This window comes from Hyperoodon ampullatus (genome assembly GCF_949752795.1).
Source record: "Hyperoodon ampullatus genome assembly, chromosome: 15".
Taxonomy (NCBI): domain Eukaryota; kingdom Metazoa; phylum Chordata; class Mammalia; order Artiodactyla; family Ziphiidae; genus Hyperoodon; species Hyperoodon ampullatus.
The window spans coordinates 8,830,376-9,407,091 of NC_136928.1; the positions used below are offsets into that span (position 1 = coordinate 8,830,376).

The window sequence follows — 576,716 nt, forward strand, 5'->3', positions numbered from 1 at the left end:
GAAAACAATTTTCTTTTCATTTAGCTTTTTCCATGACCATCAACAAGTCATTGGCACAGATTTTTGAAAGTCTAGTTATACTTTGATAAAATTAAAATTAGATATAGACAGCTACTAACAGCTCTCTTAAGAGTTTGAATATTAGACTCATTAATTACATCAGAGAAGAGTGAGATTATGTACAATCAAATATGAATAAATAAAATACAATAGTACTTTATTAATATGTTATTAAAGTTTTAGTAAAATGTTAATACTTTATTAATGACAATTAAGATCCACTAGAATGGTGTAGGTTATAATGAGCACAGCTGATAAAAATATAATCCTTTTTCTCAACAGATTTCTTTGCTGGTGGTGAAAGCAGGGTTTCTTAGCACTGACTAATAATGTGCAAAGGGTCCTTCAATTTTCTATGATGGAAATCTCAAGGTCCTGGTCCACTGCAAACATCCCCATCTACCTCAGAGAGGCCATTAAGGTGTCTCCCCTGATGTGATTAATACAGGCCCTTCTGATACCATGTGGTGTCATTTTTACCTCCTCTGCTCTCACTGTCAATCTGGTTCTTTAAGGTCTCAGGCAAAACAATGTGTCATGGTGCATCTTCATCTCCAGCTGACACCCCCCAATGCTGTGCCCAGTGGTACCCAAACCATGCCCTGTGTGAATGTTACACAAGAGGGAAAGACCAGTGACCTGTCTGTGCTACATCATAGCATCCCTGGAGGTGGTAGACTTGACCACATGCAGGTACCTGAGCCAAACACATTCAATCACAGTTCTTCTCCTGTATTTTCCAGACTAGAGTTGGAAGGACTGGAAACTGGGAACTTGTGTCTGTCATTGATTGAGACTTTGGCACATGGTACGTATTCTCACTGAATGAAGGAAGGAAGGAATGAACCAAGGCGCTGTTATTGGCACACCGTGTCAGCCTCAGTCCCTCTTCCCTCAGGATGAGCTTTCTCTACAGGAGCCTCATTTTCTCTTTCACAGGTGACGCCCACCCTACTAACCATCCAGACTTTCTCACACATGGTCGAATTTGGGTAACTATGGTTAGCTTTAAATTGGGACCCCTTTACCTGATCAATTACACTGAAAATGCAACAAGATGCTATGTGAGGTAGTGAATTACTCAGTACTCAAAACATATAGGCAGAGAGTGGAAAACCATCTGTTAGAAGTAGGGGGACAGCTTTTCCTTCCATTGGGGGGAGGCTGGGTTACATGACACCTAAGGACATTTCCAACTCTAATGTTTTATTTTCCTAGTGACAGCAGAGTAGTCAGCATCATATTCCCAGGTCAGAAGACCCCAGTTTTGCTGAGAATCAGGGTTTCCTATAGGTAATGCCAATTTCAGGTATGTCTGCTCTTGGGAAACCAACTATATTCATCAATCTTAAGACACATTTTTTTGCACATACTAATATCTCTGAAAGAGTTATGAGTCTTTCAATCAGTAGCTTGTCATTGTTTAATTGCCAGTGCTTTGCTTTTTCTTCCTTAGTGGCCCCTAAAATAATTGTGTGCCTTATGATTGATGACACCTTTGATTCAATTAAATATGTTAGGTCTTTTTCAGCCTCCTCTGATGTATTCATAGTCAATGTGTTCTTTTGTTTTTCTTGTGATTTCCAAATATATATAATCAACACTCTTAAATATATACCCACAGGCTTTGCAGGCAAGCCCCTCTCGCATTTGATAGGGCAAGGACTAATGTTTTGATTACTCAACTACATGGAAGCAAAACAAGCAATGAAAATATATTTCACAGCATTTAGAGATGTCTTTTTGCAGAGCTGCATTAAGTAACTTGTCTGTCCAGTCCAGACGCATTGGTTACTAAATGAAGCCACTCAGAGGGAAAAGTTCAGTCCCACAACCATAATACACCTCCAATTAAATCACTGGTAGGCATTTGTACATGCTGGGTACTCCAAATTCTCAGCTTGGAATTTTATCCATCTTGTTAACAAAGACACTTCTGCTTCTTAAGTACTGTAGCCATAGACCCAGGTCCAATCTAAATTTCTCTGTCTTGAAATTTCCTCTTCACCAGAGAGAAATTAAAATCCAGGGAAGAACTCGAAATAGTGTGAATTGTTAACCAAGCCAAAAATTCCAGACTCTGAAAGTTTCTAAAATGTATAAAACTGGGAGCCACCAAAGCTGAATCTGTGAGCTGCATGACATTCTGATTGTGAGATGGAGGGTGAATTTCACAAGAAGAAAATAATGTTTGAAAAACAAAAGCCAACTTTCTCTGTCCTTGACCGTTTCTGGGCTCCTGGTTTCCTGTGATTGACATACCCTAAGGTGATCCCCAATGAGTCACATCCTTATATAATCCGCTCCCCTTGAGTGTGGGCAGAGCCTGTGACTTGCTTCTAACCAATAGAATATGACAGAGGTGATGTCATTCGCATGATGGTATTACATTATATAAGACCCTGTCTCGGCAGACTGGAAAGTGACGTTCTCTGCTGACCTTGAAGAAGCAAACGGCCATGTTCTAAATTGCCTATGGGAGAACCACGTTGCAGGGGACCACAGGGCAGCCTCTAAACCTGAGAGCAGCCTCCAGCCAATAACCTGTAAGACCCTGGGCTCCTCAGTTATACTGTAAGGAAATAAATTCTGCCAACAACCTGAGGCTCAAAAGTGGATATTTTCCCTGATGAGCCTCCAGATGAGAATGCAACCCAATTAACATCTTAACTGCAGTCTGGTGACACCCTAAGCAAAGGACCCAGTCATGCATTGCCCCCCAGATTCCTGACCCATGGACACTGTGAGGTAATAAATGTGCATTGTTTTAAGTGGCTATATTTGTGATAATTTGTTATGCAGTGATAGGAAGCTCACAGTCTCTCTCCTGCTCCTCCACCTCTCCCTTTTCTTTCTATCATTGTGTCTGCAAACATTCATTTATTCATTAAATTAATATATATATTTTTTGAGAATCTCCTCTGTTTAATGCTCTGGACCAGACTCCAAAGATACAGCAAGGATCAACCAGTCTTTGCTCTCCTGGAGTGTACATTCTGGTGAAGGAAGACAGACAATAAGCATAAAAACAACTATTTTTTGAAAAGTGGTTTGAGAAATAAAAATAACCAGGGGCATGTTATTTAATTCTCTCTAATTGTATATTTGTTTTTAATTTCTATTCCCCTTTCTTATTTCTTTTTCAATATGGGTAACTACCCTTTGGGTAAAATAATAAAGTTCATTCTATCAAGTGGATGGCCCAAGGATTACTAATTTATCAAAGGAAAGATGGACTAATAGATGAAAGATAAATTACTGCAAAAATAAAATATTCCAGTGAGGCTAACAAAATAAACCTGAGCTGGCACCAGGACTCATTAAATAAGAAGTTTTTTAATCACATATACTTCATCCAACTCCCTTTTTGCCTTTCTTTTCCACATAAAGATTTATACCAGCACATTCTGCCACATTCAGATATTTCAACAGTCCCCTCCAAGACTAACTAACCTAACCTTCCTCCTCTCCTCTCCTCTCTTCTCTCTCTCTTTCTCAACTAGTTGTAGACAGTGGTAAGGAATCTAGGAACCATGTTACAGAGGGAACATGTAGAGGAATTTGAGTTTCTAGCTTGGATAGGACTTTTCTTGTCCAAGTAACTAACAGGAAATCCAACCAACGTGCTAACAGGAAACTAGATCAATGAGCTCAGGTTACAAATAGATAGATTGCAGACAACTATAAAAATTTTTTTTGATAATTGGAATTTGCTCAAAACATACCAATATGCCTAAGAAACTTGTCCCTGGAGGAATTCAAGCAGAGCCTATATACCTTCCTCTTACAGTTGTTATGGGCGATGAATGTATTATCCCTCTGTATCTAGGTTCAGTTGCAGAGGACAGAATTCACTCTGGCTACTTTAAGCAGAAAAGAATTTACTATGTGCTGTTAGGTGGCTGGCAGAAATACCTGGAGGGCAGGCTCAAGGCTGAGATTTTAGGAGCAACTCGCAGAACAACAGAGCAGAACTCACCCTCTGAGGGAGCCTCTGCCATGCCAGAAAGAAAGCTGAGGAAACAGGAAGCTGCCATCACATCTCCTGGCTCCAGGACCACACTGCCTCTAACCTGATAAGCACGTCCAGAATGGGAGCATCTGCCTCTCTATGTCCACTCTGTCTTCCAAGTCTCATGAGGGTGTGTGTTGCTTGGTGGAAGACAGGACATTTGCAGAGCCCAAGATAAAGGAAGGTTGGGAAATGTAGGCTCTGGGTGCAAGAGAAGCTCTGTAATATTCAGAAGTTCTCTCTTGGTTCTCTGAATCATCAGAATCCCCCCAAATGTGGTCATTCCCAATTATAAGTTCCTACTTCTTCCCACAAATGCTCCAACTTTTGCATGTGATCTAGTGAGGCTATGAGTTCAACATGTGTTGTAAGCCCACATCAGAATCTGGAGCTGACTTTGATTGTATAAACTCTTGGCAACAAGAGATAAGAGATTCTCTCAGGGCAGAAGAAACTCACTAGTTCTCTGACTGAGGATTGAAATGAAATATTAGAAATTCAAGGTGTTGTTTTTGTTTGTTTTTAAATACTGTTGGAAGAAGAAAGCTCATCCCCATAGTCCTTCTGTTGTTATCCCAGTAGCCACGGTTCTAGTAGGCACTTTCTTCCCGATGAGCCTGGAAATTACGTAACTTAAGTAACTTTTGTCTCTCCCTGCCATTTTGGTTTCAGTGCCCATGTTTCCAAATTATACAACCTTTAAAATTACAAATCAAGAGAAGATTGCCTTTCTAACTTTTAATAACTTTCCATAATACTTAACTAAGTTAAGGAGTTTCTGTTCCTTTCAACCACCGACCTCTGATTAGAAATCATAATATAGCAAATAGCCATTGAATATAAGAACGATAGCAGTTGAGTGAAGGGTAAAGTTAGAAAAGAGTGGTTTCATGGAATCAGGAAACATGAGTTCTAATCCTAGCTCTGACTCTATCTCCCTGTGTAATTAAACAACTCACTTTACCTCTTGGTGACTGCACTTTCTTATCTCTAGAATGAGAATAATATCATCTGTCCCACCTGATTTCCTAAAGAGTAATATGAGATATTGGATGGGAAAGGATTTTTTAAATCTACTGAAATAAAATTACAGGCCAAAGCACACATCAAGAGCCCTAGTTGGTCCTGTGCTTGAATTTAATAACCAGGGAAGGCTGGTCCAAGAAAGCAACTTTTGAGTTGGTAGATGCAACTGGTGGAGAGGATAAAGCAAAGCAGAGAGAGCAGGATTCATCCTGATCACCTGCCCTATCCTCTGAGAAATACATGCAAATGATGCTTCAGTTACCCTGAAATGATCAGTCATTGGGAAGCCAAAGACAGAATGATCCTAGGATAATAAGCCAGTGGTTTCCAGATGTGAATACCAGATCAGTGGCATCAACGTCATCTAGGAACTTGTTAAAAATGCGATTCTTGGGCTTCACTCTAGATCTACTCTATTAGTTACCTATTGCTTTATACAAATTACCCCAAATTTTGGTGGCTTAAAACAGCAAACATCTATTATCTCATGGTTTCTATGGGTCAGGAATCTGGGTGTGGCTTAGCCAGGTGCCTCTGCCTCAGGGTCTCTCACAGGCAGTCAAAATGCTGACCAGGGCTGTAGTCATCCCACAGCTCGACATAGGGAGGATGTGTTTCCAAGTTCACTCACATGGCTGGTGGCTGGCCTCTTGTCTTCATTGGCTGTTAGAGATGTCAGTTTCTTGCCACCCGGGTCCTCTCTACTGGGCAGTTCACAGCAGGTAGAGCATCATGGAAACCACAGTCTCTTAATCACAGAAGTGATATTAAACCACTTTTGCTGTATTCTGTGCATTAGAAGTGAGTCCTAAGACCAGTCCACACTCAAGGGGAAGGGATTGCAGAAAGGCATGAACACCAGGAGGGAGAATCTTTAGGCAGGTATCTCAGAGACTACACACCAGACCCACTGAATCAGCAAGTCTGGGGTGGGGTCCAGACATCTGTTATAACAGCTCTGCTGGTGATTCAGACACACACTAAAGTTGAAGATCACTGGTCTAGGCTAGAAACAGGTCTCTGCTCAGTGGGATCTTCCTAAAGAGTCTTACTCCTCATTTCCTCCCCAGCCTCACCACAAGCAGAACTGAAACCCACTCCTTTCAGTTCCACACGCATGATTAGGACCCACAATCGGAGTTGGAGAGAGAAACACCAGCGAAATAATTCCTACTGTCAAGGACCCTAAGCCTGACCACATAGAGTTCAGAGAGCTTGCATCTGCTTTTACTTTTACCAAGAGGTACCATTTGCTGGGTATATTCCAGGCATCTGTTGCTATGCTAAATATTTTACAAATAGTATCTGTTTAATCCTCACAAGAACCCAGTGAGATATGTATCATTCTCCCCATTTAGTAAAGGAGGATTTTGAGGCTCAGGCCATTGAGTGACTTGCCCAGAATCACACACAGTAAGTAGCCAAGTTGAGAAGCAAACCCAGGCCTCCTGACTGTAAATTGAATGAGCACCTAAAATCCTAACATCTCTGTCTGTTTCTCCCAGTGACATGTCTCTCTTGAATATCCTGACACCCCAAATAATCAAGTTTCAAAGCACCATGGTTCTGCTGCCTACAGACCTCATAAATACTGCTTGTCCCACCAAGAGGAGGAGTTTAGGGAATCAAATGAGAAACTCCAGGTCCCAAAGCCCTATTTCTCTTCCGGAGCTTTCCAGGTCACAGGGGTACTTTAGGGTCATTCCTTCCATACTTGTGTGAAGAAAGAAATGGATCATAGCCTGGGAACAAAGCTTCTCTCCTTGTTTGTCACAGAAAACTTAAATTGGACATTGCTATAGTTGACTGTGTATATTTAAAATGTACAATGTGATTACTTGATACACATATACATTGTAAAATATTTACCACAATCAGGTCAATCCACACATCCATCACCTTGTATAATTTACCTTTGTATATGTGTGCGTATGTGTGTGTGTTGTGAGAACACTTAAGATCTACTCTTCGTAAATTTCAAGTATACGATACAGTACATTAACTATAGTCACCATCTTGTACGTTAGATCCTCAGAAATTACTCATCTTCTAACTGGAAGTTTATACCCCTTGACCACCATCTCCCCTTCCTCACCCCTAGCCCCTGGCAACCACCATTCTGCTCACTGTTTCTGAGTTCAACTTTGTTTTTAGATTCCACATGTTAGTGATATTGTTCAGTATTTGTCTTTCTCTCTCACCTGGGAGTTTTTGAAACATCTCAGTGGCGGGTCCCACCTCAGAGTTTCTGCTATAATTGATCTGGCGTGAGATGCAAGCAGCAGTGCTATTTCAAAGCTTCCCCAGAAATCCTCCTGTGCCCAATTTGAGCATCGCTGCTCCAGTATTTCAGATGCTCTTTAGAGCTGCCAACAAAGGGAACAGGATTTCTTGCCTCCTACTTCTAAAGCCCCTCACCCATAAGGACAGGAGCAGAAAGCAGGAGAGCATGGGCTCCGAGTCTCTCCCCTGCTCACTGTTTCTTCTCCAACAGAAATCAAACCAAGCACACTGTGGAGGCTCCAGATAGCTCAGAGCAAACAGTCACTATATACAGACTGCGTGGCCTGCACTAGTTTTTAAAATTGTTATGTTTTTAAGCACTTATCTATGCGCCTGATACAAATGATAAAAATACATGGTCTCTGTTCTCTAAGAGCAGGAATGTGCAGTGAAATCATAATGTAACAAACAACATAAACAAATAAAAATTAAGCCAGACACATGAAAAGATGCTCAACATTGCTAAATTATTAGAGAAAAGCAAATCAAAACTACAATAAGGTATCACCTCACACTGGTCAGAATGGCCATCATTAAAAAATCTACAAATAACAAATGCTAGAGAGGGTGTGGGAATGTAAATAGGTGCAGCCACTATGGAAAACAGTATTAGAGGTTCCTCAAAAAACTAAAAATAGAGTTGCCATATGATCCAGCAATCCCACTCCTGGGCATATATCTGGACAAAACTATAATACCAAAAGATACATGCACCTCTATATTTACAGCAGCACTATTCACAATAGCTCAGACATGGAAACAACCTAAATGTCCATCAACAGAAGAATGGATAAAGGACATGTGGTATATATATACAATGGAATGCTACTCAGCCATAAAAAAGAAATAGTGCCATTTGCAGCAACATGGATGGACCTAGAGACTATCATACTAAGGGAAGTAAGTCAGAAGGAGAAAGACAAATACCACATGATATCACTTATATGTGGAATCTAAAATATGACACAAATGAACTTATCTTAGAAACAGAAACAGACTCACAGACATAGAGAACAGACTTGTGGTTGCCAAGGGGGAGGAGGTAGGGGAGGGGTGGATTGGGAGTTTGGGATTAGCAGATGCAAACTATTTTATATGGGATGGATAAACAACAAGGTCCTATTGTATAGCACAAAAAACTAGAATCAATATCCTGTGATAAATCATAATGGAAAAGAATGTATATATATATGTATAACTGAATCACTTTGCTGTACAGCAAAAAATAACACAACATTGTAAATCAACTATATGTCAATAAAATATTTTTTTTAATTAAGCCATAACACAGTGTGATTTTTACTCACAGATGGGAGCACCTTTTTATTTATTCATCAAATATTCAATGTGGGCACCTTGTGTGCCAGGCACCAAGTCTAAAATGGCAAATGTGGGTGAACAAAGCAAGTTACCTCTGCTTTCATTAACCTTGCCGTCTACAGGGAAGATGGACATTAACAGAGCAGCATGCAAATAACTCTAAGCCGAATGTGCGTGCTCATTTCAAGGGTGGAAACAAGCAGACATCTTCTCTGAAAGAATTAACAAGGGCAAGGTGGGGTTGAAACCTACCTTGAGAGATCCAAGAAGATAGACCTAAAGAATAGCCGGGAAGGACCACGTCAGTCTACGAACGTGCCTGTGGGCCAGAGGTGCAGAGAGAATAAGATGGGGGTGTCCCAGAGCTGGGAAAGAGGTTGGCGTGTTACAAAACACAGAGGAAGGAGGGCATGGTGGCTGGGAGTTAGGTGGGTGGAGGTGGGAGAAGGGGTAGGTAGAGGAGTCCAGGAAATGGTCACACATGTAGGGTCTTTTGAACTGAGGCTTGAAATACATATTGATCAAAACAGATGTGGTGGAAATCAAAGAGGGATGCTTATGAGAAGCTCCCCGGGCAGGACCAAGTTTGGTGGCACCTGAAGTTTATGAAAAGAATGCAGGATAGGGAACATAAACTTGCCATGAGCCCTGGAAGAGCCTTGGAAGGGCAGGGGCAAATAAGAGGCTTGAGGCTTAAGCTTGGCTGGTTTTGTGGTAAATCTGTCCACAACCTTGCTCCAATTCTGCTTCTCCTGTTGCCTGAAGTCGGAAGGGGGTGGGGGGTGCAGCACGGTGCAGGGAGAGCCTGCCATGCAGCTCCCTAATTAAAACTTACACCCCACGGGAATAAAGACACAGACCTACTTGAGAATGGACTTGAGGATATGGGGAGGGGGAAGGGTAAGCTGTGACAAAGCGAAAGAGAGGCATGGACATATATACACTACCAAACGTAAGGTAGATAGATAATGGGAAGCAGCCGCAGAGCACAGGGAGATCAGCTCGGTGCTTTGTGACTGCCTGGAGGGGTGGGATGGGGAGGGTGGGAGGGAGGGAGATGCATGAGGGAAGGGATGTGGGAACAGATGTATATGTATGACTGATTCACTTTGTTATAAAGCAGAAACTAATTTAAAAAAAAAAAAGGTATAAAGCAAAAAAAAAAAAAAAAAAAAACCTTACACCCCTTTCTAACCATATGCATTCCCATTCAAGCCAGCATCCCAAAGAAAGCACTAATATCAGGATTCGTTTGCCCATTGAACAAATATGCATGTATTTGCTAGGTTAAGTCTAAAATGTATTATTTTTATTGAAAATTATAGAGTACTTAGTAGGCTATGAGCATGACCCAAAGAGACATATGTATTACACTAGTGTGTACCAGGTACTATACTAGATTCCAGGGCTACAGCTGTGAATTAGATAGATACACTTGTTCGCCTCATGGATTGAGCATCTTAAATTTGCCTTAGCAATTTTCAAGTACAAGAAGGTTTTATGTCTCCTTAGTAAGTCTAGGCCAGTGACCTGGTCACCACAATTAATGACATCCCAGAGAGGATGAAGTCCTATAAAAGTAGAACAATCTTGAAGACTGCTCAAGAATCCTATAAAAGCAGAACAGTCTTGAAGACTGTTCAGCAATCTCATAGAAAGACTGCCTTGTGAGAGCAATGGTGTGATCTCCAGCATTCTGCTACTTGCTGCATCTTTGCAGATTTTTTATATATATATATATAATATATATATATATATATTATATATATATAGTTTATTATATATTATAGTTTATTATGTAGTATGTATTATGTGTGTATATATATATATATATATATATATATAGCTCCTCTGTGTAAGACATTTTAGTACTTAGCAACTATTTAGATTTTGTAGGCAGATAAAGCCTGGTGAGAAAAGAGGGGCAGAATTTCTGCACGTGGGTTTCCAGGTGTGTAATGTTTGTTTTTTCCAGCAGAAGACTAAGAGCATGATTTGGCTGTGGCATTGAAGGCTGGATTCCCATGGGCTGATCCTGAGTAAGCCACTGCCCTGAAGTAACTCAGGCAATAATGACTTTGAGAGAAAAGGGAAAATATTGGGTCAGCACTCATTTTTTAAAAAAATGCTTTTAGAGAGAGACACATCCTCAACTAGTATTATTATCTACTGTGCAAAAATAGTGCATAGGCTAATTCTAGTTCAAGTTGAAGTTTCAACAGATTGACTTTGGATGTCTCTGACGTGGATGTGGGGTGGAGAGGTTATAGGTTTAAATACCTTTGGCACAGAATTTAGAGCATCCAAAATCATCTGCTATTTTCTCTCTTTCCTTCATTTCCTTCCTTCCCAGAGTACAACAGTATTTCAAATAACATCTGTTCAATGACCTCCAAACAGTGCCTGGATCAGAATAACATACTGTAGTTTCACCCACAGTAGTCCTAATCACCATTTTCCCAGTTGGCTGAATTACATTCAACACACTCAAAATTCCTGTTGCTTCCTTCCGGTGTGAATTAACTTTATGGTGCATAATTGTCTAGTACAAGGTAAAAGCCTTTAATAAAATGTCTGGCATGGTCTGTTTTGGAGATCACTCAGACAGGTTTTGGTGTATGAGTCTAGGTGACCGGGGGCCTTGTACCCTTACATGTCACCTCCTTTCTATTAGATACAAGAGAAATGTAAGTTAATTCGGAGTATATTAGGAGCATAAAGAATATAGAAAACCACACCTTAGAGACATCATCAAAATGAAGAATGCAGAAGGAAGCAGTTTTGCCTGGGTTTGGCTTTTTTTATTTCTGAACTTTGCACATAAAATAATCCCTTTGAGCCTTGCAGAATAGGGTCTTAGAAGTACATTTTTCTTCTTGAATATTTATTGAGCACCAAGTAAGTGTGGGGCATGACTGCAGGAGACACACAGAGACATAAAATGCAAGCTCTGCTCTTCAGAATAGACAGTCTGTTCAGGAGGCACAAGATAGAAAAGAGTGGAAAAAAAAATTTGGGCTACAGGAAGTCAAATGCCAGCATAGAGCCCATGAGATTTGGGGCAGATGGGGGATTGAGAATATTGATGAAAAGGAGGAGCAAGAATTTAGGTTAAAGTATAGGACAGATTTAACTTACAAGAAGATGGATCTTAGGCAGGCAAGGTGGTCAGAGTGAAAACATGTGGTTTGTCTCAGGGTTCAGACAACGATGGCTCAAGGGCTGCATCCAGCCTGCCATGTGTTTGTAAAGCCTGCAAGCTCAGAATGGTTTTTTTTACATTTTTTCATGGTTGAAAACAATCAAAAAATATTTTGTGACACATGAAAATCATAGGACGTTCAAATTTCTGAGCAGACCAAGTCTGACGGGAGCACAGCCATGCCTACTTGTTTAAAATTGTCCCTGGCAGCTTTCTCACTACAACACCAGAATTAAGTGGTCACCACGGAGAGTTACAACTGGCAAAGCCTAAAATATTTATTATCTGGTTCTTTACAGGAGAAAATCGCCACCCCTTGTTTCTCTGATGAGCAATCCCTTGAACAGACCAAAAGCCGGGGAAACTATCAGGGCCCAGATCCTGGTGGGTCTTACTAGGCTTTGGAGTGTCAACTTCACTCTCTTTTTTTTTTTTTTTTTTAATAAATTTTATTTATTTTATTTTTGGCTGTGTTTGGTCTTCGTTGCTGCGCGCAGGCTTTTCTCTGGTTGTGGTGAGCAGGGGCTACTCTTCATTGCGGTGCACTGGCTTCTCATTGCTCTGGCTTCTCTTGTTGTGGAGCACGGGCTCTAGGTGCATGGGCTTCAGTAGTTGTGGCATGCAGGCTCAGTAGTTATGGCTCACGGGCTCTAGTGCGCAGGCTCAGTAGTTGTGGTGCACGGGCTTAGTTGCTCCGCAGCATGAGGGATCTTCTGGGACCAGGGCTCAAACCCATGTCCCCTGCACTGGCAGGTGGATTCTTAACCACTGAACCACCAGGGAAGCCCTTCACTCTCTTAAAAGGGACTCATTGAAGGTTCGTGAGCAAGAACAGAGAATAGGGAGAGGTGTGAAATCAAGACAGAAGAGAGATTGGGTCAGGGAAACAATTGTGAGTACTTAGTGGATGTGTGGCCAATACAAACCTGACCTGGTTTCCTTCTCTGTTCTCCTAAGGACATTTTCACATTCTCCTTCCTCTTAACCCTCCCCCACTTTCACTTTCAGCTGATGACCTTGTCTACATTTCACTGAGAAATATTAAAAAGGAAGACGAAGCAAACAAACAACTCTCTCATCCTCCCACGTGGAGTCCATTGACCCAGAGTTTTGTCCCCCTCCTGCTACACTGAAAAGATACCTGACCTGCAGTGCCTCCCTGAGGCTTTCAGAATAAGGTGCAAACCCAGACCTTGCAAGCAAGCAGGAACCTATGGGGCTTTCCTGGGACAGACCCCCACATGTCCTCCATCTGCCTCTTATTTGTAGAAAAAATTTAGCCTCCTAGGCCTTCCCCGATTTCCAAAGAATAAATCCGAGAAATTTAATCAGAGAAGTGAGAACATGCAGAAATAAAGGAGAACAGTCAAGCAAGAGAAAATAATAATAGTTTAGCCATTAAACAAAGTCAAGGACCTTTAGTTCCTCCTCAAGGACTATAGATAATATTCTGAGCTGTGTTCTTTGAGCTGTTTTGCAGAGACTGAAACCCCCACCAGGTGAAAGAAGTTAACTGTATGCTGCCCACAAGCATGTAGACCCCAGATGGAAGGAGCTAGAGGTTGATGATCTTGACTCCCAATTATCTCACCACCAATCAATCAGAAGAATGTCCACGAGTTGGTCATGCACCCCACAACCTCCCTCCCTTACCCTGTCTTTAAAAACCTTTCCCTGAAAGCCATAGGGGAGTTTGGGTCTTTTGAACACTAGCTACCTGGACTCCTTGCTTGGTGCCTGCAATAAAGGCTGCACTTTCCCTCACCACAACCCAGTGTCAGTTGATTGGCTTTACTGTATGCAGGGGAGGGGACCCAAGTTTGGTTCGGGAACAACATCAGGCCCTGCTCCCCTATCTATTCCCAAGTCCCATTGGATTGAATAAGCATGACTCCCAGGACGCACTCACAAGACGACTTTAGGAAGTGTCATGGACTGAATGGTACCCCCCCCCAAAAAAAACACAAAGAGCTCAGCAGCCTAGTTCCAGGAATATGTGAATGCTATTTAGAAAAAAAGGGTCTTGCAGACGTAAGTAAGACTCTTGAGATGAAGAGATCAACCTGGATTATCCGGGAGCCTAAGTCCAATGATAAGTATGTTTATAAGAGACCCAGGGGACACGAGACAGAAGAGGAGAAGATGTGAAGACAGAGGCAGAGATCAGAGTGATGCAGCTACAAGCCTAGGAACTCTAAGGAATTCCAACAGTGCCAGAAGCTGGCGATCTTCCCCCAGAGCCTCCGGAGGGAGAGCAGATATGCCTACCTCTTGATTTCAGACTCTGGCCTCCAGAAATGTCAAAGAATAAACTCCTGTTGTTTTATTACCCAGTTTGTGGTAGTTGGTTATGGCAGAGAACTAACAGGGGGTTATTTTTTTTTTATCCTGCCCCAATGACTTTTTTGTTCCCAATTAAAAGATTCAGAACCCTAATACTACTTTAAATCACGAAATTGCTTCAGAATTGAGTAATTCCAAGTAATAATCAATCATTTCCACTCAGAGGTAAGGCTGTTGACCACTCTGACCTTCACCATCCCCACCCCCTCCCCCACCAGGCCCAGGGCCTGCTCCAGGCAGGAAGTCAGCTGTCACGGAGGAGGCGGAGTTGGCTTCACCATCCCCATTTTCCTCACTTGCCAGCTGCTGTTATAACCCTTCTGGGATTGGAACAGAAGAGCAGAAAGGTTCTTACTTGGCCAACAGCATCATATACTGTGCTGTCCAGTCTGGGATGATGTTCGAGGATGACTCTTGTTTCCCAGGGGACTTTTCTGGGCTCAGCATCTCCTCCTCTTCACCCCATCCCTGGAAACCTGTCACCTGCAGGTGCCTTGCTGAAGTGACACACTCTTCTCTGGATTACTGCTTATTCTTTCTCCAGCTGCTGGGACTCACCAAAGACCAACCAGATCACACAGCAGAGGCCTCCCTACCCACGCCGGTGTCAAAATTAAAGTTCTCGCATAGTGAATCATCGTTAACTCAGCAGCTGACATGTTTTCCTTTCCAGATCAGAATCCTAATGAGTTAAAAAGTTATTCAAAGATAGAACGCATTTATTGGAGTAAAAGCCATGAATGCTGACATCCACACTGTCAGATCACATTTCTCTGGAATGACAGCATATCTAACCAGGCTTTTGATCTTGAGCAATTCCAGATCTGATAGAGCTGATAACAGATGCCCAGTCTGATAGAGCTTTGATGGAATTCCTGATAAAGAAAATGATAAGGAACCACAGTTCCTTTTCCAGTGGCCTTTCCTTAGACTGCAGAGACCACCTTGAACCATCCATCTCAACTGTCTGTAGTCAGTGTATGAGTGAGAAGAGTCAAGCTCTGTGCCACAGAAGCCAAAAACAAGGTTCTAACTGGTGCCTGGCCCTCCAACTTTCCTCTGTCTCATGGCCATAGATCCTACTCCGACCATGACCCTTGCCAGGGCAAACCTATCCCTCTTGTTTGTAAAATTCAGGGGGGACAGTGGGTCACAGTGGTAATTGTTTGAATAACTGTTTTCTTCAATATCTCTGAAAAAGCTATCTATTCCAAGCACCTCCCATCACCTCTAAACTGCTTGGTGATGACGAGCTCCCATGCCCTCCTTACAACCCTCAAGTGAAACACAGGTCTGGAAGCCAGCACAGGCGACCTGGGTTCAAATTTCAGTTTTGCCCCCAACTTGGCTGTGATTTCAGCCTTTACCTCCAAGAATCTTAGCTTTCCCACCTAAAAATGAAGCTAGGTCAATCTTTTTCAGATCTTCTTTGTCACAGCTTCTCTGTGTCATTCAGGACACAAGGGACAGAGGTAACCTGTCTAGAAACCACACAAAGAGAATTGTTTCCTTGGCCAGTGCTACCAGCCTATCAGCCTCAGGTACGAGTCCCATCCTACCCACTGTGCCCTGGGCAAAATACTCCTGCTGGGTCACTTCCGGAGAACCACTTTGAAAAGCCTTCCAGAGAGCAGCCTAGGACCAAGGAACTCACAACTGCACAGTTGCCACCAAGATTCTGAAACTACGGCACATGCGTTCTGGACTCTCCGAAGATACAGTGTCAGCCCAACCTCCTGAGCTCTCCCCTCCCAGGTCCCAGACCCTTCACCTCCTGAGCCCCAGGGTGCTCATCTATAGTTGCAACCCTCACCCCCTTAACATCCTCAAGCTGTCTTCACCATCCCACGAGACACTAATATGATGCTATACTCACCTAGAATGGCCCTTTTATCTGTCAACACCTCAGAGAACACAGCAACAATTAACAATTTCCTTCCTGGGGAATACCACTTGGTATAGGGTACAACACAAAATTCCACTAAGGATGTCCCTGGGGGCATCAGGTATTGCTCCAAATGTGCCCGTGCTGACCTACCATGTACCTGATAGCTAGTTTCTCCCCAACTTCCCCCCAAAAGAGACCTGTGCTGTCTTGGCCAGATATTGCTCAAGTGTGAGAGTCGGGATGGATGGAATTTTGACTGTCCCTCCATGTGACCCTCTGGATCCCTTCTCCACCCTCTTCCACCCTGATTTGCCCTGATCTGTGCCCCCAGGAGGCTGTGCTCTGCACAGTGTCATCTGAGCTCCCCACCCTCTGTCTTCCAGCTGGATTCAGCCAGTCCTCCTGCCGGCAGGAGAACAGAGAACAGGAGGGGTGTGAGGTCAGGGCATTGATTCCCCTCACTCCCTCCATGTCAGGTTTTGACTTGGGCAGTGCTTGCGCTCCTCCATGCAGGACCACAGCCCAGAATTCCTCCCAGGGGGACAGTTGTCATTCTGGTTGTTTAGAACATTATTTAAGGACTGCTAATGTGAGCAACTGTGAAGACCAGGCCTTTCCTGAAGAGCTGGGATGTGCTGGGTCTGTGTAGATGAAATAGAGCAGTTTTCAGAGTTGGCAACAGCCAGACCTGGAGCAGTGGGGAGATGCAGAACTACAGCAGGGCGTGTCGAGTGGGCAGGGGGAAGCCGCATCTCGGCCTGACATGGGGGAAGGGTTGGGGAGGGAACTGAAGGGAACGGTTTCCTGGTGAGGATTTCTGTGAGGCTTCGGTAGGGTTCCAGAAAAGGGGTGACTGATTCTTACTCCTGGGCTGATAGCACCCTGCTCTTCCTCTCAGAAAGAGCCTATCCCTCACCACAGCCTCCTGAAGAGGGTGTGAAGAGTTCAAGAAGAAACCTGTTAAGTCTAAGGAAGAAACAATAGCAATCTTACACCAACTCTTTCAGAAAATTGAGGAAGAAGGAAAACTTCCCAACTACTGTATAAAGCCGATATTATCCTGATACCAAACCTGGCAAAGACATTACAAGGAAATAAAGTTTTGACAAATATCCTTAACAAAATATCAGCAAAATATTCCAGCAACATGTGGCAAGGGTAAGATCACAACCAAGAGGCATTTGTGAACAGAAATACAAGTTAACGTTTAAAAATCAAACATTTAAATTGACCAAATAAAGGGGGAAAAATCATATAGACATTTCAATAGATTCAGAAGAATCAATGGACAAAAGTCATCACCCATTCACAATTAAAAAGCAAACAACAAAAACATTCGGCTAACTTAGAATAAAGGGAAATTTTCCCCTATGTGATAAAGGAAGGATATCTATGAACATCCTCAAGCCAGCATCATATTTAATGGTAAAACACAAAAAAATATCCTCAAGACTGAAAACTAGGCAAAGGTATCTGTTCTCACACCTATTCAACACTGTACCTGAGTAAGTACAACAGAGTAAGGAAAAGAGAAAAATGGCATGAAGACTGGAACAGAAGTAAAACTCTATTCATAGTTAACATAAATTTTATATTAAAAAATAAGAAATCTATTTTTAAAAAACACTAGGTCTAATAAATTCCTTTGGCAGGGTCTTAGGGTAGAGGATCAATGTACAAAACTCAATTTATGTTTATACATTTTTGCAAGAAAAAACTTGGAATATGAAAGACTCAATACTGTTAACCGGCAACCATTTTCAAAATACGCTATAAAACTTAATCTCAATCATCATTCTATAGAAATGAACAAGTTTATTCTAAAATTTATACGGTGTTACAAAAGGCCTAGTAGTAAATCCAGAAATAGACCTATACGTTTATGGCCAATTGAGCTTCTACATAGGCATGAAAGTAAGTTAATAGGAAAAAAAGAAAAAAAGGATTTTTCAACAATATTGATAGACCCACTTGAATATCCATAAGGAAAAAATTCAGTCTTGACTCTACCTCCCCCACACCATGAAGAAAAATTGATTTGAGGTTGATATATGAACTAAATGTATAACCTAACATAATAAAGCTTTTAGAGGAAAACAGAATATCATCATGAATTTGAGGTAGACAAACATGTCTTAGGATCAGAACGCAGTAAACAGAATAGAAAAACAGGTATGTTGCTCATTATCAAAATTAAAAACTTTAGTTCATCAAGACACCGATAAGAAAATGAGTGATCAAGTCAGAGAGTGTGAGAAGATATTCATAAACTATCTATCTGAGAAAGGTCTTGTATCTAGAATATATAAAGAATTGTCAGAACTCAGAAACAAAAAAAACAAAGAAATAGAAAATAGACAGAAGAATTGAAAAGACACTTCACAAGGGAAGAAATACCAAAAACATAAACACATTGAAAAATGTTCAACATCATTTTTCTCCAGGGAAATGTTAAGTAATACCCCTCACACCCCTTACTAGAATGGCTAAAATTTAAAAGATAAAAAACACCAAATGTTGATGAAGATGCAGAACAGCAGACTCTCGTATTTTGCTGGGGAGAAATTTTCATCCAGCAATCCCACTCCTACTATCTAAGAAAAAACAGTTTATGTTCAAAAAAAACTTGCACATAAAAGATCATAGCACCTTAATCTACCACAGCCAAAAGCTGGAAACAACTCAAAAGGGCCAACAACCAGAGAATCGGTAAACACATTGTGCTATGTCCATACAACGGAATAGAATTCAGCAATAAAAAGAAATGAACTACCGACGCAAGCACTGACTTGGATGAACATCACAGAAATCATGCTGAGTGGAAGAAGCCAAACATAAAAGACTACATACTGTCTCATTACCTTCACATAAATTTCTAAAACAGACAAAAACTAATCTAAGATGAATAAAAATACAGGTTACCTATTGGGGGGATAAGATGGAGCTTCCTGGGATGAAGGAAATGTTCTATATCCTCAAGAGGGTGTGGTTACATACCTTCATCCATTTGTCAAACAGGCACAGTTAAGACATGAATTTCAGCATATGTACATTTTACCTCGACAAAATAACTATCACAACAAAAACACTGGGGGGAATGGATGGAGGTACAGATCATACAATGATAGCAAAATGTTGATAATTATCAAAGCTGGGTGATGGGTACATGGGAGTTTATTATATCATAACCATTTTGTAAATGTTTGAAAGTTTCCGTAATAAAAGCTTTTAAAATGCACTGGTGTCATGAGTTGAACTTTCACCTTTCATTTGCAAAAATGAAATCAGAAAAAACAGAACTGAATATCCTGCTCAGATATGTTTGAGCTGCTCAGAGCAGAGGCGGCACTGACTGCAGGAAGGGAGAGAAGTGAGATGAGAGAGTGGCTTTTCAAGACGCTGGGAGGGGTGGAGAGGGAAGGTGGGGGAGGGAAGATGAAAGGAGATGGGAAAGGGAAGATGGCAAGTGGGAGAAAGAATCAAGAGGGCGCTGAGCTTCCTAGTTAGGACCTGAGGTGTGAGGAGGGAGGGGTTGTCTTGGGATGGGTGTTTAGGGGACACAACTGGGGACTGAGCCAGGCCTGGAGCAGCCTGGAATCAGGGGTGGACCCTCAAAAGGATCTGTTAGGGTCACCTGCCCCTCATCTGGATTGTGTCCCTGTCACAAAGCCTCAGTTAGACAAAAGAAGGATATGTTTGCCCTGGAGGAACCTTGGGTTGGAGGTGCCAACCAGAGAGACCGGATGTGTCTTCCTCCTCGGCCATCATGTCACCTGGGTCGCCCTGAGCACAAGCAGGAGGCAAGTTCAAGAGTTTATGGAGTGACACCAAGTCCTGACCGAGTCCACTGTCACACACGCAGAATGTATATTCTACCCAGGTACCCTGTGGTATGGGGGTCATGATCCCCACTTTCAAGACAAGGAAACAGCTATGAGCAGGAACTAAACTCTACTTGACCCAAAGCCGATCATGACGTGGCCCTTGGCCCAGGAAGAATCCTTGGGCTGTGAATACATCTCCCGACACCTGCTCTTTCCGTCTCAGCAGCCTGCGCATGGTTATGGGAGCTCCCAAGACACCTGTTTCCCAGCCCCCCAAGACCTCCTCCAGCCCCTCCCAGGGTCACTGTCCCCAGGTACCTCCTCAAAACGAGTTCTTCCTCCTCAAAATCCTCAAAACGAGCTCTTCCTGGCTCCCTGCCTTTGCCTGGGTGTGAGTCCTCCTTTTTGCATGGCTGGTACCTCCCCAGCCCTCAGGTACCTACTCATCTCCCTTCCCCAGGAAGGGCTCCCCAAACAGCCTTCTTGAGGTGCTTCTCCTAATATTTTTTGAAGCTCTTGTTTCTTCCAGGGTAGTTACACAATGTGAGAATATTTTGTCTCTCCACTGGAATTGTTTCCTGTTAACAAGCTCCCTTTAAAACAAAAGGATGGAAAACAGTTCCCCTGCTTTCTTGCAGTGAATGTCTTAAACCTCAAACAAAGAAATGGAGGCTCTGGGTGGGAAAGGGGAGAGCCCCCCGCAGAACCACAGAAAAACGAAGCATCGTTGAAGACCTTCCATTTCCCAATTAGGCAAAAACTGAAACATGGATGAGCTCCTGCCTAAATCCTAGTGATGGTGATGATGATGATAATGGTGGCACTGACAACAATTAGTTTGCCTTATCACGTGCCAGGGACTTAATATATTTATCTCTAATCCTCAGAACTATCCTACAAGATGGAGACGATTCTATGAACACATGAGAAAAATGTAATTCAAAGAGATGTAAAATCACTCTATGATAAAAGCCAAACTGAAATGTTTACACCCATTCCCTCAAAAGTTTTAGTTACAGTGTCCCCTACAGAGCCCGCTGAAACACACATATATGTACACGCATGTGCACACACACTCGTGCACACACACTCGTGCACACACACACACACCCCTCCATTTCTCCCACTCCCCCCAGCCCCACGGTGGAACAATAAAAAGCCTCCAAAACCATTTTCAAATCAAGTGGTAGATTTATTGGCTGTCTCTTTATTCAGTGAGGTTATAACGTCTCAGTGTAGGGCACTCTAAACCTCGCTTTGGCTTCCCGTTGGGCTGCAAGACCAGCAACAGGTGCGCGGGTGGACAGTCAGTGGATGACAGAAACAAAAGGCCGCCGGCTCACATTGCTACAGTGATTCGTCCATAGGTTTAGGGAACATTTCGTTTGTTTTTCTTTCATAGCATCTTCCTCTTTTCAAACTCCTTCAGGAACAGAAGACAGGGAGAAGAGAGAGGGGATAAAAAGATTAAAAATCCAAATTACATTCATGGTCAAAATGATTCTAAAACCTCTTACTTTTAGGATCCTTTGAGCAACCAAAAATTATAGAAGTAAAATGTACCAGGGTGAGGTGATTGAACACAAAATGACAGCTTTCAAATGAGCGCGTGTCAGCCTGAATTTCACTAAGCTAGATGCGGAGCTTCAACTTTGTCTCCTAAACGCAGGGGCTGAGAGGCTTTGAATTACGCGTGTTTTCTATGGCAGTGTTATCATTGGGAGCTGACAAACCTGACTGTGCTTATCCAAACCTTTAACGCTACACGTGACACACACCAGCCCTTGTAATAAGGCAATGGATTTGTTTAGTTTCTCAGAGAATAAAACTGAACACAGATTCAGTTCAGATTTAAACCAAACGTGAAGAATCTCAGAAATATATGAAAAGGAAACAATACTGAAAATCACATTTCTCTAGATTGTAACAATTAGAATGCAGCAAAATGTGTAAGTGCCTGCTGCCACCTACTGGAGTGAAATGGTAACACGTCTCTGATGTGAATTCAAGCATTTATTTGCTTTTTCCCTTCCTTCCCCTCTTTTAAATAAAATTCTTCGCACACTCCCTAACCACCCAGATTTCTTTTAAACACTATGGCACACTGTGTCACATTCCACAAGATACGATCGTGCAAGGAGTCAATAAAACAAGGAGTTCATTTTATTATCCCTAAGACAGTGCCAAAGAAGATTATGCCAAAACATTGTTCCCTCCTGGGAAGACAATCGGGGCCTGTTTTCAGCATGTGCAAAAAGTTTTGGTTTTTGTGGGGTTTTTTTGTAAAGTCTATAATCATCAAAAAAGTAAAGAGAGAGAGAGAGCCTTAAATGATCACTCAAAGAGGCCAAAAATCGTTGCAGAGAGATTATGGAAGACACCAACTAAAAACTGAAAACCCCCAGCCTCTTTAGATCTCCCTCCATCCTGACTCCCAGTTTTCATTTCTTCTTAGTCGGTCTTCAACCTCTCTCCCTGGGAAAAAAACCTATGGAGTTAGCATAGCTATATCCCAAAGGCCCTCGATAGAAAAAAACAAAACACAAGGCAATTCTCTGCACAACCCCCAAAATGGAATTCAGGACACTTATGGACTCCGAAACGTTTTTTTGCATATCATACCTTACTACTCACAAAAGAGCAAATCTAGATGTTTGAAGAATAAAGTTTTTGAATTAGAACATTATTCCTTGTCATGCCCGATTAGAACATTAGGACTAAAAGGTGAAGTTGCTAGAGACTGTTAAGCTGCACACCGGAAAGAAAGAAACAGAAGAGACCCAGAAGAAAACACCATGGTTTCCAGGCACCCTGTGTGGCCTCCCACTTTAAGGCCAGCAACTTCCGAGCACTCAGGCCACTGTTCCAGCTCACCTTGTAGATGGTGGTTCCCAGCTGTGCAGGGGACATGCTGACCACAACTCCCGCACTCTGCAGGGCTGCGATCTTCTCTTTAGCTCCACCTTTTCCTCCAGCAATAATTGCCCCTGCGTGACCCATTCTTCTGCCGGGAGGAGCAGTTAAACCAGCAATGAAGGACACCACAGGCTTGGCCTTGGGACCCTGGAAAATGGGATTTTAAACACTCTGATGAAGAAGTTGATCGAAACTGGACCTCCGACTCATGACTCTGCCAGAAAATGGCAAATGGCTGGGGCCCTTCACTCATCTTCAATAAGAAAACAACATGGGCTTCCCTGGTGGCGCAGTGGTTGAGAGGCCGCAACAGTGAGAGGCCTGCGTACAGCAAAAAAATAAATAAATAAAAGAAAATAAAAGAAGAAAACAACACAAATATTGAGCTATGACTGAAACCACTGCATTCTCCTTTGAGATGACTTGACTCTTCCTACAAACTCGAAAAAACAATCCTGAAGCAAAACTGTTACCTGTTAAGATATTAAACTTCAACTTCACCCCCACAAGCTGTTTTACAAATACATATGTGACGCTTTCGTTTGAAAAACAAAAAAACACACTTGAAAATACATAAGTTATGTGATTTGTGATAACGAATTAAGACACAGATCAGGTTGTTTCAGTTCAACATAACTCTGTCTTAATGCTTTTGCATTAAATCTACTGCATATATGTTATTTTGGCTGAAGCACAAGGGAAAATCTGGCCTCACACACATATGTACTTGGAAAAGGGAGAAGTATTTTAATATCTGTCAGATAACAGGATATTCTTTGGCACTACACGAACCTCTTCAAATGGTAACCAGAAACCACAGTCCTTTGTTACTTCAAAATCCATTCATCATTCTGGATCTTTTACCTACAATGATTTTGTAACATTCATTGGTCAGAAGGAAAATACAGATTCACTGAGTTATGTAGCTCTTCCAAGTGCTGATACATTTCCTCATTCAACATCATCAAATCACTCTTCAGTATCACCGCCAATCTCATTAGAAAAGTCTTTAGTAGGGTGAAGTTCATGGTGGCAGAAACAAATTTTCCAAAAATATACATTTGCAAGTTCAAACTTTATTACTGTCAACGAATACCAGGAGTTGTTTTCCTTGATACAGCAGGATTGCTTTGTTCATTTTTGAGAAAAGATCCGCCAAATAAATACCCAGGTCTGAATAACCAGTCTGCCTGCCAGACATTCTTTCAAATAAAACTGGTGTTGCATGAAAAAAGCAGCTAGTTCAGCTCACGACTCAACGTGGAAAGTGCTTTACTTCCCATTTCATCACAAAATACTGACTCCAGGGTCGAGACTTAATAAAATTAATAATTCTTACTGCTTCATTAAGGACATTCTTAAAGGAAACTGGCTTTTTTCAAAGTGCAAGTGCATGGCAGCGCACGGTCACTGGCACAGTTCGCCTGGGCTAAGCTGACTCACGTGAAGGCACCAGCACGCCAGGCTCCGCGTGTTTGACGCTCTTACTCCAGCCCTGCCCCCACCGTCCCTCCCTGCTCTTTACCCTCCAGGAACGCCACACGGCTCTGCTCTGGGTCCCGCTCTGCTGAGAAGGTTCTCCTTCCTCCTGGGACACCTGGCAAATTCTGACCTTTTTTTTTTTTTTTGCGGTACGCGGGCCTTTCACTGTTGTGGCCTCTCCCGTCGCGGAGCACAGGCTCTGGACGCGCAGGCTCAGCGGCTATGGCTCACGGGCCCAGCCGCTCCACGGCATGTGGGAACCTCCCGGACCGGGGCACGAACCCATGTCCCCTGCACTGGCAGGCGGACTCTCAACCACTGCGCCACCAGGGAAGCCCTGACTTAATTTTTAAGGCCCGGCTCAAGCCTCTTCTTCCGCCTCCAACTCCCCCTCCCGCTCTCTCCGTAAGTGCTGGTTAGCTGCTCATCTCCTGTTCAGAGACTCCGCTGTGCCTCTGACACGTTTCTACCGTCACCCACAGCACACTGGCTGTAACTTATTCCCCACGTGCTCCCCTCCTAAATCATGAATCTCTGAACGCCGGGACTACGTTTTCACTTATTTCTGTATGCCAAGCATCTACCATAGTAGAGAAATGAGACGAAAAGACTCTGTAAGTCATTTATTTATTCACTTGTAGGCTCTGCAAAGGATGTGAGCATCTGGTATTTGAGTGGCACCAGTTTCCACTAGATCCCTCCGTCCCTATACTCAAATGGTGGGAATATTACACTAGAAAGAAACAAGATTAGGATGAACCTAGAATGTCTAACAAATGTACACTCTGTCCTATTGACAAAGAAGAGTCACTTGAGATTTTTTAAGGAGCGAAAACTAGAATTGAAAAGACTATGAAAAAGTGTAGTCTGAGAACAGGATACAGAAATGAGAAGTGTGAAAGCCTAAAAACAGGAAAACAAGCTAGGATGGCATGACTAGAATCCAAGCAGATGCCCAGGACTGTGGACTCTTGTCCTTGAGGCCTGCGACCTGACTCCTGACCCCTCACAGTGTAATGCAGAAGTCAGGAAGACCTGGGTAGGAACCTCAGCCCTGGTTGGTTTGCTGTGTGCCTGCCATCGGCAAGCTGCCAGTTTCCTTATTCATAAAAGGACAAAAACATCTAATCCGAGGGTCAAGATTAAACAACACCACTCCTGCAAATAATTACTGTCATCATGATGATAATAATAGTAGTTGTAGCAGGAGGCGACATTACTGAGTGTTCGCTGTGTCAGTTACTGTGCTAAGCGCTGAATATGTCACCTGATATGTTCAACCTAGAATCTCGTACACAGTAGGCCCTCAATAAAACTTAGTTCCATGAGACCAATAGGAATAGGAATAGGAATACATGTGCCAAATGAAACAAAATGTAAAGCTTAGTTTTTCCCACTAAATTCTAAGCTACTCAAGGTATTCATGTATTCTATATACGTTTTTAAATGACGGTGTACAGTTGGCCCTCCATATCCACAGGGTCTGCATCAGAGAATAGAAAATGTACATGGGAAAAAGTTTCCAGAAAGTTCCAAAAAGTAAAACTTAAACCTGCCACACTAGCAACTATTAGCAAAGCATTTACACTCTATTAGGTATTATAAGTAATCTAGAGATAAAGTATATGAGAGGATGTACGTAGGTTATATGCAAATACTATGCCATTTTATATAAGGCACTTGAGCATCCATGGATTTCTGCAGGGGTACTGGAACCAATCCCATGTGTATACCAAGGGATGACTATAATGTCATATAACCTAAATTTTTTTTATGTACAAAGTCAGTTTTTACTTAAATTTTAAACTTCACAACCTTTCTGAACTCAAGAGACTCTAATAACATTTTATTCCAATCTCCTAACAATTTACTTTATTCTTTCACTATTTGCCATTTACTCGTTCCTAACGTGCCAGAGGACTGCGCTGGGCACCAAGTATACCAGCTCCTTGCTCTCCATAATACAGCCTAGAGTGACAGTCAGGCGTTAACTAAGCACGCCTTGCAGAAGGAACAAGCAAAGGCAAGTGAGGATGAAAACAACCGGCACATCAGATGGGACATGGATCTGAAAAGGAGGGTCAGGGTGGTGTGTGAGGGGCTGGAATACCATGCTAAGCTGCCCTTTGTCCTACATGGATGGCAATAAGCAGGCTGGCGGGGGGGTAGGGGGTGGGGAGGTGGAGGGAAACAGGAGCAGAGATATCAGGAAAAAAATTACCGAAGTGGTCCAGGTGAGATAAGATGAGAGCCTGCACCAGAGCAGAGGGACTAATTACAGATGACGATGCTCTCAATCTCCACAAACTGCTAAGATCTCAGAGACAGATCTCGGTGACTGAGTGGAAGCAAGAGCTGAGAGAGAAATAAAAGATGGTTCTGGGGTTTCCCTGGTGGCGCAGTGGTTAAGAATCCGCCTGCTCATGCAGGAGACACGGGTTCAAGCCCTGGTCCGGGAAGATCCCACATGCCACAGAGCAACTAAGCCCGTGTGCCACAACTACTGAGCCTGTGCTCTAGAGCCCGCAAGCCACAACTACTGAGCCTGTGCTCTAGAGCCCATGCTCCCAACAAGAGAAGCCACCGCAATGAGAAGCCTGCGCACCACAACGAAGAGTAGCCCCCGCTCGCTGCAACCAGAGAAAAATCCACGTGCAGCAACGAAGACCCAACGCAGCCAAAAATAAAATTAAATAAATAAATTTATTAAAAAAAAAAAAAAAAAGATGGTTCTGAGGTTTCTGCCTTGGGAACTGCATGAAGTGGGATGCTGATTATACGCAACGACCATTCGCACTTAGGGAATAGGCACTATCTGGGGAAGGAGAAAGATGAGAAGAGCCAGGAGGATGAACGGAGGCCCTGGTGACCTGTGCGAGAGCAGCGCCAGGGTGGACAGCAGATCCGACAGCAGCAGGAACAGCAGCGAACAGCTGCTTACTAAGAGTGCTTACCACGCGCCCAGGGCAGCTCTCCTCTATGTTAGAGCCATAACATAGAGTCCTATAAGGATGCTGGGAGGGAGGCACTACTGCATCCCTATTTTGCCAATGAGGAAACTGAGGCACAGTGAAGTTAAGGAACATGCCCAAGGTCACACAGTTTCTAAGTGGCAGACAGAAGCCAAACTGCTGAGGATCAGGGAGTGAATAAAAAGGAAAAAAAAAAAGAAAAAGTAAGAGATCCAGAGAGTAAGGGGAACTTTTAAAATTACCACAGAAGAAAATCAAGTAGACTCAAAATAGCCCTTGAAAATTCCTTCAATTACATATGCATCATTCTGTATATACTACCCTGCAGGTGATATTATCGGTTCCTTTAACTCTCCGTTACTCATTATTTTTCAGCGGCATTTAATTCTGATGCATTCACTCTCAATCTCTTTCACAAGCGTAGACACAAGTTATCTCCCGCCCTCCTGCGCGGCCTCCTGAAGATGCATCTTCACTCATTCGTCAGTGTCGGGGACATCCTGGAAACCATTCGAATGCTCTCCCCAGGTCTTTGCCGCAGTGGTCCAGAGCACACATTCACTGACTGGGGGCTGGCAGGCACCAGGCTGCTTCCGTCGTTACTGTGCCCTCTCTCTCTCTCTTCCCACCACCCTCCTTCACCCCACGCACAGAGCTTAATTCCTTTAAGTTAAGTGAAGTTATGATACAACGCCACACAATTCTTTTTAATTCGAAGGGAGAGGCAACAAGGAGAGCCTTCATAGGACATAGTTAATAAAGCTTTTCTACTTGACCTTTGAAGCGAAGTTCTACTCTGTAAGGAAGACTGAAGCTAGAGGGAGGCAAGCTCCTAGAAAAGGGTATAAGGACAGGATCTTTAGAAGGTCAGCCTTGACAGAGAAAGAACACACATCCCCTGAGATGAGGAGAAAGGACACAAAGAAATGACAGGTGAAAATGGAAATATGCAGGTCAAATGACAGCTTTCAGGCTGATGGCCTGGAAGTTCTCCCTTCAGCAGGAGGCCAACTGACCTACCACGAAGTGTGAGGAGATGCCTGGGGGGAGGATTCATTCGAGAAGCAGAGAACAGGCCCCAGGGGAAATGGGGAGGAGAATCAACCCAGAAAGTGTCCCAAGTTCCCTGAGTGGCCAGTACTCCAGGTGCAGCTCAACAAGGTATAACTTTATCTTTCACGTTTGCTAAAAAAATTTATCTTTGAAAAAAACAAAATAACTTCTAAACAAATGGGCGATATTATTCACGGGCAAAGAGCTATAGTTTTCCAAACCCAAACTTACTGAATTATGCTGCCTCAAAAATTCCGCAGCATTTTCTTCTGCATTACCACCAATTTCGCCAATCAATATGATACCTTCTGTGGCTGGATCATTCAGAAAGATTTCAAGGCAGTCAGTAAAATCTGTTCCATTGAAAGGATCACCTCCGATGCCTGGAAAAGTCAAAGAACAGCACCAGCTGAAAACTGGATGAATCGTATGATTTAGGGCAGGAAACGCTGTTTTACCTGGTTTCTTACTTTGCCTTCCCCCCTCTTACCGATATTTTTAAAATGTGTCATCACTCTTTAACATTTAAAAATCACAAAATGCTGCATTGATTTCTGCTTATAATATCACATGAATGCTAAACGGTGGCGGGTTCCTGTTAGTCACAAAAACAGGCCTCTTTTTGTTTAACCCCTTATCAAGACTCCTCCCTCCCACAAAATTATTCCTAGATAGTTCTTTAAACATGAGCATTCCATATAGTTTCCCTACTTAGGAGAACTTTACTTCTGAAAACACATTAGCTTTTTCAGGGATACGAATTACTGTTTCCTATGTTATAACTTTTAACTTTGTTGACTTCTGGTGAGTAATTCATTTTCAGTACCTTGTATATAATAGACAATAAATTCTGAAATTAAAAATAATCTGGATTAGCTAATCTGGGGGGTGTGTCTGTCTGTGTGTGTCTGCGTGTTAACATGACCTTCACTGTGGTAGTTCGTTGTGATTTGTTATTTTCACATGAACTGCAAACCTTATTACCATATTGGAGACTTAATACCACATTGGAAATAAATATTGGACATTTGTATTTCTTCTACAGTAAAAAAAAAAAAATGAACATTTTAAGAAAATGTGTATTGGTGAGAATATCTTCTCTCATTAAACATTTAACCCATTTCTTTGCACAAAGTAACTATTTCACGAGGGACATTGCAAAGGAACCAGTTGCAAGTTAAGACACAAGTCCCAGTGAGGGGAGGGGGGGTGTCTTGACCCCTCTTACCTCTGACCCAGAGTGGGAGATGACAGAGAGAGACCACACACAAGGGCTCCACTATAAGCACATGGCTTTTTAGCACAAGTACTTGGATAGGACTCAAGGCAATGTTCCCTACAGACTAGCTGACACTTTTAAATTTTTAAGTTATAAAAATGTATTTTATAATAGATAAATACACAGGACTGGCTCCCTACTCTTCAACGCACCACTCAAGAATGAAACTGAGGAAGAGAAGCGGCATCCACTGAGTGCCAGCCACGTGTCACGTACTGTGCCTTAGCACACGTCGGGCCCACCATTTCCTAATCCCTCCAAACTCTCTGTGACATGGCAGTTATTACTCTTCGTTTACAAATTAAAAACAGAGGCTACAGAAGACAGAACTGCCAACTCTATTTCAAAATCTCTTCTTATTTTCCATCATGCTATCTTGTATCATAGATTGTGCTTCTGCACATAGAAAAGCTCAGTTAATGTTTCATAGTGATTTTACGAATTTGAGTCTTAATAAAAATACTACAGGGTTATATTTTATATTTTCTTATCATAAAATGCTGCCTTTGAAAAGCCTCTAGAAGGTATTCTAGAAGTTTGAAGGAATATTTATAAAATGAGAAATTTGCCTGGTTTCTGGCAACAAATACCAAGATTATTTCAAAATGTAAAAGCTTTCTTATATTTGTAAGTGGGAGGCAGGATGATGTGGCAAAGGGAGAGGTTCCAGGGAGCTCAACCCCCTCCACCAATAACGCTGCCACGGGACTACAAGCCAGCTCAGCGGGGCCTCAGAGGGTTGCCTTAAGAGTGAGATAATGATTGGCAAAAAACTCAGTGACTGTGAAGCACTGAGTGACAGCCAGTAATGATAACAAAATGCTAATTACAGTAATGAAAGTCCTATTTTGAAGGACCATCTCTTCCCAGCAAGCTAAGTAACAGCTGTTTTCAAGGCCCAAGGCTCTCCAGGAGACACACGTCCCAGGATGTTTGTCCTGAAGCTTGGAAGTCAAATCCCAGACCATGAATCTTGAAAATGTAACAGTCAGCTTCACGTATAAGCAAATTAAATTCAAGATCATGACATCCTTTTAATAAAATGGCATCAAAATCTCTCACAAATAATCAAATCAATAATTATCATTATACTTATTCAGTGAAGATACTGAACTCCAATAAAATGAGTTTAGCAAAAAAAATCCCTCACCAATGCACAAAGACTGCCCCAATCCAACTTGTGTTGTTTGATGAACCGCTTCATAAGTCAGGGTGCCAGATCTGGACACGATACCTTAAAGAAAGAGAATTCAATAATATTAGGTTGTGTTCATATGACTATCATACAGTAAAATAAATTACAAACACAGGTATATATAAAACCCATTTCACAATTTGTCAACCAAATAAACGATAACGTCAGGTCATGAAATAAGAAGAAAAGGCCTAAATTATAGCAGGGAGGTTCTAAAAGTTATATAGAGAAGAAAGTGTGTTATTAGTTAGGGTTGTTTTATGACCATAAAAGCAGTTAAGAGAGACCTAAAGTCTTCCACATAAAACGACTGCAGACATGCAGTAAAATGGAACCATAAATCTATAAAAAGGTCTATAAAGAACAAAAAGAAGGCATAAGTTTCAAGTACTAATCTTTGGCTAATAACCCTGATTCAGGAAAATAAATTCATAGTTAGGCTTGCTGTCTCCTGACCACACAGATTCCTCAAGACAGAGCCCTGTTCTCCTACGCTGGTTCGGTAAGAGACTGCCAATGCTGTTGGAGATTCTGCAGTGACTGTCTTTCTTGCTGGACTGGAACCTCCAGGGGGTCAGTAAACAAGACTGTTTTCCCCACACCTGCGTTCCCAGTATCAAGCACAGTTCAGGCACAGAAGGAGCTCAGTAAATATGTACTAAATGGGTCAATACTGAAAATCAATGGAGAACAACCACCCTCTCAAACAAAATCTAATTCCAAGAGTTTTAAGACCATTCACTAACTGGATCCTATTTCATGACAAATGACAGCCACTAACACCGACCCCCATCTGTCTCATCCGTCAGTTTTTTCCTATTCTTAGAGCTTTATTTCTATCTACATCCTCTCTCCTTAACACAGTCCCTTCTCTGTGGGACCTTTCATAACTGAGAAGGTTAGGTGATCATGCCTATGTACATATGCATTTAGCTTTTAAATAAAGTACAATCAGTAACTTAGTTGTATATCTTTGTGTGAATTACCTAGTCTCCTTTCCACTCCTGATTCTTATGAATAGAATTATGATTGATTAAATGATTCTTATGATAGAATTATGTCCTTGTTCAGGCAACCCCCTAGATTACTGGGCAGCACAACTGTTTTATTTATTCTAGTCTTTTAATGGATCAGTATACTAGTGAATAGTAGCACCAGGATTTTGTCATTTTGTCATTCTTTTAAGGGGCTTTCATCTAATTATATAAATGATATATAATTTATATAAATGCAAACTGCATACATTTAAGGTAATGAAAGCAATGTTTTTAGGGTAGATTACTCCTACCATCCTTAAAGTATATATAGTAAAAGAGACTATCACTTAAACATATCTAACATAGGGCTTCCCTGATGGTGCAGTGGTTGAGAGTCCGCCTGCCGATGCAGGGGACACGGGTTCGTGCCCCGGTCTGGGAAGATCTCACATGCCACGGAGCGGCTGGACCCGTGAGCCATGGCCGCTGAGCCTGCGCGTCCGGAGCCTGCGCTCCGCAACGGGAACAGTGAGAGGCCCACGTACTGAAAAAAAAGAAAAGAAATCTCTGAAAGATGGAGAGAAGACAGAGTCACTAGGGACCTCGAGACTCAAGCAGTGACACAATGGTGAACAAACCACAAAGAGGATAAATCCCACCAAAACTCCTAATAAATAAACTTCAGAAAACCAAAGACAAAAAAAAAAAATCTTGAAAGCAGCAAGAGAAAAATAACACCTTACCTAAACAGGAAAAACAACTCAAATGACATCAGCTTTCTCATCAGAACCCATGGAAGCAAGAAGTGGAACAATATTTTTTAAGTGCTAAAAGAACTGTCAACCCTAAATCCTATACCCAGTAAAACTATCCTTTAGGGATGAAGGGGAAATAAAGACATTCTCAGATGAGGGAAAAGTAAATAATGTCACCAACAGTTCCATCATAAAAGAATGGCTAATGGAAGTTCTCTAAAAAGAAGGGAAATGATACCAAGAAGGAAGAACACAACAATATGCAAAACATGGATAGATAAAAAGACTTTCTCTTGAGTGTCCTAAAAGGAAGAAATAAAACTGTCCCTATTTGTAGATAACATGATTGCCTACAAAGAAAATGCTAAGGAATCTACCAAGAAAACCCATTAAATTACAGCAACATTGCAAGATACAAGATAAACAAAAATCAATTGTATTTCTATACATTAGCCATGAGCACATGGACACCAAAATTAATATACAATAAAATTTACAATTGCTTTCTTAAAAAAAAGAAATACTTAGGTGTAAATCTAACAAAACATATACAGGACTTATATGTTAAAAACTACAAAATGCTTGTGAAAGAAATCAAAGACAATCTAAATAAATGAAAATATACTGCATTCATGGATTGGAATAGTCAACATGTCTATTCACCCCAGATTGACAGAAAGATTTAACACAATTCCCATCAAAATCCCAGCAAGAGTTTCTGTAGATAGAGACAAGATCATCTTAAAAATTATATGAAGTAAAGGAACTAGAAGAACTAAAATAATTTAAAAAAGAATAAAGTGCAAGGAAGCGATCTATCTAAAATTTCAAGACTTATCACTTAGCTATAGTATCAAGATTGAGTGGTACTGGTGAAACCTAGAAACAGACCAACACAAATATGCCAACTGTTTTTCTGACAAAAATGCAAAAGCAACTCAATGGAAGAAAGATGATCTTTTCAATAAATGGTGCTGAAGCAACTGAACACAAGTAGATGAAAAAGAACTTTGATCTACGTCTCACACCTAGAAAAATTAACTGAAATTGGGTCATGGGATTTAAATGTAAAACTACAAAACTTTCAGGAAAAAGAAAGGTATTTAAGGCTAGGCAAAGACTTATTAGACTTGAGGTCCAAAGCATACTTCACAGGAGAAAAAAATTAGTAAGTTAGACTTCATCAAAATGAAAAACTCTTGCTCTCTGAAAGATTCTGTTAAGAGCATGAAAACACAGCTACAGAGTGGGAGAAAATACTTGTAAGCCACATATCCAACAAAGTACTAGTATCTAGAATATATAAAGAACTCTCAAAACTCAACAGTAAAAAAGCAAACAACCCAGTTAGACCATGGGCAAAAAAACATGAAGAAGCACTTCACTGAAGAAGATATACAGATGACGGACAAGCACCTGAAAAGATGTTCAATATCATTAGCCATTAGGGGAATGTAAATTAAAACTATTACAATGAGATATCACTGTACACTTATCAGAATGGCTAACATAAAAAATTGTGATACTACAAATGCTGGCAAGGATGCAGAAAAACCCGATCACACATACATTGGTGATGGAAATGGAAAATGGATAATAATTTGGCAATTTCTTAAAAAAACATGCAACTATCATCCAACCTAGCAACTGCCCTCCTGGGCATTCATCTCAAAGAAATGAAGACTTGGGTTATATAACAACGAGTACACAGATGTTTATAGCAGGCTTACTTGTAACAGCCCCAAACTAGAAACAACCTCAATATCTTTCAACAGATGAATCGTTAAACACACTATGGCACATTCGTACCCTGGAATACTACTCAGTAATAAAAAGGAATGAACTACTGACACAACAATCTGGTGAATCTCCAGAGAATTGTACCGAGTGTAAACGGCCAATCCCAAAAGGCTACATACTACATGATATTATTTATACAGCATTCTTGGAATTTAAAATTTTTAAAAATGGAGAATTATTAGTTTCCAAGGATTAAGAAGGGAGTGGGAGTGGGAGGGAAGTGGGTGTATCTATAAAAGGGCAAGATGAGGGGTCCCTGTAGTGATGGAAAAACTCTTTATGTCTGTACCAATGTCAATATATTAGATGGGACATTGCAGTATAGTTGTGCAAGATGTTACCATTGGGGGACACTGGATAAAGGGTACACAGAAATCTGTCTGTATTATTTCTTACAATTACATGTGAATTTACACTTATCTGAATATAAAAAGTTTAATTAAAATAAAATTTTTAAAAAGGATGTAGAAGTCAAGTATGTCACATGTGGTTGAGAGTGAAAACATGTCTAACATAAGTGAAAAAAATATTGTATAGTTAAATATCAATTTGGAATCTGATCTCTCTTCAATAACATTCAATTAGTTGTTATACAGTTTCATTAGCTATCATTAACACAAACTAGAAAGCCACTATACTATTGTACTGCTATCATATTACATTACATCCCATTCAGAAATACCCAAGGGACTGAAAAATCCTTCCTTTCCCTAAACTCTTAGCTAAAGGACTGGAAGTCAATGTGGCTTCTGAGAACATTAGTACTAGTATCAAAATAGGAATAGTTAGTACAAAAACTCATCTTTTCTCCTTCACCTCCTTGAAAATCTTGTAGTGTCATATATTTGCTTTAAGGTGAATTTTTTGTCTAAATCCTCTGTATTAAAGGCAGTCTCCCAGAGGAATTCCTCATCAATGTGCTACGGCCATCTGGAGAACCAAGGTCTAAAGGACTTCCCTGAACTTTTCTTACTTGTTTTTGAGGTCCACGGGCACCTTAGAAAGCAGGGTAGTGATCAGAAAGGCAACTCAGTACGGGGCACACCTTATTCCATGCTCACCTAAGTCTACAGTAGTAGCTATTCCAAGCAGACTGAAGAGTGTAAAGAGTATTCAAATATGTGCAAAAGCATCAGTGGCTATGTGGATCAGGCCCCAACTAGAAATCAGATGGCCTATGGAACTCCCTGCTTCCTCCCTCATAAGAGAACTTGGTAAGTTCTCTACTGGCAGCAGGGCTGACAGCTCTAAGAGCCATTAGTAATAAAGAAAAATCATGACCTTTAACCCGGTCCTGTAAACTACACAACTGACATTTACTGACTATGTTTAACTATTCTTACTTAGTATTTACAGTCACGGTTTATAGATAAAGTACTGTAAACTCTATTATGGTGGAGAAACAGTATAGCTTAGTGAGGGTTAGGTGTGAAGAGTCTAAAAACAGCCACAATGGGCTAACTCTGAAACGTTAATTTGGTTATTTCCTTGAGGAACTAAACAAGTAGCAGTACAATTTTCCCAAAACATTTTGAGAAAGCCTATAATATCCACTGAGGCAAAGTAATTCTGACAGGACACAGAAAGACTAACAATAAAAATATTCACAGCATGTATATCTGACAAAGAACTTAGAGCCAGAATATTTACAGAACCCCCTATAATCAACAATTATATAAAAATTATATTAAAAAGACTACCCAATAAAAACTAATGTGTAAAAAAGTTGAACAGATAATTCACAACAGAAGATTTATAAATGGCCAATAAGGACATGACATCATTAGTCATGGGAGAAACTCAAAACCATAATGAGACATCATTTTACTCCCAGTAGAATGGCTAAAATTACAGACTAACAATACTAAATGTCCGTGAAGATGTGGAATGACTGGAACATTCATACATCGAGGGTGGGAGTAAAGAATGCACAGTCACTTTACTGAACTATTTGGCAACTTCTTAAAAAGTTGAACATACTTTGACTCTATAACTTAGCAATTCCATTCATAGGCATTTAACCCAAGAGAAATACCCACAAAAAGACCTGTACACAAAAGTTCACCTTAACCTTATTCATAATGAATCAAACCTGAAAACAAAAGAAACGTTTGTCAACTGGAGAATGGATAAATTGTGGTATTCAATAAAATATTACTTACCGATAAAATAAACTATTGATACACGCAAACACATGGAAGAATCCATAGTGTGTTGAGCAGGAAAAGAATCTTTAAAAAAACCCCAAAAACATCTTCACTGATTCTAGAGAATTAGTGTTTCTCAAACATCAATTCAGGACATAGAATCAATTCACTATAAAACTTCCTGGTAAATTCTCTTAAAGTTGAATTAATTAAGATGAATTTGATTTGCAGAGTCAAATTCTCTTTGTGAGTTTTGAGCTTAGGGCAAGGAATTTTGTTTTTAATCTATAAGAAATATATACTCACCAATTCTTCCTTTCTTGTGAATATGGCCAGGCATGATGCCAATTTTGCATTCTCCAGGCTGAAGGAAAGTAATTCATGGTTTCAGAAAAGTGAAAAAACAATTGTAACTTCCTAGGTCATACACACAAATATACTTGGACTGATTCAAAGCTAGTTAGCCTTCAGAGGGCTTATTTTTGTTTTGTACACTCACATTGATGACTCCAGGGCAGTTTGGCCCAATCAGCCTGGTCTTTTCCTGGCGCAGCAGTTTGTGCTTGACCCGCACCATGTCCTGCTGTGGGATACCTTCAGTGATGCACACGACCAAGGACACTTCCGCCTCGATAGCTTCATTAATGGCAGCAGCAGCAAAAGGAGGAGGGACATAAATGACAGACGCTGTTGCTCCGGTCTGTTCTTTGGCCTGAAACATGAACCACGAAGCACTTCATTATTGGTTAAGTCAGAAACATTGTAAAAGAAATTCAATACCATGATTTTAATGATGTCTTGGGGTCAGGAAAGGACATCACCAGGAGACATCAGATGTCTTCGTTCTTCCCATTAACAAGTTCATTTTGCTGTCAGAAAACAGCAGAGTAAGCAAGCCTCCTTTCTGCCTCCTTGGGACACCCTTCTGAATTGAAAGTTTCTGTGACCTCCCATTCCCTCAGGTGACAGCATGTCAGTACACCTGCAAGCACTGCCTGATTTGCGTCTGTGTCCCCTCATTCCTGGGCCATGCTTATTTCTGTTGTTCTACAAGGCACTTACTACCTGTTCAGTACCAAAGACCCTGCACCTCCCCAGGAGAAAAGGACTAGTGAGCCCCAAGCTCCAGAACCCAGCTTGCAACCATCTGTTTAAAAATACATCAAACTTAATAAATAATATCAAGAGGCAGCAAAATGAAATGGTTTTTTCCCTAGCTGTCAGTTTTTACTCTAAATGCATGCTGATTAGAAATAAACTAAAATACACACACATAAATGGCCACAGAATAAGAATGGGTCAAGTAAGGACCATCAGTTTGACCACGGTTCTCTCTCAGTGGTTTTTCATACTCTCTACATGTATCAATACACATGTAGCCTTCCACCCACCTCCACGTGTGGCCATGTCTCTTCTCCTGAAAGGAAGCTCCTTGAAGACAGAGACTGTCAGTGATCTCTGGCTCTCCAAGAGTGGCAGCATCTATTCCGTGAGAGGCCCTGAGAGAGACTCTATACAGGCCTCGGATAAGGCTTCACCACAACCTTGCATGCTTAGCCTCCCCAGCTACAAATCAAGATGCTGAGGCCAAGAAATATTACATAACTTGCACAAGGTCACACAGCTAGGAAGTGGTACAGGCAAGATTCAACAGTAAGTATATCTGATTCCAAAGCGTCAGTTCTTTTCAGCTACAGCAGGCTGCCTCCCTATATATGTTAAAATGTAACTTAACCGAGATGTAAATCAAAACTTTTTAGAAGGCTGTGCCATGGGATTCATAATGGATACAAAAACCAAGTTACGGAACATACAGGTACAACTAGAAGGGACGGAAATAAAAGACAGTGTCTTTGAGAATCATGCCCAAACGATGCCCCACGTTCCCAGCAACGCAGGGGCTTTCTCTATGGCACCCCTAATAAACAGAGTGACACTTGACAGTGAAAGAAGAACAAGTCAAAGGATGTTGACTGGCCAGGGGTTAAAAATAATTCAAAACAATGTCTTTAAAAACTATGTTCAAGATGATAACAGAGAAGTGGGAACCAAAGGAAAAAAGCTAGGCTGGAACCAAGTGTAGGTATTTTATGGAAAATATCAATAGATCCCATGGGTTCCTACCCCTTAAGGCTACAAATACTTTCAGCAGCTGGACTGTGACAACAGAGTCTGTGCTGGCAAATAATACTGCATGAAAGGTATCCATGCTACTCACTCAGAAAGCTCTTTGTAAGAGCATCCTTGTCTTTAAAATGGGGATGATAACAGCACCTACCTCGGGCTTGTGGTTCGGCCTGAAAGAGGCCATGAATACAAAGCACCTGGCACAGTGCCTGGCAAAGCACCCACTCGAAGTATTAGGGTAGGGGGTGGATGCTGACATGTGCACTTCTAACACCCCAGAAGAAGAAATGGTAAGGAAAGGAAAATAAGCCAAATAGAAGCCAAGCCACAGCACTTCTTCCCTAAAGAGCTGATGTACACCTACAGACAAAAATGACCCAGGCTGCGGAGAAAACATCCTGAGCCTACCTGACTAAAGTGAACACACTGGTTTTTACCGCAACTCAAATTTCTCTAGGTTACTGGAATTTTAAAAAGCAACTGACTCTCCCAAAAGGGGCACAATTAAGATCTTGAACCAAGGTGTGCTAGCTCTTCCCCTGCTTTTCTTTACTCGCCAGACTCAGGTACCATTAGTTACCTCCTTCACAGTACTGAAGACCGGTAAGCCCAGATGCGTCTTGCCCCCTTTCCCTGGAGTGGTTCCTCCAACTAATTTGGTGCCATATTCCAATGCCTGCTGGCTATGAAAGGTGCCCTGAGGGGAAAAAGTGAAAGACTAATGAGAAAAGGCGGGCTGGGGAGCCTAAAGGCAATCTGCAGCAACTTGGAAAAGAAAAACAAATAGGTTAAGCATTTCCCAGCAAACAGCCGTAACACATATACAAGCATTCTCATCACCTTATTGAACACAGCATTCACCCTTGAAGCAAAGCGGGCCTCTGCGGGGCCAGAATAACTGTTTTTTTTAAGGGGGGGGGTCTCTTTTCACTCTGCTTTCAAATTGGGCTGATGATCAGAAACCCCTGGTGTTTACCTGAAAAGAACACCTCTTTTTCACTGTTCCTCGACTCCTGATGTCCTCACATCCCTCTTCTACTCAGCTTAAAATCCGTGGCCAGTCACTATAGTCACACAACCACCTTGGCTCTCCCTCACTTCAACTTAACACATCTGGCAAAATCACAATCTTGGTTAAATCCAATTCTCCACCTACTCTGAGACTGCACGTGCGCCACTGAACAGTAGCTGGAGAAAAAATAAAATAAAACCATGCTAACTGGTCTCACTTTAAATTAATGATCCCAAACCTTAAGTGAGCCTTTAACGCTGCCCAGCCAGCATCCTGGATGTCCCTATCCATTTACTCTCCCACCTCCACCTCGGCACTACTGACATTCTGGACACACTGATTCCCTGTTATGAGAGGCTGTCCTGTGATTTGTACAATGTTGACCTCTACTCAGTAGATGCCAGTACAATGCCCTCCTCCCTACCGCAATCAGCTGTGATGACCAAAAACACCTCCAGGGATTGAAAGATTTTTTTTCACTAAGCTTCTGGGGCTCCGCCTCCCTGTTTTTCTCTTCTCTTTCTTTCTCTTCCTAGACTTCTCTTTTTCATTTAAATGTGTGCCCTTGGTGAGTTCACCCCTTATCGTGGCAATAAATATCATCCATATGGTGACCTCTCCCAAACACACAGACACACACACCTCCCACATACCTAGCTGAGACCTTTGCCTTGAACTCCATGCTCACACTGCCAACTGCCTACCTGACATCTCCACCTGGAGAACAGCAGGCATCCCAAACTTAATGTGCCCAAAACCGAGTTCCTGATCAGTCCCCTCCATGGTTTACCCGATCTCAATTAATGAGAACTCCACTCCTAACAGATGTTCAGACCAAAACTACTGAAGTCATTCTTGATTTCTCTCTTTCTCTTATATCTCAAATCAGGATACATTAGTCAATCTTACTGCCCTGCCTTCAGAACGTACCTGACAACATCTCACCCCTTCTACGGCTACCATCTTGGTCTAGGTCACCGTCAACTCTTGACAGAGTACTGCCCTTGCTCCCTTTTAACCCATTCTCAACACGGCAGCCAGGCTGATCCTGTTACATGTCACTTCTCTGATCAAACTCTGCAATAGTTTTCCATCTCATTCACAGCAAAAGCCAAAGCAAAAGCATCACACTGGCCACCAAGTCAGTATTCAAGCTGCCTCCTCACATCAGAACCCCTCAACTGCCCGACCTCGCTTCACCCACTGTTCTCCCATCACTCATTCCACTCCGGTCATGCCGGCCTTGGGGCTGCCACACACAGCAGCCACGTTCCCACCTCCTGGCCTCACTGTCCCCTCTGGCTGGAACACCCTTCCCCTAGACATCCACTTGACTCACCCCCAAAGCTCCTTTAGAACTTGACGCAGAGGCCAGGCTTCCCCTGAGCACCCACCACAACTGCCACCACAACCCCACACACATACAGACACCTCCTTTCTCTGGTTTAGTTTTTCCACAGCACTTATACTTTCTAACGTACCACATAATTTACTCATTGATTTTGTTTCTCTCCCCTGCCACTCCATGAAGGCAATGATTTCTATCTACTTTGTTCACTGAGAGGTGGCACCTAAGGCAACACATTACATACAGTAGGCGCTCAATCAGTAGTTGTTGAAAACTGAGTGGATCTATGCGGTCATTCTACAGGGACCAGAAAATGATGACTCAACTACTCAAGTTCTATTTCTTAATTCAACGTCTTCATTTTTCAAAACAGGAAACTTAGTCCCGAGCATGTTAACTGACTTATCTTAAGTCAGTGATGGAGTTTTGGAAAAGACCTCAGACCATGCTCTCTCTTTAGAGAAGTGCCATTCAAAGTGTCACCTGTATATGCTAATGGTCTACAGTGAGATAAACACAAAATGAAAAAAAAATGACAAAAATAATAAAGAAAAATCTAATAAAGAAAACAAAAATAAGTGAGAATGCTTGCAGACTTTTACAGCAATATAATATTGCTATGACTTTTACAGTATTTTGTAAAAAGTATTCATCTGCATTAGATTGGTGATAAAACAAAGACACACCCAAACTGGTCTTTCATTCCAGATAGTTAGAGAAGCACTACCCTAGACCACCATACTGTTACATAAATTCCAATGGACAAATTTTTAGTCCTAATGTAGTGCTAAACAGGTATAACATTTCCCGTTAATAAGCTTCTTTCCCGTAATTTTCCCATTATCACCATCCAGTGCAGAGTTAAGAATAGTAATAGCTTTTAGCAGCTCATAACAGCCAGTTCAAGAAATACCACCCACTGGAAATCTGCATTTTGGGGATTTGCTCTGAAATACAAATATTCCTCACTCATATGTGGAACAATGTGTATACTGAAAAAAAAAGAACTAATGAGACAAAACGCAGATTCTCTACAGATATAAACTCTAAATTTCAGACCTCATTGTTACCTCTATAAACAGAAACTTAAAACCAACAAATTTGAGACAATTAAGGCTCCCAATTACTCTAAAAAAAAAAAGTGAATGAGAAACAGTGTATTTGCCGGTAACGCAGAGACACTGAAACCAACCTTGGATTTCAATACTTAGGCAAATCATCATCTAATTTATGAATCAGAGACAGTTCCAAATAGTGCTTATAGCATGGACAATGGTTCTTAAAAAAAAGGTCAGAGGTTAAAATGTTGTAGGATTGTATAAAGCTTAGTAAACAGAAAAACAAAATCATACATAATAAACTTATGTGGAGAATTTGGGTTAATCAAACATTTGATTATATGCTAATAAAATTAACATCTAGCCAAAAAGGGACTAAATATGATTTTAATTGGCAGAGGAATGATAAAATGTACTTCATATCTTAGATGAGCATTAACTTTCTTTAGAATGTATATATGTGGAAATGATATTCATAAAACATACGGCTATCAGAATAAGTAAACCAATTTTACCTATGAACAAAATTTCAAAGTTTGGGGTGTTTCTTTTTTCGTTGACAGTGGATTTTTTTTTTTTAAGACAGTAGAAAAATGGGAGAAAAAGAAGAAAGGTCTACTGCAATTCACATTTTTGTGCCCAGTATTTCAAAAAACAGTCAGAAAGCAAAAGGACATTTCACATGAATAAGCTTCTAATCAAATTCATTTTTAAAAAAAGAACTACAAAATTTTAAAGCAATTCCTAAGTACTTTAAAAACAAAAGTTATAGAATTCTGGATATTTAGGTATCATCCTCTAGATCAGGGGTTAGTAAAGTATGGCCTGAAGGACTTGACTTGCCATTGGTTTCATGAATTAAGTTTTACTGGCATACCCATTCACTGACATATTACCTATGGCTGCTTTTGCCGTTCCAATACTACCGAGTAGCTGTAACAGAGACTGCCTGGCCTATTAAGCCTAAAATGCTTACAATCTTGTCTTTACAGAATACGCTTGCCAACTCTTGCTCTAGACCACCAAAACACTGCAGAATGGACGTGATAATTCTTTTAATCATAGAAAAATCATTAACTTTTAAATTACACAAAAATCATTAATCGCTTTTATTTTGCCATATCTCCTTTAATAATGAAGGAAGGGATACTTTGGGTTAAGGCTGATGGCTATCTTCTAATTGATTTGGTAGTATTCCCTCGTTTAAAAAAAAAAATCTGTGCATCTACTATGGTGAAACCATAAATGTGTACAAATGTTTTAAAGGGCAACTTAGCAATAGCTGTTAAAATTTTAAATACACAGAAACTTTGACACCCATTTTTACTTTTAGGAATCAATTTAACAGACATATATGTATGATATATATTATATACTGTATAATTTGTTTATATATATGTGTGTGTGTGTGTGTGTATATATATATATATATATATATATACACACACACACACATAGAGGAGAGAGAGAGTGTTCTGTAGAACAAACTCTGTAGAATGCCCATTATATAAGTGTACATATGTTTGTATGAGCAAGAAAAATATCTGGAAGGATACACGTCAACTTGTTATCAGAAGGAATTCCAGAGCAGTAGAATGGTAGGAAGGAAGGAAAGGAGATTCTTATGTTGCATTCTTTTGTGGAATCACATCACAGTTATATTTAAACTTACATAAATTCTATGATGTAGGCAGAGGATAGGGAGAGAGAATGAACATAAATCAAATACTTCAGGCTATTTTGCCCGCTATTCCCCAGAAGACCATTTGCCCAGAGAGTACAAGATGGGAAAAATCAATGTACTACTTCCTCTGCCCATCACAGTTCCCATGAGCCTCTCTGGGTTTGAACATTTCCACACACTGATCTGTGCTTAGCTGCGAATTTTTTTTGTACAAGGCCTAAACACAAGCCATCTGCCTTACCTAGTGCTTAATTAAAGAAACACTGATCTGTTCCAATGTTGGAGAAAAACCAGTTGTGTTATACTTGCTGAAAGCAAATATGTGGGTTTCCAACATAATACTGTACTCCTAGGTAGGGATTTTCAAGGTAACATTAAATACAATTTTCATCTTAGAGGCTGACTATAGCACCTAACCCCCTTCTGAGATACAACTCCACTGCTGTACTGTATACTCTTGTGCTACAAACTGTATTATAACTTTTGTGACTTTAAAACAATAGAAAATAATTCAATGTTTTTGTATCTCTAATATACATCTTTTAAAAAGTCTTGATACACATACCTGCTTACCAGTGAAACCCTGGCAAATAACCTTCGTATCTTTATCAACATAGAGATGCTTCCTGGAAGCTGTATAGGAGCAATGCCGAATTCCATTCTGTTGCACTGAAAAGTAAAGAAAATATGACACATTATTATTTTTCCAAACTTTTGGACTATGAATTTAACCTGGTGACAAAAAAAAAAAAAGTCCTCTAATTCAGGAGCTATCTTGTGATAACGGCAACTTTAAATGTCACTTTTTAAATAAGATGTATTAAATACAAAAACTGATTAAAGAAACAAACAAAAAAAGACACTGTTCTATTCTCCAGAATCCTCTCTTTACTGAGAACCACAATTTTGTTGCTTTTTCTGAACTGAGAAAGAAAAGGTTAAGTTTATAATTTTTATTCCTCAGAAAGAAACCAGGGGCTCACATCAACAGCTCAAATTAAATCCAGGAACTAAAAACTAGGTATCACTCTTACTAATAATGTTTACTAAACAACCACATGCTTTCCCCATTTGACCCAACATTTTTAAGCCCAACATCAATAAGCAAAAGACGAGCTAAGAGGCAAACTTCGCCAGAATTACTAAGAACTACTTCACAACTCATTTCCCAGTAATAATATTAACATTAAATGTTAAGTCATAGAATAAAACTTATCTAAAATATAATCCAAAATTACTTAATTTGGTCTCTTCTGATGTAAGTCTCAAGACCTCACATAGAAAGGAAATAGGGAAAATAAAGTAAATAGGAAAAGTAGATGAGGGAGAAACACGTAAAAAATATCTAAGTTACTGTCAGCTAACTACCTCAGTGAAAACTGAGAAATCTTAAGTAGCACCTAAAGCCAGCTCCCCATATTTCAAAAATCAGTAGAAAGTAGAGCACAGATCATTTATGTGGGCTACCTTCTAAACCCCCATTAGAACCCCAACTGCTGTCTCTGTGGTCCATTCCTGGCCCTTTCAAAGTGCCAGCACCTACCACTAAGGTAGCCCATGAAAGCTAGGCCCAGAAAAGAATACCTCATCATAAATTTGTCCAGGGTCCACTCAATGCTTTTTGTCCTGAATCACTGCTCATACCCTCCTAAATCCTCAGATCTCAGATTCCGTAACTGATCTGCTTCTGGCCCTTTGAACACCCCTTGATTCATCTTCAACTCACATACTGACCTCAGCTTCCAACAACTTTGAATTTTGTAGTCCCCTGTACCTCTAAGGAAGAGACAGACCCGGAATCTGCCCTGACCAACCAGGAGAGAAGTACTCTGTGTGCACACAGATCAGCTGCATTCTTGGCCTAGGCTATGCTGAACAAGGGACCCTGAGGGAGCACTGAGGGTCAAGTCCTGGCCCAGTGAGCACAGCTAAGCACCTTAACCTGGGCCAGTGAATACTACGACAGGAATTGTGGCCTGAGAGCCCACCCTAGCCAGTGCTTGCCCTTGGTTCCCAGTTCTCCCAGCTGGAGACACAGAACCACAATACCTATGGAAGAGCTTTATTCCCCTCTGCTATTCTTGGCAGGACTTGCCCAACAGTCCCTCCCACTCCTGGAATAGTCAATAAATAGTCCATCTATCAGGAGTTTCCAGACAGGAAAGGTACAAGATAAGATTACAAGAGCAAGTAAGATCAAGATGTCTGGAGCCCATACTTGATAAAAGGAAATACTTGCTTTTTGAAGGTAAAGTTTAGTCCTCCACAAGTACTCTTACACTCTACCTTAACAAAGGAGACATCAGACAGTTCAAGTCTCCTTCCATGGGGCAGAAGTGGCCCTGTCACCCTGAGAAAGCACAGGTCTGTCTACATTCATAAAGCTTGGTCTCAATACCAGAACAACTCCTATCACTACCTTCTCCTATTCCTTCTCCTACTCCAGACCTCCTGGATCAACTCTATGGAGCTCAAGACTTCACAGCACCAGAACTCTGGTGCTCATAAAAACTACATCCATGGGGCTTCCCTGGTGGCGCAGTGGTTGAGAGTCCGCCTGCCAATGCAGGGGACACGGGTTCGTGCCCCGGTCTGGGAAGATCCCACATGCCGCGGAGCGGCTGGGCCCGTGAGCCATGGCCGCTGAGCCTGCGCGTCCGGAGTCTGTGCTCCGCAACGGGAGAGGCCACAACAGTGAGAGGCCCACGTACCGCAAAAAAAAAAAAAAAAAAAAAAAAAAAACCTACATCCGCCGAGTATGATGAAGAGCAGCTCACCTACCAGACAGCCTTGTGGCCCTTTGTCAACTTGTGCAATGACCCTGCCGTTCTACAGCATCTAGTGAAATGGATCTTGGGAGATTTATCATGCATATGTGTGTGCATGTGCTCTTCCCATCTACTGTATGAGCCCATACCTAGGCTTCAGGTAAGCTAGAACTAATAGACTATCATCACCTTTGAGCCAACCCCAAAATACATGTTCAAAGATACGGAAATGAAATTCCTGACCGCATTCTGTCCCAAGAAGAAACCTGCACAATGCCAGACAAGGTAACACTGGTCCTGAAATGAGAGGATGCTAGAATCAAGCACTTACGAAACCCAGAGAAAAACCTGAGGCGCCCAGCAAGCCATGGTGCTCCATAATCCCCATAAATGCCTTTTTAATTCCAGACACTGGAAGACGAATCTGCCCAGTCTCTGGCCCTTTACACCATGCACACTCTCCCAGTTGCCATGGCTGTGAGGAGGACCCCAGACACCTGCCACTCCAGGCCACCATGACACAGGTAACAACGGGTGGCCCTATTTAAGGTAATACTGTTATCAAGTCAATGATAAGTCTTACCATTGGTGACATCAGAGAATCAAGGAAATTCTTTCTTTTGCCATTTGTTTCCATTCGGACAGAAATAATGCAAAATATGTTTATACTCCAAGTAAAACTCACCGAATTTTAAGTCACTTAGGTCATCTTCCTTATTCTTCCCCACCACAGATAATCCAAGCCCAGAATCACAGGTTGGAGGCTCCCCAGCAAAAGCAGCCTCTCCTCATCCCCACCTCTGCACCGCTTCACCTTCCCTCCCACAATCCCACCACTCTCTAATCTAGCAAACTACCAGCTGCTAGAAATATTAAATCTGTCAGACTGGTCATTTTCTTTCCCTGTGTGATTTCTTCTCCATCCAAATTATCAATCAAATGCCTTAATTTTAAAAAAAAAAGCCTATTCTACCTCTGCTGAAGAATGTAAAGAGGTTTAAGTACAAATCTTCAATTGTCTGTCCACTGCTTAAAGAAGCCCAATCATATTTTGGGTTTAAACACAAACCAGATCTCTATGACAAAACCACCAAATAACTACAGTAAACTATTTCCTAAAAAAAAACCTTGAACACAGGACATACGTTAGTGGCCAAACCATCTTATAAATATTTCTCACCTTTCAATCAGAGTCAATGTACTCAATCTCCTGAGAATTTCTCTTGCATTAATTCATATAAGTTCACATTTAAATACAACGTTGTACAGTGAGGAATCTTTAAATCTTCACATCACATTCCTGACTTGTGAATATAATGGGGGTTCGTAGGGGATCTGAGATTAAGAAGAATGGAAACTGTGAACACTGTCATGCAGTATCTAATCATAAGCACCACACCTGCACACTGAAGCGTGCACACATTCTGTTACATTGTTTACTGCATTATTTCTAAGTAAAATTATTTCAGGCTAAGTTTTCTTTCAAGATTATTTTAAGTCTCATCTAAATACTTTCCGAACTTCTAACTATAAATTCCATGAGTGTAAGGACCATGTCTTGTACACCTTGGTGTCCCCCATGGCATACGGTACAGTGCCTTACGGAGTACATGCACAGGAAATGTTTGACTGAATTTCAGGACAAGAGGTAGGATCTAGGAGAAGAAACACACATAAATATCAGAAGTTCCATCTCTTTCTGTGTGAACTGGAAAAATGTCCATCTTGAACTCCCATTATCAGGAAAGAGGGGAACAAAACCTACATCTATTTTTGTACATGCAGAGATGATTGGTTTCCCAAAAATTCATACAAAGAGTCCAGCCCTAAACGCTACTAGCAATCCTCAAAGCTGTATCAATGTAGTACAAATTCCTTGCTAAGCTTTTTTTTTTTTTTTAACAAATGAAATCCAGGAAGCAGTAATGTAATACAAATGGACTATTTCACTACAGAAGAAAAGAACCTAAAGCAAAACACAGTATAGTCAGAGGTAAGGGCAGTGACAGACCAGGAGAGTGGTTTCATAACACGTAACAGGCGAGGAGGACAACCTGAGCAACCTGAGCAAGGCCAGGGGCCAACAGGATGGAGGGGACCAAAGCCGAACAGAAAGATGGACAGAGGCCATTAAACAAGAAACACAACTGGTGACGGATAAACGGTAAATCGACATATGACGTGATCTCTGACTTCACTAATATTAAGAAAATGAGTATTTTTAATTAAATATTAGGGCAGCAGAAAGGCCTGAAGTCGGCCACCAGGCAGAATTTCCCAGTGGTGAAGGCCTTGCGTCATCTCCAGAGAATGTGGGTGGAGTCGCTTTCTCTGCAGGTCCTTAGAAATAAGCTAGCCTAACCTTGGGACTGCATCCCAAGCAGCTGAAAGCATAGCCCAGGAACCAGACAGGCCTGGGCGTGAGTTTACGGGGCAGGTCTTTTGATCTCCCTTGGCTTTAGTCTTCCCTTCTGTAAGTGGAGTAACAGCTGCTCACGAGGAGGCTGTGATGTTGATATGAGATGACGCCTGTCAACTGGGTAGCAAAGTGCCTGGTACACTCCCTAAACTGGGTTCACATCCTATCTAAGCACAAAAGTCAATCATTTCCTAAAAAGAGAGAATACACAATTCATATTTTAAAATCAAATAAGTCCAATCAGAAGTGTTTTATGTCTCATGCATATCCTATACATGTTTATGTATAAATATACTAATCCATGTCTACATATAACACAGAGTAGGTACACATATATTAGTAAATTTTTACCATCTAAGATATTTTTAAAGGTGCATCCTCACTGTAAAAATGGGGATAATAATATTATGTACCTCACAGGCAATATGAGAATTAGATGAGTTAATAATATAGAGAGCATGCAGAATAATAATTAGCTATTTCACTATTAGCTATTTATTACCGACATAGAATGGAAAGACCAAACTGCTTTGAGATGTTCACTGTGCCAGGATGTCTGCCAGACACAATGGGTCCAGGGGTAAACAAGATGGACTGAGGCCCACGTGAAGCTTCCTGCCCTGTAAGATGGCTAAACATTAAACAAAGAAACACAAAACCACGAAAAGTGCCAACTGTAATAAAGGCTGTGAAGTAAAGGGTCTGAGTAATCTGAGAGAGAAATTTGTATCAGTCAGCCACATGCAGAGTCCTCTTCCCTGCAGACAGCAACCACATCATTTACAAGATGGCTGCAGGGTGGATGTAAGCTGTGGCCAAAAAGCACCTGCCCAGATGGGACTCAAACCACAGATGGCACTGTGTGACCAGTACGGTGCTCCTAACCAGTAACCTGAGACTGCTCATGAAAATACTCCTCCAACTCCCCTCTCAAACTATGTCCTTGTTACTCATTTATTCCCGCATGTATTCCTGATTTTAACAAATGTATACTTATTAATCATATGTATTATGCATATATAATCTGCAGGCTATTGGGGTCCCTACCTACAGGACCTTAAAGTATAGCAGAGTAGCTCAGCAGCCACTTACTTCCAAACCCCAAACAATCCACCGTTCAGATGCGAAATTATATATTCATTCAGTATTTACTTACAAATGAAGTGTAATTGGCTCTAAGTATCATATTTCATCAAATCTAAAACACCAATGATTTTAAGAAGCACTAGTAAGCACTAGGATGAAAAAAATGCTGCCAATTTACTGTAAGATACCATCAATTATAAGATACATCCCAATTTTAGAAATGTTTTAATGTACAAAAATGTGGGTCTATGGCAACAAAATGCCTGTCCTTTGGTGAAATGAGATTCTTCCCCTATACTTAGAGAAATTATTTTTAACATCCCCAATTAAGTTTTTATGGAAAAACAAGTTTGAGGTCAGAAAATCAAGTCACTTTCTCATGGCTACATTGATACATTTAGATCGAGGCCATTTTGTATTTCTGGAATAAAGATTTGGTTCTTGGATGCAATGACAAGAGATACTAGGTATCAGAAACATCACTATTGAGGGTCCCCTTTTCCAAGCTACGCTTCTAAATGTCTTCTGGATTCCAAAAACAGTCCTACACAACTTGGCAAACACACGGAAAAGGCAGGTGACACCTTTGAGTGGAGTCGTAACCTTCTCAACAAACCAGTGAGGTTGCCAAAGAAAAAGAAAAATCAGAGCTTCAAAAAAAGAAGGCTCAGAGCATCACCCAGCACGTATTTAGTAGAAAGGACACTGCAGAGTCAGAAGACCCGAGCTCTAGTACCCATTCTGATATTGGCTAGGAAACTTTTGGGGCTTATTTTTGCCAAACAAAGGTATGGGACCTTTTGCCACTTTTGCCAAAGGTGTGGGACCAATTGGCATGTAAGGTTCACTTTTTGGCATCAAAACACCGTAATTCTGAAGTTCAAAAATACTGGCTCTTGAATAGACATTTTTCCAAAGAACACATACAGATGGACAACAGGTACAATGAAGAGGTGCTCAACATCACTAATCGTCAGGGAAACACAAATCAAAACCACACTGAGATTTCACTTCACACCTGTTAGAATGGCTATTATCAAAAAGACAAGAAATAGTAAGTGTTGGTGAGGATATGGAGAAAGGAAACCCCCATGTATCTTTAGTAGGAATGTTATTGGTGCAGTCACTATGGAAAACAGTACTGAGGTTCCTCAAAATACTAAAAATAGAACTGTCATATGATCCAGCAATTCCACTTCCAAGTATTTATCTGAAGGAAATGAAAACCCTAACTTGAAAAGAAGCCCCACGTTCACTGCAGCACTATTTACAATAGCCAAGATATGGAAACAACCTAAGTGTCCATCGATAGAAGAATGGATAAAGAACACGTGGTATATTTATTAATATGCACACACAGACACACAGTATGGAATATTATTCAGCCATAAAAAGAGAAAATCTTGCCATCTGTGACAACACACATGGACCTTGGGGGCATTATCCAAGTAAAATAAGTCAGGCAGAGAAAGAGAAATACTGTATGATCTCACTTATATGCGGAATCTAAAAAAAAAAAAAAAAAAGGAAAAAAAAAAGAAAGAAAAACACAAAACCTGAGCTCACATGTAAAGAAAACAGATTGGTGGTGCCAGAGTTGAGGGGGATGGGGCAAGTGGCTAAAGGGGGTCGAAAGGTACAAACTTCCACTTATAAAATAAGTCATAAGGATGTAATGTACAGCATGGTGACTATAGTTAATAATACTATATTGCACATTTGAAAGTAGCTCAAAGAGAGCAGATCTTAAAAGTAGCTAAAAGAGAGCAGATCTTAAAAGTTCTCATCACAAGAAATAAAAATGTGTAATTATGTATGGTGATAGATATCACAATAGACAGATAGATATTACAATATATACAAATATCAAAATATTAGGTTGTACACCTAAAACTAATATAATGTTTTATGTCAATTATACCTCAATAAGAATAAAAAATACTAGCTCTTGCTCCCTATTTATTCTCAAAGATCCAACTTACAGGAACTACTGGCTTCTGTTTAAAGCAACCTTGCACTACCTCATACTTCTTGAAAAGTTTCACTATTTCAGTTTGAAAGGTGCTTATAAAATCCTTAAGCTTTCTCATGGAAGAAATCTTTCTTATTTTTCATTTTATTTTCTCTCCCCACTTCAACTGGGTTCTTTCTCTTTTTTCCTAAGAACTGTTTTTTTTTGGCTTAGTAATTTCTGTTGATAAATATTCTAAGCTGCCCCCAACAGGTCTCTGGAAGGCATCTACAAGTGTTTGGGGTTTTTTTCCTAACTCAAATCAACACTGCAACACTTAAGACCTTCAGCACAAAATGTACCAACAACTAAAACTTAAGAGAACAAAGGGGACAAAACTCCCTAGCAACTCTAGTTCTATGACTAACCTCAGAGCCTAAATAATTTTGTGACTGCCTTTAAAAGAAGTTTGCAAGGTGATACTGTTGTGGCTGCGGTTTTTCTAGTGTGAGTGGAAATGGGCTTAGAAATGTGGCATGGGAAAAAGATTTGGGAGATTTAGAGGTTTTTAAACATTAACCCTAGAGTTTGTAACCTCTCTAATATAAGAGATACCTTGGTTTAGATCTCAGACCTCTCAAACCATTAGTGACAGGGTAATCACGTGACTAGGATAATTCAAGGCCACTCTAGCAAGAGAAGCTAAACTAGATAACCTCTTACGGCCTCAGGATCCTGAGAGTCTAGGAATAAAAAGTTCCAGTTATGTGAGAACAGGATTGTTAAGTATTGCTATGGGTGGATTCAAGATCCTGATCTTTTAGACACTCTTTCTTCTCTAGACTCTGCTCCTAAGACAGCAAAGGATTTTTCAGAAATTCAGACAAGCAAGACCCCAGAAGAAAAAGACATGGGTATAACTAATCCCTTTCCTCCTTCTGCCTACAACATACTAAATTATCCTTTAAATTATATAATAAAAATCTCCAGAAAACTTTCCCAAATAAACCCAACTTCTCCCTGCTTGCTAAGATTTGTCCTCAAGTGATCTGGTAACTAAGTGTAGCTACAGAGTGTACAGTCATCATTGTACACTTTTAAAATGTAATCTTCTCAAGAAATGAACTAAGTCTCATCCAATATTCAGTAGCAGCAGTGGAATTAGAAGCAAAGCAGAAGAAAGGGAGAGAGAAGAAAACTAACTTCGGTTGAGTGTCTATTACATTCCAGGTGCTTTATATAAATCGTTTCACTTATTCTGCATAGTGAACCCAGATCATCCTGTACTTCCTCATTTCTAGGATGCACATTTGTTTCACTTTTTAAACATTTCTTAAATCTGGATGCAACTGATAACCAATGGTGTGTCACAATTTTAATTAGCAATCATTTCCCACTTTTAGTGGTAGACCAAACAGCAGTGCATCTTACAAGTGATTCATTAAAATATGGTAATGTTTTCATGGTACGTGAACCAGAAATTGAGAAGTAGATTTAGAAACACCGCCCAGAGTTATTACATAGACTGTACAGGACTAGCCAGACTTCAAACCCTGATGTGGCCGGTTCCAAAGTCTTTTCCTACACAACCTACCTAACAAACACAGAGACTTTGAACACAGCAAGAATTTTCAGCAGTCAGCGTTACTAGCAACCTTGGGTGTTAAGTTTTCAGGAACTGAAGAATTCACACCGCCTGATGGAGACATTACAAATAAGTTGGTTAAGGTCCCAGCCAACCCTAAGTTTCTAGGAGTTTTCTGGGCTGTGCACCCTTCTGGAGATTCACCCTACAGTCTACGGAAAGGACAATTAAAAGTGTACGACCCTCCTGTACAAGGCTCAGCCTCATCCTCCAATTTCCTACTGATATCCTCCCCCTACTTCTCAACCCACTCACCCTCCCAGCTTAGTTCATCCTGGACCACCTCACCTCTCACGCCCCAAAACAGCCTGTCTAGATGCCGCCCCCATCCCGCCGCCACTCATCACCGCGGGATCAAGGGTGTGCCCCCGGATCTGCAGGACTCCCAGACCCGAATCCTGGCTCAGCCACTCAAGGTCCCTGCCCGCCAGCTGCCTAAGCCAGGCCCCCGCCCCACATATCCAGCAAAGCTCCCTCCATCCCAGAGGGTCCCCGACTTGGGACCCCCGCCAAGGTCCGGCCCCGGAGGGCCCAGCCGCGTCCTAGACTAGGACGCCGGGCCCGCGGGGTCGGGAACTCGCGGAGGCTTGGAGGAGAGAGCCCTGGCCGGACTCACGGAGGAAAGCGCGGGACAGGAGGCGGGCGGCGGCGAGGCCGCTGCTGCCAGAAGTCATGGTCGCAGCAGCAGAGGCAGCGGCGAGGGCTGCGGTCATCCACCAATGACACTCCCAGGCCCCCGAGAAACCCGACCTGGGCCGAGGCACGAGGAGGAAGTGGGTAGCCAGAGCGTTCGCCGGAATGAATGTCCCTCCGCAGAGATGTCTTCACCCAACACTGTGTCTCGCAGGTGGAGGAGAAAAAGGGCATCTTAATGAAGAAGTAGACAATAGCTCGTCTCTTCCTCGGAAATGTGGGTTTGATTCAACATTAATAACAACGGCAGCCCAAGGGAAACCCCATTGAGGCCGGCCGGCGCGGGGTATTGTGGGAAATGTAGTTCGATGGCCTCAACTTGTTAGTAGTTTAAACGGGGGCCTGCGGGAAGGGAATAGAAGGAGAAAAGGGAGAGTCAAACCCAGGGGTTGCGGTGTCAAAAGGAGTGAGGAAACAGTGAGGCGAGGTGCAAAGAGCAATGCAGAACTTTCCAACACCCTTCCAAAGCCAAGGTGCCGACCTTCCTTCATTTCCCCATCTACCGTATGGAGAGGATCATACTCCTCACCCCCTACCCTTGCGAGGACCGGGAAGAATTACCAAAGGGAACAGTGACTCTGAACTCGCGCAGTGAAGATGAGGATGTGAAGAGAAAGACCAAAAGCTACTTTCTTGGAAAGTAGCTAACTTCTTGGAATATGGATCTTTTGGTTAAACAAGCTATCATGCAGCCTTCGGCTAGCACTAAGTGAGTGAGTGCCTCTTCCCTGGAGATCTTGGAGGACTGAAGTTATAGGTCAAACGTGACCGCTTCTTGTTTGAACAAAGCGTTCACTCCTCTCTAAGAGCTTTAGAAGGAACCTCCGAGAGTTCTAGAGTCAAAGGGTTAACAAGAGATAAAGTAATCCAACTCCCTGCCTCCAACCATGCTTCTGAGAGCCCTCATTATTATCATCAATGAAGTTATGATTCTAACTCACTTTAGTCATGATAATTTACACGGAGATACGTGGTGTAGGAGTGGGATTACCCAGGGAGATTGCCCAGTATTTCCTCTATGACCCAGATATTGCCATCCCTGCTTGGACTTGACTGCGCACAAAATCCCTCCCTCATCTAAGGGATCATGTCCTTGCTATCATTTAAATGCTCTCAGTGATTTCCAGATAGGTCCAGTATGAAGAATGATTTTAAATAGCAACGTTCTTCTGAGCTTTCACATAATAGTTATATTTTTTATTTCCTTTCATTGATTAAATGCATGATGACAAAAAATATATAATTTTGGCATGATTTTAATGAATTTTTACTTCCACAAGGACCAGGATTTTAGTTTGTTTTGTACACTGACGGTATCATCAGCACCTAGAACAATGCCTGGTACAAAGAGAGAACTCAGTATTTATTGAATTGAACTGAATTGACATATAAAAGAAATACCATATACATTATGTGTAGAATCTACACACAATGTTTGATGGACCTAAGGATATTTCAACCCCTTGTAATAACTACACCTGCACCCCAATTCCATAGCTCATTGGTGGGAGGCTATTGCACTAGACACTAACTATACCATTTATCTTTATATGCAGATTGATTTTGGAGTCAGACAGGTCTGGATTCAAATTCCAGCTCTGCCACTGGCTATGTGACCTCTGGGTCTCAGGTTTTCTCACTGAGATGGGGATGAAACTCTCTAACTCATAATAGGGTTATGACCAGTTAATGCATTAATATGTAAAGTTTTTAGTACCTTGTAAGCATTCAATAAATAGTAGCTATTAAAGATAAGAACTTTCTTCTTCACATGACAGGATGATATTTTGAAGTTTTTACTGATGTCAGTAACCAGATGTGGAATAGTATATTTCCATTTGGCAACAAGCCATAATTACCTCCACATCCTATGGAAAGGAGCCTAGAAGCTACCTCTCTCCAGATTTCCTTAAGAGGTGCCCAGACTTCTCTTTGGATTCTCACTCTCACTCCCTGGCACCTCTAATAAGAAAAAGATAGGAATTCATTGAATAAGAGACTTCTTTTTTTTTTAACATCTTTATTGGAGTATAACTGCTTTACAATGGTGTCTTAGTTTCTGCTTTATAACAAAGTGAATCAGCTACACATATACATATATCCCAATATCTCCTCCCTCTTGCATCTCCCTCCCTCCCACCCTCCCTATCCCACCCCTCTAGGTCATCACACAGCACCGAGCTGATCTCCCTGTGCTATGCGGCTGCTTCCCACTAGCTATCTATTTTACGTTTGGTAGTGTATATATGTCCATGCCACGCTCTCACTTTGTCCCAGCTTACACTTCCCCCTCCCCATATCGTCAAGTCCATTCTCTAGTAGGTCTGCATCTTTATTCCCCACTTACCCCTAGGTTCTTCTGACATTTTTTTTTCTTTTAGATTCCATATATATGTGTTAGTATACGGTATTTGTTTTTCCCTTTCTGACTTACTTCACTCTCTATGACAATCTCTAGGTCCATCCACCTCACTACAAATAACTCAGTTTTGTTCCTTTTTATAGCTGAGTAATATTACATTGTATATATGTGCCACATCTTCTTTATCCATTCATCCGTTGATGGGCAATTAGGTTGCTTCCACGTCCTGGCTATTGTAAATAGATCTGCAATGAACATTTTGGTAAATGACTCTTTTTGAATTATGGCTTTCTCAGGGTATATGCCCAGTAGTGGGATTGCTGGGTCGTATGGTAGTTCTATTTTTAGTTTTTTAAGGAATCTCCATACTGTTCTCCATAGTGGCTGTATCAATTTACATTGATACCACCAACAGTGCAACAGTGCAAGAGGATTCCCTTTTCTCCACACCCTCTCCAGCATTTATTGTTTGTAGATTTTTTGATGATAGCCATTATAACCGGTGTGAGATGATATCTCATTGTAGATTTGATTTGCATTTCTCTAATGATTAATGATGTTGAGCATTATTTCATGTGTTTGTTGGCAATGTGTTTATCTTCTTTGGAGAAATGTCTATTTAGGTCTTCTGCCCATTTTTGGATTGGGTTGTTTGTTTTTTTGATATTGAGCTGCTTGTGTTGCTTGTATGTTTTGGAGCTTAATCCTTTGCTAGTTGCTTCATTTGCCAATATTTTCTCCCATTCTGAGGGTTGTCTTTTCGTCTTGTTTATGGTTTCCTTTGCTGTGCAAAAGCTTTTAAGTTTCATTTGGTCCTATTTTTTTTTTTTTTGTATTTACTTCCATTTCTCTTGGAGGTGGGTCAAAAAGGATCTTGCTGTGATCTATGTCATAGAGTGTTCTGCCTATGTTTTCCTCTAAGAGTTTGATGGTGTCTGACCTTACATTTAGGTCTTTAAACCATTTTGAGTTTATTTTTGTGTATGGTGTTAGGGAGTGTTCTAATTTCATTCTTTTACATGTAGCTGTCCAGTTTTCCCAGCACCACTTATTGAAGAGGCTATCTTTTCTCCACTGTATATTCTTGCTTCCTTTATCAAAGATAAGGTGACCATATGTGTATGGGTTTATCTCTGGGCTTTCTATCCTGTTCCATTGATCGATATTTCTGTTTTTGTGCCAGTACCATACTGTGTTGATTACTGTAGCTTTGTAGTATAGTCTGAAGTCTGGGAGCCTGCTTCCTCCAGCTCCGTTTTACTTTCTCAAGATTGCTTTGGCTATTCGGGGTCTTTTGTGTTTCCATACAAATTGTGAACATTTTTGTTCTAGTTCTGTGAAAAATGCCAGTGGTAGTTTGAGAGGGATTGCATTGAATCTGTAGACTGCTTTGGGTAGTAGAGTCATTTTCACAATGTCGATTCTTCCAATCCAACAACATGGTATATCTCTCCATCTGTTTGTATCATCTTTAATTTCTTTCATCAGTGTCTTATAATTTTCTCTATACAGGTCTTTTGTCTCCTTAGGTAGGTTTATTCCTAGATATTTTATTCTTTTTGTTGCATTGGTAAATGGGAGTCTTTTCTTAATTTCACTTTCAGATTTTTCATCATTAGTGTATAGGAATGCAAGAGATTTCTGTGCATTAATTTTGTATCCTGCTACTTTACCAATTTCATTGATTAGCTCTAGTAGTTTTCTGGTAGCATCTTTAGGATTCTTTATGTATAGTATCATGTCATCTGCAAACAGTGACAGCTTTACTTCTTTTTTTCATATTGGATTCCTTTTATTTCTTTTTCTTCTCTGATTGCTGTGGCTAGGACTTCCAAAGCTATGTTGAATAATAATGGTGACAGTGGACACCCCTGTCTTGTTCCTGATCTTAGAGGAAATGGTTTCAGTTTTTCACCATTGAGAATGAGGTTTGCTATGGGTTTGTCATATGTGGCCAAATGTTGTATATATTGAGGTGGTTCCCTCTATGCCCACTTTTGGAGAGTTTTTATCATAAATGGGTGTTAACTTTTGTCAAAAGCTTTTTCTGCATCTATTGAGATCATCATGTGCTTTTTATTATTCAGTCTGTTGATATGGTGTATCACGTTGATTGATTGATTTGCGTATATTGAAGAATCCTTGCATTCCTGGGCTAAACCCCACTTGATCATAGTTTATGATCCGTTTTAATGTGCTGTTGGATTCTTTTTGCTAGTATTTTGTTGACGATTTTTGCATCTATGTTCATCAGTGATATTGGCCTGTAGATTTCTTTCTTTGTGACACCTTTGTCTGGTTTTGGTATCACAGTAATGGTGGCCTCATAGAATGAGTTTGGGAGTGTTCCTCCCTCTGCTATATTTTGGAAGAGTTTAAGAAGGATAGGTGTTAGCTCTTCTCTAAATGTTTGATAGAATTTGCCTGCGAAACCATCTGGTCCTGGGCTTTTGTTTGTTGCAAGAGTTTTAATCACAGTTTCAATTTTAGTGTTTGTAATTGGTCTGTTCATATTTTCTATTTCTTCCTGGTTTAGTCTTGGAAGGTTGTGCATTTCTAAGAATTTGTCCATTTCTTCCAGGTTGTTCATTTTATTGGCATAGAGTTGCTTGTAGTAATCTCTCATGATCTTTTGTATTTCTGCCGTGTCCATTGTTACTTCTCCTTTTGCATTTCTAATTCTATTGATTTGAGTCTTCTCCCTTTTTTTCTTGATGAGTCTGGTTAATGGTTTATCAATTTTGTTTATCTTCTCAAAGAACCAGCTTTTAGTTTTATTGATCTTTGCTATCGTTTCCTTCATTTCTTTTTCATTTATTTCTGATCTGATCTTTATGATTTCTTTCCTTCTGCTAACTTTGGGGGTTTTTGTTCTTCTTTCTCTAATTTCTTTAGGTGTAAGGTTAGGTTGTTTATTTGAGATGTTTCTTCTTCTTTAAGGTAGGATTGTATTGCTATAAACTTCCCTCTTAGAATGGCTTTTGCTGCACCCCATAGGTTTTGGGTCATTGTGTTTTCATTGTCATTTGTTTCTAGGTATTTTTTGATTTCCTCTTTGAATTCTTCAGTGATCTCTTGGTTATTAAGTAGTGTGTTGTTTAGCCTCCATATGTTTTTATTTCTTACAGTTTTTTTCCTGTAATTGATATCTAGTCTCATAGCGTTATGGTCGGAAAAGATACTTCATACGATTTCAATTTTCTTAAGTTTACCAAGTCTTGATTTGTGACCCAAAATATGATCTACCCTGGAGAATGTTCCATGAGCACTTGAGAAGAATGTGTATTCTGTTGTTTTTGGATGGAATGTCCTATAAATATCAATTAAGTCCATCTTGTTTAATGTATCATTTAAATCTTGTGTTTCCTTCTTTATTTTCATTTTGAATGATCTGTCCATTGGTGAAAGTGGGATGTTAAAATCCCCTACTATGATTGTGTTACTGTCGATTTCCCCTTTTAGGGCTGTTAGTATTTTCCTTATGTATTGAGGTGCTCCTATGTTGGCTGCATAAATATTTACCATTGCTATATCTTCTTCTTGGATTGATCCCTTGATCATTATGTAGTGTCCTTCTTTGTCTCTTATAATAGTCTTTATTTTAAAGTCTATTTTGTCTGATATGAGAATTGCTACTCCAGCTTTCTTTTGATTTCCATTTGCATGGAATATCTTTTCCATCCCCTCAGTGTCAGTCTGTATGTGTCCCTAGGTCTGAAGTGGGTCTCTTGTAGAAAGCATATATATGGGTCTTGTTTTTTTAATTCATTCAGACAGTCTATGTCTTTTTGTTGGAGGATTTAATCCATTTACTTTTTTTTTTTTTTTTTTTTTTTTGTGGTACGCGGGCCTCTCACCGTTGTGGCCTCTCACCGTTGTGGCCTCTCCCGTTGTGGACCACAGGCCCCGGACGCGCAGGCTCAGCAGCCATTGCTCACGGGCCCAGCCGCTCCGCGGCATGTGGGATCTTCCTGGACCGGGGCACGAACCCGTGTCCCCTGTATCGGCAGGCTGAGTCTCAACCACTGCGCCACTAGGGAAGCCCTAATCCATTTACTTTTAAGGTAATTATCGAAAGGGAGTTCTTCTGAGTCATGAGTTGTCAGTTTAATATTCTTTTTTCCCACTTCCAGGCAATTTGGTGGGAAAGGGCTCCTAACAACCACAACAACAACAAAAAATAACAGACATTAAATCCCAGGCTAACTGCTTGAAGAAATTTATGAGACCACCGTTGTGCCCTAGAGTAGATCTGGTCAATGAATGCTCAAAAAACTTGAGTTTGGATGGCCGACCTAACCCAGAGATTATTGTCTGCTTCTTGCCTGGAGAACTCTAGGCAGGAGGCTGGTGGAGCAGCCTTCATTGACAGACAGGGCAGTATTTGGTGTGGCAAGGTGTGTAATATTCCCGTGGCTGAAATGGATGCTAGGAAAGAAAGCTGAGCTTCCCCCTAAGAGGATCATCTGCTGGGACAAGGAACTCTAGAATAAAAGACCATGGAAGACCCTCACCACCTGGAGCAGTCAGGGACAGAGGAAATTACAGGAGGTCAGCCAAAGAGCACACAACTCACATCAGGACACTATGCAGATCGAGTTCCCTAGTCAGGGAAGGAGGAGAGGAGCTATTGAAAAATCCACAAAGAGCCAGAAACCCAGGGCATGTGGACCATCAGGATAGAACCACAAATAGTGCCATCAGAGAGATTTTATCCAAACATCACCCCACCCCTGCAGGCCAAGAGCAGGGGAGTAAAGGGGAGGAGGAGTGAAAAGAGAAGAGACCTTACTCCTTTTAGCTGCAGATTGGGGAGCCATAGGTTTTGCCAGACCTGTAAGAGGTGAAGGAGCTTTGAATTAGGTATACTATTGAAGTTTAAAATTGGATTGAATGGGACTTATTATTATTCATTTTTAAAATAGGTTATTTATCCCCATGGATCAAAATTCAAAAGGTACAAAAGTTTATATAGTGATAAATCGTCCTTCCACTTGTCTCCCCACCACCCAGTTCTTATAGCCTTACCTGGCAGTAAGAGGCTGAGAGAGCTCTCTGGAGTCCCCTCTATGAGGGCACTAATCCCATTCATGAGAGTATCATCCTTGTGACCTAATCACTTCCCAAAGGCCCCCACCTCCTAATACCATCACACTGGAGTTTAAGGTTTCAACATATGAATTTTGGGGAGACACAAACATTCAAAACATTGCATCTAGTCCCAATTCTGCCAACTTCTTTCTGGAAAGGAAACTACCCTCTAAAGGGAAAAATAGCGCTTTATCTCTAGTGATAAATGTACACTTAGAACTGTATTGTAGCCAAGAGAAGCTAGTGCCTCTGGGGCTGATGAGCCAGCCTAAACCCTCAGGTTCCATTGTAAGTATCACTAATCCTTTCATAAAACAATGTTGAGAATAGGGAGCTTGTATCCCTGGCCTTGTTTATGGGAGACAGAAATCAGAAACCCTTAGCCTCAGAGAAAGCTTCAGCTTTTGGAAAATTGGGAGAAGGGCTGGGGATTATTTTTCTCTCAAGTACAGCTTCAAAAAGGGACATAATCATGCAGCACAATTTTAAGAAAGAACCAGCTAACATCACTGGCTTATGTGAGCAGAGGCAGGCTCTTTCCCCTCTCTCCTTGCAGGGACTGGTACAGCTAGCTCAGCTGCCTTTGCCTAAGAATGAGGACAAAGAACTTTCTGACATGAATTTACAGGACCCTCCTCAAAGTCTGTTACAGTTCTTTGAAGGGTTATAGCACCTCTGAAGGGGAGGTTTCATCTGCATTGTACACTTAAAGAAATGTCAAGAGCTTTGACCTCTTCTTTAGAAGAAATGGTTTCCAAATATAATTTATTTTCCCCGTACTTGAGCCCTGTTGCAAATTTGGTCCCCTAGGAAGGAGACTCTGAATACCCTGTGCAAGAGTACCCTGGGGACCAGGTCTTATGGAAGGGAAGAGAAGAGAGTAAGACTGGGCAGAGAGAGAGAGGTCAAGCTGCAGTGCAGGCCCAATGCCAGTCTTGGCCAGTGCACTTCAGAACTGCCCATTAGAAATGAGCTCAGTCATGTTGGGTGGTTCTCTCTGCTTTTAATCCGTCCCCTCCACCCTGCCCCCCAAGTTGAGAATATACAATCACCTAGCATAACCATGAGAGGATGAGAAAGAAAACAAAGTTTTTAGTTTTTTTTTAAGAATGATAGATTTATAGGAAATGCAATGATCATTCAGGAGGTGGAGGATGCCTTGTTATATTGAATGATGGTGAAAGTTCTGCTTCCCATTTGGCCAACTCTGACACCACCCAGGAAGAAAGGAGGAAGGGTGCCTCATTACCTCTGGGTGGGGGTGGAAGTTCAGCATCCCACATGGCCTCCACTCATACCCTTGTGGGAGGGCTTTATTATTAATGAGTAGGGATGGAAGTGCCAACTCCCCACAGGTCTCCGTTGAGGATAGGGGGCACCTTGAGCAAGGATGGAAGTTTAGGCTACCCACTTGACCTTTGTTGACTGGCGTGGGGCTGGGGTCATGTTTTTTCCATGGTGTTTGACTGGAGTAGAGAGGTGTCTTAGTCCATTCAGGCTGCTATAAATGAATACCATAGACAGCGTGGCTTATAAACAAGAGAAATTTACTTCTCACAGTTCTGGAGGCTGGGAAGTCCAAGATCAAGGCACTAGCAGATTCAGTGTTTGATGAGGGACCACTTCCTGGTTCACAGACTCGTGTCTTCATGTTCAAAAATGTTCCATCACCATAGGATAAATACTTGTGAGATACTAAGTTTTAAAAAAGAGGTTAAAACTGTGACTTTATACAATGATATTAGCTTTGTGAGATAAGGTGGAAAACATTTTATTTTAATGGCTACTAATACTCATCTCTGAAGTCTTCTGTGATATTAGTTTATCCTACACACATCCTTACACTACTTCTTTCTCAAACATAGTTTAACATTTTCCAACATTTGGTACTCTGCTTTAATCATAAAATATAAGGATCCCAATGCCTTGAGGGGCCACCAGTGGGGAATAAGGCTTAAATGGTGCCAAAGTAAATTCAAAGTTCTGGGAAAGTATAAAAAACCCATCCCCATCATCAACTCCTGAGTCTGTCTGCCCCTTTCCAGCTTCACTCACCCTTCAGCCCGCAGACTGCCTGCCAATCTGTGCCGTCCTCCATCCACCACAAGCTGCCTGTTGTTTATTCTGACCTGCTGCCACCCAGGTATAGCTGGGGGAGGAGTGGGAGAGCAAATGGACACTGTGATTGCCCAAGGTCCTAATCTGCTTTTCCACCTGGGGGTGGAAAAAGTCAGGAAACGGCCTCCAAAGGGAGGTGCCTAGAGCTTGATAAGGAGCTGAATTATCTTGTCTGCTGGTTAATAGCTAACTGGCCTGCCTCCTTTATTACCTGTACAGACTCAGCTATCTTCCAGGCTTGCATGACTGTTTGCCTTTCCCATGTCAAGAAAGGAGGAGCTTCCTTTCACTGCAAAGGCAGTAGAAGAACAAAACATTGAACAGACAGGAGACAAAGATACTGAAGGAAACCTGCTCTACAAAACTATCTGCAGTGTTCCCTGGGCCCAGTGGTTAAGAAGGAATTTAATGATTAGAACCAATGAATCACTTGTTCACTCAACAAATATTGATTCAGGATCGTCTGTGGGTCTGGACCAGCCCATGATGGTGAGCGAACAAGGCTTCCTGATACTGAGATGCCTCCAGCTGGGGGCACCAGAGAACAGCCAGGCCACAGGTCTGACGTTTAGCATCACTCAGGTATTTACTTCTCTTTACTACTTGATCACCATGGACAGAAGTGATGGATATGGTCTGGAAGTCAGGAGACCCGGGATTTTGGTCCTGGTACTGATTAAGACTTTTAAAGGTACAACTACTTTATGTGTTAAATTTCCCCAGCTCTCAAATGGCAACATGCATTTCTGCCCCTCCTGTTGTCCAGAGCTATTTTGAGGATCAAATATGGACAATAATAGAAGGTGCTCTGTAAGTGTAGGTTATGATCATATTATCTGAATGCCTGAAATTCCAGCACCCAAATTATAAGTGGCAAGGGATGGGCTGGAAAATGAATGAATGAAAACCCAGCTTATCCCTGACAGCTTGAGAAACCACAGTGTTGTTCAGTCCCCCATAGCCACAGAGTGTCTGGCTCAGATTGTATCCCTGGATGACAAAAAGTAATTCCTGCAACACCAATGAGCCATCACCTCTGATCTTTAAATGAAGGAGGCAGAACCAAAGTTTATTTCCTGCATTACAGCCATAGACAACATAGGAAAGATTTATTGCTAAATCCCAAGCTCTGGCCGACACTCAGCAAATGATGGTAATGATGCTGGGTATGGGTTAGAGGTCTTCAGGGTGTGCCCTTGATGAATTCCTGCTAGACTTTCACAAACGTGATTTGGGTCCCACTGAAAGAAGCAGCCAGAGGACAAGGACTGAACCCCCTTTCCCAGGTCAGCAAGGGAACTAAGTCAGCACTGCCAGCCTATTGCTGAGTTGCTGACAACACTCTTTGGACCTGGTACCAAGTCTCTGTCTATAAGGAAAGCTGTAAAGAGAGGAAAGTACATCTCTGGAGACAGACACCCGACTTTAGGACATCATGACCCGGTGGGATATTTCTATGGGTCAAAGCTGTCTTTTTAAAGGGTTCTGTCTCTTGTGTTCTATGTTAACTGACATACTCTAAAGACACAAGCCCGCTTTTATACTCAGATTCGGGAATATACATTGGGTACTTCATTCTTAGACATGAAAAGAAAATTGTCCTAAGAAAATAATTCAGATGATTACAATTAGTTATTTAAATAGTCCTTAAAAGCTTAGTCTGCCTTCCCCAACTAATCATAGGACAGGAGCTACTTTTTATATTTACATGGTTGACTCTTGAACTACATGGCCAGAAATCTAACAGCAATGTGTTGGTACAGCTGCATCCCTACTAGAAGCTCTAGAAGAGAATCATTTTCTTTTCCAACTTCTAGAGGCCACCCACATTCCTGGGTTCATGGACCCTTCCCTCATCTTCAAAGTGCATCACTCTAACCTCTGCTTCCTTCATCTCACTTCTTTTTCTTTAATTCTCTTTCCTCCCTCTTATAAGAACGCTTACGATTACATCGGGCCCATCTGGATAATCCAGGATAATCTCCCCCCATCTCAAGATCCTTAATCACATCTGTGAAATCCATTTAGATGTGTAAAAAACTGCCAAACTATTTTTCAAAGGGACTGTACCTTTTTGGAGTCCCATCAGCAATGTGTGAGAGTTCCAGTTTCAGCTGTATTTTTAACATCGTAACCTGCTTACTTTGGTTCCTGTGCCGGGCATACTTTCCCACACAGCATCTTTTTGCCTATCCCTCTTGGTCAATAGAGCCTTAATTTGGGGGGGTGGGGTGGTAGGCATATGTGTTTAGCCCTAGGTAATGGATCATGATGGTTCCTAGTCATTTATGACAATCCTGCTCCCTACATTTTCAGCCTTCCTTTCAGTTAGATGTAACCTTTGGAGCCTATTCTGCTCAATGAGACATAAGGAGAAATCTAATCTGTTGTAGAGGCTTCTGGGAGAGCTTTTGCTTTTCTGCTATAAAGAGGCAAATATATCCTTTGACCTTATTCCCTTATTTCTCTGTTGAATGACATGATGGTTGGGACTGCAACAACCCTATTGCCATCATAATGAAAAGGTCAAGAGAATCATAAAAAACACCAACAACCCTGTTTAATTAAGCCACTGTTAATTGGGTGTTCTGTTACTTGCTATCGAACACAATCCTAATGGATACAGCCTTTTTCCTCCCTACTGCATGGAAGGCAACTGCTGTTAGTTAATGCACAGGATTTTTCTTTCTTTTCTTCATCTTTGCTTTATGCCCAGATATTTGTATTTCAGACATATTCATCTAGATTTTATTTTAAGGAGGATGCCATTGTGAGAGGTCAAGAAAAGTTAGTGTGTGTTGGGTCTGCTGAAAGCACCCAATGCTCATTGAAATCTCATGTATTTTTACCTTCATGAGTTGGGCAATCCTTATTTTAAACAGGGAAAAATCTGACTTAAAAGCTTTCTGGATATAGAGTATGGATTAAAAAGTCAGACACATAGAAGAGGCAGTGTCATTCATGAGGCACACCAGGACAAGCTGATTTCAAATGACAAAAATCTGTTCAAACTTATGCCTTTTTGAAAAAGTGTTGGCATTTATTGGCTCACACAACCAAACTTTGGAAAACACAAATAGCTTTAGAGGTAATGGATCTTGGCATGAAAAGCCATGGGGACTCTAGACTGAGCCCATTTCCCATTAATGCATCTCTATGTGGCCAACTGTGGTCTTCCCTTTACAGAAGAGAACAGGTCCTCCAGGAGCTCCAGACACATTCTAAAACCACCATGACTAGTGAGGAAGAGAGGATTCTCCCTCCCAGATCCACTTTTTGAAATCTAAGAGAAAGTCTCTGATCATCCCAACTTGAATCACATTCTTACCTCTCAAGTTGTTTATCCTGTTTGAATGTTTTAGTATCTGTCTTTTGTGTGAGTCTTTCCTTGAATTGCCTAGTAATTCTTACTTGTCTGCTTATTTTTGAGAGAGAGGATCTAAAAACACTACTGGAACCTCCACGCACCCAGATGGATCTTCTTCAATTAGAATCTCTACAAGGTTGATCTGGCTGGACCACTTAGTTTTAGAACCTCTGCCATCCATACATTTAGATTGTTCCCCTTGGGCTGGTCAGATTCCCCAAGGAAGATTCTCCCAGTCTCCTGCACAGAAGGGTCTAACTGCCAATGTTTTGAGACTAGGGCGACTAACTCATCCTCGTTTGATCAAGACTGTCCCAGTTTTAAAACTGCAAGTCTCCATCCTGGGAACACCTACAGTCCCAGGAAAATTGAGATGGTAGGACACCCTATGCTACTATTCTGGAAGCTAAGTAGGGAAAGACTGTTAGGTGATCTCATCATCTTTTATGCACACATTCAAGTCATCCCACTGTTTTCAGTATGGTGATCCACCCTCAAATGCGCTTAGCATCCATCAGTCTAGAGACTGTTTTACTCACACCAGAGTATAAGTTTCCAGTCTTCTACTAGGATTGGGGAGGAAGGACCGGATGTGAAGACCTGACCACTTCTTGGACAGAGAGCGACCCCCCTTATTTAAGCCCCTATTCAAGAGATGTCTGATACCACTGACACCAGGGTCTTTGGGGATTCTGTAGTTTATATCAGGTTGAATATTATCCTTCCCCACCATTGCTTAGACTCTTTTTTGTGTCTGTTTAATCACTTACCACTCATATTTCTGTCTTCCAGAATCCACATTTTTATAGCTATTGTCTCTTCTCCCATTCTCCTACTGTCTCTGAGTTTATAACTTTAAAAAAATCCTTTCTGTAGGGTTGTAGGGAGGAATAAAAGTAGTTTGCCATATTAAAAATGCCACACTTGCCCAAGAGTCTATAAGAATAATCTTTCAAACACTTTTTATTCAAATACCTCAGTGCTTTGGGCAACTTAAGTTTCAGAACTTCCTGCTGTTGTCCACTGTGTGGCACTATCTTCTTACAATTTGAAAACAACTTCTACATTCTGGTATTAGTTTATTGATTTCCAACATGTCTTAAGACAACAACAAATAATGACATATACTATAAAATCTCGACAGAGGCAAAAATTGACAGCAGTGAGAAATTTCCTAGGAAACTTAATCTACTGAAGTTAGAATTTTAATTTATTTTGACTTGGTGACTACATTGTTTTTTTTAACATCTTTATTGGAGTATAATTCCTTTACAATGATGTGTAAGTTTCTGCTGTATAACAAAGTGAATCAGCTATACATATACATATATCCTCATATCCCCTCCCTCTTGAGTCTCCCTCCCACCCTCCCTATCCCACCCTTCCAGGTGGTCACTAAGCACTGAGCTGATTTCCCTGTGTGATTCCCACTAGCTATCTATTTTATATTTGGTAATGTATATATGTCAATGCCACTCTCTCACTTCGTCCCAGCTTACCCTTCCCCCTCCCCGTGTCCTCAAATCCATTCTCTACGTCTGCGTCTTTATTCCTGTCCTGCCCCTAGGTTCTTCAAAACCATTTTTTTTTTGTATTCAATATATATGTGTTAGCATACGGTGTTTGTGTTTCTCTTTCTGACTTACTTCACTCTGTATGACAGACTCTAGGTCCACCCACTTCACTACAAATAACTCAATTTTCTTTATTATATGGCTTAGTAATATTCCATTGTATATATGTGACACATCTTCTTTTTCCATTCATCTGCTGATGGACACTTATGTTGCTTCCACGTCCTGGTTATTGTAAATAGAGCTGCAATGAACATTTTGGTACATGACTCTTTTTGAATTATGGTTTTCTCAGGGTCTATGCCCAGTAGTGGGATTGCTGGGTCATATGGTAGTTCTATTTTTAGTTTTTGAGGAACCTCCATACTGTTCTCCATAGTGGCTGTATCAATTTATATACCCACCAACAGTGCAAGAGGGTTCCCTTTCTTCCACACCCTCTCCAGGATTTACTGTTTGTAGATTTTTTGATGATGGCCATTCTGACTGGTGTGAGGTGATACTTCATTGTAGTTTTGATTTGCCTTTCTCTAATAATTAGTGATGTTGAGAATCCTTTCATGTGCTTGTTGGAAATCTGTATATCTTCTTTGGAGAAATGTCTATTTAGGTCTTCTGCCCATTTTTGGATTGGGTTGCTTATTTTTGTGATATTGAGCTGCATGAGCTGCTTGGAAATATTTTGGAAATTAATCCTTTGTCAGTTGCTTCATTTGCAAATATTTTCTCCCATTGAGAGTTGTCTTTTTGTCTTTATGGTTTCTTTTGCTGTGCAAAAGCTTTTAAGTTTCCTTAGGTCACATTTGTTTATTTTTGTTTTTATTTCCATTTCTCTAGGAGATGGGTCAAAAAGGATCTTACTGTGATGTATGTCATAGAGTGTTCTGCCTATGTTTTCCTCTAAGAGTTTTATAGTGTCTGGGCTTACATTTAGGTCTTAAATCCATTTTGAGTTTACTTTTTGTGCATGGTGTTAGTGAATGTTCTAATTTCATCCTTTTACATGTAGCTGTCCAGTTTTCCCAGCACCACTTATTGAAGAGGCTGTCTTTCTCTCCTCTTTATCAAAGATAAGGTGACCATATATGCATGGGTTTATCTCTGGGTTTTCTATCCTGTTCCATTGATCGATATTTCTGTTTTTGTGCCAGTACCATACTGTCTTGATTACTGTAGCTTTGTAGTATAGTCTGAAGTCAAGGAGCCTGATTCCTCCAGCTCCACTTTTCTTTCTCAAGATTGATTTGGCTATTCAGGGTCTTTTGTGTTTCCATACAAATTGTGAAATTTTTTGTTCTAGGTCTGTGAAAAAATCCGTTGGTAGTTTGAGAGGGATTGCATTGAATCTGTAGATTGCTTTGGGTAGCATAGTCATTTTCACAATGTTGATTCTTCCAATCCAAGAACATGGTATATCTCTCCAACTGTTTGTATCATCTTGAATTTCTTTCATCAGTTTCCTATGGTTTTCTGCATGCAGGTCTTTTGTCTCCTTCAGTAGGTTTATACCTAGGTATTTTACTCTTGTTGCAATGGTAAATGGGAGTGTTTCCTTAATTTCTCTTTCATATTTTTCATCTTTAGTGTATAGGAATGAAAGGGATTTCAGTGCATTAATTTTGTATCCTGCTACTTTACCAAATTCGTTGATTAGCTGTAGTAGTTTTCTGGATCCTGCTACTTTACCAAATTCATTGATTAGCTGTAGTAGTTTTCTGGTAGCATGTTTAGGAGTCTCTATGTATAGTATCATATCATCTGCAAACAGTAACAGTTTTACTTCTTTTCCATTTTGGATTCCTTTTTCTTTTTCTTCTCTGATTGTTGTGGCTAAAACTTCCCAAAATATGTTGAATAATAGTGGTGGAGTGGGCAACCTTTTATTGTTCCTGATCTTAGAGGAAATGGTTTCAGCTTTTCACTGCTGAGAACGATGTTGGCTGAGGGTTTGTCATATATGGTCTTTATTATGTTGAGGTAAATTCCCTCTATGCTTACGTTCTGGAGGATTTTTATCGTAAATGGGTGTTGAATTTTCTCAAAAGGTTTATCTGCATATATTGAGATTACCATCGGTTTTTATCTTTCAGTTTGTTAATATGGTGTATCACATTGATTGTTTTGCATATAATGAAGCTTCCTTGCATTCCGGGGATAAACCCCACTGGATCATGGTGTATGATCCTTTTAATGTGCGGTTAGATTCTTTTTCCTAGTATTCTGTTGAGGATGTTTGCAACTGTGTTCATCAGTGATACTGGCCTGTAGTTTTCTTTCTTTGCGACATCTTTGTCTGGTTTTGGTATCAGGGTTATGGTGGACTCATAGAATGAGTTTGGCGGTGTTCCTCCCTCTGCTGTAATTTGGAAGAGTTTGAGAACGATAGGAATTACCTCTTCTCTAAATGTTTGATAGAATTCGGCTGTGAAGCCATCTGGTCCTGAGCTTTTGTTCATTGGAAGATTTTTAATCACAGTCTCAATTTCAGTGCTTGTGATTGGTCTGTTTATATTTTCTATTTCTTCCTGGTTCAGTCTTGGAAGGTTGAGCTTTTCTAAGAATTTGTCCATTTCTTCTAGGTTGTCCATTTTATTGGCATATTGTTGCCTGTAGTAATCTCTCATGATCCTTCATTTTTCTGCAGTGTCAGTTGTTACTTCTCCTTATTCATTTCTAATTCTATTGATTTGAGTCTTCTCCCTTTTTTGCTTGATGAGTCTGGCTAATAGTTTATCAATTTTATCTTCTCAAAGAACCAGCATTTAGTTTTATTGATCTTTGCTATCGTTGCCTTCATTTCTTTTTCATTTATTTCTGATCTGATCTTTATGGCTTCTTTGCTTCTGCTAACTTTGGGGTTTTTTTGTTCTTCTTTCTCTAATTGCTTTAGGTTTAAGCTTAGGTTGTTTATTTTAGGTGTCTCTTGTTTCTTGAGGTAGGATTGTATTGCTATAAACTTCCCTCTTAGACTGCTTTTGCTGCATCCCATAGGTTTTGGGTCATCGTGTTTTCATTGTCATTTATTTCTGGTATTTTTTGATTTCCTCTTTGATTTCTTCAGTGATCTCTTGGGTATTTAGTAGTGTATTGTTTAGTCTCCATTTGTTTGTATTTTTTACAGATTTTTCTGGTAATTGATATCTGGTCTCATAGTGTTGTGTTCAGAAAAGATACTTGATATGATTTCAATTTTCTTAAATTTACCAAGGCTTGATTTGTGACCCAATATATGGTCTATCCTAGAGAATTTTCCATGAGTACTTGAGAAGAAAGTGTATTCTGTTGTTTTGGGATAGAATGTCCTATAAATATCAATTAAGTCCATCTTGTGTAACGTATCATTCAACCTTGTGTTTCCTTATTTATTTTCATTTTGGATGATCTGTCCATTGGTGAAAGTGGGGTGTTAAAGTTCCCTACTATGATTGTGTTACTGTCAATTTCCCCTTTTATGGCTGTTACCGTTTGCCTTATGAATTGAGGTGCTCCTATGTTGGCTGCATAAATATTTACAGTTGTTATATCTTCTTCATGGATTGATCCCTTGATCATTATCTAGAGTTCTTTGACTCTTGTAATAGTCTTCATTTTAAAGTCTATTTTGCCTGATATGAGAATTGCTACTCCAGCTTTCTTTTGATTTCCACTTCATGAAATATCTTTTTCCATCCCTCCACTTTCAGTCTGTATGTGTCCCAAGGTCTGAAGTGGGTCTCTTGTAGACAACATATATACGGGTCTTGTTTTTGTATCCATTCAGCCAGTGTATGTCTTTGGGTTGGAGCATTTAATCCACTTAAATTTAAGGTATTTATCGAAATGTGTGTTCCTATTACCATTTTCTTAATTGTTTTGGGTTTGTTACTGTAGGTCTTTTCCTTCTCTTGTGTTTCCTGCCTAGAGAAGTTCCTTTAGCGTTTGTTGTAAAGCTGGTTTGACGGTGCTGAATTCTCTTAGCTTTTGCTTGTTTGTAAAGGTTTTAATTTCTCTGTCAAATCTGAATGAGCTCCTTGCTGGGTAGAGTAATCTTGGTTTTAGGTTTTTCCCTTTCATCAGTTTAAATATGTCCTGCCACTCCCTTCTGGCTTGCAGAGTTTCTGCTGAAAGATCAGCTGTTAACCTTATGGGGATTCCCTTGTATGTTATTTATTGTTTTTCCCTTGCTGCTTTTAATATTTTTTCTTTGTACTTAATTTTTGATAGTTTGATTAATATGTGTCTTGACGTGTTTCTCCTTGGATTTATCCTGTATGGGACTGTCTGTCCTTCCTGGACTTGATTGACTATTTTCTTTCACATATTAGGGAAGTTTTCAACTATAATCTCTTCAAATATTTTCTCAGTCCCTTTCTTTTTCTCTTCTTCTTCTGGGACCTCTATAATTCGAATGTTGATGCATTTAATGCTTTCCCAGAGGTCTCTGACACTGTCCTCAATTCTTTCATTCATTTTTCTTTATTCTGTTCTGTGGTAATTATTTCCACTATTTTATCTTCCAGGTCACTTATCCGTTCTTCTGCCTCAGTTATTCTCCTATTGATTCCTTCTAGAGAATTTTTAATTTCACTTATTGTGTTGTTCATCATTCTTTGTTTGCTCTTTAATTCTTCTAGGCCCTTGTTAAACATTTCTTGTATTTTCTCCATTCTATTTCCAAGATTTTGGATCATCTTTACTATCATCACTCTGAATTCTTTTCCTGGTAGTCTGCCTATTTCCTCTTCATTTGTTTGGTCTCATGGGTTTTTACTTTGCTCCTTATTTGGCTGCATATTGCTCTGTTTTCTCATTTTGCCTAACTTGCTGTGTTTGTGTTCTCCTTTTCACAGGCTGCAGGTTTGTAGTTCCCTTTGTTTTTGGTTTCTGCCCCCAGTGGGTAAGCTTGGTTCAGTGGGTTGTGTAGGCTTCCTGGTGGAGAGTACTGGTGCCTGTGTTCTGGTGGATGAGGCTGTATCTTGTCTTTTTGGTGGGAAGGACCACATCCTGTAGTGTGTTTTTTGGTGTCTATGAACTTATAATGATTTTAAGCAGCCTCTGTGTTAATGGGTGGGGTTGTGTTCCTATCTTGCTTGTTGTCTGGCATGGGATGTCCAGCACTGGAGCTTGCTGGTCATTTATTGGTGCTGGGTCTTAGCATTGACATGGAGATCTCTGGGAGAGCTCTTGCTGCTTGATATTACATGGGTCCAGGAGGTCTCTGGTGGTCCAATGTCCTGAACTCGGCTCTCCAACCTCAGAGGCTCAGGCCTGACACCGAGCTGGAGCACAAAGACCCTGTCAACCACACTGTTCAGAAGAAAAGGGAGAAAAGAAAGAAAATAGTAATAAAGTAAAATAAAGTTATTAAAATAAAAAATTTATTAAAATAAATAATTAAAAAGTAATAAAAATAAAAGAAGAGAGCAACCAAACCAATAAACAAACCCACCAATTATAACAAGCACTAAAAAGTATACTAAGATACACATAAGAATCAGAAAATATTCAGTCACATAGAGCAAACCCCAAGTCTACTGTTGCTCCCACCATCCACGGCCTCAGTTTGGGGATGATTTGTTGTCTATTCAGGTATTCCACAGATGCAGGTACATCAAGTTGATTGTGGAGATGTAATCTGCTGCTCCTGAGGCTGCTGGGAGAGATTTCCCTTTCTCTTCTTTGTTCTCACAGCTCCTGGGGTTCAGCTTTGGATTTGGCCCTACCTCTGCATGTTGGTCGCCTGAGGGCGTCTGTTCCTACTCAGACAGGATGGGGTTAAAGTAGCAGCTGATTAGGGGGCTCTGGCTCACTCAGGCTGAGGGGAGGGTCGGGTACGGGATGCGGGGTGAGCCTGTGGTGGCAGAGGCTGGTGTGACGTTGCAACAGTCTGATGTGCGCCGTGTGTTGTCCCGGGGAAGTTGTCCCTGGATCATGGGACCCGAGCAGTGGCAGGCTGCACAGGCGGGTGGGGAGGTGTGGATAGTGACCTGTGCTTGTACACAGGCTTCTTGGTGGCTGCAGCAGCAACCTTAGCGTCTCATGCCCGTCTCTGGTGTCTGCGCTGATAGCCGCAGCTCGTGCCCGTCTCTGGAGCTCATTTAGGTGGTGCTCTGGATCCCATCTCCTCATGCACCCCAAAACAATTGTCTCTTGCCTCTTAGGCAGTTCCAGACTTTTTCCCGTACCACCTCCCGGCTAGCTGTGGTGCACTAGCCCCCTTCAGGCTGCGTTCACACAGCCAACCCCAGTCCTCTCCCTGGGATCTGACATCCGAAGCTGAAACTTCAGCCCCCAGACCCCACCCGCCCCGAAGTTGAGTAGACAAGCCTCTCAGGCAGGTGGTTGCTGGTTGGCACCGATCCTCTGTGTGGGAATCTCTCCACTTTGCCCTCTGCACCCCTCTTGCCGTGCTCTCCTCTGTGGCTCCAAAGTTTTCCCCCCACCCCTCCCCTGTCTCCACCAGTGAAGGGTCTTCCTAGTGTGTGGAAACTTTTCCTCCTTCACAGCTCCCTCCCAGAGGTGCAGGTCCCTTCCCTATTTTTTGTCTCTGCTTTTTCCTTTTTCTTTTACCCTACCCAGTTACGTGGGGAGTTTCTTGCCTTTTGGGAGCTGAGGTCTTCTGCCAGCATTCAGTAGGTGTTCTGTAGGAGCTGTTCCACGTGTAGATATATTTTTGATGTATTTGTGGGGAGCAAGGTGATCTCCACGTCTTCTCGCCCATCTTGAGGGCCCTCTGTCGGTGACTACTTTTTATATTTACCACATTATATATATTTACTATCGCAGGAGTCAGCAAAGTTTTTCCTTAAAGACCAGATAGTAAATGTCCTGGGTTGAATAGTCTGTATCACAACTACACAACTCTATTTAGTGCAAAAACAGCTATAGAAAATATCTAAAGAAATGGTCATGGCTGTATCCCAATAAAGCTTTATTTACAAAAACAGGCAGCAGTCTGGACTTAACCCATAGGATAGTATTCACTAACTCCTACTCTATGCTATTTAGATTCTGATCCCAGTTCCAACCTGTGGCAGAGGGAGGGGTGGTTCTCACCCCAACACGAAATTCTCAGACATCAGCAAAGTGTCTACAATTCAACTCAATTCTGACAAGGATTTACCTGGAGATTGTGTCAGATCCCACAGTTTCAGGGTTCAGTCCCACAAGACTGCCCCCTCTCCCCCACTTTAGACACTAGGCACAAACCCAATCAGCTATAGAATGGACGTTCCCATGGTCTCTCTGAGCTCAGGGGAACATCAGCGGTCACATGTGAATGACCTGAGGCTCTGAGACCATCAGTGTTGATTTGTTTGCTGGATACAGGTTCTTTATAATGTAGCATTTGACAGAGATCCTGACCAATATTTTCAGGAAGAAAAGGGAGTCTTTAGTAGAATTTCTAAATAAGGGAAAGTCATTTTCCTACTATTCTCATTGCATCACACCACATCTAGAATCTCACCTTCAGTTCTGAGAGCCATTTTAGCGTAGAATTAGTAGGAGTTCTGCAAAAATATCATACATAGACTAAAGAAACTGGAAGGTCGGGAGGGAGGGATTCAAAGAAGGAAGATTAAGGGAAAGACATTTTTGCCTTCAAATATTTTAAGAGAGATCATGGGGGCAATTTGCAGAACTGGCAAGAAAGTAGATTTTGACATCTACCAAAAAAAGAACTTTCTGACAATTAGAACTGTCCAGCAGTGGCATAGAAGTCACACATTTCCTGTAACTGGCCATGATCAAACATGAGACACCTACGTTTTGAGCACCATTCCTGCGCTGTGTATCCAGCAGACCTACTGGACACCCATTCTGTTCTCTTTAATAGCATTTCTTAAATTTAATATGCAATGAGCCACCTGAGAATTATTAAAATGCAGACTGATTCAGGAGGTCTGGGGCAGGATCTGATATTCTGCAGTCTAACAGGCTCCCAGGGAACACCAAAGCTGCTGGCTCATGCAGCACACCTTGAATAGCAGGACCCTGTGGCTGAGGCCCTTGGACTTGGTTGGACATTCGAATCACCTGGGGAAGGGGACGTTAGAAAAAACCCTGATGTCTGGGTCTCTCACTCTTAGTTTAATTAGCATGGTGTGTGGCCTGGGCGTCAGGGTTTTCAAAACTCTCTAAGTTACCCCTAACACAAAGCTAAGTTTAAGGAGCACTGCTCTATGGTCTTTCAAAACATTCAACACTGGGTCAGAGATCATTCTGCAAAGACCTTTAATTGGAATAAAATTATCTGGGCTTGGGCAGGTCATCTCATTCATGAATAATGAACATCGGTTCAACATTTTTGAGGAAAACTTTGTAATCATCTTAAATCTCATAATGTGTAGGACATTACACCATAGAATGTCCCAAGTCCCCTCCAAATAGCTAAGATGAGAAGCTATTGCCCTGATTCAAAATATGTGACTCAAAACCTCCTTTGGCTATACATTCATTTGACCACAAGGCGGTGATAGAGCAACAAAACATGATACCACAACAACCACCACCACCCTCGCCCCAGAAAGTTGAGCTATGTGACCGATACTTAAGGCCAGAACACTTGCAGAGCAGGTATAATTTCCAACTCTGAGGGGTGATTGGTCACAGGCTCCTTTGAGAATTTAACAGCTATAGACAAATGTACACTAACAAACATGAATACAATTTTAAGCAGTTCACAGACCCTGAAATTAAACTGTGGACAGTCAAGCCTAAAGATGAGTTACCCTCCCCCCCCCACAATCCACTTCGACATTCCTTCCCTCTACACGGAACAGGGTGCCTCTTCTTTACACTGAAGGCTAAACCCTCCACCAGTTTTCCTGATCCCTTCACCCTGGCCTCCACCAAGTTCATGGTCTCTCTATTTTATGCTCTTATATATTTTCTTGTGCTAATTTAAAAATAACTCACTTTTCTCAATACAAAAGTGGTATATGGCTTTTATTTTTAGATATACAGAAAAGCAAAGAATGTAACATAAAATACCCATGAATCTCATAAACGCTTATGTTTTTCTTCCATATAGTTTGCTGAGTTTACATACACTTGTGCTTGTAAAAATATAATCATGTTATGCAAACTGTTTTATGACCTACTTAATCTAATATAATCTAACATCTTTTAATCTTCATATATTTTCACCTGCAGATGTGATCCTTAACCAGAGATGTTCATTTGATTCATCTATAGAAATTTTTAAGCATATATTTGCCTAAATGCCAATTCCAAAGATTCTTATTTACCAGGTCTGGCATGAGCCTAGAAGTCTGTATGTTTAGAAAAGCCTCACGTGATTCTGAAGTATAATTCTAGGAATATGATTGTTACTTTTTAAAAAAATGTTGTGCATAAAGATAATTTTATTTTTTCTTGGATAAGCTTTACTAAAGTATAACTTAAATACAATTAGCTACACCCACTTTATGTATACATCTTTTTTAATTTATTGCAATAACATTGGTTTATGACATATAAATTTCATGTGTATAACATTATATTTCAACTTCTGGATACACTACAGCATGTTCACCACCAAAAGTTTAGTTTCCACCCATCACCGTAGAGTTGACCCCCATTTCCTCCTCCCCACCATCTCCAGTCCCCTCTGACAATCACTTCTCTGTTCTCTGTATCTATCTTTTTGGTTTTGTTTGGTTAGGTTTGTTCATTTATTACTATTTTATATTCCACATATGAGTGAAATAATATGGTATTTGTCTTTTTCTGTCATTTCATTTAGCATAGTACCCTCAAGATCCATCCATGTTGTCTCAAATGACAAGATTTTATATTTTTTATGGCTGAGTAATATTCCATTGTGCATAAATACCACATCTTCTTTGTCCATTCATCTATTGATGGGCACTTAGGTTGTTTCCATATTTGGGCTATTGTAAATAATGCTGTGACGAACATAAGGGTGCATATATTTTTTTTCTAATAAGTGTTTTTGTATTCTTTGGATAAATAACCAGAAGTGGAATAGCTGGATCATATGGTAGTTTTATTATCAATTTTTTGAGGAATGTCTATACTATTTTTTATGGTGGCTGCACCAATTTACATTCCCATCAACAGTGCTATATTGTTACGATTCTCTTAATTCCTGTGAGTTCAGCAATGCAGTTAAAATAATGTGCCTTGGAGTTTATCCAAACATATAGGTGTTTTGCTTCAGGAATTTTTCAGAATATAGTCCACCATACATCCAGTAGCAGAATTCCATGATTAATATTATGGAATTTTAACTATTAAAGTTGATGGATCTCAGGTTTTCCCTGGTGGCGCAGTGGCTAAGAATCTGCCTTCCAATGCAGGAGACACAGGTTCTAGCCCTGGTCCAGGAAGATCCCACATGCCACGGAGTAGCTAAGCCCATGTGCCACAACTACTGAGCCTCCGCACACCCTAGAGCCCATGCTCTGCAACTAAAGAAGCCACTACAATGAGAAGCCCACACACCGCAATGAAGAGTAGCCCGGCTCTCCACAACTAAAGAAAGCCCATGCACAGCAACGCAGCCAAAAAAAAAATTAACTAATTAATTTAAAAAAATAAAGTTAATGGATCTCAATTTGTATCTTAGCTCTGCCATTTGCCACTTCTGGACTGATCTTGGGTAAATTACATAACCTCTTTAAGCTTCAATTTCCTTAGTGGTGGAGTAGGTACAATAATGCCTCTAAAATAATATGAAGCTGTTGCAATGAATAGTATAATGGTGAAAAAAAACTTCACAAAGGATCCGGCATATAAATCTTAACTTCATGCTCACTAAATTTTAACCATTTTTACTTAGTATTACTGTTTTCTTAATCTAGTTCTTGTAAACCTTTCGTAGCCTAGTTCTTTAGCTGTGAAATGGGAATTTTAGGTTTGTTGGAAGTATTTGAGATAATAAATGCAAAATATATAGCACAGTACCTGGCACATAAGGAGCACCCAATAAATAGTAACAATTATTGCTATTTACAAGAGCTCTGAAACAATCAATAGGCAATACACAAAGCTCTTGTTTGTGCTGATTTAGTAGTATTCATTTGATAATGAATATGACATCTTGCCACATTAAAAAAATAAGTTTGGAGAGATTTGGTGAGTAGTGTTCAGTATAGCGATACCTTCATAAAACTCTATGTGTCCATGTCTTCTATCCTGCACCCTTCTTGGCTCTTGGAATGAATGCTCTTAGCTGCATAAGGTAACATTAGAATACAATCACCTTCATCTACTGACAAAGAAATTCTTGAACTGAGGAGCAATAAATTATGTCTCCACTACATAAACTTTGAAAGCAACAGATTAAAATATTCATTGCACATCCAAAATGAAGTCTATTTTGGAGTGTGTGTCTAACACTGCATATTATTATAATATGCTTTTATGTATACTGGGTTGGTTTTGAATGTTTTTCATTACTAGTTTATATTTTATTGGCTCTGATTGATTACCTGTGTGTACCTTGCATCTCTGGGGAATTAGTATTTATTACGTCTACATTTGAAGTTTATCTGAATTGTTTCTAAACTGAAGTTACTCCATTGCTGTTTGCTGTTCCTGATTAAGGATTAGGAGATCTGTATTCCAGTTTTACCTCTGCCAGGACTAGGTGCCTGACCTGGAGTAAATTATTTGCTTTCTCTCTGGGTCTCAGTTCTCTTATTACCAAAATGAGGGCGACTTCCCTGGTGATCCAGTGGGTCAGACTCCACGCTCCCAACGCAGGGGGCCGGGATTAGATCCCTGGTCGAGGAACTAGATCCCGCATGCATGCTGCAACTAAGAAATCCGCATGCTGCAACTAAGGGTCCCACATGCCACAACGAAGATCCCACATGCTGCAACTAAGACCCGGCACAGCCAAAATCAATCAATCAGTCAATCAATCTTAAAAAAAAAAAAATGAAATGGGGGAGTAGTTGGATTGAGTGATCTGTATTCTCCATTCCAGCTCTATTATTATATGAGTCTCTGCTTTGTAGGTGGTGTCATGCCTGGCATGGAAAATACATATCTGAGTATCTTAAGACTGAGAAAATGCAGGTTGTGAGTATGATATGTAAAGCACCTCATACAGGACTTTGCTTTCAAGGCAAGAAACAAATATCAAGTTTTTTTTTAAGGGGGGGGGTACCAAAAAGGACAAGATATAATAATAAGTTTCAGCGGTGATTATGTCATTTTGGAGGGGCGGTTGAAAACCAAGGCTCTGCCATGTGGTGTAACATTTCCCCGAGGCAGGTAAAAGGCTGCTTCCCCTGATCACTAACCGGGGTAAGGTAACTTCAGTAAGCAACCTGCACAGGGCATCGGTGGGGTCGCTTCCATACAGCATTACCAGCAGTCGTTTGGAGACTTAATTCGGTGGGTCTAAATGCCAAACAAGATCCAGGGTCTGCTTTGGTGAATACGGTGCAGGGACCAATTAATATGGGCTCGTGCTATGCCTGACACTAAGTTACCTTCCAGGCGGAAAAGAACATCAGCAGAAAAGGACACGGTGAAGTTTGAGGGGAAGAAGAGCCCGCATTCCTAGCGCCTTAGGACACTCCCGGGAGGAGGTCGGTGGGTGGGGCAGAGACGCAGAACGGTCGCTCCCTCGGAGAGCGGGACGTGAACTGTCTACGCAGGCACTTGATTCTTCTAACCACAGGAAGTTAGATTAAAGCGAATGCCAAGGCAGCCTCAAGCCTCTCGAGGGGCAACAGAAAAGATTCCTGGAGGAGGAGGGAGGTGCAGTGGGCGTGGGCAGTTGATAAGCGAAGGAACAAACATAAGTAACCAACTCCTTTGGCTGCCTGGCCTTCCAGCCTAGCCCATGAACACTTCCCAGCACGGAGAAGCCGTCAGATCTAGTGCGAGCTCTCCACCAATCAGTGACGTAAGGAAATTTCCAGAGACAGTCATTGGCTCGACTGACCGGCACAGTCCTAGACCCAGAGCTGCAGTTGGCTGAGGGGTTGCCGTGGCGACAGGTCGCGCACAGGCGCAGTGAGCCTCAGTGGAGGCCTGGTGGCTGCTAGGCAACGGGAAATATTCTCGGCTTAGAGACAACTTTCTACTCCCAGACCTGCTTTTTCTCTATCTCAGGAGACCCTCTGAGGCGGTTGCTGGTCTAGCCTGACTTGGTGAGTCCTGAGGAATCGAGCTGTGCGGCTCAACTCCGAGGCGGGAGACTCATCATGCTTTTGGAGCACATAAGGAAAGGCTCAGAGAGGCAGCGAGGCAGAGAAGGCCAATGGAAAGGCATTTTAGGGATACCTACTACCTACCTAGTAATTTAGAGGGCTGGAAACTGAGGAACAGAGCTATCAAGAGACTTGTCCAAGATCACACACGGAGTGGTCAGGTCTGGACCTCTGCTAGTCGGTATGGTAACCACTAGCCACAGGGAGCTAGTCTGAATTGAGATGTGCCCTAAAGGTGAAATACTTTGAAGACGTAGTAACAAAAAATAAACTATCATATTAATAAGTTTTATATTGATTACGTGTTGAAATGATAATATTTTGTACATGTTAAATAAAGAACATTATTATATTAATTTCTTTTTTTGTTTTTGAATGTGGTTACTTGAAAATTTTAAATTGCATAGGAGATTTGCATTATATTTTAGCTGGCCAGTGCTGATCTAGACTAAAACCTGGGCCTGCTGACACCTGGTTCAAGACCTCGTGTGTTGTAATACTGTTTTTAAGGAAAGCATTTCCACCCATCTGGTGGGACCGGAGTGTGAGTGGTGGTGAGGGTACAAGACCGCTACAAAAGGCTCATAGTTCTAGTGTTCTGGGATCTTGCTTATGAATCAGAATCTGCCTTTTCACAAGCTCTTCAAGTGATTCTCATCCACATAAGATCTCCAGAAGCACTGTTTTATGATTTAGCCTTCAACTCTTTTTTCCCTTTATTTGGTTTCTCTGTGAGTACCTAGGCTATATATCTCAGATTACCTGCATTAAAATTACCTGCATTTTGAACACTACCCCCACCCCCGGAAATATTTTGCATACTCAAGTGTGAGAAACAATCTCAGTATAATGGCATTTCTCTTCATCCTTCCAAATCTGGACCATTGTGGTCCCCAAATCAGAGGCAGCAACAGCATCACCCAGGAAGTTATTAGAAATGCAAATTCCTGGGTCCCACCCCAGCTATGGGGCTTCTAGAAGGCCAGGCATAGTTCCTAATTTTCATTCCTCTGGTTTAGGTCCTCAGTTTGGGAAGAATGGGGTAACTTAGATAGGTTTTCTTTGGGGATAAGCAAATTCAGCTCTCCGTGGTTCTTAAAACCCCTCCGCTTAGCCCTACTTCCCCAATCCTTTTGCTCTACCTTTCATTTTTCTTTTCTTGACCCTAACCCCTCTCCAGGAGTGAAGATGGCTTTTAGTGCCTCAGACAATGAGTTGGACCTGGAAAATATTGGAGAGCTGATGGAAAACCCTATGCTTACAAGACGGAATAGTATAAAAGCAAAGGGAAGACTGAGTTTTGTAACACCTACAGTAAATGAAGCTGATACACAATTCCTGACATTTAAGCACACTACAAAAGCTCAGGAGAGGACGAGAAAACGACAGCAGCCTATAAAACTAGAGCCTCTGGTAAGTTTGAAAACTAGCATTTTAGCCACTTTTGGCTACAGAGGATGTTGCAAAATTGCTTTGGGGGATGGAAGTAATTTCTAGACTCTTAATTAACAAAGAAGGAATGAAAACCTGAAAGCTAAGGCTTGTTTATGAAATTGTAAACACACTTATTTATTCAAAATTATTGAGCTCTAAATACTGTTTGAGGTGATGGGATGCAGTGGTGAGCAAAGTTTTCTAGCAGATAAATTATCTCTAGCATTATGTACAATATGGATACTTAACTATGTAGGCTATAAGGCTCTTTTAGGTACTAGGGTACCATTTGATACTAGGAACTTCAGTAAGAGTACTATGTATAATTACATAATTTTATTATTTTCAAAGTAAATGCCTAGTGTCCTGAAAAATTTTGTACATGTCTGAAAATAGTTTTAAGAATCCATTTATGCCCTTGGATAATTATATATCCATTTAAAAGAGCAGTGAAAGTGCATAAAAAAGTAAAAAGTGAAAGTTCTCACTCGGACCTTCAGACGTTAACTCCTGTTGTTAGTGGTTGCTTTCAGGCTGTTTTATATGTTTATTCAAATATATATGTGTATATATATATATATATGTATGTGTTTGTGTATAAACATATAGCTTTAAAGAAAGATGATACAGTACATACTGATCTTCAAAGTACTGATTTCACTAAAACGTATGGAAGTCTTTCCAATTTGTGCATACAGAGGTATCTTTTCTAACAGCTGCACTGTGTTCTGTTGCATGGATGTGCCATAATAGAGTACCCATTAATTATTCTCCTAAAGGGAGTTCTGGTTGTTTCCTTTTCATTTTGTTGTTGTTATTATTTTGCTATTGCAGATAATGCTGCATTGAATGACTGCCTTTGTACAGATAAAAATGGATTTTCAGAAGTGGCATTTTGTAGGTCGTGGAATATGTACATTTTAATTTTGAAAACTATTGCCAATTGTGCTGAAAGGTTTACCTTTGCACCTATGATGTATAAGAGGTCCTGCTTACCTACATCTTTGCCAAAACTGATGCTATCCGTTCTCTTATTTTTGCTAGACTGATAAGTTAAAATGGCATCACATTGTTGTTGTGATTTGCATCTTATTAATGAAGTTAATTATATTTTCATTCATTCATTGGCATGTATGTAACTTATTTCGTGGATTCTGTTCATAATCACTGTCTACTTTAAAATTATATTGTTTGCTTTTTTCCTATCAGTTTCTGAGATTTCTAAAAACATATATATATAATGTATATATGTGTAACTGAATCACTGTGCTGTACACCTGATATTAACATGATATTTTAAATCAACTATATTTGAATAAAAAAATAAATAAATAATAAAAACATATATATACATATATATTATGGACATTAACCCTTATTCCATTGCTTCTCAAATTTAGGTACTGATTCATGCTGGAGGAAAACATTCTTGAAGGTCCATAGTGCTGATTTGTTGTTTTTATTTTAATGTTACTTTATGTGAAAAACGGTTAACCTAGGGATTAATTAATAATTTTAATAAACAATTTAACATCTTAAATGCAAAGAAAACTACACAGCCAATTTCAATTCAGATTAACAGAAAATGCAAAGTAACAGATGTTGTTGACACTGAACTTCCACTTGCAAGGTGGGTGTGGCACTGCCTGCAGCTGCTCTTTCTCCAAAGAGCAGTGTGCCTGCACAATGCATTGTGGGGAGTTTTGGGGCCTCTCTACTCTTTTTTTTCCCATGGACTTAGTATTAAACCTTTTACACTTGTTTCTTTCTGACGGGTTTACCTTCATGTGGCAAAAGTGTATAATTAACCCTTGATGATTAAAGTAGTTCCATTTGACATCAGTGTGATAAATTTATGTATATTGAATTCAACGCCTACTACATGCCAGGCTCTGAGTCATGCTCTGGGGATACAACAGTGAAAAAAGGAGAAAAGATTCCTGTTAACATTCTAGTAATCCTAAATAATTAGACTGAAGAACGTCATCTAATGATAGGTGCTGTTAAGAAAATAATATAGGGAATGTGGTCAAGACAAACGGCAGGCTACTTTAGATTGGGTGACTACAAAGGTCTCCCTGAGGAGATGTCATCTGAATGAGTCCCAGACTATAGCCTTTATCACCTGCCAGACTGTGAACGGACAAGCCTTCAGAGATTATAGTCCCCAGACCTTGAGCTGCCTCAGCTGATGTCAAGTGGAGCAGAGGCAAGCTGTCCTCACTGAGCTCTGCCTACATGGTAGATTTTTAAGCAAATGTTGTTGTTGTGTTTTAAGTCACCAAGTTTGGAGCATTTTGTTATGTACTAGGTGACTGGAACAATATAACAAATACATGAATATAGTAGTTCTGCAATATTAAAAATACTAAGGAATAAAGTGAAAATGACATAAATTTCTACCACATGGAGAGATTAGCTTAGTATTCAAGAGACTAATTTCATGTGTATAGGTACCTGTAGTTTGATTTGTTCTGACAGAGTTAGTAATACTAGGTATGTTCTTTTTATCATTGCCATCCTTCCCCTCTCCTCCCCTCCCCTTCTTTGTTCTTTTCTCCTCCTCCTATGCCCACCTCCCCACCTTCCTTCTCCTCTCTCTCTTCTTCTCTTCCCTCTTTCTTTCCCTCTCCTACTCTTCTTCTTTTACATTTTTCCTTACCTTCAATTCTCCAATCTCTGACCCCCATTTCTATAGTATCTATCATTAACAACAATCTGATGTACATCCTTTCTTGCTTTTCTCCATGCTCAATTTTATATAAATGGATAAATACACACACAAAAATACATATTTTTACATAATTTGTTATGAATACACAAGATAAAAAGATGTAAATTATAACATCAAAAACATAAAATGTGTAGGGGGGGATAAAATGGAGAGCTTTAGAATGCATTCAAGTTTAAGTTATTATCAACTTAAACCATTACAAATATAAGTTTTTTTAAGTGAGTCTCATGGTAACTACAAAGCAAAAACCTATAGTAGATACACAGAAGATAAAGAGAAAAGAATCTAAGCATAGTACTGAAGAATATTATCAAATCTAAAAGGAAGAGAGCAAGAGAAGAAAAAAGGAGCAAAAGAATCATAAAATAGCCAGAACATAATTAACAAAATGGCAATAAGTACATACCTATCAATAATTACTTTAAATGTGAATAGACTAAATTCTCCAATCAAAAGACACAGACTAGCTGATTAGATTTTTTAAAATAGACCCATCTATTTTAAATCTCTTATAGGCATCTACATGTTGCCTACAAGAGACTCACTAGAGATGTAAGGGTACACACAGATTGAAAGTGAAGGGATGAAAAAGGTATTCCATGCAAATAAAACCAAACAAAAGTTGGGGTAGCTATACTTATATCAGACAAAATAAACTTTAAGACAAAGAGTGTAATAAGAGACAAGATCATTATATAATGATATAGGGTCAATCCAACAAGAGGATATAATGTTTGTAAATATGCACCCAATATAGGGGCACCTAAATATATAAAGCAAATACAGATCTAAATAGACCAAGAGACAGCAATACAATATTAGTAGGGGACTTTAACACCCTTCTTTCATCAATGGAAAAATCATCCAGACTAAAAAATCAATAAGGAAATATTGCCCTTAAATGACAAGTTTGACCTAATGGACTTAAGGGACGTATATAGAAATTCCATGCAAAAGCAACAGAATACACTTTCTTCTCAAGTGCACATGGAACATTCTCCAGGATAGATTATGTTAGGCAACAGCACAAGTCTTAATAAATTTAAGAAGACTGAAATCATATCAAGCATCTTTTCTGACCACAGTAGTATGAAACTAGAAATCAATTACAAGAAGAAAATTGGAAAATTCACAAATTTCATCAAAGAAAATTGGGTCAAAGAAGAAACCAAAAGAGAAGTTAAAAAATACTTTAAGACAAATGAAAATGGAAATACAACATATCAACTCTTATGGGATGCAGCAAAAGTGGTTCTAAGAGGGAATTTCATAGGGATAAATGCCTACATCAAGAAACAAGAAATACCTCAAATAAACAACCTAACTTTACACCTCAAGGAACTAGAAATGGAAGAACAATCAAAGCCAAAAATGAATAGAAAAAAGGAAATAACAAAGATCAGAGTGGAAATAAAGGAGATAGACACTGAAAGAACAATAGAAAAGATCAATGAAATTCAATGAAACTAAGAGCTGGTTCTTTGAAAGATAAACAAAATAGACAAAGCTTTAGCTAGACTTACCAAGGGAAAAAAAAAAGAAAGAGGACTCAAATAAAATCAGAAATGAAATTTTAGACATTACAACTGATACCACAAAATACAAAGGATCATAAGAGACTACTATGAACAAATATGTGCAAATAAATTGGACAACCTAAAAGAAACGGATACATTCCTAGCAACATACAACCAAGATTGAATCATGAAGAAATAGAAAATTTGAACAAACTGATTACAGTAAGGAGATTGAATCAGTTATCAAAAACCTCCCAACCAACAAAAGTCCAGGGCCAGATGGCTTCACTGGTGAATTTTACCAAACATTAAAGAATTAATACCAATCCTTCTCAAACTCTTCCAAAAAACAGAAGAGGAGGGAACTTCCAAATTCATTTAATAAGGCCAGCATTACCCTGAAGCCAAAACTAGACAAGGATACCACAAGAAAAGAAAATTGCAGGCCAATATCCCTGACAACCATAGATGCAGAAATCCTCAACAAAATATTAGCAAACAGAATTCAATAATAACTTAAAAGGAGCTTACACCATGATCAAGTGGGATTTGTTCCAGGGAAGCAAGGATGGTTCAATATCCACAAATCAATCAGCATGATACACCACATCGACAAACAAAAGGATAAAAATCATATGATCATCTCGATAGATGCAGAAAAAGCTTTTGATAAAATTCAACATCCATTTATGATAAAAATTCTCAACAAAGTGGATTAAGAGGGGACATACAACAACATAATAAAGGCCATATATGACAAACCCAAATATAACATAGTATTATGTTAGTATATCACTAACATATACTCAACAGTGAAAAGCTGAAAGCTTTTCCTCTAAGATCAGGAACAAGACAAGAATGCCCACTCTCACCACTTTCATTCAACATAGTAGTAAAAAATCCTAGCCACAGCACTAGGATAAGACAAGAAAAAAGAGATAAAAGGCAAAAAAGATGGGCTTCCCTGGTGGTGCAGTGGTTGAGAGTCTGCCTGCCGATGCAGGGGACATGGGTTCGTGCCCCGGTCCGGGAAGATCCCACATGCCGCAGAGTGGCTGGGCCCATGAGCCATGGCCACGGAGCCTGCACGTGCGGAACCTGTGCTCTGCAATGGGAGAGGCCACAACAGTGAGAGACCCGCCTACTGAAAAAAAAAAAAACAAGATAAAAGGCATCCAAATTGGAAAGGAATAAGTAAAACTGTTGCTCTTTGTGAATGACATGATACTACATATAGAGAACCCTAAAGAGATCACCAAAAAGCTGTTAGAACTCATAAATGAATTCGGTAAATGTGCAGAAAACAAAGTCAAAATACAGAAATCTGTTACATTTCTATACACTAATAATGAACTATCAGAAAGAGAAATTAAGAAAACAATCCCATTTACAATTGCATGAAAAGGCAGGAAATACCTAGGAATAAACATAACCAAGGATGTGAAAATACCTGTACACTGAAAACTCTAAGATGTTGATAAAAGAAATCAAAGAAGACATAAACGGAAAGAAATTCTGTGCTCATGGATTGGAATAATTAATGTTGTGAAAATGCCGATACTACCTAAAACAATCTACAGATTCAATGAAATCTCTGTAAGAATTCCAATGATGTTTTTCACAGGAATGGAACAAACAATCCTAAAATTGTATGAAACCACAAAAGATCCCATATAGCCAAAGCAATCTTGAGAAGGAACCATGAAAGATCTTGAATAGCAAAAGCAATTTTGAGAAAGAAGAACAAAGTGGGAGGTATCACGTGTCCTGATTTCAAACTATATTGCAAAGCTATAGTAATCAAAGCAGGATGATGTTGGCATAAAACAGACACATAGATCAATGAAACAAAATAAAGATTCCAGAAATAAATTCATACATATATGGTCAATTAACTTATGACAAAGGAGCCAGGAATATACAATGGAGAAAGGACAGTCTTTTCAATAAATGGTATTGGGAAAACTGAACAGTCATATGGAAAAACAAAACTGGACCACTAACTTACACCATACACAAAAGCTAACTGAAAATGAATTAAACATTGGAACATAAGACCTGAAACTATAAAACTTCTAGAAGAAAACATAGGTTGTAAGCTTCTTGAGATCAGTCTTGGCAATGATTTTTTGGATTTGACATCAAAAGCAAAGGTAACAAAAATTAATATACAGAAATCTGTTGCATTTATATATACCAACAATGAAAGATCAGAAAGAGAAATTAAGGAAACAATCCCATTTACCATCACATCAAAAATAATAAAATATATAGGAATAAACCTACCTAAGGAAGCAAAAGACTGGTACTCCGAAAACTATAAGATGCTGATGAAAGAAATCAAAGATGACGTAAACAGATGGAAAGATATACCGTGTTCTTGGGAAGAATCAATATTGTCAAAATGACTACACTACCCAAGGCAATCTACAGATTTAATGCAATCCCTATCCAATTACCAATGACATTTTTCACAGAACTAAACCCATACACCTATGGTCAATTAACCTACAACAAAGGAGGCAAGACTATACAATAGAGGAAAACCAGTCTCCTCAATAAATGGTGCTGGGAATGTAAATTGGTACAGCTCTTATGGAGAACAGTATGGAGGTTCCTTAAAAAACTAAAAATAAAGCTACCATATGATCCTGCAACCCCACTCCTGGGCATATATCTGGAGAAAACCATAATTCGAAAAAATACATGCATCCCAGTGTTCATTGCAGCACTATTTACAATAGCCAAGACATGGAAGCTACCTAAATGTCCATCAACAGATGAATGGATAAAGAAGTTGTGGTACATATATACAATGGTATATTACTCAGCCATAAAAAAGAATGAAATAATGCCATTTGCAGCAACATGGATGGACCTAGAGATTATCACACTAAGTGAAGTAAGCCAAAGACGAATATCATATAATATCCCTTATACGTGGACTCTCTCTCTCTCTCTCTCTCTCTCTCTCTCTCTCTCTCTCTCTCTATATATATATATATATATATATATATATATATATATATATATAGACACAGGGATTTATCTCAGGAATGTAGGGATTTAACCATTTAAAAAGCAATTACTGTAATTCACCATATTACCCCACTGAAAAATAAAAACCATATGATTATATCAATAGATATAGATAAATCCTTTGACACAGACACAACATGTGCCTGTTGCTCATCTGTATTCCTCTTTGAAAAAATGTCTATTCAGTTTTTCTGCCCATTTTTTAATCGAGTTGTTTGTTTTTCTGATGTTGAGTTGTATGAGCTGTTTATATATTACATTCGATATTAATCCCTTATTGGTCATATCATTTGCAAATATTTTCTACTATTCAGTAAGTTGTCTTTTCATTTTGTCTATGTTTTCCCTCACTGTGCAAAAGCTGTTAATTTTAATTAGGTCTCATTTGTTTATTTTTGCTTTTATTTCCTTTACTTTAGGAGACAGATCAGAAAAAATCTTGCTGTGATTTATGTCAGAGTGTTCTGCATATGTTTTCCTCTAGGAGTTTTATAGTACCCGGTCTTACATTTAGGTCGTTAATCCATTTTGAGTTTATTTTTGTATACAGTGTTAGAGAATGTCCTAATTTCATTCTTTTATATGTTTCTATCCAGTTTTTCCAGCACTGCTTATTGAAGAGAATGCCTTTTCTCTTTTTGACTATCTTTTTCCAATTTCCCCCCTCCACCCTCTGCCTCTGGTAACTACAAATCTGATCTCTGTTGCTATGATTTTGTTTGTTTTTGAAGTACAATTGACCTGTAAAACTACATTAGTTCCTATTTTACAACATAGTGATTCAATATTTGTATACATTTCAAAATGATCACCATGATAAGTCTAGTTACCATCTGTCACCATGCAGAGATATTACATAATTATTGACTATATTCCCCACACTGTACATTTCATACCCATGACTCTTTTATTTTGCAACTGGAAGTTTGTACCTCTTCATCTTCCTCACTTACTTCTTTCCTCCACCCACCCCTCTTACCTCTGGCAACCATCTGTTTGTTCTCTGTATCTATAGCTCTGTTTCTGCCTTGTTGTTTGTTCATTTGTTTTGTTTTCTTTAGATTCCACCTATAAGTGTAGTCATCTAGTATTTGTCTTTCTCTGTCTGACTTATTTCAATTAGTATAACACCCTTAAAGTCTATCCTTGTCACAAATGGAAAAATTTCATTGTTTTGTATGACTGAGTAGTATTCCACTGTATGTAAATACCACATCTTTATCCATTCATCTATTGATGGTCTCATAGGTTGCTTCCATATCTTGGCTGTTGTAAATAATGCTTCAGTGAACATAGAGTGCATATATCTTTTCGATTACTGTTTTCATTTTCTTCAGATAAATACCCTGGGGTAGAATTGCTGGGTTGGTTATATGGTAGTTCTTTTTTAAATTTTTTGAGGAATCGCCATTCTGTTTTCCATAGTGGCTGCACCATTTACATCCCCAATGTTTTCCCTTTTCTCCACATATTTGGCAAAACTTTTTATTTGTTATCTTTTTGATGATAGCCATTCTGACAGGTGTGAGGTGATATCTCATTGTGGTTTTGATTTGCACTTTCCTGATGATTAGAGATGCATTTCCTCTTTGGAAATATGCCTATTCAGATTCTCTGCCCATTTTAAAAGTCAGGTTGTTTGGTTTTGTGATGACCTTCAATTAGTTATGGCTATGTGAAGTGATTAGTGACCTTTGGGTAGAGTGGGAGTTCTGTATGATCCCACGGTAACTGTTGTAGTGAATGGTGGGGGGTTGTATTGGACAATTAGTGAGTATGTGATTTCATGCCTCTGTGTACTTTCTGTCATAATGTCACCCTTAGAAGTATTCATTGGTATTTAAAGGGCAGAATTAATGGAAACCAAGTAGAAAAGTCTTAGTCAAGCAATAGGCCATGGACAATGATGATAGCTGCTAATAATGATTGTGGCTTAAATAGGAAATTAGTCCAGGAAGGTGATCAATTTCCAACAGAGATAGAGTCCAAAGGTAGTGAAGAACAAGTTCACATTAATATTTAAAAGATTAACAAGTCTCTTTATTTCCCAAAGCCAGTGCTAAAAGCCTACCAAGATCATAAGAAGCCAGAATACATATATGAGCAGAACCGATACCGGTTAATCACTTCTGGAGTCCTAAAGCCTCCAGGAAGCACTGAAGAAAGAAGTTCTACCAAATCTCTTGTTCAGTTCAAGCGTGAAGATTCTGTGAAAAAGAAAAAACAGGTAAGTATTAAAGTACTTAATTGATCTTTTTAATGTTAGTTTCATATAGCATTGCTAACATGCTTTTAACTCATAAGGATAGTGGTAAAATCTTTTTCTCTTAGGTTATGTAATGGATTGGGGGAATACAGTATTTCCCAGTTCTTCCTATTTAAGGAACATTTGGACAGTGGAGTAAAATCATAAAGGAAAACTTTCAGCATTCATATAGTGTCTTCTAATCGTCTCTAGAAGACATGTTAAAAGAAGACATAATAGTATTTTGAATGTTATTATAACTTTTATGAAATTTTCATCATTATTCCCCCAAATCTTTGAAGACCTTGGTGAAGGGCAATAAAATAGAAACTGAACCAACTAGAGAGACAACTTTTGTAATTGGTGAGAGTTGTAGAGTGGGGAAGTTGCCTTGCAACGAATAAGTGAATAATAGTTCTGGGGCAAAATCACTAGAGCCTGGCTTTATGTGAACACCTGTAGATAATTAAACAAAAGAACAGAAGTGGAAGAAAATGTGGAGGACACACCCACAATAAAAATACCAATAGAGCCAAGAATTCTCTGAGCTTTTTATTGAGAGGATCTTTCAGTGCTAGTTGTCTGTCTTTCAGGCTTTGGACTGCAGTGCTAGAAATTGAGAGTTGAGGACAAGCTCTGTCCTCGAGGATTTCAGAATCTGGAGGTGGGAAATGAACAAGTAAACACTTAAGCGCAGTGAGGTGTGATAAGAGCTTTCATTGATCATTTAAAATACAAAATAATGGAGAACTGAGCAGAAGGGATGCTTATACCTGGTGGCCAGGGAGACCATCATTCGAAGAACAGCTACCCTAGGGAACTGCGCTAAGCTCAGAGGAATGAGTGGAAAGTTAACAAGGCAGATAAGGTGGGAGAGCTATGGCCTTGGGAGCCATGGGTTTGGGTGAGATTATCCTGAAAGAATATCATATGATAAATTGTATGAAATTGTATAGCTTCAATTAATTGGGTTTCTGTGAAGTAGAAAGAGAGAATGAGATATTTTAAGTGGGGCCAAGAAAGATCTGATTGTACATTAATTAGCTCATTTGGTATAAAGTGGGTTTCAAGAGCTTGAATTTTAAGAAGAGATTGTGCAAACTATTATATATAGGAAGGATTAATAAAACAAGTTCCTACTGTATAGCACAGGGAACTATATTCAATATCCTGTGATAAACCATAATGGAAAAGGATATGAAAAAGAATATATATGTGTAAAACTGAATCACTTTGCTGTACAGCAGAAATTAACACAACATTATAAATCAACTATACTTCAATAAAATTTTTAAAAAATAAAAGTGAGAGAGATTGTGTGCACATCTGGGAAGAAGGAAGTAGCTGAAAAGTAATAAGTTATAGGTTATGTTTGGCTGTAACTGTAACTAAGTGAAGAATTCAGTAAAGAGTTAGAGGTTGAAGGGAAATGTGGAAGAAAGGGGATATTCTATTTAAAAGGAGAAGGGTATTTATTCTGAGAAGAGGTTCATTTCTCTGGGTATTGATTTCTCAGAATGAGTTCAGAATGGAAATGTATCTATGAAGATTTACTGGGAGATGAAGGAAGGAAGGAAGGGAGGGAGGGAGGAAGGGAGGGAGGAAGGAAAGAAGGAAGGAAAGTTGAAGGCTTTGCTTCCGGTAATTAAGAAAGATTGGCTTATCAATTGGACTGGGAATCCACCATAGAGGAATATTATAGATGTTCTACAATTTATGAATAAATGCTTCCTCTATTTCCCTCCCCCAACCACTGCAAAATCCAAACATATGTGACTGTTTAAATTGAATCATATCTTCCCACTGAGTTATATAATTAGAAATAAAATGAAAATGTGTAGGCCTATTGTTGAAGAAACCTTTTACTTAGAATGCAGTACAACTTTTTAAGAGATATAATAAATAAAATAAATGCATTTCCTGTTAATATTCATACTCTTGTCTCATAAAAGAGTTAACTACAGCTCTTGTTGAAACATTGGGACAAAGCAATATGTATTTTCTCTGCTTCTGGTGTCTGGTTTGACCTCTTCTTTTATATAAGAAAACAGTACCTTTGTTGCTATCCCTGGCCAGTAAATGAAAGGAGCATATTTTATCTTTGATTTTAAAGATGTATGTCCTTTAGCTCTGAAATTCCCAGGATTCTCTTCTGAAACTCCAATGAGGTATTTAACCAGAGATAGAGAATAATGATCCCTATAAATACAAATCTTATGGGGACGTTGTTCCACAGAGCTTATGGTAATAACTCTCTTATAGAAATGGCAACCTCTATTAACTCTGCTAATAGGCAATAAAGATATCATTTCTATATGTACCTCAATTATTCACCAAAGCAGGTCTGCAATGCAGATTCTTTTATCTTAAAGCCAGTCCTGTCAGAGAGACAAAGGGATGAATGCTGGAGTTGATGTCACATTTCCTCAAACACGGTTATCAACCTCCTCGGCAGGAGGAGAAGCCATGTTTGATGCTGTCCCAAGTTTGTTGGGGAGGAGCAAAAGAGTGTGAGTGGCACTGAGAGCAGACAGTGGGGCCCAGGGATTGGAGCAGAGCTCAAGTGTGTGAACATGGTGGGGACTTAGCCTTGGTACTCCACACGTGGTCCGGAGCCAGCAGCATCTGCATCTCCTGGGAGCAAGTGAGAAATGCAGAATCTCAGGCTCCACCTCGGATTGGCTGGGAGACTCTGCATTTCAACAGGTTACCCAAGTAATTCACACACACACTGAAATGTGAGAGGCACTGTCTCCAGAACAAGCAATTAATTGTGAGTTAATAACATATATGCTTATGCTTAGGACCCACAGGGCGGGAAGCATAAGCATATATGTTACTAACTCACAATTAATTGCTTGTTCTGGAGACAGTGCCTCTCACATTTCAGTGTGCATGTGAGGACACATGTACCCCAATGTTCATTGCAGCACTATTTACAATAGCCAGGACATGGAAACAACCTAAATGTCCAATGATAGATGAATGGATAAAGAAGGTGTGGTACATATATACAATGGAATATTACTCAGCCACAAAAAGGAACGAAATTAGGTCATTTCTAGAGATGTGGATGGACCTAGAGTCTATCATATAGAGTGAAGTAAGCCAGAAAGAGAAAAACAAATATCGTATATTAATGCATATATGTGGAATCTAGAAAAATGGTACAGATGAACCTATTTGTAGGGCAGGCATAGAGACGTAGATGTAGAGAACAGACATGTGGACACGGGGAGGAAGGGGAGGGTGGGATGAATTGGGAGATTAGATTTGACATAAATGCACTACCATGTGTAAAATAGATAGCTAGTGGAACCTGCTATATAGCACAAGGAGCTCAGCCCGGTGCTCCATGATGGCCTAGATGGGCGGGATGGGGGGAGGTGGGATGGAGGTCCAAGAAGGAGGGGATATAGGTATACATATAGCTGATTCACTTCACTGTACAGCAGAAACTAACACAGCATTGTAAAACAATTTTACTCCAATAAAAAAATAAATAAGAGGAGGAAGTTCGAAAATAAAATAACATATATGCTTCTCCAAGGCTATTACATAATACTGATCCCCAATACTCAATGTAACAACCCGTCACATTCATTAAAAATAGTTTATTATGACTTATGACGACAGCTGTCCAAGATGTCACTCACCGAAAAGCATCAAGATTGTCAGAACAAAGTGGGATTGGTGGGGGGGGGCCTTGAGGGAAAGGCCACAGTCAGGGGAGATACAGAGCAACTGAGCAAGGGGAGTGGTGGGCTCTCATAAACACCAGGGAGCTGGTAACATTTTGATGTAATAAACATTTAAGTGAAGGGAGAAGAGAAGGCAATGGGAAGTGTTGCTGGGGCTGCTTGTGGGAAGGAGATGGACATCTGGGCAAGGAGTACTGAGATGGAATCTATCACTGCCGATCAATAGTTTGAAAGTTTTCAGTTCAAAAATGCTTTCCTTTAAGCCCTAGACATCTTAGGCAGTGTGGTAATTAGTCCTGGATGTTAATATTTTGTCACATATATAGTTTTTTCCCCCCAAAAAAACTAATTTTTTTTAAAACTGGCTTTGTTTAGATCCAATGGCCCTCTGCTGAGGCGTTCTCTCCCTCTCCTGCTAAACTGTCACGTATCAGCACTGGAAGAAGAGGCCTCTACAAGATTAGTTCCTCAACTTACCCTAAGTACTATTTCCATGACCGGGAAGAAGTCATTAAAGCCAACATTCAAAATCCCTTGCAAATCATTAAAATAGTACGTGAAAATGAACACATTGGATTTCTTTATATGATCTCTGCAGTGCCAAGATCTTCCACTGAGTATGATAGATATAATCTGAAGTGAGTTCTCTTTTATGAAGCAATTTATTTAACAGTAAAAATTACAAATAAGATTGCAAATGTTATCCATAATCAATTGCGTGTTAATGATTGATCTGATAAAATATAAGTTGGGTTATCATCCAATGACAAATGAATCTTAATCACAGCAATTTTATTTTTCCCATTTATCTTTATTTATAGACATTTTATAGATACTGCTGTGTTTCTATGTTTATATTATATTGATATAATTCCATTTATTTTTAATCGGTATTACAAACATATTTTTGATATTTTTTGATTACTGAGAAAAGAAGATAGCAATGTATAAAAAATAGATGATGCTTGATTTTTTTCACATGTCATTTCAGCTTTCCTTAATAGAGTAGAAATAAGGGTCTTTTGTAAGTAAAATGAGCTTGATAATTTAAGGTATTTATATAGATTAATAATACACACACACTCACATATACTCTCTATTATTGCTAAACACACATTTGTTGTTGAAATAATTTGAAGAGTCACCCAAATGTGTGAATTGCTTTAAAATTCAGCACAACAGGTAACAGGACTTAAAGATGATGCTGACCTTCCTCTGTGGTTGTTTAGTTGGGTTGAAAGCTACAGTTGTTGAGATGGTCTTTCCTTGAAGGTGGTTGTAGTTGAGCAATGCCACCAAATTCTTTGAGCTGCCTTCCCCAGTCTCTGCTGCATAGGAAGATAAAAGTTCTTCCTAGGAATTCTCTTCTCCCTTACTCAGCACTGTAGTTTTGATTGAGTCAGATAACACTGAAAACAACTCTCCTGCTGGGGAGAAGAAAAACATTTTAATCAAAATTTTAAATGATAGATTTATTGTAAACCTGAAAGAGCTTAACAGAAGTGAGAAACAATTTGTAGAAGGAAGAGAGATGCTTATGAGAATCATTCAGCAAAATGTATTGAGCACGCAATCTATAGCATGACCATTTCTAGGTGCTAGAGCTATGTTAGTGAACCATCCAGATCAAAATTGCTGCCCTCATGGAGCTTACATTTTAGCAGAGGGAGACAATAATTAATACAATACAGGAGTAAATTATATAGAATGCTAGAATATGCTAAGTGTTATACAAAAAAACAGTGTCGAGTAAAGGGGATTGGAAGTTCTTGGAAAGAGGTTGTTAATAAATTGGGGTGGTCAGGGTGGGCCTTATTGAGAAGCTGGCATTTGGACAAAGACTTGAAGGAGAAGGAGTGAATTATGTGCTATGGGAAGAGGGGAGAAGAGCTTTCTAGACAGCAGCAAAGTGAATACAAATATCCTAAGGCAGGAGCACATCTGGCATGTTGAAGAACTGAACAGCAGGCTGGTGTGACTACAGTGGAATGAATGAGATGAGAGACCATTGATGGCCTTGCCAGCTATTGTAAAAGCATTAACTTTTACTCTGAGAAAAATGGAGAACCAAGGAAGAATTTCAAGTAGAGAAGTGCCGTGATCTGAATTACATTTTGAAAAGGAGCTCTCTGGTTGCTGTGTAGAGAATGGACTTTTGAGGAGCAAGTATTGAAACAGGAAGACCAATTAGAATCCTGTAATTATTCACATAAGAGATAGACCAGGTGGTAGTGGTGGAGGTGGGGAGAAGTGGGTCAAATTCTGGAAATAATTTGAAGGTTAAGAGAACTGGATTTTTAAAAAAAACTCAGCTTTATTTAAATATAATTGACATAATACTATGACCCATTTTAAGTGTAGTTTGATAAGTTTTGCCAAATGTATACATTCATGTAACCACTACCTCAATTAAGAACATTTCTGTCACCTGAAAAATTTCTCATACATACCCTCCACCATGACCACCCCTCCCTGACACCTCAGGCAACCACTAATGTAATTTCTATCACAACATATTAAGTATGCTTTTTTGAAAAGAATTTCACACAGAGGGAATCACAGCTGTTTTTTTGTGTCCAATTTCTCTAGCATAATATTTTTGAGATCCATGTTGTTGCATGAATAAATTTCCTTTCCTTGCTGAGTAGTATTCCATTTTATGAATATACCATAATTTGTTTAGTCATTCAACTGTTGAGGGCTGGGGTTTTTCCTTTTTTGTTTTGTTTTGTTTTTATTGGAGTATAGTTGCTTTACAATGTTGTGCCAGCTCCTGCTGCACAGTGAAGTGAACCAGCCATATGTATACACATACCCCTCACTTTGGGATTTCCCTCCCATCCAGGTCACCACAGAGCACTGAGTAGACTTCCCCGTGCTATACAGCAGTTCCTCACTAGTTATCTATTTCATACCCAGCGGCATATATATGTTAATCCCAATCTCCCAATTCATCCCACTCCCCCCATTCCCGCCCCTGTTGTCCACACATTTGTTCTCTACATCTATGTCTCTATTTCTGCTTTGCAAATAGGTTCATCAGTACCAATTTCTAGATTCCAGAATCTAGAAATCTCTTGCATTCCTATTAACTAATGATGAAAAATCTGAAGTGAAATGCATCTTCTTTATCCATTAATATGTTGATGGACATTTAGCTTGCCTCCATGTCCTGGCTATTGTAAATAGTGCTGTAATGAACATTGGGGGCATGTGTCTTTTTGCATTATGGTTTCTCTGGGTATATGCCCAGTAGTGGGATTGCTGGGTCATATGATAGTTCTATTTTTACTTTTTGAAGGAACCTCCATACTGTTCTCCATAGTGGCCGTATCAATTTACATTCCCACCAACAGTGCAAGAGGGTCCCTTTTCTTCACACCCTCTCCAGCATTTATTGTTTGTAGATTTTTTAATGATGGCCATTCTAACTGGTGTGAGGCAATAACTCATTGTAGCTTTAATCTGCATTTCTCTAATAATTAGTGATGTTGACATCTTTTCATGTGTCTCTTGGCCATCTCTATATCTTCTTTGGAGAAATGGTTATTTAGATCTTCTGGCCATTTTTTAATCGAGTTGTTTGTTTTTTTGATATTGAGCTGCAGGAGCTGTTTGTATATTTTCCAGATTAATCCCTTGTCAGTTGCTTCATTTGCAAATATTTTCTCCCATTCTAAGGGTTGTCTTTTCATCTTGTTTATGCTTTCCTTTGCTGTGCAAAGCCTTTTAAGTTTCCTTAGGTCCCATTTGTTTATTTTTGTTTTTATTTCCATTTCTCTAGGAGGTGGGTCAAAAAGGATCTTTCTGTGATTTATGTCATATAATGTTCTGCCTATGTTTTCCTCTAAGAGTTTGATGGTGTCTGGCCTTACATTTAGGTGCTTAATCCATTTTGAGTTTATTTTTGTGTATGGTGTTAGGGAGTGTTCTAATTTCATCCTTTTACATGTAGCTGTCCAATTTTCCGTGCACCACTTATTGAAGAGGCTGTCTTTTCTTCACTGTATATTATTGCCTCCTTTATCAAAGATAATGTGACCATATGTCCATGGGTTTATCTCTGGGCTTTCTATCCTGTTGCATTGATCTATATTTCTCTTTTTGTGCCATACCATACTGCCTTGATTACTGTAGCTTTGTAGTGTACTCTGAAGTCAGGGAGCCTGATTTCGTCAGCTCCATTTTTCTATCTCAAGATTACTTTGGCTATTCAAGGTCTTTTGTGTTTCCATACAAATTGTGAAATTTCTTCTTCTAGTTCTGTGAAAAATGCCAGTGGTAGTTTGATAGGGATTGCATTGAATCTGTAGATTGCTTTGGGTAGTAGAGTCATTTTCACAATATTGATTCTTCCAATCCAAGAACATGGTATATCTCTCCAACTATTTGTATCATCTTTAATTTCTTTCATCAGTGTCTTATAATTTTCTGCATACAGGTCTTTTGTCTCCTTAGGTAAGTTTATTCCTAGATATTTTATTCTTTTTGTCACAATGGTAAATGGGAGTGTTTTCTTCATTTCACTTCAGATTTTTCATCATTAGTTAATAGGAATGCAAGAGATTTCTTTGCTTTAATCTTGTATCCTGCAGCTTTATCAAATTCATTGATTAGCTCTAATAGTTTTCTGGTAGCATCTTTAGGATTCTCTACGTATAGTATCATGTCATCTGCTATCAGTGACAGCTTTATTTCTTCTTTTCCAACTTGGGTCACTGTTATTTCTTTTTCTTCTCTGACTGCTGTGGCTAAAACTTCCAAAACTATGTTGAATAATAGTGGTGAGAGTGGGCAACCTTGTCTTGTTCCTGATCTTAGAGGAAATGTTTTCAGTTTTTCACCATTGAGGACAATGTGGCTGTGGGTTTGTCATATATGGCCTTTATTATGTTGAGGAAAGTTCCCTCTATGCCTACTTTGTGGAGGGTTTTTATCATAAATGGGTGTTGAATTTTGTTGAAAGCTTTCTCTGAATCTACTGAGATGATCAAATGGTTTTTCTCTTTCAAGTTGCTAATATGATGTATCACGTTGATTGATTTGCATATATTGAAGAATTCTTGCATTCCTGGGATAAACCCCACTTGATCATAGTTTATGATCCTTTAAATGTGCTGTTGGATTCTGTTTGCTAGTATTTTGTTGAGGATTTTTGCATCTATGTTCATCAGTGATATTGGCCTGTAGTTTTCTTTCTTTGTGACATCTTTTTCTGTTTTTGGTATCAGAGTGATGGTGGCCTCGTTGAATGAGTTTGGGAGTGTTCCTCCCTCTGCTGTATTTTGGAAGAGTTTAAGAAGGATAGGTGTTAGCTCTTCTCTAAATGTTTGATAGAATTCACCTGTAGAGCCATCTCGTCTTGGGCTTTTGTTTGTGGGACGATTTTTTTTTTCCTGCGGTATGCAGGCCTTTCACTGCTGTGGCCTCTCCCGTTGTGGAGCACAGGCTCCGGATGCACAGGCTCAGTGGCCACGGCTCACGGGCCCAGCCACTCCATGGCATGTGGGATCTTCCCAGACCGGGGCACGAACTGGTGTCCCCTGCACCAGCAGGCGGACTCCCAACCACTGCGCCACCAGGGAAGCCCTGTTGGAAGATATTTAATCACAGTTTCAATTTCAGTGCTTGTGGTTGGTCTGTTCATATATTTTATTTCTTCCTGGTTCAGTCTTGGAAGGTTGTGCATTTCTAAGAATTTGTCCATTTCTTCCAGGTTGTCCATTTTATTGGCATAGAGTTGCTTGTAGTAATCTCTCATGATCCTTTGTATTTCTGCAGTGTCAGTTGTTACTTCCCCTTTTTCATTTCTAATTCTATTGATTTGAGTCTTCTCCCTTTTCTTCTTGATAAGTCTGGCTAATGGTTTATCAATTTTGTTTATCCTCTCAAAGAACCAACTTTTAGTTTTACTGATCTTTGCTATCGTTTCCTTCATTTGTTTTTCATTTCTTTCTGATCTGATCTTTATAATTTCTTTCCTTCTGCTAACTTTAGGGTCTTTTGTTCTTCTTTCTCTAAGTGCTTTAGGTGTAAATTTAGGTTGCTTCTTTGAGATGTTTCTTGTTCCTTAAGCTAGGATTGTATTGATATAAACTTCCCTCTTAGAACTGCTTTTACTACATCCCATAGGTTTGGGGTTGTTATGTTTTCATTGTCATTTGTTTCTAGGTGTTTTTTGATTGCCTCTCTGATTTCTTCAGTGATCTCTTGGTTATTAAGTAGTGTGTTGTTTAGCCTCCATGTGTTTGTATTTCTCACAGATTTTTTCCTGTAATTGATATTTAGTCTCATAGGGTTGTAGTCGGAAAAGATACTTGATATGATTTCAATTTTCTGAAACTTACCGAGGCTTAATTTGTGACCCAAGATATGATCTCTCCTGGAGAATGTTCCATGAGCAGTTGAGAGGAATGTGTATTCTGTTGTTTTTGGATGAAATGTCCTATAAATATCAATTAAGTCCATCTTGTTTAATGTATCATTTAAAGCTTGTGTTTCCTTCTTCATTTTCATTTTGGATGATCTGTCCATTGGTGAAAGTGGGGTGTTAAAGTCCCCTACTATGATTGTGTTACTGTCGATTTCCTCTTTTGTGGCTGTTAGTGTTTGTCTTAGGTGTTGAGGTGCTCCTATGTTGGGTGCATGAATATTTACAATTGTTATATTTTCTTCTTGGATTGATCCCTTGATCATTATGTAGTGTCCTTCTTTGTCTCTTGTAATAGTGTTTGTTTTAAAGTCTATTTTGTCTGTTATGAGAATTGCTACTCCAGCTTTCTTTTGATTTTTATTTGCATGGAATATCTTTTTCCATCCCCTCACTTTCAGTCTGTATGTGTCCCTAGGTCTGAAGTGGGTCTCTTGTAGACACCATATGTATGGGGTTTTTTTGGTATCCATTTAACCAGTCTATGTCTTTTGGTTGGAACATTTAATCCATTTACATTTAAGGCAATTATCGATATGTATGTGCTTATTATCATTTTCTTAATTTGGTGGGGTTTATTATTGTAGGACTTTTCCTTCTCTTGTGTTTCCTGCCTAGAGAAGTTCCTTTAGCATTTGTTGTAATGCTGGTTTCGTAGTGCAAAATTCTCTTAGCTTTTGCTTGTCTGTAAAGTTTTTAATTTCTCCATCAAATGTGAATGGGATCTTTGCTGGGTAGAGTAATCTTTGTTGTAGTCTTTTCTCCTTCATCAGTTTAAATATGTCCTGCCACTCCCTTCTGGCTTGCAGAGTCTCTGCTGAAAGTTCAGCTGTTAACCTTATGGGGATTCCCTTATGTGTTATGTGTTGTTTTTCCCTTGCTGCTTTTAATATTTGTTGTTTGTATTTAATTTTTGATAGTTTCATTAATATGTATCTTGGTGTGTTTCTCCTTGGATTTATCTTGTATGGGACTGTCTGTCCTTCCTGGATTTTATTAACTATTTCCTTTCCCATATTAGGGACATTTTCAACTATAATCTCTTCAAATATATTCTCAGTCCCTTTCTTTTCTCTTCTTCTTCTGGGACTCCTATAATTCGATTGTTGATGCATTTAATGTTGTCCCAGAGGTCTCTGAGAGTGTCCTCAATTCTTTTCATTCTTTTTTCTTTATTCTGCTCTGCAGTATTTATTTCCACTATTTTATCTTCCAGGTCACTTATCCGTTTGTCTGCCTCAGTTATTCTGCCATTGATCCCTTCTAGAGAATTTTTAATTTCATTTATTGTGTTGTTCATCACTTTGTTTGCTGTTTAGTTCTTCTAGGTCTTTGTTAAATGTTTCTTGTATTTTCTCCATTCTATTTCCAAGATTTTGGATCATCTTTACTATCAATATTCTGAATTCTTTTTCAGGTAGACCACCTATTTCCTCTTCATTTGTTTGGTCTGGTGGGTTTTTGCCTTGCTCCTTTATCTGCTGTGTGTTTCTCTGTCTTCTCACTTTGCTTAACTTACTGTGTTTTGCGTCTCCTTTTTGCCGGCTGCAGGTTCGTAGTTTCTGTTGTTTTTGGTGTCTGTCCCCAGTGGCTAATGTTGTTGCAGTGGGTTTTTTAGGCTTCCTGGCGGAGGGGACTAGTGCCTGCATTCTGGTGGATGAGGCTGGATCTTGTCTTTCTGCTGGGCAGGTCCACGTCTAGTGGTGTGTTTTGCAGTGTCTGTGGCCTTATTATGATTTTAGGAGCCTCTGTGCTAATGGATGGGGTTGTGTTCCTGTCTTGCTAGTTGTTTGGCATAGAGTGTCCTGCACTGTAGCTTGCTGGTCATTGAGTGGAGCTCGGTTTTGGCGTTGAGATGGAGATCTCTAGGCGATTTTTGCCGTTTGATATTACATGGAGTTGGGAGGTCTGTTGTGGACCAGTGTCTTGAACTTGGCTCTCCCACCTCAGTGGCCCAGCCCTGACGCCTGGCTGGAGCACCAAGAGCCTGTCCTTCACACGGCTCAGAATAAAAGGCAGAAAAAAAAAAGAAAGAAAGAAGAAGATAAAATAAAATAATATAAAGTAAAGTAAAGTAAAATAAAGTTATTAAAATAAAAATTAAAAAAATAATTATTAAGAAAAAAAATTTTAAGTAATAATAAAAAAAGAAAAGACAGAACCCTAGGACAAATGGTAAAAGCAAAGCTATACAGACAAAATCACACACAGAAGCATACACATACACACTCACAGAAAGAGAAAAAGGGAAAAAAATATATATATCGTTGCTCCCAAAGTCCACCTCCTCAATTTGGGATGATTCGTTGTCTATTCAGGCATTCCACGGATGCAGCGTACATCAAGTTGATTGTGGAGATTTCATCTGCTGCTCCTGAGGCTGCTAGGAGAAATTTCCCTTTCTCTTCTTTATTCGCACAGCTTCCGGGATTCAGCTTTGGATTTGGACCCGCCTCTGCGTGTAGGTCGCCTGAGGGCGTCTGCTCTTCACTCAGACAGGATGGGGTTAAAGGAGCAACTGATTTGGCTGCTCTGGTCCACTCAGACTGGGAGGAGGGAGGGGTACGGATGCAGGGCGAGCCTGCGGCGGCAGACGCCAGCATGACGTTGCACCAGCCTGAGGTGCGCTGTGCGTTCTCCCGGGGAAGTTGTCCCTGGATCACGGGACCCTGGCAGTGGCAGGCTGCACAGGTTCCCGGGAGGGGAGGTGTGGATAGTGACCTGTGCTTGCACACAGGCTTCTTGGTGGCGGCAGCAGCAGCCTTAGCGTCTCATGCCCGTCTCTGGGGTCGGTGCTGATAGCCGTGTCTCACGCCCGTCTCTGGAGGTCCTTTAAGCGGAACTCTTAATCCCCTCTCCTTGCGCCCCAGAAAACAAAGGGGCAAGAAAACGTCTCTTGTCTCTTCGGCAGCTCCAGACTTTTTCCTGGACTCCCTCTCGGCTAGCCGTGGTGCACTAGCCCCCTTCAGGCTGTGTTCACGCAGCCAACCCCAGTCTTCTCCCTGGGATCCAACCAAAGCCCAAGCCTCAGCTCCCAGCCCCAACCCGTCCCGACGGGTGAGCAGAGAAGCCTCTGGGGCTGGTGAGTGCTGGTCGGCACCGATCCTCTGTGCGGGAATCTCTCCGCTTTGCCCTCCGCACCCCTGTGGCTGCGCTCTCCTCCGCTACTCCGAAGCTTTCCCCCTCCACCACCCGCAGTCTCTGCCCGCGAAGGGGCTTCCTAGTGTGTGGACACCTTTCCTCCTTCACGGCTCCCTCCCACGGCCGCAGGTCCCATCCCTATTCTTTTGTCTGTTTTTTCTTTTTTTTTTTTTTGCCTTACCCAGGTACGTGGGGGATTTCTTGCCTTTTGGGAGGTCTGGGGTCTTCTGCCAGCGTTCAGTAGGTGTTCTGTAGGAGTTGTTCCACATATACATGTATTTCTGATGTATTTGTGGGCAGGAAGTTGATCTCTGCATCTTATTCTTCTGCCATCTTGAAGCTCCTCCCATACAAAGCCATGTGGCAGGCGAAGTAATGGTCCCCCAAAGACACGGCCATCCAAATCCCTGGTACCGACTGGCTGCTGCGTGGCAATTGGGACTCGGAGCTTCCGGAGGGGCATGGCAGTGGCCTGAGGTGCACAAGGCGGCCTGGTGTCCTCAGGGTCAGAGCTGGGCCACCTGCACTGCCCGTGCCACCCAGTGCGCCAAGGACTCTGCCTGGGCTTGACAGGTGTCTACACTCCGGCTCCATGTCTGAGGCCCTGGCTTTACGTCTTATCCTTTGTATTTCTGTGGTATCAGTTATAACTTCACCTTTTTCATTTCTAATTTTATCGATTTGAGCCCTCTTCCTTTTTTCTTGATGAGTCTGGCTAAAGATTTATCAATTTTGTTTATCTTCTCAAAAGAACCAGCTTTTAGTTTTATTAATCTTTGCTATTGTTTTCTTAGTTTCCATTTCATTGATTTCTGCTCTGATCTTCATTATTTCTTTCCTTCTGCTAACTTTGGGTTTTGTTTGTTCTTATTTCTCTAGTTGCTTTAGGTGTAAGGTTAGGTTGTTTATTTATGATTTTTCTTGTTTCTTGAGGTAGGATTGTATTGCTATAAACTTCCCTCTTAGAACTGCTTTTGCTGCATCTGATAGGGTTTTGGTTTGTCATGTTTTCATTGTCATTTGTCTCTAGGTTTTTTTGTATTTCTTCAGTGATCTCTTGGTTATTTAGCAGCATATTGTTTAGCCTCCATGTGTTTGTGTTTTTTACAGTTTTTTTCCTGTAATTGATTTCTAATCTCATAGTGTTGTGGTCAGAAAAGATGCGTGATACAATTTCAGTTTTCTTCAATTTACCGAGGCTTGATTTGTGATGCAAAATGTGATCTATACTGGAGAATGTTCCATGTGCACTTGAGAAGAAAGTGTATTCTGCTGTTTTCAGATGGAATGTCCTATAAATATCAACTAGGTCTATCTGGTCTAATGTGTCATTTAAGGCTTGTGTTTCCATATTAATTTTCTGTCTGGATGATCTGTCCATTGGTGTAAGTGGGGTGTTAAATTCCTCCACTATTATTGTGTTAGTGTCAATTTCCCCTTTTATGGCTGTTAGCATTTGCCTTATGTACTGAGGTGCTCCTATGTTGGGTGCATATATATTTATAATTGTTATATCTTCTTCTTGGATTGATCCCTTGATCATTATGTTGTGTCCTTCCTTGTCTCTTGAAACAGTCTTTATTTTAAAGTCTATTTTGTCTGATATGAGTATTGCTACACCAGCTTTCTTTTGATTTCCATTTGCATGGAATATCTTTTTCAATCCCCTCACTTTCAGTCTGTATATGTCCCTAGGTCTGAAGTGGGTCTCTTGTAGACAGCATATATACAGGTCTTATTGTTGTATCCATTCAGTGAGCCTGTGTCTTTTGGTTTTGAGCATTTAATCCATTTACATTTAAGGTGATTATTGATATGTATGTTACCATTTTCTTAATTGTTTCTGGTTTGTTTTTGTAGTTCTTTATGTTCTCTTGTGTTTCCCTCCTAGAGAAGTTCCTTTAGCATTTGTTGAAAAGCTGGTCTGGTGGTGCTGAATTCTCTACTTCTTGAAAATATATTTTCCATGTAGAGTTTATTCTGATAATCCTGAGATTAAAATACATAATACAGTATTTTATTCACAAAAGAACTCCCACATGTAAATGTTTCTCTGCAGTTATGAATTCCAAATTAAATAATATTATCAAAATTGTAACTATAATAAAATTGAAGCCACCAACTGACCTTCTGTTTTTAAGCTTTCTACAAAGATATGTGAGCAGAACACCATTATTTGTTGTTTCAGACTTAAATGCCTAGGTGATCCAAAGGAAGAATTTTGTCAAGAATTGGATAATATTTTGCAAATGATTCAACTTTGTAGATTTAGTGAAGGATAGTTTGGGTTTTACAGCTGGGTTACTTAACTGACATTGAGTACCTGAATGAACTTAGTAAAAAATATAAGAGCTGCCTGAAAATATATAAACACATACTGACAAAGATTAGGGATTCAAAGCAAAAATTCAACTTCAGAAAAGTGAAATTTAAAATGACTCTCTCATGATTTTTTAGTCATTGTTAAGAATTTAAATTTAAGGAAAAATTACTAAGTCAAACAGCATAACATCTGTGTTTGAGAGAAAGTGTTACCATTGTTTCTAAGGTACTTGATATGGAAATGTTTGGGTTTTAAATCAATTTGTATTATCATAAGAAATTTCAACACCGCATTTATCAAAGCAAGAAAAGGAAAAGCTGTTAGAATTAAAGAATGATGGTACCTCTGGAACATAATTTCAAAAGAACAAGTGATACAAATTTTAGTCAGTGGAAAAGGGAGTTTCCATTCATCAGAGACAGAGCAATAAATTATCATCTGCCATTTGCTGTCTCCCACATCTATGAAGTGTATTCCTTAGCAGTGGTGACTTTAAGAATTTGAACAGACCATTCATCATGTCTTGATTAGAAATGCAGTAGATACTTCAAAAATTTATAGTCATAGCTGTGGTTGTTTATGAGCTAGACTTTGTTTGGAAGTTTTATAAAATTCAGTATTGAATATTTCCCTGAATATTTTGTTTTATTTTTCTTATTATAATACAAAGAAATTATAATTAATGTCTTCACTAGTGTGCTTTATAAAATGTTATCACTGTACAAGTGTGTTAGAACATGCAAAGTTTGGGAAGCGTTGCTTCAGAGCAGGGGTCCCCAACCCCCAGGCCGCGGACCAATACTGGACCAGTATTGGTCCATGGCCGGTTAGGAACCATGCCACACAGCAGGAGGTGTGCAGCGGGCAAGCAAGCGAAGCTTCATCTGCTGCTCCCCATCGCTGACATTACCTCCTGAACCATCCCCCACACACTCACCATCCGTGGAAAAATAGTCTTCCACGAAACCGGTCCCTGGTGCCAAAAAGGTTGGGGACGGCTGCTTTAGAGGATTGTAGAACAGTTTTCTCTGCATGAGAATCTGGCCTTTGGTTAACTCTGAAGCTCTGTTCCCCTGGTAACCTAATACAAGTAGAATGTCAGTTGTTTCTAGGCAACATTGCGTATGATAAAAATAACCCCTGATTGGTAAATTATATCTGCATTGAGAGGAACTATAAATGAATTATAAATACCTGAAGGGGATCCATAGCTTTGGACTTCCCATAGTTTGGCAGTTCTTTTTCTGGGCATGTCTCTGCAGGAATCCTAAAATGTACGCTTATAGTTATTGCAAGAAATATTGGCTCCTCTTAAGCCAGGGTGATTTGCACACCCACCCAATATGGATCTCATGTCCTTGCATCTGAGTTGTCACCTGGGGAGAGGATAGCTCGGGGGTGGCTATTGAATTGTTGCTAGGGGTCCCATGGAAAAGCAAAGACTGATGCTGCCTGGAAGGCAAGAAATAGTTCCTGTTCTAGCCTTCTAGGTAGAGGGCTGCCAGATATAGTCTATGAAAGTCTAATGAGCATGACCATTTAGTTGAATTGAAGGAGACCCTCTGGTAGGGCAAAGTGTAAATATTTATTTTTCATACTCCTGAAAAAGGAGCCACTGTGATGTCTGACCATTCCCTTCCTAGTACATGAGGGACTATTTTCCCATATCTATGGAACCTCTCATCTCACTATTGTTTTAATTGTGTATGTCAATATTTTGCTATTTCTTGTTTTGGTCACTGAAATATAAACTTGTTCATATTGGTAAGGAACCGTGGGTGCATCATAAGGCCATAGTGGGATACCAAGTCTTTACAATGAAGTGGATGAGTCCTGCAACTCAATATTGCAAACACCAACTCTTAGTTTGTGCCAAATATTGTTCCAAATTCTTTATATAATTAATCTTCATAGCAACTCTACGAGGTGGGTAGTATTGATATATCCATTTTACAAATGAGGAAACTAAGGCAGAGTTGAGAAATTTGACATAGTGAATTGTGGGGCTGGGATTCAAACCCAAGTAGTTAAACTTCAGAACCCAAGTTCTCATGCATTATGCCTAATGTACTCATCCTCAGAATAACAACTACTCCTGACATTTGTGTCACACACTCTGTACTAGGCATTGTGCTGAGTGCTTTCTGTACATTAATCTTATTTCATCCTGAAAAAAATCCCCAGTAAAAAGGCATCCTGTATAGTTGAAAGATGAGGAAATTGAGGTACAGATATACTAAGGACTTTTCTATTTGATAGTGTTTTGCGATTTGCAGACAGGAAATTCAGAATAATGTCTGATGCTCCATCTTTCAATTCTATGATTTAATCTTCTGTGCAATTTCAATTTTAAAGTCATTAGAAATCAATGTACAACAGAGTCCTCCTAAATCCTGAGCATCTTTAGGGTACGAGAAAAGCCAAGAAAGAGGACACAATGTCTCCTCTACCTAAGTGTTTCCTAGTGTGTATTTCCTGGATCATAAGATCATAAGTGATATTAACAGGTGGATAGTAAAAAAACATGTTCTATGATCATGTAAATTTGAGAAACATCAAGTTAAATCACTGGTTCTCAATCTGGAAGATTTTTTGCCCCCTGGGAGACATTTGGCAACGTCCAGAGATATTTTTGATTGTTACAACTGGAAAGAGTGGTGCTGCTGGTATGGAGTGGGAAAAGGACAGGGATGCTGCTAAACAGCTGACAGTTCCCAGGATGGTCCCACACAGTGAAGAATTATCTGGTCCCAAATGTCAGTAGTGCTGAGATTGATAAACCTTGGGTTAAATATAATTATGCATTTTTGTCTTATATAACCAAAGAATCTTTTCTTGTGGGATATCTGTTGGGATTGGGATTCTATGAAACATAGTTAGGACCATAAAAATGTCCACACTGGGTTCAGGCCATATTACTTTCTAAGTGATCAAGTTGGTTCTCAAGTAGTTTCTGAGCCTGTTATGCTAAAATAATTTTTTAGGCAGCTTTTTAAATTTCAAACTAAAGCTGTTCTGTCCTTTCAGCTAGATCACGTATTTAGCAGCCTAGAACAGAAAACACAGGTAAATGCCAGCTTGAAACTTTCTCAAGTGAAAGCATTCTAGTTTCCATGTGAGGTCATAATTATAAAAAACTCTATAATGGGGCATATATGTTATGTAATCAGGAACAGATCATTTTGAAGCCACATTATCAGAAACCTCCCCAGGTTGCTTAACACAATGACAGTTTTCTTGGGCTAGTCCATGAAGAAATTTCAATCAAGTCAAATGTCAGTCAGCAAGTGGAAACACTACAGGTCCTTAGTATTTTCACTTGGATCATCAAAACTCCTCAGTTTCGGATTGTCTCCCTACCCTTCTTTCAAACACACACACACACACATAGGCACCATTTTGGAGCTATGACAATTTAGTGGGTGATTACTTCATTTTATACAGAAATCTGAAGAACCTAGAGCAGTGGTTCTCAGCCTTGGCTGCTAGAATCACCCAGGCCCCACCCCCAGAGTTTTATTTAATTGGTTTGTGGTAGAGCCCAAGCAACATCATTTCTTTAAAACTCATCAAATGATCCCAATATTCAACCAGAGTTGTAGGCCATGGACCTAGAGCAATTGTTCTCCAGCAAGCCCCAAAGACTTGCAAAAACATAGATTGGTAACCCCCACGTTTCTGATTCAGTAGGTCTGGAGGGGCCTCCGAATTTGCAATTCCCACATGAGGTTGATGCTGCCATTCCAAGGACCATATATTGAGAACCACTGGCCCTAGAGCGCTCTCTTATTAAAGAAACTTGGAAGTTTCCTCTTACTTACAGTTTTGTTTAAATCTCTAGGTGAAAAGGAGTTACTTATCAGATATTTTACCATTTCTGGTTAATCAAACCAGAAGCAAACCAAGCCATTTCTCTTCTCCAGTTCAGGTTAGATCTAGACACATGCTGAATCATGATATTGACCATAATCAAACAGATTGAGGTTTACAAATGTAAAACTCAGGAAATAGCTAACTTCTTTCCAGGCACTTGCTTGTTTCCCTTTGTCCAATAAATATGTTCAAATCATAATGATTAAAACTGTGTAATAATGAAAATAATGAGACAACTTAAATTTGCATAGGGCCATGTGAGCTCATCTAATTCAACCCAGTACCTTATAGCAGGTAAGGAATCACTCTCTTGTTTGTAGAAATCAGGATGGGAGAAGGGAACAGGGTGGACAAAGACATATGTATGCATTCTAGCACAGCCTGAGATGGAAACCAGCCTGACAGTTGTAAAGGGCAGTGTGTGGACAGAGAAGGAACTAATACGAGACAGGAGGAGGGTGCCACAAACACCCAGCAGAATAATTTGGATTTAGTGATATAAGCAATAGGCTGTTCAGAGTTCTTGAGCAGAAGGGTCTCATGAGACAAACCATGCTTCTGCAGTCTTAGTCCAGTGGATCAGTTTAAAAATGAACAGATGCGTTTTCCATCACTGCAAGGTGTAACAACAGATAGAGATGCTGTTTGAAATAACAAGTCACATTGAGATCTTATTGTTTTAGAAAAATCAAGAATTAATTCCAACAGGAGAAATCATGTTTTTTAGGCCCCCAGTAGATTTCCTTTGAGTTTTATCTGAAATCAACAAGAACAGGACAATTGATGACCTACCACAATCAGCCATGCGATTCTCTCCATGTGACACACCCTTTTAGACATTAATAGAAGCCTTGAGTCTAAGTTTCATTTCAGATGGACAGAGACCGTTTCTACCACAAAATAGTTTGACAAGGGATTCCATGATTCTACACTGAGCAGCAAGAAAACACTACAGATTTTTTTTTCCAGTAAATCATAGTTAAGTTTAATTTTATTCAAGACATTCTTCTCAGTCTGATTAACTTTCCAAGGATCTCTGTTTAGTTAATTGGGTCATAAAGTCATCTTCTTTATCAGCAAAGTAGGAATTTTAGAGCACAGTAATTGAGAAAGTTAAGTTCTCTTTTTAGGTCTTAAAGGAAGACTAATTTTTCTGGTTATTTCCTCAAAGAAAGGCCTTATGGTACAAACATCCAAAGGAGACAGCTGAGGGAATTCCCTGGCGGTCCAGTGGTTAGGACTCCTTGCTTTCACTACCAAGGGCCCAGGTTCGATCCTGGGTTGGGGAACTATCCCTCAAGCTGCACGGTGCCAAAAAAAAAGAAAAAAAAATAACAAAGGAGGCAGCTGAAATTTGAGGCTGAATTCTGAATGCCAAGAGGTGCTGAAAATGCAGCCATCGCTTAGGAGTAGTGGATCAACTCCTGGAACAGCTGAACACTGAGGTTTATAGTGTGAGGAATGAAGCACAGGAATCCAAGGAGTATATTTAGGTTTCAACCCCTTGGGGACAAACTGGAACATCTAAGGAAAATAGGATTCCAGAGAACTGGGCATAGGCCTTCTTAATTTTTGCAAAGACTTCCTTGACCCTACTGCCCCTTCTGCCTACCAACTGGATTGGGCTAGAAGGAAACCCCTGCTGATCTTCAAGAGAAGCATTTCATTAGAGTAGTGAGGAACAAGCCTAGTTTTCAGAAACTTTAAGAAGGAATGGATGGGGAGGATATGGCCATCATAAAGGAAGTTTAAGAGAAGGAAGAAGACAGAGGATTCTAAGTTAAATGGCAGCAGGGTTGAGAAAAAAAACTTTCTTTAAACTAAAGGGAAGCTTTCTACAAGTTAAAGAGAAGTTCTGCATATTTTTTGATGCAGAGGAAAAGTAGCCAAATGCCAGGAGAGGTAGAAAAAGTGATATGAAACCTCTCCACCTCTGTTTCGGTGAAATCCTGAGAGATACACTCAAGGGGATAAAACGCAGTGAAGGTATGAGATTTTCAAGTTGAAGGTACAAGAGAGAACTCACCTTGTCACCACCATGTTTTTGTTGTTGTTTATTTGCTTTCAAATAAAGTTCAGTGGTTACAAACATCATTGTGTACCAGAATCATGCAGGGAACTTGTTAAGCTAGAATCTTTGAGTCCCATACATAGAGATTCTGATTCTGTGTTGGACCCAGAAATCTGGATTCTTAAGCATCCCAAGTGATTTTAATGCTGATGATCTAATCTTTCAAAAAGACTCTCATGTGTTTGTCTGTCCTGTGCAGAGTAGAGATGTGTAGTAGAGGAGAAGGCTTAGGTTTGAGAATGAAAATCTTGAATACGTAGGAAAATGTAAATAAAAAGGATTTCTTAGTGGCACTGAGCACCAATAAGTTAAAATTCAGTATCATGGACCACATCTGCTACCTTCTAGAAGGGCCTTTAGTAGCAGATAGAGTCACACAGGGTGAGTTTTCTAGACACACACCAGGGCCAAAGTGAGGTGTTTGTTCTTGCTTTTAGGTTGGTTTGATGATTGATGTTAATGAAATATCTGAAGTTAGTTACAGTTTCAAAGACAAGTTGAAATCTCCCACTTTGTAGAGAATCACCTGAAGAATGTCCTAATTATATCTTAAGCTGTTGACAAAGAAAAAAGGAAAAACATTTTAAACAGTTTCCATACACCTCACCAGCAACAGGTAATACCTGGCATTTTCCCAGATGTTTCTGGCGTGAGTCAACCAGAACACAGACAAAGAGTCCGGCAGTGGCATCGGGTAGGAGCTAAGCAAGTTGAAGTTCTTCTGTTACGGCACTAAATTGGGAGAGTGGCCTTCAGACTCCCCACTCCACAGCACCATCAGCTCCCCCAGTTCCCTTGTGTGCTCACTTGAACAGCTCTTGCTTTGAGTTTGCTTTCATTCTGGTCCTGTATGCCCTAATTTTAAAAATATTTTTCTTACTCAGTGTTATTAAAACAAAAATAGAAGTTAAAACCTAAAAATGATTTTTGCCAATGGTTCATCATTTTTTGATTAACAGACCCAAAGCATATGAGATTTTATTCCAACCCCTTAAAAAATTTACCATGCATACGTATGTAAATTTGTTTACATACAACAATTTCAGGGATTTCACAGATGACCTGAAGGCTGTGCTCAAGGGCCATGAACTCCAGGTTCAGAATGCAGAGTTAAGGACTGTAAGAGAAAATAGACGTGGGAAATAGTTGATTTTCACTGGAGTGTTCCCGTCTAAGTTCTTATTTCAAGAAGTTTTAGAGAATCAGCCCTTTCTATTCTCATTCCTTTGTTTCCCACTCCTATTGTTGCTCCTGTTTTTATCCCATTCTTGCTTTTCTTCTTTACTTGATCAATTTCTTATTATGGATGAGGTTGAAGAATACCCTTGATGAAATAAACAATTTCTCATTAACAATTATTTTGATATGTGATAAACTGGACATTTTTAAGCTTAATCTGGGTTTTGATTCTAATCTTATCTAATTCATATTTTCTTGTTTTGATCTGTCTCATAATTCTGCCAATATTGGGTAATGTAAAACTCTTTTACGCTATTATTATTGAATAGTTTCTAAAGAATCAAAGATAAATAAAAACTTATTTCCATGTAGCTTTCATAAAAATCCATAATTGATTTGTTTTTGTAAAAATCACATTACTGAAACAATCAAGCATATTACCACAGTTGTGAAATCCTTAAGAGCTATAATAAGTCCAACTGTTGTTAAAAAGCAGCTCCCTTTTCTTGAGTAATTTATTCAATCTAAAAGTAGTCTGTTAGAATTTTTTTTAATTTTTAAATAATACTTGTTTTCCAGAAATGTTATATCTTTTAAAAACAAAATAGTAATGCAATTGCTTAATTTTGTGTTGAATACTGTATTCACTTGCCCCAATTTTTTTTTGTTCAAAGGGTTGTGAATTATGAGAACATCAGTAAAAATGACTACTATACTATTAGCAAAAATGCAGTAACACATGTTTATAATGATGACATTGAATTTATCGAAATTGATCGATGGGAACAAGAATATCTATATCACAGAGAACTCACTAAGATTCCCGTATTTTCACTTTTCCGGAAATGGAAGGCTTTTAACCTGTGGAAGAAGAATGTCCGCTCTAAAAAAATCAGTGGATGTCGCAAATCTCTACAAAAAGATCTGTTCATTGTTAATCATGTACGTATTTATTAATCATGTTTTAAAAGAATTACTCACAGGAAAACAAAGTATTGGTATAGACTGTCCCTGAAATAGAAGATTGCATCTTTCAAGAGAATTGACAATTTTCATCCTGTTTGTCACTTAAAAGTCTGACAATCTAATGTATTTCTACATCTTTTTTTTTACATCTTTATTGGAATATAATTGCTTTACAGTGTTGTCTTAGTTTCTGCTGTATAACAAGGTGAATCAGCTATATGTATACATATATCCCCGTATCCCCTCCTTCTTGCATCTCCCTCCCATCCTCCCTATCCCACCCTTCTAGGTGGTCACATAGCACTGAGCTGAACTCCCTGTGCTATGCAACTGCTTCCCACTAGCCATCTATTTTACATTTGGTAGTGTATATATGTCCATGCCACTCTCTCACTTTGTCCCAGTTTACCCTTCACCCCCCTCCACTAGTGTCCTCAAATCCATTCTCTATATCTGCATCTTTATTCTTCTACATTTTAACTAAGGTTGCAAAACACTAAAGTATAACAAGAGAGTTGCACAGTTCCCCTTTACTTAGAAGCAGCTTCAGAGGTTTGGATTCATGACTCCCTTTCTTGTTGATCAAGAAAGTTGTATATCCTTTTGAACAGAGCAGGACAGCAAGCCCTATTACTAATTCTCATTTTTGAGACACTCTGGACTTTATGGTCCAAGATAATTTGGGGGCTTGTTTTCATGGGCCAATAACTCCCAATGTCTCATACATTTTCTTCTATCATGGATTCAGACAGTAGGGAAATTTTTAATATTTACTTTGGAGGAGGGGATTATCATGGAAGAAGAACTATTAAAGGGTATGTGGCCACATTTAAAATCTCTACTCACTCCTTGAATTTTGACTTGCAGTAGAAGTTTTCTATTTGGCCCCTGGGAATGAGCTGTAATCAACATTACTGTCATGCTCAGTGTCCTCAGCTGTCTATTTTATGACACTGAGTCACCTCCCTCTCACATCAGAAGCTTCAAGTTTGCTTTTTACAGGTCATTTCGTTCACTTTGCATATGGTAATCTGAAAGATCATTATCAAGACATCAGTCACACAATAAAGGAACATTCAAGGAATACGGCTCACATAGGTGTTAGTGCAAAACAGATATATAAGATGTACCATCTCAGGTCCTCCATCCCATCAGCGTTCTGGGTTGTGGAAAAGATTCCAATCCTTCTTGACATCGAGCTCAACCCCTAGACCTCTAATTTCACTAAGGACCTATCAAGCATTTGAACCTATTTTACTACCTTTTTACCACCTTTCATCTTTTACCATGTCTTGGACACTATACATTTCATACATTTATTCCTAGGTAAGTAAAATATTTCCTCTTGCATTTAACCTGTATCAGTTCTTAAGGCTTTTTCTCTTTTTTTAATGTGCTGAGAATTGTCATTCTCTCTGCTCACTATTCATACCAATAGTGCTTTGGTCTTGACAACATTTTCTCTTTAATATAGCCCAAGCAGACTAGAAAGTTCTCATCATTTTAATCTTAGATTGACATAACTAATCGAGCCATTGTGTTAGTTTAAATATCTATTAGATGCTATCATTATCCACACACTTACCACTAGTCTTATATTTACAGTGAGTTAATTAAGGGGGCTGATTCTTTTAGACTATGTTGAAGGGATAAATGTGGAGATGTCCTTGAAATTTTTCTTTTTATGATTATTTTTAGTAACCAACCTTATTGGCATCTGTGCCCACATTTCCTTATAACAACTTTATTGAAATATGATTCATACAATTCATTCTTTTAAGGTATACAATTGAATGGTTTTAATATATTCATAGAATTGATCAACCATCACCACAGTTTATTTTAGAACATTCCCACCATTCCAAAAAGAGTGATTAGTATCACTCTCCATTTCTCCCCAACTCCCCCAGACCAAGCCCTGACCCAGCTCTGGACAACCACTAGTCTATGACTTTTCTCTCTTGATGTGCCTAATCTATACATTTCATATAAATAGAACCATACAATATGTGGTCCTTTGTAACTGGCTTTTTTACTTAGCATAATATTTTGAAGGTCCATCTATGTTGTAGTGTGACATTTCTTTTTATTGGTAAATAATATTCACTTGTATACATATATATGTTTTATTTATCCATCCACCTATTGATGGATATTTGGGTTATTCCACTTTTTGGCTATTATGAATAATGCTGCTATGAACATTTGTGTACAAGTTTTAGTCTAGACATATTTTTTTATTTCTTTGGGTATATACCTAGGAGTGGAATTGCTAGGTCATTAGTAACACTGTGTTTAACATTTTGAGAAACTGCAAAACAGTTTTCCGAAGCCACTGCACAATTTTACATTACCACCAACAGCATATGAAGGCTTCAGTTGCTCCATATTCTCACCATTACATCTGCATTTTTCATTATAGCTTTTCTTACTGGTTGTGAAGTGGCATTTCATTGTGGTTTTTATTTATATTACCCTGATGACTAATGATGGTGAGCATCTTTTCATGTGCCTTTTGGCCATTTGTATATCTTATCTGGAGAACTGTCTATTCAGATACTTTGCCCATTTTTAATTAAGTTACCTGTATTTTACTATTGAGTTGTAAGAATTCTTTATATATTCTGGATAAAATCCCTTATCAGATATATGATTTGCAAAACTTTTCTCCCATTTTATGGGTCTTTGCACTTTCATGATGGTATCCTTTGAAGCACAAAAGTTCTTAATTTTGATGATGTCTGTTTTGTCCATTTTTTTTCTTTTGCTGCTTGTGTTTTTGATATAAAAGTCTATTGGTTCATCTCAGGTCACAAAAATTTACACCGATATTTTCTTCTAATGCTTCTATAGTTTTAACTCTTACATTTAGGTCTGCAATCCATCTCAAGTTAATTTTTGCTGATGCCGTAAGGTATGGGTTCACCTTCATCCTTTTGCATGTGGCTGTCCAGTTGTCCCAGCACCATTTGTTGCAAAGACTATTCTTTATGCCTTGAATTGTCCTGGCAGCCTTGTCAGCAATTGCCTGTAAATGTGAGGATTTCTTCACTCTCAATTTTTTTCTGTTGATCTATATCTATCTTTATGCCAGTACCACACTATCTTGAGTACTGTAGTTTAGTAGTAAATTTTGAAATTAGGAAGTGTGACTTCCCCAGGCCTCTTGAATTTCCACATGAATTTTAAGATCACCTTGTCAATTTCTGCAAGGAAACCAGTTGGGATTTTGATAGGTAATGCTTTAAATCTGTAGATCAATTTAGGAAACATTGCCATTTTAACAGCATTAACTTTTCTAGTCTATGAACATATAATCCTTTTCCATTTATTTAGGTGTTCTTTAATTTCTTTCAACAATGTTTTGTAGTTTTCAGAGTATATATTTTACATTTCTTTAGATAAATTTACTCCCAAATATTTTAATCTTTTTGATACTATTGTAAATGGAATTGTTTTCTTAAATTTCATTTTGGATTTTTCATTTTATATATGTAGAATATATATTTATTATAGAGTATATATGTGTATTCTATACATATATGTGTATTCAATGCACATATATATTCTACAATACATATAAATAATATATCTAAATGATATATGTATAAATGTATATAAATAGTATATACATATATATACATATTCTATATAGCAATACAATTGACTTTTTTAACATCTTTATTGGAGTATAATTGCTTCACAATGGTGTGTTAGTTTCTGCTTTATAACAAAGTAAATCAGTTATACATATACATATGTTCCCATATCTCTTCCCTCTTCCATCACCCTCCCTCCCACCCTCCCTATCCCACCCCTCTAGGTGGTCACAAACCACCTAGCTGATCTTCCTGTGCTATGCGGCTGCTTCCCACTAGCTATCTATTTTACGTTTGGTAGTGTATATATGTCCATGCCACTGTCTCACTTTGTCCCAGCTTACCCTTCCCCCTCCCCATATCCTCAAGTCCATCTCTAGTAGGTCTGTGTCTTTATTCCCTTCTTATCCCTAGCTACTTCATGACCTTTTTTTTTTTTCCCTTAGACTCCATATATATGTGTTAGCATACGGTATTTGTTTTTCTCTTTCTGACTTACTTCGCTCTGTATGACAGACTCTAGGTCCATCCACCTCACTACAAATAACTCAATTTCTTTTCTTTTTATGGCTGAGTAATATTCCATTGTATATATGTGCCACATCTTCTTTATCCATTCATCTGTCAATGGACACTTAGGTTGCTTCCATGTCCTGGCTATTGTAAATAGAGCTGCAATGAACATTTTGGTACATGACTCTTCTTGAATTATGGTTTTCTCAGGGTATATGCCCAGTAGTGGGGTTGCTGGGTCGTATGGTAGTTCTATTTGTAGTTTTTTAAGGAACCTCCATACTGTTCTCTATAGTACAGTGGAGAACAGTATGGCTGTATCAAATTACATTCTTATCCACAGTGCAAGAGTGTTCCCTTTTCTCCACATGCTCTCCAGCATTCATTATTTCTAGATTTTTTGATGATGGCCATTCTGACCGGTGTGAGATGATATCTCATTGTAGTTTTGATTTGCATTTCTCTAATGGTTAATGATGTTGAGCATCCTTTCATCTGTTTGTTGGCAATCTATATATCTTCTTTGGAGAAATGTCTATTTAGGTCTTCTGCCCATTTTTGGATTGGGTTTTTTGTTTTTTTGTTATTGAGCTGCATGAGCTGCTTGTAAATTTTGGATATTAATCCTTTGTCAGTTGCTTCATTTGCAAATAATTTCTCCCATTCTGAGGGTTGTCTGTTGTCTTGTTTATGGTTTCCTTTGCTGTGCAAAAGCTTTTAAGTTTCCTTAGGCCCCATTTGTTTATTTTTGTTTTTATTTCTATTTCTCTAGGAGGTGGGTCAAAAAGGATCTTGCTGCAATTTGTGTCATAGAGCATTCTGCCTATGTTTTCCTCTAAGAGTTTGATAGTGTCTGGCCTTACATTTAGGTCTTTAATCCATTTTGAGTTTATTTTTGTGTATGGTGTTAGGGAGTGTTCTAATTTCATACTTTTACATGTAGCTGTCCAGTTTTCCCAGCACCACTTACTGAAGAGGCTGTCTTTTCTCCACTGTATATTCTTGCCTCCTTTATCAAAGATAAGGTGACCATATGTGCATGGGTTTATCTCTGGGCTTTCTATCCTATTCCATTGATCTATATTTCTGTTTTTGTGCCAGTACCATACTGTCGTGATTACTGTAGCTTTGTAGTATAGTCTGAAGTCAGGGATCTAAACGATATATGTATAAATGTATATAAATATTGTATATATATATGTGTGTGTGCATACATATTCTATTTAGCAATACAACTGACTTTTGTATATTGAGCCTGTTTCTTGAAACCTAGCAGAATTTATTATTGACTCTAGTAGCTTGATTGTTTTGTATGTGTTTGTGTTTCAATTAATTAATTAATTTAATTTTTACTGAGGTATAGTTGATGTATAATATATATTTCAGGTGTACAGCATAGTGAATTTTTAAAGATTTTATTCCTGGGGCTTCCCTGGTGGCGCAGTGGTTGGGAGTCCGCCTGCCAATGCAGGGACACGGGTTCGTGCCCTGGTCTGGGAAGATCCCACATGCCGTGGAGCGGCTGGGCCTGTGAGCCATGGCCACTGAGCCAGCGCGTCTGGAGCCTGTGCTCCACAACGGGAGAGGCCACAACAGTGAGAGGCCCGCGTACCACAAAAAAAAAAAAAAAAAGAAAAGAAAAGATTATATTCCTTTTGTACTTATTATAAAATATTAAAATAATGCTAATGCTTATCACTTTCAATGGGCACTCTGGATATACCAGCCTAAGAATGAAACACTTAACCAAGATTCCATCGGAAATTTGCGAACAGCAGAAACAATGATGGGAGAAAAAAACAAAGCACCTTCAGTCTCTCTTACATTCACAACGGCTTTCACATTTGCCCTTTATGCTGACAGCCAGATATTTAGGTTAGGCCAAAGTAATTTCTTAGATCATATATATTTTTTCTTCCTCCAAATTCCCACTGTCAAACTCTAATTTTTTGCAGACCATCAATACCAGTTTTGCTGTCCACCTGGGTCCTAGCTATTTATCCCTTTACTATTAAAACTTATGTTTTTGGCTCAAGGACTTTTTCTCCAGAGTACACTAGACTTTCTTGCTTTCACTGCCACATTTTGATTACAGACTCATTCCTACTCCTGTACTCATGTTAATTTATTTAGTATCTTATCTCAATTCAGAGACATAGCCTCTAAACGTCTGCTTCTTTTTTTTTAATTAAGTATAGTTGATTTACAATATTATATTTTTGCTTCTTTTTTATCATGAAAATTCCTCCATTAGATGAATCTTAAGGGCTATATGACTTCCTAGATGTTTTGTCACATAAATCTCTTCATTGAGGACTCTACTAATTATAACTTCCCTTTATTTGGACTTAGAAAAAATAATTAAAGCACTATTTCATGTTGGTCTGAATGACTATTGGTTGTCCTGTTTTGGAAACTCCTAGAAAAGAGTCCAAGAGTGTGCTATATATAACACTTAACCCAGTGTCACATATAAATAAATTTAAGTTAACTTTTTAAAAATATAATGTTATTACTCCTCCTTTGATTAGATTAGAAGTGAGGGTGAATGACCTAGAAACAATCTTGGAACATGTGCCTTCAAAGCCACCACCCTAAAACCCTGATTTATGATGATGGCATAGAGGAAGATTAAATTATATTATGTGACATTATTCCACAAATACTTCCACTCATTCTGCCAGCCCACATTGCAAGGTAGATTCTTAATAGTGACTGTTACCCACTGAAATTTTTAAGTTAAAATTTGTCTTTGTTCTATATCATAACCTCTTAGATCAATAGATGGGCCCATCCATTATCATGGTGACTGGACATTGTAAAGTCCTAAGGTAACACTAAGAATCTTTTAGTAGCTATTAGCCAAACCTAGTGAAATTTAAGATATTGCCCCATCCTCTGTTACTTGCCCTCAATTTCATGGTTAAAAGACATGTATTCAAAATGAAAAGAAAGGAATTCAGATAAATCTGATAATTCAAAGAATACTTTCAGAACAAAATTTCAGAAGTGTCCCTTTTCAATGTATGCACTTTGTAGCTGTAGCTGAAATTAACATATAGAGCTATCTATTTTCCTTAATTACCATTCTTGCATTCCCAATATTTTTATACTTCTAAAAGGCAAGGGTTTTTTTTACTAAATAATGATACATTTCTATTTTCATTTAGTATTTGCGACCAGCTCTCCTTAAAATAAATGAATTGTGTTATCAATTGAGTTTTATGGGACTTTGTTATATTGAAAAATATCACACCTACACCCTGCAAGAATTTAAAGTTGCACAAGCTGTATGGCTAGAGAAGGTGAGGAACTTTGTCTATAAGTTTCAAGATTTTTTTTTCCCTATTACTGATACTTTGGTACCACTAATGATACATATTCATCAATGTCTAGGTGACAGAGCGCCTAGAAGAATTTCGAAACAAGGCCAAAGAAGTGGTCAGAAAGGCTTGTCGAGTTGCTTTGTGTGCTGCAGGATTTATGCCTGATGACTGTGCATATGAACTTATTGAGGGTATGAAAGGGAAAGAACTTCAATAGATCAGAAGTGTTGGCTTTCCAAAATGTTAATTCGTTTTCATTCCACCTTTCTATTTTAAATAAGGACCCTATTTTTCAATTCTTCCAATCTTTGCTTGTTAGATTATAAATTCAATGTATATTGTAGAAGGGGATAAAACAGTAAGTACCACATCTTCCTTGCATTACCCTTGTTTGTGTATAGTATTTCTAAACTGGTTACAGAACCTTTATTTCACAAGCATTTTATAGTGGACTCCGGGCCTCTCTCCTTAAACGTACGTCCAACCTACTAGTACAGACAATAGGTTTGTTAAAATTAAGGGACTGGATGGATCTCAGAATTGGCCTCAGCTGGTAGGGACTCTAAAGGATAATTTTATGCAGGCAGAAAAGGAGGGTAAATGTGTTCCTGGAAAGAGGTGGCATGGGACAGAGATCAGATCCTGTTAAAGAAGATGTTAGTAAGCTGTCTAGTCTTTTGTTAAGTTGAAATCCTTTGATGTGGAATTTGTTTGGATAACTGGGCTCTTTCCTGAAGTCTGAAATAGCTCATGAACCAAAGCATTTTGTCATTTTTGAATTTTACTTGTCTCTTAATCCATATTGAAAGAAATGGAGTTTTTACACAAGAATTCTTGTCTTTGTGTCTTCTGTTGTTCTTAGGTCACTGTAAAATGCCAGAAAGTGGAAGCCTCATTGAGTTGCCTACTTCTGGAGACTCCAAGAAAATGACATACACAGAGCAGGCCAGCAAAAGGAATCACTGCATGAGGCTAACATGGTAAATTGTTATTATTTCTTTCATGAAAAACTAGAGCATTCATCCTTCTCAAGTTTCATTAAAGTTAAAGCCATCATCACAGGATTCACTAGTGACAAGGGATTTGGAGGACACAGTAACCTGAATGCAGGCTCCAGAAGCCTGCCCTTCCAGCTGCCAACTAGCAAAGCAGCCAGAGAAGGTGGAGGGCATGTCCAAGGCCAAGAGCTCCTCTTTGATCACTAAGGCTTTGTTTCCCTCTAGCCCAGTCAGGAGCACTGGGCAGGCTGTAGTAAGGAGAAGTCAGGCACACAGAGATTTGTGGGCCTCCTTGAGTGGATCTGGAGGGTCTGCTCCACCTGTCTGGTCCCTAAAGAGCTACAGGCAGCTGCGTGGCCACACAAAGTTCCACCCTCTCCCTAAGGCAGGTTGCCACGGGGAGACCAGGGAAGAAAGTCCACCTTCTGGGATCTCACCAGGACCTTCCACCTGCTTACCCAACTGGGTCTTGCCCTTGTCCCAGAGTTTGGATTCCACGTCATTCTAAAACCTCATCACTGCAACTAACTCTTGCAAACAAAATCACCAAACGTTATCGGAACAGTTGTATGTGGCACTAGAAAACATTGATGACTGTTACTCCGTGCTCACTAACTTGGTCCACATTTTACAACCATTTAATAAATCTTAATTGTGCCCCAGTTTATATGTGAGATAATCTGGTGATAATGTCTGTATTGCAACAGAAGGCAGTGAAGCAGTCCTGAGGCCACTATCATAGGCTAGAGACCCCTCAGGCTCCACTTAAGCAGCATAAAAAGTTATTTCAAATACCTTGCTGACTCAGTTTACATTCTAAGCACTCAAGTAGGGAAACATGAAATTTTCATCTTTGGGTTAGCAATTGCTCTCAAACAATATTTATTCAATAGCAAAGATTTTATTACCATTAGAATGTAAGTCACAGATATATATTTACTGATTTCTTCTTTAAAGCATCTTTTAAAAAAATCTTATGGCCCCTAATGAGCTATGTGCTTTTTTCATAACTATATTGCTCATTAAATATTCTACTGAATGGTTAGAATGCCTAGCTAAATTGATGCTATATATTTGAGTATATTAGTGTCTTAAAGTGAAGAATGTCTAAGAACAACTGTTCTGGACAATTAATCTCTGATATTGTAATATAAATGGAAAGTCAAAGATAAATTATGATATTTAAAATTTTAAATATTTTCATTAGAGTCACTTTCAAAAGTAGGTAGTAAGTATAGAAAACTGAAGCAGTATTGTTTTTCTTTTTTTATATTTCAATACTTTAATCTACAGTTACATTATTTCACTTTTGTCAACTGTTCCAATAATGTCCTTTAAGACATTTTTTTTTCTCTCCAAGAAATGATACAGTTCAAGATCATGTAGTTGTCATGTCTCTAATCTCCTTAACCTACACTTTTTAGCTTTTCTTTGTCTTTCATGGTAGTGAGATTTTTGAAGAATACAGGCCAGTTGTTTTTTCAGATGCTCCTCAAGTTGGATTTACCTACTAAAAACAGTTAGGATTTGTTTGCTGTTTTTACCCCTAGACTGAGAGCATATAGTGAAAGCATTTGGACTACTCTCTGCCCTGCCCAGTTTGGTTATGTTGGACATTTGAAATACAGTTAATTGGATTGATTTGGTTTGTTTGCATTTAGTTTAATGTTGTTTTCCCCCATCCTTGTTGGTTTACTTTTATGTTACTGAATATGTAGAATATCAGGATGACTTCAAAAGTCAAAACTATACCAAAAGGCATTACTCAGAGACATGTTCAGTCCCCTGTCTTTATATCCAGCTCTAGGCAACCAAGATTTGATTTCTTTCCCTATAGTGTTTGCCTTTTCCAAAATGTCATATGAACAGATCTATATAATATATAGTCTCTTGTGTATTTTACTTAGCATGCTTTTGAGATTCATCCACATTCCGTATCAGGAGTTCATCCTTTTTTAGGTATTATTTTCTTTGTTTCTTGCCATAACTTGGTGGATGCTGTTGTCCTCCTTTTACAGATGACAAAACGATGCACAGATTAGTTAAATAAGCCCAAGTTCATACAGGGAGAGTAGAGCCTGTATTTGAACTCTGGCTGTTTGATTTTTTTTTTTAATTTTGAGATAATCATAGATTTGCAAGAAATTGCAAAGTGCAGAGAGGTCCTGTGTACTCTTCACTTAGTTTCCCTCAGTGGTTACATCTTACATAACTATAAATACAATATAAAAACCAGAAGATTGACATTGTATGGTGTACAGTGTATCATTTTATCACATGTGTAGATTTGTGTAACTACCACCACAATCAAGATACAAAACTATTCTATCACTGTAAATATTTCCCTCATGCTACCCCTTTATAGTCACAGCCACTCCTTCCCCCACCACCATCCCTAATCTTTTTTTTTTTACATCTTTATTGGAGTATAATTGCCTTATAATTGTGTGTTAGTTTCTGCTGTATCACAAAGTGAATCAGCTATATGTATACATACACCCCCATATCCCCTCCCTCTTGTGTCTCCCTCCCATCCTCCCTATCCCACCCCTCTAGGTGGTCACAAAGCACTGAGCTGATCTTCCTGTGCTATGTAGCTGCTTCCCACTAGCTATCTATTTTACATTTGGTAGTGTATATATGTCCATGCCACTCTCTCACTTTGTCCCAGCTTACCCTTCCCCCTCCCCGTGGGCTCAAGTCCATTCTCTACAGCTGTGTCTTTATTCCTGTCCTGCCTCTAGGGTCTTCAGAACCTTTTCTTCGTTTGTTTGTTAGATTCCATATATATGTGTTAGCATATGGTATTTGTTTTTCTCTTTCTGGCTTACTTCACTTTGTATGACAGACTCGAGGTCCATCCACCTCACGACAAATAATTCAATTTTGTTTCTTTTTATGGCTGAGTAATATTCCATTGTATATATATGCCACATCTTCTTTATCCATTTGTCTGTCAGTGGGCATTTAGGTTGCTTTCATGTCCTGGCTATTGTAAATAGTGCTGCAGTGAACAATAGTGTACATGACTCTTTTTGAATTGTGGTTTTCTCCGGGTATATGCCCAGTAGTGGGATTGCTGGGTTGTATGGTAGTTCTATTTTTAGTTTTTTAAGGAACCTCCATACTGTTCTCCATAGTGGCTGTATCAATTTACATTCCCGCCAACAGTGCAAGAGTATTCCCTTTTCTCCACACCCTCTCCAGCATTTATTGTTTGTAGACTTTTTGATGATGGCCATTCTGACTGATGTGAGGTGATACCTCATTGTAGTTTTGATTTGCATTTCTCTAGTGATTAGTGATGTTGAGCATCCTTTCATGTGTTTGTTGGCAATCTGTATATCTTCTTTGGAGAAATGTCTATTTAGGTTTTCTGCCCAGTTTTGGATTGAGTTGTTTGTTTGTTTGTTTGTTTTGATATTGATCTGCTTGTATATTTTGGAGATTGATCCTTTGTCAGTTGCTTCATTTGCAAATATTTTCTCCCATTCTGAGGGTAGTATTTTTTTTTCTTTTCAAGCTTTATTCGTCTAAATGACTATCTAATTGAGAACACAATGCATGTCCTAACAGTAAATTCTGCTAGCTCCCTTTTGAATTATCTCACTGACAAGTTAAAACGGACACCTTCGGCAGATGTCATTCAGAAATGGATTACAGAAGAGAAGCCTGAAGTCGCTGATAAAAAGGTATATTCAGACACAATTAAGAAAATTCATTGGTCAACATTTATTGAGGAGTGCTTACTATGCACTGTGAATTATGCTATTTTCTGTGTACTGGAAAAATAGGAGAAATGCTTAGAGGATTTCACAGTATAATCAGAGTCTACCATACACACATGAAATGACAGAATGAAAGTCAGCATATCAGCAAGTATCTAATAGCAGAGAAAGCATCCATTGTGCTGAATATTGCAGTCTCTCTGACAGGCACTTGCTAAAGGTTCCTCATGTGTTCACTCAATAAATATTCCTTAAGTATCTACTATGTACCAATCCCTATGCTTGGTATTAGGTACACAGTGATGAAAAGCATAGATAGAATACTTGCCCCCAAGAAGCTTACAGTCCAGGGGTCATCGTGAGCATGAACTGGCAGAGAGAAGCAGGGAAGGTGGTATAAATGAAAGAGATAAACAATGGTTTAGAGGCGAGAAGGAGCAAATCATGGGAGCAAACCTTTGTGCTTTCAGTGAATAACCTCTTAGGAGGATGTTGATCTTAGAAACACAGAGTAATGTAAGATATTTGAGATTAAATAGTACAAATTTGTGCATTCTAACATAGCTTATCTGATAGCCCAGTAAGCTTTTCCCCAGCTCCATCCATGACAGATACCTAAAAACTTAACAAAACATGCATATCTGGTTTCATCAAGCTTCCTACCTTCATATCTCTGCATCCCCCCAGGAGACCCAATATGCAGTTTCAAGGCCTGTCACTCTTTGCCATAGTTTTCCTTTTCTCCAAAAGTTGAATTTTAGCTGCATACTCCTTTTCATTACTTTCTCTCCTTCCCTATTCTCAATTCCTTTTTTCTCAATACTACCACATTTTGAAAGTAACATTTATCTTTCTAATTATAAAAGTAATGTATGCTAAGTGCAGAAAATTTGAAAAACACAGAAGTATACAAAGAAAAGCATCCTCTGCTATACCAAGTTAACTATATCCAAGGGGGAAAGAAAAGAATCATACTTTACTTTCTGCTTTATCACCTACTTTTTCTACTTATCAATGTATTATGAAAAATCTCCCAAGTCAATATGTATTTTTTCCATATAACATTCTCACATAAAAATGTATTATACATCTTGTAAATAATTTTCTATTATTGATCACTTTCTCACTAGTCCAAATAATGCTGCAAAGAATATCTTTGTCTATACATTTTTCATACATCTCTGATTCTTCCCCTTAGAAGAAATTCCTAGATGTGGAATTGTTGGATCAGAAACATGCTCACTTGTTAAGGCTTTTGAAACTGATGCATAACTTTCTAGAAAGTTTTGTGTCATTTTACAATCTTCCTAGCAATGTTTGAGAAGGAGCCTTTGGCCATATGCACACTAGATATTATCATTTATTGCAATCTTTGCCCATCTGATGGATGTAAAGTAATATGTCACTACTTTTAAAAGTTATATTCCTTTAACTGCCACCACAGTACAGGGATAAGAGGATAGGTCTCATGATGAGAAAGACCTGAGTGTCAGTTCTGATCTGCCACTTACAAACCAGTGTGTCCTTGATGAAATGTCTTACCTTCTCCAGATCATAGTTTTCTCATGGGAATAAAAATGATACCTGCTACATATGATTCGTGTGGGATTTACATGAATAGTTAGCACTGCCTGGCACACAATAAATACTCAATAAATGTTACTGAATAAAGTATTAATATCTTGAGGAAGAGAAGGAAGAGGATGTTGATTGATATTTCCTTTAAAAAATGTCAGATTATGCCCTTTGCCCATTTTTCTATTTAAATATCTTTCTATTTAATATCAATTATGATGCTATTAGTATATATTTCTATTGACTATATCAAGTATATTTCTATTTAAATATAACCAACCTTCTATCTGCATTACTATATACATTACTGATATATTTTTCCAGTTTGTTGTTTGCCTTTCCACTTTGTTGATAGTGTTTTTACAAGGAGAGAAGTTTTACACTGTCATGTAGTCTTTCCATATTTGCCTTTATTTTTTAATTTCTATGGTAGCATTCTTTGAAAGACATGCCAACATTATAACATCAGCTAATTGTGTAAGCTTAAGTTTATGTGCCTTCTGTAATACAGAGGTTTTTTTTATTTTAGACCTTGGTACTTATATCTTTATAACACTGCAGAAGTGTTCATTTCAGGGGGTCCCTGTGTTGGAGAAGCAGGAAGAAGATGAATCTCTCATTCCCATGTTTGTCACAGAACTGATTTTGACAGTCCAGTCACTGCTCTTTGAGCCTCCTTTGGAAGATTTTCTGGTATGTGTTTCCTCATATAACATCCATGTATAAATACCTTTTTGAAAAATGAAGCAACTGTTCTACTGTCACATGATTGGCAGGGTTGCTATTGTCCGTTCTCCAAAATGATCGTAAGGAAAAGACAAAGCATTGTTCTGCACACAGCATGGCATCTGCATTAAAGTTTAGCATATTTTCTTTAACTTGAGACAGACTAGGGGCTTGGTAGGGTGCACCACCAAGAAAACATATGCTATACAAAATGTAAAATTGACTAGAGGCATCCCTCCAAGAAATCACTGTGTTGTAAGTACCATTTTTTAAATCTTTTAAAGTATGTTGCATCTGAGTGTTGTTTTGGTATCTACTGCTGTGCAGCAAATTACCACCTATTTGGCAGCTTATAGCAACAGCCATTTATTACTTCAGTCTCGTGGGTCAGAGATCTGGGCACTGCTTAGCTTCTTCTCCGCTTCAGGGCCTCTCCATGCAGGCTGCCCTTCGGGTATTGTCTGGGCTGAGGTCTCCTTAGAGGCTTGAATGGAGAAGGATCCACTTCCAAGTTCCCTCAGGTTGTTGAAAAAATTCATCTCTAAGCAGCTATGGGATTGAAGTCCCTGGTTTCTTGAGGGAAGTCCAGTGGGCACCACCCTTAGATCCTAGGAACCACCTATAGTTCCTATAGTTCATGTGGCCAACTCTATAAGCAGTTTACAATATGGGTGTTTGCTTCTTCAAGACCAGCTGGAGAATTTCCTTTGAGAAGGGCCCAATCCCTCTTTTAAGGGCTTTCACTTGATTCAGACAGGTTTACCCTGGATAATCACCTTTTGGACTAACTCAAAGTCAACCTAATTATATCTGCAAAGTCCCTTCAGCTTTCCCTGTAATATAACATAATCATGGCTGTGGCATCCCATCACATTCGCAGATCCCCCCATACTCAAGAGGAGGGAATTATACAGGGCATGTAAACCAGGGAGAGGGGATCTTGGGAGCCATCTTAGAGTTCTGCCTTCCCCATTTGGGTACAGGCATAGATTAATAAACCAATCAGAGTCTATATTTTCTGCCCTTAGCTGTGTATTGTGGTACAGAAGTACTAGTAGTCAGGATCTCTAGATTCTAGTCTTGACTCAGAATCTCTAGAGTCTAGTCTTGACTTTACTCCTATGGGGAAACTACTTACCTCTCTGGGGTTCAGTTTATAATCTGTGAGATGAGGTGGCAGATGAGTTTTAAGGTTGCTTCCTCTTCCAGCAGTCTATGACTCCATAATTTATCAGATCATCAGGCTATTTTAGGTTATTTACAAGGACAAGCAGACTGCTGAGTTCCCTGTGGTTGGACCTTCGTTCAGGAGCTCCCACTCAGAGAGGCACTGGGCTCTCATGTCCCTTCCGGGCCAGAAGACTCTTGGCCTTCACGTGGAAGGCAGAGGTTTCTGTGCAGCAGATGATGCAAGAAAGCTCTCTCCAGCAAGCAGCTGGTTATTCTCCTTAAGCCCCAAGTGACAAGCCTTGAAAGCCTTAACATTCTCTGTATTTCCTGTTGTAGGGTCCAACTCCCCACAAGGGTGTTTTTAATTCCTACCCATGAAGTCATAGGCCAAGCATGTTCATGTGTTCACACCACACATAAAATTTTGCTTCATGTAATCCCAAATTAGCCAAGGGCAGTATAAACTGCCATGAGTGGATCACTCATGAATTTTCTATTTTTTCTCACTCTTATTTTGTTCATTAGTCTTAACATTTCAAGCACACATACACACATACAGCTTCGTCTAAAGGAAAATTATATACCTAAATCTTGACATCTGACATTGTTCTTTCTTGGGTTAACTATGGTTTCCTAATAATTGATCCAACATACATTTTCCAGTTCGTTTCTTTCCTATTGTGTTTGATAGACCTCCCGTGGCATATGACTCTATTTACTGCTCCCACCTCTGGAAACAGACTCCCCTTGGTTTAATTTCTCATGGTTTTACTCCTGTGCCAACATTTTTTCCTTTTCAGTACTCTATTTTGGAGTCACTTTTTTTGTCTGACCTTTGACTGTTGCGATCCTGAAAGGCTCCCTCCTCTTCACATTTTTTATGTTCCTCTGGGGGCTTGTGTCCGTGCCTGTTGTTCCAACTACCACTTCTAGAATGGTGACTTTAAATAAATATTTCCATCTTGTACTTTTCTTCTAGACTTCAGACTTGGAGTCATCTGGAAATCTCCACAATTAACTCCAACTCACCAAAATAAATTGAACTTATCAACTTCTTCCAAAACTTGCTCCTCCTTCCATATCTCCATTTCAATGAAAGGCAGTATCCACATGCCCAAACCAGCAATCCAGGAGTCATCCTACATCCTCCCTTACCTCTTTGAGATCAAGGCAGCGAGTCCTGTGTGTTGACCTTAGTTGCACCTCCCCTCGATGGGAACCTCATCACCTCTTACCTGACCTGCTGTGATAGTCTCTTCTGACCTGCCTGCCCCTCTTCCTTCTAGTTCATTTTCTACATTGCTGACTGAAAGATTATTTCATAGGCAAATCTGATCATGTCACTTAAAATTAAATTTCTTCATTGTCTATAGGATGCTTTGTGAGATGTTGATAGGCATTCTAGGAGAAAAGGGTTTGTGGTAGGCATTTGCATATTAACAAATATGGAAAATCCTGTTTAGTAGATCCAGAGGAAAATCCTGTTTAACCTAAGGTTTCTTCCCAAACTTATGTGACATTGGGACCCTTTTAACTCAGGGTAGTCCATGGTCACAATCTGGGGAATGCCAGACCACCAGCTAACACTGGAACCCAGCATCACTCACAGGGCCTTTCAAGAAGGGGACGACTGCATCATGACTGCATTTTTCCACACTGACACTTATGCTCCAGCACCCAGACCTGCCAGCCCCCCTTGGGCCTCTCACATACAATGACTTACAAGGACTGTACTCCCATCTTGTATACTTGACAAGTTCCTGCTCGCCTTTTAAGACTCTTCTCAAGAAGTACCTTTATATCATTTAGATATATATTATTATAAATTATAAATTAATTCACGCTCATCAAACTTGAAAAACACAGAAAAAGATTATTAAAATCATCTGTAATACCATGTGTCAGAAATAGAAACAACATTTTAACATTTTTATACTTTTTTTCCAATCTTGTTTTAGTACATACTGCTATACCAACACACCTAACTTATCATGAGATTTTACACATACATTTTTAAAATGGGATGTTATACACCAGTTTCATCCTGCTCTTTTTTTTAACTTAAGATTACATTATAAGCTTTTTCCCATGTAATTAATCAATCTTTGAAGAGATGCCTAATTTCCATTCATATAAATATACCATAACTTAACCATTCTTCTATTTTTGAACACTAAGGTATTTTTCTAATTAATTTTTATTATAATTAATGCTTCAATGAGTGCCCTTCCACATGAATCATTGTTTACATATCTAATTTTTTCTCTTAGGATTGATATCTAGGATGGAAATTACTGCTTAAAGAATATTAACTTTTAACCCACCTTTTGAACTTTCCCTGATTCTCTTAGGCATACTTTGGCCTTCATTCCCTTATGACTTTTCTGTGTTTTTTTTCATGTTTCAAATGAATGTAATATATTCATCTTAATGTGTTGCAACTTTTTGCTTATCTACCTCTCTTTCTATTAGAAAACATATTTCCTGAAGACAGGGACTCTGTCTTCTGATTTGTCATATATTCAGAGTCAATGCAGTACCTGGCATTGTTGAATGAGTTATTCTTATTTATTTTAGCAGTTTAGAAAATTCAGAACTTTTTATAAATTTAACCATGTGTGTGTTTACATTTATGTTTGTGCTTTTCTCTCCAACAGGATGGTATTTCAGGCACAATTAATCATTTCCAAAACACTGTCTTATCAGTTCCTAATCTTGTGCCTGATTCATATTTTGATGCTTTTACCAGCCCTTACATTAACAACAAATTGGAAGAAAAAACTTGTGGATTTGGTCCAAGCTTATCAGCAGTATTTGATGATGATAAGAATTTTCACACAATTATCGTTCAAATAAAGGTATACTTTCTTTTACTAAAACTATTTTTATAATATTTTTGATTTTTAAGAAACTGGGTAACATATTTTCTTCCTGTCTTATCTTTAGATTAAATGCTACTTAATCTCTAAATGCTAAAGTGATTTTTTTTAAGTCCTGGTAGATTAGAGCACTGATTATAAGAAAGAGACTTAGAAGTACAAGCTATTCAAGATGGTATCACTTTTGTGGTGGGGGGAAATAAGGTTAAAAAGGAGGAAGAGACATTATCTGAACATTGGGTGGTACAGGGAAAATAGAGCAACTGGTGAAAACTTAAGGCCCTGCAAGACAAAAAGAACCAGAAAACCAGAATGCACCCAACTCTTTCCCCACAACCAAAAACTAAAATAAAATAATCTCCACATTGCTCTACTGACAAAACAGAATGCCCTTGAATTATAAATTTTGTAAATCACTCAAATCCATGAGCTGAAGAAATTAAAAAATATTAAATACCTGACAAGGTACTATAAGGAGAAAATAGAAAGTGAAGATTAAAATATTCCTTCTCTTCCCTCCCAAAAAACATGAAACAAAAGCTGCACTATAAACTAAAGTAAATAGCCTCAACAAAATTTTTAAATCAAATTTTTTAAATCAAATTTTTAAATCAAAAAATTCAAAATTTAAAATAAAAATGGAATTTTTTTAAAAAATACAAAATTATCTCAGAAATCAAGACTAAATTGCATCATGCTGGAGAGAATAGCCTGAAATGAAAATGTAATAATGAGTATAAAGACAGGAAAACAATCAGGAGAATGAAAATAAGCTAGAGATAGAAGTAAAAATGGTCAGAGAGAAAATACTTGAAATAGAAAACAGGCAAAGAAGAAATAACATACATATAATTGGAGTGTCTGAAGGAGAAAAACGAAAGAAAGGGTAGAACAAACACATAACTATAGTCCAAGAAAAGAAAATGTGAATCTATATATTGAAAGCGCCCACAGAGTGTCTTGAAAAATTGACCTAGAACAATCAACTCTGAGATACATCCTTTTAAAACTATTAGCTTTTAAAGCTAAAGAAAAATTCCTCCAGGTCTCACAGCACAATGAAAATAACTTACAAAAGTAAGAGAATTAGACTAACATCAGGCTTCTCAAAAACAATGTATAAAGAAAGGCAATGATGGAATGGCATTTTTTAATGAAACTCAAGAGCAGATAATGTGAATCAATAATTTTTATCTAACCAAGCTAGTCCTTCAAATATCAAGGCTATAGAAAAATAGTTTTAAAAAGGCAAGGGCCTAGGGTTTTGGTGCTGATCAGGATTTTTTATGAAATTGGGATGAGTTTCATCCAACCAAGAGATAACTTGGCAAAAGGACTGGCCTTCCTATTTCTGGATCCACATGTAAGGAGCTTGGAAGTTGTCACTCTATTCTAACAAGTAAAAAGCTGAACACACTGACTGAACAGACTGCTATAGGATCTGTAATAGAGGGGAGGACACAGGGGAAACCACAGCCCTCAAGATTGGAAAGACAGAGAGATGAAAACAGGGAGTCGTGGCTTCTGAGAGCAGAGACTATGAGCAGAAACCTCAGTGAGAACCAGTGCCAGACAGGAAAACCTGAACTGTAATTGATGAATTGCTGGAGGCTCAGTGTGAACAACTCTGAGAGTTAAAAACTCCAGGGACCCAGTTATAGGGAACCCCCACATTATTATGAAATTTATCTGCAGGAACTCAACCAGATTCTCACAGTAAATATTAGAGAAAAATTCTCTCATGCTTCCAGCAAGGAGAGGGGAAAAGGAATAATTTGAAATATGTCAGAGCACCCTCTTCTCAACAAGGCCTACCCTCAGAGGAAACTAGTTAACCAGAGCCTAATTTGCTAGTGTATTATCTGATCCTAACTTACCTGGGGGAGGGTAAATACACAACTCCAGCCCACTCTAGCCATCTGTCCCACCTAAGGAGAGAGAGAAAAAAAAGGGAGAAATATTTATGAAGTTCGCAGTTCAGAGGCTCTGGCTCACTAAAAAACTGAGATCTAATCAAAGGACTATAGAATATATCCCCTCCCCTGACACATACCATCCCCTTCCTAAGGACCTATTAACAGCAGTTCCTTTTACCAAATACATCATGTCCAATTATCAAAAAAAAAAAGTTACAAGGCACATTAATAAGGGGAAAAAATTAGAATACAGAGCAAGTATCAGACCCAGACATGGCAGGGATATTGGAAATATCAGACCCAGAATTTAAAACAACTATGATTAATATGCTAAGGGCTCCAATGGATAAGATAAACAGCATGCAAGAACAGATGGGCAATGTAAGCAGAGAGATAGAAATCCTAAGAAAGAACCAAAAAGTGCTAGAGGTAAAAACAAAACAAAACATAACGGAAATGAATAATGCCTTTGACGAGCTTGTTAGTAGACTAGACACAGCTGAGGAAAGAATCTCTGAGCCACAGAATATATCAAGAGAGTCCTAAAAACCAAAAAGCAAAGAGAACGAAGACTGAAAAAAAAACAGAACGGACTATCCAAGAACTGTAGGACAACTTCAAAAGGTGTAACATACGTGTAATGGGAATACTGTATGATTCCAGCTATATGACATTCTGAAAAAGGCAAAAACATGGAGACAGTAAAAAGGTCAGTGGTTACCAAGGGGTTGAGGGTGGGGGAGTGAAGAGGCAAAACACTGATTTTTAGGACAGTGAAAACACTCTGTATAATTCCATAATGATGGATAAATGTCATTATATATTTGTCCAAACCCATAGAACATTCCATACCAAGAGTGAACCATAATGTAAACAATGGATTTTGGGTGATTATGATGTGTCAATGTAGGCTCATCAATTGTAACAAATATACCATCCTGGTAGGGGACGTTTAGTCTTTCTTTAGAATGACTGAAAATGAAGTGGTGCTCAGTGGTGTAGAGACAAATGTAAACAATAAGAAAGCAAGATTTGTGATCCTATGAGTCAGAGCTATAAATTTATATATATATATAAATATATAGAGAGGAAACACTTGCAAAAGGCAAAGAGATGCAATGAGACACAAATGGAACATAAATAGAAACACTGTGAATAGAAGACTTTAACATGCAACTCTCGTCATAAGGCAGGTCAAGTAGGAAAAAAATACATAAGGGTATAGAAGTCCTAACTAACATAATCAATGACAAATAACGAGGAAATAACCATTTAAACAGAAAAAAAATTGAGGGATTACCTTGCAAACATTTATCCAAATAAATTTGAAAACCTAGATTAAATAGATAGTATTCTTAGGGAAACATGGTAATCTAAATCAACCACATTAAAAATAGAAAGCTTACCAATATCCACAGAAGAAATAGAGGAAGTTATCAAAGAAATACCTTGTAAAAAGCACCAGGCTCAGATGGTTTCACAGGGGAATTTTATCAACTCTCCAAAGACCAGATATTCACAATAGCACATAAATTGTTCTAGAATACTGAAAATGCTTGGTGGAAAAAACTTCATTGTAATAACAACAAAGCAGGTAATATATAATATTTAGGAATAAACCTAATAAGAAATGTTTAAAAAAACCTATATAAGGATATCTTTTTAAGTTTTCTTAAAGGCTTCTGGAAGACACAAAAATAGACTTAAAGAAATATTCTTAGATGGAATGACTCAACATAATAGATATTTGTTCTCCCTAGGTTAATCTATAAATTTAACACAATGCCAATAAAAACACTAATAAGCTTTATTATAGAGCATAAGTTTATAGTAAAGCCTATATGTAATAATAGACATGCATAGAAGCTAGGAAAACCCTATAAAAGAAAAGCTATTTGGGGTATTATTCTTACCAAGTATTAAGTATAAACCCTATAACTAAAAGATTGTGGTATTGGCTATCAGACCAGTGGAATAGAATAGAAAATTCAGAAATACACCTAAGTACACATGAACATTTATTAAATAAAAAACATGGTATTTCAAATCACTGAGATGTATTTGGACTTTTTCATAAATAGTGTTGGGATAACTGATTAACCTTTGGGACAAAGTTAAAGTTAGATACATATCTCACATTGTATATAAAAATAACTGGATCAGAGATCTAAAACTTTATTTAAATCATACAAGTTCTAGAAGAAAACATGGGTGAATTCTTCTATAATCTTGTTCATAAAGAAAGGTTATCTAGCTATGACTCAAAATCCAGATGCAATAATGGCACAAATTGATAAATTTGATGGTATAAAGTTTTTTAAAACTTTGCAAGGCAAAAAAATATATATAAACAAAGTAAAAATACAATTACAAACTGGGAGAATCTATCTGCAGCATATAAATCACAGCTAAGGGCTAATATTTTTATACGTGAAGAACTCTTGCCAATGGGGAGCAGGGAGGAGACCAAAACTAGGTAGAAAAATGGTCGAAACATATGATAGAAAACTCACCAAAAACAAGAACCTAGACACATGAAAACATATTCTACCTCACTTATAAGAGAAATGCAAATGGAAACAAAATTGAGGTAGCATTTCTCAACTATCAGATTAGCAAAATTCAAAAGTATGACAACACATTCCATTGGCTAGCTTATGGATAAACAAATGCTCTTCACACTTTGCATTTAAGAATGCAAATGATGGAGAATTTTACAATATATAACAAAACTACATGTTATGTATTTACCATTTGATCCAGCAATTCCACCTTTTAATATGTACCCAGAAGATGCATGCCCAACAATACAAAAGTACATATACACTAGATTTTGTTAACATTATTATTTTTATAAAATATCAGAAACTCCCAAAATACATAAGATGAACTATGGTACATTTACACAGAGGAGGACTATGCAGCTGAACAAAATAATATGGAAAATATCTACCAACTAATATGGAGTGATTTCCAGGATACGTTGTTAGGTGAAAAAAAGCAAAGTAGAAAAGAATATCTATAGTGTGGTACTTTTTATGTCAGAAAATAGGGAGGGAGAAGAGATAAACCAGAAACTAAGGAAATTTGTTACCTAGAGGAGACAGTGGGAATGGTGTAGACAGGATGGTGGGTATGGAGTAGAAAATATGGGAAGAGTCACACTTAGTTCTGAGTATACTTTTTAATATAGCACTTAAAAATCAATAAGAATGGGGAAACAAAACCCTAAAATAGAATACAATGAAAACAAAAGAACTAGACTATATTTCAATTGAATAACATAACCACACTGCAAGGAAGGGGAAAAAAACTAAACCAAGTAACTTTTAAACACACTATTTTGCCCATATACCTTTAAGCTAAAGACCACTATAACTATAATAAATATGGAATTCCACTTAGTCTGTTTTTCATAATGGTATTAGTGTGTTAGCAATTCTGAAATGACTTTCTGTGTATTCTGGAGTTGAGCAAATAACTAAATATTGTGGATAATGAAATGAAGTTACTCATCCTCATCCAAATATGGAAGAGGAAAAGCCAGAATGGTGTTATATTGGAACTGGAGTTATGAACTCATGATCTTTAATTGATCGACAGAAACAGCACTATGTATAGGGTTTTGTGTATATATGTATTTATGTGGGGTGTTTGTGTGTATCCTAGATCTGCTTGCTGAGATGGCCTAGAAGCAGTGGCATCCTAATAACAATGAGCATATTTGGTGTCCACACATTGTTTTCTATATATCATTCCAAATCAAAAGGAGCCAAATCTCTTTGGAGAAATGGCTTATTCAAAACCTGGGGCAGGGAACGTACAAGAGCATCCCAGAGCACACTGTTGAACCAAAAAATAAGAAGGTGCCTAAGGGGTAATGGCGACATGCAGAAAAAATTAAAAAGCCAACTTGAAGGGTCTCCCTGGGACAATTTGACCATTAAAATAAGTAATGATTATAACAGTCTTTGAATAAAATGAGAATAAGTGAGTCCATTTTGTGAAGGAATGAATGGAGTGAGAAAGGAAAGCTCTTCCTTACAGTAAAATGCCAATTAGTAAACGTAGAAGGAAAACATAAAGAAAAATCACCACTATAGAAATAGGCAAGAATCTCTAATTCATACTAAAACAAGTATGCAAAGATACGATGAGGAAAAGGATATTGTCTCAAAGCATTTCTGCATACAATATTTATTGATTTAAAGAGAGAAAATAGTAAGTTTGCAGTAACAAGACCTCACAGACACCACCTTAACTAACATGTTAACATCACCAGTAATGGGACAAATCAACATTCTGTGCCTTTTGACACTATTCACAGAGAACATACATCACTTATGTAGCATTATTGCCAAAAACATATAACTGAATGTAAGCATTAGGAAGTATAACATACACACACAGGAGATACTTTTCAAAAATGTTAAAGGTCACGAAAGAAAAAGATTGAGAAATTGTTCAGATTAAAGGACACTGCAGAGATGTGACAAGATACAATACAAGAAATACATGATACGATACAAGGTACAATACATGATCCTGGATAGGACAGTGGCCCAGGAAAAAAAGGTTTTTTATTTTGTTATGAAAGACATTATTGGGACAAATGGCCAAATTTGTATAAGATCTGTAATTGATAATAGTATTAATATCAATGCTAATTTCCTGATTTAGGTCATTATACTAGGGTTCTATAAGAAAATATCCTCGTGTTTATTAAATAAACCCTGAAATATTTAGTGGTAAAAATGTCTGTGTCTGCAACTTTCTTCCAAATGGTTCAGGGTAAAATAATATATATAGAGAAAGAGAATGATAACACAAATGTGATATATTGTTAAAATTTAGGGAATTTCAGTGGTGATATATGGAATTCTTTGTACTATTCCAGCAAATTTCCTGTGAGGTTTAAAATCATATTTTGAACATGTTGGTGGAGATTTCCATTTACAGGCCTCCCGTTGTGTTTCTAATACCTGCATGATCATGTATCAGAGACTATTAAATCTGCTCAAAGGAGATATACTTTTTTTTTTTTGCTGTGGGGAAAAGGATGTTCCTTTTTATTATTAATTTTTATTGGAGTATAGTTGCTTTACAACGTTGTGTTAGTTTCTGCTATACAGCAAAGTGAATCGGTTATATGTATACATATATCCACGCTTTTTTAGATTTCCTTCCCATTTAGGTCACCCCAGAGCATTAAGTAGAGTTCCCTGTGCTATGCAGTAGGTTCTCATTAGTTATCTATTTTATACATAGTATCAATAGTGTATATATGTCAATCCCAGTTTTCCAATTCATTCCACTGCCCCTTTCCCCTTGGTAACCATAAGTTCGTTCTCTACATCTGTGACTCTATTTCTGCTTTGCACATAAGTTCATCTCTACCATTTTTCTTGATTCCACATATAAGCAATATTATATGATATTTGTTTTTCTTTTTCTGATTTACTTCACTCTGTATAACAGTCTCTAGGTCCATCCATGTCTCTGCAAATGGCACTATTTCATTCCTTTTTATGGCTGAGTAATATTCCATTGTATATATGTAGCACATCTTCTCAAAGGAGACATACTTTGACATAGTTTCTTCCCCTCAATTTTTAATGTAAAGAAATAAACAGCAGAAACATTCTGGAAGATTACATAAGAACCTATTGAAAGGAAATAAATGAACAAGTAACTAAGCCATCCAGGGTGTGTGCTATTGTTTGTAATGAAACTTTCTACTGCTACCCACTATCCCTAAAGCAAGAGTCTGAATCCATAAAGCAATACCCTAGCACTGATGTGTTGGGAATGAGCAATTCCATTGATCATCTCTAGTTTTCCTTGGGACAAATTGCAGTCATTTGCAAGAAGTCTTGGTAGGTAATGTAAGGGAAGGCAATTGAGTGCAGCCAGGGAATAATGGACCAAGACCAACAACAAACTGATCCTAACTGCTGTTCATAGGCATTGAACTATGATAACATGTATTGACATGGGTATTGTAGGAAAAACTTTGTGGGGAAGTGGAGGTTGGAGCCAAGGTTAAGTGAGGGGAAGGAAAGGATTTTATTAGGGCAAATTATGAAGACATTTTGGAATAGGAGACTTGACAGCACAGAGAACTTAATGATGAGATTAGGCAAGTAATTTTGTAAATATGCTAAATGGTTTTGCCTTTGCTCAAAAACACTAACCAAGATATAAAATTTGCAGTTTGGAAAATAAATAGACATTGTCTCTTGCCATATATTTACTAGTTATGTATAAGTTCACCATGAAGCTAAAAAAATTACAGGTGTGCCTCCTTTCAATCATAAGGAACAATTCTTTGAAAATCAGACTTGAAAGTGTTTTTTTTTTTTTTTTTAGTTTCATAAGAGAATCCATTAATTGCTTCTTGTCATCCAGGATGGTATCTTTCCTCACTTACGTATCCTCAGGTCAAAGCATAGTGTTGGGCACAGAGAAGGCATCTATGTTTGTTCAGTTTTATTGAATTGAATTCTGCTCAGGAAAAATATAGTTTTGTCTGTTTTTTTATAACATTTAGGAAACCATACAGGCAGCATTTGAATCTGCTCAATTATATGCAGCTACATTTGAAAAGTTTCAGATATTCTTCAAGGAAAATGAAAGTCTTGATTTACAAGCTCTTAAACTTCAAGAACCTGGTAAGTTTTCTGTTTGTCCTTACTAATTATGTTTAACAGGTATATCAAGGTTTATCATTGTCTACGTTTCTGTTTGGTGGTGTGTGGTGACAGAAATGGTAGCCCCAAAGCGTTGGCCTGACAAAATGCAAGAATTTATTCATTTCTAGATTATTTGCTGTAGAACCACTTTTTTTTCTTTAGGTTTACTGTTACTGTTTTATTTCAGAATATTATGGGAAGGAATTCCTCCCCAAAATCTTATCTTTTAGTATCCAGTTGTACCAGTGCTAAGGTTATATAGCCTTTACATGGGAAGGAGTCAAAAGGAATGTTTACCTCTCAGATTCCTTTAAAAAATGTTTACATAGTGCACCATGTGTCTCAGAAATTCAAGTTACTCTATTTCTGTGGCCATATTGTGACCTGGTGGGTATGAATCCACAACTCTTACTCATGAAATCAGATCCGAAGGGAAATTATTTTATTAAACTTGTTATCTTCAACAAAAGGAAATAAAATACAATACCCAAGTGAAATTTCAGGCAAGAAAGTTCCCAAATGTTTACAAAAATTAAGTATATATTATTCATTATTACCATTTAAAAATGTGAAGCATATCATTCATATTCTTTTTTTATTTCATGAACTGGCTTTATTCCTTTATTTTCTTATGCACAAAAGTGATTACTCTGATACTTTGCCTCACAAAGCAACACTGATTTATTCTGTAAATTTTTATGCTTTTGTTTCAACCCATTCTTTTTATTATGCTGAAGTATTTTAAAGTAAATTAGACATGCCATCCCTAAATGAAATATTTCAATATTCATCTTTAAAAAACATGTTCCTACAGAACCAAATTAATATTATCACACCTAGTAAAAAAAACCAACAATTCCTTAACATCAACATTTAGTCCCTATTCAGAATCCCCCAAATAAAGCAGTTTGCAGCTAGTTTGACCCAGTATCTAGTCCAAGAGCAGGCACTATATTCACTTGTTATGTCCCTTAAGTTTTTAAAATCTGAAACAGACCCTTTTTATCAAGACACTGACTTTCTCAAGAAACCAAAGTGGGGTCTTACTTTAGAAAACAAAATTAGACAAGTTCATTTCTACTGTTCTTCACCAACACCGTCACACTGAGACTTAGTGTGTGTTGAACTGAAGGGAACTGACAGGGACACAATGGCACCAGGGTGGCAGTAAGGCATGGAACCTGGCATTTCAGCACATGGAGTAGACCTAATCCAAATAACTCGTTCTAATCCCCTAGATCTTCTACTCATAACCTTGAGCCAAGGCCTCCTAGTATCCTGTAACCATGTTCCTCACATTGGATAACTTTACTTCATCACCAACCACCCATCTGGATGAGGCCACCAAGCTCACAGGTTGCCCTTCTTCTAGTCCTGCCTTGGCTTGTCAATTCTATCCAATCCTGGAACCAGGGTCTCATAGGTATTAGCTGTTTGTTTTCTGGGACTCTGGAGTACATTGGTCTGGACTCCTAAACGTTGTGTTCCTCCTTTTTTAGGAACTCCCTGGTACTTCCTAAACCTCAAACACATCTGTTAGCCAGAGGTTAATAGAATGTAGCTTTGCCCCTTGGATACCATGCCTTGCCTGTTATCATATTCCCTCAAACTATTCTAACACTGCCTAGCACATATTATAGACACTTACACTTGACAAATGTCTGTTTAACCAAACTTTTAGCCACACTGACCTCTGTCTAGCCCCAGAAGACGATCAGGGGACAAACTCTGGCTTCCTGAACTAATCAGCCATATCTCACCCCTGAATTTCTATAAATGTCAGTGTTTACTAATAATTTCTATACTTCCTGAGCACTTATGACAGATACTGTGCTAAGTGATTTTCAGGCATCTCATCTAATCCTCTTAATTCTGAGGCGAGTATTCTCATTTTACAAATAAGGAAATGAAAATATATAGAGATAAGGTAACTTCAAGTTTACACAGCTACTTAGTGGTTTAGAAATCATTTTCTCTGACTTGAAAGTTTGTGTGCTTAACTGTTGTACAAACCACCTCTCCTCTAGCTCATAAAGAGAGAACTCTTCTATCAGCTTTACTCTTTTGTTTCCCTTTGAACACGGCTATATATGACCATGGCCAAGTCATTTAACCTCGAATGATCTAAATCTCTTCATGTATAAAATGAAAGTATTGGACCAAATTGGTGTATCCCAAGCTAGTTTTCCTTGAACCACTATTCTGAAGGGTATTACATGATACCATGAAAAATGAAAAAGATTCTGTGTTCAACTAAGTTTGGAAAATACTTGACCAAACAACATTATACAGGTTTCCTTACCAGAAGTCTTCTCAGATCATTTGATATACTTATTTTGTCAGTTCTCAAATATACACACATCAAAACCTTCTGAAATGAGTAGGACAGATAATTGTCATCCCTTTTTTGTATCATGAGGAAGCCGAAGCTCAGAAAGACCAACTAACTTACCCAGAGCCACAGATGGGTTAAAGACTTGAGCCTAGGTCTTCTAACACTTTGTCTGATTTGTTCTTTTTTAAAAAATATTTATTTTATTTTATTTATTTATTTGGTTGCACCGGGTCTTAGTTGTGGCTCATGGGCTCTTTAGCTGTGGCATGTGAACTCTTAGTTGTGGCATACATTTGGGATCTAGTTCCCTGACCAGGGATTGAACCCAGGCCCCCTGCATTGGGAGCAAGGAGTCTTAACCCCTGCGCCACCAGGGAAGTCCCTGATGTGTTCTTTATACTGTGTCAAACTCTCCCTTGTATCCAGGAGAGAAGATGATATGAATAAAGGCAAGAATCAACACCCTTTTCTCTTTGGGATGGTAGAGGGGAGGGTTAGAGAAGGAAAACAAGAAGCAGTAAGGAAATCAATCTGACTCAAGCAGAGAGAGTAATTGGAAATAAAGTTAACTAAATATTTAAAGACCAAGAGGTACCGGATTTTGAAAGATGAGTGAAGTAGTTTAGTATTATATGTGTATTAGTAAGAGCTGTTTTTGACCATGAGTATGATACAAGTGTATTCAAGATAATCAGGCTTCCACTGGTTCGGAAAAGGGAGAAAATGGTGATGGGAATATTATCAAAATTCAACTGCAATATGTAGTGGACACAAATTGACAAAGGCTTAGCCTCGATGAATGCTTACTTTGAGGTACCACGTGGGAAACCCTTAGATTAAGCCAACTTCAAACCAACCTGACTCTAGAATCTAATCCATTCTAAACCAGATCCTCTAATACAATTACAAGTTATTTTCATGTGACATTCTTAACAGGAGCCAGAGAACATATTTACATTATTAAATATTAGTTTCAAGAATAAAATATAAAGCACTATGAATTAACATTTTAAAGTTACACAAGGTCCTCTACATATGGATAATACATTATAAATATGTATGTAAATTTATTAATGCAATGATTTTTAATATATCTTTATAATGATCCTTTAAAATCTAATACATGTGTTTTATGCTTTATGTGAATTACTTTACCTAGATGTTAAGTTCTTTAGTGAACAACTGGAAAAATATCACAGACAGCACAAGGACGCAGTAGCCCTAAGACGCACCAGGAATGTAGGATTGCTGCTCATTGACACTAAGCAACTAAAAGAAAAACTAATTCCATCACCTTTGCGATGCTTGGAGGTAACTATGAACTAAGAAAATGTTAAATTATGGTCTCTAAAACTATTTTTTGATTTTTCTCTTGCAAATAACCTATCTTTATTTTCCAGTATTGCAAATATTTAAAATTAACATTAGTCTATTGTGCATCCTTAATTTCTAGGAAAAGTCCCATATTCTTCTTTCTGTCCCAAGCACAGTCAGCTTTCAGGTGAGGAGACAGCAGCCCTCAGACTAGCCTCTTACACCCATTCCTTTTTCCTTTGTTGGAGCATTTCAAGACTTCCTACAGAAGAGACACCACTGTAACAGCTCAGGATCCTAGTGGGAATGCTGGTTGATTCTAGGATACTGAGATCAAGTTTAGGAGATCATTTCCTGATCTGAAACTGTCCCTAAAGATCTGATTATATTTTGGTGAGTTGTAGAGCTGAGGAAATTTGATTGCTTCTGCCATATCTTTCAGGTCTTCCTTTAGAGTCATATATACTGTCAAATACCTCCAGAGAGACAATGGTGTAGAACAGAGATTGTCAAACTACAACCCACAGGACCAGTCCAACCTGCCACCTGTTGTGTACATATGGTTTTACTAGAACACACCCATGACAGTTGGCTTATGTATTGCCTATGGTTGCTTTCTCACTACAAAGGCAGAGCTGAGTAGTTGTGACAGAGACCATATGTCCTGAAAATCTAAAATATTTACTATTCGGCCCTTATAGAAAACGTCTGCTGATCCCTCATGCAGATGAAAGAAGACAGAGTCCTGTCTAAAAGGCTGCAGGTCTGAGTGCTAGTATCTATTCTGTCACTAATTCGTTGTATGGCATTGGGCTTTCTTCTAGAGCTTTGCTGCTTCATCTGTTGCAAAAGAAAAAAAATATAGAATTCAATTTCAGCAAACATTTCTGAGCACTATGAGCACTACTATATACCAAGTCAAAGAACACTCAACTCAAACTGGCTTCAGCAATCAGAAAATGTATGGGTTATGCATCTAAAAAGTCCAGAGGCTGGATGGGCATCAGGGAGGTGTAATCTAGTGACTCAGTAGTGTTACTGAGGACCTGATTCTTTTCATTCTCTATACCAAGCCTTCTGATGTGCCAGCTTCAACCTAAAGCTCACATGCCTTCACATTTCTCAAATGGCTGTCAAAAGTTCCAAAGGCTAATTATTTCCTTGTTCATGTCCAGAGAGAGAGAACATGAGAGGTCTCTCAGCCTTAAACAAAAGTCTGTGTTTCTACTTAATTGGATCAGCTAAGGTCAGAGGTTCGCCCTAATCCGATCACATTAGCCAAAGGAAGCCATGTTCATATTTGCCTTATGACCGATCAGACTCCGTCTTTGTTTCTAAAGGGGAGATCAGTTTCCTCCAAACCACATTACTACCACCCAACAGGAAAGAAGTGAAGTTGATGCTGGGGAGGGCACCACAATGTTCACTATACAGAGCAAAGTAGCAGAAAGGGCACTTACAAAAGACCAGAGCATTTAGGCAAACTTTTTAATAAATTGTGCAATCCAGCTTGTTCTACAAATTATCTTCAAAACTAGCCCTTCCTATTGGTTCAATGTGAAAAAAACCCAGCCCCTTCACATATACTGCTGCTTCCAATACCTGCTGACTTAACAGCCATTCAACTAGAATTTATCTAAAATATATAATAAAATGGAAATACTCGAGTAGTTATGATTCACAGTTCCTTTTTCTTTCCTAGGTGCTAAATTATATGCTTCCTCGTCTAAGCAAGAAAAAAGTGGATGCCCTTGTCTCTGAGGCACAAGATGCAGAATATAAACTTGAATTTGTCCCAACTACCACCATAGAATATGTTAACAACTTAGTATTTCTTGATGAAATTCAAGAAAGGGTGAGTTGATTCTTACATAACTCACTATTCCAGATCTTGTGGTGAGTAAGGAAGGCAAGTAAGAGAAATTGAGGGACTAAAAGTCAGGAAACAGCTGTCAGAATATCAAAAACACTTTCAGGCAATTGAAATATATGCCTTACATCACAGTAGTAATGACAGCTAACATTGATCAAACCCGTACTACTAGCCGGGAATGCACTATGTTTTCTACATACATTACATTTTTGATCATTGCAAAAACTTAAGAAGTATAAAGAATTTTTATTCTCATTCTACAGATGAGGAAACAGGGACCAAACTAGGTTATGCTGTCCAAGATCACAGAGCTTTTTGTAGTGGAGCCGGAATTTACACTTGGGTCTCTGACCTCAAAGCCAATGCTCTCAACCCCAGTTTATTGCAGTTCTTATTTGTGGTAGATGACAATAGAATTGTAAACTTGGTGTTAGTCATAATGGAAGCCTTGATCCTTCTTAACCTATATTTTCATAATAGTCAGGAACCTTCCAATTAGGAATAAAAGAAACCCAACTTTAGCTTAAACAGGGAGGCGGGACAGGAAGACAGCAAATACGGGGACTCAAGGAACACAAATGCTGGGGTCCGCTCGCTCCCTCCCTCCCTCTCTCTCTCTGTCTCTCTCTCTCTCTCTGTCTCTCATACACACACACACACACACACACACACACACACACACACACACTCACTCCTTTGTCTCCCTTATTTCTCTCTCTCCGGAAACTTGGTTTCCTCCTCCCATCTTTCCCCTGTGGCACGCAATCTAGCATTTAGTTTCAATAGTCAGGTTTTTCAGTCACACCAGTTGGCATTTAAAATAGAGTTAAATCATTTTCTTAAATATCTGGAAATTGAAGATACGTTACAAATTTTAAAAATACAAACTGAAATGTGAAATAAGTCATTAACAACTGGATAATCTGTTGGATAATGTTATATATTGTTAACAGAATTAATAGTAAAGGCTATTTCATGTACCTATAAAAGTAAAAATTTTGTTTCTCATTTCAAGAAACAACATCTTCTCAAATGTAATGATCTCAAGATGATTGTGGTTTTCCCTCAAGTCTACTTATACATCATCCCAGGAGACTAAAGATGCCCAGCATTTATTATTATCTGCAGTCAGAAAGACTCTTTGTCAAATAACCAAAACCCAGTTGAGGTTTTGTCCTACCTTAGGACAAAACATGGACCCTATTTAAGGAGGAAGGAATATTCCATGGAACACACTCCACCCACACCCACACCAAGAATGTGACTAGGCTTAGGAACTTACCAGAGCCAGGAATAAGAAGGCTGTGGGCAACCCAGGTGGTCCTCTCTCCACCTCTCCTCTCTGCATCTCTCTTAGGGTCTGCTTTGCTCCTTTACCTCTGCAAACACGTTGCTCCTGCTGTTTCAGCAGCAGCAACAAATGTGGCCACCAGCACCTCCCAGGTCACATGTTGCAAGTCTAGCCAGCCACCAAGAGAGAGAATCTCCCTTCTGATATCAATTCTAAATGTTTAATGAATGGATTCAGCCCCCACCCCTACCCTGATCCTGTTGTATAAACTATGGAAGGAAAGATCATGTAGCAGGGGGTAGACTGCTCTCTCTCTGGTTCCAGAACAGGAGAGTCGATGTGCCATGCAGAAACACAGACTGTGTCCCATCTCCATAAGGTTGTCTGTGCATGGCTGGGTGGTGTGTTGAGGAAGCAGCCTCTCTTAGGAAAATGCTCTGCACACACAGACAGCTTTTCTTTGGAACCTAATCCATTAGTTCCAAAAAAGTTGTAAGCACTCACTTAGCAGGATGCAAGGATGACAACAATGAGTAAACCTGCTTTCAAGGACCTCAGAGTCTAGAATGACAGCAGATAACTCATACAATGGATATAGGTACAAGATACTGTTGTGCGCAGGGTGGTGGTGGAGCAGAGGGAGGGTACAGTCATTCCTGTGAGTTACAGAAGGCTTTGCGGAGGTTGGGACATTTAAGCTTTGTCCTAAAGTCCATCTATTCAGGTAGGCATTCCAGGAAAAGGGAAATTTGCATGCACAGACCTGAGGCGACGTGGCCAGAACAGGATATGGCAGTTGGTATGCTATGTAGAAGGGGTGTTTGGCGGAGAAAGCTGATGAACCATAGCTAAAGTAGTATTTCCAAGGATAGGAGAGAAGGAATGGATTCTAGCGATATTAAGTAAGTAGGATTGAAAGGACTTAGTGGGCAACTGAATGAGGGGACAACAAAAGGAATTTGAGAGAACTCTTAGATACACTTTTACAGTGACTGGGTAGACCGCCAGCCAGCATAGGTAGGGCAGGCCACATAATCACTGTCTGACCAAACATTTTTGAGGGTGAAAGAGGCACCATTAATCATCATGCCAGGACAATACCTTGGTGTAAACCAAGACACTCCCAGAGAAAACAGGACATACGCTTACTCCACGTACTGGAAATCCAGGAAGGTGAGCAGATTTTGGTTGTCAGACTTAGTTCTATTTGTAACTTATTGAAGATGTTAGACACTTTTGGTTGAAAGTAACAAAAACTCACATAGTTAGCTTGGAAAAATGAGAAGATTTATTCTAAGTTTGCAGGGATATCTTTTGGAATCCAAAGGTATGGATAGAGCCTAGCCTTTAAAAAGGGCAGGAACTAGGGACTAGAGCAGCATAGGGAAACTTTCCATCTCGCATCTCTGCTCCTCTGTAGAACAGTGGTTCTCAAAGGGTGTTCCCGACACCAGCTGCATCAGTATCACTGGGGAACTTGCATATTCTCAGGCCCCACCCTGGACCTTCTGAATCAGAAACTCTCAGGAGGGGTTCAACAATCTGTGTTTTACCAAGCTTGCCAGGGCGATTGGGATGCAGCTAAAGGTTGAGAACCATCTCTCTAAAGCCTCTCTGCAGTTTTCATTTCCTGTTTAGGACCTGCTTTGTTACCCCATGGAAGCAAATAGCCTCTGCCAACAGCTGCAGTCTAACTCTTCCCAAGTTCAAGAAAGAGATCAGACTGAGCTGGTGTCACTAGGTCCCAATTTGACTCTCCCTGGTTCAGCTTGTGGCCAGGAGGTGGGTCAAGTTGTGGAACATGGATACTCCCTCTATAACCTTGTGGCAGACTGGCAGGGAGGAGGGTTCCCCCAAAACTGGGGAGTCCTTGCCAAAAATTTAGTAAAGGCACGGTCCACTGAAGGTAGGGCATCAAAGCAAAGATGTTTAATAGTCAGTAATAAAGGTTTTAAAAGCCTTTATTAAAGGGTAGTGTGAGTCTCACCGTAGATCAGGGTTCTGAATCTATGGGTACATGGTCCACACACCTCAGGGGCTGCCCTGGGACAGTCACTGCTCAACACACAGGCCTGAAATCTCAGATGTTACAGATGGGCATCCTCACAGCACCTGCTGTCTCTGAAAACTTTAAATATTGGCACTGTTTAATCTATTAGAGAACAAAACAGAGAGACAAAACTAAACACTTAAAACAGTAATACTAACTATGCTTAGCTCTGAAAAACTTACCTCCTGGGCCTTATTACCTGCATCGTAGCAATGACTGTATTTGCCACCCAGCAGGCTCCAGCCAGTTTGATCTGCATTAAACGCACCCCTCTGTGTGCTGGCTCTTCACAGCATGATGTTTACCATGCACAGCAGCTGTCTTCTATCAGACAATCTTAACGGGTATAACAGGACTCTGATTTATGTAACCAGCAACGAATGTTTCTGTTTAGATTGAAAGCCTTGAAGATGAAGGGAATGTAGTGGTTCAGATGTACAAGCTGATTGAACAATATCAGGTTCCCACACCTCCCGAAGACTTTGCTGTTTTTGTAACTATGAAGCCGTCCATTGTTGCTGTTCGGAATGCCATTGATAAATCTGTGGGCGACAGAGAAACAAGCATTAAGAAATTCTGTCTGCATCTGGGCAGAGATCTTGAGGATCTAAGCAATGAAGTGAATGAAATAAAGCTGCTAGCACAGGTAAGCTGAAGCAGGATTTAAAAATCTGTGTAAAGGCTGACTATTACATTTTAATAAACCATTTAGAAAGCATATTTCATTTTAATCTGGTTTAACTTTTGTTTTTTTATGGCTTAATTCTCTGAGCTGCTATTGAAAATTGAAAGTGTTTCTGAACCTCTCTTAGGTACTGAATAAATTCTAGGCCATTGCAACTAAAGCATGTATACAATAGTGAATTCTTTTTCTCCTGGCTTCTATTTATTATTATGAAATGAGTGTTTTTATAACCTGTTAGCATATTTTATAGTTATTGTGACAATTTTAGAGTTTGCTTAGCCACATATTAGAAAATTCCCCCTTAGAAAGAGGTAGAGTATAAATTGATAAATGATAAAGAAGATTGTTTGATTAACTTGTGCCAATTTTCCTATACAAAAGATGCAAGAGGAATTATTTTAAGAACTTAGACTAGATATCCAGATGACTCTTTTTTCTTTTTTTAATTTTATTTTATTTATTTTTTATACAGCAGGTTCTTATTAGTTATCTATTTTATACATATTAGTGTATACATGTCAATCCCAATCTCCCAATTAATCCCACCCCCACCACCACCAATTTCCCCCCTTGGTGTCCATACGTTTGTTCTCTACATCTGTGTCTATTTCTGCCCTGCAAACCGGTTCATCTGTACCATTTTTTCTAGATTCCACATAAATGCGTTAATATACGTTATTTGTTTTTCTCTTTCTGACTTACTTCACTCTGTATGACAATCTCTAGGTCCATCCACACCTCTACAAATGACCCAATTTTGTTCCTTTTTATGGCTGAGTAATATTCCATTGTATATATGTACCACATCTTCTTTATCCATTTGTCTGTCAATGGGCATTTAGGTTGCTTCCATGAGCTGGCTATTGTAAATAATGCTGCAATGAATATTGCAGTGCATGTGTCTTTTGGAATTACGGTTTTCTCTGGGCATATGCCCAGAGATTGCTGGGACATATGGTAATTCTATTTTTAATTTTTTAAGGAACCTCCATACTGTTCTCCATAATGGCTACATCAATTTACATTCCCACCAGGAGTGCAAGAGGGTTCCCTTTTCTCCATACCCTCTCCAGCATTTGTTGTTTGTAGATTTTCTGATGATTTCCATTCTAACCGGTGTGAGGTGATACCTCATTGTAGTTTTGATTTGCATTTCTCTAATAATTAGTGATGTTCAGCAGCTTTTCATGTGCCTCTTGGCAATCTGTATATCTTCTTTGGAGAGATATTTATTTAGGTTTTCTGCCCATTTTTTAATTGGGTTTTCTGTTTTTTTAACATTGAGCCACATGAGCCATTTATATAATTTGGAGATTAATCCTTTGTTGCTTTGTTTGCAAATATTTTCTCCCATTCTGAGGGTTATCTTTTCATCTGGTTTATAGTTTCCTTTGCTGGGCAAAAGCTTTTAAGTTTAATTAGGTCCCATTTCTTTATTTTTGTTTTTATTTCCGTTAGTCTAAGAGGTGGGTCAAAAAAGATCTTGCTGTGATTTATGTCAAAGAGTGTTCTTCCTATGTTTTCTTCTAAGAGTTTTATAGTGTCCAGTCTCACATTTAGGTCTCTAATCAAATTTGAGTTTATTTTTGTGAATGGTGTTAGGGACTGTTCTAATTTCATTCTTTTAAATATAGCTGTCCAGTTTTCCCAGCAACACTTATTGAAGAGATGGTCTTTTCTCCATTGTATATCCTGCCTCCTTTGTCATAGATTAGTTGACCATAGGTGCGTGGGTTTCTCTCTGGGCTTTCTATCCTGTTCCATTGATCTATATTTCTGTTTGTGTGCCAGTACCATATTGTCTTGATTACTGTAGCTTTGTAGTATAGTCTGAAGTCCCCCAGCTCCTTTTTTTTTTTTTTTTTTTTTTTTGCAGTACGCAGGCCTCTCACTGTTTTGGCCTCTCCCATTGAGGAGCACAGGCTCCAGACGTGCAGGTTCAGTGGCCATGGCTCACAGGCCCAGCTTCTCCATGGCATGTGGGATCTTCCCAGACCGGGGCATGAACCCATGTCCCCTGCATCGGCAGGCAGACTCTCAACCACTGCACTACCTGGGAAGCCCCTCCAGCTCCTTTTTTTGTGCTGAAGATGGCTTTGGCTATTCAGGGTCTTTTGTGTCTCCATACAAATTTTAAGATTTTTTTGTTCTATTCTGTGAAAAATGCCATTAGTAGTTTGATAAGGATTGCATTGAATCTGTAGATTGCTTTGAGTAGTATAGTCATTTTCATAATATTGATTCTTCTGATCCAAGAACATGGTATATCTCTCCATCTGTTTGTGTCATCTTTGATTTCTTTCATCAGTGTCATATAGTTTTCTGAGTACAGGTCTTGACCTCCTTAGGTAGGCTTATCCTTAGATATTTTATTCTTTTTGTTGCAATGGTGAATGGATTGTTTCCTTAATTTCTCTTTCTAATCTTTCATTGTTAGTGTATAGGAATACAAGAGATTTCTGTGCATTAATTTGGTATCCTGCAACTTTACCAAATTCATTGATTAGCTCTAGTAGTTTTCTGGTGGCATCTTTAGGATTATCTATGTATAGTATCATGTCATCTGCAAACAGTGATAGTTTTACTTTTTCTTTTCCAATTTGTATTCCTTTTATTTCTTTTTCTTCTCTGATTGCCATGGCTAGGAATTCCAAAACTATCTTGAATAATAATGGCAACAGTGGACACTCTTGTCTTGTTCCTGGTCTTAGAGGAAATGCTTTCAGTTTTTCACCATTGAGAATGATGTTTGCTGTGGGTTTGTCATATATGGCCTTTATTATGTTGAGGTAGTTTTCTTCTGTGCCCACTTTCTGGAGAGCTTTTATCATAAATGGGTGTTGAATTTTGTCAAAAGCTTTTTCTACATCTATTGAGATGATCATATGGTTTTTATTCTTCAGTCTGTTAATATGGTGTATCACATCAATTGATTTGCATATATTGAATCCCACTTGATCATGGTATATGTTTCTTTTAATGTGTTGTTGGATTCTGTTTGCTAGTATTTTGTTGAGGATTTTCGCATCTATATTCATCAGTGATATTGGTCTGTAATTTTTCTTTTTTTCTAGTATCTCTGTCTGATTTTTGAATCAGGGTGATGGTGGCCTCGTAGAATGAGTTTGGGAGTTTTCCTTCTTCTGCAATATTTTGGAAGAGTTTCAGAAGGGTGGGTGTTAGCTCTTCTCTAAATGTTTGATAGAATTCACCTGTGAAGCCATCTGGTTCTGGGCTTTTGTTTGTTGGAAGATTTTTAATCACAGTTTCAATTTCATTACTTGTGACTTGTCTGTTCAAATTTTCTATTTCTTCCTCGTTCAGTCTTGGAAGATTATACCTTTCTAAGAATTTGTCCATTTCTTCCAGGTTGTCCATTTTATTGGCATAGAGTTGCTTGCAGTAGTCTCTTAGGATGCTTTGTATTTCTGTGGTGTCTGTTGTAACTTCTCCTTTTGCATTTCTAATTTTGTTGATTTGAGTCCTCTCCCTCTTTTTCTTGATGAGTCTGGCTAATGGTTTATCAAGTTTGTTTATCTTCTCAAAGAAGCAGCTTTTACTTTTATTGTTCTTTGCTATTCTTTTCTTTGTTTCTATTTCATTTATTTCTGCTCTGATTTTTATGATTTCTTTTTTTCTTCTAACTTTGGGTTTTGTTTGTTTTTCTTTCTCTAGCTCCTTTAGGTGTAAGGTTAGACTGTTTATTTGAGATTTTTCTTGTTTCTTGAGGTAGGAATGTACTGCTACAAACTTCCCTCTTAGACCTGCTTTTGCTGCATCCCATAGGTTTTAGATTGTCACGTTTTCATTGTCATTTGTCTCTAGGTATTTTTTGATTTCCTCTTTGATTTCTTCAGTGATCTCTTGGTTATTTAGTAGTGCATCATTTAGCCTCCATGTGTTTGTGTTTTTTACGTGTTTTTCCTGTAATTGATTTCTAATCTCATAGCATTGTGGTTGTAAAAGATGCTTGATATGTTTTCAGTTTTCTTAAATTTACCAAGGCTTGATTTGTGACCCAAGATGTGATCTATCCTGGAGAATGTTCCATGAGCATTTGAGAAAAAATTTTATTTTGTTGTTTTTGGATGGAATGTCCTATAAATATCAATTAAATCCATCTTGTTTAATGTGTCCTTTAAAGCTTGTGTTTCCTTATTTATTTTCATTTTGGATGATTTGTCCATTGGTGAAAGTGGGGTGTTAAAGTTCCCTACTATTATTGTGCTACTGTCGATTTCCCCTGTTATGGCTGTTAGCATTTGCCTTATGTATTGAGGTGCTCCTATGTTGGCTGCATAAATATTTACAATTGTTATGTCTTCTTCTTGGATTGACCCCTTGATCATTATGTAGTGTTCTTCCTTGTTTCTTATACTAGTCTTTATTTTAAAGTCTATTTTGTCTAATATGAGAATTGCTGCCCCAGCTTTCTTTTGATTTCCATTTGCATGGAATATCTTTTTCCATCCCCTTACTTTCAGTTTGTAAGTGTCCCTAGGTCTGAAGTGGGTCTCTTGTAGACAGCATATGTATGGGTCTTGTTTTTGTATCCATTCAGTGAGCCTGTGACTTTTGGTTGGAACATTTAATCCATTCACATTTAAGGTGGTTATCAATATGTATGTTCCTATTACCATTTTTCTTAATAGAGAAGTTTCTTTACCATTTGTTGTAGAGCTGATTTGGTGATGCTGAACTCTCTTAGCATTTTTTTGTCTCTAAAGCTTTTGATTTCTCCATTGATTCTGAATGAGATCCTTGCCAGTTAGAGGAATCTTTGTTGGAGGTTCTTCCCTTTCACATCTTTAAATATATCATGCCTCTCCCTTCTGGCTTATAGAGTTTCTGCTAGAAATCCACTGTTAACCTTATGAGAATTCCCTTGTATCTTGTCATTTTTCCCTTGTTTCTTTTAATAATTTTTCTCTGTCTTTAATTTTTGTCAATTTGATTTCTTTGTGTCCTGGCATGTTTCTCCTTGTGTTTATCCTGCCTGGGACTCTCTGCACTTCCTGGGCTTGGGTGGCTATTTCCTTTCCCATGTTAGGGAAGTTTTCAACTATAATCTCCTCAAATATTTTCTCGGGTCCTTTCTCTCTCTCTTCTCCTTCTGGGACCCCTATACTGCGAATATTTGTGTTTTATATGTTGTCCCAGAGGTCTCTTAGGCTGTCTTCATTTCTTTTCATTCTTTTTCTTTATTCTGTTCTGCAGCAGTGAATTCCACCATTCTGTCTTCCAGGTCACTTATCTGTTCTTCTGCCTCCGTTATTCTGCCATTGATTCCTTCTAGTGTATTTTTCATTTCAGTTATTGTATTGTTCATCTCTGCTTGTTTGTTCTTTAATTCTTCTAGGTCATTTTTCTTTAATTCTTCTAGGTCTTTTTTCTTTAATTCTTCTAGGTCTTTGTTAAACATTTCTTTCATCTCCTCTTTCCCTCCATTCTTTTTCTGAGGTCCTGGATCATTTTCACTGTCATTATTCTGAATTCTTTTTCTGGAAGGTTGCCTATCTCCACTTCATTTAGTTGTTTTTCTGGGGTTTTATCTTGTTCCTTCATCAGGTACATATCCTCTGCCTTTTCATTTTGTCTGTCTTTCTGTGAATGTAGTTTTCATTCCATAGGCTGCAGAATTGTAGTTCTTCTTGCTTTTGCTCTCTGCCCTCTGGTGGATGAGGTTATCTCTGTTTTTACTTTTGTATTGAAGTATTTTTATATTTGTGCTCAGAGAAAGCTGTACATAAGTGTAATAAGTGTAAAACTCAGTGAGTTTTCAGAAAGTGAATACATCCATGTATCCACTGTTGAGGTCAAGAACTATTGCTATTGCTATCTTTAGTGTCTTCCCTAGTCACTAACCATTCCTTCCTCTCCAAAGGCAGCCACTACCCTGAATTCTAAAGCCATAAATTGGTTTTGCCTGTTTATGAACTTCAATTAAATAGAATCATACCTTTATTGTAATCATTCCCCCCCTTTTTTTTTTTTTTGCTGCATTGGGTCTTCATTGCTGCGTGCAGGCTTTCTCTAGTTTCAGCGAGCATAGACTACTCTTCATTGTGGTGTGCAAGCTTCTCATTGTGGTGGCTTCTCTTGTTGAGGAGCATGGGCCTTAGGCACACAGGCTCAGTAGTTGTGGCCCATGGGCTTAGTTGCTCCATGGCACGTGGGATCTTCCTGGACCAGGGATCGAACCTGTGTCCCCTGCATTGGCAGGCAGATTCTTAACCACTGAGCCACCAGGGAAGTCCCGTAAATTGTAATTATTCCTTTATTGTAAAATGATAATTTTCCTTATATCATATTTTCTTCTTTCTTTTCCATATTGTATTCACCTCTCCTTACTTGAAGTCACATTAGCTGAAACAAATGTAATAAATGAAAACAGATGAGGAAAAATGTATTAGGTATTCTTTAAAAGCAATATTATCCCCAAGTTACTTCTTTATACATTTCTGTAATTTTTACATTGTATATGCATTTCTTTACATTCCAAAAAAACAACCATTTTAATATATTTTCTAAAAATTAGAGTGAAAAGATTATTAGAAGAAATATGTTTTGAAAATATTTATTAATTCATTTAATTTGATGGTATACATCAAAAAATAGGAATGAGTAATCAAAACCTATCTTAATTTTACAGGATCCACAGTTTTTGGATATTAATGCTGACCAAGACAAAGTAAACGTCATGTTGAATGATCTGCAGTCAGTTCTAGATGATCTTCAAAAACGTGCATTTCAATATAAATCCTATCAGAAGAATTTTAAGGTAATGACAGCTCTACACATCTGTTTCTAAAATATGTTCATAGAAATGGCATTGATTCATATACATTTTCAGTAATGTGACTGTAAATATTCAATGTTAGGACACCTATGTGCTAGTCACTGTGCTGGAACAATCTGAAATACAAAATATGATGTGTTCTCTGACTTTGAAGTGTTTAAAGATTAGTACACGTGTGAGACAAAATATCTTTCTCTTTAAAAAGTAATTGTGAATGATAGACAAACCCTCAGACCAGGGACTATAGCTTCTATGTTAAAATGTATGTGGATTTTTAAATGTGGTCAATTAAAACCCCTCTATTCTTTCTTAAATGATATTCAAGCTTCTTTTACATCCATGTGTGTATTATGATTCCATCAATATTGCCTAATTTGCCCTGGTTTGATGTGCCACTTTGATGAAACAAGAGAATTTGGCTAAGCCAGGACAAAGATGGATCCAAAAAGGGTAGATTTAAAAAGCTAAAAGTTATGCCTCAAAAAAATGAAGAGAAATGACTGAGAGATATAAGTGCTCTGAACAGCTATTAGAGAGACCAAAAAGAAAAGAAAATAGAAAAGATTCCTAGGATCAAAACCAGAGGGCCACCAGCAATGAGGGAGGGGTTAATCAGTTCCCCAAAAGCTTCAGAAGAGTGCATGGACCTCACATGGGGATGCACCTATCTATTCCATAGCCCCAAATGGATGGCCAGAAAGTGGTCTGAGCAGTCTTAGTGTCCACTCCAGATCCCAGGGATTGGTGGAGCAACCTGCAAAATAATGACCTGGCACTAGACAATGCAACTGGTACAATACTTGAGGCAGGAGGTTTGTGCATGAGAGAATAAGGGTTCAAAGCTTTTCCCAGATTAGTTAACTGACCTGTAAGACAGGGAAGTATGCAGTAGGACGGGAGTTGTGGCAGAAATATTGCTTGATAGAAGGCCATAACTAACAGGTGGGCACTCTTGGGTCAGAAAGAATAACATTGCTTGAGCCAGAGCCTGAAATAGAAGTGTGTCTCCCTCCTTCCACGTTCCATATCTATACTTTATGATCCTTTAGGATCACCTCATATCAACCTTCCTCTGCAGCTCTCAGTCATTAGGAGGATAAGAGTGAAGGCCTAACTGGCCTAGGAAATCATCTCTAATTCTTAATGAAGTCAAGGCTAGATCCCTAATGTCAGGATAATCCTAGCCTTGTAAAATGAGTTTGGTAGTGTTCCCATCACTTCAAATTTTTGGAAAAGTTTGAGAAATATGGTAAAATTTACCAGTGAAGTCATCTGGTCCTGGGCTTTTCTGTGTTGGGAGGTTTTTGATTACTCATTCAATCTCCTTACTCCTTTTTGGTCTGTTCAGATTTTCTATTTCTTCCTTATTCAGTCTTAGTGGGCAATATGTTTCTAGCAATTTATGCATTTCCTCAAAGGTATACAATTTATTGGCGTATACTTATTCAGAGGAGTATCTTATGGTCATATGTATTTCTGAGGTGTGTTTTTTTTTAGCGTCTTTATTGGAGTATAACTGCTTTACAGTGGTGTGTTAGTTTCTGCTGTATAACAAAGTGAATCAGCTATACATATACATATACATATATCCCCATATCCCCTCCTTCTTGCGTCTCCCTCCTACACTCCCTATCCCACCCCTCTAGGTAGACAAAAAGTACTGAGCTGATCTCCCTGTGCTATGTGGCTGCTTCCCACTAGCTATCTATTTTACATTTGTTAGTGTATATATGTCCATGCTACTCTCTCACTTCGTCCCAGCTTACTCTTCCCCCTCTCCATGTCCACAAGTCCATTCTCTATGTCTGTGTCTTTATTCCTGTCTGCTCCAAGGTTCTTCAGAACTTTTTTCTTTTTTTTAGTTCCCACATATATGTGTTAGCATACGGTATTTGTTTTTCCCTTTCTGACTTACTTCACTCTGTATGACAGACTCTAGGTCCATCCACCTCACTACAAATAACTCAATTTCATTTCTTTTTATGGCTGAGTAATATTCCATTGTATATATGTGTCACAACTTCTTTATCCATTCATCTGTCGAAGGACACTTAGGTTACTTCCATGTCCTGGCTATTGTACATAGTGCTGCAATGAACATTGTGGTGCATGACTCCTTTTGAATTATGGTTTTCTCAGGGTATATGCCCAGTAGTGGCATTGCTGGGTCATATAGGAGTTGTACTCTTAGATTTTAAGGAACCTCCATACTGTTCTCCATAGTGGCTTTATCAATGTACATTCCCACCAACAGTGCAAGAGGGTTCCCTTTTCTCCACACCCTCTCCAGCATTTATTTGTAGATTCTTGATGATGGCCATTCTGACCCGTGTGAGGTGATGCCACACTGTAGTTTTGATTTGCATTTCTCTAATAATTACTGATGTTGAGCATCCTTTCATGTGTTTCTTGGCAATCTGTATATCTTCTTCGGAAAAATGTCTATTTAGGTCTTCTGCCCATTTTTGGATTGGGTTGTTTGTTTTTTCATATTGAGCTACATGAGCTACTTGTATATTTTGGAAATTAATCCTTTGTCAGTTGCTTCATTTGCAAATATTTTTGCCCATTCTGAGGGTTGTCTGTTGTCTTGTTTATGGTTTCCTTTGCTGTGCAAAAGATTTTAAGTTTCCTTAGGTCCCATTTCTTTATTTTTCTTTTTATTTCCATTTCTCTAGGAGATGGGTCAAAAAGGATCTTGCTGTGATTTATGACATAAAGTGTTCTGCCTATGTTTTCCTGTAAGAGTTTTATAGTGTCTAGCCTTACATTTAACTCTTTAATCTATTTTGAGTTTATTTTTGTGGATGGTCTTAGGGAGTGTTCACATTTCATTCTTTTACATGTAGCTGTCCAGTTTTCTCAGCAGCACTTATTGAAGAGGCTGTCTTTTCTCCATTGTATATCCTTGCCTCCTTTATCAAAGATAAGGTGACTATATGTGTGTTGGTTTATCTCTGGGTTTTCTATACTGTTCCATTGATCTATATTTCTGTTTTTGTGCCAGTACCATACTGTCTTGATTACTATAGCTTTGTAGTATAGTCTGAAGTCCAGGAGGCTGCTTCCTCCAGCTCCGTTTTTCTTTCTCAAGATTGGTTTTGCTATTCGGGATCTATTTTGTTTCTATATATATTGTGAAATTTTGGGTTCTAGTTCTGTGGAAAATGCCATTGGTAGTTTGATGGGGAATGCATTGAATCTGTTCATTGCTTTGGTTAGTACCGTCATTTTCACAATGTTGATTCTTCCAATCCAAGAACATGGTATATCTCTCCATCTGTTTGTATCATCTGGAATTTCTTTCATCAGTGTCTTATAGTTTTCTGGATACAGGTCTTTTGTCTCCTTAGGTAGGGTTATTCCTAGGTATTTTATTCTTTTTGTTGCAGTGGTAAATGGGAATGTTTCCTTCATTTCTCTTTCAGATTTTTCATCATTAGTGTATAGGAATGCAAGAGATTTCAGTGCATTAGTTTTGTATCCTGCTACTTTACCAAAGTCATTGATTAGCTCTAGTAGTTTTCTGCTAGATTAGCTCTGGTAGTTTTCTGGTGGCATCTTTAGGATTCTCTATGTATACTATAATGTCATCTGCAAACAGTGACAGCTTTACTTCTTCTTTTCCTATTTGGATTCCTTTTATTCTCTGATTGCTGTGGCTAAAACATCCAAAACTATGTTGAATAATAGTGGTGAGAGTGGACAACCTTGTCTTTTTCCTGATCTTAGTGCAAATGGTTGCAGTTTTTCACCATTGAGATCGATGTTGGCTGTAGGTTTGTCATATATGGCCTTTACTATGTTGAGGTAAGTTACCTATGCCCACTTTCTGGAGGTTTTTTTTTTTAATCATAAATGGGTGTTGAAATTTATTAAAAGCTTTTTCTGCATCTATTGAGATGATCATATGGTTTTTATTCTTCAATTTGTTAACATGGTTTATCTCATTTTTGATTTGCATATATTGAAGAATCCTTTCATTCCTGGGATAAACCCTACTTGATCATGATGTATGATCCTTTTAATGTGCTGTTGGATTCTGTTTGCTAGTATTTTGTGAGGAATTTTGCATTTATATTCATCAGTGATATTGGCCTGTAGTTTTCTTTTTTTGTGACATTTTGTCTGCTTTTTGTATCAGGGTGATGGTGGCCTCGTAGAATGAGTTTGGGAGTGTTCCTCCCTCTGCTATATTTTGGAAGGGTTTGAGAAGGATAGGTGTTAGCTCTTCTCTAAATGTTTGATAGAATTTGCCTGTGAAGTCGTCTGGTCCTGAACTTCGGTTTGTTGGAAGATTGTCAATCAGTTTCAATTTCAGTGCTTGTGAGTGGTCTCTTTATATTTTCTATTTCTTCCTGGTTCAGTCTCAGAAGGTTGTGCTTTTCTATGAATTTGTCCATTTCTTCCAGGTTGTCCATTTTATTGGAGTATAGTTGCTTGTAGTAATCTCTCATGATCCTTTGTATTTCTGCAGTGCCAGTTGTTACTTCTCCTTTGTCATTTCTAATTCTATAGATTTGAGTCTTCTCCCTTTTTTTCTTGCTGAGTCTGGCTAATGGTTTATCAATTTTGTTTATCTTTTGAAAGAAACAGCTTTTAGATTTATTGATCTTTGCTATCATTTCATTCATTTCTTTTTCATTTATTTATGATCTGATCTTTATGATTTCTTTCCTTCTGCTAAATTTGGCTTTTGTTTGTTCTTCTTTCTCTAGTTCCTTTAGATGTAAGGTTAGGTTGTTTATTTGAGGTTGTTCTTGTTTCCTGCGGTAGGATTGTATTGCTATAAACTTCCCTCTTAGAACGGCTTTCGCTGCATACCACAGGTTTTGGGTCATTTTGTTTTCATTGCCATTTGTTTCTAGGTATTTTTTGATTTCCTCTTTGGTGTCTTCAGTGATCTCTTGGGTATTTAGTAGTGTATTGTTTAGCCTCCAGGGTTTGTATTTTTTTACAGATTTTTTCCTGTAATTGATATGTAGTCTCATAGTTTTGTGGTCAGAAAAGATACTTAATACAATTTCAATTTTCTTAAATTTTCCAGAGCTTGATTTGTGACCCAAGGTATGATCTATCCTGGAGAATGTTCCATGAGCACTTGAAAAGAAAGTGTATTGTTTTTTGTTTGGATGGAATGTCCTATAAATATCAGTTAAGTCCATCTTGTTTAATGTGTCCTTTAAAGCTTGTGTTTCCTTATTATTTTCATTTCGGATTACTTGTCCATTGGTGAAAGTGGGGAGTTAAAGTCTCCTACCATCATTCTGTTACTGTCAGTTTCCCCTTTTATGGCTGTTAGTATTTGCCTTGTGTATTGAGTTGCTCCTATGTTGGCTGCATAAATATTTACAATTGTTATATCTTCTTGGATTGATCCCTTGATCATTATGTAGTGTCCTTCTTTGTCTCTTGTAATAGTCTTTATTTTAAAGTCTATTTTCTCTGATATGAGAATTGCTACTCCAGCTTTCTTTTCATTTCCATTTTCATGGAATGTGTTCTTCCATCCCCTCATTTACAGTCTATATGTGTCCCTAGGTCTGAAGTGGGTCTCTTGTAGACAGCATATATATGGGTCTTGTTTTTGTATCCATTCACCCAGTCTATGTCTTTTGGTTGGAACATTTAATCCATTTACATTTAAGGTATTTATCGATATGTATGTTCCTATTACCTTTTTCTTAATTGTTTGGGGTTTGTTATTGCAGGTCTTTTCCTTCTCTTGTGTTTCCTGCCTAAAGAAGTTCCTTTAGCATTTGTTGTAAAGCTGGTTTGGTGGTGCTGAATTCTATTAGCTTTTGCTTGTCTTTAAAGTTCTTAATTTCTCCATTGAATCTGAATGAGCTCCTTGCTGGGTAGAGTAATCTTGGTAGTAGTTTTTTCCCTTTCATCACTTTAAGTATGACCTGCCACACCCTTCTGGCTTGCGGAGTTTCTCCTGAAAGTTCAGCGGTTAACCTTATGGGGATTCCCTTGTATGTTATTTGTTGCTTTTCCCTTGCTGCTTTTAATATTTTTCTTTGTACTTAATTTTTGACAGTTTGATTCATATGTGTCTTGGCGTGTTTCTCCTTGGATTTATGCTTTGTGGGACTCTCTGCACTTCCTAGACTTGACTGACTATTTTCTTTCCCATATTAAGATAGTTTTCAACTGTAATCTCTTCCAATATTTTCTCAGTCCCTTTCTTTTTCTCTTCTTCTTCTGCGACCCTTATAATTCGAATGTTGATGCATTTAATATTGTCCCAGAAGTCTCTGAGACTGTTGTCAATTCTTTTCATTCTTTTTTCTTTATTCTGCTCTATGGTAGTTATTTCCACTATTTTATCTTCCAGGTCACTTATCCGTTCTCCTGCCTCATTTATTCTTCTACTGATTCCTTCTAAAGAATTTTTAATTTCATTTATTGTGTTGTTCATCATTCTTTGTTTGCTCTTTAGTTTTTCTTAGTCCTTGTTAAACCTTTACTTTATTTTCTCCATTCTATTTCCAAGAGTTTGGATCATCTTTACTATTTTTTTTTTTTTTCTGTATGCGGGCCTCTCACTGTTGTGGCCTCTCCCATTGCGGAGCACAAAGGCAGCCTCTCTGCTAATGAGCATGGTTGTGTTCCTGTCTTGCTAGTTGTTTGGCATGGGGTGTCCAGCATGGGAGCTTGCTGGTCATTGAGTGGAGTTGGTTCTTAGCATTGAGATGGGATCTCTGGGAGAGCTCTCGCTGATTGATATTACTGGGGCCAGGAGGTCTCTGGTGGTCCAGTGTCCTGACTCGGCTCTCCCACCTCAGAGCCTCAGCCCTGACACCCAGCCATGCGGATCAGAAGAAAATGGAGGAAAGAAAGAAAAATAAAATAAAATAAAATAAGGTTATTAAAATAAATTTTTTTAATTACTAAAATTAAAAAAATTAAATAAAGAAAGAAGAGAGCAACCAAACCAATAAACAAATCCACCTATGAAAAGGAGCACTAAAACCTATACTAAAGAAAGAAATAATCAAACAGACAGAACCCTAGGACAAATGGTAAAAGCAAACCTATACAGACAAAATATCCAAAGAAGCATACAGATACACACTTATAAAAAGAGAAAATGGAAAATATATATATATATATATATATATATATATGAAAAACAAAGGAAGAGAGCAACCAAATCAATAAACAAATCTAATGATAGTAAGCTCTATATCCTAAACTAAGATAAACATAAAACCAGAAATAAATTAGATGTAGAAAGCAAATCCCAAGTCTACGTTTGCTCTCAAAGTCCATTCCCTCAATTATGGGATGATTTGTTGTCTATTCAGGTATTCCACAGATGCAGTGTACATCAAGTTGATTGTGGAGATTTAATCCATTGCTCCGGAGGCTGCACAGAGAAATTTCTCTTTCTCTTCTTTGTTCACACAGCTCCTGGGGTTCAGTTTTGGATTTGGCCCCACCTCTGCATGTTGGTTGCCCTCTGGCATCTGTTCTTCGCCCAGACAGGAGGATGTTAAAGGAGCTGCTGATTAGGGGGCTCTGGCTCACTCAGGCCTGGGGTAGGGAGGGGTACAGAATGCAGGGAGAGCCTGTGGCGGCAGAGGCCAACCTGACGTTGCACCAGCCTGAGGTGTGCCATGTGTTCTCCCGGGGAAGTTGTCCCTTGATCACGGGACCCTGGCAGTGGCGGGTTGCACAGGCTCCCAGGAGGGGAGGTGTGGATAGTGACCTGTTCTTGCACACAGGCTTCTTTGTGGCTGCAGCAGCAGCCTTAGTGTTTCATGCCTGTCTCTAGAGTCCGCGCTGATAGCCGCAGCTTGCGCCCGTCTCTGGAGCTCATTTAGGCAGTGCTTTGAATCCCCTCTCCTCGCGCACCCCGAAACAATGGTCTCTTTTGTCTTAGGTAGTTCCAGACTTTTTCCCAGACTCCCTCCTGGCTAGCTGTGGCACAGTTGCCCCCTTCAGGCAGTGTTCACACAGCCAACCCCAGTCCTCTCCCTGGGATCTGATCTTGAAAGCCTGAGCCTCAGCTCCCTGCCCCCACCCACCCCAGCGGGTGAGCAGACAAACATCTCAGGCTGGTGAGTGCTGGTCAGCACTGATCCTCTGTGCAGAAATCTCTCCACTTTGGCCTCTGCACCCCTGTTGCCATGTTCTCCTCTGTGGCTATGAAGCTTCCTCACATCCCGTGCCCCATCTCCACCAGTGAAGGGGTTTCCTAGTGTGTGGAAACATTTCCTCCTTCACAGCTCCCTCCCCAAGGTGCAGGTCCTGTCCCTATTCTTTTGTCTCTGTTTTGTCTTTTTTCTTTTACTCTACCTGGGTACGTGAGGAGTTTCTTGCCTTTTGGGAAGTCTGATGTCTTCTGCCAGCATTCAGTAGGTGTTTTGTAGGAGTTGTTCCGCATGTAGATGTATTTTTGATGTACTTGTGGGAAGGAAGGTGATCTGCACGTCTTACTCCTATGCCATCTTGAAGGTCACCTGAGGTGTAAATTTTAATGTCTCCTCTTTCATTTCTGATTTTATTTCCTTGAATCATCTCTCTTTTTTTCTTAGTCTAGCTAAAGGTTTGTTTATCTTTTCAGAAAAACAGCTCTTAGTTTCATTGATCTTTTCTATTGTTTTTCTGTTCTCTATTTTTTTTATTTCCACACTGATCCTTGTTATTTCCTTTCTTCTGCTAACTCTGGGCTTAGCTTGTTCTCCTTTTCTAGTTCTTTGTGTAACATCAAGTTGTTTATTTGATATCTTTCTATTTTCTTAATATATCCATTTATTACTATAAACTTCCCTCTCAGAACTACTTTTGCAGCATCTCATAGGTTTTGATGTGCTGTGTTTCCATATTTATTTGTTTCAAGATATTTATTTTTATTTCCCTTTGATTTCCCCTATAACCCATTGGTTGTTCAGGAGTGTGGTGTTTAGTTTCCAAATATTTGTAAATTTTCCAGCTTTCCTCTTGTTGTTGATTTCTGTTTTCATACCATTGTGGCTGGAAAAGATAATATGATTTCAGACTTCGTAAACTTGTTAAGACTTGTTTTGTGGCCTATCATATGATCTATCCTGGGGAATGTTCTGCATGCACTTGAAGAGAATGTGTATTTTGCTGCTGTTGTATGGAATTTTTAAAGCCCCAGCTTATCGCAAAGCTCACAGTTTCTGTGTTACCAACCTCCTGGAGATTTTCCCACCTGCAAGGCATGAAAACAGCTTCTTCAGATTTTCTTGCAACCTTTCTCTGTCTAGGGTTCATATACAGTCCACTCGGTTAGAAATAGGTGAGAAACTAGGCTGTTCACTCCATCTTTAATCTCCCCATTCCCTCCACCAACTACCACACAAACATCCTCTCCCTCTTCTATCATCTAAGATATAAGCCCTAAAGGATATCATTGCCTCTAAAGATTCATCTGTTTACCCAATAGACCAGACAGGTATATACATGTATGATCCAACTTGAGAAAGAATGCCCTTAGCACTCTTGTAATATTTGTGTCTTTGGAAAATTTCTAAGTTCTAAGGAAATACAAAGAATTATATTTTGTCACTCAAATAGAAATCTGAATATACATGGGGTTTTGTCATTTGTTTTTTCATTGTTTCTGTCTCTCCTTTTCTTTCCCCATTTGGGTCCCACCCATATCCTGCTAAGGGGTCACTGTATCAAAAATTACTGATAGGAAGATAACATAAGATCTCTATATCAGAAAATTAAATAGTATATTTTGCTTATTATATTTTAAAAGGTAGAAGTGTCCAAGTTTGAAGCTTTGGAAGAAGTTAGTGCTGAATTGAAGCTCAAACAATTGCTCTGGGATTCTTTATCTGAATGGGATCAACTCCAACAAGAATGGTTAACGGTAAAAAGAAAAAAAACCCTCTCAATTCTTAAATCATTTTTGTATTATTTAACCTTAGAATCCTAATAGCATGAATTATAGTTTTTTTTAAATAAGCTGGTATATTCTTAATTTCAGTAAAACATGCAATGTTATTTTATGGGAATTATTATCAGCTTTCTGGTGAAATGCACAAAGGTCTTTCTGCCACATAAGTCTTTAAGTACCACAGAGAAGACCACATTATTGTAAGGCAGGTTTCTCAGGTCCTCCAAATAAGATAGCTAAATGAAGGAAGCATCAAAGGACCTCACTGCATGGCATTTAACTTCTTTGTGGTTTTTGAACACAATGTTGTCCCGACACACTACAACCAAGTGTTATTAAGGTTTGTAAGATTTTAGTTGTGATCTACACACATTAGATTTCTGTTAGCCTAGGTTCTGTTCTTATTGTCCTTTAAAAAAAGAAAGAAAGAAAGAAAGAAAGAAAGAAAGAAAGAAAGAAAGAAAGAAAGAAAGAAAGAAAGAAAGAAAGCCATTTTGTTCCCTGTGATAGAATAGAATCCCAGTAATGAGATCCAGGATCTTCCCTTGAGAGCTTAATAGTAAATTCTATTAATAATAAATTATGGGGTCAGGTATCACAGGGTTTGGTTTTTAGGGTCTACCCTTGTGTTCAAACCTTAACAAGTGTCAACCCTCTAGGAGGCAGAATAGATGACCATCTGTTCTTTCAAGTGTGACATGGGCATGTTAGAAATACCATCAACTTCACAAATATTGTTTTACACTTGCTTGTTCAGCTTCCCTATGCTGGTGCCTATAATTAGAAGTCATATATCTGGGCACAGTGATGCAAGAATGTTTCCCAGCTAATGTTCTAGGTACAGTAGATACCAGTGGAGAATAAAAAGGACAAAGTCCAAAGCCTCACAGAATTTACCTTTTGGTGGAGAAAGTGGAAAACAAACAAACATATATATATACTATTATATCAGAGAATTTTAAGTGCTTTTGTATAACTCATTTATCACTTATCTCAGAATTAGAAAATGCTCCTGAATAGTAAAGAAGAAGCTTAGAGAGTTTTCTGATTACCACCATAGATTAGAGCAGTAGCTTCTAAAGTGGGACAAATTTACCATAAGAAGTATACAAAAAGACCCATTAGGGAGCAAAAAGAAAAAGTTGAATCCAGAAAAAAAAATGAATGTTTATAAATTTTCTTTTTTTTTAATTGAGGCTATTTGACATGTTAGTTTCAGGTGTAAAATATAATGACCCAATATTTCTGTATATTGCACAATGATCACAACAATAAGTTTAGTTAACATTTGTCACCATACATAGTTACAAAATTATTTTTCTTATGAGAATATTCAAGATCTATTCTCTTAGCAGCTTTCAAATGTGCAATACAGTGTTATTAACTATAGTCACCATGCTGTACATTACATTCCCATGATTTATTTATTTTATAACTGGAAGTTTGTACCTTTTGACCTCCTTCACTTATTTCACACACCAACCCCCCTCCTCTGGAAACTACCAATTTGTTCTCTTTTAGTTGTTTTGGGTTTTTTTGTTTTGTTTTACTTTAGGTTCTACATATGAGTTATTTTGTTGTTTTGTTTGCTTTTGGATTCCATATACAAGTGAGGTTATATGGTATTTGTCTTTCTTTGTCTGACTTATTTCACTTTACATAAAGCCCTTATGGTCCATCCGTGTTGTCAAAAATGACAAGGTTTCATTTTTTATGGCTGAATAATAGTCTATTGTATACATATACTACATTTTCTTCATCCATTCATCCACTGATGGACACTTAGGTTGTTTCCATTTCCTGACTATTGTAAATAATGCTGCTATGAACTTGGGTGTCTGTATATCTTTTTGAATCAGTGTTTTTGTTTGCTTAGGATAAATAATCAGAAGTGGAATTGCTGAATCATATGGTAGTTCTATTTTTAATTTTTTGAGGAATCTTCATACTGTTTTCCATATGGCTGTTGTGCCAATTTACATTTCTGCTAGCAATGCACAAGTGTTCCTTTTTCTCCACATATTTGCCAACACTGGTTCTATTTTGTCTTTCTGATACTAAACACTAACAGGAGTGAGGTGGTATTTCATTGTGGTTTTGATTTTAATTTCCCAATGATTAATGATGTTGAGCATTTTTTCATATACCTGTTGGACATCTGTTACATCTTCTTTGGAAAAAATGTCTATTCAGATCTTCTGCCCTCTTTTTAATCAGGTTGTTTTCCTGCTACTGAGTTCTTTATATATTCTGCATATTAACCCCTTATCAGCTATATAATTTGCAAATATTTTCTCCCATTAAGTATAGGTTTCCTTTTCATTTTGTTCATGCTTTCCTTTGCTGTCCAGAAGCTTTTTAGTTAGATAGAGTCGCTTATTTTACTTTTGTTGCCTTTGCTTTTGGTATCAAATCCAAAATATTGTTGCCAAGACCCATCTCAAGGAGCTTATTGCCTATATTTTTTTCTAGGAGTTTTTAGGTTTCAGGTCTTAGATTCAAATCTTTAATCCATTTTGAGTTATTTTTGTGTGTGGTCGTTTCATTCCTTTGCCTCTAGCTGTTCAATTTTCCCAACACCATTTATTGAGAAGACTGTCCTTCCCCCATTGTATATTCTTGACTCCTTTCTTGTAAATTAATTGACCATACATGTGTGGGTTTATTTTGGGGCTTTCTATTCTGTTCCATTAATCTATGTGTCTGTTTTTGTGCCAGTACTATGCCGTTTTGATGACTATAACTTTGGATAGTTGGATAGTCTGAAATCAAGGAGTTGATACCTCCATCTTTTTTATTCTTTCTCAAGATTGCTTTGGCTATTCTGAGTCTTTTGTGGTTCCATACAAATTTTAGGATTGTTTGTTGTATTTCTGTGAAAAATACCACTGGAATTTTGATAGGGATTGTATTGAATCTGTAGATTTCTTTAGGTGGTCTAAACATCTTAACAATATTAATTCTTCCAATCCATGAGCATGGAATATCTTTTCATTTTTACAAATTTTCTATTACCATCAATCCATATGCCCATCTGACATAATATATGTGTACACTTACATGTTTATGTAACTGAGAAATATATTTATAAATACATGCATACATTGGAGTGTATGTTTAAATCAGTTATATTAAAGGGCTACATGATCAAATAATAGGAGACTACTTGGTGAGACATTTCTAGGTCACAAGAGTAAAAATTAGCTATCTGTAACTTTACAATGGTTGGCCCTCTGGAATAAATTACAGGGATTGCAATACTTCATTTGATGATATGGGAGAAAAGGACATGAATGTAAAAAACAAACAATGCCTGATATACTATTAGAAATCTTAATAAGTAGAGCCATTTCCAGAATATAGAATCAACTTGGTTTAACAACATAGCTATCAAAAAATGTGAGTAGAGTAAAAAAATTTTACTATTTCAAGTTTGCCTTTTATCATATGTCTTAACTTCTTTGTTTTCCCCCCCAATTTTCCTAGTCCAAATTTGACTGCCTGGATCCAGAATTTCTAAACAGTCAAGTTTCCAAATATGCCAAATTTGTGACTCAATTGGAAAAAGGCTTGCCACCCAACAGTGTAGTGTCCCAGCTAAAAAGTAAGGTGGAAAAAATGAAAGAAAAGGTAAGTTTAGTAGAAATTATTTCCAAAACTCCAGGTCAATCAGTTACTACTTGATGCTAATGAGACCAAAGCCAGGAATTCTTCCCTGTTTAAATTAGTCAGCTTTGCAGAGAGAAGAAACAACAGACAAATTCAGCTACTGTATTGCAGAGGCACAGACTGCATCCCTCTCTTCAACTGGCCAAATCATGCAAATGAATTTTATGAGAATTCTAGTTGTTTCTCATTCTCACCAGCACTTGTTATCAATAGGGAGTTTATTTATTTGGTTTGGTTTGGTTTTCATTTTAACCGTTCTAATAAATGCGTAGTACTGTCTCATAATGGTGATGATTTACCTTTTTCTAAGGATTAGTAATGTTGAACATCTTTTCCCATGTCCATTTGCCATCCATCTACCTTCTTTGCTGAAATGTCTGTTTGAATATTAGCCCAATTTTTAATTGGGTTGTTTGTTTTGTTATTAGTGAGTTTTCAGAGTTCTCTTTTTTTGGAACTTTAAAATCTATATTTTATTTAATTCTTGACATATAGAGAACAGTGTCCATTGGCAACAATGATCCTTGTTCATTCATTCTTCTATTGACTCTCAAATAGTAATTAAATAGTACTCACAAAGTAATGGTAAAAGAGACTACCAGCTTGAAAATTTGTAACACAAATGATATTTGACACACCAAAAAGTTTTTATACATTTTACAGAGCAGAAGTTTTTAGAATTTACATTCTAAAGACATTAGGGTCTAACAATTCATAGAAGAACAGCAAAGATTTTTTTAATTTTTATTTTATATTGGAGTATAGTTGATTAACAATGTTGTGTTACATAGTCATGTTATAAGTCCTTTTTCAAATATGTAACTTGAAAATAGTTTTCCCAGTCAGTGGATTGTCTTTTTAGTCCCTGAACAGTGACTTTCACAGAACAAAAGGCTTAAATTTGAAAGAAGTCCAAGTAATATTTTTTTCTTTTACCGATTATCTTTTAGTATAGAATCTAAAAACTTTTGCCAAACCTAAAGGTCACACAGGGTTTCTCCTGTATTTTCTTCTGGAAGTTTTTTAGTGTTGCTTTTTTTAAAAATTAAAGTATATGATTTATTTTGATTTATTTACATTTTTACATATGGATATTCAGTTGATCCAGAGCCATTATTTGAAAAGAGTTTCTTTCTCCATTGTTTGCCTTTGCATCTTTGTCAAAAGTCAGCTGACTATATTTTTTAGTCTTTTTCTGGACCCTCTTTTCTGTTTGGTTGTTCTGTAAGTCTAATTCTTTCACCAATACCAGGCTCTCTTGATAACTATAGCTAGTAAGTCTTGAAATCAGGTAGTGTTAAGTTCTCCAACTTGTTCTTCTTTTTCACAATTTTGTCGATTCTAATTCCTTTACCTTTTCATGTAAATGTTAGAATTACCTTATCATATGTATAAAAAATTGCTGGGATTTTGGGTGGACTGTGTCAAATCAATAGATCAATTTCCAGAGAATTGACATCTTAACAAGATTGAATTTTCTAATCTCTTACCTGCCTATCCCTTTATTTAGTTAGGTCTTCTTTTATTTCTTTTCATTAACATTTTGTAATTTTCAGTGTACAGATTATGCACATATTTAAAACTAAGTATTCTTTTATGTTATCTTAAATTATATTGTTTTTCATTTCCAATTCTAAGTGTTCATTGCTGGTATGAAGGAATACTATTGACCTTTGTAAATTGATCTTATATCCTGTGATCTTAATAAATTCACTTTTTAATTTTAGGAGATTTTTGTACATTATTCAGAATTTTCAACATAGAAAATGATTTCAACTGTGAATAAAAACAATTTTATTTCTTCCATTACAATCTGTGTGCCTTTTATTTCTTTTTCTTGCCTGTTGCACTGGCCAGGATTTCCTGTATGATATTGAATAGGAGTGGTGAGTGAAAACATCCTTGTCCTTTTCCGTATCTTAGAGGGGAATTATTCAGTCTCTTTTTAAGTATGATGTTAGTCAAATTTTTTTATAGATGCCCTATATTAAGATAACAAAGTTTCATAGTTTCCTGAGAGGTTTCTCTTTTTTTATCATAGATGGGTGTTGATAATTATCAAATGATTTTTCTATGCCTATGATCATATGGTTTTTCTTCTTTGGTCTATTAACATGGTGAATTATACCTATCAGTGGTCAAATGTTGAAGCAGGCTTGAATTCCTGAACTGAACCTCACTTGGGTCGTGATGTACTATACTCTTTTATATTGCTGGATTCAAATTACTAATATTATTTGAAGATATTTTTGTGCCTATATTCATGAGGGACATTGATCTTTAGTTTTCTTTTCTTGTAACATCGTTGTGTGGTTATGAGTTAATACTGCCTCATAAAATGACTTGGGGAGTGTTCCTTCCTCTTCTATTTTCTGCAGGAGATTATACAGAATTAGTATTATTTTTCACTTAGATGTTTGGTAGAATTCAAGAGTGAAACTATCCGAGCTTGAAGTTTTCTCTTTTGGAGGGATTTTAACAAAAAATTGAATTTCATTCATACAATTTGAATTATTCAGGTTATCTATTTCTTCTTGAGGGGACTTTATAGTGTATCTTCCAAGGAAATGGTCCATTTAATCCAAATTGTTGAATTTATTAGACATAAAGTTTATCATAATATTTCTTTATTATCCTTTTAAAGTATGTGGGATCCATAATGATGTCCCCTTTTTCATTGCTGATATTGGCAATTTGTATTTTCTCCCTTTCTTTCTTGGTTTGTCCTGCTAGTCATTTATCACTTTGACCTTTTCAAAGAGCCAGCTTTGGGGTTGATTTATATTCTTTATTGTTTTTATGTTTTCCATTTCACTGATTTCTCCTCTAATCTTTATTATGTCCTTTCTTCTTCTTGCTTTACATTTAATTTTTTATTTCTACAAAATTTCTTATGGTGGAAGCTTAAGTTCCTGATTTGAAACTTTTCTTTTCTAATATAAACATTTAATACTATAAATTTCTGTCTAGTCACTGCTTTAGCTGAATCTTGTGAATTTTGATATATTGGATTTTTATTTTAATTTAGTTCAAAATATATTTTAATACTCCTAAGACTTCTTTGACATATGGCCTACTTAGAAGAATGTTGTTTATTATTAAAATATTTGGGGATTTTCAAGATATCTGTTACTGATTTGAACTTTAATTCTATTATAGTCCAAAAATGTACTTTTCTGATTTCTGTCCCATTAATTTGTTAAGATTGGCTTTATGACCCAAAATATGGTCTATTTTGGTACGTCTTCTATATACACTTGAGAAGAATGTGTATTCTGCTATTGCTCAGTGATTTTTCTATAAATCTCAATTAAGTCAATTCGGCTGATGGTACTGTTCAGATCATCTGTATCCTTACTGATTTTCTGCCTACTTGTTCTGTTAGTTATTCAGAGAGGAATGTTGAAATGTCCAACTATAATTGTGCATTTGTCTAATTCCCCTTATGTTACATCAATTTTTGCCTCATTTATTTTTAAATAAACTCTTTATTTTAGAATCATTTTAAACTTACAGAAAACTTACAACAGAAATATAGAGGTTTCCCATATGCCCTGAATCCAGTTTCCTCTACTGTTAATATATTACATTAGTATGATACATTTGCTACATCTAAAGAAACAATGCCACTATATTATTATTAAAGTCCATATTTTATCTGAATTATCTCATTTTTATCTAATGTCCTTTCTCTGTCTCAGGATCCTTTCCAGGATAAACATTACGTTTAGATGTCTTGTCTTCTTAGGCTCCTTTAGATTGTGACAGATTCTCAGACTTTTCTTGTTTATTATGATCTTGATAGTTCTGAGAAGTACTAGTCAGGTATTTTATAGAATGTCTGTCAATTTGGGGTTGTCTGGTGTTTTTCTCATGATTAACCTGGGGTTATAAATTCTTTCAAGGAAGACCACAGAGGTAAAGTATTATTATTATCACATCTTATTAAAGATACATGCTATCAACATGACTTTTCACTAATGATATTAAGCTTGATCACGTGACTGAGGTAGCATTTTTCCCCACTATAAAATTACTACCCAACTTTCCATACTGTATTCTTTGAAAGGAAGTCTCTATGCAAAGCCTACATTTAAGGGGTGAATTTATGTTCTACCTCATTGCTTCCAGCAATATCCTTTGTCCAGATCTTGGTTTTTAATACCATTTTCCAATAAAATGAATCAGAGATCCTTATAGAAATGGCTGATTCTAGGGATGAGTCAGAGAATATACAAGATGAACCTGGAGCATCCTCTGGTGCCAGAAAGTAAGGAAGTGCTCAAAAAACAAAATGATGGACAAACCCACAGCCAATATCATCTTCAATGGTGAAAAACTGAAACCATTTGCACTAAGATCAGGAATAAGGCAAGGTTGCCCAATTTTACCACTATTATTCAACATAGTTTTGGAAGTTTTGGCCACAGCAATCAGAGAAGAAAAAGAAATAAAAGGAATCCAAATTGGAAAAGAAGAAGTAAAGCTGTCACTGTTTGCAGATGACATGATACTATACATAGAGAATCCTAAAGATGCTACCAGAAAACTGCTAGAGCTAATCAATGAATTTGGTAAAGTACAGGATACAAAATTAATGCACAGAAATCTGTGGCATTCCTATACACTAATGATGAAAAATCTGAAAGTGAAATTTAGAAAACACTCCCATTTACCATTGCAACAAAAAGAATAAAACATCTAGGAATAAACCTACCTAAGGAGACAAAAGACCTGTATGCAGAAAATTATAACACACTGATGAAAGAAATTCCAGATGATACAAACAGATGGAGAGATATACCATGTTCTTGGATTGGAAGAATCAACATTGTGAAAATGACTCTACTACCCAAAGCAATCTACAGACTCAATGCAATCCCTATCAAACTACCACTGGCATTTTTCACAGAACTAGAATAAAAAATTTCACAATTTGTATGGAAGCACAAAAGAACCCAAATAGCCAAAGCAATCTTGAGAAAGAAAAATGGACCTGGAGGAATCAGGCTCCTTGACTTCGGACTATACTACAAAGTTACAGTAATCAAGACAGTGTGGTACTGACACAAAAACAGAAATATAGATCAATGGAACAGGATAGAAAGCCCAGAGATAAACCCACACACATATGATCACCTTATCTTTGATAAAGGAGGCAAAAATATACAAAGGAGAAAGGACAGCCTCTTCAATAAGTGGTGCTGGGAAAACTGGATAGCTACATGTAAAAGAATGAAATTAGAACACTCCCTAACACCATACACAAAAATAAACTCAAAATGGATTAAAGACCTAAATGTAAGGCCAGACACCATGAAACTCTTAGAGGAAAACATAGGCAGAACACTCTATGACATAAATCACAGCAAGATCCTTTTTGACCCCCCTCCTAGAGAAATGGAAATAAAAACAAAAATAAACAAATGGGACATAATGAAACTTAAAAGTTTTTGCACAGCAAAAGAAACCATAAACAAGACAAAAGACAACCCTCAGAATGGGCAAAAATATTTTCAAATAAAGCAATTGACAAAGGATTAATCTCCAAAACATACAAGGAACTCATGCAGCTCAATATCAAAAAAACAAACAACCCAATCCAAAAATGGACAGAAGACCTAAGTAGACATTTCTCCAAAGAGGAAATACAGATTGCCAACAAGCACATGAAACATTGCTCAACATCATTAATCATTAAAGAAATGCAAATCAAAACTACAATGAGATATCATCTCACACTGGTCAGAATGGCCATCATCAAAATATCTACAAACAATAGTTGCTGGAGAAGGTGTGGAGAAAAGGGAACCCTCTTGCACTGTTGGTGGGAATGTAAATTGATACAGCCACTATGGAGAACAGTATGGATATTCCTTAAGGAACTAAAAATAGAACTACCATATGACCTAGCAATGCCACTACTGGGCATATACCCTAAGAAAACCATAATTCAAAAAGAGTCATGTGCCGCAATATTCATTGCAGCTCTATTTACAATAGCCAGGACATGGAAGCAACCTAAGTGTCCATCAACAGATGAATGTGTAAAGAAGATGTGGCACATATATACAATGGAATATTACTCAACATAAAAAGAAACGAAATTGAGTTATTTGTAGTGAGTTGGATGGACCTGGTGTCTGTCATACGGAGTGAAGTAAGTCAGAAAGAGAAAAACAAATACTGTATGCTAACACTTATATATGGAATCTAAAAAAAAAAAATGGTCATGAAGAACCTAGGGGCAAGACAGGAATAAAGATGCAGACCTACTAGAGGATGGACTTGAGGATATGGGGAGGGGGAAGGGTAAGCTGGGACAAAGTGAGAGAGTGGCATGGACATATATACATTACCAAATGTAAAATAATAGCTAGTGGGAAGCAGCCACATAGCACAGGGAGATCAGCTTGGTGCTTTGTGACCACCTAGAGGGGTGGGATAGGGAGGGTGGCAGGGAGGGAGATGCAAGATGGAAGAGGTATGTGGATATATGTATATGTGTAGCTGATTCACTTTGTTATAAAGCAGAAACTAACACACCATTGGAAAGCAATTATAATCCAATAAAGATGCTTTTAAAAAAATGAAAAAAAACTTTAAAAAATAAAATAAAATAGATTCTCTATCGTTGGTGAAAAAAAGAAGAAAAAAATGACGGGTTATATCAAAGAGACACAGAAACCAAGTGAAAGAATTTTCATTGGCCCAAGTTGTAATGATTTGACCCAACAATAAATAATACAATATTGTGTTATAACCCAAATTATAAAATAAATATCCATGAATTCATATTGACATAAGTAAACAACTGAGTGGATGAATAGATAGATAAATAGGTAGATAGATAGACAAAGGATAAAAGACAAGTCTTCTATAAAGAAAAATTCCAAATAACTTATGAGGATACTGAATCTCAAGACAGTGGAGCTTTATTTATGTTGATGCTCCGTTGTTAGATGTATTCACACTTAGTATTGCTATTTCTTCTTGGAGAATTGACCCTCTTATCATTTATATTTTTTCTCTTTATTTTTTATAAGATTTCTTCTGATGTCTGCATTATCTGAAATTAATATAGTTAGCATAGATTTCTTTTAGAGTTTTCATGATAGTACTTTCTCAATTTTTCACTTTTAACTTTCCTATGTCTTTATATTTAAAATATTTCTTAGACAGCATATAATTGCTTCCTGCTTTTTTATCCAATCTGATTTTTTAAATGTCTTTTAAATGACATGTTTAGAGCATTAATATTTAGAATAGTATTTGTATGGTTGGATTAAAATTGTCATCATGATGGTGTTTTATTTGTTGTTTCTTTTTTCCTCTTTTTCTTTCCTCTCTTGATTTAATTGTATAGGTTTTATGATTCCGTTTTGTCTTCTCTATGGAGTTACTATTCATACTTCATTAAAGCAATTTTTAGTGGTTATCCTAGATTTAAAATATAGATTTTCAATTAATCCAAATCAACCTTCAAATAATATTATACTGCTTCATGTATAGTGTAAAGAGTTTATAATACCATACTCCCAATCCTCCCTCTCATCCTTTGTATTAATGTTGTCATGTATTTTATTTTCATATGTAGTATAAACACTACATATTGCTACTAATTTTGTTTTTTTTTAATTTATGTATTTATTTATGTATTTATGTATTTATTTATTATTTATTTATGGCTGTGTTGGGTCTTCGTTTCTGTGCGAGGGCTTTCTCTAGTTGCGGCGAGCGGGGGCCACTCTTCATCGCGGTGCGCGGGCCTCTCACCGTCGCGGCCTCTGTTGTTGCGGAGCACAAGCTCCAGACGCACAGGCTCAGTAGTAGTGGCTCACGGGCCTAGTTGCTCCGTGGCATGTGGGATCTTCCCAGACCAGGGCTCGAACCCGTGTCCCCTGCATTGGCAGGCAGATTCCCAACCACTGCGCCACCAGGGAAGCCCCCTAATTTTGTTTTTTATACTTACCTTTTAGGAGAATAAAAATAGGAAATGAAATTTATTTTACATCTATTCCATTTCCAATGTTCTTCATTTCTTTGTATGGATCAAAGTTTCTGACTCATAACATATTCATTTTGCCCGAAGAACTTCCTTTAATATTTCTTACTGAATAGTTATGCTAGCAATGAACTCCCCAAATTTTTGTTTGGAGAAAGTCTTTATCATTTATTTTGAATGATGTTTTCAGTGGTATATAATTCTGAGTGGGCAGATTTTGTTTTTTCTTTCAACAATGTAAAAGTATCCTTTTGTTATCTTTTTACTTGCATGATTTCTGACAAGAAGTCTGCTGTAGTTCTTATCCTTGTTCTTCTGTACAAAAACTGGCTGCCTTCAAATTTTTCTCTTTTTCTTGGTTTTTGGCAGTATGAAATGTGATATGCCTAGATGTATGTTATTATTGTTGTTTACCATTTATATTTATCCTGCTTGATGTTCTCAGAGTTTCTTGGATCTCTGGTTTTGTGTCTGCCTTTAATTTTGAAAAAAAAATTGAGCCATTATTTCTTTGATATCTCTTCTGCTGTGTTTTCTATCTCTCTTATCCTTCTGTGATTTCTATTACATGTATGTCAGACCATCTGATATTGTACCAAGCTCATGGATATTCTGTTCTAGGTTTGGATGGGGGCAGGGGAGCTTTTCACTGATTTTTCTCTTTGTGTATGAGTTTGGGTAATTCCTACTCACTTACCTTCAAATTCATGGATTCCTTGTCTGTGTTCATCTCATCAAAGACATTCTTTGTATCTCTTACTGTCTTCCTCATTTCTAACATTTCCATTTGATTTTTAATTATAGTTTCCATCATTTTGTTGACATTTCCCATCTGATCTTGCATGTTGTCTACCTTTTCCATTAGATACATTAACATATTAATCACAATTAGTTTAAGTTCTATCTGATAAATCCAACACGTGTGTCAGATTTGAGAGTGATTCTGATTAATTTTGTATCTTTTTGGATGTATGTTTGCCTTGCCCTTTCACATACTTCTTAAATTTTTGTTGAAATCCAGACATCTTACGCAGAACAGTAGATACTGAAGTAAATAATTTTTATGCCTGGAAATGATCATGCCTTTCCTTCTACTTGGCCTTCTGTGTGGCATGTTATATTAAATCTGGTTAGAAATTCGGCTAGATTTGAAGTTTGATGTTGCTGTGGTTGCCCTCAATATACCACAGTATTCAAATTGTTCTAGTGATACCTTGTGTTTAGTTTGGGCTGGTTTGCCAAAGGTTATTTTTTCAATTTCTGTTTTCCCTGACCTTGGGTCATTCTTTCGTTTTATGCCCAGAGAAAATCTGTATCTTGCAGCTTTCCACTCTCTATTCCACTGTTATTTTTACTCAGTGCTTGTTAGCCTGGTGGAAGAAGCGAGGAGGGATATTCCCTCGTGTTCTGATTAAGTTTCTATCCTTACAATGCCCTGTGTTCCTTGTTCACAAAATTCTGAGCTTCACAGTTGTTCCTGTCCCTCCTCCAGCTTTAGTAATATTTGTAATATTTAGTAATATTTGTAGCCCCCAGTGACTTCACACTCTCATGCTACCCTACATTCAGTCTTAGCAACTTATTTTTAAAATTCAGCTACATCTTCTAACTAGTTTAAACGGCAACCCAAGGCATCTCTCCTAGGTAAGCAAATTCTCAGGTCCTGTTTCTTGCTGTGGAGAAAATTGTGGGTACCAGTGTCTCTTCAAATTTTGACTTAGTTGGTTTCCCTGCAGCCTCACTTTTCTGATGGGTTCAATACAAGTCATTAACTTGCAGTTCGTGCAGATTTTTCTTTGTTGTAAGAGTGTCAGTGGTGTTCTTTCCAGCTCTTTATGTGCCCAAATTGAAACCAGAAGCCTTGGGTTGTTTTTAAGATAAAAAGGATGGTGTCTCTGAGAGTGTTTGTTTTCCAGCTTCCAGTTATCATTGACCTAAGGAACCCAACTCTGAAGCCTAGACATTGGACAGCTATTGAACAAGCAGTTGATGCCACCCTAGTAGACCTTGACATTCCATTAACGTTGGAGAGGCTCTCTGAGTTGCATGTTTTTGACTTTGGCCGAGAAATCCAGGACATTTCTGGACAGGCTTCTGGAGAAGCTGCCTTAGAAACAGTTCTTAAAAAGGTAAACCTGAAAAATGTGTATTCTGGAGATCAGGGAATGTAAAGGTTTTCATATTCAGTGAGATCAACTTTTGTTTTATCTGAATGGGTTTTTCAACATTGCAGCTTTCACCCTCTCATTATCAGTTATCCTTGTCCTGTTTCCTTACATTTATATCATTATTATTGTTATCACCTCTATAAATATCTTCTTTCTGCTTAGCTTATAATCCAACAGGAACTTGATGGCAACAAATTAGCATGCTTTATATAAAGAGCCACATACCAAGGAAGATTTCTTATGCCAAAATACATTACCTTTCAAACTTACATACTAGAGAAGACTAACTGTACGAAATGCTTCAAAAGCACATTGAGAAGATTTCTCTACTTAGGATATTTAACCTCCTTACTCCAAAAACACACATCTTCCAAGCATCTATGTAAAAAGAATTTTTTTCTTTTAATTAAAGCATGAAGTGGGAGGGAATACACATGAAAGTATCACAAATTATTCATATGTTTTAATGCTATTCAATAAAATTAAGCAAATCATTGTCATCTAACCTAGAAGATTTTAAGAATTTTAAAGGCAGGAGGAGATTAGGATAATTATGGAGTTTTCACTTATTTCATTCCACATGCATTTATCAAGTACCTACACACAAATGAATTGAGCTATCCTAAGACTTGAACTATTTCTAAGGTGGAGGATTCTTGGAAAACAACTGAATTTGTCGTCCTACCTCACCGTGACTCCAAAGATGTATTTATCCTGGGTGGCACAGATGACATACAGGTGGGTAACTGGGTTATTGAAACTCATGTTGAAGGTTCTTGTGAGACCTAGTCCTAAATATTCTATGGGAAGTTATGATGAAGGACTGAAATATGAGAGTTATTAAACAAGGAAAAATCTAATTGGGAAGGCAAGATATGAATTGAATAATTGACATGAATACTTGTATATGAAATATTTAGCAAAGCAATAGATATGTCATATATATATATTAAGAGTTATAATCTTGTAGTTGATAACTGTTGAGGAATTTAGAAAAGCAAAGAGATCAGTTGTGGCTGAAGTGATCAGAGAATCCTTCCTAGACCAGCGAAGACATGCTGGCCCTTAAAAATCTGGAGGTCTGATAAGCATAGATGAGAATGGAAGGCATTTCAAACTATTTAAATGAGACAAAGAAGCGTGAATGAGCATTTCAGGTTTATATCACACTAAGAAGCTAAATTCACTTGAATTTTTTGAATTCTTAGTGACTTAAAATCCAAAGGGCACATTTGTTTAGTAAAAGAATCTGGGAATTATGACTCAATTTAAAAAGCAAAGTCCACACAGAGACCTATTTTCAATATCCTATAATAAACCATAAAGGAAAAGAATATGAAAAAAATGTACACATATGTATAACTGAATCACTTTGCTCTACAGCAGAAATTAACACAATATTATAAATCAACTATACTTCAATAAATTTTTTTTTTAGAAAAGCAAAGCCCTGGCCTGTTAAGGTGTACCCAGGCCAGAATTAGAGATGAAATGGCCTTGCCAGGTGTAGTCTGGAAGAGCAAGACCAGACGTCACTCTGTGCATTGGAGGGGAGAGCAGACCCAAGTCAGTATAAGGTCAGGTGATGCCAGGTGATGGGGCTTCTGCTGTCAAGAAGTTTATAATTTAAATAGAGCAATTAAAATCCTTTAGATTAGCAGACACATTTTTTTGAACGTACATGTTCTGCGAGGGGTGCTGTGGTGTAAGGGGAAGGAGTAGAGGAGGGGGGAGGTAGAGGGAAAACTGTCTATAATCATCCAGAGCTTGACATGAATGAGTTCACTCTTCCTTTTCCTCAAGATAATCGAGGGAAAGTGATGTTTCATTGGGTAGGGAAAGCACTTACTTTTTCAAGTTTTGAGCACTTTGAGAAATAAAGACCTGGATGACCAAATGATATAAAGAAGGTACCAGATACCTGTAGGGGGGAGACTGGAAAAGAGTGCTGAGCTAAGCAGAAATGTGTGCCATTAATAATTACAGAAACAACCAGGATTTGACAATCAGAAGTTCCTTGGTGACATTTAAGAGAACATCATAGTGCATTGTAAGCCCTAGTGAAGGAGAGAAAGAGGGGAAGTGGATGGGTGGGAAACAGTAAGTGAGATTAAGCTGTTTATTCAAAAAGTTGGCTTTTGAATGGTTTGGGATTAACATATACACACTACTATATATAAAATAGATAATCAACAAGAACCTACTGTATATATAGTACAGGGAACTCTACTCAAAATTCTGTAATAACCTATACAGGAAAAGAATCTGAAAAAGAATGGATACATGTATGTGTGTAACTGAATCACTTTGCTGTACACCTGAAACTAGCACAACATTGTAAATCAACTATATTCCAATATAAAACTAAAAATCTTAAAGCAAAAATAAAAATAAATAAATGGGTTGTTGGAATTAAATATCTGTAATTATCTTTGAGAGCAAAAACACATGGTGTCGCATGTATTTTCTTTGCCTGTCCTTAAAGGTCCTTCTTGATGACAGCACCATCAACATTGCAACCATTGCCTCATCACGTTACGTTGGCCCACTGAAAACTCGAATGGATGACTGGCAGAAACAACTTGCTTTGTTTAATCAAACACTGGTGAGTCAGGATAATTTCAATTCATGGACTCAGAGAATTGGATTTAGAAATCATTTGTTCAGTCCCTTAAATATTGTACAGTTTAGATATGATTTAATTATTGACATTTTATTATGCTCAAAATGTAAGAAAAATGCAAATATATCGAACTCTTCTTTGCAAGATTATACCATCACCCTTGTGTTAGTTATTATTGTTGTGAAACAAAATACCACAAACTTAGTGATATAAAACAATCTACATTTATAATCCCACAGTTTCTGTGGGTCAGGAGTTTATAACTTAACTGGGTCTTATACTCAGGGTCTCACGAGGGTTCAGCCAAGATGTGGGCAAGGACTGGGTTCTCATCAGAGGTTCAACTGAGGAAGGACGTTGGCAGAAATCATTTTCTTGCAATTCTGGGGCTGGGGGCTTCATTTTCTCACAGGCTGTCAACCAGAGGCCATCCTCAGCTCCTCCATGTTGCCCACAGTTTTTTGCATGTGGACTTCCTCAACAAGACCGCTTGCTCCATCAGTCGAGCAGGGAAGAGAAAGTCTCCTGGCAAGACAGAGGTTACAGCCTTGTGTACTGTACACATAACTGTGTACATCCTGTTACCTTTGCTATATTCTCCATAGCTAGAAGCAAGTCACAGTGGCACCCACACTCAAGGGGAGAGGATCACACAAGGACAGGAAGCCCAGGTCTTGGGGGCCACCTTAAGAGTCTAGCCACAGCAACCTCATATTTACTAAACAAATACTGCTGCTTGAAGTCTCCTTGGCACCCTTCCTGTCATACACACCTTCTCTTTATTTTATTCAACCTCAGATTATTCCATAATAAAGAACCCACTTACTCTGGTCTCACTTTGTTTCCATCCAATCTCTTTCTTAGACTTCATTTTTTTACCTTGATTTAATTATGTTGTGGTTTTTATATGTTCTAATAGGAAAAGTTATCTGTGAAATAATAAAGGTACTAAGTAGGAAAAGGCAATTTGTTCCATCCTCATTTCGTAGAGATCTCTATGGGGAATCAATATTCTTCAATGGACACTTTTTAATCTGACACCTGTCCAGCCTTCTGTACTGATGGCTGAGCCCCATGAAGGGAGAGACTAAATTTAGATCAAAGTAAAGGGCATGTTTCCATAGAAGGTCCTTAAAAGAAGCAGTGCTGAATAGTAGGGATCCTCCAGAGAATTAAGTGTATAGAAAGTGTGAGACTGAAATAAACCAAGGAGTGGTTGGGACATTAGGGCTTAAGCATAGCCCCCAAATCTAGAGTGAGACACGAGAAACCCTTTCACAGATCTCAGGCCCGCACATGCCATGGCAGGAAGTGCAGAGGAACGGTGAGGTCTATAGACTTTAGATCTGACCCTGCACTTCTGCTTTCTCTGATTAACAGCGATTGTCTCTAGGAGGAAAGTGATGTGTGATTTTCTTCTTCCTCCCAGTATTCTCTCTTTGCCACATGTTCTGTCACAAGCAGGTTTTACTTTTTTGATTGAAGAAAATGAATCATATTTCTTCTTAAAAAGAGGGAGAGGGAAGAATAATAGACATAACTGAGGCAAAAAAAAAACCCTTGTTTGCTAACCATTTTTATATTTGGAAATAGTAAGTCACTAAACTTACCACTTCCCAACCCTTCAGATTCCTTTAAGTAAGCATCTTGCCTCCACCTAGAGTGTCTCCTCTGGGCATTTTAATCCTCTTTCTCTGGGTCCATTCTGGTTACCACATAGTAGTACACTCGTTATAACTCTACTCAATACAAAAAATGGGTTGAAATTAGGCTGAGGTGAGACTTGGACCTTTTAATGAGGTTTCATTTCAAAGGACCTGTGAGAAGCTGCCAAAAGGAAAAAGATACAGTGAATCCCCTTGTAATTATTTTTAATGTAACTGTATTTTTTCAATCTGAGGTTAAAAATCTGGTAATGTCCTATTTTTCTCCTAGGAAGAGTGGCTGAACTGCCAGAGAAACTGGCTCTACCTAGAGAGTATTTTTAATGCTCCAGATATTCAGAGGCAGTTACCTGCAGAGGCCAAGATGTTCCTTCAAGTGGATAAGTCATGGAAAGAAATCATGAGGAAGGTGAACAGGCTGCCTAACGCTCTCCGAGCAGCTACTCAACCAGGTAAAAAAGAAACCACAAAGGACTTTACAGTTATCTAAAATGTCCATCACCTGTAAGATTCTAATAAAATGTGGTACATTCAACCCTTGATTCCAGTCAGCGTTGATGACCAGGAACATTTGTAGTACATTTGACACTCTTGCTAAACAATGTGAATTTAACACTGTTGTTGTTATTTTATTACAATTAGTATTGTTATTATAATCATCATCATCATCATCATCTTTCAGCTCAGTTCATAGTTTTGGCACACAAGAATCTACTTCTTTTGCTGTTTTTAGAATTGGGGGATCCTGCCACAGAGTATAAGTCATGCTTCCATCTCACAATTTAGGCTACAAAAAATACATTTACATTCAGTTGACCTATTCTGTTAAAGTTCTCACAGACTTATAACCATAAAAATTTCCACACCATATTTTAAGTAATTCATTAAGACCACTTACAAATATTGCCACTAATGGTAATTCTAATCTCAGGGTTGAAATGTGTTTTATTTATTTTTTAAATTAATTTTTATTGGAAAATAGTTGATTTGCAATGTTGTGTTAGTTTCTGCTGTACAGCAAAGTGAATCAGTTATACATATACATATATTCACTCTTTTTTAGATTCTTTTCCCATACGGGTCATTACAGAGTATTGAGTAGAGTTCCCTGTGCTATACAGTTGAAATGTGTTTTAGTAAGTTCTGTTTCTAGGGATGTGGAATCAAAGTCCTTCCAGGTGATTACACATACATGGTGATTGAACTTTATGGTTTGTATCACAGCCTCAGCAGGATTGATTGTTGTTCTGCAAATGGCAGCACACTGCCTATCCTGGTGATATGGACAGAGAGCTTCCTTGTCAAGCAGAGGCAGCCTGCTGGACTATACTCTTTGCCCAAAGACCCTTACATAAAACATAAGCAGGCAGGAAAAACTCTATGGGATGATAAAATCGAAAACCTTAAAACTTTGGGTCTTCAAGAGGCTGCCCACAATCCTTGGTTCCTGGTCCCCTTCCAGTCACAACTGCATCACCCCAGCCTCTGCTTCTGCCATCACATCTCCTTCTCTGCCACTTATAAAGACCCCTGTGGGGAATTCCCTGGCAGTCCAGTGATTAGGACTCCTCTCTTCCACTGCAGGGGGCACGGGTTCAATTCCTCGCTGGGGAACTAAGATCCCACAAGCTGCACAGCACGGCCAAAAAAAGAAAAAAAAAAGACCCCTGGGATTACACTGGGCCCACTTCATGATCCAAGATAATCTCCCCATCCTATGATCTGTAACTTAACCACATCTGCCAGGTGTCTTTTTCCATAAAAACTAACATATTCTCAGGTTCTCGGGATTAGGACATGGATATATCTGAGAGACCTTTATCTTGCCTAGCACATCCGCTTAATGTGCATATTCAAACATTTTGCTGCAAAAATATTAATGTGTTTTATTACAGAGTGCTGCTCCAGTGCCAACTGGACTTTTGTTATATAATGTAACTTTTGAAATTTAAAAAAAAATCCAAAATACATTTGGTCCTAGGGATTTCAGATAAAGGAGTGTGGACCTGTATATATCATTTCAGGTGATGATAAAGCAGTGAAGAAAAATTAAGCAGGGTAAAGGCACTAGAGAGCAGTTGGCGGCTGCAGTGTGTGTGTGTGTGTGTGTGTGTGTGTGTGTGTGTGTGTGTGTGTGATGAAAGGATTTTTTTGATAAAGTGGCTTTTGAGTAGAGATCTGCAGGAATGAGGAAATGAAACATGTTCGTGGATCTAAGGGAGGATTGTTAAAGGCAGAGAGAAGAACAAAGACCCTGCGGTAAGAGCATGCTTAGCGTACATGACTGTCACCAAGGAAGCCAGAGTGGGGTGGAGTGCAGCGCACAGGAGAGGGCTTAGGAGTGAGGCCAGAGAGGTGAGTGTGCTTCGATGGCGGGTTGGGGATTGGATTAGGTCACTGGTCATGTAGAGACTCGGAGACCATGGAAAAGACTGGATTTGATTCTCAGACAGTTGGAGAAGCCAGGCACTGTGATATGCACCAAAACATCAACATCAAATGAGACATGAATCTTGATCCTGAAGGTGCTAGAGTTTAGTGATAAAGACATAGGATGCTATTGCCACAATTTTTTTCCATCTAAATATGGCAGAAAAAACAGAAGACATGAGTAAGAAAGTGACAGAGAATATGTAGTGTTTAGAGAATGGCAACTGTTTGGCTTTGGTTTGTGCACCCCCGGCCCCCAAAACTGGGGAATGCCAGATAAAAAGGTTTCAAATTAATTACCTGTTCATCTGTGGCAAATATCAAAATTAATGTTATTATTAAAAGTTATAGTTAACATTCTTAGCCAACCCCCCCAATTTTAACTTATTAGACCATTCTTTCTTCAAATAAAACCAAAACTTTAAAAATGTTAATATCATATTTTACTTCCACTTAAAATTATATTCTATATTTATTTTAACACAACTTTACCAATACCTTTTTTTTCAATGAACAGGACTTCTGGAGACTTTTCAAAATAATAATGCATTACTTGACCAAATTCAGAAGTGTCTAGAGGCATATTTAGAATCAAAAAGAGTTATCTTTCCAAGGTAAGTTTATAAAGCTACCAACAATATTTTTTAGTAGTTAAGAGTATCCATGGGCTTTCCTGGTGGCGCAGTGGTTGAGAGTCCGCCTGCCGATGTAGGGAACACGGGTTCATGCCCCGGTCCGGGAAGATCCCACATGCCGCGGAGCGGCTGGGCCCTTGAGCCATGGCCGCTGAGCCTGCATGTCCGGAGCCTGTGCTCCTCAATGGGAGAGGCCACAACAGTGAGAGGCCCATGTACCGCAAAAAAAAAAAAAAAAAAAAAAAAAGAGTATCCATTAATTTGTTAGGGTATATTTAAAAACAAACTATAAAATCAAAACATGAGGGAACCAAAGAGGGAAACAAGAAAGATATTTCATAATAGCAATCCAGCTAATATCTTGATTGAGGCGTTTAAGTGTCAAGGATAAATATACAATATTTGGTTTAAGTGGATAAGTACCCAAGGTGCTGGAAGGATTCTTGATCACAGCATCGTTTCACTGCTGGGTGTGTACGTGTGTACCTGCATGTGTGTGTGTGTCCACAGATGGGTATGTAAAAAGTTAGAGACCTTTGTTGCCTGAGCTGGTTTCTTTAGGTTAATCGGTAGCCTAAGAGGGTTACTGTAGAAGTCATCTAAGAGGTCATTTCACAAATTCCAAATGAAATTTTTTACTCATCCATTCATTCTAGAAACATACCAAATGTTTTGCTCAGTGATAAAAATACGAAGAAAAGGCCAGATCCCCACTCTAATGGAGCTCATGGTTAACAGGTGGACAGTCATGTAAATAATACACCATTTCAGTATAATTATATATGACTACACTATGACTACCTGATGGTAGCAAGTGCTCCAGACTTCAGTCATTGGGGTACATTGTACTGTAACATAGACAATATCAAAAAATGGCTCATCTTTCATGGATTTTTCCTGTTAGATGCAAAGAAAATGGCTGTTAAGGTCTCTCCTAGGACAAGCACTGAGTCAGCCAGGGTTAGGTGCTTATGTGCTTACTTGGGTAAGAGGGGTTGTTGCTGGGCACCAGGACAGGGTATGTGTGTGCACAAGATATCCAAGAGCTGGAAGATTTGATTGAGTTTAACAGATTCAGGCAACATGGGAAAAGACAGAAGAGTTTGAGGTTTGGAAAGTGCCTTTTATTTCACTCTTAAATCAGTGGTTCCTAACTTGAGTCTCCCAAGACCAGAGAAAATCTGTACACTGTTTCGATCTTTAAAGAAATCTGGACACAAATTTACCTGTGATAATATTGGACACCAAAAAGCATCAGCTTTTATTTTTCCTTTTGCTTAGAATTACATCAACTAGGTCTACAGTGTTTATTTTGTCAGGAGGTTCTGTACACCACTGATTTCATGCTCCAAGCCTTAATGAAGGCTTACTATGAGCCATGGACCAAGTTAGGTTCTGGGGACACAAGGTGAATATAACACTGTTCCTTCTCCCACAGGGTTCATAGTCCAATCGTGACAGTTATCTGTTTCATTAGTTGAAAAGAGGCAGGGGTACAAATTATTACCATATGTGGTATTTCAAAGAAGCAAGACTAATAGGGTGCAACCCAAAACATCTTTGTTTCTAATGATAGCCTCTGTGTTCCCTACTAGGGGCTAGTTTCTTCCTGTCCCTGGCCAAAATCTTGAGCAGGCCTCATGAATTTTTCTGGTCATTCTCTGATAATAATACAAAAAGTTCTCATTACCTTAACCCATTAAATGATCTATAATAATCAAAACTCTGGACTTCTTTCAAAGTGAAAACATCCCCCTTCTCTGGCCTAAGCCTGTTGCAAGGCTGAGGGCTTTAGTGATGATGAGGATGTGTGGCATCAACCCTCCCCACTTCCTATTAGGTTCCTGAGGTCTCCAGTTTGGGGGCAGGAAAAGGGGGAGAGGCAAGATGGCAGGAGAAGCCTGACTTGGCTGGTACCCAACTGGGTCCCTCTCTCACATGGGGCCTTCCACGTGTTAATGGGATCCCTCCAATCACAAGGGATCTCTCATAGGCAGCTTCCTCCACAGGAGTGAAGTGTCTTCTCCAGCCAGACCCTCATCCCTCTCTCTCATCCCTGGGCATCCAGGTGTGCCCCTTCTCCAGTTTTTTTTCCCTAGGGTATCTTCATGTCTCCAAATGGCCCTGTTGGGCAGTATCTAAGAAAATCCCAGGCAGGATCACACCAGCATGGCCCACATGTGTGTAGTCACAGAACCAAATAAGGTTCCTGCAGCCACCCATTCATCTATTCAACAAATTATGTATTGAATACCAGGTATATGTGAGGTACAAGGCCAGATTCTAGGGAAAACAAGTAATATATCTTCACTCTAGGAGCTCAAAGACAAGTAACAGGCATACAACCAAATCAGTATCTTAGCAAGCGCTAGCATCTTTACAATTTTTATGAAGAATATCTACGTTTTATGTACCAGGCACTAATTCCAGATGTTTGAGATGCATCCACACTAATCTTTATAAAAATCATATTTAGAGACACGTGGCCTCCCAGACCCAGGACCTATGGGATAGAGGTCCAAGTAAATCAGTGGATGGGGAAGAGAAGTGACTAAGGGATTTATCTTTCATGTCCATATAAGACTTTGTTTCAGTTTCAAGTTACATTTTAAGTATATTCTTTAATCTAGATTTTACTTCTTGTCAAATGATGAGCTTCTGGAGATTTTGGCCCAGACACGAAATCCCCAAGCTGTGCAGCCACACTTAAGGAAATGCTTCGACTCCATTTCAAAACTCGAATTTGCACTCGTGCCTCCAACCGAGGGAAGAATTCCTGGCATGGAGGCAGAGCCAGAAAAGATTTACACTAATGATATTTTAGCGATGCTGTCACCAGAGGGAGAAAGGGTAAGGGCTTTTTGTTTATAATTCTTTATGTGTAAACTTTGTTACTCTTCTAGGGTGGAAGGTAGAGGTTTATTCATCATCATGCTAAGCAATCATCAAGTGCTACTGTGATCTGGTCTTCTGCTGGCTCAGCAATTTCAAAGATAATCAAAGATAAAATTCTTGCCCTCGAAGAACTCAAAGTCTAGCAGAGACATAGTCAAACAATTGAAAAGCCCCACAGAAAATGCAGTAACAGAGGCTGTGCTCTGTTCTTGGGAACAGGGTAGAAAGTACTGGAGCCAGGTCTTAACTCTCCATAAGGGGAACAAGAGTACAGTGGTTAAGAGCTAGTTCTACTGCCCGGACACATGGATTCCACTCCCAATCTTTAACCTCATCTGTAAAACAAGGATTAGTAATACTGCCTGATTAATGAGTTGCTGGGGATTTTCAAGTGTGTATGTAAATTACTTAGAACAGTACTGAGCGGGTGCTATGAAGTATTAGTTGTCATTGTTTGGCAGCAGCCTCTCCGGGACCCAGCACAGTGCCTGTAAACACCAAGCAAGTGAATGCATTAGCAGACTGTGGGGAATCAGGTGACCACACAGAGGAGAATCACACATACACACACACAGGCAGCCAAGGAAGGTGGAGAGGAGACATGGGAGAGACAGTATTCCAAACAGAGAAATTGTGCAGGGAAATACCAAGGATTTCAGTCCAGGTAGAGCACAGAAGTGTATCTATGGGATTGGAAGGAGCCCATAGACATTTTACTTGTCCTACACATGCACCCAATGCTCATAGCAGCATTATTCACAATAGCCAAGACATGGGAGCAACCTAAGTGTCCACCAACAGATGGATGGATAAAGAAGACATGGTATATGTATACAATGGAATATTACTCTGCCATAAAATAGAATAAAATTTTGCCATTTGCAACAACATAGGTGGACCTGGAGGGTTTTATGCTAAGCGAAATAAATCAGACAGAGAAAGACAAATACTGCATGTTTTCACTTATATATGGAATCTAAAAAGTAATACAAACTAGTGAATATAACAAACCAGAAACAGGTTCACAGATATAAAGAACAAACTAGTGGTTACCAGTGGGAAGAGGGGAGGGGGAGGGGCAAGATAGGAGTAGGGGATTAAGAGTTACAAACTACTATGTATAAAATAAATAAGCAGCAAGGATACATTGTACAGCACAGGGAAATACAGCCATTATTTTGTAACAACTTTAAATGGAGTATAATCTATAAAAATATTGAATCATTATGTTGTACATGCAAAACTAATATAATATTATAAATCAACTATACCTCAATAAAGAAAATTTTTTATTGGTCCTAAATTGATCCTCTTGAAAAAGAATTTGTTCATCACTAGTGCAAAAGAGAAAGGGGAAGACCTAGGCTAGGATCGAGGGACAACATGACATTTAAAGGGAAGGTAGAAGAAGAACAGATGCAGGAGCCCAGACAACCAGGGCAGTCAGGTCATTGGTAGTCCAAGAAATAAATATGACAAGGGCTGTAAAGCGTCGATTGGACTGGATGATTGGGAGAGCACTGGTTACCTTAATGACCTGAACAGATTTAGAGGAGTGGTTGGGGCCAAAAATCAGATGACAGGAAGTAAGGGAAAAAAAGTGGAAGAATTCATTTAGTGCACATAAACTCCTCTTTCCGGGAGTTGGCTCCAAAGGGAAGCAGTGAAATAAAGCACCAAGTGGGGGGTGGGGGGAGAGGGGCGGTGTAAAGAGAGGTGTAGAGTGGGTATCAGTAGAAGTGTCAGTGTTCGTGTTCAGGCTTCCGTGTTTACCTAGCTCAGAGTTCCGTTACAAAGTACACAGGATGTACAGCCTACATGTTATCACAGTCTGATTATCTTCCAGGTGAGCCTGGGGAAAGGCCTCAAGGCCCGAGGCAATGTGGAGGAGTGGCTGGGCAAAGTGGAAGAAGCCATGTTCACGTCTCTGCGTCGCCTGTGCAAAGCTGCCATCGCTGACTATCTCGGGAAACCGAGGACAGTATGGGTGATCGCCGGCCACCCTTCTCAAGTAACTTACACTCCTTAAATCTCCACCTCTGGATCCTGTTTGGGTGAGATGCATCACACACTGAAGAAACGTATTTCCATGCAGGTGATCCTGACCATTTCTCAAATCATGTGGTGCCGCGATTTGACGGAGTGTTTGGAAAGAGAAGACGGTAATCATTTAGAGGCCCTGGAAGCTTTTGAAAAAGTAAACTTTGAGGTGAGATTACATCAGGGTGACATCGAACATAGCACTGTGCCCGATGGTCCCAGTGGCTTTTATTGACGTGGTTAATGTAAATTCACTACTTCAGAAATTGTAAGCCTCTGACGTGACATCCAAAGCTTTGGGCTTCTCACTAAAACTATTTCTGTTCAAGTTTTCTCAGCGACACTACCCTGATGTTTGTGTAGTATGTATATGAATACTAAAAATAGAAGGAAAGTGTAACTCAAGAGGAAAATGTCAGGATTATAATGGTTTGCCACCTTTAAGAAGAAATGTTATCCTGGGTCCTGATATCTCTCCTAGAAGTGGATTCAATCCCGGAAAACCACAGGATTTGTGCCATTTCTATTCTTAGGCCCAACATGTGCTTTTCTACTGTTTTATAGAAGCCTCAGGCAACTATCAATAAAGCAATAAATAACTGAATGAATTAAATACCATTCTACACAAATTTTTGAGCTATTGTTGGGAAATGCAACTTTACAGCCAGGTCACATCTTTAACTCCAAATTCAATTCTACTTCCAAGCAATGTTGCATTTTTAAAGACTCACCCTTAAAACAGAAAAAGGAGGAAACAACTTTCTTGAAATAGGAAAAAACTCTCTCATGAAGGTCCTCGATAGAATTTCAACTCAAAGAGCCCCAGAGAAAAGACTCGCTAAGGAAAGTCCCATTGACCTCTTTGTAGAGGTGGCCCCTGATCCGAGTCAGCCTGAGTGAAAAATCAGCACAACAGTTCAAGGCTTTCAGAGGCACCGCCCTTCTCTGGAAAAGATTTATCCATTTATGTGAAAATCAGGAACTCAGTCTATCAAAAAATGCTTTCGTTTAATCAATCATTGGCTTGGTTTAAATGCTCAGGATTTCTGACTATTTCCCCCTCCCTCACCAAAAAAAAAAAAAACCCTATCCCTGAAAATGAAGAGTACTACCTAAATCACATTTGATTTTTAGGGAGAACCATCTTCTCTAGAGACATCATCACATGGTGGTTAAGAGCACAGGGCTTTCCTTGAGGCAAATGTCTACTCAAGTGTAATTTTTGCTACTTTATAACTATGTCAATTTCCTTACCCTCTGTGACCCTCAGTTTCCTTTAATGTGAAACTGGGGTAAAGATAGTATTGTACTTCACAGAAGCCTTATAGGAATTAAATAAGTTAAACTGTTGTCCTGGGTCACAGAATTACAGATTCTTACTAAATTTGGAATAGACATTTGTCAAAACTATCTAATTTTATAGTTATCTAGTTTTATAGATAGTTTCAAAAAATGCCTATTCCAAATTTAATAGTAAAAAGATATACATGTAAGCTGATTTTTGAAAATTATATATCACTTTTTTTTTAATTTTTAGAGATTAAATGCCCTGGCTGCAATAGTCCGAGGCACTCTTCCTAAATTACACAGAAACATCATAACTGCCTTAATTACTATTGATGTACATGCAAGAGACATAGTCACTGAACTTGTTCAAGCCAAGGTAACTCTTTCACTTAAATAAAATCATATATTTCTTTCTGAAATTAATGCATCTAATATGTGTATCATTGTCATCACTTATGTAGGTAGAGGGAGTTGAATCCTTTGACTGGCAGAGACAGCTGCGCTATTATTGGGATATAGACCTGGACAATTGTGTGGCAAGGATGGCGCTCTCTCAGTATACTTATGGCTATGAGTATTTGGGTGCATGCCCAAGATTAGTTATTACTCCTCTCACGGTAAGTCACTGATCATTAGGTTCATTACTGCTTTTTCCCCACCAAAATAGTTCTGAAAAGTTTCCTTCTACCATTAACCCTTGAAAGGACTTGCCATGAATACCTCTTTGTAAAGCAGAGATTTGCGCTTTTTGATCATGTGCCTGGATTTTTTAGTATATTTCAATTGCTATAGAACCTTTCATAAAAAAATAATGATCCTCCTGCTATAGAAAGAAAAGGACTTATGAATTTGTGGCCATAGTCAGTTCCCTTCAATAATGACAATTTATCAATTTCTTCAGGATCGCTGCTACCTTTGCCTCATGGGGGCTTTGCAGCTCGACCTGGGAGGCGCACCAGCTGGTCCTGCTGGCACGGGGAAAACTGAGACTACCAAAGACCTGGCTAAAGCTCTCGCCATCCAGTGTGTGGTCTTTAACTGCTCCGATGGTTTGGACTACAAGGTACGGTCCTGGCATCTGAACACTAATATTAAGTGTTTTATGTGGCTTTCTCTATTTGCAACATGACATAACAAAGAAGGAGAGAAAGGGGTGATGGCAAGCTAGGGAAAACTAGTGGGGCAAGGAATGATTAAAGTGGAATAAATAGAGCAAGAGAGGAGAGTCAACACGAGGCGATCCAAGTGGGCCAGGTAGGGATCAAAGCCAGGGGAGGATTGGTCAAATGGTGGTAAGATTAAAGACCTGTTCATGTCAGTAGGTAGAAAGAGGGGAGATGAGATACAAGACAGAATAGCAGGGAAATCTAGGAACAAGGAATGAGCTTACAGGAAGAGATGAGTTACGTATTGAAATGTGTGGTGTTACATATCCAGAGTTAAGTATTGAAAATGAAACATGTAGGAGGTGAGAATTCACGGTAAGATTTTTCATTGAGTAGTTCTCAGAATTTTTCACTCTTAAAAATTATTGAGGGTTTCCCTGGTGACGCAGTAGTTGAGAGTCCGTCTGCCGATGCAGGCGACACGGGTTCATGCCCCGGTCCGGGAAGATCCCACATGCCGCGGAGTGGCTGGACCCGTGAGCCATGGCCGCTGAGCCTGCGCGTCCCTGTGCTCCGCAAAGGGAGAGGCTACAACAGTGAGAGGCCCGCGTACCGCAAAAAAAAAAAAAAAAAAAATTATTGAGACCTGGGACTTCCCTGGCAATCCAGTGCTTAAGACTTCGCCTTCCAATGCAGCGGGTGTGGGTTTGATCCCTGGTCAGGGAGCTAAGATCCCACATGCCTCATGGCCAAAAAAACAAAACATAAAACAGAAGCAATATTGTAACAAATTCAATAAAGACTTTAAAAAATGGCCCACATCAAAAAAAAATCTTAAAAAAAAATTATGGAGACTTCCAAAAAGTTTTTGTTTATATGTATGGATTACATCTATTGATATACACCATGTTAGAAATTAAAATTGCATTTGAAATATTTTGGGGGGAGACTTCCCTGGTGGCACAGTGGTTAAGAATCTGGTCTAGGAAGATCCCACATGCCGTGGAGCAACTAAGCCCGTGCGCCACAACTACTAAGCCTGTGCTCTAGAGCCCACAAGCCACTACTGCTGAGCCCACACTCCATAACTGCTGAAGCCCGTGCACCTGGAGCCTGTGCTCCGCCACAAGAGAAGCCACCACAGTGGGAAGCCCACGCGCTGCAACAAAGAGGAGCCCCTGCTTGCTGCAACTAGAGAAACCCTGCGCACAGCAAAGAAGACCTAACGCAGTCAAAAATAAATAAATATTAAATAAATAACCTTTTTTAATAAAGTAAAATAAAATATTTATTTGTTTTATATTAACCATAATAAATTCATTACATGTTAGCATAAACACACTTTTTAAGAAAAATAACCATTTTCCCAAACAACTATAAATAGTATAATCTATAAAAATATTGAATCACTATGCTGTATACCTAAAAGTAATGTAATATTGTAAATCAACAGTACCTCAATAAAAAAAGTTGATGAGGGTAATTCTTTATAGAAGAATCACAGCTAATACATGCAGAGGGATAACATTAGAAATTACTATTTTGCAAACTCTAAAAAATTAATAGATCTGGTAATGATCATCTTTGCTAAAACCACATTAAAAGATTAATTGGAAGGTTTGTAATGGATGGATCAGGCTAATTATCCATTGGTCAATTAAACCTCACTGAATTTGAGACAACCAGGAAACATGTATCTTCTGCTTTGGTACACAATCTGAATTATTCCTGTTCAGAAATTTTTAAACCTCAAACTAATGAATTTAATTAAGTGTCTAGATTTAAATACAGTTTTCAAGAAGTATATAAGGTAGAGAAACATGTTAACACCACAAGAATTCAATCAGCCAAATATGGAATGCAAGAAATTCCAAAGGGAAAATAACCTATAGATCTTTAAAAAATAAATTGCATAAAAGGGGGAGGATGCAGAGAACTGTTATAAATTTAAAGAGATTAAAAGACACATTAACCGTAAAATAGATAGCTAGTGGGAAGCAGCAGCATAGCACAGGGAGAACAGCTCGGTGCTTTGCGACCACCTAGAGGGGTGGGATAGGGAGGGTGTGAGGGAGACGTAAGAGGGAGGAGATATGTGAATATACGTATATGTATAGCTGATTCACTTTGTTATACAGCAGAAACTAACACAACATTGTAAAGCAATTATACTCCAATAAAGATGATAAAAAAAAAAGACACATTAACCAAATGCAGTGTTTGGACCTTGTTTGCATCCTTATCCAACTGTAAAAGGATCATTTTAGGACCATTGTGGAAAATTGAACATGAACTGGTGTTAGATGACATTAAGGAATTACTTGGGTTTTGGTAAAACCGATTACTTGATTTTTGTTTGAATGTGTTAATGGTATTGGTTTGGTTTTTTTGTTTTGTTTTGTTTTTAGGTTCTTACACATTACAGAATCTGTGTTGAAATACTAATGATGTCTGGAGCTTGTTTTAAAATACTCCAACAACAGCATAAAGTGTTGGAAGTATTTTTAAAAGAGCAGAATGTTGATGATTGTTAAACTGAGCACCTTCTTTTACCTCTTGTGTATGTTTGAAATACTCTGATACAAAAAGTTCTTTTAAAGTATAAAGCATCAAAATTAAAATGCCAGAAATAACTCCAAAACTTCTTTTTTAATGGTCAAACAATTGCTACACAATTAGTGTCTTTCAAAATGTGGGGGGGTGCAGAAGTTAGCCCCTGACCGCTATCAGCTGAGTGCTGGCCTGGTTCAAACAGACTCAGTGCTTCTCCAGTTGAACTCAAACAGCTTCATAGACCACCAACATCAGACTTGGTCACTTTGTGCCCATGATGCCGTGAAACAAAAACCACACCATAATCAAATCTGAGAACAGACACAAACAAGAACTCTGTCCAAACCACAAAAATGACCGAATATCCTCCTCTCTCCACTAACTGGGGTAACTGCTACATCTTTACTGACACCTTGAGCCATGCTGCCCTATAGACTCCTAGATAGATGTTATTATGATACCCATCAGAGAATCGCCTCAGCTTTCTGCCAACAAAAATTTAGAGTGACGTGGTGTCCTCTAAAAAGGCATGTTCAAGTCTTAATGACTGATAACCTGTAAATCTGACCTGATTTGGAAGTAGGGTCTCTGCAAATATAACCAAGCTAAGCTGAGGTCTTACTGGACCTGGATGAGCCCTAATCCAATAATTAGTGGATTTGTAAGAAGAGGAAAATTCGGTTATAGACACACAGAGAGGAGAAGGCCACGTGAATATACACAGGAGGTGAGCCAAGGAACACTAAGCATTGGCTGCAAACATGAAAAGCTATGAAGGGATGAGGAAGAATACTCCCCTAGGACTTTCAGAGTGAGTATGGCTTGGCCAACACCTTGATTTTAGACTTATAGACTCCAGAACTATGCAAGAAAAAATATCTGTTGTTTTAAGCCACCCAGTTTACAGTCATTTGTTATAATCGCCCTTCAAAACTAATACATACAGCAATACCCTGCTTCATTGAACCTTCCTCAAACTTTCCTATAAGAAGTCCTTTTAATGTTCTTTTTCTGAGACATCTCATGGTTTCCCATTGTCTGTGATCTCCCTTATTGCAATAAGCAATAAACCCAATTTTTTTACCATGGATGAGTTCCAGTGATCTTTTTTTTTTTTAACATCTTTATTGGAGTATAATTGCTTTACAATAGTGTGTTAGTTTCTACTTTATAACAAAGTGAATCAGTTACACATATATATATGTTCCCATATCTCTTCCCTCTTGCATCTCCCTCCCTCCCACCCTCCCTATCCCACCCCTCTAGGCGGTTCCAAACCATCTAGCTGATCTCCCTGTGCTACGCGGCTGCTTCCCACTAGCTATCCACTTTACATTTGGTAGTGTATATGTGTCCATGCCACTCTCTCACCTCGTCACAGCCTCCCCCTCCCCCTCCCCATATCCTCAAGTCCATGCTCTAGTAGGTCTGTGTCTTTATTCCCGTCTTACCCCTAGGTTCTTCATGACCCTTTTTCTTTCTTAGATTCCATATATATGTGTTAGCATACGGTATTTGTTTTTCTCTTTCTGACTTACTTCACTCTGTATGACAGACTCTAGGTCCATCCACCTCACCACAAATAACTCAGTTTCATTTCTTTATATGGCTGAGTAATATTCCATTGTATATATGTGCCACATCTTCTTTATCCATTCATCTGTTGATGGACATTTAGGTTGATTCCATGTCCTGGCTATTGTAAATAGAGCTGCAATGAACATTTTGGTACATGACTCTTTTTGAATTAAAGCTATGGGCATTGACTGCAGGCATGTTATAGAGAGATAAATTTTAGCAAAGAACCCATATTGAAGATAAAGATCTGGAATTTTTTAAATTGAGATGTAATTGACATATTATATTAGTTTTACGTGTACAACATAATGATTTGTTATATGTATATATTCCAAAATGATTACAGTAAGTTTAGTTAACATCCATCACCACCAATATGTTGTCTATGTCTTTGAGTTCATGTTTTTTTAGATTCCACATAGTAGTAGTATCATGCAGTATTTTTCTTTATTTGTCTGACTTATTTCACCTAGCATAATGCCCTCGAGGTCCATCCATTACATATTGTCACAAATGTGATATATATATCACAGCACATTTTCTTTATCCATTCATCCATTGTTGGAAACTTAGGTTGTTTCCATGTCTTGGTTATGGTAAATAATGCTTCAATGAACATGGGGGTGCAGATATATTTTTGAGTTAGTGATTTTCATTTTCTTTCGATAAATACTCAGAAGTAGAATTGCTGAATAATATGGCAGTTGTGTTTTTAATTTTCTGAAGAACCTTCATAATGTTCTCCATAGTGGCTGCACCAATTTACATTCCCACCAACAGTGCACAGGGGTTCCCTTTTCTTCACATCCTCACCGCACTTGTCATTTCTTGTCTTTTTGATAATGGACATTCTAACAGGTGTAAGGTGATGTTTCATTGTGGTCTTGATTTGCATTTCTCTGATGATTAGTGACGTTGAGTATCTTTCAGGGTACCTGTTGACAATTTATTTATGTGTCTTCTTCAGAGAAGTGTCTTTGCCCATTTTGAAATTGGTTTGTTTGTTTGATTTCCTATTGAGTTGTATGATGCCTTTATATATTTTAGATATTAACCCCTTACCAGATATATGATTTGAAAATATGTTCTTCTATTCCTTAGGTTGCTTTTTCACTTTGTTGATGGCTTCCTTTGACGTACAGAAGATTTTCAGTTTGATATAGTCCCATTTGACCTGGAATTTTCTTCTTTTAAAACTTCTGTCCCATTAATATCCCTTGAGAAGTCTTCCGGTACCCCCCACCACCCGGGGAATGAAACCATTGCTCTACAATATGAAGGAGTTCCTCGGCTTTGTCATCCATAAGACCAGCTTCGTCTTTAGTCTTATCCATTCTGTTGTTTAGTCCATCTATTTCATTTTTGTTATCTTGACTATAATATAATTAATTTCCAGGGATTATTTCTTATCTCTCACTAATTCTTTCTTAGAGCATCTTGTTTTATGATAGGAATGTAATTTTCTCTAAAATCTCTCTGAGGTTTCCATTTGAATTTTTAAATCTTTTCTTTTGTTCTCCAAATTACCTCCATTTTCTTCAGGGTTGCTCATTTACTTTATTCTTCTTCTCTCTTCCTTGATGGTGATGTTTCTCAAATGTGTGTTGACTTTTACTACTTAGTTCTTAAGTGAGGACTGAGTTGATTAGTGAGAACAAATTGTTTCCTCAAAAGGCCCCTGCCTTAAATGAAAAAGTTCCCGTGATCTCTGTGGGAGTGTAGGATGTTTGCTTAGCAGTCTTCCCCATACAGTGTGTGGGCATGGGCAGCCAGGAAGCCAGAAACATTTTATAAATGCCAAAATAATAAGGATTTTCCTTCTAGTAGTGAAGTTAAGTGAGTTTCACTCTTGGATGGAGCTGTCTATCCTTTTGACTCTCAGTTGAGTAAAGTGGAGGTCTGAAATCATCTATCTTTTTTTATCTCTGCTTTCCTTATCTCCCAAGCCTAATGTCTTCTTCCAATATCTCCTTCTGTCTCCTAAAGAAAGACCTCCCCCTTTCTCTACAAGGCAGTCCTTGGGTTTTAGGCTGGAGGGAGAGTGTCAGCACTGCCAGCCTTAAGAGCCCTGTTTACTCTATTTGGAATAAGGAGAGGGAAGGACAGAGAAGGGAAGGACCCACAAACCTGATCTTTCCAAGTACTCACCTTTGGCTAATTCCCAAGGACCACCCTGGGACCTGTGTCTGCTTTTCTTGCATGTATTGCTGTTGGGTTCGGAGTTTCTTGGAGAGCCCCCTGAATGGCAGTTCTTCCTTCCCTCTGTCTTGGGCCTGCATTCTGCCCTTCTCAGTTGAGTAATCTGTCTCTATGTACTTTCCATCTTCCAAGATTTTTTTTTCAAAATGTTCTTCCTGCTGCTGGTTTCCCTTCCCATTATACTTTTATCAAGCAGGTATAGGTATAAGTGTAGATACAGAAATGGAGAGAGTTCTACCTTTCTGTCATTCATGGGCATTTAGGAGGAAGGGATGGTAGCAGTATATGCTCAGTTGACCATCTTGAAACAAACAAACAAAAAAACATTAGCTCTATTTTTAAAGAGATAGAGATGGTATAATGCAATATTTGTAAAAATGCTTAACCCAAAATTCAAGTCTCTAAAGGAACTTTCCTGTGTAGATAGCCACAAGTACATATTCATTCTCCTCCACCATTAAGATTCTGCTGTCGAAGAAATTAACAACCATTACATTACCCTGTGCAGCTGTGCTTCTGCTCAGTGGTTCCTGTTTGTTGTCTGCCATGTGTAGTACCTGGTAAAGATGATGAAAGCTTCTACCAGGAAAGTTTTTCAAGGTTTTCTTAAGTCATTAAGTGTGTCTATTCTAGGTGTTAGTTTCTTTGGGAACCTGTGAAGTATTTACATAGGTGAACAGAAGTTATGAAAAAGTAGGAAAATTGGTCAGATTGTCATTTTATTTAAAAATAAAAATTAGCTTCAAATCATTTATAGAGAAGACAAAAAGATATTTCCTCTTAGAGAAAGGTGTTAACTTCTGACATAATACCAGGATTCACATAAAACCATTGTTGATTTCCAGATACCACCTATTTTCCTTTTACTATTTCAGCTCAAAATTTAACTTTTGAAAAAGTTCAACTCTACAATATATAGTTGAATGTATTTTGATTTCAGATGATGGGGCGCTTTTTCAGTGGTCTGGCACAGTCAGGGGCCTGGTGCTGCTTTGATGAATTTAATCGAATTGACATAGAAGTTTTGTCAGTCATCGCACAGCAGCTCATTACCATCAGGAATGCCAAAGTTGCAAAGGTAAGGTGCTGGTCAGTTGTCTGTGGAGATCGCGTTTCTTAAGTTCATAATGAATTTACAGCATGTTGCATCTTAGGAAGGACAGTGCTAACTTTAGCCTATGTATTCCAAGTTTCCAGTGTCACTGGTGAGTATTACAGCAACGGGACTTAGTTGGATGAATTAATTGCTCATCCAGGCAACACAGAGAAACAACTGTATGGCAGACATTGTGCTGGGACCTGAGGATACAGGTGAGACTCAGTCCCTGCCCTCGTGGAACCTTGTTCTTCCCACCCTCAACACACGTGCACATGCACATGCACACACACACACACACACACACACACACTTGTACTCCCTGTCCCTTTCTCCTCCACCTCCTCTTTTCCTCCTCACCTTTCTTATTCTTGCCTTTGACATATACTTCTCTACTAGGTTTCTCTAATGCTGCCTCATCTAGGCTCTACTGCCTTCCTCATGGCCCCTAGTCTCAGTCTATTGCTGGTAGAAAAATGAGAGAGGAGTCCTGGAAAACCCAGGGGGACCTTGACTCTCCAGAACTCACTGGACTGGAAAAGCCAAGGAGTGTAGGGCCAGATGAAGATATTAAAATGGCCTCACTCTTTAAAATCTGATTTAGCCCATATGAGCATGTTCCTGAAGAAGGGTTTTGTACTGGGAAGGTGATGGCAGTGAAGGATGGGACCAAGTCCCCTACCGCTCTGTGTTGAGCTTTTGAGATTATGTCATGAAGTCACCAAAGGGAAGGTTGATGTTCAGCCAGTACAAACCAGAACAACTTTGCCAGTTGTTTAATATTTAAATAGTCACTGCCTTGAGCCCCTGGAAGGTCCCCACCATTACCTTGGCCCCTATCTGAAAAGTCACAGACCTCCTCAGGATCCAGCCACAAGAGTTCATCCTGACTTACCAAGGGGCCCTCTGGACCCAGCTCCCGCTCTAGGGACAAGAGCCATTCTCATCAGAAAGTGCCCTGCTAAAGAGCTGTTAAATATTTTATTGCTTCTGCAGAAAAGCATATTATAGAACAAGTAAAAAGAAAGCAGAAATTGGACTTTTACCAGCTACTAAATTGTACACGTCTTTGTACTTTACACTTATTTCATCTTCACACCAAACCAGTGTGAAGTAGATGGCGTTTTCCCAAGCTACAGGTCAAAAAGATTCAGAGAAATTAAAACATTTCTGGGAACAACATAGAACCAAGACACACATCTAAATCTGTGTGACCGTGAGGTGCACGTTCCTCCAACTACACACCCTCTGGGAGGCCCGCATTAAAATCAGGGACCACCAGATATAACATAATGTCAGTTGTTATCACCATCCTGAGAGCTGATCATGCTTAGCAAAGTCTCGGGAGCAAGGGAGAAGGAACCAGAGAGAACGCAGGCAGCCTTGAAGCATTGCCAACTGGAGGGCAACCGTGTGAGGTGAAAGGAAGGTAGGAGGACATCTGAGACTAACCAAGTCTCACCCTTGACTTTGCCAGTGGTCAGGTGAGATAGCTGGAGTAGAATATGCCCCCTAGAATACTAAAGCACAGCAATTTACAGGTTTGAATAACACAAAAGCCATTTAACAGCAGCAGGACTGGGGGCTCCAGTTGGGTCCAGCACTTTCTCCTCCAGGCTATGACACATCACCCTATCTCCATCATGGTCTTCCCCTGTATTCTTTGTGACTGAATATAATGCCTTCATCCAGTCACCCACCTAGAATCCTGGAATTCATCTTGAATTTTTCCCATTGCCATCAACCCCAGAATCTAAGCCATCACCATGTCCATTCAATAGTATCTCCTAGATCTCTCCCATCTCCAATAAGAACTCCCTAATTCTGGCTCTCCTCATCTCCCCAATAACACTTCCAACTGGTCACCCTGTCTGTAGTTTGTCTAACCTGTCCAATGCCAACTTTGGTCCTATCACTCTGCTCAAAACTCTGTTTCCGCCCATCCATGGAACAAAACCTAAATTTTTTAGCCGAGCATGCAAGATTTATGATGCTCAGGCCCCAACCTACTTATGCTTTCCTCCTAGAACTTTTCCCTTTAGCAAAGTGAATAGCTGGCCAGTCCCTGAACATGCAATGCTGTTTCTTGTTCTTGCTCCCTTTGACTGGAATGGCTGCCCTGTTCATCTATGGGAAATACCCTCTTCATTCTCCGGGTCTCACATGGGCTTCCCTGCTCCTCCTATGAGCTTTGCTCCCTGCGGGCTCTGCACACACCTCCAGTGTAGCATTGATTGCACTGCATGGTCATGGTCCTAGGTCTAGCTCTACACAACAAGCCCAGGAGTTTCTCAAGGGCTCTGTATGCCCATTCCTAACCCATTGCCTACCTGGCACAGATGTTCAATGGGTGTTTGCTGTTGAATGAAAGTGAAGGGGTAATTCCAATGACTCTAACAGTGGGGCCTCAACCACTCAAGGACTAAGATCAGATTCAAATTTCTTAGGGACTCCAGAAAGTAGTGGTGGAGAAGGTTTAGTGGCCATTAAATCTAAGTTGAATTGAGGAGTCTCAGCGAAAGATGTTGAGGCCTAGAAGATTACAGGTCTGGGCCAGGAAGGCGGAGTCACCTGGGTCAAGGCAGGGGCAGGAAGGCAGAGGGCAGGAAGCACGTAGCCCGGAAGAGATTGGGAGTGGGTAGGACAGAATCAGGAAGGAAACATTCCCAACAGCAGGATTCAGTAGTCTTTGCTTGAATGCATGTTACACAAGTTTTGTACTCGAGTAGTAATTATGGGAAAGAATTTACAAATGTCGGGGGACGTGTTAACTTATATTTTCTCTTTCCCTTCAACAGCTCTCTAGATTCATATTTGAGGGGCGAGAAATAAAGTTGGTTATGACTTGTGCAGCCTTCATCACAATGAATCCTGGATATGCAGGCAGAACCGAGTTGCCAGATAATTTGAAAGCCCTGTTTAGACCCTTTGCAATGATGGTTCCAAATTATGCATTAATTGCAGAGGTGAGCTTCACATTATAAAGCAGCAAAAACTTAAGCTTGTTTTTTTTATTTAGTATTTGATTATTGTGGTAGAAAATTTCCCTTATGAATGCAGTCTAGCCAAGATTATACAGTACTGTTTCCTCTTAAGTGTGTAGATATGATCGTTACCACATAGAATGTTTTGTTCTCTGTGTGCGTGTGTATGTGTGCATGTGTGTTTGTGTGTATGTGTGTAACTGCTATATCCCTAAAGCCCAGGATGGTATCTGGAATATAGTAAGCCCCCAAAGCTGGAATGAATAAGTATAATTAACCAGTTCATTGGGGTTCATCAGTTTGTCTCTAGGAATTAAAATGTCTAGATTATTCTAAAAAGACTGTATTATTCTCACTTCTCTTGCTGCATTATTTTTTTTTATTAGAGTCAAGGGATGTTAAGTAAAAGCAATACTAATCACTAATGATGGAGGGCAGGGATTTGTTTCTAGTCTGTACCAACTTAGTCAAAAACTAGCAATCATTAATAAGCTAATTATTTATGATTGTATTTGTTCCTTCTGTATCTATCTAGGAATCTATCTATTTAAACTTTTTTTTTGTTTCTTCATACTAGTTAACACCCAGTGTATTAAATTTTATATGTATTTTTCTTGGCACTTTTTACTGAGGTATAATTTATATATAGTAAAGGGCACAGATCATAAGGGTACAACAGAGTGAATCCTTACACATGTATTCACCTGTGTGATCACCAAGACCAATATATAGGATGTTTACAGGACTCTGGAAGGCCCCTCATGCTCGGTGCTGTATTTCACAGCAAGGGGTGCTACCCCTTTTCGACCAGAGCTTCTCAGAAAGCACATATTACTCCTGTGGCTAATAAATTCCTGACAACAGCTAATTTAAAATATTCCTCTACATGAATTAAAAGTAATTGCCTAAGAATAGAAGAGAGCATGCCAAATCCTATCATTAGAAAAAGTACAAATTTTATTAGTATAATGCCTACAGCATCTCATGAGTCCCCCAGTGTCCTCTGTGGATAAGGTGGGGTCGTGGGCAGTTAAAGTACGTGGCATCTTCACTCCAGACCCCTCTCTGGACAGGACAATAAATGACTTGCTCATTGTCCAAAGCTGGTAGGAAGAAAACCAGGTTTGGAACTCAGTCCAACATTGTGTTCACATCTCACGTTTTATCCTATTGTTATATTACTCAGTAATTAATTGGAGAAATTTAAAAATCCAGTCTTCTGAGTGCTATTCCTATTGTTGTTACAGATTAAATGAATCAGGGTCTGTCATCAGTAAATATTTTTAATCACCTGCAGTGCACAGAGTACTGTGCTAATAGGTAGTGATAGAGGAATGAAAAAAACAGACACCAGTACGAAATCTCTGCATTATCTCAAATCAAAATTCCAAGGCCAGCTGCAGTGATTTGAGTAGATTATGGATTGAAGGAAGTGTCCACACCCACCTCCACTATCATCACTGATTTATTTAACCAAGGGTGCAGAAACTTGTCAGAGGCAAGGTGGCCTCCTAGGGCAGGGGAGAGGCTGCAAATCTTTGGGTAGCTTCCCTTGACTCCCAGGGAGCCTAAAGGGAGTGCATCACTGACACTGTCAGATCAGGGAAGCTCAAGTCTTGCTTTTATACTCAGGCCTCACAGCATCATCCAGCCTCCACGATGTGAACATTCTCACAGTGGGCTCTGCTGCTCCTCGAACCAAATGTCACCAAGACCACATCTTCATCTGTCGAAAGAAAGCAGAATCAGTGCTCAGACATCCCCATACAATATCCCACCTTCCACCTTGTGGCACAAAACTTTTTCCCTCCAATCTTTACATTTCTTTGTTAAAGGGTATAACAACTTGGAGAGATACAATATAATACCTAAAGTAGATTTTGAATACATTGGTATTATGCTAATATGTTGTTATCAATATAACATAATAGACACTGCATTATATTTTTCCATTCTAGGTAATTCTATATTCTGAAGGATTTGAATCCAGTAAAATATTAGCAAGAAAAATGACTCAGATGTATAAGCTTTGCAGTGAACAGCTCTCTCAGCAGGATCACTATGACTTCGGCATGAGAGCCGTGAAGTCTGTACTGGTCATGGCTGGGTAAGAAACCAAAGTGGGCAAGAGTCAAGTTTCCAACCATGTCATCACTTGCATTTCATGAGTAATTCACAGATGGCTCTTAAAGCAACATAGCAAGTGATTAATAAATGTTAGCTGCTGCTGTTGTCATCATGCTTACCTTGACACACCCCTGCCACAGTGAAATGGGGCATCTCTCTTCATCCCAAGGTTCTTCACTGTGAGAACCAACATAGCTGCTCCCAGACGAAACCTGAGTCTCCACTAGGCTTTGGGTAACTTTTGTTTCCCCTGAACTCATCACATACAATGGGTTTCAGTGTACAAAAGGCTTTACCACCATGAGCTAGGAGGACGAGACATAAAAAACGTAGTTTGTTATGCAGATACACTAATTAAGTCATACACATCACCTGACAAAGCATACTTCAGTTTCATCATTCCATCCGCAGTCCAAGCTTTTATCCTAGATGCCCCCTCTCTCTTTACAGTTTGGTCCAAGGCTGAGCTTCTTTCTAGTTCCTAGTAGAGCAAGAGTCTTTTCTCTTCTCAGGCCCCAGCTTCTCTCTTTATAACCTCTTGACATGCCCACCTGTGGCATCCCCAGCTTGTCCAGAGTCTCTGAGGGAATCTATCTTCTGTCTAGTCCTTCCTCTCAGGCCGTGACTCGCTGGCTCAAGCTCCGCCCACACAGGACCCCTTCTGCCTGGCTCCTGTACCCCTGGCTTCTGCACAAATCTCCCTGCCTTTCTACCCTCTGTTCCTTCTTTCAACCTCCTAGATACAGTATTTCTCCTCTTTATAGGATTGCCAATAAAGGAAGAGGGATACTAAGGAGTTGAGACACGCTTGTATTCAGAGAACAGAACTACAACCCATGGGCAAGACAGACAAAGGAGCAGTCATCTAGAATATAATGTGTGAGGGCAACCATGGGACTGTGCCCTGGGTTCGTTGGCAGGTGATGGAGGGACTTTCTAGAGGAGGGAGTGTCTGAGCTGGGTTTTGAAAAAAAAATAAGAGCCAGCAAAAGACCAAAGCAGAGCATTCTAGGATAAGAGAAAAGGGAGTCCCAGGGATATGAATCATCATGATGTATTCAGAGAACTGTAAATACAGGTTGGATAAAGTCTGGATTGATGGGGGGAGCTTGAGAAAATGTCCTTGTCATTCTCCTCAAGGCTATGTAGCCTGTGCCTGACTTGTCCGTGTGCTTTCTTGGAGATGGACACTGGGCATGCAAGGGAAAATGGTACCCTCCTTCCAGCAGGAATCTGCAGTGGTGTGCCCTCCACAGCTTTCTGCAAGCAGAATCCTCGACCCACAGGTTTGGAAAATCATGTTCCATATTATGTTCTTGCAATGTCATCTGAATTATTCCTTTAAATTTAGGTCTTTAAAAAGAGAGAACCCAGATCTAAGTGAAGATGTGGTATTGATAAGAGCTTTACGAGACTCTAACTTACCAAAATTCCTAACAGATGATGCTGTTCTATTCAGGTAAATTTCTAGGTGTGACAGATAAAGCATAGCTACTGTGTAGAGGTAAAGCATAGTTTATCTTCAGATATGTCTGCCTCTAACAAGGTATCATCTTTTCTAGAGACACTTATTGCAATTTTTAAAATACAAGTTTAAATAAAGATACTAAAGTTTTGGCCTCAATCAATCATTTATTTTTTTCAAAATATTGATCACCAAGCTGCATGCTATGCAAATTAGCGTTGGGTTACAAACTCCTGACCTAAGAGAAATTCCAGACTCAAAAGAAGCAGATTTGGGCCCCCACATAAATGTGATTGCTTTTATCTATTTCTACTTTTATTATTTAGTTTTATGTTTATCCAAGTCATATAAGTATGTGGTTTTAAAACTAAAATGCTATTATAAGTTACTCTCATGAAAAACAACATTTCCCTGCCCTCCACCAAGTCCCACTTCCCGAAGGCAATCATTTTTCAATTCATTCGTTCGTTCTTTCCTATTTCCCTCCATATTTTTTAACATCTTTATTGGAGTATAATTGCTTTACAATGGTGTGCTTTTTTCTGCTCTACAACGACCTCCATATTTTTTAGTACCACGTTTATACCATCTCATGACTTTTCCATTTTAGATGTTATCTATTAAGTTACTAACAGAGAGATGAGGATATGCACACGCACCTCTCCCCCTCCACCCATCCTCTCTGTGTAGTCATGTTACAATATAACTGGAGCTAAATATTCAGGATATCCATAATTTTTATAGAGGTATAAATGTTACCCAAAGCTGCACTATCTTTCCCTTGTTATTAAATTATCTAGCTTTTCATCTTCCCTTCATATATTATCTTAATTTCTGTTTTTTATTCATTTTACCTACTTTTCTATAAATCTATCACTAATTCATTTCAAATTCTGCCAGAATATAAATTTCCTAAAAACAAAAACAAAAATGACCTTCAATCATACAAAATATTCTCTTGAATTTGGAGCCCTCCTTGGAGCCCTCATCCTCCTCTCTGTTCTACCCTGGTTGGCCATTACCCCTGGTGCATATCTGTCATCCTGGGATGTCCATTTAAGACCTTGCTGGGGATTCTCTTTGCCTTTATCCACTATCAGATCCCCTGTTACCCAGAACATGTGTCTACTCACTTTTGGCAGAACATGATGAAAATTTCTATACAGTTATGTTTGCACAATTATGATATTGCTATGAGTGAGATTCTAGGAAGTACATTTCCTAGATCATGGGGTATGGACGTTACAAATTTAGATAGATCCTATCAATATGTCCTCCAAAGACATTTTACATTTATATAAACAGTTTTATGAAAATGCTCATATCCCTTTTTATGTTTTGGAGGGAGAGATACCAAAATAGTAGCCTATTTTATGTACATTATTTTAATTATTAGTACCACTGAGCATTTCTTATGTTCATTACTCATTTATATTTATTATTCTTAGAGCATTATTCCATTGTGCTCTTTTACTTAGCAATTTGTGGGAAATCATAAATTTTATCTGGTATAAAAATTGGAAATATTCTCTAAGTATATCATTAACTCTTTATGTTTAAAGCCTTTTGCCTCACAGAAGTTTGATTTTTGCTTGTTTTTATTTTTTCACTTTATCAACATTTTTAAAAGTTATAGAATTTTTATCTTTTTGAGGTAGACTTTCTTAACACAGTGTTGTAAAGTTCATCTCTTATATTTTCATCTAGTACCTTTTTTTCTTGCTCTTTTTTTATCGACGTATAGTTGATTTACAATATTGTATTAGTTTCAGGTGTACAGCAGAGTGATTCAATATTTTTATAGATTATACTCCATTTAAATTTATTATAAAATATTGGCTATATTCCTTGTGCTGAACAATATATCCTTGTAGCTTATTTGTTTTATACATAGTAGTTTGTACTTCTTCATCCCCTACCCCTATCTTGCCCCTCCCCCTTCCCTCTCACCACTGATAACCACTCGTTTGTTTTCTATATCTTTGAGTCTATTTCTTTTGTTATATTCACTAGTTTGTTTTATTTTTTAGATTCCATATATAAGTGATAACATAGGGTATTTATCTTTCTCTGTATGACCTATTTCACGAAGCATAATACCCTCCAGATCTATCCATGTTGTTGCAAATGGCAAAATTTTATTCTTTTTATGGTGACTAATATTCCAACGTATATACATACCAAATCTTCTTTATCCAACCATCTGTTGGTGGGCACTTAGGTTGCTTCCATACCTTGGTTATTGTAAATAATACTTCTGTGAATATTGAGGTACAAGTAGCTTTTCAAATTAGTGTTTTCACTTTCTTTGGATTTATACCTAGGAGTGGAATTGCTGGATAATATGGTAGCTCTATTTTTAGTTTTTTAAGGACCCTCCCTACTCTTTTCCATAGTTGGCTGCACCAGTTTCCCACCAAGAGCATAGAAGTGTTCTCTTTTCTCCACATCCTCACTAACATTTGTTGTTTGTGGTCTTTTTGTTGGTTGCCATTCTGACAGGTGTGAAGTGATATCTCATTGTGGTTTAGATTGGCATTTCTCTGATGATTAGTGATATTGAGCATATTATCATGTGCCAGTTGGCCATCTGTATGTCTTCTTTGGAAAAATGTCTATTCAGGTCTTCTGCCCATTTTTTAATTGGGTGGTTTGTTTGATATTGTGTTGTATGAGCTATTTATATATTTTGGATATTAACCCCTCATCATTTGCAAATATTCTCCCATTGTCTTTTCATTTTGTTGATGGTTTCCTTTGCTGTGCAAAAACTTTTAAATTTAAGTAGGTCCCATTTGTTTATTTTTGGTTTTGTTTCCTTTGCCTTAGAGACAAATCCAAAAAAATGTTGCTACAATTTATGTCAGAGTGTTCTGCCTATGTTTTCTTCTAGGATTTTAATGGTTTCCAGTCTTACATTTATGTCTTTAATCCATTTTGAGTTCATTTTTTATATGGTGTGAGAAAATGTTCTAATTTCATTGTTTTACATGTAGCTGTCCAGTTTTCCATGCACCACTTATTGAAGAGACTGTCTTTTGCCATTGTATATTCTTGCCTCCTTTGTCATAGATTAATTGACCATAAGTGTGTGGGTTAATTTCTGAGCTCTCTATTCTGTTTCATTGATCTCTGAGTTTGTTTTTGTGCCAGTACCATACTGTTTTGATTATTGTAGTTTTTTAATATAATCTAAAGTCAGGGAGTGTGATACCTACAGGTCTTTTCTTCTTTCTCAAGATTATTTTGGCTATTTGGGATCTTTTGTGTTTCCATACAGATCATAAAACTATTTGTTCTATTACTGTGAAAAAACGTCACTGGTATTTTGAGAGAGATTGCGTCGAATCTATAGATTGCCTTGAGGTAGTATGGTCATTTTAACAATTTTGATTCTCCTAATCCATGAGCATGATATATCTTTCCATCTGTTGTGTCTTCTTCAATTTCTTTCATCAGTTTCTTATAGTTTTCTGAGTACAGGTCTTTTACCTCCTTTGGTAGGTTTATTCCTAGATATTTTATTCTTTTTCATGTGATTGTAAATGAGATTGTTTTCTTAATTTCTCTTTCCAATAGATTGTTGTTAGTGTATAGAAATGCAACGTGTTTCTGTATATTAATTTTGTATCCTGCACATTTACCAAATTCATTGATGAGCTCTAGTAGATTTTTGGTTATGTCTTTAGGATTTTCTATATATAATATGATGTCATCTGCAGAAGGTGACATTTTTACTTCCTTCTTTCTAATTTGGATTCCTTTTATTTCTATTTCTTATCTGACTGTTGTGACTAAGACTTCCAATACTATGTTGAATAAAAGTGGCAGGAGTGGGCATACTTATCTTGTTGTGATTTTAAAATAAAAGTTTTCAGCTTTTCACAATTGAGTATGATGTTAGCTGTGGGTTTGTCATAAATGGCATTTAGTATATTGAGATATGTTCCCTCCATATCCAGTTTCTTGAGAGTTTTTATTGTGATTGGATTTTGAATTTTGTCAAATGCTTTTTCTGTGACTATTGAGATAATCATGTGATTTTTATTCTTCCTCATTTTTGTTAATATGGTGTATCACATTGATTGAATTGCAAATATCAAACCATTCTTGCCTTCCTGGAATAAATCCAACTTGATCATTGTTATAAAGCAGAAACGAACACACCATTGTAAGGCAATTATACTCCAATAAAGATGTTAAAAAAACACAACAAAACAAACAACAACAACAAAAAATGATGTATCATTGTTGAGAATTTTTGCATGTATATTATCAGAAGTATTGGCTTGTAATTTTCTTTTTTTTTTAGTGTCTTTGTCTAGTTTTGGTATCATGTAATAGTAGCCTCATAGAATGAATTTGTGACTGTTCCCTCCTCTTCAACTTTTTTGAATAGTATGAGAAAGATAGCTATTAGCTCTTCTGTGTATGTTTGATAGAATTCCCCCATGAAGCCATCTGGCTCTGGACTTTTTTTGTAGCAAGATTTTTTTTTAATTACATATTCAATTTCACATCTAGTGATCAGTCTGTTTATGTTGTCTATTTCATCCTGATTCTGTCTTGGAAGATTATATGTTTCTAGAAATTTATCCATTTCTTCTACATTGTCCAGTTTATTGGAGTGTAATTGTTCATAGCATTCTCTTATAATTTTTTGTATCTCTGTGAGATCAGTTGTATATTCCTCTCTTTCATTTCTTATTTTTTTATTTGGTTCCTCTTCTTCCTTAGTGAACCTGGCTAAAGATTTATCAATTTTGTTTATCTTTTGAAAGAAACAGCTCTTGGTTTCATTGATCTTTTCTATTGTTTGTTTGTTTTTTCAATTATATTTATTTCCTCTCTGATATTTATTACTTCCTTCCTTCTGCTGACTTTGGGCTTCGTTTCTTCTCCTTTTTCTGATTTATTTAGATGGTAGGTTAGGTTGTTTATTTGAGATTTTTCTTGCCAGTATCACTATAAACCTCCCCTTTAGAACTGCTTTTGTTGTATCCCATAGATTTTGGAAAGTTATTTTTTTAATTTTCATTTGCCTCAAGGTATTTTCTGATTTCCTTTTTGCTTTCTTCATTGACCCATTGCTTTCTTATTAGCATGTTGTTTAGTCGCCATGAGTTTGTGTTTTTCCCATTTTTCTTCCTGTAATTGATTTCTAGTTTTATACCATTGTGATCAGGAAAAAATGCCTGATATAATTTCTGTCCTCTTAAATTTGTTGAGACTTATTTTTGTGACCTAGCACATGATCAATCTTGGAGAATATTGCATGTGCACTTGAAAAGAATGTGTATTCTGCTGTTTTTGGATGAGTGACCTGTAGATATCTATAAGTCCAACTGGTCTAATGTGTAATTTAAGACAACTGTGTCCTTGTTGTTGGTTATTTTTTTTTCTTTGGTCTGGATGATCTGTCCATTGATATAAGTGGGGTATTAAAATCCCCTACTATTATTATATTATTGGCAATACCTCCCTTCATATCTGTTAACATTATCTTTGAATATTTAGGTGCTCCTGTATTGGGTGCATATATGTTAATGAGTGTAACATGCTCTTCTTTTATTGACCCTTTTATCATTAATAATGTCCTTCTATATTGCTTGTTATAGACTTTGTTTTAAAGTCTATTTTACCTGAGTATTGCTACCCCAGCTTTCTTGTCATTTCCATTTACATGAAACATCTTTTTCCATCCCCTAACTTTCCGTCTGTGTGTGTCTTTAGCTCTGAAGTGAGTCTCTTGTAAGCAGCATATAGATGGGTCTTGTTTTTGTATCCAATCAGCCACCCTATACCTTTTTTATTGAAGCATTTATTCCATTGAAATTTAAAGTGATTATTAATTGTTATGTACTTATTGCCATTTTATTACTTGTTTTATGGTTGTTTTGTAGTTCTTCTCTGTTATTTTCTTCTTCTTTTTGTTTCTTCCCTTGTGGTTTGGTGATTTTCTTTAGTGGTATACTTGTTTTCCTTTCTTTCTTGTTTTTGTGTATCTATTGTAAGTTTTGATTTGTGGTTAACATGCTGTCTATATATGTTGACCTATAACTATATCTACTTGTTTTAAACTGATAGCCATTTAAATTCAAATGCCTTCTAAAAGATCTACATTTTTTATTCCCCTCCCCCACATTTTGTGGTTTTAATGTCATATCTTATATCTTCATGTTTATCCCTTCACATTTACAGTAATATAGTTGATTTTACAATTTGTCTTTTAATCTTTGCACTAGCTTATTTAAGTGATTGATCCACAGCCTTAACTATATATTTGCCCTTACTAGTAGGATTTTTCCTTCCCTACAAATTTTTACTTCTTGTTGTAGCCTTTTCTTTTCCACTTAGAGAAGATCCTGTAACATTTCTTTTAAGGTAGGTTTGGTATTGATGAACTCTTTTTGTTTTTGCTTTTCTGAGAAGCTCTTTATCTCTCCTTCAATTCCAAATGATAATCTTGCTGGGTAGAGTATCTTAGATTGTAGGATACTCTACTCAGCAAGTAGTTAAGCACTTTCAACATTTTAAATATAACATGCCACTCCTTTCTGCCTGCAAGTTTCTGCAGAAAAATCAGCTGATAGCCTTAGGGGAATTCTCTTGTATGTGATTCTTTGTTTTCCTCTTGCTGCCTTTAGAATTCTCTCCTTATATGTAACTTTTGCCATTTAATCATGATATGTCTTGGTGTGGGTCTCTGGATTCATCTTGTTTGATGAATCTGTGTGCACTCATCTGTGCTTCCTGTACCTGGATATCTGTTTCCTTATTTGGGTTTTCTAGTTCCTTATTATAATTCTCACTGTGTTCATCTATTCTTTTCCCTAGTTCAGTTAGCATTCCTATCACTAGTACTTTGAACTCTTTATCTGATAAACTATTTATCTCTGTTTCATTAGTAGTTATTTTAGATTTCTTTTCTTATTCTTTCATTTGAAACAAAGTCCTCAGACTTCTCGTTTAGCTTAACTTTCTCTGTCTATATGAAATTAGGTGAAAGAGTTACCTATACCAGTCTTTTAAGGGTGTCCTTTTGTAAGACCCCATATGCAGTCTGCACTGTGCCCAGTGGCTTTGGTGGGAGAGCTGGATCTGAAGTAAGCACAGGTCACATCTTCCCCCAGGGTGTACTGGCAGCAATCCCTGGTGGGAAGTGGAGCTGGAAACGGAGGGGCTAGAGCCAGAGTCAGGTGTGAACCAGGGCTTGTCCTATGCTCAGTGGTCAACATTTGCCCTATGAAGGGCAGAGGCAGGTTCCAAGGTGCTGAAGCAGATGCCCTGAGGTTGGGTCTGAGCTGGTTCTATTCCCTCTAAGTGTGTGATCTACCCCTCCCAGCATCAGCACCTTCACTCTAGAGGAGCAGTGCTGAGTGAGAAGGGCCGGACTGGATGCCAAGTGCAGGTTGGGACAAGTACTAGGGTGATCCCAGCACATCAGAGTTCCAGGCCACTCACGATCCACTGCCTCCATAAGCTCCAGCAATAGCCTTCCTTGCCCTGTTCAGATGCAGTGCTGGGTCCAAACCGACTCCTTCCTCCTAACTGCACACTCTCCTTGGCAATGGCAGCCTTCACCCTAGTGGGGAGCTGCACTAGAGCTAGCAGTGCTGTAGCAGGTGCTCAGCATGGGCCAGGGCACAAGGTGGGAGATGGGGGTTGTGGGAAACCAGCCAGAGCCCCAGGCAGTTTCATTATGTTTCCACCCCCTTGTTCTTGGGAGTAAACAACCATGTGTACACCCCTCACAAGGGGAGTCTAGGTTTCTTACAGCTCTGCTGGTAGTCCCACTGGCTTTCAAACCAGCTAAGAGGACTTGTCTTCCCAGTGGCAGCCCCCAGGACTGCAGTGCCCAATGTGGGTCAAACCCATCACTCCCCAGGGAGGACCTCCAAGCCCATGTAATTCCCTGCCTCTTGTGTGTCCCCTCCAACAGGCACAGGTACCAACCTAATCGCTCTTTCTCTTCCCTTCCTACCTGACTCTGTGTGGATCTTTCTTTACAATTTTGGCTGTAGAAGAGTCTTTCTGCCAGACCCCAGTTTGTTTTCAGTGAGAGTTGCTCCACATGTAGATGTATTTTTGATGTGCTCATAGAGGGAGATGAGCTCACATCCTCCTACTTCACCATCTTGATCTCCCTTATCTTGTACTTTCCTTGTCATTTTATATTAAGTTTTTTACTGCCTCTCAAATGTTTTTGTGTTATGTAGTGTAAGGTGGGAGTTTAGCTTCTTTTTTACCCATAGCACCATCCCATATTAACTGTTTCCTACAGAAACAGTCCATTTTTCCTTTACTCCCTTTTTTTATGTAGTACTAGTTTTCTATTTCCATCTTATTTTTCTGAATATTTATATACCATTATAAGTACACATAAGTGCTTTTGGGAAAAGTTGAGATATAAGTATAATTTTTAAAATAAACTGTTAAATTTGTCACCTATACGTTTGGTACTATGCCACATACTGTGTATAATACAAAAATGTAAGAAATATTCCCTACCTCAAAAAGCTCCCAATATACTTAAGAACATTGGTCTGCTGTATAAGAAACAAACAAAATCATGCACAATATCAGAGAAATGATAGATTCTGGTATAACACACAGGATAATCTAGTACTGTGTGTTCAGAAGCAAAGATAATGAGAAAAATAGGACTCATAGTAATGTTTAATAAATTAATTGTAACAAACATGGGGAAATATCAGTGACCAGTGTTCCTAACTTATTTTATTTTATTTTTTGCAGTGGAATCATATCTGACCTTTTTCCTGGAGTCCAAATTCCAGAACATGATTATGGTATATTACAGTCAACAATTATAGATGTCATGAAGAGACAAAATCTTCAGCCTGAGACATGTATGGTTAAAAAAGTGATACAATTCTATGAAACCATGCTAGTAAGGCATGGTGTTATGTTAGTAGGGCCAACAGGAGGTGGCAAGACCGCAGTTTACCAAATACTAGCAGAAACTTTAGGGAATTTGAGAAAACTTGGTGTAGACAATCCCTTTTACCAATCAGTTAAAACATATGTTCTTAATCCTAAATCAATTACAATGGGTGAATTATATGGTGAAGTTAATAACATAACCTTAGAGTGGAAAGATGGCTTGATGGCATTAAGTATCCGAGCAGCTGTGAATGATACTTCAGAAGACCATAAATGGATCATCAGTGATGGGCCAGTAGATGCTCTTTGGATTGAAAATATGAATACAGTCCTGGATGATAACAAGATGCTTTGCCTGGCTAACAGTGAGAGGATTAAACTCACACCTCAAATCCACATGCTTTTTGAGGTAAATTGCATATTCCTTACTGTGGAGTGAAATCGTTCATTAGATTAGCATACCATCAGTAATTTTTTTCTCTTACTGATGTACCATTGACTATCTGTAAGGCCTACCATGGTGTTTTGTTTACATACTAAATATTTAACAAATTGTCCTTTTATAATAGATTGTCCATTCTGACAACCAAAGTCTCTCAAATGTTTCTGTCTCTCTATAAATAGGAAATACAATAAATTCTAGCTTCCCAAGCACTTGTTTCTTTTCCTTTGGAGGCAGTAAATATATATATATATTTTTTTTAAGATGAATAAATTTAAGTTTTAAGATGAATAAATCATCCCTCTGTGGTATGAATATTTGGTGATGGGATTGGAAAAGGAATGTGGGCCAAATACAGCTACAAAATATTATGGAAGATACCACCCCTGCTGTATTCATTCATCAAACATTAATTGAATACCTACTATGTCCTGGGTATTAGGTTAGGTATTGGATATAAGAATGAAAAAGATAAGAAGAAAAACAAAAAGAAGCGAAAAGAAATACTTATACCTTCCCATAAGAATTTGACAGTATTCTTCTATATTTTTTTTCTCCTTATGCCTCACTTAACTTTTCTTCTCCATTTTTAATCACTTGTAGCTCCCCCATTCTCTTCCACACAAAGCCTTACAGTGTTAACTTAAACTTTAAATGTGTGATTCCTTAACGTTGAATATAGAGGAATAAGGAAGTATCATGTTAGCCATTTCCTGTTCGACATTTTTCAATTTTAGGTGCAAGATCTAAAGGTTGCCTCTCCTGCAACAGTCAGTAGATGTGGGATGGTGTTTGTGGATCCTGAAGAACTGAAGTGGATGCCTTATGTTAAAACCTGGATGAAGAGGGTTTCTAAAAAAGTAAGTGTAATCAGACACTCCCCACTGTCTCCATCTGTCAGGGCTCACCCTTCCCTCGAGTGCCCAGATAGCAGTTGGTTAACGCCTCACTGTGCTTGATTGAAGGAATCCCAGCATTGCGCATAGCTCTCTCCCCAGAATTCTTGGGATCTTCCAGGAAGGTTGTATACTTCCCAAAGCTGTCCCCACCTTTTGTTACCCTGCCTGGATTCTCTCCAGACTGTTTTCTCTTAAATACAAACACTTCCTTGAGTTTCCCCAAACACAGGTAGAACAACCTGGGGCATTAAAAAAAAGACTTTGCAGGAGGCTTGAGATAATGAGAGGGAAGTACCTGGAAGGAAAAGAACAGTAAATCCAAGCATTGTTACAGTTTTTAGATTTTAGGAACCCCTAACACCTCTGAGAGCCAAGAAGAAGAGAAAACCAGTTTACCTCCCACCCAACCTTAGGTCAATTACCCAAGACACATTCTAACCTCAGAGGTACCATTCCACCCAAAGTGAAGGAAAGCTTTTACATTATTATTCAGAACAACTCAGTTCCATATTATCTTCTGTACCCTCTGCATTCTAAAATAGGGTTTCTCTTTACCTTAACAAACAATGTGTTTTTCTTTTTGAGATTTCATTCTTTTTTTGTGTGTGTGGTACACGGGCCTCTCACTGTTGTGGCCTCTCCCGTTGCGGAGCACAGGCTCCGGATGCACAGACTCAGCGGCCATGGCTCACGAGCCTAGCCGCTCCATGGCATGTGGGATCTTCCCAGATCGGGGCACGAACCCGCGTCCCCTGCATCGGCAGGCAGACTCTCAACCACTGTGCCACCAGGGAAGCCCTGAGATTTCATTCTTTTTTATTGCTGAGTAATATTCCATTGTCTATATATATCACCTCTCTTTTATCCACTCATGTTGTTTTTTTTTTAATTGGGGTAGAGTTGCTTTACAATGTTGTGTTAGTTTCTTCTGTACAACAAAATGAATCAACTGTATGTATACATATATCCCCTCCCTCTTGGACCTCCCTCCCACTCACCCCCATCCCACCCATCTAGGTCACCACAGAGCACCAAGCTGAGCTCCCTGTACTATACAGCAGGTTCCCACTAGCTATCTATTTTACACATTGTAGTGTACATATGTCAATCCTAATCTCCCAATTCATCCCATTTCCCCCTTCCTCACCATGTCCACATGTCCATTTGCTACATCTGCGTGTCTATTCCTACCCTGAAAATTGGTTCATCTAATGGATAAAGAAGATGTGGTACATATGTACAATGGAATATTACTCGGCCATAAAAAGGAACAAAATTCGGTCATTTGTAGAGATGTGGATGGACCTAGAGTCTGTCATACAGAGTGAAGTAAGTCAGAAAGAGAAAAACAAATATCATATTTTAATGCATATATGTGGAACAAGCAATCTTTTTAAGTGTTTTGCTCCATCTCATCTCAAGAAAGCCACTTCAAGAAAGCCATCTTCTTTCTGCATCTCCCCCTTCAAAAATGAATCAAAAAACTATCGTTTTCCTTATTCTTAGGCAACAACATTTTAATAATATTGTGGTAAACTCTCCGAGTACCTTATTTTTTAAAATTTCTTATTGGAGTATAGTTGATTTACAATGTTGTGTTAGTTTCAGGTGTACAGTAAAGTGAACAGAGTACCTTATTAAAGACAGTAATTCTCAGAATTGAGACTTTATCATGGGCTGCCACAAGATGTTAAACATTTCTGAATTCACTCTTTTAATAGACTTTATTATTTAGAGCAGCTTAAGGTTTATAGAAAAATTTAACAGAAAGTATAGAGAGTTGTCATATAATTTCCCTCCTCCAAATAGTTTCCCCTGTTATTAACATTTTTCATTGGTGTGGTACATTTGTTAAAATTGATGAACCAGTATGGATGAACCATACAGTCTTATGAACCAAAGTCCATAGTTTACATTATGGTTCCCTTTTGTGTTGTACAATTCTATGAGTTTTGATAAATAAATAATATCATGTATAATATCATACAGAATAGTTTCACTGCCTTAAAAATCTGTGCTCTACCTATACACACATCCACACCCTCTTTCAACCCCTGGCACCACTGATTGTTTTTACTGTCTCCATAGTTTTACGTTTTCCAGAACATCATATAGCTGGAATTATACAATATGTAGCTTTTTCAGATTGACTTCTTTCACTTAATAATATGTATTTACGATTCCTCCATGTCTTTCTGTGGCTTGATAGCTCATTTTCTGGCACTGGATTAATACTCCATTGTATGGATTTACCAAGTTTATCCACTCACTTACTGAAAGACATCTCAAAGTTTCCAAGTTTTAGCAATTATGAATAAAGCTCCTATAAACATTCACTTGCAGGTATTTGTGTAGAGATAAGATTTCAACTCATTTGGGTAAATACCCAAGACTGTGATTTCTGGATCATATGATAAAACTATGTTTACCTTTGTAAGAAACTGCTTGTCTGTCTTCAAACATGGCTGTACCATTTTGTATTCCCGCCAGCAATAAATGAGAGTTCTTGTTGCTCCACATCCTCACCAGAATGTGGTGGTGTGGTATTTTAGATTTTAGCCATTCTAATAGGTATGTAGCTGTATCTCATTGTGGTTTCACTGTGAAGTTTTCTAATATGTTGAGTGTCTCTTCATATGGTTATTTGCCATCCATATATCTTCTTTGATGAGGTGTCCAAATCTTTTGCCCACTTTTTATTAGGTTGTATGATTTTTTTTTCCACAGATGTCAATGACTACACATTGTGCTGTATTTTTATTTATTTATTTATTGCCTGCATTGGGTCTTCGTTGTTGCACATGGGCTTTCTCTAGTTGTGGCGAGTAAGGACTACTATTTGTTGCAGTGCACAGGCTTCTCATTGCAGTGGCTTCTCTTGTTACAGAGCACGGGCTGTATGTGCACGGGCTTCAGTACTTGTGGCACGCAGGCTCAGTAGTTGTGGCTCACAGGCTCTAGAGCGCAGGCTAAGTAGCTGTGGCACATGGGCTTTGTTGCTCTGCAGCATGTGGGATCTTCCCAGACCAGGGATCGAGCCCGTGTCCCCTGCATTGGCAGGCAGTTCTTAACCACTGCGCCACTAGGGAAGTCCAGGTTGTATGTTTTCTTATTATTGAGTTTTGGGAGTTCGTTATATATGTTAGATACAAGTTATTTATCAGATATGTGTTTGCAAGTATTTTCTCCAAGTCTGGCTTGTCTTTTCATTCTCTTAACAATATCTTTCACAACACACACGTTTTTAATTTTAATCATCCAACTTATCAATTTTTCTTTCATGGATTGTGCTTTTGGTGTTATATCTAAAAACTCACTTCCAAACCTAAGGTCACCTAAATATTTTCCTCTGTTTTCTTCTAAGAGTTTTATAGTTTTACATTTAGGTTTATGATCCACTTTGAGTTAATTTTTGTGAAAGGCATAGTATCAATGTCTAGATTCTCTCTATCTCTGTTTTTTTATTTTTTTGCATGTGGATGTCCAATTCCAGCACCATTGTTGGAAACACTGTCCCTTCTCCATTGGATTGCCTTTGTTCCTTTGTCAAAGATCACTTGACTATATTTGTATGAGTCTATTTATGGGCTCTCTATTTTGTTCCATTAATCTATTTGTCTTTTTTTTTTTGCCAATATCACACTGTCTTGACTACTGTAGCTTTACAGTAAGTCTTGTCAGGTAGTGTCATTCCTTTGACTTTGTTCTCCAATATTGTGTTCACTATTCTGGGCCTTTTCCCTCGCCATATAAACTTAAGACTCAGTTTGTTGATATCCACAATGTAACTTGCTGGTATTTTGATTCAGATTGCATCAAATCTATAGATCACATTAGGAATAACTAACATCTTCACAATATTGGGTCTTTCTATGCATGCACATGAGCTGTCTCTTAATTTACTTAGATGTTCTTTACTTTCTTTCGTCAGAATCTTGTCGTTTTCCTCATATAGATCTTGGAAATATTTTGTTAAAAATATACCTAAGTATTTTATTTTTTGGTGCTAATGTAAATGGTGTTGTACTTTCAATTTCAAATTCTAATTATTCATTGCTGCTATATAGGAAAGTAATTGACTTTTGTATATTTACATTGTATCCTACAGCTTTGCTGTAACTACTTATTAGTTCCAGGAGTTTTTGGTCAATTCTTTGCGATTCTCTATGTAGATAATTGTTTCATCTGTAAACAAAGACAATTTTTTTCTTTCTTCCCAATCTGTATATATTTTTTCCCTTTTATTCTCCTATCACAGTAGCTAAGACTTTCAGTACAATGTTAAAAAAAGTGGTGAGGGAGAAACATTTTTTTTTAAATCTTTGGGAATTAGTCCTTTACCTTACATAGATATTTTAAATGTTTCTCTTTATACTTCTTCTTTTTCATTGTTCTTAATTATGAGAGATATCATCAATAGAGATGACTACGTGAAATATATGTTGACAGTTTAACAAATGATTATAAAATAAACACCTCTGTATCCATTACCAGATCAAGATGTAGGACATTATCAGTGACCCAGAATCTCCGCCATGTGTCCCTCCCAAGTCATAGAAGGGTTTTTTTAATTTAACTTGTATCATATCTTGTGATGCTTATACCCTTTAAAATTCACAGGATATATTGCAACATACAAGTTTGAACCAACCCTTTTTTAACTTAATTATATATTTTATCTGGTCTTGCTAAAATATTATTTGTTTGTTTGATTTTTCAGCTGAATGAAGAAACTCAAGAATATATATTGAATCTTTTCCAGCGTTATGTTGATGATGGTTTAAATTTTATCAATAAGAAATGCAACCAAGCAATCCCACAAGTGGACATCAGCAAAGTTACTACGCTCTGTTGCTTATTGGAGTCTTTGATACTTGGGAAAGATGGAGTTAATTTGACAATGGTAGGAAAGGTTTTCTTACTGCTATAAAACTAGGAAGATGTGATTATTGTATAGATGCTCTGCAAATAAACAACTCCAAACTTTCTGTCATATGATTATTTGATTTTCAAGTTAATTTTCTAGGGGACTAATGACTGTGAATAGATTTATACAATCTCATATTTGGAAGGAATTTAACCTATAGTTTACTCTGCTACTCAATGTTTAAACTTCCTTACAGTATAACATAATCACAGTGTGTGTCTATTTAAATACCTTCATGCAGGCATAAACATAGTTATAATAGTTGAAAGACAACCTTGAGCTTTTGTTCTACATGCTCCTTGCCATTCATTTTCTCATCAGAGTATTTAAATATATACTATTATAAAACATCACTCTGTGCACCATTGAATGAAATATAAGAAACTTGCAATGTGCCCTTTTAAAAATGCATGATTCTAAACAAAACAGTGTTTAGACTTTGCAATTTAAGATTCTTTTTATGTTAGCATATAAAATATTAAAATTCTTCCCCTTTGTTCTTTCAGGAGCAAACAAAACTGAACACCGTACTGTGTCAGACTTTTGTGTTCTGTTACTTATGGTCTTTAGGTGGGAATCTAACTGAAAACTACTGGGATTCTTTTGATACATTTATTAGAACACAATTTGATGATAATCCTGATGCCAGGGTAAGAGGCAAATAAAGTTAATTTTAACATAATAACTCTGAATCATTAAAATTAAATTTCAAGACTAAAACTTTAAAAGCCTTGGTCCTACTATAAATTCTTCATGTAAAAGCATTTCTAAAATTATTCACTTTCTTAAACTATAGGTAACATTTATTGTATTAAAAATTTTAGGAGTTCTCTCCCAGCCATATGAAGAAAGTAAGGTATAAAAATGTATAAAAACTCCCTACTATTAGCAAAAACATTGAATTTTAGTTAGTAAACTTATTTTTTCACAGTGTTATGGTTTAGCAATTCTGAAGCTACTTTCTGTATGTTCTAAAATTGAGCAAATGAATCAATATATTGAAGATAATGGCAACGAGGTTTCTCACTGTTAAGAGAAGAGACTTACAAATCTGGAAGAGAAAGGTTAGAATGCACTTTGTGTTATTGGATTGGAATTATAGGTTTTGGTACTCATGGAATATATATATGGGTCTATACATCCATACATACATAGATTTCTTACTTCTGTCTGCTGAGAGGAACTAGAAGGAATGACACCTCAATAGCAATGAGCATACTTTGTTACTGATTTCTAAATACTATTTTCCATGAAAAAGAACCAAAGCACCTCAGTGAAACAGCTGATTCCAGTACTGAGGCAGGGAAGGTTCAAAATGAGCCCAGAATATCTTTTGTCAGATAGTGAAGAAGTGCTTGAAGAATGATGGCACATGTCAGAAGAGCACAGGAGAAGATTTTTCACTATGTCCTCCGTTTTTTAATAGTAATATCCTATTATCTATTACTCTGTACAACTGCTGTTGGATTTTTGTTTCTTGCCTTAGTAAATGGCCAGACAGCCATGTAATAGTAGCCAGAACTCAATGAGTGTTATAGATTCTTCTTTCTTTACTGACCTGAGTAAAGTGAGTGAATTTTTTCTTCTAATTAATTTTTTTCAAATATTTCCTCTTCTCTTCATCCCTGTTGCCTCTGAATAACTCAGGTTCTTTTCATTTCCTTTCTGGGTTGTGAAAATAGCCTATTTATTATTTCCTTGCTTTTGGTCCAGTCCTGTCTAATTCACCTATACACCATTGTTTTTTAGAATTACAGGTTACAATCTACTAATTGGTCATGAAATCAGTTGAAAGGCTAATAACCCAATTTTTAAAAATGAAATACCCACTATCACAACGTTTAGTCAACACTATATTGGTGATCCTAGCCAGTGCAATAAGGCAAGGAAAAACTAAATAAACTTTAGAAAGGAAATGAAACTGTCATTATTTGCAGAAAACATAACTGAATATGTAGAAAATCCTGAAGTTTTTTTTAAAAATAGAATAAAATATAAAATAGAGTGATAGCTGGGGTGAATATTATACATATTTGAACACACACATACATATATGTATGTACCATGTCACCATGTCATATTGAGTCACTGTCAAGTGTGCTTGAAACACCACTGCTCTGTACAGCTGCCAGAATGAACTTTCTGAAATGTAATCTGATCATGTCACCCACCTACTTAGAATTCTTCACTGAACTCTTGCTGTAAGCTCTTTACTAAATGACACTTTTATAATTTGACCCCATCTGTGTTTCCAGACTTATCTCTTATAATCCCCAACATGCATGGCACTTTCCATGGCTTCCAGACCTGTTTTCTGAACCTGAACCCTGACTCCGTCTTCCCCATCCCCATCTCATCCCTTCTTTGCCTTGCTTGAAGGGCAAAGACTGACTCCTGCTTGTCCTTCAAGTCTAAGTTGTAGCATCACCACCCCTTAGAAACCCTCCTAAATCTCTAGCCACCACTACAACTCTCCTGCAAGTAGAAATGAGCCATCTCTCCTTTGTGAGTGTACTAAACTCCACTATAACCCTTATTTCTCCATGAGTATTAACTAATGTTCTTGTGTCCCCCAGGTAGATTACAAGGTCTTTGAAGGTAGAGGCTGGGTCTCATTCAGCATTTTCCCCTAACACCAAACACAGTATTTGGCATGGAGTAAGCCCCTGAATGTTGGATTGAACTGAAAATGATTTACAATTCTAATATGGGGTTTTGATATCATCAATATATCAGATTTTTACTGTACTGTATTGCATGATTAAGTTTAAAGAATTAGACTCTGATCTTAAACAACTACTTTTCCACAAACGAACAAAAATCCAAATCCATCCATGTTCTATGACTGCCTTTGTTTCTGTGTAAATATTTCTGTTGCCATGTGTCAATCCTATTGAAAGTGGTGTTTAATTTTATACTCTAGCTTCCCAGTTCTGGTGATCTGTGGAGCATTCACATGGACTTTGACACCAAACGGCTGGATCCCTGGGAACGAATCATACCCACCTTCAAGTACAGCAGAGATATTCCGTTTTTTGAAATGCTTGTCCCTACAGCTGACACAGTGCGCTTTGGGTATCTAATGGAAAAACTACTGGCAGTCAGGCATTCAGTGTTGTTTACCGGAGTAACGGGAGTCGGCAAGGTAGGAAACCTACATCAAACAAGAAGTCCTGTCCAAAACAAGGGCATGATGAACTTAGAATTGTAAGCTCCGTAAATAATACCTTATTTCTCAGGGGAATTTCTTTTAAATTTTGATCATTTTTCAGGGAGAATGTGACTGTGCTGAATCTATATCGACTCCACAGTTTGCCACTTTCTGAATAAATCCTGGGTGTCAATAATATATATAAACCAGAGAACCCTGTGGACCAATCTTCTGTGTTTGGGGGCTTTTATGTTGTGTCCTTTAGAATTTCTAGGGCTGCCACTGCACAGGTTAGGGTGGGAATTTGTCAAGGCAGTTTGTGTCCCCAATGGACTATTGATGAAGGTCAGTCTGTCCCCTCCTGCCCGTTTACTTCTACCCGACACAGCGATGGTGTTTAGAAAAAGTGGAGTATAGAGGAAAATGCTGATTGTTTGGTCTTCTTGGTTTGGGGGGAATCCATATAAACAGACACTCACTGTTTCCCCTCTAAATTATTTCTGAGTTTCTGAATCTTACTATCAAATTGACTTGGATAGTAACCAAGATAGATTTTGGTATGATACTAAAATAAAAAGTTTTGCTGAGATAGAGCTGATTAGAATATTTCTTTGGCTCTGATAAATATCATTAAATGGAATCTCCAGGAAGAGAAAGTCAAATATTTCAATCTGGCTTTAACCTCTGTCATTTTCTGTCCTGTTTCTTACTCATTGTTCTGGAATATTACTGATATAGACAATTGAAAGATTTTATATTGAATGTGAAATCAATTAACATTTTTTTATTTTAAAGTCTGTTATTACAAAAGGACTGCTAAATAGAATTCAAGAATCAGCTGGTTATGTTCCTGTTTATCTAAATTTTTCTGCTCAAACTTCATCTGCAAGAACACAAGAGATCATTGAATCAAAACTGGAAAGGAAAAGAAAAAATATTCTAGGTAAGAATTATCCTTGTCATTTGTCTCACACAAATTAATTATTAAATGTTAAAAGTCACATAAACCGTGCATGTAATAAAATTACAATTGGATATTTTCTTTTCTTAATTTATTTGTAAAAGTAATTCTGTTAATGGTATTCTTTCCTGGGTATAGATCTAGATATCTTACTGTTAGCAAGCAGGTAGTTTATTTCTATCATCACCTTCAACTCAGAGCATCTTCAATCTCTGCCTCTCCAAGGCTCTCCCTCTCTCCATTCATGCCATGCTTTCAAACCTGCATTGATTTCCCTTTATTTAAAACAAACGAACAGGGGCTTCCCTGGTGGCACAGTGGTTAGGAGTCCACCTGCCAATGCAGGGGACACGGGTTTGAGAGACATGCCGCGGAGCAACTAGGTCCGTGCGCCATGACTGCTGAGCATGCACTCTGGAACCCGCGAACCACAACTACTGAGCCCGCGTGCCACAGCTACTGAAGCCTGTGCACCTGGAGCCCATGCTCTGCAGCAGGAGAGGCCACCACAATGAGAAGCCCAAGCACTGCAACAAAGAGTAGCCCCTGCTTGCAGCAACTAGCGAAAGCCCGCGTGCAGCATCAAAGACCCAATACAGCCAAAAATTTAAAAATAAATTAAAAAAAAAAAAACTCTTTATGTCTGGTGCACTGACTTATCTGAACTCAGTAGAGAATAAGCATGGAACTTTTTTGGTGTTTCCTTCAGGCAGCACTTTCCGCCAAGCTTTGTGGGATCTCTCTCACCCTGCCTTATTAACTGCTTAGATAAATACCATAACCTTCTGGTCACTTGCAATTTTGAGTCTGGTCCAATGTAAAGCTTCAATCCAAACCCAAAATTTTTTTGTGTCTTTTTTTTTGTTTTTGAAGTATAGTTGATTTACAAGGTTGTGTTAATTTCTGCTGTACTGCAAAGTGACTCCATTATACACATATATGCATTTTTTATATTCTTTTCCATTATGGTTTATCCCAGGAGATTTGATATAGTTCCCTGTGCTATACAGTACGACCTTGTTGTTAATCAGTCCAAACCCAGTTTAAAGCTCTTCCTCTCCTCTGCTGTAAGCCAGGTTTGTGGCTGGAGGTGCTGGAGGTGGAGAGGGACATGGGGGCTCTTTTACTCTTCCCACCCTCCCTCTAGGAGGCTCTAGTGTATCTGGATGGGAGGAGAAGGGAAGGACAAGTTTCTCCCTAACTGAAGTTTAGGTGGGCCTCTGTGGATTGCCCCTGCTTCTCCATTGGCCTGATGGTTGTCCACGCTCTCGGCATGGCAGGCTTCCAGGAGCAGGTTTTCTCAGGGCCTCCCAGAAGAATTGTGCACAGGACAAGCATTGACCTTCCCACTGGAAGGTTCCCTGATGTTGGGAATCACGGTCTCAGCCCCACTTTGTCCTACCCTCCACTGGCACATCCTGCAGCCTCCTGCTGCTGGGGACCACTTGCCCAGCCCACAACCCTCCTGGGTGGTGCACTAGGCAGAGCTCAGGCCCAGCTGCCTTCCACATTGTCTATCATCTCACAGGCCCTGTCATGCTAGCTGCTTTCCTAGCCCTTCTCTGTTACCATTTTCCTGGTCAGGTAGGTGCAGGGCAAAGGATGCCAGTCTTTCTGGTGGGGGCCCCAAATTTTTATAAATGGTACTTGTAGCACCCCTCCCCACCCCTGACCTGCTACTTGGCTTCCAGAGGCCAGAAGATGAAGTGGGTTGCTGAGTTTGCCTCATTTTCTTTGGAATTGTCACATGCTGGATGCCAGCGTGGTGGAGTCACTTCCTCTTCTTAAGTTGTTCTCTTTTCTATGTTATCACTCTTTTTTTTCTTCTGAATGTATATATTGACGTTCTTTAAGTTAAATATGCCATTGTACAGCTCCACTGCACTGGCTTTCCCTTTGATGTAATAAGGATGCTTTTGAATATCCTGTCCTGTTTTCCCTGTAGGAGGTGGTGGGATGGCATTTATGTAAGGAAACTTTTGGGATTCTTCTGCTTCCTCCTGTGAAAAGGAAATGACTTTACTCGCCCCAGGCCCAGGCCACACAGTTGGTGAGGGCAGTGGGAGTGGCTGGGATTGAGGAAGGTCAGCTGAAGTGCTAAGATCCACAGCTTCGTGTCGGAGCCTGGATGGGGCCAGAGGGAGATCTCTCATCCTCAAGATGAGACTCTGCTGGGACCCTGCTCACACTGTAGAAAACTGAGCTCATTATGACCTGCACGGTGTTCACTGAGTCCAAAGCCTTACCTAAGTCTTGTCTTACATTTACCGAGGGCAAATAATAATTCTTAAATTCATGTTGTTTCCTAGGAGCACCAGGAAACAAACGAATTGTGATTTTTGTTGACGATTTAAACATGCCCAGACTGGATCGCTATGGCTCTCAGCCTCCCATCGAATTACTTCGGCAATATCAAGATTTTGGTGGATTTTATGACAGAAACAAACTCTTTTGGAAAGACATACAGGTTACTCTAGGTTTTAAATTACCTTGCGTGTTTCAGTTTAAATGGCAGTGAAATATGGTGTATTCATTTGCTAGGGTTGCCATAACAAAGTACCACAGACTGGGTGACTCAAACTATAGAAATTTATTTTCTCACAGTTCTAGAAGGTGGAAGTCCAAGATCAAGATGTCAGTAGGGTTGGTTTATTCTGAGGCCTCTCTCCTTGGCTTATAGATGGCTGTGTTCTCCCTATGTCTTCTTATGATTTTCTCCCTGTATCCATGTCCAAACCATCTCTTCTTGTAAGGACACCAGACATATTGGATTAGGACCCACCATAGTGACCTCATCTTAACTAAATTACCTCTTTAAATACCCTATCTCCAAATACAGTCACACTGTGGGTTATGGGGGTTAGGGCTTCAACACATGATTGGCCAAGAGGAGGCAGAGAAGGACACATAATTCAGCCCATGACATGGCCTCTGCATTTCTTGTGTGTAACTCAATTCATTCCGTCTGTATTGGGTTCTCTCCATGCTTGATTCATGAGATTTATAGACAACTAAGACAGCCCCTGCCTCCTGGAGGGCTCAGCTTTGGAGGATGGATGGACATGTGTTTATAATGTAGGTTGATAAGTGGAGAGAGACTGGAGGGGAGCAGGGGTGGGCACTGGGTTGATGATGAGAGAATCCTTCCCAGAAGAGATGATGTCAGAACAGGATTTTGCAGGCAGGGCAGGGCAAAGCAAGGAAAAGGAGTTATTTACATCTCAGAGCAAGTAATGTGAGACACCATGTGGGTGTGGAATGTGAGCACCAAAGCAGCAGGACATGCAAAGGTCAGCCCAGGGGGCCATGGTGCCATGATGAGGAATGTGAAGAGGAGCCTCTGAAGGAAACATTGTAGAAAGATCCCCTTGGCTGCAGGGAAGGTATGGACTAGAGAGGAGGCAAGGCCAGAAGCACCTGCAATATCATGTATTGACCAGTTGAACATGTTATGACCAGAGGCTCGAAGGAACATAGCCCTGTATTTCCCCTAGGAGCAATGGTTCAGGGTGCATTAATTCAGTGTTCCTGGCAATTTTATAGAACACAACTACCACAAAAAACAAGAACTGACTATACTAAGTATTTATTAAATATATTTTAACGTTACTAAGGTACAAATTCTTACAATTTTTTAAGATTAGATTTTTACATAGGAGTATTTATACAAGACAGATGAGTTAGCTAAGTAACCTTGAGTAACTTATTTAATCATCCAGGGCCTTGATTTTTTCATCTACAAAGTGGAGATAACAACAGTGATCTCCTGAGGTGGTTGTGAGAATTAAGTCAGATAATGTGTTGGAAAATATAACACAATGCTGTCCTAGGGTAGGTCCTCCAAAACTGTTGGTTGAGTCCTACTGTTGGGATGGGCACATTGCATGTCCTTCTTTGCTGGGTGACCCGAGTGGATTTCTCTCCATACAGGACGTAACGGTCGTATCAGCGTGCGCACCTCCAGGTGGTGGCCGCAACCCCGTGACCGCCCGCTTCATCCGACACTTCAGCATGTTCTCTCTCCCGATGCCCTCAGAGCACAGTCTGAAACAGATTTTTCAGGTGAGGGTGGATTCCAACTTGGGCAAGAGGGGAAAAGAAAACTTATCTGTTCCAAGATTCACAGAATCAGAACAGTCCGCTTCTAGGGAGCCCATCCATCGTTTCCTCAGCAGAAACCAGGTAAGCACAGGGGCATCTGGGCAGTAGCTGATAGGCATTTGCATCATGGCCTTCTGCATTTGTGGTCTCAGAGGTAGTTTTAGGAATGCAGAAAGATGGTCAGAACACTGCCTCTACCTCTAAACAAGGCATGTCCCAGGCCCTTGACTCTCGGCAGATCTCATCCCTACCCAGCCCCAGCCTCTGTGCTCATCTCCTCACTGATCGCCATGTCTGTGTCCACTTGCCCAGCAGACACCACCCCTGATAACCCAGCAGGCTCAGGCTCAACACACCAACCCAGAATTCATCACCCCTGCTGCCACCACCCCCCTAGCAGAAACAACCATGCTTATTTCTTCCATCTGCACAAACTTCCCCAGGGGACCAGTTCCTTGTCCTTTAACTGGGGGAAATAACTGTGTCTGCCCTGTAAGGGCTCAGCAGAAGTGTTCAGTAAGTGCAAGGCATTAACCTAAGTAGAATGATGAGAGACCATGAAGCAGCATGACCAGAGCAAGTATGTCATACCAACCAGCAAAGCCGCTCAGAGGAGACAGCCAGTGAGCTGAGTCCTACAAGGTGGAATTGACAGAGATGGACAGAAAGACACAGGTGAGTGTGGTCACAGAGGCAGGAAGTGGTAATGTGTGCATCCAGGTAGGATGAGACAGGTGACTGGTCTGAAGAAACTGGCTTTGGTCGCAATCACCCAAGAGCCAAGGAGGCAGTGATGCAGGCATAAAGTGAGCCTCTGCATTTACCTGCATCAGTTTCTCCTTCCAATGGGGTCTTCTTAGAGGAGAGAAAAGACCAGAACCAGTACGTATGCAACAGTCAGCTGGAAAGTGGTTTTCATATTGAAATTACATCCATGGGAAATTATTTTTAATAAATTTGAAGTAGTTCCAATAAGTTGTTTAGAAGCTAATGCCTAAAGGATACATAAGAACTGCCACATTTTGGAAAACTTTTAGAGAGTACTTTAGAATAGGAAAGGATAGGAGCTTATCTACTGTAATTAAGTAGCAACTAGAGAACATGACAGGAAGTGGATAACAGGACCAACACAGGTATTAGACTTTTTAAAATCGTACCTTTTGTTGAGAACCTTTATGTGTATATTCTAAAGTTTGAAATTAGTGATTCCCACCATGGTATCCCGACACATTTTGTGATGTGATCAGTGGTGAGGGGGTGTCCCAAGTAACTTATGCCTGATGATAAGGTACTAAATTCACAAATTATTTTACATTTTAACAAATTCAAGCAAATTCAAAGTTATCCTAACAGCAACAACAAAATGGCATTCTTAATAATTCCAAAATATTTTCTTGTGTGGGAGGAAGAAGGTAGAGTCTGGGCTCCTGGAAATGAAACTGATCCCAAATTTCAGCCTCCTCCCTCTGCCTGTGGGAATGTCAAATCCACGGAAATGTGTCACTTACAGGAACATCAGCCAGCAAACACGTTACAGATGAAAACAAGCAGGAACTGCTTTTTCCCACTGTAACTTAGAGGCTATCATTTAAAACTCACCCTAGCTGTGGGCGGTAATAGAAATGGCATGCAGCAAAACTGAGAGATTCTGGGTTGGACTGCATTCAGGTGGGAAGTATATTTTTCTCATTAGCAGAACAGACTGGAAATTTTGTCTATAGAAAAAAAGGTCTTGGATCCCAAACTTTCTTTTTAATCACAGCCCATCTAAGCAGAGTTCACAGCCCACCTTTCCTCTCCTTTGTCATCGTGTGGAGGAGAAAGAACTTGGGGATTACCAAGAATTGAAAAAAGCAAAATCAATAAGTTAAAGTAAATTTGTTGTTTTGTATATATATGACAGTATTTATATATATGTAACTATACTATATATTAGATAGATATAGATATAGATATAAGTTGTGTTAGTATTTGTGTGATGGAGAATAAACAGACTGGGATTTTTATTTTTGTCATATATAATGTATACATAAATATATGGTAATTTTTTATTTTGTATGTATTAGGATGGTCCTACTCAACATGAGGTCCAAAAAGGAGAATGTTAAATTCATGTTGGGGGCTCAGGAGGACAGTACCTCAAAAAGATAATCCTCACAAACTGCTTTTAAAAATAATGTTCAACAGAAGGCTCATTGAAAACAAATACTTTGATTTATTTCAAAATATGTCATATATGAGCCCCAAGTCTAAAGTCACAAAGGCTGACTTGCAAGCATTTGATATGCATTCTGGCGGCTTCTCCCATAAGTAATTCCAAGGCTAATGGTGATGGGAATTTATCTATTTAAAAATCTAATATGAGTTTCCCTAGCAACTGGGGCTAGAAGGCTAATAAATATGTACTTTCAGCTTGTGGCAAGTAATATATGAGAAGATCAGAGAGCCATAAGGGAGACTGATGGGAGGACTTATCTTAGATTGGGTTGTCAGGGAAGGCCTCTCTGAAGGACATGTAATGTCCAACATAAAGGATGAGAAAGTCCCTGCGAAGCAGAGAGCCCTGTGGGAATGGGTCCTGGGGGAGGAGAAAGCATGGGTAATGAGGCCAGGGAGGCTGACACAGCATCTGGTGGGGAGAGAGGGTAAGGAGAAGAGGCTGGGCAGGGCAGAGCATGCACTGATGGGGGTGCAGGGCCTTATTTACCTGATTAAAGGTAACAGAAGGGAGATGAGTGGGAATGGAGAGGCCAGTGAGTAAGGAGGGAGTGAGGAAGCCCAGATGAAAAGGAGTGAGGGCTGGAATGGGGTGACATCAAGGGGAGCAGAAGGAAACAGGCAGATTCAAGAAATGTATTCAAGAGCGACTGTGGGGGACAAAGAAGGGCAGGTGTCAAAAGAGACTTCTAGGACTTCCCTGGTGACACAGTGGTTAAGAATCCACCTGCCAATGCAAGGGACACTGGTTCGAGCCCTGGTCCGGGAAGATTCCACATGCCGTGGAGCAACTAAGCCCGTGTGCCACAACTACTGAACCTGTGCTCTAGAGCCTGCGAGCCACAACTACTGAAGCCCACGTGCCACAACTACTGAAGCCCACGCACCTAGAGCCTGTGCTCCACAGCAAGAGAAGTCACCACAGTGAGAAGCCCACGCACCACAACGAATAGACCCCACTCGCCTCAACCAGAGAAAAGCCCGCGCCCAGCAACGAAGACCCAATGCAGCCAAAAATAATAAATAAATTTTTTAAAAAGAAGAGAAAAGAGACTTCCAAGTTCCTGATCTGAGTGGAGGGTGGGGCCATACATTGAGCTAGGGAAACTGAAGGGTGGGGAGTTCACAGCTATCAGTAAGTCGAACTTTCAATATACATGAAGGTGAAAGTCTACAGATTTGTTGGTCATTCACCCATAAAAATCAGAGAGAGAACTTCAGCTCACTTCCAGATAAGTGTGAGTGCTCCATGAAGACCCTCTGGACCCACAGCCAGCAGAGGTTTAATTACTTGAGAGTGTGTTCATGGTAAGTTCACTGGTCAGCTGTGAATGGTGCTCAGGCAGCACCAGACAATCACAGAAGACAGAAGTGAGTCCATTCTGGAGAACATATTCTGAAATGGAAAGAAGAGGGGTCTTTTGTGTTTTTGTTTTTTATGTTTTGAGTTTTTTTAATTGAAATGTAGTTGATTTACAATGTTGTGTTAGTTTCAGGTGTACAGAAAAGTGATTCAGTTATATGTATATATATAGTCTTTTTCATATTCTTTTCCATTACGGTTTATTACAGGATATTGAATATAGTTCCCTGTGCTAACCACTAGTACCTTGTTGTTTATCTATTTTATATATAGTAGTTTGTATCTGCTAATCCCAAACACCTAATTTATCTCTCCCCCAGAAGAGTTTTTTCTTTAATTAATTTTTATTGGAATATGGTTGCTTTACAATGTTGTGTTAGCCTCCACTGCACAACAAAGTGAATCAGCCATACACATACATACATCCCTCCCTTTTCGACTTCCCTCCCATTTAGGTTACCACAGTGCATTAGGTAGAGTTCCCTGTGCTATACAGTATGTTCCCATCAGTTGTCTATTTTATACATAGTATCAATAATGTATATGTGTCAATCCTAGTCTCCCAATTCCTCCCTCCCCCCACCCTTTCTCCCTTGGTATCCATACATTTGTTCTCTATGTCTATGTCTTTTTCTGCTTTTCAAATAAGATCATCTATACCATTTTTCTAGATTCCACACATATGCATTATTATACGATAATTGCTTTTCTCTTTCTAACTTACCTCACTCTGTATGACACTCTCTAGGTCCATCCACATCTCTACAAATGACCCAATTTCTTTCCTTTTTATGGCTGAGTAATATTCCATTGTATATATGTGCCACATCTAGAAAAGAAGAGTTTTAACATCCACATGTCCTTGCACTGTAATTTGGTTTTCTACTTATTATTAGAAAAAGTATCATTAGATCTGGAGTATATGAGGGATAAGTTCTGGTAAAAAAAAAAATCTAACCCTCTCATATTACGTTTCTGGTTCTAGGCCATCTTAAGTGGCTTCCTAAATGACTTCCCACCGGCTGTAAAGCAAACTGCATCCAACATTGTGGAAGCCTCAGTTGAGATCTATAACAGGATGAGTGTGGATCTTCTGCCTACACCAGCCAAGTCTCATTATGTCTTTAACTTGAGGGATTTATCCAAATGTGTGCAAGGTAGTGTATGGAAACTTCATTCTCTGCCCTGCACCCTCCTTCCATTTCCATTCACCCCCAGATCTCTCAGTAGATGTGTGTGTACGTGGGTGTCTGAGACTTGTCTGGAAATCCCATTACAATGTCCCTGTTCAAGTCATCCTCCACCCCCACCCCAGACTGGCTGCTTCACAGCTTTCCTCAAAACACCCTCCCATTTCTCACTCCCAGCTGGTGGCCTGTCTTCTTTTTCACTGAAAAAAAATAGAAGCAATCAAACGAGGAGGGCCTCCTCTTCCAGATCTCCCAGACATCCTGCATCTGCCTTCCCTCCCACTGCAGTGGTTCAGCTGTCCCTGCCCCTAACATGTGCCAATAGTCCCCCACACCCCAGTATTGAATCGCATCCCCTCCTGCCGACTCAAGAATTTTGCTCTTATAACTCCCCTTTCTCTTCTGCATTGTCAATGCCTCCTCTTCTATCAGATCATTCCTAACAGCATAAGACCCTGCTATAATACCTCACAACTTAAAAAAATAATTCTCTTTAGGCCCCATATCCCCCTTCTGCTACCCTCCCCATTTTCACTGCTAATGTGTCCCCAGTTTTGCTTTCAAAACACGAGATCACCATTATTATATGTGTATATCCACTGGGGAACCACCCATTTCTGGTAGTGTGGGGATAAAGTTGGACTTAAGGATTTCCTCATTAATTAAACTACTAGATATTCCACGATTGTAGAATTTTTCTTTTCTCCTTTTCTTAAAAAACAGGTATCCTTCAATGTGATCCAGGAACAATAAGAGAAGAAATACAGATATTTAGACTTTTTTGCCATGAATGTCAAAGAGTCTTCCATGACCGTTTGATTAATAATGAAGATAAGCACTATTTCCATGCTATTTTGACAGAAATGGCCAGTAAATATCAATCTTTATATCAATCTTTATTTAGCTAGTTTTTTTTGTTGTTTTTTCGTAGAAAAACAATTTGGTTTCTAATCCTAGCCATTAGACTACCAGGGAGACACAATTTGGTTTCTAAAATGAGCAAAATGAATTGTAATCATTCATGAGTAAAAGTTTTTTTCTTCATATATTTATATATGACCCAAATATATAATAATATATGAAATATTATGAATTTCATTTCATTGAAATTCAGGAAAGGTTAATATTCTTAATTCAGTATAGAATTTTAAGTAGAGGAAGGAAAGTAGGAAAAAAATAGCATTTTGTTGATAAGAAACCAGGATATTTCTAAAGTATTTCTTATTTATTAATATGTATTCAATATCTGTTATTTAATAAAATGTTTACTAATAGTAAATATTCTTAATCTTAAATCTGGGAGATTATCAACCAAAGTGGTATGGCATTAACATGGCTTTCCCTCAGTTTCATGTGTACCAATTAGGCTTCTAAATAAAGTAACAGGGGTTATTATTCTGTATATCTTATCATGAATATCCTGCATTCAAGCTTATTGTTATACTAAGAATTGATTTTATTTTTTGAATAGACAAACATTTTGGAATTGCAATAGGCCTGGAATATTTTTTGACTAAGCCCATCATATTTGGAGATTTCATTAAGGTAAGTATGTTGTATTGACGACTACATTTGAAGGCTATAAAGCATTTACTATTTTCTACTTCAAGTTCATATTCTATAAGAGCTTTGCACATGTGAAGATTAGAAATCTAGACCAGGGGTCAGCAAGCTATGGTCCGTAGTCCAAATCCACCCACCACCCATTTTTGTAAATGAAGTTCTATAGGGACTCAGCCACGGCCCATTTGACTGTGTACTATTTATATGACTGCTTTCTAATGTCTAGGCAGAGTGGAGTAGTAGCAACACAGGCTATATGACCTGCAAAGCCTAAAATATTTACTATATGTCCCTTGAGAGAAAAAGATTGCTGACTTCTGATCTAGTTACATTCATTTTAATAATAGTTTGAATCAGAAACCCATCAGGTATTCGATTTGGAAGGAAGCAAAGAGATTTAGTCTCTTAACTCAGGACTCAAATTCCTTTCCTATAATCCTGTGTAGTTCTTCAGCCTCTGCTCAGAGGTTTCCAGTTATGGGAAGCTAATTAGTTAGCAGTTCTGCCTTCTTCATTTCAGGGTAGCTCTAATTAGTAGCAAAATTTTCCTTGTACTAAGTTCCTTAAATCTGTCCTCTCAATAACATCTACACATAGACCCTAATTTTACCCTCTAGACCTACCTAGAATAGACTTATTCTAGATGAGTAACATTATTCTATGTTAGAAGGCTTCCGTCTAACCACCCTACCTATGTTGACAGATAGCCATCTTGTTTTACCAAGTTGACTCTTGTTTGGGTACAACATTCCTACTGTCCCTGAGAGGGCAAGGGCCATGTTTGTTTTGTTCACCCTAAATCCCTAGTTTCCTGCACAGAGCTAAGTATATAGCAGGCTCTCAATCAATGCTGTTTAAACAAATGAATGGATTCATCTTTGTATCATACACATATGCAATACCTCACCACCCTGATAACCCCTGACAACTAAAAAAAATACTAAACAATTTATTTGTATGAAATATATCTATTTTTTAATTAATTTTTATTGGAGTATAGTTGATTTACAATGTTGTGTTAGTTTTTACTGTAAAGCAAAATGAATCAGCTATACATATACATATTTTCCCTCTTTTTTGGATTTCCTTCCCATTTAGGTCACCACAGTGCATTAAGTAAAGTTCCCTGTGCTATACAGTATGTTCTCATTAGTTGTCTATTTTATACATAGTATCAATAGTGTATATGTGTCAATCCCAATAGCCCAATTCCTCCCAGCTGCCCCCTTTTCCCCCTTGGTATCCATACATTTGTTCTCTGTGTCTGTGTCTCTATTTCTGCTTTGCAAATAAGATCTTCTATACCATTTTTCTAGATCTCACATATATGAATTAATATGTGATATTTGTTTTTCTTTCTGACTTACTTCACTCTGTATGACAGTCTCTAGGTCCATCCACATCTCTACAAATAACCCAATTTTGTTCCTTTTAATAGCTGAGTAATACTCCATTGCATATATGTACCACATCTTTTTTATCCATTCATCTGTAGATGGACACCTAGGTTGCTTTCAAGTCCTGGCTATTGTAAATAGTGGTGCAATGAAAATTGTGGTACATGACTCTTTTTGAATTATGGTTTTCTCAGGGTATATGCCCAGTAGTGGGATTGCTGGGTCATATAGTAGTTCTATTTTTAGTTTTTTAAGGAACCTCCATACTGTTTTCCATAATGGCTGTAATCAATTTACATTCCCAGCAACAGTGCATGAGGGTTCCCTTTTCTCCACATCCTTTCCGGCATTTATTGTTTGTAGATTTTTTGATGATAGCCATTCTAACCTGTGTGAGGTGATACCTCACTGTAGTTTTGATTTGCATTTATCTAATAATTAGTGAGGTTGAGCAGCTTTTCATGTGTTTGTTGGCCATCTGTATGTCTTCTTTGAAGAAATGTCTATTTAGGTCTTCTGCCATTTTTGGATTGGGTTGTTTATTTTTTTGATATTGAGCTGCATGAGCTGCTTCTACATTTGGGAGATTAATCCTTTGTCAGTTGCTTTGTTTGCAAATATTTTCTCCCATTCTGAGGGTTGTCTTTTGGTCTTGTTTATGGTTTCCCTTGCTGTGCAAAAGCTTTTAAGTCTAATTAGGTCCCATTTGTTTATTTTGGTTTTTATTTCAATATTCTAGGAAGTGGGTCAAAAAAAGATCTTGCTGTGAAATATGTCTATTTAAATGTATTCTTAAAATCAAAATCCGAAGTTTATTTTCAGGTGGTGATTATATTTCCTGTGTGTTTCTAACAATATTATTATCAAATGGGGAAATGAAGCAAAGCAAAAAGAGTAGTTGGACTCTTCTTCCATTGCCTATATGTATTTTATTCAATGGTTCCAAAAGAAAATATCCCTAGACAGTTGCTACGGCAAAGACAAGAAATTATCAGTAGGTCCAAACGGACACTCAGTTGCCTATGGTTTACACCAAATATCATGCTCAATGATTTATTTAATTAAATGACTTCTGTGTAAAAACTATGTATAGTTCTGGCATGACTTTTTATAACACAGTCTGCCATACATAATTTTCAACAATTTTGCTCTTCTGATGTCAACAGCTCAAGAGCAAAAGTATGAAACCAGAGTAAGTTAAAGTGAGAAAAAATTTCAAATTATTTCTGAGCTTCTGTGTGAGTTTTATTGCGAAGATCATTGAAAGTCCAATGTACCACTTGAAGTGGTTGAATGAAATGGATTTTTCAGTTAGTCATGAACATCTGAGTTTCTTTAAACTGATTTCCTTGGTTTTAAAGCCCTGCTAGCATATATAAGCAAATGATTAAATAAAAATATAGATAAAATAATATTCCCTCCTAAGGTTATGTATATTATATACATTTATATATCAGCATTGATCCAACTTGGTTCTTCTCCAATAAATCATCTTCTAGTTTGGAACAGATAAGACTGACCGGATTTATGATGACATGCCTGATATAGAGAAAATCGCAAATGTTCTACAGGACTATCTTGATGATTATAACCTTATAAACCCCAAAGAAGTAAAGCTGGTGTTCTTCCAGGATGCTATAGAGCATGTTTCAAGGTATAGTGCCATAACGTGCCTAATAATGCATTGATCTAATTTCATTTATATTAAAAGGTAAGGATTAAGTTGTAAAACACTCTTTAAATAGATTGCTAGATGGACAAAGGTCTATTAGAAAATCTTGCTGTAACTTAAGAGGTATTTTTTGATATATTTAAAATATATATGACATGAACATTTTATGGAATCTCAGAGGTCATTATCTTTGCTAAATATTAATAGATTGTTTTGGTTTTTGAAAATGTCCTATCTCATTCCAAAAAGAAGATCTAAGGTTGTTTACAGATATGTACAGTATAACCAGGCTGATTAACATGCATGCCTAAAGAAATAGGGGATTTTGTTTTTTTTATAGCAAAACAAGTTGAATGCAAGGATCATAGATTCTATCTGCTCATGAGTCTGACTCATACCCACTGCAAGTATTCTTTAAGGGTCATCCCCAACACCTAGGTATCCAGCCTGAATATCTGTAGTCCTTGGGGCATACACAACTTTTTAAAGTGGCTCATGTCTTGTTGAACAATTCTTAAATTGTAAATGTGTGTTAAAAGTGTTGAAATGATAAGGTACTACTGTATAGCACAGGGGGGCTATATTCAATATCCTGTGACAAACCATAATGGAAAAGAATATATATATATATATATATATATATATATATATATATATATATATATATATATGTATAACTGAGTCACTTTACTGTACAGAAGAAATTAGCACAACATTGTAAATCAACTATACTTCAATAAAAAAAAAATTTTAAGTGTTGAAATGACCCTTCAGGAATAAGTCAAAATCTACTCCCTGTGACTTCTGATATTCATTCCATCCTTTGGAGTGGTAATAATAATATAATGGCACTGAGTGTGAATATAAACCATGATATGGAGTCTCTCATTTAACTCTGATAACACCTCTGTATGGCTCAATATCATGATCTTTCTAAATATAAGGCTCAGAGAATGTTCCAGTGGTCTATTGCTACATAATAATCCACTGTCATGCTTAGTACCTTTATTTTTTCATTATTTCTCATGGCTCCCAGCCATTCTCTCCTGGGGTCTCTCATGCAGTTGCAGTCAGACAGCACCTAGAACACCTGGCCCATCTCTGCCTCCCTGTGGACGCCACTGTCTCTCCAGCAAGGCAGCATCAGAGTGCAGGGGCTTCTTACACAGTGATTCAGAGCTCCAAAGGCTCGTGCCCCAAGAGAGAGCCAGGCAGAAGGCAAATGGTCTTTCACAACATAGCCTTGGAAGTCACTCAGCGTCACTTCTACCATACTCTATCAGTAAAAGCATCATACAGGGCTACCCAGGTTCACAAGACAGGATCAGAGACTCTATCACTTCATAGGGTCAAAGAGCAAGTAGGGCCAGAAACATTATTGCAGACGTTTTTGGACAATACCGTGTACCACAGATAGATTAAGTGACTTGTCCGAAGCCCTCTAGCTGGTGAGTGGCAGGCTGGGGATCATATCCAGTGCTTTGATTCTAACTTCACTGTAGATGTCTCCACCCAAAATGGATCCACTCTTTTTCCTAACAGCCCTCCAAATATTTGAAAATCATGACCAAGTTCTTCTTAGCTTTACCTTCTCCAGGCATAATTATCCCAGATGTTTCGCTATTGCCTATTAGCAATTATTTCCAGTTTTCAATATGCTGAGCCCTTTATAACTTTTCGATGTTTCACTTAAAATGTGATACCCAGATTTGATATAGTATTCTGTGGAATAAGCAGTGCAAAATGTGTGTGAGGACAGGATTTCCCATGGTCTACTACCATGGCTAGATTTTAATTGCTTTGTTTGTTTCTCTTGTCAACTATATTTTAGTGTTGGACCTTGTCAAGACTGCCAGATCTCCAGGATTTTTTTTCCATAACCATAAGCAAACCAAGCCTTTTGCCTTTCCTATACTTCTGCTATTTAATTAACTCTAATTCAAGGATTTATGTTCATCACAGCTCAAGTGTTGTAACATACAATAGTTTGTCATTGGGTTGTCAAGATACTACTTGCTTCCCATCTCTCCCCCTGCCAATATACCCACACACTAACTCCTAAAAACTTTTATTCCCATAGCTCAAGCAAGCCCTAAGCCTGAAAGAAAAAAAGAAAAGAAAAGAATGACAGAACTCTGGTCTGAGAAACTTCCTGAAGAATAGACCAGACGATAGGCAAAGTCGTCTTAATTATATTTATAATCTCTCTTACTTTTGTGAAAGGGAATCATCAGGCTACTCAAGGTTTGCTTAAAATATTACAGAAGGAAATTAAAATCCATTTGTAAAATGGAGGAGATTTAGTTTTCCTGCAGAAAAGACAGCCATGTAAATAACTATGTAGACGTGTTCTTTTTTTCTAGAGAGGAATTTCTACTTGTCGTAAGTAAGAGCTCTCAAGCACCTACTGCTGATTAGCAGTTAGAAAGGACTTCCATTATGAGCATGAGTTTTGGGAAAATCACTAAATATTCAGCAATATAGCAGATACTACATTTCCATTTGTTAACATTCTAGGTTCTTGTTTTGTTTTGTTGCATAGGATAACTGAATAAAAGCCTTCCCAACTCAGAAAAAATTAAAATTTACTTCAGAGCCTGTGCTTTCGAAGAGCAGTTTGCACCAAGCCGTTTACCTATTACATTCCCCCAAAGTTGTCACCATACTACAAGGATGGTCAAGTGGATCTCTCTGTTAAAATAAAGTTACTAATTAGGAGAGCCATCTCTTGCCTACTACAGCAGAGAAAATGTAACTTTGGAGGATTCTCAATGGAGGGAGTTTTTTATCTATTGATATGTAAGTTGACAGAAAAAATAACACTGGGAAGCAGAAAGGACAAGTCATTTGTTTAAAATAATCTCAGATGGAAAAAACAAATTACTATAATGTAAACGAAACAAGGAAAGAGTAACATATAAAGTGCAAGATATTTATGATATTCAATATTTTCATCCACTATAGAGCCCTTGTGCATTATGGGAAAAAATAACAAAACATTATACATATCCATTCAGCCCTCAATTTTATACTCTCAGAGGTAGCTGAGGAGATATAAGCAAATGACCTGAAGTGTCGTCTGTTAGATGTGCATTGTGATAGAGATATACCATTGTAACACAAAAGCAGCCACCGCCACTCAGTGAATAAATGAGCACAGCTGTGCTCAAATAAAACTTCATTTATGGACACCCATGTTGGAATATCATGTGATAATGTCACATATCATAAAATATTACTCTTTTGATTTTTTGTCAACCATTTTAAAATCTAAACACCACTCTTAGCTCATAGGCCATAAAAATTTTTTTAATTTTTTTGAAAAACCAATCTTTGGGTTAAGTTTTGGCCATCTCTTGCTCACTCCTATTCTAGACCAAGCAGTGTTATCAAGGCTTTCTGGGCAGTGAAACCACACTCACCGTAAGGGCAGGAGAGAGTGTGAAGCTGTAGAAGACCGATCTGAAAGTTTGATACTATTTCAGAAGATCCTGAATAATGACCTAGGAGTCTGTGCTTTATCCCAGAGGAGCATTTTCAAATCAGTCCTTGTAGGGTCCCTGTTCTAAGCTCACGCTACGCAGCTCTTATGCCCTACCACCAAAGCTGATGGTGCATAAGAACTATTTAACCACTGTCGTCTCATTCACAGTTTTTAAGGTCTTTAGAAGTTGATTGCTTCAATATAGGTGATATGGTGATAGTGTACTGAATTTCAGAGGTAGTTAGAATGAGAAATCACATGTTTATTTCCTTTTTTCATAAATGTAATTTTACTTATAAAAATTCCTATTACCAAGATCTTTTTAATGATAGAACTACTGCATAAGGAAGACATCTTTATATTTCCTACAAGGAAAAAATAGATCTACTTTGTTTTCTTTAAAAAAAAATAGCGATTATTTTTCTGATTGTATACTAAATACACTTATTGCGGAAAATTTACAAAAACATTGTTCATAATTCCACCTCCTCATCTACAGACAGTCACTTAAAATTGTATGGTGCTTTCAACTATATTTATAAGCATATATAATTTTTTTACAAAATTCGATTATGGCACATAGAGTTAAACATTATGCCTTTAACACATTTCACTTGCCTCCACAAGCCTATATAATTAAATATTATTTTAAAGCATGGCTTTAACAACCACATTTATGCCATCCTAACTTATTTTCTAACTTATTTTAATGCAACCTCTTTTTTGTTTCATGGATTTTCTCTCTCTCTCTCATGATCTGAAAGGATTCTATTTACAGCTAGCATTAAGGTTTGTTTTTTAATATTGTCAATATGATAACAAAACCATGAAAAGAACTAAATATCCATCAGTAGGGAACCGATTAAATAAATTATGGTATATCTATTGCTGTATTCACTAGCATGAGAATGTCCCTAAAGCATTAATTAGCAAAACAGTCACAAAACAAAATGTAGTGTAGAGGTTAATTCCATTTTTGTAAACACACACATACAAGTCAACAGACATAAATTTATTTATGAAGCACCTACTATGTGCTACACACTGCTCCCATAGACAGCAGGACAGCATGCAGGCCCTCATGATGGAACTTACAAGTGGTAAAGTGTTAGCAATGGTTTTTTCCCATCAGTTACAATGATCATGTTTTTCTTTCTTAATTAAAAAAGTAATAAAGCCATTATCCTTTTCAAATATCTGAACTGTTTTTTCCAATTATCAGCATCATGAATTAAAAATAGAGTAGATGACAGATACCTTCCTATTTTAAAAAAAAGAGAGAGATTGAGAGAGAGAAATTAAACCTGCTTTTACATTTCTCCCATGATTTCTTAGTTTCTGATGACCCAATCTGAGATTTTAGGTGATAATTTTTTTTAAAGATTTTTTTTACATTTGCATCTTCTTTTTAAGGTGAGTTTATTGACATTACCATTATCTTTTTTATATACAAATTTATTTTGGGCTGCATTGGGTCTTCGTTGCTTCAGGTGGGCTTTCTCTAGTTGCGGTGAGTGGAGCCACTCTTTGTTGCAGTGCACAGGCTTCTCACTGCGGTGGCCTCTCCCGCTGCCGAGCACGGGCTCCAGGCACGCGGGCTTCAGCAGTTGTGGCACACGGGCTCAGTAGTTGTGGCTCACGGGCTCTAGAGTGCAGGGTCAGTAACTGTGGTGCACAGGCTTCATTGCTCCACAGCATGTGGGATCTTCCAGGACCAGGTCTCAAACCCATGTCCCCTGCATTGGCAGACAGATTCTTAACCACTGCGCCAGCAGGGAAGCCCTACCACTACCTTTTTATCTTGACAACAGTATATGAACTTGACTCTCATACAAACTGCTCACTTTTATACTGACATCCCTTCCTCCTTTTTCTTGAGTTTCTGAATTTTATTCATACTTCTCTATATACCTTCAAGGACTCTTTTAGGAAGGATTTGCAGGTGGTTTACTCTCTGAGAAATAACATGATAGTTTTCCCTCTTAACCATTTTGGAATGTCATCTTGTAAAAGAGATGCCTGAGGCCAGCCAAAAATTACTTGTCCCTTTTGGGAGTAATCTATTATATCTATTTTTCAGATGTTCACAAATTTTCAATTATGTCTAAAATATAGATTTATCTTTCATACTTTGATTCATATATGCATGCATGCATACATTCACCTACACACACACACATAGTTTATTTTATATTTATAGATCTCCTAGAAAATACTTAGTGTTTTGCTTGTCTTCTTTGACTTTCTTTCCTGACACTGAGTGACTTCCTCAGATCTAGGGGCTCAGCTCTGGGGGTTTCTTCTATTATTTCAGCTCTATCCCCTCTTATTTCTCCTACAATTCCTATTGTGTGGCCTCTGGGATTCAATTTGTTTCTCCTGTTTACCTTCCATTTTCTCTCTTGTCATTTTTAATATCATTATCTTTTTTTCTCTGAGGTCTGGCTAAATTCCTTGTGTTTGCCTTCTACTTCACCTATTCAATTTTCCACAGTATCCTATTTGTGAGGCCCATCTTCCACTGAGGTTTTCAATTTGGTAGTCAGACTTTCCATCAACAATCAATATTTCCTACACTTGGATTGTTTTCCCCTTTCTGAGTGCTCACTCTAGTATCATGATTGCAATTTTTAAAAAATTCTTATTGTTAACATGAATCAGAAATTTTCTAAAATTTTGTTGATATAGTAAATCCATTTCAGATTATTCCTGTTGATGTTTTCTGAGCTGCAGTCTCCTCTCCTACCTTCAGTGATTTTTCTGTTGCTCATCCTTAGAAATAGAGACCTGCTTGCCCATATAATGGTTAATATAAATAGTGGCCTAGAGCAGCCAGGCTCCCTAACAAAATCCTTCACACTTTAAAGAAGGGAGAAGAGCTTTTACCATACTTAATTTGCGTGATGAAGGCCAACAGCCTATAGGAAATGGGGGAGAGATGGATATAAGGAAACCAGTGGTGCTTTTCTCCCAACCATGAACCTCAGACATACCCTACTCTTCCCTGTGGCCTTTGGCTGGGGGACGACCCTCCAGAGGCCACCAGCCTTCCACACTGGGGCAGGCCCTCTGAGCAGAAGCCTTGTCTGTACACTTGAAATAAACCTTTGTCTGCTTTGTCTCCTGCAGGATCGCCCGCATGATTCGTCAGGAAAGAGGCAACGCCCTGCTGGTTGGAGTGGGAGGCACAGGAAAGCAGTGTCTTACAAGACTTGCAGCTCACATATGTGGTTACAGATGTTTGCAGATTGAATTGAGCCGGGGGTATAATTATGACTGTTTTCATGAAGACCTGAGGAAGCTGTACAAACTGGCTGGGGTAGAAGACAGGAATATGGTTTTCCTCTTCACGGACACCCAGGTACGTATCTAAATAACCAAAGAGCAAGAACAGGAAAAGGACAAATGTTACAATCTCGTGTGTGTGCTTCAAATAGTTTTTAGGATGTAGTTCAGGGAATCATTCCCTCTAATAACAGAGTTCTTGGGCCTTATGAAAGATTTTTATGATACATTTTTACTTCTTTTACTAAGTATTGCTTCCCCCTTTAAATTCTAAGTAAGTAAATGTGATCAGAGATTAAGAGGGCGAGAAAGGACTTAACTTTTCTTGGAGGGAAAGGGCATAGAAAAGAGAGGTAATAAACTACTCCTGTAGAAATAAATATAAGAAAGTAATTCCCTAAGTGAAATCAATTAGGGAAACATGCTTTACTCAAGGAAAGGAAAAATTAATAGATATGTTTTGGTTAAATTAAATTTAAAATAAGATTACATCTATGTCTACAACAAATTTAACTGATCCTGAATTTATTCCATAATAGAGGATTGTCTACAGTGATTACACTTTTAATGTTAAGGAAAATAAATGTTTATAGAAATCAGCCAAGGAATAAAAATGTGATAAATCTGATGCATAAATACTTTAAACTTCATTTTAATTTTGAAAACGCTATAAAATGACTAAGTACAAATAAAGTAGGAAAAATGTTTTTAACATCTGTGACAAGCAGTGACCTTATATCTGAGTATGTAAATATTTTTTACAAATGAGAAAAGACCCGCAGCTGAGTGTGTGGCCACTGTGGCCTGAGCCGAAGTCATATAACCTCCCCACACCGCATGCCCCCATATTCGGTGCCCTGCCCCACTAGAACTGACGTCTAGTGCCCCAGCATGCCCCCACCCACTGATGAAAGTCTCCCTTACCGAAGTCAGCCCATAAAGTCTGGAAGAGGTGACTGCTTCTTCAAATGAGCAGACATCTACGTAAGTCTACAGGGATCGTGAAGAATCAGAGAAACGTGACTCCACAGTAAACCTCCAATAACCAGCCCCAAGAAATGGAGATCCACAAATTGCCCCACAAAGAATTCAAAATAATTTTTCTAAAGATGCTCAGAGAGCTACAAGAGAACACATAAACAATTTCATGACATCAGGAAAATAATGCAAGAACAAAGTGACAGCAAATGACATCACCAAGATGGTGACATAAGTCAGTCCCGACATTGCTCCCCCTCACAGGAACACCTAACAATTATTCACGGACGAGACATGGAGAAAATCCTAGAACCTGGGGGGTGAGGCTGAAACACACCCCTGCACCACAGAGACCAAGAAAGCCCACATTAGAAGGGTAAGAGGAGCAATGACACACTGACCACGTTGCCCTCTTCCCAGACCAGCACAACACCACATCAAGAGGTCTCCTCTGAGCCTGGGGTCTCTCCAGTGGGAAGAAAGAGCCCAGGGTGGACATCCAACTCCCGCAGTGTTCTGGGTAGCATCTTGGGAGTTTCACTCCAGTCTTGCATCACAGGGATGGTGGAGGAATCTGCAGCACTTGACCTATGGGAATCTGATTGTGATGGAGAAGGCGTGAGGATGTAACAACCAGCACTCAGATCATGACAAACCAAGTTCTTACCCACAGCGCCCAAGAGTGGTCTAAGCCAGCAGCTTTGCTCATCTGCAGAGCCAGTCTGACCAGGGAACTCAGCTGGGTGCAGGTCTGCCTGATTCGAGGTCCTCAAATGAAGAGCCTTGCCAGCCCTGGAGCCTGGTCCTGTCCCCCCACCCACCCAGTCATACCCTGCTCACTGCTGAGTGTAGCTCCTGGCCCCGCCCAGCCAGAAAGCCTGGCCAGAACACTTGGAAAGCAGTGTAGGCCAGCAACGCTCAAGAGGAGGGTATGGCAGACAGAGTAGATGGCCCACAGGGCAAAGCCAGTGAAGTGACACTGTCCAGCCATGGAACTTGGGGTGCAGATCAGCTTGAGTTCAGAACACAAACAAAGAGCCTTTCCAGCCTTGGAGCCAGTTTCCTCCTCCTCCCAGACAAGGCAGCTAATTCATATTCCCATCCACTGCTTAGTTCCCAGCCCCTCCAAGCAGAAAGCTTGACCAGAAACACCTAGGAAGATGTTTGGAACCAGCTCTCCTTCTCCACCTCAGCAAGGGAGCTAATTCATAACAGTGCCCAAAGATGAGTGTACCTCCCTGCCACGCCCCACCCCACCAGACCACAAAAATCCTTTTGGGCTTGGAGCCCATTCTTCCACTCTGTCAGGGCAGGGAAGCTAATTCATAGCCCCACCTACCGCTAAGTATAGTACCCAGTCCCAACAGTCTAGGAAACCTGATAAGAGAACCCAGGCAATCACAGAGCTCATCTTATAGCCTTGCTCATTTAAAACCAAGTCAGAAGTCCTGTCCAACTGTTCTCAGCCAGTTGCATCACCCATGACCTCAGAGCTCATGCATTATCCCTACCCTAAAATAGACATTGATAGCAAGTCCCACCTGCTCAACGATATTGCCAGTTGATATGTCCAGAAACCCAAACTGAGCTGACTGGTGAAGAACAATCTCTGCTAAAGTGAACCAGTAAAGTCTGGAAGAGAAGATCACTTACTCAAATGTGCAGATGACAATGTAAGGAATCAAGGATCATGAACAATCAGGTAAACATGATACCACCAAGGAAACTAATAAAGCCCCAATAACTGACCCTAAAGAAGGGAAGATCTGTGAATTGTCAGACAAAGATTCAGAATAATCCTCTTAAAAAAGTTTAGTGATCTACAAAAACACACAGATGGACAACTAAATGAAATTAGGAAAACAATGCATAAACAAATGAGAAGTTAAACAGAGAAATAGAAACAATTTTTTAAAAAAAAACAAACAGAAATCTTAGAGCTGAAAAATACAGTGACTGAACTGAGGAATTCAATAGAGAGCTTCAAAAGGATTCAACCATGTGGAAGAAAGAATCAGTGACCTAGAAGACAGGACATTTAAAATTATCCAGTCAGAAGCATAAAAAGAAAGAAAAAGAGTGAAGAAAACCTATGGGACTGATGGGACACAATCAAAACAAACAATATCCACATTGTGGGAATTTCAGAAGAGAAAGGAAATGGACAGAAAGTATATATTGTATATGGTATGAGAATGTAGTCCAATTCTTTATGGATGTAGCTGTCTAGTTTTCCCAGCACCATTTATTGAAGAGACTGTCTTTTCCCCATTGTATATTCTTACCTCCTTCATGTAGATTAATTGCCCATAGAAGTGTGTGTTTTATTTCTGGGCTCTCTATTCTGTTCCATTGATCTATGAGTCTGTTTTTGTTCCAATACCATACTGTTTGAACACTGTAGCTTTCTAGTATAGTTTGACCTCAGGAAGCATGATATCTCCAGCTTTGTTCCTCTTTCTCAAGATGAGTTTGTCTATTCAGGATCTTTTGTATTTTCATAGAAATTTTAAAAACAAGCTCTGTTTGGTTCTTCTTTATATCTTCTTTTTGTTAGACTTCTTACTGTGTTCATCCAGTCTTCTCTCTAGTTCATGAGGATCTTTATGGTCATTACCTTGAACTCTTTATCAGGTAGATTACTTATCTCCACTTTGCTTAGTTCTTCTTCTGAAGTTTTATCTTGTTCCTTCATTTGGAACATATTCCTCTGTTGCCTCATTTTGCCTAATTCTGTGTTTATATTTCTATGCATTAAGTAGGTCACTCTCATTGATAGTTGCTCTGTAAATAGTTGTAATTTTGGTGTGCTGTGGGAGGAGGTAAGCTTAGGGTCATCCTACTTTGACATCTTGGCCACTCCCCCAGGGTCATCTTCTCTTAAAGATAAAATTAACTCAATGTGAATTGTAGATCATATATTTGCTTTGTAATATACAGGCAGTAAATGTAAAATGGTTGAATAAGGTATAATGACCACTCTGCTTTCTTCTACAGATTGTAGTAGAAGAGTTTCTAGAAGATATAAATAACATCTTGAACTCAGGTGAAGTGCCTAATTTATTTGAAAAGGATGAACTGGAGCAGGTTTTAGCAGCCACCAGACCAAGAGTGAAAGAAGTAGGAATTTCTGAGGGGAATAGAGATGAGGTAGGACATGTCAGAACGGTAAGAAGGTTTTGGAAAACAAAAAGTTGTCTTAGCCTTTTTCCAGTGGTCCACAAATCCTCTTAAGCAGCCCATGGATAGAATTTTTTCAATATAATTTGTTTCCTTTGTAATCCTATGTATTTTATTTCCTACATTTAAAGCATTGGTTCATCAGACTTCCAGAAACTGTCATAGAAAGCAGAAAACAGAAACCCTACTACCCCATGGAGATCATAGATCTGTCCAAACTAGAAAGCTTCTCTTATCCTTCTTAAACACAAATTTATTTCACACACCCCCAGTGCCCTGCCTAAGGAGTTCAAGTGCTTTTGACTGCCTTTCCTATCGGCAAGATTATGAAATGCATTCTCTCTCTCTCAGCCTCTCTCTCTCTCTCTCTCTCTCTCTCTCTCTCTCTCTCTCTCTAACACACACACACACACACACACACACACACAACACAGCTGCTGTCCACATCCATTTCTCCAACACCGTGCTACACTCTGTAAGCTTCTATTTGTCTAGCCCAGGCCTTTCTCTTCTTTCTGCACCTTATCTAACTTTTGGGGCCAGTCTTTCTCATATCATCTCTTCTGTGTCCTTTCATGAGAATTCCCTCCACTGCTAAGTCAGGACTTATAGGTACAGACAACCAATGTAAGCAGAAATGGCTTTATTCGAGGGACACAACCATTGGGAAGGCTAAAGAAAGGGATTCCAGGCTGAATTCCTTGGAATGATTATGAAATGACACTGTAGAAGTCAACAGTCAAGGACACTGCTGCCTCTGCCACAACCATTCTGCTGATCCAGAAAACCTCTAACCAATCAGTGTGCTACTGTTTCAGCTGCCAGCTCCAAAGCCATGTGTCCCCCACCATGTTGGGAGCAGCTGAAGTAAGGAGCCACATCCAGAGATAGTGACCCCAGGTCCATGCCATTTCTGCCAGGCTCTGCACCTGCAAAAATAGTTGCCCTGTACCCTGTCTCTTTCTCCCAATGGTCTCCTACCACAAAGCAAAGCCTTGTGTGACTATCTCTCTCCACTTTATTCAAGGGGTCTCCTTAAATCCACTGATGAAGAGGACCTACATCACATCCCAAACCCAAGTTGCAACAGAGTCTGCAAAACATCATTTAATCTTTCCAGTCTGCATGAGAAAAAGGGGTTGGAATGGGATGTTAAAACAATTCATACATCCACTATGCTAACATTTTTTAAATTTGATATTGGTAGAGTCAGATGCATTAGCCAACACTTATTTTCATGGTTGGTTCAGCCTTATTCTAAATTGAAAATGTCTTTCTTTTTCTCAGGTGTTTCAATACTTTATCAGCAGAGTCCGTCAGAAACTGCACATTGTTCTCTGCATGAGCCCTGTTGGGGAGGCCTTTCGGTCCCGATGCCGGATGTTTCCATCCCTTGTGAACTGCTGCACCATTGATTGGTTTGTCCAGGTCGGTGACATAACAGGATATCTCTTTGAGAATTAGGACTCACTTGATTTTATTTTTTAATGAAGTATAATTGATTTACAATGTTTCAGGTGTACAGCAAAGTGATTCAGTTACATATATATATTCAATTGTATATATATGTGTGTATATATATGTTTCAGATTATTTTCCATTGTAGGTTATTAAAAGATATTGAATACAGTTCCCAGTGCTATACAGTAGGAACTTGTTACTTACCTATTTTATATATAGTAGTGTGTATCTGTTACTCCCAAATTTCCAATTTATCCCTCCCCCCACCTTTCCCCTTTGATAACCATAAGTTTGTTTTCTATGTCTGTGAGTCTATTTCTGTTTGTAAATAAGTTCATTTGTATCATTTTTTAGACTCCACATATAAGTGATATCATATGACATTTGTTTTTCTCTGTCTGACTTAACTTCGTATGATAATCTCTAGATCCATCCACATTGCTGCAAATGGCATTATTTCATTCTTTTTTATGGCTGGGTAATACTCCACTATATCTATCTATCTATATCTATATCTATATATAGATATAGATATAGATTACATCTTCTTTATGCATTCATCTGTTGATGGACATTTAGGTCTCTCTTCCATGTCTTGGCTATGGTAAATAGTGTTGCTATGAATATAGGGGTGCATGTGTCTTTTTGAATTAGAGTTTTTGTCTTTTCCGGGTATATGTCTGAACTTGCTTGATTTTAAAGTGGTAACACATTGTCCAATAACTCCTCAAGGGTACTTACATTAGCTTCAAAGCCCACTAGGAATTTACTCATGTGCAAGGGATGACAGTGACAATCATTGAACAAAGGCAGAATAGAATTTATAAAGAAGAGAAGGCTATTAAATTTACCAGTGTAGAGTTACCAGTGATCTTGACAAGAGCTGTTCCCGTGGAGTGATGGGGTAGAAGCTTCAAGAGAGAAGAAAGGAGGGGAATCAGAGGCAACTCTTTCAAGGAGTTTTGCCACAAAGGAACACTGTGAGATGGGTAATAGCTAGAGGGGTATGTGAGGTCAAGAGAGAAGTATTTTTTTAAGTGGAGAACACAAACCACACACGTGTGCTGATGGAAAAGATTCAGAAAAGAGAATTATATTGATGGTGCAGCAGGGTTAGGCATTGTTGGACCAGTGTCACCGAAGAGGCAAGAAGGGATGTGATGGCTTCACCAGTGAAGGGGCTGACATGGGCAGGGAGCACACACAGCTCACCCCAGAGTGTAAGCTCACAGATGCAAGTAGAGGGGAAGACGTGGGGCTGAAAATTCATTGAAGTTCTGTTTGCATTGCCTCTATTTTTTTTTTTTTTTTTTTTTTTAGTGATGTGGGGAGCAAGGTCATGAGCTGAGAATGAAGAGGAAAGAGGAAGTGTTAGCCGTCTGAGGAAGTAACATAGGGTGCAAAATACTCATGAGGGTACAGGAGTGACAGATGAGACAATGTAGAAGCATTTCAGGGCTGAGCTAAGAACCCGCTTGAGCTAGTTGACATGAATTGACAGTGAGGTCAGTCAGCACAGCTGTGAGGGTTTTCTCCAGCCGTGCTACCTGCACAGTTGCAGGTGTGGGGTAACAGAGAGTTGCACTTGACTGAGCAAAGAGACGAGAGAGGAGCAAAGGAGTTGAGGTGAACAGGACAGTGATTATAACCGTGAACCTGACACTCAAACTGTATAACAAACAGGGAGAGGACATGAGGTCCTCATAGTGGATGTGATTTTATTCATTCAGTTATGCTAAACATACCCATGTTTATTCAATCAATCAAATAGTTTTTGAAAAACTTCTGTGTACCAGACACTGTGCTGGGGTCAGCAAATGCAGACCCAGGACCTCCCTCAAATGAGCACAGACATTCAATTCATGAGACATCATGGACATGAGTAGGAGTTAACAAGGTGAAAGGGGGGGACAAGGCAAAAAAGACTTTCAGAGAAATGCATTTTTCTTCATAGTTAAGCTGTGTATTATGGAAATGAGCAACAGACTTTCCAAATCATATCTTTATTTACAGTGGCCCAGAGAAGCACTTCTTTCTGTATCAAAGACGTTTTTCTCAAATGTTGATGCTGTAAATGAAGAACTGAAAGAAAAGCTCTCCCTCATGTGTGTGAATGTCCACTTGAGTGTCTCCAGTATGGCGGAACGCTATTACACAGAGCTCCGGAGACGGTACTACACAACGCCCACCTCCTACTTGGAACTCATCAATCTCTACTTGTCTATGCTGAGTGAAAAAAAGAAGCAGTTGGTTTCAGTAAGTTTAATATTATTAATTTTTAAAAAAACTTCTTTTTTTGCTTGGACTCAAAACTTTTGCCAGAATGAGTGGAAGATCTATGTTCCATCTTGCCTACTGGACCTCTCTCCATCCCATACATGACCTTGAAAACCTACAGTATGACCAAAAAGTGTCTCATGCTGTCAGTCCAAAGGCCTTCCCCTTCTTTGATATTTAGATTTTGTCTTTTATCATTTACATAAGGGTCCTTGACTCAGGAGCATGGTATGGACATTGCAACAGAATTAAAGTTAAGCAGAGAACTAGTCATCTCTGCAGTGTTTAATAAGAAGGAGACCTTTTTGTTAAATAATAGAGATGGGGGTTTGGTGGTCTAACATAGTGGTTCCCATTAAGAGCAAGGACTTCGGTGTCAGGCAGACCAGGTAGCACTTCTGCTCTACCTCTTTCTTCCTGTACAACCTTGAGCATGTTTTGTAACTGTTCCAATCTTAGTAGAAAATAAGGTTTTTAAAAAATATGTATCTACCTCTTGGATTGTTGTAGAATTTAAATAAGATACGATTTGTGAAGTGCCTGGAATATGACCTGAAACTTATGAGGTGCCCAGAAAATAGTGGCTACTGTCATCATCATCATCAGGCTATTAACATGACCTAAAAATTTCAACATTTTAAACAGTAAAAATGGAAGCATTTACCAATTAGATATTTTAAATGTTTTTCAGAGGATTTTTACCTGGTAAATGTATGCCTGGTAAAATAACGTGACACATATTTTTTGAAACATGACAATTTGAACCACGTTTTCTGTCTCACCCTCAAAAAACAGTTATTCTGAGGTGCCTTCTTTACCAGATACCACTCCTTTGATCCTAGTCAAGAATTTCCTACCACTGGGGAGTAAGGTTCAGATCAGCAACTAAGGCTAAGTACCCAGGACACTATCTCCAGGGCATCTCAGCCCTGCTGATCCACCCTGAGGAAACAAGCTCCCAGAGCTGTGACCTCCAGGAGTTTCTATTTGAACTCGTCCCTCATTCATTCAACACGCTACCAAGCTACCACAGGGAATAAGAGTAATACAGTGTGGGTCTTCAGTGACGTCCTACTCCTGTGGCCAGGGGGCATGGATCCAAACCCACTGTGGTGAATATCAGGGCCATTTCCTACAGTTCTGTTACCTGAAGCTTTCTGTACATTCACAGTGTTAAGTATTACAAACTGATTTACCAATTCTGCAGATGTGAAATTCTAGTACATGAGTAAGAGATGCCAGTAAACTTATAATACTCATCATAATAGATATTTTCCTTGTCATCTAGGCACGTGAACGGGTAAAGAATGGTCTCACCAAGCTGTTAGAAACAAATGTACTAGTCGATAAAATGAAATTAGATCTTTCAGCTTTAGAACCTGTCCTTTTAACAAAATCACAAGATGTTGAAGCCCTGATGGACAAACTGGCAGTGGATCAAGAAAATGCTGATCAGGTATGCAGCATCACCCGATAGTGGGTGAGAAGGCTTTGACCACCAACTGATCCCTTATATACAATGACAAATGATTGGATTTTTAAATATGCTATTAAAATAATTAAGTGATAGGTCAATTTAGCCATGCTTTTAAGCCTGGCTTTCTCCCTTAGAATGAGTGAACCCAATGAATGGGACAGAGAGAGTTGTGAGAATAGTACCAGCTGCAAATATAAAGCAGCGAATCTTCTCCTAAGAAGGAACTGTTTGTTCTAATAACTTTGTCTCCATTATTATCAACATGGCATGAGACGGACAAAGGAGGGCATAAAATGCAGTAGAGCCAAACTTCTTTCATCATTGGTCTAATCCAAAGGGGCAAATGTGACTCACTATGATTGGCTTTGCTTTAAAACATTGAAATTCAAATACTGAGACCACTTAAGCAGTCGTGTTTCAATGGTTAGGTCCGAAGCGTTGTGCAAGAAGATGAAGCGATAGCAAAAGTGAAAGCTGAAGAAACCCAAGCCATAGCTGACGATGCTCAAAGAGATCTTGAAGAAGCTCTCCCTGCACTCGAAGCTGCTAACAAAGCACTGGATTCCTTAGATAAAGCGGATATATCTGAAATCAGAGTTTTCACGAAGCCCCCAGATATGGTCATGACTGTGATGGAAGCCATCTCTATTCTCTTGAATGCCAAGTGAGTACTTCACAAGCATCCATTACCAAAATACCTGGTGGAACTTCTTTACTATTTTTCTCCATTTTCATTTACATGTTTTAATTCTATTCTCCACCCTCTCATCAGTTCGGTCTGTCATTCAACAAATTGATTCCACAAGCATTTTCTTGAACATCTACTTTGCACTAGATGATGGAAAACATAAAGTTCTTCCGTACAAGGCACTTACAGTCTAGTAGGGAGAGAGGCATGAAAAATAATAATTTCAAGACATGTGAGAGTTGCATAGTATTAGGAGTGCCAAGAAAAGAGTGCCTAAATCCCCCTGCGGAAGTGTGAGCAGTTTTTCTGGGAGACGATGCTCAGATGGAGAGTGGACCATGGGGAGAGCTCAGGGATCTTTGATGCTCATGGGTTGGGTGGCACTGGGCAGGAGGGCAGTGATTGAATCATGAACGGTCTTGTATGCTGTGCTAAGTAGTTCAGGTTTCACCTAGGAGATATGCAGTTTTCAAACTTTCTTTAGTAATATAAACTTTTCTTCAATAAAAATTGTGTTATAAGAAGCCTTTCCAAGTAAAAGTGATCAAAGTGAAGGTAGAGGGCCCAGAGCATTCCCCCGCCAGGCCTCCTTACTAACCCTCTGGCCAGCACCTCGGTGGGACCTGGGGGCTCTTCAGAGCACAGATAGAGAGCCCTGGCCACAGGGGACTGAGAACCATTGAACATTGTTGACATAATCAGATTTTCACGTGAGAAAGACCAACCTGGGCAAAGTTCACAAAGAGTGAGTCTGACTGAGAGACAAAACCAGTTCAAAGGTGATTGTAGTGTCCTGGCAAGAGATTTTAGGATCTAAACCAAGCAAAGGAGATAAAAATGTGAGTGCCTGGGCCATTTTTGAAATAAAACTATTATTCCTATAATGCCTTACATTTCTATGACTCTATGATTTTATAATTATTCCTCTACCAAAACTGTGTTGTATGGAACATTAGTCATCCAACTACTTGTCCCCCGTGAATGGCGGTGCACATAACTACCAATTACTGGGATTATAGTATTGAGATTAAAACTACCCACTTTTGGGGATAACATTTTTAATTAATTTATTTTTATACAGATATAGTTGTCATACAATATTATGTTAGTTTTTGGTGTGCTACATAGCTATTTGACATTTGCACACATTATTAAACAATCACCACGATAAGTCTAGAAGCCATCTGTGGGATAATATCTTTTTTTTTTTAACTGGACTGGTACTTTAATAGTATTTTTAAAAATTATTATAAGTAACACATAATTGGACAACATTAAAAACACATCTTTGTAACTTCTTTACATTAACTTCAATTTTCTGTCTTGCTTGGAACTAATAATAGTAATAGTAGCAGTAAAACAAACCTCATTTTGAGGGGGTAACTAATATAAATGTCATTCTACAAATTTTGAAAGTCAGTTAGATGCAAACAAAATAAATTTTTATAACTGTAGCTCAACCAGTAAATAAGAGCATTTGCAGAAACACCATTGTAAGTATTTTTTAAAAAACAAACTATACACACTATGAAAGTAAAATTGCATAAATATATGCCTAGAAAACAAAAGTAGTAGCTCGTGATGCTCTTAAAGCCTAGTAAAATGCTTTCAGTAAATTGTGTTATATTTGCTTTATAATAGGAAAACTCAGAGCAAGTTAAACGTTACATGACTAATAACATAAACAACTGACATAACTCTGTCTGAATTCCATCTAATCATGCCTAAGTGACATATTTTCTTTTTTTTTTTTTTTTTTTTAATTTTTGGCCACGTTGGGTCTTCGTTGCTTGAAGCAGTCTTTTCTCTAGTTGCGGCGAGCCCCCGCACGGGCTTCTCACTGCGGTGGCTTCTCTTGTTGCAGAACACTGGTTCTAGGCACATGGTCTTCAGTAGCTGTGGCACGTGGGCTCAGTAGCTGTGGCTCACGGGCTCTAGAGTGCAGACTCAGCAGTTGTGGCACACGGGCTTAGTTGCTCTACAGCATGTGGGATCTTCCCGAACCAGGGCTCGAACCCGTGTCCCCTGCATTGGCAGGCGGATTCTTAACCAATGTGCCACCAGAGAAGTTCCTGATTTTTTTTTAATCTATGGGATAATATCTTAATGTCCTCAAAGGAATACATTTCTTTGGTTCTTACATTCCCTCATTACAATGCTATTAACTTATCATGTGTTATTTTCAGGCCTGATTGGCCAACGGCAAAGCAACTTCTTGGTGACTCTAACTTCCTGAGAAGGCTTTTAGAATATGATAAGGAAAACGTTAAGCCTCAAATCCTGGCAAAGCTGCAAAAGTATATTAATAATCCTGATTTCGTGCCTGAAAAAGTAGAGAAAGTATCCAAAGCATGTAAATCCATGTGCATGTGGGTCAGAGCGATGGATTTGTACTCTCGCGTAGTCAAAGAAGTCGAACCAAAGAGACAGAAACTCCGCACTGCACAGGTACATCGTCTGTGTTGTGATATTTTGTAGAATCAAAGACCATGATCATCAATCATTCAAGCTCCCTTTGTGGTGCCGCTGAGACCCTACACAATATAGATAGTAATCATGCTCTTGAAAATTAGTTTTTGTTTTAAAAAATAGCTAGCAAAGATTGTTTTTTTCATAAATGACCTCTGAAATCAGCTCTTTTCCAGCATAAAAGGAAAATAAGTCCTTAGTATATTCATATCGTCAGGCCTATGGTAATTTTTTACTTTATTTAAGCTCTAGCATCTGATACTCTATGTTTCTATTCGCTAAATACTCCTACACTTGATGAGGTTCTAAAAACCAGCTTAACCCACAATTGGATGTGAGGCCCCAAGCAGAACAAAGAATGATCATTTAGTGGAACAGGTTACCAAAAGAACCACAGCTATAGAGCAGGGGTTGGCAAACTTTTTCTGTAAAAATCCACACAGTAAATATTATCAGCTTTGCCAGCTATATGGTCTCTGTTGCAATTACCCAACTCTGCTGTTGCAGCACCAAAAGAGCCATCAACAATTCAGACACGAGTTAATTGTGGCTGTGTTCCAATATAACTTTATTTATGGTCATTGGAAGCCAAATTTCATACAATTATCATGTGTTACGAAATATTATTCTTCTTTTGATTTTTTCCCCCAACCATTTAAAACTGTAAAACCATTCTCAGCTCACAAGCCACACAAAAACAGGCAGTGGGCTAGATTTGGCCTGCAGGTCATAGTTGCAGACCCCTGCTCTAGAGAACTAGTTAGGAAAGATAGTTTTCACTATTGCATGAGTATTTCATTTGTTTTATCACTTAAAGTTAATAGTCCATTTTAGTAACTAATTCATCCTCAAATGCTTGGTACATCTGTTTATCTAATTCTTCTATGATTTATTCTGTTGGGCTTTGTTTTTGTTTGTTTTGTTCTGGTTCTGCTTTTATATTTTATTCTCTCATATTTGTTTTAACTTTGTATATCATATCACAATCTTTTAGGACAAACTTTTAAGAGAAAGAAAACATAAATCCTATTTTTTTAAATAACCTATTATAAATGGGAAAATTTGACCTTCTTTGGGGGCCTGTTCTGATTTACTTGATTTTATTAGGCTGAACTTGATATTACAATGGCTACTCTGAGAGAAAAGCAAGCAATACTAAAAAAAGTGGAAGATCAAATACAGGCCTTACAACATGAATATGACAAAAGCGTGAATGAGAAAGAAAGTCTGGGTAAGTAACTCATAAAATTTATGCTGGTCAGGAAATGCCTAATTTTCAAAAGGAAAAAGAGTTTTCTGGCAGTCAGATCTCAGCCTCCATCCAGTATGTAGGGCATATTTGCATTAGATGGATGGCCTTAACCTTCTAGTATAACATTAGTATATTGTATATATTCAACTCCTACATCTGAATAAGGCTTTGGGGGGGAATGTTACATTATAACACAGAGCAGCACATGAATTTGATCCAGAGAATAAATACCACAGGGGCAGGAAGAGAGCGCTATCTTCAGCCAGAGTAAAGGAGTATAAAAAAGGAACTCTCAGCATGGAAGAGGCAAACTTGGACTTGGCTCTGAAATGGGTACTAGTGCTGAATTGGTGTCAGGTTTCCCAGAGATGTATTGACATCATTAGCTAAGTAATGCTCATTCCACTATAAGCAGAAGCAGGTGAATAAACTTCTTTTACTGTAGGCAAATATTGAACAACACAACCTGGTTTTCTTTAAATTTTCTAGCAAAGACAATGGCCCTGACCACAGCACGTCTGGTACGTGCTGGAAAGCTGACGGCTGCATTAGGAGATGAGCAAATCCGATGGGAAGAAAGTATCCAGAAATTCAACGAGGAGATATCGAATATCATCGGGAATGTGTTCATAGCAGCAGCTTGTGTGGCCTATTATGGGGCCTTCACAGCCCAGTACAGGCAATCGGTGGGTAAACGTGCTTTCTGTGAGGAGGGGTGAGAAGCAGCTGAAACTGAGGGAGGCGGGGTGTGTGTGTGTCATTTTTCCAAGTTTAGAGGGAGGTTCTCCTTGAACCTTAGGTATTCATTCCACTGCCCCCAAGTCAGTGATGGTTACCCCTAGGCTTTTCTTAACACAGTCCCCCTTTTCCTCTCCCGCCTTAGAAAGTTACTCCTTGCTTGCTTACACAGGGACCTGGGGAAGAAAAAGAGACAGGGAGTCTTCCCGACTTAGGATCGAACCGGGATGAAGTGCTCTGAATTGGTGAGGGCCTGCTACAAAGGGCTCAACGATGGGAAAGAGAAGGAAACTGAATTATTTGGAGATATTTGCAAACCACTTTTATGAAATGCCTTCCTAAAAATGTTTTGCCCTGTCCTTGAGTTATAAAACCTGGTTGGTATAGGACTCGTATAGATTCTGTAGGAGCTCAGGGATCATCTGACACCAAGTGGGCAGTGGGGCCAGGGGTGCTCTTGGGGGACAGACAGGTCCCTAGTGTGCATGACTGTGCCACTCGTTGAAGGAGGTGACATGGTAACACCCCTCTGCCCCACCTACTAATTGCCAGTAGCACCCAAGGTCATTGTGATAACTCCCAACTTCTCCACGTGCTCCCAGACTCTCCCACCTACACCCGTGGGTGTAGACTACTGTGACAACCCCTTTCATTTCTACACAAGAAAACTGAGGTCCAGACAGGGCGTGTGACATGCCCAAAGCCACAGCTGGTGAACAGTGTAGTTCTAGTCCCCAGGTCTCTTATTAGTCCAATTCTTGTGTCCTGTGCTCTGATGCCAGGATGCCTGTGGAGTCTGGTAGTGATCTCAGGTGGCCTCGGCCTGCAGCGGCTTGAAGCAGGGTTTCCGTTCCTGGCCAGCGATTGAGGTCGGGTCGCAGTGGGGAGAGCACTGAGTCCTTGCCCTAGACCAGTGGCCAGTGACAAGGCCCTGGCCCTATGGCTTTGCAGAAAAAGAATTCCCACAAAGACAGAAAGTAGTGAAACAAGTAAAGTATTTATTATGAGGAAAAAAGAGTACAGTACATGTGGATAGACACACGGGCAGGCTCAGAGAGAGTCGCGCCCTCATGGCAGTTTGAATCGCTTTTATGGGGCATTTTTTCCGGGTTTCCTTTGGCCAATCATTTTGATTTGCCTGGTTCAAAGTATGTATTTGGTATAGCTCAGGATTTCCCATGTGTGCGTCCACACCTCTTAGCCAAGATGAATTCTACCAAAGAGGCCTATGGGTAAGTGAGCATTAGTTGACCTCACTCCCCCTTTGACCTCCAAGGAGCCTTTCTGTGCATGTGTAGTCGGGGAGGTCTCCTGACTTCAAGAATGAGGAATATGTATCTTCTATCTGGGCAGGGCCCAGCCTCCTCTCTCAATTGTCCTGTCATTCCCATCTGAGCGTATCGGTCCACAGGAACAAACTCAAACCGTTTGCCCCCGGGACCCATCTATCTCCTGCCTAAGTAGGACTTGTTGTGTGTATCTTCATTTACTGAGTATTCCTGACTCTATACCAACTTTTCTCCTTCTACAGCTTATAGAGTGTTGGATCCAGGACTGTCAGTCTCTAGAGATCCCAATCAATCCTGCCTTCAGTCTCATTAACACTCTTGGCGATCCCTACGAAATACAGCAGTGGAACACAGATGGGCTGCCCCGTGACCTGATATCAATGGAAAATGGCATTCTGGTCACTCAAGGGAGACGGTGGCCTTTGATGATTGATCCCCAAGATCAGGTGTGTAACCAGCACTGCAGATAAAGAGCAGCCTATTAACTCTGCTTAATATTGCACTATTACAAGTTCTAAAAGTGGACTTTAACGTACTTGTAAGAATCTTGGAGATTTAGACCTAGAAGGGAGTTGAGATGTCTTCTAGTCCACGTCCCTCATTTTGTGGAGGCAGAAAGTAAAAAAGGAAGAGTCCAAGTGCTTTAAACACTTGATTTTTTTTAATTTTTTTATTGAAGTGTAGTTGATTTACAATGTTGTGTTAATTTCTGCTGTACAGCAAAGTGATTCAGTTATCCATATATATGTGTGGGTGTATGTGTGTGTGTGTATCTATCTATATATCTATATATCTATATCTATATCTATATCTATCTATCTATATATATATATATATATATATATATACATTCTTTTCATATTCTTTTCCATTATGGTTTATCACAGGATATTGAATATAGTTCCCTGTGCTATACAGTAGGACCTTGTTGTTTATCCATTCTATATATAATAGTTTGCATCTGCTAATCCCAAACTCCCAATCCCTCCTTCCCCCATCTCTTCTCCCCCTTGGCAACCACAAGTCTGTTTCTGTTTCATAGATAAGTTCATTTGTGTCATATTTTATATTCCACATATAAGTGATGTCATATAGTATTTGTCTTTCTCTTTCTGACTTACTTCACTTAGTATGATCATCTCTATGTCCATACATGTTGCTTCAAATGGCATTATTTTGTTCTTTTTTGTGGCTGAGTAATATTCCATCATATATATGTACCACATCTTCTTTATCCATTCATCTGTCGATGGACAATTAGGTTGTTTCCATGCCTTGGCTATTGTGAGAAGTGCTGCCATGAACGCAGGGGTCTGCACACTTGATATTGATTGGGTTTGTTTAGGGGGTTGACTATTTGTTTTCTTTGGGAGCAGAAATTCATTCCTGTCCTTGTTCTTTGTCCCTAAGAGGTCTAAGGAATGAGAAAGAAGTCAGGGTGTGATGAATTTTAGGGCAAGCCTGCCTGGAATTTACAGAATCCCATTATCTGAACTTAAGTCCATGGATCAATTGTTCTAAATGGGGTTTAGAAAAAGGAATCCATTTGAAAACAAGGGAGACAAGCTTGAACACCTTAAGCGTGAGCTTTTTTCCTAGATGGGTCTTTTCTTCATTTGCCCCAAATTTGAACAAAAGCAAGAATCCCAAACATTAGATTTAAAAGGTATTTTTATTTGCATTGGCAGTGGTATATTTTTTATCTTTTTCTTGTCTTTCAAACTTGTTTCTAGATTGAACAAAATTTCTAAACTTTAAAAACTTCCACTTTTTTACAGACTCAAAAGTAAATGTCCTGCTTTGTGTTTTCTCATACAGGCAAACCGTTGGATAAGAAACAAAGAAAGCAAAAATGGCTTAAAGGTCATTAAACTCACGGATAGTAATTTCTTACGCACACTTGAAAATTCAATCCGACTTGGTTTACCCATCTTACTGGAAGAGGTTTGCTTTTTACTTTTCTTTTCTTAGTTAGTTTCCAACCTTCAGATCATGTCTGGAATCCTATACAGGCTGTGTCTGCCTCACACTAAAGACCCCCGTCAGCGCACTTTTCTAGCTGGTCAAACCAATTGCTTTTCTCCTTAAACAATACACTCTCAGGCTTCCCTTGTGGCGCAGTGGTTGAGAGTCCACCTGCCAATACAGGGGACATGGGTTCATGCCCCAGTCCGGGAAGATCCCACATGCCGTGGAGCGCCTGGGCCCATGAGCCGTGGCCACTGAGCCTGTGTGTCCGGAGCCTGTGCTCCACAATGGGAGAGGCCACAACAGTGAGAGGCCCGCGTACTGCAAAAAGGAAAAAAAGAAAAAAGAATCATGTACCACAATGTTCATTGCAGCTCTATTTACAATAGCCAGGACAAGGAAGCAACCTAAGTGTCCATCAACAGATGAATTGATAAAGAAGGTGTGGCACATATATACAATGGAATATTACTCAGCCATAAAAAGAAACGAAATTGAGTTATTTGTAGTGAGGTGGATGGACCTAGAGTCTGTCATATGGAGTGAAGGAAGTCAGAAAGAGAAAAACAAATACTGTATGCTAACACATATATATGGAATCTAAAAAAAAAAATGGTCATGAAGAACCTAGGGGCAAGATGGGAATAAAGCTGCAGACCTACTAGAGAATGGACTTGAGGATATGGGGAGGGGGAAGGGTAAGCTGGGACAAAGTGAGAGAGTGGCATGGACATATATACACTACCAAATGTAAAATAATAGCTAGTGGGAAGCAGCCGCATAGCACAGGGAGATCAGCTCGGTGTTTTGTGACCACCTAGAGGGGTGGGATAGGCAGGGTAGGAGGGAGGGAGACACAAGAGGGAAGAGGTATGGGGATATATGTATATGTATAACTGATTCACTTTGTTATAAAGCAGAAACTAAGATACCATTGTAAAGCAATTATACTCCAATAAAGATGTTCAAAAAAAAAAAAAAGCACTACATTTCCACTCACAAAACTTGCTCTGAGTCACTTTTCAAATGGCTTTACAACATGCCTAGGTAGGCTTATAATTTTGCTACTCTAAACATTACTTTTCTTTGGAAAACAAGCCCTGTGGATAGTTACTCCCATCAAGTTGGTTCAGTTGAACATACTAAGTTCTAGAGGCGTGGCACATGCAGTCCATAACTACAGGGGATGGAAGGTTTAAAAAGTAGATCCCAGAAGATGAAAGTTGCTTTAACAAGTATTTTCCTTGTGAACATCAAGGTATATACTTCAAAACACTTCAGTGACAAAAGATTTGGTCTACTAAAGAATCTGCTTGATAGCTAAACACTTCAGACCACGAAGCTAACATAGGTTACATATACTTCACAACAAACACTACTTTGGTCTGTTAAAATAAGCCAACATGAAACTAGAAAAGAAAAACTAGCTCTGTTTTAGTGCCTAAAGTATCACAGTATCTCACTTAGTAGAAAGAAATCTTATCTTCCCCTTAAGTAGCTGGCGTGCCATACAGATTTTTAAATGTTAACAAAAATAAAGAAATATTTGAAAACATATTATCAGAGGAAATGGAGACAGAGTGTTGAACACGTAGCCAAGTAATCCTCAGGTAGAGCTTAGTCTACTTCTTCCACATGGGATTTGTCATAGAATAGACTTTAAAAAGCACAAAATTGTATCGTGGATAGTAAGGGAAACCTTATCTCATAGACTTTTGTTTTAAGAATTTGCATGCTTGGGTACCATATCACAATATGAAATAGATTTGTTAACTATTGATTACAACAAATTTTGACAGCTCCTGGGCCACGGGCCCCCCTCACATACATGCTGTACAAAGATGTTTGTCATGGGGTCTGTTGGCAATGTCTGCATGCCCAGGTTCTTACCAAAAATCAGATTTGCTTTGACGGAAAAAAAAATTGCTGTCATGTAGAATAGAGATCCACAAACTTCTATAAAGAGCCAGATATTTTAGGATTTTCAGTCTCTGTACAAATATTCTCTGAACAAATATTCTTCTTTGTTTTGTTTAGTTTGGGGGCTTTGTTTTTTTGTTTTACAACCCTTTAAAAAAGGTATAAAACATTCTTAGCTCAAGAGCTATACAAAAACAGGCCCCAGAGGACCAGATGGGCCTGCAAGCTGGAGACTGCAGCTCCTGACTTAGAAAAACCATGAAGGTGAACAGAGCTTCCTTTGTCTGGGGTCTGTTCAAGGATCACCCTGTGGGCTCTTCTTTCTTAGCTGCTTTCTCTTGGGGCCGAATCGTGTGTAAGTTTAGTCCAAATAAATATATGTCCTTCCGATGCTCTTATCTCTTTAGAGTATCGATGGAACAATCCCTGGAAAATGTACGCTGTTAGAGGTAGTGAGAGGAGTTTAAGACATATCCATAAGATCACAGAAACATTGCCCGTTCAGAGTACAGTCTGAGGCCTAAGAAATTTGGAAAAGTTGCTGCCATCCATTTAATGACTTGTTTTTTATATTTTTGTATTAATGTTTAAGCTTAGAGAGACCCTGGATCCAGCTCTGGAACCCGTCCTTTTGAAACAGACTTTCATCAGTGGTGGACGAGTGCTCATTCGCCTTGGAGACTCGGACATCGATTACGATAAAAACTTCAGGTTCTATATGACGACCAAATTGCCAAACCCTCACTACCTGCCTGAGGTACGGGCTGCCAGCCTGAGAGGATTTTAATGGTGTGATGGGTCTCCCACCTCTTCCCCTCTGCCACGCCCCTCCTCCCACCCTCCTCCACTCGCTTCTCTTCTGAGTCCTGACCCTGATTCCAGTCGCCCTTCTGCTCACCTTCTGGTTGGGACTCAAATCCCTCCCCACTTGGCTCCCAGGCCCCGCCCTGTCTCACTCCCCTGTGCTCCTTTTCGGCTCCTGCCTTGTTCCTCCAGGTCGCCAGCCGCTCCTCAGGACACAGGACACCACTCCCTTCTAATCATTCTTCTCTCTCCTCAGAACAAGGCCATTTGTCCCCTCTTATTGTGGCTGAGAAATGAATCAGAGCCTAAGGGAGCCTCTGTGGGAGGGGGTACCTGTCAGTGTCTAAGTGTGCAGGTACTCAGCAGACAGCCTGCTTAAGAACTCTGGTGACCGGCAACATTGGAGAATCATGATTCTAACGCCCAGTGTCTGTACTTAGAGTTCTGGGGAAGAGGCATCTTTTCCCTTCCCCTTCCTCATGCTCTCAAACTATTTGAAGGGAGCTGTGTGAAGCCCAGGTCCATACACAGGTCTCTGAACCACAGTAAGTTCCAGAAGCCCTACTCTTGTGCTACAGAGCCCAAGGCAGTTGTCACAGAAATGAAGACAGCTGGGACCCCTTTCTCCCTTCCCGCAGGAGGCGCAGAGAGGCAGCTCTACCCCAGCAAAGCCCACTGCAGACTCTGGTCCAGGCACAGCCACTCACCCTGCGGGGTCTTCCCTGCCCCACGGGCCTCCCCTTCTCTAATGGGGCCCAAGCAGTGAGAGAAGGGACTTCAATCAGAACTTCAGTCCTCCATCCTCCACTAAAAATCATCTTGGGATACAGCATTCCAAAGAGTGTCCTTTCATTTTAGTTACTGAATTCCTCATAGTTGTCTGTCTTCCCTAGATGTGTTCTGGTTGAATAAAATTGACACATTTCTTGCATAAAATGAAGGAAATGCTACTGATATTAAAAGCCTAGGGCAGGGTTTTCCTTGTCAACCTCAAGCAGTTTAATTACACAGCTGCTGCCAGAGCTCATATCCCAAGTTCCCTTTTAGAGTTGAGAAAAGTGACCCATGTGCTGACTCACAGCCTTTGATTTCTCACTTTATTTAACTTTTGAGAGGGAACATCACACACCTCCCCAATCCCAGCTCTGTGACTGCAGGTAAATTATTCCATTTCTTGGATCCTCGAGTCAATCAACTATAAAGTGGAGACAAAGGCCATGTCAAGGATTTGTTTATGAAGATTAAATAAGAATAATGTGTGTAGATAAACAGCACGGTCCTACTGTATAGCACAGGGAACTATATTCAATATCCTGTGATAAACCACAATGGAAAAGAATATTTTAAAAGTATGTATATGTATAACTGAATCACTTTGCTGTACAGCAGAAAGTAACACAACGTTGTAAATCAAATATACCTCAATAAAATTTAAAAAAATTTAAAGAATAATGTGTATAGGGACTTCCCTGGTGGTCCAGTGGTTAAGAATCTGCCTTCCAATGCAGGGGATGCAGGTTCGACCCCTGGTCGGGGAACTAAGATCCCACATGCCGTGGGGCAACAAAGCCTACACCGCAACTACTGAGCCTGCGCGCTCTGGAGCCCACGTGCCACAATGAAAGATTCTGCATGCTGCAACAAATATCCCACATGCCACAACTAAGACCCAACACAGCCAAATAAATAAATAAATAATTTAAGAAAAGAATAGTGTGTATAAAATATATGACATTCAAACACTCTTATTATATTTGTGATTTTTGCTGTTGACTTATTCAATAACATCAGAATATTATAGTAACAATTTTTCATAAAAATAGTATGATGAGACAAAATATGTAAAGCTCTATGTATTATTAATAAGATCATCATTTTTTTACATCTTTATTGGAGTATAATTGCTTTACAATGGTGTTAGTTTCTGCTTTATAAGATCATCTTTTTAACAAAGACAAAATAAGTGAAAGTTGCTATAACTAAGTGATTTTTATTAGTACATTTAGTCCTCACAAATACCCTATGCATTGTTCCTATTTTCCCAATTTTTAAGGATCAGGACCTGAAGCTCAGAATGGACTGGCTTGTCCCACATCCTACATACACTTACGGGTACAACTAGCATTTGATCCCTGCTTCTTTCTAACCCTTCACTGGCTCACCTTTCCTTAAAACATCATTCTCTAATGATGGCATTTGAGAAACAAGATTATCACTCATGGCAGCAGGGAAAATCACATTATAATTTTGTGAGACTGGGATGTTATTGCTTGCCATGTGTGTGGATAGTGAGTTCACCATTGGACCCAGGATACATCCAGCTGGGTAATAATGAGCGCTGTTCTAATAAAGAAAGCAGTTCCTACTTTATTCGTCTGAACTGATTACTCTATGCTTCTCTTCTAGGTGTGCATCAAAGTTACCATCATCAATTTCACTGTAACCAAATCAGGTCTGGAGGATCAGTTGTTAAGGTAAAAGAAAGGGAGTGGGGAGGGCAAAGGTTTCCTAATATTTTGTTTAGAAATTTTGACTAAGAAAAAGATTAGCTCGCAAATAGGGGATAGGAGCAAATGATGAAAGAACAAGTGAGGGGAGACGTAAGTTCGCATGTTTAAATGGGAGAGGCTAGAGGTAAAGCACCTTCTTTAGGTGTGACCAGGAATCACTTCATGGAGGTGATGGAATTTCAGAGTCTCCCATGTCGGGTTGGAAAGAATGTTCCAGGAACCATTTCAGCTTGGCACAAGCAACAGTTAGAAACAGAAATTGAATGACTACAGACATCAAGCACTGAGCAGGTTTTCCTAAGAGAAGATGAGAAGAAGCCATGGGAGCTGTGGTCAGGTTCAGGTCTCTGAAATACAAGATAAATAATCAGAACTTATACATAGTGCTTTGAATAGCCACTGGGATACCCAGCAAAAGAGGGCCTTGTGCATTAGGATGTGGCTTGTAGCATTAGTATTCAGCTAAGTAGTATTCAGGATAAGACAATGAGAAATGGGAAAAGAAAAATAGAAGCAACTTCAGGGCCCTGACAAAGACCTAATTTAGGGATTCACTTTGGCATCAGTGATGTTGTGCGGCTTGAGAAGCCTGAGTTGGAAGAACAAAGGATTCAGCTCATTGTGAGGATCAATGCTGACAAAAACCAGCTGAAAGCTATCGAAGAGAAAATCCTGAAAATGCTCTTCACATCTGAGGGAAATATTCTGGACAATGAAGAACTCATTGACACACTCCAGGACTCAAAGGCAAGTAAAATATTTTTATTATTTATAGAAAGTGTGTTAATTTGGGCTTCCCTGATGGCGCGGTGGTTAAGAATCTGCCTGCCAATGCAGGGGACACTGGTTTGAGCCCTGGTCCGGGAAGATCCCACGTGCCGCAGAGCAGCTAAGCCCGTGCGCCACAACTACTGAGCCTGTGATCTAGACTCTGCGCTCTAGAGCCTGTGAGCCACAACTACTGAAGCTTACGTGCCTAGAGCCCATACTCTGTAATGAGAAGCCAGCACAATGAGAAGCCTGTGCACCACAACAAAGAGTAGCCCCTGCTCACCGCAGCTAGAGTATAATTGCTTTACAATGTTGTGTTTGTTTCTGCTGTATAACAAAGTAAATCAGCTATACGTACACATATATCCCAATATCCCCTCCCTCTTACATCTCTCTCCCACCTTCCCTATCCCATCCCTCTAGGTGGTCACAAAGCATGGAGGTGATCTCCCTGTGCTAACCTGCAGAGTCTTTTAAAGCAAGAACGGTAGCCACCCCTGAGCAGCCGGGGCAGACACAATAACGTGCCTGGCTAGCAGGCCCCTCACCAACCGAAGGGAAAGGTAGATAAAATGTAACAACTGCTCTTCTTGTCTGCATTTTTCAAACAAAGCATGTCACATAAAGAACTGGGACAAGATATAAGTTGAAAGGAATGACACAATTACATACACATATTAATGTCACCCCACTCCAGGAAGCTTCCCTGGTCTTCCCAGCTGGAATGAATCGCTTCCTTCTTGGAACACCTGACACCTTATCTGCACCTCTAATACAGCACTTGTCACTGATTACCTTATGTCATAGCTATCCAATTACCTGTCTTTTCTCTTCTGTTAGGTTGTTAAGTTCCATGCAGCAAGAATCTATTTTACAAGTTGTGTGAGTTCTTGGCTTTCCCCTTTGCCAGCTCAGAAACCCATTTTCCTGGGTCTGCTAAGTTGTTACCACCCTTCTGTCTGCTATTTCCTCTTCTGTTCCTCCCATTTTTGTGGATTTGCAGTGTTTTTTAAAAATCCCTTCACTATCACTCTGTCATGGTTTCAGTAGGGAGTAAAGGAACATGTATTCTGACTGCCGTCTTTATCTGTCAACTAGTTTCTGTGTGCAAGGATTTACCTTGAAGACATCCTTTCTAGGAAGAGTAGAGACAGGACTGATTGCTCCTGGGCTGCATTTCCTGCCACTTCCTGCCTATAGTTCATACTCCCCTAAATTCCCAGAGCCCTCATTTAAAACTAGGTCTATCTTCCCTCACCACTGTGGAAGCCTCAAGTCTCTAGGACATAATGTCTGTAAGTAGTTACTAAACTCAACTGAGGTGTATAGTCTTCTAATATTCTCTGGCCAATAGAAGAAAATGGTTCACTTTGCTTTCTCTTTAGCCCTGGGTTCTGCATTATCAGGGCCTGTGCTCGCCAGGGAATAAAGCATTGTTTGTGGGTAGATCTCCATAATGCAACTGCTCCCATGTCAACCTCCCTTTTTCTACTCAGATGTAAAGACTTTAGTTGAGTCCAGTATTGAGACTGGTGTTTCTCACTCAATTCTACCCTTTCTTGCCTCCTCAGGTTCCTAAGGGGTCAACATGGGGAGAATGTGAGCCTTTGATTCCGGGGCACAGCTTCTGCACCAAGTCCCTCCCCACCCCCCTTAGTGGGCTGGGGAGGACAGTCTAGACTTAGCCACTAGCCACGTGTGGCTGTTGAGCCCTTGAAATGTGGTTAGTGTAAACTGAGATGTGTTGTTAGTGTAAAATATACACCAGATGTCTAAGACTTAATCCCCCAAAATGTAGAAGTATCTCAATAAATTTTTATGTTGATTATATATTGATATTTATCAAGATAGATTGGATTATATTGGGTTAAATATATTGTAAAAATTCATTTTACTTGTGTCTTTTTACTTTAAGTTAGAAAAGTTAGAATTGTATTTGTGGCTCACATTATATTTCCATCAGGCAGTGTGGCTCTAGACAGGAACCCAATGATCCCCTTCAATAGTGCAAATACTGACCAGCGAGCCCATAGTGATTGTTCACGGTCCATGCCCTAGACCCTGTGACTTCCTTGAGACAGAGGATCTCCCAACCTAGGGATGTCCACACCTGAAGAAGATGAGGGGGAGGGGGAGAACAAGGACAGACAGACAGCCATAGGGAAAGACAGAGAGACTGAGGAGACAGAGAAAGGTATCTTGGAAAGCCCACTGGCCAGGAGGCTCCCCAGAACCACAAACCCAAAAGACAGAAAACCAAAAGAAGAGCAACACACCGTGTAAACGTCTCCAACTTACTTACAGCTTACAACCCTTCACAAACGACAGCTTCTACCCCTGAGTTTCCCTGTCTACACCTGGGATGCCAGGAAAAGAGAGACAACGTTAGACTTGCTTGTTATTCCAGAGTGGGATGTGGTACCACTTCCTTCCAGCCTCTCTCCACCTGCCTCTTGTGGGCAGTTTCATGGGTGTCCCTTCTCCCTTCATACCTCCTTTTATTACGGGAGCCCAGAATCATTTGAAGACTGCTCACAAGGAAACTGGGGAGCAACTGGGTGTTAGAGTTTCCATGTCAGAAGTTACCCAGGTTCCAGGCTCAGAGAAGTTCTGCTCCACTTCTTCCTGGGCTCCTTGTGTTGCCTATTTCCATTTGCCCATCCCTCCCTCTGCCTGGAAAGGAGGTCAGCTCGGCCAGAAGAAGGTCATTGAGTCCTGAGACTCAGTCACCTGTCTGGGGGTCCCCTTATTATAATCACAAATTCATCATCTCCTTCTTTCCTTCCTAGACCTAACTGGTTATGTTCCAAAAATCCCACCATTTTTTTGGAAACAGATCCTTAAGAACTTGTTTTCTTGTGTTTATTCAGATCACTTCCGGTGCCATTAAAATCAGGCTGAAGGAAGCAGAGTCCACTGAACAGATGATAAACTTTGCTCGTGAGAAGTATCGTCCAGTGGCCACTCAAGGCTCTGCTATGTACTTTGTTATTGCGAGCCTCTCGGAAATAGATCCTATGTATCAGTACTCACTAAAATATTTTAAACAGGTAAGTGTGTTGTTGCTGTTGTTAGTGAAAGTTATCTCTGGCTTCTCTTTAAACCCTGTTGAGTTACTTCCTGCCTCAGGCAAATCATGAGTTTAGTTATTGGATAAAATCCTCCAAGAGTTTGAGTTCAGACTATGGTTTAAGCACAACCCTTAAAGACTCAGGTGCCTGGTATGCACAGAATAATCCACATAGGATGAAAAGAAAGTTCCTCTGCAAGTTTCATTTTTTCTCTTGGCTTCTCAACTAACAGCTTGCTTGTTTTCCTTCTTACCTGCTTTTCTTTTCTTTAAAGAGTCCCAACTCCATTCTATTTCTCTATACTTTCTCTCCAGTAATACAGCTTCCTTTCCACTGTTAGAGTTTTCTGTGTTGCATCCCAAGTCTCAGATAGCTCTGACCTTAAGCATATTGGTTTCTGTATCTTTTTTTTTTTCCCAGAATTTGTTATAAAACTGGTTCTCCTCCCAACCCCTGGGTTTTATTTACAGGGGTTTTACTTGCCTTGTCCCCTTTCCTGTGTTCCTTTCCTACTTTCACCATGTAACTGGGAGAATTCCTTTGTTTATTTATGGTTTCTCCACTTGGTATCCTATTCACAGTTGAATTTTCTCTGATCTCCCGTGAGTAGGATATCTTCAATTCTCATCCTCTTTTTAAAATTTTTTTTCCATATCCCTTTTTTTTAACATCTTTATTGAAATATAATTGCTTTACAATGGTGTGTTAGTTTCTGCTTTATATCAAAGTGAATTAACTATACATATATATATATCCCCATATCTCCTCCCTCTTGTGTCTCCCTCCCACCCTCCCTATCCCACCCCTCTAGGTGAACACAAAGCACCGAGCTAATCTCCCTATGCTATGAGGCTGCTTCCCATTAGCTATCTATTTTACGCTTGGTAGTGTATATATGTCCATGCCACTCTCTGACTTCGTCCCAGCTTACACTTGCCCTTCCCCATGTTCTCAAGTCCATTCTCTACATCTGTGCCCTTATTCCTGTCCTGCCCCTATGTGCCTCAGAACCTTTTTATTTATTTTATTTTATTTTATTTTACTTTTAGATTCTATATATATGTGTTAGCATATGGTATTTGTTTTTCTCTTTCTGACTTACTTCACTCTGTGTGACAGACTCTATGTCCATCTACCTCACTATAAATAACTCAATTTCGCTCCTTTTTATGGCTGAGTAATATTCCATTGTATATATGTGCCACATCTCCTTTATCCATTCATCTGTCGATGGACACTTAGGTTACTTCCATGTCCTGGCTATTATAAATAGAGCGGCAGTGAACATTGTGGTACATGACTCTTTTTGAATTATGGTTTTCTCAGGGTATATGCCCAGTAGTGGCATTGCTGGGTCGTATGGTAGTTCTATTTTTAGTTTTTTAAGGAACATCCATACTGTTCTCCATAGTGGCTGTATCAATTTACATTCCCACCAACAGTGCAAGAGGGTTCCCTTTTCTCCACACCCTTTCCAGCATTTATTGCTTGTAGATTTTTTGATGATGGCCATTCTGACTAGTGTGAGGTGACAACTCACTGTAGTTTTGATTTGCATTTCTCTAATGAATAATGATGTTGAGCATCCATTCATGTGTTTGTTGGCAACCTGTATATCTTCTTTGGAGAAATGTCTATTTAGGTCTTCTGCCCATTTTTGGATTGGGTTGTTTGGTTTAATCATATTGACCTGCATGCACTGCTTATAAATTTTGGAGATTAATCCTTTGTCTGTTGATTTGTTTGCAAATATTTTCTCCCATTCTGAGGGTTGTCTTTTCATCTTGTTTATGGTTTCCTTGCCTGTGCAAAAGCTTTTAAGTTTCATTAGGTCCCATTTGTTTATTTTTGTTTTTATTTCCATTTCTCTAGGAGGTGGGTCAAAAAGGATCTTCCTGTGGTTTATGTCATAGAGTGTTCTTCCTATGTTTTCCTCTAAGACTTTAATAGTGTCTGACTTTACATTTAGGTCCTTAATCCATTTTGAGTTTATTTTTGTGCATGGTGTTAGGGAGTGTTCTAATTTCATTCTTTTACATGTAGCTACCCAGTTCTCCTAGCACCACTTACTGAAGAAGCTGTCTTTTCTCCATTGTATATTCTTGCCTCCTTTATCAAAAATAAGGTGACCATATGTGTGTGGGTTTATCTTTGGGCTTTCTATCATTTTCCATTGATCTATATTTCTGTTTTTGTGCCAGTACCATACTGTCTTGATTACTGTAACTTTGTAGTATAGTCTGAAGTCCAGGAGCCTGATTCCTCCAGCTCCATTTTTCTTTCTCAAGATTGCTTTGGCTATTTGGGGTCTTTTGTGCTTCCATACAAATTGTGAAATTTTTTGTTCTACTTCTGTGAAAAATGCCAGTGGTAATTTGATGGAGATTGCATTGAATCCGTAGGTTGTTTTTGGTAGTATAGTCATTTTCACAATGTTGATTCTTACAATCCAAGAACATGGTATATCTCTCCATCTTTGGTATCATCTTGAATTTCTTTCATCATTGTCTTATAGTTTTCTGCATACAGGTCTTTTGTCTCCTTAGGTAGGTTTATTCCTAGATATTTTATTCTTTTTGTTGCAATGGTAAATGGGAGTATTTCCTTAATTTCTCTTTCAGATTTTTCATCATTAGTGTATAGGAATGCAAGGGATTTCTGTGCATTAATTTTGTATCCTGCTACTTTTCCAAATGCATTGATTAGCTCTAGTAGTTTTCTGGTGGCATCTTTAGGATTCTCTATGTATAGTATCATGTCAGCTGCAAACAGTGACAGCTTTACTTCTTCTTTTCCAGTTTGGATTCCTTTTATTTCTTTTTCTTCTCTGATTTCCGTGGCTAAAATTTCCAAAACTGTGTTGAATAATAGTGGTGAGAGTGTACAACCTTGTCTTGTTCCTGATCTTAGAAGAAATCGTTTCAGTTCTTCACATTGAGAATGATGTTGGCTGTGGGTTTGTCACGTATGGCCTTTATTATGTGGATGTAAGTTCCTTCTATGCCTACTTTCTGGAGGGTTTTTATCATAAATTGGTGCCGAATTTTGTCGAAAGCTTCTTCTGCATCTATTGAGATGATCATATGGTTTTTCTCCTTCAATTTGTTAATATGGTGTATCACACTGATTGATTTGTGTATACTGAAAAATCCTTGCACTCCTGGGATAAACCCCACTTGATCAAGGTTTATGATCCTTTTAATGTGCTGTTGGATTCTGTTTGCTAGTATTTTGTTGAGGATTTTTGCATCTATGTTCATCAGTGATATTGGCCTGTAGTTTTCTTTCTTTGTGACATCTTTGTCTGGGTTTAGTATCAGGGTGATGGTGGCCTTGTAGAATGAGTTTGGGAGTGTTCCTTCCTCTGTTATATTTTGAAAGGGTTTGAGAAGGATAGGTGTTACCTTTTCTCTAAATGTTTGATATAATTCACCTATGAAGCCATCTGGTCCTGGGCTTTAGCTTGTTGGAAGATTTTTAATCACAATGTCAATTTCAGTGCTTGTGATTGGTTTGTTTATATTTTCTATTTCTTCCTGGTTCAGTCTCAGAAGGTTGTGCTTTTCTAAGAATTTGTCCATTTCTTCCAGGTTGTCCATTTTATGGCATATAGTTGCTTGTAGTAATCTCTCATGATCCTTTGTATTTGTGCAGTGTCAGTTGTTACTTCTCCTTTTTCATTTCTAATTCTGTTGCTTTGAGTCTTCTCCCTTTTTTTCTTGATGAGTCTGGTTAATGGTTTATCAAGTTTGTTTATCTTCTCAAAGAAACAGCTTTTAATTTTATTGATCTTTGCTATTGTTTCCCTCATTTCTTTTTCATTTATTTCTGATCTGATCTTTATGGTTTCTTTCCTTCTGCTAACTTTGGGGGGTTTTTTGTTCCTCTTTCTCTAATTGCTTTAGGTGTAAGGTTAGGTTGTTTATTTGAGATGTTTCTTTTTTCTTGAGCTAGGCTTGTATTGCTATAAACTTCCCTCTTAAAACTGCTTTTGCTGCATCCCATAGGTTTTGGGTCATCGTGTTTTCATTGTCATTTGTTTTTAGGTATTTTTTATTTCCTCTTTGATTTCTTCAGTGATCTCTTGGTTATTAAGTAGTGTATTTTTTTGCTTCCATGTGTTGTATTCTTTACAGATTTTTTCCTGTAATTGATATCTAGTCTCATAGCATTGTTATCAAACAAGGTACTTGATACTATTTCAATTTTGTTAAATTTACTAAGGCTTGATTTGTGACCCAAGATATGATCTATCCTGGAGAATGTTCCATGAGCACTTGAGAAGAAAGTGTATTCTGTTGTTTTTGGATGGAATGTCCTATAAATATCAATTAAGTCCATCTTGTTCAATGTATCATTTAAAGCTTGTGTTTCCTTCTTTATTCTCATTTTGGATGATTTGTCCATTGGTGAAAGTGGGGTGTTAAAGTCCCCTACTATGATTGTGTTACTGTCGATTTCCCCTTTTATGGCTGTTAACATTTGCCTTATGTATTGAGGTGCTCCTATGTTGGGTGCATAAATATTTACAATTGTTATGTATTCTTCTTGGATCGATCCCTTGATCATTATGTAGTGTCCTTCTCTGTCTCTTTTAATAGTCTGTATTTTAAAGTCTATTTTGCCTGATATGAGAATTGCTACTCCAGCTTTCTTTTGAGTTGCCTTTGCATGGAATATCTTTTTCCATCCCCTCACTTTCAGTCTGTATGTGTCCCTGGGTCTGAAGTGGGCCTCTTGTAGACAGCATATATACAGGTCTTGTTTTTGTATCCATTTAGCCAGTCTATGTCTTTTGGTTGGAGCATTTAATCCATTTACATTTAAGGTAATTATCGATATGTATGTTCCTATTACCATTTTATAATTGTTCTGGGTTTGTTATTGTAGGTCTTTTCCTTCTCTTGTGTTTCCTGCCTAGAGAATTTCCTTTAGCATTTGTTGTAAAGCTGGTTTGGTGGTGCTGAATTGTCTTACCTTTTGCTTGTCTGTAAAGGTTTTAATTTCTCCATCGAATCTGAATGAGATCCTTGCTGGGTAGAGTAATCTTTATTGTAGGTTTTTCCCTTTCATCATTTTAAATATGTCCTGCCACTCCCTTCTGGCTTGCAGACTTTCTGCTGAAAGATCAGCTGTTAATAACCTTGTATGCTATTTGTTGTTTTTCCCTTGCTGCTTTTAATATTTTTTCATCATATTTAATTTTTGATAGTTTGATTAATATGTGTCTTGGCATGTTTCTCCTTGGATTTATCCTGTATGGAACTCTCTGCGCTTTGTGGACTTGGTTGACTATTTCCTTTCCCATATTAGGGAAGTTTTCAACTATAGTCTCTTCAGATATTTTCTCAGTCCCTTTCTTTTTCTCTTCTTCTTCTGAGAACCCTATAATTCGAATGTTTCTGTGTCTAATGTTGTCCCAAAGGTCTCAAAGACTGTCCTCAATTCTTTTCATTATTTTTTCTTTATTCTGCTCTGTTTTAGTTATTTCCACTATTTTATCTTCCAGGTCATTTATCCGTTCTTCTGCCTTAGTTATTCTGCTATTGATTCCTTCTAGAGAATTTTTAATTTCATTTTTTGTGTGGTTCATCATTCTTTGCTTACTCTTTAGTTCTTCTAGGTCCTTGTTAAATGTTTCTTGTATTTTCTCCATTCTATTTCCAAGATTTTGGATCATCTTTACTATCATTACTCTGAATTCTTTTTCAGGTAGACTGCCTCTTTCCTCTTCATTTGTTTGGTCTGGTGGGTTTTTACCTTGCTCCTCATCTGCCATGTGTTTCTCTAAATTCCAATTTTACTTAACTTACTGTGTTTGGGGGGTCTCCTTTTCGCAGGCTGCATGTTCATAGTTCCTGTTGTTTATGGTGTCTGCCCCCAGTGGCTAATGTTGGTTCAGTGGGTTGTGTAGGCTTCCTGGTGGAGGATATTGGTGCCTGTGTTCTGGTGGATGAGGCTTAATCTTGTCTTTGTGGTGGGCAGAACCACGTCTGGTTGTGTGTTTTAGGGTATCTGTGACCTTATTATGATTTTAGGCAGCCTCTCTGCTAATGGGTGGGGTTTTGTTCCTGTCTTGCTAGTTGTTTGTCATAGGGTTTCCTGCACTGTACCTTGCTGGTCGTTGAGTGGAGCTGGGTCTTAGCCTTGAGATGGTGATCTCTGGGAGAACTATTTTGTGGAACTATTTTGAGATATTATGTGGAACCGAGAGGTCTCTTGAGCACCAAGACCCTGTCAGCCACACGGCTCAGAAGAAATGGGAGACAAAAAGAAAGAAAGAAAAAATAAAATAAAATAAAGTTATTAATATGAAAAATAAAAATTTAAAAAGTTATTAAAAATAAAAAAAATTTTTAAGTAATAAAAAAAGAAAAAGAACAAAAGAAGACAGCAACCAAACCAAAAAAACGAATCCACCAATGATAACAAGTGCTAAAAACTATACTAAAAAACAAAATGGACAGACAGAACCCTAGAACAAATGGTAAAAGCAAAGCTAAACAGACAAAATCACACAAAGAAACATACACATACACACTCACAAAAAGAGAAAAAGGAAAAAATATATATATATTTATATTTTAAAAAGGAAGAGAGCAACCAAATCAGTAAACAAACCTACCAATGATAATAAACTCTAAATACTAAACTAAAATAAGCAAAAAACCAGAAAGAAATTAGATGCAGAAAGAAAACCCCAAGTCTACAGTTGCTCCCCAATTCCACCACCTCAATTTGGGATGATTCATTGTCTATTCAGGTGTTCTACAGATGCAGGGTACATCAAGTTGATTGTGGAGATTTAATCCGTGGCTCCTGAGGCTGCTAGGAGAGATTTCCCTTTCTCTTCTTTGTTTTCACAGCTCCTGGGGTTCAGCTTTGGATTTGGCCCTGCCTCTGCTTGTAGGTCGCCTGAGGGCGTCTGTTCCCTGCCCAGGCAGGACGGGTTTAAAGGAGCAGCTGATTAGGGGGCTCTGGCTCACTCAGGCTGGGGGGAGGGAGGGATATGGGATGCGGGCGAGCCTGTGGTGGCAGCAGCCGGCATGACGTTACAACAGCCTGAGGCACGCCATGTGTTCGCCTGGGGGATTTGTCCCTGCATCACGGGACCCTGGCAGTGGCGGGCTGCACAGGCTCCCAGGAGGGTAGGTGTGGATAGTGACCTGTACTTGCACACAGGCTTCTTGGTTGCTGCAGCAGCAGCCTTAGTGTTTCATGCCTGTCTCTAGAGTCCGCGCTGATAGCCGCAGCTTGCGCCTGTCTCTGGAGCTCATTTAGGCAGTGCTCCGAATCCCCTCTCCTCGCACACCCATAAACAATGGTCTTTTGCCTCTTAGGCAGGTCCAGACTTTTTCCCGGACTCCCCCCTGGCTAGCTGTGGTGCACTAGCTCCCTTCAGGCTGTGTTCACGCAGCCAACCCCAGTCCTCTCCCTGGGATCTGAATTTCGAAGCCGGAGCCTCAGCTCCCAGCCCCCACCCATCCCAGTGGGTGAGCAGACAAGCCTCTCAGGCTGGTGAGTGCTGGTTGGCACTGATCCTCTGTGCAGGAATATTCTCCGCTTTGCCCTCGGCACCACTGTTGCTGTGCTCTCCTCCGTGGCTCCGAATCTTCACCCCTGCACGCTCCCCGTCTCCGCCAGTGAAGGGTCTTCCTAGTGTGTGGAAACCTTTCCTCCTTCATGGCTCCCTCCCCGAGGTGCAGGTCCTGTCCCTATTCTTTTGTCTCTGTTTTTTCTTTTTTCTTTTGTCCTACCCAGGTACGTGGTGAGTTTCTCACCTTTTGGGAAGTCTGAGGTCTTCTGCCAGCGTTCAGTAGGTGATCTGTAGGAGACGTTCCACACGTAGATGTATTTCTGATGTATTTGTGAGGAGGAAGGTGATCGCCACGTCTTACTCCTGCACCATCTTGAAGTTCTCCCCACTCTCATCCTCTTTTAGGCAGCATTCTAGTATCTCCCAAAAGCAAATTCAATGTCACAAAATTTTGGCAAGCAATGTCTGTTTACCCGAAGATTTCCAGGGGAGACAGAGAGTTTGCATCACTCATCACACAGCAAAATGTATCAAGCATCCACAGGGGTCCCCTCTGTTCACCTCCAGAGTTTCTCTCAGCCCATCCCCCACACAGCCTCTCTGGCTGTTTCCCATCTACCAGCTCCCATTCCCCTCTTGTCTGTATTGTTCCCTTTTCTGTGCAGAGCAGTTTAGCTCACTCTGGCTTCTTTAATCATTATGTGCTCACACCCATAATACAACTCAAAGGCCTCTCCATACACACCACTCACAGTAGAAAACAGTAATAATTGTAAATAGATCCTCTTTCCCTGCCACACATCTTTACTTCCTGCTACATGCCCTTATACCTGTAGTCAGTGCTGGCTCTCACTCCGGAGGCCAGGCCAGCCCATGCCTCATGTTTTTAAAACACTGCTCTGTACTCTGGGGATCCAAAATAGATTTTCACAGACATTGCCCATCAAACATAGTTCAGGTTCCAAAGCCACATCCAACCTGTCCCTGTTTTGTCTCTAGAGCCACATTTCCCACTAGTCCTCTGCCAGCAGCCAAATGGATCCTTTCACATTCCCTGACTCCCCAGATGCTTCTGTGTTTACGACCCTCTCTGTTTAGAATGCCCTCCCTCCCAGATTAAGTGCCACCTTCTCATTAAGTGAAGCCTGTGGATGAGTCTGCAGTCTTCTGGGGCTGGATGTCCAAAATGGTCACTTACGTGGCTGGGATGTCAACTCCTACAGTCACCTCTCCATGTGGCTTGGGTGCTTAACAACAGGGCTGCCCCAAGAGGGCAGCTCCCAAAAGCAAATGTTCTAAGAAGCCAAGGTGGAAGCTACAAGGCCTCTTCTGACCTAGCTTTGGATGTCACACAGCATCACTTGTGCTCTAGTCTCTTGGTCAATGGAGTCACTAAAGCTAGCCCAGATTCGAGAGGAGGGGATTTAGACTCCACTTCTCCATGGAAGGAGTAGCAATTTGCAGCAGTCTTTCTCCAACACATGTGAATGTCTCATGTGGAACTTCCACCACTCCGCCTGGGGCGGTGGGCTCTTCTCTCCTGCTGAAGTCTGACCTCCCAGAAGGCAGGAAGGAAGCCTCACCCAACCCTGCTTCCCCTCGTGGCGCTTAGCACCATATGACACATCATGGGTGTCTCATGAGTGAAGAGGCTGTTTGCATCCCTCCATTAAAAAAGGCTGTTGAAATATTCAAACAATTTTTATATACTAGACCAAGCTTGGTTTTTCCTCTAGATGTCTTGTTTGGTGGCCTCAGTATGGTCAGGGGCCCGGCAGAAATAGGAGCTGCAGGAGAGAATGGAAATGAAGAATTGAGAGAAATGAGAGGCATGTTGTGTAGACACACCTGGTCTCTCTTCCAATAAGAAGTGCATCTGCTGTGGCAGCCTTTAGAAGCCATTTCTACTCAGGTCACAGCTCAGGTCCTAAAGGCAGGGGTTGCCGTTCTCACGCCTCTTTCTTTAGTTGGTGGGTATTAAAACAAGCAAGGTAAAGATTAGTAAATCCTTTAATTCTATCTAAATGACTTTGATAACACTTTTCTCATCCTGGGTGTTTTGGAATTCATGCTTTTCAAGGTTTTAAAATCTCCTTGAAGAATTAAAAATGAAAATGCCCTGAAAATATCTTGAGCCAACAGAAAAAGGGTTATAGCATGAATCATCAAAACACTGGAGTTTTGCTATTTGGAAGGGAAACTAGAAACCCAAAACACAATTGTAGGTGACAGCCCTGGCCAGGACATCCTCTACCAAACCCATACATAATTCCATTTCACACTAAAGTTATTTAGAGCGTGTCAAGATTCACCATATTTTATTTTGGCACCGAACTTACCAGGTCTTCACTGGACTTTAAACTCTCTGCCTCTTGTCAGGTTCTTAAAGAAAACTCTTTGCTTCTAAGTGTATTAAAGTAACAACTCCATTACTCTTTGTCGACCAAACTTTCCAGAGAATTAACAAGGCTTTTCCAGTTCTCTAGAATAAGTGAACGCTTCCTCCAAGCCCTTTTAATTTTAGGGAATGGAGGCCTATCTTTTGGTGAGGAGACAGTCAGGTCTTTTCCCCTTGTGCTCCATCCTGATAGCAGAATGAGTTGGGGGTGGTACAAGGAGGCCTGCACAAGGACAGTGTAGCATCGTTAGGGGCTTGTGAAGCACACTTCTTGACCTTGACCTGCCTTGGCCCTCAGTTGGTCTCCAGTGTCCAATCTGCTTCAATCTGTCTGATCTCCCCATGAGCAATGCATCTCAATCCCTCTCAAGGTGACCAAGGAACTGGGCAGCCCTGCCTCACCTGGCACCTTTGCCCCTTGTGCTTTGGACCCTCAAGGCCGAAGCCATAGGGATGGTCCTCTCATCCCTCATGAGACCCCAGTCTCTGCTGCAAGATCCCCTTGGCCATGACTTGCAGGCAAGCCCCTGAGTTCAGGCTCTGCTCAGGTTTGTCACACAGCTCAAGACCTTTGGGAATTTCTGGATCTCCCCTCCCCCTGCCCTTGTGCTACTTGGAAGTGGCGGGAAATGGGTGGGGTTGCCTCCGTCCCTCACACCTGAGCCTTCCATGCCACCATCTCTGCTGCCTTCCTGATATCCTTGTAATGTGAAGCACCTTTTGGGAAGGAGGCCTGTTCCCAAAATTTCCAGGTGGGAAGCAGGGTGGAAGTCTTCTTTAAAACTGGTTCCTCTTAAATTTCAAAGAGAATTCTCACACGTTCTTCCCACAGCCTAAGAATTATCTTAGGAAAATGCCAAGAAGAGGGCACGACCTTACCTAGCCCTTACACCTCTCATCCAAAGTGATTATCAAATGTGAGTTGAGAATATGAGAAACCCGTTTTGCCAGCTCACCTTTATTTTCCATTTTCTGTCCAAAGTCAATATTATGCTTTTTCCATAGTCAAGAATTTGGCACTGCTCCATTTCTGGAAAACAGGGAGAGAAAGGGGAGTGCACAGAATAAATATTACGTATAAATGTGTCAATATGGGATGAATTCTGGACTTTTTCATGGTACAGTGTTCATCACCTGTGCTGCTATTTACTCACTGAATTTGGGGGAGTCAGGGTGAGGAGCAGGGATATTTTTTCCTCCATGAAATTGAATTAAGTCAGAGACACTGATAGAGTTCTCTTTCACAGTTGTTCAATGCAACAATTGAAACCTCTGTGAGGACAGATGATCTACAGCAGCGCATGGAAATTCTACTAGAACAGACTCTCCTAACGGCTTATATCAATGTCTCGAGAGGACTTTTTGAAAAACATAAACTCATCTACAGCTTTATGCTCTGTGTTGAGATCATGAGTCAGCAAGGAAGCATAACCGATGCTGAATGGAATTTCTTTCTCCGAGGTTCTGCAGGATTGGAAAAGGTATCTGTACCAAGATTAGACAGTGAATGTTATTAGATAGAGCGCACAAGCACCTACCAATGCTCCATGGTGACTCTGGTGGCTGAAGGTTGTACATTCAGCTGTGTGGCCCACTAGGGGTCAGGGACCCAGACTATAACTTAGTTCTGTCTTCAGTCACTATATAATGTTGGTAACATTTGACCTCTTTGTGCAGCAATGTCCTCACCTGTAGAAAAGAGATGTTGGGAGTAACCAGTGAACTAGTAGATGGGAACATGTTTTGAAAAGTTGACCATCTTACAAATGGGAAGAGTTAAAATCCAATAAAAGTTGTAATTCACAGATCTGGCCACACTGTTTGTGATACAATGACACTCTCTTGCCTGGACCCATCTTTCTTTATAAAGCATGGGAAGGACTAGAACTTGATTGTTGCCTTCCGTCATACCATAATATTTGTCTAACTTGCCCCAGCCCCTCAAACTGGCCTAACTCACCCATGTAGCACAGACCTGGTGGCCCACAGAACTGAGGCACAGTCCCCCAACTCTTGCCTGCAAGTCCATCCAGTCCAACTCTAAACTCTTGGCTCTGTCTTCAATCTCGAGCCCTACCCTTGGCCCCTACAGACCTGACACCTGCATCTGTTTGCCAGTATTTGAGCCTCAGAGTATCACTGGGACATTGGACTTTGTGCTTTCATTTGACTCTCAGCACCCTGCCCTCCCAGGACAAGCCCAAGGAAGACCTCTACACCAGATGGTCCTTCCTCCCTGACCCCCACCCACCCCACATACATACATAGTCTGTTAATCCTTGCTTAACACTGTCTTAACTTCATAATCACAGTTAATACTTATAGAGGGTTTGCTATGTGTTTTATGTATATCTACTCATTTATTTATTTCAGTATTCCTGTTGGGTGAGTTCCTAATTTTATCTCTAGATAAGTTAATTAGGCACAAAGAGATGAAGTAACTCATCATGATCACACACTTATTAGGGTTTGGAACAAGGATTCAAACCCTTGCAGTCAAGTCTGTAGAGCTTTGCCCTCTTACCCACCTCACTCTGTTACTGACTATTAGTCAGTCACTCAGCTAAGCCCTTCCCAGCATTGTCACCCTTCTTCCTTCACAGTATTCTTGTTAACACCTGTGTTTACAGTTTTTTCAAGCAGAGGCTCAGAGAGGTTAAAGACCTTTCCAGAATCACATAACTAATAATCATAAAAACACTCAACAAATGAAATAAAAGAGAACTTCTTCAACCAGATAAAGAGCATATACAAAAACCCACAGCTAACATCATACTTAATAGTGAAAGCCTGGATGCATTCCACCAAGGATCAGAAACAAGAAGGATGTTTGCTCTCACCACTTCTTTTCAACATTGTACTGGAAATTCTTGCCAGGACAGATACACAAGAAAATGAAATGAAAGGCATCCAGATTGGAAAGGAAGAAGTAAAACTATCTCTATTTGCAGATGACATGATTTTGTACATAGAAAACACTAAGGAATTTGCTTTAAAAAATACTATTAGAATTAATAAACAAGTTCAGCAAGGTTGCAGGATACAGGATCAACGTACAAAATTAATTTGGATTTCTTTACATTTGCAATGAACAATATAAAGTGAAACTAACAATTCCATTTACAATGGCATCAATAATAATAAAATACTTAGAAATAAATTTAACAAAAGAAGTTCAAACTTATACTCTGAAAACTACAAAACAGGCTGAAAGAAATCAGAGGACCTAAATCAATAGGAAAACATCCCATGTTCATGGATGGAGACTTAATATTGTTAGGATGGCAATACTCCACACACTGATCTACAGATTCAGTGATATCCCTATCAAAATTCTAACTGGTTTCTTTTCAGCAATTGCCAAACTGATCCTAAAATTCATACAGAATTACAAGAGATCTAAATCCCAAAGCTTACTACAAAGCAGCAGTAATCAAGACAGCAAGATATTAGCATAAGGATAGACATATGGGTAAATGGAATCAAATGTGAAAGTCCAGAAATAAAACCATGTGTCTATGGTCAACTGATTTTGACAAGGATGTACTGATACATACTACAACATGAATAAACCTCGAAAACATTAAGATGATACAGGATTTGTATTTAGAATAGATAAAGAATTCTTATGAATCCATAATAAAGACAACCCAGCTTAGAAATAGCCAAAGGACCTGAATAGATATTTCTCCAAATATATACATAAGCACATGAAAAGATGTCTGACCTCATTATTTATCAGGGAAATGCAAATCAAAATGATAAGGACATGCCACTCACACCCACTAGAATGGCTAGAATCAAAAGACAGATAATACCAAGTGTTGGTGAACATGTGGACAAATCAGAACCCTCATAAACTGCTAACAAACATGAAAAATGGTGCCGCTGCTTTGGAAAACAGTCTGGCAGCTCCTCAAGCAATTAAATGCAGAATTACCACATGACCCAGCAATTCCACTCCTAGGTATATATCAAAGAGAAATGAAAACATAGGTTCATACGAAAACTTAGACATGAATATTCATAGCAGCACTATTTGTAATAGCCAAAATGGTTAAAGCAATCCAGTCCATCAACTGATGAGCACGTCAACAAAATATGGTATATCCATAACAACAGAATATCATTCAATCATAAAGAGGAATGAAGTACTGATACATACCACAACATGAGTAAACCTTGAAAACATTAAGCTAAGTGAAGGAAATCAGTCACAAAAGACCACATATTATAAAATTTGATTTATATGAAGTATCCAGAAGAGGCAAGTGGATAGAGACAGAAAGCAGTACCAAACTTTCAAAGTTTAGTTTCAAAGTACTAAATTTTCAAAGAACTAGTTTCAGTTTCTTAGGGCTAAAAGGCATGGGCAGACGGGAGGGGAACTGCTAAAGGATACATGGGGTTTTTTGAGGAGATGAAATGTTCTAAAATTGACTGTGGTCATGGTTACACATAACCGTGAATTTACTAAAATACATTGGATTGTATGCTTTAAATGGGTGAATTGCATGGTATATGAATTGTATCTCAATAAAGCCATTTAAAAATGTGGTATAAAACCTCAGGGAAATATTCATGAAATTTTCAAAGAACTAGTTTCAGTCCACAATCACAGCTGTTTTTCTGTCTCTTTTTAAACTGTTTACCCACATTCAAGGGCTTCATGGAATATTGCCAGGTGGCACAATACTTTTCCCAGAAGTTTCTGGGAATATATGAAATGATTAGACATATACACACTCAACCCAGCTGGAATGAGATTTTCATTTGTCTTGCTACTGATTTTGCTATACTACTCAGATTTTCCTATCTCCTAGAGGTGAGAACATCTGGGAACTGGATTTAAAAACTAGTTCTCTGGGAACAAATCATTAATATAAGAATATTTGAGGAGTGGGGAGAGACAGGTGTGGCATGTTGGAGGACAGGCTAGAAGTAGACTTTACAGATTTTATTTTAACCCTTCACCAGATCAACTGCTTTCTGCATATGTCAACATGAAAAGTTTCATCAGCTGTACTTCTTTTTTCTTTTTTTCTTTTTTTTGCGGTACACGGGCCTCTCACTGTTGTGGCCTCTCCCGTTGCGGAGCACAGGCTCTGGACACGCAGGCTCAGCAGCCATGGCTCACAGGCCCAGCCGCTCCGCGGCATGTGGGATCCTCCCGGACCGGGGCAACGAACCCGTGTCCCCTGCATCGGCAGGCGGACTCTCAACCACTGCGCCACCAGGGAAGCCCCATCAGCTGTACTTCTGTTCAAAGGCCAACAAATAGAATTGATTCAACATCATTTCTATCTCAATATATCTTATACTTGTCCTGGGTAAATGGTTATTTTTAACATTCTATTAGAGCTTGATTTTTCACTTAGACAAGGTGAAAGCATATTCTGTGGTTGTCTTTGTGACAACTTTCTGTTCTCTCTGTCTTCTAATAGGAACGCCCACCTAAGCCTGAATTTCCCTGGCTGCTTCCTGCCATGTGGTTCGCATGCTGTGACTTAGAAGAATTATTTCCAGTTTTTAAAGAACTTACACAATACATAGTGTTACATCCTATTTCCATACGCATAGGTAATATGTCAAAAAGGCTCTGCTATATGGGGTTGTAAACAAGCTTGTGAATCCTAACTTTAAGGTCTCCTTTAACCTCTTCTGCAATATCAATATTTTTCACTAGGAAATGTCTTCATTATTAAGAAATTTTGAATTAGTTGTTTTCCCAATTTCTTGAGTTGAATGCTTGGTCCATGAATTTTCAATATTTCATGTTTACTATTATACCCATTTTAAGAAGATGCATTTACCTCTAGGTATTGCTTTAGCTGCATCCCATACTTTTTTTTTAACTTTTTATTGATGGATAACATACATATGGAAAAGTACACAAATCAGAATCAACAATTTGATTATCAAAAACCGACTGTACTTCTGAGCCACCACCCAAGTCAAGAAATAGTCCAGTACCAGCATCACAGAATCCCCTTATACTCCTTCATAGGACCCTTTTCCTCTTCCCCAGAGGTTATGCCTGCTCTAATTATAATATTTTATGTTACTTTTTCCCCAAAAGTTTTACTCTGTAGCCCTTTTGATTCTAAAAGTATACTTGTTAATTCAAACGCATTTACGATTTGGGGGTGCTATCTTTTATTGTTTATAATTTATTTACATTCTAAAAATTATACTCATGGTTTACATGAAATTGCTTCTTTGTAATTTATTTAGACATCAGTTTATGTAAAATATTCCATGTGTGTCTTTTCTTGGATGCAAAAGATATGTAATCTTTTGAACTAAAGATATGTAATCGTTAGTTCAAACCTATTAATTGTGTTGTTTATTTTACTGTCTTTTATACTAAATCTGTAAGGTTCACCACTATGATTGACAATTTCTCTTTGTAATTCTGGAATTTCTCCCATTATATCTTATGGAACTGATGCTGTTAATTATAAATGCATTTAGGATTATTATCTTTCTAGCAAATTTTTCCTTTTTTATTAAATAATATTCCTCTTTACCCTGAATAGTGCTTTTTGCCTTAAAATATATTTTCTAAAGTTAATATTATTACAGCAGGATTATCTTCATTAGTATTCCCCTTTTATATATTTCTCCACTCTTCCTTTTCAAGTCTTTTGTGTCATCATCATGTTTTCGGTGTATCTTTAGTTGGATTTTGCTGTTTTGAGCAATGTGAGAGTCTCTCTTTTTAAAATTCATTTTATTTATTTATTTTTGGCTGCATTAGGTCTTCATTGCTGCTCACAGGCTTTCTCCATTTGCAGCAAGCGGGGGCTACTCTTTCTTGCAGCGCGAGGGATTCTCATATCAGTGGCTTCTCTTGTTGAGGAGCACGGGCTCTAGGCACGCGGGCTCAGTAGTTGTGGTGCACGGACTTAGTTGCTCATGTCATGTGGGATCTTCCCGGACCAGGGCTTGAACCTGTGTCCGCTGCATTGGCAGATGGATTCTTAACCACTGCGCCACCATGGAAGCCCCATGAGAGTCTCTCTTTTTAAACAGGCAAGTTTTAATCCAATTATTGTAAGGATGGTTACTGATCTATTTCAGTGGCTCTCAACTGTGGAAGATTTTGTTCCCCAGGGGACATTCAGCAACATCTGAAGACATTATTTGTTGCCATGACTGGGGTGGTGCTGCAGGTATCTAGTAGGTAGAAACCAGAGATATGACTAAACATGCTACAATGCTCAGAACAACCCTCCACAACAAATGACCACTTGGCCCCAAATGACAGTAGTGGCAGGGCTGAAAAATCCTGATCTATTTGGATTTAGATCTATCATCTTATTGTGTAGGGACTTTTTCCTTGGCAGGCATTTTCTTTGCTTCATTTTAATTTCTTCTTTCTTGCTTTCAAGTGAATTGTCCACATTCTTTATTTTTCCCCCCTGTACTGATTTGAAGTTCTGTGTTCTATTGCTATTTTTATTTTTTTTATTATTTTTTTTTTGTGGTACGTGGGCCTCTCACCGCCATGGAGCACAGGCCCCGGATGCGCAGGCCCAGCGGCCACGGCCCACGGGCCCAGCCGCTGCACGGCATGCGGGACCCTCCTGGACTGGGGCATGAACCCCCAACCCCTGCATCGCAGGAGGACTCCCAACCACTGTGCCACCAGGGAAGCCCTATTGCTATTTTTAGTAATTATTCTTCTACTTCTCATATGAATGTTTATTTACCTGAATATACCCAGTAAATGTGGTGTTTAGAAGCTACATGGACCAGAATTTCTGGGATCCTAATATGTTCATTTGATTTCTAAATAAAGACTAGAAAAAATAAAATACTCTTCAATAAATAAATCAAATAAAAATTATGTTTCTATATTGTGGACCAGTTAAACAAGGTAGCTAGAAATAGAACACAAAAGAAAAATACTTATAGGAGAAGCCTAGTGATGGACAGTTAGGGACAGATCTGAAGCAAAAAGGGCTAGATGGATCCTCATAAACACAGAAGCAAAGAAAGTGGAAAGAGGCAGAGGCTGAAAAGTTAAGTAATTCTGGGAACAACTCGTTGTGTTTGGACAAAAGGTACCATGTTATTCCTGTCAACTGGGACTAAAATTTTAGTAATTTAAAACAACCATCCTGCTTTCATTTGTTAAATTTCAGGTTGATTCTGGAAATCCTGCAGAATCGTGAAGGTTTGTATATGTGATAGGATGGCTTGTGTTCTAAAACTGAGATTTGGATCTTTGCAGGTTAAGTTTAATAATTAATTTCAATGCCACTCTTACCTTCAAAGGCTTCCTAATTGCCTTAATCTTGTGTCTTTGATGGTTTATAAGTGCTTCATGTCCTATTAGTTGAGAGTTGTAATTTCAAATTATCATGTCTTATTAGTCAAAGCCCTGGTGATTATACAGTAATGAGAACCTGAAGAGAAAAGAAGTCCTTTTGGAATAAGTGGTTCTACTACCTGGTCCTCAGAATAATGCATCCACTTTCAACTAGAAATCACTGTGGTATGCTGTGCCCTGTGGTCTCATACCATGTAATTGTGTATATTTCATATAGAAATTAGAAGTCTTGCAGAGGTATATACTCCATGGCTCCAGGGCCATGGTTTTAAGTGTCACTACATTTCAAACTGTCACCAGCTCTGTGGTTGCTATTGTTAGGCCCTCAGAGGAGAGTCCCAGTAGATCAGCTGGAGAAAGTGGTTTTCTAGCCCACCATGGAAGCCAACTATTTTGCCTAATGTTCGACCGCAGCAGCCTGTTTCATCACTAGATGGTTGTGCTGATTTGCTGAGGGGCTTACACTGTACTGTGCTCCCTGCACCTGCAGGAATTTCTTTTTTTTTTTTCTCCCACTCAGTAGGTTGCCTTTCTTTTTTTTCTTTTTTTTAAAACATTTCTTTATTTTTTTTCCCATGTTCAGTATTAGTTATCTATTTTATACATATTAGGGTATATATGTCAATCCCAACCTCCCAATTCATCCCACCACCACAACCACCACCCCGCTTTCCCTGCTTGGTGTCAATACATTTGTTCTCTACATTGCTTGGTGTCGATACATTTGTTCTCTACATCTGTGTCTCTTTCTTCCTTGAAAACTGGTTCATCTGTACCATTTTTCTAGATTCCACATATGTGCATTAATTTACGATATTTGTTTTTCTCTTTCTGACTTACTTCACTCTGTATGACAGTCTCTAGGTCCATCCACGTCTCTACAAATGACCCAATTTTGTTCCTTTTTATGGCTGAGTAATATTCCATTGTGTATATGTACCACTTCTTCTTTATCTATTCGTCTGTCAGTGGGCATTTAGCTTGCTTCCATGACCTGGCTATTGTAAATAGTGCTACAATGAACATTAGGGTGCATGTGTCTTTTAGAATTATGGTTTTCTCTGGGTGTATGCATAGGGTGGGATTGCTGGGTCACATGGTAATTCTTAGTTTTTTAAAGAACCTCCATACTGTTCTCCATAGTAGCTGTATCAATTTACATTCCCACCAGCAGTGCAAGAGGCTTTTCTCCACACCCTCTCCAGCATTTGTTATTTGTAGATTTTCTGATGATGGCCATTCTAACCAGTGTGAGGTGATACCTCATTGTAGTTTTAATTTGCATTTCTCTAATAATTAGTGACATTGAGCAGCTTTTCATGTGCCTCTTGGCCATCTGTATGTCTTCTTTGGAGAGATATCTATTTAGGTCTTCTACCCATTTTTAGATTGAGTTGTTTGTTGTTTTAATATTGAGCTACATGAGCTGTTTATATATTTTGGAGATTAATCATTTGTTGATTCCTTTGCAAATAATTTCTCCCATTCTGTTGGTTGTCTTTTCATTTTGTTTATAGTTTCCTTTGCTGTGCAAAAGCTTCTAAGTTTCATTAGGTACCCATTTGTTTATTTTTTGTTTTATTTCCATTACTCTAGGAGGTGGGTGAAAAAAGATCTTGCTGTGATTTATGTCAAAGGGTGTTCTTCCTATGTTTTCCTCTAAGAGTTTTATAGTTTCTGGGCTTACATTTAGGTCTTTAATCCATTTTGAGTTTATTTTTGTGTATGGTGTTAGGGAGTATTTTAATTTCATTCTTTTACATGTAACTGTCCTGTTTTCCCAGCACCAGTTACTGAAGAGGCTGTCTTTTCTCCATTGTATATCCTTGCCTCCTTTGTCATAGATTAGTTGACAATAGGTGCGTAGGTTTATCTCTGAGCTTTCTATCCTGTTCCATTGATCTATATTTCTGTTTTTGTGCCAGTACCATATTGTCTTGATTACTGTAGCTTTGTAGTATAGTCTAAAGTCAGGGAGTCTGATTCCTCCAGCTCCATTTTTTTCCCTCAAGATACCTTTGGCTATTCAGGGTCTTTTTTGTCACCATACAAGTTTTAAGATTTTTTTGTTCTAGTTCTGTAAAAAAATGCCATTGGTAATTTGATAAGGACTGCATTGAATCTGTAGATTGCTTTGGGTAATATAGTCATTTTCACAATATTGATTCTTCCAATCCAAGAATATGGTATATCTCTCCATCTGTTTGTGTCATCTTTGATTTCTTTCAACAGTGTCTTATTGTTTTCTGAGTGCAGATCTTTTACCTCCTTAGGTAGGTTTATACCTAGGTATTTTATTCTTTTTCTTTCAATGGTGAATGGGATTGTTTGCTTAATTTCTCTTTCTGATCTTTCATTGTTAGTGTATAGCAGTGCAAGAGATTTCTGTGCATTAATTTTGTATCCTGCAACTCTACCAAATTCATTGATTAGCTCTAGTAGTTTTCTGGTGACATCTTCAGGATTCTCTCTGTATAGTATCATGTCATCTTCAAACAGTGACAATTTTACTTCTTCTTCTCCAATTTGTATTCCTTTTATTTCTTTTTCTTCTCTGATTGCCATGGCTAAAACTTCCAAAATTATGTTGAATAATAGTGGTGAGAGGGGACATCCTTGTCTTGTTTGTGATCTTAGTTGAAATGCTTTCAGTTTTTCACCATTGAGAATGATGTTTGCTGTGGGTTTGTCATATATGACCTTTATTATGTTGAGGTAGGTTCCCTTTATGCCCACTTTCTGGAGAGTTTTTATCATAAATCGGTGTTGAATTTTGTCAAAAGCTTTTTCTGCATCTATTGAGATGATCATATGGTTTTTATTCCTTAATTTGTTCATGTGGTGTATCACACTGATTGATTTGCATATATTGAAGAATCCTTGAATCCCTGTGATAAATCCCACTTGAACATGGTGTATGATCCTTTTAATGTGTTGTTGGATTCTGTTTGCTAGTATTTTGTTCAGGATTTTTGCATCTAAATTCATCAGTGATATTGGTCCGTAGTTTTCTTTTTTTGTAGTATCTTTGTCTGGTTTTGTTATCAGGGTGGTGGTGGCCTCATAGAATGAGTTTGGGAGTGTTCCTTCCTCTGAAATTTTTTGGAAGAGTTTGAGAAGGATGGGTGTTAGCTCTTCTCTAAATGTTTGATAGAATTCACCTGTGAAGCCATCTGGTCCAGAACTTTTGTTTACTGGAAAATTTTCAATCATAGTTTCAATTTCATTACTTGTGATTGGTCTGTTCATATTTTCTATTTCTACCTGGTTCAGTCTTAGAAGGTTATACGTTTCTAAGAATTTGTCCATTTCTTTCAGGTTGTCCATTTTATTGGCATAGAGTTGCTTGTAGCAGTCTCATGATGCTTCATATTTCTGCAGTGTCCATTGTAATTTCTCCTTTTCATTTCTAATTGTATTGATTTGAGCCCTCTGCCTTTTTATCTTCATGAGCCTGGCTAAAGGTTTATCAATTTTGTTTATCTTCTCAAAGAAGCAACTTTTAGTTTTATTGATCTTTGCTACTGTTTTCTTCATTTCTATTTCATTTATTTCTGCTCTGATCTTTATGATTTCTTTCCGTCTACTAACTTTGGGTGTTGTTAATTCATCTTTCTCTAATTCCTTTAGGTGTAAGGTTAGATTGTTTATTTGAGATTTTTCTTGTTTCTTGAGGTAGGATTGTATTGCTATAAACTTCCCTCTTAGAACTGCTTTTGCTACATCCTATAGGTTTTGGATTGTTGTGTTTTCTTTGTCATTTGTCTCTAGGTTTTTTTTTTATTTCCTCTCTGATTTCTTCAGTGGTTTCTTGGTTTTTAGTAACATATTGTCTAACCTCCTTGTGTTTGTGTTTTTAATGTTTTTTCCCTGTAATTGATTTCTAATCTCATAGTGTTGTGATCAGAAAAGTTGCTTGATATGATTTCAATTTTCTTAAATTTACTGAGACTTGATTTATGACCCAAGATGTGATCTATCCTGGAAAATGTTCTGTGTGCATTTGAGAAGAAAGTGTAATCTGCTGTTTTCAGAAGGAAAGTCCTAGAAATATCAATTAAATCTGTCTGGTCTAATGTTTCATTGAAGGCTTGTGTTTCCTTGTTAATTTTCTATCTGGATGATCTGTCCATTGGTGTAAATGAGGTGTTAAAGTCCTGCACTATTATTGTGTTACTGTCAATTTCCTCTTTTATAGCTGTTAGCATTTGCCTTCTGTATTGAGGTGTTCCTATGTTGGATGCATATATATTTATAATTGTTATATCTTCTTCTCAGATTGATCCCTTTATCATTATGTAGTGTCCTTCCTTGTCTCTTGTAACATTCTTTATTTTAAAGTCTATTTCACCTGATATGAGAATTGCTACTCCAGCTTTCTTTTGATTTCCCTTTGCATGGAATATCTTTTTCCACTACCTCACTTTCAGTCTATATGTGTCCCTAGGTTTGAAGTGGGTCTCTTGTAGACAGCATATATATGGGTCTCGTTGTTGTATCCATTCAGTGAGCCTGTGACTTTTGGTTGGAGCATTTAATCCATTCATGTTTAAGGTAATTATCGATAGGTATGTTCCTATTACCATTTTCTTAATTGTTTTAGGTTTGTTTTTGTAGGTCCTTTTCTTCTCTTGTTTCCCACTTAAAGAAGTTCCTTTGGCATTTGTAGTAGAGCTGGTTTGTGGTGCTGAATTCTCTTAACTCCTGCTTGTCTGTAAAGCGTTTGATTTCTCCGGTGAATGTGAATGAGATCCTTACTGGGTAGAGTAATCTTGGTTGTAGGTTCTTCCCTTTCATCACTTTAAATATATCATGCCACTCCCTTCTGGCTTGTAGAGTTTCTGCTGAGAAATCAGCTGATAACCTTGTGGGAGTTCCCTTGTATGTTATTTGTCATTTTTTCCTTGTGGCTTTCAATAACTTTTCTTTGTCTTTAATTTTTATTAGTTTGATTACTATGTGTCTCAGCATGTTTCTCCTTGGGTTTATCCTGCCTGGGACTCTCTGCACTTTCTGGACTTTGATGGCTATTTCCTTTCCCATGTTAGGAAAGTTTTTGACTATAATCTCTTCAAATACTTTCTTGGGTCCTTTTTCTCTCTCTTCTCCTTCTGGGATCCCTATCATGCAAATGTTCATATGTTTAATGTTATCCCAGTGGTCTCTTAGGCTCTCTTCATTTCTTTTCATTCTTTTTTCTTTATTCAGTTCCACAGCAGTCAATTCCACCTTTCTGTCTTCTAGGTCACTTATCTGTTCTTCCGCCTCAGTTATTCTGCTATTGATTCCTTCTAGTGTATTTTTCATTTCAGCTATTGTATTATTCATCTCTGTTTGTTTGTTCTTCAATTCTTCTAGGTGTTTGTTCTTTAATTCTTCAAGGTCTCTGTTAAACATTTCTTGCATCTTCTCAATCTTTGCCTCCATTCTTTTTCCGAGGTCCTGGATCATCTTCACTATCATTATTCTGAATTCTTTTTCTGGAAGGTTGCCTATCTCCACTTCATTTAGTTGTTTTTCTGAGGTTTAATCTTGTTCCTTCAGCTGGTACACAGTCCTCTGCCTTTTCATTTTGTCTGTCTTTCTGTGAATGTGGTTTTTGTTCCACAGGCTGCAGAACTGTAGTTCTTCTTGCTTCTCCTGTCTGCCCTCTCTATCTGCAGGAATTTCAATGCTAATTCTTACTACATGTTATAACCAGAGTAAGGGCTAACTAGAATCCTAAGCCTCATGTGAGATGCAAGCCCATTTCTTATCAATATTCCAGGGGGGTTGAGGGCAATGTGTTCTGTTTATTAGAGCATAAAGTTGTAGTGATGTCAGTCTATTCATATATTATTTATATGGTAAAATTATTTATACCAGAATTTTTAATTTGCTTTATCTGTCACAGACTGACAGTTGTGTTGTTTCCTATCATTAATATGTTTTTCTGCTTTTTCTTCTGCCTTCAGCAGTGATGGTTTGATGTATTTTTATGCTATTGTCTGACACATATAGGTTTATTTTATTGTGTTTTTATTATTGAGTTTGTATTTTGATTAATATAACTTGAACTATTTCATCCCATTTAATTATATTTGCCTTGAATTCTAATATATCCAGTGTTACTCTTATCATGTCAGGTGTTTGTTTTTGCTCACATTTGATTGATATATCTCTATGCATCCTTTTATTTTTAACTTCTCTGTCATTTGTTTTAGCTTTGCCTTTTGTTAAGTGGTTTGAATTCGTTTTCTGATCCAATTTTAAATTCACTATTTTTTAATTAGGTTGGGTAGGGGGAGATTAAATATATTTACATTTGTGGTAATGTAAAAAGCTAATGGTAAATGTAGAGATTTTTTAATTACCAAATATATTTATTTAATAGCAAAGTCAAAGCAACTTTAATTAAAGCATATTTTTAAATTGTGTTTCCAGGATCTTTTGAGACTTATCTTAACCCACCTGAACAGGAAGCCTATTCTAAAATAAAGGGGGATGATCAACTCATGACAACAGAAAGGGTGCCCACAAGCCATAATTTTTGGCGTCCAGAATTAAGTTCTTTCCATAAGCTAATTCTTATTAAATGCTGTAAAGAAGAAAAGGTAGGAGATTTTTTCATTAAATATCTGTGTTATAATTACTTCTACTAAAGCTCACCAGCCAGTTATGATTCATGGACTGAATTAGATTTGTTTAGAGAGTAGCACTGGCCAAGTTTGGGAGGTGGTTTGTGATTCTGTGTTATTAATAAGAAATAGAGACTTTGGGAGACCAGCCAGGAACCTGGTGGTCCTTCCCTGGTGTGTGCCATGGGGAACTTGTGCTCTCTGCTAGGGAGGGCAGGGATCTGCTGGACAGCGTTAGCAGGGGATTGATGGGCCTTTCAGATCTTGGCAGCAATGGGAAGAAGGCATTTGAAGAGAAAAACACCATAGTTACAAAGACCAGTTTGAAGATGGTTAATGTAGTTTATATAAGAAATTACAGCAGTCTGCATTAAAAAAGAACAAAATAATGCCATTTGAAGCAAGATGGATAGACCTAGAGATTATCATACTCAGTGAGGTCAGACAAAGACAAATATCATATGATATTGCTTATATGTGGAATCTAATTTAAAAAATGATACAAATGAACTTATTTACAAAACAGAAAAACTCACAGATCTTGAAATCAAACTTATGGTTACCAAAAAGGAAACGTGGGGGTAAGTGATAAATTAGGAGGTTGGGATTAATATATACACACTACTATATATTAAATATATAACTAGCAAGGACCTGCTGTATAGCACAGGAAACTCTACTCAATATTCTGTAATAACCTATATGAGAAAAGAATCTGAAAAAGAATGGATATATATAGAGAGAGATAGGTATATATATATATATATATATATATATATATATATATATATATATATAATTTTGCTGTACACCTGAAACTAACACAACATTTTAAATCAACTGTGCTCCAATAAAAATTTTTTAAAAGTTATGGCAGACTGAATTAGGATAGAGGTAGTAGATTAAAGAGATGGAAGGGAATGTGGAGATGGGGCAACTGTGTTGCTCCTAGTTTCTGCATGGGTGCAAAAGGGGATAGTTGTATCAACAACTAAGCAAATGTGAAGGGAAAAACATGTCAGAGAAAGATGTCACTGAGTCTGCAGTGTCCACCAGTATCAGAGTGTATAGCAGTCTGGAGACCAATTAATATCTGGTTATAAAAATCTAAAGAGAGGATTTCCCTGGTGGCACAGTGGTTGAGAGTCTGCCTGCCGATGCAGTGGATGGGGGTTCATGCCCCGGTCCGGGAAGATCCCACATGCCATGGAGTGGCTGGGTCTGTGAGCCATGGCCGCTAAGCCTGAATGTCCGGAGGCTGTGCTCCACCTTGGGAGAGGCCACAACAGTGAGAGGCCTGCATACTGCAAAAAAAAAAAAAAAAAAAAAAAAAAGACTCTAGAGAGAAATATGGCTTAGAAATAGAGATTGGGGAATCATCAGCATTGAGTTGGAAAGTAAAACCACAGGAGTTGTTAAAATGGTAGAGGAATAATAGAACAAGAGGACAAGTGGGCAAAGGATGAAACCCTGAGAAGCACCAACTTTGAAAGAGCAGAGAGAAAGGATGAAGAACCCATGAGAAAGAAGAGGCAGAGGGCAAGAACACCAGGAGAAAGAAGTGACGTGGAAACCAAAGAAGTATAGAGTTTCAGTACAACAAGTTATCAACAGAATGAATGAGTGGAGGATGTTCCTATGAGAAATGAGAGAAAGAAAACTCACTGGAGAAAGCCAAAGCATAGTTGGGAAATATTGAGGCTATGCTGTAGGATTTTCTGCCATCTCTGTAGGAATACTGAACAGCTATGGGGTCGACCTGGGCTACCAATAATTACAATAGATGAATAGATAAAATAGGTAATAGATAAAAAGCCATTGAGACTGTTGGTAAAAGTAGTTCTATAAATGGGGTGAGATCTAAGAAAGAGCTTATAGACTGGGAGAAGAGGAAAAACCTTGAAAGTTTCTTTGGAAGCAAATGTAGTTGGACTAGATGAGTAGCACAGCTAGAAGGATGGGAGAGGTTGTGATCAAAGTTGAACTTAAAATTTCTGATGAGCAGTTCTAAGTGATGACAATGTCCTGAGGGTGGCCATGGGTGTGGGTGACTGAGGAAGTGATGAGATGATGTACATTAGAGTTAGAGGTCAAGGAACTGTGATGTTAGGATGTGGGATGGCCTTATGGACCCTGAACCTGGGTTGTGTCACCCCAGATGGTGAGATACAGTTGATAAATCATTGGAACAGACATGAATGGAGAGGAAAGCTATGATCAGATGGAAAGTCTTTAGTGAATATGGGACAGTGGCTACCAGGTTGGATGCTGACAAGAATGAAGGATGACTAAGTGACAGGTGCCCCAAAGAAGAAGGAGTTTTAAAGATTAAGACATGTGCTAGAAAATTCTAGACTATAGGAAATTGTTGTTGTTTCAGGTTCTGTGTCTCTATGTACGAGCTAAGGTTCTTTAGGTTACAACCATAGAGAGTAAACTTAATAAGTTTAAGAAAAAACGGATTTATTAAAATTAAAAGATACTGGGGGGGTAGCTCATTAAATTCAAGGAAAAGCCAATTAAGCACGCTTCAGGAAGAGTAAAAACCTGGGCGGTTCAATGAACATAGCTCTGTAGTATTGCAATTGTCAGCACTCAGCTCTCAACTATAAACTGTTCCCCTAGTTTCAAATTCTTAAGATAGAGATTCTGATTGGTCCAGCTTGACTTAAGTTTTACCCCTGGTCCAGTCAGCTATGGATAGGGAAATTACATCATACAGTAGAAATAGGACTACTGGAAGATTTCCTAGAGAAGAGATGCTGGTCAGCTATGTCCATGCAAGATCCCACCTGCTCTGAGGCCTTGTCTCCCAGCCAGCATTCCCATTTCTCTGGTCCAGAGAAGACCAGACTTGGGAAAGACCTGAGAGTCACCTTCCAATATTTGAAGACTGGTAACTTTCCCTTGGCTTCTGTTCCTAGAACATTTAACAAATACTTTGGTGAGTAATTATTGTATTCTAGGCACTGAGGCTACAATTGTGAAAAAGAAAAAATTCAAAGTCCATACTCCCATGGGCTTACATTCTAGTGGGACAGAGGGGAAAAAAAGGAATAAAATATTTTCCATTTGCAAAAAGTCCTTAGAAGGACATGAATGGGAAGTTTCAGTAAAAGTAATAGAGTGAAAGCTAGTTTAAGGTGGGAACCAAGGAGGACCTCTTTGCAGAGGTGATATTCTCAACTTCTCATATAAATCATTGCCTGTGTCATACCAACATCCAATTTGGTGGGGAGGTAAGGGGTGAGCAGAAGCTAGACGTGGAGTAGTATCCTGGTTGAGGAAGCCTAGCAGGGACTGGAGGGAGGGCCTACTGGGAGAAGAGGGTCCCAGAGGAGAAGGGCCCAGAAGAGCTCAGAGACAGGCCTTCAGGCTGTGGTTAGAGCTGCTGCTCATGGGAGCAAATATGAAATAAATAGAATGGGAAATGGAATCAAACCCTGAACCAGAAGTGGGCGGAGTCACTCCCCTTGGGCACCACCTAGGCTTTGATAGAAGCAAAGGGGCTTCACAAGGGATACATGCCCACCCTTCCCAGTCACAGGCTGCAGGTCAGCCTGAGGGCAGGGATTCTTTTTTGTCACTTGGACCCTTTGAAGAATATGATGAAAGTTGCAGGCCTTCTTAGAAAATGCATGAATGCTCTCCCACATATGATTTTGTAATTCTAGGTTAAGAATTCCGATCTTAGGAAATGTTCATTCTCTCTCTTTCTCTCTCTCTCTCTCTCTCTCTCACACACACACACACACACACACTTTTTTTTTAACCTTTTCATCCTCTGCACCCATTTTCCCCTCTCCAGCAACCACCAATCTGTTCTCTGTATCTAGGAGTTTGTTGTTGTTGTTGCAGTTCTTAAGACTACACATATAAGAGAGGTAATATATTTATTTTTCTCTGTCTGACTTACTTCACTTAGTATAATGCCCTCAAGGGCCATTCATGTTGTTGCAAATGGCAAGATTTCATTCTTTTTCATTCCTGAATAATATTCTATTGTGTGTGTACATATATATACCGCATATTCTTTATTCATTTATCCATTGATGGACACAGGTTGTTTCCATGACCTAGCTATTGTAAATAGTGCTGTAGTTAACATGGGGTGCATATATCTTTTCAAGTTAGTGTTTCCATTTTCTTAGGATAAAGACCCAGAATTGTGAGTGCTGGATCATACAGTGGTGCTATTTTTAATTTTTTGAAGACATTGACACTGTCTTCCATAGTGGCTGCACCAATTTACATTCCCACCAACAGTGCCCAATGGTTCCCTTTTCTCAACATCCTCACCAACACTTATTTCTTGTCCTTTTGATAATAGTCATTTTAGCAGGTATGAAATGATATCTCATTGTGGTTTTGATTTGCATTTCCCTGATGATTAATGATGCTGATCACCTTTTTCATGTACTTGTTGGCCATCTGTATGTCTTTTTTGGAAAAATGCCTATTCAAATCTTCTGCCTATTTTTTTAATTGGATTGTTTGGGGGATTTTTCTATTGAGGTGCATGAGTTATTTGTATATTTTGTATATTAGCCCCTTATCTAAGATTTGCAAATATTTTCTACTATTCAATAGGTTACCTTTTCATTTTGTCAATAGTTTCTTTTGCAGTGCATAAGCTTTTTAGTATGATGTAGCCCCACTTATTTATTTTGACTTTTGTTGTTTTTGCTTTTGGTGTCAGATTCAAAAAATCATTACCAAGACCTGTGTCAAGGAGCTTACTGCGCATGTTTTCTTCTAGGACTTTTATGGCTTCAAGTCTTATGTTTGAGTCTTTAATCCATTTTGAGTAAATATTTGTGTATAGTGTAACATAGTGGCTGAGTTTCATTCTTCTGCATGTGACTGTCTAGTTTTCCCAACACCATTAATTGAAGAAACCGTCCTTTCCCCATTTTATATTCTTGACCCCTTTGATGTAATTTAACTGACCATATATGCCTGGGTTTATTTCTGGGCTCTTTGTTCTATTCCACTGATCTGTGTGTCTGTTTTTATGCCAATATCATACTGCTTTAATTACTAGAGCTTTGTAACATAGTTTGAAATCAGGGAGTGTGATGCCTCCAGCTCTGTTCTTCTTTCCCAAGATTGCTTTGGCTATTAGAGGTTTTTTTGCAGTTCTGTACAAACTTTAGGATTATTTATTCTAGTTCTGTGAAAAACGCCATTGGAATTTTGATAGAGATTGCACTGAATCTGCAAATTGCCTTGGGTATTGTGGACATTTTAACAATATTGATTCTCCCAACCATGAACACCAAATATCTTTCCACTTATTTGTGTCTTCTTCAATTTTTGTCATTAATGTCTTGTAGTTTTCAATATACAGGTATTTCATCTCTTGTTTAAATGTATTCCTAGGTATTTTATTCTTTTTGATGTAATTGTAAATGGGATTGCTTTCTTTTTTTCTCTTTCATATAGTTTGTTATTAGTATGTAAAAACACAACAGATTTTTGTGTCTTGATTTTGTATCCTGCAATATTACTGAATTCATTTATTAGTTGTAAGTTTCTTGATAGAGTCTTTAGTGTTTTCCATATATGACAGTATGTCATCTGAAGACAGTGACAGATTTATTTCTTCCTTTCCAGTGTGGATGTCTTTTTTTTTTCTTACTTAATTGCTCTGGCCAGGACTTCCAATACTATGTTGAATAAAAGTAGTAAGAGTGGGCATCATTGCCTTTTTCCTGTTCTTAAAGGAAAGTCTTTTACCTTTTCACTGTTGAGTATGATGTTAGCTATGAGCTTGTCATATATGGCCTTTATTATGTTAAGGTATGTTCCCACTTTGTTGGAAGTTTTTATCATAAATGTGTGTTGAATTTTGTCAAATGCTTTTTCTGCATCGATTTTTTATTATTTATTTATTTATGGCTGCTTCAGGTCTTAGCTGCAGCACACAGGATTTTTTGTCACAGTGCACGGGCTCTTCATTGTGGCACATGGGCTTCTCTCTAGTTGTGGTGCATGGGCTCCAGAGCACGTGGGCTCTGTAATTGCAGCACATGGGCTCTCCATATGTGGTTTGCAGGATCAGTAGTTGTGTGTGTGGACTCAGTATTTGCAACGCATGGGCTTAGTTGCTCCAAAACATGTGGTATCTTAGTTCCCTGACCAGGGATAGAACTCGCATCCCCTGCATTGGAAGGCGGACTCTCAACCACTGGACCACCAGGGAAGTGCCTTTTTCTGCATCTATTGAGTTGCCTATATGTTTTTTATCCTTCATTTTGTTAATGTGGTGTATCACAGTGACTGATTTGCAAATGTTGAACCATCCTTGCATCCCTGGAATAAGTCCCACTTGATTATGTGTATGATCCTTTTCATGTGTTTTTGAACTTGGTTTGCTAATATTTTGTTGAGGATTTGGCATCTTTGTTCATCAAGGATATTGGTCTGTAATTTTCTTGTGGTGTCCTTGTGTCTAATGACAGTGAGCATAGTTTCTTGTGTTTATTGGCTATTTGTAGAACTGTCTATTCAGATCCTTTGCCATTTTTTAAAACTATTTGTCTTTTTCTTATGGAGTTGAAATAGTTCTTTATATATTCTAAATAAAATTTCCTTAACAGATACATTATTTGAAAGAAAAAAGGTCTCACACTCTGTGGTTGTCTTTTCACTTTCTTTATGGTGTCCTTTGAAACACAAAATTTTTTTAATTTTTATTTTAATGATTTCCAATTTGTTTTTCTTTTGTCACTCGTGCTTTTGATGCCACATCTAAAAAGCCATTGCCTAATTCAATGTCATGAAGATTTACTCCTATGTTTTCTTTTAAGAGTTATAAAACTTTATCTCTTACATCAAGATCTTTGATCCATTTTGATTTAATTTTTATATAGTGTTAGGTAAGGAACCAACTTGATTCTTTTGCATGTGAATATCCAATTGTCCCAGTATCATTTGTTAAAAGACTCTTCTTTCTCCATTGAGTGATCTTGACACCCTTGCCAAAAATCAATTGGCCATAATTGTGAGAGTTTATTTCTAATATATCAGTTCTAGTCCATTGATCTATATGTCTACCCTTATGGCACTACTGCACTGTTTTGATTATTGTAGCTCTGTGGCAAGTTTTAAAATTGGGAAGTGTGAGTCTTCCAAATTTGCTCTTCTTTTTCAAGATTATTTTGACTATTCTGGGTCCCTTGAGTTTCCATATGAATTTAGGATCAGCTTGGAAATTTCTGAAAAGAAACCAGCCAGAATTTTGATTGGACTCTGTAGATCAATTTAGGGAGTATTGGCCTCTTAACAACATTAAGTCTTCCAATCCATGTACATGGGGTGTTTTTCCATTTATTTGGATCTTCTTTAATTTATTCCAACAATGTTTTGTAGTTCTCAGAGACTAAGTTTTGCATTTCTCTTGTTAAATTTACTTCTAAGTATTTTGTTCTTTCTGTTGCTATTGTAAGTGGAATTGCACTCTTAATTTCATTGTTGGTTTTCTCACTGCTACTGTAGAGAAATACAGTTGATTGCTGTATATTTTTGTATACTGCAAACCTGCTGAACCTGTTTATTCTAATAGACTTTTACTGTGTTTCATAGCATTTTCTATATACAAGATCATGTCATCTGCAAATAGAGATGGTTTTACTTCTTCCTTCCCAATCTAGATATCTTTTATTTTATTTTCTTAACTAATTGCCCTAGTTAGAACATCCAGGACAATGTTGAAGAAAAGTAATGGCAGTGGGTGTACTTGCCCTGTACCTATCTTAGGAGGAAAAGCATTCAGTTTTCACCATTAAGTATGATGTTAGCTGTGGGGTTTTCATTGATACCTCTTAACAGGTTGAGGAATTTCCCCTCTATTCCTGTTATGTTGAGTGTCTCTCAAGAGTGTTACATTATTTTATTAAATTTATTTTTGGAGGGGGGAAATGTTACTTTATAATTTTCCTTTTATAAAAATATATTAGAATGATAGAATTGTTACCTAAAGAGACATGTTTTTTAATTTACATTGCCTGAGGTATATTATTTTTTTCCAGATTTACTGAGATATATCTAACAAGTAACATTGTTTAAGAGGTGTACAACATGATGATTTGATACATACATATATTGCAAAATGATTACCACAATATGGTTAATTAACACATCCATCACCTCACATAATTACCGTGTGTGTGTGTGTGTGTGTGTGCGTGTGTGTGTGGGGGTGTGAGAACATTTCAGATCTAATCTCTTAACTTTTAAATATATAATATTGTTAACCGAGTCACCATGCTATACATTCGAACCCTACTACTTATTCATCTTATGACTGGAAGTTTGTACCCTTTGAAACATCTCCCCACTTCTTCCCCCTCCCAATACCCTGGCAACCAGCATTCTACTCTCTGTTTCTATTAGTTCAGCTCTGTTAGATTCCACATGTAAGTGATACCATACAGTGCCTATCTTTCTCTAATTTATTTCACTTAACATAATGTCCTCGAGGTCCATCTATGCTATCACAAATGGCAAGATATTCCATTGTATATATTTACCAAATGTCTTTACCCATTAATCTGTGGATGCATATTTAGATTGTTTTCATGTCTTGGCTATTGTGAATAAGGCTGCAATGAATATGGGGATTCAGATAGCTCTTCAAGGTAATGACTTCATTTCATTCAAATAAATACCCAGAAGTGGGATTACTGGATCATCTGGTAGCTATATTTTTAATTTGTTAAGGAACGTCCATTCTGTTTTCCATAGTGGCTACACCAATTTACATTCCTGCCAACAATGCAAAAGAGTTCCCTTTTTTCCACCAACACTACTTATCTCTTGTCTTTTTGTTAATAGCAATTCTAACAGGTGTGAGGTGATATCTCATTGTGGTTTTGATTTGCATTTCACTGATAATTAGTGATGTTGGGCACCTTTTTATGTACCTGTTGGCCATTTGTATATCTCCTTTGGAAAAATGCCTATTTAGATCCTTTGCCTATTTTTTAACCAGATTGTTTGTTTTTGCTATTGAGTTGCATGAGTTTCTTACATATTTGGGATTTTAACACCTTATCAGATGTATGGTTTTAAGATATCTTCTCCCATTCCATAGGTTGCCTTCTTATTTTGTTGGTTACTTCTTTTGCTGTGCAGGAGCTTTTTAGTTTTGTATAGTCCCTTGTTTATTTTTGTTTTCATTGCTTGTGCTTTTGGTGTCATATCCAAAAACTCGTTGCTAAAACTATGTCAAGGAAATATTCCCCTCTGTTTTCTTCTAGAAGTTTTATGGATTTGGGTCTTATATTTAAATATTTAATTCATTTTGAGTTGATTTTTATGAGTGGTGTAAGATCGCGGTCCAATTTCATTCTTCGCCATGTGAATGTCCAGTTTGTCCAACAACATTTATTGAAGAGACTGTTCTTTCCCCATTGATTATTCTTGGCTTCCTTTTCAAATATTAGTAGTAGACCATATATGTGTGGGTTTATTTCTCGGTTCTCAGTTGTGTTCCATTCATCTATGTGTCTGTTTTCTTGTCGGTACCATACTGTTTTTATTACTACACCTTTGGAATATAATTTGAATTCAGGAAATGTCCTGCCTCCAGCTTTGATCTTCTTTCTCAGGATTGCTTTGGCAATTTCAGGTCATTTGTGGTTCAATATAAATCTAGGAATTTTTTTTCTATTTCTGTGAAAACTGCCAATGGAATTTTGATAGGGATTGCATTGAATCTATAGATGACTTTAGGTAGTATGGACATTTTAACAATATTAATTCTTACAATCCACAAACACAGGATACCTTTCCATTTGTTTATGTCTTCTTCAATTTCTTTTATCAATGTCTTGTCAGTGTACAAATCTTTCACTTCCTGGGTTAAATTTATTCCTAAGTATTTTATTGTTTTTGATGCTATTGGAAGTGGATAGTTTTCTTTTTTTAATTTATTTTTTATTTTATTTTTTATAATTAATTTTTATTGGAGTATAGTTGCTTTACAATGTTGTGTTAGTTTCTACTGTACAGCAAAGTGAATCAGTTATGCATATACATATATCCCCTCTTTTTTGGATTTCCTTCCCATTTAGGTCACCACAGAGCAGTGAATAGAGTTTCCTGAGCTATAGAGTAGGTTCTCATTAGTTACATATTTTATATATAGTATCAATAGTGTATATATGTCAATCCCAATCTCCCAATTCATCCCACCTACTCCCTTTCCCCCCTTGGTGTCCATACGTTTGTCCTCTACATCTGGGTCTCTATTTCTGTTTTGCAAATAAGATCACCTATACCATTTTTCTAGATTCCACATATATGCATTAATATACAGTATTTGTTTTTTTCTTTCTGACTTAACATAGTTTCCTTTATTTCTCTTTCAGATATTTCACTGTAGTGTGTATAAACACAACTGATTTTGTATGTTGATTTTGTATCCTGCAACTTTACTTAATTCATTTATTAGGTCTAACAGTTTTTTGGTGAAGTCTTCAGGATTTTCTATACACAGATGACACTTGAACGATGCAGATGTTAGGGGCACTGGCCCTCTGCACAATAGAAAATCTACATATAACTTTACAGTCAGCCCTCTGTATCTTTGGTTGCTCATCTGAGGATTCAACCAACAATGGATTGTGTAGTACTATAGTACATTTTTATTGGAAAAAATCCACCATATAAGTGAACCTGTGCAGTTCAAACTCATGTTGTTCAAAGGTCAACTGTATAAGATCTTATCATCTGCAAATAGTGACATTTTTACTTCTTCCTTTCTGATTTGGATGCCTTATTTCTTTATCCTGCCTAATGGCTCTGGCTAGAACTTCTGATACATTGTTGAATTGGAACCTCATCCAGTATTTTTGTAATCTTTTTCCTTTCAATTTTCAGGTGGTTTTTGCTCTTACAGACTTTGTAATAGAAAATCTTGGGAAATCCTTTGTAGAGACACCACCTGTGGACCTGCCCTCTCTGTATCAAGACATGTCATACAAAACTCCCCTGGTATTTATCTTAAGCACAGGCTCAGATCCCATGGGTGCATTTCAGAGGTTTGCCCGGGACAGCGGGTATTCAGAGCGGTAAGATCGTATTGTGCAGTTTTAATAATTCATATGAACATCTCCTTGTTAAAATTTGCCTTTTTTCTTCCCTTTGTGGAGTGTGAATAACTAATTCAGGTATTCCTTACTAAATAAATTAAGACACTTTAATATTTAGCTATGCATGTTGTTAAATGGTGTTAAATATCATAAGAGCAGATGTAAAGTCCATTTGAGCAAAGGGGAGATTGTTTAAAATGTTGAAGTATAATAATCTAATGCAATAGTGATTAAAACATTTGTTATTTAAGACATAATTTTAATATAACTGTAAAAGGATTGTAGTTTATTCCTTATGCTCAAATGTGCAACAATTTCCATAGCTCTTTATGTTGTATTATTAATATCATCTTTCTCCTGAGCTTCTACTCTGCTGGTTAAGAGAGGGAGGGGAAAGTTTAAATTTGTGAATTTACAATATTATATTTTCTTCTGGTTTAAATGTCTCCAGGGTAAGCTGATTTGTCTTCTTTCTCATGAAAGCTCAGTCTTCCTGACTCCTTCCTCCCCCACTCCCCCCCAAGATGGTATCCTGGTGGGTAGGAAAGTGCACAAGACCACAGAGTGTCAGAGGAGAGTAGGGGTCTCATATCTAGGAAGTAATCTCCAGCTCTGACAGGCCTTTGCATGGAGTGGCTGGTCTGGCCTTGTCCCGGGACTGGCGATTACAAGATGATGGATCCCATCTGTTCTTTGAAGTTCATAATCTGTATTAGTCAGGCTTCTCCAGAGAAACAGAACCAATGGGATATATAAAAATATAATATGTATATAATACTCTATCTATATTTTATCCTATATATGTGTATATATATTATGTATGTAAAAGAAGAAACTGATTTACATGATTATGGAGACTGATAAGGCCCAAAATCTGCAGTCAGAAAGATAGAAACCCAGGAGAGATCATGTGTAGTTCTAGTCCAGGTCCAAAGGCTTGAAAGCCAGGAGTAATAATGGTACAAGTCCCAGTCTGAAAGCTAGTAAGCTCAAGACCCAAGAAAAACCAGTGTTTTTATCTGAATCCAAAGGCCAGAAAAAAAGCAATGACCGAGCTCAAACAGTCAGGCAAGAGGATTTCCCTCTTACTCAGCCTTTTTGTTCTATTCAGGTCTTCAATTGATTGGATGGGGCCCATCCACATTAAGGAGGGCAATCTTCTTTACTCAGTTTACTGATTCAAATATTAATCTCACCCATAAACACCCGCCCCCAGACTCATTCAGAATAATGTTTAACCTAATGTCTGGGCACCATGTGACCCAGTTAAGTTGACACATAAAATTGACCATCAAGGCAAAGACACATTTAGCTTTGCTTCTGAAGTCCTACCAAAGAATTAGTATACAGAACTTTTAAGAGCTGCTGTTAATTAATAAGAAAAAGAAAACAGTTTGATAGGAATAAAGACAAAACACGTGAAAGGGAAATTCTCAGAAAGGAAATCTAAATCCTGATAAGCATATGAAAAGATGCCCAACCTTACTAGTAATTAGGAAACAACAAATTCAAACCATTAGAAGATGTCATTTCATACTCATCAAATTAGCAAAATGTTGGCAAAGATAGGGAGCTGTAGAAACATTCATATTGCAAGAGGGAGTAAAAAATTGGTTAAAATTACTTTGAAGAATTATTAGCAGTATATTAAAGTTGAAGATAGCATTCCCCATTTCCCAACAATTCACTACTGAATTTGCATGTTCCAACAAAATCAGTCACATGCCTGCAAGAAGTCATGTTCAAGAACATTTGGAGAAACGTTTATAATACCAAAAAAAAAAAAAAAAAAAAAGCACTGGAAACAACCAAATTGTCCACCTAGAAAAAAGATTATATAAATTGTGGTTTATTCATAAAATTAAATACAATACACTATAGCCATGAAAATGAATAAACTATGACTATGTATATCAATATGGATGGGTCACACAAACTAATACTGAGCAAAAAATTTAAGTTGCAAAAAATTTAAGTTGCAATACAGAATATTGGAAAAGTTTGATATAATGTATAAATTTTTTAAACATATATATTATACGTTGTTTAGGAAGTCATATTTTTTCAATAACAGTATAAAGAAAAATAGGGAAGTTATACTAAAACCAGGATAGCAGTGACCTTGGGAGGTGAAGTTTGGGTAATGAAAGAAGTGAACAGGGAGGGGCACGCTGCAGACTCAGATCATGTAGATAATGTTTTACTTCTTAAGCTGGGTTGCGGGTACGTGGATACTTATTGTAAATATTAACTTTATAACTTTTGTATGTCTTAAATATTTCATAGGAATTAATAAAGGTAAAACAATTCAAGACAGCAATCAGAGAATGGAGAGGGGTGTTAATAGTAGTTAATGTGTGCTAAGTTCCTGATGTATTCAGGAGGAAAAAAGAAGTACAGAATAGCTCTATATTGCTGTAGGAAAATTTGTAGTTGAATGAATATGTTGAAATTTTAAGGGAAAATACTGAAATAATATATAATGTACAGCTTCCAAGCCAGCAGAGGGACAAAAGAATATACAATGCAAATTTTAATCCAACATTAGATAGGAGAGAAGAAGAACAAAATTCAAAGATAAAACATAGTAAACCAAAAAGTCAAACCAAAGAGTAGAAATTAATCCAAATATTCAGTTGGCCAAAAAGTTCGTTCGCATTTTCATACCATGGGAAACCCGAAAGAACTTTTTGGCCAATCCATACGTAAATAAAAGTAAATATCTCACCTGTGAAAAGATAAAGAAAATCAAACTGGATTTTCAAAACAACATTCAATTCTATACTACTTAGAAAATGTAAATGCAACACAAAAACAGCACAGGAAGATAGAAAATAAAGAGATGCAAAAGATATACTATGCAAATACTAACCAAAAGAAAGCTGTTAACAGTTCCAATGCATATCATGAAATAGAGTTTGAGGAAAGATATATACATATTAGAGATAAAGAGGGGAACTATATGATATATAAGAAAAAAACACAAAGAAAAACACCAATTTTACACAACTAACAAAGTTTGAAATATGTAAAACAACAGCTGGAGAAATTGATACAAGGAGAACATTAATGTGGAAATTTTTAACACATCTATAATAATAACTACTGTGAAGCACATGAAATTTGCAAAATTGGTAAGGATATAAAATATTTCGACAATGAAATTAACAACCTTGCTCTCTACACTCAACAAACAGAGCAAAAGCAAGATCTTAAGTACATAAGAAACATTTATAAGATTTAACCATGTTCTAAAAAAGACACATATTTCAAAAAGATGACACACATTCTTTGCCCACAGTAAATCTTAGAAATCAATCTTAATTTTTTTAATATTTGGAAAACAAAATAATGTCCTTCTGAACAATCTGTTCAAGGGAAATCATAATGGCAATTGTCCAATAAGTGGAAGTAAATGACAAAAACAGTGTAACATATCAAAAACCATTAAGGTTTAGAAATGAGGCACCTAGCAGTAAATTTATGCATGTTTAATAACTTCTGTTTCAGAAATGTCAGGCTAAAATTCCCACTAAGAATAATTAGGCAATCTAAAACTTAATTATTAAACTCTAACAGAAGGAAAAAATAATAAGCTAAGAGCAGAAATTAGTGACATAGAAAATATACATTCGATGGACAAGATCTAAAAGAACAGAAGTTTTTTTTGAAAAGTTTAATAAAATATAAATCTCTGCAGAAACTACTGAGAGAGACAGACAGAGAGAGAGAGAGAAGGAGATCCAAAAAAATTGTATCATGAATAAATAAGAGAATATCACTACAGATCAGCAGACATTAAAATGGTCATAAGAGCATGTTATTTTTTTAAATTTTTCCAATGAATTTGAAAATTTTAATGAAATGGAAAAATTCTTCCAAAAACACAACTTTAAAAGAAACTGAGAATAATTAGAATATCTAAATAGTCCAATAATAGTTAATTGAATTCATTACAAAAAACCTTCCCACAATGCTGGGTTTATTTCAGTAATGTAAGGATGGTTAAAATACTGAAAACTAATTTAATTCATCACATTAAAAGAATAAAGGAGAAAAGTCCTTTAAAAAAAGAAGAAAACTATTATTTAAATAGACACAGAAAGAGCATTTGTTAAAATTCAACATGCATTCATGGGAGGGGGAAGTCCCAGTAAACTAAGAATCTGGAAATCATTTCTTAAAAAGAGAAAAACAGAAATAAGACATTCTTCTACTCTAATAAATGGTATCTTAAAATTATTTAATGGATTTAGCAAGGTTACTGGACATGAAATAAGTTGTATTAATGCATACTAGCAACAGGAACTCCCATTCATTGCTGGTAAGAATTCAAGGTTGTACAGCCACTTTGGAAGACAGTTTGGTGTTTTCTTACAAAACTAAACATACTCTTATCATATGATCCAGCAATCTGGTACTTACCCAAAAGAGTTGAAAACTTATGTTCACACAAGAACCTACGTTACACATGGATGTTTATAGCAGCTTTATTCATAATTGCCAAAACTGGGAGGCAACATAGATGTCCTTTAGTACATGAATGGATAAATAAACTGTGATATATCTATACAATGGAATGCTATTCAGTACTCAAAAGAAATAAGCTATCAAGCCATGAAAAGACACGGCTGAATGTTAAATGCACATTACTAAGTGAAAGAAGCCAATCTGAAAAGGCTATATACTGTATGATTCCAAGTAGTATATGACATTCTGGAAAAGGCAAAACTATGGAGACAGTAAAAATAAATAAATAAATAATAACAAAGTGTTTATATCCAATGTAAAGAGCTCTCAGAAATCAATAAGAAAAATACAAGTGAACCAGTAGGAAAAAAAGAGGGGAGGGATATAAGAGGGAATAGCCAAATGGCGAATAAATAAACCTATGAAAAGGGGAAACAATTTAAAACCTCAGTGAGTTACAACTATATATCCACCAGGTGTCAGCAAGGATGTGGAAAAAACAAGTACTCTCATCTATTGCTGGTAGGTGTGTGGAATGGTGGCATCACTTTGAAAAACAGTTTGATATTATAAAAAAGTTAAACATACACATACTCTGTCAAACAGCAGTTCCATTCCTAGGAATATACACAACGAAATGGAGTACACATGTATGGACTTCCCTGGTGGCTCAGTGGTTAAGAATCCACCTGCCAATGCAGGGGACACGGGATTGATCCCTGGTCCAGGAAGATCCCACATGCCACGGAGCAACTAAGCCCATGTGCCACGACTTCTGAGCCTGCTCTCTAGAATCTGCAAGGCACAACTACTGGGCCCATGCACCACAGCTACTGAAGCCCATGCACCTAGAGCCCGTGCTCTGCAACAAAAGAAGCCACCGCAATGAGAAGCCCGCACACCGCAACAAAGAGTAACCCCCACTTGACGCAACTAGGGAAAGCCACGCACAGCAACTTAGACCCAACACAGCCAAAAATAAATTAATTAAAATAATTTTTTTTAAAGAAACAGAGTATGGGCTTCCCTGGTGGCGCAGTGGTTGAGAGTCCGCCTGCCAATGCAGGGGACGCGGGTTCGTGCCCCGGTCAGGGAAGATCCCACATGCCGCGGAGCGGCTAGACCCGTGAGCCATGGCTGCTGAGCCTGTGCATCCGGAGCCTGTGCTCCACAACGGGAGAGGCCACAACAGTGACAGGCCTGCGTACTGCAAAAAATAAAATAATAAAATAATAAATAAATAAATAAATAAATAAAATTTAAAAACAGAGTACATGTATATCAAGAGACATCTATGGAATGTTTATGGCAGCATGGTTTGCAACAGCCAAGAACCAGAAATAACCCAACTGTCCATCAAGAGCAGAATGGATGAATGAATTGGGATATAAGCACACAGAGGAATATTATTCAGCAAAGAAAACGAACTACAATGACACACAATAATATGAATTAATCTAAAGAAATATTGTTGATCGAAATAGACCAAATATAAATATATATGTTATTTGATTCCATTTATATAAATTCAGAAACAAGCAAAATTAATCTATGGTGTTAGAATTCAAAATAGTTGTTACCTTTGAGAATAAGGAAGGATACTGATTGGGAGGGTGCTAGTAATGTTGGTTTTTGTGGGGGGGGTTGCCCTATATGGTGCTACATGCGTACATTCCCTTTGGGAGAACTCATTAAGCCATACGCTAATGATTTGTGTACTTTTGTAAATATGTTAGACTTCAATTTTTCAAAAGTTTTTTGAAAACTGACCTATAGCGTTGGAAGTCAGGACGATGGATACCTTTAGGATGGAGGAAGGGAAAATGATTGGAGTAGAAAAGGGCATAGGAGAGATGTCCCTGGAGTGTTGGCAAAGTTCTCTTTTCAACCACAGATGTTTATTTGAGATAATTCAAAGAACCATAAATTTGTTTTTTGCACTTCTGTGTGTTATAGTAAAAAATATTTTTAAAAACAAGAAAATAAGAAAAAAGATTTGCACATCTATCAGAATGAGGATTTGAAATGTGTGCATATGCTAGGCAAGAGCCTACCATATTTACATTTCTTAATACTTGCATTGCTTAAAAATAATATAAAACAGCATTTCATTGTTGTTGTTGTTCAATTCAGGGTGCAGTCCATTTCACTGGGGCAAGGACAAGGACCGATTGCTGAAAGAATGATCAAAGATGCAATGAAATCAGGAAACTGGGTATTTTTGCAAAACTGCCATCTTGCTGCTTCTTGGATGTCGGCAATGGAGGAACTAATTAAAACCTTCACAGATTCAAGTATGTGGAGCACATAGCATTTGTATAATACCTTTTTCACGTGGCCTTTCTTGTTGAATCCAATCCTTATAATAATTATTTATTGTTGGCATTGTTTTACCCATATTAAAAAGGAGAAATTTGAGATCTAGAGGGGTGTAGTTAAGTTACACAACCCAGATTCAAATAAAGATGTTCAGACTCCAAGCTGAAGGTATGATCCCCTGGATCATTTCTGTTTCATGTTGCCTTCTATGGGAGGTCATTTGAATTCAAAATAAATTATATCTAGGCATGATGAAAAGAAATGGAAACTGGACTTAGGACAAAAAAAGGAAATTAAATCTTTCGCTACAGAATGAGAGAAGTTCTGGAACAAAGTTCAAATTAGAACCAATTCTCAGAGTAGTGTTTTACCACTTTTTATCCTCTGTAACCCACATGACAATCAACCTTCACATGTGTCTCATAGTCACCCCACACACACACACACACACACACTCATGAGGGTGCCCAGCATGAGTCATGGTTGCCACCACTAACTATAATATCACCACCTTCTTTCCCACTCAAGAAAGTATAATGGACTGCAAAGAGAGAAGAAGTGGACTTAGAATCTACTCATTTTTATATAGTAGTGTAAAAACAGTTGAAACCTTAGGAACTGTATTATTGGTAATAAGCTGTGTGCACCCCACTTTACCACTCTCCCTGGAAGCCATGAAGGAGAATACCCAGCCTGGGATATCCAGGGCCCTTTCTCTGGGGTCCTCCTTTTTGCCCTGACCACAGAGGGCTTTCTAGGAAGGTGAGAGATATTCACATGATCTTGCATGTGACTTTCCTCATTGCTACCTATTAAGGTGAAGAGATGCTCCTTTACAGTGCGGCCAGCCTGCACTGGTTACCAAGCCACAACCAGGGCTTAGCAGCCTTCCCCTAGAAGGCCCCTCATTCCCTAGGTACCCCCTGTCCTGCCTTCTGCAGGCTGCTTCCATCAAGGATAGACAGTCATTAGCATCTGCCATCCAGAATCTCCACTCTTTCCACTCTTTGCAAAGCAAATAAGAGATGGCTTTCTTCCTGCTGGGCCTGTGGCTTATTTCTATTTAAATAATTAAAGAAAAATGACAAGAAGGTCTTTACCACTGTTACTAATCCTGATTAGGATTATGATTAGGAAAAAAAATGCTGGGAAGGCATCTAAAAAGCAGTTTGCTGCAGTGGTACTATGTGAGCCTTCCAAGTATGGACCTGTAGTTCAGCTTCACAATGACCTGGACAAGAGTGCCAGACCTCCAAGGAGGCTGGATGGGCTATGGAAGCCAGCGAAGGTGTTGATGGATTTTAAGTGTTTAAGTGGATAGAAAACTCCTCTCCTGGCCCTCGTTACAATTGTTTATTAACTTAACCATTTGAGTTCTAATGTTTAACTTGAACCAGAAAAAAAAAAAAATACATTCAGGTAATAAACTGAAAAGAGAAAGTGAACGAAAGAATAAAGAGAGAGAGGAAGAAAAATAACCTCTGGGCTTGAAATTCTAAGACCTGATTAGAGTTTCACCCCCACCACTTCCTGACTGTACATATCACGCCTCTCCTCTGGACCTGTTTCCCCCACAATAAAATGACTGCATAGCATCATTGCTAGAAGTCCCACAACTAAGATGATTTCTAATTCCATCCAGCCCTAAACTTTTATGATGTCTATGAAAGTTAAGATTCTTGATGCTTTTGCAATTATAAGAGGAAAGGTACTTTAAAAAAATGCTTCTCTAAACCTGGCCTTTTTCACTCTTTGGTTCTTTTGGTTAATAAAATCATTAGCCCTAAGACTTTGATGATGTTTGACTTATGCCTAATAGTTTTTACCATACAAGCAACTTTAGTGCTGTTCTAGAATTGTACTAGAATTAACTTTTAATTTTAACTATTTAATATAGCTCATGAATTTACATTACCAAACCAAGAAGCATAAATTCAGCTTTAATCAGCAGTCATTCATTTAATAAATATTCGAGAACCTACCGCATACCATGCATTGTTCTAGATGCTTAGGGTATGTTGGTAAACAAAATAACCATAGTCATCTGCCCTCATTGAGCTTACATGCTAGTGAGGGGAGAGAAACAATAAACAAACTACATAACAAATAAGTAATTTATAAGGTGTGATAGAATGTGGTCGGTGCTTTGGAAAAAATTAAAAGGAAAGTAAGGAGAAACAGAAAGGTTGGGATGGAATGGGGGTGAGGAGGAAGGGTGGATAGCAGCTTTAAATGGCGTGGTCTAGATAGACCTCTTTGAGAAGGTGGCATTTGACCAACACTTGAAGAAAGTAAGGGAGTCTAAAGGAAGAGTATTCAGGTAGAAGGAACAGCTAGTGCCCCCGGGTCCTCCCTCGGAGGGAGCAAGCCGAGAGTGTCGGAGAAACACGGTCACTTATACTTAGAGACCCATGCCAAGAAAGGCCTCCTTCGATGATGCCTGTGTCTTCCAGTGATGCGATCAATGATTTTCCCAGCTCTGCTTTGGCCTTTTGAACCTGGAATGGAGCTTGTTCTTTCTTAGGTTCTCTGTCCACAGCTCAGAAGGGAAGCATATATTGACGTAACTTCTTGATGCTGTATGTGAGGTCTCTCCGTTTCCCTGCTCCCTGAGCTCCCTTTGCAACATCTCTGCAGAAGGAACAAATTTCTTTTTTCTCCAGAGGGCTTTCTGGCCATGTTCATGCAATTTTCCTTAAATTGAATGGCTAAAAAAAATAAAAAATAAATAAAAACAAACAAAAACTAAAACCCCTTCTTGAGCGTAAATGTAGTAACTGTCCTCTCTTTCAATTGAAAATTTTCCCAATTTCAGAGGAAAGAACCTTAGCATCTCTATCACGTATTGAAAATTAACGTGAAATTAAACTGAATAATTGAGAAAATAATTGAGTAATTTCTTTACTCATATGTGCCAGCATCTAGACTGCCAAACTGATTTGTGTGAAGAGCTTTGGTAAAGAGTCCCTTCACCTCCATTTTAGAAGATTTTACAACATAAAATACTTAAAATAGAAAACCTAGTCTTTAAACAGAACTTACAGCATATTTTTTTTGCTATGCTATAATAATTATTTCTTACAGAAAAGTGTTACTAAGAGGTATGCATTTTCCTTTTTTGTCATTTTGTCTTTGTTTTAAACAGATATTGTTATCAAGGACACATTTCGACTTTTTTTAAGTTCCATGCCTAGTAAGACATTTCCTGTTACAGTTCTTCAAAACTCTGTCAAGGTAACGTATGGTTGGCCTGTAACATGATTAGCCTCAGGGTGTTCACCAAGAGGGTCCAGGAAGCCCAGGCTTGTGCCAGGTTGTGTCAGAGTCCAGGTGGCCCAGGTGGGGAAGTGGGAGTCAGTGTCCCTTCACTGGAGAGTGAGCAGGGAAAGAATTTACCAGGCCATTGCCCATCCTTACGTGCCCTAGTGCGGCTGGTCTTTCAACACCTGCACTCTTCCCCTCTATAAGAAAATCTCAAGGATGCAGAGGAATGAGTACAGAACCGCTCCCAGAGTTAAGAGAATGTGTCAGCATTTGGGAAACAGGAAGGCCCACAGGGAGTATGGTTGCTGGATTGCAAGGCTGGAAGTTTCCAGTATATGAGAAGCCTCTGCATATGAATGATCACCCAGGAACCAGGGATGCCTCTTCCCTGTCTGCCCTGTGCCATCAAGGCAAGGTGTGGGGTGATGCCATATGTTGAGATGACCAGAAAATCCAGTGCAGAAAGTCTAAGCATCCTTTCTGGTCCATATTTAGAGAAATGGACACCAAATGGAAGTGTCTGAGGTTCTTGTTGAGGTGGTTCACACACTATAGGTCTGAGGACCCCCTATTCTCCAGAGACTGAGGCGGAGCAAGATACAGAGCAGGCGCAAACAGGGCAGGAATGCCTCCCAGGCATTGGTTATTTACGTCCCCTCACTGGCTTCAGCCTATTTGTGTTATTCGGAAATAATGCATATCTGTACAACCACCCTCTCTGCCGCGGGTGTCTCTACAGGTAACCAGTGAGCCTCCAAAAGGTTTACGTGCAAATATCAGACGAGCATTTACTGAAATGACACCTTCATTTTTTGAAGAAAATATACTTGGAAGAAAATGGAGACAAATAATATTCGGCGTTTGTTTCTTCCATGCAATTATTCAGGTACACTCAATTTGTATTTTAATAGAGACAAGAAGTGTATTAGGTTAAAAATAAATCAATAAAAAGAATTAAATAGAAGCTTACAAATGGCATTGTGAAATGCTGAGGGCCCTGTTCTGTCTGAACCCAAGCTGTTTTAACTCAGTCCCTGATCTCTGTACACCCCTTGCCTCTGTATCTCACAGCTTTGCCTCCCAGCTCTGCTCTGACCTAAGGAGCGCCATCTCCTGGCTGAATGCAGGAGGTCAAATTCAAGAACACGAAATTGATCTCCACAGCTGTGCTTCACTCGCAAAATCTGCTTCCCTTCCAGACTTTACTCCTGAAATCGGTGGTCCCATTCTCTCAATCACCTACACTCAGAGTTTCAGGGTTATTTTTATTCTTCCTCCTTTACACATATATATCATGTCAGTCGGCAAGTCTTCATTTTTCTTACAATAATTTCACTCTTACCTGCTCCTGTTGGAGTGGGCTTAGACCCTTAACAGCTTCCTCCCTGTGATTAGAGCTCCAAGTCCCCTGAAAAGTGGCCTTCAACTGGGCACTCCTTTCCCCCCTCTGTTCAGACCTCACTGCCCTGATCTGGTGTCCATCCTGTGGCCTCGTACTGGGCACTCCTTTCACCCCTCTGTTCAGATCTCACTGCCCTGATCTGGTACCCATCCTGTGGCCCTTGTACTGGAATTCTGACTCTAGCTCCATATCTCTGTATGGGGTCTTGATTAGACAGGCTGCCTGGTTTTCAAATGTGTGTGGTCTGCAGATGAAGAATCAGTAGAGAAGAAACAAAGATTAAAGATGCAAAGTATGGGATAAATAAGTAAACAAGGTCCTAGAGGAGATCAGAGAGGCTGGGATTGGGGCTCCCAGTGGGAGGCCTATGTTCTACTAACAAAAGCAGCTGAGATGAGGGATGGTTTAAGACTTAGGGAAATTTTGAGATAGAGAGGAGGAAACATGGTACAGTTGCCAAGATACAGACCAACCTAAGTGTCCCTCAACAGATGAATGGATAAAAAAAGTGGTATATATATATACAATGGAATACTAATAAGCCATAAAAAAGAATAAAATTTTGCCATTTGCAGCAACATGGATGGACTTGGAGGGTATTACGTTAAGTGAAATAAGTCAGGCAGAGAAAGGAAAGACAAACACTATACGATATCACTTTATATGTGGAATCTAAAAAATACAACGGGGACTTCCCTGGTGGTCCAGTGGTAAAGAATCTGCCTTGCAATGCAGGGGACGCCAGTTCAATCCCTGGTCGGGGAGCTAAGATCCCACATGCCACGGGGGCAACTAAGCCTGCATGCCACAACTACTGAGCTCACACACCTCAACTAGAGAGCTTGCGTGCCACAAACTACACAGCCCACGCTCTCTGGACCCGGCTCACCACAACTACAGAGCCCACGGGCCCTGGAGCCTGAGTGCCACAACTAGAGAGAGAAAACCCGCACGCCACAACTATAGAGAAGCCCGCGTGCTGCAACTAAGGCCCAACGCAGCCAAAAATAAATAAATAAATAATAAATCTTTTTTTTAAGTTATTAAAAAAAAATACAACAGAGAGTTCCCTGGTTGCTCAGTGGTTAAGGCTCCATGCTCCCAATGCAGGGGGCTGGGGTTCAACCCCTGGTCAGGGAACTAGATCCCACATGCATGCCGCAAGTAAGAGTTCACATGCCACAACTAAGGAGCCCACATGCCGCAACTAAGGAGCCTGCCTGCTGCAACTAAGACCCAGTGCAACCAAATAAATAAATAAATAAATATTTAATTACAAAAAATAAATAAAAATTAAAAATACAACAAACTAGTGAATATAACAAAAAGAAGCAGATTCACAGATACAGAGAACAAAGTAGTGGTTACGGGGTGGGGAGGCTATCTGGGGTGGCGGAGGGGGAGGTACAAATTATTGGGTGTAAGACAGGCTCAAGGATGTATTATACAACACAGGGAATATAGCCAATATTTTGTAACAACTGTAAATGGGGTGTAACCTTTAAAAATTGTATAAAATTTTTAAAATAAATTTAAAGGGACTTCCTTGGTGGCACAGTGATTAAGAATCCGCCTGCCAATGCAGGGGACACGGTTTTGAGCCCTGGTCCAGGCAGATCCCACATGCTGCGGAGTAACTAAGCCTGTGCACCACAACTACTGAGCCTGCACTCTAGAGCGCATGAGCCACAACTACTGAGCCCACGTGCCACAACTACTGAAGCCTGCACACCTAGAGCCCGTGCTCCACAACAAGAGAAGCCACCAAAATGAGAAGCCCATGCAATGCAAAGAAGAGTAGCCAGGACTCACGGCAACTAGAGAAAGCCCACACGCAACAACGAAGACCCAATGCAGCCAAAAATAAATAATTAAATTTTTAAAATAATAAAAATTTTTAATAAAAAATAAATTTAAGAAAAGAGGAGGGAACATGGGACCAATCCTCTGATACAATTAGTAGTTTAGAATTAAGAAATTAGGTGAGATAGGGAGATAACAAAGAAAGGGAAAGATTTCACTATGGGGAGTTATGAAACAAGAATTGAGATTCTGGGTATCAGTTTAAAAAAAAAGGCCAATATAGAGAAGTCAGCTTATAAGCAGCACATCACACATGACTGAAAAGCCTGGATGATAGACTTCTTAGAAGAGTTGGGGGCAGCTCTCTCCACCAGATGGGTGATTAGTGTCAATATTTTTATGCCAAAAGACTCTAGGTGGGTTAGTTTTCCCTATTTTGATGGAGAAATATTTTATTTTACCATGAAGAACAAATGTTCATTTGACAAGTCTATCACATTTTCACATTTCTCATAATATAAAATTTTCTTTTGGAAAATTGACAAAAGGCCACTGTTGGAGGAAGAGGTGCCTGCCCTGTTTGGTGACAGTCAAACTGAAAGCCTGGCTCAAATTGAATGTCATGATTTTAACCAATTTTGCACAATGAGGATGCTCAACTTCAACAGAAACCTTTTAGTTTTCAGTATTTTACACAATTAATTTTATCAAACTTTAAGACCATTTTCATTTTCTATTCTAGGAGAGAAAAAAGTTCGGCCCTCTTGGTTGGAATATCTGCTATGAATTTAATGACAGTGACAGGGAATGTGCTTTACTGAACCTCAACCTTTACTGTCAAGAAGGAAAGATTCCCTGGGATGCATTGATTTACATCACTGGTCAGTATGCCCACATGGTCTGATGTCCAGCTGTGCACCACACAGTTGTTAGTTTATGCCCACCTGGCTTATACCAAAACGATGTCCTCCCAAGCCTTTGGTGATGGTGGTGATGACTTCTGATACTGCCTTTGAGAAGATAAGACCATGATAAGAATATCATAAGAATATTTACACATAGGAAATGGGATGAATGTTTTCCCAAATAATAATAGCAAAAACTTAGATAGCTCTTGCTACATGCTAAGCATGTTTTAAGCATGTCCCATGAATTAGCAGATTTAATCCTCACAACAACCCTATAAGTTGAAAACTATTATATCCCTATTTTACACACGAGGAACCTGAAGAACAAGGGTGAAACCAAGATTTAAAGGCAGGCAGTCCAGCCTCCAGAGTCTGTGCTCTTAAATTCAAAAAATCTAAACATGATTGACTAGTCGAGACCTGTTGCGTTAGGGGTACTTACGAAAAAGGAAAAACTATTTCAGGAATTACAATTTTTAACAAATATGAACTGTGGCCAAATGAGATCTTACTGCCAAAATCAGATACAATTTAGACCATGTAGACCCAAATAATGAAGAACAGATTCCCACTGGGAGGTGAGGGAGGGAGAGAGCAGAATGGGAATGGATGGTTTTCATTGGTGAACAAGGGAAATGGGGAACAGCAGAGAGGTATCAGCTGACCTAGAGCCTCGAACAGCACGTGACACCTTGGAACATGTTTGAGTGAAGGACAGCAAAACAGTATGGAAATGGATGAGGACCCATCCCCAAGGTGGACCAAGAGAAGTGGGCATGGAACCTGGGAAGCTACTTTGTACTCCTGCTCTCAGCCACTCCTGTGTGGCCAACATTGCTTAACGTAACAGTGAGTTAGGCAGAATCCTTCTCTGGCACCCTCTATGTATCCTGAATTTTCTGCTTCCTAGCTTTTCTCTCCCTTCCTTCTCTCCTAGAACACTTGACCTTTCTGGTTACCTCAATTTCTACTGCTGTGGAAGTAACCGTGTTTTGAAAAGGATAGAAAGGAATGAGACAAAGATGTATCTGCTCTCATCACTACTATTCAGTGTTGTGCTGAAGGTTCCAGCCAGGGAAATTAGACAAGGAAAAGAAATCAAAGACATCCAGATTAGCATGGAAGAAGTAAACTTATCTTTATTTGCAAATGACAAGACCTTGCATGCAGAAAGTCCTAAGGAATTCATACACACGCACACACACACACACACACACACACACACACAACTGGAAGTAAGAAATGAGTTTGGCAAGGTTGTAGGATACAAAGTCAATATTCAAAAATCAACTGCGTTTCTATACACTGGCAATGAACAATTAGAAAATACTTTTAATTCTATTCATGATAACATCAAAAAGAATAAACTGCTTAAGAATAAATTTACCAAAGAAGTGCATATTTGTGCACTGAAACCTGCAAAACACTGCCAAAGAAAATTAATCTAAATAAATGAAGAGACATGACATGCTTGTGGATTGAGAGACACAATATTGTGAAAGTAGCAATAATCCCCACACTGATCTATAGATTTAACACAATCCCTATCAAAAGCTCAGCTGACACTGTTGCTGAAATTGGCAAGCTGATTACATTTGGATGGAAATGCAAAGGGCCCCAAAAAGCAAAAACAATCCTGAAAAAAAAGAATGAAGTCAGAAGAATTACATTTCCCAATTTCAAAAGTTATACAAAGCTACAATAATCAAGACAGTGTGAGACAACAAGGACTTACTGTATAGTACAGGGAACTCTATTCAATATCTTGTAATAAACTATAAAGGAAAAGAATCAGAAAAAGATATATAAATATATAAACATATATGTGTAAACAAATCACTGCTGTACACCTGAAACTAACACAATATTGTAAATCAACTAAATTCAATTTAAAAAAAAACAATATGGTACTGGCATAAAGATAGACATATAATCAATGGAACAGAATTGAGAATCCAGAAATAAACCCTTATATTTATGGTTAATTTATTTTTTTAATAAATTTATTTATGTATTCATTTTTGGCTGTGTTGGGTCTCTGTTGCTGCACGTGTGCTTTCTCTAGTTGCAGCGAGTGTGGCCTACACTTTGTTGCAGTGCACGGGCTTCTCTTTGTGGTGGCTTCTCTTGTTGGGGAGCATGGGCTCCAGGCACGCGGGCTTCAGTAGTTGTGGAACATGGGCTCAGTAGTTGTGGCTCACGGGCTCTAGAGCGCAGGCTCAGTAGTTGTGGCGCACGGGCTTAGTTGCTCCAAGGCATGTGGGATTTTCCCGGGCCAGGGCTCAAACCTGTGTCCCCTACATTGGCAGGCAGATTCTTAACCACTGCACCACCAGGGAAGTCCCTGGTCAATTTATTTTTAACAAAGGCGCCAGGACAATTCAATGGGGGAAGGAGAGTCTTTTCAATAAATGATGCTGGGACAATTGGATATCCATCTGCGAAAGAATGAACTTGGATTCTTATCTCACACCATACAAAAACTTAATTCAAAATGAGTGATATATCTAAATATAAGAGCTAAAACTATAAAACTCTTAGGAGAAAGCATATAAGTAAACCTTCATGACTTTGGGTTAATAATGGCTTCTTAGATATGACATAAAAAGCACTAGCAATAAAAGAAAAATAATAAATTCAACTTCTTCAACATGTAAAACTTTTACACTTCAGCAAACACCATCAAGAAAGTGAAAAAGGAAGCCACAGACTGAGAGAGAATATTTGCAATCATGTATCTGATAAGGCACCTATAAACGAAGTATATAAAGAACTCCAACAACAGTAAGAAGAAAAATAATCCAATTTTTAAATGGGCAAAAGATTTGAATGTACATTTTGCAAAAAAAGACATACAAATGCCTAATAAGCTCACTTAGTCATTAGGAAAATGAAAATTAAAGCCATAATGAGATACCACTTTACACCCATTAGGATGACTATAATAAAAAAAGACAGTAACAAGTGTTAGCAAGGATGTGGAGAAAGTGGAACCCTCATACATAGCTGGTGACAATGTAATATGTTTCTGCTGCTTTGGAAAATGTTTTAATAGGTTTACCATATGACCCAGAAATTCCATTCCACGCCTAGTTATATACCAGGGAAAATAAAAACTCATGTCCACACCAAAACTTGTACAGAAATGTTCATAACAGCATTATTCATAATCCCCAGAAGTGGAAGCAACATGAATGTCTATCAACTGATGAATGGATAAAGTGAGGTATATCCATACAATATTACAAATGTAATAGTACTCCACCATAAAAAAGTAATAAGGTACTGATACATGCTCCAACTTGGATAAACCTCAAAAACTTTATGCTAAGTAAAAGAAGCCAGACACAAAATATCGCATGTTGTATATTCCATTTATGTGAAATTTCCAGAAAAAGCAAATATACAGACAGAAAGTAAGATAGTGATTGCATGGGGCCAGGGATAAGAAATGGACAGTGACTGCAAATGGGCACAAGATTTATTTGGGGGGATGATAGAAATGTTCTAAAATTAGATCATGGTGATGGTTACACAACTTTGTAAATTTACTAAAAACCATTTAATTATACATGTAAATTTTAAGTGACATAATTTTCAAGGTGTAGCTCATCAAAAATGTTAAAAAAAAAACAATAGGAGAAAAAAAGGCAACGCTTTATCCAGGCAATGATATTTGCTTGTGGTGGGATTTTAGGCAGTCATTTATGGATTAATCCAGAAAATCCAGGTTAGTACCACTATGTTAAATGCTGGAAATACAAAGATGATGTAGTCCCTGCCTACCAAAAACTCATGGAGTGGAGATAATAAATAAATGATAATATGGTATGACAATTACCAAAATAGAAGTGTATGGAAAATGCTGTGGGAATTCAGAAGGAGCAAATAACGCTACCTGGAGGAATCTGGGAAAGCTCCACCAAGGAGGCAATGGTTGAGTGGGCCACTGAATGGTAGGTTGGGCTCAGCAGGACAGAAGAGGCAGGAGAGCACACTGGCAGAGAGAACAGTGATGGTAAAGCCCAGCAGTGTCAGGATGTGGCATGCCTGTAGACACTGTGAGTAGTTCATGAGTGCCAGAGCAGAGTATAAAGAAGAGATGTATATGGAGGAAAGCTTTATCTTCAACAAAACTAAAAAAATGGTGATCTGCAGGCACATCTTGAAAGCCTGTGTGTGTTGTTAACAAATTTGGGCTCTACCTTATAAGCAACGGTTGGCAATTATAGTCTTTTAGGCTGGGAACAGGTGCAACCGCTTATAAAGCTATAACAAAAGCAAGGTGAAGAATTGAACAAGGGGATACAGCAACACCAAAGGGGAGACTAGACAGGAGAGAATAAACAGAGAAAGATTAAGGAGGCTTTAAATATGGGAAGGTATTTGGGGTTTGGTGGGGGGGTCAGTCCTTAAAATTTTATAGAGTAAGCTACAGTGATGCCTAAGTCCAAGAGACAGCTCTGAGCTCAAAGTGGGCAAAGACAGTGCCAAACCTAAGGCCTATCCAGTTTGTGTCGGGCCATCCCTGAGCCAGCCCACAGGGATAAGAATGGAAGAGAAGGGGAAGACACCACATCAGGATTTGCAACAAGACCCTCAGGAACTGTGATGCCTGGGCCAGGACAGGTGGTTGACGTGAATGGTAGATGCCCCCTCCCAACATCTGTCTTCTAAACCCAGAAGACTCCTTCCTAAAAGTAAGCCTAAAATTGAGTCGTCTACCCTGAATCAAATTATTCGAGTCTCTGGTTTACTCACTTTGATCCAAGAAAAACATAACACTAAATCTGGATGCAGAATCACAAAGTCTGATGATTTTTAAAGCAAATATTTCCGTGCTTCTTCTCAAAACACAAATATTTTTGTTTAAAAAAATTTTTTTTGGCCCTGCCGCACGGCATGTGGGATCTTAGTTTCCCAACCAGGGATAAAACCCGGGGCCCCTACAGTAGAAGCATGAAGTCTTAACCACTGGACCACCAAGGAAGTCCCCGAAATTTTTTTAGAATAATGCACTTCAGGGCAACTCTTTCTTCTCACCAGTGACTAATTATTGGAGTCTGCGTTTTCCCGGCTACCCTCCTTTCCCAGACACCATGATGCAATTGAAGAAACTTGACCTTTATATTCCCATCTAGCCCTCAGGATCCAAGTTAGTCTGAAGCTAGATGGACCCACCACAAAGATTTAACCCCACTTTGTGTTGCAAGATTTCCCAGAGAGTGACTGAAGAGTATTCTCAGGAAAGTACAGCAGCATCTCTTTCTTCCCTCTTAGAATTGCTAATACAGGGAGTCAGTTACTTGATCATCAGCTCTGGCACTTACTCCCCAACGTCCTCACTCTAAGTGGCTGAGCCAGTAAGACTGACCAGAAGTGCCTCAACAGGAGAGGCAAGATAGGTGCAAGCCAGGACGCTACTATCCTGGAAGAAATAAATTATTGAGATTCCAAACACAAATAACTTACTGTCAACCAACCATCTCAGCTTGAAAAAGAATTTAAAAAAAAAAATCTTCTTGACATAATGAAAGAGATGGAGATGAGAATGGATGAACATTTAAAGGATTCAGAAGTTGGCAATATCAGTATCATAAGTAGAATCCTTTTCAGAACACTACAGAGGTGAATAATGAATTGTAGCAATGGGTCTGGAATTTTTCCAAGGAATTATATCATCCAGCAGTACAATCATTCCAATGCAGAATAGATATCTTTCCTACTTGTAACTTGGGGATGACGATGGAGCATAATTTCTCTGTGGAAAGAGATGGGATACCAATAAATTGTAATTCCCCATAACATAATTTCTGTGAGGCAAATTGTCTCCTTCACTATGGATCTATCTTTCTTCCTTGGCTTAATATCAATGATTTATAAGGTATGTATAGAGTTTGAATAGCTTTTTGTAAATGTTTTGGTTTCATTTAGCTCATTGGCCCCCAAAAGAAGCAGTGGTTCATGGAAAGTATGTCTGTTTTAGAATACTACAGTCAATGATGGGATAAGACACAAAATCAATATTTTTGAAGAAAAAAACAGGAAGAAGAAAGAAATATAAACAGATCTCACTGGCTTTAGTTTCAGTTATTTGGGAAAAGCAAAATAATTAGGGGAGAGAACATATACTAGATTTTTTTCTGCTTTTTAAAAGTTGACTTTTATTATCTTTGGGGGTGGAGTAATAGAAGAAACTCAATGTGCTATTTCCACTTTCAGTACCAAATAAATGTGTGAATAAATAAACCTATTAGAATGTGGGTATGCATATCAATTAAAAGCAAACAATGTTTTTAAATGCAAACTTCTTTTTCAGGTGAAATTACATATGGTGGTAGAGTTACAGATACCTGGGATCAAAGATGCCTTCGTACTGTTTTGAAAAGATTTTTTTCTCCTGAAACATTACAAGAGGATTATAAATATTCTGAATCAGGTGAGTGACTTTTCAATATCATGGAAAACAACTTTTTCTAAGAAGTCGTTGACAGCATCTTTCAGTTTTCCATCCAGGAGCTGTCTGTGTCCAGTCCTCACAACCCAGACCCCACACCCTCCCATCCTCATGCTTGACCACCTTCAAAATAGCTTTGGTTGTAAGAGTACGAAGATACCTATTGTACAATAATCATTTTGAATTATTTCTGCTCTAAAATGGGTGGTATTCTAAGTGTGTTTTCAAAGTTCCGTAAATTCGGAACACACCTCTCAGTAGCATATCCCTGGGTTCTCAGAACTTTGAAATGTTCTGCAGGTTAACACTCTGAAAGGTTAGGACACTGATTAGATGTAAAGGCCTCAAGAAAAGGTAAAGAAACTAGACACAGAGATGAAGGCGAGGTAAAACCATCCCTGTTTCTCTGTAAGGCAGCTGATTATAGCCACCATCTGAACAGACAGAGAAGCACCAAACCTGGCAGTACTCAAAGCTCATCTATTTGAGACATATCGCCTTCTGTGTTTTCAATAACAGGTATCTATTTTGCACCCTTGGCTGACAGCCTACAAGAGTTTAAAGACTACATTGAAAACCTGCCTTTGATAGATGACCCAGAAATATTTGGAATGCATGAAAATGCCAACCTAGTTTTCCAGGTATGTGGCCTTTGAACTTAAAAGACATATTCATATTGTGTATATAAACCTGAAACATCAGTAGTCACCTCACTGGCTCTGTAAATTATAATCTTCTTAAATAAATAAATGAAATAAATGTTTCACCTCGACTTCAACATCTGGTTCCAATTTAGCCTGTTCCCCCTGGATCCTTCACAGAATCCTAAAATCGTCATTCATCTTCTTGTCACCAGCCACCCCCTCACCTTCCAGCCTCTGCTTAGTCCATAATCTACCTGCTAGTCTCCTGAAACATGGGGATTTGGATGATAATCCAGACCATCCTTTTTCTTTTGCACTCCTCCCTCCATGCTGGGCATATTTGTAACATATTTCACAAAGAGTTATGGACCCCCCCCCAGATGAGTAGGTTATGAAAATACAATAGCAAATATCCAAGGCAGAGAAATTAAAACACTGTTCTTATGTAATATTGTACATGTACTTATGTAATATTGTACATCAACTATATCTCAATTTTTAAAAATAATTTAAAAATTAAATTAAATTAAAAAATAAAAGTACAGTTCATCAAGGTGACAGTACCAGACCACAGCAGTAGGTCCAAAGAGCAAACTGGACAATTTTACTTCCCCAAGACCCTCTGATGCCACACCATTACCTAAGGGTAGTCCGAGCTCCTCAGTATGGCAATCAAGGATCCCCCATGACTGGGCCATTACATACCCTTCCAGTTTTATTATCTGTCATAGTCTGGCATCTTTAGGTGAACCAAAGCCATGAAAAGAGGTATGTCCCTGGAGCCCTGGAATACTCTAAAGGTTGGAGACTAGGTTGGCCTCACGAAGCTGAAGGGAATCACCTTTCTTTTCAACTTAAATTTGGCCCCTACAAGTTAGAGACAAATTAGAGGGTAAGGTCTGCCTAGATATCAAAGAATCCATGCAAAACAACAGTGGAAATTCTCAATGATCATGTTCTCAGAGAACATGACATGACCTATGTCATGTTCTCTGCCCTAAAAATTGCTTTGCTATTCAGTGAAGAGTTGGAATATCTTATTTTTCCTGATTCTACTTTCAGGAGGAAAAAGAGGTGGCCAAACCTAGTGTTACTATTCAATTATCTGACTGTTTGTTCTGGAGTGGGTGGGTGTGGAGGTGAGAGAAGGGAGAGAGGAATGTGGAAATGGTAGGCTCACTGCATCCTGCGAGAAGCACAGGACTTTCGGGTGGAGTAACACTCTTGGCAGTATATACCTGGGAATGTAGTTTTTTATGTTTTCAATGGTTCAGAATGACTGAGAATGAGACAGTAGGCATGTAGTGAGCCCCAAGTTATGTTTTTCTTCCCAGCCTCCCTTCCTTCATTTTTCTGGTACAGTACATCCCCTACTCCCACCTCTTTCCTTTGGGAAAATTTCCCCTTCCTCATTCCATTAGATTCTGGTAAAACTTCCAACCACTCTCTACCTTCACAGAGGTAGGCATGTAACTCAGGCCTGGCCAAAGGCAGCACAACTTCACCCAGCCCCTGGAATTGGTCCAAGGAGCAGGGACATGGCCCACACTAGGTGCAAGAGATTCCTTTATAGGATATATAGATCCTAGGATGGAGGAGGGAGGAAAATTTCTTTCCTCTGTAATCACTGGCTACGATGCTGCATATCTGCAGCATTCTGTGCCCTCAGCCCTGACCCCCCTACCTCTTCTTCCTACCAAATGGAAGAAGATCATCTGCCATAGGAAAGAATGAGAGAAACAACCAAATATGCACAAAAGAGAGAGTGCTAGATCCATCCATGCCTGAAACCCACATAACTTGTGTCCTCTTCTTCCCAGCTATATGTGCCAACAGACCCCTTCTCTTTGCTTTAGCTGGTTTAAGTTAGACAATTCTGCCTCTTGCCATCAACAGAGATTTAATGCAAAAGATACAAATGATTCCTTCTTCAGACCAGCAAACTATACTTACATAGATGCGTACTAGAGACTAGTAAAGAAAATTGAGCCTGGCTGCACTAAATGTTTCAAGACTTTTGTCTAACCAAGAAGTCAAGAACTAAAATGGAAAAGTCATAATATTAAACAACTGGCACTGAGCAGGGAAACCAAACTATTTAACTGTAACATTAAGCAAATAATGTCGCATATGTGTTTAGGACCTAATGAATATGTCAAAAGTAATGTTTGAAAGAAGATCTATTATGTAAAATATAATTTTTACAATCAAGATCTGTAATCCCAGGTTCTGAACTCTTTTCTTAGGTAAGTGGATAACGAGCATTGTGACTGGTATAAAGAAAACCTCTAAGAGGTTCCAACAAATATACATAAGAAGATACTGTGTTTCTGAATTTAAAAAAAAAACTAGAACAATTGAGAATATTTAATTGACCTTGGAAAAGGAATTTCTAAGCATAAAAAGCAATTGAAAAATAAATCACATTAGAAAGAGCCAGAACATTTGAGTATATCCAAAGGTCATAAGAAAATTAAAAGACAAATGACAAAGCAAAACATCTTTGAAACAGACAAACAACAACAACAAAAACAGAAAAAGTTAACTGTCCACACATGGGACACTTTCCAGAATAGACCATATGTTAGACCACAAATTAAGTATCAATAGTTTTAAAAAGATAAATATCATACAAATTATCTTCTCCAACTACAATGGGATAAAATTTGAAATCAATAAAACTAATGTAATCAAAACACTTGTACTGCATAAAGACAGACATATAGACTGATGAAGTAGAATAGAAAGCCCAGAAATAAACCCTCACATATATGGTCAAATGATTTTTGGCAAGGGTGTCAAGACCATTCAATGGGGAAAGGACAGTCTTTTCCACAAACAGTACTTGGAAAACTGGACATCCACATGCAAAAGAATGAAGTTGGACCCTTACGTAACACCATATACAAAAATTAACTCAAAATGGATCAAAGGCCTTAATGTAAGAACTAAAACACCATGCACAAAAATAAACTCAAAATGGCTGAAAGACCTAAATGTAAAGCCAAACACTATAAAACTCTTAGAGGAAAACAGGCAGAACACTCTATGACATAAATCACAGCAAGATCCTTTTTGACCCACCTCCTAGAGTAATGGAAATAAAAACAAAAATAAACAAATGGGACCTAATGAAACTTCAAAGCTTTTGCAGAGCAAAGGAAACCATAAACAAGATGAAAAGACAACCCTCAGAATGGGAGAAAATATTTTCAAATGAAGCAACTGACAAAGGATTAATCTCCAAAATATACAAGCAGCTCATGCAGCTCAATAGCAAAAAAACAAACAACCCAATCCAAAAATGGGCAGAAGACCTAAATAGACATTTCTCCAAAGAAGATATACAGATTGCCAACAAACACATGAAAGAATGTTCAACATCATTAATCATTAGAGAAATGCAAATCAAAACTACAGTGAGGTATCACCTCACACAAGTCAGAATGGCCATCATCAAAATATCTACAAACAGGGCTTCCTTGGTGGCACAGTGGTTGAGACTCCACCTGCCGATGCAGGGGACACGGGTTTGTGCCCCGGTCCGGGAAGATCCCACATGCCATGGAGGAGCGGGGCCCATGAGCTATGGCCTCTGAGCCTGCGCGTCCGGAGCCTGTGCTCTGCAACGGGAGAGGCCACAACAGTGAGAGGCCCGCATACTGCAAAAAAAAAAAAAAAAAAAATCTACAAACAATAAATGCTGGAGAGGGTGTGGAGAATAGAGAACCCTCTTGCACTGCTGGTGGGAATGTAAATTGATACAGCCACTATGGTGAACAGTATGGAGGTTCCTTAAAAAGCCAAAAATAGAGCTACCATACCACCCAGCAATCCCACTACTGGGCATATACCCGGAGAAAACCATAATTCAGAAAGAGTCATGCACCCCAATGTACATTGCAGCTCTATTTACAACAGCCAGGACATGGAAGCAACCTAAATATCCATCGACAGATGAATGGATAAAGAAGATGTGGCACATATATACAATGGAATATTACTCAGCCATAAAAAGAAATGAAATTGAGTTATTTGTAGTGAAGTGGTTGGACCTAGAGACTGTCATACAGAGTAAAGTAAGTCAGAAAGAGAAAAACAAATACCATATGTTAACACATATATATGGAATCTAAAAAAAAAAAAAAAAGGTTCTGATGAACCTAAGGGCAGGACAGGAATAAAGATGCAGATGTAGAGAATGGACTTGAGGACACGGGGAGGGGGAAGGGTAAGCTGGGACAAAGTGAGAGAGTGGCATGGACATATATACACTACCAAATGTAAAATAGATAGCTAGTGGGAAGCAGCCACATAGTACAGGGAGATCAGCTTGGTGTTCATGTCCACCTAGAGGGGTGGGATAGGGAGGATGGGAGAGAGACGCAAGAGGGAGGAGATATGGGGATATATGTATATGTATAGCTGATTCACTTTGTTATACAGCGGAAACTAACACACCATTGTAAAGCAATTATACTCCAATAAAGACGTTTCTTAAAAAAAAGAACTAAAAATATAAAACTCTTGGAAGAAAACATAGGACAAAAAGCTTCATGACATTGGATTTAGCAATGATTTCTTGGATATGACACCAAAGGCAGAAATAACAAAAAAAACAACAGACAAATTGGACTTCATGAAAGTTTATTTTATTTTAATTTTTTCATTTTAATTCAACAGAGAGAAAGGCAACCCACAGAATGGGAGAAAATAGTCATAAATTATATACCTGATAAGGGATTAATATCCAGAGTATATAGAGAACTCCTAAAACCCAACAACAAAAAAACAAACAACCCAATTCAAAAATGGGCAAAGGACTTGAATAGACATTCCTCCAAAGAGAAATGTAAAATGGCACAGCCTCTGTGGAAAACAGTGTGGCAGTTCCTTAAAAAAAAAAAAAATAGATTTACCATATAATCCAGCAATTCCACTTCTGGGTATATACACAAAAGAATTGAAATCATGGACAAAAACAGATATTTGTGCACCCATGTTCATAGCAGCATTATTCACAATAACTAAAACATGGAAGCAACCCAAGTGTCCATCAGTGGATGAATGGATAGGAAAAAATGGTGTATACATACAATGGAATATTATTAGCCTTCAAAAGGAATGAAATTCTGCACAACATGGATGAACCTTAAGGACATGACACTGAGTGAAATAAGCCAGTCAAATAAAGAAAAATACTGCATAATTACATTTATATGAGGTATTTAGAGTAGACAAAATTTTGGAGACAGAAAGTAGGATGGTGGTTGCTAGAGGCTGGTGAGAAAAGGAAATGAGGAGTTATTGTTTAATGGGTACAGAGTTTCAGTTTTCCAAGATGAAAAGAGTTATGGAGATGAATGGTGGTAACAACATTATTAGTGTATTTAATACCACTGAACTGTACAGTTAAAAATAGTGCAGATAGCAAATTTTATATTATGTGTATTTTACAACAAGAAAAAAATAGAAAATAGTTAATTATCTTTATTATAGAATTATCTCCTATAAATCAATAGTAATAAACACTAAAAATCAAAAATGTACAAAATATATAAATAATTTATAAAGACAATACAGATAGCCAATGAACTTATTTTTTAGATGTTTAACTCTACTAATCCTCAAAGAAGTGCAAACCAGTGAAAAACTATTTTGTCCATCAAATTGGAAAGGATTTTTTAAGCATTGATAGCAATTCTTACAAAGACAGAAAGACAGGTCCTCTGATACACTATTGTTGGGAGTGTAAGTTGATACAGTGTTGTTAGAAATCAATGTAATAATACACAGTTTAAAAATATGCCTTTGGTAATATATCATTTAAAGAACGTAAATGATAGTGGATGAAATTCATATATAGATATTCTATTCACAGAGTTCTAAAAAAAATTTGAAAAATAGAAATATCCAAAAAGTAAATAAACAACTATATTAATTATAGTGCATTCAAACCACCGAGGATCAGTCACTTAAAACAAGACTCATGAAGATTTTTCAATGGTATGAGAAAATGTTCATGAAATTGAAAAAGAATAAATACTACATAAATTGTATGGGCTCAATATTTAAAACTATATGCACACATATACAGAAAATGTCCAGTGGGTGGGGGAGGTAAACTAAAGTTATAAATATCTCTGAAAAGCAAGATCATGAATAATTTTTCTTTATACTTTTCTGTGTTTCTAAATTTTCAATAATAAGCTATAATACTTTTCTAAATTCTACCACTCTATTTTTTTTTTTTTTTTTTTGGCTGCACCCCATGGCATGCGGGATCTTAGTTCCCCAACCAGGGATTGAACCCATGCCCTCGGCAGTGAAAGCGTGGAGTCCTAACCACTGGACCGCCAGGGAATTCCCCATAATACTTTTCTAATTGAGAAAATGTTGGGGTTTTTTTATTGAAGTATAGCTAACCTACAATGTTGTGCCCATCTCTGCTGTACAGCAAAGTGACTCAGTTATACACATAGAGACGTTCTGTTTTTTATATTCTTTTCCATTATGGTTTATCACAGGATATTGAATCTAGTTCCCTGAACTACACAGTAGGACCTTGTTTATCCATCCATTGTTTATCCAGTGTTTATCCATCCTATATATAGTAGTTTACATCTGCTAATCCCAAACTCCCAGTCCTTCTCTCCCCCACCCCCCACCCCCCTGCTCTCTATGTCTGTGAGTCTCTTTGTTTTGTAGATAGTTTCATTTGTGCCATATTTTAGATTCCACATATAAGTGGTATCATACGGTATTTGTCTTTCTCTTTCTGACTTACTTCACTTAGTATGATAATCTCTAGTTGCATCCATGTTGCTGCAAATGGCATTATTTCATTCTTTTTTATGGCTAAGTAGTATTCCATTGTATATATGTACTACATCTTCTTTATCCATTCATTTGTCAATGGACATTTAGGTTGTTTTCATGTCTTGGCTCTTGTGAATAATGCTGCTATGAACATAGGGGTGCGTGTATCTTTTTGAATTATAGTTTTGTCTGGATATATGCCCAGGAGTGGGTTTGCTGGTTCATATGGTAATTCTCTTTTTAGTTTTCTCAGGAACCTCCACACTGTTTTCCATAGTGGCTGCACCAACTTATACTCCCACCAACAGTGTAAGGGGGTTCCCTTGAGAAAATGTTATTTAAATAAAAGTATGTTCTAAAACTGAATTCTCATTATTTCTTCCTCACTTTCATAACTGCCTTTTAAATAATTAGCCAAAAACTGTTTAACCATTTTTTACTGTGGTAAAACACATGTAACATGAAATTTAGCATTTTAACCATTTTAAGTATACAGTTCAATGACATTCAGTAAATTCACATTGTTGTTCAACCAAAAATGTTTAACTATAACACTGAGAACTAAACACTATCATTTCCAATGAGCACATTTTACCAACTATATCTTCAATATAAAATTCCCTTGGTTTTGGCCACTGCCATTATTTCTCTAATAAACTACGTGTGCAAAATTATTTTTTTGAGAATTTGGTTCTTCACTGTTCTGTCTCTTCTCACCATTACAGTACAAAGAGACCAACACTTTAATCAACACCATACTTGAGGTTCAGCCAAGGTCATCTTCTGGTGGAGAGGGAAAGAGCAATGATGAGATTGTCCAAGAACTCGTTGCTTCTGTCCGGACCAGAGTTCCAGGTAGTAAGTAATTCCTAGCATACATGTACAACGGGACTTTTAGGAATAAACTCAGAAAGCTGAGTGATAGGCAGGTGTCCAAATCTGCTTATTATGCAGATTTTTTCTTTACAGAGAGAGCTCTTCTGATGTAGAGCTCTCCATTTATAGATGAGAAGCCTATAGCACCTTGACATCTTAACTGCCAGAAGCATGAGGAACAAGTTGGTTTCTAGCTCGATGTAACTTTAACCAGACTTTTTCCTGAGTTTTCTAATATCTCTAGACTTGTACTGTCCGAGACAGTAGCCGTTAGCCACATGTGATTATTTAAACTTTAAATTAAATTTAAAATTCATTTCCTCAGTTGCACTAGCCACATTTTAAGTGCTGCCATACTGAACAATGCCAATGGAGAACATTTCCATCATCATAAAATATTCTATTGGACAGCCCTGCTCTGGAATCCATTTCTTTTTTTTTTTTCTCCAAAAAGAGAGGTGGCTAGATTATTTCACTTTGTTTTCTAGTGAGTTAGGGAATCTTCCTGAATAATCACAGAGATCCACTTTCACACTTTTCTTAGACTGACTGTAGATTTAGATGTCTTAATATATTGTTCATGGCTGGAAATGTCATTATAGGGGAAAAAAGATGAGGCATAAAAAAAAAAAAACTAGTGACTGTAAAAGTAAACTGTGTTCCTGTCTCTATTCACAATACTCTGGCATCAAGTGTATGGTTTTCCCCCTACATTAGGCAGTTACTCTCTGGACACCAGCTGGGTGTCCTACAGTTCAGTTATGACTTTATCCAGAGTGGGCACAGACCCCACAGTTTAAGGGCTCAGTCCCACAAGACTGTCCCCACTTCAGATGCCAACAAGTCCCCAGGTTGTGACCTGTACTTCTGACCAACCAGCCATAAATCGAGGATTCCCACAACCCCCTTCTGGGGTTCAGTAATTTTCTAGAACAACTCACAGAACTCAGGGAAATGGTTATTTACATTTACCAGATTACTTTATATGATATAATAAAGGATAAAGATAAACAGCAAGATAAGGAAGTACATAAGGCAAGGTCCAGAAGAGTCCCAAGGGCAGGAGCTTTTGTCCCTCCTGGCACATGATGCATTCACCAACCCAGAAGCTCTCCAAACCCCTTCACTTAGGTCTTTATGGAAGTTTCATCACGTAGGCATGATTGATTAAATCACTAGCTTTAGTGATTAACTTAACCTCCAGCCCCTTCCCTCTCCCAGGAGGTCAGAGAGTAGAGGTAGAAGTTCCAACTCTCTAATCACATGGTTATTTCCCCTGACAACCAGCCCCGCATCTTTAGGGGTGGTCCAAGAGTCATCTCATTAACATACACTCAGGTGTGGTTAAAAGGGGCTTGTTATCAATAACAAAAGATGCTCCTTTCACCTTCATCACTCAGGAGCTATTTCAGGAGTTGGGGTCAAAAACCAACAATTACAGAAATGATGCTCCTATCACTCTTATCAATGAGGAAATTATAAGAGTTTTAGGAGCTCTGGCCAGAAGCTGGGGACAAAGACCAAAATACGTATTTCTTATTACATCACAGTAACACAGACTAGGTCTTGCCAATACTACGAAGGCCTCCAGAAAAGAAAGGACCTGTGTGACCTCAGAAGTCAGTTATGTTCCTCCTAAAGCAGCCCCACAAAAGACTCTCTTCTTGAGTGGAGAGTTATGTTGATATTTGAGTTATTTTAGGAAGCATTTTTAATAAACATAAGATGGTGGACTGGGTGGAAAAAGGGATGAAGATGGATGGATGGATGGATGGATGGAAGATGGATGGAAAGTTAGTATACTTGTTTCAGAGAGTTCCATTGACACCTAGGAAGTTTTTCTCTCCACGCTTCATAAAGTTTGTACTTTTACTGTGAAATGATAAGCCATGCCATCTGCTGAGACTGAGGGGCAGGGGTGCAATTGGCTCAACAAAAGAACTGAGGTTCCAAATAGCCCGAGGGGACTGACAAAAGGAGAAGAGTGTAGGCATGTAACCGCAGCCCTGTGGACCCAAGAGCTTGCACTTACCCACACTGTTGTGTGATTTTTCTACAGCAGCCAAAATGTGAGTGGTTAAGAGGAAATTGATGTACATATCTCAGAGCCACTTGTTTTCTCACACTTTACTCATCTATGTAAGGAAAATGCAGTCCCTTCATTTTTTAGAGCTTATATGAACCTCCACTGGGTGGATTGTAGGGAAAAAGAAGAGCACAATTTTCGATCCAGCTTGAAACATGGACCCATTTCACCATCCAGTCAGTCCCTTTGAACAACACTCAGTAACCTGGGATAAATGCTGTCTCTCTCCTCTCTCGGGGGGTGTCCTTCCCCCAAACCCTCCTCTCCTAGATGCAACACGGGTGTGTCGGGAAGAGCAAGCCTTACATACGCCGCATACACACAAGGCAGAGGAGACGACTCAGGACCCCTGGTACCTCTGATCTCAGGGATGTCCCTTGTCTACCAGGTAGCACTTGCCACTGAAGTCCGAGGGGCCTGACTCCCGTTCAGCCTAGGCCCCAGGGACCAGAGAAGTTGGCTTTAAGAAAGGTTAAGATAAGTGCATTCCAATAGCAATGTGATAAGGAGAGAAATCAACAATAATTGATCTGATGAATCAGCCGTCTGTGTTTCAGAAACTCTGGAGATGGAGAGCGCTTCTGAGAACCTTTTTGTCAAGGATTCTCATGGACGCCTTAACTCCTTGACCACTGTTCTTGGACAAGAAGTGGACCGGTTTAACAATCTGCTGAGGCTAATACACGTATGCACGCTCACTGCCATCCTTGTTATTGGGTATCAAAACTTTGTGCAGAAGTTTCCATTCCCATCACTTCAACATTTCCATCTGGATATGCTAACAACCCTTCAAGCCCATCTTGTCTAAACCTGAATTCACCCTCCTCTAGTCTGTGTTCCCTTTCTCTAATAATGGCCTAGGGACTATGTGGCATTACAAACCTTCATTATCCTAACCTGCACCCTTAGAATTACCATTGATTCATTAGGAATTTGACCAGGGACCTAAGCACTCAGTTAAGAGAGATTCAGTGCTTGTTCCTGATGGCTAGTTTGCTTTTAATATCATAGTCTTTATGAAGACTATGACAACCAGGGTTTCTTAAATTGGAGGCCACAAAACACCTAAATTAGGATCCACTGCACTGCAGGTTCAAATGTAGATTCCCTGATTCCAATTCAGACCTATGGAGTTAGGATTCCTTGAGGAATTCCTGGGGATATGAATTTTAAATAAACTCCCCCAGATGATGTCAGTGCAACTAAAATTTAAGAACAACTATTTAGACCTTTGCCTTATGCTCAGGAATACTTTCTGAATGCTGGCTACAGGACTTCCTGTTGTCTCTGTGCATAACTTTAGTAAGGGAAACTATTAGAAATCAAATATTGAGCAGTAACAGGAAAAGTTCTACTGCCAAACAGGGAACCAAATACCTAACACAGAATCAAGGTTCAGTGATAAGATTGGGAAGTGTAGCTAGGGTAGATCTTTTAAAGACCGTCTCTTCCCTATTAGGAAAGCAAAGTCTCCAAATGTTTCTGGTCGTCTGGCAATACCCAGGCTTGTGGGTTAGGGGGCCACTGGGTCAGCTGAATACGTGACATCATCACCTTGGGCCTATGGCATCTGGTTAGGTAAAGCAGTGTCAGCAGGCCAGGTAGTCAGGTCAGAGCTTATTACCTTCTACATTGAATGAATCAGGGTATAGATGAAGCTGCTGTGATAAAGATCCCCAAATACAGTGGCCAACACAGGATAGAAATTCACCGCCCTCTCAGTTAAGAGCCCAGACAAAGCTCTGTCTAGGACAGGTAGTTAATCTTGCTTTATGAGATCATCCAAGGATCTCAGCTGGAGGGCTGGCTCTTCCAGTCTCAACAGGTAACTTCCATCTCTGTGACTAAGGTGGCTGTTCCAACTGTCCCCTTTTGCCAGCCACTGGGACAGGGGAAAGAGAGCTGAGGGAGAGCAGCTTCCTCGTAAAAACGTAACCCAGAAGTTGCATACATCATTTTTTCTTATACCCCTTTAGCCAAAGCTTGGTCACATGGCAACACCCCCAGCTGCAAGGGTGGCTGGGAAATGTAGTCCCAATAGCTGTATTGGATTGCTCTGTGCCCAGATAAAACTAAGAGGATACTGTTGTTCAGAGGAGGAAGAGGAGATGGGTGCTGCTCATCTCTGGCCTCTTCCACATCATGTATGGCCTTTCACCCACTTAAAGATGGACAAGTCCAAATGTCACTTCCTCACAAAGTCTTCCTGGAACACCAGCCCTTCCCTCCCCCACCAGATGACAGGGACCCCTCCTCAGGGCCCCATCACTTGAGGTGTCTGTGTCCATCACTGTATTTGTGTACAATGTACCACCTTGTTTTGTAATAACTCCTCCATGAGTATAGCTCCCCCAGTAGACAATGAACTTGAAGAGAAGGAGACTAGTATATAAGTCATCTCTGTTTCCCCAGTGCCTGACACGTCCTAAATCTTCCATGAATATTTGAACATGCAAGTGAACGAATGTGGCTCACAGGAACAAAGTGGTCACTTCTTCTGGTCAAACAATAGTGTCCACCACTAATGGAAGAATTCACCTTAAAAAAAGTAGAAGAGAGAGGTGCCCTGGGAGAAGCAGCCTGCAAGGCAATCAGGAGTCATAGCCAAGCACTCCCATTGCAGGGAGGGGTGGTGGCCACCACTGTATGCTGGGCCTGCACCAGAGATCTCCCTCATCCTGACCCCTGCCCTGTCCTGCCTTGCCCTGGCTCTGTTCCAGCCTCACTTTCACCTCACCCAGCAAACAGCAAGGCCTCACAGTGGTAGTGATAAGAAAGGCCAAGGGAGGGCAGGAACATCCGGGGCCTCGGGCTGCCATCTTGGTGAGCTCACTCTCCTCCAGACGGTTACAGAACTGTGAGACAGGGCAAGTCCTGGGAGACACGAGGCCGCTAGCCATAAGGGAGAACATTCTGATGTGCGCCTTTCCCACTGAATATGACTACATGTTAGCTGCCTCCTCTGAGAGAACTGGCTGCAGTGTGACCTCTGTCTACACTGATTTGGAAGGCACTAGCAGCCTGGCGCCTCCAGCTCTCTGACTTAAGTGTTCTCCATGAATCTTAGATAACTCTTCTGCTACCTTTTTCCATTTTTGGTGTCTAAGATGGAGTGTTGTTTTGGCTCTGGCTGAGGGCCTTTTTCCTGAGCTCTGCTGTAAATGGTTCCTCAGATCCTAAGGGCATATCTACTTAAAACTCCTCTCTTCTATCACTGCCTCTTGTGAAAAGAGTTGGGAGGAGGGGAATAACTCCATGAAGGAATGGAAGGATGACTCGACCTTTTTGTCACATGTTGCCCATCTCTAGAACTATCTGCATGTGGTCCTAGGACTTTTAGGTTTTTAATCAACATGAACTTGGTCTCTAACATCTTTCTGTAATATTTTCCCTATGTATGGCAGTAGTTGTCACAAAACTGGAACCTATGAGAGCCATACAAATCTATATGGCCTGCCTTTACCTTTAGCCAGGTGGCAGATATTACCTTGTACTTCCCATGGCTTCTGTGGGTCCAGCATCTCCCAGGACTAGTGCCGGCCTCTGTCTTTTGTTGAGATGAGGGGAGGATAAGGGACATACCTTTAAAAAGTGTTTCCAGTATAAGGAGGCTCTCTGGAATCAGCTGAAAGATTGGTCTCATCTAAGAATCTCCCCTTTCTGCTATAACTCCTGGGGCCACAGGCTCCCCCTGAGCAGAGTTAGAGGCACTTCCCACGTCCTCATCCCCCTGTCCATGGTTCCCAAATCACTAACCATCAGGCCCATTCTTCCTTTGGCCTGGACGAGAGCTGGATGATGGCTTTTCTCAACATACTTGGGGGCCATCTTTCCACCTTCCCTTCTTCACTTCACTGGTTCCTGCTATTATGCCTGAATCACCTCCACTACCAGGTCTTACACCCCTCTGGTCACATGTAAAAAAATGCATGAAAGATTGGAGCGTCTGATCCAGCACATAGTCTACAGAGAGGATGGAACCCAGCAAGCAGGTCCTTAAGCGTAAGGCAACACCTGCTACCATGAACAAGTTTCTTTCCCCCCTGATAATTACATCTGTAAAGAGCACCAACCCCTTTTTATTCTTTCAGACCTCTCTAGATACGCTCAACAAAGCCATTGCTGGGTTGGTGGTGATGTCTGAAGAAATGGAAAAAGTGTATAACAGTTTCCTCAACAACCAGGTTCCCTCTCTGTGGTCCAACACAGCCTACCCATCCCTGAAGCCACTAGGATCGTGGGTCAAAGACCTTATTCTGAGGACTGCATTTGTGGACGTAAGAAAATTCACTTCTTTGGGGTCTGATGAATTTGATGACACGGTTGGCCCTAAAGTTCTTAGGAAGCCCTCGCTAACTGAAATATTGACAACCATCGAGGGATCATCTGAACCCAAAGAAACAGAAACTTCCAGAATAGCATCAGTTTGAAAGTCTTATGCTGATTATAGTATAGTTTGCCCTAGACCCTTATCCCCACAGTCCATTTTAATTCCAGGCCATCCTTGGAGTTTCAGATCTAGCTCATGAGACCTCACCATGAGGTACTGAACCAATCTGACATGGGTCCAAATGGTCAGCTGTGACCTTGCTGTCCTCTCCCCCTTCTAGAACTTCTGTAATAACCAGGTTCTGGGTTTATGGTCAGCCTGGTGGGTGAGGAAGGGGGTCAGGGCAGGCAGTAAGAATGGGGCTGGTGATAACTCAGGACCGGTTTAGATTCTGCCTCCTGGACACCCTCCAAAATATGACTTTGATTTAAAAGACAAATTCTGTCTCAGAAAAAAAAAAAAAGTGCATTATGGTGTAATGTTTCTCCTTCAGCTGTGGCTCAAAAGAGGCCAGCCTAAGTCCTTCTGGATCTCCGGGTTCTTCTTTCCTCAAGGATTTCTAACAGGTACCAGTGCTTTCCCTAGAAAAATCCCGTAAGAAAGATCATTATGTGTGATGAGTTGTGCCGGGTTTCTAGGAACTTTGAAAATGGCATGGCTGCTGATGGCCTAACCAAGGGGCTGTTGATTATAAGGCAGCCGAACAAGGCCCTGCTCTTCCTCGCTTGCTGGGGTGGGGAAAGGATGGCAGAAATAGCAGACGTTCCCCCAGCAACCTAATGCCCACTCTTCTCAGGTTACCAGTGCAAGTGTTGCTGCCCTGTGAATGCACACAGCTACCCCAAGTCCCCACATAACCCATGCTCAAGGGCACTACCTGCTCTCCACCTTCTCCGGTCCCACCTCTGAGCAGCGTCCTTCCCTCTAAAACATACTCTTGCTGTCCCTCCAGTGACCCTCAGGGACTCTGCCCAGGACCCCAGAGGGGACCAAGGTCTCTGGGCTCCTAGATGCTAATGAGCCCAGCCCTTCATCTGTCTCATCCTGAGTCGCTTCTAAACAGCCTATAGACAGCCCATACAAGACAAGCTAAGCAAGATGCTAAAGTTGGGGAGACTGGGCTCTGAAACTCCCTCACGGGCTTGTCTCTCTCATTGGCAGAGTGGTGCACTTTAGACTTGGCCTCCCCTCTCTTCCCAACCAGGACCAAAATTCGCACATGCTTTGGCTCCACCCCTCCCAACTAATTCAGAGTAAGATGTTAATGGTTGGGTCCTCTGGATGGAGAGGAAGCTCTCTAACGCATCTAGAGCATCCCGGTTGAGGCGCGTGGGGGCCGTGTTTGAGCAATAGTAACCCAGGTTTCTGGCTTTCATATTTACAGGAACTCTTCAAAATCATGCTCGGAAATATAATTTGCCTATAGATGAGCTGAGTTTCAAGTACAACATGATTCCTATCTATCGGGATCAAGCCACAGTTATAGACGCTGCCAAGACAGTGCAGTTTGGACACGAACTGCCCATGGACATGGAGGTATTGTCGCCCCGACAGTTGTTACAGCACAGCAGCTTCTGTCCCACTGTCATCCAGTATCTCAGGCAATCTCCCTTGCCCCACCCCACCCCCTGCTTTCCATTTGCAGGAGTGGGAGAGGGCAGGGTGGGACTCACAACCCCAAGACAAGCTCCCCAATTAGCAGTGACCGGACGGGAACTGCCTAAATTAGTCTGACCTGTAAAAGTATATTTTACAGCAATACTGTAGGTACCTACAGTAACTTTCTCATTTGTGCGGAGGCAATATGGCAAGAGGTTAAAAACCAGAGTTTCAGCACTGGGCAGGCCTGAGGAAATTCTGACTTTCTCCCTTCCCAGTTGTGTCTGCAAGAGCAATTACTAACATGTCTGCACCTCAGTGTTCACATCTGCAAAATGGGGCTCATGCCACCAACCTCAGGCTGTAGGGCAGTGTAACTGAAACTTCAGGTGTCATGTGACCAGCACATAGTGAGCCCACAATAAATAACTGTTATCATAAGCTAAACGTACCTGCCTCATTCACTCAGCTGCCTCCTAGCAGAATTGATATGCTAACTTCATATGTCATATAACTATAACTACATCACATAACCAATAGGAATGTACCAATACTAAGGAAGCAGTTCAGACTCTTTGCTTACATAGTTTACTCCCTCTAGAGCAGAGGTTCTCAAAATGTGGTCCGCAGACCAGCAGCATCAGCATCACCTGGGCACTTATTAAAAATGAACTTGTTTACAAAACAGAAATAGACCCACAGATGTAGAAAGCAAACTTACGGTTACCAAAGGGGAAGGGGGGTAGGGATAAATTAGGAGGTTGGGATTAACAGATACACACGACTGTATATAAAATAGATAACCAACAAGTACCTACTGTATAGCACAGGGAACTATACTAAATATTTTGTAACAACCTATAAGGGAAAAGAATCTGAAAAAGTATCTATCTATATATATATATATATATATATATATATATATATATATATAGAGAGAGAGAGAGAGAGAGAGAGACATAGACACATATATGTTAACTGAATCACTGCTGTATACCTGAAACTAACACAACTTTGTAAATCAACTATACTTCAATTTAAAAAAGAAAAAGAAATGTAAATTCCAAGGACCCATTCCAGATTGAATCAGATACTGGGCTGGGACCCAGAAATCTATATTTTAACAAGTCCTCCAGGAGGTTCTTAGCCCATTTGAGTTTCAGAACCCCTGCTCTAGAATATCTCAACCTCAACTGCAGGTTAGAATCACCTATGGAGTTTTAAAAACATCCTGATGCTCAGTCCACACCCAATTACATCAAAATCACCCCAATTATATCAGTCATCATTATATTTTAAAGCTCCCCTGGCAATTCCAGTATATAGCCAGGGCGAGAGCCACCACTGCCAATCTGAGCTGCCCACTTTCAACGTGCTGAGATATTGATGGGGCGGGGAAACCTCTGCTTCAAAGCACCTGTCCACCCCAGAGGGCCTTATTAATGTAATTTTCTATGTGTGCTGTGAAATCAAAGATCTGCTCCAGATTGCTTTTGCCAAGAATGTGTTCACTAGCCGGTCAGTGTAGATGGGGTAAGTGGCTTTTACTAAACCTTCCTTAAAGTATCATGGTATTAGTAGGAATTGTTCCCGGGTAACTTAATCAGTATCCACCCACTCAGATCTGCTTGATCTAGTCTTTGCTCTGATTAGCAAAAACACACAAAGATGAGATTGATCCCATATTCATGGATTACTCTATGAAATACTGTAATACCCCATGCCTCTTAATTGCCTGTATCTTAAAATGACAATGCAAGAGCTTACGTCTTTGAGGGAATTTGTTTTAGCATCAAAATTTTTTTGATGCTAAAGTATTTGCATGCAAAAGTAGGGGAAAATCTATTGAAAGATGCACTCCTTGTTATTTTGAGACCCTTCTTAGCCAGGAGAGGATCGCAGGCCCAGGTCAGGACTAATTGAGGCTGCAGGAGGGCAGGACAACACCCACATAAAAGCCCTCATCCAGTCCGTCCTGGATGCTGGCCCTGCTCTGTGCCCGGCACACTCCATCTGCCACATAGACAGACTCTGATGGACAGATGTTTACAGTGACCACCTCTGTCCCTCCAGCCTGCCCCAGTCTACACACACCTCCACGTGGGTCATGTGCAGTAGACCACAATGATGCCTGGGAATGCCTGCCTTCTGTGGAGACTGCAAACTGTATAGTCAGCCCATCTCCTGGTCCTCCTAGCAAACATCTGCAAGACACAGCGGGAGGAGACTGTTGGATGACTTGAGTTCTGTTACAAACAGCAGGGCCACTGTCAGCCCATTGCCGCCTTTGTGCCATTTAGGAAAAGGCACTAGCTCTGTGTGTGGGCAGATGGCTCCTACACAGAGCTTGGCAAGTGGATGGCAGGAGGGTTTCAGCCTCTACTCAGGCAAACCTGTACAAGCATATAGAGCAGCCCCCAAAACAGGAAGGCCTTTCTCTACCTTGCTGCACACAAGGGACAAACTACAGGACACTAGGTAGTAAAGTCCAACCAAAAAGCGCTTACCATCCTTTTATTCACTATAAAACACATCACTTATGACCACACAGCTTGGTCCTCTGCCTGCAGGTGTGAAGCTCCAGTTATCCAAAGGTCTAGGGCCCCAGAACTGGCCAAATTCACTCAATGTTTGAGGAAGGACACACAGAAGCCCCCAACTGGAAGAAATTGTATACCGGTGGTGACATCTAATCACAGGACATTGAGGGACAGGGTCTCTGTCTCTGTCTCTCTTTCTCCTGCAAAATTTCTTTTTTTAAAAAATTTATTTATTTTTGGCTGCATTGGGTCTAAGTTGTTGCGTGCGGGCTTTCTCTAGTTGTGGCGAGCAGGGGCTACTCTTCATTGCAGTGTGTGTGCTTCTCATTGTGGTGGCTTCTCTTGTTGCGGAGCATGGGCTCTAGGCACGCGGGCTTCAGTACTTGTGGCACACGGGCTCAGTAGTTGTGGCACGCAGGCTTAGTTGCTCCGAGGCATGTGGGATCTTCCTGGACCAGTGATCAAGCCCATGTCCCCTGCATTGGCAGGCAGATTCTTAACCACTGCCCCACAGGAAAGTCCCGCTTCCTGCAAAATTTCCCTTAAAAATCTTTCCATAGGCACTCTGTAAATATTATTGCCAATATATAACCTATCTTCTGGAACGGCACCCAGATCTTTGAAAGGCCTTGCTAAAAATAACAGATGATAATCACAGCCCTCTTGTCCATCTACTTCCCATGAGAAGGGGAAAATCCTAACGTCATGATATCAGAGACTGAAGCCCATCAGTGGGTTTCCCAGGGGTATCCCCTACCGGACAGCCTGTGGGAGTGTGAAAAGTATGAGATTCGGCGACAAACTGAAAAGCAAATTATTTCACCTTTTGGAGCCTTGGCACTGTCCTCTCCAAAATGTGAGTGATAAGAGAATCTCTGGATTGGGTCTTAGAATTGAGTGAAGACGTAGGACTAGGAGGGGGCCCACAAAACTGACCCCTCCTCCTCTTCTCACCTATGAACTTGTGCGTGTCTTTCAGTTGCCCTCTCCTGAGGATGGTGTTCTTGTCCATGGGATATTCATGGATGCTTCTCGATGGGACAATAAGGAGATGGTGATAGAAGACGCACTGCCCGGACAGATGAATCCAATGCTGCCTGTGGTGCATTTTGAACCTCAACAAAATTATGAGCCAAACCCAACACTCTACCACTCCCCACTTTATAAGACAGGGGCCCGGGCAGGAACACTCTCAACCACAGGTGAGGATGTTCTGAGATGTTCTAAGATCAGTATAATGACTGAATGCAAACTACAATCATCAAAGTCCAAATGCTAGGAGAAAGGAGAGAAAATGGAAGAGCAATAATATTTGAAAAACTGGCTGATAATTTCCCAGAACTGAAGAAACAGTTGAATCCTCAGATTGAAAGATCTCACAAAGTGGTAGGGGTAATTTTTTTAAATATACAATGAACAAATAAACAAATTTTAAAAGAAACCTAGATATATCAGAGTGATACCTAAGATCATCAGAAATAAAGAAAATTCATAAAGAGATAAAATGCATTAATATACTGGAACTAAAATTCCAGAAAATGAGAACCAGATTGACTTCAGACATGTCTCATTATCCACAGTGCATATAAAAATAGAGAAACTTCTTCAAAGGGCTGAGGAAAAACAACTTTGAACCAGAATTACAAGTGCAACCAAATTATCATCTAAATGAAAAGTTGTAATAAAGACCGTCTTGGACATACAAAGGCTCTAAATTAATCGCCACTGATCCTCTATTTAAAACACACACACACACACAGTTAAATCTTTAATAGTTTGACCATAAAAATGAATTTATAATAACTTGGAACTAAATTTCCAGATGACAGAAATATGGGAGGGGAGCCAGGAAGAAAGAACTAAAAAATCTTTCTCATTTGAATGGAGAATATAGATACTGATGATGTTTATTTTTCTAATAAAATATTCAGCTAAAGGGTGTTCTCTAAGGGTAACGTACAGAATAGAACTAAAATAGACATTCGTGTCACATGACCTCCCACTCCTATGACAAATCTAAAAAAGTGTTCAAAGGTATTTTTTAAATTAATAATGGTAGTTACAAGTTTTTGTAGGGACATGTACTTTTATTTGTCTTGGATAAGTATCTAGGAACAGAATGACTGAATCATGCAATAGGTATGTTTAACTTCTTAAGAAACTGCCAAAATGTTTTCCAAAGTGGCCATAGCACTTAACATCCCCACCAGCAGTGTATGAGGGTTCTAGATCCTCCACAGCCTCAGCACCACTTAGTACAATCAGTCCTTTTAATTTTAGATGATACATGACGGATAGATAGGTAGATGATGATGATAGATATAGATAGATAGATAGATAATAGAATATAGTGGCATCTCTTTGTGGTTTTAATTTGCATTTCCCTAATGACTAATGACAGTAACCATCTTTTCTAGTGCTTATTTATATCTTCTCAGATGAAGTGTCTGTTCCAATCTTTTGCCCTTTTTTTTTTTTTTTTTTTTTTTGTGGTACGCGGGTCTCTCACTGTTGTGGCCTCTCCCATTGCGGAGCACAGGCTCCGGACGCGCAGGCTCAGCAGCCATGGCTCACGGGCCCAGCCGCTCCGCGGCATGTGGGATCTTCCCGGACCAGGGCATGAACCCGTGTCCCCTGCATTGGCAGGCGGACTCTCAACCACTGCGCCACCAGGGAAGCCCTTACCCATTTTTTAATAGAGTCATTTGTCTTCTTATTATTGGCTAAAATTCCAACAGGAACTCTGTGGTTTTCAGGAAAAGGAACAAATAAAAGGTAGTAATTAAAATGACGTTGCACTGGCACAAGATTCTATAAACAGATCCAATGTACTGGAGAGAGAGCCCAGAAATGCCCTGTGCATATGTGGGAACTTGACATATAATACCAGCATCATTTAAAATTGATTAGGAAGATGGAAATTATTCCACAAATGATTCTGGGACAATTGGTTATACCAAACTTAGATCCTTATCTCCTACCACATACAAAAATTAAATCACAGATGGACTCTATAGAGTTCATCATCACTAAAATTTAAAAGTATTAACCTTAATGAAATAATGGCTCTAAGTGATAATTATCAGCTGCTGCTGACATTCCAACAAAGAAAGACAACCAGACACAAGGCGTTTCCTGATGGAAGTGCACACCACCTAGGAAGTATCCTTGCCCAAAAACCTCAACCCTGAATGTGATCACACCTCTAGATCTAACCACCCCTGCAGGAATAGAGGAACACGTGTAAAGTCACCACAGGGATGCTGTCAACAAGAGCCAGACTCTGGGAAACCTCACAGGAGACATAGCCTGGTTGCTTCAACAAATATATTACAAGGGGGTGGCAAAAGGAACCGAGGGGAACCTACCAATTGAAAGAGATTTAAACAACACATCACTGTTGCAAGATATGGACCTTTGAATTTCAATTCAAACTAATGGTTACTATACATATACATTCTGCACATTTACTAAAAAATGTCATTCGAGCACCTGCCAAGGCACCATGTAGGGAACGACGTACAAAGATAAGGAAAGGGGAGATGTAGTCATTCTCTGCTGGGGACACCACCACCTTCCCCGACTTCCACACAGATGGGGTTTGCTGTGAAGGCCAGAAACCGCAACTCCCATCCTGAGGGCAGAGTCCTCTTCTTCTCAACCTGGTCCTGGCCCCCCGCACCCAGGCACACAGTGAAGAAACGGTAAAAGTGCCCTCTTACTTCAGATGTCCCAGAGCTGAGGGACATACCTGTGACTCCACTTGGTCATCTCAGGACCCCAGTGCCTACCTACTGGGTGGAATAAAGGATGGATGGATGGATGGATGGATGGATGGATGGATGGATGGATGGATGGACAAGCAGATGGACAAACGGATGGATGCCCAACCTACCAACTGTATCCCCTGAATCCCATTAAAACTCAGGCCTCAATCCTAGTCCAATGCTCCCTGAAACAAACTGCAGAGAATTTGAAACATAGTTTATAAGGTTATACAAGGTCTAAGCTGGACAGGTCCTAAAGGATCATTTGTTCTAACATCTTCATTTTTAAAGCATAAAACTGAAATATGTAGAGGACTATTTGCACTTCTTCTTTAGAGGCAAAGTCAGGTCTGGAGCCCAGGTGTCTAAACTCCCAGTACAGTGATTTTTGTATTAAGGGGTTATTCTTTAAAGTAACAATGCTTTTTTCCCTGTATTCTTAACTAGGTCATTCAACGAACTTTGTGGTGACCATCTTCTTACCCTCCAAGCGGTCCAAAGATTACTGGATTGCCAAGGGATCGGCTTTGCTCTGCCAACTAAATGAGTGAAAAGGTGCCACCTCTGTGCTTAAAAAGAACCAGGTCAGAGATCTTTCCTGATGGGGGAGAAAAGTCTGCATAATTTATATGCGAGCAAAACAGGTTTACTTCTGATCTGGCTTAAAGGTTTCAAGTGTGGCTTTTCTTTCTTTTATAACCTAAAATAAAGTGTTTTGAGTTTCTCTTTCTGGTGGTAATTCAAGCTCTGATGTGAAAGCAGTGGGTTCAGCGCTCACCTCTTAAGCCTGCTCCCCCACCCCCATGCAAGAGGCAGCTTCCCATCAGTAAGGGGCGGGGGGGCTGGGACGGGGTTTCGGGGGGGCCCGAGTCAGACCTCAGCACTTCCTCATCCACATGGGCATCCTTCCTCTTCAGGCTAATGTGAAAGGCCCACTGTACACGTCAGTCTCGTGGCCCTAGGTTCTTCCATGTCTAGACCAGATTAAGGCTCAGGGCCCAACACATGAGATCTGGGCCCACGGTGCCATCCCCCATGCTGTGGGGCTGGATTACAATCCTTAGAAGAGCCTGCGGTCTTTCATGATAGTGCAGGTTGCTCCCGCTCAAGTGCAGAGGAATTTTCCGCTTTGGGGTAAAACTGTATGAAAACTGGCCAAGTCACCCTCCAGGTGCATTGGTGCCCCTGCCACCTCAAAAGCAGTGCTGAGACATAGCAGCCACTGTGGTTTGCAAACCACTTTGTATCAGCCCTGCCAACCGGGTCTGTTGCTTCCTTGGCCTGGATATGAGCCAAGAAATTGGGTACCACCCAGCTAGGATGTGGGCCTCTGGAGAAAGCCATGCCCCCTGCTTACAGCAAGAACAGGGTCAGCCACAGCAATCCTCCCCTCCCATTTTACCTTCCGGCCCCCCACCTTCATCCCCATACCTACCAAAGCTAAGAATAAACTCAACTCACTGAGAAGCAGGGAGCACCGCTTCTATTAGGAATCAGAGGGAAGAGGTGCCTCCTAAGTCATGGGAGTGGCTACAGCTGCAGAAGTCAGAGGGTTGACATTAGGCACCGCAGCAGCTGTAATCCAAGGTCAGAAAGCTGCAGGAAACTGTGCCAGCCTCATGCAGAGTGTGGCCACTGCACAAACTTGTGTCTGCTGGAGCCTGCACATAACTGCCTCTACTACCAAAGAAAAGGGTCTTCTGCCGCTTTCACCTTCCAAATCTCACTAAGTGTATCTCATTAGAAGACTCTCGATCATAGCAGCAAGGGAATCTCTGAAAGGTTAGCCCTCCTACCCCTGCAATACAGGGGGCACAGAATGGAGCAAAGGTGGCGAACATGGATCCTGAGTGCCATCACATCACTCAGTGGGGCTCAAAGATCTTCTTGGCCCCGGAAATGACCAAGAATGAACCCACAAGAAGGTCTCTGGAAAAAGGAAGGGAAGGCCACAGAGCTGTAAGCCCAGGCAATCAAGGTACCTGAAACCGGACACTTCTTATTGGCCCCATCCAAGTCCTGGGCAGACCCTCTGGGTTTTTGTGAGCTGCTGAGAGGCCCAGGAGAACCAAAAGGAAACTGCCACAGGCGGGAGACCCTGGTCTGTAACCATGGTGGGCGCAGGGGGAGGGGGAGGGGCGCGGGTATCAGCTGGGCGGGGCTGAAAGCTCCCATTTCAGACCCAACTAGGGAAATTCTAGTTTTCATCATTTTATATACAGATTCTTCGTAAGACTTCATCTGGAAAACCCAAAGACATATAAATAATCAGTAACACACAGGACAGGGACGGGGGGAGAGGTTGAAAGCCATGTTCTTGCACAACACCCCTGACAAAGCCTACCTATCCACCAGTCTTCAGCCTGTGGATGAGACACCCTCACACACTGTACATAATGAAAGCACTTGTCAGAGTGCAGGACCCACACTAGTCACCAGACCTTGAACAGAGAGGAGCAGAACAGAAGTTCCACAGCCTACTGACTCCGTTGCATCCAGCACCAGGAGAGGATGGGGAGGAGAACAGCAGCAAGGAGGAAAGGGCAGGGTCCACGGCTGCAGGCAGGCCCAGGGGCGGGGCCAGGAGTGCAGCAGGCAGAGTATTCAGAGCGTGTGAGCAAAAAGAGTTGTTTGCTTGGTACACACACTGTGGCCAAAAATCTACACAAAAAAAGTATTTAATAATTTTCTTACAATTAATTATTTTCATACAGCTCATCACGTTACAAAACTATACACCTCCCCCAAGCATTGCTGGATAACCCGAAGTCATTCCTTGGAAAAAGAAGAATCAACGCTGGCTTTTTAATTTGGAGTCTCTTCTCCTGGGTTGGGCCTATCAGGGCCAGAGCAGAGTGTGGAGTACAAAATAGCTGTCCTTCAAGTCCGAGGCGTCAGGTCTTGGCTTGGCTTCTCTGGTCATTACAGGAGGGTTGTCTCTGTTTGGAAAGCCAGCACCAGCACCCATAACATAGGTGTCCAGACAGACAGGCAGGCACTGCTGACCACCATCTGGCTGTGGGGAGACTGCCCAGGGCGAGGGAGCTGCAGCTCGGCGGATATGTGCCTGTCCAGAATGGGGACCTGGAGCTGTGGGATCCCAGAACTTGGAGGCAAGGAGAAAGACACAGCCTCAGGGCACAGCAAGAGCCACTGGATACTCCGAGGCCCCCAAAGGCCTGCACAGCTTCTTCTCACCTCTCTCCTCCAAAGACAGGAATGTATCTTAGTATGTTAACAGACTTCCTACGTCTTGGCCCTCGTGACTACTGCTACAACAAAACCAAATGATACAGGCACTAAGACTAGCACGCTGAACAACTCTCCCCCAGATGTTTGCTTATTGGTTCAAGGATTATTAAAGTAAGTTTGCTCAGACTTGCTAATTATCAGCCTCTGGGCAATGTCAAGCAGGGACCCTCCTCCCTGACCACACAGGGAGGCACCGCCAAGCCAGGAGGATTCCTCTCCAGGTCTATGGCTCTCTCCCCTACCCCAGCTTGGGTCTCATGTAAACACCATGCAGCCTTCCCAGGTCAAGACAGAACAAGCTCAGGCTCACCTGGTCCTTTCAGCTCAGCTCTGGTGTAAAGTGCCCAATCCCTGCATGGCCACCTTGAAAGGAAATGGCCCAGACTGAGAAAGTACTAAACAGGTCAGTGTATTCCTCCATCAGTGAAGGATGGTTGAGGAGCCTCCCTGTGTCAGGCACCATGGGGCACATGGACACCAACAGGATCTGGCCCTGCTCTCCAGGTCACCATCTGGCTGCCAGCTTCTGTCCATTTAAAAAGGCAAACCCCACAGCACACGGGATGCCTGCCTCAAACCTTTCAGTGGCACCCTACTTCTCTCAGGCATGAGATTCTCACAGTCATTCCATCCAATTTACCTTCTAGACCTACCTCACCCCTCTTCCCACTGACCTCCCAGGCTCCAACCAGAATTACTTCATCTTGGTTCCTTTAACATCATCACTCTCTCCACATCAGGCTTTTGCACTGTTCCCCTTGCTGGGAACTCCCTCCCCTCCCTGTTCAGTTGTTTACACATTCATTCAACATTTATTATTAAGCACCTATGCAGGTATCAGATGCCTGCATCTCCTGATCCAGACTCAGAAGCTCTGTTCATTGGGCTCCACTTTGTCAGGCTTCTACTCAGCAGCAACCAAAAGGTTGCTTCCTCCAGGAGGCCCTTCCTGACACCCGCCACCCTAAGTTAGGTAGTAATGTCCAACACACAAACACACACACGCACATCCCCGCAGCCCCCTACACTCCCCTTGTGAATAATCAACTCAAAATCCAGCTTCCTCCCCAGACTGTGAGCTCCATGAAGGCAGGGCCAATGTCGGTCTGGTTCACCCCCAAAGCCACAGCACCAACACAACAGCAGGCACACAGGAAGAACTCAAAAAGTTTGGTATAAATTGAACTGTAGCCTGGATCCCAGGCCTCTCTGGTGTAGTTCTTCCAGCAGAAACCAGGCTGGGTCCCCACCTCTGGCTCCTCTACCCACCTCTGATCCACCCACTGGGCATCTCTGCGAGTGCACATTCTGTGGTCCCCATGCTCCCTGCAAAACGTAGGGGCTGAACAAGCCCATTCCTACAGAGGTGCTTCCAGCTCCGGAAAGCTATGAGCTTCTCCCTGATCTGCGGTGGAGAAAGGGCTGGGAAATCAAGTTCTTCTCAACCTTTATTCCAGCCTCATGCTACCTTTAACCGACCCACCCATGCCCCCTGCCCCATCTGTTCTTTAACAAAGATAAATATGGGGTCCTGGCCCCGGCCTTGGCTTGAAGCAGTTACTTTTAATCTGGATTCACCTCCACCAGAGTGGACAGAAGACCGCTGTCCAGGCATGAGGAACGGGAAAGGCTGCACCGTGGTGGTGGGGACACTCACCCCCTACCACAGCCTTGAACTTCCGCCCCTGAAGCAGTGTGACCGCATTCCTGGAGGGCTGCCCACAGCACTTCCGGGGTGAGGACGGACCGGGCGATGGGCTCGCGGCTGGCCCAGCCCGGTCCAGCCACCTCACCTCTCCTCCAGTCGGACCCACAGGTCGCTGAACTGCCGTTGCCGCTGCCTCCGCTGCGGCCGCCTCTGCTTCTTGCGGAACTTTCGTCGTGCCTCGCCCGGCAGGTAGGAACTTCTGGGCAGAGACACATGGAGCGGCAACAGTAGGGGCCCGGCAGACCCAGCTTCCGGTACCTGAGCTTCCGGGGCGGGCGCTTCCGGAGCGAGCGCTTCCGGAGCCAAGCCGTCAGAGGAGACGGGCTGTGACAACGGGTTTCTGGTCTTTTCTCTGTAAACAGGGGAGGAAGGAAGAGGAATTGAAGGACGGTCCCCCAGCATGATGCCCTCCCCCGCCTTTAAGGCTCGGGACCTCACAAAAGGCAGATAATGTGAAAGTTCAAGCCGGCTGGGGAGGCAGGAGTCTCAAAGCCACCTCGAAAAGTGATCACTTTGACGCCTTTGTTTCTCCCTCACATACCCTCATTGTACTCTCTCCAAATCCCCTAGCTCTGGGGAAGAAATAAAAGGGTCTTTCTTAACCGCTTATAATTACTGCACTTGCCTAACAACGGGTCACCACTTTCTAGAAAGTGACTGAAGATTACGGCGTTTTCAGAGGAGTGAAAGATGTTTAAATGCTCTTAACTTAGAACCATTGAAGTGGCCCTTAGCCCTGTTCCTCCCTCCTGTATCCCTATAAGGGCTCTGCTCAGAAAGAGGCTCTTCAACAGCCCCAGCAGCCTGCCCAGATCCCTCAAGGATTATCACGTGGCTGCCGAGAAGGGAAAGAAGGAAGGAGGTGTCTCCACAGCCAGTGCCCTCGTTATGTCCTCCCCCACCCCTTGCCTACGGGCACCTCCCTGGCTCTGGGCCCAGAGTCCCTCGCCCCTTCTTCTCCCTGAACAGGAGCTCCTTTGGGGACCTCATGCTGTCTCATGACCTCACCCAGGAGCACCGCCACTGAAAACTCTCAGACGCTACCCTCACAGAACACAGTCAGGACAGCTGCTGCGCCGTCCACATCAAACTCCCCAGGATCGGGGGAGAGGGTGAACCCAGGCCTTTGCACTGGATCTCACGGACTCTGATAGAATCAAGGGTAGGGGCACTGAATAGATCCCTGGCAGAGGAAACTACATGAACAAAGAGGAAGGGGCTGGAAAGCTAAAACTGGGAGAAGAAAGGGCAGAAAGAAAAGGGCTGTGCAGACGAGGAGTCCGAACTGTATCCTGACTCTGATGAGCTGTGTCCCCTTCGGCTTCTTCATCAGTAAAGGAGAAGAAACCCCCACCCCACAGGCTGGTGTTGAGGGTTAACTGACAGTCGCTGTGAACCCAGTTACCACCTGACAATTGATCAATAAACGTGCCTTCCTCCCCAGGGAAGTGTGAGCAGCCCAGTAAATGACAGGACTGGTTCTCAGCCTTCGTTGTGTGTCAGAATCTCATGGAGAGATGTTTAAAATATTGACTCCTGACCTCTCTTCCCCCAGGGGCAGGTGTCAGGGTTAGAGGCAGATTTAAGGAGTCTGAGAACAACCAGCAACACACACACATACACACCCATACACACTCCCAAGCAGGGTCCTCTCTGGCAACCCCAAAGATAGTGTGATAAACCCCAGCCATGCCAGTCAGCCTGGGGCCAGGGGCTGAGAAGTGATCAGAGGGCCCAGCCCACCCTGCTTTCCAAGAGCACACAGTCCAGTGGGTGAGGAAAGATCCACAGACCCTCTCCCACAAACAAGCAGAGAATCCCTAAGGGCTGGGCTCTCCCCCAAGAGCTGAAGGAGAATGAGAGGGAGAGATGGATGGAGATCTGCAGCAGGACTTTCTCAGGGGAGGAGTGGAGGGAGACTGCAGACAGTGGAAAGGAAGAGCATTAGCAAAGGTGGAGAGGCAGTGGTGAGGACAATAGGTTTTCTGATAACAGAGGCAGATCCGTGCCGGGAAAAGTGGGGTCTGGGTGCCGAGGCATCAGCATAAAGAAACTGGACTTTGGAGGAGGACAACAAGAAACCCTGAAGGTTTCTGAGTCAGGGACACTTGCAAGATGAGTCCCACAGAAAGGTGGAGAAGGGACCAGAGGGTCATGACCTTAGGAACAGAGGGGGCAAATCTGAGAGAGATTTTAATGGAAGAAGCCAGAGGCCTGGTGAAGGTGGAAAATGAGAAGAAGTCTTAGGTGAGGGCCTTTGTAAACTAGAAAGTACTGTGTGAAGAACGGCTGTTACTGATAAACGGAGTGCAAGATATGGAGAGAGGCGGGGGATGAGATAAGCCCAGGATGTAGTCAAGTTTTCCAGAGAATCATGGCTCACTGGGATGGAAAGCGGGCTCCCAAGGAGGAACCTCTGGAGTGACGGGATAGAGGAGGACCTGGCCTGAGACAACATGAGGTGAATGTGGGTCTTTCGAGGAGAAAGAGGGCACCTGGAGAAGGGAGCCATCGGGCAGGCACCACAGCTGGAGCCCCTCTCCGTCCCCTCAACAGAGGGCAGGCATTTTCCTCCTGGAGTCCTCGCACCACAGCTGAGGGCTCTGCCAGGAGGGGGCGCTGGTGACCACGATCTGGAGGGAGTGGGAGAGAAATGGAAGGTGTGCTAAACTGTGTTCCCTCAAAATTCACATGCTGGAGCTCTAACCCCCAGTACCTCAGAATGTGGCTGTATTTGAAGACAAGACTTTTAGAGAGGTGATTAAGTTAAAATGAGGCCTTTAGGTTGGGCCCTAATCCAGTCTGACTGGTGTCCTTAGAAGAGGAAGTGTGGACACACAGAGACACCAGAGTTGTGCGCACACCAAGGAGAGGCCACGTGGGAACAGTGAAAAGGTGGCCACCTGCAAGCCCAAGAGAGAGGCCTCAGGAGAAACCAAACCTGCCGACACCTTGATCTTGGCGTCTAGCCTCCAGAACCATGAGAAAATAAATTTCTATTGGGTGTCAAGGCCACCCAGTCTGTGGTATTTTGTCAGGGCAGCCCAAGCAGACTGGTACAGAGTGGGTAGGAAGGGCCACCTCGTGCCCACTAGGACTGGACACGGGGCAGAGACTAGCAGGGGGGCCAGCGTGGGGCAGCAGCACTGCTGAGGGGGGGAGATCCTGGCCTCCTGAATTCTTTACAGAAGGGGCCACAGGGCAGGAGGCTGACTGCATAAAAATGAGACGTAAACAGACCTGGGGCTAGGAAACAGCTCAGAGAAAGAGAAGGGGCTTTGCTTCTGCCCCCAGGTGGGTCTGACAGGCACTCCCAGCATCTCCAGCCCCCCTGACCTTACATTATGACTGATTCCACCACCTGCCTCCGTAAAACTTCCCAAGGGCCCAAGTCAAAGGCACTGAGCGTTAAGCCAAATCACCCCTCCTGGGCCCCAGGACCAAAGAGCATCCTCCCCTTACCTTCCTTTCTGCCCCAAGCACTGGTGAGGAAAGGCCAGTGTGGTCTCTACTGCCCAAAGTGCCGGGCCAGTCAACGCAAGTCTGACACAGTCCCAGCCACGAGGGGACGCCAGCTGAGCTGGGGACCGAGTGGCCGCTTGGTGTCCGTGCTGGGGCCCTTGGAGCCGCTCAGGACACAGCCCACCCTGGCGCCCAAGCAGCTCTGTGCGGCTCTCAGCTCCCCTAACTGCTCCCTGACCGGGATAGAAGCACAGGAAGGTTACTTGTTGATGGATCATCCAGCGGGGGCATGTTCTACCTCATAGCCTTCGCCCCGCAGAACATCAAGCACTGTGTTGTTGCCCATGAAATGCCCTGCAGTAAGAAAAATGATCAGAAATGTGGCAGCTCTCGTGACCCCCAGACACACACCCCGGAACCAAGAAATAACCCTGCCAACCCCCTCCCTTCTGACCAGGTCAGTACAGTTCAGAAAGCTTCTGCAAGGGGGCCTCTCAACAGCTCTGCCAGGCAGGCGGGGCAGGATAAGCAGAGTTTCACAGATAAGGACTCAGGATCAGAACCATGCGGTGAGCTACCCCGAGTCACACAGCTAAGAGGACACCAAGTCCCAACCTTCCACCTCTGGATCCAGGGCTGACGGTCTTGACCATTCTCGTTTACGTAAACCAAGCACCTCTGGGACCCCAGGCCCCTTCTGTCCTATGTCTACTTAAAAATGCACAATAAAACCCTCCGTTTAGCAGAAGCCACCATAGCTGGAAACCTCAACCTGAATTTTATTTCACTTTTTTCTTTTTCAATAAAAAGCAGCAAAGATCAACCAGATAAGCTTACAGTGGCATCGTAAACTAAGTATTTTAAAAGGGTAGATCCTGGGATTCATCTTCTTTCATTTCAGGTTTTGATTCTCAGAACTGACATGATCTTCTGGGGTCACAATGCCCCTTTCTGTGACAGTTGGCACGTTAATGTCCTAAATGGCTGATTAAATTGCAGCACGCCATCCTCTGATCCAGCAGAACCTTAGATGTATCGTTATTATCTCCACTTGGAAAATGGAAAACAGGTAAAGTAGGCTCAGGACTTCACACACAAAGGCAGCAGCAGAGCAGAATCTAAACCCAGGCAGCTTGGCCCCAGGGTCTATGCAATGTTGACAACCGAATACTCAAGAGGCAGAGACCAGGAAAGCAAATTAAGGTCCATCCAAACTCTCCCCTGTCCTGACTCCACAGCACTAAGAAGCAGAGGGAACTTAGAGCAGCCTCTGGGAGCCTGGGGAGCCCGAGGGTGGTGTTCGGGGCAGAAGGTACTGGGCTGTACTGCATTCTTGGGTCCAACCGTAGGGTTTAGGACCCCAAGACTGATGCAGGGCAACTGACTCAGATGAAAGGGACACTGGCAAGGCCCAGACTAGCCCCGGTGCAGAAGCACAGCAAACTCATGTATAGAGTATGCCTGGACTCGGGGCCGGGGGAGGAGACTGAGCTTGCAGAGTGCTTCTGCGAGGCTTCCACTCTCCCAGCCGTTACCAAGCCCATGTGACAGGGAGTAATCACAATAATAAAGATAGTTAACATTTCCTGAGCATTACGAGGTGCAGGGCACTGTTCTCAGTGCTTTACACATCATTCAGCCTCCCCCCAACAACAACCCTATAAGGTAGGTGTATTATTACCCCCAATTTACAGATGAGGAAGGGGCACAGGTGGTGCCCAGGTGGTCTGGCTCCAGCGTCCTTGCTCTCAACCAATTAGGAATGAAAACAGGATTTGTCGAGCGAATGAACAGCCCCTATTAGCAATCTTTATCATTAAGGACCAAGCTATTCTGTGTGACTTCAATTTCCTTCTACTCCAAAGGTGAGCTCCAGTTCTCATCTTTAAATTTCATCTGCAGATCCCCGTGACAGACGTCACTGTTGCAGTTTAAACCTCTGGAGCTTTCAGTTTGGGGTAATCCTCACTTTACAATCAAAAGCATTTTAAATTTCTCACTGCCAAGGCTAAGAGTTTGGGAGCAATTTCTGAATTTCTGTGGCTCCCTCTGGTCAAGTGAGCCTTCAGAAGGCACCAGAAGAAATAGACTCATGAGGTGGAGAAAGCAGCCCCACGAAGATAACTGCACCCTGGTGGCTATCCAGGACACTCCTGATACCCAGAGTGCCCAGGGGCTGTGAGGTCTCTATCCAGAGCTGCAGCCGTATGAGGAGCCATGACTGAGAATCAGGCAAGCCCAGGTGTCCCAGTGTCACCTGTGCCATCTGTCCAGCACAGTCCCCATCTGGAGGGCTGGCCCTCCAAACTGCCCAGGTGCAACCCACCTGGCAGACCGACGTCCTCTCAAAGCCTCTCCTTGCCCCTCTGGGGCCTGACCCCTGTCGGGGTGCCTGCAGGGTGAGGGCTGACAGCTGAAAGCCATTCACTGACACAGGCCGGACATGGGCACAGCGCCACACAGCACAGTCCACAATCCAACTACGGAACACGGGACTCACGGAGGAGGAAACCACTCCCAGACCCACCCAGGGCTACCAAGGCCGACACTGCAATTTGTTTCATGATAGAATTTTTCAACAAACAAGATACAGGAACCTGACCCCTTATTTTTTTTTCTACAACAGCTTTATTGGAATATCATTCACATAACATAACATTCATTCTTTTCAAGTGTACGATTCAGTGATTTTGGGAACATTCACAAAGTGGTGCAACCCTCACCACTAATTTTAAAACATTTTCGGGAGCTGAGATTTTGATAGGGCTTGCGCTGATGTGTAGCTCAATTTGGGGAATACTGTCATCTTAACACCATTTATTATGTCTTCCAATCCACAAACATGAAATGTCTTTCTATTTACTTAGGTCTTCTTTAATTCCTTTCCATGATGTTTTTAGCTTTTATTTTGCATCTTGCTCGTCACTAAATTGAGTCCTTAGTGTTTTTTATGCTGTTGTAAATGGAACTGGTTTCTTTTGTTTTAACTTATTTTTTTTTTTTGAAGTATAGTTGATTCACAATGTTGTATTAGTTTCAGGTGTACAGCAAAGCGATTCAGTTTTATATATGTATATATAAGTGCGTATGTATGTGTAAATATATGTACGTATATATTCTTTTCTGATTCTTTTCCATTATAGGTTATTACAAGATATTGAATATAGTGGAACTGGTTTCTTAGCTGCATTTCCACATTATTCATTGCTGGGGTATAGAAACACAACTGGTTTTTGTATATTGACCTTGTATCCTGAACTCGGTTATTAGTTCTAATAGGTGTTTCTTGTGGATTACTTAGGATTTTCTATCCACAAGATGATGAAAAAACAGATGGTTTACTTCCTCCTTTCCAATGTGAATGCCTTTTATTTCTTTTCCTTGTCTAATTACCCTGGCTAGAACCTTCAGCACAATGTCGAAGAGAAGTGGTGAGAGCAGACATCCGGGTCTTGTTCTTCATCTTAGGGGGAAGCATTCATTTCAGCCTTTCTTCATTAAATATGATGTCAACTATGGGTTTTTCATAGCAACTTTTTTTTTTTTTTTTTTGTAAAACGCGGGCCTCTCACTCTTGTGGCCTCTCCCGTTGTGGAGCACAGGCTCCGGACGCACAGGCTCAGCGGCCATGGCCCACGGGCCCAGCCGCTCCACTGCATGTGGGATCTTCCCGGACCGGGCACGAACCCGTGTCCCCTGTATCGGCAGGTGGACTCTCAATCACTGCGCCACCAGGGAAGCCCCCATAGCAACTTTTTTAAGAGGTTGTTAAAGTCCCCTTCCATTCCTAGTCTGATGAGTGTTTTTATCATGAAAGAGTTCCATTTTGTCAAATGCTTTTCTGCATCCATTGAGATGATCGTGTGATTCTTGTCTTTTATTCCATTAATATGGGATATTACATTAATTGAGCTTCAGATGTTGTGGTAAACTAAATAATGGTTCCCCAAAATACATCCAGATCCCAATCTTTAGAACCTGTGAATGTTATCGTACATGGCAAAAAAGGCGGGGTAGGTGTTTTGCAGATGTAAGTAAGCTAAGGATCGTGAGATCAGGAGATTACACTGGACCACTCATTCTGCTATTCCGGAAGTGCTTCTCTCCAATCCCCGCATTTTACTGGTAAGAAAAGAAAAACTAAGCGGGGTGTCTTGTTCAAGTTTATGAAGCTAGTGGAAGAATTGAAAAGAAACCTAGACCAGCAAATACACACTTCTGCACACTACCCAGCCTCCAGCATTTCTGTCCTTAATTCTGGAGGCTGCAAAGGTATGTTAAAATCACTCAAGAAGATAAGAGAATTTATTTCAAAAATCCCACAAAAGGAAATCATTTTCCCAGTGTATTTCCATGTATACTACTCATGGTTAATGATAGCTGATGTATCAGCCCCCAGCCTTAGACTTAGGACACTCACAGTCAGGGAGGAGAGAGAAAACAGACAAATTTTAAGGGAAGTTAAAAAACAGAAAGGTGCCAGTAAGAAGCTGGGATTGGGCTTCCCTGGTGGCACAGTGGTTGAGAGTATGCCTGCCGATGCAGGGGACACGGGTTTGTGCCCCGGTTCGGGAAGATCCCACATGCCGCGGAGCGGCTGGGCCCGTGAGCCATGGCCGCTGAGCCTGCGCGGCCGGAGCCTGTGCTCCGCAACGGGAGAGGCCACAACAGTGAGATGCCCGCGTACTGCAAAAAAAAAAAAAAAGAAGTTGGGATTAAGTGCTGAGTTCAGAAGAGGGAGAAATGCCTTCCTGACTGCGGAGTGTATCAGGAGCCCCACGTGGAGGGAGAGCTAGTGTCACAGGCACCAAAGTTTCAACCACGACAGATACTCTGACATCATCAAAAAGTCAGAGAAGGTGTCCCTCCTCTCACCGCGTAGCAGGGCCCACCTCAACACCCCCTCCTCGGGAGAAGCAGCAGAGTCCTGGGTCTAATCAGAGGTAGCCTGCAACTCACCGGCCCCAAAGGCAAAGAAAAAGCCTTTGTCAGGGAACTCCTCCAAAAGGGCCTTCACCCGCTTCCCCGTTCTCTCGTTCCGCTTGTAGATAAGCTCCCGGCGGAAGTAGCTGTCGATCTCCTGAGCAGTGATGCGCTCCTCAGGTGGTAGCGTGGCGTTAATAAAATTGGGAACCTCCGCCAAAATAAAGAGAAAACAATTAAGGGCAACAGAGTTATGAACAAAGCTGCTTAATTTGAGCATCAAACCACCCAGCCCAGAGAGTCAAGACGCTGTCGAGAAAAAGGTAAAAAGTGACACACCATTCTGGGAGCCTCCTGCCGGCTACTTTTCCCAGACAGTAATATCATTCTCTGTAACCCAAGTGAAAAAATATTAAATGAAGTGCCCTGAAAGAACTCTTAGGCTATGTCAAACAGTATTTCTGTTCCATTTAAATGATTCTGTTTGGGGAATTTCCTGGCTGTCCAGTGGTAGGACTCCTGGCTTCCACTGCAGGGGGCACAGTTTCGATCCCTGGTTGGGGAACTAAGATCCCAAAAGCCACACGGGCAGCCAAAAAAAAAAAAAGATTCTGTTTGATGCCACGTGTTTCTATAAGGAAACCATTTCTGTGCATAGCACGTCACAGTTGTGTGTTTTTTTAATTGAAGTATAGTTGATTTACAACATTGTGTTCATTTAAGGTGTACAGCAAAGTGATTCAGTTATACATATAATTTTTTCCAATATAGGATATTACAAGATCTTGAATACAGTTCCTTGTGCTATACAGTAAATCACTGTTGTTTCTCTATATTATGTTTAGTAGTTTGTATCTGTTAATCCCAAAATCCTAATTGATCCCTCCCTTCCCTCTTTTCCCTTTGGTAAGTGTAAATTTTTTTCTATGTCTCTGAGTCTGTTTCTGTTTTGTAAATAAGTTCATTGGTATTATTTTTTTAGATTTCACATACAAATGACACCATATATTCATCCTTCTCTGTCTGGCTTACTTCACTTAGTATGATAATCTCTAGGTCCAGCCATGTTGCTGGAAATGGCATTATTTCATTCTTTTTTATGGCCAAGTAATATTCCATTGTATATATATATACACATATATATATATATATATATATATACCACATCTTCTTTATCCATTCATCTGTCAGTGGACACTTGGGATGCTTCCACAGCACATCCATAGTTTTAACTTGTTTGATTCACACATGATTTTTTCATAAAAATAATTTTACACAATGACATACTTTAGAATCAACCATTACGATTCAATTACCAAATACATCGAACTTCTACAGACATTCAACTGTTTTATAAATTCCTTATCTTTACATTTTCATTATTTCTCCAATTCCCATTTCTCACTCTCGCTCTCTCCACTGTTCTTTGCCCCACTGGTGAATATTTCACCTGATTCCAGCGCACATCTTAGCCAGTTTCAGTGTTTTGGCTAACAACAGGGTGCTAATACGCCAGAACTGTGACAATCAGGGGTGGTTTTTGCAACGCGGTAGCTGTAGGCGAGGCTGACGGTTGCATTGGTTCCCTCCCCAGCCCCAAACCTCGGCCTCGCCCCACCGCCCCCTCTCCTGCTCCCTGGAATTTAACAAGGCTAAAAATTACCCTAGTCAGGGTTTCCCTGGTGGCGCAGTGGTTGAGAGTCCGCCTGCCGATGCAGGGCACACGGGTTCGTGCCCCGGTCCGGGAAGATCCCACATGCCGCGGAGCGGTTGGGCCCGTGAGCCATGGCTGTGGAGCCTGCGCGTCCGGAGCCTGTGCTGCTCAACGGGAGAGGCCACAGCAGTGAGAGGCCCGCGTACCGCAAAAAAAAGGAAAAAAAAAAAATTACCCTAGTCAAATGCAGAGTAGGATTTGTACCCGCCTCCTTCTCCTAGTTCCAGTACCCGCCAAAAGACCTTTTGAAAATCCTCACACGCTGTTTCACATGCTGTCATGTAGAGATCAATTTCCATTTTCTGGATAACAGCTCTCCTTCTGTTATCTCCTTGAAATGATATTCTTTCTTTTTCAAGTCAAGAGCCTTCGTCTTCTCCTTTGTCATCTTTCTTTTTTAATCATGTCATTTATGGAAGATCCTTCCCTCCGTTTCCCAGAATCTCTTCCACACAGCAGTGCCTTTCCACCAGCAGCCTCTCCACGCAGGCAGCCCCAAATGTGCAAGGTGACCTCCCCCTGCCGTCCTGCTGCACCTTCTAAATGCCAGACATGCCCTACGACCTGCACCACTCGGCCCCGCGCCTGGCCCTCATTCCACAACGGCAGGCATGTTCCCCGTGCCCCACAGCACCCGCAGGGGCCCCGTGAACAGGACAGGCATGGAGGAGCCACAGGAGAGGAACGCATAAGACAGCTGTCCCCAAACAGCTGTCAGCCGTGCCATCTGCCCGTATAACCAACTCCCAAGCACCCCCCAACCCAAAGTTAAAAGATTCTTTTATCTGCCGCGTCCAATTTTAATTTCCCAACTGATCTTGACCCCTCTCCCCACTTCCCCCACCCAGGGTGTACGCAAGAATGATCACCACCATAAACTCTGCTATGCCTTCTTTAGTGTATTTCTTCTTTTCCGCTTCCTCTTGCTTGCTCTGCCTTGGTTTTACTTCCTCCCTTTCTAGACTTTCTGGAAAGTTCCTTTTATCTTTTGATATTTGCAGGGTGAGTCCCTCTCCCTGGGACATTCCTTTTTCACCTCTTATACTCCCTCCCACTTCCTATGACAGGGTCCCCGGATCGAACAGACCCGGACAGCATCACTCACACCCACCAGCTCCCTCCTCTCTCTTTTCCAGTGTCCTGAAGGTGGGCAAGACAACACACTCCCCCATGTCAGAAGCTCAGCTGGACTCGCCACTTCCACGCGATCTTAGTGGGGAAGGGAAGGAAGCCAGGGTTTGTCCCACGGGAAGCTTGTTGATCGAAGCATAACAAATATCCATCCTACCTCCCTCCTGTAGGGAGGCTGCCATCCTCTGAGCCCTGGCCGGCCACTTTCTTCCCCTAGGTGGCCCCCAGGTAAGGCCTGTCCTGTGTCTACACTGACTGCACCAGTTCAGCCACACTCACTGCAGTACTGCAGGATGGAATCCATGTCCGGAAATGCTGGCAGCCTCCCCAGCTTCTTATGTGCCCCCCCGTAAGACTGCCATGAACACTTCCCATTGCATCGTCCTCACATGTTTCTAGAAATCGCCAGAAGCTGCAGCCAAGGCTCTGCTCCATCATTTCTCAAAAGTTACCTAAGCCAGCAAGGAGGCTTTCAGGCTCAGACCCCTTATCCTCTCTGAAGGCTGGTTCGTGCTGCCTGCTGCCTAAGCCGTGGGGCCTGCCGCCAAGTCCCTTGAAGCTTCATCCTTTGACTCCATCTGGGAATTAACTCTCATCAATGCCCCTCTCAGTTCTTTTTTTGTTTCTTCTAATAAATTTTTTTTTTTTTTTATGGCTGCATTGGGTCTTCGTTGCTGCACGCGGGCTTTCTCTAGGTGCAGCAAGCAGGGGCTACTCTTCGTTGTGGTGCACGGGCTTCTCATTGCGGTGGCTTCTCTCGTTGTGGAACACGGGCTCTAGGCGCGAGGGCTTCAGTAGTGTGGCATGTGGCCTCAGTAGTTGTCGTGCACGGGCTTAATTGCTCCACAGCATGTGGGATCTTCCCGGACCAGGACTCGAACCTGTGTCCCCTCCATTGGCAGGAGGATTCTTAACCACTGAGCCACCAGGGAAGTCCCCCTCTCAGTTCTTAATTTTCCTAAAGAATGCTTTTGTTAGCTGCAGCATCCCACTCAACACCTACATCTGCCCAATTGTATTTTTAGAGCCCTTCATGACCTCGATCCTCTGTACACAGGATGTCCCAGTGTCGGCAGGTAATGTCCTTATTCTTGCACTTAAATGCACCCTGAGCTGAGCAGGGGATAAGGGCTCTCACCTGGGAGCTGTCATGGCTGAAGATGATGGAACTGAGGTCCCCGCAGTTATAGTGTTTGATGAGGTCCTCTGTTGTGTAGGGGATCTGAAGGCTGCCCGCTCGCAGGCTGTCCTGCTGCAGGAGGTTCTGGTTTAAAGCAAAGATGACCCGAGGGGAGAAAATATAGGTCTCTTTTAAGTCCACTCACACAGCAGTCACTAGCTGCCGTCTTATTTCTTTTGTCCATGGTTGGCAATAGCCTCACCTGTGTTCGTTACATAAGGACATGGACCCTGACGCTAAAAAAGGGAATGTAAGTCCCTGGACCGTGTCCAAAGAAAAGGAGGACAGTCCTGCCCAAGTCAGCCCCCGTCAGATGACACCTGGGGAAGTGCCTTAAGAGGGACACTGACAACCTGGAACCTCCCATGAGAGTGATCAAGAGGTGAGGGTCCCAAAGAGCTGGCTTGGAGGACCTGGAGAGGTGGGGCAGGGAGGGACACACAGACAGACACACGAACCAACAGGTTTCAATTACATCAAGGACTGGCCAGGACTGTACACAGTACACACAGGTCTTTTCCAACCATCAGGGTGGCATTTGCCAGCTAATGGATTCATTAGGTCCATGGGATGTTAATGGAAGTTATTGTGGGAGAAAGAGGGGACATGAAGGCTACACAAAATCAAACAGATTTTTATCTTTATGAAACTTTGCCAAGTCCTGACACACTAAAGTGTTCTCTGCTTCTCCCCGAGGAGGGGAGAACGTGCTGGGCTTCCCAAGCTGATTTCAGGCACACATCGCGAGAGAAGGGTTAACTGGAACATCTTTGGGGACAATCCAGACTCAAGGAATTTTACAAAGCAGTGAATTCCCCTTGGCACTGGAGAGCTAGGTCAGAGGGGGAAAGGCAGGGATTCTGGCACCAGGTGGGAATGGGGACCAGCCACCCGCTACAAGGCTCCTGACAGCACTGTGGCATTTTCCCTCTCGTTCGTGCAAGTATGGACACAGACGTATCACCTTTGACAGCTGCCCCAGTAGTCAGTGTATAGGATACTGCCTTTGCTGGAATGTTCCCCCCTCCCTCTGGCTGAAATGCAGACAGGCGAGACCTGTCTGATCATGAGGTCTTCAGCAGGAAATTTTCAATTCTCTAGAGATAACACATTGCAGGTCTCAAGTCATCCAATGACACTCTGCAGCCCCAATCCCCTTGTTTCTCCTCATTCTGAGTGGCAAAGAGCACGGGAGTCTTGTCACCTTGCTTCCCACAGGCCACCGCATGTGAGCCTGCCTGCCACACACCCTCCTGCCACACCCCTTCCTCCCTGGGTTACTCTGTGCCTGTCAAGTCACCTTAACCAAATGGGGAGGGGGGCAGCTCCCTCTTTGTAAAGTCCCCTCCTCTCCTCTCTTCTCTCCACATCCCCCCCTCCCTGTCAGAGACACCTCCTCCAGCCTCTCCTGGAGGTCAGCTCCCCAAGGATCTGTAGACCAGCCTCTTCTATCTTGGGACAGGACCCTCTGGGCCATGCTGTGTTCCCACCCTCCCCACCCCTCTGCTGGTGATGTGAGTTGACAGAAGCAAACATATCCATGGGCATGTCCGCAAATTTCAGTCTAAGTGAGGAAACTCAAGATGAGCCCCTGGGTTCTAAAGCCATACATTGAGGACCTATCCACACCACTGGGTGCTGCTAAATGGCTTTCAATCAGCTGGAGGAAGGAACCTTTGGAGGGGAGGGGAGGGGACGTTATGGAAACACCTCTCAGGTTTGCCATGCCCCAGGCTAAGGCTTCACACGTTCTGTCTCAGTATAACTCATCCAAACTAAGACCCCAGGGTCTGATCGGCTCACAAACACCTGCTGATGGCTTTTAGTGCTCTAATGGCATTCAGGATGAGCCCAGGTTACCTGTTGCTAAGAGACCTTCCTCTAAGAGTTTCCATTGATTCTGGAATGTTTTTATTAAAGTGTTCTTGGTATTTAGAGAAGATTGAGCCACTCATTCTAATAGACTCAGCAATCCGCAAACTGGGGAACACTGTATGGGCCACATTATATGTTAAATAAGAACTCTGTTTATTCAGTCCCCTCTCAACATATTCAAGGGTCACCTGTTGACAAGAAGCTTACAAAGACTTGCTAGGATGTTTGTCTTTGCTTTTGATGATTAAGCTTTAAATAAGTTTGCATAGCAAAACTAAGCCAGTAACATTATTTTCTGAGTGCTGACTCTGTACCCTGCTAAAGAGCTTGCTTCTGTTCTCACTTAATCCTCTCAACATCCTAAAGTAGTAACTATTGTTAAATCTATTTTAAAGAACAAGAAAATGAGGGGGAAAGAAGTTAAATAATTTGCTTCTGGTCACATAGCTTAGTAAACCAGAGTGTCCCCACAAAGTGTGTGAACCCAAACAGTTCAATACCAGAGCCCGAGATCTTCACCACCATGCTGTACACGAGGTACGCTGCTACCAAGTAGCGTAACTGACTTTTATCATATGGTCTAATTTAAATTATTAGGCTTATGCTAAAGACCTAGGAGTCTGAAATTGGGAAGAAGGGAGGGAGGGTTAGAGGAGGGAGGAGAGAGGGAAATGGGAAAGCAGGAAAGGAATCAGAAAGAAAGGCACACTAAAGCTTTTTTTCACCCAGATAAGAGTGGCACTCACACTATATCTAGAAAACAGAAAATTTTATACAAAAGAAGTTTTAAATTGCCCATAATTTCAACACTCGAGTTATAACTGCTTTTAACAACATGTGGGTATATATTGAGTATATTTTCTTTCAGTTTATTCTATACCTTTTATACAATTGATTGTATTATACATAATATTTAGTATCTTTAACTGTGTCACCTTGCTGTACAGCAGTAATTAACACAACACTCTAAATCAACTATACTTCAATTAAAAAAAAATTAGTACCCTGCACTTTTTGTGTGACAGTGTAAGCATCTCCTCACATAACAGATTTCCTAGCCTCACATTGCATGTGATAGGCCATCACTTAGCTAAACTTTCTATTGTCAAATAGTTAGGTCTTCATTTTTAAAAAACTATCATGAATAACACCGTCAAGAGCATCTGGGAGCAGAAAGTTTTTTCTCTTCTCAAATTATTTCCTTGGCATTGATTCCTAACCAGTCAAAAGATTTTTACTTTTCTTTTTTCTAAAAACCTTTTTACTTTTGCTTTTTATTTTTTTCAGTAAAAAATTAACTCTCCATTAAAACACAAATTCAATAAGCATTAAGTGGTAACGCAGACAATCTCCCAAAGCCAATTTTATACAGAAGGCCTGCCTCCGGTACAATCTGTACCTCCGCGCCGATGCAGCCCCAGCAGCGTGCCAGGGAAACTGCGCTGCTGCGATTGCACACGCCCACTGTTCCCTCTGCCTGGAAGCCTTCTCCTAGCCTCATCTCTATGGAAGACACACACGTGTCTTTTGAAATAGCAACAGGAGAATCTCCTCCTCGTGAAGCCTCTGTCATTAACTCCCAGGCACAGTGAGACCATCTCCTCTTTGCCCAGAGCCTCCTGTGACTATTCTATTACACTGCTAATGGCATCGCCCTGTGTAGCCACCCCAAGAGTAGCGATCGTGTCCTCCTCACCTCTGCATCCTTCCCATCTGGCACACAGGACATGACGTACTGTAAACATTCAATAAATTTTGACTGAACGAATAAGGTTTAGAAATGACTCTGCCAAAAACTGAAGTCTGAGGCAGGATGGACACTTATAAAGGAAGCCCAGCAAAACTTCGTCAGCCAAGCCAAATAGGGAGCATCTCCAGAAAAGCCAGACTCACCAAACTGCTCAGAAAAGTAAATGGGGTGTGGAGGTAGGAGAGGAGTATTAGGCCTAATGTGGGGGAGTAAATCTTACCCCCAGAGACTCACGTTTTCTTTGAGCTTATCCCTCAGCCAGCTTTGGGAGGTCTGCATTTGGACTTATTCCTCAAATGCTTGTCCCTACCAAACCTCCATTCTCTTAAACTCCCATATTCTCCTGGTATAAATCAGGATAGGCTAAGCTCTGCCACAATAACAAATTAAACCTGAAATTTCAATGGCTTAGCAAATGTCTGTAGCTTGCTCACACAAAGTCTGAGTGAGCTAGTGGCTCTTTCATCTGTCTAGTCCCTTGGGAATCCAGTTTGGTTTATCTTGTGACACTCTTCTCCCATCGGTTTCCATGGGAGGCAATGGAGTGAACATGGCAGGCGACCTACAGTTCTTAAATGCCTCAGCCTGGAATTCCCACAATTCATTGGCTAGAAGTAGTCACATGGCCTTGCCTAATCCTCAAAGGGGCTGGGAAATGTAGTCTTCCCATTTACCTAGGAAGAAGTAATGTCCTTGAGACATTAAAATGGTTGACGGGGAGTTTAGTGCATTAAGTTATTCAAGATCTCAGACACGTCCCTATTCAGAATTACACACAGTCCCTGGTGGAAGAAGAACATCAGGACAGTAACCTGGCTAATGGTGCTCATCCTGAAGGTTCCCTGGCAGCCTGTGGTCCTCAAGCAACAGAAGGTCTGGGGACAGCAGAGGCTGGGGATGCGGGTGCGGGGAAGCACAGGATAGGGAGCAGAAAGCCAGTCGTAATCCTGGGTTAGCCTAGAATTCTGGAAATTGAGTGGTTGGCCAACCAAGTATCATCAAGAAAGAGAGAGTGTAATGGATCTGAAAGGTGTCATGAAAGGTCATTCTTGTGTCAACTAATAAAGAACAGAGGGCTTCCCTGGTGGCGCTGTGGTTGGGAGTCCGCCTGCCGATGCAGGGGACACGGGTTCGTGCCCCGGCCTGGGAAGATCCCACGTGCCGCGGAGCGGCTGGGCCCGTGAGCCATGGCCACTGGGCCTGCATGTCCAGAGCCTGTGCTCCACAACGGGAGAGGCCACAACAGTGAGAGGCCCACGTACCGCAAAAAAAAAAAAAAAAAAAAAAAAAACACAAGAAGAAGAGGGGGGGCTTCCCTGGTGGCATAGTGGTTGAGAGTCTGGCTGCCGATGCAGGGGACACAGGTTCATGCCCCGGTCCGGGAGGATCCCACATGCCGCGGAGCGGCTGGGCCCGTGAGCCATGGCCGCTGAGCCTGTGCGTCCGGAGACTGTGCTCCGCAACGGGAGAGGCCACAACAGTGAGAGGCCCGCAAACGGCAACAAAAAAAAAAAGAAGAGGGGGAGGAGTAGGGGGCTGGTGTATCACAGAAAGACATCACCCTCCCAGAGGCAGTGGCCCAAAGTTAAACTTTCACTCTATGATTTCAGGCTTGCTAGGACGGCCCATCCACAAGCAAATCAAAACCCTTCCCAGATTAGCCTTTTGCTGCTTTGCCTTGGCAGGAAGGAGGTCCTTCCTTGTGGCACCCAGCAACTCTGAGGCGGCCATACTACAAATACATGTCTTTTAAGGAAGTGTGAACAGTGAACTGTGCATGTGTCTGAGTTGGTGCTAAGTCTTTCTTTTTTTCCTAAAAAACCACAGAAACGCCCTTTTTAAATCTCTAACACAACTTCCTACACTCACCGAGTCTTTTCTTCTAGAGCTGCTACAACTTTCTAACTATTAACCTTGGAGGCTTTAATCCTGTGCTTATTTATAGCTTAACTACTTCTGAGAGGCCTTAAGCATCTTGCAGATGAAAAGCAAGCACCGGATAAGCCACTGACCACTCTGCCTCAAGTGCCCACCTAAGAGATTTGGCGGAAGGGGCTGGGTTTTCTTGGCTGGAAAGAGCAAGGATCCAGCCCACAGTGCCCCCCGGAAGATCCTGAGCACCAAACACAGGGCTCGTTATCTGTCCCATGAAACGCATTCAATGAAAGCCAAAGGAAGGCTCAGAGAAGCACCTAAAGGGACAGTTTGGCCCAGGGATTCCTAGAAGGCAGCCACCCCAACTCCTCCCTCCGTGGCTTAAGACGTGGAGACTTTCTGCAGGGACCTGGGCAAGCCTCTGGTGCAGTTTACGTTTAACAGAGAAAAGCTCTTACTGACACAAACTAGACTCCTGGGAGAAAGACCAAACATGGTTTCCTGAGGAAGAAGTCTCTGAGTGAGGCCCTGCCAGGGTTTCCTTGGAGCCTAACACACCCAGTGACTCTGAACCCTTGTTAGCTACCATCTTCACCACCACACAGCCAAGGAGGTGAGTCTCTGCCTCCTCCAAACAGCAGCCCTTTATCACCTCTGCTGCCTAGACCTCGGCTCAATGTCCACTCCTGGGGCCACCAGAGCTCTGTCCAACCAGGGGCAGGGCCTCGGAGGCACTGCTGGAGGTGCCTTCCTTGCCGCAAACTTCTGGTGCAAAGCAAGGGTGGCCACTTGTGTCTGTCCCTGAGTAGAGGAGGTCACCACCCCCAGGTCCCTGCAGAAAGTCTCCACGTCTTGAGGCAGAGGACAGGGAGCACATGAGGGGTCCACAAAAACAATACACAGCCCCAAACTCACCCCAGCTAAAGCCACTAAGGGCCAGACCCAGCTTCCCCAGAAACCTACAGGGGCCTCTCCAAAGGATTATCCACAGTCAATTGTCCTTATGTAGTTTACTCTCCTTGCTGTGCTTGGCAAAGTCTGGGCCAGTCTAACAAATGTGGGGTTCCAGGATGTGACTCACAGAGGAGTAATTCCTAAGAAACAACTCTGTTTGGCTAAGTTGACCCCAGAGGCATCCTGTATCCAGTCAATTCCTTTCTTTGGAGTCTCTGCTAACATTTCCTCACATGTTGCACTGGTTAGCTAGGACTATCTGAACAAACTGTGTAATTTAAACAACAGAAACATATTGTCTCACAGTTCTGGAAGCTGGAAGTCCAGAATCAAGGTGTTAGTGGTGTCAGGCTCCCTCTGAAAGTGTAAGAGGAAGATCTGTTCTAGGCCTCTCTCCTAGCTTCTGGTGTTTTCTTGGCTTGTGACAGCATAACTCCAATATTTACATGGCGTTTTCCCTTGTGTGTCTCTCTGTGTCTTAAGTTCCTCTTTTTATAAGGACACAGTCATACTGGATTAGTGTCCACCCCAATGATCTCAACTTGATCATCTGCAAAGACCCTATTTCCAGATAAGTTCTCGGTCACAGGTCCTGGAGATTAGTATTTCAGTGTAAGAATTTAAGGACACACACACACAAAAAGAATTTGAGGGCAAAGTCTACTCATAAAGCATATCAATCTCAGTTCTACTCTCTTTTGAATAGTTAATGTGGGGCTTCCCTGGTGGCGCAGTGGTTAAGAATCCACTTGCCAATGCAGGGGACACGGGTTCGAGCCCTGGTCCGGGGAGATCCCACATGCCGCGGAGCAAGTAAGCCCACGCGCCACAACTACTGAGCCTGCGCTCTAGAGCCCACGAGCCACACAACTACTGAAGCCCACATGCCTAGAGCCTGTGCTCTGTAACAAGAGAAGCCACCGCAATGAGAAGTCCACGCACCGCAACCAAGAGTAGACCCCACTCGCCGCAACTAGAGAAAGACCACGTAAAGCAATAAAGAACCAATGCAGCCAAAAAATAACTAAATTAAGTAAATAACTTTTTTAAAAGATCGATAATATGCATATGGTAAAAATTTCTAACAGTCCAAAGAATGAATCTCCCTCCCATTCCTGTTCCCCAATCACCCTCTCTAAAAGTAATCACTGCTGCCAGTGTCTTGAATCTCTTTCCAAGGATAGTCTCTGCATGTAAAAACGGACAGATAGATACACAGACAGACAGATAATAGATAGGTAGGTAGATAGATAGATAGATAGATAGATAGAAGCAGAGATGTCGCCTCCACTTTTTTTGGTTTTGTTTTTGTTTTTGCTCCTTTGGCCTTTAAGCAGTCAAATAAAAACTTTTCCATAAATAAATACTGAAGCTATACATTACAGTGTAATGTAAAACAATCAAGGAATAAAAAGCCAAGTCTTGGCAAACAGAGATAACTTCCATTGTTTTTGAAGTAAATGCAGGCTGAGACTTTCTATCCACAAGGTTAAATCAATGACTAAGGCAAATCATAGAAAAGGAAAAGGGAAATTTCTGACAGCAAGAAGGGACAAAATGAAGGTTTCCTATGCCTTTCCAGTGAGAAAGCAGGTTGGATACAGAAGTCCCTTGGAGGCATCCCAGAGGTGACCCCACTGCCCCTAATCCAAAGATGTCCTGGGACCTCTGCTCTGGGCTCAGCCTGACTTGGGCAGATCCCAAGGAGAAATCCAGGCGGAAGTCTACAGTTGAAGATTTCATACAATCCTACAAAGATTCAGGTTCATTTCTCCAAGATCTCAGATAAGCCTCCCCTTCCAAACACCCAGATGGTTTGGTTTTCCCAGAAACCTCCTAAGCCAATTTTTTTTCCAAAACACAGATTATAACTCATTATCCATCACATCATCATGTACATAAATCTTAGCAGGCCTCATGCACCGCTCTGCAGCTTGTGCATCTCCATTCCTCCAGGCATCAGTCCACACGGTGCATCCAGGGCTGCTCCATGCTTCCTAACAGCTGCACATAAACCAGGACAAGCACGTGCACTAGCCCCTTGGAGGGGCCGCTTCTGTAATGACAGCCCTGCTAGTGTGAAGCACCGCCTACATTCCCCCCCAGGTGACTCCGACATGCAGGCGGGGCTGCGAGCGATTGACTGAATTCAGTCAGGGTCAGAGCTCTAAGAACCTCAAGAGATGAATACCGACCACATTCAACTCTTTCAAATATGAAATGTCTTCTGAGAGCTGCAGAGAGTTACTGGCTGAGTCCTCCGACCCTGACTGACAATTCTCCGCACCACAGTTTTCAGCGTCTGACTCATATCCTCCCAAGGAAGGATGTGGGCTATCAGGGTGTTGGCAGATGGGGCCAGCGTGCTCCTGAAACAGTACCGTTCTACGGTTTTTCCACACAAACATAAGCCGTTCTGAGGACTCAACTAACTAGAAACCTCCATTTAAAACATTATTTCAAAAGAAATCCACATTCTGCCTTCTCCAGTCCAGCTTTGGGAATGCACCAGGAAGCTCCAAGAATTCCTCTCTAGGGCTTCCCTGGTGGCGCAGTGGTTGAGAGTCTGCCTGCCGATGCAGGGGACACGGGTTCGTGCCCCGGTCCGGGAAGATCCCACGTGCCGCGGAGCGGCTGGGCCCGTGAGCCATGGCCGCTGAGCCTGCGCGTCCGGAGCCTGTGCTCCGCAAAGGGAACAGTGAGAGGCCCGCGTACCGCAAAAAAAAAATAAATAAATAAAAATGAAAAAATTAATTCCTCTCTAATGCCTCCTACATGGTTTCCATCCTGCCAAGCTACCGTGCTGACGTAGCAACAACCAATTCTCTTAAAGGAAAACTGCTGGGTAACAGACACCTTCACACAGGTCCTTGTCACTCACTGTCAATCTGTTAACAGCACCTGAGGGCAAAGCAAGATGCATTAGAGCAGAGAGGATGAGAGGTGGAGGTGGTGGAATATTAGAACGCTGAGCGCCTGGAGGCAACAACAAAGGGATCAACAGGATGTATTTACAATAATAGTAATTGCAATAATGATAATAATAGCAGCAGCAATCCCTCCCCGACCCTGCAGTCAGCCGTCCTCCGGGAGGTGGAACTGCATTTGGGGAGGAAGATGGGGCCCCTGCCCTGAGGCATAGCTGTTGGCAGGAGGACAGGACAAAAGGGCCTATGATGGCAACAGGTCACAGAGGGCAGTAAAGGATAACCACGAACACTCAGTGGGAGCTCAGGCCCAGGTGAAGACCCCAGAGAGAAACCATCACAGTCACTTCCTCACCCCAGAACTATAGTTTGGTCCTCCACATCAAAAAAAAAAAAAAAAAAAAAAGGTGACGCCAAGAGCCTCCAAGACCTTAGAGTAAACCAGGCTACTTCCCTTGAAACCTGTAAAGATTTCTGTCCTCAACCATGCAAAATAGCAGCTTTGCCTAAAGCTTTGCCGTCAGCCATTCTTGCTATCTTCAGAGTGTCCCCCTTGGGCTCATAGGAAGACTTCTGACCTGTTGGGAAAAACTCATTTATCTCTTGAGGGCACCAGGGGAGGGTCCCAGCAGAATCCAGGGCCTCCCCGCTGGGGATACAGTAGATAGGCCTGTGTCCACAGCAGAGGACAAGCAGAGCCCAGTGGAAGCCTCTGCAAGGAGATGGGCTCAGCGTGCTTCTGAATGGGTCCTGCAAAACCTCTGTTGTTCTCCAAGCCTCACCTAGAAAATGCATTGTATTTAGAAGGACTCACAGAAGCCACCAGTGGGGGACTTGCCTCCTTGGAGAGGTTCCCAGTGGTCTCCAGAGTGTGCCAAGCTCTACTTTTTGAACACCTGTTACCCCAAGTCAGGGGCTCTGCTCTGTTGTGAGACATTTTTAACTATTAGAAAGTCCTTCCTTCTTTTTGAGCTCCCTGTCTCGCCATGATTGCCATGTACTCATTTTTGTATGTATCCATACAGTGTGTGTTTCCACACACGCATAATTTGTTAACAGCCATCAAAAGAGAAAACGTACATGTCCCCCTTCTAGGAATCACTCCTATAGACATACAAGCACAAGTGTGTAATAAATAGGCTAGTGTTGCCAGTGAATTTAAGGTTCTTTCTTCATCGTGAAAGAATTTGAAGACGAAGTGAGAGGTAAGAATCAGACTTATGTAGAGAGAAATACACTCCACGGACAGAGTGTGCACTATCTCAGAAGGCGAGAGGCCTTGGAAGAAACACACTCCAAAGACAGAGTGTGGGTCATAGAAAGGCAAGAAGCAAGAGGCCTCGAAATATGGGGTGGTTAGTTTTTATGGGCTGGGTAATTTCATAGGCTAATGAGTGGGTGGGTTATTCCAAGTATTTGGGGGAAGGGGTGGGGATTTCCAGGAATTGGGCCACGGCCCACTTTTTAGCCTTTTATGCTGGGCCTCAAAACTGTCATGGCTCCTGTGGGTGTGTCATTTAGCATATGCTAATGTATTACAATGAGCATGTAATGAGGCTCAAGGTCCACTGGAAGTCGAATCTTCCGCCATCTTGGACCCAGTTGGTTCTCACTAGTTTTCGTCATGTCCTATGGCTGTGTCACTCTTTTAAAGGTTGTGCCCTGCTCCTCTCCCTCTTGTTTCATTAGTGCACAAGGATGTTCCCTGGGGAACAGTAACAGAGCTCTCCCTGACACTGGGACTGTTCAATCCAAATTGGAATGACCCAAGAGGGAGAAGACATGGAGATATATGTATATGTATAGCTGATTCACTTTGTTATAAAGCAGAAACTAACACCCCACTGTAAAGCAATTATACTCCAATAAAGATGTTTAAAAAAAAAAATTGGAATGACCCTTCCTCTTCGTAAAAACACCAAATGGCGTATGACGCCGGTGCTGCGGGAGGGCCCAGAGGCCCCTGGGGGCCCTGGATATGGGAGGCCCGGGTGACTTCCGCGGAAGCTTTGGCAGCGGCGTCTGGGGTCAGGGTCACAGCCAGGGTCGGGGCCGCAGAGCACATGGAGGCAAGGCTGAGGACTAGGGGTGGCTCCCCATCACCAAGCTGGGCCACCTGGTTAAGGACCTGAAGATCAAGTCCCTGGAGGAGAGCTATCTCTTCCCTCTGCCCATCAAGGAATCTGAGATCACTGACTTTTTCCTAGGAACATCCCTCAAGCAGGAGGTTTTCAAGATTATGCCTGTGCAAAAGCAGACCTGTGCTGGCCAGCAGACCAGGTTCAAGGCATTTGTCACCATTGGGGATTACAACGGACATGTCGGTTTGGGTGTCAAGAGCTCTAAGCAGATAGCCGCTGCCATCCATGGGGCCATGATTCTGGCCAAGCTCTCCATCATGGCCGTGTGGCGAGGCTACTGGGGGAACAAGATCAGCAAGCCCCATACTGTAACTTGCAAGGTGACTGGCCGCTGTGGCTGTGTGCTGGTGCACCTCATCCCTGCCCCCAGGGTCAGTGGCATCGTCTCAGCCCCTGTGCCCAAGATGCTACTGATGATGGCTGGAATTGACGACTGCTACACCTCTGCCAGGGGCTGTGCTGCCACCCTGGGCAACTTTGCCAAGGCCACTTTTGATGCCATTTCCAAGACCTGCAGTTATCTCACTCCTGATCTCTGGAAAGAGACAGTGCTCACCAACTCTCCGTATCAGGAATTCACTGACCATCTTGTAAAGACCCACACCAGAGTTTCCGTGCAGAGGGCTCAGGCTCCAGCTGTAGCCACCACAGAGTTTTATATGAGAAAAATAAAGTGAATGAAGCCGTAAAAAAAAATTGGAATGACCATATAGAGAGGATTCTTGCCCCCAGCAGGGCGGGAGATTGGATGTGATGACCTCAGACGGTCATCTACTTATGAGTCCTTGCGTTGCTCCATCCCAGCAAGCGAGGGAAGCAGACGCCCTGGTCTCACTTTCTGTCCTCTCTGCCTCCCTTGTTTCTCCCCCCTCAGCACAGGCGATGAGGTTCCACGGAGCCTTCCCTGTCTGTTAATTAATGGCCCTCCCCCAGATCGCTGTGTCAGGTCCATTTCCACCACTGGGGGAAAAGCTCCACAAAACCATCCTTTTGGGCTTCCCTGGTGGCGCAGTGGTTGAGAGTCCACCTGCCAATACAGGGGACACGGGTTCGTGTCCTGGTCCGGGAAGATCCCACATGCCGCAGAGTGGCTGGGCCCGTGAGCCATGGCCGCTGAGCCTGCGCGTCCGGAGCCTGTGCTCCGCAACGGGAGAGGCCGCAACGGTGAGAGGCCCGCGTACCACAAAAAAAAAAAAAAATCATCCACAAGCAGAAAATACTCATCTCCAGGCCAAAAAGCAATTGTTTTGTTTCAAGTCTCTTCATCTGCATTGGTTGAGATTGTATGAGGGGTAAGAGACAGCAAGAAAGGAAGAACTAGTGGAAATTATTGCAATTATGATAAAACTCCAATTAGCATGAAGTTTCTAACAGGGCAAAGACTTAAAGGGACTTACTTTTCCCCTTCGAAAGCACAGCTCGATAGACAGATTTCTGCTTCCACTTTAGTGTTTGTCTTTTATTATACTGTCTTTTAGGAAAAAAATGATCGGTTCCCCCGAAACCATGTCCTGTCAGCTGAATACTCTTCCGCTTCCGTCCAGTGACACGTACTCACCTCACCTGCACCGTCTTCTGAGAAGCTGTGCTCACTGGAAGAAGTAACAAGCTTATGACCTGACGGTTTAAGTCCGTGTTCAGACGCCAGCCTTCCTCTCCGCTCTCCCCGCCATGTCTCCCTTTCCACTCTCCCCTTGCCTCCCCACATCCCCTCTTCTCTCTCCCTCTCTTTCTGGGCTTGTGCAAAGAATCCATTAAGCTCCCTGTCCAACACGTGCAGCAGACTTCTTTCTCCTTCCCGAGGCTTCTTCAGCTGTGGGGAGACCCAGGTCCCAGGTGGGGCATTGTTGCGGGAGCCCACAGGCTGAAGGGGCGGGCGAGGGGCTGGAGTCCGGCAGATGCCTTTTTTGTCGAAGATAAAGGCCCCCCACCCCCGTCGAGCCTCTCCACTTTCCAGCACTTTCATCGCCCTCCGATCAAAGGGCCGCTCTGAATATGAAAGGCACCGCCCATTATGCGGCTCCCGTCAGCCCCACCTCACCCCGCCCCCAGCCGCCCAGCTCTCAGACAAAGCCCCCTGGCAGCTGTTCAGGCGCAGCCTTCACCTTCTGGGGCGTTGGGGTGTTGCGTCTTCTTTCTTTCTTAGTCCACTTTTGAGAGCCATTCGGTCCCTTGAAGTATAGTTGGGGAGCAAAGGGGAAGATCTCGCTCATCCTCAGAACATTCCGCCCGCATAATTTTTCAAGACACCTGGAGGATTTCTGGTCCTTGCCTCTCCCACCTCACCTGGGTATCCAGGCAGTCAGGACGTCCCCCCTCAAGCTCATTTATTTCCCCATTTCCCAGCCACTCTTAAAAATAGCTTCTCGGGCTTTCCTGGTGGCGCAGTGGTTGACAGTCCGCCTGCCGATGCAGGGGACACGGGTTCGTGCCCCGGTCCGGGAAGATCCCACATGCCGCGGAGCGGCTGGGCCCGTGAGCCATGGCCACTGAGCCTGCGTGTCCAGAGCCTGTGCTCCGCAGCGGGAGAGGCCACAACAGTGAGAGGCCCGCGTACCAAAAAAGAAAAAAAAAAAATCGCTTCTCCTTCTTTACCTGAAAGGGGACTATGCCCTTGGAAGAGTCTAGACCGACCCCTCATGGCAAGCTCCTTTTGTGTCATGTTAATAGATGGTGCCAGACTTGGGAACTAAAGCTTCCACACACATCTCTGAACATGAGGTCTGCTTTTCAGGGGGAGAAAGGTGCTTCTCAAAACTTGGACCTGAGTTCTTCTCAGACAAAGGATTCAAGCATAAGGACCAGAGAAACTGATTTTCAGGGATGTTCCGACCTGAAGAAGTGTCATTTTGTAAATGATGACAATTCCTGAATACCAGGAGAGGACAGGGAGGGAACCTGGAAGAACGCACCAGGCAGACTGGGCCTCTTCTTCTGCAATCCCTGCCACCGCCTTCCTGCACACCCTCCCAGCCCTCTCCTCCCTTGGTCAGGTTCCCCGACCACCCTCCCCGTCCACCCAGCCCACATCCTGCCCTGACTTCATGGCTGACTGAGCACATCCGTCTCCTGTTATGGATGTGGACTGAACTGTGCCCCCCCAACCCCAATTCACAGGCTGAAGCTCTAACCCTCACTATGACTGTATTTGGAGATGGTAATTAAGGTTAAATGAGGTTGGGCTTCCCTGGTGGCACAGTGGATAAGAATCTGCCTGCCAATGCAGGGGACACAGGTTCGAGCCCTGGTCCGGGAAGATCCCACATGCCGCAGAGCAGCTAAGCTTGTGAGCCACAACTACTGAGCCCACGTGCCACAACTACTGAAGCCCGCGTGCCTAGAGCCCGTGCTCCACAACAAGAGAAGCCCACGCACCGCAACAAAGAGTAGCCCCCGCTCGCCGCAACTAGAGAAAGCCCGCGCGCATCAACGAAGACCCAACAGAGCCAAAACTAAATAAATAAAAATTTTAAATGTATATATATATATATGTGGTCTTTAAAAAAAAAAAAAAAAAGAAAGGTTAAATGAGGTCATTTGGGTGGGGCCCTGATCCAATGGGACTGGTGAGCTCCCTCTCTCTGTGCAGAGAAAAGGCCATGTGAGGACACAGCAAGAAGGGAGCCATCTGCAAACTGAGGAGAGAGGCTTCATCAGAAACCAACCCAGCCAGCACTTTGATTTTGTATTGTGAGCCTCCAGAACTGTGAGGAAATCAATTTCTGTTGTTTAAACCACACAGTCTGTAGTAGCCTGTGATGGCAGCCCAAGCAGACTAGCACACCTCCTTCCCCCAAATCCCACACCATGCTGGGGTAATGATAAGAATTAACACCAATCTCTCCATCTCCAAGGCCCAGTGAAAGTTACGACCTCTGCTAAGCGCTTCAGGACTGTCTCAGTCCCTTCCTAGAAATTTCCATTCTTTTCATTTCTACTGCCCTGAAAGGTAATTTTCCTTTAAATTGTTTAAAGGAAAACAAGATAGACAAGACCAACAAGACAGACAAGCCCCAGGAGGAATAAGCTATGAAGAATGATATGAAGAATGAAATGAAAAGCACAATAAAGCTAACTTCACACACTTAACCACATCTGGACTGGTTACTGGGCCTAAATAGGCATAAGTGGTAAGCAGCTCACAAAATGGCTACACACTGTATTTGCTTCTGCCATAAAGAATGTCGCTCGCCATCTGGCTCTACAAGGATTGAGTCACTTGCCACTGCAGTCACTGACCTTCAACACACCCTGAAAGGAGTTCCAGGTGGAGATCAGAAATGAGGTACCCTGTGCTCTGGGAAAACTGGCAGAACAGGCCTTCAGACAGATATTTTTAGGAGAAATGTTTTATGAACCTGGATTCTAGCATCTTCCCATACTTAGAAAAGCGCTAAAATCATTAACAGAGACATCTGTTCCTTGTGACTAGCATCAACCTTCTTACCAAGACGTGTGCCTGGTTGCACATACCCCCTTCGTCTAATCACATATAGACTGACTGCCCCACTTACCTCTTGGAAGCAGTTCCTCAGAGTTATCTGAGAGGCTGCCTCCTGGGCTATAGTCCTCAGTAACTCCCCAAATAAAAGTGAAACACATCTCTCACAAGTGTTTTTATTTCAGTCAACAGATTTAACCACCACAAAGGGACCCAGAGCAGACTTCTCTCCTTCACCTGAACTCTATAAGGATCCAGAGCCTTGGTACCAGCAGGGTCCTTTGTGCCCATCCACCTCCTCAGCAGGTCCAAACGAATTTAAGTAAGCCTCTCCTGGTTCTTGGATCTCCTGATATTTGGTTGATGATCCTGAGCTCTATTTGGTGATATATAACAGGTACCTAGCCCACCAGTTGAAAGACACTGGGAAAAAAGGTGGCCTCCCCCCAGCTGAAAGATACTGGGGGAGCCCAGTTGAAAGACACTGGGATTTGCTCAGTTGAAAGACACTGGGCAGTCTGGACTGGGTGACTAGGTGGGCAGGCCTAAAGTCATTCCTAAACAAGGGGCATCAGAAATCAGCCTCCAGCTAACACTCCAGCCAGGTGTATGTACTTAGCGAAACTTATACTTACAAGTTAGTTATTTAATTGGGTATTAAAGGAAATATCACAATGAAAATGGCCCAAATGGGGCTCTTTTCTTGCATACGCAGTTTACTTAGAGAAAGCTAGCTTGACAAAACATCTGTTCAGAATTCTGACCCTAAGGGAACAAGTCCTTCTAGGAAAAAAATTGTATTTCTTTCCCTGTGCACAGGAATTCTTATCTTATCAGACCATCTCCAATTCCTGAGACTGAGAAAAGGAAAAAACGCTGTATGTCACAGCAGTAGCCAAGTTTCCTTGCCAACTGCATTATAATCAGGTGTTTAAACTATGTCTTTCAAAGAATTTTCTCATTTATAGACAGTTATTGTTTTACTTTGGTGCTTTTGCAAAAAATCCTTCATCTTCAAGAAGATTCATAGAAAGAACTTTTTGACAAGAACAGATTTCTGATAAATTTTGGATCATACCACTGAACTGGGTAAGAAATTAAAGAATCCTAATGGAAAGCCTGACAGCTTCATAAAACTGTTAGCAAAAAAGATTAGTTACATAGGAATGAGTGAACTCGTGAATATCGTCATAATTTTTAGTTTTTGTCTGAAATATTACTGACTTTTTTTTTTTTTTTTTTTTTTTGCGGTACGCGGGCCTCTCACTGTTGTGGCCTCTCCCGTTGCAGAGCACAGGCTCCGGACGCGCAAGCTCAGCGGCCATGGCTCACGGGCCCAGCCGCTCCGCGGCACGTGGGATCTTCCCGGAGCGGGGCACGAACCCGCGTCCCCTGCATCGGCAGGCTGACTCTCAACCACTGCGCCACCAGGGAAGCCCTATTACTTACTTTTAATCTGTGTTTTCCAGATATAAGGAAACCTTTCCCCTCAAGCTAATTATGACTTACAGCCACATGGTAAATTATACCTTTGTAAGCAGAATTGAAACACTTATCTTTTCTCTCTACCTGATCCCTCCAGAAATTGGGAAACTTATGTTCCCAGCAGCCTTATCAGATGAATAAGAAAGGTCACCTCCTGATAGGTGCAGGAATCTCAAGATATTCTGGGGACCTCAGGAACACAGGAATTCACCCAAATCTATAGATATCACAGGCAGAATCTGTGGCAAGAGCTTGGTGTGGCTTTCCTGGTCTTGGGAGGCCTTTTAAAAACTCAGTCTGAGGTTCCTTATGAAAAGCTCCAGCCCAGCCAATTTAAGAGAGCCTATGTGACCCATTAACCAGACTTATTTTGCAAACAAATTAGTCTTAATTTGGCTGTATGTGGTAGAAATTAGGGTAATTTTAGAGAGAAAAAGATGTTTCAGTGAATGTTAAATGCTAGTTTTGTTCACTGAGTTCTGTATTTACTGCCTATACTCACTTCCCAGAGAGTTCCTTGTGGTTATATTACATTACTGTTACATTTAAATGAATTATTAAAAGGACATTCCAAGTTTGTTTCTGAAGCTTATCTCAGTATTCTATCGTTGGATGAAGACCAGGTGCCCCATGAGCTGCAACCAGGAGATGATGCATACAGGAAAAGGCATCATTTAAAGAACTATCTCCAACCTAGATGGAAGGACCCTTATCGGGTACTCTTAGCTAGCTCATGCGAAGTGAAACTGAAGGGAATTGACTTTTGGATTCATATTTCCCACTTAGGAAGGGCCCCTGCACTGGACTGGTCTATTGAGAGGACTGCTGACCTCAAAATCACCTTAAAACAATGTTCAAACAGAGGAGAAAACTATACCCACAGCAGGACAAGAAGACAACATCAGAAGTAGACAGCTATCTCGAGATGCCAGACCTGACCCACATGATTATTTACAGTGTTTTCTTAATTTCTTGGACTTTTGCATAAATCAGTGTTTTTCTATCATGGTCACAAATCCCAGGCAGATTTTTAAAATTAATACAAGTGTTGGGTTTATGGTCAAGTACCTACATCCGGTACTTCTGGGTTAGCTTGATGTATTTTTCTTCTCCAAGACTCTAACTGGATGGCCCTTAGGAAATTTATTCTAGAAGAAAGAGAGGCTGTAGGTCCATTCGGGCCATTATTGACTTCACTCGATGGGAATCATACTTGTTCTGACCGTGACCATAAATATGAATTTTCTTTAAAAGTTACTCAATCTCAATCAGAGCAACGAGCTAAATTTCAGTCAAAGAATATAACCTCCTGGGGCTTCCCTGGTGGCGCAGTGGTTGAGGGTCCGCGTGCCGATGCAGGGGACGCGGGTTCGTGCCCCGCTCCGGGAAGATCCCACATGCCGCGGAGCGGCTGGGCCCGTGAGCCATGGCTGCTGAGCCTGCGTGTCCGGAGCCTGTGCTCCGCAACGGGAGAGGCCACAACAGTGAGAGGCCCGCGTACCGCAAAAAAAAAAAAAAAAAAAAAAAAGCCACTACAAGGCAGCAAAAGAACAACTGCCCAGTGGGGATACGGCAACAGATGCTCTTAACTGAGGAGAAAAAGGAGTCTTTGGCAACCTGAGGTAACTCCCAGAGGCAATACAAGGACAGGGACCAGAATGGTGACCAAGAATAGAGACCAATGGTTCTCAAGCTTGAGTGTGCATCGAATCACCTGGAAGGACTGGTTAGACCAAACATTGCCAAGTCCCAGCCTACAGTTTCTAGTTCAGGAAGTCTGGAGTGTGGCCCAAAATTGTGCATTCCTAACAATTCCAAGGTGATGCTGTTGCTGCCGGTCCAGCACACACTTTGAGAACATTCTGCATCAGAAGTAGGAAATGGGTGCCCTAATGACCGATCCAGCTCACAGCTAAATCTTATTAGTACTACACAATGGGTTCGCTTTTTTTTAGGTATTTACCAACATTTAAAAACCAGGGCATTTCCCAGAAAACCCCAGACTTCTGACTTCTCTTTAAAAAAAAATAGAAAAGTCTGAAAATTGGATGAATTTCTTTGTCCTTTTTTTTTTGTTATCTATAGGAGATGATGGATGTTAACTAAACTTATCGTGGTAATCATTTCACAATCTATCATTATACTGTACCTTAAATTTATATGGTGATGTATATCAATTATATCTCACTAAAATGGGAAAAAAGAATAAATTATATAATATACTTCCAAATTATGAATTTAAAAAATGGGAAGGTCTGGTCACACTGGGTGCACATTTCTACATGGCCAGCAATCGACTAGGACCAAGCAGCCACTGTCCTCTTCACTTGGCATATTTACCCCACAAATGCCACAATTCATGTCACTCCCCACTCCCAACACAGGCCAGTTTCGTGCATGCCTGTTGCCTACCCAGCCCCTGCGATCCATGATCTACATAAGCACCTTTAATAACCATATGGGATTCAACAACCTGGAGAGACCATAATTTAACCAGTTCCCAGTGGCTGGGCCCATAGTCTGCATCAATCACACTGCAATTAATAACAACCAGCATACATCTGTGTCATTTGCTCAATCATTTCATGGGATAACTTCATAGAAGTTGGATTGCTGGGTCAATTTGATACACAGTACCCCCGCAAAAAGGTTAAAGATACCATTTAAAATCAATTATGACACAAAATGAGAAAAATCAGCTAGCTAGATGACACTCCTTTTTTCTCCGCCCCCACCCCTTACCCCGCACCATGCAGCATGTGGGATCTTAGTTCCCCTACCAGGGATCGAACCCACACCTCCTGCATTGGAAGCCCAGAGTCTTAACCACTGGACCGCCAGGGAAGTTCTTAGATGACACTCTTTTCTAGTCGGTCATTTTAAATTAACCAGTGGCAGTTCTTACATCTTCCATTTTGGCTCCACCCTAAGCTCTCGAATACCATAAATATTAACATCCAGTTAAACTTGCCATTTTATTCCATAACTTCTGCCACCTAAAGTTCTGTGACAACATCCTTTAGTGACAGCCTCAAACACCACTTTGCTACAAGAGAATCAGCCACACTGCAAGTGCCCACAGTGTACTCGGCGCTGCTGGAAACCCCTCGCCTCTCCCCATGGCACACACAGGTTTTCACCATGAGGTGGATACCTACAATGAGACACCTTCGAAAGGACGCCAAAATCTGCCCCCCACCGTCCAAACTCTGCAACTTTACCCTGGGTCCTTATTATGGGCTGAATCGTGTCCCCCCAGAATTCATGCTGAAGCCCTAACCCCCAGTACCTCAGAATGTGACTGTATTTGGAGAAGGGTCTTTAAAGAGGTAAGTTAAAATGAGGTCACTAGGGTGGGATCTAATTCAACATGACTGGTGTCCTTATAAGAACAAGAAAGTAGACGCACCCCAATGTTCATTGCAGCACTGTTTACAATAGTCAAGACATGGAAGCAACCTAAATGGCCATCGACAGATGAATGGATAAAGAAGATGTGGTACATATATACAATGGAATATTACTCAGCCATTAAAAAAGAATGAAATAATGCCATTTGCAGCAACATGGGTGGACCTAGAGATTATCATACTAAGTGAAGGAAGTCAGACAGAGAAAGACAAATATCACATAATATTGCTTATACGTGGAATCTAAAGAAAATGATACAAATGAACTTATTTACAAAACAGGAACAGGGGCTTCCCTGGTGGCGCAGTGGTTGAGAGTCCACCTGCCGATGCAGGGGACATGGGTTCGTGCCCCGGTCTGGGAGGATCCCACATGCCGTGGAGCGGCTGGGCCCGTGAGCCATGGCCGCTCAGCCTGCGCATCTGGAGCCTGTGCTCCGCAATGGGAGAGGCCACAAGTGAGAGGCCCGCGTACCGCAAAAAAAAAAAGAAAAAAAGAAAAAGGGAAGGGCCTCAAGGAAGAGTGTGGGGAGGGAGGATGTCACAGAAGCATCAGGAGGGAGAGAGGAAAACAGAGATGCTGTAATGCCCATGGTGTGACATGATACAACATCCACCTCCAGGGTCCGGGACAGACCCCCTGCTCCTTCCCTAGGCCACAGAGCACCTCCACCTGCAGAGTCCTCACCTGGCTCCTTGCAGCGTCCCAGGTAACAGCTGCCCCAGTCGCACCCGGATGCTTCCTTTTCCCCTTCCCCCTTTCCACCAAGCCAGGCAGACTCTGCCTCACCTAATCCTGCTGGGCAGGTGGATTCTTTGGAGGAGAGACAGACAGCTCTCCTCCCCCTCCTAAAGAGACACGCTGGGTGTTATTCCTAAAGTCTAGCGCGTCCGCGGAGCTGATCCACCAAGAGCTGGCTGCCGGGGTTTCAAAGGAGCTCGCAGGGACATGGGGCCAAAATGCGGCTGCAGCATCCCTTGAAGTGCTTCTCTTATGACCCCAAAGGCAGCCAAGCAGGGTCAGATCCAGCTGAGGTCAGAACCCCAGCAGCACATGTGGGATCCATGCATGTGTACAAAAAGACCTATCTTTTTTAAGTTTGCTTTAGACTTTAGAGGGGCCGCCCAGAGCCAGGGGAAGTCAGGATCAACAACTGCTTTGTCTTTGAATCCCCAAAATGAGAAAGAGCGCGCCCAGCCCATGCTGAGTGCTTAAGAAATGTGTCCAAATAAAGACTAGCAGTAAAAGGAAAGATGACTCCCCAGCAGGCCTGTGCCCAGGTGGAAACACACAGCTGAGTCTGTGGCATCTGAACATCACAGCCAGCCATAGGGACACAGTTCATTCAATTTTCCATTTCTGGTCAAAAAATAAGAAATTAAGGGGATGGCCAAGGTGAAGACATGCTGTGGAAGACCCCGCTGGGGGACCTAGTGGCCCAGCCCAGACCTCCAATTTCTGAAAACTGTGCCCACCTACAATACCTGGGTTGATGCTCTTAGGTGAAAGCAGGGACAGGTTAATTCAAGGACGAGATGTCACAGCTCCTGGGGCATTTACAGTAACTGCAGCACTTCGCCCCGCTCTGTATAAGAACACAAAAATATTATATGGCAATGTTGGGAAAGACTGTTAAAAAGCAAAAGAACGCAGTACAAGCAAAAAGATTGGATTTAATGTGAATTTTAAGATGTCGGTCTATATCTACACAGCTGTCAGAAACGCTGTAATCCACTTTTGTAAGTAATCAGCACACACTGATGTTGTATCCCAGTTTAGCCAAGGTATCCACAAGTTCACTGGTTTCCTGTTGCTCTTTCCAAGCTCTACCCACTGAAATCAGACTTTCACATGTCCTACCTGGCTGACACATTAGCCAACAACCACTAGTGAGCACTTCCCACGTGCCAGACACCACGTTAGGAGTTGGGGTACAAGGAATAAGAGACCATAGCCCAGCTTTGGAGGAGGCTGCACCTTTGGGAGAGGCAGTCTTCAGGTCTCCTGCAGAGGCTGCCACGGGGACACTGAGAGGACAGCAGAGGGTCATCTCTGGACTTAGGAGGCCTTCACAGAGGACATAAGCCGAATCAGCGGTCGGCCGGAGGGACAGTACGGGAAGGGTTCCCAGCAGAGGGGACAGTGGGTGCCTACACTGAGCTCACATGCCTCCTTCACTAGGCTAGGAAGGATGTTCTTTTTTCTTTTTCTTTTTTTTTTTTTTCGCTTCCCCAACCAGGGATCAAACCCAGGCCCTCGGCAGGGAAAGCGCAGAGTCCTAACCACTGGAACATCAGAGAATTCTCGGGACGATGTTCTTATTCACAAGCAAATCTGCCCATATTTTAGGAAGCAGTTCCCTTTCAGAGATTTCACGTATTTTTTTCCAGGTCTTTATTTTAAACCAAACCTATCAAGGAAAGGTAAAATGTCAAGATCTCCATCTTTTTTAATTAAAGTATAATTGATTCACAATGTTGTGTTAGTTTTAGGCATACAGCGAAGTGATTTAGTTACACATACATATCTATATATTCTTCTTTAGATTCTTTTCCATTATAGATTATTACAAGATATTGAATATAGTTCCCTGTGCTATACAGTAGGTCCTTGTTGTTTATTTTATATACAGTAATATATATCTGCTTATCCCAAGACCCCAATTTATCCCCTCCCTCCTTCCCCCTTTGAGAACTGTAAGTTTGTTTTCTATGTCTGTGAGTCTGTTTCTGTTTTGTAAATAATTTCATTTGTATCAAGATCTCCATCTTCAAGCACATTCCATCTCAGTTATGGAAAATGTGGTCAATCTCAAGATACGATCGCTTGCTTTTATTGGAATTTATGACTAAGGAGCAGCAGGAACTCCCTCAGCAAATCTGACTGTAAATCTGGGCAGGTGGCAGCACTCAGAGGCAGAAATAGATTAGAAAACGGGAGACCAGGGGGCCAGGCCAGCCCTGCACAGTCTCACTGAGACCCCAGGCCATCCACCAGGGTCATTCCAGCAGGAAACTGTCCCCCGTGGCTTCTGCTCGCTGACCCGCCCTCACTTTTGCCGTGGCCTCTGGGAACAGAGACTTGCCAGCCTCACAGGGTTGTTCTTAAAATCCAACACACTGATGGGAGAAGATGCAGAGAGCCCTGCAAAGTACAAAACAAGACACCGTGCGGTATTCCTGCAGTCAGCCTCCCCTGGGCCTGGCATGTCCACCTCCTTCTCAAAGGATCTGACCCTCCTTCCTCAGGAAGTTTTCGTTGTCTGGCCAGCACCTCCCAACCTCCCACTCCTCCGACCTTCATCAACAATAGCCAAGGACTGAGAGATGGGGTATCCTTCTAGGAATTCACACTGCCTCGCCAGCCAGACCACAATCTCCTGGGGGCAGGGGCTGCCTCCCCAACTCCGCCCTGCCCTGGACCTTTCCAGTGCTCCACCCTAGAACCAGTTGTTTCTTCTATTAAGTGATTGACCCACCTAAAGAGAACTTGCTCCAAAGAAGAAAGATCCCCGTCTTCCCCAACACCCCAAAACGGTGACTCAGGAAAAGGACTTTTTCATAAGATCTGCAAGTATGTCCCCTGGACGAAACCACTGTTTAAGGCTTCACTTTGTGGGGGGAAAAAGGGGGTTGCTTTTCAGCCACAAGAGTGAGTTATTAGGGTCCTGGGGTAAAGAGGGCAGGAGCCGGTAGCGACGCCTACTGCTGGACCGTACAGTAGAAGAGTGACAGCTGACAGGGCAAATATGAAATATGTTAGTGCCATCTATTGGCAAGAGTAAACAATAACAAAGGAATGATTCTTTGCTGACAGCAAGAGCACCGTTGTGTTTGCACAGGACTTTTACATCCAACTAACTGCCTCTTAGGATACTGGAAGTCCGGAGATGAGTCCTTACCCATGGAAAGCAGAGAGCAACCCCAGACCTGTTGGCTGCATTCATATTAGCTCTCAGATCCCAAGACTCAGACTGCAAACCCAAGTATGACTGGGTCCCAAGGACAGACCCCAATGCCAAGGGGACTGGGGCTGTCTCAAATTCCCACCCCACCCCAACCTGACATCCAGTCCCTCGCTGGAGAAGCAGGCAGGAAAATCCTGTGGTCGGACAGTCATTCCAGTCAGCTCCTCAGAGGAAGCCAGATAGTGCACCATGTCTGGATGCCTGGTGGTACATGACCGTGGAAATGGGATTTAGAAAGATCACTTCTCTAAGGAACCTGAAATCTTTAATGGGAACCCACCTATGCAGAAGGGGAGGGAAGTGAGGTGAGACCCATGGCTGAGCTCATGTGCTTTCTTCACATAGGGGATGGCAATGCTGCCAGAAGTATCAAGCAGGCGTGAACTTTGGATGAAAAAAATCAGGAGTCATACCCTGACTCTATCCTGCAGGTTAAGGGTGGTGTCTGCCCTGAGATGGCAAGATGAAATCCATGGACAGGAAGTAGGCATTCTTCCCCTGATGCCAAATCAAAATAACCACAGGGAACAATTAGTTCTCAGATAGTAGAGAAGAGGTGAAGGGGAAGAGAGAAGGGAGAAAAATAATGGAATCATGAGGGATCTAGAACAGAGAGAGACTTTCTGTTCCCTTTCCAGGCAGAGTTACAGACTCCTTCAATCCCTTACCCCCATAAAAGCTTACTGAGCATCTACTATGTTCCGACACTGCACTAAGTCCTAGGAAAACAGTGATGAGTCCTGCCCTTGAGAAGCTAGTTAGCTGTATTATAAAGACTTCAGGTTCAGGAGTTCCCTGGCAGTCCAGTGGTTAAGACTCCACGCTTCCACTGCAGGGGGTATGGGTTTGATCCCCAGTCAGGGAACTAAGATCCCACATGCGGCATGGCACAGCCAAAAAAAAAAAAGACTTCAGGTTCTAGGGAGCAACAACCAGATTACACCTTATCATTTTATGTAGCACCAAACTCAATAGGAATTCAATGGGTGTGTTGACTAAATGAATATAGGAATGGGTGGCTAGGAGGGTAACTCTTGATGAGCTCACACCATGGTCCTTGAAGTTTAGGACCAGCTGGGCAGGGAAGAGAAATCTGAGAAATCTACAGATAGAGGTCAAACAAAGAAAGTCATAAGATTAAGACATCACTGAAAGTTGCTAAGAGAGTAAACCTTAAAAGTTCCCATCACAAGAAAAAAATTTTAGTAACTATGGATGGTCATGGATGTTAACTTGAATTATTGTGGTGGTCATTTCTCAATACATACAAATATGAAATCATTATGTTGTACATCTGAAACTAATATAATGTTATATATCAATTATATCTCATTTTTAAAAAAAAAAAACATTGTGACAGATCACAACAGAAGCAAGAAAAAAGATCTTGATGAAACTCAACAACTGCTTCTGATAAAAGTCCCAGCAAGGGCTTCCCTGGTGGCGCAGTGGTTGGGAGTTCGCCTGCTAATGCAAGGGACATGGGTTTGTGCCCCGGTCCAGGAAGATCCCACATGCCGCGGAGCGGCTAGGCCCGTGAGCCATGGCCACTGAGCCTGTGCATCCGGAACCTGTGCTCCACAATGGGAGAGGCCACAACAGTGAGAGGCCAGCGTACCGCAAAAAAAAAAAAAAAAAAGTCCCAGCAAAATAGAAATTCAAGTATGTTTCATTCACATCATAAATACTAATCAACTAGCAGCACCATGTTTAATGGTGAACTATCAAAGGCTTTCTCATTCAAGTTAGGGAAAGGAAGGATGCCTGATCCTCCCACTACTACTTAATGCTGTTTTAGGCATCCTAGCCAACACATTAGGGCAAGAAAAAGAAGTGAGACAAACTGTGGAAAGATGGATGCTAAATAGTTATTTATCAATGATATGTCTGAACACTAAGAAAACAAGAGAATCAACTAGCATTGTTAGCATACAAGATTTCAATTAAGTGGTTAAATGAATATATAAAAATTAGTAACCAGCTGGAAAATATGAGAAAAGAGTCTTTACACCAACAAAGTTTATATTAAAAACAATGAATAAACCTATGAATTGAGCAAAATCTAGATCAAGAACACTACAAAAGAGGACTAAACTGAATGGAAAGGATAACATGCTCCTGGATTACAGGACTTAATGTGAGGAAACGCCTCAGTTCTTCCCAAATTGATCTAGAAATTAACAAAATCTTAATCAAAATGGTTTTAAGAATCATTAAGGAAAGCAACATCATTATCCATTTTTTAATATAGCATAAAGTGAATGAATGTCATATTGACACAGAAATAGGCAAACAGAAAAATGAAACGAAACGGAAAGTCCAGAAACAGAGAGAGAGAGAGAGAGAGAGAGAGAGGGTGGTGGGGGGTGTGTAATGGTGATATGCTAAAAACAAAGACCATCTAAATCAATGGAGAGAAGCTGACCCAGTCCAGTTCCACCAGAAGGGGAAGCCATAGCCATTTGGAGTCCCCAGAGATGGGCCCTGACTTGGCATGTGGACAGAAAAAAAAAAAAAAAAAAAAAAGGAAGAAGAACTACAGAAAGGATTGCTACAGAACAAGGAGGAAGGAACCAACCACCCCTCAAATGAGCAGAAGACAGGGGCCCTAGGGAATGAGTTAGGTTTCGTCTTTTATCAAAATGAGTACAAATGATCTTGCTTACCGAGAAGGGAGACTCCATCAGCCATCACCCAAAACTCGGATGGAATACTACAATTCTACACAGCAATGAGAATGGTCCATGGACAACTATACACAGCAACCTGAGTGAATCACAAAGGTAATGCTGAGCAAAAGAAGCCAAGCACCAAAGAAGCATCTGGGTGAATGCATTTATGTGACGTTCTAGAAATGTCAAACTAAGTTATGCTCAAAGATTTTCAGAACAGTGCCGATCCTTGGGGTGGGGATGGGGGTAGGACTGAAGGGCTTCTGGGGAGCTGCAGCTGTTCTGTTTCCTGCCCTGGGTATGGGGCACATGGTCTGTGTTTGTGAAAATTCATCAGGTGCAATTTTCTATAGAGTTATGCTGCGATGAAAACTTTACACTAACTTTCTGGGGCGATGGAAATGTTCAACATCTTGATCTGGTAGTGGGTATATGCATATGCTAAAATGCACTGAGCTGACACTTAGGTTGTGAGGTGAGTAGGGGAGGGATGGACTGGGAGTTTGGGGTTAGTAGATGCAAACAATTACATACAGAATGGACGGACAACAAGGTCCTACTGTATAGCACAGGGAACTATTTTCAATGTCCTGGGATAAACCATAATGGAAAAGAATAAAAAACTATGTGTATATGTATACCTGAGTCACTTTGCTGTACAGAAGAAATTAACATATTGTAAATCAACTATACTTCAATTAAAAAAAGGTTTTATAAGAAATTTAGTTTGTAAATATTAAATACCTATATGATCCTTAAGAATGTCATGAAATCAACATGACACCCCAGTGTATAACTATACTATAACTACAGTGCTTAAAACATTTCGTAAACGTATCACCTTAAGAGATGATACACACATGCATGCAAAGATATCTTGCTCAAGCTAATATTTTACTTCCAAGGCTTTGTCTCCCAGCAACTGGAAGTATGAAAGAAGGCTTTGGCTCAGTTAAAAATGCTCACAAATTTCAAACCTGTAAGGTCAAAATCAATGAGCCTTTAAATCAAAGTACTTTTCTTTTTCAAAACATTTGTATTAAATGCAGACATTGAAAAAGTTAGAATATTGGCTTTGCAGGTTTCCAAAACAATGCAAGAAAAACTCCCCTAGGAGACCAACAAAATTAGCAGTCCCCTATTTTATCTATAAATCTCAACATGCCAAACAAATACTATATTTTAGCATCTGAGTATTTATTAATATTATAGAATTTTAGCAAGGTAAATTCCCTAAAAATTTCATTATCAATTCAGGAATGGCATTTTTATGCTGTTGAATGTTCTTAAACCTTTAAATAACAATCCAATTTCAGTATTTCAAGATCCTCTAAGGCCTGGATGACTGGATTTTATTCTGCGCACCAACAACCCAAGCCAATCACTGAGACTATCTGCAAAACAAGAATACTTATTTCATATTGCAAAATTCCCACTGGCCCCTAGAGGTATCTAAGGCACTTTAAAACATCAACAGCAACAAGAAACTTCAGTGAAATAATGACACTTTAATAAAGTATTTCTTGTCTTATGAGAAGTGAAGAACTTCTTGAAAATCAACCTAAATTCTAATGCCCTGGGGTAGGATCTCTAAACAATGGGTACAAGACCATAACTCTGCCTTAGAAAGGAATGTCCTGGGGTGAGTGTCCTGAAGAGAGACAGCAATGATCTCAAAGGGACTGATGTTACCTGAAACAGCCACGGCCGGTATCATTTGTGACCCAGGCCACTCCCCGGGACAGCCAGTCTGGACTTCACTTTCCTAAACAACGACCCGAATTAAAATGAGTAACAAAAGCATGCAATACTTGCTGGGATAACAAGAAAAAACAAGTTTTCTTTCTTGATAATACACAGATAAGTGACAAAAGTGACTGACAGGCTTATTTTTTCATCCGTAGAATAAATTTCTTGAGCAAAGACAATTATTAGGTCAACTGTGCTTCTGGTCTATTTCCTGTAGTCTTGTAATTCAATAGGTTCAGCCACACAATCAACTGCCACCAAGTCCTACACACAAAGAGGGTCTTACCTGTGAGAAGTTCAGCCCACTCAACGGATGGCATTGCTCTTCCACCTTCTCCACTGCCCCCGTCTGTTTCCTCAGCCACTCGGCCTCCTGGGCAAGGTACAGGTCTAAGACAGGCACCCCACAGGACTTGATGTCCACTTCGGTCAGGGAGTTGACCATGAGCATCACCCAGACGGGCCTCTTCCGCTCCCAGTTGCCCGCGATGGCATTGAACAGGCAGTCTGCATAGAGACCCTTACCATGCTGGTCAGGTGTCATCCACGAGGGCATCATGAGCTTGACGTACTCAAGGTGGCGCTTAAGGCGGCAGTAAATGTCCCTGGGGAGCACGTCCTGGAGGTTCTCACCTCGTGGCAGCATCTGACAGCTGGTGAGGGCCGAGATAGTGTAAGGGTCTGTGAGGTCCAGCTCAAAGTACACGATGCTGCTCTGCTGAAAAGCCTCCTTGGAGTTGTCTGGGATGAAGTCCCAAACCCGGGTGTATGGGACATGGATGGTGCCAAAGAAGTAAGACAGCGGGTCTCGCTTTATGGTCCACAAGAAGGAATTCAACTCATTTTGCTAAAAGGAAAAGAGACAACATCAAGGCATGATATGGAGGGACAGGAACCTGAGAGGTAAACTAGAGAGACAAGTCACCCTGCAGGAGAAAAATGATCAAAATAGAGCTAAGACTTTTGAGTCCAGGCAGATTCACCTACCAGGGGCAGGAGTCCTCAAAGCAGACTGAATTTCAGCATCCCTTCCCTTTTCTCATCAAAATGTTGATTAAAGATGAGAAAGCAATACAATCACCAGCTCTGAGTTTGCCCCATGCCTGCTCTAGCAACTGGACAGGAGTTAAAGAGGGGGTTCTCAAGGGACTACAAGGATGCACCTGGTACAGGTAAGGGACACCTGAGGAGCCCACTGTTACCTCCCAGGCACACCTGGTGGTTTCTACTTCTTCAGATCTCAAATTCAACAACCCCAAAGGCAGAGTCTCTCAACTCTGGCTGCACATTTGGAATCACCTACAAGGCTTCTAGAAGTCCGATATCTGGGTCTCATCCCAGATCAATCACAATGGGATCTCTGGAGGTGAGATAAGAGGTGATATTTTTAAAGCTTCCCTGGTGACTCCAATGTGCAGCCAAGGTTGACTCCACAGTCCTAAGAAGCCCCTGATTGCACAGTTTGCCCCGTCCCTTTAGGACATGCATTGTCCTGCATTTCTCTCTTACAAAAGCCTTCTGGTTCAGCAGCAGAGAACTGGATGGTTCCACGATCTCACCCAACAGTTTTATAGGCTGAGCACTGGTTACATCCTGAGGCCAAGCCACTTTGCCCTTTGGCCCTGAGTGTCTCTCAGTCTCAACAGCAGGCATTTATGAAACATCTGTTTATTAAGAGCTACTGTACAAAGAAGTGCACAGGGCAGCCCTCAAGGAGTTCAAGTGTAAAGGTCAGATATACGCATGGGGCGAGCCCCACATCAAGCAACCCAGAGATGTGAAAATCCATGTTTTATAGGAAAGAATATTTGGAATTCATTCTCTTTACAAAGGCTTCATTTCAGCAGCCTTTTAAGTAGCATGTTTTCCTGGATTGTGAGGTTTCAGTTTACTGTCAGCTCTCATTATGTATCATAGTTATGTTCTATAAAGTCACTGTGAACACTGAATTACCGGATACTGAACCACTGCTCCTAGGGGAAACACAGGGTTAGGTTCCTACGAGCCTCTGGTCACAACGTTTTAGTCAACAGAGCAATACATAACCTTGTTTTATGTTTTATGTGTGCTTCTGTTGAAAAGCACCTTCTTTAGTATATTTTGTTGACTCGTGAACATTGAACTCATAGCCAACAACACCGTAACTCATGCCTGCAGGAAGCTCATCTAACTCATGTATTTTCTCCCTAAGGCACATCACTGCCCTCCTGTGCTTAGGAACACTAGACAGCACTTCATTCATTTTAAACAGTGAAATCACCTCCAAGAAGCACAAAAATGCAAAAAAAAAAAAAAAAAAAAAAAAAACGTGGCACTAAGTAAACTACAAAAAGTACACTTGTTTACTTGTTTCTAGTTCGAGGGGTGAAAAGACAAACCAGAGCACTGACTTATTCGACCTCCGCTGGGTGCCTGTGCATCCGGCCTCTCAACTTTTTCGCAGTTCTGGGCACATCCGCACGTGAAAGTGAAAGCACCACAAGCTTGGGGTTAACAATTTTAGCAAGTTGGCAAATTCACAAACATGAAATCTACAAATAATGAGGGTCAACTATATTTGCACTTCTGTGTCATTGTTTCAGCAGCAGCAACCTGGTCTCAAATGAAATATTACACAGAATCTCAAAATATAAGACCCATGAGGGTGGAGCTGGCTAAAGCAGGGGCCCTACTCTCTTCAGCCTGCTCTTCACCACCTGTCCCCCGTCACCTTCACAAAAACACCATGGGACCACTCAGAGGAGAGCAGAGGCAGGGAAACACGTGGGCTGGGGTGACATAACAGCAGGGGGAGGTCAGGAGCCAACAAGCCCACAACTCTCCACAAAGGACATTCGCTAAGCAGCCTCATTAGTGTTGGCCACAGGGGAACAGGCCTGGTGCCCCAGAAGGGACTTTTCCAAAGAAATTAGAAATCCCGATATTAAATAAAATCTTCCAATCGGGAAATGGGACCTCAATTTTCTCAAAACACCATGCACACCAGACGGGGCTTATCTCATTAGCCTCCAGCCTGTGACCTTGTTTTTTAAAGTATTCAAATTATAGTTCTGCTCACACACCCAGCTTTTCAAGAATGCACTAATTATGCTCAATTCTGCTTCTGTCTCGGCCACCCCACTGAGATTTATTTTTATTTATTTATTTTTGCCGTGCTCCATGGCTTGGGGGATCTTAGTTCCCCAACCAGGGATGGAACTCAGGCGGTGAAAGTCAGATAATAACCCCTATCATAAGTAATGGTAATAAACAAGTTAGACAAGTAAAAGTTAAATGACTGAACAAATGAGAGAAAGAATATATTTTTAAAATAATTTTTAAAACCTGTTAACGATTGAATTAGTATTAAGAGATGAATGGTGTACAGGGTCTCCAGCCAGTCCTCAGGCATCCTCTTAGGGAGTAATGAGAGTCCCCAGGGTTATTTAAATACTACTTCAAAAAGCACATGGAAACTGTAGTCTACCAAAAAATGGTTGCCAAAGTCTAATTAAGCAATCAAATGTCTCAGTGTTGGTTAAAATGAGATCAAGCTGGTAGAAAAACACTGGTTAGACAGTAATCAAAAGCTGAGGTTGACAGTTATGGCTTTGGTTAATTTTAAATGGGTAACAGAATAATTACCTTTAAATGCAACTGGTTTGCTAGAGGTGGCCTTCCAAGCATAGGTTTAGTTTGTTTTATTTGTTCATTTTAGTGGGAAGCGTTGGTGATCACAGGGGTCCTGGATGATGATATGATTGGAGACCACTGACCTATACATCTGGTTACACAAGCTCCACACAATCTACCAAAGGATTTCTACACAGTTTCCAACTGGAGACATGGCAAATGGTTGACATATTATTAAACACATGGGCACCCGATTCATTGTCATCTATCAGGAGACCATGATAGTAAACAAATATATTCCAAGAAAAACCAAGCCCATACTGCAGGATCATAGCGTGGGGTTGGTGGGGAGTGGTGAGGAGGTGTTTCATTTTGGTTTGGCTTTGCTTTGTTTTCGCCCAACACACTTAATGTCCCTAATGTCCCATCCTACCTCAAAACGCCTACACGTCTCTTCAGGAACAAAGTCTGTTCAATTACATGTATCCATTCTCAGTTTCTTATTTATTTTATTGGTGTCTTTTCAACCAGTATGAGTCTAGAAATAGGGTTATTGTGTGATCTTTTCACTGAAAACTGCTCAGGTTTTTTTTATTTATAATATTTTTCCAAGAACATTTCTTGGTTGATGATTTTTTAAAATATTTATTTATTTGGCTGCACCAGGTCTTAGTTGCAGGTCGCAGGCTCCTTAGTTTCGGCTCAATGGCTCCTTAGTTGTGGCATGCGAACTCTTAGTTGTGGCACGCATGTGGGATCTAGTTCCCTGACCAGGGATTGAACCCGGGCCCCCTGCATTGAGAGCGTGGAGTCTTAACCACTGTGCCACCAGGGAAGTGTCTGCTCAGGTTTTTTAAAAAACAGTACTCATGTTCTGGCATCTAGCCATGCACTGACAGTAATGATGCTGAAAGCAGCTGGCTGATATTGACTGTTCGCTGTGTGCCAGGCACCATCCAAGCGTTGCACATGGATGGTTCTGCTGCATTTGTTCAACACTCATTTCTTTCCCACCTATCAATGCTGTGCCCACCAAGCACCAGGCACGGCTCCAGGCATGAGGCACTAGGAATACAGCAGTGAATGAAGTATGGTCTCTGCCTCCGGTATGTTAATGGTAACTGCTGAGGAGAACACAGAAGCAGAAGGGGAACAGGAAGTACTGGTGGAGGAGGGATGTTGTCTTAAATAGGGTGACCAGGGAAGTCCCTGAATGTCCAGTAGGTCATTTAAGCCTTGCCATGAAGGAGGTAAGAGGTCAAAGTACAGGACTATCTGGGAGAAGAGCAATCCCTCCAAGAGGAGGCAACAGCAAGTGCAAAGACCCTGGGGCAGAAAGGCCCTCAATGTGTTGGAGGAGCAAAAAAGAGGCCAGCATGACTGCAGCTGGACAGCTCAAGAGGCAGGCAGGAGGCAAAGGTCAGAGAGGTCAACAAAGCCTGGCCGCACAGGGCCCCCGAGCTCCTGGAAGGGTGGAGGCTTTTATGCTGAGTAGGATGGAAGCTGGCGCAGGTTTTTAATGAGAAGTGAAACGAGCTGAGTTAATGTGTTGACAGGATCACTCTGGCAGCTGTGATGAACAGACTACTGAGAGATGAGGGCAGATGAAAGAAGGTCAGTTAGGAAGTTACTGAAACGACCCAAGTGAGAGAACAGAGCAGCAGTGACAGACTTGATGAGAAGTGATCAGAGATGAGATTCTGCCTGTATTCTGGAAGCAAGAGCCAACAGGATTTGCTGACGAATCGGTTAATTAAAAGGATGAAGTTACCATCAACCCAGATGGAGAAGATGGGGTGGAACAGGATTCGAGGGAAGGTCAGAAGTTTGGTGCTGGTCCCGCTGAGTTGAAATGTCAAGCAGACATCCAAGTGGGGAGGTCGAGTGGATAGGCGGATGCATGAGTCTGGAGTCTGGGAGAGATCTGGGCCCCAGATGAAAAAGAGGGTGTTGTCATCATTTCGATGTTATTTAAAGCCATAGGACTAGATGAGATCTCCAAGGGACTAAGTGCAAACAGGAGAGAAGGGGTCTAGAAATGGTCCAACCTTGTGAAGTCCAGGGAAAGAAGAGAAGCCAGAAAAGAGAAGTGGCCAGCGAGGTAGCAGGGAAAATCAGAAGAGCAGGAAGCCCGCTGAAGGAAGAGCTTCGGGGAGGAGACAGTAAGCCAGTGGGTTGGGTGTGGTTGATGGACTAAATAAGTCGAGGATCTGGACAACTGACCTCTGGATAGAGCGACACGGAGGTCGCTGGCGACCCAGACGAGAACGGTTTTTGTGGCATGGTGGGGGTGAACGCCTGCTCAGTGCCCACATAGGAGAGATGGGGAAGAGAGGAAAAGGAAGGATACACAGCTAAGTAAGACACTGGCAGTTTCCAGACAGAGACATCGAGGCCTTGAGAGGTTTATTGTGCTACAGAAGGTCTCATAGCTGCTAAGTAGTGGGTCCAGGATTTGAAGCCAGGCAGGCTGGCTCCTGAGCCCCAGGTTTTAAACACCGTATCAGGCGGCCTTAGCATGCAACAGACATCCCTCGCGATTCAGACTTACATCTTTTTCAATTCGTACTCTGCTATGTGCACCATCGCCCGGGAGGACCACCTGACTCCACATCTAGAGAGGCTCTGTCCAGCTCCCCGTCTTGGGCCTCAGTGACCTACCCAGATGAACCCACACTGACATCTTTAACTCCTCAGGGGGCCATCCTTTCCCGTTCTCTCTTTTCGGGATAACACAGCTTGGGGGGTGGGGGGCTTTTCCACTTTTTTTTTTTTTTTTTTTTTTTAAGCCAGGGGTTTTAAAGTGGTTTTAAAGAAATGATCTTTATCTTGTGGAGCTTCTTCAATACATGGAGTTCTGTTCTGACCCAGGAGGGCACCCTGTCTCCCACTCTGGCTACTGACACCTCTCTACCAGGCCCTTCTGAAAGGCGAGTCTTCAGGGCTTCTGATCGGGGAGCTCTTACCTTGCCTTTGCCCACAGGTGAGTGCCTAGGCTGCTGCACTGATCTTAGGGGTGCAGCTGCCCCTGCCTCACACAGACACCCTCAGGAGAAGGGCTATTTGTCTCCATAAAAGAAAAACAAAATGGCTCTACCACCCCCCTTTCACTGTAATTGTGGCCCCTACATGCTACTAGAGGGAGCCATGTATCTTAACATTCTGATGATTTCAAGGGGAAAAAAAAAAAAAACTTAACACCATGAACAGGTTTCTTTTAAAAGAAGAAGACATGTCCATGGATGACAGAGACATGCCAAGTTCTGCGGACTGAATCACCTCACCGGAGATTTTAACACACATGTGTAATCCATACAATGAAACAAAGTAGCACAATGACAGCTTGTGTAATGTGGGCTAAATCCCTAAGCCACGGGCCCCCTCAGCTCTTCCCATCCAGCTCCTGGACCTGAGATAACTGCTCTTTTCCAAGAGGGCCCTTCAGCAGACCAGCTGGAATGATATTAAAGTAAGTTGGCTTTAGTTTGCCCTTTTCATTCGACAAATATTTATTTAGCATTTACTATGGCCCAGCACTCTTGTATGCACTGGGGATGCAGCAGCAAACAAAAATTCCTATGCTTATGAATATTGGGGGTGGGTGGGCAATGAACAAACATTTTTATCAGATGGTGGTTAAGTGCTACACAGGAAAATAAAGTCGGAAAAGCAGATAGGACGGCAGGGTGGCTGGGGAATGGGGGTGGGAGTGACATAATCTTTAATAGGTAATCGGGAAGGGTCTCACTGGGAGAATCTGAGCAAAGCCCAGATGGAAGTATGGGAGCAAGCATGTGGATATCTGGATGAAGAAACAGCAAATGTGAAACAATGCTAGCAGGAATGGTAAGAACACTCCAGAGTTGTGTTTGAGTGTTGATAAGGAACAGACTCAACCTGTGTGTTGCTCCGGGTAAAGCCTGCCTTGTCTGTGGCGGACTTTGGCTCAGAAGACCTCTCTAATGATTGACGAAAGTTGAAAACCAAGCCAGCTATCAAGCCACAGTCCTTCCAGAAAGCTACAGGAAGCTGCCACACCGGATGGGAGGCTGGATTCCACAGCCTCCCTCTACAATCTCAACACCCCAACCCCCTAGGGGACCCACCCACAGTGCCCTCTACAGCCTGCAGATCAAGCAGACAGCCCTGCCACTGACTGACCTTCTGACCTCCACACAGGACAAGGCAATTTGCTCACAGAATAGAACATTGATTCTCAAAGTGTGGTCCAGGGACTTGTGAATGTCCCCAAGTCCCTTTCAAGCAGTCTGTAAGATCAGAACTATTTTCATAATAATACAAAGATATTTTCCTCTTTCATTCTCTCACAAGTGTACAAACAGAATTTTCTAGAGGCTACAAGTCTCTAGATAACATCACCCTCCGACAGTCAATGGCATGTGCGCTTGTGTATTCTTGCGTTTTATTAATATTTCCGTTAACCCACACAAGTGTTTTACTATGAGACCAAAAAGTATGAGAACCGACAGATTAAAAGACCCACGAAGACAGATTCAACAGAAGGGAGAAACAGAGACCTTATCAAGACCCACTCAATAATATTATTACGAGTTGGTAATAGATTCGCAAAAGTGCAAGGCACTCTGCTTTCATATGAAAGGACGGACTTCTGCCTTGTATAACAAGCCCGCAGCTGCCACACCGCAGCAGAGTTTGGAACGATCCCTGGTGAGGATTTCCCTCTTCGACCTCCGCGCGTCCGCAGCCCAGGGCGCCCTAGGAACACAGTGCAGCTTCCCGGGCAGCCCTGTGCGCCAGGAACGGCTCAATGAGGTCACCTTCTCCCTTGCTGTGGTTAAGACGATGAATAAAATCACGGAGGGAAGTGGACGCGGCCCCGGATGCTGAGCAGGTGTCACCGAAAGTGGGCAGACCCCGAACTCCGGCACCCGGCGTCCGAGGGCACTCAGTCTACGATCACCTTCCCCAGCGCCAGGGATCCACAGAGACTGGACCCACCGATGTAAACTCGCAAAAGTCAACTTCCACGGAGCTCAGAAGAGAGGGGCTTCAGACCTGCAGAAAATTCCGAGCGTAGGAAAATTGATCAGGAAATGGAAACGCTCTTCTCGAAAGAGGTTCAGCCCCGGGGACGCCAGACCTGCCGGGTTTCCGTTCGGCTTCTGCTCCTATAGGGCGGGGTGGACACGGGCAGGTCACTGGGGCTCTCTCACCTCGTCTCCTCTCACCCCAAAACGCTGATGCGAAGATCTAAGGAGGCGCCGGGCGCGTGAACGCTAGGCTGTCAGACCTGGTCTCTCCACCAACGCGCTCTGTAACCTGGAGCACAAAAGTCCCTCTCTGAGCCTCAGTTTCCCATATCAGTAAAACAAGAGGGATGGCTTCAGCTTCCCCCACATTCCTCCTAACTCAGGCACTGAATAGACGAAGGTTAAATCAAGCAGCTGCTGGGAGCTATTACCATTTCGAAACGAGCAGAAATGAAAGGCTAGGGACGAGCAGGCAGAACAAACTTCAAAGTAAATGTGCCCAAGTCCCGGGCCCACTGGGTCTTCGCGGATTCGTCCCTCAAACGCCAGCGAAGCAGGCTGGCGAGACCCGGGAGACCCGGCCAGGGACTCCCTTCGGCTGACGAATGGCGAGGGCTGGGGGACAGGGTCTCGTGTGGCCGGAGTTCTGCGCCCCCGCCGGAAAGGGGAACCCGGGGGCTGGGCGGGAAGCGCGAGCTAGGAGGCGCCGCCGTGCAAGGTGGGAGCCCGGCCCGCTGAGTCGGCTCGGGGTCCGAGAGCACGGGGCTCAGTGCGGTTGGGAAGGTAACCACCCCCAGGAGGTGCCGGGAGGCCGCCGCGCCCGCGCCCGCTGCGCGCCTTACTTGGGCCTTGAGCTTGCAGTTTGTGGAGGCGGGCGCGCCGCGCGGAGGGGCTGCGCTCGCGGGCAGGAGGCAGAGGGTCGGCAGCAGGAACCAGCTCCAGGGACTCATCCTCCTCTCGGTGGCTCCGAGGCCTGGGGCGCAGAGGGGAGGAGGGAACCAACAGTGGCCTCCCGGCTCGGCTGGCCGGCGGCCGCGGGGCTCCATACTCGCCCGGTGCCCGCCATGGCGCGCCGGGCTGCAGGGGGCGGGGTCGCTCGCCCACTTCCCCGCGCCTCTCGCCCGCTCCCTCCGCGGTTAGCGCGACCGCCTCATCCCCAAGCCCGGAGGCGGCGGCCACGTGAGGCAGAAGAACCCCGACCCCGCCCAACCCCTCCGCCGCCCGTCTGCCCCGCGCGGAGGCAGCCGCGGAATCCGCGGCCCCGGTTCTCCCGCCCAAACCCTGCCCCGGCCGCCGGCCACCCCGTGAGCCAGAAGGGAAAAGTGAGGCTCCGGGACTGTCTTCTAAATTCAACCGAAAATCGTACTAGCTCCTGCCCTTACGTCTGCGTTCACGCTGCCAATTCCGAGGGTGGCTCTTGATGGAAAGAAATAGACCAAAGAAATAAATGAAAGGCTATTTTTAAAGGCAAGTTCATGTAAACAAAGGCAATCGCAGGGAAGTTTTGTCTGTAAAAGAGGGGACTAGTCAGTGTGTGCATTCAGTTAAAACCCGGAACCACGAAAGCCGGCAGTCCAGTAAGTGCCCTCTTAAGGGATTTGGGAGAGTAATAGGAAGGATTAACAGCGAACTCGAAGGATTACTGCAAAGATTAAATGACGACATTTAGGACGCACATACTAGGTCTGCAAAAAGTGGTCGCTCTCTTTCCGCTCTAAACTCCCCAAGGGGTTTTTTACAGCAATGACCCTTCAGGAAGAAAAAGTTATAAAAGCAACTGGGTGTGCTCGGCCTCTCCCACCTCCCACCCAAGGCTTGGGTGCACTCCACCACCTCCCTGTACAGCCCAGACTCCTGCCCGATTAACTTCTGAGCGGTGTTTAACGGAGCATTTCGTAGGCAGGGTATCTTAATTGTTTTAAGTCCCCGTCCATTTTGGGAATCTGATGTAAACTTTGGAGAATCTCGGGGGGGGGGGGGGGGGCGATTTGCTCACAGTGGGAGGAGTTTTCTGAGCCTCTGGTGCCCATCAGCAGTACTTCCAGTTAAGAACCCCAGGTTTTTAAAAGGCAAGTTTTTCCAGCTTTCATTCAGGTTTTCCAGATGTGTGTGTGTGTGTGTGAGAGAGAGAGAGAGAGGGAAACAGACAGACAGACAGACAGAAGGAGGGAGAGGGGGATTGAGAGAGAGATCTCCAACTTTTCCCTGCTCTAAATTCGAGTGAGGATTTGCTTTCTGGAGTTGACTCTCCCTCCTGTCTTGAAATGACTCCTTCCTTTCAGCCCGGCGGCAATCATTGGTCCCCAGCCGACCCAGAAGGCAGCCTGTCCGGGTTTTCAAGGTGCCAGCGCTGCCACCTACTGGCAAAAGAAGTTCTCTCTGGTTGTGAGATGCAAGCATCAAGAACTCAAAAGGAAGTAATGAACTATTATTTCATACTCTTTCCCCCACTCCAAATGAATTCTCATCCAATCAGCTGTGGCTAGAGGGAAGTGGGGGAGGAATACTGTGTCAGAAAACATGGCTGAACTTGTCAGTCTTCTTACTGTCTCTTTTCTGTTCCTTTGATTTCTACTCTTACCTTTATTATTTCCTTCCTTCTACTTACTTTGGATTTACTCTGCTCTTCTTTTTCTAGCTTCTTAAGGTGGAACCTTAGATCACTGACTTTTAAACTTTCTTCTTTTCTAATATCAATATGTACATCTATAAATTTCCCTCAAAGCACTGCTTTAGCTGCATCACACAGATTTTGAAAAGATTTATTTTCATTATCATTCTGTTGGGAGTACTTTCTAATTTCCCTGGTGATTTTTTTTTTTCTTTGAACGTGGATAACTTAGCAGTATGTTACTTGACTTCCAAGTTATAGATTTTTCCTAGATATTTTGTTGTTACTGATTTCTAATCTAGCTCCATTATAATTATACTCTGTATAATTTCAAATATTTTAAATTTGCTGGGATTTATTTCAAGGCCCAGAATATAGTCAGACACTGAGTTTGAAATGTCTAGTATATGGATAACTTTGTTTGGTTCTCACATTTTTTTAGGTGGAGCTTCCTGCCTTAGTCAGACCCATCATTAAGGAAGATGTATTCTATAAGACACTCAGTATCCAAACATCAGTAGAATCACATCTACCCTACATACATTGTCCCCTATCACTCCAGGGTGCTTCCCCAGAGCTGGTGACAGGCAGGTGGGCATGGCCTGGTCCTCACTTGCCTTCTAAAGACATCTAGGCTGAAAGTCTTCCTTGCTTCCCTTTCATGGTCAGAAAGGAGATGCTAAAGGTCCCTGTAGCCTCCTCTCTGCCTATCCTCAGAGTTTCTGTAACAGGTTCACCTCCCCCACTTGAGTATTGTTCTTGGTCCATACCTCTCACATCCCACTGCCAAAGACCTGGATGTTTCTAATCCTTTCCCTCCTCCTTCTGTTTCTCCTTCACGTACAGTTGATACCCCGGAAATGCTCCTTCTGTCCACCTACTCTTAATTTCTTCCTTTGTGCCCCTACCAAGGGCTTCCTGAATTTACACCAACCTGTGAGTCTTGGTCCCTTCATAGCAGTCACCTGAGGAAATTATGCCCTGGATATCTTTTTGCTGTTTCCCCAAAATCAGATCTTTCCTCAAAAGCAAAACTTTCAGGATACACAGAAGATTTGCTGTGGCTTCTGCTGCACCTCTGTGCCTTTGCCCTGCCTGGCTTGGCCAGTCTGCAGCCATCCAAGTCCTGAGTCACTTACCACACCACAGGTTTCCCAAAATGGTCAAAACAGCTGCCTCCTGGTATTCATACTTTTGTCTCACCCCCTGTCCTTGAGTGTGAGCGGGACCTGGGACTTGCTTCTAACCAATGGAATGTGGCAAGAGGGCTGGAATGTCCGTGGAGTGCCAAGCTTGCTAGAGTCTCTCTCCATTGCTGTCTTTGAAAAAGAAGTTGCCATGAGTCCTACAGCCATGAAGAAATGAATTCTGCCAACAACCTGCAAGAGCTCAAAAACAGATCCTTCCCTAGTGGAGCCTCTGCTGAGAACCCAGTCCTGGGAAACACCTTGATTGCAGCCTTTTGTTACCCTAAGCAGAGGATCTGGTTAAGCTATGCCTGAACTCCTGACCCAGAGAAACTGCAAGATAATAAATGTGTGCTGTGTTAAGCCACTGAGTTAGAGGTGATTTGTTACACAACAACCGAAAACAAATACACCAGGTGAAGCAGGGTGCCAAGGAATTCCCAGGAGTTCCAGCACGGTGCTCCACCATCAGGGTGTGTTTTTGAAGTGGGCGGCTGAAGACGGATTTCCTACACTTCTAGGTCTTCAGACTCCATGCATTCCTGGAAGGGGGCTAGAGTTTTGCCACACTCCCTTGGTCACCCAAGGTTGGCACCAGAATTTCTAAGTGAGGAAGGGTGGCAATCATCCCAAAGCTGCATTGGCTTAGTCAGTACACAGATCTTGAGAAGGAAGAAACATCCCCTGACAGCCAGAAACTGACCTGGCTCTATCCGTGAGGACTTGGTTGGCAATATCCACAGCCAGGTTGTGGTGTTCTCCTGCTGAACATAAATCATTCACAGAATATCAACATCTGCCAAGGCCACTCTGTGACTATGATGGATAAAGACAAAAACAAGACCACTCCATGATCATGTCACAACACAGACAAAACATGAGCATTATCCAAACCACAAAAAGGACTAAACATCCCCTATCCTGACTAATGAGTGACTGCTGCTTCTTTACCAATCCCAGCTCTAGCCTCCACCATTCCCCCCACCTTATAGACAAGATGTATTAAGATGCTGTTATGGGCTGCACTGTGTCCCCACAAAATTCATATGTTGAAGCCCATACCCCTGTATCTCAGGAGGTGACTATATTTGAAGATAGGGTCTTTAAGAAGTGATTATGTTAAATGAGGCTGTTATGGTGGGTCCTAATCTAATCTGACTGCCGTCCTTATAAGAAAAGGAAAATTGGACACACAATAGATTTGGACACACAGGGGCCCTCGGATTTGGAGGGAAGACCATGTTAGGACACAGCAAGAAGGTAACCATCTGCGAGCCAAGAAAAGAGGGCTCAGGAGAAACTAAATCTGCCAACACCTTGACTTTGGACTTCTGGCCTCCAGAACTTGAGAAAATTAACTTCTGTTGTATAAGCCACCCAGTCTGTGGTATTTTTGTCATGACAGCTGCAGCCAACTCACATAGATGCTCAATCAGAATTACAACCACTTCCTGAAAACATTTAATCTAGAGCAAAGCCCTGCTTCCTTGAACTTCCCCCCAGATCACCTGACAACACAAGCCAAATCCTATAACAAGCCCTCCCAACACCCTCTTACTGAGATGCCCCCCAGTTCCCCAAGGTATGTGTTCTTCCTGGTTGCAAAGAGCAGTAAATCCAACTAATTCAACTTCAGGTGTGTCTCTGGTGGTCTTTGCCTGAAGGGTGTTGATAACCGCAGTTCTGCTTGGGGCCACTTCAACACCTCCCCTAACCATCCCTTGTGCTTCTGCTGGTCTTACATCAGAGCTGGCGTAGGGAGAAGGTTTCCCATTGTTGGCACATTTCCATTCTCCACCCCTCCTCCCCCTCTTCCCCCCCCCAGCATCCGCGTGGGTGACACGGTGCTGAGGTGAATGGTACCTTGCTCCTAGAAACCTGGCACAACTTTGGTGCCGGGTATGAATGATTTTTGACAGAAGGGGCTTAATGGTAAATCAGGATGAACTGAGGCCTCCTGGTAGAGCACTGGAGACACTGGGAATGGTCACTGCTCAGCTAGCTTCTGGCTCTGGCTTACTCTGTGCACTATGCAAGCAGAGGCAAAGAGCTGAATTGCCAGACATTGGAGAGAATTTTTTTTTTTCAGAGAGGGGAGGAAAGACAAAGAGACTGGAGACAAAGGAAACTGGAGAAGGCTATTGGGGGGAAAAAGAAAGCGGAGATGTTGGCCATTGAGGTTTTTATGATGTTTTATTCTCCATAACTAATGAAAATTTCAGGAAACTTTAGTAAATTTCAAGAAAATTTTAAAATTTAGTAAAATTTCAGGAAAATTTAAATTACACACCAATCCTAGGGAGGTGGGTTTTGGGGTCTCTGATAGTACAGCATTTAGCTTCAAGGGGCCCTGGGGAGGAGAGGCTTCCAAAGGGGAACCAGTCACACACAAGTGACAACGGTCTAAATGTGTCAGTTTCACTAAACAAAACTACAAACTTTTTTTAAAGTGACCTAAATGATTGGTGCATTTTTACATGACAGGTGACTGATTGTTCTTTAGAGCCTTTCAAAAGCTCTAACTTGCTACCCAATGTATGTTTGGTGTGCATTATATTGATATTTTTGTCCCCGGTGGTTCCTGCATCCCTTCTAGAAACTGCTACATTCATTTCTTCAACACACTTACTAAATACATGAGCATTTCAATGCCAAGTGAGGGGTTTAGAATGATGATTCTAACAGACAGGACCCCGGGCCCCATGGAGTGCTGCTCTCATCCCAGGATGCTCATCAGACTCAACCTGGGAGACTTCCAAATCTACTGAGGCCCAGGCCCACCACTGGTTAGTTAACTGGCAACCTTCTGGGGGACTGTGGCCCCAGCATCAGTTTTTTTTTGGTGGGGGGAGCCATGCCGCGCAGCTTGCGGGATCTTAGTTCCCTGACCAGGGATTGAACCTGCACCCTCAGCAGTGAAAATGTGGAGTCCTAACCACTGGATTGCCAGGGAATTCCCCCAGCATCAGTATTTTAAAAGCCGCCCTGGTGACGCTATGTGCAGCCAAGATCAAGAGACAGACCGACAAAAAGAAAATTACAAGATAGTGGAATGTGTGCAACAAAGGTCCATGGCCACCCATAACCAAGCCCTCCTTCCAGGGAGAGCCTCCCAGTGGAATGTTATCTCAGCAGAGACCTACAATTTGAGTAGCAGTTAGCAGGGGAACAGCATTCCAGGGAGAGGGAATGGTGCAGGCAAAGGCCTGAGGTGTGAGTGAGAGTTAGCTAGTTCATGGAATTCAGCCCGGTGGACCCATCAGTGGAAGCAGGCGATAGGGAGACAGGGAGATAACAAGCACTAGCCCGTGAAGGGCCTGCACTCTGGGCAGAGTTGGCCCCCATCCACAAGGCACTGTTGAGCACCCAAGAGTCCCAAGCAGAGGAGTTGCACAATCAAATGTGCACTTTAGAAGGATCCCTCGGGCTACAGCGGGGAGGGGAGACTGGAGGTCGCAAGAGTGGAAGTGGAAAGACCAGTTAGGAGAGACGATGGGGACCCAGACCAGGCTCTGGCAGGGGACAAAGAAAAGTGAAGTGACATCAAGGAAGTGAAACCCACCACACTGGGTGGTGGCTTGGATGTGGGGGAGAGAAGAAACTTCCCAGAATTAGCACCCAGAAAGGGCCTCCAGACCACACCCTCTGGCCTCTACTCAGCAGCCACAAGAACCCCAATTCAAAAGTGCTCAGAAGGTCCCTCATGCAGCAGGAGCGGTGGGGAAGTGGGGAGCCTGTCTCTCGTTTTCTCCATGCTTAGGAACACCAACTTCTTCTAGATCCCCCCGAACTCCTTGACCCCAACCTCCCCCTGAAGTCTCTTGAGCACCCCCTGGCCTTTCCAGACCCCCTGATAATCTTGCCTACCCTTAGCAGAGTCTTATTGCCTCAGACAGTTTCCCTTTAGTCCAAAACTGTGAAAAGCCCAACCGACCTGGAGTCCCACCTCATCTCTGCCACTTATTACCTGTGTGACCTTTGGCAAATCAAGTAACCTCATGGAACCTCAGTAAACTTTAGCTTCTTCATCTGCAAAATGGGACTAATAAGACTTGTCTTGCAAAGATGTGAAGATCAGAACTAATATAATGTAGAAGAAGCCAAGCAAAGTATATAAAACTCAAAAGAGATGATACCCATAATATAGAAAAGCACATCATTTTTAAAAAGGCAGGAAAGAAAAAAGGACATAAGTCTGGTCCGAAAATCTGCAAAGAGCATAAAGAGGCTGAAGAAAGAAAGAGAAGGAGGGAGGGAGAAGTGGAGGGAGGAGGAAAGAGAGAGAAAGAAAAATACAAAACTCAATAGATAGATGAGAAGCACCTCATTAACTTATTAAATAAAAGCAAATTACTTCTGGTGAAGGATGGTGGTCACGGTTGCACAGCAATAAGAATGTACGTAATTTCACAGAACTGTACACTCAAAAACGATTAAAATGGTAAATTTTGTTATGTATATTTTACTATGAGTTAAAAGATAAAGTAAAATATTCCTTTAACAAAGCAAAATAAAACAACGAAGTACATTTTTCACCTCTTAAACTGGCAAAAGTAAAAGCATGCAGCATCCAGTAGGAATGTAAAGGCTTTGTGCAAGGCCATTCAGCACCATTTAAAATATGCATGCCCTTTGACCCAGTTCTACCCTTTGGAATCTACCCTTTGGAATCTTCCACTGTAGGAATCTGTCCAAAGGAAATATTGACACATATGTGCAAATACACACACACACACACACACACACACACACACCACAGTTGGGGAATCACCAAGCTGGACTCACTGAAGCATTAGAATGATAAAAAAAATCTCAAACAATCCTTATAATGAAAAGTTATTTGGCCGTTTGAGCAAATGAACGAATGAGGAAGATCTTTATGTTCTGGAAGTTCTTTCTGTTCACACCAAACTGGTGACTTCTGGGGAGCGACATCCATTTTTACTCTCTATGTTTCCGTCCTGCTGATTTTTTTAATACCAAGCACAACTTCTATAATTCATTTAATTTTAATGATTTTTGTCGACTGAATGCTTCTTGAGCACTCACTCCGTGGCTTGACCGGTTGGGAGCACGCCTCCACTTCAAAACCTAACGACCTCCTCATTCCTCCCGGCGGCTACAGAACTCTCCAGAACCGGACCCGCCTGCTATTTTTCATGATCATAAATAATTCTGCAGGGAATAGTGCAGGGGAGAAAATCAGGGCTGAAGAAACCGTGGGGATTATCATCATGCCTATGACTCGGACTTGTCTGTTAGAAGCAGTGGTCCCGAGTGGCTGGTCCCTTCCAAGAGGTGTAATGTGCTACCAGCATCCCCAGCCACTGTCTCTCTGCTGTCCTCTGCTGTGACCCCCATTTGGCCCCTGAGACCTCATCAGCCTTTGAACACCGCCCTGGCATCTGGCAACTGATACTTTCACAATGGAGGGGGGAGGCTTCTCATCCTTGCTTCTTCATTCCTTGCCACAGGTCTGTTGTTTCCCAGAATTGCGGGTTCTTTTTGCCACATGAATGGCAATCAATATGCGGCCCGGCCTCACAGACCAATGTTAGTAGCCTTGGTGAGTGAGAATCTCTGCCCGAATCCCCTCTAACTTGCAGGCCATAAGCCATCCTCTCCAGAGGCTCAGAGTTCTGCTTTCCTTCTTCCTAAGAACCCTGTGGAACTTCCTTGTAGCCCAGAATTCCAGCCCAAGGGTGAGCTTCTTTCCAAGTCTGTATGGACACGCTTAGTCCAAGGACAGAGGTACGTCTACAGAGAAAAATATATTTTACAGTCTCCCAGAAATGAGGCATCAATAAAATTATTTTCTCCAGTTGGTCCTCGTATACACACATATACAACTTTTAAAAAATACCTTCTGGGCTTCATACTTGATATTTTTCCATAAAATAACTGCACGGACATGGACAGTGTCCCCATCTGTCAAGAACCACCCGCCCTTGTTCAGGGAAGCAGAGTACAGCCTAGAGAGGTTAAGTCACTTGCCCAAGTCACTGCATCTAGTAGGTGTTAGATTCAAAGTCACATACTCTAACTTCAGAATCCAAACTTTCACCTGCTCCACTATACCTCCTCTCATTACCAGCTCACATTTTCTTTAAGAAGGAGATCTATTTGTTTATATTATTATTATTATGAAGATTTTTTTAAAACATACACAAAAGAAGGGGGAAGAGTATGAACCCATGTGTACATGTCACCCAGCTTTTGAAGGTCATACTAACATCTCTGGATCCAGTGTTCCACAGAAGAGTTTGGGAATCCCAGACCTAAGCCAATGTGAGTAGCTCCTTCAGAACTTGGTCAGAAGAAAAAGGTGAGGGTGATCCAGGTGGTACCCAGGAGAGAGCAGACCAGACCCACAGGGGAAGCCGAGGGGTCAGGAAAGCTGAAGGGGCTTGGGGGATGGAACTCGGAGTTCCTGGGGGGCTGCTGGCAGCCGTCAAGTTCCAACCCTAAGACATTCTTACCCTAAGTCCCCTGGGATGGACACTGTGAGGCACAGCCCAGATGCCCCTTCAAGGGAGGGCTTGCTGCCCTAGCTGGCTGAGAGCACTGTCGGCAGACAGAGGTCAGGTCCTTCAGTATTGTCTGAGCACCTCCAATGGCCGTCTCAGCCCATCTCGGGACACCTCTAGCTCCAGAGGCCACCTGGGGTGTCAAGAGGACTGAGACTGTCACCGCTTGACTTTTCCCTCCTCCCAATCTCACTTCTTTCCTCCCCTTTGACAGGAGGTCATCCTAGGGCACTGCTTAAGAAACATCCTGCACATTAAACCATCTCAGAGTCTGCTTCCCTGGAAACCCAACGTGCAACACTACCTTCCTCTAAGAATCATTATTAATGCAGTCACCCAGAAAGTCATCATATCGGGGCTGTGATAAGTACTACACCCCATTCATAGAAAACATACAGACATCAGGACAGGAGAAAGACAAAGCATATGGGAGAGACTTTTACATCATATGTGTCTGGGCAATATGCGACCCATATTTGGGGGGTAGGGGGGACGCAGCTTACTTTAGTTCTCTGGGAGTGCTTGGGAGCCCACTCCGGCATACGGCGAGTGGCTGAGACAGTTAAATGTAATTCAGCCTCTTCCTGCTCAAAGCAGAGTCTCCTAGGGCTTCATTCAACTCTCCCCCACCACCCCGGGGAGAAATGCTCAGTCTGGGATGGCTCCTTCTCTTTTCCTTTTCCCCGAGGAGGTCCAAGGCCCAGAAGTTCATCTGTCACTGAAGCATCTGACGCTGGTGTAACTCAGAGCCTGTTTTCCTGGCTGACCTCCTGATTCTGCAGGTTACCTGACATCTGACTGCCACTTTTCTTTTTTTTTTTTTTAATTTTATTTATTTATTTATTTATTATTTATGGCTGTGTTGGCTCTTCGTTTCTGTGCGAGGGCTTTCTCCAGTTGCTGCAAGGAGGGGCCACTCCTCATAGCAGTGCGCGGGCCTCTCACTATCTCGGCCTCTCTCGTTGTGGAGCACAGGCTCCAGACGCGCAAGCTCACGGGGCTAGTTGCTCCGCGGCATGTGGGATCCTCCCAGACCAGGGCTCGAACCCGTGTCCGCTGCATTTGACTGCCACTTTTCTTAAATCTCTGGCTTGGGCAGCCTTCCCTGGGGCCTTCCTCACAGGGCGATTTCACCCCTGCCGTGGTGACACCCTCACCTCTTCAAACTTATCAGCCAGTCCCTCAGGGAACTTCCATATTTCTCGCGGAGGCGCTGGGGCATTCTTGGACCTCTTACACTAGGTCACAGGGAACTAGATGTTCTCTAAGGCCAGGCTGCCTGACTTCTGTGATGGTTTTTTTGATGTGTCAACTTGACTAGGTTATAGTCCTGGCTACTCATTGAATATATATATATATATATATATATATATATATATTCAACATATACATACATAAGTCAGGTGGTATGGTAAATGTTATGAAAAAATAATCAAGCTGCGTGAGGCTCTGGATACACAGGGAGGGACCTTTAGCACAGAGCCTAGCACATAGTTTTAGTTATTTCTATGAATGTCACTACATCACCCAAACCAGCTGGAGACCTCTCTCTGTCACCCACTACATCACATCCACTACTGCTTATTTTCTGCAGTGATTAACTCTCAAATTCTCCAGTTTTTTATCCCCACCTCCACTCTGTGAGTCTGACCCTCATGATGTCTTACCTGGACAGCCTCCTCCATCCCTCTTTGCATCTTTCCTTGCTCCTCCCTGCCTCAATTCTGTTGAGATTTATACCAACATAGCTTCAAATCACTGCTCTTCCACTCAGGACCATGAGACCCTGGGCAAGTTCCTTCGGTTCTATCTTAGTCAGCTTGGGCTGCCATAACAAAACATGATAGACTGGGTGGCTTAAACAAAAGATCCTTATCTCCCACTGTTCTGGAAGCTGAGAAATTCAGAATCAACGTGTCAGCAGTTTCAGCTCTTGGTGAGGGCCCTCTTCCTGGCTTGCAGACAGCCACCTTCTCACTGGTGTACACATGGCCTTTCCTCTGTGCACATGCCGGGGGAGAGAGAGAGAGAGAGAGCTCTCATGTCTCTTCTCCTTCTTAGGTTAGGGCACTAATCCCATCACGAGAGCTCCACCCTCATGGCCTCATCTAAACCTAATTACCTCCCAAAGGCCCCACTTCCTAATACCAATGTATTGGGTCTTAAGGATTCAACATATGTATTTTGCAGGGGACACAAACATTCCATCCATAACAAGCTCCCTAGGTCTTTGTTTCCTCATTAGTAAAATGAGGGTAATAATACTCCCTCCCGAGGATGTCATAAGGGCTCAACAACCCAGTAGTAGTTGTGGTTGAGATCATTATTATTGAGGTAACACAATTAAAACATATAGCACCAAGCTAGCCACATAGAAGAGATTTCATAAATATCAGCTACTATTATTAGTGGCATTACACATTCCTTAAGACTCAGCTCAAGTGTCCACAGCCATGTGGACCAGCCCACGTCATCACTGAATCTGGTGTAGATTTGTCCTGTTATATCCATCACACATCATCATATCTATTTATTTACGAGTCTGTTTCCCATTACAGACCATGAACATCTCCAGGTTAGAGGTCAAGATGCCTTGGAAAATCCTGCACCTGTTCTGCTGCCCAGCCCCTGCCCAGCACCAGGAAATGCTTATTGAATAAATACAGGAGCAAATGAAAGAATGAGCCATGGCAAGTGAAACTCAGATTCCCAGGTAAAGGTTCCCTGGTTTACTCAACCAGTTACAACATGTATTGGCCCGTGCTTTGGGGACAAAAATTCGTATGTTTGCATCCGTTCACAAGAGAGCTAGGAGTCAGAGTTCTTGTCCTGGACCAAACTTGGCACCTGTACTGACATGTGATTTAAATGTTGGTGGGTGTTATCGGCTGAATGTGTCTCCTCCCCAAGTTCATATGTTGAAGTCCTAATCCCCAGTACCTCAGAATATAACTGTATTTGGATATAAGGCTTTAAAAGAGATGATTAAATTAAAATGAGGTCGGGCTTCCCTGGTGGCGCAGTGGTTGAGAGTCCGCCTGCCGATGCAGGGGACACGGGTTCGTGCCCCGGTCCGGGAAGATCCCACATGCCGCGGAGCGGCTGGGCCCGTGAGTCATGGCCACTGAGCCTGCACGTCCGGAGCCTGTGCTCCGCAACGGGAGAGGCCACAGAAATGAGAGGCCCGTGTAACACAAAAAAAAAAAAAAAAAAAAATTAAAATGAGGTTATTAAGGTGGGGCTCAAATTCAGTCTGACTGGTGTCCTTATAAGAAGAAGGAATATGGACACACAGAGGGACATCAGGGATGTGTATGCACAGAGGATGACTGCGTGAGGACACGGTGAGAAGGCAGCCATCTACAAGCCAAGGAGAGAGGCCTCAGAGGAAGCCAAACCTACCCACACCTTGGTTTTGGACTTGTAGTGTACACAACTGTGTTTAAGCCACAGTCTGTGGTATTTTGTTATGTCAATACAAATGGTAACAAAGTAGGTGAGTCCTAGTCCCTGCCTCCCCTCCCACTTCTGTATCTGGAAACCTCCCCTAACTTCCTGGCAAACATTTTCCAATCAATCCCAGATATCATCTGATTTTAATTGCAGGACTCTGAAAGTTTTTTCCACCAATCACCACTATGCCCCAAATGACCCTGTCCCTTTAACATGTCCAGAAACCTCTTTTGAAGAATTCATATTCAGCTTAGGAGCATTTATTGGGCAACAATGGAATGACAAAAATAGAACAATACTGAAACTAGCTCAGAAAATACTCCAGAGAAGTAATTAGCATAGTGCAGGAGAATTATAAAAATGAACCAAAGTAGTTGAACCACGCTCCTTCACACATAATACTTCTCACCTACAAAATTCTTTCAGGTCGTTGATCGTGAGAGCTCAATTACTATCTTCATTTTTTTAGTTGAGGAAATTGAAGCTCAGAGAATGAAGTGACCGTCCAAGGGCCCAGGGCTAGGATGTAATGGTACCAGCACTTGGACCCAGGTCCCCTGAGTCCTGAGGTGCTGTCTGAGGTGCTTCATAAATATATCTACACCTTTATCAGAAAAGAGGGGTTTGCCTGACAGCACACATTTACCACATTCCTTTCTGGAGGTACAGAAAAACCTTTTTTCTACTTGCCTGTTATAAGTTATTACTCCTTTCCCAGTAAAGCTTGTAATTGGCTTTTCATAAGGCTTCATTGGGAGGAAGCTTAGAAATTTGGCTCCAAGCCAGAGAGTAACACATTGCATAAAAGAGACAGAAAAAGAATATGAATTTTCAAATGAGCAAATTAACTAAAAAGAAAATAGAAATTTCACATATTCTTTAAGGAGGAGGATAAAAAAATACAGTATGCAGAAGGGGGCATTTTTCTAGAAATTATGCAAATTAAAAAGAAGTTAGAAATGAATGAAAATTGGTGACTACTACAAAAATGATTCAAAAAGCAGAGAGAATTTATCCTACACAGACGCTTGCCCAGGTTTTGTTTGCTTTAATTCATTTGCATCATTGTTTGTGGTGGCCCCTTGCAGCAGACCCAGGCAAGGGGAGCTGGCACTTTAAAGGACTTCCCTCCGCACACAAACACCATGCAAACTCTGAGCACAGGCTTCCTCTGCTCTGTGTCCCGGAAGCAAAGGGTGACCGCACCTCAGTGTCAGGGAGCTTTGTGGGCTGTGCTGCTGACAGCACCAAAAATGATGTGCTTCTGTGTTTGGGGATGATTGGAGTGATAGAGACACTTACCCAAGCTCTTCTGTCGCTCAAACTTTTTCTCTCATAGATTCTTGCTTAATGATGATTCCCAGGAGTACCAAGTGCCCATTTTCATGCTTCTTTTCCTGTTCCAGTCTGTGCCTCCAAAAATTAGCACAGGAATTCCTGCAGCTGCAGGAATTGCTCACAGATTAACACAGTATTCCCAATAGTTGCATATGCAGCTAAGGAATATTTTGCAATAGTAAACAGCTCATATTATTCTTTAATTTGTGTACGTGTAGGTCTGGACATTACACTTATGAAGCAAAATACAGGTTCTTTCCATTGGCCATGAGATGGATGCTGAATTGCCAGAACTACAAATAGTTTAGTTTTTATAAAATTATTCATTGAATTCAATTACACCTACAAAAATTTTAATTAACTTTTATTTTTTAAATGTTGATTTATAATTTTGAAATTTATTAAAAATTATTTGTATTTTGCCTTCGAATACTAGATAATGTTACTATTTTAGAAGAAAATATCTTGTTTAAAACATATATGAGGTGGCGCAGTGGTTGGGAGTCTGCCTGCCAATGCAGGGGACACGGGTTCGTGCCCCGGTCTGGGAAGATCCCATATGTCGCGGAGTGGCTGGGCCCGTGAGCCATGGCCGCTGAGCCTGCGCGTCCAGAGCCTGTGCTCTGCAACGGGAGAGGCCACAACAGTGAGAGGCCCGTGTACTGCAAAAAAAAAGAAGAGAAAAAATATATATATATATATATGAAATTTAATTTTTCTGTTTTTTACCTAATTGCATTCACATTTTTTGATGAAAATAAAGTGAATCCTCGTTATTCATGGATACCATAGTTGAGAATTACCTACTTGCTAAAATTTATTTTTAACCCCCAAATCAAGCTCACAGCAATTTTGTAGTCATATGAAGACATGCACAGAGTGCTGGAGTATTTGAGCCCCCGACACACACCTTCCCAGCGGAAGCCAAACAAGGTAACACTCTGCCTTCTTATTTCCGCTCTTATACTATAAATGTGTCCTTTTTCCAGTCTATTTAGTACCTTGTTTTTCTCATTTTTGTTGGTGATTTCACTGTTTAAAATGGCCAGACCAGAGTGCTGAAGTGCAGCACTACTGTTCCTGAGTGTAAGAAAGCTGTGATGTTCCTTACAGAGAAAAATGCACTTTTTACATAAGTTTTGTCCAGGCATTTTATGCTGTTGGTTGTGTGCATTCAATGTGAATGAATCAACAATATATACTAAATAAGGTGTCTTTCAACTGAAACACACACGAAAAAAGTTTATGTGTTGATCAGCTGATGAAAATGATCTGACCATAGGCTTACAGGAACCCAACTCTATTTCTTGGAGCAAGGGTTTAATATTCACTAATTCAGCATTGGTGGCGACTTTATAGTACAAAACTACCCTGAATAATGGAAATCACCTATATGTTTAAATTTTGTACACTTTGAATACAGTTATATTTTAATTTTTGTTTAGGTCATTACCATCTATAGAACACAAGTTATGTAAAAACCTTGTTAACCACACAGTCACTAATTATGCTTAAGTGAGAACAGGAAAAAATTGGTGGAATAAATTTCTAATAATTTATTAGAAACGTTTTTATTAGTATGTCTTAATTGTATTCTTCTTTTAAACATTCCCAGACCATCAATAGAACACCCAGACCTGCATAAGACTTATCAAATTCAATTATCTGTGATATTTTGCCCACTTTCACTCATACAAAAACCATCACTTGTCACATTTTTTAAATTACATGATGAAATTGAATCTGTTATGCAGGAGGGTAAAATATATTTTATTTAACAGTATGTTAGTTTGCTTTATAACTTAAATATTTAGACACTTGGTATGTGAGTCTCCATTTATACTCTTGCCCTGGGATCTGTAAACGTTAGGGATAGTAGTTTGCAGTAGCAAACCGCTGAAACAATATAAATGTAAATCAATGTGTATTAATTACTGTATGCTTCATCCATATAATAGAATCTTATACAGCCTTTAATAAGAAAAATTAAAAATAGTGGACTTGGAAACAAATGGCTAGGGTTCAGATCCTGGCTCTAGCACTTACTAGATGTGTGACCTTGATTTATTTAACCTCCCTGTGCCTCAGTTTCTTCATCTGTAAATGGGGAATTACTAGTACTTTGCTCATAGGACTCAGAGTCAATATGTGTAAAGTGCTTAGAACATTGATAAACACATAGAAGTTGTATGTAAATTTCACTCTCAGGATTAAATGGTCAGTATTTGCACTGGTATGATACAATCTCTAAGATAGAGTAAGGGAAAAAAGTAAAGTGCAGAGAGTGTAGTAATATACTATCCGTTGTGAAAATAAATAAAAGAATATGTATGTGTACATATATGCTTTTATCTCCACAAGAAACTGACAATAGTAATGGCTTCCAGGGAAGGAAATGGGAGATCTGGGGCTTGGAGGTGGGAGAGAGATTTTTCACTGTATGTCCCAGTTACTCCGTAACAAATCCAACCCAAAAGCTTAGTGGCTTAAAACAGCAGGCGTGTATTTTTCATGGGTTCTAGGAAATCTGACAGAGCCCAACAGGGAGGCTCATACCTGTTCCATGATGCCTGTGGTCTTTCCTCTCTCGTTGCCCTTATTTCATTTAGCCGATATTTTAGGTTGATTTTTCAGGTCTGTGTCCTCCACTGGACTCTATGACCCCCGAGGACAAGGACCACACCTTATTCATCTCTGTGTCACTCACAGGACATAGCATAGGTACTCAGAAAAATCTTGCTGGAGTAAATGAAGAAGTAAGAATTCATGTCCCAATTAACACAACACTGTAAATCAACTATACATCGATTTAAAAAAAAAAAGAATCTATGTCCTCATTTTTTCTATAGTCCTTTTATTCTTCATTTCCTAATCCCAGGTATGCCCCCTGCCTCTTCACTGGCTAATACCATGCCACCGAGGTTGAAATTTCACAACCTTAGGAACAACCTCATTTGTTTTTAAGTGGATGCATCTTGTATTGGAATGACTTTTCAAAGAATTTTATCAATTAAGAGCACTGGTGCTATAGACTGAATGTTTGTGTCCCTCCAAAACTCATATGCTGGAATCCTAACCCCCAAGGCGTTGCTGTTAGGAGGTGAGGACTTTGGGAGGTGATTAGGTCATGAGAGTAGAGTCCTCATGAATGGAATTAGTGCCCTTATAAAAGAGACCCTGCAGAGCCGCCTCGCCCCTTCTGCTATGTGAGGACAGTGAGAAGACGGCTGTCGATGAAACAGGATGCACGTCCTGACCAGACATCGAACCTGCTAGCGCCTTGACCTTGGACTTCCCAGCCTCCAGAACAGTGAGAGATAAATTTATGCTGTCTATAAGCCACTCAGTCTATAGTATTTTGTTACAGCAGCCCCAGCAGACTGAGTCAACTGGAGTAGAAAATAAAGGACTGGGGCTTCCCTGGTGGCGCAGTGGTTGAGAGTCCGCCTGCCGATGCAGGGGACACGGGTTCGTGTCCCGGTCTGGGAAGATCCCACATGCCGTGGAGCGGCTAGGCCGGTGAGCCATGGCCGCTGAGCCTGCGCGTCCGGAGCCTGTGCTCCGCAATGGGAGAGGCCACAACAGTGAGAGGCCCGCGTACTGCAAAAAAAAAAAAAAAAAAGAAAAAAGAAAAATGAAAATAAAGGACTGAAGCACATTGGCAAGTACTGGTGCAGAGAGCAGGTTTCACATACAGATGAGGGGCGGGCAAAATCCAGGACCTCGGGGCTTTCCATTGAGATATATACAAGCAGGACAGGGAATGATATTCATTCGGGAAAAAAAAAAATTCTTTAACATTTAAATGAAAGGAAAACACAGAAAACAGGCTATCCTGTCAAAAGACACAAGTAGTATTATCTTAACAGCTAACACTAAAAGTCCACTGAGGAAGGGAACCAGCTTCAGAGGAATATCTCCATCAGTTGCTTGGGGTACAGAGAAAGGCCCAGAAATCTCCTTTCAACAAAAACCAAAGTAGCAGAGCACAAGTACACTGTTCTGCTGGAGAGAAAGAGGGAGCTGGTATTTCTCAAAGGGAAGAACGGAGAGGAGAAGGAGGGAATCAGAAAATGGAAACGAGGAGATAGTGAGAAAGTGGGAATTTGGGGCTACCTAGGAAAAGCGCAGAGTGCGGGATCGCCCAGGGCACCCAGTGGGCTTTTAGGATCAAGGATGTGTCATAAAAAACATAGATTTTTCCCCTCCCCTTAACCCACAAAACTTTGGTAAAAGGAATGCTGCACACACCAGCCTTACAGTCATAGTTGCTTCGAAGAAGGAAATCAAGGCCAAGGGCTGTCCCTATTTGGATATGCATCAGTGGGGACCAAAAATTCAGAGAGACCAGAAGTAACCATAAGAGCAGAATATTCCTGAAAATTCAGAGAAACCATGGGAAAGCACCAAATAGGATGTCTTCATGAGACCCCAGAGGATATCCGGGTTACACATAAAATTGCAGAAACATGTGTTGTGGAAGTGAAAGGAGAATTTGGAAGTTAAAGGGATGATTTCTGAATAATAGATGCTAAGCCACTGACTGAATAATCCCACTTCAGCAGTGTTTGAACTGCTGGCCATGATGAATTAGTGGGTGATAAAATCAAATTGGCAGGTCACAACTAGTAATTTTAATGAAATGATAAAATGGAAAGGGATAGTTCAACCCCACTAGCCAGGAGGGAAATGCAAATTAAAATCCTGAGGAGATATAACTCCATGTCTATTAGAAGAGCTAAAATTAAAAATAGTGACAATACCAAATACTGGTGAGGATTCTGAAAAACTGGATCTCTTATATATTGGTAGTGGGACTGTAAAATGGTACAGCCACTCTGAAAAGTTGTTTGGAAGTCTCCTATAAAACTAAGCATATACTTACCACATGACCTAGCAATCACTCTCTGGGACATTTATCCCAGAGAAATGAAAATTTATATCCACACATACCAAAAAAATGTACACAAGTGTTCATAGCAGCGTTATTTTTAATAGCTAAAAACAGGAAACAGTCAAAATGACCTTCAATAGGTGGTACATTCATATCAGGGAACAGCACTCAAGACATAAAAATGAACAAACCACTGGTACACTCAACAGCTTGCATGGGTCATCACGATGAGTGGAAAAAGCCAACCCCAAAAGACAAAATTTTGCAGATGGAGAACAGATCAGCGGTTGCCAGGGGTTATAAGTGGGGGTGGTGTGCTGGTAGATGAGATTATAAGAGTAAGTAGCACCAGAGATTCCCTTTACGGTGTTAGAATAGGTCTGTATCTGGACTGTGGTGGTTGTACAAATCTATACACGTGATAAAATTGCACAGAACTACACACACCCACACACATACACACAGTGCATATAATTGGTGAAATCTGGAAAAGGTCTATAAATTGCACCCATGTCAGTTTGCTGGGTTTGATACAGGATTACAGTTGTGTAAGATGTTGCCATCAAGTACACAGAGGACTTCAGTGTACTGTCTTTGCAACTTTCTGTGAGTCTATAATTATTTCAAAATAAAAAGATTTTTTCAACGAAAAGGAATAAACAGAGAAAGAGGGCATCACTCACAGTAAGAGTATCAGTTCTGGTGAAACATTTGTTTCATCTGTGTGTGCTCATGTGAGTCCTGGGTCACCGTGTGACATGTACTTCTTGGGAGACGGGAGGGCAGTCATCAAGGTCAAAACCAGTTTGAAAACCACTGCTTTATAGCAAGCTTGGAAGACTCAGAGACCTCGGAGGGGCCAGGCGGATGGTATGAAGACGCGAGACGGGTCTGGTTCACCAGATTGTCATCACCTCTCTTTTTCCCGTATATCAGTCATAGTTCTTACAGTGGCAGGTCTCATAACGATATAAATATTCTTTACTTCCACAGACACATATGCCCTTTCTTAATGTTTTTTAACTACGTGGCACTTTTGATCTACGTGTTCTCCCACTTTTGATAGTGAATTAGTTTTTCTATTGCCAAGAAACAAATTACTCCAAATCTTAGCAACATAAAACAGCGTTTATCATATCACGGTTTCCGGGAATGGCTGAGCTGGATGGTTCTAGCTCAGGGCCTCCCAGGAGGTTGCAGTAGAGTTGTCCGTCACAGCTGCAGCCTTCTGAAGACTCAAGTGCGGCCAGAGGATCGACTGCCAAGCTCACTAGCTGACAATCCTCAGCTCCTCACTGAGTGCTGACCAGAAACTCACCATGCGGGCATCTCCTTAGGACTGTTCCCAACATGGCAGCTAGCTTCTCCTAGAAGGAGAGATACAAGAGAAAGAGAGAGAAAGTCAGGCACCAAATAGAAATTCATCTTTTATAACTTAATCTCAGAAATGGCATACTATCTCCTCTACCATATGCCATTGGTCACACAGACAAACCCTTGTACAATAGAGGAGGGTTGGGGGCTTCCTTGTTGGCGCAGTGGTTAAGAATCTGCCTGCCAATGCAGGGGACGCGGGTTCGTGCCCCGGTCCAGGAAGATCCCACATGCCACGGAGCGGCTGGGCCCTTGAGCCATGGTCGCTGAGCCTGCGCGTCCGGAGCCTGTGCTCCGCAACAGGAGAGGCCACAGCAGTGAGAGGCCCGCGTACCGCAAAAAAAAAAAAAAAAAAAGAGGAGGGCTGGACACAAGAGTGAGAACAAGAGGCAGGACCATTAGGGGCCATCTTGAAGGCGGATGTCTACAGATAGAGACCTGGGAACAAGAAATATTTACCTATTATAAGTAAAACACCCATACATGTATAATACATGGCAATTGACACCGGTCTCCATGCTGCAAAGACATTAGGGAGTATTGGAGAATCCAGTAAAGTTGACATACCCCATTTCAAGGGGGCAGCTGCTAATCATGGCGCTGCCATGAGAAAATATAGACCCAGGGTTGCTAGATCTTCAACTTGGAAATCTTCCGATGTTTGAGTATTGCCTGAAGTTTTTTGTTGAGTTTAATGTGGCCAAACAAAATAAATAAACCATCTGGATCCAAGTTGCAGGTTACAAACCCTGCTGCAAGGTCCAGGTGAGGGTGGTGCCATGGTTGAGAGCTCAGGATTTGGAATCAGACGTGGATTCAAGTTCCAGCCATGCCACTTTACCTGCTGTGTGACCTTGACGATGCCTCAGAGCCTACCCTGTAAAGCAGAGTTGATCAAAATAGTGCCATTTCACAGTGTTTCGGTGAAGTTTAAGTGAGATAATACATAAAGTTCTTCTCTCAGGGCCTGGAACACAACAACTGCACAAAAATATTAGTTGCCCTCATTACTGTTACTCTAACACCAGAGGTGAAAACTGAAACAATAATATCCTCACGCAGACTGTACTGCGACTGTTAGCCACTTGGGCAACCTCAGCAACTGCCAAGCTTGATTTAGGGGTTCATCCACACATCTCCAGAGCAGAACAGTCATTACTGAGGCTGAACCTCAAAGGCCCACTTTACTTTCTTCACCATTTTATCTTGGGGAGTCCTTAAACTCCATGACCTACAAAGAGAAACGGTGTTTGAATGGTATGGAAAACAGAGACGTCACATCTTGATTTCTTTCCTTCCCATACCTCCTTGGTGTGAGAGTCACACAGCTATTTTCAGGCTGGCAAAGCTGACAACCAAAAGGAGGCTGTTTCACAACTGGAATAACAGCACAAGAAGGACCCGGGAGGTCATCTAGGGAGAAGCAGTTTTGCTCACTTGTGAACCTACTGAAGCCCAAGGTCTGAATCATCTCTATCACAGTCCACATACCTGGCTATCCACTCCTCATTGAATGCCTCCAGTGACAGGGAACTCATCACCTCCCCCAGAGTAGCTTATTCCATTTTGGTTAAGAATTTTATGCATTTGTTCAAAGAATATTGATTGAGCACTTATTATATATCAGGCATTGCATTTAGCGTTGGTGATGCAGTGGTAAATGAGACAAATGAGGTCTCCCATTTCCTAGTGTGGGAGATAGACAATAAACAAAGAAACGAATTTATAACATGTTTGGTAGAGATAGATTTGTTGATGAAATAATCAACAAACAATCTATAATAGGAATAGAAAAGAGTTTTATCTGAGTCAAACTGAGGACTATAGCCCAGAAGACAGCCTCTCAGTTAACTCTGAGGAACTACTCCAGAGAAGCATAGTTTTCAGCACAGTTTTATATCTTCTCAGAGCAAAGAACATTAAACAAGTCAGGGATACAGTCCTTCAAGATTTCAAAAAAAAAAAAATAGATCAGAACATACCCAGTGAGTCAGTATGGCCTTGGCACCTGGGAAGGGAGTCATTTCATTGAAGACGTACTAGCATTGGCGTCCCAGGAGGGGAAGCATTTAATCTTTATTTTTAACATGGGCATTCTTTACTTCTGGTCAATGCGCCCTGTTCTTCAATAATTAAAACAGATGTACAATGTACATTTGATAGGCCACAAATAGGCTGTTCTAATTGGCATAAAATTCAAGTTAACGCATGTGTAAACCAGAATGACTTCCCCGTACCTCAATATGTACAAATTTCTTTCATCAGATTCTAAAAAGAAAAACGAAACAGGGTAAAACTTTAGAGAATGTTAGGGGTGGTCAAGGAGGGTTCTCTGAGGAGAGGATGCTCAAGCAGCTTTCTTAATGAAATGAGAAGGTACACAATGTGAATATCTAGACTAAGAAGAACATCTCACATGAGCATTTCATCAAGGAGTAAACAAAGCAGAAGTAAATGTCTTCCTAACATTCCAAGGAAATCTGGACTGAACTCTTTCTGCTTATTCATACAGCCAGAAACCTCACTGCCACTTGAGAGTTAATCCTGTGACGTCTCCCTGTACTTGCAGGGTTAACGGTCAGCAGAGAAGGCTCTGTATCTGTCCCTGTCAGGTTCATTTCATCATATTTTGTCCATTTCTCCACTGGATCCACTTTGCTTTGGCATTTACAGTGTTGCATCCTTCCTAATATAGTCAGCATTCTATCCACATCCCCATTCAAGTCCCTAAAAAAAGTCGTCAAATTGGCCAGGTCTGAGGGCTGGAGTCCCATGGCAAATCTCCAAAGGCTCCCCACCCCCGGCCCACCAGATTGACAGTCATCAAGACTCCCTTTGGTCCCTCTTATTAGCTCTTCGATTTCCCGTGCATCCTTCTCAATGAAGATGGGAATGTAATTGGAGTTGAGTGGTTCTCCTTTCTCTACGCCATCTGTGAACAGTACACAATCCGTTCCGAGCAGCAGGCTGATATGCTGTCAGACAAATGACGCCCCAAGACATAAGGAAACACAGGGCACAAGCATGAGCTTGTTGACTGACTCAGAGTCATTCAGTTACTACACTAGACTTGTCACTAAGAGTCTCATCATCTTTCTATCTTCCACATCCAGAATACTGCCAGATGCCCCGTGGGCATTTGATACACCTCTGTTGAAAAGTATGTGTGTGAGTATTATAGAAGATATTTAGGGAAAAATCCCCAAATGAGACCTAAGACCCTGGCACCCTTAAGTTATGATTTTTCTATCTCATGGGAAAATGAGTTGTGTTGCTATGTAACAAAAATTCCCAAGACTTAGTGACTTACAAAAACTGCAACATTTATTTTGCTCATGAATCTGGAATTTGGCCCGAGATAGCCTGTGTCTGCTCTACTCAGCATTACCTCATGTGCTTGCATGCTTAGTGGTTGATGCTGGCTCAGACCTCAGCTGAGGCTTGTGGTTGGAATGCCTGTAAGTGGCCTTTCCTTAGAGGTGGCCTTTCCTTAGAGGTGCTTGGTTTCCTCAGTGTGGAGGCACCCAGAGAGAGAGTCAGGCAGAGCTGCATGGCTCATAAATCGAAAAGCATAATTTCTGCCACATTTTATTCACTAGAAGAAAGTCACGAAGGACAGTCTATACTCAGGAATTAGTGGGACAAGTGTCAAAGAATGTGCTGACTTTTAAAACCGCCACCCGTAGGATTGAATGAGACTAATAGATTTGAGCGTTGTTCTTAAGCAACAAATGCCTGAGAGGATCCCTGCTTCCTTAGAGATGCGCCACAGAAGTGCACTGAGTGAGAATAAAGAATGTCTGCAAGTCTACTTAGAGCTCCTTAGTTTGGAAATCAGGCAGGCTTGATATATTTGAAACATGTGTCTCTACAACTGTATCGAGAAGACATAGATTCCCTTGTTTCCCAAATAAAAGGAAGTTGGAATTGGACTTCACCAAGGGTCCAAATTAAGACAACTTCACAGGCCATAGGTGGGACCCAGGAAGGTAATACCTAAATAACACTTGGCATTGCATCTGTAGAGGAATCCAGTGCCATTGAGACCCTCCAAAGAGTCGACGTCTCTGAATGTCTGGATATTTTCATGCTCAAGTTTGGCAGATCCTTCAATCATGCATGGCAGAGACAGCTCCAAGACCCTCCACCCCTGCTCTTACTCCTGGGCGCACAGCTTGACTACATTTCCCAGCCTCCCTTGCAGTTAGGTGAGATCATGTGACTGAGTCAGGCCAAAGAGATGAGGGCAGAACTCATGGAGACTACTTCCAACCTTGTCCATAAAAACTCTAGTGCAGTCCTCTGTCTTCTCTTTTCCCATCCACTGGCTAGATGGAGTAAAAATCCAGGACCTACAGGAGGGCAGAGTGATGAGAGAGAAGGGGCCTGGGTGCATGAGTCACTACATGGAGGAAAGCTGCCTGAACAGAAACAGCATAAAACGTTGCTGCGTAAATGGAGAATAAACCTCCTTTGGAGGTTGTTTGTTATGGTTGTTTGCCTGACTGTGAAGTTGGATTTTTATTTAAGAAATGTTCATTCACCTCCCTCTCCCACCATGGGTGGAATATAATACTTCTCCATTCTATTGATGGTGGGTTTGGCCTATGGGATGTTAACAGACAAGAAGTGACATGACATGCTTTTACACACAATTCAACACTTCTGCACTCTCTTATGCAACAGCCGTCTTGCTGTTTTCCTATCACCTTGAGAAGAACAAGCTCCAGCTAGATCCTGGTCCAGAGCATGAGACAGCTGTGGAGCAGACCTAGATCCAGTGAGCCTGGCTAGCTCAACCCAGCAGCTCCTGCCTGCAGACGAGGGAGTGAGAATAAGTGATTACTGCTTTAAGCTACTGAGTTTTGTGATAGTTTGTTACACAGCATACTGTGGCAATAGTTGGCTGATACACTAATGAAGTGTGTGTGACATTCTCATGGGGCTGCCATGTTAAGCTTCTACTTGATGCCTGCTCTTTATCTCATTTAAGTTTTATGCCAAAACTCTTTTACATATGAAGAGGTACAAAAAAAGACTTGCCCAAGGTCACACAAGGAGTTTGGTATATCAAATTCATAAGCCCAAATTTATTTCCTTCTGTTCCAAACGCACTGAGGGAATGTGAAAGAAAGCGGTTAAAATCAGGAAGGGAGGGAACAGAACTTAGGATGTTTCCATCAAATGCCACTTCAAAAGTGCTTGGTAATACTCCTTGACATTTGGAAACTTCAGGACAAATAAAACAATGACCAGCTTCACCTCCTGGGTTGTTCATTTGTGGAACTAAAGATGTTCCACAGGGTGAAGATACAACTTTTCTAAGAAAGATTTGAATAGTTGCAGTATACCACTCCCATAATGGGTTAAAAAGGGAAACAAGAACCTTTCTAGGGACATCTTCAAGGTTAACTCAAGGAGGAAAATGGAACCTGGGGACACAGCATCCCCAGGAGCCCTGTGAGAGAAAGAACACCGCAAGGCCCTGGGGACTGCCTGCTGTCACCACCGCCTTTCAGACCATGCTTGATTCAAACATCTAAGGGAGCACCAGCCACGGGTCCTGCAGCAGCTGCCCAGCTCAGGGAAGGGAGACAACCGGCCCCCAACCTGAGCAAGGAGCAGTGGAAACCTATCTGGAACCCTCACCCCCGCCCCGTCTTTTCATCTCTAGGACCCTTGGCTCGGATGCTTTTAGTGTGAGACCCCGCAGGGGTTCACCTCCCCGAGGAGAGGAAAAGGGAGTGGGGGGGTTTCTGGTGTGCCAAAGGCCAAAGACGTGGGGGCTGCCCAGGGGTGGGGTGTCTCCTGCGAGCGGGGACGGCTGCAAAGCGCGCGAGCACGCCAGAACACCCACACTCACAACGACAAGCTACACACCCACACCCACACCCAACCATACACCCCTCCCCCGCGGGCCCTCCACGCCCCTCCTGCGGGTGAGGAGCAGACTTCCGGAGAGGGGCGTGCAGCACCCTAGAAAACTGAGGGCCTGGCGCCCACCCCGGCCGCGCCTGCACCCTCCACGCTGGGCACTCGGAGAGCTGGGGGCACTGGGCGCAGGGGCCCCGCGCGCGAAGTGCCGCGCCCAGCCCGGCGGGCAGCCAGCCGGAGGGCACGGCGGGAAAGCTAGTCGCCCGCCCTGGCCCCGCCCTGGCCCCGCCCCCACCCCAGCCGCCGGTGCCGCCCCCGCTGCGGCGGGCGAGGGGGCGGGGCGGGGCGCGGCATATATAAGGCGAGGGGCGGGCGCCGCTCTTTTGTCTCTTGCTGCAGCGACGCGAGTCAGAGCACCGGAACCGCGGGCTTGGAGCGGAACTTTCGGTGAGCGGCGCGCTGGGGCGGAGGCCCCATCCGGGTGGGGTCGGAGCGGCCCTTCCCCGACGGGACGCCCGGGCCGGCCGGCCACGCCCTGGGGCTGTGGAATGGGTGCGGGACGCGCCCAGATCCTTGGCCTCCGGGCTGCCGGGAACGCCCCGGCCGGAGTGCCACGTCGAGGGGCGGCGGCGGGGAGCGCGGAGGGGGCCGCTGGCCCCGGCTCCGGGCCAACTGCCTTGGTTTGCCCGCTAGGTTTGTTTTAAGAAAATGGCAGACAAGCCGGACATGGGGGAAATCGCCAGCTTCGATAAGGCCAAGCTGAAGAAGACGGAGACGCAGGAGAAGAACACCCTGCCGACCAAAGAGAGTGAGTCCGCCCCCGCCTCCGGGTCCTCGAGCTCCCAGCCCAGTCCCCACCCCGCCCTTCCCCTAAACCGAGCCCCGCACCCCATCCGGCCGATGCCTCCCGTCGGGCAGCCCCAGCCCCCCTTTCTGTTGCACAAGGCGCCTGTCCCCAACCCCAAGCCTCTTTCTTAATCCCCAGACCTCGTGGGTGCCTCGCCCAGCCCAGGTTTCTAAGCGCCTCGGTTGGCGGGTTGCAAGAGGTTCCCATCCCCCAGTGCCCGCTTCCTGCCCTCCACAGCCATTGAGCAGGAGAAGCAAGCGAAGTGAAATTTCCTAAGAACCTGGAGTATTCTCCACCCCCATCATCTTGGAGACCCTAGTCGTGATGTGGAGGAAGAGCCACCTGCAAGATGGACACGCGCGACAAGCTGCACTGTGAACCCGGGCACTCCGTGCCGATGCCACCGGCCTGTGGGTCTCTGAAGGGGCCCTCCAATCGGACTGCCAAATTCTCCGGTTTGCCCTGGGATATTATAGAAAATTATTTGTATGATTAATGAAAATAAAACACACCTCGTGGCATGGCTGGCGTGGTCTGAGTCTGTTAGTTGAGTATGCGTGGGTAGTGCCACTGCAGCAGAGCTCCAGCCACCGGAGTCGGAGTTCCTGCCGCAGAGCAGGGGAGGGGGTCGCAGGAGGGGCTGGCTTGCAGGGACCATCTCTTAGTTTTGAGTTTCCCTGCTTCTGTGTAAGATTTTACGCGTTGTTAGCCGCCTACTCTTGCAATCCATGCAAAATTTAACCCCGCTTTTCATTCCTGGAAGCTGTTTTGGAAAATGCTTTTTTTTAAAGAGCAGAATTTGTTTTTGATAAGCTTTTACAGCGTCACCGTTTTCTCTGGTCTCATAGTTGTGATGAACACCAGGAGAGAACAGTGATTTAAAGTCTGAGAAGAAAGGGGGAAATGACTGAGTCTGGAATGTTGGAAATTGGGTGAGGTCACAAAGTCCCCGAGAGGCTTTCTCTTGGAGCTTGAAAAAGGAGGCATTGGAACAAAAACAAAGGCGGGATCCAAGGAAGGAACCGCGAGAACATCAGAACTGGAGGAACCAACACCAGAGCTAGAGAAGCTGTGGGGCACAGCCCAGCTTTTTGTCTTTTAACCCGGGCTCAGAACCTTCCACAAAAGCGTTAGCCATTAGAGGGAGTGCTGGGCTGAGCAGCCTCCGGTGCTGTGATCAGCAAGGGAGAGTGGGAATGTGGAGGGAGGGCTGGCGCCAGCAGGGGCAGCAGCAGAGCCCTGCTGGGTCACACCCGCTGGACCCACAGGGAAGGGGCGGACCCGCCCAGAGGCCCTAGCGGAGGAGGAGGAGAACCTGGGGCTGCGGGGCATTCTAAAGCACCAGAAACAGGGTGTGATTTCAGGGGTGGAGTTTCCTTTTAAGGAGGGAGGAGATGACACATTGTGCAGTGATTTGTCCCATATCTGCGGGACCGTCAGGGGCCAGACACTGGGTGAGGGTGGGTAATTTAAATGAGGTGTGATCCCAGTCCACGGGGGCCTTAAAATCCAGTGGGTGAGATCTCCGCCACACTAGACCACAGTCAGGGATACCTAGGCCAAGGGAGTCACTGCCCATGTGACATGGAGTGGCTTGACAGTGAAACCTGTGCTGTGGAGGGTAAGTGGGCCTGGGGAGGAGAAGTAAGGAAGGGACACATTAAGAGACCAACCGGGGCAAGGGACACTAACCTTTACTGAGGTAAGGTTAGGATTTCTGAAGCGATAACTCACAGCCCGCTTGCCTATCCACATCTCCTTTCCCCACCTTGGTGAGGCCCCAGTTAGCTCATGGTCTGAGTGTAAAACAAAAGTGCCCTTAAGTCTCCTGGATTTTTGTCTTCTTAAATTCTTAAGAGGAGTAAGGCTCTCATGGGCACCCCACCACCTCGGAATAGAAAGGATTTTTAGAAATCTTAAAATTTCTTCAGAAATTTTAAATCAGAAATCTTAAATCAGCTGTGGTCCAGGCACTGTGCTTGGAGCTTTAATTCTCAGAAACTCTTATTAAGGCAGTATGATTATCATCCCATTTTATAGACGGGGAAACTAGGGTTCAGGGGGACTAGGAATTTGCTGAAGACACACAGCCAGTGAGTAGTGGAGCCAGAATCTGGGGCCAAGGGTGTGCTTTGGGGGATCTTATAACCCCAGTGTTCAGGACATCCACTGCATCCAACGTTTCATGAGCATCCACTACCTGAAGCATATTTATAATTGCCCCTGTTGGGGTCCATTGTTGGGAGGTTGAGGAAAAGGAAACAAATCACTACTACCTTCAAACAGTAACACGGTGGTGAGTGGGCTTTGGAGAAAAATAAAACTGGGTAGGGGATCAGAGTGCTGGGGTGAGAGAGATTGGGAGCACCTCTCCGTTTTCCTTGGAATGGTCAAGGAGGGCCTCTCGGAGAAGGAGGCCTTGGAGCAAAGACCTAAGGGATGTGAGGAGGAGAAAAGTGGACACCTGGAGGGATAAGGTGAGCGTCCCTCGCCCAGGGGCCTCTGGGGAAGAACAAAAAGCTGGGCTGGAGTGAGCATGGCCTAGGGAACTGAGATGTGAGAGGCCAGGAGATGGAGGAGGCAGATGACGTCCTTGGGCTGTTGCAAGGATGGCTGCTGAGGGGTTCCCTTCCCCCACCCCAAGGTGCCCTGTAGGCACCCCTCTTGGGGATGAAGCATCCTGTCTTGGCACACCACACCCAAGGCCTCTTCTGGACCAACCTGCTCTTGAGGGCTCCATCTGCAATGCAGATCCCAGGCACTCTTCCCCCTGATCCTACAGACTCCTCATCCCCCAGTGGGCTCACCCAGGAGAACAGTGTCCCATTCCCAGGACCCTCTTACTCTCAGAAGATTCCCATGACTTTCTCACCCGCTCCGCAGGAAATCCTTTCTATTCTGAGGTGGTGGGGTGCCCATGAGAGCCTTGCTCTTCCTAAGAATTTAAGAAGACAAAACTCCAGGAGACTTGGGCTTCCCTGGTGGCGCACTGGTTGAGAGTCCGCCTGCCGATGGAGGGGGGACACGGGTTCATGCCCCGGTCCGGGAAGATCCCACATGCCGCGGAGCGGCTGGGCCCGTGAGCCATGGCCTCTGAGCCTGCGCATCCAGAGCCTGTGCTCCGCAGCGGGAGAGGCCACGACAGCGAGAGGCCTGCGTACAGCAAAAAAAAAAAAAAAAAAAATCCAGGAGACTTACGGGCACTTTTGTTTTCCACTCTGAGACAATGAGCTAATTGGGGCCTCACCAAGGTGGGGAAAGGAGATGCGGATAGGCAAGCAGGCTGTGAGTTATCACTTCAGAAATCGTATCACACCACATTGGTTTACAAGGTAAGGCTGGCCTTCCTCAACCCATCCCAGCTCCTGAGCTGCTTCAGTGTGTGCACATCTACACATCTCTTGGTCTGAATGGTAGAACCCCCGGAAGACAGACCCAGAAGGCCAAGCACTGGCCAAGAAGGCTGCCTTCCTAGGCCCCGCCTCTCTCCCCATGGTGGATTGCAGGGAATCCCATGGGCATCACAGTGGAGTCAGCACCAGAACCTGGAGCTGGAGTGTCAGAGAACACTGAGGCGCCTCAGGCCCACCCTTACCTTCCTTCCTCCATCCCTTATCCCACCATTTCTATTCCTTGCCACCTGGGAATACTGACACCCTTGGGAGAATTATACTGAATTACCGGTTTCTGCCCTTTTCCTCCTATCTAAGCATTCAGGAACCAATTATTAGTCCAATCACAAAACAAGGCTTGCTCTGAAACTAAAATACAATTGTAACTTTTCTTCTTAAACCTGAATTTCTGGCTTCATTTTCTTACTTCATCCCTAAGACAAGCGTTAATAATTTGGCCTCCATGTTATGAATGGGGCTCAGGGCTTGGGACTTTCCACTGTCTTTGTTAGCGTGCACCAGGGGACTCAGGACGGCAGGAGGTCCCCATACACACACTCCACCTCCTATTCGATAAGCATGTGCTGAGTGCCTGGTATGTACCCCAGGCTGCTCAAGGTGCTGGGAAAACAGATGGAGGCTGCCTCAGGGGGCACCTAGGCTAGAATAGAAGGAAGACCCAGCCTGTCTTCCCAACATTTCCCAATCCCCCAGATCGCTCTCCCACCCTCTTCTCTCATCCTCAGGCAAGCACTTCCTCTTCTCAGGCAATATTAGGTGCCTTAAAATAATAGTCTCTCTAGATCCCTCACTCAGCATCCCCTAATGTTATCATCTTACTTCATTATAGTCCAATTATCAGAATCAAGAAATTAACATTACACTACTATTAATCCCACTCCTGGGCATGTACCCAGACAAAACTATAATTCGAAAAGATACATGCGCCCCTGCATTCATAGCAGCACTATTTACAATAGAGAAGACACGGAAATAACCTAAATGCCCATTGACAGATGAATGGATAAAGGCGCGGTACATATATACCATGGAATATTACTCAGCCATAAAAAAGAATGAAATAATGCCATTTGCAGCAACATGGGTGGACCCTGAGATTATCATACTAAGTGAAGTAAGTCAGAAAAAGAAAGACAAATACCATATGATATCACTTATACGTGGAATCTAATATATGACACAAATGAACATTCTATGAAACAAAACACTCACAGACATAGAGAACAGACTGGTGGTTGCCAAGTGGAAGGGGGCTGAGGGAGGGAAGGATTGGGAGTTTAGGATTAGCAGATGCAAACTACTCTATGTAGCATGGATGAACAACAAGTTCCTACTGTATAGCACAGGGAACTATATTCAATATCCTGTGATGAAACATAATGGAGAAGAATATGAAAAAGACATATAACTGAACCACTTTGCTGTACAGCAGAAACTAACACCACAGTGTAAATCAACTATGCTTCAATAATTTTTTTTTGCGGTACGTGAGCCTCTCACTGCTGTGGCCTCTCCCGTTGTGGAGCACAGGCTCCAGACACACAGGCTCAGCAGCCATGGCTCACGGGCCCAGCCGCTCCGCGGCATGTGGGATCTTCCCAGACCAGGGCACAAACCCGTGTCCCCTGCATCGGCAGGCGGACTCTCAACCACTGTGCCACCAGTGAAGCCCAATAAATTTTTTTTAAATTATACTACTATTAACTAAACCAAATATCTTATTCAAATTTCACCAGTTTTTCCACTAACGTCCTTTTTCTGTTCCAAGATCCTATCCAGGACCCCACATAACATTCTTTTATTTCTCTTTAGTCTCCTGCAATCTGTCATAGTTCCTCAGTCTCTCCTTGTTTTTTATGACCTCGACACTTATAAAGAGTATGGCCAAGTATCTGCTGAATATATCTCAATGCGGGTTTGTCTTATGTTTTCTCATGATTGGACTGATGTTCTAGATGTATTTTTTGGTAAGCTGCACCACGTTCTTTTTGGAGCGGAAAGAAAAGATTAAGTGCCTTAGTTCCCAAGCTTTTTGCCACCTTCTGTCATTTCCCTCGCATGGGAAAAACACTCCTGTGTTTATCCTCTCTACTCTTCCTGCACTACTCAACCATACGTGCAGGAAAAACTCTTCTGTTTCTCCTTTACTCCAGCATTCTACTCACAGAATGCCCTACCTCAGATCACCAAATGGGTGGATTCTCAACACCAAGCAATTCTCAGATTCTCCAGGCACCAGCTGGGTGTCCCACAATTCAATTCAGTTCTGACGCCATCTACCTGGAGTTAACATCAGAGTCCACAGGTTAAGGGCTCAGTACCACAAAACTGCCCCCTCCTCACACTTCAGGCACCAATTGCAAGTCCAGCTTGACAGTACACATCTAATAGACTGAGGCTGAGCAGAGGCGCCCTATGACACAGTGACCCCAGGCCTAGTGATACATTCCAGAGGGACGAGTGCATGTGTCCACCAAAGGACCTGTCCAAGAATGTTCCATTCATATTGGTCAAAGAGCAAAAACAACCCAAATGTCCATCAACAGAATGAATAGACAAATCTGTTGTATTCACACAGTTAATCACTGAGTTACTCAACAATATAAAGGAACCAAGTGCTGATATCTAATATTGTATGATTAAATCTAAACGACATTCTAGAAAAGGCAAAAATAATTTTTGACAATAAAAGTCAACAAAACCTTCTGGGGTGATGGAAATGTTATATATCTTGATCAGAGTGGTAACTATGTGAGTGTGTAAAAAATTATCAAGATGGACACTTAAGAGTAACACTCATGTGCACTTCACTATGTGTATGTTTTACCTCAATAAAAAGATTTTTTTAATCCTATGAAGAACTAAGGATTCCCAGCTTTTAAGACCACATACGACTAGCTCAGAGGGAAGATCAGAAGATTGTATAAACAGAGCCCGTATCTGGTTCCAAGGGACAACAGGAAACCATGTTTCTCTGGCCCTTTCCTTCCTTCTTCCCTGCCTTTGAGTATCTCCCCCCATTTGAATGACCCTCCATCCCTTTTCTAATTGGTCAAATATTAGCCATCCTACAAGGCCTTACCAATCACCACCTTCTCCGATTAGCCCACCTGATTTCCCAACCAATGCCATTCTCTCTGTCCTGTCAGCTCCTATCTGCCCCTCTCTACTGGTACTTGGACATGTCACCTTCTCAGTTAGACTGAATGGAGAAAGATTTGTATTCATTGATACTGGTGGCACCCACAGTAGCCAGTACATAATAGACACTCAATAAATAATTATTGAATTGTCATTGAAATACCCCACTGGCCTCACCTGCTGTGTCTTGGCCATACTACAGCCAGGCTGCTATCAGGCCCCCTACTGTCTTACTGTGGGTTCTCTTGTGCATTGAAAGGGCCTAAGCATAATCGGTATGTGGGAGTGACCATGGTTCAGGGAAGCCAAATAGCTTCATTTCCGTCCCAGAACCAGAACATGATGCAATCCTATGACAATGAAGGGAAGTACAGTGAAATCACAATTGAGGCTATTGATGGAAAGCTACTTATTAATTACCCAGATGGCAACTGTGCGTCTCAACCAGTTAAAAGAGTTTAGATTTTGGGTTGCTGATTTCTGTGAAATACAGAGGCTGTGCTCTTGTTCAGTTTAATTCAGCAGGCATTTTTTGAGTGCTAGCGAATTCCTATCACTGTACTAGGACTGTGGAAGCTGTAAAAGACCCACGCCAACTAACTACACAAAAGGTGGAATGAAGTAAATGGTAAAGAGGGAGCTCAGCAAAGCACCATGGGAAGGTATATGAAGGAATTGTTAACTCTGGACAGGTGGTTGCTTCATTGGGAAGAAGCTTTTTTTGTGTGTGTGTGGTACACAGGCCTCTCACTGTTGTGGCCTCTCCCGTTGTGGAGCACAGGCCCCAGACGCGCAGGCTCAGTGGCCATGGCTCACGGACCCAGCCGCTCCGTGGTATGTGGGATCTTCCCGGACCGGGACACAAATCCGCGTCCCCTGCATCGGCAGGCAGACTCTCAACCACTGCGCCACCAGGGAAGCCCGGGAAGAAGCATTTGAATGAAGACCCAGAGGAGTGAGAATGGGAGCAGTGCTTTCTTAACAGAAGGAGGAGCAGTGCATTGTGATACCATAGCATGTTCTGTGGAGGGAAAGGGCAATGGTTCAGTGAAGACGGAGGACGCCTCAAAATTAGCCTAGAAAGGTAAGTTGAGTTCTTTATCCTATAGACAGTTGAGAGCCACTTCAGATTTGAGGTTGGGGCAAAGTGACCTGGAATGTATTTGATAGCATGAGAAGGATGTTGTGGCAGACACAGAGGGTTATCTACCCGACCTCTATCACCATCACCACCACTTTTACCATCGCCACCGTCACCACCACTACCACCACACACTTCTCATCCTCTCCTACCCTGTCTTCATCATGGCCAAGGGAAGCCCAGTTGTATTTAGATATAAAGCAGTTGATGAACTTCAAGGGGCACAGCCCCAGGAGTGATGCTTGATTATATAAACCTAAAGCACCCAGGGGTTCAGCATTATAGAAATTTGTGAGGTTGTTTTGTTTCAGTTTGATTGTCATAAAGATTAAGGGACACTGTTTACAGTTCATGGACAAGGATCAGGAATGTCTGACATCCTGCAATGCACAGGGCAATTCCATATATCAAAGATTTGTCCCATGCCCTGCATGACTTTTTTTTTTTTTTTTTTTGCGGTACGTGGGCCTCTCACTGTTGTGGCCTCTCCTGTTGCGGAGTACAGGCTCTACACACGCAGGCTCAGCGGCCATGGCTCACGGGCCCAGCCGCTCCACGGCATGTGGGATCTTCCCGGACTGGGGCATGAACTCGTGTCCTCTGCATCAGCAGGCAGACTCTCAACCACTGCGCCACCAGGGAAGCCCCTGCATGACTTTTTAAAAGAATCTTGGGCTTCCTTGGTGGTGCAGTGGTTAAGAATCTGCCTGCCAATGCAGGGGACACGGATTAGAGCTCTGGTCTAGGAAGACCCCACATGCTGCGGAGCAACTAAGCCTGTGAGCCACAACTACTGAGCCTGCACGTCTGGAGCTTGTGCTCTGCAACAGGAGAGGCCACGACAGTGAGAGGCCCGCACATCACGATGAAGAGTGGCCCCCGCTCGCCACAACTGGAGAAAGCCCTTGCACAGAAACAAAGACCCAACACAGCCAAAAATAAATATAAATAAATAAATTATTTTTTTTAAATGGTCCACATCAAAAAAATCTTTAAAAAAAAATTTTTTTTTAAAAAAAGGCTCTTTATTGTGGTATAATTATGTATAGAAAAGTGCATAGATCGTAAGTATACAGCTCGATGAATCTTCACAAACTGAACACAGCCTAGTGTCTCCTTCCAGTCATACACTTATTCTAACTGCGAACAGCGTGTACACAGTATGCCCATTTTTGAACTTTATATAAATGGACCCATGACTTGTGAATAAACCACTAGACATTCATGTAGATGAAATATCTCTTTATAATCACGTGACTCCAGCAACAACCAATTGTTCACAATTTTATTCTACATTGCATTTTCCAGGAATGCAACCGCCATGTTAATGTAAATTGAAGGATGCCTTTTTTGTTTTTCTGGCCGGCCCTCGTGGGATCTTAGTTCCCCGACCAGGGATTGAACCCAGGCCCTCGGCAGTGAAAGCACAGAGTCTTAACCACTGGACCGCCAGGGAATTCCCCCAGGGATGCTTTTTTTTCAAACTCAGAGCTTTACAAAGAGTTGATTGCCATTGCAGAAAACTGTGGCATGGAGAGCAGTATCTCTTTTAGGTTTTGAACTGTTGTTACAACACAATTGTATCTGTGTTCGTCTGAAGCTGTGGACTGCTTCTTTCTGTGCAGAATATTGTTGTGCCATGTTACATTAGTCAGCTTCTGATAGGTTGTGAGGCAGTAACAAACAACTCCAAAAATCCCAATGGCTTACAACAACAAAAATGTATTTTTTGTTGTTGTTGTTCATATATACTTCAGTTGAAGCTCTTGCTCCTGTTCCACGTGTCTTTTTCATTTTGAGAGCCAGGATAAAGGAGCAGCCCTATCTGAGACATGCTGCTGTCATAGCAGAGGAAAAAGGTATGGCAGAACCACGCAATGGCTTTTCAAGCTCTTCTCAGATGTGACACTTCCATTCACAGTACACTGACCAAAGCAAATCATAAAGCAAGCCTGACATCAAGTGGGTGAGGCAGTGCAAGCCCCATGCCCTCAGGCTGGGATATCTAATTCTGGTAGAGGGAAGACAGGAAATAATTTGCAGTCATAATATAATTTACCATATATATTGAAATGCGTATGCATATAATTTTTGCAAATTATCTTTCTTTATTTCACCTTTATATTCCAGTGAGAGCTTGTATTGATTTGTCTTTCAAGTACATGTGTGGATAGATTATATTATCTTTGATTTTCATTTCAGGAAAGGGGAGTGCTATAAAATATTTACATAAAAGGAGATGTTGGTTCTAAGAGGTTGAGAACCAGCAGTCTGAACCAATCATGGTCATTCCATTACCCTGCAGTGATTGACTGAAGAATAGGTATGGGTTGCAATTCTGGCCAAGGAGACCCAAGAGGAAGCCTACAGGGGGACTTCAGGGAAGATGGTATTTTTGCTTTGAGGACATAAGGAAAAGTTGCATGGGTCACTGTGTGAGGATGTGAATCTCGAACCACAGCAGTCATCTCAAAGCCACGAATGGCCACACCCGGATGCTGAGAGTGGAAAAGTGAAAAGAATCTGGGTACTTGAGGAGTTCTTGAGCTGCTGAGTTTTCCTGAAAATGCCTCATCTTTGAACTTTCTGTTATATGAAATAATACATTTTTCTTACATTTAAGAAATTTGTAATTGGCTTTTCTGTTCCTGGTAGTCAAAAGTATTCTACAATGATCACCTGGAATGGAAAGACTGTGTGGGTAGAGATGTTGGTTTGTAGGATACCGTTACAGTCCAGGCAAGAGGTAATGCGGACTTGAATGAGGGAAAGACCTGCACATAGTGGTGTGCTCGTATGTGTTTCACAACCAGCTCTCAGTTCGGGGTGGAGGTGGAAAGGAGCTGAATTTGTAGTGTCTGCCAATGTCTATGGTGTAAGTATTGCCAATTTCAAGCTGCCAACAGTTTAACCACCAACTTCCCTGCTTTCTGAAAATTTAACAAATGGATCTTTGCAAGCTAGCACCAACTGGCTTCAGCACACCACTGGCTGGGGGGAGTAGGAAATCAGGACAGATACAAAAGATTTTGCAGAGGGAGAATTAGTAAGACTTCAGATTGTGTGGGGAATTATAGAAGTTGTCATCTTGACAAACAGGAAAACAGAAACAAACCTTTGCTTGTCCATGTGACTTCATTTCTGTGCTTCAAGAGTGGAAGATCAAAGCATCCAATAATCAGGGCATTTCCCGGAAAGTACATTGGGAGACACAGTATCACTTTGGAGGCAATTTTACAGTCCCCAAATAAGTATCATAAATTAATTTTATGGCCAACATTGTACAGAGATACAATAAAACGAGGTCATGATAAAGTGGGTGTGTCTGGCACTGAGCCCTGGGAAGGGCAGGATGAACTTGTAGGACCTCACAGCATCCTAGAACCTGCATCAGGCAAAACATCAGTGGGAGTCTGCGTGGAAACACCGGTGGGAGGAAAGCAGGCCAGGCTGGCCAGAATCAGCAAGCTATTAGGGCCAGCCGAAGTGGAGATGCTATAGTTCATTAATCGATCGATCCATTGTTTCCTCCATTTATTCACCACAATTTATTAAGCACCTGTTAAGTACTGGGTCCTAGGTTACGCATGCTCAGGATAAACAAAACGGACTTCCTGGACCTCATTCTCTTACAGGTAAGATAAACAGGTAACCTAGATTACTGACAAAATACGGGAATTCTGTATTCTGATTTAAAACTAAAAGGGCACTAGTATTATTTTTTTACCTCCCCAGTGAAATTCAGAAGACTGAACCCTTAACACTGGGAGATGACCCTGTTGGCTCAGCCCTGGCATTTTTCAGCATTTATTCTGAATTTCTGTAGCATTCATTTCTATCTCTGTATTGTTAAATTGATGTGTTTCATAGAAACCAACAAGATCAGAAGGACTTTGTTATTGGTAAGAAGATAAAAACCACTGGCCCCATGACTGCTATTTAAGATTATCAAGGGACTTCCCTGGTGGCACAGTGGTTAAGAATCCACCTGCCAATGCGGGGGACACGGGTTCGAGCCCTGGTCCGGGAAGATCCTACATGCCGCGGAGCAACTAAGCCCGTGCGCCACAACTACTGATCCTGTGCTCTAGAGCCTGCAAGCCACAACTACTGAAGCCCATGCACCACAACTACTGAAGCCCGCACTCCTAGAGCCCGTGCTCTGCAACAAGAGAAGCCACCACAGTGAGAAGCCCGCGCACCACAACAAAGAGTAGCCTCCACTCACTGCTACTAGAGAAAAGCCCGTGCACAGCAACGAGGACCCAACGCAGCCAAAAATAAATTAATTAATTTAAAAAAAAATCGAGGGCCTCCCTGGTGGCGCAGTGGTTGAGAGTCCGCCTGCCGATGCAGGGGATACGGGTTCGTGCCCCGGTCTGGGAGGATCCCATATGCCGCGGAGCGGCTGGGCCCGTGAGCCATGGCTGCTGAGCCTGCGCATCCGGAGCCTGTGCTCCGCAACGGGAGAGGCCACAACAGTGAGAGGCCCGCATACCACAAAAAAAAAAAAATAAATAAAAAAAAATAAAAAAAATAAAAATAAAAAAAAATCGAGCACCCAAACCACAGCTAAGAATATTTTCTACATTATGGGGGAATCCTACTCTTTAGGAAACAGAAAAATTCTCACTTTTGTACCAGTGCAGCCTCAAGACCTTCATCTGAGGCATCTGTGACTAAAAAGAACCAATTCTTTGAGATATTTTTTTGTCCAAGCATTATCTCCTGCCAAGCTGTCCCTTACTTTGTTTCCTGCTACTTAGATGCCAGGTTATTTGATATGGCTTGTTCTTAGAAAAAAACTCAGTGGAGTGCATGATCTGATCTTGAGGATTCTTTGGTTTTTTATTTTTAAAAATCCTATCCAACCTGGCTTAAGCAAAAAGGATTTATTTACTCATGTCAATGAGAAATCCAGGGAGTAGGTTCTGCTTCAGGTGTGCTGATGTGAAGATAGGCAAATGACGTCACAGGGACCTGGTTTCTCTCTCTCCATCTCTCACTTCAAACTTTTTCTTTTCAGGCTAACCCTCCCACTCATGGTGACAATACAGCTGCTGGTGCCCAGAGACTGCATTCTTCCCAGGGGTAAGAACAGTTGAAGAGAAGAGAGAACTTCTCTTCAACCAGTTCAAACATAAACCCTGGACCTACCTTTCAACGGCCTGAATTAGGTCAAGTGTCCATCCCTGACACAATCACACTGGCCGAGATAAGGGAAGACAGAGTTTAGTTTAAAACTAGGCCCCATACTGACCTATATGGGGAAAGAATCTAAAAAAGAGTTGATGTATGTATATGTATAACTGAGTCACTTTGCTGTATAGCAGAAACTAACACAACACTGTAAATCAACTATACTCCAATAAAAATTAATTTAAAAAAAATTAAATAAGGGGACTTCCCTGGCGGTCCAGTGGTTAAGACTCTGTGCTTCCAATGCAGGGGGCTCAGGTTCGATCCCTGGTCAGGGAACTAAGATCCAATTAAAATAAAATAAAATAAAACAATTAAATAAGATAAGATAAAAAAAAACTAGGTCCCATGCTATCCCTGGAGTAAGAGGATGGGTCAGCTTCACCAGAATCACAGGGACATCACATGCAGAAGGAGTACATGTGTGAATGAAAATCAAGGACTAGGGACTTCCCTGGCTGTCCAGTGGTTAAGACTTTGCCTTCCAATGCAGAGGGTGCGGGTTCGATCCCTGGTCGGAGAGCTAAGATCCCACATGCCTCGCGGCCAAAAATCAAAACATAAAACAGGAGTATTGTAACAAATTCAGTAAAGACTTTAAAGAAAAAAAGAAAAAGAAAATCGGGACTATTATTAAGAACAGGGTAGGGCTTCCCTGGTGGCGCAGTGGTTGAGAGTCCACCTGACGATGCAGGGGACACGGGTTCGTGCCACAGTCTGGGAAGATCCCACATGCCGTGGAGCGGCTGGGCGCGTGAGCCATGGCCACTGAGCCTGCGCGTCCGGAGCCTGTGCTCCACAACAGGAGAGGCCACAACAATGAGAGGCCCGTGTACTGCAAAAACAAAAAAAAGAACAGGGTAAATGGATATTAAGCACCCAAACTCCTCCATATCCACCACAGTCATGTGCTAAACTGGAGTCTAAAGGTCCCATTTTAACCTCTTAACCCCTGGGGACCGCAGGGGCTACTGTGAGTCTGATCCTGGGGGTAGGCAGATGTGAACTGGTGGAGAAAACCTAACTTCTCTGTTATCACAGCCCTATTCCCAATGTCCCTGCCAAAAACCAGGGCTGGGGCAAAGGTTCTGAGATTAAAGACACACACACACACACACACACACGCACACACACACACAGACACATCACCTGTGTACATACATACATATATGTGTACATGTATAGATGTGTGCATGTGCGTGTGCATATATAAAGAGATTTTTAAGGAACTGGCTCACAGGATTATGGGGGCTACTGAACCCAAACTCCATACAGCAGGTCAGCAGTCTGGAAATTTGAGCAGTTCTTCCATGCTACAATCTTAAAGCAGAATTTCTTCTTCTCTAGGAAACCTCCATTCTTGCTCTTCAAGCCTTCAACTGATTGAACAAGGCCCACCCTTATTATGGCAGGTAATCTCCTTTACTCCCGGTTAACTGATTGTAAATGTTAATCACATCTACAAAATACCTCCACAGCAACATCTAGACTGTGTTTGACCAAATAACTGGGCATCACAGTCGAGTCAAGTGGACACGAGAAATTAACCATCATCACAGTGACTGAGGTTGATTGTCCGCTTCATCCTCATAAGCACCCGGATTCCAGCAGCCATTGTCTCCTAGGATCTGGGCACCAGACCATGCCATGCCAAGCTTGGCTGGCAGCAAAGAACGCCCAGTGCAGAAGTCTGGCTCCCACTCCCAGCCTGGGCCAGGAAATGAACTATATGTTGGATGATGGAGCAGAAAGTTGGGAGGAGCCTCAGTTCTGAGCCTGGGATCTCCATGCCACTATGCCAGACTTGGGTTGCCTACTTCCGGACTTCTTTTGAGGGAGAGGAAAAAGCTTCTATGATGTTTAAGTCACTGGGTTTGGGGGTCTTCTCTGTTATACGCAGCTGTTACGTGAGCCCAATTCTATGTAATACAAAAACCAAAGAAAATGAAACTCACTTAAGAAAAGATGATAAACAAAGGACTAAACAAGGAAGCATTTTTTTTAATAAAGCATAATTCAAGATGACGGAAATAAGACTACAGAGATTTTTTTTTACCATAAATATAAATTAGTTTTAAAAATCCTTCTAAAAGACTCTCAGACTGGGTCAAAACCATTTCAATCATATTTTTTCAGGGAAGGTACATCAGCAACAATTTTCAGAAATGTTAGGGTGTTAATAACAAACAGAGTAAAATTCAAGCCAGAAAACAATCAACAATTAAAATGTTGTTTAATATTGCCACTATCTGGGGCTTCCCTGGTGGCTCAGCGGTTGAGAGTCTGCCTGCCAATGCAGGGGACACGGGTTCGTGCCCCGGTCTGGGAAGATCCCACATGCCGCGGAGCAACTGGGCCCGTGAGCCAAAATTACTGAGCCTGCGCGTCTGGAGCCTGTGCTCCGCAACAAGAGAGGCCGCGATAGTGAGAGGCCCGCGCACCGCGATGAAGAGCGGCCCCCGCTCTCCACAACTAGAAAAAGCCCTCGCACAGAAACGAAGACCCAACACAGCCAAAAATAAATAAATAGATAAAGCAAACTGTCAACAAGTAAAAATAAACACTATTATATTTAAAAAATATATATATTGCCACTATCTTAAGAACATTCACAAACTTTTATGCACTGAATAACATACACACACACACACATGCACACACACAGGCACACACATGCCCATTGTTACCACTTAGAAGAGTGCCAGGCCCAGATGGTTTCACAGATGATTTCTTTCAAAGCTGCAAGAAAGCAGTAACTTCAATACCTCAAAATTTGTTTCAGTAGCTAGAAAAGGACATATGCTACCAAAACATTTTACACAGCCAAACTGATCCTGAAAACAAAATCTACTACGAATATTGTTGCAAAACTAAATAAAATACTAGCAAAATTAATCAGGAAATAAATTAAAATAATACTACAACAATGCTGCTAATTAAAGTTTACTACAAGAATGCAAGGATTGGGACTTCCCTGATGGTGCAGTGGTTAAGAGTCTGCCTGCCGATGCAGGGGATACGGGTTCGAGCCCTGGTGCAGGAAGATCCCACGTGCCACGGAGCAGCTAAGCCCGTGCACCACAGATACTGAGCCTGCGCTCTAGAGCCGGTGCTCCACAGCAAGAGAAGCCACCGCAATGAGAGGCCCGCACACTACAAAAAAGAGTAGCCCCCACTCTGGCAACTAGAGAAAGCCCATGCGCAGCAACGAAGACCCAACGCAGCCAAAAATAAATAAATAAATTTATTTTTTTAAAAAAAGAATGCAAGGATATTTCAATATCAGGAAATCTACTGGTCATAATTCAGCACATTCATTGGGAAAAGGAAATATATATATATGTTTATCTTGATATGAGCCGCAAAGTTTTTTTTTTTTTTATTTCAACAGCTATATCTGATTTTTTAAAGTTCTTGGTAAATTAATCATAGATGAGTTCTTTCTTAACAGGACTAAAAATATCTGGTTCATACTAATTAGCCAACATTATTTAATGGTGAAACATTAGAGTAATTTCCTTTAAAATCAGGAAGGATATCAGGTTGTGAATTAGCCCCACTGTGTTTTAACATCGTTCTGGAAGTCTTAACCATCACCATAAGAAATAAGAGGCATTATTATGGAAAGGAAAGGAGAAAAATGTCATTATTACAAATAATTATCCAAAATAAGATTCAGCAAATAAATGTTAGAATTATTCAGAGAGTTTGGTTAGATTATTTAAATCACAAAATAACCATAAATCAACTGCAGCTATAATCAGTTAGAATAAATAAAGAAAAAATGCCATTCATAAAGCTAAAAAAAAGACCTAGCAGATTATATTTTCAATAAACTCTGGCAGACTGTATTTTTTAAATTCTCAGCAACAGTAAATCCCATCCCACATGTTCTTCTTCAGTGTGTCCTGGCCACTCCCCTATAAGAGCCAGAGTCCAGGTCCCTGGCCCTTGAATCCAGGCTGGCCTTGTGACTTGCTTGCAACCAAGAGACTTCAGCTGACTTCTGAGGCTAGGCCAGAAAAGGTCAGGCCTGGTTCCCCCTGGATGCCTGCCCCCATCCATATGCCAGGTAAGAAGTCCTATCCTCTGAGGCCACCAGATTGGAGGGGCCACTCTTAGCACTCCAGCCCACAGGCTCCCACAGTCCCAGCTGAGCCCAGCCTTCCAGTGTCCCCATCAAGGGGCCGGATGTGTGATGACTCCACCTTGGAACTTCTAGACTACCCCATTTGCTAGCTGAGTACCATGAAGTGACCTCAACTGATGCCACAAGGAGCAGAATTGCCCAGTTGAACCTGCTCAGACTCCTGACCCACAGAATGCAAAAGGGTGCAGCCACCGTGGAAAACAGTTTGGGGATTTCTCCAAAAGTTAAACATGGAACTATCATAAGACCCGGCAATTCCACTCCTAGGTACATATCCAAAAGAACTGAAAGCGGAACTTGAACAGATGTTTGCACACTCAAGATCATAGCAGCATTATTCACAATAGCCAAAAGGTGGAAACAACGCTAGGGTTGTTCATCAACAGATGAACGCTAGGGTCCATCAACAGATGAACAGATAAATAAAATACGGTATATATGAACATTGGAATATTATTCAGCCATAAAAAGGAATGAAATTTTGATACATGTTTGAAAATACATAATGTTGAAAACATTATGCTTAGTGAAATAAACCAGACACAGAAGGACAAGTATTGTATGATTCCACTTATATAAAGGACCTAGAATAGGCAAATTCATAGAAACAGAAAGTAGAATAGAACTTACCAGGGGCTGGGGGAAGGGAGGAGTGGGGAGTTATTGTTGATGGGTACAGAGTTTTTGTTGGAGATGATGGAAACCTTTTAGGTATAGATAGTGGTGATGGTTACAAAATACTTTGAACGTATTTAATGCCACTCAGTTGTACACTTTAAAATGGTTAAAATAGGAAATTCTATGTTGGGTATACTTTATCACACACACAAAAAAATTTCCCTGATCCACAGAATGCATGAGATACAGCAAAATAGTTGTTTTAAGCCACTAATTTTGGAGTCATTTGTTAAGCGGAAGGAAACCAGAACACAACACGTTTAGGATTAAATTTAGCAAGAGATGTACCGAACACTACCAAAAGTCTACTGGTGGAAACCGAGCAAGATTTGAATAAGATGGGAGATAAATTAGTCAGAGTTCTCTAGCCAGGGTTTCTAGAGAAACAGAAGGTCCTGCCACTTCCTCCCTGTTCTCTTCCTTTGGGGTCAATCCACATCATCCATCTCTCCCTCACTGGGGCAGCCTAAAGTATGTTAAATCCAACAGAGTTTGCTTCCCACCAGCACTGCTCACCAATGTACCTGTCACCCAGGACATGATTTGTACCAAGAGACGTTTGCCCCACTATAATCTTTATCAAACTCATAAATAAAATAAACACTTATAATACCCTCATGTAAATGTAATAAAGACATCTCTAGACAATGTTGCTCTTTTTATTAAGCTGCAAAAGGGTGTCCTTACAAACCAAGTCTGTAGGGGCTTCCCTGGTGGCGCAGTGATTGAAAGTCCGCCTGCCGATGCAGGGGACACGGGTTCGTGCCCCGGTCCGGGAAGATCCCATATGCCGCGGAGCGGCTGGGCCCGTGAGCCATGGCCGCTGAGCCTGCGCGTCCAGAGCCTGTGCTCCGCAACGAGAGAGGCCACAGCAGTGAGAGGCCCGCATACCGCAAAAAAAAAAAAAAAAAAAGCAAGTGTGTAGGTACCTCCCTCATTCCCACGCCACAGATCACCCTCTTCCAAACACATTGCTGCCTAGCCCCTTCTTTTCAGAAATTATAGCGGCCTTACAAACTACTGACACAAGGCAGATGAATGGCCCTTTAGCCAAGGCTGTGCCATCGCTTCTGCCCAGCTTACCTGGAGGTACCGGCTGTTGGAGGCCCTCACATGGCTGTGTCCCCCTCTTCTGCCCACAGGCTCAGGGTGCTGAGGGGGTCTTTCCAGAACCTCTCGGTCACACTCGGGGCGGGGCGGGGGGCGCAGGGCGTGTCTGCCTGGCCCACCCAGATGGCAGGCTTAGTCCTCGGCCTCCTGAAGCCTGGATGCCACGGGCGGATTCAGGGCAGGTCTAGGCAAGTGGGATGCGCAGCGCTGTTATTTTCAACTCAAGCGTCATGAGAGAGTCTGATGACTCGGGCAGCAATTTCTTGAGTCAACACCGTCCATCATGTGGGAAGGAACTGAGCCTGAGGGTGTTCAGAATCAGCTATGGGGCAGGGTGGAGTGGAATGCACCCCCCAGGGCCGGCCTCTACTGGGCTCACGGGTCCGTGGCCACGTAGAGCAAAAAGCGGCTTGAGATCCAAAAGCGCCAAACAAACGCGTGCGTAAACCTGCAACCTCCCCCCCACCCCACACCACCCCACCCCACCCCGCCCCGACCCCCGGTCCTCGTCCGCAGGTGAACGCGGAGCCCCCGCGGGGCGGACGAGCGCCATCTGGCGGCCCGCCGTAGAGGCTTCCACAGAGAGAGTGACCCCAGTCACTTATGTCACACTGAGTACCTGCCCCGTGCCCGGCAGCGGCGTTGCACAACTCATGGGACACCCGGGGGCGCCATTCTCACAGAATCCAAAGTAAAGTTGCCCCTTGGAATGAAGCGACGACGCTGCGGTCCTGTCTCAGCCTGTGAGGGACCCACAAGCCAGTGGAGGAGAGAGCACGCTTGAGCTGGACCGCGAATGAGGTGAGGAAAGGGAGAAAGGGCCTTCTGGACAAAAGGCGTGTGCCCAGCGCAAAGGTTGTGAAGGGTCTCGGCATGCTGGGTCTGGCTAGAGCCTAAGTGCATGGAACTGGGATGGAAAAAGAGGGTAGGAATAGCTGTGAAGTTTCCCCAGGGCCATTTTGGGGAGTTAAGGCTTTATCCGGGGCCACACTTTTTTTTTTTAAAATAAATTTATTTATTTACTTAATTTATTTTTGGCTGCGTTAGGTCTTCGTTGCTGCGCACGGGCTTTTTCTAGCTGCGGCTAGCGGGGGCTACTCTTCGTTGCGGTGCGCAGGCTTCTCATTGCGGTGGCTTCTCTTGTTGCGGAGCACGGGCTCTAGGCGCACGGGCTTCAGTAGTTGTGGCACACAGGCTCAGTAATTGTGGTTCGTGGGCTGTAGAGCACAGGCTCAGTAGTTGTGGCACACGGGCGTAGCTGCTCAGCAGCATGTGAGATCTTCCCGAACCAGGGCTCGAACCCGTGTCCCCTGCATTGGCAGGCAGATTCTCAACCACTGCGCCACCAGGGAAGCTCATCCCCCAGACATTTTAAATGTAAAAAGCTTGCAGATATGCATTGCTAGGCCAGCACAGTGTTTTAAGAAATTTTGAGTTGGCATGGCTTCAAGAGGAGTTCGTGCTCTCAACCAGACCCCACCAAACCCTGTAGTCTGCAAACATGCCCAGCCTCACCCCTATGCATCATTTCCCCAGCCCTGAAGCACCTGAGTTTATGACCCTTCAAGGTCATGGGGTGTTGGCTCTGGACAGCACACCTAGGAACTGGCCGAGGGAGGGGGTGCCATCAGATTCCATTCCCTCTCACTGGATGATTGGGGGTGCAGTGCCCCCCCCCAATCATCATCACGATATGAGGTGCCCAGGCTTCCAAGGAAAGGCTGTGCCCTGGTCCCTACCAGGCCCTGGACACAGAGTACTTACTTCAGGGTCAGCTTTCCTGTCCTTGCTTAGATCAACACTGTCTGGGCTGCCCCTATTTTGAGGATTGCACCTTCCTCCCTGGCCCAGGACTCCCCGTTCTCTGTGACTCTGTCTTCTCTCAGGGAAGCACTGGATGTGTTAGAGGGAGAGCAGACTTCTCTCAGGCAAGGTTGGAGGGACACGAAGGAACTCAAACCACCAGCCTGCAGGCGCAGCCACAAGCAGGTTCCAGGTACACCAGGGCACAGGTGGTGGCTACTGAGCCAAAGACCTTAGAAGGGAGAACGAGCGCCATCTGGTGGCCATGTCTGGAGTGGCAGCAGAGAACTGGGACACGTTTCTATATTTTGTTCCAACTCTGTTCCAGGTCTCGAGCAAAGCAGAAAAAATAGAGGGTAGTGTAGTATCTAAAGCCCACAGCAGACCAGAAACAACAAATGTAAAACATTCCTTCTTCTCTGACCACAGCTGACCTCCTCCATGTTCCCCAAACAGTTCACACTGGGAGGGCTGAGGATGGAGGATCCTTTATGAGTTTTTGACCTCAGAAAGCTTCCTCCTGCTTTGATCCAACTTTGGAGTTAAGTCTGGGCTCTCAGGAGGTCCCCTATTTTCTTGGGGGCTTCCCTACAGATCCCTGCACTCTACCAACTCTTGTTCAGAACTCTATAGCTTGTTTACCTTTAAGCTTGAGAAGCATTTAAGAGAAGTAAAAGGAGATGCAACTTTCCTAGAGGAGGCCTTCAGAGGACCCTTAAAAGAGGGCGTTAGTGCAGCCACCAGGGCCTCAGCCAGCTCTCCTGTGGTTTGTTTGGTTTTTTAAAAAATAAATTTATTTATTTATTTATTTAAGTTTTAAGTTTTGGCTGCGTTGGGTCTTCGTTTCTGTGCGAGGGCTTTTCTCTCGTTGCGGCGAGCGGGGGCCCCTCTTCATCGCGGTGCTCGAGCCTCGCACTGTCGCGGCCTCTCCCGTTGCAGAGCACAGGCTCCAGACGCGCAAGCTCAGTAGCTGTGGCTCACGGGCTTAGTTGCTCTGCGGCAGGTGGGATCTTCCCAGACCAAGGCTCAAACCCGTGTCCCGTGCATTAGCAGGCAGATTCTCAACCACTGCGCCACCAGGGAAGCCCTGTCCTGGGCCTTATTCCTCCTTTCCAAAGCTGCTTTTCCACCCACACTCACACACTTGTGTTGGGCACCTCTCAACACAAGCCCGATCTGAGTGGGTAGAATCCCGAACCCAGACACATGGGTCCTTATTCTCACCTTTACTGCTGACCACCACTAGGAGACACACAGGAGAGCAGGTCTGAAGGCATTTTGAAGAAAGCAGGTCTGGGACCAATGACCCCTCCCCAAACTGTTTGTAAGAGGAGAAGATGCCCCAGAGCTTAGATATTTTCTTAATTAAGGATTATAAGTTTGCATGGACTATTTCTGTTTGGTGATCCTTGCAATTCTCTCCCTGGCCAATGTTTTTTCTTCTCCTTTTTTATTTTGTTGCACTGTTAATTTTTTTTTTTTTTTTTTTTTTGCAGTGCGCGGGCCTCTCACTGTTGTGGCCTCTCCCGTTGCGGAGCACAGGCTCCGGACGCGCAGGCTCAGCGGCCATGGCTCACGGGCCCAGCCGCTCCGCGGCATGTGGGGTCTTCCCGGACCGGGGCACGAACCCGTGTCCCCTGCATCGGCAGGCGGACTCTCAACCACTGCGCCACCAGGAAAGCCCTGCACTGTTAATATTTTTAAGGTCACCTTAAATCTATTCTGGCATAAGGGAGGTGGTATACATATATAGTTATGTGTACTCAGAGGCTGGCAAATAAGAGGTCTTGAATTCTTGAGTGAGTGATTCATGAGGCAATGAAATACCCAGGTTGGAACAGGAGGGGGCGTAGGTGAGCACGAGAGTTGTGTTCAGGTCACAGAAGGGGACAAACAGAAGCAGGAGACAGAAAATGAAGCAGGTGTTGGTGTCCAAAGGCTGCTTCAGCCAGCAGCTAATGGCAAAATGGACCAGCATCACTAACGCACCACTGGAAGCAGGGAACTGAGTCAGTCAAGAATACAGATTTCCCCCCGCCCACCCCAAGGTGGCACAAATGCTATAAAAAATAGAAACATGCTAGACTGGTCCAAAGTCCAAGGGCAAGCAAATCTTCAACTCACACATATTTTTTATAAAACCCTAAATTCACAAGCAATTGCCAAGTACAATAATAGTGATTTCTGAGTAAACATTTTCAGAAATATTTTTTGTATAGAAAAAATGTCTTTAATTAAATTAATTAATTTAATTTTTTAAAGAAAATGCTTCAGCCATCAAATTTGTCGGCAAAATGAAACAAGAAAACTACATACTGGAATGCCAAAGTTACATGAGCAAAACCAACCAACAACAAGCCAATTAAAAACTGATTTTTTTTTTTAGGGCTGCATTCTGATGTATGTAGGGATGGACTGATGTCCGGGATTTGCTTTAAACTTCTTCAATAGAGACTAAAAGAAGAAAAATGAAAAGGAGAGGACAGGTAGACAAAACAAATGTGGGGAAATGTTCATATGTGTTGAATCTGAGCAATGGGTACATGGGGATTCTTTGTCTATTCTCTGTACTTTTGAATATGTTTGAATGTTTTCATGAAAAAATATGAAGACTTCCAGTTTCAGCTAGAACATGTAAACAGCTTGGAAATTGTCATCCCCTTCCTCACAACAAGAAGAAAGTGAACACTAACAACTTTTCTTAGATCCGTCAAAAAACTGAAAAGGTAGAGCAAATCTCCATGATGAAAAGTGGAGAGAAAGGGGGGTAGAGATCCTCAAAGCCAAGCAGACACTGCTGGAGCCAGAAACGGGTAGGGAACTTAACAGCTATTTTGACGAATGCCTGGAGGCTAAGTGTGGACTAGATTGAGAGTGAGAAACCCCTGGGGGTCCAGTCTTAGGGGTTCCACATTTTCATGAGTTGTTGACACCAGGAACCCCATCTGGTTCTCACTGTAAAGATCCAAGAAAAATCTCCTGATGCTTCAGGTAGGGAGAGGGGAAATGTAACCATTGTGAAATATACCCAAGTCATTCTCCATTACAAATGTCTGCCCACTAAGGGCAACTGCTCTACCAGAGCTTTATCCGACTTGGGGGTGGGGATGGGGGGAGCATTAGGCAACTCCAGCCCCCTCTAACCTTCCTGTCTCAAGTCAGGTGAAGGAAAAAAAGTCAAGGAAGTGCTTCTGAAAGTCACAGCCCAGGGACTCAGGTCCGCCCCTCCCCCACCCCCCCAAAAGAACCGAGATGTAATCAAAAGATTATAGAATCCAATACATTATTACCACTTCAGCAGGACTCCTGTATAATAACAGTGGATTACAACTGAGATAGTTGCAATATACAGACTGTATTTAAGAAGGAGTTCTTGGAGATGGAAGCAACTTAAGTGTCCATCAACAGATGAATGAATAAAGAAAATGACGTATATACGTACAATGGAATATACCTATCCATTCTTTATGAAGAAGGAATTCCCGTCATATGCTACAACATGGATAAATCTTGACGATATCATGCTAAGTGAAATAAGCCCATCACAGAAAGACAAATAGTGCCTGATTCAACTTATACGAGGTATCTAAAGCAGTCAGGCTTACAGACACAGAAAGAAAATGGTGGTTGCCAGGGGCTAAGGGGAGTGAGAGGCAGGGAGCAGGTGTTCAGTGGATGTTGGATTTCATTCCGGATGGGGAGGTGCTGGGGATCAGCTGCATGGCAATCTGCATGGGTGTGATGGTATTGTACCATATACTTGGACGTTGTTGAGAGGGTGAATTTTATGTTATGTGGTTTTTTGCCACAATTTTTTAAAAGGAGTTCTCAGAAAACTAAAGACAACAATGAAGGGAAAAAAAATAAGGTAACTACAGGAAACTGAAGCCTCTGGCACCTACAGCTATAGTATACACTAAACACAGCCCAGCTATGTCTAGCCAGATTAACATAAACCTTTCACATGAGAGCTTAATTATCTCAGTTTCTATCACCGATACATCATGTCTAGTTTTCAACAAAAACTATAAGGCATGCTAAAAGATTCTTTTTAATACAGTTGAAGAAACAAAGAAAACATCAGATTCAGATATGACACAGATTTTGAAATTATCAGATAGGGAATTTAAAATAACTATGAGTAATATGGTAAGGGTTCTAATGGAAAAAGTAGACAACAAGCAAGAACAGATGGTTAATGAAGCAGAAAGGTGGAAACTCTAGGAAGAATCAAAAGGAAAAGCTAGAAATAGGGCTTCCCTGGTGGCGCAGTGGTTGAGAGTCCGCCTGCCGATGCAGGGGACGCGGGTTCATGCCCCGGTCCAGGAGGATCCCACATCCTGCGGAGTGGCTGGGCCCGTGAGCCATGGCCGCTGGGCCTGCGTGTCCAGAGCATGTGCTCCGCAATGGGAGAGGCCACAGCAGTGAGAGGCCCATGTACAGAAAAAAAAAAAAAAAAAAAAAAAACAGAGGCTGTCAGAGGAGATTTTAAAAGAGACCCAATTATATGCTGTATAGAAGAAATCCACTTTAAATATGAAGACATAGAGTAAAAGGATGGAGAAAAACATACATACAAAACCCAATCAAAAGAAATCTAGAATAAGTTATATTAATTTGACCAAGCAGATTTCAGAACAAGCAAAATATCAGAAATAAAGAGGGCATTATGCAATGATAAAGAGGTCAATTCTCCAAGAGGATGTAACAATCCTTGATCTGTATGCACTTAACAGCAGAGTGTTAAAATACATGAGACAAAAACTGATGGACCTGCAATGAGAAATAGACAAATTCACTCTTTTAGTTAGAGACTTCAGCTTCTGTCAGTAGTTGACAGAACCATCTGGCAGAAGATCATAAGGATACGGGACTTCCCTGGTGGTCCAGTGGTAAAGAATCTGCCTTACAATGCAGGGGACATGGGTTCAATCCCTGGTCAGGGAACTAAGATTCCACATGCTATGGGGCAGGGGGCAACTAAGCCCGCATGCCACAACTACTGACCTCGTGCACCTCAACTAGAGAGAAAACCTGCGCGCCACAACTAGAGAGAAGCCCACGCACCACAATGAAGAACCCATGTGACAATGAAAGATCCCGCATGCCACAACAAAGACCCTGAAGCAGCCAAAAATAAATTAAATAAATAAATAAATCTTAAAAAAAAAAATCATAAGGATATATTTGACCTGAACAGCACCATCAATCAACTGGATCTAACTGACATTTATAGAATAGTTCATCCAACAATAGAACACACATTCTTTTCAGACTCACATGTAACATTCACCAAGTTAGACCATATCGGAGCCATAAGACACTCCTCAATGGATTTAAAAGAATTTAAATTATACAAAGTATGCTTTCAAACCATGGTGGAATCAAACTAGAAATCAGTAACAGAAAAATTGCTGGAAAATCCCCAAATATTTGGAGATTAAACAGCACACTTATAAATAACACAAGTCAAAGAAGAAGTCACAAGGGAAATTTTTAAATATTTTGAACTGAATGAAAATGAAAATACAACTTATCAAAATTTGTGGGATGCAATGAAAGCAGTGCTTAAAGGGAAATTTATAGCATTGAATGCATGTATTAGAAAAGAAGAAAGATCTAAGAATAAACAATCTAAGCTTCATATTATGAATCTAGAGAAAGAAGAGCAATAGTAGCCTAAAGCAAAGAGAAGAAAAGAAATAATAAAAATTAGAGCAGAAATCAATGAAACTGAAAACAGGAAATCAATAAAGAAAAATCAATGAGCCAAAAGCTGTTTCTTTGCAAAGACCAATAAATGGATAAACCTCTAGCCAGGCTAAGCAAGAAAAAAAAAGAGAAAAGACACAGATCACTAATAATAGAAATAAAAGAGGGGGCTTCCCTGGTGGCGCAGTGGTTGAGAGTCCGCCTGCCAATGCAGGGGACATGGGTTTGTGCCCCGGTCCGAGAGGATCCAACATGCCGCGGAGCGGCTGGGCCCATGAGCCATGGCCACTGAGCCTGCGCATCCGGAGCCTGTGCTCTGCAACGGGAGAGGCCACAACAGTGAGAGACCCACATACCACAAAAAAAAGAAAAAAAAAAAAAGAAAGAAATAAAAGAAGGCTCATCACTACTGATCCCAAAGACACTGTAAGGATAATAAAGGAATAAAATGAACAACTCTATACCCACAAATTTGATAACCTAGATGAAAATGGACCAGTTCCTTGAAAGACACAAACTACCAAAATCCACACAAGGAGAAATAGATAATCCAAATAGGTTTACACCTATTAAAGAAACTGAATCAATAACTAATAATGTCCCCAAAAAGAAAGTACCAAACTGAGATAGTTTCATTGGTGAAGGCTTCCAAACATTTTCTGAAATAATATCAATTCTCTACAGTCTCTTCCAGAAAATAGAAGCAGAGAGGACACTTCTGATCTATGTTTTCTTAGACTTGGTATTTATCTATTTGTCATCCATTAGTCATAGGCAAAGTTATTTACATCTCCCCCTCAATCCAGAGCCCTTACCCTTTATCTAACTCTCACAAACAAAGACAATATTTCTCCTGCCCTAAATCAATCCAGGGTCAAGTAGCAGACAACTAGGAACAGCCCTGATGTCCCAGAGCCCACCAGAAGTATTCAACCTAGACAGTCCTAAGCTGTTTCCCTTACCTGCCTTGCCTTTTCCATGGAAAACACAATAAAGGCTCTGCCCCAGACTTTCTTGCTCCCTCTCCTCCTGACCAACCTTGGTGCTTCCTCACATGCCCCTGCCTGTAGTGGCATGCCCTCCTTCTCTTAGGAAATGTAAGTAATAAATTATGCTTTCAAAAGTGGTTGTCTTTGTGTCTGTCACCTTACCATACCTGATTTTTAAAAATCCTGAGAATACATTTTAGAACAACTTCCTAACTCATTGAATGAGTCCAGGCTTACCCTATCACCAAAATCAGATAAAGATATTATAGGAAAGGACAACTACAGGTCAATATCTCTCATGAACATAGATGCAATAATCCTCATCAAAACATTAGCAAATCCAATCAAACAATGCTTAAAAAGAATTATACGCTGCGACTAAATGGGATTTATTCCAGGTATGCAAGGGTGATTCAACATTCAAAATCAATTAATGTAATCTAACATATCAACAAAATAAAGAAGAAAAATCTTATGATCATATTGATGGATGCAGAAAGTGCATTTGACAAAATCCAACAACGATTCATAATAAATGAACACCCAATCAGCAAACTAGGATTAGAAGGGAACTTCCTCAAGTTGATAAAGAATATCTGCAAAAACTTACAGTTAACATCATACATAATGGTGAAAAACTAGATGCTTTCCCACTAAAATCAAAAACAAGGAAAAGATATCTGCTCTCATCAACCTTATTGAACATAATACTGGAGATCTTAGCCTGTGCAATAAAATAAGAAAAAGAGGGGGAAGGGTATATGGATTGGGAAGGAAAAGATAAAACTATCTTTGCTTACAAATGACGTGAATGTTTAGGTGCCCAAAGAATCAATAACAACAAAAAATTCCTGGAGCTAATGAGCATTATAGTAAGGTTTCAGGATAAAAGGTAAATATACAAAAGTCTATTACTTTCCTACATACTACCACGAACCATTGGAATTTGAAATAAAATACACAATACTATTTACATTAGCACCCCCAAAAGATAAATATTAATACTTAGGAATATGTCTAACAAAATATGCACAGGATCCATTTGAGGAAAACTATAAAACTTTAATTAAAGAAATCAAAGAAGATCTGAGTAAATGGAGAGGGACATTCATGGATAGCATTTAGTACTGTTAAAGTGTCAATTCTTCCCAAATTGATCTGTAGATTCGAGGCAATCCTAATCAAAATCCTAGGAAGTTGTTTTGTGGATATCTACAAACTGATTCAGAAGTTTATATGGAAAGGCAAAAGACTCAGCATAGTCAACACAATACTAAGGAGAAAGAAGAAAGTCAGAGGACTGACACTATCCGACTTCGAGACTTACTGTAAAGCTTCAATTATCAAGGCAGTGTGTGGTATTGGCAAAAGAACAGGCAAATAGATCAATGGAACAGAACTGAGAACCCAGAAATAGACCCTAACAAATATAGTCAACTGACAAAGGAGCAAAGCAGTTCAGTGGAGAAAAGACAGTCTTTTCAACAAATGGTACTAGAATTAATAGACATGCATATATAAAAAAATAATAATCTAGACATAGACCTTTCACAAAAATTAACTCAAAATGTATAATTGATGTAAAGGTAAAATGCAAAACTATAAAACTTCTAGAAAATAATGTAGGAGAAAACCTAGATGATCTTGGAAACAGTGATGACTTTCTGGATACAACACCAAAAGCACAACACATGAAAGGAATAAAATGACAAGTTGGACTTCATTAATGTTAAAATATTCTGCTCTGTGAAAGCACTGTCAAGAGAATAAAAGATAAGCCACAGACTAGACGAATATATTTGTAAAACACATATCTAATAAAGGACTTGTACTCACATATGCCAAAAATCTTTGAAAATCAACAGTAAGAAAACAAACAACCCATTAGAAATTGGGCAAAAGATCTAAACATACCGCATCAAAGAAGGTATACAGATGGCAAATAAATATATGCAAAGACGTTGAACATCATATGTCATTAGGGAACTTCAAATTTAAACAACACTGAGAGAGCACCACACATGTATGAGAATGGCTAAAAAAAATTCTTAATAAGAAGTAAACCTGTCAATATCAAATGCTGGTGAGGATATGGAGCAACAGGAACTCTCACTGATTGCTGGTAAGAATGCAAAATGGTACAGCCACATTGGAAAACAGTTTGGCAGTTTCTTATAAAACTAAACATAGTCTTACCAGGGAATTCAGCAATCACAGTCCTAGGTATTCACTCACTTGAGCTGAAAACTTCTCTGCATGCAAAAAGCTGCACATAAATGTTTATGGCAGTTTTATTTATAATTGCCAAAAACTTGGAAGCAATCAATGGAATACTATTAAGTGATAAAAAGAAATGAGCTATCAAGTCATGGAGGAATCTGAAATGCATAATACTAAATGAAATAAGCCAATCTGAAAAGGCTATATGATTCCAACTATCTGACGTTCTGGAGAAGGCAAAACTATTAGAGGTGGTAAAAAGATCAGTGGTTGGGGGCTGGGAGGTAGGGGATGAAAAGGTTAAGCACAGGAGTTTTTAGGGTGGTGAAACTATTCTATATGATACTTTAAGGGTAGATACAAGACATTATATATTTAACAAAACCCATAGAACTATAGACACAAAGAGCAAACCTTAATGTAAACTAGAGACTTTAGCTAATAATAATGTATCAAAAATATTGGCTCTTTAATTGTAGCAAATGCATCACACTAATGCAAGATGTTAGTAATAGGAGAAACTGTGTAGGAAGTTGGTCTTGTGGGAACTCTCTTTACTATCTGCTCACTTTTTTCTGTAAATATAAAACTGTTCTAAAAATGATCTATTAATTTTATTTTTTTTAATATTCATTTATTTATTTGGCTGCGCCGGGTCTTAGTTGAGGCACGCGAGATCTTCGTTGCCGCTGTTGCGGCATGCGGGATCTTTAGTTGCGGCATGTGGGCTCTTAGTTGTGGCATGCAGGACCTAGTTCCCTGATCAGGAATCAAACCTGGGCCCCCTGCATTGGGAGTGTGGAGTCTTAACCGCTGGACCACCAGGGAAGACCCTACTTTAAAAAAATATATGAAGCTTTAATTGATAGATAGCATTGCAATATAAGTGAGCACAAATGTTTTTGCCTGTGATTTCCTGCTACCCCATGATCCTCCCTATCTGGGCAGCTAGAACAAGAGTCTCCCCCTTCCACTGGTTAATGGCAGGGCTATTATAGAGGAATGAAGAAGAAAAGAGTCTGAGTCTTGGCTTTAAGGTTTCAAAACTCCAAAGATGATTTAGAAGACTATTCTATCCATTAGGTAAGGTTTTCCCATGAAGGAGGAGGGAAAAAATGTGCTGGAGTGAGAGAGAAGAGCTGAAGGGCAAGCAGGAGGGTGAAAAAGACCTGAGAAGCTCCGCATCTCCATCAAGATAGCTTTAACAAAACATCATAGACTGAGTGGCTTAAACAACAAACACTATATCTCATGCTTCTAGAAGCTGGGAAGTCCAAAATCAAGGTGCTGGCAGATTCCATGTCTGATGAGGGCCCTCTTCCTGGATTGCAGATGGTAGTCTTCTCCTTATGTCCTCACATGGCCTTCTCTTGGTGTGTGCACAAGGAGAGGGAAAGAACTCATGTCTCCTTCTCTTTTATAAGGACACTAATCCCATCATGAGGGCCCCACCCTCATGACCTCATTAAACTCTAATTACCTCCCAACGACCCACCTCCAAATACCATCACATGGGAGTTAGGGATTCAACATATGAATCCGAGGGGTACATAAGCATTCAGTCTATAGTAGTCCCCCAAGCTACAGGAGAGACCAAGAAGAAGGAATAGTGAGAGAAACCCAGAAAGGCATGGGTGATGGTCCAGGGGCAAAGAGGCCTACCCTTCCCTTCCTGGGGAGGGAGGGCCTCTGGGGCTCCCTCGTGCCCAGAATGACAGGAATACGGAGAGGGAAGGGGCCCAAGACAGCCTCGGGACCCTGACTTCCCAGGCTGGAGCCTGAGGAAGCATGGCCAAATTTCTCCCTCGCAGGAGTTGTGAAAGAACCAGAACTGTGGGGACCCTCAGTCAGGAGAAGCAATGACACAGAAGTGACCTTGATGGACCAGAAGGACAGCGTCCACCACAGTGGGCACCAGCCTGACAGACAACAGCAAGGATGGACTCCCTGCTCATCCCAAATCCCCACCTGATGCCGTGATCCCCTCCACGTTCCTCAAAAAATCAGACTAACAATTAATTGAGGAAACTCTGACTGAACAATAGAAGTTAGGTTGAGTTTTTCAAGTACAGAAAGTTACATGTCCTACACACCTGAGTTTGTGGGTTAGGATTCACTCACACAAAGACTAGATAAACCTTCCTTGCTTCAGCCTCCAGGGTAAAGACGCTCTCTCTCATTTACTGCTTTTGTAGCACTCTTTTCTCATCAAAGGCATCCATCATAACTTTCAAAGAATGCTTTAAAGAAGAAAAAAAAATTTTCAAACACAGCATGCTTTCTCCCTTAAAACAGTGTATGTAGCAGCACATTCAGAGGTGCATGTTAAACCAGCATCTGAAATACTTTCCTGGATAACACAATCTACCCAGGAGCAGCAGTTCTTCCAAAAGACATTTCTGATATGCAAATAGAGTGGAGAAGAAAAATTAGTTAAATATCTTTGCTGCCTTTGGTAACAAGAATGATCTGAACAGATTGCTACCATACACAGAAGCTTCTCGGTGTGGACAGCTCTACCTACCTTCCAACCCACCCGATCCCATGCCCATTCCAAACCTCCCTTTCACACCTGGTACTTGAAATGTGACTTTAGTATCTTTTCTTACCCTGTATACAGCTCTGATTGGATGATTATATAATAATTGTATATACTTATGTATCATTATATGTATAGATAATGATTATATATTATCTATATATGTGTGTAATAATTATATTTACTCTCTTTTTAGAGGATGGAAAGACAGAGAAACGTGAGCTACAGGGCTAAACCCTTTAATGTAATGGAGAATGGTTAACTTTTATTGGGTGATTACTATGTACTAGGTTTTCCATTTATTAACCCTTTTAGTCCTCACAATCCTATGAGAGAAGTGCCATTATCATCCCAATTTTTTAAGTTAAGGACCATGAGGCACAGAGAGGTTAAGCCATGTGTTAAGCAAGGCCACACACACAGGAATCCAACACCAGAGGCCATGCAGGTAAGAACTGTGGTTTACTGCCTCCCATCAAGTGGGTCTCATTTAATGACATTTACACACATTATTTACTCTTACTATAGTACTACGAGTTAGACGTCATCCCCAATTTTCTAATGAGAAAACTGTGACCCAGAAAGGTTAAGTGATTTTCCCCGCAAGACACCCAAATATTAAGTGGTAGAGGTGGAATTCCATTCTCAGAGAATTTTCCATCACACCAGTAGAATGCAAGGTCAGTGAGGGCAGAGATTTTCCACTTTTGCTCATTGCTGTTTCCCCAGCACTGAGAACGTAGACTAGCACATAGCATGTACTCAGTATATATGTGTTAAATAAATGAAGGCTTCCACTGCTATGAATGCCAGGATAAGCAACAATTATTGTCAGGAGGTTTAGAATCACGTATCCATGCAGACAGCCTTGGTTTCATTGTGCAAGATTCGGGGATCTCCCAGCTGTTTGCAACTCAGACTCTTCAATTTACGTACGAGGGGAAAGTTATATGATATACATCTACTCATCTAACCTTCATCTTTTTCCAGAAAGGGTTTAAGGCAGTTTACAGGCTTATAACCAAAGAGAGATGAAAACTGAGGCAAAAATATGATGGAGACAAAGTAAAGCCAAGAATGGGGCTCAATAATTCGGAGCTTAAGGAACTCAGTGCTTGCTAGGTGGGCCTTATATTATGCTCCAGGCTTCCTAGCAGCCTGTGCAAATGGAATATCTGATTAGTTACACAATCCACAATGTCTGTGAGATGAAGGCAAACTCCTGGATCCGAAGAAGTATAACTGTTCTTAGTTCTAAAATCAGAAAAACCTCTATATTGGAATTTCTCATGAAGATGACTTGTGTGCGTTTTATTAGAAACTCAAAAAGTGAAACCAAAGGAGGAAAGTCCCAGGGTAAGAATTTAACTGAGACTTTACATAGTGTAACAGAGCTCATAGCTCAGTGCACTGGATTACATGCTAAGAAACAAGTCCCTACGCATTGTCAGAGTGATATTCCATTGTGTGATAGAACTTACAGTTTTCTAGTTTACTTAGCTGGGACACACCAGTAAGCCTGCATAGAAGGGAAATCCTAGTAGAACTCCACTGGCCCCTCTCAGATCCATGGGGATGCACTGGTGACTATTCCCTTAGCTGCACTAAGCCATGACCAACATTAATTCTCTTCAGTTGTTTAGTTACTCCAATCCTTCAGTTAAGTCTCTTCTAGACATATGGAATTACAAAGTGATCATGGTGATGGTGGTCGTGGTGATGGTGGTGATGGTAGGGTTGGTGTTGGTGTTGGTAGTGATATTGGTAATAGTAATGGTGCTGGTGGGGGTAGTGCTGGTGATAGCGATGGTGGTGATGCAGGTAATGGCAGGGGTGGTGGTGATGCTAGGGGTGATGGTGGGGACTATGGCGATGGTGATGGTGGTTTGGAGAATACAGGGAATGGGCAGTAAAGCTAAAGCAAATGTAGCCTGCTGCCACATTTCTACAAAGTTGGAAGAAAACACACACCACAAAGGAGACTAATCCTAGGATTTCTGGGCACTGGCCAGCAGCCACAAGAGAAGCACAAAGGTGACCTACCTCTTTTGCAAGGCAGTACCTTCTGGAAGGGCCAGGATTCTCCTCAGAAAATAGTTTTACATTCCTGTAAGTGCACAGGCAAAAGAGATCTCAAAGTTCTACTCTAAATGACCTGGGCAGGAACTTCCCTGGTGGTCCAGTGGTTAAGACTTTGCCTTCCAATGCAGGGGGTGCAGGTTCGATCCCTCATCAAGGAGCTAAGATCCCACATGCCTCCCAGACAAAAAACCAAAACACAAAACAGAAGCAATATGGTAACAAATTCAATAAAGACTTTAAAAATGAAAAAAATTAAATAAATGATAAATAAATGACCTGGCCAAAATGGTTTTCTTCAAAAACGTATAAAGGAAGCTGAAATCTGACACCTGACTTGGCCAAAATAAACACCCATTCAGTCACGAAGAGAACCATTGCCCAGCTTTGAGCAATGCTACCTCCTAGTGCCCCTCTCCACCCATGAGGTGTTTGCAAAACTGCAAGATGGCATGGAAGGGTGACTTGATTGTTTAGGTCAGGGGTAGGCAACCTTTTCCCATCAAGGGACAGACAGCAGATAGGCTCTGCAGGCCATATGATCTCTGTCGCAACTACTCACCTCTACTGCTATAGGGCAAAAGCAGCCACAGACAATACGTAAAGAAACAAGTGTGGCTATGTTCCCATAAAACGGTATTTACGAGCGCTGATATTTAAATTACGTATAATTTTCGCAAGTCCTGCCATATTACTCTTCCTTTGATGTCTTTCAACCATTTAAAAATGTAAAAACCATTCTAGCCTTGCAGGTCCTATAAAAACAGGCGACAGACTGGATTCGGCCAGCAAGCCATTGTATGCCAACCCCTGACTTAGAATGCCAGTTTTTAAACCAGTCAAGAGCTGGGGAACTTCTACCAGAAATCACAGATTGAGTTTTAGATTCATTGAACTGTGGGGCTTTCTTTCTGATGATAGTTCTGGCAGCTGGGACCCCTTCTATCTATTTCAGTGTGACAGAGCCATCTCTTCATACTGTGACAGAAAGCTGGTCTTTCTATCCTCTGCAGCAGAGGCTGAGCTTCCATTCCAAAGCTGGCCCAGATCATTAGGAAGAATGTTATAAAGAAGGGAAAAGAGGGAGGGTAGAAAGCAGTTCCCAGGCCACCCCACCCCCCGGAGGCTCTGACTGCTTTGCTTCTATTGCTGCTGGCTGTCCTGGTGGTGCTCCTTTTTTTTTTTTTTTTTTTTTTTCCGGCTGTGTTGGTTCTTCGTTTCTGCGCGAGGGCTTTCTCTAGTTGTGGCAAGCGGGGGCCACTCTTCATCGCGGTGCGCGGGCCTCTCACTATCGCGGCCTCTCTTGTTGCGGAGCACAAGCTCCAGATGCGCAGACTCAGTAGTTGTGGTTCACAGGCTTAGTTGCTCTGTGGCCTGTGGGATCTTCCCAGACCAGGGCTCGAACCCGTGTGCCCTGCATTAGCAGGCAGACTCTCAACCACTGCGCCACCAGGGAAGCCCCTGATGGTGCTACTTTGTGGGCAGAGGAAGGAACCAAGTTCTGACTTCGGGGGGCAGACCTGGGGAAGGCACTGGTCTACAGGATAGGAGTGGAAGCCACAAAAATGCCAGCCCCTAGCCTTGATTTTTCATTCTTTCTCTAATGCCTGTTATCATATTCTCAACAACTGTCATATCAACGTATAACATTAAAGGGACTTCCCTGGTGGTCCAGTGGCTAAGACTCTACACTCCCAATGCAGGGGACATGGGTTCAACCCCTGGTCAGGGAGCTAGATCCCATATGCCGCAATGAAGAATTTGCATGCCACAGCTAAAAATCCCACGTGCCACCACTAAGACCTGGAGCAGGCAAATAAATAAATAAATAAATATTTTTTAAAAAAACATATAACATTAAAAATATAACAAAAAGCCACCACCATTGGTGGGGAGCACCCTAGCTAGAGCCTTAGTTTTGCTTCTGTAGTGCCTGCCGCAGAGTCAAAGGCAGTAGAAATATCAATAAAAGCTTTAATTTGGGTGGTGGTTCCAAGTTCAAGGTATAGAGTCAGATAGGCCTTCTAGTTACTAGCTCTGAGATCTCTGAGATCTTGAAACTGCAGTCTATACTCCACTGCCATGGCTACGGAGAATAGTCCCTACTTGTCCACCATCTTTGGGTCAGTCCTTCCAGATTTTTCTACCTGGGGGAAGCTCTGGATTGGCTGAGCCTGTCACATGGCAGCACCCCAGTTGCCGGGGGCAAAGCATCTGGCCACCTTTCAGCTTCTACCTTGCTTCCTATCAAAGTATGTACATTGGGAGATGCTCCCCAAATAGGAAGGAATACAAGTAAAAAATGACACTTCACTGAATTAATTACATTGTAGAATTATTGTAGAATAATACTTAAGGACATAGAAAAAATGCCATTTATTGGTAGGTCAAATTTTAAAAGATTACAAAGTGAATGTATACAGTATGATTTTATATATATGTATATATATGTTAATGGAAAAATTAAGACCAAAAAGTTAAAAGTGGGTACCTCCAGTAGGATGATAGGATTGTGGGTGACTTTTATTTTCTCATTTGTGGTTTTCTATTTATCCCAAATGTTTACAAAAGTAAATAGAATACCCACTAAGCTGGCTATAATCAAAAAACAGCTAATAACAAGTGTTGACAAGGGCGTGTAATGGTGCAGTCAGTTTAGAAAATAGTCTAGCAGTTCCTCAAAAGGTTAAATATAGAGTGACTATAATACCCAGCAACCCCACCCCCAGGTATATTCCCTAGAGAAAAACAAATATATGTCCACATATAAACTCATACACAATGAATGGATAAACAAATTGTGGCATACCCATACAATGGAATATTATTCAGCCTTAAAAAGGAATGAAGTTCTGATACACGCTACAACATGAACGAAGCTTGAAGACATCATGCTAAATAAAATGTCAGTCACCAAAGAATAAATATTGTATGATTCTACTTATATGAGGTACTAAGAATAGGCAAATCCAGAGAGACAGAAAGTAGAATGATGGTTGCCAAAGGCTGGGGGGAGGGGAGAATGGGGAGTTATTGGTTAATGGGTAGAGTTTCAATTGGGGAAGATAAAAAAGTTCTGGACGTAGGTAGTGATAGTGGTTGTACAAGAGTGTGAAAGTACTTCATGCTCCCGAACTGTACACTTAGAAATTACTAAAATGGCAAATTTTATGTTTATGTCTATTTTACCATAATTTTTAAAATAATTACCAGATGTTTTAAAAAGAAGTGGAAATGAAACAAATATAGTTCTATAAATGTAAGCAAATTATTGTATACACTTAATAAAGTATTCTACAATAATTTTATAATGGTTAATATGGTAACATTTTTTTTTTTTTTGGCTGGGCGGCTTATGGGATCTTAGTTCCCTGACCAGGGATTGAGTCCGGGCCTTCAGCAGTGAAAGCATGGAGTCCTAACCACTGGACCACCAGGGAATTCCCTGGTAAATTTTATATTATTCATATTTTACCACAATAAAAAAATGTGTACATGAATATTCACAGCAGTACTATTCACAGTAGTCAAAAGTAGAAACAGGGACTTCCCTGGTGGTGCAGTAGTTAAGAATCTGCCTGCTAATGCAGGGGACATGGGTTCAATCCCTGGTCTGGGAAGATCCCACATGCCGCGGAGCAACTAAGCCCTTGTGCCACAACTACTGAAGCCTGCGCACTCTAGGGCCCACGTGCCACAACTACTGAGCCCACATGCTGCAACTACTGAAGCCCACACGCCTAGAGCCTGCGCTCTGCAACAAGAGAAGCCACCACAATGAGAAGCCTGTGCACCACAACAAAAAGTAGCCCCTGCTTGCCGCAACTAGAGAAAGCCCGTGCGCAGAAACGAAGACCCCACTGCAGCCAAAAATAAATAAAATTATTTTTAAAAAAGTAGAAACAAACCAAATGTCCATCAACCGATGAATAGATAAAATGTAATATATCTGTACAATGAACTGTTATTTAGTAATAAAAAGGAACAGATACATGCTAAAACATTGGTGAACCTTGAAGACATTATGCTAAGTGAAAGGACGGACACAAAGGCTATATATGGCATAATTCCATTTATATGAAATGATAGAATACACAAGTCCATAGAAAATGAAAGCGGTGCCTCGGGTTGGGGAACATTTCTCCTGGGGAGTAAATGTGTAGTTGCTGCTGGCTGGGTTTCTTTTGGGGATGGTGAAAATGTTCTGATTGTAGTGGTGGTTGCACAACTCTGTGAATGTATTAAAAGCCACGAGTTGTACAATCTAAACGGGTGAATTGGAGCATATGTGAAGTCTGTCTCAACACAACTGTTACCAAAAACAGTTAATGGGGGGAAAAGCAATCTATAAAGGCATAAGCAATTTTAAATTTTAAATGCTAGATGGTAGAGACACATTAAATAGTAAAAACAACCAATACAAATGTTAAAACTATTCAAATCCAGGGCTGACCTCTCCTTGAGACGCCATAGTCCTCAAACAGTCTTTGGTTCCACAGGGCCTGGGGGTCTTGTCTGGTACAAGGTTGCTATGGTCTGAATGTTTGTGTCCCACCAAAATTCATATGTTGAAATCCTAACCCCTAAGGTGATGGTATTAGCAAGTGGGGGCATTTGGGAGATCATCGGGTTATGCGGGTGGTGCCTTCATGAATGGGATTAGTGCCTTACAAAAGAAACCCCACAGAGCGCCCTAGCCCCTTCCTTCACGTCAGGACACTGAGAGAAGACAGCCGTCTAGGAAGCAGGAAGCAGGCCCTCAATAGACACTGAATCTGCTCGCTCCGGGAACTTGTACTTCGCAGCCTCCAGAATGGTGAGAGATAAGTTTCCGTGATTTATAAGCTACCCAGTCTGTGGTAGTTTGTTCTAGTAGCCCGTAAGGACCAAGCCAAAGATGAAGTATCATGCAACCATCCTAAGGCAGTCCCAGACTGAAGGCTTCCTGCTGAGGGGTGCCTGAGAAAGTCGGCAGAAATACAGCTGCTTTCCTAGGGCAGAGCATATGCTCAGGAGGCCTACGCTGGATTGGGACACTCGTAATGTTTCAAAGATGCATGAAATTTCATATCGAAGTCTCATGTGCCTCCACCCCTCAAAAAAAAAAAAAATCCCATGTACCTATATGGGCTGGACCAGGGTAGCAACTGCCTCCTGTATAAGGCACGGATCTCATGGCTTCTACAGCACCCCACTCCGACCTGACTCCCGGTAGGTACCCACACTTGCTTTACCTGCCTGGTCCCTAAGGTACACCCCAACCCCCTGCTTAAGGTTTCTAAGGGCAATGAGGGAGTCAGCTCATCAACTCACCTCTTTGGTTTGAGGGCATAGGGGGATCACCCTGTGGCTGTATTTTGCCTTTAAAAAATGTTCTGCAATTCTTGGCTAAATTTAAAATGTGAATCAGAAAAGAAAAGGCTTGGTGACGAGAGACGCAAGGGACAAAATCCCTCCCTGGGGGGAACACAAGTCTAGATTTAGAAATTACCAGGAGCCGGGCTCCTTGAGCCACCTTGGCCTTGAACGTCCTACAAAAGGAGGACATCAGTGAGGATTTAAGAGGTGCTTGAGACCCCGCCCTTGTGGTGGCCTTTATACTTTGGTTTCAGTTTTCAGCACGTGGCTTTAAAGGGGACTTTCCCCATCAGAGCAGGAAGCGTTGACAACGGGAACAGCCCCAGAGCAAGAAGCAAACTGAGCTGAATTCAAACAGCTACAACGGGTGAGCAATAAGCTTGAGATGCTGGATTGTCACACAGCTGCCAGCAGCTGGAACCAGCCAGGGACCCGTCAGATCGGAGACTTGGGACCTGACACAGACCAAACCCTGAGGCTTGTGAAAGCACAGAGCCTTTCTTAGGAGGTGGAAAAGGAAATGAAAGCTAACATTAGGTTGAGCAGCTACTGGCAACACTGAAAGTTCAGGCCAAGTCCACGTGAAGAAAGATGCCCCAGGTGGCCTTTCTGCTGCAGGATAAAGGGATCATCTCGATGAACCTCAGCCAGGGACACCCTCCCAGAGACACAAATTGCCATTCCCTTCCCTGTCCTCAGGTAAGGAGAGTAAGGAGAGGGGTGCCTTTAAAAAAAAAAAAAAGGCAATACATTAAAATTGGAAATGGTGATCTTATTTGCAAAGCAGAAATGGAGACGTGGAGAACAGATGAGGAGAACAAACTAAGGATACCAAGGGGGACAGGGGGGGATGAATTGGGAGATTGGAATTGACATATATACACTATTGATACTATGTATAAAATAGATAACTAATGAGAACCTATTGTATAGCACAGGGAACTCTACTCAATGCTCTGTGGTGACCTAAATGGGAAGGAAACCCAAAAAAGAGGGGATATACGTATACGTATAGCTGATTCATTTTGCTGTAGAGTAGAAACTAAAACAACATTGTAAAGCAACTATCCTCCAATAAAAATTAATTTAAAAAAATTTTAATGGTGAGCAGTACACACTGAAGTTTCTCTCTCATCGTCTCTTGGACACCCAGTTCCTCTCTCCAGAAGAACTGTAAGTTTCTTTTGTTTCCTTACAGAGCTAGTTTATACATATACGAGATATATATATATATATATATATACATATATGTATAAGTTTATATATATATATATAATTTTTTCTAAAAACGGCAGCATATTATAACACAGTTCAGACACTTGCTTTTCCACTTCTCAGTATATCATGAAGAATGTTCCAGATCAGCACATACAGAGCTTCCTCTTCGGTTTTACAGTTGCATAGGATTCCTTTGTGTGGTTGCACCATCTTTTTTATTAATGTTGAACATTTAGGTTATTTCCAGCCTTTGCTATTACCAACAGCGCTACAGTGAAAAACCTTGTACATATGTAATTTCTTGCATGTACAAGGAAAGGTACATTCCTGAAAGAGAAAATGCTGGAAAATTTTTGCTCGTTATTGCCAAATTTTCCTACATAAAATCCATGCCAATTTATCCCCTCCATTTGCAATTCAGGGCATGTGCTCCAGGTAGGAATTGAGATGATTCAGCCCCAGGGGGAAAGGGCTGCTCCTTCCTTCCAGAGCTCTTCCTTTCTACCTGTATTATTCGTAGTCATCAAATTCAGACTGGTCATTTGGTCAGTCTCCCCAGCTCTGGCCTGTGAACCCCACAAGAGCTAAAAATTGGGCCTTATCCACCTTCGTACCTCCAGTGTCTGGTCCAGAGCAGGTGATCCATAAATGTTTATTAGATGAGTGAACAAATTAATAAATGGGGCTCCTAGCTTCCATCTAGGAAAAAGAATTGGAAACTGTAGAATAAGGACTAAGGCTGTAATAACCGTAAGAGCTTTCTTAACTCTCTGCAACTTTCCTGTGTTTGGGGGTTTTGTCTTCTCATCTGTTATTTCCCTAGAGAGATTAACAGTTAAATATCAAAACTCTTCTATTTGGCTGTTGCTGAGTCATATCCTTTATAAGAAACTGGTGAATGCAAGTAAAGTGTTTCTCTGAGTTCTATGAGCCATTCTAACAAATTACTGAACCTGAAGAGGGGGTTATAGAAACCCCCGATGTACAGCTGGTTGGTCAGGAGTACAGGTGCGAACCTGGGCCTTGCTACTGGCATCTGAAGTAGAGGCATGCTTGTGGGACTGAGCCCTTAACCTGTGGGATCTGACACTAACTCCAGGTAGGTCGTGTCAGAACTGAATTGAATTCTTGGACACCCAGATGGTGTCTGGAGAGTTGGAGAACTGGTTGTTGTGAGGAAAACACCCACACATTGGATGTCAGAGTATCATAAGTCAAAACAGTTCAGGCCTCCCCAGCTCCCAAACCGGAAAACCTGGCATCATCTTAGATGCCACCCTCCCACTGCCCACCCTTAACACTAGCCCTGCCCAATACCTTGACAACTGATCCTGATCCAACCTCTCAAATATCTCTCATCTCCCCTCTTCACCTTTTATTCATTGGTTTATTCATTCAGTCCGATATTTACTAATTACCTTTTCTGTGCCAAGTTTTATGCCAGGCATTGGAAACCAATGAGACCTGGCCCCTGCCTTAGGACAATCACACTCTAGTCATGACTTAGAAAGAAAAATACAATCATAAAGCGATGGAATTCACACAGAGACAGAGAAATGCCCAGAACCTCATGGAGCCCAGAGCAGGGGTCCCTAGCCCAGCTAGGAGAGGTGGGGGATGGGATGGAGATGTCAGTAAACTTTTCTTGGTGGGGTGATGCCTGCGTTTTAAAAGTTTAAAGACTGAAGGGGAACTGGCCATGCCAAGAGGAGGGAAGAGGACACAGTAAGCGGAGTAGGCAGCCTTGAGAATGGCCCAGAGTTAAGGGCAGCACAGACAAGAGATCGTTAACGGCTCTCCCCTCCCATTCTCCTCCACCAGAAAATCTCTCCAAAGCTCAAATTTGACTTCCTGTCTCCCCTGCTTGCTGCCCTCTGCTAGTTCCCCTTCCTGATCTGTGGCTTCTCAGCCTCACCTCTGTTCATATACTTCTTAGGGTGCCCTGGACAGTATTTCCTGTCTCTGCACCTCCATCTCTGCTCTTCTCTCTGCCTGGAATTTCCTGCCCTGCCTTGGTGGATTTGGCGAACTCCTATTCACACCTCAGGATGACTCAGCTGTGACTCAGATGTGACTCTTGCCCAAAGATCCCCTCCCACTCGCACTCACCTCTGTGGTGCACGTATTCCACGGCCTTGAACTTCACCTGTTTACAAGTCTCCCTCCTGCTCCGGCTGTGCGGGTACAGACCTCCTCCACCCACTGGCACCAGAACTAGCCTGCAGCGGATCTTCAGCAAATGAGAAAATGAGGGCTACTGACCAGGTGAAAATGCAGCTGATGACTCGGAAAGCAGAAGCTGCTGGAACATTCCTGAGACCCTTTAGAGCTCGAACGGGCTTGATGTTGGGGGTTGGGGGATGCTGACTAGAGAAGGCCTGAGCTGAGGCTTGATGCCTCTGTCTTCAGCTCTGCCTCAGACCCTGGCTCCAGACACAGCCTCAAGCCTCCCAACCAAGGCTCTGACCTGGCTTCTCAACCAACCTGCCTCCTCTTGTCCATGGATCCGTGTAGACTCCCATTTATAACCATGAGATGCCATGGCTTAGAGGCACTGTGTAATGGTGATTGTGTGGTTATTATGATCACGAAGTTGTTCTATTTTATGTAGCATATAATTTTATGTACATCATGACTAAGACTAGTAAAATTCCTTGAATTAAAAAAATCCCAGTTGAATTTTATTTAATTACGAAAGCAAAGCTCTCTCATTTTGAATGTGCACAGCATTCAATAAAGTCAGGAAAAGAGCCCATCTGTCCCAACCTCCCACTTCCCCAATCCTAATCACTAGGTGTGATTCCTGTTAACAGTTGTGTGTGTGTCCTTGAAGGTGTATGCAATTTTGCTCCCTCCCCCCCCAAAAAATATACATGTATATATTTAAATGACTTGATGGACATCTTTGTCAAAACACCTAATTCTATTTGATTCTCTTTAACAGCCACATAGTAACAATCCGTCATATCAGAGGTGAGCAAACCATGGCCTCCACACCAAAGATGGCCCAGCACCTAAATAAAGCTTTACGGGCACACAGCCAAGCCCATTCATTTACATATTGTCTGTAGCTGGGTTTGCACTACAGTCACCGAGATGAACAGTTGCATCAGAGACTCTATGGCCCACAAAGCCTAAAATGTTACTATCTGGTCCTTTACAGAAGAAGTGTGCCAGGAAATTCCCTGGCAGTCCAGTGGTTAGGGCTCCGTGCTTCCACCTCAGGGGGCACAGGTTTGATCCCTGGTCGGGGAACTAAGATCCCACAAGCCGCGAGGCTCGGCCAAAAAAAAAAGTGCGCCAACCCCTGAAATATATGGCTGTCCCATGCTTTATTTAATCTGTCCCCTATTAATCACATTTACATTGTTTTCATTTGTTCACCATTACAAACAATTCCACCATGGGGATCAGTGAGCAAGAACATGACGGAATGTGAAATCAATGTGTTCACACAGAAAGACTTCCTTTAGGGACTTCCCTGGCGGTCCAGTGGTTAGGACTCCACGCTTCCACTGCAGGGGGCACAGGGTCGATCCCTGGTCAGGGAACTAAGATCATGCAAGCCATGAGACGCACCCCCCACCCCGCCACCAATAAAAATAGATTTCCTTTAAAGGGGGTCTTCAAGTTAATAGACCAAGTGGCTCATGAGGGGTTTCTGGGATTCTGAGCAATTGTTAAAGTAATTGAGATCTTGTTTTCATGAAAAAGAACCAGGACACCCACCAAAAAGCATCAAAGCACCCTCCAGGATCCAGGATTAGATGAAAATTCAGGGATGTAAGACAATGAAACATAGATTCTAGCAGCCAATGGCCTACTCTCTATGATGACGGGACATAAAGGAGCCAAAAAAAGAAGGAAAGAAAAGGAAAGGAAGAGTTACCAACTGTATGCCAGGCATGTGTGCCGGATACTCTGTATACAGGCATGGCGTTCCAAATGTTAAATAACCGTTATGGAATGGGCATCAACCAGTCAGAACAGACGCAGACCTTAAACAATTGATATCGCTGAACCAGTGTGAGCCACTGAATATCATAGCGTCCATATTAACCCTCAATTGAATCCCCACAGTATTATGCCACCTGACAGCCAAGAAAAGTAACTTTGAGGAAAAACGTCAACCTGCACAAAATGTCTCTTCCTGCAAGGAAGCCTCAGGGATGATCCCGTCTGCTCTGACCACCAATGATAACTGAAGAAGCAATTATCAGAACTTGTGCACAGTCTCAGACTGTACTGGGGAATATGGGTATGTATGTGTACAGTTAAAGTTACACATAGGTATTTACCCAAAGAAGATATACTAATGGCCAATAAATGTTTGAAAAGATGCTCAGGATCATTAGTAGTTAGAGAAGTACAAATCAAAGCCACAGTGAGGTACAGCTTCACACCCACTAGGATAGCTCTAGTAAAAAGATGTACAATGACAAGTGTTGACAAGAACGTGTGGACACTGGAACCCTAGTACATTGATGGTAGGAATATTAAATGGTACAGACACTGTGGAAAACAGTTTGGTAGTTCCCCAAAAAGATAAACATGGAATTACCTACCATAAATGACCTATAAACTCTGCTCCTAGGTAGATACTCAAGAGAAATAAAAATGTGTTCACACAAAAACTTGTACACAAATGTTCATAGCAGCAGCATTGTTCAAATAGCCAAAAGGTGGAAATAACACAAATATCTATCAACTGATGAATGGGTAAACAAAATGTGGTATATCCACATAATCGAATATTATTCAGCCACAAAAAGAAACGAAGTCCTGATAAATGCTACAACATGGGTAAGCCTTGAAAACACTGTGTTAAGTGAAAGAACAGAAACAAAAGGCCACCTACATGTTGTATGATTCCATTTCTATGAAATGTCCAGAATGGGCAAATCCAGGGACTGGAAGTAAATTACTTGTAGCCAGGGGCTGGGGGGAGGGGGATTGGGGAGTAACCACTAATAGACTCAGGGTGATGAAATATTCTAGAATTAGATAGTGGAGATGGTTGCACAACTCTGTGACTATACTAAAAACTGCTAGGTTCACGCTTTAGAAGGGTGAATTTCATGATATGTGAATAGAATTCTTTTAACAGTTACACATTGTTGTATCAATGAACTTCATTGCTGATTAACCTTAATGGTTCGTGCCACAGATCTCCCTGTACAAGAGAGAACATTTACTTCATTTGCATAATTTTGGCACATCCCACCTGAGCCCTCATTCCAGCTAATCCTGCTGGTTCCTTTTTGAAACCAAGCTCTGTGCTCAGCTTTGCTACTGAAGGGGCCTGATTCAGACTGTGCTTCTCCCCTAGGCCCTGTGGGCCCCATGTTACACTTCAGACACAGCCTGCTGGCTTTCTTCCTGCATACCGTGCCCTGCTCGGCCAGACTGCCACCCTGGTGGGGACAAAAGTTAGAGCCACTCCAGGATGGGAAATAGCCTCATTAAAGAAAGAGATAGAGAGAGAGATTGAGGGGGAATGGGGAAGAGGGAGGGATGGAGGAAGGCGGGGAAGGAAGGTCCCAGGTCACTGGAAGCCAAATCTTGCTCTTGACTCATTTATTTATTTGATTTGCTGGATATTTTCTTTTTTATTTTCTTTCTCTTTCCTTCCCCTCTTGAACCCATTTATTCATCCTTTCTATTGGGTTGGCCAAAAAGTTCGTTCAGGTTTTTCCATAACATTTTACTTTGTTCTTTTTTTTTTTTTTTTTTTTTTTTACGGTGCCAAGTTTAAATACAGTTTTATTTAAGACATTGCATTTTCCACTTACAATACAGTGCTTGTAAAGTGCAATGTCTTACTTTGTTCTTACAGACCAGGCACAAGATCAGGTCCTGAGGAAGCTGCATGTCTTCTCTTTCAGGTTTGTTCTTCCCTTTGGTGAAGCATCTCCTCCTTCTGGATTACTCCCAGCTGACATGCTGGCTGACTTTTGCCAGCGGCCACGTGGCCTCGATGGTGGATGTCCTCGGTTCTGGGAGTCTGTCAGCAACCCCTCAGCAGCTTCTGACAACTTGAAGTGCATTCGTTGTATCTTCCTATTTCAAGGCCCATGTTCCCTGGAGTCCAGTTTCCTGCCCAAGAGACAGCCCTCTTGCCCACAGTCTATTGACAAGAAGCCAGGGGGTGCTAGACACTCTCCAAGTCACCAGCTCCTTACACTTCTCTAGGTCTTGAGGGGAAGGGCAAGTAACAACCCTCAGTCTTCGTTCGGGTGGAGGGTCACTTGTAGCGAGGAATAGGAGAGATGACTTCGTAGGGGGATAGGACTGGGTGAAAGGATCGTTGGTCACAAGTTGAGAGTAAAGCCAAAGGAAGAGACGAAGAGGGAGTCCTTGTTCATGAAAGGTCAAGGTGAGTCCTACAAGCCAGATACACAGAGCACGGTTTGAGGCAACATGGCAGAGTTGAGGGGGTGTCCAACTACCTTTACAACAGGCTTTTTTTTTTTTTAGCCGCGCCACGCAGCTGGCAGGATCTTAGTTCTCCCACCAGGGATTGAACCTGAGCCCTGGCAGTGAAAGCGCTGAGTCCTAACCACTGGACCTCCAGGGAACTCCCACAATAGACTTATTTTTTTTTTTTTGCTGTACGTGGGCCTCTCACTGTTGTGGCCTCTCCCATTGCGGAGCACAGGCTCTGGATGTGCAGGCTCAGCGGCCATGGCTCACAGGCCTAGCCACTCTGCAACAGGTGGGATCTTCCCGGACCACGGCACGAACCCGTGTCCTCTGCATCGGCAGGCGGACTCTCAACCACTGCGCCACCAGGGAAGCCCTAGGCTTATTATTTTTAACTGTTATATATGTCTTCCTCTTTGAGGGCCAAGCCTTGCCTAGTTTAATTACACAGTAATAACAACAACAACAGCAGTAAGTAACACTTATATAGGCTCACTCTGGGCCAGACACTACGCTTGGTGCTTTACATGAGTGAATAAACCTTAGTGGGTGGGAGGAGCCACTGTTTGTGCTTCTAGACCAGGGGTCCCTGAGCTCTCCCCACGAGAGTGCTGAAGAATTGGCCTCAGTCGAAGGGTGGGCAGCCGTGGCACAGAGAGAGCACAGGGCACTGGGTTCAAAAAAATCAAATGAAAACTCAGAACCCTAGTAGAGGAGCACCCAGGACAGTATCAGGAGCCAGGCTGCAGACTAGGATTAGAAAAGAAATCAGAGCGGGAGGTGGGTTTCCAAAAGGGGACGATGTTCAAGCACCCCATGGAGGGGCTTGTTCTACAACACCTAATCCCAATAAAGCATGATAAGCTTAATCCGGGTCTACGCCAAGAGTTCTTAGGGGGCTTCCCTGGTGGTTTAGTGGTTAAGATTCCACGCTTCCGGGCTTCCCTGGTGGCGCAGTGGTTGAGAGTCCGCCTGCCGATGAGGGGGACACGGGTTCGTGCCCCGGTCCGGGAAGATCCCACATGCCGCAGAGCGGCTGGGCCCGTGAGCCATGGCCGCTGAGCCTGCGCCTCCGGAGCCTATCCCGCGCTTCCACTGCAGGGGGCTTGTGTTCAATCCCTGGTCAGGGAAGTTCTGCATGCCAAGAGGTGTGGCCAAAAAAAAGAGTTCTTCGGGCTGCACATGGAGTAAGATTGGGGGCTAGAGGTATGGGGGTGAGGCCCAGACCTGGACGTGGATCAGGGAAGAGGCCAGTATGGATTTCCAAACCTGGTTTTCCCATGAGTTCTGGTAGGACACTGTCTGGGAGAAAAGGGCAGGAGCCAATGCTCTGGGTGGTGCTCAGAGTCAAAGATCCAGTCCACAGGGAGGACACGGAAGAGATCGAGACAGAACAGTAGGACCCGAGAAAAGGCCAAACCCAGGGATGGGGATCATGGGCAGGGCAAGAAGTGATTTCAGAAACACGTAGGTTCGTTGGGCGTCCCTGAGCCAGAGACTCCTGGGGCCATATTATAAAGAAAAGGCATGGGAAACAGCAACACAGGAGCTCAGGAACAGCCCAGGGCTAACAGAGCTGAGTCTCTTTGCCATGTGCTCCCTGGAATGAAGGTGGGCCCATGGGCGGCATAACAGGATGCTGAGAAAGACGGTCCAAAGTGTCAGTCTGAGGGGCTGGGCAGAAAATACCAAATATCAGGAGGCAAGACAAGGACGTTCAGAATGGAGAGAGGAGCCAGTCCTGGAGAGACTCCCCCTTTTTGCCCCTTGGAGCAGGTCAAATGTGGGTTTATGCCCCCGGGAAGAGGGTACTGATGACAGCTCACCACATGCTGGTTCAGACAGAGGCTGGGTCCTCACTCCTTTCTTGCTCAACCCCACCACACAGCCTTGGGAAGGACCGGCTCAAGAACTGGATTAGAGAAAGTAGCCGTGGGCCAGCCGTGAGGCAGCGTTTATTGAGTTCTTACTGTGGCCAAAAGCAGTGCTAAGCATGACGCTTTAGTTACAGTTCATCTACCCAGACTTTCCGTTCTTTCTTTCTTCGATGAAGTTCTCCTTTTGATTATTTATCAACCACAACCTCTACAAGAGCCTTTGTTTTAGGCAAAATGACAGGTATCTGTTAATGTTTAGGCAAAGGTTTAGGCAAAATGACAGGTATCTAGGAGTGGGGCCCTTGTAAACACATTATTCTTTGTTTAATTTTTTTTGTAGTTTTCAGTCACTGAGATTTGGGAGTTGTTTGTTACTGCAGCGTAATTTACCTTGTCCTGATTGATCTAAATGCATAGAGGAAGGAAATCAGGACAGGCTTCACAGAGAAGCTTGGGAAGATGAGGCCCATTGGAGCAGCAGAGAGCAGAGAAAGGGACACTCTAGAGGGTGATTGGGGTGTGGAAACACAGAGCTGCACAAGCCACTGACAGGCTCTGAGGTCTGACGTGGCTGTCATGCAGGACACAGAGAGGAAAGGAAGTGGGGTGAGATGAGGCTGTGGGGAAACATCGGGGCCAGATCGTGACAAATCTTAAAAACATACTAAGGAGTTACAGAAAATGAGGAACCAACAAAGGTTTTATTGAGTTAAACCCTAGTGGGATATATATTTCAGGAAAACGACTAGCTGCAGAGTAGAGAGAAAACAGAGTAGGAGGAGGACCAGAGGCTAGAAGACCAGTTAGGAGGCAACTACAAGTTGAGAGTAAAGTGACGAAGGCCTAAATCAGAGATTGACAAAGTTTTCCTGTAAAGGGCTAGACTGGAAATATTTTAAGCTTTGACTACCAGGCAGTCTCTGTGACCACTACTCAACTACTCCATGATAGCACAAAAGCAAACAGAGATAATATGTAACAAATACCCATGGCCATGTTCCAATGAAACTTTATTTACAAAAGAAAGAAGTAAGGGCCAGATTTGGCCCATGGGCTGCTGTTTGCCTAGCCTCGACCTAAAGTAATAATAGGACAGCTACCATTTTTTGGGACCTACCATGTACCAGGCACTTTTCAGACATTGTTACTGATTCTCTCAAACTTGCAGGGAGGGATTATTGGCTCCATTTTACAGAGAAGGAAACTGAGGCTGAGAGCTGTTGGGTAACTTGCCCAGGGTCATACGGCTGGTGTATGGCAAAGTCAGGATTCAAAGTCAGGTCTGACTCTAGAGCCCAGGCTCTTAGCCCATGCCACCCGGAGGCAACCAAGAAGGAAGGGATGGGGGATATACAGACTGTCAGTTCTCAGTGCCTGAGAGAATTCATTTGCTCACACATTCATTCATTCATTCATTCATCCATTCTCCCTCCAACAGATATTTTGCTTTGTGCTATTTGCAAAGTATTAGGGATTTGAAGATAAATGACATGTGATTCCTGTCCTTGAGAAGCTCAGAGTCTAGCATTTAAACCTGTAACTGGATGTGGGGATGAAGAAAGGGAAGTGTGATTTATTAATAAGATCAAGGAAGTAAAACAGTGAAATCGCTTTCATCCCCACCTCCTTTTTTTTTGCAGTACGCGGGCCTCTCACTGTTGTGGCCTCTCCCATCACGGAGCACAGGCTCCGGATGCGCAGGCTCAGCGGCCATGGCTCACGGGCCCAGCCACTCCGCGGCATGTGGGATCTTCCCGGACCGGGGCACGAACCCGTGTCCCCTGCATCGGCAGGCGGACTCTCAACCACTGCGCCACCAGGGAAGCCCCCCACCTCCTTCTTTCCTCTAAGCATCCAGAGAGCCCTCCAGTCCTTTGGGATCAGAGACACCCAATATTTTTACCTTCTAGCAGTAACACGTAGGTGATTTACCATGAAACTATTGAAGTTTAAGCTTCAGGGTCCCTTGCTTCCTAAAACAGGCCATTCTAAGGCCCTGTGCCTAATTTTGTATTTCTTTCTTAGGAATCACCCCTCAGAAATGTGTAGGCCTCAGGTTCCCAAATCTGGATCTGCCCTTGAGTGAATGTTTCACAGAGCCAGGTCTGTGAAACACTGCTTTTAGGAATTACCAGGGGTCAAGGATCTTGGTTTGGGCTCTCAGGGTTTCTCTTAGGGAAACTAAGAACCTGGGCTTGCCCTCAGGGTCACAGGTGTGGCCAAGTCAAAGTCGTTCCCCTATGTCCACTCTCCACTTAGCATCAGCTGATCCTGCTCCCTTTTCCTTTAAAATCAACCCTGGGCCCAGTGGTTTCTGCTGACTCAACTCCTAGGAATTTAAGACACCCAGGAATTCAAAAATCTTCCCATCAACCTCTCAACAACCTCTCAGTGGGCCACTGGGGCAGCAAAGGACACAGGGAATCCCAATGGTACTGCGGGTGGGCCTGAGGCTGGGCAGGAACTGAGAGCCACTGAAGGTAGGCTGCTGGCCATCACAGGGCTTCCCTGGCCGAGGATGTCTCTCCAGCTCATCCATAGGCCCAGAGGAAATCAAACTCTGCAGAGCTGGCTGTTTTACACTCATCCGAGTGACACATGACTCAAAACTAGAATGTTGTTTGTGTGAAAACAGGAGGCCTAACTGGCAAAATAATTGGCTCTGGCCATTGCTCAGAGCCCTGTGCCTTGCCAGGCAAATCCACAAAGCATCCCAACTTACAGGCTGGGAATTGGGTGAGTGAGTGAGCACGATGCTGAGACTCCTTAAGGGCAGGTAGTATGCCTGTGTTGCCTGCTGTCACATCTCCAGCAGCTGGTACAGCCCCTGACCCATGGGAGGTGCTCAATAAAGACTTGGACTAAAGAAAGTGGATTAGCTGTTCTTGGGAGATAAATCTGTTTCTCCTAAGATGAATTAGCCATCCTTTGGACAGTTCCCTCTAAATGAACAGCACTGACCAATGGTTTCAGAGCATCTTTGTCCTTGGACAGTGTGAGACACACTATAGTTTCTAACCTTGTGGCCTCCCCTTTTTTGGATTCTGTGCAAGCCACACACAAGCCTTTTGTTATGACTCGTTACCTGTCAAGTACTCACCTTATTAACTGTTACATTCCAGGGCTCTTTTCCAAAGCTCGTTTTAACTCCTTGGTGGGTGTTGGGGAGACAGGTGACATACTGAGAATCCCCACCGGCTGCAGGGACTGGCTCATCCATTTGGTGTGGATTCCACTCACTTCACTTTCAAAGGGCCTCGTGTTCTGACTTTCCTTACAGCTGCCAATCCTCCTTAAGTCCATTCTTCCCAGGATCTTCCTATGTGGGTTTGTAAGGGTTTTAGTTAGCATATGATTTATTGGCATAGTTGAAGCAGGAAATGCTTTCATGAAGAATTCAGCGGCTTGTGGAGATAAACCATGATGTCAGAGGGACATCAGGACGCCTGGACTCATTTTGGACACACCATTCATTTCACAAATTAGCACCCGAAGCCCCCTGTGGTAGTCAAGTGCAGGGCTGTAAGCAAAGTTTGTAAATGAAGAGACAATCCCTCCCAAGGGCAGCAAGCTGGTAAAAGGGAATAGTTTAATTGCAATCATGGAGAATTGTAAAATGAACTGGGAGCATTTATGGGGTGATCCTCCAACTTTGCATGACCAGGATCCCCGCGGATGTTCTTTCAAATGCAGATCCTTGGGCTCCACCCCTCAGAAACTCTGACCCAGTAAGTCCGAGGGGGCTGGGAAGGTTTTAACAAACAAGAGCTCCCCCCTCAAACCCCCAAGAAGGTGATGCTACTGGAAGTGGCCCCAGCACACTTGAAGGGGTCAGGAAATTGTTCACAAGGGCAGGGGTCTACTGCTGACTTTTTTTTTTTTTTTTTTGCGCCGCAGCGCGCAGTTTGCAGGATCTCAGTTCCCTGAGCAGGAATTGAACCCGGGCGATGGCAGTGAAAGCAGTGAAAGCGGCAAATCCAAACCACTAGACCACCAGGGAACTCCCTCTACTGCTGATTTTTAAAGGAGGAAGGAGTAGAAACTTACCAGGTACAGAGGCACAAAATGGCCTTACCTTCGACTTTGAGAAAATGAAGGCCAAGAGACACAGCTCCGCCTAAACCAACTTTATTTCTTCTGATGACTGTCAGCAGAGAATGAGTCCTATTGCCTGGTGAACGCTTACTTCACCTGGGCTCCTCTTGTCTCCTCCATCCTCCCTGCTGCCCTACTCAGGCACAGACACACACACACACACAGACGCACACAGACACACACACAGACACACACACACACACACACATGCCTTCCCCTAAGCCTCTAAACACACTGGAGTCTCCCCCATTCCTCAGATCATCAAAACCATTCCCTTCACTCTGGACCCCTCCACTTACCACCTTCTAGTTCCCATTTATTTCAATGAGAAGCTTCTTTAAACATAAAAGAAAGAAAAAAAAGAAACAAAAGGGATACGAAATTAGTACTTGTTCATCACAGAAAATTTCAAAACTAAGGGGGAAAAGGCCCTTCACATCCACATCATAGACTCTCAAGACACTCTTATCAGAATGGCAATTCAATTAATTCTGTCACCAGAATGTAAATGGCTTGAGGATGAGGACGTGATTTTCTTTTTCATCCTTGTAAGCTCGGTGGACACAGAAGACTCCCAATAAACATGTATAAATTGAACAAATAATGTAAATCCTTCATATCATCCATTCAGTCTTTATTTTATGTATTTGCTTTATTAGAAAACAAAAATGGCATCATGCTGTTTATACATCATTTACAAAAAGATCAGTGTATGTTTGAAGTCTGATTTTCTTTTTTTTTTTTTTTTTTTTTTTTGCGGTACGCGGGCCTCTCGCTGTTGTGGCCTCTCCCGCTGCGCAGCACAGGCTCCAGACGTGCAGGCTCAGAGACCATGGCTCACGGGCCCAGCCACTCCGCGGCATGTGGGATCCTCCCAGACTGGGGCACGAACCCGTGCCCCCGGAATCAGCAGACGGACTCTCAACCGCTGCGCCACCAGGGAAGCCCTGAAGTCTGATTTTCTTATTGAAAAGATACCACAAATATATTTCTAGCTGCTTTGGGTTTGATAAATAATTTATTTAGGTTGTCTTCAGTCTTAAGTATTAAAAAGAACGTTGTGATAAATGTCCTTGTATCTAAAATCTTTACATGTATCAATCATGCTTTAAAGAGACCAAGTGAGTTGAAGTGGGATTGCTATATCAAGGACTGGGCAAGATTCTATAGCTCTTTGAAATCCTGTCTTGGAATGGTTGTGACAATTCATATGAATTGTTATTAACAAAATAAACAAGATTTTAAAAAATCAGTGATGGGACCTTATATTAGATAAAGTAGTCAGGAAAGGCTTCTCTGAGGAGATGACTTTAGATTAAGGCTGTTAAGGAAGAATCAGGTCCAGACACTGCAGGGATAGGAAAGGAAACCACTCTGCAGCCAGAGCAACCCATCTAACACGGATTACATAGTGGGGGCAGAAGACAAGCTGAAGTAAGTAGAGGCAGACCCTACCGGGACTTTAGACCTTGGTAGGAATTTGAGTGATAGTCTGTAAGAGGTGGGGAGCATTGAAGGTGAACCATCTGAAGGGCTCTAAGCAGTGGATATATGATCCATTTGTGACTCTGAACTGTAGCTCCAGGAAGGAAACACATCAAACTATAACCATGTTTACCTCTGGGTGGTAGGTTTTTAAGTGATCTTTATTTTTTTTCTTTATGTTTTTCTGTGTTTGCCAACATTTCTCCAGTGAGTATGTATTACTTCTATAGTTGTAGAAATTTAGTCAAAAAAAGGAAGGGCTTCCCTGGTGGCGCACTGGTTGAGAGTCCGCCTGCCGATGCAGGGGACGCGGGTTCGTGCCCTGGTCCGGGAAGATCCCACGTGCCACGGAGCGGCTGGGCCCGTGAGCCATGGCCGCTGAGCCTGCGCGTCCGGAGCCTGTGCTCCGCAACGGGAGAGGCCACAACAGTGAGAGGCCCGCGTACAGCAAAAAAAATTTAAAAATTAAAAAAAACAAAAGGGAAAAAAGCTAACTAGAAGTAGTACAAAGGACAACAGGAGGGGTGTGATTGGTGGCGAGGGGCCGAGATGTACTGAGGCTCGAGGAGGGCGGGTAGCAGCCTGGGGTGGTTTGGTTGCCATGGGAATGGAAAGGGATGAACCTGACCAATGTTTAATGGGTAAGATCCACTGGTGACTGATTGGCCACAGGAGGTGAATGGGAAGGAAGCCTAGATGGCTGCTGGGTTTCATCTTGGGTAACTGACTAGGTTGATGTTGACTCTGCTCAACCCAATAAAAGGATACAGGAAGAGCACAGACTTGGGAGGGAAGGTAACAGTGGTATCACAGGAAAGGAGAGTGGCCTACGGCATCAAAAACCAAGCAATCAGATGAATCAGGTTATAAAGCTGAGGAAGAGGAGTGACATTTTATGAAGCTTGACTACGAAGAGAAAGAAACAATAAGGTGGTAAGCAGAGGGAATGTAGGGCTGAGGTGTTCCTCGGCCAAGGGAAACAAACCAGCGGAGGCTGAGTGGTTGGAAGTATAAATGTTAAGGAGGTGACTGAAGGAGAATGATCCGAGACGGGGTGAAGTGGGATCATAAGCAGAGGTGGGATGGAACTGGAAAAAGGACATCTTGGCTCTTCTGGGCTGGGAGTGAGGGCATGAAGCAGCCAGATGCACATGTACAGATTCCTTTGGGGGTTAATAGTGGGAAGGGGAAGTTCTTACTTTGTGAACTATATTCCCTCTGTGAATTAGAAGGTGAGGTTGTCTATTGGGGGTGTGGATAGGTAAGTAGTTGAAGCCAAGGGGTGAAGGTCTGTAATCATCTGAGAAAGGAAGTGGGTGCAGATCAGATAAGAACTGCTCAATGGTACTGAGGTCCAACTGAAGATGGATCCACGCGATTTTGTAGCCGTTCCCCCCCGCCCAACGAATCCGTTTATTTCCATCATATTTTACACTGTGTTCTGCATGCCAAGAAAATAGAGGTGGGGGGAAATCGTCATGCAATTGATTCCGGATTGGGAGTTTGCAGGGGGGGATGCAGCTTGAGAATGAGGGGTCTAAAGAGTTGAAAGTCATGAATGAGAATAGTTTTAGTTGACCATAGGGAACCCACTGGGTCAGGAAGAGAATAGGGTTAAAAGAAAAAGAAAAGGAGTGGAAAGATCAAAGGATTGAGGTCCTGAAGAAGTAAAAGAATAGATTTAGGGCTTCCCTGGTGGCGCAGTGGTTGGGAGTCCGCCTGCCAATGCAGGGGACGTGGGTTCGTGCCCCCGTCCAGGAAGATCCCACATGCCGCGGAGCGGCTGGGCCCGTGAGCCATGGCCGCTGAGCCTGCGCGTCTGGAGCCTGTGCTCCGCAACGGGAGAGGCCACAACAGTGAGAGGCCCGCGTACTGCAAAAAAAAAAAAAAAAAAAAAAAAAAAAAAAAAGAATAAATTTAATGGCAGAGTAAGAAAACTGGAAAAGTAGGCAGTCACAATAAAACAGGAAGTCATATAATAGAGCTCTGGGTGTGGTCAGTAGAGGGGAATGGGTGGTTGAAGTGCAGGTGCACATAGATTGTTAGAAACCAAGGCATTGCAAGGCTGTGCTTGAAAATACTCAGAGTGGCAGAATTTGAAATTAAAACTGGAAAGTTGGAGGCCTCCATGACTCTTGCCAGTGACAGTGAGGTCGGTGGAGAGCACAGAGCGGTGAGGTACCAGATAGCACGAGCCTTTCTGACCCTTTCCAGGGCTCTAGGGAGGTGGCAGAAAAGGGGGCTTAGCAGCAGGGCCTCTGAAACACACGGGGACTCAAATCCTGGCTCTACCAGCGACTAGGTATGCAGCCAAGTCAATTAACTTCTCTGTGCCTCTCTTGCCTTATGAGTAAAATGAAGCTATAATAGCACCCACAAGAACAGTGCTTATCACAAGCTCTACCTGTAGCAGAGCAGTACTTAAATGTCAACATCATTATGATTTCTTATTTGTGCAGTGAAGGAGTTGTAACAGTCTCTAAGGCAGAGATTCTCAAACTTTTTGGTCTCCGGATCCCTTTATGCTCTTAAAAATTACTGAAGACTCCAAAGAACTTTTTTTTAATGTGTATTATACCTGTTGATGTTTTAAAAATAAATTTATTTATTTTATTTATTTTTTTGGCTGCATTGGGTCTTTGTTGCTGCACGCGGGCTTTCTCTAGTTGTGGCGAGCGGGGGCTACTCCTCGTCGCAGTGCACGGGCTTCTCCTTGTGGTGGCTTCTCTTGTGGAGCACAGGCTCTAGGCATGCAGGCTTCAGTAGCTGTGGCATGTGGGCTCAGTAGTTGTGGCTTGCGGGCTCTAGAGCACAGGCTCAGTAGTTGTGGTGCACGGGCTTAGTTGCTCTGCAGCATGTGGGATCTTCCCAGACCAGGGATCGGACCGTGTCCCCTGCATTGGCAGGCGGATTCTTAACCACTGTGCTGCCAGGGAAGTCCCCTATTGATTTTTAATTAAAATTAAAATCTTAACATAACCCATTTCCTAGAAAATCTTTGAACATAACCCATTTCCTAGAAATACAAATATTTTTAAGAAAAGTAATTTTTCAAAATAAAAAATATTTGGAAGTGTGACATTGTTTTACATCCTTGCAAATAGTACCTCTAATGTTTGGCTTAACTGAAGACAGCTGGATTCTCTTAGCTGCTTCTGCCTTCTATCTATTGAGATGTGCTGTTTCAATATAAGAAAACCCAAGCAACTCACCCTCTGAAAGGTCTTGAGGACCCTGGACAACACTTTGAGAACAGTTACTTTAAGTTTTTTTCCAGCTTTAAACCACACTACTGGATCCCAGAGACAGAAAGGAATCATGTGATTGTCTGTCTTGGAGGAGTTTAGCTAAGAAACAAGATGAAAACTAATTAAAAATTATGCACAGCATAAGTGAGCACAGGGGAGGAACTTACTGGTGTGCCTGAGGGGCAAGGAAGGCTTAACAGAGTACAAGGAATTTGAATTTAGGCTTGAATTTCTTGTCCTCCCTTTAGGCAGAGGGAAGAACATGTGCAAAGACCCAGAGGCAGGAATCAATATAGTACGAGACAGCACAGGGTACACTGGCAGAGGCAGGAAAAGTCCTTATGCTGGAAAAGAATGTTGGGCCTTATATGAGAAGTTAAACTTCACCCTCTAGATCACAGGTGGCCGGGGTGAGAAGCACTTGCTTTTCTTTTTTTTTTTTGCGGTACGCAAGCCTCTCACTCTTGTGGCCTCTCCCGTTGCGGAGCACAGGCTCCAGACGCGCAGGCTCAGCGGCCGTGGCTCACAGCCCTAGCCGCTCCGCGGCATGTGGGATCTTCCCGGACCGGGGCACAAACCCATATCCCCTGCATCGGCAGGCGGACTCTCAACCACTGCGCCACCAGGGAAGCCCTGCTTTCGTTTTTTAAAGTTAGGTTTAGTGAGGTACAATTTACACAGAAGTAAAATGTAATCTTTTAGGTTTACAGATCTATAAGTTGCAACAATGTATACAGTAAACACAACACAGTCAAGACAGTATTCTCATCACCTCAGTAAGTTCTCTGTAGTCAATCCCCATCCCCCCACCCTCTCAGCTTTAGGTCACTATTAATCTGATTTCTGTTCCTACAGTTTAAGTTTCTACTTTTACTTTTTTTTTTCTTCTTTTGGCTGCGCGAGCAGCTTGCGGGCTCTCAGTTCCCCAACCAGGGAATCAACCTGGGCCACAGCAGTGAAAGCCTGGAATCCTAACCACTAGGCCACCAGGGAACTCCCTAAGTTTTTACTTTATAAAATTATACACTCAAGAAGTTTCAGAGAGAGCCCATGTACACTCCCCCCTGCCCCCCATGGTAATATGTTACAAAACTATAGAAAAATATGAAACCAGGAAACTGACATTAGTGCAATTAACTAGACTACAGACCTTATCCTGATTTCACCAATGTTTATGAGCATTAGCTTGTTTTAAGGTACATAATTGGGCCATTGTATGGATTTGGGTTGGCAAGGCAAGGACACAGAAGAACTCAAGGAAGTGCAGGCAAAGGAAAGGACTGGAAGAAGCATTTCTGGAGAACAAAAATCATTTTTTTAAACATTTATTTATTTATATGGTCGCACTGGGTCTTAGCTGCGGCACGCGGGATCTTTCTGTTGCAGCACGGGCTCCAGGGCGCGCAGGCTCAGTAGCTGCGACGCGTGGGCTTAGTTGCCCGGCGGCATGTGGGATCTTAGTTCTCTGACGAGGGATCGAACCCGAATCCTCTGCATTGGAAGGCGGATTCTTAACCACTGGACCACCAGGGAAGTCCCAAGACCAAAAATCATTTGATGAACAATTTGGTGTGAGCGTTTACATTAATCCTTTTTTGGGAAACGCAGTCTCCTATACGAAGGACAGCAAGCAGGTTGTTTTAATTGAAGGGCCTGATCTCTAGCTGAATTGAGGAAATGTTTCATCTAGTCATGAAAACCCTGAATAACCATAATATTCCTGCTTACTCTTATTCAAATAGGAAAAAATATATTTAAGTTAGCGTCTTCATTTTCTTACTTTTGCCTGATTGAAAACAATAACGTAACTGTCAAAGATCTGATATTCCCTCAGGTTTAGACAGTCATCTGTATCCTCTCCCTAACAGGATTAGCTAACATTTCCCTAAACCAAAAGAAACTAACTCTTATTCCTTCCTAGAGTATTTGTCGGCTCTCCTACCTGCTCCAGCATTTTACCTGACTATATTATTGATAATGCCCTAACCTCTATAACTTACTATTTACAGACATCATTTACTCATCACAAGACTATGGGGGGGGGGGGGTGTTGTCTTCACTTTTACAGCCCAAGAAGTTAAGGGTCCTAAGAGTTTGGTACCGGGGATCACACACACAATACTGTACAATGCTTAGAAAGACACTGGCACAGGGCAAGCATTCAGTAGATATTAGTTAGCCTTGTTGGAAGACCTATTTTCTCTATCCCACTAAGCCCCCTTACGGCCTAGACGAACCTCTTCAACAGCTGTGCTGGACTGAATTTAGGCAAAAGCTCCATACATGCACTGGAAGTATTTCTGGTGACAGTGCTCATTTAAACCCCAGTTTGTTTAAACCTTAGTTTGACTGGTAACTAGTTCATCATTAGTTACTACCAAATACAGCCCCTGGGTAGAGCTGAGTGACCTAATACTTAGTTCCTTGACTTTAAGATGAGCTTTTTAAAATACCTTTCAAATCGAGAAGCGTCTCGAAATCAGATTTAATGAAATATGGTAACAAACTGTGTTTTTACTGTGTCCCGTGCTGGATATTTTATACACACTTTAGCTCTTAATCCTCCAAATACCTGTTGTTATTATTATTGTTATCATGTGTAATCGCGCTCATTTTAAAGATGGGAAAGTCAAGGCACAAGGAGGCCAAGTCATTTGCTCCAGGTCACACAGATAGTATTGGTGGAAAGGAAAAAGAGTAATCCCAAAGCAAGCAGTACTTTAGAATCCAATTTCAGTAGACTTAGCCTAGGGACACACTTCTAGTTTATGGAGAAAAACAAAATTTCAAATATAAAAGGGTAAATGCCCAAGGTTACATAGAGGATATCAGAACCAGAATCCACGGCAGATGTCTTGACTCCAAAGTGCGATCTCTTTCCACCAAACCACGTTACCAATCGACACGTGGTAAGGGGCTGCATAAATATTTGATGAACTAATTAAGGCCTGAAAACAAAGCTGACAAGGAAGAGGGTAAAAATGTAAAAGATAGATAAAAACAGAGAAGTAGTTCACGGACAGGAAAAAAAGGAAACACACACACATACAAACACACCCCAACAGTTTTCAGAGAAGAGTATTCAGGGTGAGCCAAGGTGCTGGAACAAACTTTGCGCGGGTGCTGCCAGACATCCGGGCTGGCGAGAGCGGAGTCTTCGAAGTAGATGGTTCCCGAGGAGCCGGCCTTGGGGCACAGCAGCCAAGACCGGCCGCCTCCCGGCTGGCCTCGCGCGTCCACGCCCTCCCGACCGCGAGTCACCCCGCCGGGCAACACCGGACGACTCCCGGAGGCCAGCCGCCTTTCCCTTCGGGGCCGCTGGCTTAAAAAGAAATACAAACACATGTCCCCAGCCGGTGCGCAGCCTCCCGTCTGGGTCGGGGGCCGCAGGGCGCTGCCCGCTGTCGGCCCGGCAGCCATGCGCCCGAAAGGGGGGAGCCTTCCGGGGTCGCAGCTCGCTGCCGGGAAGCACCCGCCGTCGCGGTTGGCCCGGCCCAGCGGCGGGGCGCCTACGGCCCGGGCCCGGATAGGCCCCAGGCGGGGCGGGGGGCGGCCGAGCGCCCCTCGAACCGCGCGGGCCGATCATACCGGCGAGCGGCTGGCGCCGGCAGCCGGGCATTTCCTCTTCCTCCCTACGCGCTGCGCGGCGGCGGCGGCGGCCAGGCCGAGGCCGGGCTCGGGCGCCCGATCGCGGCCTGCCGACGAGCGCGGGCAGCCGCCGCCGCGCCGCCCCGCCACCCCCGCCGCGCCCTCCAGCCGTGGGACTCCGGGCTGCTGGGCCCGGCGCGGGCTGCGAGAGGCGGGGCCGACGTGCGGGCGGCGGAAGGAGGCGGAGGAGGAGGAAGAGGAGGAGGAGGAGGCGGCGGCCGGGAGCCGGGGGAGAGGGGCGGGGGGTGGGCCGGGGGAGGGGAGGAGCGGGATTTGCGGAGCGCGGCGCCGCCGCCCGGAGCCGGCGGGCCCGAGAGTGACCGAGTCACGGCGGGCGCCGGCGGAGCCGCGGCGTCGGACCCGCCTCCTGGAGGAGCTCAGCCCCGGCCAGGCCCGGCCCCATTCCCGCCCCGCGCCGCCTCCCCGCCGCAGCCGCCGCCGCCGCGGGAGCGCTCCGCTGCCCACCCCGCCCCCGCGGCCGAGCCCGGGAGTCGAGTGGGAGTCGGCCGGCCGGCGCGGCAGCGCCGGGACCCTGCGGGGGACACTGCAGCCGGAGCCCGGGAGGGGCCGCGCCGCCACCGTCTGAACTAGGATGTCCCGACATGAAGGTGAGAGGAGCCCCCACCCCCACCGCCAGGGCCTCGGCCTACCCCGCCCGGGCCGGGCGCCGCGGAGGGCGGCCGGGAAGCGGCGGAGACTTGGGCCGAGCCCGAGCCGGGCCCGAGGCGCCGGGCTCGAGAGCGATCGAGGGCGGAGAGCCGCAGCGCAGCCGCCGCCGCTGCCGCCGACACCGCCGCGGCCCTGAACTGGGCCTGGTGCCGGAGGCGGGGCGGCCGGGCAGGCCGGAGGGTTTGCACTGTCATGGGGCGGGGGAGGGGGAGGGGAGGCGGCGGGGCCCGTTACCGGCGGGAGCCGGGCCCTCAGGACTGATACCGGACGCCGCGGCCCGTCCGCCCGGCCCCGGAGCCGCTGGGCCCCGGCGCGGCCTAGCGCTCCCGCCGTCCCGGAAGGGCCCGCCGCGGCCGCCGAGCGGGGCCGCAGACGGAGGCAGGAGACCGAGGAGCCGGCCCGGGACCCGGCTGGCGCGTCCGGTCGCCGGGAGAGATCGGCGAGTGCCCTGCCTGCGGGAGACTGCGGGGCGGGCGGGAAGGCTCTGCGGCCGGGGAACGGGAAGCCCCCGCCGCCTGGAGCCCGCTCCGGCCTCGCGGCTAGGCCTCGGCGCGGCCCTGAGCTCGGGTAACCAAGTTCCCGGGGCGGATCCGTCCCGGCCGGGCGAGCAAACTCCCTGCTCGGTCACCCGGTCGGAGGGGGACTGGCTTCCGGCCGGCCGTGGGCCTCTCTCCCGGCGTGCATGTCTCCCTAAACCAGGTTTTGGTAAATGACCGTGGTGAGGTCTGTTAGTGGTCAGGGAGCGTTTTGGACTTTGTTTTGCGATTTAAAACCATGATGGGGGTACAGTTGCAAATCAGCAGACAGCTCTAACCCGGCCCCAGGGCACAAAGAGAAAAATGTTTAGAGCCGAGGTATAGGCGTTGATCTGGTAAAAAATAAGTTAACTTCAGTTTGCTGCCATATGGTTTAGAAAAGGGGGAGGGGGTTGTGTTTTCTTTGTTTCACTACCACAGGCCTTTAAATAAAAAGTATTACGAGACTTGGCGAAAAGTTTATCCTGGTAAGGTTAATGCAAGATTGTAGAAGTGGCTTGAAGATATTGTGTACTCTGGATGTTAAAATACTGTATAGGTGATGTAGGAGTGGAGAAAGTTTAGTGAGTCACAGTCGTGTGTGCATCACACTGTTAGAAGGGTATTCTTAGGGAAATACAGGCCTTAGAAATTAAAGATTGAAAAACTCAGATTGTTCACAATTATATTCAGAGCATTCCTAATTATAATGTAATTTGAGATGGACTCAAAGAAAATATTGTGTCCAAGGGTTCTGTATTTTAAAGTCAGAAAACTAATAGGAAATAGGCTATATTTTCTTCACTTACTGTGTACAAGTGTTGGACAGTTTGAAATAATAAGGTACATAGGCTTATAGAAATATTTAGAAGCTATGCCTATTTTCCCATTTTTTTCTACTTAATGGCAATACATTTCCTAACTTGTAATTTAAAAGAAGTTGTCATTAAAGTTATAATAAAATTTTAATTTGGGACATTAAAGTTTATCTCAGGCTGAAGTCGTGTGTACATTGACCACCTTCAAGACAAAATGAAAGTGAGTAATGGCTGCAGGCTCTCTTACTCATAAGAACTAGAAGAGTTAAAGTTACAGAATCATAGCAATGGAAGAAGGGTGTTTGAGACCCATCCTCCTTGCTTTAAGAAAATATCCAGGGAGTTCCAGACGGAGTATTCTGATTGAATGGTGTCCTGGGAAGACTCCTTTACCCTCAGTAATCTTTTAGAGTAATTAAAATCCCACAGCGTGAACATTCTTGAATGTAACACAAATTCTGTAATTTAAGCCCAGTTTTCCCTGTTTGGTCCTGTGGAAAGGCATGTGGTCATGAAACTTACATTTACCTTTTAGTTACTTGAATATTACTGAACTCCTCAGCACATGAATAGCACACCTTTTCTGGTAACTTACATAATGCCAGAGGTTTCTGAAAAAGGAGCATTCCTATAATATATCAGTTGAAGACTTAACAGTACAATATTTGACAAGTGATTACTTTTTAAGGGTCTGGTTTATGGCCTAAGGCAAGAATGGCAATCTCATTAAGAATCACATTTAATTCATTAGATATATGTTTTGTGGAATTTTAGTTTAGGCTGCCTGTTATTTTCATCACTAGAAATTTAGCCTATCAACAAATGTAGAGTTTGACACCCTCAATATTATAGCTTGTTTCTTACCCTTTCTTCTTTGGGCCAAGTAACCCCATTTCTTTAGTGGTATGATTTTTGAGCTCTTCTAATCATCTGTCCACCTCCAAATTCTCTGTAGTTGTTGTTTTCCTTGCAGTAGTATGACCCAGGACTGGGTGTGTAGTAGTCTGCAAAAAGATCTGAACTGAGCTGCCTGTACTGTTGTGCTTGCATTGTGCTTCCTTTTCAGTGCCTTCTGTAGGCATGTAATTTGTTACTTTGTCTTTGGGCCCATCCTAATGAGTTGCACTATTTTATATGTAACATGTAACTTTGGACAGCACAGCCCCAGGATGGACATCTGTCAAGCTTAGAGGCTGTACTTGGTGAAGCAGTGGACTACCTCTGAGAAATGAGATGCAACTAGAAGCACAGAAAAATGTCCTAGCCCAGGGGTCAGCATGCTTTTTTCTGTAAAGGACCAGGTAGTAAGTATCATAGACTTGGCAAGCTATATGGTCTCCGTCCACTCTGCCGTTGTAGTATAAAAGCAGACAGCATGTAATGAATGAGCACAACCATGTTCCAGTGAAACTTTCTTTATGGAACTGCTGTTGAATTTCATTTTGATTTTCATGTGTCATGACATATGATTCTTTGTTTTACCATTTATAACTGTAAAAACTCTTCTTAGCGTGCAGGCTGTTCAAAAACAGGAGGTGGCCGAATTTGGCCCATTTTGGCCTGCGGGCTATAATTTGCCTACTTTTACTCTAGAGCTTTAGAGAGTTGGTAGAACTGGAATTGTTGGGAGTCCAGAAAGGGCCCGCTCTGCTTGGTGTTCTGTTGTTTCCTTTGGGGAACGGGGAGCAAGCCCATGGACTGAGCCAGTTCTGTACCTGTTTCCAGCAGAACCATGTCGATTGGGATAGAAGTCATTGTTCCTGAGGCATGGGAAACAGACTCCCCACCCACCTTCCCAGACACTGTCTGAGTGGAGATGATGGTACTCTACATTGTCTCCTGCTTGCCCAACGTGACTTTTCCAACCAGAATTCCAGGGCCTTTTAATTCACTTTGTAACGTTCTTGTCACATTAACAAACATTTTACAACATCAGTTCCTGGTCACTTTATGTTCAACATACCGACACCATCTAGTTACATGTTATACACAGTGAAACCAATCGTTTTCTATTTCATTTGTAAGAGTACTTTTTTTTAATGTTTCGCTACATACTTTTTTTAAATACATTTAAAGTATAACTGTGTTATGCAGAGCTTAAAAACTATATAATACCTTTGCACACGTTTTTTAAAACATCAAATTACTCAGTGCTTATTCGCCAAAATGAAATTATGAGCATTCTTGCATGAGTTGGAGCCTAATTGATAACCTGGGGTTATTACCTTAAATCATTCAACCTTTTTTCATTCGCTACTATGTATAAGGCCCTGGGTTAGTTACAAAGAATGTGGGGATGAATGAACAAGACACAGCTTCTCACCTTAAGTTTGGTGGGGAAGGTGCGTGTGTGCACAGCTTCTACCACCCAGTAGACATACCATAAGGAAGGGATAAACAAACTGATGACAAAATAATTACCAACTTTTTTCTTCCTAATTTTCCCCAGTTTCAGAGAGGGAATCTATTGTGATTTCTAACTCCTTTTTCTTGAGTGCCGCCTCAGCTTTTTTGTGGGCTACTCTCGATTTTGGATAAAACTGTTCGAGATTTCAGATAGAGTTCCTATCTCTACCTGATTTGTATTTCCCCTAGTTTTTTGAAGATTTTCATATGTAACAATGATAGTGAATAAATGGACAAGTGATGATACTGTGTTATTCTCAGAAGCATCTGATACTGTTTATTTTCAGAATGTAATGTACAAGAGTAAGTAGGCCATTACTCTAGTTTTTGAAAGTTGTACCATTTTTTTGAAATTGTAGAACTCTTTTGTTAGTAGATTTCTCTTCTCTGAAAGTGCTGTCTGATGCTAAAAATGCACATGCAGACAGTCCCGTAGTGAATTGCAATAATTTTGTTTTCAGGATTTGGGGACTAGAAAGCCTGGATTGGCAGTTAGCATGTGATTTTAATGTGGTGACTTTTGCCTTCCTGTGGCAAAGTAGATTCACTCCTACTGAAAAGATCTTTGCCATCGTGTCAGACAACTTATTTTACTTAAATGATCTGTTAAAAGATTATGACATTCTTACTTGACTTTAAATTTCAATAAATCATGAATTACATTTACCTTGACTCTCAATAAAGGATAGAACATAAATATTTTAATTTCTGGGGTCTTTGATTTCATGATTTTGTATAAAGTTGATTTTGAAGCCCATTTTCCCCATATATTGACATTTGTGTTAAAGTTAAAATGTGATGAAATATAACTTCCCTATCTTATTTTAAATTAGAAATTTAATTTGGAAGAAATTTCTTTTAGTCTTAGAATTTTAAGAATTTATTAGCAGCAATCTTGCTTAAAGATTGAAAACTTTTTCACAGTGGAAAATTAGGAAGCTTCTGATGTGAAACTACTAAATTCCTTCATATTACTCTTGCAACATTTCAAAAAAGAAATCCATGCCCTTATGAGTCATAACTTAATTTTCAAAAATCAGCTTTATTACATCTACCATATATATTTGGGTGTTTATTTTAGACTGGGGGTTCCAAAAGTTGTTTTTAGTGAAGCTTAAGGTATCGTTGGGTTATCCTAAAAATAGTGTGTTTTTAATTTCATTATAAATATTGCTGTGTGGCTACATTCATGAATATGGAAACGTTTCCTACCCATCATACTCATAAAATTTTAAAGGAGTGCTGTTCATAATTAAAATCTTTGTTAATAAAAGTTTAATTTCATGTTAATTTTAGTGTTGTGCTAGGAGCCATTATGTTGTTCATTTCCTTAAAATGATATGGTGTACTTCTTTAGTCATTTAAGCTATTCATTATAATTGAAGAAAGAGTCTGTAAGAGGTATACAGATCAGAGCATTTTTTAAATGTGGTAATTTTTATATATTATCTGTGTCCTGATTCATGTTGGAGATATTGGATAAGGCAGACAGTTTCCTGAGGGAACAAATTGCCTACGTTCCATGGGAAGGAAGTGAGTATTTTGGGTGAAAAGAGAGGACGTTTTGGGGATGGTAAGGACAAGAGGCCAGGAGGGTGATGACAGAGGAAAGTTAGGGTGGGCCTGAAGCTTGGAAATTATCTGTGGTCACAGGGAGTCAGAAACACGAAACTAACTCTTGTGCCCATGAAATGTCTTAAGAGCTGCATACCAGGAGGTAAAAACCCACTGTCCTGTGAAACTAGCAAGAGATGAATTGCCTGATTAGGCACCTTCCAGGGTGCCATCCCTGCTACCTTTCTCACTGCCCTCCCACATGTTTGTTAATCCGTGTTTTTAGCTGTGTCTTTCTGAATAGTGACAAGCAGAGTGTGGGTCTCTCCAGTTCATGTACATGGTCTGTGTATCTTTTCAGGGCCACAGTACCAGCCAGCAGTCCAGCAGACTTTGCCAGTAGCCACAAGGGGTATCAGGGAGAAAGTATGGATGGATCCTTGCAAATCCATCACTGCTGTGAGAAAAAACCAGCTGAAATCACAGGAGTGGGTCGGTCAATCAAGTCACCTTCAGCTTGGAGTGACAGACAATAAGTGGGTGAAGCCTCTTGACATCATGACTAATTAGGTTTGCACATTATGTTCTGCTGAAGTGTGTGTCTGTGTGTTCCTTCTCTTGGTAGTACTCACTGCCACTGTCATGAACTTCAAATTTTTCTACAGTCAGAGGATCTTCATTCAGAGCGCCACTTTAGAGTGCTAACTTGATGAGTTGACCATTCGAACAGTCACAGGTATATTCAACTATACTGTTTGGTTTTGACTTTTGTTTCTTTTGTTCCTTAAGACTCTGTCACCCTCCCCGCCCACCCAGCAAAGTTAAGTTCCTTCAGTGGCACTCCTGCCTCATTCTCCAGGCATTTGTTTATGCTGCAATTGTTTACTTGTCTGCCTGCCCCGCAAACTACCTGAGGGGTAGGTATAGTGTTACACTTACTTTTGTACCCTACCACCTAGCATAGTGTCTGGCCTGTGGAGGCCCAGTGAACATTTGCCGGTGATTGTTAGAGATGTTAATACTTGTCTAAAAAATGGTGAGACGGGACAATGCATTCCTGTTTTTATCTGGGGGAACTGGTTAAGAGGGAGAGAGATTGTAGGAAAGAGAACTTGGAACTTCCATAAAAGTAAGAGAGGATGAATAAACTATGTACCTAGAATGAAAAGAACTTAGGGTAGCTGACTCCTGTGGGAATGGCCTGGGACTGGACTCCGAGGTGCTGTTTTGTTCTCCTTCTGGCTCTGGTTTCAGATTAGCTGGCTGTGGATTCTGCATATTCATTGTACTGTGTATGAGCTTTTCGGTTCATTCAGTCATTCATTCAGCAAATATTTATGGACTACCTACTCAAGTACCACTCGAAGTCATCTCCAGAGCTTGCCACAAGTTGTTGACCCTTGCTGTAGGATGATGATATTCAGCGGGTTAGAAACACATGTTTGGGAATTAAATGCTGTTGCATAGGTTGTGGCTCTTTTCCAGTGTGCTCGAGTTAGTCCTTGAAGTTTATATTTTATGACAGGATAGTTAAGTCATGTAAGTGTTTTAATGTTTTGGCAATATTTGCTCCCCCATCCTTTTTTTTTTTTTTTTTTTTAAGCTTATTTTCATTCAGGCTTCACAATCACTTCCAATGCTGTCCAGCAGTACATTTCTTTCTTTAACAATACTATCCTTAGACTGCAAGACTCAACACACATCTGCATATATACGTATCTTTTTGATATTGAATACTTAGAAAAGAGCTCAAGGGATTAAGCTTTTTGTACTCAGTATAGTTTTTTTGCGAAGTCCATATGGTTATAGGTTATATAGCAACTGTTGGGGTGAGTAACTAGACCCCACTTCCTTCTGTTATTCTTCCTCAGCCAGCATTCTCCTTTGGTGTCCTCTGTGATTGTAGAGGTTTGGCAGTGCAAGCAAATGAGAAACTTTCTAAATCAGGAGTTAAAAACATTGAAGTAAAACGGGCGGGGATTATATAAAGGAGTTGTTACGATGTGTCCCTTCTCTGCAAGAATGAGATACATTCTGGGAGCTGGGGGGTGGTTAGGTGTTGGGAACCAGGTAGTTTTCATAATCAGAGGTCTTATGTTCATCCTTATTGACACTACGAGGGATGCTGACACAGTTAATTGCAATTTGAAATGAATGTAACCTGTTCACGTGTTTGTATAGCTATAGATATGGATATACATAGTCACAGAGGTAGAAGCGGTCTTCCTATCCTTGGGAAAAATGGTGATTAGAACCTCAAGTTACAGTGGATGAGCACCTGGCCCGTGGTGATCCTGTATGAGGCCAGGATCAAGGAGCTTCACTCCATGTCAGACATACTGCATATCTTCATGCTCATTCCTTGCTCCATATCATCTTCTGCAGGCTTCTTAGAAATCACCCAAATGGAAGAGGAGATAGCAAATCTACTTGCAGAATTGGGGTGCATGATCACACTGTCCAGCAGAAATCTAATTGCAAGTCACATGTAATTTTAAATTCTCTGATAGCTACAGTAACAAAACTAAGGAAGTGAAATTAATTTTAATAATTTAATGCTTTTAACCCAGTATATACAAAATAGCATTTCAACATTCAATCGATATACAAATTGTTTATGAGATATTTTTACATTCTTTATTCTTTACAATGCTATAAAAATCTAGGGTATATTTCACACTTAACACTTCAATTCAGATGCTAAATTTTCATAAAGAATACTTGGTCTTAGTTGAGACGTACTTTAGACTCATATATCGGGGGTCTGCTAATTCATCTTTTGATCATGTACTGTCTCTTTTTGTAAGTACATGTTGATTCAGTATTCCCATCTACTTAATGGTCTATTCATTAGCATTCTAGATTTCTGTTCCTAGAATTTCTGTCCTATGAAGCTAGGTTTTACCTTACTTTTTCACCTTAAAATTATTTTTAACCTACTTTAACAGTATATAACCATCACAATAGAAACCTACTTTATAAACAGCTACAAATGTATATAAATTCTAATTCCTTTGTGAGCTGTTCAGATTGATGAGGTATAAAGTAATGGCTTCGGGGTGATTTTAATGTGAGTTTGGGGGTTATTTTTTAAAGTCCCCTGCGTTGACAAATGTAGAATTTGCAAAAATTGTTACTAGTCCATTTCAAGTTCTATTACGGTGAATTCGTCATTCGAAAAAAGTGACCCCTAGGCTTGGTAATTTATTGTCGATATATTTCATTGTATAGATTAGATCTCTAGTATCCATCTCCAGACGTCTCTTGGCATCTAGCAATAGAAAGGCAGGTGGTTATGATTGTTCTTTAAAGTAATTTTAAGGAAACTGACTATGGAGTTAATACTTAGCCCACTATCAAGGTTAGCCACCCACTGGTGACTTCTCTCTTTTACCTATTTGGCTTATTGTTTTCCAGTTACAGCTAGATTTGCAAGTGAAAGTTGCAAGACAGTCTGTTAAAAATTAAAGACCTAGTGTTTTTCTGTCTTCATTTTATTGGAGCAACATTTCCACTGAGCAGTTTTACGGTTCTTTTTTTTTTTTTTTCCCCCTGCAGTCCCCCTCCAGCCAGATCACTGGAACATAAGGAATCTGTGGCGCTCTCTCTCTCTCTCTTTTTTTTAATAGTATAAAAATGCTAGTACTGTCATTTTTGGGTACTCTCATCCAGTGGTTCTCAAAGTGTGGTTCAGGACCAGCAGTATCAGCATCACCTGGGAATTTGCTAGAAATGCAGATTCTTGGACTCTACCCTAGACCTAACAAATCAGAATTTCTGGGGGTGGGGCCCAGCAGTCTGTGTTTTAACAGGCTCCTACCTGGACCCAGTTACAACCAAAGGCATTTTGTGCCTGAGGTTGTTATTGCTGGTGACAGGCACACAGTGGTTGTGGGACCACTTTTCATGGTATGATACCAACCAAACGGAAATGGAGCTCATGACCTTGGCATCATGCTTCTTGAACGTCGTGCCATTGTCACCTGAGGAGGTGCAAGAGGAGCGTAGCTCCCCGCTCCAGACTAGTTCTGTTTGTTTGTTTACTCAACATGTATGTATTCAATGTGTACTTGGGGCTAGGCACTATTCTGGCCACAAGGAAACCGTAGTGAACAAAACAGAGAAGCTTCCTGTCCCTCTGGCACTCACACTCTATTAGAAGGAATATACTGGGGGTGTATGGCCTACGAGCCAAACTTGGCCACTGCCTGTTTTGGTAAATAAAGTTATATTGGAGCACAGCCACATCTCCTCTCTCCCATATTGTCTAAGCTGCTTTGTGCTCTAGTGGCAGGGTTGAGTAGCTGTGACAGAGAAAGCTGAACATATTTATTCTCTGGCTCTTGGCAGAAAAGGTTTGTGGATCCCTGGGAAAGACCACGAAAGAATGAATAAGTAATAGAGTGTTAGGAGGTGACAGGTGTTATGAGAACCCATACAACAGGTTAAGGGCATAGAGAACGGGGGCCTGCTTTAGATATGGTGGTCAGGAAGGGCCTTTCCGAAGGCAGAACTTTAAAAGAAAAAATTTGAATTAAGTGAAGGATGTGTAAAGGAGGGTACAGCAAGTACAGAGGCCTTGAGGCTTGGAATGTTCTGGAATCAGCAGTGAGGCCACTGTGGAGGGAGGACAGTGATCCAGGGGGAAGAGGTAGGAGATGAAGTTGGCACAGCCAGGCCAGACCCTGCGTACCCTGTGTGGTGGGCTGTGGTGAGGACTGTGGAATTGCTAGTGCTTTGAGAAATACACTGTAGAAGCCCTTCTTTAGAGAGATCTTTCTGGCAAAGGCTGGAAACTAAATAACCTAATGAAGCCCATCCCAGCATCTCTAAGAAACATTTCTTTTTGAACTTTCCCCTATACTCTTCACTCTGGGGAGTCCACCAAGTAGGAGAATGGGAGGGACTAGACTGCGGAGCTAAGAAAACGTGAGCGAGTTGGAGAGAGGTAGATGGGACAATACTGAGGAGACCAGGGTTTCTAGAACAGGAGACTCCCATATGCACCTAAGTCCTGACTTCCAGTTCAGTGCTAGGAATCTGACTTCTGTAAAAGGATACTAATATACCTCTTTGGCCTCTTCTCAAGGGTTGTGGTGGAGATGAAATGCCAGCACATGTAAGAATGTTTTCTAAGTTAGATAAGGCACTGCACAAATGTGAGGTGATGGTATTTTTATTACGGGAGATAAGATTAGAAAGGAAGATTGGAGCAAGGTAGATAGGGAAGGATTTTGATTGCCACACTAAGGTCAGTCTTTTCCTTTTTCCATACAGGTTATGGGATGGAAGGGGGGTGGGGGTAGTGCATCAAAAGTTTTAAGCAGAGAAAGGGCATGATGAAGAGTGGCATGTTTTAGGAAGAGCCGTGGGGTCCGTGTGCAGGGTAGGTTGGTGCCTGGGGCAGGGACCAGTTAGAGACTCTGGCGGAATGAGCTTGACGTCAAAAGGACCTGAATTAGTCAGCGACAGTAGGAGCAAAAAGAAAAAATGTGACTTGAGAGAAAGTCTTATTGCAAGAGAGGAAGGACTAAAGTATAATTTCAGGACAACCAGCCAGGGTGCTGGAGGGATAGCGGGTTCTTTTGGTAGTTAAGGAGGATAGAAAGGGACAGGTGGGGAGAAGATGGGGCAAAGAATAATTGTCAGCTTTCGACGCTCTGAATTTAAGGTGACGGTAGGCCATTAGGTAGAAATCAGGAGTTGAGAAATACTACACTGGGGCTCAGGAGAGAGAAACCTTGGTTAGAAAAAAGAATCTTATAGCCCCCTACATTGAAGTCTGGGGATTGGCTAGATTTCTAAGGAAGAAAGCATCTAGAGAAGGGAGGATCGGAGAGCATAGGGAGAACCATGATTGTGATGTGCCTTGGAAGCCACAGACCGTTCCTGACCACCCATCATCTGCAGTAGCCCTTGTCATGCAAGTATTGACTTACTCCTTTAGATACAGGCTGCTTTGAATAGGGGTGAGCGGTAGAGTACATGAGGAGGTGGCAAGGGGAGAATCTAACACTAACCAAACATCTGCTATAATAATAGTAATAGTTATTGAGTGCTTACTATCTGAGGGGCACTGTGCTCAGCATTTCACACGTACCAACTCATTTAGTTCTCACAACTGTCCTGTGAGGTGTGTATTTATTATCCCAGTGTAATGGATGAGGAAGTTGAAGCACTGAGTTCAGTACCTTGCCCAAGGTCACGCAGTCTGCGATGAAGCTGGGATTCAAACCCAGGTCTCGGTTCTCAACATTAAGCTGTACTCTGTACCAGGCACTTTATAGACTGGTTCCTACAGCAGGGATCACAATTAAAAGGCTTGGTAAAATTTCAAAACAACCCAGCAGATATGTTATCCTGCTTTACAAATTAGGGATATGAGTCTAAGTAAGAGAGGTTAGCTTATTTGTTCTAGGTCACCCAGGTAGTAGGTAAGTGGTAAAGCCAGGACTTGAACTAAGTTCTGTCAAAAACCAAAGCCCATAATCATTTTATTTCATTCAGAGGTCGGTAAACTTTCTGTACAGAGCTAGATAGCAAGTACGGCTCTGCAGGCCACATGGTCTCGACTGCAGCGACTCCACTCTGCTGCGGTGGTATGAAAGCAGCCATAAGACTAAACATAAACAGATGAGCATGGCTATAATCCAATAAATATTTATTTGTGGATACTGAATTTGAATTTCATATAATTTTCAGGCATCACTGAATATTATTATTTTTAAAATTTTCTAAACATTTTTAAATGTAAAAACTGTTCTTAGCTCGTAGGTTGGACAAAACTGGTGGTGAGCCAGATTCGGCCCATGGGCAATGGTTTGCTGACTCCTACTTTAATCCATTCATTTAATAAATACACATTGAATACTTTCTCTATGCGGAGACATTGTGTTGGCCACTGGGGATGAAAAGCAGAGGGAGTTCCAGTTCCAGCCTTCGAAGATGAGACGGGTAATTGTAATACAATGTAGTATGAACTATAATAAATTTATACCTGCAAGGTATAGTGAAGGAATAGATATGGGAGGCTTCTCAGTTTTATGGATGAATTCATGAATGCATCCCAAAAGGAGTTACGTATTTGAGCTGTATCTGATGTTGGGGAGAGTATCCCATGGAAAGAGACATGGGCAGAAAGAATTTTGCTCTGAGGGGAGACCATAAGAAAGTGAACATTATTGGAGCAGAAAGGGAGGGGCTGATGCCAGGAGATGAACCTTGTCAATAGGATAGGTTAATAATGGGAACGAGGTTTTAGGAAATTTTAAACCAGTATGACTTTTGTGTTCTAGAAGGAGAGACTCTGAGGGATGGATTTGCGGGGGGTGGGGCGGGGGGACGGTGGGGATTTTGGAATAATGAAAAGTCTAGGAAAACTCGGGGTTTGGGCTTCGTTAGTTGGGCAGTGCTATTCCTCAAGATGCATATCTAGGACAAAGAAGCATGCTTTAAGGGTGAAGGTGGGAAGTAGGGAAAAGAGAAGTGACTTCCATTTTTAGCATGATGGGTTTGAGGTACCTCAAACCCATGTTTGTGGGACATGCAGGTAGAGGTGTCCAGGGACAGCTGAACACGTGGGTCTGGAATTCAGGAGGAATAGGTCTGGGCTGAGACAAATCCATAGTGGTAGAGTTGATTGCTCAGTGATGGTGAGAGCATGCAGATTAAGAAGATTGGCAGGACCAGTCGTTAAGCCCTTGGGAACACTTCACGTTTAAGGAGCAGGAGACTGGCTGAAGGGGGCAGATAGCCTGGAGAGCGGGAGAGCCAGGGGAGAGCGTTGTCACTGAAACTTAGGAAGGTGATGTTCCGGAAGGAGGATGTGGTTAGCATTGCTGCAGAAAGGTCATGCAGATGAGGAGTGAAGTGCTCTTTGGCTGGGACTGTTGGAGTGAGGAAGGTTGTGGAACCTGATGAGCGCCTCCAACGGCATAGGCTAGAGCCCAGACTGCAGTGTATTCAGTCCTGAAGGAACACGAGAAACTGGGAACGCTTCTTAAAGATTAAGCTGTGAAGGAAAGGAGAGGTGTCTGTAGCTAAAAGGTAGATACTACAGACTGATACTAAAGACCGGGAAAAGTCATTCACTCAACAAGTACTGTGCCAGGTCCTGGTGTTGAAACTGGAGACAGAGTAATGAAAGATAGGAGGAAGTTCTCACTGTAGAGCTTATGTCTTAATGGGGAGCGTGGGTCCAGAAAAGGAGCATATAATTTAATTTTGGTTACTGGTAAATATTCTGAAGAAGATAAAGCAGACTGGGGGGTTAAGGATTGAATATGATGGGAGGTGAATGAGTGGTCTGTGTGTTTTTTTTAAAAAGAGTGGTCAAGAAAGCCTTTCAGGGGAGGTGACCCATCTCAAGCAGAGACTTCAGGTATACAAGCCCTGGAGTTAGAATGAAGTAGGTTATGCAAGGAGCAGGGTGGCTGGAGCTGACGAGGTGAGGAGGTGGGGATAGACTGGGTCCAGATTCGATGGGGCTTTATAGGTGATGGTGGGGCATTGGGGTTTCATCCCTCGACTGTGGATCTAACAAGGACACAGGCAGGCCGAGAGGAGGGCCTTTTACTGAGGTGTGAGAGGAGGGCCGTTTACTGAGACTTGAGAGGAGGGCCGTTTACTGAGACGTGGATCGGAGGAGCGTTTTTGGAGGCTGGAGTCAGGAGTTCTGTTTCAGACATATTAGGTAAGAGATGTCTGTTAAATGTTCAAGTGGAGATGTGTGCTGAATGAACTGGAGTTGGCTGAACGAGTGTGAACAGGTACAGGCTCAGCAATATCATTAGGTGTCTTAAAGTCAAGACTTGGTGTGATTCTGCTGCCTTTCTTTCCAGTTTATTGTGGCTTGAGTCCCTGAACCTTTTAGTAGGTAAGTGTCTGTTTGGGGGGCCTATGAACCTGTTTTTTCCCCCAGAGTAGCAAGAGAGAGGGAGCATAGAGGTCACAAGCCCGGTGTGTCTCCTGTGCCAGTGTTGCAGTGACACAGGTCCAGGCCAGGAGAGCTCAGTGTGGGACTTAGGCCAGTTTGGCAGCTGGATAATGAATTAGTTTATTTTAATCCTTTTCTCTCCAATAAAATCAAGAGAAGATAGAATAATAGACCTTTTGGTCCAGAAGGAAATCAACCTTTTTTTTTTTCCCAAATAAAATTGCAGTCTGGAAAGGCTGAGTCACACTACTTGAGATCACAGTGAGGACTAGAATTCAGATCCCATGACTCTTACTCCAGGCTCATTTTGTACTATATATGCTGCTGGGATGAAGTTACCCAAAACTGTAGGCTCAGGGAGAGTTATTAGTTTATAGATACTCTGAGGCTAGATTTCTTCGGTGGATAAAATTTTCTGTTCACTCAAGTTTTTTTTTTCTGAGATGCTGAATAGTAAGTTTATCAATGGGACTTTGGAGCCAGACCACCAGGGTTCAGACCCCAGCCTGGTCACTTACTTTACAAACTGTGACCTTGGGTAAGTTGTTCCCCTCTGTGTGTATCATTTCATGAAGTGGGCATAATGCCAGGATGGTTATATTTGATGGTTATTACATATAAAATGTTTAGAACAGTGCCTGGCATATGGTAAGCACTCATCGTCCGAGCCATCATCATCGTTTTCATCCTGGACGTACAAAACAGTGGTCTACCATACTTCTCCATTCTGTGCCTGTAATTTGAGTGTTAACGTTATGCAAAGTATATAAGAGAAGATATAGGAAGGTAGGGTAAGATAAGGTATATAAGGTAAGATATAGTCTCTACCTTTGAGGAATTTGCATTATAATGGAGGGAGAAGTTTTAAAAGGCTTATCTGTTTGTTACAGGACAGTGAAAGCCAGGAATAATCTCTTACTCTCCTAACATTCTGTGAATCTGAGTGTTCAGGTGAAGGCAAAGGGACTAAGGAGAGAGAGGTTTGAGCAAGTTTTGTGGATAAGGGACTTGCCTGGATAGAGGAGAAGCAGACATTCCAGACCAATGGGGTGGGCAGAAATGAGTATGTAATAAGAAGGCCAAGGTAGGAAAACACAATTTGTGACAGTTTGTGAACAGTGAAAAGAACAGTTTTGCTAGGGAAAAGGCCCATGAAAAATAGTAGTGATTAGGATATATTGAGGATATATCAAAACCAAGCATACCAGACTTATCTCTTTTTTGATTGGGCTTCTAAATTGGTAGATCAAAGTATCACCATAGACAGTATCTTTCATTAAGGTGTATAAAGACTGTCGTTGTCCTCGTGGACAGGATATTAGCTATATTAGATGATGATTCAGAGCAGTGCATCACTGATTGAGTAGCTCAGAGTGTTGATCCGTAGATTAGTGGCAACCTAGAGTAAAGAGAGGACTAAGGAGGTGATTCTGTACCTCTTTTTTTCTGTTCTAAGATTTTGTTTTTAATTGACTGAGATTAACACATTGGTAATATATTCCCCTGTTCTATTAACCAGGTTCATCACATAAGCATTTTGCCATTTTTATATCAATTTCCTACCCCCTTCCTTTTGGGGGGTTTGAACATTTATAAAGCAAATCCGAGACCTGTGTATTATTTTACCCACAAATATTTCAGTATTTATCCCCAGTTGATAGGGATGCACTACACACACACACACGTGCACACACACGTGCCACAGTATCATTATCACACCTCACAATATTAACAACAATTCTTTAGTATTATATAACACCCAGTTCATCTTCAGGTTTCCCAGTAGTCTCAGAAACGTCTTTTTAAAGTTAGTTTGTTAAAATCAGGATCCAAAAAAGGTCCACATAATTACATTTGGTTGTTATGTCCTTTAAAATCTCTATAACAGCCGCCCCGCCCCTTAAAAATGCTATTTATTTTTTGAAGAAACCGAATCATTTCTTTGGTATTTCTAACATTCTGGTTTGCATTTTTATGATGTTATTTTATCATATTCTTTCATTCTCTGTATTTCTTTTAAGTGGTAATCAGTTCTAGAGGGTTGATTCAGATGTTTGTTTCATAGAATATTTTATAGGTGCTGAATATTTCATAATACTTATTATATCACATTAAGAGGCCCATAATGACTGGTTGTCTTAGTGGATTCAAATGTCAGCTGTCCCTCCATTGGCAGTTACTGATGTAAGCTGCCTGGATCTGTTGTTTCATAGTGATTGCAAGATGTTGATTTTTCCGTTTTTGTTTTTCCTGCGTTTATTTTATTCATTGGAATTTTTCTATAAAGAACTCTGATTCACGTATTTTAAAGAAATCACTGTAATGCTCTCATAAAGGATAAATAAAATGAAATAGTGCCTTTCCGGATGTGAATGCTCAGGCATAATTAAATTAGAGGAAATAATGAAGAGGTTAGATACTTGTACCTATGTAAGACTCCCTGTGAGTCGGATAGCTTCAGATGCAAATCCATACAGACATGTTGTGTTGGCAGTTCACTTTCAACAATGTTGCCATCAATGCTGTTTCTCTGTTGAACAACTCTTGGTGTCAAGTTTTAAACAATTTACCCAAACAGTTGTATTACTGATGATTTCAGTGTGTTACAAAAGATACTTAGTATCTATACGTAAAATTCAGTTAGCTTCCAAGTTCAGATAATTATAAACAGGTTCTTCTGTTTGGACCTTTGAAAGATATGTGAAAGGTAGAACGACCGTTCTTCATTGTGTCATGTTGTCCATCACATTGCAGGTTTCTTAAATCCCTGGCACTGACCTCCCAAATGCCAAGATGGCACCCAAATTTCAAAATGCCCTTTCGGAAGTAATACCACACTCTTTAAAAACCACTAGTCAAGTGCAAATATTATTAAGACAGGAAATCAAATAACCGCTATAAATACACATTTGAAAACAGGAGATAAAAACCACCTCTCGGGCTTCCCTGGTGGCGCAGTGGTTAAGAATCCGCCTGCCAATGCAGGGGACACGGGTTCGAGCCCTGGTCGGAGAAGATCCCACATGCTGCGGAGCAACTAAGCCCGTGCGCCACAACTACTGAGCCTGCGCTCTAGAGCCCGTGAGCCACAACTGCTGTGCCCACGTGCCACAACTACTGAAGCCCGCACGCCTAGAGCCCATGCTCCGCAACAAGAGAAGCCACCGTCATGAGAAGCCCGCACACTGCAACGAAGAGTAACCTAGTGCCTCATTTATTCTTATAACAGATATTTTAAGGCTGTTGATTATCCTGAAATAAAGTTGGTAGATAGGTCATCAGCTACCTTAGATGTTACAGTGAAGTAGTTGACGGCCTGTACCTACTTACAGTAAATACCTTTGGATTTAATGTAAAATAGATAGCTAGTGGGAAGCAGCCGCATTGCACAGGGAGATCAGCTCAGTGCTTTGTGACCACCTAGGGAGGTGGGATGGGGAGGGTGGGAGGAAGACGCAAGAGGGAGGAGATATGGGGATATATGTATATGTATAGCTGATTCACTTTGTTATAAAGCAGAAACTAACACACCATTGTAAAGCAATTATACTCCAATAAGGATGTTAAAAAAAAAAAAAGAAATAGGCCCAGAAGACATACCGTATAAAAATTATAGGAAAATGAAAGAGCTGAGATATATGTAGATACTAAAATAAAAACTGTTAGGATAAATAAAAACAATATATGATAAGAGAAAGAGGGAAATTTTTAAAAATGGAAAATATGATAAGAGGGAAGTAATTTTACTTGATGTGAGGATAACATAAGAAATTAGACTGTCAACATGGAGAAGTAAAAGTAGTATCACGTACTCACCAGTGAGTTTGACCTTATTTATACCTGTGGTGTCAAAATAATTCCCTGTGAAATGACCTGGCATGAGACAAGGAAGTGATGAAGTCTCACAGAAAGCCTGGAAGAATCCATCATTAGCAACCTGCTTTCAGACTCTACTACTTAACTACCCTGCAGGGCATATCCTTTGATGGGCAGTGGGGTGTAGAGGATGGATTAGAAAAAGAAACAGTTAACAGCCATGTGGTAAACTTGGAGAGACATTCTCAGAGTAAAAAAAAGAAAGAGAAGCGGCCCCAAAATAAATAAGTTTAATATTTACTTTTTACAACATAGATTTCTAATATAGAATAACATATAGGATGATCTTGATGTGAAATTTTTTTAATGTTAATAAAGTTTAGAAAGAACCCTCTGTTTCATAAATCCTTACTAACTTAATAATGTTTAGAAATAAATCTATTTAGAGACGTCTCTGTTACATACTATTTGAACGTTACGGCTATAAAAGCAGTCTGATAGAGGTATGCTGTACTGGAAACCCAGCTACTACAAACAGCTTGTCATCAGATTTTCTGAAATGCTAAACAGTCTTAGTTCTAAATGAAGCAAAACAATCTTTTCTTAACTTACAGGATAGTGTCACACCTGGAAAATAAGTTTACTAAAGCGTCAAGAAATATTTTGTGTTTATGGGGAAGATGGAGTTTGGTAGTATGCTCAATTTTAAAGTCTTTTGTTTGTTTTAATTTCCTACTTGAATGTCTGGTGGGAGATTTGGAAAAATCTTGTTGGGATGCTGGGCAGTTCTTTATTGCATTTCCAGACTCCTAGCATCTTTGGTACCTTTCCCCCAATAAATGCCAGTAGGACCCCAATCATTGTGATGACCAAAAAATAACCCCCATAAGCTCCCTGGGAATGGTTACCTCCCAGGTGAAAGCTACCGTGATTAAACTGATTTTACTGGCAGTTTGAAAACCACTTAGAGAAGCCTCTGGGTCCTCCTGAAAACTAGTAGAAGAATGACTTGCAACATTATTGCAAGTGTAAGATGGTTGTTTCCCTAGTGTTGATGGGTCACTTCAGTTTTCTTTTGTTCTGTACATTCTGGTTTTCATGCTCTAAGACAGATACTGATGGTCTTAATAAACTCATCTGACCTCCAGTTTAGATGGTCTCATTGTCCCGTGAAACACGCAGAAATTCTTTCAAAGGCATGTATCAGTTTGTCTAATCTCTAAACACAGCCCATGCATTGACAGCACTCGCTACACTGTTTGAGTGTCATTCGTTGAACCATCTGCCTCCTTGTTTCTTGTTTTTGGGGGTTTTTTCAATAATACTACAAAATAGTAGTAATTTTAGATTCACAGAAAAGTTGCAAAGATGGGAAATAGACTTCCCACATACCCCTCACCCAGTTTCCCCAAATGTTAACGTTAACTTGACACGTTTGTCATAACTAAGAAACCAGCATTGGTGTATTGTTACTCACTAAACTATAGACTTACTCAGATTTTTACCAGTTTTTCCCCTTATAGCCCCTTCCTGTTGCAGGATCCAGCCCAAGATTCCATGTTGCACTTAGTGCCTCCTGGTTTGGACTTGAGTAGCTGCGCGGAGAGCGGTGCGCTCTTTCTCTGTACCGGGTCTGTGTGGAGTCGGCACATTTTCTCCACACTGCCTGCTCTCTGCTCTTCCGCTCATTTTGTCTCTTAGTAATTTCTCTTGACTGACTTTCTAGATCTCTTTCCATTCTGTCAGTATGTTGTATTTGTTTCTCATTTTAAAACAAGACATCCAGAACTGAGTGCAGTTCTTCACATATGGTCTGACGAGAGCAAAATGTTGTGGAAATATTACAGTTGTGTATCCCACGTGACTGTTAATGTAGCCTAAGCTTGTTTGTTTATTTCCTGGCTTTTTTAAGCAACTGCATCCCATATTGGGCTAATGCTGAAGCTGAAGTTCTGCTTAGTTAATTCACCCAGAGTTTTTTTGTTTTGTTTGCTTGTTTGTTTTAATCACATGAATTGCTTTTTAATCCAACAGCAAGACATTATGTGAACCCCTTTAAAAATTCATCTCATTTGTTTTGGCACACCCATTTGCCTCTTTGAATTTCTATCCTGTCCTCCAGTGCTTTAACTGTTTCTTTTATGCAAAGCTTATAAGTATGCTTTCTTTCATTTTCTAAGACACTAATAAAAATATCATATAGAACAGGGTCAAATACAGGACCTTACCATGGCGCAAGATGGCAAGTGAAAAGAAGCTGTATAGCAAGTATGTAACTGTATGAGGAAGCTAAAACATGTTGTTAGCATGGGCTGAAGGCCGCAATTCAGTCTTACTTATATGCTGACTGGGGTGGCGCCTAAACTAGAACTCCTGCAGAATGAGAGCAAATGAAGTTTTTGGAGGACTGGTAGGTGGAGGGTCAATTTTACCTAAGAATAGAGCCAACTGTTATTCATAAGATTGTCCGCTTATGCTTCATTTGACTGGATGTGCCTGAAACTTCTACTTTAAGATTTCATGAGCCTTTCTTGAATTAGGCCTTTTTATGAATGGCATTGAAATTTTTGGAGGACTTTAGACACACTTTTTTTTTATTATCAAGGAATTTTTAAAAATATTTATTTATTTATTTTTGGCTGCACTGGGTCTTTGTTGCTACGCACAGGCTTTCTCTAGTTGCAGCGAGTGGGGGCTACTCTTCATTACGGTTCGCGGGCTTCTCATTGCGGTGGCTTCTCTTGTTGCGGAGCATGGGCTCTAGGCACGCAGGCTTCAGTAGTTGTGGCACGTGGGCTTTAGAGCGCAGGCTCCGTAGTTGTGCGCACGAGCTTAGTTGCTCCATGGCATGTGGGATCTTCCCGGCCCAGGGCTCGAACCTGTGTCCCCTGCATTGGCAGGAGGATTCTTAACCACTGTGCCACCAGGGAAGCCCCTCAAGGATGTATTTAAATGATACTTCCTTTCAGTAGTGCCTGTTCATGTATCATTTCCCATTTTTCTTTTTTGTTTTTCCTGTTGGTCTTTTCTTAATCTTTAAGAGCCCATTGTTAGTTGTATTTGTTGCAAATATTTCTCTCCATCTGTTGTCATTGACTTATTTTGTGGCTCTTTTGTCAATATTAAAGTTTTATACTTACCTATTATCAAATTTACATTGTGCTTCCTTGCCTCCTTTATGGTTTCAGGTTCCCTGTATTGCTTAGAAATTTCTCACACACTAAGAGGTAAAGTAAAGAGATCCTCTTGTAGTTTCTTTTAAGGAGTTTATAGCTTTTTAAAAAAATCTAAACATACCTGCCATTTTAAAGATATATGCCAACCAGTCAGTCCTTTTCGTTGAGAATGGAATTTTTATGCATGTGTGAGAAATGTGTCATGCATTCAGAAATGTGCAAGATGTCTACATTCAGTAAAAAGATAATAAAACAGAGGACTTTGTATCCATCTGTATTAAAACATAGGTTGTCTCCCAGACATGTCCATAACCACTATCTGGACCTTTGTCTTGATCATCCTCTTGCCTTCCTCTATAGTTTTACCCCTAGTAAATCTCTTCCCATCTAAGCAGCGTATCGTTTAGTTGTAAAGCGCGGAGTGACAAGCTCAGAGCTCTCTGTGTGAGGGAAGGGCAGTTTGCACCACTGGACACAAGCTCCTAGGAGAGGAGAAGCTGAACAAAGTCTGTCTTCAGCGTCCCTGGGAGTTTCCCAGAGACCCTTTGCAGAAGTCACTGGGTGAGGTCACGAGTGGACCTTGAAAGATCAGGGCCACCACAGAGCGGGGGATTTGGCTGGGCCTTCGTGTGGACCAGGCTGGATCTCCAGCCGAGATGCGGTCAGAGGACAGCCGCTCACATCCCCCGCTCTCAGGAGCAGGTCAGAGCAGAACACGTGTGGGGCGAAGCTGAACCTCCCTCCTGGAGTGGAGAACAGGACCTTACTTCATCAGCCAAGTCCAGATGAGCAGCGGAGCCTGGGCCAGACTCCCTGGGCATCTTTCTGTCCTCAGGTCAAAAGGAAAAAGTATATGATTGTGTGTGTGTGTGTGTGTGTGTGTGTGTGTGTGTAGTTGATTCTTGTTGTTCTTGGTAGCTGTGTTGCCACGAATACTGAAGTAGCAAATACTCAACCAGTGCTCCAGTAGAAATACAGGGCTACGTTCCTGTGAGCCTCTGGTCACACTTTCATCAACAGATCAATACATAACCTTGTTTTCTGTGTGTTTCTGTTGAAAGACACCTCATTTAATATACAGTTGATTCATAAATATAGAAGTCATAGCTAACAGCACTATAATTCATGACTGGACAGAGTTTATCTAACACATATTTTCTCAGCCTTGTGGTGCTTGGGAACACTAGACAGCACTTCAGCACTACACTAGGGCCACTTTAAACAGTGAGATCACCTACAAACAATACAGAAAGTTGAAAAACGTGACAGTACATAGACCATGAAGAGGATGCTTGTTTACAGGATGAACTGAAACAAGAAGGCAGAGCGGCCACTTGTTTGAGCTCAGCTAGGAATGTGCACATTGGTAACTCAGATGTGCATGAGTGACTCTGAAAGCACTGCAGGTATGCTGTGTATGTATGTATGTGTATATGTGTGTGTATATACACACACACATATACACATACACATGTACACATACACACACACATATGTACACATGCATACACACACACACAAAACAGGGAAAGTTAATCCAGGATGTTAGACGTCAGGATAGTAACTTGGGGTGGTTACTAGAAGGGGCATAAGGGAGACTTTTGTTCCGTTAACTTGATCTGGGTGTTCGTTACGCAGGATGTGTTCACTTCGTGAAAACCAAGCTGCGTATTTATGATTTGCGTACTTTTCTAAATGGTGTTCCACTTCAATAAATAGTGTGAAACAAACAATACTGTGGCTCAAGATCTGGGCGGTGACCGCTCGTTGTGTATGGCTCCTGAGGGTCCCTGCTCTGGTATGGACAGGCTGTTCTCAGCTACTGCATGGCTGCATTCTGGGGGTTCCCACGTCACCATCTTCCTGGGGATTTTAGCTGCTTCGCTCTTATTTTGGATCTCCTGTTTCCCAGATTCGATCTCCCCATTATTTCCTCTTCTCACTCTTCTGTAGTTTCTGGAGAAAGGGTTTTGTAAGAGCTTAACACATATGAGAATATTGTTAATCCTACCCTCATCCATGAATGATAACTTTCCAAAGTGTATAATTTTAATTTGGAAGTTCTTTCCTTTAGAACTTGGATGACAGTAGTGTATTACCTTTTGGAGTCCAGCGTTCCTGTTGAACGTATCAGATTCTTGATCTTTGTGTGTGACCTCTGTTACCTTCTTCCCCTATTCCCTCTCCTGGAAGGTAGTAGAGTCTCCCTTAAGCCTGCTCTTTTGCAGTGTGGTTGGTTGCTTTCCTTTCCTCCATTTTGTTCGGTACTCTATGGGTCTTTTCAGTCTGGCAGTTATATCCTCTCTTCTGGGAAGTGTTCTTGAATTATTCTGTTGATTATTTTCCTCTCCTCCATTTTCTCGCTTTCAAGGTTTTTTGTTTTAAGAACCCTTAGGATTTCCTCTCTTAACAGCTTTCACATATAACACACAGCAGTGTTCATTATCTTTGTCAGGTTGTGCATTTCCTCCCTGGTACTTACTTATCTTACAACTGCACGTTTGTACCTTCTGACTGCCTTCATACAGTTCCCCTGTCCCCCGCCCCCTGCCTCTGGTAACCACAAATCTCATCTCTTTTTTCTATGAGTTTGTTTGTTTGTTTGTTTTTGAAGTATAATTGACCTACAGTGCTGTGTTAGTTCCTGTTACACAACATGGTGACTCAGTATTTCAGTACATGTCAAAATGATCACCACAGTAAGTCTAGGTACTGTCTGTCACCATGCAAGGGTATTACATAGTTATTCACTGTATTCCCCACACTGTTTATTTCATACCTGTGACTTGTTTATTTTGCAGCTGGAAGTTTGTACTTCTTGATCTCCCTCACCTATTTCTTTCCCTTCCCTACCCCCTCCCCTCTGGAAACCACCTATTTGTTCTCTGCATCCATAGCTCTGTTTCTATTTTGTTATGTTTGTTCATTTGTTTTGTTTTTTAGATTCCACATATAAGTGAAATAGTACAGTGTTTGTCTGACTTATTTCACTTAGCATAATGCCCTCTAGGTCCATCCATTTGTCACACATGGCAAGATTTCGTTCTTTTTTATGGCTGGGTAATATTCTATTTTATACATATGTATGTATATGTATGTATGTATACACACACACACACACCCCCCACACACACCTACACTCACACACACACCCCACATCTTTACCTATTCAACCATTGATGAGCACTTAGGTTGCTTTCATATCCAGCCCATTGTAATTAACGCTATAGTGAACAACATAGGGGTATATATATCTTTCCTAATTAGTGTTTTTATTTTGTTCAGATAAATACCCAGGAGTGGAATTGCTGAATTGTATGGTAGTTCTATGTTTAATTTTTTGAGGAGTCGCCATAATGTTTTCCATCTCCCTGATGATTAGTGATGATGGGTGTTTTCTTCATGTGCCCGTTGGCCATCTGTATATCTTCTTTGGGAAAATGTCTATTCAGGTTTCAATCAGGGGTTTTGTTTTGTTTTTAATGTTGAGCTGTGTGAGGTTTTGGTATGTTTTGGATATTAACCCTTTATCGGATATATTTTTTACAGATATCTTCTCCCATTCACTTGGCAGCTTTTTCTCTTTATTGATAGTTTCCTTCATTGTGCAAAAGCTTTTTAGTCTGGTGTAGTCCCATTTGTTTATTTTTGCATTTGTTTTGCCTACTTCAGGAGACATATTCAAAGAAATGCTATTAAGACCAATGTCAAAGAGCTTACTGCCTATGTTTGTTTTAGAAGTTTTATAGCTTCAGGTCTTAACATTTAAGTTGTTTTTGTTTTTTTTTGGTTGCGCTGGGTCTTAGTTGCGGCAGGTGGGCTCCTTAGTTGCGACTCACGGGCTCTTAGTTGTGGCTCACCTGCTCCTTAGTTGCAGCCAGTGGGATAGGTGTTAATGTTTGGTAGAATTCACCTATGAAACTCTCTGGTCCTGGACTTTTGTTTGTTGAGAATTTTTTGATTACTGATTCAATTTCATTACTGGTAATTGGTCTGTTCATATTGTCTATTTCTTCCTGATTCAGTCTTTGCAGATTATACATTTCTAGGAATTTGTCCATTTATTCTAGGTTGTCCATTTTATTGGTGTATAATTGTTTGTAGTAATCCCTTACGATCCTTTGTATTTCTGTGGTATCAGTTGTAACTTCTCCTTTTTCATTCGTGATTTTATTGATTTAGGCCCTCTCTCTTTTTTCCTTGATGAGTCTGGCTAAAGGTTTATCAATTTTGTTTATCTTTTCAAAAAAAGTAGCTCTTAGTTTCATTGATCTTTTCTATTGTATTTTTAGTCTCCATTTATTTCTGCTCTCATCTTTATGATATCTTTTCTTCTACTAATTTGCGGTTTTGTTTGGTCTTCTTTTTCTAGTTCCTTTATGTGTAAGGTCACTTTGAGGATATTGAAACTTCTAGATTTGGGTTCCAGTTTTCTTCTCTTTAACGTTCTATTCTCTCTCTTTCCCTCCTCCACCTTCTCCTTCTGGAAATAATTTAGTTAAGATTTAACTCAAACTCTTCTCTTTTCAGTAATACTTGCATATTATTCTGTTGTCAACAGTGCCTTGAGTTCCCTAGGTCAGAGGCCCTCTGTTTTACCCTCTTTAATGAATAAACTTCCCATTTCCACTTGGAGAAGAGTATGTTGGAAAGGCAACTTACAAATTCAACTGCTTCTGGAAGAGCTTTTACATCTGTCATCTTTAAATGCTTTTCCACTCCAATCCAAGTTCCAGCAGTACCTGATGCTGCCAGTCCTAGACATTTTGTCGAATCTGTACTGTAAATTGGGTGGGTTTTTTGCTTCCCCCTTTACCCATACAAGGATTCAGCTTTCTCCAACCTCCTAACTCAGTTACTACTCGTCCATCTGCTTCCCAGCTTCCAAAATTTTGTTGCTATTATTTATTCGTGTTCTCCCTATTCTTATGAAATTGTCTTATTTAAATTCCAATACTAAATTTTAAGATTTTCAGAAAAGAACAAAATTAGGTCTTACCTTATTATCTGTTCTAGACCTTAGCGTCACAGAATTATGGTTCAGTCTTAAATGCCACTGTCCAGTGCGCTGTTGGCCAACGCAATAGCCACTAGCCATGTGAGCCCTTGAAATGCAGCTGTGCAATTCAGTGTGGAACTGAATTTTTAATTTTATTTGTTTTTGTTTGTTTGTTTGTTTTTGGCTGTGTTGTGCAGCTTGCAGGATGTTAGTTCCCTGACCAAGGATCGAACCCATGCCCCCTGCGGTGGAAGTGTGGAACCCTAACCACTGGACCACCAGGGAATTCCCTTTATTTTATTTTAATAAATCACATTTAAATAATCACATGCAGCTAGTGGCTGCCATACTGGACAGTGCAGGTCCAGTGCTGGTGAACTAGGAATTGGAATGTAAATTGTAGCCAGCCTGTCTACTACGTGGAAGATTTTTTCCTGTTTCCTTCTCCTTAATTTATTTATTTCTTCATTCATATCAGTGTGGACACATGGATTTCTGTATTATTCAGTGGGCATTATTTTTTTATTATTGATTTTGATGCTCAAATTATCCCACATTTGGACAGTGGAAACCCCATTCAGGTTTCTTCTGTGTCTTTTTGACATGTACCCTCTTTCTGGATCATTCATTCCTGACCTTAGACATTACAGGCTCCTCACGTACTCACCCTGTCCTAACCTCTGGAATCATCCATTTCTCCAAGGAGCTCTGGTTCCTCTTAGTGGAGGATACTGGAAACCAAGATCTGGTTGTTTGGTGGGCTCATTGCTGCTGGACCAGCACTGCTTCTAGGCTCTGTAAGCTGACAAGGGATTTTTAAAGACTGATGGCTTTGGACAGTACAGATAAAGAGAGATTTCTGTCATCGCAAAAAGGGAAGAGATGGGGTGACTAGAATTTAGGAGTTCAGAGACTCCTACTTCCCCAGGCCCATCTCTGCACAGTTGGTGCTTGGCCTTTGAGTGGATTCAGCTGGTTGGTGATGAGAATGCCAGAAGAGGTTGGTGCCAGAACCCCTCTGCTGCTGGAGGGGTGCTTTCTCTCTCCCTCTTTAACCTCCCATTGGCAGAACGTGAACCAGAAGCCAGCTGCCAAGGGAGTATGAATAACTTGAGTTTGCAAACCCGAGACCATTGTTTCTCAGCCTCGGCACCATTGACATTTTGGGCCAGGTGGCCGTCCTGTGCTTTGTAGGATGTTTAGTAACATTCCTGGCCTCTAGCCACTTGATTCCAGTATCCACCCCACCCCCAAATGTTTCCATATATGGCCAAATATCCCCTGAGGAGGCAAAATGACCCCATTGAAGACCACCTCCTGGACCATCATTGCAGAAAAGAATATAGAAGGGTAGACTTGGAGCTGAGAAACAGTAGTACTAACCAGCACCCTGCTTTACTTTACACAACCTTGAAGTGTGAAGGAAAGGAAGAGAAATGAACATTTACGTTCCTGTTACAGCCCTGCAATATAGAGAGATTAGTATATGCTTTTTTTTTTTCTTTAGTTGATGAGGAAAGCAAAGACCAGTTAAGTAATTTCTTCACAGTCAGGCAGGATTCAAATCCTTGCTGATAAAGTTATTCATTTACATCCTCTTGAAGTTTGTGCTTGAATTTTTAGGTTGTAGTTATTGCCATAGTCTTTTTAAGTGGGGCAACTATTCTTTTGAGTGTTGCATTTTCAAGTCATTATGGATATATTGTCAACCTGGGTGCCTTTTCTGGATGGTGCCCTACCGGAGCCATGCTCAGAATAACGGCTAAAAATGTTCACAAACAGAGGGAAGAAGATACATGAATAATATTTGTTAGGGAATTCCCTGGTGGTTCATTGGTTAGGCCGCTGCACTCTCACTGCTGAGGGCCCGGGTTCGATCCCTAGTCAGGGAACTAAAATCTCGTAAGCTGTGCGATGTGGCCAAAAAAAAAAATTATGTTAAAGCCAATGTCTTACTTTTGTTTTTTAGTTTTGGATGTTGATATTTGAGTACTAGTTAACTTGATTTCCTAGAGATTTGCTTCAGACTGTACAAGCACTGCCTATTTTTCTCATTTTGCCTTTATGCTTAGTCCTTTACTTCTTTCTATTCCATACTGCTGTGTATCACTCTCAGTGGTAGAAAGACATGTCCTCTCTCAAAGGAAATCTCCCAAAGATCAGCCTAATAGTTTACAGTACCTCGCGCCTTGCATGACTCATGATCGCCTCAGACCTAACATCCAAAGTAGGCTAGTGTGCTTTCTAAGCCAGACATAAACTGCTTTTTCTCTTCCAGTGCTAGAGCATTCTCTGTACTTTGCGTTATTCCTAGTCCTCTCCAGAGTTTTATATCTGTTGTAGGCCTCTTTGCTTTAAAATCAGTGAAGGAACTAGAGCAGACACAAACATAACGTAACAGTTGAAGGTAGGATTTTTGAAGACCTGTTAGATTTGAAATTGGTTCGCCTAGAAAAGAGGAAGGGGACTTCCCTGGTGGCGCAGTGGTTAAGAATTTGCCTGCCAATGCAAGGGACGCGGGTTCAATCCCTGGTCCGGGAAGACCCCACATGCCGCAGAGCATCTAAGCCTTTACGCCACAAGTACAGAGCCTGTTCTCTAGAGCCCGCGAGCCACAACTACTGAAGCCTGCACGCCCTAGAGTCCACATGCTGCAACTACTGAAACCCACACGCTCTAGGGCCCGCGTGCCGCAGCTAAGCCCGTGTGCCACAACTACTGAAGCCCGCGTGCCTAGAGCCCACGCTCTGCAGCAAGAGAAGCCACCGCAATGAGAAGCCCATGCACCGCAACAAGGAGTAGCCCCCGCTTGCCGCAACTAGAGGAAGCCCACGCACAGCAATGAAGACCCAACACAGCCAAAAAAAAAAGAAAAGAGGAAGAAGTGACTTGATTCTTTTTTTAAATAAATTTATTTATTTATATTTGTTTATTTATTTTTGGCTGCACTGGGTCTTCATTGCTGCGCGCGGGCTTTCTCTTGTTGCGGCGAGCGGGGGCCACTCTTCATCGTGGTGCGCGGGCCTCTCACTGTCGCGGCCTCTCGTTGCGGAGCACAGGCTCCAGACGCACAGGCTCAGTAGTTGTGGCGCACAGGCTTAGTTGCTCCGTAGCATATGGGGTCTTCGCAGACCAGTGATCGAACGTGTGTCCGCTACATTGGCAGGTGGATTCTTAACCACTGCGCCACCAGGGAGGTCCCAGAAGCGACTTGATTCTTGTCTTAAGCTATGTAGTGGCTTTCTGAGAGTGGATTTAGAGTAACTGCTTTATGTGGAGGAAAAATGGAACAAAGGGACCTGAAGTATTTCAGTGTTTTGAAGAGAAAGTACCTCAGGGACTGCTTGGTGTGAAGCGTTGTGTCAGGGTGAGGCTAATTGTGGGGCTCTGTTGTACTCTCACAACTAGAACAGGTCATCTTATATTGCTCTTATTTGTTGGATATGTTCCCATAGTTCTCTGCCACTTACTCCTCATACTGTATTTTAATTGCTTGTTTACTTATCTTTATTCCCTATTAAACTTTAAACACTAAATGGGTCCTATAGGTGCTCAGAAACTTGTGTTTATTGAAGTAATGTTGTTACAGTAATTTAATACAGAATTATCTCCTAATATCCATGCAGGACAAATCCTTTACACTATAATAGAAAGGGCTGTCATGTGCAGACTGTGAATTTATCACAAATAAACGTGCAGACATTTCTAGCTCAAATAATTATTAAATAGTATGTTTTCTGGTCCCTCCCTATTCATCTTGTGGTTTTCTTCCCCCTTCCCTAAAACAGTTGCAGAAAATCAGTTTTAAAGTGTTTAAACCATAGGCAGGATGTTCTGGGGTGGGGGGTGGCAAATCCCATTAAGTATGTTTCACCCTTTAGTTGTTTAAAATGACATTCTTCTCTCTCACAGGTACATGTAGTCTGTCTTTCCAGGAAAGGCAAGAAGTCCCCTACTGCTCTTTGTACTGTACTGGCCAAGTATGCAATGGGAAGGCATTCTAAACCGCAACTTCAGCCCGTTGTCAGTGCCCACTAGTACGCTCTCCACGTTGCCTGTGCGGTGTCTGGCGTACCCAGATTATACACTGTGCTTGGGAGAAGTCATTCTGTGAACGCTTAGCTTGAAACTCAGTGACTAGTTGATACTTCAGCAAGAATTAACAAGTACAGGATATAGAATCCACCTCTGGGGCCAAAAAACATTAGTTTTATTCTATAATTTCATTAGGTCAACTATTTTACCCATTTATACCTCAGTGTAAAACCAGCCATCCTGTCACCTTCCATGCTACTGTACAAGTTGAGATGGGATGGGGGAGTTTTGTCTGTGTTCGGTTTTTGTGGAGTTTTTTAATGAAACATTTTAAACATGTAGAAAGAAAGAAGACTTTGCGGATATGGACGAATTTCACTTTGTACCCTTTCTCGATTCCATTCTATTTCCTTCCTTTTTCTCCCTCCTTCCCAGAGGCCCTCACTCCTTGGAGCTGGTGTGTATCCTTTCCGTCCACAGTTCAGCATGCTTTCCACATATGTATGTGTCCATAAGCTCTAATTATAGAGTATTGTGTATTTTAAATTTTACAGAAATGCTTCCATGTGGTTTGTATCCTTTTACAACTTGTTTTTGTGGGGACTTATACATGATAATAGCAGTTTGTTGGAGTACGATGTTCTAGAATTTCATTATGTGATTAAGTCACGTATAATAGGTTGTTGATTCCCATGTCTGAAGATGTGTGTATGCCAGATTTCCTTATGTTTGAAAAGACCAAAAAAGAAAAATAAATTATATTTTTGAGTCATGTTGATATTCTGCTGTGATATGAAAGAGTGAGGCCTGACATGTATCTTGCTTACTGAAATTTTATTTTTTATTTTTTAGGGTTTTTTCTTTTGTCTTTGTTTTGTTTTATTTTTGGCTGCGTTGGGTGTTCGTTGCTGCGCACAGGCTTTCTCCAGTTGCAGTGAGCGGGGGCTACTCTTCGTTATGGTGCATGGGCTTCTTATTTTGGTGGCTTCTCTTGTTGCAGAGCGCAGGCTTCAGTAGTTACGGTGCGTGGGCTCAGTAGTTGTGGCTCGCAGGCTCAGTAGTTGTGGCACATGGGGCTTGGTTTCTCCGCGGCATGTGGGATCTTTGCAGACCAGGGATCGAACCCGTGTCCCCTGCATTGGTAGGTGGATTCTTAACCACTCTGTCACCAGGGAAGTCCCTGAAATTTTAAATAAAGGAGATGGTAATGTTTTTAAACATTTACCAATATAGGACATGGATTTTCAAAAAGTTAAGAGAACACTACTCTAGAATAAGAACTTAACAAAATAGTGACTTTAGGTAGAGCTGTGTTTGATCAATTATCAACCTCTGGAAATATATATATATATATATATATATATATATATATATATATATATATATATATGTAAAAACACCTGCCTTGAAAGTAATTCCTCAATCTCAGGGTTTCATTTTAGAGAAGTTATGTGATAGGTAAAATTAAAGTCTCTCACAAAATAAAGAATTCAGGGAAGAATAATAAACATGACATTAAATGTATATCTCTGTGCCATAGTAAATAAAAAGTTCTAAAGACATCCATTTCTGAAACAAACAAAAAACAGATTAATTGTTGTCAGATGATCTACTTTAGTAGGTAACCCTTCATCGTCATCACTGTTTGTCACTTCGTGATGGTGTGCCTTTGAAGCAAGCTACTTAGTGCTTGTGGGCCTCAGTTTATTCATCTGTAAAAGAAGAACAGCAGTTCAGTGACCAAGCCCCAAGTCTCTGCAAAATGCTTATGTAATCACTAGATATTTTTATAAAAATTACCACCTTCTTTAAGGGCACTTGTCTTTTTGGGAGGGCTGGAGCTTTCTGCCCTTGCCCTGTAGGCCTGCCTGGAGGGTCTTTAATAAAACAGGGCAGGGCTTCCCCTGGTGGCGCAGTGGTTGACAGTCCGCCTGCCGATGCAGGGGACACGGGTTCGTGCCCTGGTCCGGGAAGATCCCACATGCCGCGGAGCAGCTAGGCGCGTGAGCCATGGCCGCTGAGCCTGCGCGTCCAGAGCCTGTGCTCCGCAACGGGAGAGGCCACAACAGTGAGAGGCCCGCGTACCGCAAAAAAAAAAAACAGGGCAGTGTTTCTGATTAGTGTGCATTGTTCATAGCAACTAAATGGAATTGCGCACATATTTGAAAATATTGAGATTTTAGTTTTGCCTTTTACATATGAAATTGTTAACACAAATCTGTGGCTGATAAAAAAACCTGCTTCCCAAGAGCAAACCCTTCGTTTATACAGCTGGCAACCGAGCTCTTCTGGACTGATGTTGCCAAATGGGGGCTGATGCCTAGAAGTATTCGGCACAGCATTTTTGCTGACTTAGTTTTCCTTTCTCCTACGGGAAACAAGTACCTGTTGTTCGGTGCCTTCTTTTTCCCCCCTACTTTCATCATTCAGTCATTCTTCCATCAAGAGGTCTATTGTAGACACACATTAATCCTTGTTTCCCTTCTCTCTTTTGAGCTCTTATCTGAATGCTCTAGGAACATGTCCCTTTCTCTTTTCCTCCACTTCATTCACTCAGCAGATACCCACTGAATTCCCACTTTGTTCCAGGCATTCCTTACACACCTCTTCTTCCTTCGTTTTATGTGTGAGTCAGAAAATAGCTCTAATCATGGCCGAGTATAATAGGAGATTGAGTAATATAGAAGCTTCTCTATTTCCAGATGAGAGGTTCTGAAAGACTATTCCTAACTAAGCTTACTCATGAGCAAGTCCATTGTTACTAAGGTAGGCTTCTTTTCGCAGGCCAGGGATGCATTTCTACGAAATAAGAGCGTAGAACAGTTCTTTAAAACCAAGCAAAACAGCCAGTTGTTCCAAAATGGACCAAATCTCACTACACTAAAAACTTTTAGAAATGAATTAAACTTCCCTCTTGGACAAAATGCATAAGGAACTCCTTAAATATAATGTCCAACCCCTGCCTTTCTGTCCACTTCGTTGGACAGACGTGAACTAGCTTTGAATCATCCATAGCCATGAAAGAAGTTTTACCGTATTTTCCAACTACCTCATGACTTTGTTGTGAAGATTAATAAAGTAATTATGAAAATTGGCACACAATAAATAATGATGGAAGTCGCTGCTATTACCACTGGAGTATTAGCTCTGTGTAGCAAAGACCTTTACTCACTGCTGTATGTTGGCACAGAATAGATAGTAGTGGAAGGATAGGTGGATGCTCCTCATTGTTACATGTCACCAAACTTGTAGAATTCCACCTGCAAACAATAAAGCAAAAGTTAGAAAGCTGAGTCCCAGTACAGAAAAGGTTGTTTTAAGTGGCCGGGTAAAGGTATCACAGGTCCAAGCAAGTCTGCTAAGTGTGAAGAACACACATACTACAAGATCTATTTACCAAGCTGTTCCATGTTTTCCCCTAAAGTTCCTCGCCATCACCCTGCCCTCTTTCTTCTGAATCATACCCTCCCCAGCTGTATACGCTTCTTCTGATTTCTCTTTTCTCTGCCCCTGGAATCTCTTTATAGGTCTTTTCTTTTTTTTATTTTATTTATTTTTTAAATTTTTTAAAATTTTCCTATTTTGGGCTGCGTTGGGTCTTCATTGCTGCACGTGGGCTTTCTCCAGTTGGGGCGCGCGGGGGCTACTCTTTGTTGTGGAGCACAGGCTCTAGGCGCGCAGGCTCAGCAGTTATGGCTCACGGGCTCCAGAGCGCAGGCTCAGTAGATGGGGCTCACGGGCTTAGTTGCTCTGTGGCATGTGGGATCTTCCTGGACCAGGGATTGATCCCCTGTCCCCTGCATTGGCAGGCGGATTCTTAACCACTGCACCACCAGGGAAGTCCTAAAGGTCTTTCCTTGAATGGTATCTTTGTATGGGTCTCTCTACCCAATTTTCTCTCCTTTTGAGTCTCTCCCTTTATCATATGGCATAGATTTTTAAAAAATAAACATGTATAAATTACATGTGTATTTAATTGGGGGGGGATTCTGCTCCTAATTCTAAAAATAATTGAGTAGGGCTTTCTTTTTTCTTTAAAAAGAAAGAAACGAACTCCTAGAGTTACTTTACCTTTGCAAGGCATGATTGATTCTATTTCCCCCAATATTTCTTTAATAGAAGGGGGAAAGGCTTTCTACTCCTGATCTAGGCTCCCAGCTTGTGAAGCATTATAAAATTTGTCTTAGGTTCCAGCGATTTTGCTTCTAGAAATATCCCTTGACCATCTTCTTTAATTCTGGCTACTTCTGCTGTTCACTGAATTATAATAGTTCATTTCTTTAATTGCTTGTGTTCATCTGAGATCCTCTTCAAAAGGTTGCATGGGGCTTCCCTGGCGGCGCAGTGGTTGAGCGTCCGCCTGCCGATGCAGGGGAAACGGGTTCGTGCCCCGGTCCGGGAAGATCCCACATGCCGCAGAGCGGCTGGGCCCGTGAGCCATGGCTGCTGGGCCTGTGCGTCCGGAGCCTGTGCTCCGCAACGGGAGAGGCCACAACAGTGAGAGGCCCACATACCGCAAAAAAAAAAAAACAAAGGTTGCATGATTCTTCAACCATCTAAATGCAAAGAGCCTCTTTGGGAATTGCCCTTATCATTGTCAAGTTATTTTAGTGGCATAGTTCTCTGTGCAGATCTTAATATTAAAATTGTTCTAGAGCATGTAACACACATTCTGTTTTTAAAAGTCACACTTATTTAGAGATGCATAGGGCCTGAAGAGAGAATTCACTGAAGTAAAAAGAGGGCCTTCTCTCCAAATTACATGGCATCTAGAAGTCAAAATAGATTGTCAGTGGCAAAGGCTGAATAATCCCAGAGCTTCAAATTCAGGTGGAGTCTCTTCCTGTTGTGTTTCTTTTCACTGTGTATCTTGACAGGTAGCTTTCCCTTTGTCGACCTTCCCTTCCCACCACCTCTCTGTTCCCTACCTAAAAATTCATTCAAATCAAAAGAAAAAGCTGTATCAACCTTTGGGTTTTTCTTTTAAAAGATATATAAATGTATATATAATGTACACGTAATATATATATAAGTAAATAAACCTTCGTTTATTTTAGAATATTAAGAAAGAAAAAAGACTTTACATATTATTTCAGTGGATTTTTAAACATCTGTTCCCACTAGAGGGCATTCTTTCCTTTGATTTTAGTTCATAGCTTTTATGTATATATTTTACAGAACTGCTAAATATAAAGGTAAGTGTTGAGGGTATGAATGTGTTCAGATATACGTATTATAGATAGGGGTTGTCTGATACACACCATTCTTTTTATGTAAGTTTCACACATGGGCATGTCAAAATTGAGGTTAAGCTGTATTTCCTAGCATTTTTGTTTGTCTTGTTAGGTGAACTTGATCAGATGGGGAATCACAAATATCCCACCATAACTTTAAGATGTAGCTTGTGTGTGTTGGGCTTCCCTGGTGGCGCAGTGGTTGAGAGTCTGCCTGCCGGTGCAGGGGACACAGGTTCGTGCCCCAGTCTGGGAAGATCCCACATGCCACGGAGCGGCTGGGCCCGTGAGCCATGGCCGCTGAGCCTGCGCGTCCGGAGCCTGTGCTCCGCAACGGGAGAGGCCACAACAGTGAGAGGCCCGCGTACCGCAAAAAAAAAAAAAGATGTGGCTTGTGTAGATGTAGATGTGATACATATATACAATGGAATATTAGCCATAAAGAAAGAATCAAATAATGCCATTTGCAGCAACATGGATAGACCTGTAAGCGGAGTACGTCAGAAAGAGAAAGACAGATGCCATATATCACTTATATGTGGAATCTAAAATACGACACAAATGACCTTATCTACGAAACAGAAACAGACTCACTTACAGGTAAAGAGAACAGACTTGTGGTTGCCAAGGGGGTGGGGGGGGGGAGGGATGGATCAGGAGTTTGGGGTCAGCAGATGCAAACTGTTATATAGGATGGGGAAACAACAAGGTCCTACTGCAGAGCACTATGTTCAGTACCCTGTGATAAACCATAATGGAAAAGAATATGAAAAAGACTATATACATGTATAACTGAATCACTTTTCTGTACAGCAGAAATTAACACAACCTTGTAACTCAACTATACTTCAATAAAATTTCTGTAAAAAGATGTAGCTTGTGCTAGTTGCCATGTTACAAAGTAGTGATTGTCCGAATTTGTTTATGACAATATGGCTAAAGCTAGATTATTCAAGGATGAGTTGCGTATTTTATTATTTGGTTAACTCAGTTTTTGCAGGGTGTATATAGTATAGAGTAACTGAAACCTAACATTTTTTAAATCCAGGAGATCTCAGTGCTAACACATAGTGGTTCTCCAGCCTTGCCTCTCAAGGCGATACTTCATTTGACAATATTTGAATTCTTGTTTCTATTATAAATGATACTTTTCTATAGGAACTTTTCTTTTAACATCTTTATTGGAGTATAATTGCTTTACAGTGTTGTGTTTCTGCTGTATAACGAAGTGAGTCAGCTCTACATATACATATATCCCCACACCCCCTCCCTCTTGCATAGGAACTTTAGTTCTTAGCATCTTAAATATATCTTATCACTGTCTCACCAGAAGCAGCTTCATTCTTCCTCTCAAGGAACTGATCGTTTTACATGTGCCACGTATATGTTCTGTTTCAGATTTTCCTGAGTCTCCTGGTACCAGGTAGAGAGCACTGTTATTAACCCAGCGACTGTGCGTTGAAGAGCTGGCTTGTTTTCCCTGATGGGAAAGCGCCGGTAGTGGACACAAAGGGAGCACATTTTGTTAGTCTGTGTTATAGAGTGAATTCTGACAGGTATACTTGGAAGAGGTTCTGTTTTGAGTGAGAAATCGGGGGTTCTTTTCAAAGCTAAATGAGATTTAGTAATTTCCAGCTGGGGCAGAGGGAGACCGGGTTGCTGTTGAGAAACTGTGGCGAAGCCTGTGCATGCTTCTGTGCTTGTATTCAGACACTTCGAGCTACTGTCGAGAGGTCGTATGGTATCTTCTCTAAAGTGAGATATTGACTAAAGCTTATGATGACAGATTAGACGTATTAAATTGGCAGAGCTGTTACAGTGAGAAGGAGTAGCAGGTTGTATGAAAAATTATATGTGATAAAATATTTTTACTTCCCTGACTTCTTATTCATAGTATAGTCTTCACCAAAACAAATCCTCTGTAGCATACTTGCTGCTATAGATTATTATAAAGTTACTCTTGGGGCTTCCCTGGTGGCGCAGTGATTGAGAGTCCGCCTGCCAATGCAGGGGACGCGGGTTCGTGCCCCAGTCCGGGAAGATCCCACATGCCACGGAGCGGCTGGGCCCGTGAGCCATGGCCGCTGAGCCTGTGCCTCCGGAGCCTGTGCTCCACAACGGGAGAGGCCACAACAGAGGCCCATGTACCGCAAAAAAGAAAAAAGAAAAGAAAAAAAAAGTTACTCTTAACTTATGTTGTAAGAAACCCTGCTGAGAACTTACCTAATATAATGTTTAATGGTCAGACTGAAATATATATTTGTGTTTGAAATAATGACCTTGAATCACAAAAGTTGTTAAGTGTCCTTTTTTGGGGGGGGAGGGGCACACGACTTGCGGGATCTTAGTTCCCCAACCAGGGATTGAACCCGCGCCCACAGCAGTGAAAGCAACGAGTCCTAACCACTGGACCACCAGGGAATTCCCCAAAAACATACATTTTAGAAATGATTCCATCAAAAATAGTTAATAATTTTTTTAAAGAACCCCAGTTTCTTAAAGGGCTAACAGTTACTGAACTCCAGCTGGATTGTAGGTGAAGCCTGACACCACTCAACATCCTCACCCCTTAGGAGAGCATTTAGATTTAGATAGCTTCGAATTTTATCAGCCGAGTAGAACAGGCAAGGGACAGGCATCATCAGCATGTCCCTACTGACACTGATGCAGTGTTTGGCAATATCACCATCCCCAGTCGCCTTAAGCTTTGTTCATTTATACTTGTCGGTGGGCATCCCCACCACAGAAAGAAAAGTGGGGCCCGCAGAGTAATGGTGGATGGGACGTGCCAAAAAGTTAGTGTTCAAAACTGAGCTTGCCTTTCAGGCAACCTCTTTAGCTCAGGTCAGACTACATTTTGTTTGACAAAGTTATTTACCCTATTACATTAAACTTTCATTTGTGAATCTGAATAGATACTTACCCCTTTTCAATACCTTCAGTGTTGTGCTTAAAGCATTGTCATGTTTGGAAGCCATTTTGAATAGGCAAATTTTGAAGTAGTCCATCTTTTTGCCCGCCATCTTTTCAGTGAAGCTTTCTTTGTCCACACTATTTATGCTTTGTTGCTTTATTCTTCTCCATGGCACCTGTCTTCTAACCTGCTTTATAACTGAGTTTGGTTACATGCCTGTCTTCACCCACTGTTTTAGGCTGTCATTCATTCTTTTTTAATTCATTCTATAATGGACGGTTGATGGCCCTTTGGGTTGTTAACAGCCTTTTTTTTTTTCTTTCCAGTTGCAAAAACTGCTGTGAACATTCTTTTACATTCTTCTGGTGCTCCTGGGCAAACGTGTCCCCAGGGAATAGATTTAAGCATGAAATTGCAGTCACAGTAATTGTACATGTTTAACCTGACTAGAATATGAACAAAATTGGCAAAGTAGTTGTGCAGGTGTATGTTCCCACCAGCAGCGCAGAAGAGTTTCTGTTGCTCCTTGTCTTCTCCAGCACTTGATATCAACAGACTTCTAAGTTTTTGCCAGGTTGGTAGACGTAAAATGATAGCTCGTGATGGTTTGATGTGCACTTTTGTGATGACTAATGAGATGAGAGTCTTTTCCTATATTTATTGGTCACTTGTGTTTGTTGTTCTCTGTAGTGCCCATTGAGGTCTTTGCCCATTTTTCTATTGGGCGTTGGTCATTTTCTTACTGATATGTGAGAGTTCCTTAATGTATTCTGTATACCTTACTTTTGTCTGTCACGTATGTTGTATTTATCACCAGTTTCTGGGCCTTGTCTCTTCTGTCACTCTAGGGTATTAAAAGTGAAGGAAAAGTCTTAATTTTAATGTGGTTGAATATATCTTTTTATGGTTTGGGCCGTGTGTGTGTGTGTGTGTGTGTGTGTGTGTGTGTGTGTGTGTGTTTAAGAAATTGTTTCCTACTCTGAGCTCATAAAAATATTCCCTACATTGTCTTCAGAGATTTTTTCACTTTCCTTTCACGTTTGTCTTTAAACCATTTGGAATCGGTTCTTGTGTGTAGGATCTGTGGAAGAGATCCAATGGTATTTTCCCCGTATATGGGTGATAGCCTGTCCTAGTACCATTTATTGTCTACTCCCTCCTTTCCCCACTGATCTCTAGTGACCTTACTGTCATGAAACAGATTTCAACATGTGTTCATCTGTTTGGGGGCTTTCTATACTGTTCCTTTGGTCAGTTTGTCTGTCTCTAGGCCAATGCCATTCTGTCTTAATCACTGTAGCTTTATAATAGCTCTTGATATGTTAAGCAAATCCCTCAATCTTGTTATTCTTCAGGAATATCTTGGCTATTCTTGACACTTGGCAAATTGTGTAAAAATTTGAGTCAGCTTATCATGTTCCACAAAAAATTCTTTTGTGATTTTTTATTAGAATTGTATTGAATCCACAGATCAATTTGGGGAGAATGATATTTTATTATGTTGAACCTTCTAGTCAGTGAACCTGGTATTTTTATTTTTTAAAGCTCTTTGTCTTTGAACACATTTTTACTAATTTACTTCATAAAGGGCTGCATATCTTTGGTTGGCTTTTTTAAATTTATTTATTTTTATTATTTTTGGTTGCATTGGGTCTTAGTTGCAGCACGCGGGATCTTTGTTGCAGCATGCGGGCTTCTCTCCAGTTGCGGCACGTGGGCTTAGTTTCCCCATGGCGTGTGAGATCATAGTTCCCTGACCAGGGATTGAACCTGCATCCCCTGCATTGGTAGGTGGATTCTTAACCACTGGACCACCAGGGAAGTCCCCTTTGGTTAGCTTTATTCATAGGCACTTTTCAGAAATGCTACTACAAATGACATAATTTTTTTATTGTGGTAAAATATGCACAACATATCATTTTAACCCTTTTTGCATGTACAATTCAGTGGCATTGGTACATTCACATTGTTGTGCAACTATCACCACTGTCCATCTCCAGAATTTTTTTTATCATCCCAAACTGAAACCCATTAAACAATACTCCCCATTCCCCCTTCCACCCAGCCTCTGATAACCACTGTTCTACTTTGGTTTGTTTTTTTTGCGGGGGGGGGGCGGTTTTTGTTTTTTTCTGTGAATTTGACTAATCTGAGTACCTCATATAAGTGGAATCATAAATGGCATTTTAAAAATATATCAGTATTTGTCTTTTTTGAGTGAAGAAATCAGTGTTTTATTAAATTGGTTTTTTTATTTAGCTACCTTGCTTAAAATATTAATTCCAGTAATTTACCTGGGGTTTTCTACATAAACAAGCAGACCACGTGTGAGTAAAAGGCTTTCCTACTGTTAAACCTGCCCATTGAGTTTTAAATTTTAATTAATTTTTGTATACCTAGATAGTTCATTTTCAAATCTGTTGGTTGCCTCTTCAAGCTCTTCTTTATTTCTTTTAAACTGTTAAGTGTTATTTGATATTCGATTCTGTTATAAACTGTTTGCCATTCTGATTCTGCTGTTTCTGCTACTTTCTGATGGTGTTTTGGTTTTTGTTGGTATTTTGTGTATGAACTATCATTCCTTCAAATTTTATTTCTGCCAGTTGCCTGGTGGCAGTACTAATTTAGGACCACTTTAAATTAGATTCTTGACCTGAGAACCATTTGGAAGTCTGAATTTGGGCTCTCCACTTATAAGAAGTCTGGACTGGTTTGTAGTTATAACTTTTCAGGGCTTTGTTGTTGTTGTTGTTGTTTTGTGCCTGGGGAGAGGGGGATTTCACGGGCAAGTTTTGTAATCCCCTAGGGAGGGTTTCTAGCTCACCCAGGTACTGAGTGTATATTAGGGTCTCAGCTTTATGAGGAATTGCCTGTTCAGACACCCCGCCATGGCAGACCTTGGTCTTTGCTTCCTGTGTCTGTCCTGCAATGCTGTGAAAATTTAAGCTCAGATTTTTCCAAATAGATGCCTACTTCTTGAGTGATTCCATTTAACCATTCCTCTTTCACTTGAGTTGTACCCTCTTGCTAGTTCATCAAGGCATTTAAAAAGTTCTGCATTTTTTGAAACTTTTTTTTTTTTTGCGGTACGCGGGCCTCTTACTGTTGTGGCCTCTCCCGTTGCGGAGCACAGGCTCCAGATGCGCAGGCTCAGCGGCTATGGCTCAAGGGCCCAGCCGCTCCGCGGCATGTGGGATCTTCCCGGACCGGGGCACGAAACTGTGTCCCCTGCATCGGCAGGAGGACTCTCAACCACTGCGCCACCAGGGAAGCCCTGAAACATTTTAAGTTATTTCCATTAGGAATGTAAATCAGGGGAACAAATCCACCATGTAGTTGGAAATTCCTATATAATTTTACTGTGTAGTTTTTAGTCATTTTGGAAAGGAAGTCTGGGGTTAAATGTACATCTTTTTATTTATAAAAATGAAATGGAGAGTGGCCTTTTACGGCTGCTAATTAATGATATTTCTTTTTTTTATAGGTGTCAGCTGTGATGCATGTTTAAAAGGAAATTTTCGAGGTCGCAGATATAAGTGTTTAATTTGCTACGATTACGATCTTTGTGCATCTTGTTATGAAAGTGGTGCAACAACAACAAGGCATACAACTGACCACCCAATGCAGTGCATATTAACAAGGGTAGATTTTGGTACGTATTTAATTAAAATTTTAATGAATTATCATTTAGAACTTTGTGTGTATGTGTATGAAGAAGTAAAGGCAAAATGTTCTAAAACTGTCCCCAGTAGCATACATGAGGCTCCAAATTCATTAAAAATAACATGAGTCTACTTTTATATTCTAAGTAATTTTTCCTCTTATAGTTTATTTATGAAAGCCATTCAGAAATAAATACAATCGGCAAGGTATGAAACGGAAGAGTGCCTCAGTAAAGAAGGAATAAAGTTTAAACTGACCGTTCTTGCTAACAATACACAAGTCTTCTTGCTCTGGTTATCAGGAAGCAGATTATTTCTACAGTTGATTAGAAGGCACTGTCAATTCATAAGAAAAGCTTTAAATGTTTCATGCTGTAATTTCTTACTAGTCATCACTTGTTATTATCTGTCTGATTATAGCCATCCTAGTGGGTGTGAAGTGGTGGTATCTCACGTGGTTTTTATTTGCATTTCTCTGATGGCCAGTGATGTTGACCATCTTTTCTAGTGCTGATTAGCCATTTGTGGATCTGCTTTGGAGAAATGTCTATTCAGATCCTTTGCCCATTTTTTAATTGGGTAATGTGTCCTTTATTATTGACTTTTAATAGTGCTTTCTGTATTCTATATACAAGTTCCTTACAGATAAATGACTTGCAGAAATTTTCTCCTATTCTGTGGGTTGTCTTTTCACTTTCTTGATGGTATGTTTTGAAGCACATAAGTTTTAATTTTGATGGTGTCTAGTTTGTTTCTTTCCTTTGTTGTGCTTTTAGTGTCATATCTAGGAAACCATTGCCTAATCCAAGATCATAAAGACTTAAAATTATGTTTTTGTCAAAGGGTTTTATAATTTTAGTATTTACATTTAGATCTTTGATCCATTTTGAGTTAATTTTTGTGTGTGGAATGAGGTAGAGTTCCAACTTCATTCTTTGGCATGTGAATATCTAGTTGTCCCAGCGTCATTTGTTGAAAAGACTATTTTCTACCCAATGAACTGTCTTGGCATTACTGTTGCAAATCAGTTGACCAGAGGGAAAGGGGAAATTGGGGTGTGTTGGTCAAAGGGTACAAAGTTTTGTTATGCAAGATGAATAAGTTCCAGAGATCTAATGTATAGCATGGTGACCATAGTTAATGATATTGTATTGTATACCGGAAATTTTCGAAGAGGCTAGATCTTAAATTAAATCTTCTCAACACACACACACACACACACACACAAAATGGTAACTATGTAGAGGTAATAGAGATGTTAATTAGCTTGATTGTGGTGATCTTTTCACAGTGTATACATATATGAAAACATTTATACCATAAATATATACAATTTTTATATGTCAAAGATATATCAGTAAAGCTGTTAAAAAAGAAAAATCAATTGACCATAAATGTCAGTTTTAATTTCTGGACTTCCAATCTGTTCTGTTGATTTATATGCCTATATACCAGTACCACAGTGTCTCAATTATGTAGTAAGCTTTGAAATCAAAAAGTATACATCTTCAAGCTTTGTTCTTTTTGAAAGTTGTTTTGGGTATTCTAGATCCCTTGAATTTCATTTGAATTTTAGGATCAACTTGTCAAATTTCTGCAAAGGAGCCAACTGGGATTTTGATAGGAATTGTTTTGTAGCTGTAGATCAGCTTGGAGAGCAATGTTACTAAGTCTGCCAACCCATGAATGCGGGATATCTTTCTGTTTATTTAAGTCATCTTTCATTTCTTTCAGCAAAATTTTGTAGCTATCAGATGATAAGTTTCACACTTCTTTCATTAAGTGTATTCCTAAATGTTTTATTCTTTTTGCTTTTGTAAATGGAATTTTTTTAAATTTTTATTTTGGATTGTCCATTGCAAATTACAGAAAAACAATAGGCTTTTATATATAGATCTTGTATCCTGTAATGCTGCTGAACTTGTTTATGAGTTCTGATAGTTTTTTAGTGGATTCGTTAGGATTTTCTATATACAGCAGGGGTCCCCACAGCTACTGGAACGGGGCCTCACAGCAGGAGGTGAGCGGTGGGCGAGCAAGCGAAGCTTCTTCTGTATTTACAGCCGCTCCCCATTGCTCACATTACTGCCTGTCAGATCAGCGGCGGCATTAGGTTCTCATAGGAGCGCGAACCCTACTGTGAACTGCACATGTGAGGGATCTAGGCTGCGCGCTCCTTATGAGAATCTAATGCCTGGTGATCTGAGGTGGAGCTGAGGCGGTGATGCTAGTGCTGGGGAGCGGCTGCAAATACAGATAATCATTAGCAGAGAGGTTTGACTGCACAGAGACCATAATAAATCAATGGCTTGCAGACTCATATCAAAACCCTATCAGTGAGTGGCAAGTGAAAGAAGCTCAGGGCTCCCACTGATTCTGCATTATGATGAGTTGTATAATTATTTCATTATATATTACAATGTAATAATAATAGAAATAAAGTGCATAATAAATGTAATGTGCTTGAATCATCCCAAAGCCATCCCCCCCACCGTCCCCATCCATGGAAACCGGTCCCTGGTGCCAAAAAGGTTGGGGATTGCTGATATACAGGGTCATGTCGTCTTCTAATAGAGATAGTTTTACTTCTTCCTTCCCATCTCGATGCCTTTCATTTCATTTTCTTGCCTAATTACTCTGGTTAGATCCTCCAGTAACATATTGAATAGAAATGGCAAAAGTGGACCTTCTTGTCTTGTTCCTGGTCTTAGGGGGGAGGCGGCCAGTGTTCCACCAGTGAGTATGATGTTAGCTCTGGGTTTTTTGTAGATGCCCTTTATCAGGTAAGAAAGTTCTCTTTCTTTTTTTTTATGTTTATCTCCACCTACCCAAATTCACTTGGCAAGTCTTATGCATATAATAAATGGTCATTATATGTGTACTGGGTAAATATTTTTAAGATAGTCTTAATTTCCCTAAAAATGAATGTGCACAAATCTACCATGTAATAAACACTTTCTTTCATTTTCTCTTCTCACAAAAACGATCATATGCTCTTAAAGTAGGTATTTGTTTCATGTTAAATAATGAGATCTTTGTAATGAAGTGGCATAACATACTAAGTGTACTTTCAATTGCATTCCCTTTTGTGCTACTAATGGAGAAAAATAGACTTATTCCTTGACATGTGTTAATCAGGCAAACAAATTATTCCCACAGACTCTCACTAATTGGTCAGTTCTTCAGTAACCAAGTTGGGCAGAGTACGTTGTGATAGTTCCCCATTCAGGTTAGCATTTATAAGAACTGAATGCTTAGGGTCCTTCCTGCTATATGAATGGTATGTTCTGTAGATACATAGCTGCATCTAGGAGTTTGCATATTGATCATCGTCATCTGTTCTTTCCCTCTGAGCACTTGTGTTCTTGTATATGATATATCCTGCTGATTCTTTGTATTGACGTTGGTGTTGCCACAGTATATACAGAGATAAAGAAAAAACAAATTACAATAAAATTAGAACCAGATGTGAAATTAGAGATGTTTCAAAATTAAATGAAGGGATATAAAGCTGTTTGCTTGTTTTTCTCTTAAGGCTGTAGTAGCAAGTAGAGAAGGAATTTGGGAAGAGTGACATAGAGTCCTTGGGAGAAGAAGGATGTTACAGAGGTAAACAGAGAGGTACCTAAGCACTCCTTGACAAAGTGAGGCTGTTGGTGGAGATTTCAGGCACCCCTTTTTCTTTTTACATTATCGTACCACATGATTACCTTTTTATATATTTTTTAAAAATGAATAATAATTATTTCTCAATGCAGTTCCACTCTGTTTTTCAGATTTGTACTATGGTGGGGAAGCTTTCTCTGTAGAGCAGCCACAGTCTTTTACTTGTCCCTATTGTGGAAAAATGGGCTATACGGAGACATCTCTTCAAGAACATGTTACTTCTGAACATGCAGAAACATCAACAGAAGTGGTAAGTGAAGCAGCCTTGTGTCTAAATGATATGGTAAAGTATATTATTTCTAACATAAATAAAGCCATGTCACTATCATCTACCTCCTGCTAAGTGTACTGATACTGTTTGTGTGATAACTGTTAAATTATCTTCTAACAGCAAATTTTACACATCCTAGGAGGGAGGCTGCACGTGTACGAGATGATGCCCCCTATTTGTCCACGCTAGCCTTTCTTGCCGTGTTGCTAAAAGCACAACGTGGAATCTTAACCAAATTCAGGAGCCTTCAGTAAACACGTGGTGAAAAGGTTTAAAGCACCCCGACCTGCAACACATCTCTTTCCATAGTATTCTAGCTGCCTGATTGATTTCTCTTTTATAAGGAAACCTTCACAAGGAAATTTTAAAATCTTCGGTCATATACTAAGTAGAAATCCATTGTCACATCTCATTGTGACATATCACTGACCTTCCGTGGTTTTCATCAGATCATATCTCTTGCTTCATAGGTCAGAGCTTTGAGGTCCCTAGAAGTTCCTCCTACTCTGACCTTTGCCAGTGGCCAGGGACCCAGAATAATACACAAAGAAAATCTTGGCTTGAAAGCTTTTTGGATATTTTACTTGACACCTGAGTCAGCATATATCCAACTTCAGGAAATGATGAGTGCACCCCAAAGAGTCCCCTTCCCCCCGTTTACCATTGGTAACAGTAGATAAAGTGAGCCATGAGAGCTGGAACTGTGGGTGTGGAACTCGGAGAGTTTGGGCACAAGCATTTGCACATTGCTTCAACTCATAAGCCCCTGAATGTACTCAAAACAAATTAACTGAAACTCAGGAGAAGTAAAGTAATAGTGTTGTGTCCAAGGACGCACAGCTCGTAAGGGGCAGAGTCCGGTGTTTGAACTCAGCCAGAGTCCCTCTGGGTTGTAGAGTCCCTACTTAACCACTGTCTTATTCTGTCTCCACTACAGCCCTGCTGTTACAGCTGTGAGAGTACAGGTTCACTGTTACCTCCACTTAGACTGCTCGTTGATGTTAAAGTTGTTATAAGATTTATAGTTCCAACAGTTGGTAAATTGACATTATGTAGTTCTCAAATCAAATTTTACCATCTAACAACTCAAAAATGCTCTCATCTTGCACCTTGGGGAACCTCAGAACACTGTTGTCACATTTTACTTGTGTTCTTAATTTGTTCTTTTTATTCTACAAAGGTGATTTTGCTTCCTTTTGAAACAGTCCCAGATAACAGTGTGAAGAATGAATGCTGATTTGATTGCATCTCTGTCCTGGTTGTTGTGGGAAAGTTGGAATAATTTCTCTTTGATTTAAATTCTGTTAAGTTTGAGAATTGATTTACCTAGATATAATAAGGAGGGGTTTCCCTATCGTAAACCTGGCATTCTTAAAATCATTATTATATTAGCCAGTAGGCCCTAGTGTGGTATTTCCATCACCCCATTGGGAGAGGACAATGTTTCGGTTTTCTACATCTAAAATTGGGGAATCCAGTGGAAATTCAAGTCCTCTCCATGAATGAAAAGCTAATTATTCATTTTTAAAAATGAGAGTCAACTACCAGCAGCCTTGCCTTTATTTTTTTCCAGAAAGTAAATACAATTTATTTAAACTCCTTTGTATCTGATACACAGTTTGAAAATTAAGTACCATCTACAAATAGTTTTATGGTCTGTCTCTCATAAGTTGTGTTCAGTTATATGCCTTCGTTTAGTTCCCCAACTTTTGGAACATAGCTCAAGGCAGCGGCCATACCATTTTTTCGTATTAGTATTTGTAGAATATTTTAAGGATTTCTCCCTCCTCATGGGCTCTTGGTCTGCATGACCACTGCATCTACCTCGCTTCCCGCTCATTAGCACACCCAGACATTTCAAAGTGAAAAATAGCAAGCAGGCAAGACTCTTTGATACAAAGGTGCTTGATCCTTTGAATCATGTAGGTCGTGTCCTAGATCCGGGGCTGACATCAGCAGGTGTACCACGTGTGGAATACTGACCAGTGTCCATGCTCAATGATTGCTGCCTGTGCCTTGCCAGGTGTTAAGTATTTTGAATGCCTCTAGGTATATATGTGAAACACATTATCAGCTCTGATGTGTTACAGTTATACGTAAATGTCCATGTGATATTATTATGTGTCCCCTCTCAACACCCTCCCCCCTGTGTTTTGCCAAGTCATGGTAATTAAAAACATTTTTGAATTCTGGAGTTCAGGAGTGACTCCTGTCATTTTGGAAGGTAGGGAATTAGATTCACATAATAACTGTATCTCTGTTTCTATTCCTGTTTATATTTTTATTCCTAAGTGCTCAATTTGCTATCCTTCTTTGCCCCTGCATTTCCTGCATATCTCTCCTCTGTACCACCAGCTTGTACCTTCCTCTAGGACTTAAGGATCTCACTCCTCTAACCAGCATCCCTTTGGAACATTTAGGAGTGAAAGGATATATCCCTGCAGATGTTACTGTCACCACTAGTAAGCACTTACCAATACATGACATAGCTAGTAAGAAAGTGTACAGAAGGTTAATTTTTAAAATAACACTGTAGTCTTTGTCTATATTTTTGTCTCCTTTTTCACCTTGGGACTCTAAGGCCCCAACCTAAGATTTGCCTCCTTTCTTAAGATTAATTTAAGATTGCTCAAGAGGCTTTTGATTTTGAGGATATGGAGGATCCTTCAAAACTAGATATTATTAAAAACATCTGACATAGAATGCATAGTGAAGATGATTAAAAATTTTACAAGCAGATTGGGTATAGTCTCAGGGATCTTTTTATAAACACCAAATCTGATAAGCAGTGTGATTTTGAAGTTAAGCACAAGTTCTTAAAAACCCTCATAGTTATGAAATCTGGTAGATTGGGACAACTAACTAGTTTTTGGTTGCAGGAAGAATTAAGAGGGGAAGTAGCACAGTATGTAATTATCAAAATCCATCAAGCTGGTAGTAGAAGTGAGCGCTAGAGGTCAAATGGGATTGCAAACATGAAGGATTTGTTGAGGAAGTGGTAGGAATGTGGAAGAAACACAGTGGGAAAGCTTTGAACATAAAAACATTAAGCATGACTCCTGAAATTTTTCTTAAATCTTACATTTGAGCTGACTTGCACTACAGCTAATTAGAAAGCCTTCGGGGATTTTTGTTGTTGTTTTTAAATGAAATGTAGCTTTACCTCTAATTAATGATATGTAATTAATCTTTCAGTTCCTTGTTTAATAAATCTCTTGCAATTTATATTAAGAACATTATGCTTTAAAAAGTAAAAGCACTTTTGTTCACCAACATTTTCTTCTCACTTCTAGAAATCTGTGTTGCAGTATATTACTCTGTTCATAATTGCATCAGTTCTCTAGCATTCCCTGCTGGAAGCTTTTTGCTTTCTATTTTTCATTTGGTTTACTCTTTGGTTTCTTTACTCTCCAAAAAGGGGAGGTTAGGGCAATCTCCAGCTTTTAGGTGTTCATACATGTAAATGATACAGTCCCTCCCTTTTTTTTAAATTGTGTTAGTTTGTTAATTTTTATTTTCCTAGGGATACATCCATATAAGTTTCTGAAATTGGCACAAGGTTATTCATAATATCATCTTATTATATTGTCGATGTCAACACTATCTGACTCTTTGTCATTTCTTTTTTTTTCTTTTTTTTTTTTTTTTTTTTTTTTGCGGTACACGGGCCTCTCACTGTTGTGGCCTCTCCCGTTGCGGAGCACCGGCTCCGGACGCACAGGCTCAGCGGCCATGTCTCACGGGCCCAGCCGCTCTGCGGCATGTGGGATCTTCCCGGACCGGGGCACGAACCCGTGTCCCCTGCATCAGCAGGCGGACTCTCAACCACTGCGCCACCAGGGAGGCCCTCTTTTTTGGGTTTTGTTTGTTTGTTGTTTTACCTTTTTTCTTTTTTTTAATTAATTTTTATTGGAGTATAGTTGCTTTACAGTGTTGTGTTAGTTTCTACTACACAGCAAAGTGAATCAGCCATACATATACATATATCCCTATCCCTCCTTTTTTTTTTTTAATCCTTCCCTTTTTAATGAAGACCTAGATGTGTTTGTAACAAATTGAGTTTAATTTTGAAATAGCATGATTATATTGTGTTCTATTTATACTGATTTGATAAGAAGTAAAAACCAAGAAGAAAGAATGATTTTAGAAATTTTTCACAATCTGACTTTATACAATTTTATTCTTATGGAGAAACATGATGACATAAGAGGACTTTAAAAATTTTTTTAATGAGTCAGAATAATCTGTTTTAGCTGATAATTTATTTAATATTTAGACAGTTGTTTGAGTGTCAATTAAAAGGAGCCATAGAACACAGAATAGAAATTATCATCATGTGGCATTTTGTGTATAAACAGATGCATTTGATACCTGAATTAAACAAGCAGGAGAATATAAGATCAAATATACTGCAAACCAAAATAATGTGACAGATATGGTTTATACATGAGGGCTATGAAAGGATACATATTTGTAAATTGTGTATAGGACTTTAAAATTTTGACCATCAAAATAGTATCTGTATTTCATTGAAAGACCATTTTAATATGTAGATATATAGAGCTAACTTCCCAACACAGGTATTTCCTTATTAGGAACAATAATAGTGGAGTGAACCACAATTTTTACAAATCTTCGAATCTAATCTTGTACATTTTCTTAAATATTATAATTACCTATTTACTCTTATAATCAGGTAATCAAGAAAAGTAAGCATTTAAAAGCCAAATACACATTTTTTTTAAAAAAAATAGGCTTTGATTGACTGTTACTACTTGCATTCTTCTTCAAAGAATGCAGTTGGATGCTGTCTGCTTTTCTGTGAACTAACAATGGTATTTTATTTAATAATAGTGGAGGAATACATAAAACTACCGTTGCTACAGGCAACCGTATAGCTACTACTCAATTGCATTTAGCTAGAGAGATTATAGAAGACCAGGATTTGGAACCTTTACCATTTGTGCTTTTCATTACTTTTGACTCAGAACACTTTCTTTTTTATAAATCACTTTTTTACTATCTTTAGTATTTGGCTGTCTTTGCACATTTTTAATAATAGTTATTTTGAGCATATTTACTTGTTTAAAATCAGATAGTAAATACTTTTGATTTTAAGGGTGATACAGCCATTGGTTTCCCAGTAGATTTTTGAGTTGATAGCACAGAAGGAAATGATAGGAGACACGTTGGGGATTCCAGATTGTTCTAGGATAATTCAATTTATGTGTGTGTCATGGTATTTTAAAAGATATTTCTATAAGAGATCCGTTCCTTAAGGTGATATGAAAACCAGGAGGGGAATCGTTTAGAATATTATGAAAATGAGGTAATCAAAGCTTTTCCAAGAAGGTGTCGTGCCTGGTATTTCAGAGTATGTTGTTATCCTGGGTAGGGTTTCCATTGCTCTGTACTTCCCTCTGTGTTGAAGTAAACTCCTGGAGGGGAGGGTGAGTAGGCAGTTTGCAGGATGGGAAGGGCACCCAATATGACGGGGAGCGCTGGGTAAGAGAGCAGCAGGGGCAGAGACGTTCATTGTGAGTTCTTTTTTCCTTTGGCCACTGGTTTGGTTTCTTCTTTGTCCTGTGAAATGCTGGCTTGTCTAGTTCAGTGTCTGGACAGCTAATTTCAAGTCCGTGCCTAGAAGTGGGGCCTCTTCTTGCAGGGCTTGCAGAAAGATTTGTAGGGAGGGGGGGTATAAATTAAAGAGGGGACCTCTCTGGCAACTACTGGAAAATTATAAGTTAGCTCAGAAGTTCTTTAAACACTTTCCAGCCTTGTCTCTTCTCCTGGTATCCCTTTTTTCCCCGTCGTGCCCCTCAGGTTAAAAAAAAGAGAAACTGGTTAAGAAAATTTTTTGAAGACGCCAGTCTCGGTCTTCATAGCTGAGGTTATTTTTTCTAGGAAATCCTACCAAACTCAGCCTCACTTGACCAACGTGTAATGCTCTTGAGGAGAGCGTACAAAGCTTCTGTCATTGCCAGACACTAAACTCATTATAAACAACATAAACCCACGAACTTACGTAGAGTCATTTCTGACTTTTCACTAAAACTGCTGCTGGCTTTGGGCTCCGCCTCCCTGTGCGTGTCTCCCTGCAGCTCGCAGGTGCTTACTGACACACTGTGCAACAGGAGGTGCCCGTTTCCTTTTCTTTCTCTAGGTCTACAGGGGAAATACATAGCTTACCCCAGGATAGGTGGAAACAGTAACGCTTACATTGGGGTTTTTCTCCTAAGTACTCATGGATATGAGCGCTTATATTCAGAGTGAACTGTGAACAGGATCAAGAAATGCGAGCGCCCTGACCCCTTTGGAGTTATTTTTCATTGTGGCTAAATTATGTTTTTTCAAGTGTTATGAATTCCCAGGACATCAGTGTACACATGTAATTTAAATCTATGTCCAAGAAACATGTTTAAAACCAAACTTTAATTATTTAGTACTTTTAAATCATATATAAAAATGTAAGGAAAGCTGAAATTTTTGTATTTAACAGAAACTCCCTAACATTCTAAATGCTGCTCTTTGGAAGCAGGTGACAGTTCCAACCTAAGCATTAAAATGGGGAGAATGGAACTGAGGAGAAAAAATAAATTCAGTATGAAGTATCTTATACTTAATTATAAGTTAATTTGAGTGTTCCACTGCAGCAGCAGAGAATCAGATTATAATCGAGTTGTGCATTGTGATCACTCGGGTCTTGAAAGAACCTGTATCTGTATTGACAAAACGGATGGCTAAGGTGCATGTAGCTACAATTCAGATGGTTCTAGAGAAGGCCCAAAATGAGTTTGTTGACCATGTAGCACAGATTTTCCACTAGTGCTTTTGGTACGTCCTCAAAGCAAAACTTCACTCTGGTCTTATTTTCATTATATCTGCAGATTTTATAAGATAAACTACCTTTAATTACACAAGAGATCCAAAAACCTGGAGTTATCAGCTAGCCTTAGCAGTTGTTAATTCAGTAGAATGTCAACTCTCTTTTTAGTATGAGGATTAAAATATAATGCATGTGAGGGGTTTTGTATGTCATGGCTTTAAATTATAATAGCTCCTTTGGGTCACCACCTTTCAGTAAAAGAAACTTTGTTAAAAACACCCCCATTGAATTGCAGGTGATCAGAAAATCTGCCTTACAGAACAAGCCCGTGGTATTTCTAGAGCTGAATTTAAGAGTTCCTCAAAAGGAGAGACACAAATTGTGCCCCAGACATGAATTGTCCCTAAGTATTTACTCAGTAAATACTTAATGAATTAGTTAATCCATAGTAACAAAATTATACAGTATGGCAAATTTAACCAGTCAGAACTTTAACTTTACCAGCTTACCTGGACTTCACAGCGTAAGTCCTATAACTTACAGCAATTAGGACGCAGTTGTAAAGAGCAGCACAAGAGAAGGTACGCTTGTCGCACTTCCAGAAGTTGCCCTTATCTTAAACGACACTCACAAGCCTTTACTAAAATGTTTGTATTTGAATTTACTACATAGTCTACATAAATATCGTAAAAAAGGAAGACCCCAACTTTTAAAAGAGGCTATTTTTGTAAATGTCCTTTGGACACCTGGTTTGGAACTCAGAGCACAGTAAGCACATAAGTTGCCAGAACACATCATGTAGTGAACTTTGATTTCAAAGCTAGCTTGGGAAAACCTAGGTAACCTTATACTAGAAAATTAGTATAGTATTAAACAACACAGGAAAATTATTTGGCTTGAAATTATGTTCTTTCTTGTGTTATTATTGGGGAAAAACAGCACATTCACATAAGGATTAAGAAATAAGCAAAGCTTTTCTGAAGACAGTAGAGCTATGGCAGTGGGCAGGTTCTTCACTGCATTTTAATTTTGCTTCAGAACTTATAACTCCTCAGATACAAGGCTGTTACTTTTAATCTTTTCAACCATGATTAACTTCATAACTTGGCTCACAGCTGTAATAAAGGAATGAGGAATGGAAAAGGGGGAAGGAGTTTTGAAGCAATGACCGGACAAAAAACAGGGAAACAGAGGAGGATGGGGGCTGCAGAAGGGCTAGTGTGTGAGAGAAAGTGTGGGTGCCTGAGCAGAAATTAACTGAGTTGTTAGCTGTGGTGGAGGAAATGGGTCAGGGTGGGGCACCACGTTTACTTTGCCCTCAGACGGATGATGTCAGAAGAAAGGCTGTTCTGGGTCATGCCTGGGTCAGCTATTAAGGACAGCTTAGGGAAACATTTGCTGGTCTTTCTCAAGACTTCACGTATTCCTAACTTCTCAGTGTGTCTCTCCAACTATTAACCAAGAACGTTACATCTGATACGTCAAGTGTGAAGTAGTGCTTTCCGAAGTCATCAGATTCTTGGAGTGAAACACGATGGCTGTCAGCATAATAAATTTAAAACGTGGCCTCTCCCCACACAGACTTCATAGCGTGTCTGAAAACCAAACCAGCTCTTCGGACACAAATGGAGAAAAATGCAAGAAGGAGTCAGGGCTTTGTGACTTGAGGTAGGCCTTGAAAAATGGGTGTTACTTCAAGAAGTGGACAGCATGGAAGGAATGGTATTACTCAAGGGAAGAGACACGAACCCAGATGCAGGGTTAGAAAGAACACCAGAGGTGGAGAGGATGGTGAGGCATTGATCGTTGTGTGAAGTTGTGGGAAAACTGAATCAGCCAAGTGAAGCCAGATAGCAGAGAACCTTTAAAACCAGAATATTTGTCCACTTGGTTCGGTGGACACTAAAGAGAAGTGTTTGCCCATGGACAGAGGAGTGACATTTTCTCCACCATCATGGCACCTAGGCTCTCATTTGGGAAGGGAAGGATGGTGGGGGTTGAGTGATTCTATAGTTCTTTTGGAACAGGATGAACTTAATCGTAATGATTATGTGGATGAACGTGGATCAAAAAAGGGTAGCAGTTACAAAGAAGCTTTTGCTGCCTGTTAAAAGACCATGATCATCAGAGAAATGATGCCTCAGACATTTGGTATCACCAGAAAGTAACAATAGAAGATGATGTAAGGAAATCACAGCTTTTGAACATGTATTCTCAAAAGGAAAATGTTTCTCATGGGTGTAAAATTAGATCAGAGAAATAAATGAGTTTATCAAGTTTGTGATCCAGAAACCTAGTCAACAAATGACGATTGCCAAGGCAGTTATTTCACTTAAGGTGTTTTCTGTTGAGAAGAAGCATGGTGTCCCAGAATCTGAGTTCAAGGGCAGTTTCAAGTGGTCTAAGGAGATGATGCATCGAAGTGGATCATCCTCATGGTGAAGAACCTACCTAGCTCCCCAGCAGCTGCTGAATGAATTTGGTGAAAGACCAGTCTCTCTCTAATGCTGCAGTCTAGCTTCAGTGAAGGCCAGGTTATATGCTGGATCAGATAGGCAGTTTTTAAAATGCGTTTTTCTGTAGCAGTGAACAGAATGGGCAAGAAGTGTATTATGAAGCGTATCCAAAAAAAGGAGGGAGAGAGAGAGAGGAAAAGAACTCACCACATCATAGGCACTTAAATCCACCTCTCTTGTTGTTTTAAAGCACTGTACAGTAGCCAGACAATGCCACCTGGAGAGGGTTTTCGAGTTCAAGAAAGAAGCTGGGGGAAATCCGAACTTGCTTTAGACTGGTTGATAATTGTATGGGGCGCTTGCTTTTAGATTTCTTTTTTAATGCACATAGCCTGTCACAGGGAAAAAGGTTTTGTAAATTCAGTAGTGACTTAGCATTTACATGTTGAATAGTAACTTCAGAAGGTATGTTCTAGACATTGGCCACACAGGTGACCACCGGTGTTAAGAATCTGCACTGACTGGTTACTCACTGGCATCCTGCACTGGGAACACGTGGAAAAATGGAAACTCCATTACGTTTTTGGCCTGGGGGTCTCACCTCAGTACACGGGTAACGGCTTCAAAGGTGCTGCAGGTAACAAGCAGGACTGATGGTGACCCTCGGAGGCAGGATGACGCAGAAGGGGATGACTCAAGCAATAGCAAAGATTTGCTAAGACTGAGAATAGCAAGGACATTGTGGATAAGCATGTGGGGGAGGGGTGGCTAAGGACAACATTTGGTGTTTCATACAACAGGGTAAGTATTATTTTTCAGTACCTTTGTATATTCAAGCAGTATTTACCAAACTTTCTAATTATAAAGTAACTGGGACCCTTGTCAAAATACAGATTCTCAAACCTAGAATCACTTTCTAGGCAGGAGTCTAGGAAACTATTTTTATATATATATATTCTTTTATTTTATTTTATTTTTTATACAGCTATCTGTTTTATACATATTAGTGTCTACATGTCCATCCCAATCTCCAAATTCATCCCACCGCCACCACTCCCCCCACCGCTTTCCCCCCTTGGTGTCCATACGTTTGTAGGAAACTATATATTTAACAAATGCTCCAGATGAATTATATCCTTAGCACGTTTAGGAAGCACTGACTTAAGCCAATTCAGTAAGCCTTAACGTTGACAAATTGTTGTAATTTTTTTGATTTTTTATTTTATTGAAATATAGTTGATTTACAGTGTTGTGTTGTCATAATTTTCAGCCAATGTGTTAGCTTAAAATTAATGGAATTTTCTTGTTCAGGTGATAGGTATTTCTATATCATGTGGTGGTAGAAGTATGATAAGTATTAATGCTGACAGGCTCATAATTTTAGGGTTAATAGCTTATCCTTTGTGTGGAATTTGCCTGTCCTGTAAAAGGTATTAGGTACCATCTCTGGGAAGTAAAGACACACTCAGAGCTAAGCTGCGTTTGTGCTCCTGTGTGCAGGGTGGCGTCTGTCTCTATTCCCACCTCTTCTCTGTTTCTCTTGCCCCACTTTGCTCTTCTTTTTCTCCCTTCCTCTTGTTCCCTCCATTATCTCTCAGAAAGTACAACCTTGATTTACCAAGGTTTTCATCCTAAAACATAAGTTAGCGTGCTAAGTATAAAATGTAAAAACTTGTAACGTGACCGGGCCTCCAGTTCCATCAGCACTTAGTTTTCCCTTCCAGGTCTTCACCTGAATTAGCTTCATGTGGCCCCAAGTGTCACAGCATCTTCCACTTGGTTCTCATCTAGGCTCTTGATTTTTCTGTGCCAGCTGCCAAACTAGGTGGTCCTCCTACCCCAGTAATTCCTTATCCTTGGTAATTCTTTATCCCTAGTTACTAGAGAAGTGTTTGCTTTTGTGTTATTTCTCTCTAAGTGAAGCAGTCTGAATACCTTCATCCTGCCTTATCCCTACAGTAAAGTATAAAAGATTTTGAGTTACAGAACTGAAATTAACATACAATATTGAAGGATCTTGGTTTTCCTTCTATTTTACATCCCTAACTCAAAGGTGCTTTTCTAGTTTGTAGGAGATTATCAGTCCTATTAGGACATTCTTAGTATGTTTGGTATCTGTACTTTGGTATCTGTATTCTGTCTTCCTTCCAGGAATGCACGTTCTCAAGGAGACTTTCCTCATCTAAGTTCATTTACATGCATCCTCACAGTACTGCAACTTCTGTAGCTATCTTTGTGCAGTTCAGGTTATAAATAGATTTTACCCAAAGGCCAATCCAAAAGGAAATATCTTAGAAGGAAGATGCCTTTTCCTTTTGGTGGTTATTTTCTCTGGATAAAAATCTCATACATGCAACTGGAGGTTGTTCCTGCTTCTCCAAACATTGTCGGTCTTTTTCCTTTTAGCAAATCTGGTCACAGTTCCCAAACAAGAAAGAAATCACACTGTCCTGTGTTTCTCAATCCAGCTAGACAAGACAGAAACATGTGAAAAGTAAAATAAGTATATCAGACTCTACCCCACAGTGTCACAGCTCAGGAATGGTACAGACAGTAAAACCCAAGTTCCTGGTAAGGAGACAGTTGATAATCTGTAAACTTGTAAACAGATCCAATTGCTTTTCTCTCTGGCACCAAAAAAGGAAAGAAAACATGTTTCTGGCATCTTCTGAAAAAACACAGGCATAGCTATCTACTTCTTTCTCTCATTTGCCTCACAAGTATGTCCCATCGTGACCTCCCTAATACTTTTGCACACTGTCTCGCTTAAATGTTATTTTGCCTGAGCAACTTTAAGTTTTCTTGAAGATATTTCTCAGAGTCCTGAGGCAGATCATCAGGACAGCTGACTGTTCGCACATTAAGAGGAACCTGGGGTCACATCAGAGTCCGGGAACTTCTGCTTTCTAGTCATGAGCGATAGGGATTTGTGTTCGCTTAGCCTCTAGGAATCAGAGTGGTTTGTCTTCCCCTCCGTATCCCAGTGTTGTCCGTCCAGGTCTCGCCTTTTTCCTGCCGCCTCATCTCCAGTGCCACCTCTCCTCTCCCACTTGCTGTGAGCTGGCAGTAAGGTCAACCAGACGCCCGGCTTTACTCCAGGTGAAAGAATTTAGGCACAGGACACGTGTACTGGCAAGATGAATCCCACCCTCAGCTCTCCTGTCCCGGGAGGGGCACAAGCTGAAAGCTCTCATTGTCCAGGTCCTGTGGCTCCCTTCGGTTGCGCTCCTTTGCCGATATCAGACCTTTCTTCTTGGTTCTGTCCTTTAAGGTTGAAGTTCTTCATACTTCAAGGCTTGGCTACCACTCTTAGGCCATCATCTGTCCAGCTGGATTTCGGGAAGAGTAAGGGGCTTTCCCCTGAGAGTGGTGCGTTCCTCCTGTCCTTCCCTCTCCTGCCTCCTGTTTCACCGCTTCTGTTGAAACTGCTGCTTCGGAAACCACATTCCCGACCTGTCCAGCCGCCTCCGCCTGTGGACACGTTGTTTCATTTCTTCTTTCTCCTGTCCCTTGCCCTCAGGCCCACAGCGAAGTTGTCTTCTACCCCTTGACCTGCTCTGACCTCCCATCCTTCTGGGGAATAAAGTTCTAAAAATGGTCTCTCATACCCGCTCGCCACCTTGGAAGTCCCATTCATGAATCGATAGAGCATATCTGCGTATTATCAGTAGTCATTGTCTGTCTTACCCTACCACATTCAAAGTATTTAAGTTCGTGCAGTTGCGTTTTTAGTAAGAGCTTTGCTGTCTTGTTTGGCTGTTGGCCCTCAAGTCTAGCTTACTTTAGGGAGGCTTATGTCTCAGCCTTTACCAGTAAGACTGGACTTAGACATGATTGTGCACTAAATAGCACACTAAAAAACTATTTTTATGGAAAATGTGTTACTAGACCATGCAGATGAATCGGCCAGGCTGTTGGAAGTCATTGCCAGAGCTCAGATTTGACCTGTGTGTTTAGAATTGTCTGTCTGAGCCTGACAGGCGTCTGCTTCGGTAGAGTCACAGCACTGATGCCTGCGGTTCTTGTTCAGCCTCCGCAGCTGTTCGCTAGTTCAGGATCTGTTTTGTTTTTGCCCGGTTAAAACCTGATCAAGGTAAAATGTACAGTAAAGTATTCATCCGGAAAGATGTCTGATCAGTGTTCACCTGTAAGTAAACCTGCTTTCTTTACTTTCATTTCAGATTTGTCCAATATGTGCGGCATTGCCTGGAGGCGATCCTAATCATGTCACGGATGACTTTGCAGCTCATCTTACACTTGAACACAGAGCCCCTAGAGATTTAATATCCTTTCGAGAGGCAACAAGGGGAAAAGTTGTTTGTAACATTTATCATTTCGATGAATTTTAAGGACGGCATCCCCAAAGCGGAAAACTAACCTCCAGACTATCTGAGTTGATTTAACCTTTTCCTAAGAGTGACTCGGTGTTGAGATGCAATGTCTTATTTCTCTTTTCCTCTGCTATGACTGTGACGTTAATCATGCTCAGTAAGTGAAAGTTCCCTTGCTCGTCATCTTTAGTTCGTTACCATCAGATTTTTTTGAAGACAATTTGACCAGGTTATAAGTCTTCAGGAGGGTGTTTTCGTACAAAAGAGGAAAATGCTAATCCAAGTTAAAACCTAGTTCATTAACTACGTGGGGGTTGTGTTTGCTTGCCACCCCTGTTCTCTGTTGCCTCACCCTGTTGTAGGCTGGATGGTGGGCAGGTGTGCGTCGTGGGGCTTCCTTCCCTTTTGGAGCTTCCTTCTCCAGAGAGAGCCATTTCCTGTCCCGTCTCTGAGTAGGATAGCATAAGGTCAGGTCCAGCTCTAAATTCCTTTCCCACTTTCATTTCTGCTTCCCCTCCCAAACCAATCTCATGACAGTTCCTGGCAGTATTCCCTAAAAATCTCCAAGAGATTACTGGCCGCCCAGAGTAAATTAATTTTGTAGACTCGGTGCTTCTGGTTTCAAGTTATGAATTGTTTTTCTGAAACTATCACCTGTTAACGTAGGGTTCTGTTCTCATGTAAAGGTTTTAGTGTTCGTTGCAGTTTGAAGCAATTCAAGAGCTAATCACAACCTCTCTCCCTGCCAGACTTCATTCTGATTCCTTTGCTTGCCTCCCGGCAGTCATAACTCAAGCTTAGACTTATTTGAGGAAGAAACTGGTCTGGTGGTTTTCTTGTCCTACAGGTCCCATCCCTTGCTCACAATTCCTAATTTTCTAATTAGAAATATGGCCCTTTAGAGTTAGGGGAGGATAAGTGGAAACTAACGGAAAGATAAAGATATGGACCCATCCTGAGAAGTTAGCATACCAGCCTGGACGGAGCCAGGCTGGGACAAGTACGGAGAGAACAGAGGAACCCACTCCGCCTCTCTCCTCGAGGCAGGGGACACTGAAAGCAAAATGAAGAGAGCGGTGCTTGCTTGTTTTTGTTTTTGTTTTTTCCAAGAGAATATGAAAATCCAAATAGGCCAAGAATACTTTAGCCTTAGAGTCACTTCTCATTTTGTATAAAAGAATCCTATAACAATACCCAGAGTTATGCTTGATCCATGCTTCACTCCATCTCCATGGAGAAGCTAGGCAAATAACTTAAAACCGTGCTGTTGTCCTGCACTTTTTCAGCAAGTTCAAGGGCCTCTAGTGAAATTAGTATCCACTCAGTAGAATGTCCCATATCATCTACATGAATTTTTGTAAGATTTTTATGAGTCTTTCATTACCAAGAAAAGATTAACTTATGCAAAATATAAGAATAAGAGAAGTCATGTGTTGCATTTTAGATTACTAACAAGTATTATCATTAAGTTCTAGAAAGCAAAATGTTGGCATAGCAGTTTTCCTGGAAATACAACTGATTTTTCAGGTACTTCAAGTGCTACTGTGTGGTAATTTTGTTTGACATGAGGGAGTGACTTGCTTCTAAGCCTCTTAAGCACCCAAACTTTTTTTTTTTTTTTAACTACTTTGATGGAACTCTTCCTAAAGAATACTTTTTAAAAACAAAGTGTGATGATCACATCACTTTCTGCAGAACCCAAGCCACTGTCATGAATACCACCATGAAACAGTGTGCATTGTGGTGGCGCCTGAGGGCTTCCTGGAGCCACCCACCCTGTCCCCACGTGACTCCTGAACCATCAGCTGAAAAAACTGGGAAGTCAACACAAAAATTAATCTGTATTATATAGCTGTCTGTTGGCTGCTTTGTTTCTTTTTTTTTTTTTAATTTTTGTTAGAGTATGGTTGATTTATAGTGCTGTGTTAGTTTCTGCTGTACAGCAAAGTGAATCAGTTACACATGTACATATATCCACTCTTTTTTAGATTCTTTTCCCATAGATTGGCTGCTTTGAAAGAAGATCTCCCCTGCTACAATATCTAGTTCTCCCAGTCCCCCTCCCCGCCCTCCTTGCACACTCACACTCACCTGTGTGGAGGACGCACAGTGTTGTCTTCGTGAGTTTCAGCAGCTCTTTGCTCCTCAGGACCTTCTTCACTGTAACTCACACGCAGGTGTATAAGGTGGTCGAGGCTGCTGGAACTTTGACTTCTTGATAAATGTGCTGTTACTCTCTCTGTGTCCACCTGTACAAGAAATTCAAATCTGGTTTTCTGCTTAGCAGCAGCATTGGAAGAAAAAAAAACAACTTGACAGATTAAAACTAAGCCAGAAGGAGTCTTTTACTCCTGAATTTAAATTACTTATACTGTTCGTTTCTCATTACAGATGGTCACTGAGATTTGATTAGCCTGTATATTAGCACAATTCTCACCAAATATAAAAAATTGCTGGTTATTATTTGTGGTTACTTCGGTATGAACGTATACGGAATTCAATACTGAGTAGAGGGTAAGAGAATGTCTCACCCTGGGTGTCTGACCAGGCAGTGCCTCTCGCCTCGTTTGGCAGTGTTAGGAAGGAACTTCTTCCCACCTGGAGAAACTTTTTTTTCTCTTTGAAAACACACACACATACACAACATACACACACAGTATACACATACTCACATGTTGCTTTATGTTTGAGTGTCTTTTCTAGAGTTAATAGCCCTCATAGATATAGTTGGACCATTTGTATTCTAAATGAAATGTGCTATTTTAAAATGCTTATAATTTGAGAAATCTGCACGTCTATCTTGCAAGGACTCGAGTGATTTTTTTTTTCTTTCTATGAAATACTTGAGTTTTTTCCTTAACTTTGGAGTTATGATGAATCGAGTGGTGTTCGACATGTACGTAGAATGTTTCACCCTGGCCGGGGATTGGGAGGTCCTCGTGCACGTAGATCAAACATGCACTTTACTAGCAGTTCTACTGGTGGACTTTCTTCTTCTCAGAGTTCATATTCTCCAAGCAATAGGGAAGCCATGGATCCTATAGCTGGTAAGTTAGTTTCACATTAATAAAGGAAATGGCTGGGGATGGTGGAGCTCCCTTTAAAAATTTCTGGTAGGATTTGTATTCTTAGTCTCTTATCACACGCCACATGTTCCTTGACAAAATTCCTCTATATTTTATAAGTATAAAATATGTTTAAAGTAGACCACATAAAGTAGTTCATATTATTTTGGCATTTCTTTAAGTACTTAGAGGTATAAGAGAATGAGGAACAATCTATGTTCTATTTGTGGCCTCCAGTGAAACCCAAGAAAATCATAGAAGATTTCAGAGTTGAAAAACCTGCAGAATTTCATGGTTCAGCCTCCACAAGCACACAGATAAGAAAACTAACTGACAGGACTAAAGAATTAAGCTCTTCTCATGGAAGAAAGTCAAGTAGAAGTGTCTTGTCCTTGCCTTGATTTGAGAACTATAGTATTGTGGAGCATTCGTGTTTTAATAGCTTGGGAAAATCTTACTTTAAAAAACATTTGGGGGCTTCCCTGGTGGCGCAGTGGTTAAGAATCCACCTGCCAATGTAGGGGACATGGGTTCGAGCCCTGGTCCAGGAAGATCCCACATGCCGTGGAGCAACTAAGCCCAGGCACCACAACTACTGAGCCTGCACTCTAGAGCCCACGAGCCACAACTACTGAGCCCACGTGCCACAACTACTAAAGCCCACACACCTAGAGCCCGTGCTCCGCAACAAGAGAAGCCACCGCAGTAAGAAGCCCACACACCACAACGAAGAGTAGCCCCCACTCGCCACAACCAGAGAAAGCAGGCGTGCAGCAGTGGAGACCCAACACAGCCAAAAATAAATGAATAAATAAATAAATTTATTTAAAAAAAAAAAAAACATCTGGGGCTTCCCTGGTGGTGCAGGGGGACACAGGTTTGAGCCCTGATCCAGGAAGATCCCACATGCCACGGAGCAACTAAGCCCATGTGCCACAGCTACTGACCCACGAGCCACAACTACTGAAGCCTGTGTGCCTAGAGCCCGTGCTCCACAACAAGAGAAGCCACCGCAATGAGAAGCCCACGCACCGCAGTGAAGAGTAGCCCCAGCTTGACGCAACTAGAGAAAGCCCGCACACAGCAACAAGCACCCGATGCAGCCATAAATAAATAAATAAATAGAAAAAAGTTATTAAAAAAAAAAACACAACATTTGAACATGTAGTTCATAGCCAAGTCACTGGTCTCATGCATGGCCAACCTGCGAAGCCAGCAGCAAAACACAAGGTTTGACAGTCAAAATGTCAGAAGTCACTGTAGCCTGAGACCCTGAAAGATACAGTAAGCACTGGCAGGCAGTGAGAGTCCAGGGAGCCTGTACAAGTCCGAAATGTGTACATACAGTGGAACGCGTACCTGAAATGCAGCTGAGTATAAATCTGTCATCAAAATAGGAACAGTGTTATTCATAAAATCTTCCTTAAAATGTGAGATATTCAGTGTAAAATATTTTTTTTTAATAGATTTATTTATTTATTTTTGGCTGCGTTGGGTCTTCGTTGCTGTGCACGGGCTTTCTCTAGTTGCGGCGAGCGGGGGCTACTCTTCGCTGAGTTGCTTCTCACCTCAAGGCTTCTCCTTTCAGTGGCTTCTCTTGTTGTCGAGCGTGGGCTCTAGGTGCGCGGGCTTCAGTAGCTGTGTCACGTTGGCTTCAGTAGTTGTGGCTCGCAGGCTCTAGAGCACAGGCTCGGTAGTTGTGGCACACGGGCTTAGTTGCTCCGCGGCATGTGGGATCTTCCCAGACCAGGGCTCAAACCCGTGTCCCCTGCATTGGCAGGTGGATTCTTAACCACTGCGCCACCAGGGAAGCCAGTGTAAAATCTTAATTCCAAATGTGCTTCGGGCATTTGGATGTGCAGTAAGCCCCAAAAAACTGAGTTTTGGGAATTTTAAAAAATACTTCTTCATCCAAAAGGAATATTTACCTGCTGTCTTTGGTAGCAGGCTCTAAAAGTTAATGTGATTTCTGGGGGCAAAATTCACAATTGAGACACTTTCTCCATTCAGTTTTTTTTCTGTCAGTGAAAAGTAGTTTATGTTAGTGATGGACTATATGAAAGAATGGTGTTAAGAGCCCCTGGAACAAAACAACAGTGAGCAGTAAGGCAGAAATGTGCCCTGGAAATGCATTTTAATGGTGAAGAGCTTTGCCAGCCTAGGAATGTTGAAAGGGCAATCATCAAATCCATGTAAGCCAGATAGACCCTCCACGTGGGAGAAGGCAACTACTGCACCTCACTTAGATGACGGGCAGGGACAGGGAGCCACCTGGCTTCTGATGAGCACAGCCTTGTCCAAACAAGAGCGTCTAAATAGGCTGTATAGTCAGGAGCTAATCAGCTTCACTGGGCATCACCGGTGGTCCTCACTGCAGTGGTGCTCTGGGGCTCTCAAGCAGCAGTACCAGAAGGTTCCAGAGAAAGAAGGCAGAGGCAAGTGTACAACCGTCACAGTTAGAAATGATGCAGGTCTCTTGGATTTAATTCTGACAGTCATTCAATCATTAAATAAATGTTTGCCTACTATGTGTCAGGTGCTGTTCTAAGAGCCAGGAATATCGTAAACAATAGACTTGATCCCTGCTTTCGTGGAGCTCACGTTGAGAGGGTTTATGTTATGTTTGGACCAGTAGATGAGCCACCTTAGCCTACTAAAATACTAAGAGAAAGTGTAACTAAATCAGCCCATTGTGCAAACAACTTAAAAAACAATTTGCTATGTTTTGCTTAAAAATAATTGTGTGTGAGCTAATATTCATACGTATTTGCATTTCCCATACACAACACATACACAGCTCTTGCCTCTAGGAGGCATCCTAAAAGGTATTAAGCTCCACGCTGAAACTGTATGTTGCCACAGGTTACCTTCCTGTTGACGATCATTTTTAATGTTCCTCTGGTAAAAGACTGATCTGTAGCGTTTTGTTTTCCTCATATTGCAGTAGACATTAATGTCTTCATTTCCGTTGGCAGAGCTTTTGTCCCAGTTATCAGGAGTGAGACGTTCTGCAGGAGGACAGCTTAATTCCTCCGGCCCTTCCGCTTCTCAGTTACAACAACTGCAGATGCAGCTGCAGCTAGAACGGCAGCACGCCCAGGCAGCACGGCAACAACTGGAGACTGCACGCAACACAACCCGGCGTACTAACACAAGCAGTGTCACCACTACAATCACACAATCCACAGCAACAACCAACACAGCTAACACAGAAAGCAGTCAGCAAACTACCCAGAATTCCCAGTTTCTTTTAACAAGGTAGTTCATCTATTAACGTAACTTTGAGAAGTAGTATTTCATTAGCGCCGCGCAGCCTGAGATGACCTTTTCTCTTTTGTGTTTATATGTGTTCTTAAAGGCTTGGCCTTTGATCAAACCATTAAAACTCACAGATCTCTAATCAGGGCTTCCCTGGTGGCGCAGAGGTTGAGAGTCCGCCTGCCGATGCAGGGGACGTGGGTTCGTACCCCGGTCTGGGAGGATCCCACGTGCCGCGGAGCGGCTGGGCCCGTGAGCTATGGCCGCTGAGCCTGCGCATCCGGAGCCTGTGCTCCGCAACGGGAAAGGCCACAACAGTGAGAGGCCCACATACCACAAAAAAAAAAATAAAAATAAAAATAAAAAAAAAATAAAACTCACAGATCTCTAATCAAAACTGTATATTCAGTATTTCCTTAAAAATATGAAAAATAATAGTTTATTTTAGATAAACTAGGAATGCTGATGGTCTTGTTCTAACAGTGTATCATCATCTGATATGAATTTCTTTTCCCTATTGCCCATAAAATGTAAACATCGTATCATTACATATATGGGACATACTAGGTACATTTATTGTCATAATTAACATGCTGTCTTTTTATTGCCAGTTTCAGTCTGCTGTGAAATATCCAAAAGTACAAGAGCAGATTTTATAATGTGGTGGTTTTCTCCTGAGAATTTCTGAAGAAGTGGAATTTAAATTTTTGTGGTTAGCGTACACAAAATAACTATTTAAAAGAATGGTTCACCACAGTGTAAAAAATACTTAGTACACACAGTAAATGGCTCTGCTGGATGGAGGAGGGCTCTTATTTGCTTCTGAAAACTACCATTAGCAACCAAATATGTTCCTCTGCTGAGACCTCATAGGCATTTTATGTGACTTTTAAAAATAAAAGAAGTTTAGAAAGAGCAGTAATGAGTAGATGTAGGCTCAGCAGATAATGAACCTGGACTAATTTGGACTTTTAATGGAATAGAGAGGAATATAAAGTTAAAAACTGTGAAACGAAGAAGAAAATTAGTGTAATATATCAGTTATCTCCAAAAAGTAATGTGTGTGACAACTAGATGTTAGAAGAAAACACTATTTCTATGTATATTTCTTTTATCTCATGCTTTTAAACATCTCTGTTAGTACAGTGGCACATGTGTATAGTTGTAAATAACATATTGTTGATGCAGAATAAAAAATGTTTTCAGATCTCTGCAAATAAGACCCCTGTCAAGAGCCCCAGCTTTTACTAGTTTGGACCTTAGGCAAGTCACTTCACTTCTCCAAACCTCAGTTTTATAATATCCCATGAGTTTTGCTGCATTAGAATGAGAATTGTTTTGAGGATGAAATGGAATACAGGTATGTGTATGGTCTGGCTCAGTATCTGGCATGTAATAAAAACCCAATTAATGGTACTTATTATCATTTGGTATGGATCTAAGGAGGAAGTTTCAAGTGGGAAATTTACCTTTGTATTCTCTCTGCAAAGTGAGTAACTGTGCCTGATTGATTATTACCAGAAAATGTGGCTTCAACGTAAAGAAAGCATAGAGCCACAGATCTAGGTACCTACCTCAGAAAGGAGCCCTACCAGTGTGTGTGTCTGCTGAGGGTTCGCTGGCCTGGGGGGTGGAATGAATGTCTTGCCCCACTGCCCTTTGGAAAACACATCTTCCCACCTTTGCCCCACTCTGGTTTTGTTTTTGTTTTTGTTTTTTGAGCTCCAGACTCAGTGAGCTTGATCTGGGACTTTTCTCTGTGTAGTTATTCTAGACCAGACAGCCAGCAACCAGGGCACAGTATGGGTGGCCTCTGAGTGCTTTCCTTGGATTCTGGTTGTAGCTTCTGGAAGGCCCCCTTTCTGTCATCTGATACTGTATGTTGCGTAGTACCTTGCAATTTTAGACCACTTTCTACATCTTTCATTGTGTCATTAGATCCTGACTCATATGCTTTAGCTAAGGCAATATTTCCCCAAAAATATTCCCTGGAACTTTATATATTCTAAGAAATACAAATAGTTATTTATGTTCAAGTTTTTTTCCTAATGAATAAGTTTGGGCAAAACTAAGTAACAAATAGTTTATTTACCCTTGGGTGTCTCAGAACTTCAAATACATTAACGTGTGTGCTGAGAATCTTCAAGGCTAGGAGAGGGTCTGTGATGTTTCCAAGGGGAAATCCTTGTCCCTGGCCACACAGCTGTCATGTGATGTGTGTAGGGCCCCCGCCTCATCTTTGGTCTCTTTGACCAGGGGCAATTCCTGTTCCTGTCGCCTTGGAACTGATGGTGGGACACAGTTTCTTTGGGATCCAAAAATGGTTGACCTTTTAGAAAGCAGTTGTGTAAGTGCCTATGTCAGATTCCAGTCTCTTGGTAATGGAGCCAACTAGTTTTGCTAACTCCAGTTTGAAGCTCCTTACAAGCTTTGCAGTTACTTCTAGATCCCAAATGAAGTTTGGCCATCAAGACATCTAGTCCTAGTACCGATTTTATCTACCCCCCTCAGGAGTGAAACATTTTCTCAGTTATTTCCTAAAAATCAAAACAGTAATACTAGAATTACATGCCTTCCGAAGGTTTGGGGACCTCAGCCTGTATGTTTCTAGTTTGCCTGCTTGCTATGTAGGTAGTTTTCTATTCATCCTTTCTCCTCCTAATAGGTTTGACTTTAGTTTGTTTTTCTTTTTAAGGCCTTTTCCAAAACTAAAGATGTGGAATGTATTTCATTTCTTAGCACTTTCAAAGTTTTTGATTGAGAATATGTAGCCTATTGCTCAATCTCCTGTTTCATTAGATACTCTCTTATATTCTTTTTTTTTTTTTTTTTTTTTGCAGTATGTGGGCCTCTCACTGTTGTGGCCTCTCCCGTCGCGGAGCACAGGCTCCGGACGCGCAGGCTCAGCGGCCATGGCTCACGGGCCCAGCCGCTCCACGGCATGTGGGATCTTCCCGGACCGGGGCACGAACCCGTGTCCCCCGCATCGGCAGGTGGACTCTCAACCACTGTGCCACCAGGGAAGCCCTTATGTTCTTAATTTGGTTTTAATCATAAATGTCATCAGTCATTTCCTTTCAATGTGGATTTAATGGCTTTTATGTAGTTACCTTCCAGATCCTTTTGTGTTCTTTCAGTTCTTAAATTTAGATCTTTTGTTTTCTAAGCCGTGGATCTAATCATTGAGTGCTTTTGAACTTGATGGCTGTGAGATTTTTGAGCAAGTCACTTAACCTCTTCAGTTTCTTCTGCCTATAAGTTGATAATAATGAGACCTAACTCGTAGGAGTTAAAAGAGATAATCCATACAAAAAGCACTTAAAGCAGAGCCCATGGTGAGTGCCCAGTATGCCTCCTCCATTGCTACTTTGGGATGCCCCCATGCCTTCCAGCATCGGTGGGACAGCAGGGAACAGGTGCGGCGTGTAGACGAGCTTGGGCTCCGAGTGCACCTGGCTTCTCCGGGAGGAGCACCTGTCACGCGTGCCTACTGAAACTCCTTTCACTGTCACCATCTTCTCCCTGTTTGTTACTTTTCTTGACCCCAGTGCTCCAACCAGTTTCCCTTTCTTTCTTTGCCACTCAAAATGTAGAGAAATAAAATTAGCACTGAAACTGAGCAGAATTTTGCATAAGTCACTTAACAGGTTAGTAATAAAAATTCAGCTCTTAACATCCGTCCAGTCTCTGTGCAAACGAACCAGGTTTCCCAACATGACACAGGTCTCATAAGTGCCTGTTGTCAGATGAGCATACTGGGCCGTTAAACCTTGGGTCAGACCTGTTACACAGTCCTTGGTAGAAGCGTAGGTGCGCACGTGCTCGTGCGTGCGTGCGTGTGAGTGTGTGTGTTTGCCCTCCCAGTCTTCTGGACATATCTTCATTTCAGGAAGAATTAGATGGAAATAATAGAGAAAAGCCAAGAGAACTTTTAGGATTCTTTTCGGTTGACTATTCTAATCACTGCAGATTTTGTTTTTGTGACCAGAGTTGCTACTTCTCTTTTTACTCCCCACTGGTAAAATTTTGGTTAGGGAAATCACTACTTCCCCAAGTATCTGATCTGTTAGAAATTTTGATTTCCTTAGGAAATTTTTCACCCCAGTTTTCTCTAAAGGGAGTATGAGAAGTGTAAATGTATTTTTTCTCATTGAATCTAATTAAAGCATAGACTTGCACCTCGGGGTAACAGTATTGCTGCAAGTGTGGGGAATTCATCTCAACATAATTAAGGAGGTATATTAGAGCAAGATGTTCCATTAATATGTCTCAGATTCTGAGTTTTGCCGCCTGTGAAGCTTGTACAGGGTAGGACATCGTAGAAATTGACCATGACATTGTTCATTGACTTTTTACCAATAAGATCTTTTCCTTTTCATTTACACAGGTTGAATGATCCTAAAATGTCTGAAACAGAGCGCCAGTCCATGGAAAGTGAGCGCGCAGACCGCAGCCTGTTTGTCCAAGAGCTCCTTCTATCCACTTTAGTTCGTGAAGAGAGCTCGTCCTCGGACGAGGATGAACGGGGGGAGATGGCAGATTTTGGTGCTATGGGCTGTGTAGATATTATGCCTTTAGATGTTGCTCTAGAAAACCTAAATTTAAAAGAGAGTAATAAAGGAAATGAGCCTCCACCACCTCCTCTTTGATGCCATCCCACTCCGCAGACAATGTCCTCTGTGCTGTATTTGCCAATGAAAGTGGACAACAACTGTCTTGGGTTTGTTTGGTGATTGTAATTTCAGGTCTGTCACTCTGTTACATTGTGTACATTCAAAAGGAAGAGAGAAAATATATACGATAATCATTTCCACTTAACTAATTTTTACTTCTAGCAGGTAAATGTAGGTAGCAGTGCAGGGGTGATCTCTGCTTCCTGTACCTTGACATGCAAAAGGCTCTCCTAATACTCCACATTCAAACTGAAGAGGAAAATTGAAATCTCTAATGAAGCTGCTGTGTGTATTTATGAATATTAATGAATAAAAACTGCTTGGATGGTTTACCTTAACTACTGCATGAGGTTTTTTGCAGCGTGCATGAGTTTTAGTGACCTTGTTATTTAAAAAACTTAAATACAAGGAGTAAAACTTAAAAATAAAAGCCCAAAGCTTTCCCAAACATTATTCAATGGTTACGCAGCAACAGAGTTACTTGACAAAGTAGCTTTTGAATAATGTCTGCCTGAATCACCTTTCTTTGTGTGCCTCTACGCACAAGCCAGCTCTGCAGTGGAACCTGGGGTCGTAGCCGGTGTCGCGCTCCGCCCTGTGTGACTGTCCTGTCGCCCTGTTAGTCATCTTACCGTGTGGAGCTCAGCCTGTCTAACTCATCCATAGAAGACACACCAGTACAGCTACTGTGGGAATCTGCTGCAGGCGTCTGTGTGCCCTGAAAACAAATCCTGTTCTACTTGTTTAAAGTTTTTACTTTTTGTGGTTGTTTAAAATTTTTTTCAATTGTTAAATATGTTTTATTCAGGTGTAGATGAATTTCATTTATTCACTGTTCAACAAAGTTAACCTGAATTATGTTGTCTTTGTTTTTGAAAATCTCACATTCTCAATCATACTTTGCGTTATTTATGTATTTGCTTCATAGTTTGCTGAGACAGATCAGTATCAGGGGAGCTTTGAGGATTTGCCTTCCCAGACTTTGTCAATATATTACAACCAAATTCTTAATGCTAACTTTAGCACCTTTTATTTATTGGGTTTTTTTCAGCATAAAGAGTAAAGCCTTTTAATTGAATCATGACACCTAATATGCCTATATTATTAATCCTATGTGTAAAAAAAAAAATGTACAACTCTTTTGGGTTTGTTTTGGGGTTTGGAGGGGCCGGGATATTTTTTATTTTCTGTTTCAGTTTTTGTGCATAGACTTTTCACAATAGCTCCAAGGCAGGGACAGTGGGTTTGGGGTTGGGGGGCAGTTTTTGGAATGTAAATTTAGGACTTTTAAAAAAGGTGCGCACAGCTTCTGATAAATTTATAACTAGACTTAACCTAATCATGTCTTGTTCCAGTGCTCTCTCTCCTCTGAGCCCTTTCCTCCGTCTCCCCTCTTCCACTGTAGTCCTTTCCTTCCCCGTCTGTGTTTCTCTGTTTCTTCAACACAAGCATACAGACTCAAGCACCCTCCGGTGTTCTCCCGAGAACTGTGAAGTCCATGCTCATCCAGATGTATCCAAAAAAGATGTCACCCCACATTTCTAAAAAACTGTTGCTTCTCCTTCTCTGAAACTTCAAACTCCAACAATTTCCAAGTATCCTAGCTTTGTTTTCTTTAGTTTCTGTGATGGAAAATGTTTTAAAGGAAAATTTTACACCAGGCTTCTGGTTATGCTAGAAGTCCAGTCGAGTAGGCTTTTTTTTTTTCAATTGGTTGTTGAGACGTTTCAAAAACCAGTTTTCAAGCTGTGGTCTTTTCACACACATCTTCTGCACATACGTCACACATTTCAATAAAGCATTTTCAAGACTGTTGACCACTTGGATTTCTTTGGTGTTGGTGAATCAGCCTAACCATTATTCAGAGATTGTATATCTCTAATCTAGTTTTTTTGGTTGGTTTGGGGTTTTTTGGGGTTTTTTGTTTGTTTCATGCTAGACTTGAAGGTCCTGATTTTGTGTGAATGCATTACTTTGGATGTGAGAAATAGAAATTGCCAATTATGTGCTTTCCCTTTACTGCACAAATTCTGGGAAAATGTAAGATCCTTCCTTTTTTAACATGGTTTGAGGGAACAACTGTAAGTCCAGTCAGGGCAGTTTAATTTAGATGATCAATTTGACACTTCAGAAGACCTAAAGGTTTATAAGATTCCATCTCAGAATACTGTATATTATTTTTTACCAGATATTTTACAAATACCTCACCTCATCCTGTATGTAATCAATAATAATGTATTAGGGTAGAAAGACACAGATTATCAATATAAAAAATATATTTAAGCCCTTCAAATTCTTGTGTCCTTTTTCTTTAGTTTCTGAATTAACATCATACTATTGGG

The 576,716-nt window shown here is 41.0% G+C and overlaps 5 protein-coding genes, 1 long non-coding RNA gene and 1 pseudogene across 8 annotated transcripts; 4 read left to right on the forward strand and 3 right to left on the reverse strand.

The window, feature by feature from the left end:
- Positions 1 to 21,129: 21,129 nt before the first annotated feature.
- Positions 21,130 to 47,048, reverse strand: SUCLG1 (succinate-CoA ligase GDP/ADP-forming subunit alpha; the record flags this gene model as incomplete). The annotated part of the gene is made up of 10 exons (XM_079721547.1): positions 21,130 to 21,381; positions 22,833 to 23,021; positions 28,613 to 28,764; positions 30,811 to 30,894; positions 36,841 to 36,898; positions 37,034 to 37,246; positions 39,242 to 39,358; positions 44,329 to 44,432; positions 45,231 to 45,327; positions 46,863 to 47,048. The coding sequence occupies 10 exons, from the start codon at positions 47,046 to 47,048 to the stop codon at positions 21,355 to 21,357; spliced, it is 1,227 nt and encodes a 408-aa protein (XP_079577673.1). The 3' UTR covers positions 21,130 to 21,354.
- Positions 47,049 to 83,200: 36,152 nt separating this feature from the next.
- DNAH6 (dynein axonemal heavy chain 6) lies at positions 83,201 to 358,774 on the forward strand (the record flags this gene model as incomplete). Its single annotated transcript, XM_079721202.1, has 76 exons — positions 83,201 to 83,425; positions 92,790 to 92,963; positions 97,058 to 97,320; positions 116,374 to 116,641; positions 123,948 to 124,082; positions 124,174 to 124,294; positions 124,966 to 125,083; positions 128,625 to 128,793; positions 130,981 to 131,097; positions 134,958 to 135,158; positions 143,646 to 143,766; positions 147,282 to 147,433; positions 149,139 to 149,291; positions 153,045 to 153,296; positions 159,988 to 160,116; positions 169,877 to 169,990; positions 173,504 to 173,647; positions 183,608 to 183,820; positions 184,505 to 184,597; positions 186,345 to 186,464; positions 188,418 to 188,598; positions 191,094 to 191,190; positions 193,842 to 194,061; positions 195,953 to 196,117; positions 196,202 to 196,315; positions 197,684 to 197,809; positions 197,895 to 198,050; positions 198,335 to 198,496; positions 205,810 to 205,947; positions 208,764 to 208,931; positions 210,908 to 211,056; positions 212,428 to 212,535; positions 221,299 to 221,854; positions 222,625 to 222,747; positions 227,507 to 227,689; positions 228,220 to 228,363; positions 230,637 to 230,858; positions 231,660 to 231,807; positions 234,135 to 234,292; positions 235,756 to 235,887; positions 240,492 to 240,663; positions 241,420 to 241,566; positions 242,168 to 242,241; positions 245,156 to 245,310; positions 251,942 to 252,173; positions 256,073 to 256,225; positions 257,543 to 257,683; positions 259,730 to 259,972; positions 261,282 to 261,449; positions 261,899 to 262,134; positions 264,345 to 264,606; positions 265,735 to 265,858; positions 266,369 to 266,565; positions 268,149 to 268,352; positions 269,725 to 269,850; positions 272,387 to 272,551; positions 275,005 to 275,072; positions 275,675 to 275,855; positions 278,750 to 278,929; positions 290,133 to 290,366; positions 294,330 to 294,465; positions 303,647 to 303,816; positions 314,728 to 314,918; positions 321,543 to 321,703; positions 324,874 to 324,962; positions 325,732 to 325,878; positions 328,940 to 329,078; positions 335,425 to 335,544; positions 336,082 to 336,203; positions 343,751 to 343,880; positions 346,545 to 346,672; positions 350,079 to 350,264; positions 350,811 to 350,883; positions 351,702 to 351,853; positions 355,436 to 355,658; positions 358,671 to 358,774. The coding sequence occupies 76 exons, from the start codon at positions 83,201 to 83,203 to the stop codon at positions 358,772 to 358,774; spliced, it is 12,465 nt and encodes a 4,154-aa protein (XP_079577328.1).
- Positions 358,775 to 360,885: 2,111 nt separating this feature from the next.
- Positions 360,886 to 414,414, reverse strand: TRABD2A (TraB domain containing 2A; the record flags this gene model as incomplete). Its single annotated transcript, XM_079720490.1, is given in 8 exon segments — positions 360,886 to 361,329; positions 363,269 to 363,535; positions 366,909 to 366,919; positions 366,923 to 366,999; positions 371,605 to 371,779; positions 375,552 to 375,698; positions 405,127 to 405,687; positions 414,307 to 414,414. Coding segments are annotated over 8 exon segments (1,530 nt in total). The 3' UTR covers positions 360,886 to 361,145.
- LOC307064739 (small ribosomal subunit protein uS5-like) lies at positions 386,897 to 387,698 on the forward strand (annotated as a pseudogene). The gene has a single exon. The product of its transcript is annotated as a small ribosomal subunit protein uS5-like (transcript).
- Positions 414,415 to 441,095: 26,681 nt separating the features above from the next.
- TMSB10 (thymosin beta 10) lies at positions 441,096 to 442,090 on the forward strand. Of its 2 annotated transcripts, none has more exons than XM_079720767.1 (3): positions 441,096 to 441,169; positions 441,416 to 441,530; positions 441,807 to 442,090. In XM_079720767.1, the coding sequence occupies exons 2-3, from the start codon at positions 441,431 to 441,433 to the stop codon at positions 441,833 to 441,835; spliced, it is 129 nt and encodes a 42-aa protein (XP_079576893.1). In that variant the 5' UTR covers positions 441,096 to 441,169; positions 441,416 to 441,430; the 3' UTR covers positions 441,836 to 442,090. The 2 variants fall into 2 exon arrangements, with proteins under 2 accessions (XP_079576893.1, XP_079576892.1); XM_079720766.1 differs by having other exon boundaries at positions 441,708 to 441,847.
- Positions 442,091 to 502,195: 60,105 nt separating this feature from the next.
- LOC307064534 lies at positions 502,196 to 502,763 on the reverse strand. The gene is made up of 2 exons (XR_013811294.1): positions 502,505 to 502,763; positions 502,196 to 502,407 (listed from the first exon to the last, which is right to left on the reverse strand). It is a non-coding gene; the product is annotated as an uncharacterized lncRNA (long non-coding RNA).
- Positions 502,764 to 503,697: 934 nt separating this feature from the next.
- Positions 503,698 to 574,712, forward strand: KCMF1 (potassium channel modulatory factor 1; the record flags this gene model as incomplete). The annotated part of the gene is given in 9 exon segments (XM_079720372.1): positions 503,698 to 504,364; positions 504,367 to 504,448; positions 504,450 to 504,463; positions 545,651 to 545,818; positions 549,605 to 549,744; positions 563,229 to 563,332; positions 566,247 to 566,425; positions 569,419 to 569,701; positions 574,089 to 574,712. Coding segments are annotated over 9 exon segments (1,899 nt in total). The 3' UTR covers positions 574,351 to 574,712.
- Between the last annotated feature and the right edge of the window lie 2,004 nt (positions 574,713 to 576,716).

Excerpts from the sequence above, each read along its gene's own strand:
- TMSB10 (XM_079720766.1), top strand. The coding sequence starts at position 441,431 with ATGGCAGACAAGCCGGACATGGGGGAAATCGCCAGCTTCGATAAGGCC. Across the intron at positions 441,531-441,707 it reads CACCCTGCCGACCAAAGAGA|ACCTCGTGGGTGCCTCGCCC; the intron begins GTGAGTCCGCCC and ends CTTAATCCCCAG.